This window comes from Amblyraja radiata, chromosome 18 (genome assembly GCF_010909765.2).
Source record: "Amblyraja radiata isolate CabotCenter1 chromosome 18, sAmbRad1.1.pri, whole genome shotgun sequence".
Lineage (NCBI taxonomy): Eukaryota > Metazoa > Chordata > Chondrichthyes > Rajiformes > Rajidae > Amblyraja > Amblyraja radiata.
Window position 1 is genome coordinate 31,431,561 of NC_045973.1, and position 502,497 is coordinate 31,934,057.

A 502,497-nucleotide genomic window follows, 5' to 3' on the forward strand; every position below is an offset into this window, starting at 1 on the left:
ATTCAGCCCCCTTTACTCTGATACCCCTAAATAAAATCCAGTGCAACCAATTGCCTTCAGAAGTCACCTAATTAGTAAATAGAGTCCACTTGTGTGTAATCTAATCTCAGTATAAATACAGTTGTTCTGTGAAGGCCTCAGAGGTTTGTTAGAGAACATTAGTGAACAAACAGCATCATGAAGCCCAATGAACACATCAGACAGGTCAGGGATAAAGTTGTGGAGAAGTTTAAAGCAGGGTTAGGTTATAAAAAAATATCCCAAGCTTTGAACATCTCACGGAGCACTGTTCAATCCATCATCCGAAAATGGAAAGAGTATGGCACAACTGCAAACCTACCAAGACATGGCCGTCCACCTAAACTGACAGGCCGGGCAAGGAGAGCATTGATCAGAGAAGCAGCCAAGAGGCCCATGGTAACTCTGGAGGAGCTGCAGAGATCCACAGCTCAGGTGGGAGAATCTGTCCACAGGACAACTATTAGTCGTGCACTCCACAAATCGGGCCTTTATGGAAGAGTGGCAAGAAGAAAGCCATTGTTGGAAAAAAAGCCATAAGAAGTCCCGTTTGCAGTTTGCCACAAGCCATGTGGGGGACACAGCAAACATGTGGAGGAAGGTGCTCTGGTCAGATGAGACCAAAATTGAAGTTTTTGGCCTAAATGCAAAACGCTATGTGTGGCGGAAAACTAACACTGCACATCACCCTGAACACACCATCCCCACTGTGAAACATGGTGGTGGCAGCATCATGCTGTGGGGATGCTTTTCTTCAGCAGGGACAGGGAAGCTGGTCAGAGTTGATGGGAAGATGGATGGAGCCAAATACAGGGCAATCTTGGAAGAAAACCTGTTAGAGTCTGCAAAAGACTTGAGTCTGGGGCGGAGGTTCACCTTCCAGCAGGACAACGACCCTAAACATACAGCCAGAGCTACAATGGAATGGTTTAGATCAAAGCATATTCATGTGTTAGAATGGCCCAGTCAAAGTCCAGACCTAAATCCAATTGAGAATCTCTGGCAAGACTTGAAAATTGCTGTTCACAGACGCTCTCCATCCAATCTGACTGAGCTTGAGCTATTTTGCAAAGAAGAATGGGCAAAAATTTCAGTCTCTAGATGTACAAAGCTGGTAGAGACATACCCCAAAAGACTTGCAGCTGTAATTGCAGTGAAAGGTGGTTCTACAAGGTATTGACTCAGGGGGGCTGAATACTTTTGCACGCCACACTTTTCAGTTTTTTATTTGTAAAAAAATTTGAAAACCATGTATCATTTTCCTTCCACTTCACAATTATGCACCACTTTGTGTTGGTCTATCACATAAAATCCCAATAAAATACATTTACGTTTGTGGTTGTAACGTGACAAAATGCGGAAAAGTTCAAGGCGTATGAATACTTTTGCAAGCCACTGTAGATAAGATGATTAAGGCAACACACAGGATACTTGCCTTCATTGGAAGGGACATTGATCACGAGAACAGAAAGATCATGCTGCTACTGTATTAAACACTAGTTAGATCACAGATAGAGTGCTAAGTACCATTCTGATCTTTATAACTGGAAATATGTGAAAACACCAGAGAGGAGATTTTCATGAATGTTGCCTTTTCTCTCTGGAGTATTATTGTTATGAGGCAGGATGGGGTCAAGGAAAGAGCGTTGACGTTGAGACCCTGTTTCCACCAATCTTTCCATCACCACGCACAAGAAGCGACAAGACAGACACCATTGTATGCAGATACCGAGAAGTATGTTCAGCTCTGGCAGAACAACTAATCTTGTGTGTGGACTCAATAAGAAGAAGATGAGGCAGGATTAAGTAGACCTAGCATTGTTTTGTCTTGGAACAATGGTGCTGAAGAGAGATTTGATATGTATTTAGCTATGAGGCTTACGTGAACAGTAAGGACCCACATCCTTCATCTGAAAAGACAATCCTGAGGAGGCACATATTTAAAGTAATATTCAAGGTATTTGCTGCCTGATAGTAGTAAAACTTTAACACATTTAAAGTACCTGGATGAGTACTTGTTTCATAACCTTCAAAGCAACAGGCCAAGCTAAGATACGGAAATGACTAGGTATTTATGGACCCTCAACACTAAAAGGCAGATGCCCTTCATTCTGCCACCAAATCTCAAGGATTCTATTTAATTTATTTCTGAAGATTATACACAACGTACCTTCTGTTCATCCAGATCTGGTTTACATTAACTCAAGGCCAAAATTCAACAAGTCAAAGCCTTACACAAATCCCTGCTCCATTGCCAATATGATCAGGAGTGGAACAGAATTATATTGTAAAATATGACTATCTTTATTCTATGCCATGTAAGAAAATCATGTAAGAACAAGTAGTTCCAGAAGGGAAATCAATTCTTTGTCCATGTAATTAATGAGAAAAAGTTATAAGAGAAGCACTTAATATTATTTTTTTTATTTACTTTATTTTTTTCCTCAGTTTAGCATTGATCTGATACTCAAGTTTCCTTTGGTTGGATAATAATTGCCTGTACATCCATGACATTGGTACTTGTCAGGCCTGTCATGATTAGATCTGCTCCTTTGTTGAACTTGCTGAAGAAAGTAAAAGAATCATTGTTATTTAAGAAATCCTCGACATTGAGCCCTTCACGGAAAGCATTTTCAACCATTTCAGTGTAAGCGAATCCTCCAGCTGCTTCGGTAGGTCCATCTTGTCCATCGGTCCCGCCACTGAGAAAAACAATTTCATGTTTTGCAAAGGGATCGTGCGGAGTCATTGACTTTGCTTGGTGCAGTTCCACAGCCACACGCAAGGCCATCTCCTGATTTCGACCCCCTTTCCCTCTGCCCCGAAGCTGAACTGTAGTTTCACCTCCTGCCAAAAGGCAGAGTGGTTTTCCAGAGCTCAGCGCGTTCTCCAAGCAGCTGTCCAAACGAAAATCAGGGAGCTGCAGGCTTCCAATGATCTGCAGCATCTCATCTTTCAGACTGCTTGCCTGTGCACATTGTGAACCATGCACTGCCAGAACTGAACACACGTATCTGATCAAAAGACTGAACAGTCTAGCCACAGTTGTGACATCTCCACTCACTCCAGTAGACAGAATAGAGGTAATGTAACCTAAGCTCTCAGATTTACATTTAGCTTCCTCCAAGGCAATTGCATTTGATCCCACAATAAAATTAAAAACATGAGCATAATCTTGGATTTCCTCTTGGTGCATTCTTGTGCTAGGTTGAGAAAGAACTTCTTTCACATTTTCTGGCATGGATGATACCAAGTTATATTTTGACAAAATCTTACAACTATCTTCCTTACTTTGCAAGTTAGGTAGGGTTGGGCCACTGGCTATGAACTCCAAATTGTCTCCAATGATATCGGATAAAATAAGGCTCACCACCTGTCAAACAAAGAATCATGAAGATATAAGGTGCTGGTTTACCAAAAAAGACACAGTGTTGGAGTAACTCAGCAGGTCAGGTAGCATCTGTGGAGAACATGGATAAGTGGCGTTTTAAAAGATTTTTAAAATGAAGAATGGCTGGACAGTTCACTTGAAGTGATGGGACTAGACGCAAGTGCAGGCACATCTAAATGGATGTAAAGATTATGGTTAAATTCTCAGATGGGGCCATAGCTTTGGAACCGATTGATTGAAAATATTATCTTCTACAGAAAACTTGACTGTGTCCTGAAGGAGGAAATTTCTTAAAAAAATGGTTAAAGCTGGTAATAGTGATAATGAAGATTTCTGGGCATAAGTGGACTACAAAGCTTTAGAATGGTTGGAATCTAGTCAATACTTTAAACTTTTTATACGTATTGAAGAAGAGCAAAGTGACTTGCCTGCCCAGTACGGAGGAGAACGTTAGTCTCTAGACCTCTGTTTTGAATTCCTAAAAGAAGTTAACCAGGTCAATTCCCAGGATGGCGGGACTGACATATGATGAAAGAATGGGTCGACTGGGCTTATATTCACTGGAATTTAGAAGGATGAGAGGGTATTAACAGAAACATATACAATTCTTAAGGGATTGGACAGGTTAGATGCAGGTAAAATGTTCCTGATGTTGGGGGAGTCCAGAACAGGGGTCACAGTTTAAGAATAAGGGGTAGGCTACTTAGGACTGAGATGAGGAAAATTTTTTCCACCATGAGTTGTGAATTGTGGAATTCTCTGCCTCGAGGCAGTGGAGGGCAATTCACTGGTTTAGATATAGCTCTCAGGGCTAATGAAATCAAGGGATATGGGGGGAAAATGGTGCTGATTTTGGATGATCAGCCATGATCATATTAAATGGCCTACTCCTGCACTTATTTTCTATGTTTCTAAGTGGGGAGTGGAAAGGCCTAGATATGGCCTGTGGATGTGTGAAGATGTTTCAAGTAGTGGGTGAGTCTAGGGCCACAGGGCACAGCCTCAGAATAAAAGGAAGTACCTTTAGATTGGGGACGAAGAAGAATTTATTTAGCCAGAGGGAATCTTTGGAATTCATTGCAACAGACGGCTGTGAAGGCCAATAGATTGGGTATTTTTATAATGGAGATTAATTAGTACAGAGGCATCAAAGGGTATGGGGAGAAGGCAGGAGAATGGGGTTGAGAGGGTATAATAGGTCAGCCATGATCGGATGGTCGGGTACACTTGAGGGGTGGAATGGCCTAATTCTGCTCCTATGTCTTATGATCTTATGAACTTTTTGCCCCCCACATTGTACACAGCTCATTTTCTTAGGCCATTGACAGAAGATTGAATGTTGGGAGACAGCGGTGTTATGGTACAAACCCATCCAAAGGTTTATAATCAATTAACCTGAAATAGGAGAACAGGAAACAGAAGGATACAGACCTGTGCGGGATAGGCAGCTCTGGCCAAACCTCCACCCTTCAGCAGAGAGAGTGACTTGCGAACTGTGTTGAGTTCCTGAATAGTTGCGCCTTTGGAAGCAAGTTGTTTTGTCAGATACAGTTTCTCCTCCAAAGTGACAGGGGGGATAGGCGCCGGCAATAAAGCAGATCCCCCTCCTAAAGAAACCACATTTACAGATTATTTGGACCATTATGTAGCCTATAGCCAACTACTACTGCTTAGAAAGATGAGCAAAGTACAATATTCACACAATTTAGGTTAGACATTGAAATTTTAAAAAAAACTCTGGACTTGTAAGCTCAAAGAGTAGGAAGTTGTAGTCACTGAAACGTGTGAGCTGCGCTGTAATTAAGGGTTTAGAATTAGGTTTTGGTTTATTTTTGTCATGGGTATACAGTGAAAAACATTGTTTGTGTGCTATCCAACTAATCATACACAAGTACAACAGTGCAAAGAGAAATATACCAGTGCAGCATATAGTGTTAGAACATAATAACATTAAGTTACAGTGAAAGCGCTGATAAAAAAAATGCGATGAAGTTTGTTGGAAGATTAGGACTACATCCTAGTTGATGGGAGGACTGTTCAGAAGTCTGACAACAGTGCAGAAAAAGCTGTTCCTGATTCTGTCTGGTGGTACGTGCTTTCAGGCTTTTGTTTCTGCCTGACAGGAGATGGGGAAGAGGGAATGATCAGGGTGAATATCGTCTTTATTCTTCTTAAACTCCTTAAACACATGGTCTTTAATTATGTTGGCTGCTTTCTTGAGACAGAGTGAATTGTTTTTGGATGGAGGGGGTGGAGGCTGTTTTTGTAACGGACACCATTATTGTGTTTTCTTTCTCCAGAGAAGGTGCAAGGGTTCCCATAGCTGAGAGTCAGCTGGTCAGTTTGTAATAAACTCCTGATAAGGTGTTCCTGATAAGGTCATCATTTGCGATTCTGGATTGAGTAGTTTGGAGGGCCGTTTTCTTATTTTCTTTTGTCTGCAATTTTTCAAAGTTGTAGTGTGAACGATTTGATGAAACACAATACTGTATTCTTTACCTGAGATAAGCACAAGTAACAAATCGTTTTCAGTAAGTCCTTCTGCTAAGTGATGGATCCTTTTAGCTGCCTTCAAAGCATTGTCATCAGGAAGATTATGTTGGGCTCCTTCCTGTACCTGTATCTTTGTCTGAGGTCTTAAAAGCATCTCCCTGTTGGTTTTTCAAAAATGAGGCAGTTAAAAAATGGAGACAATCTGGAATGCGTGACCAAGTTTGCTACTTGTCCATATATTTTGCAAAAGGTATACTTTGCAATGCAAACCTTTCTTGAATTGTTTCGCTTCTCTACTGAATATATCTCCTGTTTTTAGAGCTTCAATTTCTTCTTGCCCTCCATCACTCTGCATATTTTAGTGCCTACAATTGGTCTGTGCCAGTCCAAATTAACAATGAAGACCCCACAAGTTATGACTAAACTGAACCAAATCTGATGTGGAAGAAATTTACAGCACAGGTGGAAATTAATTGGCCCATTGTACTCTTGCTCTGTAGGCTAATCCACATTTCACAGAATAGTCCATAGCTCTGCAGATATGGATTCACGTCTCAAGGGATTCTGCCTCCATTGCCCTTGCAAGCAGTAGAGTTTCAAGCCCTACCACTGGAGTGGATTATTTTCCTCAACTCCGCTCTGGAAGGACACCCTTGGAAAGATGAAGAGAAATTTCTTCAGTCAGAGGGTGGTGAACCTATGGAATTAATTACCGCAGAAGGAAGTGTGGGCCAGGTCAAGTTATTTTGAAGACAGGGATTGACAGATTCTTGATTTGTACAGGTGTTAGGGGTAATGGGGAGAAGGCAGGAGAATGGGGTTGAGAGGGAAAGATAGGTCAGTCATGATTGAATGGCGGAGTAGACTTGATGGGCTGAATCGCCTAATTCTGCTTCTATAACTTATGAACACCGGTCAATATCGGTGGTCAATTGTAGCACGTCAACTGCATTCATATTTGGAATGGAATTGAAATACAAAATTAGACTCAGTACCATTTGATACATTCACTATTATTCTTCATCACACTGTACAAAGCTTGCAATTGCAACTGAATATTAATTGCTTATGTTTTGCTACTGTATGTTAATGCATTTATACTATTTGAAAGTTATGATTACATTTCACCATCTTTTCAGGCAGCGAATTCCAAATCACAATGACTGGAACCATAAAAAAAATGTCAATTAGTCTCAGAAATATGAAGTTTTGCGATTGTTTTAATGTGCGCTTAATGTTGTATCATTCTTTTAAACTACCTTTGCACCCATTGTCTAGTGGAAAAGGAGTCTAAATGATGGACCTTTATGTAGCTCCCTTCAGGACTTTATTGTAGCTCCCTTCAGGACTTTATTGTAGCTTCCTACAGCACCGTGTTACGGTATATAACACAAATGGTGTTAATGTTGTATAGACTCCTTAAGCACGGTGACTCCCCTTTTATGATCCTGTCACTAATTTGAATAGAAAGATACAGCCTGGAAATAGGCCCTTTTCTTATCCCATCTCAGTCTAGCTAAATTGAATGACAGGATATAGCTTAATTTAAACCCTACAAACCCGCACGTTCTTTGGGACGTGGAAGGAAACCTGAGTACCCAGAGGAAACGCTCGTGGTCACACAGAGAATGTTAAAAACTCCACACAGACAGCACCCAAGGTCAGGATCAAACCCGGGCCTCTGGCCCTGTGAGGCAGCAGATCTACCAGCTGCTCCACTCTAAGTGATTAGAAATTAGTAATTAATATTGAGAAAATCACATTTTACTGTGAATGCATTTAATTAGATTACAAATTAACCAGTGCAGGCATGTTCAATATCCAAGCATCTTTTGCGTGACATCCCTTTTTGGACCTCTTGGGGAAGGGATATAAGAACTGATGGTTAGCACAAAAAAATCTACGTGATAATTTTCCGTTTCTTACTCTTTCCCAGCCAGCCGAAGAACCTTCTGAATTCCAAGAGGAACACTGATCACTCCTTGGACCAAGTGGTCTCCCAGTATCTGTTCCACAGCAGCTGCCATTCCCATCACAGCCTTCCCAAATCCAGCAACATGGACATTATTATGGATTGGGAAAGACTGATTTTTTATCAGCAGCCTATTTCCTTCCATGCTAATATTATTCTTGATTATGTTTTGAGGCAGAACGCTATTGATTGCAGTTCGAAATATCTCCAGACACTTCTGCTTCAGGGACAATTCTCTGCTGATTACAGAAGCACTCATTTTAAATATTTTCGGTTGCCAGTTCTTGGAAATGAGTTGATGATTGGAACGAAGCCACAGGTATCTTCTAAATGAACAGACCATCCTTATTAATGAAGCACATTTATTCCTTGGAATGGTTTCATCCTGCCAGAAAACGGATGTGGATTAGAAACAATTCAATATTAAACACAGATTGCTTCCACTATATCTCATTATGTAACTATAAGTGTTGTTTATACCGGTCGCCAGACATAGTTGTATCTGTAATCCCTCATATGCCGAGTCAGGATGGTGTATAATTGGCGTTAACCTAGAGGATGGTCTAAATTCTGGAACTCAATGTCATTCTTCGGGTACCTTCACCACTACACTGCTATGAGAAGATGGGTCATTACCTTCTCAAGGGCAATAATCAATAGCTAATAAATACCAGGCTTGCAAATAATACCCCATTTCCAAACAATTAATTTAAAAAAATTGCAAAGTACAGCATTCAGCCAAACTGGTCTTCATTAAGGTGAGCTCACCATATCTTTATAACCATCCCTCAAATCGGCATTACTTTTACCACATGATCCTGTTTTTTTATCGCCTCCAGTTGTCAACTCCCCTCCACCTCCCTCCCTTCTTCTTTCAATCTGAAGAAGGGTCCCGACCCAAAACCTCATCTATCCATTTTCTCCAGAAATGCTGCCTGACCCATTGACTTACTCCAACACTTCATGTCTATCTGTGGTATAAATCAGCATCTGCCGTCCCTTCCGATTACCGTTTTTCTTCACTTGTTTAATTAGCTTTGTCTTAAATATATTTATCCACTATGGTACCCTCAGTTAAAGGAAACTTCTACTAATATCAGAGGAAAGTTGACTTGATTTGTTGCATCAAATAAAATTTAGAAGAGCAATAGGTTTATGTAGGGTTGTGCTCAGGAATTTAAATTTGACTGTTTCTGGAAGGCCTGTTACTGCATATATGTTGTACACATAAAGCAAGTGTGAATATTTTTCATCTGCTTAATAATTACAATGCCAGGTTGGAGGAGAAATGGAGGCTGAGCATGCCTATGCTGCCCTCACCCCTACATTGCACATCAATGTTTAAAACAAAGGAGAGAAACGCAATGAAAATAGACTCACATAAGCTACAAGATAGATTGACAGATCGGAAAGATTAGTAAGGGTGTCATGGATTATGGGGAGAAGGCAGGGGAATGGGGTTGAGGGGAAAGACTGATCAGCCATGATTGAATGGCAGAGTAGACTCAATGGGCCGAAAGGCCAAATTCTGCTCCTCTGACTTATGGACTTAACCTATCAGAAGTCTATTCAAGAGTCTGATAATAGTGGTGAAGAAGCTGTTCTTGAATCTGGTGGTACATGCTTTTGTTTTTGTATCTTCTGCCCTGTGGAAGAAGGAGAAGAATAACCAGTGTGTGTGCTCCTTGATTATGTTGGCTGCTTTCCTGAGATGATGTTAAGTGTAGATGGAGTCAATGGGAGGGAAGGGTGGTGGAGAAGGCTGGTTTGTGTGAGGCCATGTGTGTCCACAAATCTCCACAATTTCTTGTGACGTTGGGCAGAACAGTTGCCAAACCAAGCTGTGATGCCTCTCAATAGGATGCTTTCTATGGTGCAATGATCAGTCAGTGGAAACGTGTTGAATTTCCTGAGGAAGTAGTGGCATTGGTGTGCTTTCTTGGCAGTAGTATCAATGTGGTTGGCCTAGGACAAATTGTTGGTGAAAGTGTTCACTTCCATAAGGAAAAACAGAAGGTCAGATTATTAGTAATATTATAGATCTCTTCGATGGTAGGGAGGTCAGTATGTCCATGATGGACCTGGTGGTGTCCACTACTTTTTGTTATCTCCTTCATTCATGGGCTGAACCAAGCCACGATGCAACCAGTCAGTATGGTACAAAGCCAAACATGGTAATACTAAGGCAATTACCAAATGCTTACTTAGAAAAGTTTAAAATACTGCATTCAAGCTGGAAAGAGTGACTGAGGGATATCTGAAGGCACCACATCCACTGGGAGAATGATTAACTTCAGGGATACTCAGTTGGAGGCCGAAGTTCGAGAAAAGGATATATCTAATAGAGGTGAAAAATAGAGTAGTTTTCTCGAAAACAAAGAGAAATGATTTTATTTCGATGACCACAATTAAAATAGCTGAAAACCATGAAATGAAATCCCTCTTAACAAAAATATTAAACACACTTCCAATAATACGTCATTTAACAATGATACAAGATCACAGATTAAAAGGCACACTAGTTACAAAGTGATCAAGTTTGCATCTCCAACTGATGTCAATTCTAAAACCAGCAGTTAATGATTGATAGAACATTGGTCACCAGCAGAATTTTACTTTGGAAAAGCATTGCGATTCCAAGTTACCACAACCTAGCCACATTAATGCAACGTTGAACTGTACATTAAAATATCAATCTCGCTTTCTTCCAAGGAGAAATCGATCGTTGTTCAATGATATTAACAATTTGGCAGATTGGTGAATTAAGAGTTCAGCTCCGTCCGGGAAGCGGGTTGCCTTTCCGGCTGATGTGGGTCGGACAGTGGATTGAATCTGGTGTGGAAGCGCAAGCAAAGATCATAGAGCGTTCTATGATCTTTGAGCGCAAGTGTCGCTTCTGTCCACTTACATGATCGTTAGGAATCACCAGCGAGGAGTTGACTTCAACTGCGCAGGGCAGCACTCGACTCGACTGTGTAACGAATAGCATTGTGGGCAGTCATGAACTACCGCCCCCTTCTCCCTTCCCTCCACTCTTTTAATCCTTCTCTTCTCCACAAGGGAAACCACCCTTTCAGACAACTAAATTAACGTACCTCCATTCAAGAACAAACACGAGTATAGATTAGAGACAGAAGGGACTGCAGATTTAATTCAGAAACAAGGAACTGTAGATGCTTATTTACCAATGAAAAACACGAAATGCTGGAGTAACTCAACGGGGCAGGCTGCATCCAAGGAGAACATAGATAGGTGACATTTCTGGTCGGGACTCTTCTTCAGGTATTTTGATTTAATTTAGTGATTAAGGATATATTTTTTACATAGACCTACAAACCCACGCAACTTTGGGATGTGGGAGGAAATTAGAGCACTGGGAGGAAACCCATGAAGGATGTCAGAAGGCGAATGTGCAAACTCCGCATAGACAGCATCGAGGTCCGGATTGAACCCGGGTCTGGTGTAGTGAGGCAGCAGCTTTAACAGCTGCGTGCTGTGCCGCCCTGTGCAGATGCTAGGATCTAAATGGCTGCAGGAAAACTCAGTGGATAAGAGAGCATCTGGGGAGGCCAGTCAACGTTTGGAGTGGAGTTCCTCAATCAGGACTGAGAGTGTAAAGATTAGATAATATAAAAAGGCGAGAGGGAGGGGTGAGGCACGAGATAAGTGGATTCAGGTGAGGGAGGGAGTGCTGGAGATAGAGACAAGAAGGTGATTAATTGAGACAACAGGCTGCAGATGATGGAATGGAATTATTTATACCATGCTCATAAGTGAAATAAGTAGAGAGCTAGAAAGACCAATATGTCCATAGAGTGAAATAAAATCGATAGGATGATGATTGCTGTTATTCTGGCATAAACATTCTTATCTGCTCCAGCTATCAGAATGCCCTGTTAAGACATTTAGAAAATATAAACATTATGGAGTAGAGTTAACCTGGGTTTATGAAAGAGAAGTGAGACACAACAAAGTGTAGATGCTGGAATCTTGTGTAAAAGTGCTTGAGTAACTCAGAGGGTCAGGAAGTACTTCTGGATGACTTGGATAGGCAATGTTTATGGTTGGGACCCTTCTTCAGACTGATTGTAGAGGGGGGAAAAGCCTTGCAAGTGATAGGTGGAGAGGGGGTGTTGATTGGCAGACGGGGACGAAGGCTAGTGATGAGACAAAAGTGTGTCAGATAAGTGTTCATTTTGTCATCCTTTTCTCTCATTCTTGTTTCTAACCTTTGTCCGTCCATCTGCCAATCAACCCCCCCCCAGCCCCCCAACCCCCAACACTGCAATTATATAGGGCTTTGGTGAGGCCATATTTTGCTTGGGCAGCTTATAACCCAGCAGTAGAAGTTTTGAAATATCTCTAACGTCAATTAACCCTTGCTTTCCCTCTCTCTCTGTCCCTCCCCACCCTAGTTCTCTGACTAGTTTCACTGTTATTCTGCTTAAGTTTACTGATTGTATGCCCCCTTCCACTCAACTAACACTGCACCATTCTACATTTCCTTATCATCGTCTGCTTTGATCTGTAATTTTCACACCTTACCCCTCCATATCTCTAGACTCCCTCCCCTGACTCTCAGTCTGAAGATGGGTCTCAACTGGAAACTTCACGCATTCGTTCTCTCCTGTGATACTGCCTGTCCTTCTGAGTTACTCCAGTATTTTGTGTCTATCTTTGGTAAGATCATATCTGAAATGTTGTGTATCATTTTGGTCATTCAGAGAGTGCAGTGAAGCTTATACGAAGTTGTTAGCTGATTTCACCTGTGCAAATGTGCACATGCATGTAAGTAAACTACAGGCTGGATAGTAATAGCCTTCAAGGAGGTATAGAAGTTAATAGAATGGATGGATAGGCAGCAGGACAAATTTGGTGTTTGGAAACACACGTTATATTTTTGGTAGGAAGAATGAGAAAAGATCAAATAAATTGCAAAAGTGATATAACAGTGGAGTGGGCACAAATATGTATTTCATTTCAGTCTGAAGAAGGGTTTCGGCCCGAAAAGTCGCCTATTTCCTTCGCTCCATAGATGCTGCTGCACCCGCTGAGTTTCTCCAGCATTTTTGTGTGCCTTGTATTTCATTAAACATGGCTGGGGAGATTGAGAAAGTTGTTTAACAAACATGGGACTTTCAGCTTTATAAATTCTAACACCTGAAGCATTCTATCTAGTTTCAGATGCCACACCTTTGGAAAGATTTAGAGAAGGTGCAGCAGAGATTTAAGATATAAAAAGTGGTGAATTTAGGTCGAATGGAGAATCTGGGCTGGTTCTCCTTGAAACAGAAGTGTTCGATGCAGCAAATAAGAAAGCTGTTTAAAATTACAAAGGCAGGAGATTAAAATTACAAAGGCACGAGTCTGGAAGCAGAGAACAGTCTGAGAAGGGTTCCTACCCAAAACATCACCTATTCCCTTTCTCCAGAGATGCTGTCTGACCAGCTATGTTACTCAATCACTTTGTGCCTATCCTCTACCTTGAGTATTTTGTGTTTTCTCCAAAACACGGAATCTGTAGTTTCTTGTGTCTAAAAATACAGGTGGTTGCATATTAAGTCCAGATGTGGGGTTTCGACAATTCCTTTCTCTCTCCACAGATGCTGCTGGACCTGCTGAGTTTCTCCAGCAGATTGTTTGTGAGTCTACAGACTCATGAGACTACAGATGCTCAGAGGCAAGAAATACATTGGCAGATATAGTGATGGAGGCATACTCTACTGTAAGCGTGCAAAGGGAGGGCTGGATAAGGATCAGCAAGCGGAGATGAATTGAGACAGGTTGCCCTTAAGCAAGGAGGTACCTACTCCACCTGCAGCCATTTTGCGTCAGGCTCACCCCGTCTCCCTGGCAACCTCAACCGCCCTAGTTTCCCTGACAACCTCTGCACTGCCTCTCCACTGCCCCGCCCCCGTCACCCTGACAACCTCACCCTCTCTGACAACCCAAGTCCCCCGGACAACCGCCCTGACAACCTTCCCCCCCCTTCCCTGATAACCTCTCCCTTGACAACCCCCCCCCCTCCCCTGACAACCCCTCCCCCTCCTCTCCCCTGACAACCCCTCCCCCTCACAACCTCTTCCCCCCTCCCCTGACAACCCCCCCCCCATCTCCTCTCCCTGGCAACCCTTGCCCCGCCCCCGTCTCCCTGGCGACGGGCGGTGGGTATTCTGGGCTGTGGCATCTTCCCGCCAACCAGCGCCGTGCTCCCAGGATGCGCGGCGCGGAGACGGCGTGTGGCGGCGGTTGGAGCGGCCGGGCGGCCATTTTACCCGCTGCCTCTGGCGCGCCCGGCATCGGCATCGGGGTAGGGCGAGAGGGGAGGACCCTTTCCCGCCGCGCTGCCAACCTTTCATCGTCCAACGCTCCTTCCTTCATTGCCGCCGCCGATGCTGGTGCCCGAGAAGGGGAGATGAAGCTGACGGACAACGTGCTGCGCAGCTTCCGAGTGGCCAAGGTGTTCCGGGAGAACAACGACAAGATCAACTGCTTCGACTTCTCCCCCAACGGCGAGACCCTCATCTCCAGCAGCGACGACGACTCTATCGTCCTCTACGACTGCCAGGAGGGCAAGTGAGTGAAACCATCGGCTCCCCTCGGCCCGGGTGCGAGATCGCGCCGACCACGAGGCCCGCGGCTCTCGGCCTCGATTTTCACAAAGGCCGGGCCCTGTCCCGGGGCTCCGGCTCCCGCCTTGCCCTAGCCAGCACAGCACGGGAAACTGCAACATCAGCTGTCATTTAATATTTATGGAGCCTGTAGTGCTCGTGTTAACCCCATCGGTCACCTCACGGCCCGCTTAATCGGAATGAAAGCAAAGCGACCTCCATCCCGAGGGACCGCCCTACGAGAATGTCGGGTGATCGAGCAGTAGCAATAGATGAGTAATAAACAGTAGTGGGATAAGAACAGTAATACAGCGGTAGGGAAATAAAGCATTTATATACTGGCGGAGTAATATAGCAGCAGAATGAATATAGCAGTAGAGTAATATAGTAGTTGGATGTTATAATGGTAATATAGTAGGGTGTTATAGCAGTAATGTCGACGTGTTTGGAACAGGCAGGTGCAGAGAGGGTAATAATATATTACAATGTAAGGGACATGTTAATGTCCCATCTTTGACCTTTAGTTCTCTGGAAGTTGTCCTGAGATCTCGCTTTTGTGGAAATTTGTACCGAGCTTCAGTTAGTTGTGACAAATGGGAATTGTGTATGGCAAGGCATTACATATGACAATATTCTGTGGTAATAAGACACATACATTATGTATACTTTCTGCGAGGAAGAGAACCTGCGTGTTTGTGGTGCTTTCAACCTTGCAAAGCCATTCCCAAGGCACCTGACTAAGTAACCAGGTGAAATATCCATGCTGAGCTTAAGAAGCAGCTACTTAAGTGGCGAGTGAGAGCTTGGTTGTTGAATTGGGGTTTAGAGGTGGGGGTGGGTTACATTTAGAGGACCTAGTTTCAGAGTTTTGGGCTGGGTTTAGAAACAAGGATTGGGGGGGGAAAGGTGTCTGCGAGTGGTAGTGTGGACGTTTGTGAGGTTAGAGTGGAAGAAATGCATGCTGGTTATTGGGCTGAAAAGGTTACTATTGGAAGAGACAAAGTTGTAATTGGACACAAGTGCAAGTTCATGCAATGTGTCCATTCTTTATTAAGATTTTTTAAATGAGAAATGGTTTGTTCTATTTCCTTACCCATTCTTGGTTTGGCACTATGCTGTGATTGCTGCTCATTGCAGACATAAATCTTGGCAGTTTTAATGCTGGTGGTACAGTCATTATATCCGTTGAGGGGTTACAGTTGTTCCTGATTATCTCAGTCCATAACCCCACGCAGTTTTCCAGTCATATGGGAGAGATGTATTGGAATATACAATTAAAGAAGGTTAACCTTGTGATTTCGGTGCAGGTATTAAATGCCCCAATTCATAGCATACACGTGCCTTTTTAGCAGATGGGAACATCGGAAAGTGAATGTTATCAGGATATGAATGTGATCTATGCCAAATTACTTGTTCCCTACAAAGGAACCTTCAAGACTTTTCTTGGTGTAATTAGTTTACAAGAGGATGTGAATGATAAAGGTACAGTGGGCTCTACATGTTTTTTCTACAATGATAAAATTGATTTTTATTTGTTACTTTCATCATTGCAACCAAGATGGTCTATTGAAGGACTATGGCAGTAAATTAGCAAGTACATGATGCTGTGTATAGATCTCTAGTACTTTTACTTGTGCTAATGGATAAAATAATATGCACTTGCCGACTACCGTGGCTGTAATCATTATGCCAGCTTACAAGGTACATTTTTGTTAGCATATTCAGAAAATAAAAAGCATCCTCACTGAATATCAACCCAGAAGGCTGTTCCAGCTCTGCTGTATCCCCTTGCAAATATTGTCAGAAGGTAATTTAGAGCCATACATCTTGTCAGTAAGAGGAGTAAGCCAAAGGCTACCTATTTTAGAATAATATACAAAATATTTTCCACTAATTTCACGTTTAAATAAACACATAGGAGTAAGAGGAGGACTAAAGACAACTGTAAGAAAATAAATTGAAGTAAACTAATTACAGTGACTGGTTTGGATGAATGGTTGAAGTTATAGTCAGAGATGTATCCGGGTCAGGCAGCATCTGTTACTAGAGTGGGCAAGCTACCTTTGGAGTTGAGGCGCTTCTTAAAACTCCAAGGTAAAGTTGTGCAGCACAGAATGCTCTCTTTGGTTCACCATGTCCACGTCAACCATTTTTCCCATCTTTGCTAGATGCATTGCCAGGTGAGGTGCTGGATGCAGATACAATAGTGGTGTTTAAGAACCATTGAGAGGGATTTGGGTATGCAGGCAGTGTTGCAATATGGATCAAGTGCAGACAGAGAAGTTATTCATTTGACTTGGCATAGTCGGCACAGACATTGGGCCGAAGGGCCTGTTCCTGTTCTGTACTGTTCTATCAAAATACAGTTCACTTGAATTTTGCTAAGTTCATTCATATTTCACCTTCTACCTTATCCTTATGTACCAGTTTCTCATTTCCTTCTGTAAAGTATATGAGAATTGTTATTTTCAAAAAGAACCCGTTAAACTAATGCAAATGCTTCAACATAATTAGCTATTCATCTGAATCATTGCATCGCTGTACTGGATTGCAGAGATTTCATTGAATTAATATCTGACCTGTGCAAGCCAGCAATGTGATTGCTAGATTATTATTCCCTGCTTCCTTTGGGGTCAGTTGCAAGTGCCGACCAGACTAGACTAGGGGCATCTGATTTGTCGTAGGCAAGAATAGTAGTTGCTGTCAAATCTTAAGATGCTTAAGGTGTTTTGCTGCTTATTATGCAATCAAGCCAATTATTTTTATCACACTTTTTCCACTTAATTCCTGGACACAAATATTCCAAACTAAAATCAAATTATAATTTTTTTAATGTCATCATTCAGTTGATGTATATCTTTCTTATCTGTTAGGCCAAAGAGGACATTGTACAGTAAGAAGTATGGAGTTGATCTGATTAGGTACACACATGCAGCAAACACTGTGGTTTACAGCTCAAACAAAATTGATGGTAAGTAATGTTTAAAATTCTGGCTTACAGGTACGTGCTGCTTTGACATTCTTGAGGCCTGGTTGTTCTTTGCTTTATAAAATAGTCACAGTATAAAGCCCTTCTGTCACATAAATCCAAACACTAGATCTGATTAATAATTTGTACAGTAATGGCACATTCAATTAATCATTTATATAGTTTTAGACCTGTGATTTTCTATAGAGCCCCAACTATGTTAACTAATCGTTTGTTTTTTCTTTTTGATTTTCTTTTCTCAGTAAGTTTCATGCTATAATTACACTTGGAATAATGACGTTTCTGCCTTGTTGATGAAAAAAACATTATTTTGAAATCTTGTGATCAGTTGGATGTTAGGACTGTTTAATGATTGAATTGTATCTCCAATGTAAAATATTGATGTTGAGAATAATAGTTATGGAGGAAAGGGTGATTTGATGAATATTGGCTAGTATACTTGTTTATCGAGCCACAATTTTGCGTTTTGTCTAATATTTGTTAGAATCCTCAATAAATACTGAACCTACACAGCAAATGTGTCTTAGTGATGTTATAATAGTAAGAGTTATAGGCAGCATGGACAGTCCTTAAGCTCAACACATCTATGCCGACCAGCTGGTCCCATTTCCCTGTGTTTCCCCCTTATCCCTCTCAAGCTTTCCTACCCATGTCTGTGTCCCAGTCTTTCAACTCCTTCTGGCAGTTTGTTTCACATGCCTGCCGTTCTCTTGTGGAAAATGTTGCCCCTCAGAGCCTCCTAAATCTTTTCCCTCTCACTTTAAGCCTGTGCCCTCTAGTTTTAAGGGCCTGTCCCACTTGACGATTTTCTTATGGCGACTGCCGACATTATTGACTAACCATCAGGTCACCGAAAAATATGCGGCGTGATGATGTCTGACGCGCGGTGTTTTTTTTTTTAAAGTGTCGCAACATTTTTTTTTGTCACTGCTGGATTTTGAAATGTTCAACATTTTTTGGCGACACTGATATGACGCCGGCAGTCGCCAAAAAAAAAAAAAGCTAAGTGGGACAGGCCCTTTAGGCACCTTTCTGTGCCCAAAAGACTAACCATTCACCCGTTCTATGTCACTCATGATTTGGTATATCTCTATAACGTAACCCTTGTAACCCATGGTCTCGTACGCTCCAGGGAAAAATCTCCGACTTATCCAGCCTCTTCATATAACTGAAGCCCTCCAGTCTTGGAATCATTCTTGTGAATCTTGTCTGCACCTCGTCCACCTTAAAGGCATCCTTCCTGTATCTAAGCAACATGAACTACATGAATATTCCAAGTGTGGTCTCAGTCATGTTTTGTACAATTGTACATTTGTTAGGAGACTATTTGCATTACATTTGGTAACTTTTGAACATACCAATTATTCTATGAATATAGATATTCCAATTCATGGTTTTGTTTCGCTTTTAATATTTAACATAAACCAACTCAAGACCTTTCTGTGACGATAGTCCACTGTGGGTGTACTTTGGTTATAAGAGCAATGGATCTATTCTGTAATTTATATCGAGGACAATGAAATGAAAACTTGGTTGTTAACCTTGTAACTGACTGCAACACAATATCTTTTCCTCTTGCTGTGTCTGGCTCGCTGCAGGTTCTTCCCTGTCTCTTCTGACTGCACCATACTTTTGTGTGCTTTTTTTTTAATAAGCATGCCAGCCAACAATCCCTTGAGCTACATTTTGTATTCTTCATTAGTAGCCTCCTTTCTTTCAACATATTAACTTTTATCTTATCCTTGTTTGCTTTCTTGCAGTCTGAACCAAAATGAAATTTTCACATTTGCTGTCTAGCATTCTGTCAGAATTGTCTTTTGTTTCAGTCACGGCTCTTCCTATATCTCAACTCATCCTTTTGTGCTCTTCATCTGTTAATCGGGTTTTATCTGTTTCTCTAATTGCTAATACTTTGTTGGATCTAATGTATTTGACCTGTCCTCAGTTATGTGTGCTTCCAGCATAACACCAGTATCATTTACTCACCATCAATCCGAATGAGTCAAAAATGCTGCTTATGCAGCCATTCATTGTTAATATTTTTACTTAACATTATTTATACATACTGCGTTTCCTTTGCACAAATTTAATAATACTGTTCCATTATAACAAGGATATCAAAACTCCAAGACTTATTAGCAACACTTGAATAGCTTATACTTTAAAACCTGGTTTTGTTTGTGCCAAGTCTAATACATGGCTCTGATCATTGTAGACTTCTGTAGTTGAAATATTCCGTATCAGAAGCTTCATCTGTACGACAAACAAGACACCTGCCCTGTGGTTTTGGGATTGTTCAAGTTGTACAGAAATGCGATTGTTGGAAGCAGTTGATGTATTTGCTTAAATTTCATTAAATGTAATTAAAACCTCCTTCTTTCATCTCCGCAACATCGCCAAACTCAGACCCTCTCTCACACCTCCCGCTGCTGAAAGACTCATCCATGCCTTCATCTCCTCCCGACTGGACTATTGCAACTCACTTCTCCTTGGCATCAGGTCCACCTACATCAACCGACTCCAACTGGTCCAGAACGCAGCCGCCCGACTCATCACCCACACCAAATCCTGGCATCACATCACTCCAGTCCTCAAACAACTTCACTGGCTTCCCATCTCCCACCGGATCACCTACAAAATCCTGATCCTCACCTACAAAGCCCTCCACCATCTGCCCCCCCCCCCATATCTCACTGACCTCCTCTCCCCCTACCAACCCTCACGGTCCCTCAGATCCACATCAGCCGGTCTCCTCTCCATCCACAAGTCCAACTTCCGCAGTTTTGGGGACAGAGCCTTCTCCAGGGCAGCTCCCAGGCTCTGGAACTCCCTCCCCCAACTGATCCGCAATTCCGTGTCCCTCACCACCTTCCAGTCCCGCCTCAAGACCCATCTCTTCACCTCTGCCTATCCTTAGCCCCACGTCCCCCTCCCTTTTCATCTGTGCATTAATTTGCCTCATATTGTGTTTTGAATTGTATTCTGTCTTTACTTTGTGTACTAGTCATGTCTCTACTATTTATTTAATTCCCCTTACATGTTTTTCCTCTACCTGCTAAATTTTTGTAAGGTGTCCTTGAGACTCTTGAAAGGTGCCCATAAATAAAATTTATTATTATTATTATTATTAAATTTGATAATGAAATATAATTGTGATTGAATCTGTCTTGAAACTGTTCACTGCTGTATTAAGTTACATAATTTTGTTTGTCTGAATGACCAATAATATCATGATCTGATAATCCTGTGGAGAAAAAAAAAATCATTATCAGCCAATGTTGATCTTTCCTGAACAATGAGGATTTTCAAAAGTTAATTATATGGAATTGTAAATTGGGTGCATTCAATGCCTTGAATATTATGTTTATCTGGAACACTTCTCCAGAAAATGCTAGACAATGTGGATCAATTGATTGCTGAATCAAAATCAATTACTGTTCTCTGCCTTTGAAAAGTTATAGTGGCCCAGTTGAAACAACTCTGATCAAATGACATAATTCACTTTTGAAAACCAACTTGTCATAGGTGTTCTGTATTTGCAGAACTTTAGTATTGATATCCTGTTTCCTGTGTGATCAACCAATGCACCGGATGTCTATGCTACTATCTGTGCCTGTGCAGAGGTAGTTGTTTGTACAGTTTGAGGGTTTGTGACACCACCCGGTTGATGGAGTTAACTGTACAAGCCACTGCCTTGCCTGGGCCAGAGACTTACATCACCTGAAGAGACTGAGAGTTCTAGTTTGGATGTGCCAGGTATCTTCTGAAGATTAAAGGAGCCTATCTAAGTATATCAAGTTACTTTTTATTTGAAGCTACGAATAAACCTGTTAAGATTAGTATTTTAATGCGTGTTGGATCCTGCAGATTTTTGCAACCTGCAACACATAATTGAACTTGCTTCTTGCAGAAAAAAACCTTCAGATTTTTGTTCAAGGTGGGATGCAAATATTAGTTGGCTTGCAAATCTTGATCAAGCATAATTTGGATTCGGTATCTTCATTTCGGAAATCAACAGATGAATTTCATGAATCTTGTCACTATTACCCACAACACGAGATAAAGAGGGCCGATCAGTTTATGAATGATGGCCCTGTTCTGTAATTCATATGTCCTCTTTGCAAAATCTCTGTTGTTGCTGGAAGTGGGAGACTCTCTGCTCATCTTCAGCATTAAAAATAATGCCTCCTTTGGAAGTGCTCAAGCGTATCAGGTATGAGTGTTCAAGGAACAGTGTGCCACCTAATTGTTTATTGGGCTTCAGAAGTAAATTGTTTTTCATATTTTTCATTATTTCATATTTTTCATTATTTTGCCACGATGAGGAATAGCTACTTCCCCACAGCCATCAGGCTATTAAACCTGGCTCGGACAAAACTCTGATTATTAATAACCACTTTCTGCTATTTGCACTTTATCAGTTTATTTATTCATGTGTGTATATATTTATATCATGGTATATGGACACATTTATCTGTTTTGTAGTAAATGCCTACTATTTTCTGTGTGCTTAAGCAAAGCAAGAATTTCATTGTCCTATACAGGGACACATGACAATAAACTCACTTGAACTTGATAGTAGCTCAGGCCTAATAGAAGGTGCAGCAACAATTTAGCTTCAGGTAGTTTCAGAACAAGAAAAGGGTGCTGCCAGACTTACTCAATTCCCTAATGCCAAATTTTGTCATGCAAATAATCTTCAACTAGCCACCACTTATAAATGTCTTCAGGACCAAAATATGTTTGGAATAGAGGGAGCCAGGTGACCTTCAAACCATACCTGCGTCTGATAAATGCTGTTTTTAGTACAAAAAACTAAGGCTGGAATTAACACGCGGTGCATCACTTGTAGTGTCACAGAAGCAAAGAACAAATAATTTTTACTTTCTAATTTTAAAGCAAAGGTGATAATGTTAGCCTTAATGTACTGTAGATATTTACTTTTAAATTGCCTATCTTGTTTCTTTTCAGATACTATTCGTTACTTGTCACTTCATGACAACAAGTACATTAGATACTTCCATGGTCACAGTAAGAGGTAAGCAAAAAATTCAAATGGCCCACCAATTTGGGTGATATTGAGCTAGTGTCGACATCTAGTGGCCCAGCAGGTCGTCTTGGAGAGAACAAGTTTATCACCAGCTGCATCTTGACGCAACTGTGGAGATGCACATGAACATGTTTGATCACATCCATCACCTTGCTGGCAGTCTTCCTACTTGCTTTTTTTCCATCTTACCAAACTTGATCACATCCATTCCATTATTTGCCCTCATCAGTTTGTCAATGTCAGTTTGAGCATCAAGACCTCAAGGAAACAGGTAGGCTGTTTGGTTCAAGGTTTATTGATTGGTGAAGCTTGCTGTCCATGAGATTTTGAGCAATCGTTCAAAGTTACTTTTCAAGTTAATTCACCAACTTTTAATTTTTGGAAAGTCCAGCTTTTACCTCTGTCATGTCACCAATGTAAAAATTATTCTTTTGGACAATACTACAATATTAATCTGATCAAAAATGTATTAGGCTATTTTAGTGTGCAAAATAACAAACTGAAATTTCCAAAAGATAGACACAAAACGATGGAGTAACTCCGTGGGTCAGGTAGCATCTCTGGAGAATTAAAATTCTCAGTAGAAGCTCTTGACTGTCTCACAAACCATGGTGCAGCAAAAGTGTCAAAGTAGGTAATTGTTGCAATCTATCTTGCTTTTATGATATTACTTTATTCATGAATGTATAATGTGATTTGTGTATGCTTTTTAGTTAAGTTGAGTGCATTGAAGTGTCACTGGTTTGTAAAGGTTTTGCCATTTCTTTGTGTACATAGCATGTTTGACAGATTATTTGGTGAAAGAGCCATCATGGGGCTAAAAGTTACCTTCAAGGAATATCTTTGGAACCCATTCGATGTTTACTAATTACAAATATGAGATAGCTATGTCTGAGGTTTTCCCCAGTAGGCACTAATTGGCACTTTTCCTTCCTTTTATGCCATTTGTTTTTGAATGAAACTCCTTATAACATGGTTATGCGTATGATTGTATATCACATTTGTGCATTAAACCCCAGCCGATGTGAAATATTTGAAAGTGCAGTCGAAGGTAGATTGACAAGTATGGTTGAGTATTTTATCCAATGCACATTGCCAGTGGTACATTTGGGAGGGACTGAAGAATTCGAAAACTAATGCACATCTCGCTTTCAAAATAGAAAAAATAAGTCCCAATAAACTCATTATTTCTTGATGGCCTCTCTCTGTTGCTTCAGAAAATATTAAGAGTTTAAAAAAAAAATATATCAGTCTTTCATTTGTTAGTCTGCTGAAATGTTCTATTTTGTCAACTTTTACATAATCTGAAAATGACTAATATTGGTAACTAATTGGGTACCAAAGTAAACTCCATTCAATTGAACTTTGTTGATGTGCAGAAAATAGCTGTGTTTTACAATTGTATTCTTTCTTGTGTGTTTTAGGGTTGTGGCGCTATGTATGTCTCCTGTGGATGACACCTTTATGTCTAGTTCTTTGGATAAAACTATCAGATTATGGGACCTCAGATCACCCAATTGCCAGGTATGTTTTATTTGCTGTAGACAAAAATGCTGGAGAAACTCAGCGGGTGCAGCAGCAGCTACGGAGCGAAGGAAATAGGCAACGTTTCGGGCAGAAACCCTTCTTCAGCAAATGTTTCATTTGCTGTCATCTTTATAACTTAATTTCCATTTGGAAAATGGGAATTAGTTATCAATTTTGTTAGCTGGTGGACTGTTGTCTCTGTTTATATTTATACGTTATTAATCTTATCTTACACCAGAATTTGAGCATGTAACTAAAGTGCACACTTTTGTGTAATATTGTGTGCAGGTGAGTTAAGTGGCTGTGGTGGATGTAACTGAAAGGGGATCCTGGCAGAATATGCAGAATAACCTGGAGTTCCTATTGACTTGACAAGTCGTTAAACAATTGCCACTTGTTCGTCACTGTTGGCAAAAATAAGAAGAATTACATTTGAAGTATTCTTAACTGCAGAGGTTCAGTTTTAGGGTCTGAGCATTGCAAATATTTACTTAGCTTTTATGCAATCTAACTGTTACTTGGTCATGGGGATCATTTTTGGAAATGTATCTTACGAACAAACAAATGCAGAACAATGAAGGTAGACAAAAATGCTGGAGAAACTCAGCGGGTTGCAGAACAATTCTGATTTATCCTTGAATGTTAAGCACATTTTGTATTAAGAAAAATAGTCAGTTACTCTATTTTCGAGGCAAGTATCTATTCACTGTTGTCAACACTTCAATAAGTAATTAGTTAGCTGCAAACTCTTGGACTGCCTTGTGATTGTGAAAGATACAAATAGTTTTATATATTTTCCCTCTACAATCCGAGGTCAAAGAAATAAATACTTGGCTTGTTGACTGGAAAAGTACAATTGAAGTAAGCTGTGTTGAATATTGTGTTTGAATATATTCCTGAAATGTTATCACAGGGTAAGCGTGTTTAGCTTTTCCAGGGAGAAGAGATACTTTTCCAAACATACCGAAATTGGAAGGAATAATCTTTCATTTACCTTCCAATGGCTAGTTTGGAGCAGGAGACCTGGCAGATCCGTTCTTTTTGCACAAATGTACAGTACAGAGAAACAATGGAAAGAGGAAGTTGACATCATAATTTACACATAGATTCACCTTTTAAAGTGGCGTGGGTGCAGAAAAAACAGTGTAATCTGTCACAATTTTCCATCCTTAATCTTCTTGCCCTTTTTCTCATTTGTCCAGGGCTTAATGCATCTTCAAGGGAGGCCAACGTGTTCTTTTGATCCTGAGGGACTTATTTTTGCAGCTGGCGTGAATTCTGAGATAATTAAACTTTATGATTTGCGGTCATTTGACAAGGTAAACATTTTCAGCCATATCGGTTAACTTTGTCTTCAATAGTTTATCAGTTGCCTAGCATTTAGCAAAATTAAGTTCAAATTCTAATTCTCACCAGTTTCTATGAGTGTTAGAGAATGCAGAGTTTTTTTGAGACTGAAAGTGTCCACAATCCAGTTGTGAGCTGTTGCTTATATTGCGTGTGGAAATCAATCATATATGTATTACTTGGCTGTGATTTCTGAATTGAGCAATAACTGATGAACAGTATTTGGTTACATTATTGCCACGTTTCAATGTTTCACCGTATATGCAATGGATGGTCGAAGAATGCTTTGAAGCATCATTGCGTTAGTGAGTTGCATGTGCAGATCCAATTTATATTTGGGTTCATTTGTTTCTCAATTCTATTAATGGTATTTTTTTGGGGAGGGGGGGGGTGCGGTGTGCATATCGATGAAATGATAATTTTGAGAAATGGAGCTTTGAAATAAAAGCAGAAAATGTGAGGATGACTTATCAGGAAGCATCAATGGAGAAAAGCAGCTAATGTTTTACAATGCCAACTTCATCAAAACTACAAAGAGTAAAAATAAAACAACTTTTAAATTGTAGACCAGTGGATGGTGTTACTTTTCTCTATCACAAGATGTAAAAACTTTATGGCTGTCTCTCACCAGTGGTGTAGAAAGGAACTTCAGATGCTAGTTTATACAGAGGTCTGAGACTCTGGATGTCTTTTTGGGACCTTCGGAAGTCTTGCACTGCTGCTCTTTCCACAAATGCTGCCTGACTTGCAAGTTTTTGAATCTTCTGTTTTCTTTTATACTAATTCCTTTGTTTCTGAATTTTTGTTGGAACACCATTGACTCTTTGGCATATGTATCTTCGTTTTTGTTCACTATAACCAATAGTGTGCCACTCTCTGCATTTTAATACCATAATCTCTTTGCCAAGCCTCTTTGATTTACATACCTTGGGTTTATTAAATGTTTTCTAGGAATGTAACCTTTTTGTAAAATGGTGATATTGCCAGTAAGGTACACTTCCTGTGAAGAAATATTTGTGCACTTGGCTGACTGCCTGCATTTGTGAAATGTATTCTAATAAAATATATTATTTCATGGGTGGTCAATTAGGCTTGTAACTGAATCAGTAATACATACTGTTTGGCAGTACAACTCAGTTAACGCCTTACTCAAGCTGACATGGAGAAAGGAGTGCTGAATTCAAGCTGAAGCAAACAATTTTATTCAATGACGTTAAAACTGGAAAATGATCCGATTTTCCAATTTGTTTTGTCAGGGTCCTTTTGCCACATTTAAGATGCAGCATGAACGAACTTGTGAGTGGACAGGATTGAAATTCAGCAATGATGGAAAGCTTATGCTGGTCTCTACCAATGGTGGCATGGTTCGACTCATTGATGCTTTCAAAGGAGCAGTACTGCAAACGTTTGCGGTAGGTGGTTTCTTGTTATGATGGTGACCAGTAAACTGCTGGAAGAAGAGAAAACTGAGCAGGCTGTCAGGCATGCTGTCATTAAGATTATATTTTTAAAGAAAAGCAATGCAATTGAATGGCTTTCATTTCTCCATGTTATTTGACCTGTAGCTTTTGATCCTGATTTGCTGTTTGACCTCAGGCTTTTAGATTCCTAATTTCTTTTTCTTTTTATACCCATGTGACAGGAACACAAGTGGCAACTTTCTCTCGAAAGATATGACCTGCCAAAAAGAAATCCCTGCAGCTATTGGCAAATTGTCACTGACCCTCATAGTAGAGCAAAGGGGCTCCATCAAACCCCATTATAATTTTAAAGGCTTTTTAAATAAATTTCCATGTGGCTTCATCCAAAGTGAACTGTTTAGTCCTTTGTATTTGTGCCATCATCCTATTAGGTCTACTTTGCACTCGCTATTGTGGGGCAGCTAAATTTCTGTGGCAATCAACTTTTATCTTTGATCTGATTTTGTGCACATTTATCAGGATACCCTCTTTTTATTTTTGTTAAATGTCTTTCAGGGATTCATGCACATAAAATCCTACCAATTGTTCATATGTACCTTCAGTATTTTCCTGCCACCTGCTATTTCCAGAATATTGCACCCCATTTCTTCAGTTTAAACGTAATCTGCCTGCTCTGCCCATTCCACTGCCTCTGTCCTCCCAAGTAATTTGCTTACCTTTTTGTTCATCAAATTCAAATTGTCACTTTGTGCTAACATGCAAATTGTGTGTTCGAAGAACATCACTGACCTGTTGGTCCATATTTCAACTATCTTGGGTAACGCCCATTTAAATTGTTCTGTTTTTATAAACCATTCCTTTATTTATACTGTTTGATATTTCATCAGAAACCACCTGGTGACCACCAGAAACCACCAATTAGCCTTAAAAAAAAAAAAACATTATGCAAATCATCTACTGAATTTCTTGAGTACACAGATAGTTAAAATGTATGTCAAATATCATAACAATTTGTGGCTGAGCCAGTGTTTTAGAAAAGTTTATCATAATTGTATTGCGCCTCTGCCTCTATTAATAAAGCCTTGGATCACAAAGTTTTTAACCACTTTCTCAGATTGATTACCTGAACTGTCTATTCTTGTACCCCTTTTGTGATTCTGCACTTTGCTTTATTATTGCCTGTTCTCATTCATATCAAAATATTTCGCATCACATCTCAATATATGTTAACTGATGCCTGATCCTGCAATCTATTCCCTTGAAGTCTGTTACTGTCTGCACAGTTCACTACTTTGCATTTTGTGTCAATGCTTGAGATAATATGGATGGGTGAAAAGAGCATATCGACTCGTTTTCTGCTTTGCTACCTCTGGCCTCAAATATGAAAGAATTATTTCTATTTTGACTGCATAATGTGTAAATGCAATATTCACTTCTGAGGACGATTGTACTTTTGGAGAATAAAAGATCTGCTGTAATTTCTCAATCAGTGAAAACTGGTGGCTATTTTATGCCGAAATGTCTCTTCTAATATTTTAGGGATTCAACAACAGCAAAGGTATTAGTTTGGAGGCATCGTTCACTCCAGATTCTCAGTTTGTGATGATAGGTAAGAAAATCTGAACATACTCATTCTAACAGCTTGTACTTGTAGCAATCTCACCTACAAACTGAAAATACTTCTACGTTTTGTTATTATTTTGTTAGATTAGCACCAATGTATTTTGTGATGTGCATCCCAAAGATGTGCAGGTTGATAGGTTTATTGGCTAAATCAACCCAATTTTAGATGGGTGGCAGGAGAATTGGGGAGAGTCGATGGGCGTGCAAGAGGAAATAAGTTTGGGAATTAGTTAGAAGAAATTGTTCTGTGAGTCAGCACAGACTAGGTAAGTTTAATGGACTTTTACTGTTGCAAGTAAGAATTTCATTGTTCTGTTTGGGACATTGACAATAAAACACTCTTGGCTCTCTTGACTGCTATTTTTTACAAGAATGAATGAGTCAGAAGAAGTATTTCAACTGTAGGGGTTGAATTAAAATTCTATTGCACCTCAATGTAACAATATGTCATTGTCTGCAACTCTGCTTCAAATGAAAAGCCATCCCATCACTACATCTGTCACTGATGGTTTATAGTAACTGTGAAGCAAATTGTCCGCATGGCTTGCATCTAAAGACAGCACTGTACTTCATTGTAATGCTATTAGACTTGTTTTCATTTGACAGTATACTTGCAGAAGTGAAGTTTCCTCTCTTATTTTCCATTAAAATGCAATTGAATTGCTTTTTTGAACTGACAGTAGGCGGTGGGTTGAAAGACAAATTAAAATGCAATATTCTCTTCCTTCAAGGTAAATTAAGCAAATCAGATCTTTTGATTTTTACCTCTTTATGAAGGGCCTTCCTATCATTTCAACGAGACAATTGAAAGGAACATCCAGCATTTTACTAAACTTTTCAATTGTTTAGAGAGATAGCGTGGAAACAGGGACTTTACCCACTGTATTCACACCGATCATCCATACTATTGCATCGTACACACTAGGGGCACTTTACAGAAGTCAATTAACCTGAAAAAACTTGCACATGTTTGGAATGTGAGAGGAAACCGGACCACCCGGAGAAAACCGACAGGGAGAAAGTATAAACTTCACCGTCACCATCTAGTCAGGATCGAACCTGGGTGTCTGACACTGTGAGGCAGCAACTCTGCCGCTGTGCTGTCCTAATCACATAATTGTTCTTTATTTGGATCTTTTGTAGAATTTGGTCGTGACCACATTCCCCACAAATTAATTAAATGGCTGCCCAATTTAATCTCTATTGATTTGCAGGATCAGAGGATGGTAAAGTTCATGTGTGGAATGCTGAAAGTGGCTTAAAGGTGGCTGTCTTAGATGGAAAACATACAGGTCCAGTTTCTTGCCTTCAGTTTAATCCCAAATTTATGACATTTGCCAGTGCATGTTCTAACATGGTAAGTATGCATATATTTGTGCGATTCAGCACCCATAAATTGAAATGAGAACCAGTCTTTGGGGGTGGGGAAGGGACACATTTGCAGTAATCGTTCACCGTTGTCTCAAGAATATATGTTACCACTTTTACTGCGGGAAGACACTTGAGTTGCTTTGGAAATTGACAAGCATTGCCTGACATATGGGCAAAATCAAATTAAAAATGTCTGAAAATGTAATCCAGTTGTAACCTGAGGGGGTGGCAAGTAATGACAACCACTCAAATGATCAGTAATCCTTCATTATAGTGGACCACGGGGAGGGGATTGGTGTCCATTATTGCCGATTGGCCGCTATAATCGAGTATGGTATTTGCTTCAACCACTCTGTCAAACAAGTTGTTTTAAAATGCAAATTATTTTTAACAGCTAAAATGTATTTTTATTACCACAAGCTAAAAATATTAAAGGCTGTTTGTTACATTGTTTAATAGTATTAATTGTCGATTGGAGCGATTGTCAATTTCAATGCAGTGTCATTTTCAATAGCCTCTGCAGTGTAACTAGTAGCCTGTGTTCTTAAAGAGACAGTTGGCTATATCCAAAACCTATTATTGAGAGATCTCTAATTCAGAGGAATAACTATATTTTGAAAATATCTGTTCAATTTGAATGTGGCAACTCCCAGATGTTTCTATGATTTTTCTTTTGATTCCTCACTTATACTGTTACCTTTTTTCCATTGTTGCGTGTTTAAACATTTTTCCACAATGAATTTATTTTCATAATAAAACTCTTTATTAAAAATAGATGAAAGATTTCTAGGAGTGTTAATATTCACTATAAACTGCAAAATCTTATACTCTCATAGTAGTGTTGTTGGGATATTTGGTAAATAATTGAACTATAAAATAGGGTTTGGGTTAACTTTGCTGTACACTTACGTAAGTGTCTAATAACCGTATTAATTATTTTTGCAGGCATTTTGGCTACCCACGATTGACGACTGAAGTAAAAATTGAATAATTTTTTAATAAACTCTTGAATCGGAGCCTGACTGAATCCAGAAAGTTTGGTGTCCAGGTTTTTTTTAGAATTTCTTCGGTGAGAGTAGTTTGAACTTGATCACAGACCGATGATTCAAAATATTTTGCCTGGATGCTATTGGTAATACTAATGATGGTTACAGATACTTGCAGATACAAGAAATACAAAAAAATGAAGATGGTGTCTCCAGATCTTTTACATCCTCGCATGGTCTTTGGAATTTTGAGCTTCCATGACTTCATTTCTTTCTTCTGAGCATGTGGAAACTTCATTTACACTTGTTTTTAAAACTATTCCTTGAAAATATGTGGACATTATATGTGGGCCATCACCAATTGTCTAAAAGGACAGCTGACCAGGAGGTTTTCGTGGTCAGTGCCATTGCTATGGTGATTTTTGTGTCCAACAATTCTGCGGTTTCACGGTTTTAAGAGTCAAGAACCCATTACAGTGTTTTGTCAATGATCTTGTTTGGATCAAATGGACGATTTTTTGAAAGACTTGAGCAAAAAAACTGGGAAAATGCACAGTAGTACTATGATTAGTATTTTGGTTGTAGGTGTCTATCATTTGCCTAAAGGGGAAACTTTCTCTCCTGAGTTTTCCATCAATGTCTCATCTTTTTGGAAAAATTGAGTTGGTTCATTTGCTGTGGTAATCAGACCAACTGATTATATTCCTTTTGCAGAGATATATATCCGTGTTACTATATTGTATATTTGTGTACAGTTTTAAATGATATTAATTCAGAACAAAGTTTGAAGCAGCTTTGGGATGTTTTATGTAAATATACAGTGGGTGGTTTGTTTTTGCAATTTTTAGCAAAAACAAATTACGTTATTCAGCTGTAATCTGTACTTGTAAAAGATGTAGATGCGTTTTGCAATGTGGGTGCTTGAAAAAAAAAACTTTGGGTGTTTTAATGTGCCAAAGATGTATTTTTGTTCAACCAGAATAATAGTGTGCAATGCAGAAACTTGAACGTCTGATTCATGGTATTAAAAAGTTGAGCAGCATATCCAAAGGAAAGTGGTTTATACTTCAGTGGAGATTGCAATATTGGAAATATACTAATTCTGTCTGGCAAATTGCCTTCTCCTTTGCACTTCTGGGGAAAATTGAAATGGCTTAACATCCATTGTTTATGAAAATTTGCAGTCGGGGCAAATCTCAAATATAAAACATTTATGACTAGAAATGTATGGGCTTGGGGAAGAACCTCTTCCATTCTGTATAGCGGCTGACTCAAATGATGTTGCCCATCTTCTTTGAAATGTTAATGCAGGAGGGAATATTCAAGATTAGTGGGTGGAAATGGGGAAGTTATCGGATAAAATTTCAAGAATTCAAATTGTCCGATCAATTTTGCCGTTCTTTTCAAGTGAGCCCCACAGTTTTGATAATTGCATAATCCTGGTGGAAACCTGGTGTACAAAAAAAAGCCCACCTGATTTTGTGAGCAAGTTGTGCTGCAAAATCGTCTCGTAGCCAACATGAGATTGTGTTGACAAACTTTTGATCTTTGGTGCTTTCTAACATACAACCTTGTAAATACTGAACCATTGTCCAGTCGGAAAATATACTTTGTGTACAGAATATAATGAAAGGGAAGCGGCGATTACCATTGTAAAGACTTGAATTGATCCCTCTTTCACTATTCATGAATGAGATGACAACTTGCGCACTAACCTTCCATTTTGTGTCCAGTGCAACTCCATCTCCTTTGTAGTATTGATTTCTGTTTGTTTTCTAATACATGTTTGTAACTGAGCATGTTATCTTATGGATGTTTTGCCATTAAAGTACTGCATTGGTATTTTGTTTTTGAAAATACAGATTTGAAAACTGGATCTTTATTCAGTGATATGTAATGTATAACTACTTATGGTTAAACAGCTATTTCTTGTATCGCACTCCCGCACCATGTCTCTCCTCTTTTCTCCATGCCCAAACAAAAAATATCTTCAGAAAAATGTCTTTATCTATTCCGCAGTGTTGCCCAGTCAGGGAACACTACTGTATTGTCGTCCAGAAGATAACAGCCCCTTTTGCTCCAGCATCTGCAGTTCCTTGCACTATTCAAATATTCTAAAAAAAAATAATACGTCAGTAGTGCTGTAATTGATGTTGATATCAATATCAAGGGAGGAGTAGAATATGTAAAGATGTGTGGAAAAATATCTCCTGGTCTAATCCCCCGGGGGGTGGAGGGGATATGTCAAATTTAAACGTTGGCCGGATACAATGCTTTGCTCGAGTTTGCAAACGACATCTGCTTTTGACCTGGTGTATCATAAATGGCTTCAATGGGTGTTATTCATATTAATTGAACATAATTCCCTACATAAATTAGGAATTATTTTAGAACACCCTTCCATATCACTGATTGATAGAATAGTGATCAGATCTGTGCAAATTTCAATATCCAAAGGTACTGCCTCATTTGGGTCCTGGTACTGTCTGGAAACACAGGATGATGATTTTGGCACATGTTATATTCTGCATGTTCTTCCAATACACTACAATACAATGATCCGTGTTAATGTGCCAAAATCTCAAAGGGGCATTTTGTAAGAGCCAAATCTTTACATTTTGATAGCTTATGTAGGAGTTTCTTTTCTATATTAGTTTAGTTTCCTACATGCTGTTAATATTTTAGTTCCAAATGAAATTTGTTTTGTAGAGTATGAGCACGCAATGCTTGTGCTGTTGAATATAGATTTATTGTCAGCATGGATCCTGGTCTTCCCAGGTTGCAGTAAGGAAATGGTAGGAGTCACGTCGTCCTTTGGTGTTTTGGCCAAGTTATTGTTCTTGACTGAATTGGGTTGCTTTCTACTGTCGATCCCAAGACTATGTGCTTTAAAAGAGTTTCAAGAAAAGGAAAATGCCGTTGCTAATAAGTAAGGGAAGTTTTAATGAGCAACTATTGTGACTTGTTGAATATGCTGAAATTGTCTTCATTTGATGTGGGACTGTTGCATTAAAACAACTGTATAATGCTGTATATTGCTGATGTATAGAAGACAGATTTCTCACTTGCAAAAGTTTCACTGTAACTCTGGTAAAATTAAACTTGGCAAACATTTAGTTTATCAGTACGAGTGCTATCTGTCCAGATTTTCATCTTGCATTTAAATCCATTAATCAAGATACATATTAAATTGTTTGTTGTACATTTAAAACATGGAGAGTTGCTCTCCCAAGGTCTGTGCATAAACTTTATATACCATAAGGTATTAAAATCAATTGCAACATGTATGCTTTCCACTTGCTTAGGAACTGCGGTTGCAAATATTTAATTCTGCAACAGGATTTCTACGAGTTTTTTATTCAACAATGCATACCATTCCCCGAGTAGATTTCTACTGAGGATGTTGATTTGGCTTGGTTTTGGAAGGTGGTGTTAAATGTATCGATCAATGTTGAATTTAGAAATCTATTAGTAAAATATTGGTGAACTAAATCTAAAGTACTGTATCTTTCCATGACTAACACAATTTCATTTTAAGGAAATCAATATTTTTTAAATCTGATCTTAATTTTCACTTATGCCATGCTTCTAAGAGACGGCAACAAAAGGTATGTACTGTTTTAATGCAACGAGTTGGTAAGTATGCTGAAGTTGTGCCATATTGAAGAAGCTAGGGAGTAAGACTGCCTTGTTTTACCTCCTAAATACACTGGATTTCTCTAGATTAATTGTCACGTTTCTCTCCATGTGACCCAACATGCCCCATCTACATTCGTCCCACATGCCAACATTTAGCCCATTTCCCTCTAAACTTATCCTATCCATCCTACTCCAGCAGCTCGTTCCATACACCTACCACCCTTCCTAGATTCCCCAACGCTGGGCAAAATGTCTGCTTTTACTCAATATATTCCTCACTTGATTTTGTACACCTATAAGATTATGCCTTATCCTCCTGCACTCCAAGGAATGACATCCTAGCCTGCTAGCCTTTCCCTACAGCTTAGGCCCTCGACTCCTGGCAACATCCTCATAAATCTCTGCACACTTTCCAGCTTGACGACATCACTCTTGATGCAGTTGTCTAGGCTACAGGTGCTGGTAATCTGCAATGTCCACAGCACAGTTGTCCCCTTGTTCCCCTCAAGACCTACCGTATCTACCATGAAAAGCCAAGGACCTTGGTTCTGCCAGACTTGGCGACTGGAAGGCTGTTTGCATTTGATGCGAAAATCACTCTTTGTTATTGAGCTAAATTTGGACACAAACACCTCCCCTTCAATCAATGGGCCAAACGGCCTAATTCTGCTTGTATGTCATATGGTCTTACAGCAGAGGCTTTTACTGGTAAAATAAGCTGCTCTGCTGCCAAAAGCACAGCCTTGCAAACCAATGATAGAAATGCATCTTAAGGTGCTTCTTGGGTGTAGCGCAAGACAAAACCTCACATCAAAACCATGCAGGACAACCGGACAGACAGATGGTTAAATATTTAAATCTTAACAAACATCCTAAAGACAGATTACTCTCTTACCACCTCTCAAAAATTAAAAAAAAATTAATTGTACAATAAATTACAACATGTCCTCTGGAAAAGATCAAACATAACACTTGTATATTATGGTTATAAATGGCGTGGGTATGTAGGCAGCAATTTCAGCTGGTGTGATGTGTAGATAAATTAAAATCTTTCCACTGTATTTACATCTAGATTCGAAGCAGCCTCCTGCATATACTGACTATTCCAGAGTGAATCTGGAATTCACCTGCTGTTGCACAGTAATTAATAATTGTAAGCTTGGTATGACTATATCATAATTCAAACTCACATTCACTCTGTTCAGACATCAGCAAGGGCTTAAACTAACCATGGCTAAACACATTATCAAATTGCTTTCTCTTAATACCAAGATTTAACAATTAGTTAAAAAATAATGCCAATTGATAATTAGAATTTTTGATTTTTAAAAATCCCTTATTTGACACTTGCATCGCACATGATATTGTAGTTAGGAAGACAATGGACTGGATTCTCATGCCAAACCTACACTTAAAATGGTTATCAAGAGCTCATGAGATGTATCTATTTCATACTAGCCAATTATAGTGCTTGTTAGTAGTGACTCCGCCCAGTATGTGCTTTATATTTTCAAGAGCTTGCCTACGCTAGTTAGTATCCGGTAGCTGCTCGGAAAGGTAATGTCCTGCAGATCCTTGCTGTAAGTAGATTTAATAAACGTGCATCTTGATATGTTTTCGACTCAACTCATTACAGTAAAAGCACCATTAACAGTAACCGCCATTTGTTTTTGACAGCAAAAACAATGGATGAGTCATGGCGTTAATTCTTACGAATCATTGTTGATGAGGGAAAGCAATTTAGTTTTCGAGATACAGCACAGGAACAGGCCCTTTGGCCCACCGGGTCTGTGCCGACCAGCGATCCCTGCATATTAACACTATTCTACACCCACTAGGGACAATTTTTACATTTGCCAAGCCAATTAACCAACAATCCTGTACGTCCTTGGAGTGTGGGAGCAAACTGAAGATATCGGTGAAAACCCACGCAGCCACAGGGAGAATGTACAAACTACAAGACAGCACCCGTAGTCGGGATTGAACCCGGGTCTCCACGCTGCATTCGCTGTAAGGCAGCAACTCTACCTCTGCGCCACCGTGCCATCCTGATTGAGTGCACAATCTAGGCAGCCTTGCTGGGGCTAGGAGGTAGTTTTTCTCACGCTGATTTCCAGTGTTTTTTGCAATGTTGAATATCTTGTAGATCTTCTCATGTCAAAAGTTATGCTGTGCCTCCTTGGTTATGCAGTGGTATCACAAATACTGATATGTCATCATGTGAGGCAAAGCTGCCATCTTCTAGTGTCCAGTTATTATTAAATGGAAAGCCTCTTGCCTTAACTACAAGATACTGGGCCAGCATTGTGTACCTACGGGGGAAAAAAAAAAATCAGTTCTCTTTTCTCTCGCCAGCTTACTTTCCCTTGAACATTCATTCTGATATTCTTAATCTATTATTAGACCATGTAAAAAAACAAATTCTTGGCTAATTTTCTACCTCCCTTTCCACCACAGCCATTATATAGTATCTTGTACTAGTACTTCAATATAGGCAGAATTGAATTAGTGGTTTAAGTCTTAACATCTTGCATACAACTTTTAACAAACAGCAATTGGGGTAGTTAATTTGTGTTGCGCTCTGAAAACTTGATTAAGATGCAATCATTACACACATTATTTTCACTTCTAGTCTTTGCCACTTGCTCTCCCCATCTGCCAATCGCTCCCTCCTTGCCTGCATCCACCTATCGCTTACCAGGTTTTGTCCCACCCTCACCTCTCTTCCACCATTCTCCCTCCCTACTCCTGTTTGAAGAAGGGTCCTGACCCAAAATGTCATCTGTCCATTCCCTCTGCAGACACCGCCTGACCTGCTAAATTCCACCAGTACTTTGTATTTTGCTCAGAATTCCAGCATCTGCAGTTCCTACTCAAGTTAACTGACTTCACAAGCACAATTGAGCATTTACCTGCGTGCCTCGTGTTTCTGGTCTTCCAAAAAATTCTTTACGGCATCTGCTACATCCTTATTAGACATGACATCCCATAGTCCATCAGTAGCCATTATGAGGACATCGTTCAGTCCAAATTCTTCTTGTTCTAGATCAAAGACCGTCACCTTTAAAAAAAATGTCATGTCATGAGCCATGAATAGTTCTTGAATAAAGTGTTAAGCAGTAACAGATCCTGTAATATCAACCATACATACTGCTTTAAGATGGTTTTTCATGTTTGGATTATTATTCTTAGTCAACATTATTGTCAGCTGGCTGGTGAAGTGCCCCAAATAAGGGGAAAAAAAAAGATGAGGTACTGCACAGAAACAGGCACTTCAGCCCACTAAATCCATGCCAACCAGTGATCACCCATACCCTAACATTAGGGCCAATTCTTTTTTTACTGAAACCAATTAACCTACAAACCTGCTCGTCTTGAGTGTGGGAGGAAATCGGAGCACACGGAAGAAAGCACGTACAAACTACAGGCAGCACCCGTAGTCAGAATTGAACCCAGGTCTCTGGCACTAAGATGCAGAAACTCTACCATTGCGTCATTGCCTGGCAGCAACTCTGCCATTGTGATCCCAAAGGGACAATAGATGGTTGAACACATGACTAGCTTTTACTATGTTTGATGTAAATTAGAAAAATGGAAAGCGAATTGATTTGCTTTATACAACAAAAAGTCCAACCCCAGAATTTAATAACCATCTGCCAAGAACATTTTGTTTACATATTGTAAATTCATCAGAAAATTATTTTTCTCAACCAGCTCGAATGTTATGTTTTGATAAATTATGCAGTATTGTTGCATGATAATTAAAATGCTTGTGGCCATTGGTTGGTTTTGTAATCTGCTGCCTATCGCACAACATGCCTAATACTGAGAATTACTCTGCTTTTGTCCAAGCTTGCTGCATTCAATTCAATCATAGCCTTCTAGCTCATCAAGCTGGGATTTGAGGATCACAAGACTAATTTCCTGAATAAAGCTCCAGATGTAGAGCAATGACAGACCACACTGGAAATTAAATCCATTACATATGCTTACAATCTCCTCTCCTGCAACTTTAACTAGTTTGGCACTGCTAAATTGTAACCTCACTGTTCCACGTGGCACATTGAATACAAATGTAAACGCCCATGGGTTGTGCATTGGCAATTTGGGTCCAAAACTGGCAGTAATCAGGGACAAATAAAATTGCAGGAGAAACTGCAGATGCTGAAACCTTGAGCAAAACACAAAGTACCTCAACACTTAGGCAATCATGTGAAGAGAATGGATAAGCGACATTGCGGGTCAGGGCACTAAAGAAGAAGAGCTGAAGGGTCCCGACCTGAAATGTCATCTGTCCATTCCCACCACAGATGCTACCTGACCCACTGATCTTCAGTTTCTTCCCACACTCAAGCCGTACAGGTTTGTAGGTTAATTGGCTTGGTAAATGTAAAAATTGTCCCTAGTGGGTATAGGATAGTGTTGATATGCAGGGATCGCTGGTCAGCGTGGACCTGGTGGGCCGAAGGTCCTGTTTCCGCGCTGTATCTCTGATACTAAATTGCTTTCCCTCAACGAGAGGAGTTGGGTATAGGAGCAAAGAGGTCCTTCTGCAATTGTACAGGACCCTGGTGAGACCACAACTGGAGTATTGTGTGCAGTTTTGGTCTCCTAATTTGAGGAAGGACATTATTGCTGTTGAAGGAGTGCAGCGTGGGTTCACGAGGTTAATTCCTGGGATGGCGGGACTGTCATGAAAGAATGGAGAGAGTGGGCTTGTATTTACAGGAATTTAGAAGGATGAGAGGGAACTTATAGAAACATAAAATCATTAAGGGATTGGACACTCTTGATGCAGGAAACATGTTCCTGATGTTGGGGGAATGAGGAAAAAGATTTTACACGGAGTTGTGAATTTGTGGAATTCTCTGCCTCGGAAGGCAGTGGAGGCTGATTCACTAGATGCATTTCAAAAGAGAGTTAGATAGAGCTCTTAGGGCTAGCGGAATCAAGGGGTGTGGGGAGAAGGCAAGAATGGGGTACTGATTGTAGATAATCAGCCATGATCATATTGAATGGCCTAATCCTGCACCTATTTTCTATGTTTTTAAGTGGGGAGTGGAAAGGCTGAGATAGGGTGGATGTGTAGGGGCACAGCATCAGAATAAAAGGAAGTACCTTTAGATTGGGGATGAAGAAGATTTACTTTAGCCAGAGGGGATCTGTGGAATTCATTGCAACGGGCGGCTGTGAAGGCCAATATGGAGATTAATAGGTTCTTGATTCGTACAGAGGCGTCATAGAGTATGAGGAGAATGGGGTTGAGAGGGTAAAATAGGTCAGCCATTGTCCTGCACCTATTGTCTATGTATCAACCTGATGAGAATCAATGATCCGTAAGAATTAAAGCCATGGCTCACCCACTGTTTTTGCTGTCAAAAACTTGTGCTGTTATTAATTCAGAAATACCTAATACATCTCATGTCCTCTTGATAACCATTTAAAGTGTAGGTTTGGCATGAGAATCCAATCTATTGTCCTATCTACAATAGTATAGGTGTTGCAAGTGTAAAAAAAGGGATTTTTTATTGAAAATTCAAAGCACTTTTGGTCAATTGCTTCAGCATTTTGTGTTTTGCAAATAAATGGGCCATTTGGCTCTTGGAAGAGATTTATCAGTAGAATTCCACAGGGGGGCAGTATAGTAGCATAGTAAATACAAAGCTGCCCTGTGAAGCCAAGGGAACATTTACTGTGTACTTAGTAGCATCCTCATTGTGGTCACGGTGGCGCAGCGATAGAGTTGCTGCCTTACAGCGAATGCAGCGCCCGGGTTTGATCCCGACTATGGGTGCTGTTTGTACGTTCTCCCCGTGATCTGCATGGGTTTTCTCCGCGATCTTCGGTTTCCTCCCACACTCCAAAGACTTACAGGTTTGTAGGTTAATTGGCACAGTAAATGTAAAAATTGACCCTAATGGGTGTATGATAGAGTTAAGGTGCGGGGAACACTGGTCAGCGCGGACCCGGTGGGCCTGAAGGGCCTGTTTCCGCGCTGAATCTCTAAACTAAACTAAAATTACGCAACACTTTCTGGACAGGCAGACAGAATTGTTTTCAAAAAGGAACTGCAGATGCTGGAATATCGAAGGTACACAAAATTGTTTGCTGTGCGTAGGGGGAGATAACCAACATCAGAAAGTGAAAGAAACAGAACACAAATGTTTGAGGAACTGACTTTTGCATAAATTGAAAATTTTCAGGTTATATTCATATTAGATGCATGTGTAATCCACTGTGTGGCATTGAAAGTGCAGCAAAGTGCAGCAGATGACAATGCCGTTGCAGGTTACAAGGGTTCTGATGAACAAGATTTAACTTGGCAGGGTTGGCATCCCTTTTACAAAAGCTGGGGCTAAAATTAATGTGCTATTACAGTGGTTTTACAGGAGGAACAGCATTTTGCATTTTCACAGGTTTCTTCTCCCCACCCCACCAGCTATTTGAGCTGATTGCATTAGATGGTGGAATGTTAAATTTTCTCCAATTTGTTTAAAATCAGTTTTTTTGGTGTTTAATTTTGAGCAGCAGGTAATGGAAAATAAATTAACATACGAGAAGAGTGTAATTATCATATGTACCGAAATGGAACAATTAAATTCTTACTTGAAGCAGTACAACAGGTTTGTAGCACTTAATAGATAATGATGTGTGTAAGAGCAACTACAGAAAAGGGATTTACAGACAAGGTGTTGCAAAGACACTGTCCAAACAGGGGGGCAGTATCAGTTTGCCCACCATGGTAATAGCAATGTTCTGGTCTTGGTGAATGAGTCAAGCATTACATCAAGTTAAATGTAGCAGGAAGTGCTAGTCCCGTTAGAAACACTAGTACATTGCAGAGAAAATAAGGAACATCATGTGGAAGAAAAAGTAAATGTTCAGCAAGATTGAAAGTGGAAAATGTAAATGAGTGCAAAGCAAGTTGGAAATAGAGGATCTGATGGGGTTTTTTTTTTTTTTTTTAAAGGTACGGCAGAGGCAAAAGTTAGTGCAGGTTGAGGTTTTAGAAATTTAATGGAATAGCAACTGATTAAAATTGCTAAATAAGAGAAACAGTAACATCAGGATCAAGTTGGGAGATGAGATGGAATTAAAAAGTGAAAATGATTAGTCATAAAATGACAGAAAAATTAGTGAGTTTAACAATTAAAGCTGCAACTAAGGTAAAACAGGAAAAGATTTGCAAAGACCAAGAAATGGCAAGACATTTATTGTTGGGGAAATAAAATAATGGAGGATAAAAGGAAAATATAAATGAGGGAAGGCAGGTCAGACGAACATCTTGGAACTCACTGCCAGGGGAAGTTGTGGAAATGGATATGATAGAAACATTTAAGAGGCATCTCCAAAGAAGCAAACATGCGGGAAACAGGGGTATGGACCACGTACAGACAGGTGTGCAGTTTAAATTGGCGTCATGATCAGCATAGGTATTGTGGATGGAGGAGTTGTTCCTCTATTCTGATCTGTAAATTCAAAAAACAATTGGAAGTATTGGGCGATGCAGCAGTAGAACTGCTGCCGTACAGCGCCAAAGACCCACATTCAATCCTGCTGTCTGTAAGGAGTTTGTACGTTCTCCCCGTGACGGCTAGGGGATTTCTCCGGTTGCTCTGGTTTCCTCCCACACTACAGGTCGTACAGGTTTGTAGGTTAATTGGCTTTGGAAAAATTGTAAATTGTTCCTAGTGTGTAGGATAGTACTAGTGTACATGGGGGACTCGCTAATTGGCACGGACTCTGGGCCGAAGGGCCTGTTTCCGTGCTGTATCTCTTAATTCTACAGATTCAACAAGCGAAGAAGCATCCAAATTCAATGTCAAAAACAATGCACAGATTGAAAGATATGACTTTACCTTTCCTTTACTTTACCTACCTCAGGAATACAAGATAAAAATGGTTTTATGCAGAGATCAGTGTCATAAACCAACAACTTATGGTCTCCTAGTCCACGTGTGACAGCGATTGTCCCCATCACTCGAGTCTGAAATAGAAACAAAAAGCTTTGAAACAAAACCAGCAGAATAACTAGGTGGATAACTAGTGCTAGTGAACATCAAGTCTGCTTGCTGACTGGGACTCGCTCCTGCTTGATGCAAACTCATTGTGAATCTGACATTTGTTACTTGCAGACATTTGAAGCAGATGGAAACCATTTTAATATCACGACTTTCAATGCTATTGGCTGTGTAAACTGTTGCCAGATGATAGCGTGCAGCACATTCAGACCACAGGCTGTGACAAGAGTTGGGCAAATGTTATCAAAAGATGTGAAATATAAGAAAAGATTGATCATAATTTACTAAGCAGCGTCACAGAACTTAAAGTTCCCATCCATTCCTACTGTATGTACCTGAACAGCAGCTTGGATGCAGGGAAGAGAATACATTTCTGTATCCACCTGCACAGGCTCTACATTTCTGATCACAAGAGGAAAGCCATAAGCAGCTACTCTGATAACTATATAATGAAGAATACAAAACTGAATATGAATATAAAGGAAGTATTAAAAAAAACGTCGGAAACTGAATATAAAGGAAGTGTTAAAAATACTCAGTATTCAGGTAGCATCTGATAAACCCTCAGGATTTCTATACACCTCCATAAGGTCACCCCTCAGCCTCCTGTGCTCCTGGCCTGTCCAACCTCTCCCTATAGCTCAGGCCCTCGAGTCCCAGGAACATTCTCATTTTGGGTCGGGGCCCAAAATGTTACCTTTCCATGTTCTCCTGAGATGCTGCCTGACCCGCTGAGTTACTCCAGCACTCTGTGTCCTTTAGGAGGAGGTAAGACTGATGGGAACACACAGTAAATGCTGATAGGCAACACACAGTAAATGTACAGTGGGGCCTGCTGCATGTCACAAGAGAAATCGAGATACCGAAACCGTCCCTCAGTGACATTACACTCTCAATAACAATCTTTACAATGACTTTTCAGAGTCGTACCTGTCTACCATCTCCGTGCACAACAGGATATTTGAGATCATCTTCCTCTGCAGTTTTATAACCCCTGGAAAAGATGGAACAAAGTCTGAGTATTATAATCTCGAGACGAGGGGGTTCACATGGAGAGGTTGTTTGAATTGAAATTTCAAACACTGCAAAATGATTCAATATTAATAATATTTATTATCAAACTACACCAAGTGGAGTTTGTCCTGTCACACGGGAGGCCTGGTCCACCAACGCAATATTCCACCACTCACCCATAGCCTCCACGGGTGGTCTGGTCCCCCAACGCAATATCCCACCACTCACCCATTCCCCTAACCCAAGCCGTTCCCCCAATGCAATATTATTTCAGCACTCACCCATAGCCCCCAACTGCACAGGGGCAGCTCATTTCCCCTTATTCTCCATAGGTCCCCCAAAAAATCCAAATTGCACTTGATTGCTGTGAGGACTCAGTGATTTGCAAACATTGTAGCCAGTGAGAAGTTAAGTGAAAAGTAAATTGCCAGGTGTTTAAGAAGGAACTGCAGATGCTGAAAATCGAAGGTACACAAAAAAGCTGGAGAAACCCAGCGGGCGCAGCAGCATCTATGGAGCGAAGGAAATAGGCAACATTTCGGGCCGAAATCCTTCTTCAGATGGAACAGTCTGAAGAAGGGTTTCGGCCCGAAACATTGCCTATTTCCTTCGCTCCATAGATGCTGCTGCACCCGCTGAGTTTCTCCAGTAAATTGCCAGGACTCAGTGGCCTGGGATTTGCAACATAGTACCCAGCAGGGACAGCAATTGGATTTGGAATTTTCTGTAAGGTTTACATTTTTACGTTTTAAATACGAATAACTTGTATAATATACCATCAATCTGAATGAAACTTGATACACTACACCACAGGACAATTGTGAGTAAGGTGGTCCAAAAATTGTAGTGCTATCGTGTACTGTTTTGGTGTAGATCCGGGATCACGCATGCAGAATCGCAACAAGATGAGAGTTTTAGTAATATACTAGACTAAGTGGGACCCATTGGGTCCCATGTTCACACGGGAGGGCTGGTCCCCCAAAGCAATATTCCACCTCTCCAATTCCAATATTGGTGGCCCGAGGGGGAGGGGGGGGGGGTTCTGGAGCGTTAATATGGGTATTGTGGGCTGAAGGGACTGGTTTTCAGAGGGCTAGTATGGACATTATGGGCCAAATTGATTCTTGGGGTGGCACCTCAGTCACTCACGCCTGATGTGCTGCCAGCTCACTCACGGCTAGTGGGCTGGCAGTTGACTCAATGCTGTTCTTTGAAATTCCATTTCAAGCAGGGTACAAGGCCACCAAATTCAAGTGCAGTTTCCTGCCACTTCAAGCAAGGTGCAAGGCCACCAAATTCAAGTGCAGTTTCATGCCATTTCAAGCAGGGTGTAAGGCCACCAAATTCAAGTGCAGTTTCATGCCACTTCAAGCAGGGTGCAAGGCCACCAAATTCAAGTGCGGTTTCATGCCATTTCATGCAGGGTGCAAGGCCACCAAATTCAAGTGCGGTTTCATACCATTTCAAGCGGGGTGAAACCACCATAAAACCACACAAAACACCACACTCACAGTTCAGTAGACATTCAGTGTGTTCTGTTGATTCACAGCTCAGACAGATTCGTGACCTCTCCCTCCACCATCTTGCAGAGACTGATCCACACCCACACTTCTGGGTTTTATAATCCCTCCCCCCTGCAACCGGAAGGGGTGTTGCATGATTGACAGGAGAGAGATTCTCAACATTTAAAAAAAAAAACACTAATAACTTTTATTTAATCCTCTGCACCTGATGAGCGGCAGGGGACTGAGTAAGATGGCCAAAAATCACAGCCGTAAGTGGTAGCGTTTTATCTAAATTCAATATAATGTGCAAACAGGAAACTGTCAAGTTTCCAACGACAACCATTTTTGCAGTGCAGCATTTCAAAGCAGTTACCACCACCAACAACCGGGGGGGGGGGGGGGGGGGGGGGGGGGTGGAATTTGATAACAATATGGAGAGAATAAACTTGGATTAGATTAGTGTAAGTGGCTGATTGACGGTCAACATGGACGGTGGGCTGAAGGGCCTGTTTCCATGCCGTATCTCTACCCATCTGTCAAACCACATTCAAGCAGGTTAAACTGAAGCAAAGCTATTGATACTAAATGTGTGATCACCAAGCAGAAGATTGGCACAGTGGTGTAAAAGGTGGCGCAGCAGAGTTGCTGCCTTATCGTGTTGTCTGTACAGAGTTCGTATGTTCTCCCTGGGAACACGTGGGTTTTCTCCTGGTTCTCTGGTTTTCTCCCACATTCAAAAGACGTGCAGGTTTGTAGGTTAATTGGCTTTGGTAAATTGTCCCTGGTGTGTAGGAGAAACCTAGTGTACGGGTGAGCGCTGGTCGGCGTGGGCTTGTTGGGCAGAAAAGTCTGTTTCCGCGCTGTATCTCTAAACAAGGTGGGAATAATCAACCTAGTTTGTGTAGACTAAGAGTCAGAAACGATACAGGATGGTGTAAACATTTGTGTGTGATTTTATGCAATAGATAATTGAACTGAAGGAGGGTTCCAACCTGAAACATCACCAACCCATGTTCTCCAAAGATGCTGCCCAACCCTTTGTGTTACTCCAGCACTTTGTGTCTTTTTTTTATTTAACCAGCATCTGCAGCGCCTTCTTTCTAGATAATTGGTGCGTTGTGCACTCACCAGCCAGACATGAAGTAATCCCTGTACAGGACCTTCTTTCCAACGTCATTTCTTTTCACTCTACGAGGAAACTCGTATCTTGAAAACTCTTCACCAAGTAACTCGGGCTTCAGGAATGCCTACAAAGCAAGTTAACTTATTAATGAAATGCTTATGATTTGACTTTCCGTAACACCTGGAACCACAGCTTGATTGCTCCAAATTCCAAGGCCTCTCCTGATTCCTCACCAACCTTCAAATCCAATCACCCCCCCCCCCCCACCTATGACACTCCTTAAAACCTAACCCTTTGACGATGTCATCCTGCTAGTTCCACTGTTTGCATCCACATATCCCTTTGCTATCACCACTTCCACAGCCAACAATGGACCTTTGTGGGCTCTACCTTTCCTTGGTCATCAGTGCCAGCTCTAATTTGTTCTGAGCCTGGTTATACCTCTAGTTTCCATCTCCCCAGACTCTCAGTCTGAAAAAAGGTCCCTCTCCAAAACGTCACTTTCTCTCCGGAGATGTTGCCTGACACGCTGAATTATTCCAGCACTTTGCATGAGAGGAATAGATCAGGTAGATGCAGATTCTCTTGCCCAGAGTGGGTGATTGAGAACCAGATGACATAGGTTTAGGATGAAGGAGGAAAGATTTAATAGGACTCAGAGAGGTAACTTTTTCATACAAAGTGTGATAGGTATATGGAATAAGCTGCCATAGTAGGTAGTTGCGGCAGGGACTATCACAACATTTAAGAAACAGACAGGTACATGGATAAGACAGGTTTAGAGGGACATGGGCCAAACACAGGCGTGGGAACTAGTGTAGAAGGGACATGTTAGGCCAAAGGCCCTGTATTAACGCTATATGACTCCATGACTTTGTGTCTATCTTTGGTATAAACCAGCATCTGCAGTTCCTTCCTATCTTATGTTTTTAATTTCTTTGCTTTGAAAATGTACAGCTATACTATCTATTCATTGATTTAAAAATGTACAGATTTCAATCAAATCTTTAAAGATCAGCAGGATTTAAATGTAAATGTTGCATTTACCAGATGTTGAATCCTTTGTCTCTCGGTGATAGCCGTGAACTCGTTGGAAAGAGGTAGAACATCATTCTTCTGCACCACAATTGCTCTTAAAAAATAAAATTAAAAAAAAGTCATTAGCATTTAGTTGACAATGTCTTATACAGGGGCATCACAGTGAGTTGCTGCCTTACTGCACCAGAAACCCGGGTTTGATCATGACTACGGGTGCTGTCTGTACGGAGTTTGCATGTTCTCCCAGGGTGCTCGGGTTTCCTCCCACATCCCAAGACGTTAATTGGCCTCGGTATAAATTATAAATTGTCCCTAGTGTGTAGGCTAGTGTTAGTGTACGAGGTGATCGCTGGTTGGCACGGCCTTGGTGGGCCGAAGGGCCTGTTTCCACGCAATATCTCTAAAGTCTAAAGTAATGTCAATATATGGTCTTCCTTCCCTCCTGAGATGCCACCTGTCCCGCTGAGTTAACAGGATAGTGAAGACAGCCAGTAGGATCATTGGTGCTCCACTCCCTTTCCTGTTGGAGATCTATCAGAAGCGTAGCATCCGCAGAGCCATCTCCATTATCAAGGACCCCTATCATCCATCACACCATATCGTCTCCATTCTGCCATCTGGGAAGAGGTACAGGAGCATCAGCTGCAAAACCAGCAGGATGCTATACAGCTTCTTCCCACAGGCAATAAGACTGGTTAATGGACTGTGTCCCCTCCCCATATATCATACACCAACACATCTAACCTCGCCCATACTTTGACAGCTCGGCACCTGTCAGCAAAGCCACTGTTCGGCCTGAATGTCTGTTTTTATTTCAATTTTTAGGCCTATTTTAGATATGGTAATTTTAAAGCTATATGTATTATTCTGTTTTTATTAACTGCACTAATGGGAACCGATTGAAAAACAATTTTTCGTTTCTTCTGTGTATGCAAGTACTCAGTTAAAATGACATTAAAGTAAATACTGAATACTGAGTTACTCCAGCATTTTGTGTCTATCTTTGATTTAAACCAGCATCTGCAGTTCCTTCCTACTCAATATATGGTATCCTGGTTATGCAGGAGAGAAACTGGATTCTAGCCCCTGTTGAATCCCAGTGTTGGCTGCTGGGAAGAAGGGGAACTGGCCAGAAAAAACACCTCACCTATTTGAACCAAACCTATCCTGGACAGTGTTGTCTGAGACCGCTCGCGGTACATCTGTGCACCAGAGAACAATTGGAAACTAACTTGGGTAAAAGGACGCCTGGTTTTCTTTTTGACTGTGGAAGGGTGTACAAAACATTGTAATGAAACACTTTAGTTTAGTTTAGAGATACAGCGTGGAAACAAGCCCTGCAGCCCACCAAGTCTGCGTCCATCTGTGATCACCCGTACACTAGCTCTATTGTACGCACTATGGATAATTTATCTACAAACCAGCACGTCTTTGGAGTGTGGAAGGAAACCAGAGCACCCGGATAAAACCCACGCGGTCACGGGGAGAAAGTACAAACTCTGTACAGACAGCACCCGAGGCCAGGATTGAACCCGGGTCTCTGGCGCTGCAAGGCAGCAACTCTACCAGTTTCTATGCACTGATTTGCTGACTGGCAGCCAAATGATTTTGTGGACTCTGAGGGTGGCTTTGTGAATAAACGTGTTATCTTGAGAAGATAATTTTGATTTACTGTAGCTAAAACAAAGTCAATATTGAAGGTTTACCTTAGCTGACATCCCAGCTGAAATTGATGCCAATGTGGAGAACTTTTGGTGTGTTTGTTACAGTATCGGTATTGGAGTTTTAGAAATAAACATAACTTGCATTTTATTGAGATCCATCAGTCAGGATCGAGCCCGGGTCTTTGGCGCCGTGAGGCAGCAGCTCTACTGTTGCTCTACTGTTGCCCTACTTGCCTCTAGTTCCAAGTGGAATATACTTGGTAATGGAGATGATAGCATGGTGAGGACATGTCTATTTCACACACTCACCTACTGTCTCCAGCACTGGCCACAAAGAACTTTCCCTGAAAGTGAAGAAGAACGAGGGCCGTGCACCCTCCAGTTTGGTTATGTGATGCCAGGTAGTCTCCGATCTGCTCGTCCTGTGGAGGAAACGGACACAAAGATTAAATACCTAGTCTCTCTCCGAGCTACAAATTTCCACAAGAGATTTTATGCTGTTGATCCTGACTACGGGTGCTGTCTGTACGGAGTTTGTACGTTCTCCCCGTGACCGCGTGGGTTTTCTCCGGCTGCTCCGGTTTCCTCCCACACTCAAAGGCGCTCAGGTTTGTAGGTTAATTGGCTTCAGTAACGATTGCAGATTGCACCCAATGTGTGTGTGCAATAGCGTTAGTGTATGGGATGAATGCTGGTCGGCACAGACTTGGTTTCCACTCTGTATCTCTAAACTAAACTAAATTGAAGATTGCATCAGATTCTGTGACATTATTCAAACTATTTGTCCACTTTACTGGTTGACGACTCAATCAATGAGCCATGTGGCTGTTTGAGAGACTTGGACCCACCTTTTTGATAGTCATCTTGTTGTGGTGGAGAAGTTTGCATGTGCCTAAGATCCCGAGAGATTATCCGTTAGCAGCCTCTGTTAAATTGCCCCGCGTGTGTAAGAAGTGGATGCAAAAGTGGGATAACATAGAACGCATGTGAACGACAGTCATCATAGACAGTGGGCCGAAGGGCCTGTTTTCATGCTGCATCTTCCAATCAATCAATATTCTCCAAATAAAAAGTGCTGGAGTAGGTGAGCTGGTCAGGCAGCATCTCTGCAGGACATGCAGATTCTGCCTGACCAACTTAGTTATTCCAACACTTGGTGTCCTTCTTTTTTGTTGTAAATCTGCATCTGCAGTTCCTTGTCTCTCCAATCAATATTCTCAGATTGTTGCACGTACAAGAACCACACAAATTTGATTAACATTTCTTTAAAATATTGATAAATTGCCATTAGCACTGGAGAGGGACTACTTGCAGGTATTATCACAAATTTATAAAACACTTGGGCCGGTACATGCCTTGGATAGGTTTAGAAGGATATTGGCCAGGTGGGACTTGTCTAGATGCCGCACATTGGTCGGCATGGGCAAGTTGGGCCGAAGGGCCTGTTTCCGCGCTGTATGACTCTATGGAATGGCCGATCCTAAACCTACGCATTTTTTGAAGGCAATTTCCAAAGCTCCTTTCACCACGCTCTCCACGCAGATCTTTTTATCCTTTGAATAACTCGTCTCTCTTCCGTTGCTATTCTGTTCTCCCAGACGCATCGGGGGCGTGGCGGCGGTAGGGTTGCCGATGATGTCAAAGATGTCCTCCAGCTGATCTTTGATGCAGTGGTGCAAGTGTTTAGATGCCTGGATTGCAGCTGTGGGTCCACCGTGGCCATCAAACAATCCCCAGTAGGTGGCCATGATCTCTTGGGTTTGCTAGACGGTAAATGAAACATCCATAAACATTTTACTCTCCAGTAAATGCTTGTGCTCACACCAAGGGTCACGGGAGTACAGCGGAGACGGCCACTCAGCCCACTGTGGCCACACTATGGTTCAATGGGACATCATTGTCACATGTACAGTGATAGCCCCCCCCCAACAAGCTTTATGGGCTTGAGTCACTTCACTTTAGTTTATTGTTGCCACATGTACCGAGGTAGAATGAAAAGCTTCTTTTTGTCAGCGAAACGACTTTTCATAATTACAATAATGTACAGAAACGAGTGGAGCGTTTGTAATGAATAATATCAGCTCCATGTCTGGGACCAGTACACAAACAGTCGCCTTGCTTTGGCACCTTATTTATCATGGCTAGTTGGTTCCTTATATCCCACTTAGGTTCCATATATCCCATGCTTGACGTTAGCAGGGCTTTTAAACTTACAAATTGATTCTTTTTTAGTGTTTCTAAGACAACAAACCACGTGATACATACCTTGTCTTCATTCTGGCACAGTGATACCCAGTCTTCATCAATGCTGGTTCTTTTTTTGAGGATGACAGGTCTACAGGTCGCTTGATCTTCATTGGAAAGACTTTTGCCTGCGTTTATCACCCTGGAAGGAGAACCACAATGTTAGCGACAAAAGTAGTTCCTTCCAGTTTGTGTGGTTTGTTTGGGTCAGGGATACCCAGTGTGGAAATAGCATCTTCAGCCCACCAAGCCCACAATCATCCATGGACTAGTTCTACCCTACACACTAGGGCCAATTTACCCAAGCCAATTAACCCACAAACCTGCACATCTTTGGAGTGTGGGAGGAAACCGGAGCACCCAGAGAAAACCCTTGCCGTCACAGGAAGAAAGTACAAGCTCTGTACAGATAGCACCCGTCGTCAGGATCAAACCTGGGTCTCTGACGCTGTAGGACAGCAACTCTACCGCTGCTCCACCGTGTATCAGCTCCAACTCCGCTCTCTGTTCCTTTGGTGGGCAGTAGGGGCACATTTCCAAAGGCACCCTCACCATTCTTTCTACATACTTGGCACAGTTTGCATCATGAAGCATTGCTGTCTGATCATCTTCTTCCCACCTGCAGCATTTCAGACATGAGTGAGTCATGTAGGGCTTCCTCCCTCCCCTCTTGATTCCTGAGTAGCAAGTGGGCACCGTCAGCAAGGCATGCAACCCATGCCCATCCACAATTGCTCCCCAACGTTGCGTTTCCATATGTGTTTAAGAAGGATATGGGGAGTCTGCATCCTGGGGGCATGAACATCGAATTCTCCCAATTTTGTTAGTCCTTGCTATCTCCTCCCCTTCCTCAGTCCCCCTGCTGTCTCCTCCCATCCCCCAGCTTTCGGGCTCCTCCTCCTTTTTCCTTTCTTGTCCCCGCCCCCCCCCCACCCCCGATCAGTCTGAAGAAGGGTTTCGGCCCGAAACGTTGCCTATTTCCTTCGCTCCATAGATGCTGCTGCACCCGCTGAGTTTCTCCAGCTTTTTTGTGTACCTTTGCGTTTCCATATGCCTATCCAAAAGTGTTTTTAAATGCCACGACCGTATCTGCCTCCATCACCACCCTGGCAGCGCGTTCCAGGTACCTACCAATCTGTGGGGGTTTTTTACAACTTGCTCCGCACATCTCCTTTAAACTTTGCCTCTCTCACCTTAAAGCTAAGCCCTCTGGTATTGGGTTTTTCCATCCTGGGGAAATAGGTTCGGACTGTCTACTCTATCTATGCCTCTCATCGTTTTTTTAAAATATACTTCTTGGGTCTCCCAACATCCAGCATTCTAGAGAAAATATTTGAGATCATTTTTTTTGTCTAGATTTATTTAATGATTTTTTTGTTTACAGAGCAATCTTTGATCTTTGCCCCTCTCATAGCATTTTATCTTTCAACCCTGAACAAAGCTTCTGACCGTCTACCCCATCAATGTCTCTCATAATGTTACATACTTCCTTCAAGTCTCATCTCAACCTCTGGCATTCCAGAGACAAAACAAATCTGCCCAAACTCTCCTTGCAGCTAATGCCCTCAAATCCACACAACATTCTGGTAAACCACCTCTGCACCCGTTCCAAAGCCTTCACACCCTTCCTGTAATGGGGTGACCAGACTGGCACAGAATACTCAAATGCAGCCGAAGGCGTAACAGAGTAAACCATTTGACTCTTTGAGCCTGCTCTACCTTTCATCAAGGTTATGGTTGATCTTCCATACTATCCCATGTTCCCCTATTCCCCAAATGACCAGAACTCTATTGATCCATTTGAATGAATTCAATGATCGCATCCACCCCATCCTCGCATGTGAAGAATCCCAAGGAATCAACACCATTACCCAACTCTCTATCCATGTGCTGCAACCCCTTGTATTCCGTGGGGTTTGACCAAGACAAACCTACTTAGTGGCACCTTATCAATGGCTTTTCGAATTGATCGATTGAAAGATACAGCATGGAAACAGGCCCTTCGGCCCAACGAGTTCATGCCGATCATCACATTAGTTCTATGTTATCCCATTTTCAAACCCACTCTCCGCACCCCGGGGACAGTTTGGTGACCAATTAACCGACCAGCCTGCAGGTCTTTGGGATGTGGGAAGAAACTGGAGCAGCCGGAGGAAAACCACGATCACAGGGAGAAGTTGCAAACTCCATACAGAGTTCAACTAAAACTAAACCAAGACCAAAATCAAAATCAAAATCGAAACCAAAACTCAACTGCAGTTCCCTTCAAACATGTCTCGATATTTTAGACCCAAAAATGCCGGAGCAACTCAGCGGCACAGGTAGCATCCCTGTAGAAAATGGATAGGTAACATTTTGCCTTGGCTCACTCACGCACTGACCGACTGACCAGTCATTAGGTTATTCGGCCCATCAAGTCTACTCTGCCATTCAATCATGGCTGATATATTTCTCCCTCCTAACCACAAGGTATAGATTCATTGAATTCTGTAAATTGTTCCTAGTTTGTAGGATAGTGCTAGTACGGGGTGATTGTAGGTCAGCAGGGACCCGGTGGGCTGAAGCACCTGTTTCCACACTGTATCTCTAAAGTCTAAAGTAAAGATAATGGATTAAGTCCTGTTGTGTTCACCCTCAAATTGCATTTAGAATTTGTACATATCCTGGTCATTATGTATTAGCGAATCTTTAACCACAAATTTGCTTATTACTCCTTCCTCATTAGTCACGGCCAAGTCTAAAATAGCTTGTTCACGAGTAGGTTCTGCATCATAATGTTCCAAGAGGCAATCCATGACGCACTCGATAAGTTTATTTTCTACGAATTGTTTGCCGGTTTGGTTCACCGGTCAATATTAAATGTCCCATGACAACAGCAGTTCCCTTCAAACGGATGTGTAGGGAGAGGATGAGAAAGTAAGATAACAGACCTAGTGTGAACAGGTGATCAAGGGTCAGCGCGGACTCAGCACGCTGAAGGGCCTGTTTTCATGCCATATCTTTCAATTAATCAATGTACATCGGTGCTTGATATTCGGTGTGGGTCAATGGGACTGTCCATGGTGTACGACTCTGACTAACTATCCCGTTTCGAAGACTCTGCAAACATATCTAAGCTGACTCCCAAGTCCGATGCCTGATTTAAGATTCTTCCTTCAAATTTAGACCCTGTCATGGCCTCCCACCTGTTTATACAAGCAGCAGAACAAAACTAGATAACTGCTGGAAAATCTCGGCAGGTCAGGCTGCATCTGTGAAAAAAAAAATGGTCAATTGGCGGTTCAGGTTGAGACCTTCATCTCAATCTAGGTAAAGGGACCCGAACCAAACGCCGACACTTCATTTCCCTCTGCAGATGCTGCCTGACCCAGAGTACCTCCAGCAGTTCTCCTTCACATGCTACACAGATTCTTGCATCTGCTGTCTCTGGTGCCTCTATTTACAGTTGGTTAAACAAAAAACCTCCACCCAAGTTCCTTGATGCCTCTTTGGCAAGTCCCACTCTTTTTACCTTCAAATGTCAAGAAGTCCCCTCTGAAATTTCCTCCCTCAAGTTCAGTTTACATTCTCAACAAGCTTTGCAACTAAGGGGAAGCTTTGTTATTAATTTTATTAGTCAGCAGAACAAAAAAGGTTAAAAACATTGGCAACCCAGAACTGCTAAAGGAAAATGCGGAACAAAAATATTCTCCTCGACTCACAACGAAACACAACACACTGCGTAAACACAATATTGTTTAATGGTAGAACAAGGGGCTTGGTGCCATTGGAAATCAAGGAGGGGGGGGGGGGAGAAAGAGGAAGGGAGGGGGTTAGTCAGTCTGAAGAAGGGTCCCAACCCAAAACATCACTTATCTATACTCTCCAGAGATACTCCAGCACTTTGTGTACTTGTGGATAACTTGGTTCTGGAGTGGTCATCGTGGGGTGAACAGGCTCCATTTGTTCAATGGTTAACTCCACTCCTGCAGGAAGTTTGCAGGAGGCAAGTTACAGCTTTATGGTGAGATAGATTGAAAACGTTTAGGGGAAGTGAAACAGCCTTGCTTGACAACATTTGTCAATGCTGTAAACACAATGGTCAGGAACATGGCTCTATGCCATTGTGAAGCACAGGAGGTGGATATAGGAGGCACAGTGGTGCAGCTGGTAGAGCTGCTGGCTTACAGCGCCAGAGACCTGGTTTGATCCTAAACTCCGGTTCTGTCTGTGTGGAGTTTGCACGTTCTCTCTGTGACCGTGTAGGTTTTCTCTGGTTGCTCCACATCCCAAAGACATGCAGGTTTGTAAGTTAATTAGCCTCTGTAAATAACCCCTGGTGTGCAGCAAGCAAATACTAAAGTGGGATAAAGTAGAACTAGTGTGATAGTGGTCATGGACTTGGTGGGCTGAGGGGCATTGTTTCAATTATGTAACCCAGAGCTTAACCCAGAACTACAGTGGCGCAGCTGGTGGAATTGCCACTTCACAACGCTGGTTCGATATGTGTGTGTGCGTGTGCCTGTGTCTGTGTGTGTGTGCGTGTGTATGCGTGTGTCTGTGTCTCTGTGTGTGTGTGTGTGTGTGTGTGTGTGTGCCTGTGTGTGTGTGTGTGTCTGTGTGTGTGTGCGTGTGTCTGTGTGTGTGTCTGCGCGCGTGTGTGTGTCTGTGTGTGTGTCTGTGTGTCTGTGTGTGTGTGCGTGTGTCTGTGTGTGTGTCTGCGCGCGTGTGTGTGTCTGTGTGTGTGTGTCTGTGTGTGTGTCTGTGTCTGTGTGTGTGTGTGTGTGTGTGCGTGTGTCTGTGTCTCTGTGTGTGTGTGTGTGCGCGTGTGTGTGTCTGCGCGCGTGTGTGTGTGTGTGTGTGTCTGCGCGCGTGTGTGTGTGAGATGGTCGGTATGGACTCGGTGGGCTGAGGAGCATTGTTTCCACACTGCATCTCTAAACTGGAAAACAGGTTACCATGTTACCCAATCAATAGCCAAAGTTAATTGGCTGTGCATTGCCATGTGGCACGGAGGATATAAATCTTGATTAACCACAAACACCATAGAAATCTTTCATTTCCTTCACTATATCACCCAAAGTCACCTTCATATTTTTCCCTCCTCTGGACCGGTCATTGGTCACAAGTGGCTGAAAGTACAAGTGTTCCTTTACAAGAAGCAAATGAGGCATTATTTTCTTTTCTTCTTCACCAGACAGCCTCACAATGTCCTATGCTACGTGGTCTATTTAAAACTAAGTACAGACACTGGGTCACAAGTTCTGGGATGTTTCCAGTCATGGGAGAGTCTAGGACAGAGTGCACAGCCTCAGAATAAAAGGACGTACCTTTAAAATGGAGACGAGGAGGAATTTCTTTAGCCAGAGGGAGGAGAATCTGTGGAATTCATTGCCATAAAAAAATGGCAGTAGAGACCATGGGTATTTTTAAAGCGTAGTTTGATAGGTTCTTGATTAGTAAGGGCATCAAAAGTCACGGGGAGTAGGCAGGAGAATCGGTGTTGAGAGGAAAAAATAGATCAGCCACGATTGAACGGTGGAGAAGACTCGATCGGTTGAATGGCCTAATTCTGCTTCTATATCTTATCATCTTATGGTCTATGATCATTGGAACAAACTCTTCTATTGTCCCACAAGCAGAATTCATAGTGGCAGGACCAGAGTCATAGCTCTGGAAACATTTTTTAAAAATCATTAAATAAATCTAGAATAAAAAAATGTCTTAAGTGTTTTCTCTAGAACGCTGGAGGTTGAGAGGAGACCTGTTGGAAGTGTATAATATTATGAGAGGCATAGGTAGACAGTCAGAACCTATTTGCCCATGATGGAAAAATCAAATACTAGCTGGCATAGCTTTAAGGGGAGAGGGGTAACGTTTAATGGAGATGTGTGGGCAAGTTTTTTTTGTTAAACACATAGAGGGTGGCGAGTGCCTAGAACGTGCTGCGGGGGGTGGTGGTTAACGTAGAAACGATAGTGGCATTTAAGAGAATTGCGGATAGGGACATGGATATGCAGAGAATGGAGGGATATGGATTGCAAGGATTGGTCTGCACAGACATTGTGGGCCAAAGAGCCTGTACCTGTCTTGTGCTATTATGCTGCACCATAGACAGTTTCATGTCTACGGTGACATTGAAACTACAGACAGTCTGGTTCACCAAGGCCCTTCAAGGAAGATGACCTACAGTAGACACAAAACGCTGGAGCAACTCAGCAGGTCAGGCAGCATCCATGAAGAAAAGGAATAGGTGACGTTTCAGGTCAAGATCCTTCTTCAAACTGAGAGCGAGGGGAGAGGGAATTTAGAGGTATGGAAAGGTACAGATCAGAGCTGGCACCGATGGCCAAGGAGCCCATAATGGTCCAATTGCTGATATGTTCTGTACCTATATATTTACACACAGAAATAAGCAGATAAAGTGCAATGGGTTATTAATGTTCAGAGGTTTGTTTGAGTTGAGTTTAATAGCCTGATGGCTGTGGTGAAGAGCTATTCCTGAACCTGGATGTTGCAGATTTCAGGCTCCTGTACCTTCTACCTGAATGCAGCGGGGAGATGAGCGAGTGGCCAGGATGGTGTGGGTCCTTGGTGATGCTGGCAGCCTTTTTGAGGCGCCGACTGCGATAAATCCCCTCGATGTTAGGGAGGTCAGAGCCAATGATGGACTGGGCAGTGTTTACAACTTTTTCCAATCTTTTCCGCTCCTGGGCGCTCAAGTTGCTGAACCAAGCCATGATGCAGCCAGTCAGCATGCTCTCTACTGTGCACCTGTAGAAGTTAGAGAGAGTCCTCCTTGACATACCGACTCTCCGTAATCTTCTCAGGAAGTAGAGGCGCTGATGTGCTTTCTTTATAATTGCATTAGTGTTCTCGGACCAGGAGAGATCTTCAGAGATATGCACGCCCAGGAATTTGAAGCTCTTGACCCTCTCCACCATCGACCCGTTGATATAAACGGGACTATGGGTCCCCATCCTATCCCTTCCAAAGTCCACAATCAGTTCCTTGGTTTTGCTGGTGTTGAGGGCCAGGTTATTGTGCTGGCATCATTTGGTTAAACGGTCGACCTCACTTCTATACTCTGACTCATCCCCATCAGTGATAGGTCCCACAACAGTGGTGTCGTCAACGAACTTGCTGATGGAGTTCGCACTATGACTGGCTATGCAGTCATGAGTATAGAGTGAGTACAGCAGGGGTTTTCCTTTCAAACCATTGGATAGAATGCTGTCCTGTGCAAACAATATTTAGGTCAGCAGGGAATTCAAGGAAAGAGCGTTCACGTCGCGGCCCTGTTTCAACCAATCTTTCCACCACCACGCACAAGAAGCACAAGAAGCGCAAGACAGACACCATTGTGCAGATGCCGAGAAGTGTGTTCAGCTCTGGCTGAACAACTTCTATTCTTGTTTGTGGACTCGATAAGAAGAAGAAGACCACAATCAGTCTGAAGAAGGATCCTGATCCAAAATGTCATCTACCCATGTTCTCCAGAGAGAGTTAGATTTAGCTCTTAGGGCTAAAGGAATCAAGGAATATGGGGGGGAAAGCAGGAAAGGGGTACTGATTTTAGATGATCAGCCATGATCAGATTGAATGGTGGTGCTGACTCGAAGGGCCGAATGGCCTACTCCTATTTTCCTATGTTTCTATGCTGCATGATCCGCTGAGTTACTCCAGCACTTTGTGTCCTTTTTTGTAAACCAGCATCTGCAGTTCCTTGTTTCTACCACGGACTTTGACCAATTCAGCACTATATACTTTGGCTTGTACTTTCGGGGGGGGGGGGGGGGGGGGGGGGGGGGGGGGGGGGGGGGGGAGAAGAGCTCGAGGTGAAAAAGACCAGGACCAATGCTGGCCAGCCACAAATGACCTCAGCCAGGGCGTTGCCTGGCAAGTCCATTGGGGGCTAAAGAACAAAGTCATTGTGGCAATCCTGGTCCAATGACAACTAAACACTCATGACTCGATGGCCCATGATGCGCACATTCCTGAAGGCTAACTATTAACCTGCATTATGTTCATTTTCATTTAAATCAAATATCTCTGTTACTGATTCCCAGTGGTTTTAATTCAAGTTCAAGTGAGTTTATTGTCATGTGTCCCTGTATAGGACAATGACATTCTTGCTTTGCTTCAGCACAGAACATAGTAGGCATTTACTAGAAAACAGATAAGTGTGTCCATATACCATAATATAAATATATACACACATGAATAAATAAACTGATAAAGTGCAAATAACAGATAATGGGTTATTAATAATAATATTTAAAATTCCACATCGACCTGGTGAGCAGAGAAAAGAAGCAACATAAACGACATCATTTTATTGAGAGGAATGGAAAGGTCTATGGAACGTGCACTACAATGTTGAGAACTATTTTCAGCACTCTGTGTCTTTCCCTTTGCTCCAGCTATTGTACTCGAGTTTGAACTGGTTGTTTCTGTGCAAGGTATATATGATCTGTTGGGATAACATGCAGAATAAAGCTTTTCACGGTACCCTGATACGTGTGACTATAATAAACCTAAACCAGTGTATGAAGAACATTTCCGCCAAACATTAACCTGAATCTTCTTAAAAATGTCTTAATCTATTTAGATTTAACATCTTTTACAATGTAATATGTGTACAGTATGTACACACTGAACGGAACTTTTTTTCTTGTTTATCATATTGTTTACAGTGTACTATGTTTACATATTCTGTTGTGCTGCTGCAAGTGAGAATTTCATTGTTCTATTTGGGACATAAGACAATAAAACACTCTTGACTGATTGAGATCAGAAGAATGTGAAGGAGAAAGGACTGCTTGGACAAGGGAGTCAGGAGACCCAATGGGGAGCGTAATTAATGGCACAGACCCGATGGGCCGAAAGGCCTTGCTAAGGCCTGTCATTATTTGGGTTGGATCATCAGGTAAACTGTACACTGCTCAAACTGGGTAGGTGCACACTGTAGGGATCTGTAAGTTACCCCTTGGGTAGATTATAACTTAACAGTATGAACTTTGAATTCTGTAATTTTAGGTAAGTACCAACCCCCACCTCCCCCATGTCCCACCTGGACTAGCACCTATTTTCCCCTCCCCCTCCACTTACATTCCTTCCTCCAGCTTCACTATTCACAACACTTCAATCCTTTTGTCTCACTCCTTCTGTCTTTTCATCGTTGGTCTTTAGCCAACCACCTGTCTATCAAACATCCCCTCACCTGTATCTACAAATTATTTGCCAGGCTATTTCCTGCCCCCCCCCCCTTACACCACTCTCCACCCCCTCCCACTTCACAATTAATCTGATGAAGGGTCTCTAGCCAAAACATCACCTTTAGTTTAATTTATTGCCACGTGTACCGAGACGGTGAAAAGCTTTTTGTTGTGTGCTGTTCAGTCAGCGGAAAGACTGTACATGATTACAATCGTGCTGTCCATACATACAGGATGAAGGGAATAACATATAAAGTCTAGTAAGGTCCGATTAAAGATAGTCTGTCTCCAAAGGCCTATCCATGTTCTCCAGAAATGGTGTCCGAGCTGCCTTACTCCAGCACAAAGTGCCCCTTTGTGTAAACCAGCATCTGCAGTTCCACGCTCCTAAATCTGATCTTCCTGTTTACTTAACCTGTAACCTATCTGAATTACCCATCGCCTCCCCTTCCACACCCTGCCATCTGATTTCCCAACCGTCCACTCACACCAGGGCAGAGTTTACAGCAACTGAGTAAGTTTACGATAACCATCTGCAGTTCCTTATTTCTACAAAAAAACTTTTAGTTATTATTACACAGTTGTTCACATGCCACAAGTCTACCCAACACCATTTCCTGCCTAATGTGGATTTCCTTCAGTTCCTCCGTCACCCCAGATCCTCTGGCCTCTGGTTCAATCCTGACCTCGGGTGCAGTCTGTGTAGTGGTTGCACTTTCTACCTGTGACCACATGGGTTTTCTCCGGTTTCCTCCCACGTCCCAAAGACGTTCAGGTTTGTAGGTTAATTGGCCTCTGTAAATTGTGTATTTAAATACTAGTGGGTAGGGAGTGGATGAGAAAATGGGACAACATAGAACTAATCGATGATCGGCATGGATTTAGTGGGCTGAAGGGCCCGTTTCCACACTGTATCTCTAAACTAATCACATTTTGGCAAAGTTCTGGGGAAAAAGCAGGGGTGGGATACTGGAGTGCTCTTCATAGATCAGCAGCAACACTAATTATCTGGGATTCCTGGAGTTAAACAAACATCACCTTTTACTGATGACCATGAAAAGTCTACGTTGTGCACCAATTTGGCCTGTATTTTGATTCAGAACTTTTTGTTTTAATCAGAAACCACTCCGAATGTGTTTTCTGGAATGGACACTATTTCTTCATATACCACATAGGCAGTCCCTCTCCTCTCTGGTGTATTTCCAACTCTGATCTGTCTAATTGGTCCATACCTCCCAAATCTATCTTCTATATTACTAAAAGTCTGTTCTTGACCGGGTTTGGCGATCTGTGCTGCGATTTCCGAGAGAACGCCGCCACCTACGGCCGTCATTTTTGGCCACCTTGCTCAGAGCCCCCCTCCGCCGCATGTGTGCCGAGGATTTTTCCAGTCGATGAAAAATGACAGAGATATTAATGATTTTACAACATTCCCCATTCTCTCTGCTGCCCCGCTGGTGGCAGGGGGATGGACTATAAAACCAGGAAGTGGTGTGCCTCAATTAGTCTGCAAGCTGGAGGAAAGCAGAGGGTCACGTTTCTCTGAGCTGTGAATAACACTGAACACATGTCCACACAACTGTGGGTAAGTACCCTTAATGTGGTTTGAAAATGAAAATATGGTTAAAGTAAAAAAGCACTGCCTGCAAATAATAATAATGGATGGGATTTATATTTCTAATACTCAAGGCGCTTTACATCGCATTATTCATTCACTCCTCAGTCACACTCGGTGGTGGTAAGCTACTTCTGTAGCCACAGCTGTCCTGGGGCAGACTGACAGAAGCGTGGCTGCCAATCTGCGCCTACGGCCCCTCCGACCACCACCAATCACTCACACACATTCACACACAGGCAAAGGTGGGTGAAGTGTCTTGCCCAAGGACACAACGACAGTATGCACTCCAAGCGGGATTCGAACCGGCTACCTTCCGGTTGCCAGCCGAACACTTAACACTTAGCCCATTGTGCCATCTGTCGTCCCGAATGTCAAATGGTTGTTTGGGGGTTTTGGGTTGAAATAAAAAGGCACTCTCTCTCTCCCCCCCCCCCTCTCCTCTCTCCCCCCCCCCTCTCCTCTCTCCCCCCCCCCTCTCCTCTCTCCCCCCCCTCTCCTCTCTCCCCCCCCTCTCCTCTCTCATCCCCCCCCCTCCTCTCTCCCCCCCCCCTCTCCTCTCTCTCCCCCCCCTCTCCTCTCTCCCCCCCCTCTCCTCTCTCCCCCCCCCCCTCTCCTCTCTCCCCCCCCCCTCTCCTCTCTCCCCCCCCTCTCCTCTCTCCCCCCCCTCTCCTCTCTCCCCCCCCCCTCCTCTCCCCCCCCCCTCTCCTTCTCCCCCCCCTCTCCTTTCTCCCCCCTCTCCTCTCTCCCCCCCTCCTCTCCTCTCTCCCCCCCTCCTCTCCTCTCCCCCCCTCCTCTCCTCCCCCCCCTCTCTCCTCTCCCCCCTCTCTCCTCTCCCCCCCTCCTCTCTCCCCCCCCTCTCTCCTCCCCCCCCCTCCCCTCTCTCCCCCCCTGTCCTCTCTCCCCCTCTCTCCTCTCTCCCCCCCTCTCTCCTCTCCCCCTCTCTCCTCTCTCCCCCCCCTCTCCTCTCTCCCCCCCCCTCTCTCCTCTCTCCCCCCCCCTCTCTCCTCTCTCCCCCCCTCTCTCCTCTCTCCCCCCCCTCTCTCTCCCCCCCCTCCCCCCCTCTCTCCTCTCTCCCCCCCTCTCTCCTCTCTCCCCCCTTCTCTCTCCCCCCTCTCTCTCTCCCCCTCTCTCTCCTCTCTCCCCCCCCCCTCTCTCTCTCTACCCCCCTGTCCTCTCTCCCCCTCTCTCCTCTCTCCCCCCCTCTCGTCCTCTCTCCCCTCCTCTCTCCCCCCCTCTCTACTCTCCCCCCCCCTCTCTCCTCTCTCCCCCCCCCCTCTCTCCTCTCTCCCCCCCTCTCCTCTCTCCCCCCCTCTCTACTCTCCCCCCCCTCTCTCCTCTCTCCCCCCCCCTCTCCCTCTCTCCCCCTCCTCTCTCCTCTCGCCCCCCCCTCTCTCCCCCCCCTCTCATCCCCCCCTCTCTCCTCTCCCCCCCCTCTCCTCTCTCTCTCCCCCCTCTCCTCCTCCCCCCCCTCCTCTCTCCCCCCCTCTCCTCTCTCCCCCCCTGCTCTCCCCCCCTCCCTCTCTCTCCTCCCCCCCTCCTCTTCCCTCTCTCCCCCCGCTCCCCTCTCTCTCCCCCCCTCTCCTCTCTCCCCCCTCCTTCCTCTCTCCCCCCCCCTCTTCCCCTCTCTCCCCCTTCCTCCTCTCCCCCCCCCTCTCCTCCTCCCTCTCCCCCCCCCTCTCCTCTCTCCCCCCCCTTCTCTCTTCCCCTCTCTCCTCCCCCCCTCTCCCTCCCCCCCCCCCCCCCCCCCCCCCCCCCCCCCCCCCTCCGTCCCCCCCCCCCCCCCCCCTCTCTCTCCCCCCCCCCCCCCCCCCCCTCCTCCTCTCCCTCCCCCCCCTCCTCCCCTCCATCCCCTCCCCCACCGTCCCTCCCCTAAACCCCCCTCCCCTCCACCCCTACCCCCTTCCCTCACCTCACCCCCCTCTCAGCACACCCCCTCACCTCTCTCCACTCCCTCTCCTCAGAACCGCAGATATACACAACAGGACAGAGATGCTGGTTTCTACAAACGATAGACACGAAGTGCTGGAGTCAGGTCAGGCAGAACCGTTCACTTATCCAGGTTCTTCAGAGGTGTTGCCTGACCCGCTGAGTTACTCCAGCACTTCGTGTCCATCTTCGGTAGAAACCATTTCTGCACACTCAGGTTTTCTCTAATTTTGAAAACACGAATAAATGCCCAAATTGAACCAAAATATTCAAATAAAATTCCAGGCCTTGCCTCTGGGCACACAAGTCTGGTTGACTCTAAACCGAGGATATCGGGGCAACGAAGACTGGTTAATGTAAACCCAGTCTTAATTGAGTTAATTGGGTAACTTAAACGTTAAAAAAAGGCTAAACGGCGCTCGCACTTTGTGAATAAATCAAAACACAACAACACCACCGATAGGAAGATGTGTGACTTTGCAACAGTTTGCGGTGATTATTGCGAGTTCCAAGCGGCAACAATAACGGGGAGAGTGGAGCGAGTGAAGAGGGCGGAGATTCGGGGAAGGGACGCTGTGACATTCACTGGTGGTGCCTGAACTGTGGAACATTTCCAACTCTTGCTGTCTTTGATGCGGATTTACAGCAGTTAACGTCTTTGTTTTTGCTCCAAACAACTGTGCAAAGTTGTAAATGGAACATTAAACACACATTATACACACGGATGAACGTTCTCCTACTCACTCTGCATATCCCGTACACCAGGGCAAATTCTTGTTCCTGGGAGGGAATAAGACGGGTCTGGTCATTTGACCCGAGTTCAGGCTCGTTTCCCCGGGGCTCTGGTGCAGGAAGTGGGGTCGGTGGTACACGTTCTCCGGCGGCTCCTCACAGACAGGAGCAGGGCTTCTCTTCGCCGCCGGGCTCCGGACCCTCAACCTCTTGAACATGTCGTCGCCGTGGTTCCCCGCGGCTGCGAGTGAACCGAAGTCTCGCCTTGGTTTCCTTCTCCCCCTCCAATCCCAGTCCAGGCTGGTGGGGCGAAGAGAGCGTAAAGAACAAAAAACAAAACAAAATCCCTCCGGGGCTGTGTAATGAGTGCTCAACGGATCCGCAAAATTAAGAGGAAGTTTCTGCGTCCCACTGCTGTTGATAACTAGTGTTGAAAAATCTGCAGTTGCTGTGTTAACTTTGAACTTGCACTACGTGAACTGGCTGTCCAATTACCATAGATGATCCAACTCAATAGACCAATGGACAAGGTTGAAGGAATATTCCTCTCTCCAGTCATACTCAAAAATACTTACCTCCAGCGTAGAAATAAATATATATACACACATAAAAAACAATGGTGCAAAAAGACAAAATTAATGCTCCCAAGTCTATGTAGTTCAGAGCTTATTTTAATAGCCTGATGCCTGTAGGGAAGAAGCTGCTTCTGAACCTGATGTAGATCTTTGGTAGGAACTACAGAAGGTACACAAAAAAGCTGGAGAAACTCAGCGGGTGCAGCAGCATCTATGGAACGAAGGAAAAAGGCAACGTTTCGGGCCGAAACCCTTCTTCAGACAGTTGTTTGTAGGAACTACAGATGCTGGTTTAAACCGAAGAAAGACACAAAAAGTTGGAGTAACTCAGCGGGACAAACAGCATCTCTGGAGAGAAGGAATGGGCGACATTTCGGGTCTGAAGAAGGGTATCGACTCCAGCTTTTTGTGTCTATCCTGAACCTGGATGTTAGTTTTCAGGCTCGCATATCTTGTTCCCAACTATTGAATTTGAATTAATTTGAAAACAAAACCAACCTCTCAAGAAAAACATTTGTGAAAATATACAGGTCCTATTGATTACTGCCATTGCTGTTTCAGAAGGAAGTGAGTTTTTTTAAATCCAAAATTTCCTTTTGAAAATGAAGCAGATGGATTTGCATTTACTTTTGCATTCCTGCTAAATATATTACTGCTACTTAAGTACATTTGCAGTCACTGTTACAAGTGATGCAACCCAAGGCAAGCTCCCAAACAATAGCACTGTATCAGAGTCATACAGCACGGAAATAGGTCCTTCGGCCCAACTCGTTAATGCTAGCCTAGATGCCCCATCAAAACTAGCCCCATTGCCCATATCCCTCTAAACCTTTCTTATCCATGTACCTGTCCAAATGTTTGTTAAACAATGTTATTGTACTGGCTTAACTACTTACACTGGCAACTCGTTCCATATACCCACCACCTTAATCGGGCTTTACCTTGCACTAAATGCCATTCCCTTTATCCTGTATTTGTACACTGTGGGCAGCTTGATTGCAATCATGTATAGTCTTTCTGCTGACTGGATAGCACGCAGCAAAAAAGCTTTTCACTGTACCTTGAGACACATGACAGCTCTTAGGGCTAACGGAATCAAGGGATTTGGGGAGAAAGCAGGTACTGATTTTGGATGATCAGCCATGATAATATTGAATGGTGGTGCTGGCTCGAATGGCCGAATGTCCAACTCCTGCACCTATTTTCTATGTTTCTAATAAACTGAACTAAATCTCTGTGGAAGAAAATTGCCCTTAGATTGCTATTAAACCTTTTCCCTCTCATCTTGAACCCATGGGTTCTAGTTCTTGATTCTATTATCCTGGGAGAAATATGTGCATTCATCATATCTATTCCTCTCATGATTTTATATACCTCTATATATCACCTCTCAGCCTCCTACACCCTAGTCTGCCCAACCTCTTCCTAATGCTTAGGCCTTTGAGGCCTGACAACATCCTCAAAATTCTTCGTTGCACTCTCTCCAGCTTAATGCCAGCACCTCGAGCTAGGTGATCAAAATAAACACAATATTCCAAGTGAAAATAATGTCCAAACATAATATACTGAATTCCCTGACTTTTAAACGTCAGCAAACCAAAGTCTTTCTTTACCACCCTATCTACCTGCAACACCACTTTTAGGGAATTATGTACTTGTACTCCTAGATCCTTCAAATGCATGTATATCTATCGCTCAAAATCCTCTTCAGTAACTTTCCTCCCACAGATGTGAAGCTTACTGATCTACAGTGTTCAGGTTTCTTCTTTGCAGTCCTTAAACAGAGGCACAATGTTAACCACCCTCCAGTCTTCCCGGCACCTCTCCCATATCTAATGATGATTCAGTTATCTCCACTTGGGTTCCTGCAATTTCTTCTCTAGTTTCCCACAGTGTCCTTAGATAAATGTTATCAGGCCCAGGAGATTTACGTACTGTCATCCATTTTAGGACATCCAGCACCTCCTCGACTGTAATAATGATCAGGTAATCTGCTTTAAAATAATTAGTTAAAGTGAAGGCTCCTCCAAAGGGCAGAATATACAACAGAGTAACATTCACCTCTGCCTTGACTATTGTGCTCCAGTCTCTAAACTTCATTAACTCAGAGGTAAGAATATTACCCACTGGGTCATTGGTATATTAAGTTATCATTTGCTTGCAGCAAATAGTGGATTCAAAATTCACTGTCTGGGCAGCTTACAACCCAGTGGTATGAATGTTGATTTCTCTCATTTCAAGTATCTCCAGGATTCTTTTCCAACACCCCCCCCCCCCCACACACACACACCCATCTTACTAGTTCCACTGTTCACATCCTTGTAAATCTGTCATTAGCACATCTTCCCCAGCGAACTCGCCCCTGCTTTGTTCTTCCCTTCTCTATCTTTCAGTTTGAAGAAGGGTTCCGACCCCAAACATCGCCTATTCCTTTTCTCCAGAAATGCTGCCTGACCCGCAAAGTTACTCCAGCTTTTGATGCACACCTTCAATTCTAAATGGAACTAATTGGCCTCTACTGCCCTCTGATAGTGAATTCCACCGGTTCACCAACCTCCCTTCTATCGACTCTATTTACACCTCACGTTGCCTCGGCAAGGCCACCAACATAATCAAGTCTCACCCCGGTCACTTCCTCTTCTCCCCACTCCCATCAGGCAAGATGTGCAGAAGTGTGAAAACACACACTTCCAGATTCAGGGACAATTTCTTCCTAGCTGTTATCAGGCAACTGAACCATCCAACCAACACCTAGAGAGCAGTCCTGAGCTACTGTCTACCTCGTTGGAGACCCTTGGACTATCCTTGATCAGACTTTAATGGACTTTATCTTGCTCGAAAAATTACTCGCGTTATTCCCCTTATCTTGTATCTGTACACTGTGGATGCCTGGATTGTAATCATGTATTGTCTTTCTGTTGACTGGTTAACACACAACAAAAGTTTTTCACTGTACCTCAGTACACTTGACAATAAACCTAAGTCGAGGGAATCTTCCCTGCAGCCCCTCTATCTCCCCCGATCTGCTAGATTGCTGATTCTGGGTAAACATTTCCCTGCATTTAGTTTCTTAAACCCTTTGAGAATTCTGTCAATTTTAATGAGACCTCATCTCATTCTTCCAAACTCCACAGGATACAATGCCAATCTACTCAATAAGTCCTCATTAAAAACTTTTGGACAGGTTCATGGATAGGAGAGGTTTAGAACATAGAACAGTACAGCACAGGAAAAGGCCCTTCGGCCCACAATATCTGTGCTGACATGATGCCACAGACAAATCTTATCTGCCTACACATAATCCATATCCCTCCATACCTTGCATATCCATGTGCTTATTCAAAAGTCACTTAAGTGCCACTATCTTTACCCTATCTATGCCAAGGATATGGGTCAAATGCGGGCAAATGGGACTAGCTTGGATGGGCATCTTGGTGGGCTGCAATGAGGTAAAATGAAGATCAGAAAATGTATTCCTAGCATATGAGAGGTCCATTCAAAAGCCAAATTATTAATGTAGATTTTCACATTATATTCCACTCATACTCATCACATTCAATATATTCTTTGCACCTCATATTCTGCTTGGGGAGCATACAACCCAACATTTTGAACACTGAATTCTCCAATTTCAGGAAACTTTACTTACAAACACACCGCACCCTTCCTTCCATGTACCCCACACGGTTGTGTGTGGATTTCTCTCTTTCCCTTTCCCCTAAAATTCCTTCCTCTGGCTTCACATTTCATGTCTCTTCTCTCTTTTTGTCCTTACACCTCTGTCCTTTGTCCAACCATCTCCAATCAACACTCTCCTCATCTGTATCCAGCTGTCACTTGTCCGGCCTTGTCTTGCCCTCTCCGCTCTTCCAGCTTTCTCCCTCCTGACTTCAATCAGTCTGAAGAAGGGTCCTGGCCCAAAACATCGCCTATCCATGCTTTCCAGCGATGCTGCCTGACGCGGTTTTATTCTGGCACTTTGTGTCTCTTTTCACTTGATTGTTCAGGTTTCAAAGTATCTTTAAGATGGTACCTGTAACCACTGAAACAATTTCAGGAGTTGTTTATTTTCTGACATGTCCAAGAGATACAGGGCAAGTGTTAAAGCCCTTCAGAGCATCTGTTCACCCTGTATATCGGGTTTGAAAATGCCAACTTGACTTCTCAACCTAATCTTGTACGAAAGTGCAGAAACAAAGAACTGCAGAAGCTGGTTAATACACAAAAGGACACAAAGTGCTGAAGTAACCCAGCAGACCAGGAAGCATCCCTGGAGAACATGGATAGGTGACATATTGGGTTAAGTTCCTCCTTCAGATGGGTAGTGTGCAGCCTTGGGTAACATTAAGGTCAACTGAGCATGTGCAGTGTTTAGATTGGCGCTGTTCCAGCTGCTAGTTAGCTTATTTTACGTATCATTATTGTACAGGTGGAAGAGGCTTACCTGCGATATGCTTGAGAGGTGCAGGGTGCGCACACTGGGTGCTGTGTGCATGGTTTGAGAGTCCCAGCTGTACAGCTGTACATTTGTCTGTTATCTCTACCACACTGGCCCTCTTTCCCCTTCCAAAGCCGGGCCACTTCAAACATGCAAACTGGCAGGACACAGGCGTCATTTTGCGTCTATTAGGGAAATCAATAGTTAAGGGTTTAATGTAGGAAACTAAGGTAAAAGATTAACTATGATGTTGAAGTAGGAGTGAGTGTAAAATAATGGACTTTCCCATTACACTGAATCAGAACTCATCCTAAAGTCTTTAAAATTGGTCTAATACTTATCTATCCAATCCTTTACTTTAGCATCTCTTTAAAGTGGTAATCCCACATCCCTTGATTCTTTTAATATCAAGTAATCTATTGATTACAGTTTTAGGCAAAGTCTGTGACTGAGCCACCATTGTTCTTTTGTGTAAAGATTTGCCAAGATTAACTGCACCCTCAGTGTAGAAACTTTCTCCCCATCTCAGAGCTTAATTCTATTTTGAAACTTTTTTGTTTTGCGTGTCAACATCTTTCTGCTCCTCATTCGTTAGAGATCAGTCACTCTTTTTCTTGTATCTTCTTCCGCGAATGCATACTCAAAATATTTGCTTAATTTCTTAGCCAATTTCCCCCCCCCCCCCAATTGTAATTTTTCCTGTCTCCGTTTGTAAGAGGCTCACATTTACTGATCTTTTCTATTTTATGGAGGAGGTTTCATCCTTTTAGTTTATGGATTACTTAGTTTATTTTTCTCTTACTTATCAATATCTTAGGTCCTCCTATATAGAATTCTGAAATGTTCAGTCTTCATGCTTATGTTATGCTTTGTACGTAATATGCCTTTTTCTTTGATCTAATACTATATTTAACTTCCAATTCGCTACAACATAGCAATTGTACTAGTAGAGAACAGCAAAAACCATACCTTCAATGCCCAGTCTGTTTGATTAGACAGTGTTAGATGGCGTAGAGGAGGTGGGTAATTTAATTAGTCATTAGCATCCTTATATTATGGAGATTCATTGAATTGCTATCAGGTGAGCCCAAGTAGAACTGGAAATCAGGCCAGATCTGGATCTGGCTCACCTGTGGTAACGGCAAGGGTGAATGATGTGCCAACAACCAAATGTCTAGGCAAAGATATTAATAATGGCAATTGTAACAAGGCTCTGAAGGCGAACAGGCATCCCAGAAATGCAATCCCATACACGAACAGACCTTGGTCATAGGGTGATACAGTATGGAAACAGGCCCTTCAGCCCACCTTGACCACAACTTGCTCACACCAGCCAACATGTCCCAGTTACACTAGTCCCACCTGCCCGCGTTTGGTCCATATCCCTCCAAACCTGTCCTATCCATGTGAGGTTTTCTGAAGAAGTCTTGCATTCATGTAGCACTTTTCTCATTCCACCTAAACCATTAAAAAGGACATTGCAGCTTACAGCCAATCATTGCAAAAATGTTTTATAGACTTCCACAAGCACCAATATTGGAGTGCAAAGAAAAACATTGAAATTTCCAGTGATGATGTCAGCGTTCTTGGAGAATTGGTGAAACATAAAAGTGCAAATATCCAGAGTTGTTGACTGTTCTTTGCCAGCAATTCTCCGTTGCACCTCACAAGTTCACAAGTTATAGGAGTAGAATTAGGTCATTCAGCCTCTCGAGTCTATTCTGCCATTCATTCATGGCTGATCTCTGCCTCCCATTTTCCTGCCTTCTCCCCATAGGTAACCCTTGACACCCGTTCTAATCAAGAATTTGTCTCTGCCTTAAAAATATCCACTGACATGGCCTCCACAGCCATCTGTGGCAATGAGTTTCACAGATTAATTACCCTCTGACTAAAAAGGTTCCTCCTCATCTCCTTTCTAAGAGCGCCCTTTAATTCTGAGGCTAAGACATCTGGTCCTAGATTCTCCCACCAGTGGAAACATCCTTTCCACATCCACTCTATCTATGCCTTTCATTGTTCTGTAATGAGGTCCCCCCCCAACCTTCTAAACTCCAGTGAGTACAGGCCCAGTGGTGTCACAAGTGCATCATATGCTAACCCACTCATTCCTGGAATCATATAACCATATAAACAATTACAGCACGGAAACAGGCCATCTCGACCCTTCTAGTCCGTGCCGAACACATAATCTCCCCTAGTCCCATATACCTGCGCTCAGACCATAACCCTCCATTCCTTTCCCATCCATATAACTATCCAATTTATTTTTAAATGATAAAAACGAACCTGCCTCCACCACCTTCATTGGAAGCTCATTCCACACAGCTACCACTCTCTGAGTAAAGAAGTTCCCCCTCATGTTACCCCTAAACTTCAGTCCCTTAATTCTCAAGTCATGTCCCCTTGTTTGAATCTTCCCTACTCTCAGTGGGAAAAGCTTTTCCACGTCAACTCTGTCTATCCCTCTCATCATTTTAAAAACCTCTATCAAGTCCCCCCTTAACCTTCTGCGCTCCAAAGAATAAAGCCCTAACTTGTTCAACCTTTCTCTGTAACTTAGTTGCTGAAACCCAGGCAACATTCTAGTAAATCTCCTCTGTACTCTCTCTATTTTGTTGACATCCTTCCTATAATTAGGCGACCAAAATTGTACACCATACTCCAGAATTGGCCTCACCAATGCCTTGTACAATTTTAACATTACATCCCAACTTCTATACTCAATGCTCTGAATTCTCATAAATTGCTGTTACCTACTGTGTTCCAAGTATGAAGAATGTGGAAATGTTTTCCACTAAATTACTAAAATTAGCAGAGGAACTGAAAATTTAAAGCAACATTTATTGTACAAAGCATGAATTTGTGCAATTTTAATCAATATCGGTTATTCAAGGGGGAATTAATGGTTCGCATAGCATAGCCAGAGATAATTTTTCCTTTAAAGTTTATTGGTGTAACAGGTATACAGAAAAATCTTTTTTAGTTGAGGCAGACCAGAGCAACATCACAAAGCACTTTGAGCACCCTGCAGATAAATCACATAACAGCAACTGAAACAGGTACAGGTGGCCATACAACACCATGGTAATACTTGTAAAACATTTTCAATCTGCTGCAAATGTTATGGAAGTAGGAACAAATACTGTGCATTACTATGAAGAGCAGCAGCTGACCATACACAAAGCAGTTTACTGTTCCATGCGACTGGAAGAATATTAAACAGGCCCTGTTTGAAACTATATGAGAAGCAGCCCAGTAGGTGGTCCATATGAACAGATCCAGAGACACTAATGCATATGTGTGTGTGTGCGTCTGTGTGTGGGGAGGGGGGGTGCTTATGCAGTGCTTTTTTGTAGACAAAGAGGTGCTATAGATCGTTAGACAAGGAGCAGATTTAGGCCATTCGGCCCATTGAGTCTGCACCGCCATTCGATTGTGGCTGATCTAGTTTTCCCTCTCAATCCCATTCTCCTGTCTTCTCCCCATAACCTTCTCCCCGTAACCGGTACGGATAACATTCCTTGCTGTTGGTGGCAATTGCGGATCATTCTCCTATACGATGCTTGAGCCGTTTTAGGGGCCTGACCACCTAAAGTTAATTAATAAATGTTATCTTTTAAACTGCAGTATATTTTGTAAGGAAACTGATAATTTAAAGTCCTAAAATTTGAAAATCTTGTTTTTAAACTATCTTGAGGTGCTGTATCTTGCATTATAAGACAAACTGGATGAGAAAAACAAAGAGGGAAATCGAATTTAAAAAAGTCACAATTTATTCCTTCAAGATAAAAGTTAATTGCAAATGAAGGGTCCTGGTCCAAAACATCGCCTATCCATGCCAAATTGAGGAATTTAATATTTAGATTTCCCAAAATCTTTATCTTAATGGTAATCTGATACAGATGATGCATAATAATGCTAAGTCTGTCAATAGCAATGACACTGTAATGCAGTAATCTAATTCAATGGGTGGGTAGGTAGGTGCAGTGGGAAATGGTCAATTTATTTAATAGAGGTGTATAAAATCACGAGGGGCAGAAATAAGGTATCTTTTCCTGGGGTAGGGGAATCAAAACTCGAGAATACAGGTTTAAGGCGAGAGGGAAAATATTTAAAGGAGATCTGTGGGGCAACTTCTTCTTGTGCCTATCCCAACCACTTTATCCTGCAGCTCATTCCATATACGCACCACACAGATGGACCGAGCTGCCAGAGAACGTGATTGGGGCAGGTTGAAGAAGTTACCCCACAGGTTCTTCTTAAGTCTTTGCCCTCTCACTCTAAGTCTGTACTCGCTAGTGGTGTGTATATGGAACGAGCTGCCAAAGAAAGTGGTTGTGGAGGGTCAAGAACAACATTTAAAAAACATTTGGACGAGTACATGGTAGGAATGGTTTAGAGCAAGGGTTTCCAGCCTGGGATAAATTTCGCCTACTCAGGGGGTAAATTTGTTGATTTTGGATTTGTACATATTTTTTCTCATTGATTGACTGTATTTGGTGGTTCTGGTATACTAGTATCTGTTCATCATTAGTTGTTCATAAATAAGTGAAATATCATTGTTATGTGCTATTAAAGTTGCCAAGGGTAAACGGGACGAAAAAGGTTGGGAACCCCTGGTTTAGAGGGATATAGGCCACTTGCGGGCACATAGGATTAGCTGAGATGGTCATCTTGGTCAGCATGGACGTGTTGGGACAAAGGGCTTGTTTCCGTTCTGTATTACACTGTGACTCAGCGAATTAATACAAAGATAAAGATTACATTGCTCTACTTTTAAGTGTAACAAATAATTAAATGTACATAGATGTAATTACAAAAAAGGGCGTACCAGACCCTCTACTTTCTTAGAGGTTTACAGAGATTCAGCATGTCACCAAATAATCTTACAATCTTCTTCAGATGCACCGTCAAAAGCATCATGAGCGACCGCATAATGGCCAGGTACGGCAATTTCAACACGCAGGAACACAAGAGGCTGCAGAGAGTAGTGGACTCAGCTCAGTCCATCATGGGCACAGCCCTCCCCAATGACTAAAGCATCTACATGTGGTGCTGCCTTAAGAAGGCAGCATCCATCATCAGGTATCCCCATCATCTGGGTCATGCTCTCTTCTTCTTGCCACCGTAAGGCATGAGGTAGGGAAGCCTAAAGTCCCACATCACCAGGATCAGGAAGAGCTACATGAACTGACCTGCACAACCCCAATCCTGCCTCAGCAACAGAACACTATGGACCTTCTGCACTCCCATGAACTTGTTTTTCTAATTGAGATTTGAATTTTGTTATCTTTTTATACTTGAAGAATTTATGTGTCATTTATGTTTTTGTGTGTTGTTTGAGTCACTGCGTCAGTGATGTTGCTGCAAGCAAGATTTTCATTATACCTTTAGCTCACAGTACTGTCAACTCAACGACTTAAAATGCACATAGGGGCTGAATCAATGATGTTCCGTTGAGATGGCATGTTAATTTGGTTTGGTAGGACAGTAAATGTCATGGAAACTACCAAACATAGTAAATGAATAAGCCATAAGAAGATAGCTCCTGAATAGTCAATTTTCCAAATCATACTGCACAGTTTTCTGTCATGCAGAAGATAACTTCAGTTTCGGTAGAACTGTCTGCATGATAATGTTCTTCACATTACGTCAATTAAATCACTAAGTTGTCTGGTATAATTGTCAGAGAGTTATGTAGCATGGAAACAGACCGCCTCACCATTTATGAGGTGCTGTCTCAAAAAGAAAGCCATATCATATCATGCAGGTACTATCATAACATTTAAGAGACAACTGGACAGGTACAAGTATAGGTCAGATTTAGAGGGTTATGTGCCATTCGTCCAGGTTAAGGAACTTCTTCTCAACAGCCACCAGGCTATTGAACATTACAATCTGCAAATAAGCTCCGTTACAAACGGCCTTGGCTTTGTTTTGCTTTAGCACTATATTGTGTTTTTTATTCACTGAACTATTTTTTGTTTATTATAATATGTATTGAGCACTGTGTATATAAACCTGTTGTGCTGATACTGCAAGTAAGAACTTAATTGTCCTATTTTTTGGGGCACACAACAATAAAACACTCTTGACTTTCACTTAAGGAAGATGGATAGACAGAGCAGATTTAGCTCCGGTAGCAGATTTTTTTTCTTTAGTCTGAAACAGTTGCAAGCGACCTCTTTTGGGGAGTTAAATTTCAGGCTAAAGGAAGGCCATAGTTTCATGGTACATTTCTGGTTCTATATTGGTTTTTTTTTAAAGTCCCCAAAAAATACACAGGCATATGACACCAAAGGAGGAATTTGTTTTCTCATAGAACATAGAAAAATACGTGCAGGAGTGGGCCTTCCAGTCAGCACCACCATTCAATATGATCATGGCTGATCATCTAAAATCAGTACCCAGTTCCTGCTTTTTCCCCTTTTCTCTTAATTCCTTTAGCCCTAAGAGCTAAATCTAACTATTGTCTTGAAAACATCCAGTGAATTGGCCGCCACTGCCTTCTGTGGCACAGAATTCCAAAGATTCCCAACTCTCTGGTGAAGAAGTTTTTCCTCATCTCAGTTCTAAATGGCCTACCCCTTATTCTTAAACTGTGAGCCCTGGTTCTGGACTTCCCTAATATCGGGAACATTATTCCTGTATCTAGCCTGTCCAATCCTTTAAGAATTTTATATGTTTCTATAAAATCCCTCTCATCCTAAATTCCAGTGAATACAAGACTAGTCGACCCATTCTTTCATCGTATGTCAGTCCCTCCATCTCGGGAATTAACCTGGTGAACCTACGCTGCACTCCCTCAATAGCAAGAATGTCCTTCCTCAAATTAAGAGACCAAAATTGTGCTCAATACTCCAGGTACTGTCTCACCAGGGTCTTGTACAACTGCAGTAGGACTTCCTTGCTCCTAAACTCAAATCCTCTCACAATCAAGGCCAACATGCCATTAGCTTTCTTCATTGCCTGCTGTACCTGCATGCTTACTTGTGGTGGGGATAGGGATGGATCACTGGCTGGAGTATAGTCAGCACAATTTTATTCAAAATGAAAATATTTTATATTTAAAATGTTCATTTCTACCATTCTATGTCTCCAACAAGAGCGGAAATGACACAAAGTGAGGCAGCTTACCCAAAACATTAAGTGGCATACCCCAAAGAATTAAGGTATTCTACCTTCTACCTTGTGAAGGTGTTGATCATTGTGAGATCCCTATCTTCAATGCCACTGATTGTATCCCAACAGTTAAGCTGAAATTTAAAGAATGAATTAAAGACTTACTTTGAGTCCAAGCCCGAAACGTTGCCTGTCCATTCTCTCCACAGATGGTGCCTGACCTCTGAGTTATTTCAGCACCTTATGTTTAGCTGAAGACTTACTCTGTATGCACATACCTAAATAGATATTCTGCCTTCAGCAATCATTTGACATTACAAATTTAAAAACTGATGTGATTTATACAAGTTAAAATTCATTTATTATCTTTCAGAAAGGATCAAAACTCTACACTGAAAGGAAATACCAGTGAAAGGTGCCGCGTTAAGCCTCCCTGATGCATACCTTGTCATTATTACCCAAATTCAGCTCTGGATTTATTTGAATCAGTTGTACCATGGTTTTAGTCCTACAGACACTTCAGCTGTAAACGCAGACACACGCCCTGTTTACAGTTTCACCAAAGCAAAGTGCATTGTGTAAATTAACTTACAGTACGGGAACCTACACTCCTTCAACAAAAACAAAACACATTCTGAATCAGGAACCAGGTTTGAATCAGATTCAGGTGAACATTGTGATCCATTTTCTTTCCTGTTCTCCTCATGTGGAGAACTCTAATTATATACAAAAGGTAAATAAAGTTGAGAAGCCAAACTGGCTTACATTGGGCACCTGTCCCTTCAAACATAAATCAGGAAGTCATGTTTCAAAATAACCAAAACTTACATGTACATCGAAGTTGAAGGGTAGTGTAGAGCTGGGGACAGCTCAATAGGCAGACATTTGTATGACATTTCTGGGGATGGTCTGTCTACTATTTTCCACAGTTGATTATTATGATTATTTATTCCAACTCCCTCACTGTCTGTGGGAAGAGTATATGGTTAATTCTCTCTGTGGTGAGTGTAGGAGTTTATGGATTCGTTCGGTGTCACTTTGGCGCAGGGATAAAAGATCAGATCCCCTGGCAGTACCACGGCAGTAAATGCACTTTGGCCTTGAGTGGTCTTTTGCTGGGCTGCACACCAACCGTGTAAACTCAGACAATGAATTCCCAGGACCTTTTCCTTAAGAATTCAAATCTGATAATGGTGCATAAAAATAGATAATGCAATTTTGATAGCGCTTCTGAATATGAATAGCATGTAGTGTTGACAATGAAATAATTGCATTTTCTGCCCATAGGTTGTCCTTCAAATTAAGCATTATGTTTTGGTCAAATCTTGAAAACATCACATTTAATTGTATTTTATAGGAATCTGACAGGACTGCCAATTGCCCACCTTAGATTAGTGGTAAAGCATTTGGTAGTGGATTGCCAACTGATCCTGATTCCAAGTGGGATAATAGACTGCTTGCCATCGTTGCCATGTAAATCCAGCAGTAATTATACAGATGCTATAAAACACTGCTAATTATTTTCTGTTTAGTAGAATGATGACATGACAGTCGTTGTACAGGTAAAAGAAAATTCTCCCAAAAATTCTGATAAAGCCGTCAGCAAACAAAGTTTAAAAAAAATCCAAAAAAAAGGTGCTTATTGCATTTTGGGAGCGGAAGGTAAAAGTTAATTTTAACTGATGTAAATTAATATTCTATTATAATTTAAAAATTTAGTGTTAGAATAGAAAGTTCAAAGTCCCTTATTCTTGACTGTGCTTTAAAAGTCCTCTCCATTTTCAGCCTCGCCAGCTCCTTTAATGATCCGTTTCTGTCCACGTTTCCCTGCTGGTCCTTTGGGCTTTGCAAAGGCTTGTTTGTAGGCATGTTGCTTTGGATGGACTTCTTCGTAAAGGAAGTCTGGCGTTAACTCCTCACCATTATCTATCTCAATCTGAAAAATAAGAATTATTCACTGATTCCAAAAACAATTGCACACTGACAAGGTTTAAAATAAAAGCAAAACGTATGTTGAACACCTTGGTTTCAAACGACAAAATGATAATGAGGTTCCAGTGGCAGGTAAAATCCACAATTGCTCATCTTAATGCTTTGCTTGGTGTAATACCAGGGTTACTAGATTAGGGGCGGCACAGTGGCACAGCGGTAGACTTGCTGCCTTACACGCCAGAGACCCGGGTTCAATCCTGACCACTGGTGCTGTCTGTACAAAATTTGTTTGTTCTCCCTGTGACCGCGTGGGTTTCCCCCGGGTGCTCTTGTTTCCCACACTGCAAACACATATAGGTTTGTAAGTTAATTGGCTTCAGTAAAAAATTGTAAATTGTCCCTAGTGTATAGGATTGTGCTAGTGTAAGAAGTGATCTCTGGTCGGTGCGGACTCGGTGGGCCGAAGGGCCTGTTTCCATGCTGTATCTTTAAAGTCTAAAGTAAAGGTTAAATAAAAATTGTAGAACAACCCTTCTGAAATAGGCATCATTCTCACATTATTATCAATGGCTCACCTCAGCTCACCTGTTAGAGATCTCAATCAAGTGAACAGTGGGAAATAGAGATGGGCCCAAAAAACCTTCACTCAACTAGAGGGATGATCAGTCAGGGATCTCACGATTCAATACAGCCAATTGAATAGATATTCACAGATGCACAAAGGCGACTACCTTTTTGACGACTTTCAGTTTCAGTTGCTGTTCTACCACATCCAATAGAGGACCCTTACAGCTGGAGTACAGCATTCGATCTTTAATACCACATTTGTACCCTGGCATGGAGTAGATAAATACTGTGGAAAGAAAAGTAATCATTTCAGTACAATAGTGATCGGTCATGGCAAAACATCTGTAATTCAACTAATACTTTGTACATTTTTATTTGAACCTCTCTTTGCATTTGTGAGACATTTGCCATTGCTTTAAATGTTTCAACATGTTACATTTGACCATAGTAGATCAGCAGTAATGTATATGTCGAGCTGCTGCCTCAGTGCCAGAGACCCTGATTACGGGTGCTATCTGCGTGGAGTCTGTACGTTCTCCCTGTGGCCGTGTGGGTTTAACCCGGGTACACCAGTTTTCTCCCGCATTCCAAAGACATGCAGGTTTGTAGGTTAATTGGCTTTGGTAACAATCGTAAATTGCTCCGTGTGTAGGATGCAAAAGTGGGATAACATAGAACTAGTACAGTTGATCGATGGTCAGCGTGGACCCGGTGCGCCGAAGGGCTTGTTTCCACGCTGTACATGCAAGCTAGATTTGGAGCTATTAATTGCAATAACTCACTACCATTTTTCCATACACAATTAAATGTACAAAAACATTGCTGTACATGAAATTAAAGCTGCAACAAAGTTCAGAATTGGTCTGAAACATGTGCTGGACAAAGTTAATCTTACTGACTAAGCATAGTGCAAATTGCGAGTGAATCATGGAAATATGCAACTAAAGACATTTTTTTTCATATAAAGTATGACTGTAGCGCTGACTTCATTTCCTGGTGCCTCTTCGAGGTGCACAGACCAGAAGAAAAACTCGACTGAATCACCAGAACTCAACTGAATGAGGATTCAAATGCTATAATTAATTTTCCAAGTAAAAAGACGCAAAATAAAGCAAATTGCGTTAAACACTGGAGTACTTGTTAAACAGGAAAGAAGAGGGTGCAAAATACATCACATTATAATGCCTGAATGGTTTGTAAATGCTTCCATGAAAGGAGCTAAAATAAATAAGACGATAAAAATAAGCAAAACTCAAATAAGCTACATTCAGTTATAAACGTGTGAACTTACCGACAGATTCTATGTAGTCACCTTCATGCAAGTGTTTGTAGAGGAAAAAATGATAGCGAGGAGCATTATTTGGGATCCTCTTTGGCAAGTCAAGAATGTCAGTGACATCAGTATGCACCAGGTTAATGGTTTCCTTCCCTATATCTAGTTTCTGAAGGGTGGAGAAAATATAAAAAGGGCTCAGTTTTGTCATAAGCCAAAATGTGTGTAAATAAATAATTTATAGAAAAATACCTTGTACAAAATACATCCGAGACAAAATATAAGCTTTGAGCATCCCTAAATCATTGAACGATTACAAAACAAATAGGTCCTTTGACTTATCGTGGGAGTTACAGCGCTTTAGAAGAACAATCTTACTAATCCTAATTATTTTGAGTATTGTGAGCAGTTTTGGGCCCTATATCTGAGGAAGGATGTGCTGGTGTTGGAGAGGGTCTGGAGGAGGTTTACGAGAATGGTCCCAGGGATAATTGGGTTAACATATGATAGCTTTGACGGCACTGGGCCTGCACTCGCTGGAGTTTGGAAGGGTGAGGGGGCTCCTCATTGAAAATTACCGAATTGTGAACAGCCTGGATAGAGTGGGTGTGGAGAGGATGTTTCCACTAGTGGAGAGTCTAGGACCAGCGGCGATAGGCTCAGTATAAAAGGATGTACTTTTAGAAAGGTGAGGAGGAATTTATTTTGTTGTGGAATTCTGTGGAATTCATTGCCACAGAAGACTGTGGAGGCAAAGTCATTGGATATTTTTTTGTATTGTATTGTATTGTATTCAAATTTATTGTCATTGTCTCAGTTAGAGACAACGAAATGAATTTCCCTTACAGGCAGTATCATAAAAATAAATAAATAATAATAAATAATAAAACATATTAAAAATAAAATAGGAAAAAAAAAAAAAAAATTTTTTAAAAAGGGGGAGATTGATAGATTCTTGATTAGTACAGGTGTCAGGGGTTATGGAGATATGTCAGGAGAATGGGGTTGAGAAGGAAAGATAGATCAGCCATGATTGAATATCAGAGTAGACTCGATGGGCCGAATGGCTTCATTTTGCTCCTATAACCTATGAATCCCACTGAACTGTTATTTTTCCAATATCCTTGACAAATCCCCAAATCACACCAATAAACGTGGTGTTTTGTTTTGTTCTGTCTGCCTGACTGAAAATGATTCAGGAGAGGAGATCATTTCTTTTTGTTTAATGGTGAATTTATGTTTAAATATAAACCATAACGCAGTGGGGAATGATTCTATTCCTTGCTCTGTGCATTTGCTCTATTTAATCACCGTCCAAGCATTTTAAAGTGTTTCTCAGGAGCTTTATCAGACAAAATTTAACACTGAGCTACATAAGGGCATGTTAGGAGACAGAGGTTCTGTTAAAGAGAGTTTTTAAGGAGGTAGAAAGATGCAATTTTGATTAAAAATTCCAGGGTTTAGGGCCTAAACAACTGAAGACACAGTCAGAAGAAATTAGGGAGACATAAAAACAGAAATGGAGTTCTCAAAATATTGTTGAGTTGATGAAGGCAACAGATTGGGAGAAGGTGAGGTTAAGGGGGTGTAGAAAGAATGGGAATGCTATCCACAGTTAATATGTGCTGTTTTTTGGTTGTAGTGCTATGGGGTGTTGGGAGGAAGTTACTGTAGACCCAAGGGACTGCAGATGCTGGCTTAGAAAAAAAGACACAAAGCACTGGAGTAACTCAGTGGGTCAGAGCAGGATTTCAAGTCCAAGTTCAAATTTATTTGTCACATGCATTATAACGTGCAGTGAAATGTAATTTCTGGAGAACGTGGTAACGTTTCGGTTTGGGACCCTTATGAAGTTACTGTTCTTTTTTTAATGGCTTCATATCCATTCTGCTATTCCTAACTGAGACAGATAGGTGATGATTTCTTGAGGTACCAGTAAATGTTTTTTTTATATTAGTAGGTATGTTGCAAAGCCTACCTGAAGCGTCGCTGAAAATCTGTCCCAGCCCGTGTGCGCGATTTTGGCGCCGTTTAGAGGGGGGCGGGTTTAAAACACGATTTTCCCTAGGTTGTTCAAATCGAGGATGTTCAGCCTAGTTAATTATTAACGAAAAATCGCTGGAAGATTCCGTCGCTTTAGCTATTATTACTTTTAAGGGCTTTATCTAATTGTTATAGTAGTTTAAAAATTAACCTCTAAACCCGCGACCGCCGGCAACCGGCCGGATCTCATACAGGGGAAAACAGAAGGTAGGCTGTTTATTTTTACATTAAAAAGGGCTTCTTAAGATCCCTTTATACAAAGTTTAATGTTGCGAGTAGCTATTTTGGGCCCCATTATATCCCGCAGTTTTTCTGGGCATTTGAGGGCACAAATCTACCGCAATGTGAACGTTCTAAACCAGCGCGTTCACAGGATCCCACTAGAAAGCTGATTTAAATGGACTTTAATTTACAGCAATTGAACACTAAATTCCTTCCATTTGGCCTATAAATTAATGTAAATGAGATTTAAAAATCATGTTTTATTGTGAATTATTTGTGAATATAATTTGGACACTTAGGCTATTTAAAAATGTTAATCATTTATTAAGAAATGGATAGATGTTTAGATCTAGTAATTGAAATTTGAAATTAGCTACAATTGGGTAACTAACTAATTATATGCTTTAATTTCAGGTCATCCAAGTAAGATTATTTTATATTTGTTTCAGAATGCTTCAATCTATGATAAATGAAAATTTCATTCAGTTCTCTTAATTTTTAAGAAAGTTATGTGCTTTTGACTGTCCACGATCACAGCTTTTTGTTATGTCCATAGAAAATCAATAGGGAACACGATGCTTATTTCCGAGTATGAAAATGGCCATAACTTTTTAAATACTTGAGATATGAAAGTGAATTAGGTGTCAAATTAAACTTCTTTTTATGCTTTATCTGATGGGATAAATTGCAGACTTGATTTTTAAAATCTCAAAATTTTGTAACATTGCTAATATTAGTCAAACAAATGGCAGGAAGTATTAAAGCTGTATTTAACATTTGTTGCTCGCCTCCTGGTACCTTTGTTTGAATCTGGAGAATAATTAAGAATTATTAACTAGATTTCCATCTATTATAAATATGCCAAAATAAGGTAATATTGATACAGTTGCTACTATTGGTGAAGGGTGAGGAGACCAGTTGTTGATCACAAAATGGATTTATAACAGCAAAAATCATTGGAAATACATAGCAGGCCAGTTTGTATCCAAAAGTTAAAACAATAGGTTATGCATCTTCTCTTGACATATGCTTATTGAACTGCTGTGTAATTCTTCTATTTCATCACATATTTTACTATGAATTTGAATATGGAACTGTTATGATTGTACACTACAATGATTAAGAATGTCATAATATTCATTGACGTAAGTTTGATGTAACATGGTTTGATGTAACTTGGTTCAACTTTGATACTACTGAGAAGTATGATCATACTACGTCAAATATCTCAATTGTGCCTCAGTTTCTATGTAATTTATTTTTATTCCATTGCCACATCAGATTTAAATCACATGGCTTATTACTTGCATAAGCCACAGAGCCAAAAACGGTTCAAATATTATGTAATACTATTAAGTAATTGGAGCTTGGCTAGTTGATAAAAAGAGAGCTAGTTTTACCATTAACGTTATTGGTATTACACCAGTGAAAAAAGGAACAGCATTTTCATTGTTCCATTGCAATTTAAAAAAAATGAAGGGATATATTTTAATTCCCTTTTTGTGCAACTAATGACTGAACTATTAGCACTCTTGCCCGAGTCAGCATGTTGTGGGCGGTACAGTGTGCAGCTGGTTGAGCTGCTACCTCACAGCACCTGAGACCCAGCTTCGATCCTGGCCTCAAGTGCTGTCTGCATGGAGTTTCCACGTGCTTCCTGTGATCACGTGGGCCTCCTCTGGGTGCTGTTTTTCCCCCCCACGTGCAGGTTTGTAGATTAATTGGCCCCTGTAAAATTGCCCCTAACGTGTAGAGTGGGAGAAATTGGGATGGCATAGAACTAGCGTAAATAGGTGATCAATAGTCAGTGTAGACCCGGGGTGGCTGAAGGGCCTGTTTTCATTCTGTATTTCTAAACTAAACTTTAAATCCCATTCCACGGACTTTAGTAAAAAAAAATCTAGACTGACACACCATGCATTGTTGAGAGGGCATCAAGCTAAGACTACATTTGCTCTCTCAAATGGAGGGATTATTTTTTAAAAGCAGACCAATACTTATTCCCCAATCATCACCGATGAAACAGATTAGCTAGCCATTATTGTAATGCTGCATGTGGGAGCTTGCAGAGTACGGACTAGCTGCCAAGCTTCATACATTATACTGGAGTCTACACTTCAGTACATTACTAGCTTTGTGAACACTTTAAGTCAGGGTAGGCGGTCATAAATTAATTTTGAAGAAATCACGATTCCTTCTCGCCTCAGCCAGGAAGGTCATCAGAATCTTTAGATTCTGCTCGCCTTGCGCGATGGAAGGGGGGGGGAATAATAGTTCAATGTTAATGGCCTGCTCTTCAAATGTAGCATAGTTGTCAACTGAACAAAGTTAATGATCTTTGAGAAACATCAGATCTGTTACAACTATAATTAAGTTAACCCAAGCAAAAGCATCATACTATACACTAATCTAATGCTTGTTATCATAATCCACCTATTTTGTTACCTGTAAGACTACAATTAACAAAATTATTTTGATCTACATTGATTAAAATTCAAGCCATGAAATGGGGATTACATACCATTTGGATGTAATTTATCTTCCTCTCTTTAAGTAAGAGAATAGCTGTCATGGCACTTTCCTGGATTGGAAATGCAATACCTTGCATTGTCTGGTGTTTACTTTGAATGCTGATCTCGGTCTTTACCTACAATGGCCAAACATTACATTAGTACATAACCATATTAAAATTAAAGGTAACTAGGCACAACAAAAAACATAATTGACTCAAAGACACAATTCCAACATACTACGAACAGATAAGGAATACCTAAAGCAGTTTAGCACAATCCTGAAATGGGCACAGATAGCTGTCAGAAAATGTTGTTGGGTTCTCAAGGACGACTAAGCTGTGTGGAATACAAACTTTGTCTTGCTTGCTCATGGTTATTAATAAAGACACCAGTCAGCATTAATCATGCTGTTCATTGATCGGCTAATCAGCAGTGAGTCAAAATGATAGCTAGTTCAGATTGAAACTAGTCTGCTGTACTTAATTCCAATTTACAACTCTTAATAGGGAAGTGCAATGTGACTGTGTCCAAGATGGCTGCCGTGAAGAGAGAGTGGACGCTGGCACGATTTGGTTGCCGCTGCTCTCTCTTCACACTGTGTTTTTGATTTTCTGTTTTTGGATTGAATTCTGTTTTTAATTTGTGTCATTGTGATGTCTTTAATTACTTGTTTTACTCCGATTATATGTTTTTATTCCGATTACTATGTAAGGTGTCCTTGAGATTTTGTATGAAAGGCGCCCATTAAATATAAAATTTATTATTATTATTATTGATCATTCTACAACTGAATCTGGCCTGGGAAATGATGTAGAATGGCATATAGAGAAGAGAAAAAGCTGGAAGGTTTTAGGATGCTGAAATTCAGGCCTGGGTGCAGGAAAATGAACCCAAACTTGAATGTGTCTGATAGTCAATGTCACAGTTTCCACTGCATCATCGGCCACAGTTACACAAAGTCTCAGTGTTATAGAGGAAGCTCTCAGTACTACCTTGCATGTTATCGTATAAGCTCAGGCAGGCAGACTGTAGATTAAAATGTTGAAAGGTGCTTCTGAGCAGTCTGTCCTCTGGTTTATAGGATTGTTGAGGTGATGCTTGGTGGAACTAATGGCAAGATACAAGATAGCATTTACCTTGCAATTCTGCCAGGACCTTTGCAGTTATCTATCACTACATATTGCTCTGTCAATTGTGCTGTCTGTTGCCTGGCATTGTTTGCTCTAGATTGCCTCCCAAGGAAAAATACTTATCTGTTAAAAAATATTAAAATGATTGAACCCATGTTGTGGTCATTGAAGCAGCACAGCACTGGACAACAAGAATCCTGGTAACGTTTTTTAACTTGTGTCGAGCTTAGCCTCCAAATCCCATATCTCTACCATCTACAAGTCTACATATATCTACACCCAATTTGTTTTGCAAATGCAAGTTTACTATCTGATTGGTACTGTTTTTGTACAGCGGCTTCAGCCATTTGTTCCATTTTAAATGAGCTATATAAATGGAAGCTCATTTATTGAAGGGCAGTCAAAGTCATGTAGAAAGTGCAAATACAAGGACGATTATTCAACTGCTCTTTGTAATTTTGGATGGTTTCATTTACCAGTTTGACTGGGGTTGATCACTTTGCGGTGGTTTTTATTTTTGCACATCAAAACAGATGCATCTATAGTAAACAGTTTTATCTATGCACCTCAAAATATAATTCTCACCCTTGCTATCAAATATCTCCACCCTCACAGTAATATCCACAAGACCTATAGCTCTTTGACGTATCTACACACCTCCATTTCTTGCCCCTTCAACATACCCACTGCAGAATTGACATGTAGTTATTGTTCTCCAGCTTGGATAGTTCCTTTATGGAGATGCTGAGCATAAAAGGGTTAATGGATGCCCTTTTCTTCCTGCTTCTGCTCCTTGTTGCATGGGTGGTGGCAAGAACTGCTCTCGTGATTGAGGCCATGCAGGATGCAGCAGACCATCATGAATGTGGACTACACTCGGTGGAGTATTGCAGGGTTCATCCAGAGCAGTCTAGGCAGTAGCAGTGATGTTTCACCCATATCGATCATCGGTTTCATTACCATGGGTACTGAAGCATGACTTCCATTGCATGCATGCTGCTCATGTGGTTGTGGGCTGCACACACACACGCAGACATTAGCCATTTTGTCACTGGATAGAACTTCTTGGCATGGCGGCTTACACATAGTTGGTGTAGTAAAACTCATAGAATACAGATATTACGAGTGCCAAGTATTGCATGATTCACCACTAGGTCACACGCAAGTAGGAGAATCATAAAGTACATTCCCTTTCACCTCTGGCATATTGGTCTCTGGTTGGACTAAATTGAAAATGAGCTGTTTGAATAAATTATTTCAGTGATCTCCCTCTCATGAGAGAGCAATTTGCTATATGTTGGAAATATTTCCAGATAATTAGACCTAGAAGAAGCCGTATGCATGAAATTCATTATCACATTCATCTTGACAGCCACTGGCAACATATGCCTAGCCCTGCCCTGCCCTGACCTGTAATATGGCTCTGGAAGGGGATATATTTAAGCACAGATGGACAATATCTTTCCGCCAGCAGATGTTGCTTGTCCTGCTAAGTTCCTCCAGCAGATTCTTTGTTGTTCTTTGCAGGAATGGGCAGTCCAAATTGTGCCGAGCAAGCTGGCCAAATTGTAAGAACTATGCCGAACCGCTTCACTTAATATGGAGGCAGAGTGTACAAAATAGTAATTCTAAAACCTGATACAGACACCAGCTTGTGTATTGTGTCCTTTCCTGGGCACCACACATTTGAAAGGATATTAGAGATTGGAACAGTTACAGAGATGTCCTTTGATTATAAATGATTGCAGGGAAATATATATATGTTTGAACAGGTTAATTTGGGAAGAATGCATTTCTCTTGTGTAATATCATTGGTGCATGTTCTAGATCTTGCATGGAATTAATTAATTTAAAAATCTGCACGAACAGCTTGACTTAAACTGTAGGATAATATCAAGATTTAAAAGGCTTGGAAAGAAGTGGTAAAACAATTTGTTTCAGAGATGTGAAACCAGCACAAGTTTAAAGCCAAACTCTGAAACTGTGGCTAAGAAACCACACCAATGCCTCTCCATCCTTAGAAGACTAGGAGCATCCTATTAGAATACATCACAGCTTGCTTGGACAATATCTTTGACCAGACCGCAAGAAATTGCAGCGTTATGGATGTAGCTCAGTCCATCACACAAACCAGCCTCCCTCCCCTCCCAGGAACTTAATTTACACTTCACGCCTACTTGGCAAATCAGCCAACATATTCTAGGACCATTTTCCCCTCTTTTCCCCTCTCCCATTGGGCAAAAGGTACAAAAGCTTGAAAGCACCTAGCAACAGATTCAGGAACAGCTTCTTCCCTGCTGTTACCAGACCATGGTACTACCATAAACTAGGGTGTAATCTCGATCTTCCAACCAACCTCACTGCAGATGGTGCACTTTAAAAAAAATTACACTTTCTCTGTAACTGTGACACTATATGGATATAACACTATATTCCGAATTCTGGTAGTTTTCTGTTTGCACTATCTGTTGTAACTGTGTAGGCTTCATTGTATTCATGAATAGTATAATTTGACTGGATAGCACATAAACAACATTTTCACTGTATCCTGTACACATGTCAATAATAAACCAATACCAAATCAAAGGGTGACCTGAGAGAAACTTAGCAACTTACAAAGGGTTTATTTCAATATACAATAATGCGTGGAAGCAGGAGATGCCGCAGATGCTGTGATCTTGAGCAAAAAAATAACTGGAGGAACTCAGCAAGTCAGGTAGCATCAATGGGGGGAAATGGATAGATGACAATCCATCTAGTACTGGACACTTCTTCAAATGTCTGAAGAAGAGTTCTGACCCAAAATATCTTGCACGGATGTTGTTTAACCACTGAGGTCCACAAGGGGTTTGTTTTTAGCTTTCGCGAATGCTCATTATCTTCGAAAGTTTTACCACTAGTATTGATGAGTTAGATACATGACCAGAACTAAATAACTCAAATAACTGTTGCTCAACTAAAACTGTTAACACGAGGGTCCGTACATGCTGGAATCGAGCAAAACACAAAGTGCTGGACTAACCCAGCAAGTCAGGCAGCATCTGGGCAGGGGATGGACAGGCAATGTTTCAGTCAGGATCGCTCTTCAGACTGATTACTAGGTTAGGTAATATTTAGGTGTCTGTGATTTTAGATTTAAACCAAAATCATTTAGGATTACTGAATAAATAAATATTTATAACAGATTGTCTAGCTTGCTATTTGCATGATTGTTAAGGATTGTGTACAATCGAATACCAGATACAATCGAAGATAATAGATTCATTTTTCAGAATACAGATAGTTCAAATTGAGACAGTAAGACAAAGATGTTAATAGTTTATTTTAGAATCCAAGGAAGGAGGAGGTTAGAGTTGCTAGTGTGTGTGTGTACACCCCAGATCTATATTTTAAATAGATAGCTAATATATTTATTTAAGTAAAATACTGGAAAGTAAGTGACATATGAAAAGATAAGCATGAGTGAACGCTTTAAAGGCTAGAAAGAAAGAAACATAAAAAAAGAGGAAGCTGTTTGCAGAATAAACATAACTAAATGGAAGCATGCTCATTGTGCACCTGGCAGCTGTTTGCTATCCGCTGATTTATTTGTAGAAAGCTTAAAGAATGTGAACTAAACTGTTCATAGCAGATCAGCACAATTTTTCAAAGACCGTCAAAAGATAAGGTTAGAATATTTGATACAGTTCTGAATTATATAAAATGTCGTTATTAGGCTGTTTGACACTAACACAACCTCCAACATAAACATAGTTCATGCTGTCGGTGACTTGTTGCTAGAATCATGAGTGAATTGGAGGCTGATGAATTTACTGAACTAATTAAAAAAATAGTCCTTAACATTCCAATAAACAACTTTAGTTTTGATTTGCAAGTGTAGCATACAGAGCGTACACGCCATACTAAAACTGACGACATTATCCAATTGATTAGACAGTCATTTTGAAAATAGGCAACCAGCTACTAAGTCATAACGGAGTCAGATTGACTTCTCAGTCATAGATTCAGATTCAGATTCAATTTTAATTGTCATTGTCAGTGTACAGTACAGAGACAACGAAATGCATTGCTAGGATGGATGCACTACTGTTTTTCCAAGAAGACATGGACTAAATGTGAAATGTTTCAGGGCTGTGTAAGAATACATTTCTTGTCAGAAGGTTGTGAATCAAGTTGTGTTTCAGACACACAAGCACAAAATCTAGTCTTACTAATCACTCCCAACACCAAAGGATCCTTGTATTGCCAGAGATAATATCACCCTATCTCTTGGAAGCTCAGTTATTATTGAAGGACAGGCAAAAGCATGTGGTGGTCAGACATTAAGTGCACGCAGAAGAATGAAAGCACCCGCTGAGTTCCTCCAGCAATTTTGTGTACCAATGATTATTCAACTGCTGTTTGTATTTAATAAATGGTTTTATTGCAAGTTTGCTGCAAGGATGTGAATGCAAGTTTTTTTTTCTATTTACTGAGCTCAGCCAGGCTGAAGGTGAATAATCCAAATATTTAATTAATTATATTTGGGCATGTGGGAGAATTTAGAAAGAGCTTTCAGAAAATAAGTTGGGGATTTATGGTAGAGAGTGATTTCGATGGAAAGAGATTCACCAGAATTCACCTAATTCCTTGGATGACAAGATTGTCCAATCAGTATAGACTAAAGAGATTGGGCAAAAAAAAGTGCTAGAGGAATTCAGCAGGCAAGGCAGCATCTGTGGAGGAAAATTGGCATTTTGGGACCTGTTTTCAGACTAGTTGGGTCTGTATTCTTTGGTGTTTAGAATAAAGTTTGTATTAGTGATTTGGCTGAACTACCAAATAGAACATGGGACTAGAGATAGCTCAGCCTGTATTGAGTAGGGAAAACAATGCCTAATTCGATGCACAATTTTCATTTTACTGCCCGACTTACTGTTTTTGCATTTTCTGGATAACAAGGACACAACATCAGACTACTTTGACAACAACTTTTATCATTATGTACTAACATAATTCAATTAATTCAACTATGTCATACATTTCACAATATTTCAAGGAATATGTAATGAACAGTGGACAGAAGAGCTGGATTTGTACCTGAATTACCTTAAGAATGTAGATTCACTCACATTTCCCTCAGATTGTTTATACAGTTTAAAAAAAAAAATGACACCTAGAAACTTCATTTTGGTGCTGAACGAGTCAATGACAAAAACATTTCTAATATTACCCATTAGTAGGAAATTTAATTATCATCGGTGCTTAAGATCCTTTTATTTCGAAACATAGAAACATAGAAATTAGGTGCAGGAGTAGGCCATTCGGCCCTTCGAGCCTGCACCTCCATTCAATATGATCATGGCTGATCATCCAACTCAGTATCCCGTACCTGCCTTCTCTCCATACCCTCTGATCCCCTTAGCCACAAGGGCCACATCTAACTCCCTCTTAAATATAGCCAATGAACTGGCCTCAACTACCCTCTGTGACAGAGAGTTCCAGAGATTCACCACTCTCTGTGTGAAAAAAGTTTTTCTCATCTCGGCTTTAAAGGATTTCCCCCTTATCCTTAAGCTATGACCCCTTGTCCTGGACTTCCCCAACATCGGGAACAATCTTCCTGCAGCTAGCCTGTCCAACCCCTTAAGAATTTTGTACGTTTCTATAAGATCCCCTCTCAATCTCCTAAATTCTAGAGAGTATAAACCAAGTCTATCCAGTCTTTCTTCATAAGACAGTCCTGACATCCCAGTAGGCAATGACAGACAGAGCCACAGATACAAACATGAAGAAGTGAAGGCCTACCATTTTGCTGCTAGACTCCTGAAAGCATGTTGAAGAGGCAGAAAAAAATGCAGCAGAGAGTGAAAACATGATAGTAAAGGTCTTTAATAATCAGGCACCAAAATCCGATGTTGTTTTAGTTGCATCTACTGCAACTACTAGCAACGGTCCACAGATTAAGTGGCAATAATGGTGCCTTATCAGCTGGTTTTGTTTTATTGGTAAGAAGTGAATTTGAACCATCAATCCACAAAGTCAAGTTGAAACAAGATTCAAAATGATGTTGGACATTACTTCTAAAGATGTAACATGTTTTGAAACAAATTACCTAGATTTAAACAAAAAGCGATTTATTTGTCAAGTAAGATTTACTTGACCATTCCTGGAGGTGAACTTTGTTTCAATATGATTTGGTAAGTTTGAAAACTCCATGAACCCCTTATCCAGTTCAGAGGTTAATCATTTAGACCACAAAAATGAACTCTAAATTGATGAAATTAAGTTCCGAATTCACAATTCACACTGTGGCTGTTTTAATGAAACTTTTATAGTATACAATCAGATATTTATTTACAGACATGTATATTTGAAAACAAAACATGAAAAATAAAAAACCAACTACCCTGATTGTGAATTGGCTAGAGTTCAGGTAAACCCAGGAGATTAAATACCAGGTAAATATAATTTATGTTAGAATTGAAATGCCTGTTCTCACTAACATTTACCCTTTAATTCTCATTCTCATAAATTCTGAATGAGAATAAAAAAGAAATACTATTTCAACAAGCTTTACAACTTGAATATAATAATTCTGAATTATGTTATAGTGACATCTTGTGGTATTCTGAACATCGCAATGAACCGTGTGTCCCTAGCAATTCCTTTTGAAGTAATAATTTAATTTCAATCTATTATCACTGACAAAAAAAACAAAATGGTGAAATATTACTTTAATTTAATGTAGTTTATTTTGTGAAACAGTTGCAGATGTGGTCAGGTTGAAGCTGAATACAATGCACATTTGTCAAGAACACGTATACACTACATGACAGTCCACATACATATAACAAATCTAACGGGCAAATGGTACTGCATCAATCAAAGTAACAACCTGCGCCATTCTGATAAATATTCTACAGCAAATTCTCGTACACCTTTAAACATTCCATCCAGATGTAGTGAAATACATACAAGCTGATTGATAACCAAAGGCCAATTTTCAAAATTCCATCATCGATGAAAATATGCAACAACCTGACAATTGTAGTATCATCGAAAATTTCAATGAAAATGGAAAGGCAGTTACGTAACTTTACACTTCAGCCCACTGAGATTGCGCTGACCAGCGATCACCCCGTACACTAGCACTATCCTACACACTAGGGACAATTTACAGAAGCCAATTAACCTACAGACCTGTACGTCTTTGGAGTGTGTGAGGAAACCGGAGCACCCGGAGAAAACCCACGCGGTCACAGAGAGAACGTACAAACTCTGTACAGACAGCACCCATCAGTAAGGATCAAACCCGGGCCCCTGGCGCTGTAAAGCAGCAGGTCCACTGCTGCATCACAGCAAAAAAGCTGGCAGAAGTCATTGGAAAAAGCTACAGAAATTAAAAAGGAATTGTTAAAAATCCCAGATTTTTGTAAAAAGAGACACACTGGACACATTGCTTTTGTGACATAAAAAACATAATTGTCAATGGGAAAAAATATTTTCTCAGTTTATTCATTTTCCCATGTAGCTTAAACAAAAAGATTGATGGATAATGTTAATCAATGTTATTTGAAATTGTGTTAATTTGAACTCAATTTTCTGGGTAGAAATTAGCATATCGCTTGTTCTTAAAAAAATCCAATCAAATAAAATATTAATATCATGTTGTGATGATGCTGGAAGATGCAAGTGATCTTGTGAAAATTGGCCTCACAAAACACACTACCTTGTAAATTTACAATTCTTATTTATTCTTAATTCCACATAGAAAATCACAACATAGATTAGATGTTAAATCCAAATGAAATAAATCCAGAGGGCATAAAGTGAAAATGAAAATGAAGAAATTAACATAATAGTATTCTGATGATCATTCATCAATTTAAAACTGTTCAAATAAAAATGTCTAGGCTTGCTTTTCTGTGCTGTACATAGTACTGAGCCAAACATACTTGTTAAACATTCACTTTCTACTCTGCCAAGGACAACTCATCAACGAGATCCACACAGGGTTTGTGGAACACTGGATATGAGGTTGTGCATGAGGTACCTCCTTCAGGAAAGGAGTAGAATCCAATGGAATAATATGCTGTTTTGAATTTAAATACATCAATTTAGGGTTCAGTTTTGTATTGTCAGTATTTTTTTTGCCAAGCTTCATATCTGAAGCTTGCCGGTTGGATTCAACATCAGCTCAAAAGACAGTGCTGATCACGATTGCGATCAACTGTTCAAAGGCAAGACTGCTGTGGTACAGAGGTCTAGCCTTTCTGGGAAACTGAATAGTTTTAATTTTGCTTTCAATTTGACGTTAGGCAAAAGACAAAATGGCCAACTGCTTTTTTGATAAGAAAACAATCATTGCAGTATGCAAAGGAATAATTTAAAAAATATCAATGACAACTGAAATACATATTTCAACACAAGGTCGTTCAGACAACTATAGAAAATAAAATAACTTGGAATACCAGAACAGGGGAGAAAACACACACAGTCACACACACACACACACACACACACACACAAATGAAATTTATTGCATTTGTCAAATATCTTATAATACTGTCTGTTTATGTGTTCTGTGCTCTGAACAGACGTTCAATGTTGGCAGGATGAGGAGCTCTACCTCCTTGCAATGTGACTGACTTCACTTCGTTTGCAGAGGATGTAAATGGGCTGGTGAAATGGACAGATGCCTGGCAGATGAAGTACATTGCCAGAAATGTGAGGCCTTGCAATTTTGCAGGAAGAGTGTGGAGAGGGAATATAGAATAAAGAATATTGTTCTGTTAAGGAGTGCTAGAGCAGAGCAACTGTTGAAAATGAGAGTACAGATCATTTGCAGTGGCAGGACCAATTGAGACTAGTCTCCATAAAGCAGACTATCAGTAAGGAATAGTCCTTCTGTGACTCCTTCGTTCACTCCTTCCTCCCCATCTATGCCTCCTCTGCAACTATAGATGTAACACCTATCCCTGCACCTCCAACCTCACCATCCAAGGACCCAACCAGACTTTCCAGCTGAGGCAGAGATTCACATGTACCTCCACTGATTTCCTTTATTGAATTAGTTGCTCTCAATGTGGCGTCTTCTACATCGGCGAGACCATGCCCAGACGAGGCAGCAACTGCTTGGCAGAGTACCCTCACTGGCCACTGGAACTCAAGATTACTAGCCATTTCAATTCCCCTCCCAATTTCTACATTGACCTATCTGTCCTTGGCCTCCTCCACTGCCAGAGTGAAGTCAAATTCAAACTGGAAGTACAGCACCTCATATTCTCCCTTTATAGTCTACAACCTGATGGCATGAACAATGCATTTTCTAATTTCAAGTGACCTGCTCCCTCTCTGTCATGCTATCCACCCACATCCTCCCACACCTATTCTTCTTTCCCACAAATCACTGTTTCCCATTATCCAATGTCTTCCCCACCCACACCGTCTGCCCATCACCCACACACTCCTTCCATCGGGTTCCCTCCCCTCACTGTTCCCTCATGCCCACCCCATCCCCCTCATTTTATATTCCACCTTCTTTTCCCATCACATGTAGCCCCTTGTTACCTCCACCAATTACTTCCTAGCCTCTGTTGTTATCCCACTCCTCTCTCCCCTATCTGATTCTCTCCACCCTTCCTCATCTAGAGCCACCGAATGCCTGTCAGCTCTGATGGGTATTTTAAGTTGGCTCTAAATAGAACAGAGGCATCAAAATCATAGGGATGTATTTGTTGCTTGAATGGTTGACAAAAGTCAAAATTTGACCCCTGCGATAACAACTCTGATGGCTTAGGGTCCATGGACTTGTTCGCTCCAGACTGGCTTAGGTAGGGAAAGAACATAGGAGGGTATCCTCATGCATCAGTCAGCATGATATGATGCTTCAGAAATGTATTAGGACCAACATCCTCAATCTTACAGAATGTGATCTTATTAAAAATGTTGATGCAATTTCTGTGACAAGCCTTTGACTTTTCAGTGCAGTCTCAAGGTTATACATAATGTGTTTTCTAAAGAGTACTTGTAATTCTAGTGCTAACAGTTATGTAGAAATTATATTTAATTAAATCTTGGCAATATGTACAGATTTTGCTGGATTAAGATACAATCAAATTTAAAATAATGATAACTGCCAGTCTGCAAAAATGAAACGGACAATTGTAATGATATGCAAGCTGACAATAGACGTATGATTTACCGCTTAGAATCAAAGATTCCATCTGAATGTACTGAGGATGGACAGCACTTTTCCAGATCTACAGTCAAATAAGTTTCTTATTTGCACACAGGAATTTGGCATGCTTTAAATTATAATTTCAAAAATCACTGCATTTCTGTTCATGCAACACAGCATCAAATGATTTCAGTTGTTGTAAATGTGTTTTAAAAAATGAGTATCAAATGGTGATGCTACTTTACTGGAGAGCTTTGGTGCAGATTACATTTTTGGACAGTAAGAGGTGAATATCCTTCACTGCACTATCAATGAAAGTGCCTACTGTAGTCACAGCCAATGCACTTTCTTGATTTCTGTCTTATGCATCATTTGTGTTGACCACAGAAAGACACCTTAGAAGGCAATTTACCATGGTAACACTGCCCCTTTAATGGTTCTTTCTGATCCTGCACCCTATAAAAAGTTGTAGTGTATTGTATCAAAAAAAAACACTCTTTATATAAAATGTAAAGCTTTTCTACTTCACCTCAAATAGACACAGTAAAAAGCAAACAATGGTAGACGTTTGATGTGCTTACCTGAATCATCTTGCCCTGCAAAAAACAATAACGTCACAGCAGCAGAAATTGGCTAATATGTCATTTTAAAAAGCTGCTTATTACCTCATGAGAAAAGTCTCCAGTGGTTTACAGATGTAAGAACTCTCAGTGCGGTTTTGTTAATTAAGTATGCACAGATGCATTCAACTGGAAGGCAATTAAATATTGACTACCAGTTCAATAATCTGTACTAAATGCAGCAACTGCCAAGTTTGTAGAGTAATCTTTCATTTATATGCTCTCTGTTCAACTGCAGGTCTAGCATTATTCTTTCCAGTGATAGTTTTAAGTGCAATAATCTCTTACTTCTATATTACCAAGCACCTTATAATGCTCTGTATTCCATTCGTTTTCATTCAATTTAACCTAATGCAGAACAGCTGACAAGAGCTTTTTCCCTTTTAAATTCTGTCTGCAGTATGCATTATTTGAGTCCAAGAGCTGCAATGGGATTACTTGTTAACACTATCATTATCCTTTATAATTGTAATTTGTCACCAAGAGGAAATACAATCAAATACAGTCATAATCAAAGAGGAATATAGCACGGATATAGGCGCTTCCATCCATCTTGGTAATGCCGACCAAGGTGCACCTTATACGCTAGTCCCACCTGCCTGTGTATGACCCATATACCACTAAACCTTTCATAACTATGTACCTGTCTGCAGTGCTGGTGCAGGATGCTATTAGGGTTCTTCAGGGTCAGCCAATCACGACTGAGATGAAGACATTTCATCACCCTGAGAGTGGTAAATCTTTAGGATCCACTATTTTATAAAGTGGAGGAGGCTTGTTCACTATCTTCAAAAAAAGAATCAATGTTTTTTTTAATTATCAAGGAATTAGGGGGTTAATGTGGAAATTGTTGCTGAGTTAGAAGATCACTCCTGTTTTCACATCGAGCGAGCACAATGAGCCAAATGGCCTAGTCTGGCTTCCCTTTCCTATGCTGTAATAATTTTCAATTAACCAAAATGTTTAAATTATGGTGACGATTCCAAGAATAATAAAAGCAATAATACATCTGCCTTTACTGAAGGCATATATAAAATGGTGATGTAGCAAATGGGAAATTAAATAAAGATATTGTGTTAGAATTCATTCAAGGAGGTATGAGTAACAGGGCAATCGTCCAAGATTGAAGATCAAATGTAAACTTCATATTCTTTCACAATGAAAAATCCAGGGGAGAAAAAATAAGATCAGTCAAAAACATGCACTGCAATACAGGATTGATGCTATTGTTACCTCATTAATCTTAATCTGTTTCAGTTCCTCCTCAGCTGCCGTAAGTGGTGCTGGCCCCAAGCGGGACTGGATGTGTTTCTGATAGCCACCTAAACAAACGTCCTCCTGTTGAGAGAAACATACCACAGTGTTTAATAGCAGCACACTAAACATTATTTGCTTCCCTTTACCCTGTACGTACACTGTGGATGGCACGATTGTAATCATGGATTGTCTTTCCGCTGACTGGTTAGCACGCAACTAAAGCTTTTCACTGTATGTCGGTATAAGTGACAATAAACTAAACTAAAACTGAACAAAAGCAATATCAATCCTAAAATTAAAAGGTTTCATAAGTAAGATTAGCAGCATGTTAAGGCCCTTACCACACAGTAAGCTGCAATGTCAGTGGAATTACCTCTCCTCAGGTTAATAGCAATACTACTTTCTAAAGTGCAAGGGTGTTTGCAGGAATAGCTATCCCATGGTCAGGAGAATATTATGTTTCAAAGCTCAATCACCGTAATGTTGAACAAATATTTATGGAAAATATGAAGGTATCAGTGGAAGACCTTCAGAAACAAACTAGAAGAAGAGATGGTATGTTTGAAGGATAAATAAATTAGGCCATCAAGGTGGAAGCTAAAGGCCAAAAAATGGATGATTACATATTGGGAGTGTATTATAGTCCTAAAGACTGTATTAAATCATCCAAGGCCGATGGAAAGTTAAATCCGCAGACAAAATTTCGATAGTGCAAAAGCATTAAGAGATTTCAATTATTCTATTAACTGGCAAGGTCGGAGTAAAAGGTATGTAGGATATTGATTTCCAGAAGAAAAAAAATTAGTTAGCATATAGCAATCCCAATAAAGAGGAAGAAGGGGGGCAGGGAAATCCTGTTTATTTAGTTTTAGGGATTGCATTTGGGCAGGAGCAAGGAGATTTGTTTTTGTTCTGATCATAATTTGGTGTGATTTAGCATAGTTATGGAAAAGGACAAAAGATAATAATGGCTCTAAACTAGGATCAGGCCAAGCATACCAGACTGAAGTGATTCTAAAAATGGACTGGAAATGTATATTTGTCAGAGTAGTGGAAACATTTAGAAAGGAGATTTAGTAAGGGGTTCAGGGTAAACTTGCTCCCACAAGAAAAGGAGAGAGAATACCAAATCTAAACCTCAAGACAAAAAGGTACAGATGTCAAATCAGTTAAAAAAGGAAGCATAATCACAAAATGATAACAACCTAAAAGTGCTCAGAATGTGAAGGGGTGAAACTAAAAGGGAAATAAGGAAAGCAAAGTGAAGCTATGCAAAAATAATATAGAGCAAAATGAAAGAAAAATGCACAATTTTGCACGTACATAAAGTGCAATTGGAAAACTAAATAGTAGGACCTATTTTCAACTAGTACCAGTTTGATTTCAGGAAAATAAGTGAATGTCAGTGATTAAAAACTCACTATTCAAAGTCAGTTGTGAAGAATGTGTTGGTGGAATATTCATTTCGTTCACATTTCAAAATTTCAAAAACTAAATAGTTTTAATTTTGTTGCTTTTGTGAAAATGTATTTAATTAAAAGTTAAATTATTATTGTACCTTCATTGTTCCAAACAATTCATCCTTAATGTGTCCGCCACCAAACTCCTTTTTCACGGTGGCCCGTGTTGCCGCATACAACATCTTTTGTCTGACCTATGTAAAATAAAATTAGATTAGAGCATAATTTGGAACAGGATGCAGATAAAGGTTGGGGTTCCAATGGAATTTTAATACTCAGTTTCAGAGACATTATTCCGTCAGAAAGTTGCCTTTAATGTACTAAAAAAATCAAAAACATGGGCAACATACGAATTGACTAGGATATATATTCGCCAAACCTCTTAATATAACCACTCAATGGAAAAACAACAGAGGACAATTCATAGTTCTGAGCAAGTGCACGTTCTATTTTGAGATAGTTTCATGTGGATAGTTAGCCATCAATCAATCTCATGAGAGGCTAACATGAGAGTGTAGCTCTACATATTTTGGGTTTTGCACTATCATATTACTTAGAATAACTGGTAATTTATTGTACATTTATTGTCATTGTTGTCATAGCCGGGTTTATACCCGGAACATTTAACAAAGAAACAACTTGATTCTTAAAAGATAAAAAGATGAGGGATATAATTCTGCAAAAAAATAATAAGACCAAGAACCGGAAAAGCAATAGGAATGGCAAAAGTTGAATAAAAAATTGGCAAAGATAAGATATGAACAAAGGAAAAGATTAGAAGAGTTCATAAGTCATATGAGCGGAATTAGGTTATTCGGCCCATCAAGTCTACTCCACCATTCAGTTATGGTTGATCTATCTTTCTCTCTCAACACCATTTTCTTACCTTCTCCCCATAACCTTTAACACCCATACTAATTGAGAACCTATCAATCTCCGCTGTAAAAATACCCAAAGGCTTGGCCTCCACCATCGTCTGTAGCAACAAATTCCACAGATTGACTATCCTCTGGCTAAATACATTTCTCCTCATCTCCTTTCTAAAGCTATGTCCTTTCTTTCTGAGGCTGTGCCCTATGGTCCTAGACTTTCCCACTAGTGGAAATATCCTCCCCATATCGACTCTATCCAGGCCTTTCATTGTTTGGTAAGTTTCAATGAAATCCTCCCTCATTCTTCCAAACTCCAGTGAGTCAGGCCCATAGATGTCAAGTGCTTCTACAACAATGTAAAAAGTAGAAAAGTATCATGTTAGTTTTTAGAGGCAAAGGCAGGATAAACTTTGCTGAGGGAATAAAGAACTGACAATTACGTTCAATAAATATTTTTGATCTATCTTCAAAAGACCCAGCATGTAGCGTTCTCTTCCTAGATACACATCTTTAAACAGAGAAAAGTAGTTTTAAAGCAAAAAGCCTGCTGAATCAGCTTGAAGAGCAATTTACAATTCACAAGAGTATAGTGTAGTGACAGACATGGCATGCATCAGAGACAAGCTATCCACACAGGTGCTTCATAACATAAGCCTACGTGACAAGATCACGAAGATTAACGGCATACATGATAAATTATTAAGGCCAACATGACTTAGGTGGCCATCAGAAACATGGCTACAGAAGTAGATAATAAGGATAAAGATCAGAAGGTATGCAAATCGACACTGTTGTGATAGGTGGCAGTTCGAACTGCAATTGGTGGTGCCAATCGAAACAGTCAATTTGATAAACAGTTTGGCCCAGACTGATGATCTGAAGAACATTATCTATCAGTTAAGTAGTAGATCTGAAAATAGAAATAGTTTGTAATAGTTGCAAGGCCATTGTTAGTAGCAGGTAGAACACACAACGTTAATGTCAAATAAATAATTTAGTTAAGGGACCCTAATCATCCATTTTGATGCAAATCACAAAAATTAACTCTTATAAGGAACAGAATGGTTGGAAAAACCCAGTCCCAAAAATAAATGAAACAAATACAGAGGGGAAAAACAATGGTCAAATGGTTTTGAGGAACCGTAGCTAAACAGAAAGCACTGGATAGATCCATATCCCTTAAAATAAGTGGTTGCATAGATAATGGAAGCATTAGTGATGTTCTCCCAACGTTCTCTAGATTTTGGAACTGACTCAATTGATTACAAGATAAAAAATCAGGAGGGAAGTGAGAAAAAAGGAACCAAAGATCAGTTGGTTTGACATTGGATGTCAGGTAAACCTTGGAGTCTGTTGCTATGCTAATAAAACATCTTGAAACCATAATATATTATTTATTTTCTTTCAATGTTGATAGCAGTCGCCGAACTTAATGGGCAGGATTGTAGCACTCATTAGTGAAGGTTGTGTGAAGCCAAGATACAAAGTGCTGAAGTAACTCAGCGGGTCAGGCGGCATCCCAGGAGAATATACGTTACGTTTCGGGTTGGGACCCTTCTTCAGACTTCTGTAAAGCCAGTCTGCTGCAGATGCTGGTTTAAACACAAAACAGACACAAAATGCGGCATTCTGCATCCCCTTTGTCCTGTTTTCACACCTTACGCTTCCTTATCTATGTATCTCCTTCCCCCGACATCAGAGGAAGGGTCTCAACCCAAAACGTCACCCATTCCTTCTCTCCAGAAATGCTATCCGTCCCGCTGAGTTACTCCAGCATTTTTTGTCTTAACTTCTGTGCCTAAACGCTGTGGATTCACAAACATGTTGCTGGGTGGATACTGACTGGTCTGACATCCCACCCCACAAATAGACTCTACACATGTTCTGAGGTGAAGCACAAAGAACCTGTGTTGAGGGGTTGGATGCAGTCTACAGATGGCCCCTTATCTTTATGGCACTAGTGAACATAACACGCTTCCATCAATTTGAATTGGAAAGGTGTTCAACTTACTCAATTTTAATATTTTTACTTATTTAAGTTGAATATATTTTTAAATAAATGTTTTATTTTTTACATTTTAAATGTTGGAATTGATTTCAATATCTGATTATAAGAGACAATTAGACATAGTTAAAAAGACCTTGACAGTGGCAAGCTTTGATAAGGTCAGGGGGGAAATGGGATTAGGTAGTGGCAGGGTCTCTCAAGCCTATTGGTGCTTGTGGACTATTCCGCTTCAATGAACAACAGTAGCCATGAGGCTGAAGCTGTACGAATGGGGCTGAAAGAGGAAAGTGCAGTTTAAAAAAAAATGTGGGGATAGAATACAAGGGGCCAGCAAGGACCTAGAACATAGAACAGTACAGCACAGGAATATAGCCTACAATGGTCGTGCCGAACCTGATGCCATTAAACTGCTCTCATCTGCCTGTTAAAGGTCCATATCCCTCATTTCCCTGCACTTCTGTGTGCCTATCTAAAAACTTCTTAAACGCCACTGTTGTATTTGCCTCCACTACCACCACCTCTGACCCACCGCCATTCTCGGTGTAAAAAACTTGCCCCACACATTTCCATTAAACTTTCCGCCTCACCGTAAATGCAAACAATACTCCAAATGTAAACTGGTAATTGAGAAGTTTGAGACTGATCCAGTTGAAATGCATATAAAGAGATAGTAAATAAGATACAATCCATGGTACTGATAATCATACTCCATCTTACCACAACAATTAAAAAAGTCAAACAAGCCAATGACAGAAACATGTAACGCTTATGGCATGCATTGCCACTGTCCCACTGATTCTATGGAATTCCAAGTCCATCTGCAAGTGATTTCTCTCCCTCAAATGCCTATCTAATTGCCTATTGTAATTGCTGACTAATTCTGTTTCCATCACCAACACAGGCAGTGTATTCCAGATCATAACATCTCGGTGTTAAAATGATTAGCCTCACAACCCCTTTGCATCTTTTGGTCAAATTTGATAGGCCCAGTTGTTGAACCAAGCACTAATGGGAAGAACCACCTTCACTTTACTTTATCTAATCCAGCCACGATGTTGTACACAATTACTAAATCTCATCTCAACTTTCTTTTCTTCAAGAAATGTGGATTTAGGAATATAGTTTTTGCATATTCATCCAGTTTACAAGTTGAGTGTAAATTTATTTCCATGACTGAAAAGTTCACTTCCCTATATGGACATTCCTAACTGCAAAATTTAATAACGTGTATTTAAATTTGCCAGATGTGCATTAGCAGATATACACCCTGCTGCTTTCATTAGATTTTGTTGCAGTAACTTGTGTCAGGTTAGATCTGGTCCATTCATTTCAAAAGGGGTCCCAGTAAGATTACACTGGGATCTAGACCAACTGGCCCAAAGGGCCCAGGAATGGCAGATGGAGTTTAATTCAGATAAAAGTGAAGTGTTGGAAATTGACAAACCAGGGCAGAATTTATAGAGTAAATGATAGAGCCCTGATGTGTGTTGTACAAGAGAGACATTTTGGGTTGCAGAAATGAAGTTCCATGAAGATGGCGACACAGATAGTCAAAGTTATGAAAAAGGCATTGGGACGCCTGCCTTCATTGTTCAGGTTATTGAGTGTAGGAATTGGAATGTCATGTTATAAGATGTTGGTTATATTTGGAGTGCTGTGTACAATTCTAGTCGTCTTGTTATGGAAAGGATGTTATTAAAATGGAAAGGGTGCGAAAGAGATTTATGAGGATGTTACCAGAGTCTGAAGGGTGTGTGTTATAAGAAGAGGCCAGACAGACAGATATTTTTTCTCCCTGTGGGAGGCTGACAATACTATACTTTATGGAGATAAACAAAATCATGAGGCATAGATAAGGTGAATAGCCAGTCTTTTCCCTAGGGTAGGGGAGTCTAAAAGTAGAGATTTAAGGTGAGTGGGGAAAGGTTTAGAAGGGATCTGAGTGGCAACGTTTTCACAGAGGGTGGTGTGTATATGGAAGGCACTACTAAAGGAAATGGTAAAGGCAGGCACAGTTATGACATTTAAGAGACTTTGAACAATTACATGGATAGGGAATGTGTGGAGGGATGTGGGGGCTGGACAAGGCAAGTGGGAGCAGCTTGGTTAAGCAACCTGGTCGGCCAAAGGGCATAATTCCTTGTTGTTTAAATTCTATGACTGTACTTCAAGTAAAGCACGCCTTTTAATTATAATGTTGCATAAATCAAAAATATACAATAGAGACACAAGAAACTGCAGATGCTGGAATCTTAAACAAAACACAAAATGCTGGCAGAATTCAGCAAGTCAGGCAACATCTCTACAGGATCCGAGGAATCCCCTTCACAGATGCTGCCTAGCCCGAGTTCCTCCAGCACATTGTGTTTTGCTCAAAAATAAACAAGGTGTATAATTAAAAAGAACATTGAGGACTGAGTTTGAATCTTTACCAGATTAAAAAATAGAGATAATGCCTAAAAGCAGAACTCCAACAAAGCAGATAATTTGTTATACATTATTGTAGCAGTTCATTCAATCTGGATTTAGTACATTTATAAAATAAAATGGATTACCATTACAGTGGATTTCATCCTTACAGTACTATATTGTTACACTAAAAGGAGAAAAATAATCACAGCATGCAAAAATACCAATGTGTTTTTTACAAAATATCAGGACCTATATTCAAGAGATTGCTTCAAATATCATTTGTTTATTCACCGATTATACCAGTAGGTGGTAGCAGATATTCACAGATAGGTGGGTTTAAGATACAAATCTTGGAAATAACATTGCTTCTTTTTTAAATACTGCTTGTGTTTGTTTATTATGCTGTGATCAGGTGATTCAAAGAAAATGTGGGATTAAAACTATGACTTCCTTTGATTTTAATTGTGAAATGCTGATTGAAACTGGAAGAGTTTATGCCAATAGTTTAGATCATCAGCAAAAAACATAAATAAACAGTGTATTTCAAAAGAAAATCCCACATTTCTCCTGTTTATAATCTTCTGAAAATGGCAGGGCAAAATAATCGAAACATTTGACTAGAGGAAATATATCTGTTACTGACAAACATATTTATGTAATCTGACATTTATTCATGAGCTATAACAGTTTGTAGCAAATAATCACAAAGTATGTATCATAGCAAGAGAATGTGCTCATGTGCAAGGTCATTTTCAAGGCATGTTTCCATTATAACGCCTTTTGGTATTAAACAGTTGTAAAGATGAGGTTTCATTCAAGGGAAACAGATTGTGTTCCATCCTTCAGCGAAGATAAGCCTTTTGGTGCCTTTCGTGGAAGAGCTAAGTCAGCAGAACTTGTTACCAGTAAATGAAAGCCTCTTTAAAAAAACAATCTCAAGACGATCTGAGGAACATAGGCAGCAGAAAAGGCAATATATTTTAGCCATCCCTGCTTTTCTCCAGGGGATCTGATTCTACTAAAATCATTTATAGTACAGAAATTGTCACATTTCATGGGATCAGATCGAGAATTATTAGATCTTTTTGAATTTAACTTTGCAACCTTCCATGACTGAATTTTGAGACAAACAGCTTGTTAATTCAATACATGATCAAATGGACCATCATTATTGCATCTGCCAAATTCACGATTTAGCCTGTTTCTGAATGAAAAGCAAAAGATGCCTAAGGAACACAGGTTTGTCATCTTTTGATGGCCAGAAGCAAATATGTTTTACAATTTTCTTTTCTATTAGATCTGATTTGCTTAGTATTTGCAATCCTTTCCTATTCTATTTCAAATTTCATGACTTCTGTTTTCATTTAGGCCACCTAATCTATGCCTTGTTTTTGGGGGCACAGCACAGGCAAAAACATTCTGCTATCATGGCTGAATTTTCTATACTTTGTGCAGCAATTTCTATTTCCTTTAGGTTTGCTCTCCATGAGATCAGATTTAAAGTACACATTATAAATATACAAGAAAAGGTTGCTGAGCAACTGGACAAGCAACTCGTATATTACTACGGAAAAGGTGCGAGGGAAGCTGAAAGGACTGAGGGTGAATGTCACCTGGACTTATGGAGTGCACCTTAGGGTTCTGAAAGAGGTGGCTTCAGAGATTGTGGAGGCATTAATAGTGATATTTCAAAAATCACTAGAGTCAGGAGTGGTTCCAGACAATTGGAAAATTGCCAATATTATTTTGCTGTACAAGAAGGGAGCAAAGCAGAATAGTGCGAACTATAGGCCGTTTAGTCTGACTTCAGTGGTTGGTTAGATTTTAGAGTCCATTATATTCATTATAAGAGATGAGGTTACGGAGTACTTAGAAGTTTGTGATAAAGTAGGCCAAAGTCAGCATGGTTTTGTGAAGGGGAGATATTGCCTGACGAATCTGCTGGAATTCTTTGAAGAAGTAAATAGTAGGATAGACGAAGGAGAGACATTGTTTACCTTGATTTTCAGAAAGCCTTTGATAAGGTGCCACACATGAGGCTGCTAAAGAAGATGAGAGCCCATGGTATCAAAGGGCAGATACTAGCATGGATAACGTTGGCTGGATGGCAGAAGGCAAAGAATGGCAATAAAGGGGGCTTTTTCTAGTTGTCTGACAGCGACTAGCGGAGATCCGCTGGGGTCGGTGCTGGGGCTGCTACTCCACATTGTATATTAATGATTTGGATGAGGGGATTGAAGGCTTTGTGGCCAAGTTTGCGGAAGATAAGAAAATAGGTGGTAGGGCAGGTAGTGCAGAGAAAGCAGGGATTCTGCAGAAGGACTTGAACAGGTTGGAAGAGTGGGCAGTGAAGTGGCAGATGGAATATAGTGTAGCAAAGTGTGGAGTCATGCATTTTGGTAGTATAAATAATGGTGTAGACTATTTTCTAAATGGGGAGAGAACCCAGAAATCGGAGGTGCAAAGGGACTTGGGAGCGCTGTTGCAGGATTCCCAAAAAATTAATTTGCAAGTTGAATCGGTAGTAAAGAAGGCAAATGCAATACTACAATTTATTTAAGAGGGCTAGAATACAAAAATACAGGAATATAATGCTGAGGCTCTATAAGGCTTTGGTCAGGCTGTATTTGGTGTATTGTGACCATATCTGAGGACGGATGTGCTGGCCCTGGAGAGGGCCCAAAGGAGGTTTACAAGAATGATCCCAGGAATTAGTGGGTTAACTAATGATGAGTGTTTGACAGCACTGGGCCTGTACTCACTGGAGTACTGAAGAATGAGGGGGGACCACATTGAAGTATCGAATAGTGAAAGGCTTGGATAGAGTGGATATGGAGAGGATGTTTCCACTAGTGGGAGAGTCTATGACTAGAGGTCATAGCCTCATATTAAAGGACGTTCCTTTAGGAAGGAGGTAAGAACTTCAGTCAGAAGCTGGTGAATCTGTGGAATTCTTTTCCACAGAAGGCTGTGGAGGCTGTCAATTGATATTTTTAAGGCAGAGATGATAGATTCTTGATTGGTACGGGTGTCAGGGGTTATGGGAAGAAAGCAGGAGAATGGGGTTAGCAGGGAGAGATAGATCAGCCACAATTGAATGGCGGAGTAGACGATGGAATGAATGGCCTAATACTACTCCTTTTACTTATGACCTTATGACTTATTTCTACTCATGGAAATCCCGGGTTGATACCTGTTACCTGCACATTCTGACTACCATATGAGAAACTCGTAGAAAAGAAAGCTATGCACTTTAATGTGTTTTGGTAATGATTTTTCCTTGGCATTATTCTGATTTTCATTTGAAAACAAACATCTACTATAATGTGCAAAGTCAGAATAAAAAAACTACAAACAAAAAAAGGTGACTTAAAATAACTAAAAATTAAATCTTGGGGTACTCAACATTTTCAATTGGAAAAGTATATCATCGTTGTTGGGAGAAACTGCTCACAAGATTTCAGCTTCGCTGAGGAAGCTCATTTGGTGCTTTGGACATAAGTTCATTACAGACTGAAGAGACACAAAACGTTGCGGAGTAATTCAGTGGGTCAGGCAGCATCTTTGGAGAAAAAGAATAGGTGACGTTTCAGATCAAGACCTTTCTTCACTGAAGATGCTGCCTGACCCGCTGAGTTACTCCAGCATTTTGTATCTATCTTCGGTGTAAACCAGCCTGCAGTTCCTTCCTACACATTTCATTACATTACATGCTGCACACTCGAGTCCACACTACAATTGCAGGTGCCGAAACTTGTTGCATTTTGTTGGATGGACACTTGCAAAACCACTGAGCCAATACTTTAAATCCAGATTATTGTGAGGTTATGCACAATGGAAAGTTAAATTCTGATAGGTAATAGTGAATAAATGGCAGGGACCGAACGAGTTTTGATGTACAGAGGGACCTTGGGATTCATGTCCATAGCTAGCTTGAGAGTGGCAACACAGGTGGATAGGTTAGTGAAGAAGGGATTTGGTATACGCCATCATAGGTCGGGCATTGAGTACAAGAGTTGGGACATTTTGTTGCAGCTGTACAAAACATTTGAAGTATTGCATGTCAGTTCTCATTGACACACTGAATGCTGAAGAGATTCACTAGCATGTTCCTTGGAATGGAGGGCTGTAGTTATAAAGAGAGATTGGAAAGGCTGGGTGTATTCTTGATGGATTCTAGAAGGTTGTGAAGTGACCTGACTGAGGTCTATAGATTGGCATTGAAAGAATAGAGAGTCAGAGTCTTTTTCCCACATCTGGGGAGTCTAGAACTATAGGACATATGTTTAAGGTGAGTGGATAAATGTAAAGGAGATCCAAGGGGTAAGATTTTCTATACAGACAGTAGTGACTGAGAAGCATGGGAGAAAATCATTTGGCTATGGACTGTAATCTTTTAATGCTCTCTAGATGTGGGAGTTGTGCCAAAGAACGGAGAGTGACAAATGTTTTCCCTTAGTCAAAAAAGGGAATGAGAATAAGCATAACAATTACAGGCAAGTCAGTTTGACCCCAGTGCTAAGGACACAGATCTATAACAAGATTAAAAGATTCCTGCAGGGAAATGGATCAATTAAGGTGAGTCAGCACGCGTGAGTTAAGGGCAAATCTTTAACAAAACTAATTTTAAAATGTTGATGAGGTAACAGATAGACTTGATGAGGGTAATGCCATCAACATGGTGTACATAGACTTTGAGGGCTTTTGAAAAGGGTCCCAAGTTACAGATTATCAGCAAAGCTGAAGTACTTGGCAAAAAAAGGGATATTGATAGCATGGATACAAAGTTGGCAGAGTAAGAAGTCACAGAGGGTGTGGTATATAGTTGTTTATGAGAATGGAAGAAAATAAATAGTGGCATTCTCCATTGCTTTTTCTGACCTATATTAATTACGAAGGCTTGTTGAAGGAACCCACAATTCCTAAATATGATGATGAAACAAAGTCTGGCAGTAATGTGAAGTGTGAAGAGGATAGCGATAAACTGCAGAAAGATACAATCAGCCTGGTAGAATAAGGAGTCACGTGACACCTGAAGCTTAATGCTGAAAAATGCAAGGTGATCCATTTTGGTTCGAAGAATTGGAAAAGCAATACAGAAAAAAAGAGGTGTAGGAGCAAAGGATTTGGGGGTATGAATGCATCGGTCATTTAAAATGCCAGAGCAGGTTGAAAAAGTGACCCATAATGCACACACAATTCTAAGCTTTATCAACAGAGATAGAGGATATCAAAGCAGGGATGTTGTGCTAAACATTTATAAGACAGTGATCCAACCTCAGACAGAATAGCCTGGTCACATCATTATAGGTAGGTTGCAGACAAAAGATTTATGATAATGATTTCTAAGATGGGGTATCAAGAACAGTTTTGGAGGTTGGGACTGTTGTCTTTGGAGAAGAGAAGACTGAGGGGTGACTTGATAGAAGTATATAAAATGATGAAGGGTCCATGTGAAGTGTCTAATGGGAGACTAGTCCAATTAGTGGAGGGGTCACGAACTAGAGGTCAGAGATATTCATAAAATAAAGGGGATGTGAATTAATGGTGACACAAGGAAATACTTTATTTTAAAGAGAACGTGACTGGAATCTGGAATGCTTTGTCTGCAGAAATCTGATAAATTTCCGACAGAGAGAGAAAGAGGGATTTCATAGACAAGACATTAACAATTTTTGCAGGATGTATTCTATGGCTTAACATAATGAACACATTTGTCCTTATTCAATACTATGCACTGATGCAAATTAGAATGAGAACCTACCTGCTGAAAAAAATCCAAAGTTTTGCATCTTTCCGGCTTCAAAAAATATTTTCCTTGTCAAATTTCGGTATGTTAATAGAATAGACCAAATTTGTTTTCTCAGCTGAAAGTAGGCACTGGTGAGTGATCAGCAGCTTCCTGCTCCATCCATCAGTGTAACCGGCAGCAAACTGATAAGCCACTTACCATTCTTTGCTGCCAACTGTTTGATAAATGTTATATCTTTTGTGGCTTCTGCATTCCTGTCGAGAGTTTTTTTTTGTTCAAAACATTTTAAAGTATTCGTGGGATACAGAAACTGTAAATTATAGCCTTTCCAGAAATTTATTTGAAGCATGTGAACTAGAAAAAAATGTTTTTAGTAAATGAGGAAAATAGGTAATTTCCCCCCATTTCACTTGCTGCCATCTGTATGCACAAGTTATTACATATGGGGTTGTGGGTGAGGTGTAGCTTGCCTTAAAAGGAGTGTCTATACCAGGTAGAGCATGCACCAGCATGGTACAGTCATAGGGTCTTGTCAATATTCTGCCGATGTGTGGGACCAATAGCTTGAATCACTGAAATGTTACTATGGTCCATTTTGGCCCTGTCCTGATCCTGCCAATGTTGTGTATAATGGACTCACTAGGTGAGATGGTTAACATAATGCATTAATTGGAATTGAAAGCTGACGGTTTGGCTGTTGTAATGGCAGCACAACAACTGATCTACAGTATAATCGGTCGAAATCTATTCCGGTATTTCTTCTGGACACTCTATTGCAAGGAACAGATTGCATCTAATTTTAATAAATTCCAGAAAACTTAATGACTACGTGGTATCTCTTAAGTGGAACAAAGATGTTTTCGTTTAAAGCTTTGGGGTTGATAATTTTAAACATGGGAATAAGGAGTAAAGCTTTTTAATCGAGGCATGTGGTAGCTTAAATGATATATCGGTATTCATTTACAATGAAGATAATGTACTTCCATTGGTCAAATATACTTCCCAAGAGACACATTAACTGCATGAAAACTGGTTTCGATTTCCTTTGTAACTGAGGTAATTGAAAATGTATGAGCTGTTATGGAATACCTACCTTGCTTGATATATACTTTACATTTACATGATCAAGATCAGAAAGAGGAAAAAAAACAGAAAATAATATTAGAGAGTGCTGATATACTCAGACAGTACCACAACATAGCAAATGGCTCAGCTAGGAAACTTTGGAATGGACTCTCTACATTAGCTACTTCACACTAAAGCAGATCTGCACTGCTGCCAGTGTATATCTTTCAATACAATTTTTATATTTTTATATAAATAAAATGAAAGGATAAAGCTTGAACTGAAGCTTTAAGCTTTTCTCTAATGCCTGTACCCTCGTAATACTCCTAACGTTGCTGGTATTGGATAAAAAGGATATGCACTTACTGGGGAATAATCAGGCGACCAGGATATAAAAAGCCATTCGTAGCCCTGTGCATTCTGGCTGTCGAGGCGATATAGAATGTAGCACGGCTGCAGGTCCTCCAACAAGGGAAGGATGAAATTGTCGTAGTCTCTATCCCATGTCTGTGATGGCTCTTTGTACATTCCCAATACTAATTGCTCTGGAAGAGAATAATACACATTTTAAATCGCACATTACAAGATTAACTCTTGCTCATTTTATTTACTATAAACAGCAGGTCAGCCAAACATATATTTTCCATATTTATTAAAGATGCACACTTGGCATTGTGTTGAAAATATACTGCGTGCATTCAGATGATCAATGATTGCACCATGATCTTAACCGGTTGTTTAAAATAGTTCCAAAAAAGCTTGTTAAATTTTAAAGCAATCACATACTACTTTATAGCTGCAAAACCAGAAGGCCAGCAACAAGGATACACATCACTTAAGGTGCGAAAATTAATCACTGCCTTCACAGTTCTGCAGCTGTTCTTGAGGAGTACATGGTAAGCAGACGGTGACAGAGGACTGGCTGATGTTTCCCAGATGGGTTGACTATCTACTCTCGACACAAAAGGACATGTGTAAACAAAACTGCCGCAAAATGGACCTGGGCTTGTTTGAGTTGACTCCATGTCAACAACATGAAAGCCATTTAATTCCCTAGGACATAGCTGCCAAAAAAATTACAACAGGTGATGTTAGTAAATTTTTTGCATTAGCTTATGTTGCTGTCAAGTTGAGTTTATTGTCATATGCACAAGTACGGTGATGGTACAATGAACATCTGGCATGCAGTGCCTTTCAGACAATATACAAAACATAAATTATACATAAATTGCACAAATTCTACAAGACAGTAAAACGAAAGACTGTAGGAAGGAACTGCAGATGCTGGTTTACTCCAAAGATAGACACAAAATACTGGAATGACTCAGCGGGACAGGTAGAATCTCTGGATACGTTGGGTGAATGGGTGACGTTTCCGGTCGAGACCCTTCTTCAGAGATCCTGAGTTACTCCAGCATTTTGTGTCTATCTTCAAAGGAGACTACACATTCAATTAGTACAAGCGATGATACAATAAAAGACTTTGCTCAAGATGTTATATTCTTCAACTCATTAAAACATCAATAAACTCATGCTCAAAGAAAGATATTCAAAAATGGCTTTTAACCGGATATATGGATGTGCCTACACACTATGCTCTGTGTAATATACACTTACACCACATGTAAACATTGTAGTTTGAAAATTATATTAAGCCATAAATTATTGGTCCCTTTGTTATTTGAACAAAGAGACCAATCTATTTAAAGTAACAGTGAAGCGAAATAATACTGAATGAATCCAAAGCCTTTTAACTGAAATATACACTTCTATGCTTTTTTGATTTCTCTATCTTTATACATTTACATTGTTTTGTTTTCTAATCGCCAGAAATAAGTAAACTTATCTTTCAAAATTAATCAAACTGTGAAGGGGCTTCAAATGTTTCTTTCCAAAGAAAACTAATATTCTCATGCAGGGAATCATAGACTACTTATTTTCAAAAATCACTAGACTCCTGAGAACAACTAATGGTTTGCCATTATTTTGCAAGTACAAAGAAAATAGGAATGGGGTAGGCCACCTGGTCCGGAAAACCTTTCCTGACATTTAACATAAACATTAGCTGATCTACACATTTCACTGTGCCAGTTCGCCATAGCCCTCATTTCCACGGTGATTCAAAAATGTATTTACATCATTCATAAATACTTCAATTGCTATGGTCTCCACAACACTGCAGGATAGAGAATTCATGGGAATCTTCACCGATGCAAAAATTCATTTCTATGAACTGATATACTCTTCATCAAGCTATGACGATGCCATATTTAGGCTGTATCTTTAAGGCAGTAAAATATCTCAAGGTATTTCACAGGAGCATTATTGGATAAAATTGAACATAACACTAAGAAATATTAGGTTTAAAAACATATCTTAAAGGAGTAGAGGCAACAGGATTTAAGGATGCAATTCCTTTATTGCTAATGGTCAGTAAAGTGCAGCAATGGGCATCTGCGAAGCACAAGACTCCAGAAATGGTGAATGTCAGAGATTTTGGAATTCCCAGGATAGTCCAATCTCTGTATTGCAACTACTCACAATATGATAATGGCAAGTGACAAATCATTTGGAATTATTATGGTTGATAGTGATACACAGCTCAACCCATACCAATGGCAGTCACAATAATTAATTACTGCATTTTGAACATTGAATAAGGCTTAATATTAATTTCTGTTGGAGTATTTCTCCAATGAACTACACTCAGTTTTGGTGCATTCACTGGGGTCGAGGTGCGATTGATCTAAAAATACAGTGTGCAAAGCACAAGCGTAACTTTGTTCATGGTGACCAGAAAAGGCCGTGAGTAATGGAATTTCAGAAAATCCCTGAATTTAATCATTTTTATTTATCCGTTTGATTTAATCATCGATGTGATAGTACCCAGGACCATTTTGAGGATTTCATTTAAGCTGCATTATCCTGACACTATTTATAAATTGAAGAGCTATAGTTTAGTCGTGCTTTGAAAAATCCTATTTTTGGTCGCTGTATTTCTACTTCCTCTGGAGGTTTGAAACATTGTGTTAATTAAGGCAAAGTATATCTATGTGGGATGATTGAGAGATTTTCCATTTTTCATTGACAACATAATTTTTTTCCTCAGTGTGAGTTACTGTAAAGTGCAGATTTGCTTTCTTTTGGAATTTGCAGTGTTTAAGCTGTAGAATAAATCATAACAATCTAGTTTAGATCATTGTAGGTAGAACGCTCTGACGCAGACTGAAGCAAGCTTAAATAGACTTTAACTAAATACAGTACTAGTCCCCAAACTATCAATTACTGAAAAACAGTGCGTGATGTTTAATAATACGTTACAGAAACTTTGATGAGCACAATTTAACTTTGTTCACCCTTAAACTGAGGATCAGCTGCTGTTAATATTAACAGCAGATGCTTAATAGGTTTGCATGAAACAACTTTGCTTTTACATGAGAACATTTAATATAACCACCATATATTAATATCACAAATAATTGTCCAGATTTAGTGATAGGAATGGCTCTACCTCTTCAATCATTTTTGATTGATTAATAAATTATAATATGTAGATTTTAACTCTCCATTTGAATGGGTTATAGGATTTTTCAAGGCAGTTTGATGTCAACACTGAGGTGAAGTGAAATGGTGAAATTGCACGTGTGCATTTTGAGGCATAATAAAACTAACAAATATCTTGATCTTGCCTACAATCCAGAACTAATTTAAACATACACAATGTAATAAAAAGAAACTGCAGATGCTAGTTTATACCAAAGATAGACACAAAATGCTAGAGTAACTCAGCGGGTCAGGCAGCATCTCTGGAGAAAATGGATAGGTGACGTTTCGGAAGGACCCTTTTTCAGACACAGGTTGTCCTCAGGCTACAGAACAGATCTGCTCCTGTGAACTGTTCTGCAAGGCAGAAACATGGTGGTGAACTGAGTTCCCAGGCAGCAAAAAATACCAGCATCCCCACAGCAGCCAGCAAATCCATCATCCAAAACATTTGTTCCTAGGTACAAGCTCTACATATGTCAGTTGTTTGTAAGCTGCGAAGGACCTGGACCACCATTTGTTATTTTAGATTATTTTGTAGAACATGACAAGGTACATTAGCATTTCAAATCTTGAATTGATATTTTACTTCATCTTTGATCTAATGCTTAGAAGAAAAGCCAAGTGTGCTTTAAATACAGTGTTTTCCATGTGTGTGTGGTGAAGTGGAAGCTACTTACATACCTATTTTCAAGGTAAATGCCCTTTTAATATATTCACTACATAATCAAATTGAACACGGAAATTTTTAATCCGAGTAGCTCAAAGGAAGTAAATTTGATTTATCATAAATCAAAAACGTTCTGTGTATATGCATGCTCCACATTTGTGCTTGGAAGAGGAATTTAATTAGTGAACAATATTCTCCATTGTTTTTAATTTTATTTGTATAGCAAACCAGCGATATTTTAGAAAAAAGTGCATTTTAATTCCTCATATTTGTAATGCAGTAGGAAACAAATCCCCCAAGATGGCACCGCGTGCAGCAGAACAGCTCGTGTGTTTCTTTGGACTTTTTGTTGTTTTTCGTGTCTGAATGCATGTCTCCCGGTGTGTCTTGTGTGGGGGATGCTGGGGGGGGAAATAGGGGAAACCATTCCAAGTCACTTTTATCCATGTCGCATTTTCGCCCTTCTCGCGGCCTAACAACTGGATTGGTGTGGCCTTTCGGACCGGAGACCGGCCCAGAGCCCAGAGCTTCAGCAGTGGGTGCAGCGTGGACTTTAACATCGCGGAGCTGCAATCCTTTGCCGGGGATCGCCAGTGTTGGAGCTCCGACCGCGGGGGGCCTGCTGACTTTACAATCGTGGACCTCATTCTGTGGAGCTTCTAGCCGCGGGCGCTGCGCGGACTTTAACATCGTGGAGCTGCCTGCGATTCCATGCCGAGGATCGCCAGAAGAAATGTTCCGACCGCGGGGCCTGTGGTCTTGGCATCAAGAAGCCGCGGTCTCCGGTAGGAAGCGGCCGATTCGGGAATTCTACACCGCGTTGCAGTTTCAATCACCCCGGCAAGAGGCCCTGTACATTGGAGCGTCCGTAGTGGCGACTGCGGAGGGTTCACGGCCCCGACCATGGGTGAAAGGAGGAGGAAGATTGACTAAACTTTTGTACCTTTTACCCACAGCGGGAAGTGCTGGTTCCACTGTGGTGGATGTTTATTTTTTTATGTTGAATTCTGTTATGTATTGTGTTCTTTCTTTCTTGCTAGGTGAGGACGGCTCATCCGCCTAGCTTACGTACGAGTGAAACTGCATCATGACGAATGGCTAACACAGCACCAGCACATCATGAAGCAGATGGCACCACTCAACTCCGAGTTGGAGTGTACGCCATAGATAGGTAGGAAACAAATGTACACATTGGGCCAGAACTTGCGCTCAGCAGTAGGTCAGTGCTTGCCATATATTCAGGTGAAAATGAAATGCCTTTATTTGTCGTTGTAAGCACTGCATACAACAAAATTGTTGTTGCCACTCCATTGATGCATAATATACAAACATAAAAACACAGGACACAATTTAAAAACATTGTTAAAAACTAGGTATTAAAATAAGTAAGCAATCAGTACTGTACATGCTGATAGTAAAGGTTCAAGGTTGGTAGCAGCATGGAAGAGTGCAGCATGAATAATAGTGGCAACTATGTACTCTTATTTTGTTATGCTGTCACTGTTAATTACTGTTCCAATCTTAAATGGGGAGGCTGTGTATGGTAATGTGTACCTGCTTGACATAATACAGTCATGTGGCTAGGCCAGAACAAACCATGGCCACTAAACACAGAAGAAAATAAATAATAGCCATCCAAGTCAAACATCCTGGCTAAAAGTAAACAATTAAAAACATTTAAATGATCCAAAAGTAGAATGTAAAAATACCTATTTCATCTGTTTAAATGCTATTCCTGCACCAGGTCTAAATTGGCACAGGTTTAACAGACAGATTTCCACGTGTCAAGTGCTGGAAAATTGCAGCAAATGGAATGCTGCTGTTGAATTCCCACTGGGAAGTTATTATATCTGAACTTTATTATCTGGTATTATCTGATATTATCTGGACTTGCAGGATTGGGTTATAGGGAGAGATTTGTCAGACTGGAAAGCTGAGGCATTTTGTCTATTGAGGTTTATTCTTTGTTTATTGAGGTATATTGTTTCAATTTGGTGGAAGCTTCTTGATTAGAAAGTGAATCAAGGGTTATGGGAAGAAGGCAAGAAAATGGGATTAGAAGGCAGAAACCAGGCATGATTGAATGGCGGAGAAGACACGATGAACCGAATGGCCTAATTCTACTCCTATAACGTGAACTTGTGAAGTACAACAAAGAATTGCTGGCAAAGAACAGTCAACAACTCTGGATATTTGCACTTTTATATGTAAATTCCAAATTTGCTGGCCCTCATGTAGATATATCTTGGCAGTTCAGTATATAACAACCAGCTTTTCCCAGCAGGTACTGGCCCATTGTTTTCTACGTTCCGTTCCCATTTGATATTGTATTGCTCAATATACAATATCTCCATTTACCCACATATAACAGAGGAACCAAGTTAATATGGCAGGTTCCCCCAGCAAAATCCATAGCGCAAATAAAATATATATTCCATAAAATTCAGCCTTTTAAAATCCAGTAATTAGTTTCCTGGATGCTGATGGTTCCCTAAAGGCCTGTGCTGGAGCCAGTTTTCTATATAATGTATAATGGGAGTGGGAAATGCGAGCAGGTTTTTAAAGATTATTTTAAGTGATAAAGTATACCTCCAATCTTTAAGTAACTCCAATGTCAAAAGTATTTTAGATTTAACAAAGACTTTAAAGGTTGATGAGTACTCTGCAAGTAACTGTTTCTACTGTTGGATGTTAGCTAATGAATTACAGTGCCAGTAAATCTATTAACTCAGCAAAATTCAGATTGCTACAGGTACAGAGGTACAGCTGGTATAGTGAGTTGTGAAATGCTGGTCAATGGACACAGATGACATCTTACATGACTGCTTTAAGTCAGTGGACTGGTCCATATTCAGGGATTCGGCAGCTAACCTGAATGAGGACGCCACCACCGTGACTGACTGAATGCGTAGAAGACTGAATGCCGATGAAGTCAATCTGAGTTCCAAGGATGATCCGCGAGGTTCATTCACAGGTTAAGGGCAGGTCTGCGGCATACAAGTGAAACGACCTCGAGCGGTGCAAGAAGGCCTGCTATGATCTCCGCAAAGCCATCAAGGATGCCAAGAGACAATATCGGGACAAACTTGAGTCCTAGTATAATCACTCGGACACAAGGAGAATGTGGCAAGGTCTGAATAAGATAACTGGCTGCAAACCAAGGTCAGGCAACATCATTGGTGATAGTGCGACCCTACCCGATGAACTGAATGCTTTCTATGCTCGCTTTGAGCAGAAGGCCAACAGGGCAGTGACACCTGGCCCTTCAGACTCCAGTGTGCCTTTTCACAGGGTGACTGTAGCAGAGGTTAGATCGGCCTTCTTGAGGGTAAACCCATGAAAAGCAACTGGCCCAGACGGAGTTCCTGGCCGCGACCTTAGTAGCTGCTAGCGGGAGTATTTGCGAACATCTTTAATCTCTCCCATCTCCGTTCTGAGGCACCCACCTGCTTCAAGAAGACCACCATCATCCCTGTGTCGAAGAAGAGTAAGACATCATGCCTAATGACTACCGTGCAGTGGCCTTGACATCCACCATCATGAAATATTTTGAGGCTAGTTATGGAACGCATTAAATCCAGTTTACCTGATGACATTGTTCCATTGCAGTTCGCCTTCCACCACAACAGGTCCATGGACGCCATCGTCCTAGCCCTACACTCATCCCTAGAACACCTGGATAAGAGAGACACCTACGTCAGAAACTATTAATAGACTACAGCTCAGCCTTTAATACCATTATACCATCCAAGCTTATCATCAAACTAGCGGGATTTGGTGTTAGCACTCATGTATGCAACTGGATCCTCGACTTTCTGACTAACAGACCCCAATCAGTGAGGATAGGAGACAAATCATCCTCCACGATAATCCTCAACACGGAGTCTTGGCAAGGATGCGTTCTCACCCCCCTTCATTACTCCATGTACACCCATGACTGTGTAGCCATGTACAAATCTAATTCAATTTTCAAATTTGCAGATGACACTACCATTGTGGGCCAGATATCAAATGATGAGACGGAGTACAGGAAGGAGATTGAGAACCTCGTGTCCTGGTATCGAGACAACCACCTTTCTCTCAATGTCAGCAAGGAGATAGTGATAGACTTCAAGAAGCGAAGCGGTACACATACCCCAGATTGCATTGACGGTGTCGTGGTAGAGATGGTTGAAAACTTCAAATTCCTAAGAGTCAATATCACCAACAACTTCTCCTGAACCACCCATATTGAAGCAACGACCAAGAAAGCACACCAACGCCTCTACTTCCTAAGAAGGCTTAGGAAGTTTGGCATGTCCCCTACAACTCTCACCAACTTCTGCAAATGCACCATAGAAAGCATTTTATTAGGATGCATCAAAGCTTGGTTTGGGAACAGCATCCAAGACCGCAAGAAATGTCAGCAAATTGTGGTCGCAGCCCAGACCATCACACAAACCAACCTCCCTTCTATTGACTCCATTTATGCCTCACGCTGCCTTGGCAAGGCCAGCAGCATAATCAAGGACGAGTCGCACCCTGGCCACTCCCTCTCCCATCAGGCAAAAGGTATAGAAGTGTGAGAACGCACACCACCGGATTCGGGGACAGTTTCTTCCCAGCTGTTATCAGGCAATTGAATCATCCCACCACAACCAGAGAGCAGTGCTGAACTACTGTCTACCTCTTTGATAACCCTTGGACTATCCTTGATTGGACTTTGCTGGCTTTAACTAGCACTGAACGATATTCCCGTATCTTGTATCTATACACTGTAAATGGATCAATTGTAATCACGTATTGTCTTTCTGCTGACTGGTCAGCACTCAACAAAAGCTTTTCACTGTACCTCGGTATATGTGACAATAAACTAAACTGAAACTGAATACAGAGTTAATTAAAAAAATAGTCTAATGAAAAATTGCTGACAGATATCATTACAGAGACTACTAGTACCTTTTCCACTGAACACCGTGAGTGGAGGTTAGTGATGGAGAGCGAGACAACCATGCGTGACTAACAGTGAATAAACACAAAAATGTGGAGTAACTCAGTGGTTCAGGTAGCATCTCTGGAGAAAAGGAATAGGTGTGTTTCAGGTCGAGACTTCTTCAGACAGAGAGTCAGGGGAGAGGTAACCTCGAGATATGAGAAGGTACATAGAATACAATCACGAAAGATATGCAAAAAGACAGATCAAAGCCAGCAACGATGATCAAAGGAAGGTGGAGCCCACAATGATCCATTGTTGGCTGTGGGAAAGGTGTAATGAATAATACAAACAGTGAAACTCAGCAGGACGACAATGAAACTAGTACAGCGACTAGGGTGGGGGAGGGACAGAGAGAGAGGGGATGCAAAGGTTACTTGATGTTAGAGAAATCAATACTCATACTGAAGATAGACACAAAATGCTGGAGAAACTCTGCGGGACAGGCTGCACCTCTGGATAGAAGGAACGGGTGACGTTTCAGGTCGAGACCCTTCTTCAGACTGAGAGTCACAGAGTCATAAAGTATTCAATTCAATTCAATAGAGTGATACAGCCTGGAAACAGGCCCTTTGGCACAACTTGCCCACACTGGCCAACATGTCCCAGCTAAACTAGTCCCACCTCAAAAGTTCTTAATAGTCTTATCTTCTTGCAGCGGCACCAGGCCTGCCACCGCACGTGTCCCCTGGGTCCCTCTTCGCTCTCGGCGGCCCTCTGCCGGGTCCCTCTTCATTCTCAGCGGCCCGCCTGCCGGGTTTCCCTCAGCCCGTCTGCTGTTCAGCACTGTAGTGCGGCACATTCCAGGAGCTTTCTGCTGCCACACGGCACATCCTCGGAGCCCCACGCGCATCTCATTTGTATTGGCATCTGAAAATATTTATCTAGTCGTAGTTTCTTTGAATACACATAAGTTGGCCACATACTACATCTCTAATATTGTTTAAACTTTAGATGCCAAGTTATTTTTAGTTATCAACTGCTTTGATGTAAGGCTATTAGAATTGTGAACCTAATTCTTTCCCAGCTATGCGCAAGCGAATTTCAACGGAATGATGATCTGAGAATCAATTTACATTTACTTTTTTGGACATGACATAATTCATTTCATATGCCAAATGCGCAGACATGAGCCATCAAACTGCATTTGATATTTTCAGTAATCCAACTCCAAAAAATCTTGAAACAGTGGGCTCAACCATGTCATGAAGATGCCAATGAAATGATATCATGTCACCATCACATATCCTAATAAAGAAAACTGCAGAAAATATGTCTCATGCGGCTAAATGTCAGTGGAATTGCACTGATATTTGTATTTCTTAAAGTTGCAAAGCTTTTTAATAAATGTACTTTGAAAGGCTTTCAGAGAACATTTGATAAATGAGGAAAATGTAAAGACATGCCATTAAAGAAGTAGAATGGATAGAGGGATGAAAAATAAAGCGATTAACATTTTAGAGTGGGGCTGGTGGGATGGGGGAGGCAAGCACTGCGAATAGTAATACGTATTGAACAACCTGATTCTCTGTGGAATACAGAAACAGAGATTCAGTGGTACAGATAAACACCTTTAAATAAAAGCATGATTGTATGTGAAAGACGCTGCAAATGGATTAAATAGAACTGCAGGCAGTTCACTGAATGTAAACCAAGCAATATTTATGAAATGGTTAGTTGGATCGACATTGTTTGCACCATTTGACAACTGTTATAAAAAGAGATGTAGAACAGAAACAACGCACAGTACATATAGTGATGATGGCAGACTTAAAGAAAATCACTGAAAATACTGGAGTGAAGGCAAAGCATTTAAATTTGTAAAATAAGAGGCTGCAAAATTATTGAAAATAATTTTAGGATCTGGGTTGGGGCAATAGTTTTACTACAAGATTATTTTTAACATTTGCTAAACTACTATTAAAAGAAACTTGAAGCTTTAAAAAATGTATGTTTTATTGCAAATAGCTATTAAAGATTAGTCAATGAAAGTGGTTGTGACAATTAAACATTTAAAAAATAACCTTTTAAAACCAATGTGACCAAGTAAATAGTATTAGAGGCACAAGAGACTGCAGATGCTGAAATCTGAAGTAAAAGGTAAGGAGAGCCGCTGGGAAATTTCAGAGGATCAGGCCGCATTTGTGGAAGGAAATGGTCAGACAATGTTTCAGTTCGAGACCTTCATCTGATCTAGGATTATAGATCAGTACAACTGGCATGTTTGGGATTTGAACTAGAATAAATAGCACTAAAAATTAATCAAATGAACACCTAGAATGATGCAGAACAGCTATCATTTTGCCCTTCATACCTCTGGTGGCTGCCTGGCAGAATAATCCAGTTATAAGATCATAAAAATGACAAATCTATGCCTTCTACTTACTGACCGCTCTGCTAAGAGTAAAACAGTTTTACTATCTATTCCATTGAAGTTTTCATAATTTTATAAATCTGGATTAAATAGCCCTTCAGATAGCTATTCCCCCACCTAGTCAAAATGTTCAATATTCTCTGCAGCCTTTCCATGGCTAATATATCTGTAACACTGTGACCAGAACTGCACCTGATAGATGCTGGAAGATAATTAAACCAAAGTTAGAGGTTTAATCAATATCCAGCTTCTTTCTCGTATTTGTAAATCAGTAATAAAAATACTATTCACCACCTTATCCATTCAAGGAAAGTATTTCATTCTTCTTTTCATCCTTCAATGACCATGAACATCCGCTACAGAGGTCCTTAGTTCTTCCATACTTCTAAGTCTACAGCATTTATTTTGCATTCCCTTGCCCTGCTTGCCTTCTTCTTATGCATTAACTTTGCACTGTTCTGGATTGAATTCCATTTCTGACTTTTCCAGCTCAAGCCATCTGCAACTATGCTAATCAAGGCCCTTGCTTTCAATCTAAATCATGACTCATATCAAAAAGGAAAGGGTTGCTATTCATTGTGAACCCAAATCCACTTCTACCAATTAATCGCAACAATCTGCTGGAGGAACTCCGCACATTGAACAGCATATGTGGGTGGAAAGGAGTTTAGTTTAGAGATGCAGCGCGGAAACAGGCCCTTCGGCCCACCGAGTCTGTGCTGACCAGCGATCCTTGCACACTAACACTACCCTACACACACTAGGGACAATTTACAATTATACCAAGCCAATTAACCTACATACCTGTACTTCTTTGGTGTGGGGGGGAAACCGAAGATCTCAGAGAAAACCCACGCGGTCACGGGGAGAACATACAAACTCCGTACAGACAGTACCCGTAGTACAGTCAAGTGCTGTAAGGCAGCAACTCTACCGCTGCACCACCGTGCCGAACGACTGATATTTTGGTCAAAACACTGCATCACCTGCAGAAGCTACAGTTTGCTTGTTGCTCCAGATATCAGCACCTTCAGTCTCTTGTGTCTCTGTCAATCAATAACCTTTTATGCCCTATTCGTGCTTCAAAGTTACCTTAAATAGCAGCATGGTGTGTACGATGAGAGTAAATGGAACTAAGACGTCAGGATCTATTCCCTTCAAACAAAATTAAAATGATGCATCCTTAAAGCTGGCTATGAAGTAATGAGCTTGAACAAGTCTGATGTAAATGGTCCAGTTTAAATCCCCAGTTGTTGGTGTCCATAAGTTAACGTAATATGATGCACGTGTGTGATCAGAGCAACGGAATGTAAATATTGCAAGATTAAATAGGATCACAGCAAAGTTGACCTTCCCAGTTGGAGAACCAAAACAAAAGTAGAAATGCACATGTTATCCCCTTTTCTGGATTCTCTGTAACTCAACATACAACATAGATAACATCATAACAGGAGTCTGAAGAAGGGTCTCGACCCGAAACGTCACCCATTCCTTCTATCCAGAGATGTTGCTTGTCCCACTGAGTTACTCCAGCATTTTGTGTCTATTATAGATCACATCATGTGCCACTTCTGAGTATGAACACTAAAAGTGCCTGAAATTTTCAAATGAATTGGGTAAATCTGACCTTGGAATGCTATGTCAGTTTTGTATCTTTTATTGAGATGGATAAGCAGCAAATCGACAATAATCATTTTTAATCATTCTACATTTGGTGTACATGGTCGCCCTGCTATATAAGAAGGATATCTGGACCTGGAGGGATTGAGTTATAAGGAAAGGCTGAATAGGGGTGGGTCCTTATTCCCTGGAGAGTAGCATGCTGAGGGTTAACTTTATACAGGTATATAACATCATGAGGGACATAGATAAAGTGAATAGCTACAGTTATTTTCATGAGGTACAGTGTCCTCCATAATGTTTGGGACAAAGACCATTCATTTATTTATTTGCCTCTGCATTCCACAATTTGAGATTTGTAATAGAAATAAATCATATGTGACTAAAGTGCACATTGTCAGATTTTATTAAAGGCCATTTTCACACATTTTGGTTTCACCATGTAGAAATTACAGCTGTTTACACACAGTCCCCCAATTTCAGGGCACCATAATGTTTGGGACACATGGCTTCACAGGCGTTTGTAATTGCTCAAGTGTGTTTAATTGCCTCCTTAATGCAGGTATAAGAGAACTCTCAGCACCTAGTCTTTCCTCCCGTCTTTCCATCACCTTTGGAAACTTTTATTGTTGCTTATCAACATGAGGACCAAAGTTGTGCCAATGAAAGTCAAATAAATCATTATGAGACTGAGAAACAATAATAAAACTATTGAGACATCAGCCAAACCTGAGGCTTGCGAAAATCAACTGTTTGAACATCGTTAAGAAGAAAGAGAGCACTGGTGTGCTTACTAATCGCAAAGGGACTGGCAGGCCAAGGAAGACCTCCACAGCTGATGACAGAAAAATTCTCTCTATAATAAAGAAAAATCCCCAAACACCTGTCCGACAGATCAGAAACACTGTTCAGGAGTTAGGCGTGGATTTGTCAATGACCACTGTCCACAGATGACTTTATGAACAGAAATACAGAGGCTACACTGCAAGATGCAAGCCACTGCTTAACTGCAAAAATAGCATGGCCAGGTTAGTTTGCCAAGAAATACTTAAAAGAGCAACCACAGTTCTGGAAAAAGGTCTTGTGGACAGATGAGATGAAGAATAACTTATATCAGAGTGATGGCAAGAGCAAAGTATGGAGGAGAGAAGGAACTGCCCAAGATCCAAAGCATACCACCTCATCTGTGAAACACAGTGGTGGGGGTTTAAGACCTGGGCATGTATGGCTGCTGAAGGCTCACTTATCTTCATTCATGATGCAACTGCTGATGGTAGTAGCATAATGAATTCTGAAGTGTAAAGACACATCCTATCTGCTCAAGTTCAAACAAATGCCTCAAAACTCATTGGCCGGCGGTTCATTCTACAGCAAGACAATGATCCCAAACATACTGCTAAAGCAACAAAGGATTTTTCAAAATTAAAAAATGGTAAATTCTTGTGGCCAATCACCCGATCTGAACCCAATTGAGCATGCGTTTTATATGCTGAAGAGAAAACTGAAGGTGACTAGCCCCCAAAACAAGCATCAGCTAAAGATGGCTGCCATACAGGCCTGGCAGTGCATCACCAGAGAAGACACCCAGCAACTGGAGATGTCCATGACTCGCAGACTTCAAGCAGTCATTGCATGTAAAGGATTCTTCTTCAGCCCCCTTCGGTCATGGCTGACCATGGGCGTCTCCAGGGCGCTATTGGAGGACACCAGTGTGTGACTTTGTTTAACGTGGGAAGACTGGTGCACAGACAGCCACCCCACGGTCCTTGACAGATCTGGGTCAGGATCCAGTGGTATGGAGTCCAAGACATTCGTAGACTCTATTCTGCTGCAGCCTTCATCCGCATTCCCAGCCGTTGTGACGGTCCATTAATAGAAAATTGACAATAGGTGCAGGAGTAAGCCACTCGGCCCTTCGAACCAACACCCCCATTCAATGTGATCATGGCTGATCATCCCCAATCATACCCCATTTCTGCCTTCTCCCCATATCCCTTGACTCTGTTATCTTTAAGAGCCCTATCTAGCTCTCTCTTGAAAGTATCCAGAGAACCGGCCTCCACCGCCCTCTGAGGCAGAGAATTCCACAGACTCACAGCTCTCTGTGAGAAAAAGTGTTTCCTCATCTCCGTTCTAAATGGCTTACCCCTTATTCTTAAACTGTGGCCATGGTCAGCCATCGTCCTCCGCCTGTTCCACTGTTGAGGTCTTGGTTGGATTTCTCTTCGTCAGGGACCTACCCTTCGACCTTAGTGCCATGGGTGGCCCTACCAGGAGCATAGCTCCTGATGGCATCACTCTCAGGATCTCAGGTCCACACAAGCTTCTCCACCACAACAAGGTGACAATCCACGAAAGGATATGGATCAAAATACTAAACATGACTACTTTCATTTACATGACATTGCTGTGTCCCAAATATTATGGTGCCCTGAAATGGGGGGGGGGGGGGGGGGGGACATTGTGTAAACATTGTTGTAGTTTCCATATGGTGAAACATAATTGTATAACAATGGCCTTTATTAAAATCTGACAATGTGCACTTTAACCACATATGATTTTTTCTATTACAAATCTCAAATTGTGGAGTACAGAGGCAAATAAATAAATGCTGGCTTAGTCCCAAACATTATGGAGGGCACTGTAGGAGAGCCAACAATTAGAGGACATAGGTTTAATGTGAGACAGGAAAGATTTAAAAAGAACCCAATGGGCAACATTTCACACAGTGGGTGGCGCATACATGGAATGAGCTGCAAGAGGAATAGGTGGCGGCAGATACAAGTTGGACATGTAAAGTACACTTGCATAGGTACACGGTTAGGAAAGAATTTGAAGAATTTGGGACAGGCACAGGCAAATGGAACTAGCTTGGTTGGCAGGACAAATTGGGTCAAAGGCCTGAGTCCGCGCTGTATGGTTCTGACTTCATTAGGTGTTATCAGATTTTGAATAGTAAGGGAGCATTGATTGCAAGTATTAATGAGAGCCAGAATGTCACGGAATTCGTGTTACTACATCTGGAAAATCCTAGATAAGGCTTCAAATAATTCAGAATGGAAGAAAGAATGAAGATGGTTCTGCTGACTTAACTGCATTCATTAGTAAGCAAGTATAATCGCCTGATTAACAGGCATCCATGCATTTTAAATGGTGGAAGCTGTACCACGCTCTACAGGCATAGAAGACAACCATCTGATTCCCTTTCTACTAGAAATAGATGAAAAGTTAAACTCAGAGACATAAATTTCTTGCAGAGGTGTTTCATGTACATGAATTATTTTTTTCAGCCCAAATGGTAAACAGGCAGTTGTGGAACTCTACCATTATATGTCCCACATTTATATTGATCTGGGCCTAGATGTTTAGTTTAGTAAAAAGAAAGAGCATGGAAACAGGCCCTTAGGCCCAATGAGTCCATGCTGACCACCGATCATCCATTCACACTATGTTAACCTACTTTCTCATCCACTCCCTGGAGTGCCCACCTTGGCGCAATTGTACAGAGGCCAATTAATCTACAAACATGCACGTCTTTGTAATGTGGGAGGCAACTGGAGCACCCAGAAGAAACCCATGAGATCACAAAGAGAACGTGCAGACTTCACACAGACAGTAGCTAAGGACAGGATCGAACCAGAGTTTCTGGCATTGTGAGGGAGCTGTGCGACATATGCCTTCATAGTCACAGTGAGTTATCTTGTTCAATGTTCTTCAACCAATATTTTTGAATCCCTAAACACTGGGTTCCACTTAGCACTATCCTTCAGTGTTGATTGTGAATATTCGGGGCTCCGTAACCACCCCCTCCACCAAATGTTAAAAGAAGTCATTCACTGGGACAGGACCCCTTTGTGCCTGAAATCTGCAGCAAATGAATCACCCCATGGTTCAGTAGGGAGAGGATGACTGTAGAGTCATGTCATGAGTGTTGAGGGAGGGTGGGGAGAAACAAGCAGCACAACTGCTCAGTGGTCAGATGGGGGACTCAGAGCTGCATTTTGGTTGGCAGGGTAAGCAGGGGCCATTTCTGGAGACTGGAAGCATCTGCGTTGACATATTGCCCATTTCAGATGTTTTCTCTCATCATTACCTGTATGATGAGATGGAAGCCCCTCACTTTGTTTGCTTGAAGAGCTATCTCCACTGTGAAATAGTGGTGCAGCTGGAACTGCAGCCCTCCTGCTCCAGTGACCTAGGTTCAATCACGACATCTGGTTCTGCCTGTGCACATTGTCCCTATAACTGCATGGGTTGTCCAGTTTCCTCTCATCCTAAAGGCAGGCAGGTTAGTACATTAATTGGCCTCGCTAAATTTGCCCCCAGTATGTAAGGGACCAGTAGAACGCTAAGGGAATTGAAGATACGGGAGTAATATCAAATGGGATTAGTGTCGGATTAATGAAACATAATTGCTTGATAGTTTGAGCAAAGAGCCTGTTTCATTGTTTTATCTCACTGTTGTATAAAGGGCCTGTCCCACTTGTCCGTTATTTGCGCGTCATTTACGCGACATCATTTACCTGTCACGACGCACAATGCACACATGGGCGCGTGGTGAGACGTGGTGGTGTAGGCGGTGACGTGCGGTAGTGCGCGGCGCCCCAGGATTTTGGAATTCTCATAATCCTCGCGTGCCACCTGCGTGACGCTCAAATGACGCCCAAGTGGGACAGGCCCTTTACTCTTTTACCCTCCATCTGAAACAGTATCTCTGGTTAACCAAGTCCCACATTTGTTATTTTATGTATCAGAGAAGTTTAAAACATTACAACATTCCATAAGGCATTTAGGCTTTTTAACAGCCTTGTTCACTGTTTATAATCCAAGCTCTAATATGATTATATATTTATTCTTTATCTATCTAAAGTCAGGAGTAATGTGGAAGACAAGTGACACATTCAGGAAAGTCAATGCCCTTTGCTGTATGATTCTATGCCTTTAATATTATATCTTGAATCTGAACTGGCACTAATATAAAAATTGCAATCCCTATTTCCTCTGCAATACTGATCCAGATTTATGCAATCAGACCAATCCCTCTTTGCACACATTAAATACCTCCCTGTACTGTGGTCTAAAGCTCTTAATTCCTTGTCAACTGCTACTGCTCATCTGATAAAAACAAGACTGTCATGTGTAATTTGCACACATCTATCGTCTATGTCTTCATCCATGAGAAAGATACAGTGTGCAGCTTCCCAACTATAATGGTGTTGTGTAATAGGGGAAGCTTTACTAACTATCCTTGCAAATTTGATATAGTTCAGATTACATTGCATATGATCTTCGTAAAAGCTGAGAGCAGCAAAGCCCTTAACTAATAAAAAATTTACTGGAGAGACTCTGAAACCTGATCAACAGTTGATGTAATAATGATGCCTAATAATGAGTCCTTCTACTCATTAATTAAAGAGCAGAACAGGAACGTTCATACTGCAGATTATTTATAGGCAGATTAACCTTTGATTAAAATATCAAATCGGTTAACAACCTTCCATTAAAACTGTAGATTGGTTCTCTATCATTATCTCCTTAAACAATGCTTTTTGTTACCAGCTTAAATAGTCCATAATGTTGATACAAAGAAAGTAGGCATCAAAATGGTACAAAAAGATGCAAAGCATTTGGAGATTTATTACTAATAGACCAAATGGGACCCATTGGGTCCCTGTCACACGGGAGGCCGGTTTCCCCAACGCAATATTACACCACTCACGCATAGCCCCCACGGGAGGCAAGGAGAGATATAGACCAAGTGGGACCCATTGGGCCCCGTCCCCCAACACAGAGGGGGAGGGGGGGGCGTGGCATCCGCGCTCATCCCAGAGACAGGCGTCCCCCAGAGTCAATCACCCCCATCACCCCCCACAGGGAAAATTATAGAATTTATGGAGGCAATCAATCGTCCTCACGTTGGGGGGGGGGGGGGGGGGGGGGGGGGGGGTGAGGATGGGGGTGGGGGGTGGGAGGAGGTGGAAAGGGGGGGGGGGGTCAAGAGTGTTTTATTGTCATATGTCCCAGATAAGACAATGAAATTCTTGCTTGCTTGACTGTAGGGAAGAAGCTGTACCTGAACATGGACGTTACAGTTTGCAGGCTTTTGCACCTTCTTCCCGATGGCAATGGTGAAATGAGTGTATGGCCAGGATGGTGTGGGTCTCTGATGATGTTGGCTACCTTTTTGAGGCAGCGGGGGGGGGGGGGGGGGAGGAGGCGGGGGGTGTGAATAACACGGGGGGGGGGGGGTTCTCTTGAAAGCATCCAGAGAACCTTCCTCCACCACCCTCTGAGGCAGAGAATCATCCATTTAAGATAGATACAAGGTGAAATATTTTCACTGTGGGTTGAATATTGTCCTTGAAACTTGATGATAGCAGTGTCTTTGAATACGTTTGAGGCAGATAGAGATTTCTGATAAGCTGGAGGATGGAAAACCATCAGGGGTAGACAAAAAAAAGCAGAGATCGGGTTACAATCATATCGGCTGTAATCTTTTTAAAAGGCAGAGCAAGCAAGGTGCTGACGGGTCTTTTTCCACTCCTAAATTTGCTATATGTTTGTATGACTTTGCAAGGACAACTGGACTGGAAGTGTCTTTGCTGAATCTGAATTTCATTACTATTATAATACCAGTTAATCTATGTTTTAGATTCAAAGAATCATAAAAAGATACTGCACAAAAATAGGGCCTTTGACCCAATTTATCCTTGCCAACCAAGTTGCCTAACTGGGCTTGATGCCACTTGTCTGTGCCTGGCCCATGTACATCCAAAGCTTTCCTATCCATGTAACTATTTTATGATGTAATTTTATAAAGATGCCATACTAACTTTAATTTAATTACCCAGCGGTACATTGAGGTCACACGATTAGTTTGCCAATTATCCGAATCACTGTCCTTCTACACAATAATCCACTGTGTAAAACTCTCAGAGACACAAAACAGAGAAATTGTTCTAAACCACTGGATTAAAACACGAGTACAGCATAGTAGGAAACCATTCAGACCATGAAGTCTGTACGTAATCTAAATTACAGTAATCTAATTAATTCCTGTTCCCCCCAACCCCCTCCTCCTTGCAAAATATTTCCTTTGTCATTTATCCAGCTTTCTTTTGAACCCTCCCCCTGATCCGCACCACCTCTACTATTACTGATGTAAAACACCTTTTTATTTGTGTAAAAAACTTTTTTTTTTAATTACTTTTGATTCTTTTGCCAATTCCCTTCATTCTAAATCCATTGTTCTAAACCCCTTCCACCAATGGGAACAGTTTCCCTCCATCTACCCTGTCTATACCCATTATGATTTAAAAAACATTTATCAGATATCCTCACAAACTGTCTTGTTTTGAAGAGGAACATAGCCTTTTGGCATCCCTCTTGACATTTTAACGTATGCATTCTGCACCCTATTTAGCCTCAACCTCTTTTGTAAAGGTTTGCAACCTAAATTGGATACAATACGTACTGTGATTGAACCTGTGTTTTTTAAAGGATGATTAATTTACTACAGAGATATGCCAACCAGTTTATTTGAGATGGTGGCGCATAAGACTGCAGATGCTGGAATCATGAGCAAAACACAAAGTATTGGAGGAATTCAGCAAGTCACGCAGCATCTGTGAAGGGAATAATAACGTCAAATATCCATTCCCTCCACAGATGCTATCTGACCAGCTGAGGACCTTCAGCACCTTCTGTTTAGGCTATCTGAAATCATCAGTTTAGAGGTAATCGAAGGGTCTCGACCCAAAACGTCACCTATTCCTTCACTCCATAGATGCTGCTTCACCCGCTGAGTTTCTCCAGCATTTTTATCTACCTTCGATTTTTCCAGCATCTACAGTTCCTTCTTAAACAATTTAGGGGTAATGGACATTTTACTATGTTTTTGGTTATAATGCAGCATTAATCAAGATTCAGTTATTCAACAATTAACAATGCCATAGGTTGTCTTGTAAATCAATAAAGGTACGAGAAGGTTTGATAAGGGAGTTTAATGCCAATTGTTGAGATAGGAGTAAATGCTGTGTCAGTCACAGCACAGCAAAGTTGTCATGGCTTTGTGTTCAAGAAGGAACTGCAGATGCTGGAAAATCGAAGGTACACAAAAATGCTGGAGAAACTCAGCGGGTGCAGCAGCATCTATGGAGCGAAGGAAATAAGCAACATTTCGGGCCGAAACCCTTCTTCAGAAAAGGTGTTGGGAGGAGATAAAACAGCAACTAATAGAACTGGATAAATAAAAAGGTAAAACATTTATATAGCTTGGGGAAAGAGCAGAAAAGCCAGATTAATTGCAAACTCTACCAAAGAGTACCATAAGTACAATAGATCAAATGGTTTCCTTTTATGCAGTACCTGTATCATTAAATGATTCCATGAGATTGCTTGAGTATCAATTGTCGCCACTCTGAAGTCAGTGAGTGGAGGGAAAAGTGACTTACTTGTTCACTTACTTACGTTCATTTACTTGTTTTGAGATATGACAAGTTGGCAGTTCTGCATCATAAGCAGACGTCAAAGCAAATTCTACTTTATGGGCTACATTTCAAACTTAAAGGAAATAAATATCACTCAGTAAGAAGAGCTCGCTTGTAAAAGCTCCTGTCAGCTTATTGGAACCAAGAGAATTAAACTCAACCCCCTAATAAGGCACCTGCAAGATTCCTGAACTTTTGCACCTTCATGGATTATCAGTCTCATAAACCAGTATACAATTTAAATAAATGATCCAATAGGTTTTTGCCAGTGCTATGAAAGCTCAGTGTTTAGAAAAAGCAAATGGGGTTGTTTCCTTCATAGCAGAAGCATCTAGTACAAATGTAACAGCATTATACTTTTATAAAAGTATACTTTTATTCAGCATTGCCCAAACCTGAACATTAATATTTTGAAAACCCAACTAATTAGAGCTCTAGTTTCTACGCATTGAAAATCCTTGTCTCAGAGTTGTAGAATTGGAGAAATTGCAGTGCATCTGGAAAAGCAAGAGTTACCTGATCTAATTAAAAAGTGGTCAGTGATTAAGAACATGGTGGTCTAATTGATTTAAGCAGAATATAGAGGTGGAGAAGCCATGGCTATTGACTTTGTCTAAACGTTTCAGAAATGTAATTATTTGTTTCGACACAGACAAAAGAGAATGATCAAACTGACTTGGTTCTTGGTTTCTTGGCCCTCCAAAATATTCCAAATGGAATTTAAACAGGAGGTGGTGAGGGGAGGGCTTAAGCCAGAAAGGGTTATTGGGAAGAAAGAGCTACTTTAAATGTAGTTGCATCTGGTTGGGTAACTATAGTTGGGTGGAGATTATTCCATGCTATAATTGTGTGGGGGAAGAACGAATTGCTGTATACATCTGTCTTTGTAGCTGGGATCACAAATTGGATCGAATGCCCTCTTCTGCTCCTAATTGGTTTGGGTTTGGTGTAGGTCTTGTAGTCTATGTCAAGCTGACCATTTAACATTTTGTAAAAACAGGTCAAACGGTGAGCTTCACGTCTGTCTTGGAGAGGGTTCCACCCTAGAGAATTCAGAAGTTTGGTGACACTCGCTTCTCTCTCATAGGTGTTAGTAACAAATCGAGCTGCCTGTCTTTGGACACATTCGATGGAAGAATTATTTTTTTTTGTGTATGGGTCCCATGCTGCAACTGCGTAGTCCAAATGAGGTCTAACGAGGGTGAAGTATAGCTTCTCCTTGACAGAAGTTGAACAATGATGAAAGTTGCGCCTCAGAAAGTTTAGGACACCTGTTGCTTTCACCGTTGCATGATGAGTCTGACCATTCCAACGCAGATCATTCTGCAATTTGATGCCAAGATACTTGGTTTGTTTGGATTCTTCAAGGGTGGCACCAAGTATATTGTAAGATGTTTCGCCTGGATTCCTCTTTCTGGTGACACGCATAGTTTCACATTTGGAAGGTTTGAACTGCATGCCCCATTGTTGTGACCACTCAACCATAGTATCGAGATCCTTTTGGAGAGCATCTGTGCAGGAGGTCCATGGTGGGTGTGAGAAGAAATACAGCAGTTGTAGGGAACAGTATAGATAGCTGGAGGAGCTCACTAAGGTGTATGCCAAAATGTTGTTGTTTATATTATATATTTGAAAATAATGCCATAGACAGAAAATAACTCATTTGAATATGTCACTCTTATATATAGCAGAAATAATGCACCATTTTACGTATTGTAAAAAAGGCTAAACTCGTGAATTAACAAATTGCTAACAATGTAAGCCGTCTCAGAATTTCTTTTTAAAATCAGCTGATCTAGACATCTACTAGTGATCTCCAAACTACAGCAGAAACATAAATGAATCCAGAATTTTGCATAATTTAATTATTGCTAAAATGTAGTGACCTAAATATGGACATTCCCAAGTATTGATGTGTTCATTAACTGCTCCTGCACAGTAATATTTTCCATTGCCTTTTTCAGCACAAAACAGCTGACAGAGAAATGGAGTTGGTGTTCAGAGAATAGAGATTACATCAGATCTTGGTGGGGGAGGGGTTTTGGACTTGGGTGCCACAATTATTTGGAATACATTTCTGCTTATCTGGAAATCAGATAAATGGCATCAATGGTAGTAACCCCACTGCGCAAGTGTTTTGGTAAATCTGGGTATCTTCAGTAAACTTGGAATCTGGCATGCTTTTGGATGTTATTGCCTAATATACATGAGAATTAGAGGGAGAAAATCCTTGGAAGAAAGTCTAAGGATTGCTAAGGAAACAATACGAGAAGCATTACAAATGGCATCTTAGTTATGCCTGGACTGGAATCAATCAAGGATAGTCCAGTCAAACTGTAGTCCCGTCCCTGGAATTAGGAAAGGAGTGTCCAGTCCAGCTGTATGCAGAGGATTGTGTGGTTAACTATGTCAAAAGTAAAAGACAGGCTGAGAAAGATTAACTTACTATGATCACAGTCATATAGAAAATAATTTGTGACTTTGACATGAGCCATTTCAATGCTTTAGAATGATTAGAATGACACAGAATATTGAGCTATAAGCAAGAAGGATTTATGAGGGTAAATATCAGCAAGACTACAGAAGAAATCTGAATTTCCCAGATATCATCAAGATTTATTTTTTTTAAATCAGCAGAATCTACATGTTGTCCGTCTCATGCAAATTATTTAGATTAGATTTAGATTTAGATTATTCCTTTAATAATCCTTTTCAGGAAATTACAGTGCCACGACAGCTTCAAGACAAACATAACACACACACATTTCCTCAAAAGGCTTCCATACATAACAAGTTAAAATACGTTAAAATACAAGTTAAAATACAATTAATTTAAAAAAGTGCAGTTATTTATGCTCATTTTAATGCTTTCCTGAGATACTTTAATCAATCCTTACCAGAATTGCCACTGATGTAGACTTAAGGAAAACATTAGTAAAATCTGCCATAAAGTACTCTGATGAGTTTTCCATTCAATAGGACAAATTATATGGTTTTGCTTGGTAACACACAACACAAAATATATTTCACTCAATGTAACAAAATAGTGACGCTCTTGGTTCATCCCAGATTAGTTTAGCACAGATTATGTTTGTAGAAGTGCGCTTTTGCTAAGTGCAATGCATGAAACATTACTAAAAATCAAACCTAGGTTTATGGCTGTGAGTGAACAACCTTGGTATGGTAATGTTAAGTAGATCAATGCATAATACGCAGATTAGTGTAGAACTGATATGCATGTTAACATGGTAACATTCATTTGGTAATGTTAATATTGGCCACTCTGCCCATCAAATTCACATCAGCTATCTGTTGAGTAATCAGTCAATTCCATTCCCCGATTTTTCTTCAATAGCTTTATTAATTATTGTCTCTTGTGCATCACATCAGTTCCCCTTTGAAAGCTAGTACCCTTATTGACAGTGAGATCCAGATTGCCAGCAACCTCTGCTTTCTACAACTTAATTATTTTTAAAAAATGACCTTTTTATTCTGATGTCTTAATTTTGTTAACCAGCTTCTTAACTGGGATTTTATTAAGTGCTTCCAGAAAATTTATGCCAATGAAATCTACAAATGGCACAATGATGCTGCCTTACAGATCCAACAATTGTTCCGGACCTCTGATGCTGTTGGTATGAAGCTTGCATGTTCTTCCTGTTACAGGTGCACAACCTTTTATCCGAAGATCCAAATAACGAAAACCTCCGAATAGCGGACATTTTTTCGGTCCTTGAAGAAAGGTCCTTGAAAACGTTCACCGAGGGCGGCCCGCAGAGGTGACAGCGGAACCTCCGGTCGGTCCTCGAAGAAAGGGGAACTAAATCCCCATTCATAAAAGAGAAGGTGAGGGTATATTGCGCGGGAGGGTTAATAATTGACAATATGCTGCTGCCTGCCCGCTGAGTTAAAAAGTTCCCACGGTAGACTCACGATACACAGGATCGTGAGTCTTGCGTGGAAACTTTTTAACTCAGCAGGCAGCAGCAGCAGATTGTCGCTCCCTTCAGTTTCACCCCACCTACACCCCTCTGCTTCCCGGCCATGTGTGTGACCCCTTCCCTCCCCTCTCCAGCTCCCCGCTCACCGGCGCGGGGGCTTTGCACTGTCTTCACGTCGGCACTGCCAGCAGGTCAGTGCCAGTCACCGGAGACGTCAGGACCAACGGGACACCGACCCCCAGGCCCACTGCAAGCACGGAGATCCCAGAGACCCACAGCCAGCAGCAGCCCAGCCCCGTTCCAACTCCAGAGGAAAACTGCAAACTGGCCGGAGACGTCAGGACCACCAGAAGCCGTTCCCCGAGCTGCGCCCCCTCATCGGGACACCGACCCCCAGGCCCACTGCAAGCACGGAGATCCCAGAGACCCACAGCCAACAGCAGCCCAGCCCAGCCCCGCTCCAACTACAGAGGAACCTGGGTTGCGGGTGACGTGGCGCAGCTCGGGGCGTCGTAGGGGCCCATCGGGGAGCGGGTTCCTGTTGGTCCTGACGTCTCCGGCCAACTGCCATCCTCCGGGAACTGTACCGCCCTTGCAGGAGAGTGGGGTTGTTTGCAGTTGCAGAGGGAGGGGGCAAGGGCGGTACAGTTCCCAGTCTCAGCTCCAGTCCAGGGGGGTGGCCGGAGACGTCAGGACCAACGGGACACCGACCCCCAGGCCCACTGCAAGCACGGAGATCCCAGAGACCCACAGCCAGCAGCAACTCCAGCCCAGCCCCGCTCCAACTCCAGAGGAACACGTAGGGGCAGAAGCTGATGGTGTGCAAGGTACGTCTTGTTCTTGGGGTGGCGGATGAGGGGGCGCAGCTCGGGCTGTGGGCAAACTGCCACTTGTCGCCGTAGCGGCCCATCGGGGAGCGGATTCCTCTGGAGTTGGAGGGGGAGGGGGGTATTGTGCTGTTTGATCGCCCCCTGCTATCCCAGGGACAGGGAGACACAGCGGCTTTTTAGACTGGTGGGCAATCACTTCCAAAGTTCTGCCCACACAGTCAGTACACCTCTCCAACACTGCATTTCATACAAACATTTATTCTGCAAGAAAAAACTACATTGAAGACTCAAACTCGCGACCGAGTAACTGCCGGGATCAAGGCGCAAATTCGCGACCTTGCGGATATGAGCCGAGCACTCTACCACTGAGCCAGCCGTTAAAATCTACGCTAAAAAATTTCCATTCCGAAAGCCGACAAATTCTGAATTACGAAAAGTGTCTGGTCCCAAGGCTTTCGGATAAAAGGTTGTGCACCTGTATTAACATCATCAGCATTTTGTTTTGGCACTGCAGTTTCCTCCCATAATACAAAGACAAGCTGGTTGGTAGATGTTTAAGAAGGAGATGAATAGGTCAATGTAAATTATCTGTAGTGTAGGAGTCTAATTAGAGAGTGAGGTGGAGTTTTGGGGCATGCATGAGCAAATACATTACAAGGAAATAAATGGGGAAATGGGATGGATGGGAGCTGGCCTAGACTCGAACAAACTGTAATATAAACAAAATGACATATCACTTTCCCTTCTTCAACTTGCCTTATTATTCATCAAAATATTTAACCAGTGATATGTTTTGCCCTAAACAAATCCATGCTGGCTTTCCTTCATTAGCTCAAAACTTAGGCAAGAGCCCATAATATTTTCCCTGACTATTCTTTCTAAAAGCTTTTACATTACCAAGGTTAAGCTGACCGATCTGTAACTGCCTGGCAGTTCTGGCACAGTTTTTTAACAATAATAGAACATTTACCATTTTCATGTAATCTGATCACTCCTCTGAATCAACAGAAATTTTGAACAGCTCAAAACTCATCATTCATCTTCTGTTCATCATCTAATTTTGTATCCATGCTCCTTATATCTAAAGGGCTTCAATTTTGCTAATGAGATTCAAATGTGATTAAAAGATAAAATGCTGAAAATATTCTGCAAGTCAGGCAACATCTGTGGAGAAAGAAACACAGCCAACATTTCTAATATTTAAGATTTGTCACAAGAAGCTTATTGATGCCTCAATATCAATCTGTTGTACAATCATCTTATTCAAATTTCGATTAAGTTTGACATATAGCATCCCAATAAAAGCTTAATTATTTTTGGAATGTTATCAGCACAAAGGAAGGAATCAGTTGGCTTGTGTTCTACCACTGCAATTTCTATAGATGCAATATTCCATTTCTGGCAATGACTAGCTGAATAAGTAACCAATCCAAACTTGCTATCAATTATCTACCCAGTGTCCAGAACATGAGATAGAAATTAGCATTGGTAATTTAGTGTCACTTCCTTGAAATACTAGTAGGATTTTAGGTTTACTGGTTGATTCTTACCGATGTACAAAACTGCTCAAAACCATTGTTATTGTCCAATTTCCTGGAGAGATGGAGTTTTTTTATTGCGGAAAACAACCGCTGGATTGGCCCGAGGTTTTATCTTTAAACACACAAAAGGAGACAAAGTGCTGGAGTAACCCAGCAGGTCAGGCACCATCTCTGGAGAACATGGATAGGTGATATTGTGGGTCGAAACCCTTTCTCATATCTTTAAATATATGACAGAAAATGTTTAAAGTCAAAAAAGTTCAAAAGCTTTTTTCTCGACTTTTATGTCACAGGCCTTCCCCTCTTAACCCATGTCCCACATCAAATCCTAGAAGCAAAAGGAAATCCTGCAATGTTATTCTTTAACCAACTGTTCTTTAAACAAAGAATGCACATTCACGGTCTTAGGAGAACAGATATCTTTACCAAGTTCAGCAACCTTGTGCAAGCTGTCAAAGAAAGGCCAAGGGGCACTAAAATGTGCAAAGAATATTGCTGGACTCCAACTGTAGTGGGTCATTCCACGTGTTAGAAGTTTATCTCTTAACGTTTTATGAAGCAGGATGGAAAAATAGCAATCCAGTAACAAAGGTAACACTTGCAAGTAAAGGGAGCAGATCCACGATGAACAACTGATCTGTTATAACGGCAACTTAAATCTGGTTTATGGGTCTTATCATAAAATGTGTTATCTAAGTGTCACCGAGTCAAGGAAACAGGCCCTTCAGCCCAACTTGTCCATGCCTACCAAGATGCCCCGTCTAAGCTAGACCCATATCCCTCTAAACCTTTCCTATCCATGATGTTACTGTCCAACTGTCTTTTTTATGTTATTATTGTACCTGCCTAAGTAGCTCCTTATGCAGCTCATTTCACATACTCATCCCCTCTCAATTATTTGGACCCCTGAGAAAGGTTGCCATAGCAATGATGACTACTTCAACATAATAACAAGCGAGAAGGATGAAGAAAATGCAAATATTTGGGAGCTAAGATGTAAAGGGGGAACGTTGAAAGGATGATTCATCCCCTTTACAGCCGAAACACAAACTTCTGTTTTCCTTTTCATCCTTAAAGTCCAAACTACTATTTCCAACATTTTATAGTTATATTTAAGATTTCCACCAACTAGCTTTTGTTATTTTGAAACACAGATTAATCCATTGCATTTCCGATATAAATACTATTCAATCTATGAACCATCACAACATGACATTATGAATCAGACAATATATGCTGGTATTACTAATAAAACAAATTCAAAATGAAAAATTCCAGTGGCTGATCACAGCAACAGTGCCAGCAACAGACCTGTAAATGCACAGACATTGATAGATAGTCATCAAAGCCCAACGCCTGTCTTCGAGGGTTGTATAATGTTGGCAAGGAGATTGTAGGTGGAATGGACATATCAAGAGGATAGTTCAAAACATGAGACGATGGACAATTTAAGAATTAACAGGATTTTTCATAACTTTGGGGATGCATGATGATCAAGTAAATATTAATATACAGGTATATCTGAATGTGGAGCAGCTGTAGGCTACTTACACTATCAAATGTCTATCACTGCCATAAAAATATTTAAAGATACTACTGCCAGTGCCCTGTGAGGAGGCTACTACCTCACAGCGCTACAAATCCAGGTTGAATCCTGACCTTGGGTGTTGTCTATGTGGAGTTTCCTCCGGGTGCTCTGTTAATCTTCAAGATGTGCGGGATTGTAGGTCAATAGCCCTCTGTAAATCGGCCCTAGTGTGTCAGGAGCGGATGCAAAAGTGAGAAAACATAGAACATGGATAGCATGGACTCGGCGGGCTAAAAGCCATTTCCTTGCTATATCTCTGAAACTAAAACAAATTCCTTTGATAATAATGATTTCACCTCATCAATTTCTTAGGCAATCCTTTATTTTAAGAGTGTTTCTAGAATACCACATGAAAAAAACAAGCTCTCTATAGCCACATTATCCAGATCCTATCAGGTACAAAAATACATGAGAGGACTCTGCAAAATCGAATTTCTAATTAAAATGGTAACCACTATACCCAAATGAATTCCACGCAAATTTATACTGACACACAAACTTCACTGTTTAATCCATGCTTTTCATGGGCACCATGTAGTATCCATGCTTTCATTATGATGTTGTTCCACCTCAGAGTCCAGTCCAGCCAAGCCCATTAGCTGCAGGCACTATTTTAAGCACAGCCTGCAGCTGTCAACACTTTCCAGAGGAAGGTGACAAGTCACATCATGCAGCTCTTGTCACCTGACATCACTGCTTGTTCAGTATTGATCCCTCCAGATTCTGAGTTGCTTCATACTGCTCATACATCACATACAAAATTCAAACAAAAACACGTGCTATTTTTAATTTGTTTTTCATTGTATTGTAGCAACGGACTTGGTGCTAACTAACTGAAAGACTATCTCTTAAATTAAAAAATGCAACAACATTCAATCCAGATCATCCAGGGCGCAGATGGCAGAGCTACTGCCTCACAGCATCAGAGACTCGGGTTCAATCCTCGGGTGCTGTCTGTGTGGAGTTTGCACATTCTCCCTGTGTTTACAACTGTTTTCAGTTGATCGCACTCTAGCGAAGTAAAATGTTTATAGGTTAACTTTCCACTCCAACAATCGTGCACATAAACTTGAGTGGATCGCTGCACTGTTCAAGATGCCATTTTGCAGCCAGTATAAACAGAGACAAGAAACTGCAGATGTTGGAATCTTGACTTAAAAACTGGAAAAAAATAGCTCCTCATATTCCACTTGGGTAGCTTACAACCCAATGGTAGGAACATTGAATTCCAATAACAGTCAAGTAATAATTGCAGAGAATTGTGAACGCAACCCAGATCATCACATATTAACCAACCTAATTTCTATTGACTCCATTTACTCCTCATGCTGCCTTGGCAAGGCTACCATCACAATCAAGGATGAGTTGCACCCTGCTACTTTCCCCTCCTTCATATGCTTATCCCCCTATCCCCCATATTTCCTTTTAATTCTTCCATTTCCCCACCTTCCTCCCTCGCCATGCATATCCTTCCCTCTAGCTTTAAATTCACGCCCCCATTTCTTTCCTTATCTGACACAATTTTTTCTCCTTTTCACCTCTGGCATTTGTCACTTACTTCATCCATCTGCTAATCAATCCCTCCTCTTCACCTGTATCTATCTGCCAGACTTTGTCTCATCCCCACTTCCCTTTACCAGCTTTCTCTCCTCTACTCTGAAGAAAGAACCTGGCCCAAAATGTTGATGGTCCATTGCCTCCACAGTTGTTAGTTGACCAGCTGTGTTCCTCCAGCACTTTATTTCTTTATATATTAAACTGAGATACCTTATCTCAGATGGAATAAAGATCCCACAAGACTATTTTGGAGAAGAGCATGAATCATCCTCAGTGACATGGCCTATCTTTATACTTCAAAATTTCTGCAAAAATAAAGATTATTTTGTCATTCATTATAATACTGCATATTACAGGACAGAGGAATTTCCAAAAGCATTTCAGTGTCTGCATTTCAAAATTACTTCACAGTCCATTAAGTATTTTTGGATGTTCGAAAAGGATGTAAGCGTTTCAATCTTTCACTTTTCTTGTGAGCTGTAATTTAATGATGCTGCTTAAACATTTTTCATGTGGTTTAAAAACACAGATTCATAGTCAGAGTTACACAGCACTGAAACAGGTCCTTTGGTCAAACATGTCAATGCCGACCAAGCTGCCTAACCAAGCTAATCCCATTGTCTGCATTTGGCCCATGTGCCTCAAAACTTTTCCTATCCATGTACCTGTCCTTTAACACATTATAATTGTATCCACCTCTACAGCTTCCTCTGGCAGCTCATTCCATATATCCACCATCCTGATGGGGAAAACGATACCCCTCAGATATCTTTTAATTCTTTCCCCATTCATCTTAAGTCTATGCCTTCCAGTTTTATATTTCTTTACTCTGAGGAAAAAATGACCATTCACATCATGTCCCTCATGATTTTACATACCTCTATGAGGGCATCTATCAGTCTTTTATACTCCAGGGGGAAAATATCCAGCCTCTTCAGGTCCTCCCTATAACTCAAACCCTCTGGTTCCATATATATATACTCTTAAGTGCGATCACACCAATGACTTGTACAATTGTAACATGACATCCAAACTCCTGTACTCAATGCCTTGACCAATGAAGGTAAAGCATGCTAAGTGCCTTCACCACCTGTCTACCTGTGTGTCTCCACTCTGGGAACCAAGTACCTGTACCCATAAGATTTATTGGTTCAACATACTCTTCAAGACCGTACCATTTACTATGTAAATTCTGCCATGGCTGAGCTTATCATAGCGAAAAACCTTGCATTTGTCAGAGTTAAATTCCACCCGACATCCTTTGACCCAATTCCCCAGTTAATTTAGATCCTAATGTAGTCTTAGAAAACCCTCTTCTTTCTCCATTATACCACATATTTTGGTATTAAAAGCAAACTTACTAACAATGTGATCAACACTGTGATCCAAATCGTTATTGTAGATGACAAACTAGTGTACCCAGCACTGATTCTTGCAGCACACCACTGTACACAGATCTCCAATCTTTAAAACAAATCTCCACTACAATCCGCTGACATCTTCCACTAAACCAATTTTGTATCCAATTGGCTAGCTCATCCTAAATCCTATGTGATTTAATCTTATAGACAAGCCTACCATGTGGGACATTCTGTCAAAGGCCTTGCTGAATTGCATGAAGACAACATCTACTACCCTGGCAGCGTCAATCCTTTTAATCACTTCTGAAAAACGTCAATCAATTCAGTTGAAAGTACTTTAACTTGAAGAATTGCTGCTTGATATGAGTGGTTGCCTCCTCTGTTAAAGAACAATATTGAAACAGGATTTAATTGGGTATGAATGATTATGCAACTATTTCAGTGGAGATGAAAAACGGACTGAGCTGGTGTCACAAAGTAACTAGAGGCTTCAGGAATTCAATAATTTAGAGGGGAAGTCTCATGAAAATTAACTCCTTAAAAAGATGCACTTAAAAGTTAGGAATACATAAAGCAGACAGCAACTTCTTTTTTAACACCACATTCTTAATTTGCTTACTATACTTGGTATACAACATCCTAATCTATATACAATGTGCATGTTTTCTACAATGTTATACACACATTCACATTTTTAAATACAGTTGAATGTTTTGTTTAGGTATATTAAATTTTAAAGCAAAACTCACCATCTCTGATTATGACCTTCACAACACGAATAGATCCATTGCGGGCCTTTGCAAAGAAATCCTTTAGTTCCCTGGTAGCTAAGAGAACCAAAAACATGTTGATTAAAGAACCTGTAAATTTCTCTTCCTAACAAAACTTGACAACCAACTTAAATGTTATGTAGACTACAGTTTCAGTCTGTACTGTGGAAACTATGAAGCACTCAGTAAAGCACTAATGTTCTGTACGAGTCCCGTATTAAATACTGTATCTGCATGTGACCAAGAAAACCTGACACCATCGTGAGTGAACATAATCCCCAAATTTAGCTGGGGATGTCAAGGCCAATGCTTGTAGGAAGAGCTCCAGTGATCAATTTTCATATATATATATATATATATATATATAGGCTTATATTTTTCCTTTATTAAATGAATGGCAAAAACATACACAATTGCATTAATGTACATTTATAGCACACCTTCACCGTGCGAAACTGTTTACTTCACAGAAGGATGTTTGAAATAAAACGTTAAGCAAAAGAAGATTAGTAAATGAGACTGAAAACTTGATTTTGGAAGTACGGTAATGTGTAAACGTGCCTTTTGGACTGGATGGCTGGAGACAGTTACAGATAGCGAGACGAGACCATGAACTACAAGCATAGACCTGACAGATGGTTGCGACTTTGTGCAGAACAGAATACAGGCAGCTTAGATCTGTTTATTAGAAGATGAAATGTTTAAAGTGCCACTGGATAATAGCAATGCTATTACACAGCAAGTTCCATTCTGCAGCTTGGTCCAGAATCTGTTTCTCCCCAAATACTCATTCTCTACCCACACTGATTTTCATAACCTTAAATCATTTGAGTTGAGTTTAGTTTATTGTCGAGGTACAGTGAAAAGCTTTTGTTGCATACCAACCAGTCAGCGGAAAGACAATACATGATTACAATCGAGCCTTCCAGTTACACGATAAAGGGAATAATGTAAATAATGTTCAGTGCAAGATAATGTCCAGTAAAGTCCGATCAAAGGTAGTCCGAGGGTCTCCAATGAGGTTGATAGTAGCTCAGGGCTGCTCTCTAGTTGTTGGTAGGATGGTTCAGTTTCCCAATAACAGCTGGGAAGAAACTGTCACTGAATCTGGAGCTGTGCATTTTCACATTTCCGTACCTCTTGCCTGATGGGAGAGGAAAGAGGATGGGGGTGACCGGGGTGATACTCATCCTTGATAATGCTGGCGGTCTTGCTGAGGCAGCGTGAAGTGTAGATGGAGTCAATGGAAGGGAGGTTGGTTTGTGTGATGGTCTGGGCCGGCAGCTCCTCTGACGACGGTGGAGACTGAGGATGGAAAGGTTGCTATGGCAACAGGAAAGGGAATTAAAATAGCTCCCAATCAGGAGCTCCTGCAGGCCCTGGCGGACAGGGCAAAAGTACTTCAACAAGACAGCTAGTATCAAAGACCCACACAACACTGGGTACACACCACGTTCTTATCCTGCTGCTACTATTGGGTAATGTGCACCTTTAACAACAAAATTGGGTGTCCAGAATTAATACTTGTTTACCCTGCCAACAAATGCCAGTAATTACAGTGCCTGTTCAGCAAATGCTATTACTGTGACCTGATTAAACATTGTTCTTTGAGCTCTAGCAATCTACAAATCAAACTTTACCACGCCTAGTTTCAAATGTGAGCTGTGCCTGTTTAATTATCATTTCACTCTGAAGGAGAGTGGGAAAAAATGCGCAACAGGAAAAGAGCTCAGAGAAGTTGCCAAATAATGAGTCAATCTGATAACCAAGTTCTAAATTCTACAGAACATTTTGTTAAGTTGTACTCTTTATAAATTAGGAAAATCATATATAAAATGTAGCTCTACTTACATGAACGGCAAATTCAAAATAACAGGTTCAGTGTGAAGCTATAGCCAAGTAACTATATTATGGAATTATACACTGTCAGATAATACAATTGATTTAGATGCATCCGGTTTTGGGTATTTTTTCTTGCACAATTATACCATACCAAAAAAGACAAGAAAATACAATCATTAACTTAAACTATTTATGAAATATGATACATTATAAAAATTGCACCAAGACCAGAAATCCAATCATGTTAAAACAATTACAACATTGCAAAAGTGTTTTATGTTTTGGTATATTCTGAGAATATTAAGGTGCTTTCTAATTGCAAATTATTTCCTCCTTAGTTAAACAGAAAATTCAGATGAGAACCCAACAGATGCAACAGGAGCAATCTATATTACACTGAACACATGTCCACTAAACTGTAAGTGGTTTTACTGACATGTCAGTGCCCTTAATGTGGTTTGAAAATATAGTTTGGAAATGCTAAAGCTGTGTTGCCTTTGATTTGGAAATGCTAAAGCTGTGTTGCCTAATTAAAGTTGCCTTGCCTAATTAAAGTTGCCTTGCCTTCGATATAATTAAGTCTAATCTTGACCACTTATATTGATTTTAGACAAAACGCTACCACGTACGGCTGTGATTTTTGGTCATCTTACTCAGAGTCCCTCGCCGCTCATCAGGTGCACAGGATTTTTCCCATCATTGAAAAATAAAAGAGTTATTAGTGTTTAAAAAATGTTGAGATTCTCTCTCCTGTCAATCATGCCATGAAGGCCACTCCCCTTCTGGTGGGAGGGGGAGGGACTATAAAACCCAGAAGTGTGGGCGTGGCTCAGTCTCTGCAAGATGGAGGAGAGGTCACAACTCGCTGCCTTTAGTGGTCTTGCAACCTGCTTGAAATGGAATTTCAAGGAATAGCCGTGAGTCAACTGCCAGCCCACCAGCCGTGAGTGAGTGAGCTGCCAGCACCACAGGCTTGAGTGACTGAGCTGCCAGCTCAATAATCCATTCGGCCCACAATGTCCATACTAGCCCTCTGGAAACCGGTCCCTTCAGCCTACAACACTCATACTAGCGCTCCAGAATGCCCCCCCCCTCCCCCCCCCACCCCACCCCACCCCCCCCCCCCCCCCCCACTGGCCACCAATATTGGAATTGGTGGAGAGGTGGAATATTGCATTGGGTGACCAGCCCTCCCGTGTGATGCTAGGACTCAACAGGTCCCACTTAGTCTAGTAGTGTTATAAAATCCGGGTGTATGGAATAACAGGGAGAAAAATTGTGGTACGTTGTGGATAAACAAATGACGTAGGAGAGAATTATATACAAGGTTGGAAAGAGGTAGAATGAGGAGTTTCCGGCAACATGTACGAAAAATGCTTCAAAGTTTATCTCTCTCCTCTGCGTGACGTGATAGGCATGGTTAGGTTAGATTCAGGTGTAGCTTGAGAGATGGCACATAAGAAAAGATTTCCTTCACTCTAACCTAATTATAAAGTCATAGAGCATGGAAACAAGCTCTTCGGCCCAACTCATCTACACCGACCAAGATACCTCAAATAAGTTGGTCCCATTTGCCCAATATATCAATAAACTTTTCCTATCCATGTCTGGAATCTATTTAGGGATAACTTCACCTGAACCAGATGAGTGTCCGTGCTTATCAAAAGACTTTGATCACCATACTAGCTACCTAGTATCTGGTTAAAATATGTTAATCAGGAATTTTAGATATTTTCCATTTTAATCTGAATTACAGAATCTGTATGTATTTTGAAGGGGCCAAAGCTCCACCTACCAAAAGATAATACCATGGATAACTAAAGCGACAAAATAAAGCTTTAAAAAAAAATCAAAAAACATGCATCTTGATGACTGGAAGAGATAATCAGAAAGGTGATAGAGAAGAATTGCCAAAATAAAGGAGAAGAGATTTGCAAAGGGTGTTTAAGTCAGCACTTTTTTTTCATCAATTACATAAGATAAAAAGGTCAAATGCAATACAGGACCTTGAAAACTGCAATCAATGACATCTATACTATCACTAAAACTCTCTTGTCCTCTTCCGGTTTGCTTTTTGTTTTTTAAATTGTGCAAAAACGGCACCCTATATCGCTAGGATGTTTTCACCACCTTACTCACCGCTCTCCTCTGCTCCAAGAGCATAAGCTTTGTTCCGATCGGTGGAATATTCCAACAGTTATGAACGTTTAAAAAATCGTGGGATCAGCAGATTGGTCTTCTCGCCTGTCAGTCACCACGAAGGTAACACCCCTTCCGTCCACAAGCCGTGCTGATTGAGTCCGCAAGAGTGGAGTCAGGATAGCCGCTGTGTGGAGTCGGGGAAGCCGCTGTGTGGAGCCGGGAGGTGCTGTGTGGTGCTACGGCCGGTGGCCGCTGAGTGGTTTCCCTCCCCCCCCCACACAGACTCCTACCACTCACACCCCATTTCAACCCTTCCCCCCCCACACACCCCCTTTACCCCTCCCCATTCCTCCTCCCTTCCCCCCACCCCTCCAAACCACCCCACCCTCCCCATACCACACCCCACACCACCCCATCATACTGCCACAATGTAAAGCTGTGATTAGACTGTCCCTAGAGTACTGCGATCAGTTTTGAATATCACATCTTGGACAGGATACATTGGTCTTTCAGAAGGTATTCTAGAAAAATATCTGAACTCCAAGTGTTAAATTATGAGAAACGATTACACAAATTAGGGTATTCATTGGAACTTTAGAAGCTAAGTCATATTATAGTCACATAGTCTTTTAGCGTGGAAACAGACCTTTTGGGTAACCTAGTCTAAGCCAGGCATCAAGCACCCATTTACACAAATACTATTTTATTCTAGCTATATTCTTAGAAACAACCACCTTCCAACATTCTACCATTCACCTACATGCAGTGGTTAATTTATATTGGATAATTAACATACCAACTTGCATGTCACTTGGGACGTGGATGGAAACAGGAGACCTCAGAAAAAAACTGTACAGTCGCAGGGATAATGTGCAAACTATACACAGACAACCCCAGAAGTCAGGACTGAACACAGGTCATTGGATCTACTAGCTCTACTTGCTGCACCATTGTAATGTGATCAAAGGTGTACATTTTGATGATAATCAGCCAGAAACTACCTCCTGTAGTTAGAGAGTTTAGGATGAAAGGTCATGCAGTCATAGAGCATGGAAACAGAACTTCATCCCAACTCATCCATGCCATCCAAGTTGTCTACCTGGACTGGTCTAATTTGCCTGCGTTTGGCCCTCAAGTCTTTTTAAATCTTGCTGTATGACAATGTAAAATTGACAAGTCCAGCGAAACCTTGTTATAATGGATCATGGGGAAGGGGACATGCCGATTGTCCGCTATAACTGAGCGAGTGATTATCATTGTACGTAAAATAAATAAAGAAATGCAGATGCTAGTTAATACCCAAAAGGACACAATGTGCTGGAGTAACTCGGCAGATCAAGCAGCTTCTCTGGATAGGCGACATTTCGGGTCAGGACACGTCTTCAGATTGATTCAGTCTGCTGAGTTACTCCAGCATTTTGTGTCATCTCGCCTTAAACCTAGACGCTGCATCAGCGAGCCCTTCTTCAAGAGCTGCCGCATGGTCTGGTTGAATTGGCTGTTGTTACGGCTCACGTTGTAGCTTCTGGCTGGAGCCCATTCTTCAGGCCGCTGCCACTGACAGGGTGCACTCCATCATTGTGGTGCTCACTCCCCTCTCACCAGCTGCTGCTTCTTTCTGTTGGCTGCTTCTTTGTCTGCTCCTCCCTCTACCATTGCCTCTTCCTCCTTCTCCCATTGCTTTGTCCGCTCCCCTGCTCTCTCCACTGCCATCTCCTCCTCCTCCCCCACAGTCGACGTCATCTTCCAAGTGTTGTATGTTGGCGAGGAGGTGGTGGTGATGGAGGGCGGTGGTGCGAAGGGTCAAGAGGCCAAGTGCACAAAGTGTTGGCCACCAGGAAGAAGTGGCAGCTGGTGAGAGGGGAGGAGTCCCATGGAGATTGAGCGCATCCTGTCGGTGGCAGTGGCCTGAAGTAAGCACTGCCGGCCAGCGGCTACAATGCGCGCTGCAACAACAGCGTCAACTGCATCATGTGACAGCTGGTGAAGAAGGACTCACTGGTGCACCTTGTGAAGGAGGTTGGCAACTCGCCGGAGCTGTAAGTGGCTGGAGAGGCACTGCGAGCCAGGGGTGGCGTGGCAGCCATTGGTAGTTCCATCCGCTATAACCAAAATCCGTTATTAAGAGGTCCGTTAAAACAAGGGTTTACTGTATTACAAATGGACAAAATAAAATTTAGAAATATCTGCCGAAACAATTCCAACAGTTGAACATTTGAACAGTTATTAGCTCAAGCTAAGCAAATTTTACTTCAGAGTCCCTTTGAGAAATCCTGATATTTAATCAAGAATCTACAATTAGAATTTGTGCCATATTACCAGGCTAATACAGTTTGAATCGAAGAACAGTTTCAGGAAAACACAAGACTTTATGTGACTTGTCATTCAGGCACCAATATTGATTTACATTTTGTGAACACACATGAAAGTATTGCTTGAACAAGTTAATTATTAAACAGATAGCAATTAGTGCATAGTGCTGGTTCTCCTTCCTGTATTCGTTCCAGGTACAAAATCATACTGTTTGATAGGGTACAAAATCATGCTGTTTGGCAGCAAAAATCAAAATAAAGAAGGTTTGTGTTCATTCTAAAAGTACATATAAACCTCCTTACAACACTTCACTGCTCAGCAAATCAAATTCTAGTTTCAGATAAAAAATATTCCTTTAATCCAATAATAAAAAGACCATAACAATTATCCATTTCACTCGGTTGCAAAGATGATAAAACTGTTGTAAATAGCTCTCGTGAAGTTTAATAGTATAATGTATTTGAAAAAGATTTGAACTAAAGCACACCAGGTTTTGAACCTAACATCCATCTACTTGTGTGTAGGAAAGAACTGTGCAGATGCTGGTTTAAATCGAAGGCAGACTCTAAAGAAGGGACTCGACCCGAAACGTCATCCATTCCTTCTCTCCAGAGATGCTGCCTGTCCCGCTGAATTTTCCCTCTACTTATCTATGGACCAGAACTAGCCCAGCCTACCAACCAAGGGTGTACCACCTCCCTGATGTCCCATAACTAACACAAACATATATTTAATACTGTTAATATTGTTTCAAAAAAGTGACCATACAGTAAAACGTCACATGTGAACATTAGTCTGGACCTCAAACTGAGAATCACCATGGGTGTTTGCATCAAAGGTTTTAACAGAGCTAGCTTGCAAAAAGTAGCGTTTCTCTTCAGTATAAGGTTCTAACTCCAAAGCATAAATTCTGATTAGCTTTAGACTTTAGAGCTACAGCATGGAAACAAGCCCTTTGGCCCATTGAGTCCGTGTCAACCAGTGATCACTTCGTACACTAACACAATCCTACACGCTAGGGACAATTTTTATAACTTACCAAAGCCAATTAACCTACAAACCTGTATATCTTTGGAATGTGGGAGGAAACCAGAGCACCCGGAGATAACCCACGCGGTCATGGACATAGACAAAGAAAATAGGTGCACGAGTAAGCCATTCGGCCCTTCAAGCCAGCACCGCCATTCAATATGATCATGGCTGACAGGGAAAACCAATTAACCTACAAACCTGTACGTCTGGAATGTGGGAGGAAACCGGAGCACCCGGAGAAAACCCACGCGGTCACAGGGAGAACGTACAAATTCTGTACCCGTAGTTAGTCTAGCACCCGTAGTCAGGATTGTACCTAGGTCTCTGGTGCTGTAAGACAGCAACTCTTCTGCTGCGCCATCCTAAGTTCTCAGCTCACTTTTCTGATGAAGGATATTTGATCTGAAACATCAGCTCTGTTCTTCTTTCCCTAAATGCCACCTGACCTGCCAGATGTATCTTGCATTTTTTGCATTTATTTAGCATTTTTTTCCTATCCCTATTGATTGTGAAGTCAGGGAACTCCAATTGGATGTGACCTCAATAAAATGGACCGAGATAATATGACACATTAATACAAAACACTGTCGCTGCTAAATATCTGAAAAATAAACAGAACATTTTGAATGTTCATAGAAACACTGACAGCAACTGTAGAGAGAAATCAGTCAACATTTCAAGTCCGTGGTCTTTCATCAATTCTAAAATATTATCTGTTTCTCTCATGACGGGTGCTGCCTCTTTGCTGACTATATCCAGCATTACCTTACTGTGTGTCATAGGGAAATCCGTCAACCATTTTGAAAGATCGACGTGTTGTTGACACAATAGTCCAACCTATTTTACTACAGTGTACTTAAAATCAAATTTAACTCTTCAAAGTAATTTGCCACATTACTGTTTCTTAACCCTCTATGCATCACAATTGTGTGGGAAAAATCCTCTTTTCCCCTCAAAGTTGAAATATTCCTTTCAATAACAGGTATGATAAAGCATGTACAAACTAATCATAATTAATAGAATGAGAGCATGTTGACAGCCCGACAAAATACAACACCAATGCATTATTCAGGTACAGAGCAAATAGTATTAATTACTAAGTACAACAGGTGGCTCAATCTTAGTCTGAAAGTTCCTCTCAACAGAGAGCCAAACAATAATGATGAATGGTGCCCATCATGGTGACTGATGTCTAACACTGTTTTGAGAGTAATGTGAATTTTCTGAATTATGTATTATTTTAACCAAAGCCTAGTTATCTTGTGGGCAAGGTAAGACAATGCTAACTCATGATCATTTATCACTAAATGCTGCCAGGTGGCATCCACCGGATGTCTTCTTCCAGTTCTGCAATCAGTCATGCTCTTCATGATGAAATTAGAATGCAAATAAATAGGTAACATGAGCTGGGATGTACATGTGAGCTCAGATGTAGATGTGAAGGGATTAATTTCAATTCTTGCATAATTATTCTACAGACGGCAAGACTACATTCACGCTGTTATTGATCAAAAAGTCATACCTTAGCAATGAGTTGGAACACATTTGTTCCATCAACACATTTGTTCCATTGGCACATGATGAGTCAGTCATTTTCAAAGTAAGAAACTTCTGGGAAGTTTCACAAGAAGGTGCCAAATAATATTTATGCCTAATGGAAAACAGGATCTGGTAGATGTGGATTCCAAGTATTCAAGGCACAATTGCAAAGCATGACTTGCCAAACACCGGTACATTTTAAATTAAACACACTCTCCCCTATCTGCTTTCATCTTTTGGTATCTAGTTGTGAAATGCTGTATACACTTTTTTTGGAGCAAAATGGAGCTTTATTTTTATTTTATTTCAGTTCTTACAGGTAGCAATCTGCATCCAAAAATAGATTGTAGGTTGCATTCTTCCCAGCCACTGCTAACAATCCTCTGTGACATTTATATCAACACTACCACCAATTCCATTCTCTTCTCTTCCCTCACCAACCTAGGACCCTAATGACACACTGTGATCTAACGAGTGGGTGAAAAGATATTGATAGAACATACACCATCTTGAATATATTCCAAACTAAATAGCTTTAACAGAGGTCAAGACTAAAATTACCATTTAGCTATAAAACAACTTTGTATTGCTGTAAAACAGTTTACAAACTAAATCCCAAAATGGCACAGCATACTCTTAGATATAAAAAAAACATATCTACAGTTAATGAATCTATGTTAAATTTAGCCAAGTGAATTAACTCTGAAAGATTATATCTTAGTTATCCTTAAGTTATTAGGAGAAGAAGCATAATGTTCAGGTGTAGACCTGCAATGAGATAAATTAAAGCGATCTCTGGTTTCCAGAGGATACAAGGAGAGGTTGTAAATAATAACATGTTTATATTAAACTGTGCAGATTACGGGGACCTTCGATTTTAAGAAATTGCTTACAATTTCATAAAACAAGCTCAACTCACTTGCCTAATATTCTACAATGACAGTATGTGATGAAATTGGAGATGGCAATATCACGTCTTGCTATCATAACATTGAATTACACTGTAATGAACAGGCTATTCAGCACAAGTAGTCCATGTAGGTGTTATGCCACTTCCTACCATTTCATCTAACCATATCAGCATTTCTTTCAATTCATGCCTCCATCAAGTGTTTTGAACTTTGTCATAATAACAGCTATGTTATTTGCCACAATTCCGAATTCCAAACAAAATGTTATAAAAGACATTGAAAAAAATTAAAGACTCAAATTAACAAGCTAAATCCAAGGTCTAACTGACAGGTATCACCATCAGAACACATACTGCTATTTAAGTAAATAGAAAAAGGGGGACCCGTTGGGTCCCGTCCCCTCAACGACCGAGGGAGGGGGAGAGGAGGGGGCGAGTAGGGGGGGGGGGAGAGAGGGACAGGGGAAAGATGGATGCCGGGGGGGGAAGAGATAGGCTGGGGAGAGAGAGGTGGGGGAGAGGGAGAGGGGGTGGGTGGGGGGAAGAGCCCAGGGGGGGCATTGGAGGCTGGGAGGGGGAGGAAGGCAGAGGTCGAGTGGGACGGGAAGAGAGCCGGGTGGGGGGGGGGGAATCGTGCCCAGAGGGGGTGGGGGGAGAGAGAAATCAAGGGCCACAGTTTAAGAATAAGGGGTAAGCCATTTAGAACGGAGATGAGGAAACACTTTTTCACACAGAGTGGTGAGTCTATGGAGTGCTCTGCCTTAGAGGGCGGTGGCAGCCGGTTCGCTGGATACTTTCAAGAGAGAGCTAGATAGGACTTGAAGATAGCGGAGTCAGGGGATATGGGGAGAAGGCAGGAACGGGGTACTGATTGTGCATCTTCTTCTTCTTGCGAATAAAACATAAACCAAAGGAATCTCAAGCCAGGTGTTGAGCAGCCAGGTTGTTGTCTCTGCGTCAATGTCTGCCAGACCCTGAGCTCCATTTGGTGGGTGGTAGAGCAGGCACCCAGAGATGACATGGTTGGCTGTCTATTCTGCTCCACATTCAAAGGCTGGGCTCTGGCGGAGCACCCACCTCCACATGCTGGCATTTAAACGCCCAACTCCAGTACGAAGTCTGTTGAGCTTCACCTATGCTCCTCTGGGGAGGTCAGACCCTGGACAGCTTTTATCTGGTGATGAAATCTCTTGTGGATGATCAGCCATGATCACATTGAATGGCGGTGCTGGTTTGAAGGGCCGAATGGCCTACTCCTGCACCTATTGTCTATTGAGTACAGTTCATAAGTACTTACAGCCTGTAAAGCACTTTGAGGTATAATGAGGTTATGAAATGCACTATAGAAATACAATAAATTTTTGAATCCTTAATTTACCGTTTTGCTTCTGATTGTTTTTTTTTTAAATTCTACAATCGTTCCCAATCATTAGTTGCATTTTATCATGTGGTGCCAAGGATCATTCATTATTAGTGCTCCAACCGGTTACCATGTTGTTTTCTAAATAGCAGCTGACAATAATGTTTCCACACTTTCCTATGGGCCTGCCCTTTCATCGCCCAGGCTGCTGGTTTCTGATTAAGAAGCATCAGAGAAATCTCCTCCCCACCATCGATGGGCTCGACAGGAGATGCTGTCTCAAAAAGGCAGCCAGCATCATCAGAGACCCACACCACCCTGGCCACACTCTCATTTCACTCTTGCCATCGGGAAGAAAGTATAGGGGCCTGAAAACTGTAATGTCCAGCTTCTTCTCTACATCATCAGACTATTAAACAACCTCCAACTGGGCTCCAAATTATATAGACCTAAGAGTATTTCTTGTGTCTTTGCACTATTATTGTTTTTTTTTAAATATACCGAATTTATTTTTGTTGCATATCATGGTGTTTACAGAGTACTATGTTTGCATATCTGTCGTGCTGCTGCAAGTAAGAATGTCACTGTTCCATTTCGGGACATTTGACAATAAAACACTCGACACCCATCGAAATGTGGCTCACCAGCCACTTTAGTACTTCAACAGAATGCCAAGGGGAGAAGGGAGGGAACCATTGTTCTGGAATCCAGTGTTCTGTTTGGTTTCAGATGACCAAAATAAAAGCCCAGAATATTATCCTTTGTCTTTTATATATCAACTGTTTATCTTTTCCACAAGAGGAAAGTGGACCTTGAGATGTGCTGAGAGAGGCCGAAAATTATTGCAGTCTTTCCAGAGATTCTTGATGCGACGCGTCAGCTGCTGGTCACAGCGTTTGCTTTCACGTTGAAGTAAGTGTTCTGGAGAACGGTGATGCAAAGAGGATTATTCTCCATCAAGAAAGGGACAACTCAATTAATGTAAGCACTTTCAGGAGTAATTTTCACCAAGCAAATCAAACAAACTTATTTTATTGTTGCCATAAACTCCTTATTCACTTCAGATGGGAACATTTCAAGTCAGGAATCAAGTGTCTTACTTACAGCAGCACAACAGATATACAAACATAGTAAATACCATAATATGCAACAAAAATAAGTTCAGTATATATTATAAAAAGAAACAATAATAGTGCAAAGACAAAAGAAATGTCCCTAAGTCTTTGTAATTTGGAGCTTAGTTGGAGATGGTGCTGAGAAGAAGCTGCTCCTGAACCTGGACGTTACAGTTTTCAGGCCCCTACACATAAACAATAATAGTGCAAAGACAAAAGAAAGGTTGGAAGACATTTATGACTCTATTTGTCATATTAAAGCCCGTTGTTTTATCCTCCATTCAACCTGCCAGGTTAGCCGGCTCTGGGCGTGATGGACGGCATTGCCGGCCAATCACCGAGCGCCCCGCGGGGCCAGAGCGCGGTTGACCAATGGGCGCTGCGGGGGCGGGACTTCCAGCGGCGGCTGCCCCGGGTCAGACGCCGGGTTTCCCCAGCAACCGGACCGGGGGCGACGGTGCGAGGGCAACGGCCGCGGCTCAAATGTCACCGCCGTCACACTGATCGCAACATTCGACCTCCCGATACCGCCGGCGCATCTTACCGGGTATTCCAGTCTGGTGCGACATTGCAGAGCCGCTGCTTTAAACGCTGGCTGCAGGGAGAGAGAGAGAGAGAGACGCTAACAGTAACGGTGACGCCCGCCGGTGACGTGAGGGAGGCGGAGGGGCGGCGCGGAGCATGCGCACACCGCACGTCCGCAGCCCCTCCCCGCGGCCAACCGCCGCCACTGCCAGTTGCTAACGCAGCGACATCCAGCGGCCAAACACCGCCACTGCCACCTCTGCCAGTTGCCAATGCAGCGACATCCAGCGGCCAGATGGGTGTATCCCCTCTATTCTCCCCCCCCCCTTGGAGAGGTCATAAGCAAAGATCATTGGTCATAAGTGATAGGACTGAAGAAGGGTCTCGACCAGAAACGTCACCCATTCTCTCCAGAGATGCTGCCTGTCCCACTGAGTTACTCCATCATTTTGTGTCCATTTTTGGTTTAAACCATCATCTTTTTTTTTACCATATAACAATTACAGCACGGAAACAGGCCATCTCGGCCCTACAAGTCCATGCCGAACAACTTTTTTCCCTTAGTCCCACCTGCCTGCATTCATACCATTACCCTCCATTCCCTTCTCATCCATATGCCTATCCAATTTATTTTTAAATGATACCAACGAACCTGCCTCCACCACTTCTAATGGAAGCTCATTCCACATCGCTACCACTCTCTGAGTAAAGAAGTTCCCCCTCATGTTACCCCTAAACTTCTGTCCCTTAATTCTGAAGTCATGTCCTCTCGTTTGAATCTTCCCTATTCTCAAAGGGAAAAGCTTGTCCACATCAACTCTGTCTATCCCTCTCATCATTTTAAAGACCTCTATCAAGTCCCCCCTTAACCTTCTGCGCTCCAGAGAATAAAGACCTAACTTATTCAACCTTTCTCTGTAACTTAGTTGTTGAAACCCAGGCAACATTCTAGTAAATCTCCTCTGTACTCTCTCTATTTTGTTGACATCCTTCCTATAATTGGGCGACCAAAATTGTACACCATACTCCAGATTTGGTCTCACCAATGCCTTGTACAATTTTAACATTACATCCCAGCTTCTATACTCAATGCTCTGATTTATAAAGGCTAGCATACCAAAAGCTTTCTTTACCACCCTATCTATATGAGATTCCACCTTCAAGGAACTATGCACGGTTATTCCCAGATCCCTCTGTTCAACTGTATTCTTCAATTCCCTACCATTTACCATGTACGTCCTATTTTGATTTGTCCTGCCAAGGTGTAGCACCTCACATTTATCAGCATTAAACTCCATCTGCCATCTTTCAGCCCATTCTTCCAAATGGCCTAAATCACTCTGTAGACTTTGGAAATCCTCTTCATTATCCACAACACCCCCTATCTTGGTATCATCTGCATACTTACTAATCCAATTTACCACACCTTCATCCAGATCATTGATGTACATGACAAACAACAAAGGACCCAACACAGATCCCTGAGGCACCCCACTAGTCACCTGCCTCCAACCCAACAAACAGCCATCCACCATTACCCTCTGGCTTCTCCCATTCAGCCACTGTTGAATCCATCTTGCTACTCCTGCATTTATACCCAACAGTTGAACCTTCTTAACCAACCTTCCATGAGGAACCTTGTCAAAGGCCTTACTAAAGTCCATATAGACAACATCCACTGCTTTACCCTCGTCAATTTCCCTAGTAACCTCTTCAAAAAATTCAAGAAGATTAGTCAAACATGACCTAACAGGCACAAATCCATGTTGACTGTTCCTAATCAGACCCTGTTTATCCAGATGCTTATATATTATCATCTGCAGTTCCTTCTCGCTCATGTGATAGGATCAGAATCAGGCCATTCGGCCCATCAAGTCTTCTCTGCCATTCAATCATGGCTGATCTATCTCTTCCTCCCAACCCCATTCTACTGCCTTCTCCCCATAACACCTGAGGAGAGATGATTCTGAAGCTGTCCCATGAGTTCTGGGAGCTGGGAGAAAGTAGTTTTTCAGACACAACGAACTACATACACTACGACCTGCCATAATTGCAGCGGAGACTTTGTTTATTGTTCTTTTTTTATTCATTGACTTTATTTGTTTGTTTTATTATATTATTTATTGAAAATTGTGTTTAAAACCTGTCGTGTTACTGCAAGTAAGAATTTCATTGAAGGACACAAAGAAATTGGAGTAACTCAGCGCACCACGCAGCATCTCTGGAGAATGTGGGTGTGTGATGTTTTGGGATGGGATCCATCTTCAGACAGCAGTCTGAAGCAAAGATCATAAGATCTATGATAGGTACACAAAATTGCTGGGGAAACTCAGCGGGTGCAGCAGCATCTATGGAGCGAAGGAAATAGGCGACGTTTCGGGCCGAAACCCTTCTTCAGACTATTGGGGGGTGGGAGAAAGAAGGAAATGGGGAGGAGGGGGAGGAGCCCGAGGGCAGGCAGATGGGAGGGTGGGAGGAGACAGCTAGAAGGTTAAGGAAGGGGAGGAGACAGCAAGGGCTAGCAAAATTGGGAGAATTCAATGTTAATGCCATACGGACGCAAGTTCCCCAGACGGAATATGAGGTGCTGTTCCTCCAATTTCCGCTGTTGCTCACTCTGGCAATGGAGGAGACCCAGGACAGAGAGGTCGGATTGGGAATGGGAGGGGGAGTTGAAGTGCTGAGCCACCGGGAGTTCAGGTAGGTTATTGCGGATGGTTGAAGTGCTGAGCCACCGGGAGTTCAGGTAGGTTATCTTTGGTCAGAAGTGTCCCATTCAGGAACATGTGCCATTGTTCTGCACATAAGGGAGCACATCCCCCCCATGATTTGAGGGGTGGGGGACAATTCCCCCCATGCTTTGTAATCCGGATTTTGAAATTCGGTGAAAAAAAATCTATTAAAAATCTCCGCTGTCCGCGAGACAGTGGGGGTGGGACTGATGATCGAGGGCGCCGATTGGACGAGAGAGACATCAGTCAGCAGGCAGTGGGGGGGGGGGGGGGGACATGACTGCCCCGCTGTCAAATTACTGCGTCGAGGCGATCGAGGCTCCCGGTGTTGAAGCCCCCACCGGGCGATGGGAGATCCCGCGGCCGATTTTAAGCCACGCCGGGCGATGAAAGGCCGCACGAACTGGTCGATTGAAGCTCCACGATTCGGGGCGGACGAAGCTGCTGTGGCTGGAGTTCGGAGTCGGTCACCATCTAGGTCAGCTCCCGATGTTACCGTCCACATGGCCCACAGCAGGAGCCTCGTATGTATGTGTGTGTGTGCATGCGCGTGTGGAACCAAGAAATTGTGTGTGTCCCCATTTTTTGATAACGATTTCCGCCCCTGGTTCTCCAGACATGCTGCCTGACATGCTGTTCTACTGTGTCCATTTGTGTAAACCAGCATCTACAATTCGTTGTTTCCACAAGAATTTCACTGTTCCGATTCGGTACATATATACTATTACTAAAATTCTCATCTTGTCCTTTTCCGGTTTGCGTTGTTTTTAAATTTGCACAAAAACAGTACCCTATATCGCTAGGATTTTTTCCGCCATCTTACTCACCGTTCTCTGCTCCAAGCGCACCAAGTTTTGTTCCGATCGATGGAATATTACAAAAGTTATGAAGGTTTAAAAAATCATGAGGTCAGCAGATTGGTCTTCTCGCCAGTCAGTCACCATGAAGGTAACGCCCCTTCCGGCTCCCGCTGTCAATCACCGGGCGAGGAGAATAAAGTCCCGGAGGCGGGGCTGAATCCAGAACTCGTGTGAGAGAGTCCAGAGTCCGTGAGTGAGAGAGTCCAGAGTCCGTGAGTGAGAGAGTCCAGAAGCCGTGAATGGGTGAGCCCAGCTGACTAGCCCGAGAGCCGCCCAGCCTGAAAGCCACCCAGCAGCCCAGCCTGAGAGCCACCAAGCACGAGATCCCCCCCACACAACCCCTCCCCACCACACAACCCCTCCCCCCCCACACAACCACTCCACCCCCACACAACCCCTCCCCTACACAGCCCCTCCCCCACACACAACCCCTCCCCCACAACCCATCTCCCCACAACCCCTACCCCCCCACAACCGCTCCTCTCCCACCTACAACCCCTCCCCCACCTACAATTCGTCCCCCCCACAACCCCTCCCCACCCCCATTACCCCTTCCCACCCCCACACACTCTTGACATTCATATTTACACCGGCGAGACCAAGCGTGCTCAACGACCATTTCGTTGAATACTTTTGCTCTTTCACCGCCGAGACCTGCTGGATCTCCCGGTTGCTAATTATTTTAACTCCCCTTCCCATTCCCATACTGACCTTTCTGTCCTGGGCCCACTCCATTGCATAAACATATTTGAATCTGAATCTGGTCTTTATTATTTGCAGGGAAGGCAGGCTGGTGAAAAACATTTGCAGACGTTAAGTATAATGTCCATCATCAAGAGTCAAGACAAGAGTGTTTAATTGTGATATGCATTGGGAGCAAAGCAATACATTTGTTATTTGTTGCAGTTCTACAGGCACATTAATGCAACAACACAACAAAAACATTAAACAAGTACAATAAATTATCAGTTATACTAGGTGGCCAGATTATAATAGTGCAAGTCGAAGTATGTAGTCCAAGGCCTGATGTCGGGGAGAGGAGTCCCGAGGTTGCATAGGAGTACCGCTGAGGACAAAGGGGTATCTGGAGTGGAGAACAAAGGTGGACAGGGCGTGAGGGGAGGGGGTTGAAAACTAACATGTGGCGTAGAGGGGGACCATTGGGGTGAAAAAAGGGGTACTTTGTAACTTTATTGGTGACTCTTTGTATTCCTGGGTATGCAAAAACAAAGCATCTCACTGTGACGTCACATGGGACAATAAAAGTAATGTAATCTAACCCATAATAGTTTGTTGTTGAGGTGGGGTTGTAACTAGGGTTGTACATTATTATTCAGGAGCATGATAGATGGGAAGAAGCTGCCCTTTAACTGGGAAGGAACAATTCTCAGTAGGGTTGCCAACTTTCTCACTTCCAAATAAGGGACAAACAGTCAAAATACGGGACAAATTCCCGACAGCAATTTGTTGAATGATGAGTTGGCCCAGGTGCGGGACTGCACACAAAGCCCAGCCGGCGGGCCAGCTGAGGAGTTTTGGCCTGCGCGATGTTGCGCGCAAAGTCTGGCACCCCATCCAACTCATGAACCAATGATCAGCCATGAGATGGAACGGTGGTGGTGTCGGCGATAAGCGAAGGTCCAAAGGTTGGACAGCTGGCCGGGCTGCCAACCGACGGGGCCACGGGCGAGGCGCTGCTGCTGCACTACATGGACTGCACAACGTCGGGACGGGTGAGGCGGTGCCGGATGCGGTGCTCCGACCCAACAGTCCCCTCGACCCGAGTAATAGCAGTCATATATAGGACAAGGGCAGTCCCGTACGGGACAAACCAATTTGGCCCAAAATATGGGATGTCCCGGCTAATATGGGACAGTTGGCAACCCTAGTTCTCAGGCTCCTCCTGTAGCTTCTTCCTGATGGCGGTATTGCACCTGTGAACATGGCATCAATGATTTGCAGATCAAGTTCTGAATGCATGCATACACATTGACTGTGTATGCCAGACACTATTGATGCTGGGGTAGCCTCGGTTCTACAGAGGACATGACATAGTAAACAGTTTCCCATTTGTCCTGTCTGGTGTCTCCACTCCAGTAGGCAGCGTGTTGTGCAGCTGCAGAATTATGGCTGCAGAATATGAATCCACATACCGGAATTACAGATTATTCTATCCAATCTCTCCTTAGATCTCTCAAAGAACACAATCCCAGCCTCCAATCTATCCCAGTAAATATAGTTCTTCAAGTTGGGAACAATTCTTGCAAATCTTTTAATTTACGTTTTTTTAGTTTAGTTTACTATAGTCATGTGTACCGAGGTACAATGAAAAACATTTTGTTTTGTGCTATCCACACTATATATGATTACAATCAAGCTGTCCACAGTGTACAGATATGAGATGACGGGTACAATGTTTATAGACAATAGACAATAGTTGCAGGAGTTGGCCATTTGGCCCTTCAATGTGATCATGGCTGATCATTCCCAATCAGTACCCCGTTAAAGCCTTCTCCCCATATCCCTCTCACTAGGGCTCTGTACAACTGCAGAAGGACCTCTTTGCTCCTATATTCGATTCCTCTTGTTATAAAGGCTAACATGCCATTCGCTTTCTTCACTGCCTGCTGTGCCTGCATGCTTACTTTCATAGACTGATGTACAAGGACCCCCAGATCCCGTTGTACTTCCCCTTTTCCCAACTTGACGCCATTTAGATAGTAATCTGCCTTCCTGTTTTTGCTACCAAAGTGGATAACCTCACATTAAACTTCATCTGCCATGCATCTGCCCACTCCCCCAACCTGTCCAAGTCACCCTGCATTCTCATAGCATCCTCCTCACAGTTCACACTGCCACCCAGCTTTGTGTCATCTGCAAATTTGCTAATGTTACTTTAAATCCCTTCATCCAAATCATTGATGTATATTGTAGTTTAGTGTCAGACAAAGTCCATAAAAGTCCTTCTGAACCTTCTCTAGTGCCCTGACATCCCTCCGCTGATGTGGCAAGTGGAATGGTAGACTTGGGTTTTATAAAGATTCAGCATAACTGCCTACTTAGTTGTTATTCCATTTCCTATAATCCCAATAAAATCCTCATGCTGATCAAATGTGGTATAGTGTTCCCCATTTCCTTTTGCTTTAATATCTTTAACTTTATCTTCTCCATTTTGCGCTATCCTATCCCTTTTGAGACATCCAGGGGTGTTTTCTTGCCAAGGAGTAGCAGCTAATGTTGGAGTTTAGAAAAAACATCAAGGTAAATAACATTTTTTATATCAGATATACCTAGTGCCAATGATTTTCTTAATGTTTTCACTGAATGTGGGTATTTCTGATACGGTCAGCATGTACTTTACGTACCTCTAATCACCCTTGATTTTAATGATTTGTTGGGCGATATCAGACCTGGGATTTAATCAGGGTTTTATGGGTTTGGTGTTACAGTTTGGTCAAACCACGTAGGGTAGCAGATTTTCTCCCCTGAAATGAACCAGATGGGTTTTGATGACAATTCTTCAGGTTCATGACCATCATCACTGATTGTTATGTTTTTTAGTTCCATAAATTGTCTTAGTTTTGGTTTTTAGCTTTAGAGATACAGCGTGAAAACAGGCCCTTCGACCCACCGAGTTCGCATCAACCAACAATCACCCAATTAACCTACAAACCTGCACGTCTTTGGAATGCGTGAGAATGTACAAATTCCACGCAGTCATCACCCGTAGTCAGGATTAAACCTAGGTCTCTGGCACTGTGAGGCAGCAACACTATCGCTGCGCCACTGTCTGAATCGGAATTTTTAAACTACTGTGAAGAATCTGAATTGATCTTTCAGTTCGGCTTCTGAATTGATAGATGCATAACTTCGCCAATAAATATGATGAGCATACAGCAGAGACACAAGGAACTGCTAGGTTCACTGGACGTTTGAGCAAATTGCTGGAGGAAGTCAATTGTGGAGGCAATGGATACGTGACGTTTCTGGTGAGGCTGAAGAAGGGTCCCGACCCAAAACGTCACCGATCCAATTCCCTCCACAGATGCTTCCAGCACCTTGTATTTCGCGTGCGTATCCACTAAATGGGTTTAATTGAAACCTATTAATAAACATTCTCTTTGGTACAAAGAACTTTTAATAAACAAATCCTTTGATACAGTGAACCCTTTGATATAAAGAAGCACGTACACCAAGCATTTGATACAACCTCTGCCTAATATAGTATATCGCATGATTGGATATAAATAACTGTCTAAATTTCATATGACCATGATTAACCATTGTCTAATATCCCTCAGAAGCAGAAACAGAATAATGTATTTTTGTTATTGTCAATATTACCCACACTCCCATTGGGAATTTTAATGTCATTTTTATGGGGCTGAGGAATCTTCTATTTATGAAAGCTGGCTGATGTAATGATGGCAGAATTTAATGGCCCAAGCTTTGACATTTCAAAGAGTGTTGGAAAACTGAAAACAAATCTTCATTCTATTCATAGAGCCTCCACACAATGTTCAACGGCTAGTTTGTTAATAGCAGTTTGTTACTGACAGGGAGCATTGTTGACCAATGGCTTTAGGGAGGAGGGGGTGAGCTGTAGGGGATGGAGGGGATTGGGTAAAGAAGAGAGTGACGTGTGAGTGAGGGGGAGGTGACAGATTGGGAAAATTAGCCCTTAATTTCTCCCGCTTTGTGTTTTCAGGAGCTCTGTGTCCGGAATTGATTACAGAGACATAAGGGAGACAAAGGAAGCCCTTGAGGTGAAAGGGGGGATTGATTCATAGTGGGTTGGTTGTAAAAAAAAGAAAGAAGTAAATTGGGCTTTATAGACTTAAATGCAGCAGGAACAGGAGTTATCTTTGTAAGTTCGAGTGAAAATAACAGACCCACTGGTCATTGCGGCTTTTGCCATAGGGCTGTGATGCCAAATGGGCTATGACTCATGTGTAGTATAGTGGTGCAGCAGTAGAAACATAGAAAACATAGAAACATAGAAAATAGGTGCAGGAGTAGACCATTCGGCCCTTCGACAAAGAACTGCCATTCAATACGATCATGGGTGATCATCCAAAATCACTACACTGTTCCTGCTATTTCCTCATATCCCTTGATTCCGTTAGCCCTAAGAGCTAAATCCAACTCTCTCTTGAAAACATCCAGTGAATTGCCTCCACTATTTTCTGTGGCAGAGAATTCCACAGATTCACAACTCTTTGGGTGAAAACGATTTTCCTCACGTCAGTCCTAAATGGCTTACCTCTTATTCTAAAAACTGTGATCCCTGGATCTGGACTCCCCCAACATCAGGAACATTTTTCCTGCATCTACCCTGTTCAATCTTTTAAGAATTTTATATGTTTCTATAAGATACCCTCTCATCCTTCTAAATTCCAGTAAATACAAGCCCAGTTGACCCATTCTTTCATCATATGACAGGAATTAACCTGGTGAACCTACGCTGCACACCCTCAATAGCAATAATGTGCTTCCTCAAATTAGGAGACCAAAACTGCACATAATACTCCAGGTGCGGTCTCACTAGGGCCCTGTACAACTGTAGTAGGACCTCCTTGCTCCTAAGCTCAAATCCTCTCATAATGAAGGCCATCATGCCACTGGCTTTCGTCACTAGCTGCTGTACCTACATGCTTACTTTCAGTGACTGATGTACAAGGACTCCCAGGTCTCATTACACCTCCCCTTTTCCTAATGTGACACCATTCATATAATAATCTGCCTTCCTGTTCTTGCCACCAAAGTGGATAACCTCACATTTATCCACATTATACTGCATCTGCCATGCATCTGCCCACTCACCCAACCTGTCCAAGTCACCCTGGAGCCTCATAGCATCCTCATCGCAGCTCACATTGCCACACAGCTTTGTGTCATCCGCAAACTTGGAGATGTTACATTTAATTCCCTTGTCTAAATCATGAATATATATTGTAAATAACTGGGGTCCCAGCACTGGGCCTCGTGGCAGCCCACTAGTCACTGCCTGACATTCTGAAAAGGACCCGTTATTTCCTACGCTTTGCTTCCTGTCTGCTAACCAGTTCTCTATCCATGTCAATACCCTACCTTCAATACCAGTTTTCTCCAGTTGCTCCGGTTTCCTCCCGCATTCGAAAGACATGCAAGTTTGTAGATTAATTGGATTCTGTAATTTGTCCCTAGTGTGTAGGATAGAACTAGTGTACGGGTGGTTTCAGATTGATGTGCACTCAGTTGGCCGAAGGGCCTGTTTCCACACTGTATCACTAAAAGTAAAACTAAAACTAAACGCATTTGTCTAGTTTGGTATAGTTTAGAGATACAACGCCCAAACAGGCCGTTCAGTCCACTGAGTCCGTGCAGACTAGCGAGGGCTGTGCACTAGCACTATCCTACACACTTGGGACAATTAACAATTTAACTGAAGCCAATTGACCTACAAACCTGTACCTTTTTGGAGTGCGGGAAGAAACCGAAGCACCCAGAGAAAACCCACGCAGGTCACGGGGAGAAGGTACAAACTCCATACAGACAGGACCTGTAGTCAGGATCTAACCTTTTTCAGAAGGAGCAGTTAAAGTTGCAGCAGATATCCATGCATCTCAGAAATAATTTAAGAATCAGCGGGAAGCTGTAACAACAGGGGCTGTAACAGTTTTACTTAAGGTGAATGATCAAAGATAAATTGAATGACCTCCATACTTGCACTTATCTTCTAAGGAGTTTTAGAGATATAGCGTGGAAACAGGCCCTTTGGCCTACGGAGTCCGCGCTGACCAACGATCACCCGTACACTACTTCTAACCTACACACTAGGTGCAATTTACAGAAGCTAATTAATCTACAAACCTGAACATCTTTGGAATGTGGGAGGAAACCGGAGCATCTGCAGAAAACCCATGCAGTCACAGGGAGAACGTACAAACTCCATACACACTGCACCCATAGTCAGGGGGGAACCCGAGTCTCTGGAGCTGTATGGCAGTGGATGTACCAGCTGCGTCACTGTGCCGCCCTGAGGGTCTTACTGATTTACGGTAACTTTCTTGTACTGTGTCCTGACAGGCTATGCAGCGAAGATTAACACCATCTTGGGAGGACATTTTATGCAGTCAGATTTCTCGTTTCAATTTCAGTTAGTGATACACTTCTTCCAAACCTTTTCATTATTTTTCCAGTCTTCCCTCCTTTCTTCCTACCCCACAATTAACGAAACTTACTGGCTAGTGAACACAAGTCCTAAATTATCCAAAGGTACATTGTGTTTTGTTGGATGTTGGGCTGATGTAAGGTTTAGACTTTAAGTCAGTACAGATTGATTGAAAGATACAGCAAGTAAGCTGGCCCTTCAGCCCACCAAGTCCACACCAACCATCAATCACCTGATGACACACTACTTTACTTCAGTATAGAGATACCACATGGAAACAGGCTATTTGGCCCACCAAGCCCACGCCTACCATCGATCACCCATTCACACTAGTTCTATGTTATCTCACTTTCGTATCCACTCCCTACACACTGGGGGCAATTTACAGAGGCCAATTGACCTCCAAACCTGCACGTCTTTGGGGTGTGGGAGGAAACAGGAGCACCTGGAGATAACACATGAGGTCTCAGGGTGCAAACTCCACACAGACAGCACCCGAGGTCAGGATAAAACTTGGGTCTCTGGTGCTATGAGGCAGCGGTTCTACCAGCTGTGCCACTGTGCCGCACCTAGGCTCAGGTGTAAAATTTAGACTTTCAAGTAAGTTCTGTATGTTGTAGTTTAACTTTGACAGCACGTTAAACAGACAGATATTAGGCACAACATTACATCATTTACTTATTCTATGCATCATAAAGGATCTAATGATTGTAGAGATTTGCGTTCTTGCTGATAACTCTTCCCCAACTAACAGCCCAGTGTTACATTATGAGTTCCCCTTTCTGTCCTGCAGTACTTAATGAATCTATGTGAATCTACTGTAAGGAGATTCATGATCAAAACACAAAGTGCTGGAGTAACTCAGCAGGTCATGCAGCATCTATCGTGGGAATGGAATGACAGTGTTTTGAGTCAGAACCCTTCTTCAGGTTGATTATGGTAGTGGGGAGAATATGGAAAAGAGGTGGAGCGGGACAAAGCCTGCTGAGTGATAGGTGGCTACAGGTGAGGGGGTTGGGGGTGACGTGGGTTGATTGGCAGATGGGTGGAGTAAGCGAAGAGAGGAGTGCAATGTAAAGCCAGAGGGAAGGATATACAGTAGCTGGAAGATGATGGGGGGAAGGAAAAAGGTATGGGATAAAGAGTGTCTGTGCACTGGGGTCGGAGCGAATGGAGTCACAGAAAAGAGGGAGAGGGAAGGGTGGGATGTTACTCAGAATTGGAGAATTCAATGTTCATACCATTGGGTTGTATGCTACCCAAGCGGGCGAGATTCATATTTGCTTCTTTTCCATCCCGGCAGAAACCTAAGTTTTCTCTTCATCCATTTCCATCCACTCTTATCATTTTGCTTTGTGGGGGATGCAAGATAGAAACAGGGGTAGGTTGTTCATCCAGGAGAAGACACCAGAGACCGCGGATGCTGGAATCTATCGCAATAAAGAATCTGCTGCAGGAACTCACTGGGTCATACAGCACCTGCAGAGGGAAAGGAATGGCTGATGTTTTTGGGTTGAGACCCTGCATCGGGACAAAGAGTGGAGGAGGAAGATAGCAGGTAAAGAGAGGAGAGGGGCCAGTGGCCAGTGAATGACTGGTGGATTGTGGAGGAGTAAGGATGACATGCAGATGGAGCCAGGTAGGGAGGAGGAGCGGTGGGATTGGGAGAGACCAACAAAGTTATAAAACACAAGCTGCCTCTATTTTTTTCCATCCTGTCTTAAGCTCGGGTGGCAAAATAACGGTAGAGCTGCTGCCTTACAGTGCCAAAGAACCGGGTTTGATCCTGACTACTGGTGCTGTCTGTACGGAGTTTGTACGTTCTGCCTGTGACCGCGTGGGTTGAATACGGGTGCTCCGGTTTCCTCCCACATTCCAAAGACATTATTAATTGATTAATAGGTTAATTGGCTTCGGTAAAATTGTAAATTGTCGCTAATGTGTATAGGATAGTGTTAGTGTAAGGGGTGATCATTGGTCCGTGCGGACTCAGTAGGCCGAAGGTCTTGTTTCCGCGCTGAATCTCTAAAGTCTAAAGTCTAAACTGAGGAAGAAAGTAAGCTGAACCAACCAATTTGTGGTGACAAAGCCACAGTCAGGTGGCAACATGTTGCTACTCTGTCTGAAGAAGGGTCCAGACCAGAAATGTCGCCTATCCATGTTCTCCAGACGCTAAAGATAGACAAAGTTCTGGAGTAACTCAGGGCGTCAGGCAGCATTTCTGAAGAAAATGGATAGCTGATGTTTCGGGCCGGGACCCTTCCTCAGACACTGCCTGACTGCCTGAATGGCTCTGACCCAGTTACCAGCATTTATCACCTCATTACTTCCTATCCTTAAAGAAGCAATGAGATAAAACGTTGTGTATTACTGTTAAAGCATTGCACCAAGGCTCAATAGGAAAAAACACAGTTCTTGACGGTTAATGATTCCAAAACAATAGCACAACAAGCCTTAAGCACATGTGAAAACATTGGACAAACTTGACCAGATCACTAATCTCATTAATTCACAGCCTCATCCTGTCCAGACAATCTGATCTCATCAGATTTTTGATTATATTTCATTTCACCTCGTCTGTTAAAAATAACAAAGGTGTTAAATTACTTGGTGTCAGTAAAGTGTTTAGCAGGCCAGAACAATAAATATTACGAAGTCGGTAATATATCAATTAAAAATAACAGGAAGGCCGGAAATTTGAGCAAACCTTCAAAAAATGAAACATTATTTAACAGGTACTCCTTTTTGTGATTGTATTTGAACTGGAGATAAAGCTGTGGTTAAAAAGGCAATTAGATTTAGGAAAGTACAAATGTGCAGCAATGTGGAAAGCAATTGCAGTGAGGTACATTGACCACTTGGGGGCAAAGAAGCCACACTGGAATCAGACTGAATCTTTATTAAAAAATCAGTATTTTGCTTCAGGTATAGAATCTGGCGGCATGCAGGTGACTTAACGTTTTGGTTTGCTAGAAAGCCAATTTGCTGCCGTTTGCTGCTCAATAACTGGGATAAATTAATTCTGCGATGCATAAGGTAAGTTTGCAACATTCCTATTTTTGTATGGCTTTGTGGCCGAATATGTGGTTAAGTAATTGATGTTGCTAAATTATAAATTGCAGATCATCTTTGCCTATGTCAACACAACTAGATAGCGTGGTAAAGAAGGCATGTGGGTTTCTTGCCTTCGTTGGTCAGGGCATTGAGTATAGGAGTCAGAAAATCATGATACAGCTTTATGGGACTTGGTTATGCCGCATTTTTGAGTATTGCGTGCATTTCTGGTTGTCCTAATACACGAACAGTGTGGAGGCTTTGGAAAAGATGTAGAGGGGATTTACCAGAATGACGGTTGGATTACGGGGGCATTAGCTACAAGGACAGAAAATAGAACAAAGAGCAGTACAGCATAACAGGCCATTCAGCCCATAATGTCTGTACTGAACGTGATGCCAAGACCCGCACTTATCTACTTGAACATAACCCATATCCCTCCATTGCCTATATATCGTCAAGAGTGTTTTATTGTCAGATATCCTAGACAGAACAATGACATTTTTACTTGCAGCAGCACTACAGAATATGTATGCAATATAATAAATGAGAAAATAAGTTATATATATATAACGCGCATCTCCTTTAAACATTGCCCCTTTGATCATCACACAGAACATATTTCCCTGGATGTAAATATCAAATACTAGAAGGCCTATGATTAATGGGGAGGGGCAACATTTAAAGAAGATGTGCAGGGCAATTTTTTTACACAGTGGGCGGTTCTTCTTCTTCTTGCGTTTGGCGTGCACAGCCTAAAGTTGTAGAACAACTTGTTCTATTTGATCTTATTTGATTGTGCACGCCAGGTTGATTGCATTCGTTGAAACAGGGCGGACCACGTGAAGGTTGCTATCTCCCACCCCACAGTGGGCGGTGAGTGCCTGGCACATGCTGCCAAGGGTGGTGGTGGAGGCAGACCTGATAGTGGCATTTTGGAGACTTTTGGATAGCCACATAAACATGTAGGGAATGAAGGGATATGGATTATGTGCAGGCAGATAAGAGTTGGTCTTGGCATCATGTTCGGCACTGACTTTGTGGGCCGAAGGGCCTGTACGTCTGCTGTATTGTACTATGTTCAATGTTCTATGTATGTCCTATATTGAAACTCAAATTTCACCGCACCTTAATTGGTACACGTGACAATTAAATTGAATCTTGAATCTTGAATCAAATCTGGATAAATTTGATGAATTCAGTTTCATTATGCAGGTTCATGGTGCTGTCATTTCACTGTATATTCTCAACTCGTATACTTGATGATACTTTTAACGATTGTTTTTTCTGCTAATGAGAATATCATTTAACACAACAAATTCAACCCTATGTAAGATCCCCGAGGGCAGCTTGTTCTTTATTTTTTAAAGTGTGAAAGTTTTGAGTGAAGTAGGAAAAAACATGTACAAACTCTACCCACCCAGCCTGGCCTCAAATAATAAAGTACTAAATGTCTCACGAAAAGCCCAGGGTAGGTGGGTGTGCCTTCCGGGGAGATTTGGCTGACAAAATGTAACACGGAGACTAATCAAGTTGAAACACTTCACCGCCACACGCGCCTCTATCTTTAACCACGCGACTTATCACTTATCCTTGAGAGAGATCAGGGCAAAGCTCACAGCGAACAGAACGCTCTCTCATTCAGCTCTGTAGACCCACCCACTGCTGGAGTCTGCTGGGAATCAATCCAAGCTCTTTAGGAGCCTCTGGTTAAATTGAGAAATATTATATTTGCAGGCGAATCTGAAATCAAACGATTTTCTCTGTGGACACATCAGGAATTAGGACGGGTTAAAGAAGTCTGAAGTCTGAGACAGCCTAAGGAAGGGTTCCAACCCAAAACGTCGCCCATTCTTATTCTCCAGAGATGCAGCCTGACCCGCTGAGTTCACAAGTTATAGGAGTAGAATTAGGCCATTCGACCCATTGAGTCTACACCACCATTCAATCATGGCTGATCTATGGACCCTAATCCCAATTTCCTGCCTTCTCCTTATAACCATGACAACCGTTCTAATCAAGGATTTGTCTATCTCTCCCTTCAAACTATCCACTGACTTGGCCTCCACAGCCCTCTGTGGCAATGAGTTCCACAGATTAACTACCCTCTGACTAAAGAAGTTCCTCCTCACCTCCTTTCTAAAAGAGCGCCCTTTAATTCTGAGGCTATCTGTACTCTGTGAATGGCTTGAATGTAATCATGTACGGTCTTTTCACTGACTGGATAGCATGCTAAAAACCTCAGTACACGACAATAAATAAGCCAAACAAAACTAAACTAGGGGCAATTACACAAAGACCAATCAACCTACAAATTTGGATATCTTTGGGATGAGGCAGCAGGTGTCCCACTGTACCACTGTGTTGCCCTAGTATTGCCTTTGAATGTAAATTGTACAGACATTTGAGAGAGAATAATTTGTAGGGCAATGGGGAAAGACCAAGGGAATGGCATCGACAGGATTGCTAACTAAGAGCTGGCGTAGATTCAATGTCCTTCTGTTCTGTAATAACTCAATGGTTCCGTACCTTGACCTGTCCCAGGACTGGTGTAAATATTAGATGCCTTTGCAGTTAACGGCCTTCAATGTGCATTGACCTGGAACCACTTCTGCAGCTTTGATTATTTGTCTCCAGTCCATAACTTTTTAACCAAATTTCCTTTAGCTCTTGAACTAAAGAAACAAGCGCTGGAGGAACTCAGCGGGTCAGGCAGCATCTGAGGAGGGAGATGGACATATGATGGACAGAAGCTGTGTTTGAAGAAGAGTTTCAACCAAAAATATCACATGTCCATTCCTCGCAGATATTGCCTGACCCACTGAATTCCTTCAGCAGTTTGCTTTTGGCTCACGATTCCACCAGCTGCAGTCTCTTGTGTCTCCGTCTTCCTTTAAAGGCGCCACAGTGGTGCAGCTGGTAGAGCTGCCGCCTCACGGCGCAAAAGACCCAAGTTCGATCCTGACCCTGAGTGCTCTCTGTGGGGAGTTTGCACGTTCTGCCTGCGACCGCGTGGATTTCATCTGAGTAATCTGGTTTCCTCCCACATCCCAAAGATGTGCGGGTTTGTAAATTAATTGGCCTCTGTAAATTGTCCCTAGTGTGTATGGAGTGGATGCGAAAGTAGAATAACATTGAACTAATGATCGAACGAGTGATGGATGGTCAGTATGGACACGGTTTACCGAAGGGTTTATTTCCACATTATATTTTTCAATCAATCAATCTGTTGCACTTCCTTTCTTTCTTCCTATGTATAATTTTTAGAAAAGTGTCGTATCATGGGCAAAGTTTGTAACAGAAACTCCTTTTGTCAGCTATGCAGTTAATTGCAATCCACTTCCACAATTTGTTAGGTACAAAATATGTTTCTTGTTAATACCTTTGCTTTAAGAGACATTTCACAGCTGGACATGACGACGGACTCCAGAAGTGTTTATATCATCTGATTTTAGTTCCAATGCTTTTCCTTGTAGACACGAGGAATTACAGATACTGGCTTACATGAAGAAAAGATACAAAGCGCTGGACTAACTGAACGAGTCAGAAGGACACAAAAAGCTGGAGTAACTCAGTGGGACAGGCAGCATCTCTGGAGAGAAGGAATGGGTGACGTTTCAGGTTGAGACTCTTCTTCAGTCTGAAGCTATTTGTGTCCATCTTTGGTTTAAACCGGCATCTGCAGTTCCTTCTTACACATCTCTGGAGAACATGGATAGGTGATGTTTTGGGTCGTGATCCTTCTTGATTGATTGATTGATTGATTGATTATACCTTTAATAATCCTTTACAGGAAATTACAGTGCCACGACAGCTTCAAGACAGACATAACACCACACATTTCCTCAAATAGCTTCCATACTTAACAAGTTAAAATACAAGTTAAAATACAAGTTAAAATACAATGAATGAAAAAAAAAGTGCAGTTATTTATGCGCATTATATAACCTTATAGCAGCTGGTATACAAGACTTCCTATGTCTCTCAGTTTTGCACTTTGGTGCAATCAGTCTCTGACTGAAGATGCTGCTCTTGATCACCTTCAGGGCATGGAGTGGGTGAGTGGGGTTGGTCATTATTGAACCCAGTTTGTTCAGAGTTCTGGCCTCTGCCACCTGCTGGACCGTTCGTTGCTCAGCCCCGACCACTGAGCCGGCCTTCCTGATCAGCTTGTCCAGTCTGTTTTTGTCCGCTATGCGGGCGCCTTCTCCCCAACAGGCCACAGCAAAAAACAGAGCACTGGCCACCACTGAATGGTAGACACTGCACAGTAGGGGTTGGCAGATGTTAAATGACCTCAGCCTCCTTAAAAAATACAGTCGGCTTTGTCCCTTCCTGTACACCGCCTCCATATGACTCTTCCAGTCCAGCTTACTGTCAAGCTGCACCCCAAGGTACCTGTGGTTGGCGACCACCTCCACCTCTGTGCCCGATGGTGATTGGTGTTGCTTGAGTCCTCCTCCTCCCCCTCCTGAAGTCCACAACTATCTCCTTGGTTTTTGTGGTGTTAAGATGGAGGTTATTGTGTGCACTCCACTCCACAAAGTTGCTTATTATGTCTCTATACTCCTCCTCATTGCCCCCTTTGATGAGGCCGACAACAGCTGTGTCATCCGAAAATTTCTGCAAAAAGCAGATGTTGGTGTTATATTGGAGATCCGCTGTGTAGATGTTAAACAGGAATGGAGCCAGCACAGTTCCTTGTGGAGCCCCTGTGCTGCTCAAGATGGTGCTTGAGACATTGTTCTGTAGGCACACGTACTGTGGTCTGAGGGAAAGGTAATCCAAACACCACAGTACCAGTAATGGATCCACCTTCATCTTCTCCCCTAGCAGTCGGGGCTGAATTGTATTAAAGGCACTTGAGAAGTCAAAAAATGTAATCCTTACAGATGCATCAGTAGTGTCCAAATGTGTGTACACCCTCTGCAGCATGTAAACGAGGGGCATCATCGACACTGATGTTAGGCTGATATGCAAACTGACTGATTGTGGTGGGGAGAGAAAATAATCAGTGCATTGTAGTTAATATTCACCTATTTGATAGATTGGAAGGTATTGAATATTTTGTATCTAGAAATATGTGGAAGTGGACAGCAATTGACTCTACAGATAATAAAAAAGAGCTTCCATTAGAAACTTTGCACGTCTCCTAAGGACCAACATCTTTCTAAAAAATATATACAGAGCAGAACATCATCACCTTGGGAGCCGGAGGTACGACTCTGAAGGCTATCAGATGATTTAGGATCAGTAAGCTCGGTCAAGAGTCCGAGCCAGTTTCTTCCCAGCTGTTATCAGGCAACTGAACCATCCTCTCACCAGCTAGAGTGTGGTCCCAACCTACTGTCTACCTACTATCTACCTCATTGGAGACCTTTAATCAAACTTGCACTAAATGTATACCCTTTATCCTGTAATAATATATAGTCCTCTCATTGACTGGATAGCATGCAACGAAAAAGCTTTTCACTGTACACATGTGACAATAATAAAATAAACTAACTCTGAAAACTAAACCAACTGGTACAAATGCTTTGTATCTATGCCTTATATTCAGAGTATATGCTATTTGTAAAATTGCAAGGGCAAATAATTTTCACAGCAATCACTAAAGGATAAATGTCCTACAGTTATGATAAATCTGGCTTGTAACGTGTAATCGATGCTCTATATTAGAGCTAACATTCTGTATTGAAATTTCCCATCGATTAAAGGCAATCAAGATGGACAACATATTAAATTAACTGCAAATTAAATGGATAATCTACATGGTATTGAGCAAACTGCACGTAGCGCTGTGGACTGTAAATTAGGCAGTCACCACTACCCGGTCCATCACAGGTATTCACCTCCTCACAATCCAGGGGTTCTGTATGAGGTACTGCCTCAAAAAGGCAGCTACTATCATCAGAGACCCACGCCACACTTTACATCACCTATCCATGTTCTCCGGAGATGTTGCCCGACCCGTTTAGTTATCCCCGCACTCGGTGTCTTTTTATAAAGAACTGAATTGTTCCATTGAATTTCTTGATTCGGCTCCCCCCCTCCCCTCCCCTCCCAATCTGCAGATCTCTCAACGCCACTTCTCACCCACCCTTACCAATATCTCCAATCCACTCTCTGTATCATCTTAACTGGAAGCGTCACAGCAAGTTTGTGGAAGACAAGAATACATGGCCGCAACAACGTCCGGGCTATTCCAGAGATTTCCCATAAACTGTGCGACGGTGAAAAGCAATGGGGACTTCACCCGGAATCCCCATTAAAAACCCTTCAGACCGACAAGTCACTGCGTTGCCATCAGAATTCGAGTGCATTCCCGGACCATCAACTCTGCACCCTCTTTCTAAAATTACCGCTGTCCACGGATAATACATGTGGAGGCGCTTGGGGGAAAAAAAGTTGCTAATTCTTTATTAATCTAATGCAAACACCAGATTTAAATACGCCGATACACAATATAATGAAAACCTTCAGAAAGATGCATTTTTGAAACGAAAGTACTTTGGCTTTGCACGTGGAGACAGGGAGGCGCTGAAGAAAAAAGTTGCTAATTTATTATGAATCTTATTGCAAACGTCACCAAGTTTAATTGCAACATGTGAAGAACTTCGGGACATTGCATTCAGGAAATTAAAGAAATTTGGCTCCACATGGGGAGGGAGGCACGATTAGAAAAAAAGTTGCGAATGCATTATTAATTTTATTGCAATCTCTACCAAGTTTAAACGCGTTTAATTGCAATATTTAAGAACTTCTGAAAAGTGCATTTATGAAATTAAAATACTTTGGCTCTGCACTTTGGGAAGGGAGTTGCTAGGAGAGGAAAAAGTTGCAAATACATTATTAATCTTATTGCAAACTCTGCCAAGTTTAAATGCAATATTTTAAGAACTTCAGAAAAGTGCATTTGTGAATTGAAAGTACTTCGGCTCTGCACGTGGAAGGAGTTTTGCCGGCCCCTCCGTTGACACTTGGCGGAGTGTCAAATTTTCCACGTTGTAAGTCTCTGTAATATATTCCGGGATAAGGTTACAGGGGCAGGGAATTGGCCCGGTTCTCCCTCTGGAGGATGGACTTGTGCAATGACTGGTTGTTTTCAAAGCAGGGTGGGGTGACGGGGGCGGACCCTACGAAGGGGTATGTGTATATCTATGTGCACAGAGGTTTTAAGTGAGCTTGCCTGAATTTTAAAACACACAAAAAAAATTGAGACAGAGAAGGGGTAAGAAAAAAAAGAGTGAAGCCAGTTTCAAATCCCAATGTAGGACTGAGATTTTCTGGAGGGAGACGGCACGGGAATGCAGGACGTTAAACTCGATGATTTCATTTGCCATCTTCGGAAAGAAATGGTGAGTTCAGAAAATATGAAATTTCTTCCGACGAATTCGTGTTAACTGCAATCATCTGAATGTCCCTTCATTGGGGGGCGGGAGTGGAGTGGGGGGTGTGATGTTTTGTAGGGTGCTATCTGGAATTGGGATGCTATGGTTCATACACACAGCACGGGGCTAGACGTGATTATTTAAACAACAAATGTGAATTGCCTTCACTGTACTAAACGCATGCAATATCAGGCAAGGACTGCATCACTGAACACTACAGGCTTACAGATTTGTTATGGTTTCAGGATTTGGGTTGCCTTTGAAATTTTCCAATCGGGGTATCCCGTCTTGGGCTGGTAATTGAATCTTGAGTCATTTGGATGTACAGGGGTGACGGGTTAGTGCAAGGGTAGAGGGTGAGGTTTGGCGGGAACTGGGGCAATAGGGGGAGAAACAGCTGGGCTAAACCCCAACAGCTGCTGGGGGCAGAGAAGGGCTGGGGGTGAATGAACGATTGGCTTCACATCAGTAGCTTGAATGTGAACTGTGAAAAGCGAGATTGAGGGAAGAATGCGGAGGCTTCCTTTTGTGAAACAGGCAGGTGAGTGTCCAGGTGTTAGCCGCCGTTTGCAAGTCCCTACCTGCCCGCAGTCTCCACGCTACACAAGCTGGAATGTTTTACTGGAACGAGAAGAGTCTGCTCCACCGCTTACTCATCCCTGAAACTACCAGAAGCAGCAAGGGCGATGTTTACTTACCAGTGGAGAAAAACATTTTATTTCCTCCCAAAACTTAACATTTTTAACGTGAGAGGCAGAAATGTTGGGAGACAGAGAAACAGACTTAAATTAATTTTGAGTTACTCCAGCACTTTGTGTTCCTCTCAAGATCCCAGCATCTACATTTCCTTGTATCTCCTTACATCTAATTTGGTGGATGAATTTTTGTTTTATCTGCATATTCCTTTCTCTAACTTGGGAGGTGGGAGACGGGGTTGAGTTGGTCCCGTGGAAGGAGTGTGGGGGTTTGGCAGTCTGGACATCTTCATTGGCAATTCGTATGCAGGCGTAATTAAAGTTGAACTGAGGTGGATTTGGGACCCATTCGCGACAGCTCACGCTGTAGTTAGCTACAGAGACGCTAGAGGGAGCCTGTTAGTCACATCTATTGCCCACAAAGGACATCTGAGCATCGCCTCCACAGCAGTGATGGTCTGAAGAAAGAAAAGCAAATCCCTAATTTTCTTAGGACAAGTTCCAGATGCATTGCTGAACAGTGCAAGCTTCTACAATCTCGTCTCACAATGGTCATTGTTCTGTGTGCAAAAACAAAATTGGTTGAGCAACAGTTGGAGTATTGTGTGCAGTTCTGCTTGCCTCGCTATAGGAAGGATGTGATTAAGTCAGAGAGGCTGCAGAGAAAAAATAACAATAATGTTACCGGGACTGGGGGACTTGAGTTATAAGGAGAGATTAGATAGGCTGGAAAGGACACAAAATGCTGGAGTAACTCAGCAGGCCAGGCAGCGTATCTGGAGGACATGGACAGGCGACGTTTCTGGTCGAGACCCATCTTAAGATAGACTGGGGCTGTTTTCCCTGGAGTGTATGAAGCTGAGGGGTGACCTTATAGACTTGTTATAAAATTATGAGTGGCACAGAGAGGGTAGATGGTCTTTTTCCTGGGGTAGTGGAGTCTAACCCCAGAGGACATAGGTTTAAGGTTCGAGGGAAAAGATTGAAAGGGGATTTGATGGGGCAAATTATTCACAGAGGTGAGGCGGTAGTAGGTATATAGACCTTGAGCTGCCAGAGGTAGTGGTAAAGGCCACACCATTAAAAAAAAACATTTGGACAGGGACATGGATCGAAACGCTTGGAGGGATATGGGCCAAATGCAGGCAAATGGTTCGGTTTAGCTTAGTTTATTTATTTAGTGAGGAACAGTGAAAAGCTTTTTTTGTTGGGTGCTATCAGGTCAGAAGAAAGACTACGGGATTATTACAAGCGAGTCGTGCACAGTGTACAGATACATGATAAAGGGAATAGAGTAAGAAATACTGCTGCTGGAGTAAAGGTTTAAAAGTGTAGTGTGATTGCAACGAATGATTGCAGATCCACCTCTGGGATCAGCACAGAGAGAGACTCGCCTCACTTAGGTGGAATTAGTGTATATGAGCATCTTGGTCAGTGTGGACAAGTTGAGCCTGTTTCCCTGTTATATGTCTATAAATCTATTAAAACATTCTCAAATGCCAAAACATCCATTGGGAAATGATTTAAAAAAATTCTTATTGAAACACACGTTTACAATTTCAGCAGATGTAGATTATAATCTGAGATAATCCATTGCACACAGTAGGATGCACACAACAGCTATTGAGCAACTGGAGGTCAAAATGTCATCTTGACATTGGCACTTGGATCGCAGCAATGATTATTGTTAGTGGATTAAAAGGCTTATTCTGGTCTGTGAGCAAAGGTGCATGCAACGCATCTTGGTGTACATGGTCAAAGATTAGCAAAAATTTGGGCATGGTAGGTCCTCATAACCAGCATTTCCTTGTATCAAGTTTAAGACAGTGATTGATAGATTCTTGATTAGTATGGGTGTCGGGGTATGGGAGAAAGCAGAATGGAGTTGAGAGGGAAAGATAGATCATGATTGAATGGCGGAGTAGACTTGATGGGCTGAATGGCCTAATTCTACTCCTATCACAGATGAAATACTCATACATTAGATCTATCCTATACTGTAGGGACAATTTACAGTAGCCAATTAATCTACAAACCTGCACGTATTTGGAATGTGGGAGGAAACCGGAGAAAACCCAAGCGGTCTCGGGGTGAACGTGCAAACTCCATACAGGCAGCACTCGTGGTCAGGACAGGCCAAATGTGGTTGGGTTTAGGCAATAAAAGCAGATCCTGACAAAACAATGACTTTTCCCCGCTGATTATGAGGACTTAAATAAGCAGTTCCTTGTGTTCTCTCTCCTTGCACAGATAAATATGAAGGAGGCGGGAGCATGCCTTCGGGATCAGATGCAGTGCATGATGCAGGCTCTGCAGGACCTGAAGCAGATCCACAACATCAGCAGCCTGAGCCTGAGGGAAGAGGAGGGACAGAGACCCCTGCCACCTCCCAAGGGCAGGACCACGCACAGCTTCACGTCCGATATCTCAGAATCAGACACGTACGACTCGGCCTGTTGCCTGGCATCTCCCAGGAGCGAGGAGGAAGGGAGCCCTTCAGTATTTGCATCAAACGCCAGTGACAGGAGCTTGGAGTTCGACTCGGGCTATTCGGAGGCCTCTGGGCCAACACTGACGAAGGCCGCACGCGTTGGAAGCTCACCTTGCCTGAGAGAAAACAGACTTCCCCCTGTTGGGATTTTGAGAAACAAGATTGGCCTTGGGCCAAACAAAAAAATAAGACCCAAGTCTACCTCCGATGTTTACTCAGAACGGTCCACTTGGAAGATATTTGACTATGGGGATCCCAATGACTGGACAGTGAACTTGCTCTCCCAGAGCAGGAACAGGCAGCCCTTGGTACTAGGAGACAATTGCTTTGCCGATCTGGTGGAAAACTGGATGGATCTACCGGAGGAGGCGGACGAGATGGTGGAACCAAGGGGCAGGGATCACTCCAGCAGATTCCTTGGGAAGCCTCACAAGTTCATCCTCAACATCTCGGGAAATGTCAGGCGCAAACTGGCCAACATCTCCAGATCTGATAGGTCAAAGAGCACGGATCCAAAGCACCAAAGCAGCAGAGACATCAGCCATGCGCACATGCAATCAAAGAGACTCTCTTGTCCGACAAATTTGGCTAATTATATGCCAAAGCTCTCTTATCTCCACCGTTCTCACTCTAGTCTACCCCAGACACATGAAGCATCAACAGACTTTGATAAATTCATTGCTTTGATGAAAAGCAGAAGTCGGAAGCCAATTATTTGCAAGGACACAATTAGTTATGTATAGAATAAACAAAACGGACATTGAAGCTAATGCTTGCAATATGAGGCGTATATTTAATCCCATTTTTTTATATCTCTGTTTTGATATAAGCCAAAATGTATAAACCCATTTAGTTTGTGTCCACCATACATTTTTATATTTTATACATTGTCTTAAAATAAACACGAAGAATTATTTTAAGATTTTGTTTGACAGAAGCTTGTTTATTTGGGTGTTATGTTCCAGCAGAGATAAAGAGTGACAATATATAACCCTTTCTGCAGATATTTATCTTCATTACTATTTTATGGTGCGTCTCCTCCAAGCGAGATTTCCAATTTGATTCAGAGCAGAGCCGCAGTCAATCACAAACGTAATTGATTTTCCATTTTGTAAACAAGTAGAACATTACGAAAAACAGCTATTTCAATGAACTGTAGGTTCCCACAACCTCATTGACAATTATTTAAAGTATAGGTTTTAAGTAAAGGATGTGTGGAGATTGCTGTTATCAATTAAGACACAAACAATTCTAGTTGGTGCTGGAGTTATTAAACGGAGGGCTTTCTTGATAAGAAAGAATCGAGAGGATGGTAGTTTTAAAAATGGTACAAACCAGCTAATAGTTTTACCAATGCCTGTGGAATTATATAGACAGCATGAACTACAGTTCTAGTTTACAGAAAAAGACACAAAGTGTTGGAGTAACTTAGTAGGTTAGCCAGCATCTCTGGAGAACATGGATAGATGACATTTCAGGTTTCGTACTGAATATCTATATCCATGTTCTCCAGAGATGTTGCCTGACCTGCTGAAATCTTCCAGTACTTTGTTTCCCAGTGGAATTATGTTAGTCACTACTTTGGCACTATGCCAATTGAACAGGGTAGGGTTAAATAAGGTACACAATGGTATTGCAAATTTCATTCAACATCTAAAGTCTACACTTCACGGATATATCCAATATTGCATCGTGCTTATCAAATGTATTTCCCACTCGGTGAAGGTGATGGATGTACTTACAGTGTAAGGCGATCAAAAATGACGAGGATAGTTCTGGATGAGTGACACAGAGGCTGCACAGTGTGTTCACATTATTGATCAGAACTATAATGGTCAGCAATGGCAACGAACGAGGTGAAAAACATTTGTTCCCTCACGAATATCTGCACTCACTCTTCGCCCAAGTAGTACAGGACCATGTGACTTATCACGGAAACTTATAAAGAGCTTTTCCATTCACCATTACATTATTCATATTCAATTCAACATTTTCACTCTCATACTTCCACATTACGTTCATACTTTCAAAGGGTCTATTTTTTTCTATTTAAATTCCATCAGATAAGTGAAGAAAGCCCTCTCCTGACATGAGTCACAAGCTCCAAATCTGATGTACATGGTTGCTTTTTTTGTTTGTTTTGCTGACATTTTCAGATATTGACATTTTTGTGATTACATTTCAACCATCTTATCTGCCAAGATGAAGTGTGTGATTAGTACTTGGAGAGTAAAATGTAGCCTTTTTTTCTCAACTCGCTTCTGTTTCCTTGTGATATGGAAGGAGGCCCATAACTCCACCTCAATTATACCACCACCACCAACACTAGGGGTGGTTTACAGCGGACAATTAGTCCACCGCCCAGCATATGTTTGGATCTTGGGAGTAAACTGCTGCATCTATAGGAACTCGTGCAGTCACAGGAAGAACATGCAAACTCCATACAGTCAGCACCTGAAGTCAGGATAGAACTTGGCTCACTGCAGTGCTTCCTCCTGCATTTTTAGTCGGTGCATTTGCATTCAAAGTCTTTACACTTACATTGAAATTTGTGCTCACCAAGTGCCTGCGCTGAATATATCGCATGTCCTATCCCGACATCAAGTGTGAAGTATTCTTAAGTATAGCAAATTCTAGGTTAAATCTATCCTTGACATTCTGACGGAGTGGGGGTCTTATGTTCTGACAATGTGGTGACACAATGGCACAGCTGTTGGAACTGCTGCCTCACAGCGCCAAAGACCTCAGGTGATGCCTGTGTGGAGTTTGCACGTTCTCCCTGTGAACGCTTGGGTTTCCCTCTGGGTGCTCCGGTTTCCCCCAACCTCCCAAAGAGGTGCGGGTTTGTAGGCTAATTGGCCCAAGTGTGTAGGGAGTGGATACGAGTGTGAACTAGTGTGAACGGATGGTCTATGATTGGCGTAGACTCGGTGGGCTGACGGAAAAATGTGACGTCTGCACAAGGGCTATTGGGGGGGGGGGCAGATTTATGAACATGAGAATGACAACTTAGGCCAACTATTACTGAGCTTGGCATTGTGAGCATTGTGCAGTAAATTAATTCATGGTGCAGGACTGATTTGCAGCTCGTCTCGTTCATACCACGAAGGATCTTCATCACGACAAGACTGACAGATGTGGAAGAAATATTTATCCTCGCAGTCTGTGTTCGACTCAGACGCAGACCCTGAGATGAAAGGATAATGCAGCCCAAGATAACTTGATGGGGGTTAATTTAAAAGCAAGTTGCCACAAGTGTGAAAGACACAATCTCTGTCCACTATCTGCACTTCAGTGTCATGTTTCAATTATCTTTAAGATGTTTGCAGATGAAAGCAAAGACGTAAACCATTAGCCAGAGAGCTACATTGCATTAGAAAAAAAATGTGCTTTGTGAGTCTTAGTTGGATTTCTTAAAAATGTAATATTTTTTAAGAGGGTAAAGTGAATAGGATACTTGCCTTCAAAAAGGAAAAGAATATTAACACACTAATGGGGCAATTTTACAGAGACTAATATGTTTTTGGGATCTGGGAGGAAACTGGATCATCCGGAGGAAACCCACGCAGTCACAGGGAGAAAATGCCAATTCGGCAGACAGATAGCACCCGAGGTCAGGATTGAACCCGGGTCTCTGGGCTCTTCTTGCAACCCTGCTGGATGCACCCTGAGAAGGCAGAGAATCAATGAGCATGCAGATAGCAGTGCAAGGCTTAGTGGTGACCTGGGAGGACGGGAGGAGGTTGTGTGACTGGGGGAGTGGATGGAGTGGTCTCATTCTGCCACAGGTTCACCGGATCCGGTAGCAAACAGGGGGATAGCCAGACTCTTCTTCGTCTCCATTCTTTTCAGTACTGCAGTCGATCTCCAATCTTAGGAGCTTCACATGTTCCTCAATCGCCTTTCCACGGATCTTTGCCACGATTTCTGAGATTCTGAAGCAAAAGCAACAATTGTTAATAGTTAGTTTTAGTTTAGTTTCGAGACTTTGTTTCGATATACAGCATAGAAATGGGCCCTTCGGCCCACCGAGTCCATGCCGACCATCAACTACCCATTCACACTAGTTTGACATTATCTCACATTTGCACTGCCTTATATGGTATAAGGTAAGTCTTGATACTTTAACCCTTTGGACACTAAACGTTGAATGATTAATAGAGGCAGCATGGAAACACGCCCTTCAGCCCAGCCAGTCCACGCCATCCATCAGCCATTCACACTAGTTCTATGTTATCCCACTTTGTATTCCCTTCACACTAGTGGCAATTTACAGTGGCCAATTAACCTACAAACCCGTACGCCATAGGGGCATGGGAGGAAACCAGAGCACCTGAAGGAATCCCATGTGATCAGGGGTATCGCCTCAGATCAAGTGGCTGATGAACCCGGGTCCTGAGAAGAGTAAGGATCAAAGGTTTATACAACCTACATCTGCAATGAGTGATAGTCATTAGGGCATACAGTGGGGAAACAGGCCCTTCGGCCCAACGTGCCCATGCTGACCAACATGCCCCATCTACACTAGTTCCACCTGCCAGTGTTTGGCCCATATTCCTCTAAACCTTTCCTATCCATGTATCTGTCCAAATGTTTCTTAAACTTTCATTAGTTGATAGGTTATAGGAGCAGAATTAGGCCATTTGGCCCATCAAGTCTACTTTACTGTTCAATCATGACTATCTTTCCCTCTCAAACCCCATTCTCCTGCCTTCTCCCCAATACCCCTGACACCCGCCACAAATCAAGAATCTGTCAATCTCTGACTTAAGAGTATCCATTCACTTGTCCTCTACAGCCGCCTGTGTGGCAATGAATTCCACAGATTCATCGCCCGTCCCAATACCTGTCTCAACTACTTCTCGAGGCAATACCTGTCTCAACTACTACTCGTTCCATACACCTTCCGCTCTTTGTGTAAAAAGTTGCCCCCCAGGTTACCCTTACATCTCTCCCCCCTCACATTAAACCTATGTCTTCTGGTACTCAATTCTCCCACTCTGGGTATAAGACTGCATTTACCCTACCTATTCCAGACTCTGTGTATTGACCTTATCCATTCTAACGTACCTAGTGATGGCAAGTTAATGCTGCCAAACATTGAGGTGGAACAGTTGATGTTGAAATAGCAGATTGGAAATCTATACTATTACTAAAACTCTCATCCTTCCCCCACCACCACCCCTTCCCCCACCCCCCCCTCCCCTTCCCCACAACCCCCTTCCCCCACCCCCCTTCCCCCCCCCCCCCCCCCTTCCACCTTTGGGTTGTAAGGCAGCAACTCCACCACTGCGCTACAGTGTCACCCCACAAAACGCAAATAATTCTAATTCCAATCATAATGAATTGACAGTTCCTTCAATTAAATAATATAGGGGAGTGATGCAGATTTCTTCATGCAAGGGTTCACTGTGGAGGTAGGAAACATGAAGAATAAAGCCATTGATTGGTTGTTCAACTCCACACCACAAAACTCCATCTTCAGGCTACCAATTTCATCCGCCACCCTGGATACCCTCTTGCACTCCTTCTACAGGTGTACGGGGAGAGAGCATTCGGCTGGTTGCATCACGGCCTGCTTTCGGCAACTGGAACACCCAGGAACGAAGGAGATAAAGCGGTGGACGGACACTGCCCGGTCCATCACAGGTACTGACCTCCCCACCATCGAAGGGATCTACAGGCAGCTCTGCCTCGAAAAGGCAGCCAGCATCATCAGAGACCCACACCAACCTTAGTCAAATTAAACCGATTCTTAATCTCACTTCACCTGCAGATTGCGGTTGGTTGTAACTCCCTTTGAAAGTCACTTAGATTTAGTGTGATCATGTAAAATTGGGGCTAAATTGTTCTGATTTTTATTTATTTTATAGTCGATGGACATAAAACTAAGGGGAGGTTGGGGAGATGGATTATTGATTCGCAAACACTCATTGCAAGAATCAAAGCAGTTTAATTCCCTCCTTGCAGATTTGTTGGAGAATTTAATAAAACGCTGACCAGCAGGAACAGAATAAAGTGGTTCTCTGACATTCTACACTGTAGATCCACATTTGCAAACCCTTGTCAATGCACACTGAAAGTGAAAATGAACTTGCTGAACTTCAGTGAGACTGGAGAATGTCTCACAGAGCGCACAGACACACACACACCCGCACTGTAGCAGGGTACTGCTATGGTCTGGTGTATGTGATAATTTCAAGAGATCCTCTGCTTTATTTTTAAAGCTGTAGGAAATGTCCTGGAGCTGTATCAGAGAGGAAATAGCCGCAGGCGGATGTTTACTTCATCAGTCAACCTGCAGCTAAGACTTTACATCCTTCAGCTGCTGGCTCAGAGGGCAACCTCCAGCCTCTGCAACCACACACATGAGCTGAAATGCAAGATTCCTCCAGCAGTTACAACAGGCAAGAAAAATCCCAGGCAGTGAAAATTAACTTCAACGGGACAGGAAAATCAGCAAGTTTGTTTTCGGAAGACTCCTTAAGGTAGCAGCCGAGGTTTGTGCACCTCAGCTCACTCGCTCCCTCCTTGGTTTAAGGAAGACTTCTTCACTTCAGGATGGTGGGAGGGGGAGCGGAGACGTGAAGGATTTGAGAGTGCTACTCATTCACTGGAAGTGGGAGGGAGTCAGAAAATCTTCGACCCAATCTCCTTTATTCCAACCAACCAACCAAACAACTAACTAACCAACTAACTAACTAACCAGCCAACTAACTAAGAAATTAAAACTTACAATGCTTAGTAAAGTTCATAACAAAGCATGTTTAAATAGTTGGTAGACAAAAATGCTGGAGAAACTCAGCGGGTGAGGCAGCATCTACGGAGCGAAGGAAATAAGCAACGTTTCGGGCCGAAACCCTGCTTCAGACTTAAATAGTTGTTTCTCATGCCGCTATAGTTATTAAATATGTTATTATATAATTTATATTCATTAATGCTCTCATTTACTGTATGCATTAAACAAGGTTTCATTAAATTAAGTAAACCACACGGCAATGAAATGGAGGTAATGATTCATTTCTCGCTTGAGATAATCTAATTATTATTACATCCACATTTAGATACTTGGAACCATTAATTCCATCATTAAGAAGCAAAACTATTATTTACTTTTTTTCCTGAGTGACTTCAGGGTGAAGGTCTGGGTTTAATTTAACTGGCAATCACTTGACTCTAAGCAGAGGCCAGTTAGTAATCAATAACCTTGTGAATTTCTAGCGGAAGGGGACCTTCACATAGAAGGACATCTGTTACTTTGTTTTGTAGAGGTGTATTGTGGCAGCTCCCACCACAATGCCTATGGTCCTTTATTAAAGTAATTCCAAGCAGTTTGCTGCACAGACGATGCTGAGACTCATAATCTTGCGATCAACACAATTGCGTGTAATCACAGAGCCCTTTAAATGATGACGTCCAAGATTTATTACCCTCTTTCTTTAAACAGGAACCAGGTGGGGTCCTGTGCCTCCCTACTAACCATTGAGGGAGTTGAAAGTGAACACACTTGTTCTTCATTAGAGGCTTTTCATATCATCAGAGTATTGCAAAAATCCAAAAGAAGATGATTAATTTAGATACATAGAACAGTCCCGGAAGATTGTCAAGTTAGTCTTTAAGTCTGCATAAGGATACACTTTATTCATTTATACACAGCACTTGTAATATATGCAAAAGGAGTTTCACTCTGCAGTTGGACATGTGACAAATGAAGCAGCATTGAACCATACACTTTAGAATGGCTAAAACATATGGATTCATAGTCACATGCAGCACTTAAACAGGCCCTTTGGCCCAACTCATCCGTGCCGACCGAGGTGCACTATCTAAGCTAGTCCCACCTGCCCACTTTTGGCCATCATCCCTCTAAACCTTCCTTGTCCATGTACCTGTCCATGTGTCTTTTAAATCTAGTTTAAATTTCCTGCCTCAACTATCTCCTCTGGCAGCTTGTTCCATATACCCATCACCTTCTGAGTGAAAATGTTGTTCCTCAAGTTCCTATTTAATCTTTCCCCTCTCACCTTAAACCTATGTTGATTCCCCCACCCTAGGTAAAAGACTGTATTCACGTCATCTATTCCCTTAATGATTTTATGCATAGCTATAAGGTTACTTCTCTGCCACCTGCACTCCAAGGACAGGTGGAGCGAGGAAGTCATTGATAGGAGTTACAGGGAGGTGGTCACTCCAAGACCACAGGAGGCAGGCAAGTGGATCACGGTTGGGAGAGGCAAGGGGCACAGGCAGGGACTAGAGAGTACCCCGGTGGCTGTACACCTTGACAATAAGTACTCCTGTTTGAGCACTGTTGGGGGGGACAGCCTACCTGGGGGTAGCGACAGCGGCCGGGCCTCCGGTACAGAGACCGGTCCTGTTGCTCAGAAGGGTAAGGAAAAGAAGAGGAGAGCAACACTAATAGGGGACTCTATAGTTAGGGGGTCAGACAGGCGATTCTGTGGACGCAGTCGGGAGACCCGGATGGTAGTTTGCCTCCCTGGTGCCAGGGTCTGTGATGTGTCTCAACGTGTCCAAGATATCCTGAAAGGGGAGGGAGAGGAGCCCGAGGTCGTGGTACATATAGGTACCAATGACATAGGTAAAAAAAGAGAAGAGGTCCTGAAAGGAGAATTTAGGGAGTTAGGAGGGGAGTTAAAGAGTAGGACAGCAAAGGTAACAATCTCGGGATTACTGCCTGTGCCACGCGACAGTGAGAGTAGGAATGGAGCAAGGTGGAGGATAAATGCGTGGCTGAAGGACTGGTGCAGAGGGCAGGGATTCAAATTTCTGGATCATTGGGACCTCTTTTGTGGAAGGTGCGACCTGTACAAAAAGGATGGGTTGCACTTGAACCTGAGGGGGACCGATATCCTGGCGGGGAGATCTGCAAAGGCTACTGGGGAGACTTTAAACTAGAATGGTTGGGGGGGAGGGACTCAAATAGAGAAAGCTATTAGACAGTGTGTGAGGCAGGACGCAGAGAAGGAAAGCATTTAGACCCAACATGTAGGGGGGAAAGAAGAAAACAATAATAAACAGAGAATAAGAGGTGGTGGGGTTCTTAAATGGGTGAGCAGAGAAACAGAGGGGTGTAAAATGCGGGCGGAAGCAATAGGTAGCAAGGTGAAAAGTAAAAGTGGCAGGCAGACAAATCCACGGCAAAAATCAAAAAGGGCCACTTTTCAACATAATTGTATAAGGGGTAAGAGCGTTGTAAAAACAAGCCTGAAGGCTTTGTGTCTCAATGCAAGGAGCATTCGTAATAAGGTGGATGAGTTGAACGTGCAGATAGCTATTAATGATTATGATATAGTCGGGATCACGGAGACATGGCTCCAGGGTGACCAAGGCTGGGAGTTGATCATCCAGGGATATTCAATATTCAGGAGGGATAGAGAGAAAGGAAAAGGTGGTGGAGTAGCGTTGCTGGTTAGAGAGGAGATTAACGCAGTGGAAAGGAAGGACATTAGCTTGGAGGATGTGGAATCGGTATGGGTAGAACTGCGAAACACTAAGAGGCAGAAAACGCTGGTGGGTGTTGTGTACAGGCCACCTAGCAGTAGTAGTGGAGTTGGGGATGGCATCAAACAGGAAATTAGAAATGCGTGCAACAAAGGCAAAACAGTTATAATGGGTGACTTCAATCTACATATAGATTGGGTGAATCAAATTGGCAGGGGTGCTGAGGAAGAGGATTTCTTGGAATGTATGCGGGATAGTTATCTAAACCAACATGTAGAGGAACCAACGAGAGAGCAGGCTATTCTAGACTGGGTATTGAGTAATGAGGAAGGGTTAGTTAGCAGTCTTGTTGTGCGTGCCCCCTTGGGCAAGAGTGACCATAATATGGTTGAGTTCTTCATTAGGATGGAGAGTGACATTGTTAATTCAGAAACAACGGTTCTGACCTTAAAGAAAGGTAACTTTGAGGGTATGAGACGTGAATTGGCCAAGATTGACTGGCAATTAGTTCTAAAAGGGTTGACGGTGGATATGCAATGGAAGGTATTTAAAGACTGCATGGATGAACTACAAAAATTGTTCATCCCAGTTTGGCAAAAGAATAAATCAGGGAAGGTAGTGCATCCGTGGATAACAAGGGAAATCAGGGATGGTATCAAAGCAAAAGATGATGTGTACAAATTAGCCAGAAAAAGCAGCATACCAGAGGACTGGGAGAAATTCAGAGACCAGCAGAGGAGGACAAAGGGCTTAATTAGGAAAGGGAAAATAGATTATGAAAGAAAACTGGCAGGGAACATAAAAACTGACTGCAAAAGTTTTTATAGATATGTGAAGAGAAAGAGATTAGTTAAAACAAATGTAGGTCCCTTGCAGTCAGAAACAGGTGAGTTGATCGTGGGGAACAAGGATATGGCGGACCAATTGAATAACTACTTTGGTTCCGTCTTCACTAAGGAAGACATAAATAATCTGCCGGAAATAGCAGGGGACCGCGGGTCAAAGGAGATAGAGGAACTGAGTGAAATCCAGGTTAGTCGGGAAGTGGTGTTGGGTAAATTGAATGGATTAAATGCCGATAAATCACCAGGGCCAGATAGGCTGCATCCCAGAGTACTTAAGGAAGTAGCTCCAGAAATAGTGGATGCATTAGTGATAATTTTTCAAAACTCTTTAGATTCTGGAGTAGTTCCTGAGGATTGGAGGGTAGCAAATGTAACCCCACTTTTTAAGAAGGGAGGGAGAGAGAAAACGGGGAATTACAGACCAGTTAGTCTAACATCGGTAGTGGGGAAACTGCTAGAGTCAGTTATTAAAGATGGGATAGCAGCACATTTGGAAAGTGGTGAAATCATTGGACAAAGTCAGCATGGATTTACGAAAGGTAAATCATGTCTGACGAATCTTATAGAATTTTTCGAGGATGTAACTAGTAGAGTGGTAGGGGAGAACCAGTGGATGTGTTGTATCTGGACTTTCAGAAGGCTTTCGACAAGGTCCCACATAAGAGGTTAGTATACAAACTTAAAGCACACGGTATTGGGGGTTCAGTATTGATGTGGATAGAGAACTGGCTGGCAAACAGGAAGCAAAGAGTAGGCGTAAACGGGTCCTTTTCACAATGGCAGGCAGTGACTAGTGGGGTACCGCAAGGCTCAGTGCTGGGACCCCAGCTATTTACAATTTATATTAATGATCTGGATGAGGGAATTGAAAGCAACATCTCCAAGTTTGCGGATGACACTAAGCTGGGGGGCAGTGTTAGCTGTGAGGAGGATGCTAGGAGACTGCAAGGTGACTTGGATAGGCTGGGTGAGTGGGCAAATGTTTGGCAGATGCAGTATAATGTGGATAAATGTGAGGTTATCCACTTTGGTGGCAAAAACAGGAAAGCAGACTATTATCTAAATGGTGGCCGATTAGGAAAAGGGGAGATGCAACGAGACCTGGGTGTCATGGTACACTAGTCATTGAAAGTAGGCATGCAGGTGCAGCAGGCAGTGAAGAAAGCGAATGGTATGTTAGCTTTCATAGCAAAAGGATTTGAGTATAGGAGCAGGGAGGTTCTACTGCAGTTGTACAGGGTCTTGGTGAGACCACACCTGGAGTATTGCGTACAGTTTTGGTCTCCAAATCTGAGGAAGGACATTATAGCCATAGAGGGAGTGCAGAGAAGGTTCACCAGACTGATTCCTGAGATGTCAGGACTTTCATATGAAGAAAGACTGGATAGACTTGGCTTATACTCGCTAGAATTTAGGAGATTGAGAGGGGATCTTATAGAAACATACAAAATTCTTATGGGGTTGGACAGGCTAGATGCAGGAAGATTGTTCCCGATGTTGGGGAAGTCCAGGACAAGGGGTCACAGCTTAAGGATAAGGGGGAAATCCTTTAGGACCGAGATGAGAAGAAACTTTTTCACACAGAGAGTGATGAATCTCTGGAACTCTCTGCCACAGAGGGTAGTTGAGGCCACAGTTCATTGGCTATATTTAAGAGGGAGTTAGATGTGGCCCTTGTGGCTAAAGGGATCAGGGGGTATGGAGAGAAGGCAGGTACGGGATACTGAGTTGGATGATCAGCCATGATCATATTGAATGGCGGTGCAGGCTCGAAGGGCCGAATGGCCTACTCCTGCACCTATTTTCTATGTATCTATGTATCTATGAAAAACATTCTAGCCTGCCCATACTATGGAACTGATATGTTATAATGCTGAGAACTATATTCTGCACTCTGTATCTTTCTCTTCGCTACACTTGACTTTTGCTTGATTGTTTTTATGTATAGTATTAGCTCAGGTCCTTGGTAATACGAATATCACCGTACCTTAACTGGTGCACGTGACAATAAAAGACCTTTGAAACCTTAGAGTCCTAGCAATATCCTAGTCAATCTTCTTTGCACACTTTCCAGCTTAATGGCATCCTTCCTGTAGCAGGGTGACCAAAACTGAACACAACATCCCCAATGTGGCATCGCCAATGTTGTGAACAACAGTTAATTAGCTTCTGTAAATTGTTCCCAGTGTGTAAGACAGAGCTAGTGTATGGTTGGTCGGTGCAGACTCGGTGGGCCTGCTTCCACACTATATCTCTAAACTAAATTAAGCCAAAGTAGGCCAGAGTGCAGAGACTGTAAAAACATAAAACAATACTCTGCCTTCATTATGTTTGCAAACATGTCTCCTTTCCTACTCCCTGTCCAGTCTTTAAAATGGGTTTTTAAGGGCCATGGAGCATATTGAGATTGTGAAAGGCACTGGATAAACACAAGACTTTCTTGTTAATGAAGGAAGTATAACAAGAAAGCTTCTTGATTAGTGAGGGTGTCAGGGGTTATGGGGAGAATGGGCTTGAGAGGGAAAGATAGATCAGCCATGATTAAATGGCGGAGTAGACTTGATGGGCTGAATGGCTCCTATGCCTTATGAACTAATGAACACATGGATTATTTTATAAGTCTTTACACACTATCCAGATTTGAGACACAGTAGTAAACCCCAGCTCATTGCCTACAGTCAGATGTTACTTTCACTTCAGTCTTTGTGATCATACCTTTCAGTTCCTTGACAGCTATGGAGGCCAAGATTGCCAGATTCTTGATTAGTAAGGGCTAATGAACTAATGAACTTATGAACAGGTACTCACCTCAGTGCTAATCGCTCCTTTAGTATTGCCGTAGAATGGTGACTAGCATACACCGGCAAGTTCCCACAGTTAATCATGGTAACCTCCAGACTATGCTTCATCTGCAGAACCACAAAGAGAACAGGTCGAGAGAATTATTCTTCAGAGAGTAAGACGGAGGAAACTGAGGAGGAGTTTTCCAATCTCTCCATCCCTGCAGCATGTGTGGGAACACAGCATTCATTGTGTTTTGTGCGAGGGGAAAATCCCAAACGTTGTGGATTACAATTTAATTTTCTACGAAAAGGGAGCAGTTTCCATCTACAGGCACCTCGCGTTTTACACCCGGGTTATGTTCTTGCAAAGCAGCACGTACTTTAAGAACCATATTTTGTTTTAATTTAGAGATACAGCGCGGAAACAGGCCCTTCGTCGCACCGACCAGCGATCCCCACACATTAACACTATCACACACACACTAGGGACAATTTACATTTATACCGAGCCAATTAACCTACTAACCTGCAAGTGTGGGAGGAAACCGAAGATCTCGGATAAAACCCCAAGCGGTCACGGGGAGAACGTACAAACTCCGTACAGACAGCGCCCGTAATCAGGATCGAACCCAGATCTCCGGCGCTGCAAGCGCTATAAGGCAACATCTCTACCGCTGTGCCACCGTATCTGAGGAAGGATGTGCTGGCTCTGGAGAGGGTCCAAAGGAGGTTTACAAGAATGATCCAGGAATGAGTCGGTTAGCCTATGATGAGTGTTTGTCGGCACTGGGTTGGAGTTTAGAAGAATGAGGGGGGAACTCATTGAAACATAAAGAATAGTGAAAAGCTTGGATAGAGTGGATGTGGAGAGGATGTTTCCACTAGTGGGAGAGTCTCGGACTAGAGGTCATACCCTCAGAATTAAAGGACGTTCTTTTAGGAAGGAGAAGAGGAGAAATTTCTTAAGTCAGAGGGTGGTGAACCTGTGGAATTCTTTGCCCCAGAAGGCTGTGGAGGCCAAGTCAGTGGACATTTTTAAGGCAGAGATAGATTGATTCTTGATTAGTACGGGTGTCAGAGGTTATGGGGAGAAGGCAGGAGAATGGGGTTAGGAGGGAGAGATAGATAGTCATGATTGAATGGCGGAATAGACTTGATGGGCCAAATGGCCTAGTTCTGCTCCTATCACTTATGATATGATCTTATTTGAGCGCGTTATTCCAAAAATTAGGTTTTGATATTTTTTTGTAGAGATACAGCGTGGAAAAAGGGCCTTTGGCCCACCGAGTCCGCGCCTTCCCATGATCACCCCCAGACTCATTCTATTCCACACACTAGGGGTAATTTTAAAGAAGCCAATTCACCTACAAACCTGCACATCTTTGGAGTATGAGAGGAAACCAAAGCACCCAGAGAAAATCCAAGCAGTCACCGGGAGAAGGTACAAACTCCGTACAGACAGCACCCGTGGTCAGGATCGAACCCTGGTCTCTGGCGCTGTGAGGCAGCAACTCTACTGCAACGCCACTGTGCCACATATTATTTAAACAAGCACACTATTTGAAAAAGACATAAATCAAACACGTATAAAGCACGAGGTACCTGTACTCATAGAGCACGTGCGCACCTTGTCCATGCCAAACTGGGCTGGTCCAATTTGCCTGCATTTGGCCCATTCCCTATTGAATCCTTCAATTCATGCACTGTAGGTTTTTAAATAAAAGCTTGAGGGGAGAGGAGGGAAGTTCTTTTCAAAGCGCCACACCTGGCATGAACAGATTTGTGCATTTCAATACGAATTTAATAATTATTTCGTCAGTTGTGGCAACTCCAGATGATAATTCTTTGATCTGTAAATTACCAAAAACCCAAAGAAAACACTTTACAGGCTTCAAGGCTTTCTTTGTGTTTTTCTTGACTCCAGGGCTTGTTTTCCTCGATAAAACAGAACCACTAACAACATTCTGTCATCATTTAAAGCCTCTCTCATCCACTAATGGTGGAGCGGTCCAGTTCAGATGTAGCAGCTCAGTGGCATGTTCACACTTGTAACAAGTGTCAATGTCAGTTTAGATCCTGGCCTGACAGCAATCTGCTGAGGTTCACCCACTTTGTTAGAACACTAGGGGCGGCCTGGTGGCCCAGTAGTAAAGTTGCTGCCTTACAGCGCCAGATGCCTGGACTCGATCCTGACTATGGGTGCTTGTCTGTGTGGAGTGTGTACGTTCTCCCCGTGACCTGCGTGGGTTTTCTCCAGGTGCTCCATTCCAAAGACATACAGATTTGTCGGCTAATTGGCTTGGTCTAATTGTAAATTGTCCCCAGTGTGTGTAGGATAATGTTAGTGTGCGGGGATCGCTGGTCGGCGCGGACTCGGTGGGCTGAAGGCCCTGTTTCCACGCTGTATCGCGAAACTAAACTTGCCCCCACTGACATTACATGAATGATGCCTGCCAGATTGTTACTCCAGAGCAAGTTATTTTTTCCAGACACTCTGATAAAAGTGGGTTGAAAGATTCAGTTGGCCTGGTCATCTGCATTGAAGCAGCTCAGTTTGGCTCTCGTTCATGTTTCACAACTGGTTGAATTACCTGGGAAAAGATCACATGTGGATAGTCTTTGCTTTGCTCCTTGCCTTTACCCTGATTTAAATAAAAATTCTACCATTGCTATTCTTTACAAAAGTAAATAGACAAGGCCTGTTTGGCAAGAGTGTTGAGCGTTAAAACATCAAGTGTTTTATTATCATATGTCCCCGACAGAACAATTACATTCTTACTTGCAGCAGCAACAAACAATAATAGTGCGAAAAGGCAAAAACCAATGAGCCCATGCCTATGTCATTCTGAACCTATTTGGAGGTTATATTGTTTAATAACTTGGTGGCTGCAGGGTAGAAGCTGTTCCTGTAAAGGAGTGAAATTAGAGTGTGGCCAGGGTAGTGTGGGTCTCCGATGATGCCGGCTGCCTTTTTTAGGCAGAAGCTCTTGCAGATCCCTTCGATGGTGGGGAGGTAAGTACCCATGATGATGTGGCTGTGCTCACCACTTTGTGCAGTCTTCTTCGCTCCTGGGCGGTCAATTTGCCGAACCAGGCCATGATACATTTCAATCCTGGTTCGGCTGAGATACCAATCTGACCACTGGCACAGCGGGAAGTTTGCCAAAGTAACAGCCACTGCAAATAAATGCACACCAGCAAACTGCTAGTGCAGCCCTGGGCAGGTTGTGTTATTGACAACACTATCTGTGTCGATCTAACAAGTATTACTCTGCTCTGCAACAAATGCTACCATTGAACCCGAGATGACCTGTCAGTCCATAAGACGCCAGAAAAAGCTCCACTTACAGGGGCACAACCTTTTATCCGGAGTTCCGGAAACCGAAAAGCTCCGAAAACCGGACATTTTTTCCAGGATGTCGTCTGCACACCAAAGCTTGCGTTTGGCGCCAAACTTGACCCGAAACGACCCACGGTCAACCCAGGTCTGTACTACTGTAGCGGCTGCCTCCTCCCCGGAGACCGGGGAGACACTTAAACATCTGTAAATCATTGCTTAAATGTTAGTCAGTTAGTTTGGAGGGCTTTTATGTGAAGGGGGGGGGGGGGTGAAGGGGGAAACTTTAATTCTTAGTCCCCTACCTGGTCGGAGAGGCGGGGAGCGGGCAATGCCTTACCGGGTCGCCGTGCAGTAAGCTCCGGAGCGCTGTGGCCGCCGACTCCCAACATCGCGGAGCTGGGGCTGCGGGCGTCCGGCCGCGGGCGGCGCCGGTTGGAGCTCCGACCCCGGCAACTCTACCCCTCGCTGCGCGGCGCTCCAAATCCAGCGGCGCCCGCTGCCCCAGCTCCGCGATGTTGTGAGTCGGCGGCCACAGCGCTCCAGAGCTTACCACACGGCGACCCGGTAAGGCATTGCCCGATCCCCGCTGGTATCCCAGCGCTGTGGCCGCCGACTCCCAACATCGCGGCGCTGGGGCTGCGGGCGTCCGGCCGCGGGCCGCGCTGGATTTGGAGTGCCGCGCAGCCAGGGGTAGAGTTCGCCGGGGTCGGAGCTCCAACCGGCGCCGCCCGCGGCTGGACGCCCGCAGCCCCAGCTCCGCGATGTTGGGAGTCGGCGGCCACAGCGCTCCGGAGCTTACTGCACGGCGACCCGGTAAGGCATTGCCCGCTCCCCGCCTCTCCGACCAGGTAGGGGACTAAGAATTAAAGTTTCCCCCTTCACCCCCCCCACCACAAAAAATCCCTCCAAACTAACTGACTAACATTTAAGCAATGATTTACAATGATTCCCCGGTCTCCGGGGAGGAGGCAGCCGCTCCAGACTTTTCAAGCCGCCCGCGCTACCTACCTAATCTACGCTAAAAATCTTCCATTCCGAAATCCGAAAAATTCCGAAATCCGAGAAGTGTCTGGTCCCAAGGCTTTCGGATAAAAGGTTGTGCACCTACTAGTTTATTAGGTTCCCCAATAAGTCCTCTTGATGGTCTATTTATTTTTCCATCTTCTGTCTATTAACTCTTTACCTCTGTGGTGTCACAACAATCCTGCCTCGGCTTATAAGGTAAACCTTGTTACTTTAACCCTGCGGGCGCTGAAATATGATTGATGAAAAGATGCAGCATGGTAACAGGCCCTTCGGCCCACCGAGTCCACGCCGACCATCGATCACCCGTTCACACTAGCCTTTTTTATGCCATGTTTGCATTAATTCTCTACACACTGCAGATCAGTCAGTATTAGTTGGCCTGATCCATGTCAAGTTTTACTGCATATCGCTGTGTACTCAAACAGTCATCTGGTTGAGTGCCTCATATTATCTAGTCTGTTAAGGGCCTGTCCCACTTGGGCGTCATTTGCGCGTCACGCAGATGGCGCGCGAAGATTTTGTAATTCCCAAAATCTTCGGGCGCCGCGTGCGACCGTGTGTCACTGCCAACGTCACCACGTACCACGCGCGCGTAATGCGCATCATGCGCGTGCGTCATGACGTGTAAATTATGTCGCGTAAATTACCCGCAAATGACGCCCAAGTGGAACAGGCCCTTTAGTCCAGCCTCTAGTTAGATTCGTTGCTGAGCTCGAGCTTACAACACCCATGTATTTGAGCTCTGTGTGTTTACTATAATAAACAACTTATACTTATGTATGAATCCTGTTATTACACATGTTAATACACACTAAGGGGCAATTTACAGAGGCCAATTAATCTTTAAACCCGCATGTCTTTGGGATGTGGGAGGAAGCCGGAACACCCGGAGGAAAGCCACATGGGCGCAAGGAGAATGTGGACAGCACCCGAGGTCAGGATCGAACCTGGGTCTCTGGTGCAGTGAGGCTGCAGTTCTACCAGATGCACCACTGTGTCGCCCCCTTACTGTTTGTGGTTCATGGCAGATTTGATTAGGTTTCCTGTTTATGAGTACTCAGTGGGAATGGCATCAGTAATTACGTCACAAGCAGTGCAAAGACCTTGCGTACACCCCTACAAATGAAGTGGGAAGTTGGACATAACTTACACACACATGCAGAACCCACCAGGAAGTCCTGGATCGCTCGCTGCGGACCGGGGTCCAGCCTGGAAGGTCGAAGGGCAGGGAGCCGGCAACGGCGGTTGAGAGGAGCAAGGCTGATGACCTCTTCACGGCAGTAGGTCGCCCTCAGCGTGCCGTAACCACACCTGACAGCTGGCCTTGCTCGCCCGCCAGGTGAGAGTCGGACAGGGGGGGACGGTAAGCAGACCGGCGGCAGATGGGAAGTGCAGGACCTCAATGGTGAAGTGGGCCGCTAGAGGCCCGACAACAGCCTGGGGTTCGGTGGACCGGGCGCCACACCATGAGGCCGAGCATGTGGACCGCACACGGCCTACAGCCGTGGAGGACACCGTGGCTACGCTTGGCCAGGCTGACCCTGCAACACTGCCAGGACACCAGGCCTTCATGGTCAAGTCAAGAACCCTGCACTTTCAACAACTGGGACTTGAAAATTTGACCAAAAGCTGATGACTTTGTATACTGTCTCAGTGTACTGCTGCTATACACTTGTACTGTGTCTGAGATGCTTATCTCAGAGGTATCTAAGTGCTTATGTATGGTGATACTTACACTGAATTGTATTTCACTGCACGGTACGGTACATGTGACAAATAAAGTGCCGTTGAAACGTCCAGCAGAGAAACAGACCATGTAGCTCAAAAGGTCTTTAACAATATTCGTACATTCATCTTCCACCTGAACTGCTTTACGAAATATGTGACGATTGGGAGGAGAGTGTATTTGGTTTGTAATTGAAGAGTGGGGGGTTAAAACAAAGATATGGTGTGCTAGAGGATGTGTATTTGATCAGGTTGGCATTGGGAAAGAGGTACTACAATGATAGAATAATTCTCAGTTTATATTTATATCGTGCACCCGGCCTGGTGATTCTCCGTGTGCAGGTCCCAGAAGTGAATCTGCGACCACTCATTACGATCGCTCAACTCTTTATCCTGCACTAAACATTGTCTCTTTACCTTGTATCTGTACACTGTGGACGGCTTGATTGTTATCATGTCTAGTCTTTTCGCTGACTGGATAGCACCCAACGAGAAAGCTTTTCACTGTACCTCGGTACACGTGACATTAAAGTAAACTAAACTAAATGAAAATAAACTAATCTATCATTCACTCTCATTTGGTCTCTTTTATTTTAAAATACATAGTTAGACCCATCAGATACTATTTTAATTTAAGGTACACAAAAATGCTGGAGAAACTCAGCGGGTGCAGCAGCATCTATGGAGCGAAGGAAATAGGCGACGTTTCGGGCCGAACCCCTTCTTCAGACCTAGTCTGAAGAAGGGTTTCGGCCCAAAACGTCGCCTATTTCGGGCAGAACCCCTTCTTCAGACCTAGTCTGAAGAAGGGTTTCGGCCCGAAACGTCGCCTATTTCCTTCGCTCCATAGATGCTGCTGCACCCGCTGAGTTTCTCCAGCATTTTTGTGTACCTTCGATCTTCCAGCATCTGCAGTTCCTTCTTGAACACTATTTTAATTTAGATGGGCTTCTCATAGTATAAACATCTTTCTTTATTTTTCTTGATTCAAACTACGCGCATTATTAAGGGCACTGGGTGCCTCTAGTTCTCTCTCTCTCCCTCCATGTACATTAGCCCACACTGCCTAGCTCAAGATAATAAAACAAAAAAATTAACACAGACATTCGAATCACCTTAAAATAATGCAGGAATTCTGGCAGTGTCATCTCATCGCCGTTAGGTTTGATGCTGTTTACGTCAATACGATCCCACAGAGTCCATTCCTTGTCGAGGTACTGCAGGATTGAAAAGAGGAAGTTACTCTCAGCATCACTGCCTAGTTTTTTAGAGTCTAGTTTACTGTCATGTGTACCAAGGTAGACATGAAAAGCATGTTATTGTTGTGTGCTATCCACAGCTTACAGTCACAGGATAAAGGGAGTAATGTTTAACACAAGATAAAGTCCAGTAAAGTCCGATAAAAGATAGGGAACGAGATGTAGGCTTTATAGATAAAGCGTGAAAACAGGCCCTTTAGCCCACCGAGCCCGTACCGACCAGCGATCACCCCATACACTAGCTAACACTAACCTACACACCAGGGACAATTTACAATTTTACCAAAGCCAATTAACCTACAAACCTGTACATCTTTGGAGTGTGGGAGGAAACCGGAGCACCCAGAGAAAACCCACATGGCCACAGGGAGAACGTATCAATTTGTACACACAGCATCCATAGTCAGGATCGAACTTGGTTCTCTGGTTCTGTAAGGCAGCAACTCTACTGCTGTGCCACCATGTTGCCCTTGAGATGGCTTCTAGTTTTCTCCCTGTCTGTGCATGCACTTTGGAGACACATCCAGCCGTTGGTAATACAGATCAAGGGCAGCGTTGAACTCTAATAGTTTATTGTTGAAAACATTTCTTCAACTTAATGTAATACAACGCAAGTTTACATTCCAGAGCAGATGTCTTTATTTACTTTTAACTGCCACATGTATGGTTCACCAGAGGATAGGTATCTTTGAAAGGCTTTTAAAGCATATTCCTTTACAGTGACAGAGTAAACAGTAACTGGAACACACGTCTCTGATAAACCTAGAATGAATCACCTCAGGATCAGCCTCCTGGGGTAATTTATTTGACTTTTGCCTCCTTAGTTAAGTCGTAATCAACTCTCAGTAAGTGAAGTGCTCTTTAGAGAGTGATTGGTTTGATTACAGCATTTTTGCATAGAGGGGTTTTAATTCAGTTACCAGTCCCATATACCTTCACCAGTGGAGCCGCCCTCATCAAAGTCTGTCTTCTGTTTTACCTGGAATGTCATATAACCCAGGTCAGTCTTAAGCTGCCAGTACCAAGAATGGTGTACTCTGCATGGATAAACCCTGGGTAAGGGTTGTACAGTAGAGTTGCTGCCTTACAGTGCCTTGGTTCCTCAAGCACTTTGTATTTTGGTCTGGCTCAGTAACGGGATCCAGAGAAACAGATTTACTTGGCTGTAAAATAACATCCAATTTTTCATGAAATTCTGTTACTCCAGTGCCAAACAGCGCTAAGGACCCAGGTTTGTACCCAGTACAAAGTATACATTAGTGTGTGCGATAGTGTTAGTGTACGGGGTGATCGTTGGTTGCCACCGCCTCGGTGGGCCGAAGGGCCTGTTTCCGCGCTGAATATCTAAAGTTTCCAGTCTAAGAGAATGTCTCTACTTCTCTCTTTTCCCTCTACATTAACTTGCTATCAGTACAATTATCCATTCCTCCCACAACCTTTCTGCAGGATGAGAGAAATCGTTATTGAGATATATAAATCTCCTGGCTCCTATTAATGTCTCAGCCACTGTTATTTCATCTGTCTCTGTGCCACTATATATATTTTGTTACTTGTCTGGCTGGGGTGATGCATCTTTTGCAAAAGGTTGGGTGGAGATTGGGAGTGGGGGGGGGGGAGGAGTGGGGGGGGGGGAGGAGTGGGGGGGGGGGGGGAGTGGTGGGGTGGGGGGGGGGGGGGGTGAGGATGGAGGCAGGGGAATGCTTCCTACAGCTGCTGCCACTACCTCCAGTCCATTTCCTGTCTCCATCAATCCACACTTGAAGTGGGGGAGGATGAGGGAGGTGGGAGCGGAAATACTGCCACAGTCTGATGCCCAGTCACTACACTTAACACACCACGGTAACGTTAAGATTACTACAGGCCAGAACATCCAAATAACAGTGAGCCGGCCCTTAATGAGGAACAGACCTTAGCAGCAGCCTCTCTCTCTCCCTCTCTCTCTCCTTCTCCCTGCTCAAAGGTGAAACCGAGTCCATTTCACAATTTGTAAATTAAATGCAAACCAGCTAAACTGTTCAACATCTTTGCTTTCTTTAAAGCGCACACACAGACACACAAACACACACACACAATTGGATCATTTGGTACTGAGCACAGACTGGGCCTATGCAGAACCAAATTAATTTTGCAAGGTTTGGTGGGGTTGGGGAGCAGTGATATTAACTGATAAACAGAACCTCCCAAATGTTGAAAAGCTTGAAAGCAGTGTCTGGACTATCTAGGGGGAAGATGTAATTCTCCAAAGTAATGAGATCTTAATACTCCAACATGAAAATTCACCATCATTACATAGGAATGAGTTATTTAAAGTAGGGAGAGCTTAACATCCCAAAGGAAACATTAGCCACCTTCACAGAGAAGGACACAAAATGCTGGAGTAATTGAGCAGGTCAGGCAGCATCTCTGGAGAACACGGACAGGTGACGTTTCGGGTCAAGACCCTTCCTCATACTTCTCCAGGGATGCTGCCTGACCTGCTGAGTTACTCCAGCACTTTAATCCCTCTAGTTCTTGATTCCCCAACTCTGAAAGAGTGTGTGTGTGTATGTGTGTGTGTGTGTGTGTGTGTGTGTGTGTGTGTGTGTGTGTGTGTGTGTGTGTGTGTGTGTGTGTGTGTGTGTGTGTGTGTGTGTGTGTGTGTGTGTGTGCGACACCTTGTGCCTATTAACCAGCATCCACAGTTTTTTTTAATACATTTTAACAGAAAAATTAATTAGTTTAGTTTAGAGATGCAGCATGAAAGCAGGCCCTTCAGCCCATCGAGCCCACACCAACCAGCAGTCACCCAAACACTAGTTCTATCCTATACATTAGGGACAATTTACAGAAGCCAATTAACCTACAAACTTACACGTTTTGGGAGTAACCGGAGCACCCAGAGAAAACCCACACGGTCACAGAGAGAACGTACAAACTCCGTACAGACAGCACTGAAAGTCAAGATCGAACCCACGATGATGGCTCTGTAAGGCAGCAATTCTACTGCTGCGCCACTTTAAGGAGATCTTATTATCCCAAAAGGAAAATTAATCATCTTCACATAGAAATTCAGATTTTAGGTACGTTTATCGGTCTGTTCATTCTCTGAAGCTGGGGAAGGGTCTCGACCTGAAACGTCACCTATGACTTTTCTCCTGAAATGCTGCCTGACCCACTGAGTTACTCCAGCTTTTTTGTGCCCATCTCGGAAGCTAACGATGGATAAATGCTGGAGGAGTTTGCGGGGGCCATTGTAATAAAGTGCATTCATAACACTTGTCATTCGCAATTTCAGTTTTATTATGTTTAGAAAGCAATTGGTCTTTGACTCCTATTTTAATAGGTGAAAGCATGACATCTGAATTTGGTCCCAGCAAGGACGGGAATCATGAACTGTTCCTAATGAGCATCTGCGGTCCCAGAGGTTACAGTCCATTTCTTGCGGGGGCTGCCCACCTCCCCTGTCACAGTTGCCCTCTCCTCCCCTCTAATCAATCACACCGGCAGCTTTAACATTGCACACATTTAACTGTCGGTTAATGAGGTTTAACCTGCAATTGCCGCGAGCATTCCAAGGCACCACTGGCTAACAATCTAAGTTACTTTTATTTTTAACCAAAAATTGATTTATTCAAGTATTTACAATACTAAATGATTCAAAACAAAACCCACCACCATAGTACAAGTAAAACAAATATTCTTAAATAACTATTTCTCCCATCCTTATTGAGGATGCATTCCACCCCACCCCCTTCACCCCCAGAAATCCCCCAGGGCGCACGTGGACAGTGCGTAGTCCCTCTCCATTACCATCCGGGCGTGGACATAACCCTGGAAAAGGGCAAGGCAACCGGCTTGGGCAGACCCCTCTTCAGCCTGACTCACGGATGGCCAGCTTGGCCAGGCCTGGGAGCAACCCAAGCAGCACTACTCTCTCCCCTACGCACAGGGTGTCCAAAGATGAGGATGGTGGGTGCATCCGGAAGGCAAGGAGCAGCCCCTTTAACAATCTAAGTTCCTTCCGCTGCTGGACATTAGGGGGCAGGGTGTGGTGGAGATACCACCCTAGGGCAGCACCTGAGGCAAGGGTTATGAAATACTACAAAATATAACGCTAACGAATGTATGTATAGCCATGGAGAGTGTCGGAGGAATTTTGCACAGTTCTTATTTTGTAGGGCAGCGCGGTGGCATGGTGGTAGAGTTGCTGCCTTACAGTGTCAGAGACCCAGGATCGATCCTGATTACGGGCGCTGACTGTACGGAGTTTGTACGTTCTCCCTGTGACTGCGTGGGTTTTCTCCGGCAGTTCCGGTTTCCTCCCACACTCCAAAGACCTGCAGGTTTGTAGGTTAAGTGGCTTAGTTAAAATTGTAAAATTGTCCCTAGTGTGTAGGATTCTGCTGGTGGTACGGGGATCGCTGGTCAGCGTGGACTCAGTTGGCTGAAGGGCCTGTTTCCGCGCTGTATCTCTACACTAAACAAAACTACATATTTTTAATTCTGAATAAAGTTTATTTTGATGAGAATAAAAGGTCTTTGCCTGAGCCTTCGAATGACTGGGGATTAGTTTCAGGATCATGTCCAAACATGCGCATGGCTACACCCTACAGCAGCCACACATACACACACTGAACTCTGTTCGGGCAAAATATGAGCATGAGTGGACAAAACCTTTCTATATTTTTGTTCTCGGTTAAGGATGGGTGCTTTCATACAAGATGGTTTTTGAAACAAGTCTCCCGCTGGTCCACAGAGGGGAAGTTCCTCAGAATGGGACGCAATTATTAAAATAATACTTCAGGAAACAAGTAACGATTCAGATGTGGGTGTGAGACTTCCTGAGGAAATTAGGGTCATAAGAGTGATACAGTGTGGAGACAGGCCCTTCTGCCCAACTTGCCCACATCGACCAACATGTCCCATCTACACTAATCCCACTTGCCTGCGTTTGCCAAACTTATCCTATCCATGTACCGCTTCTTAAGTGTTACAATAGTTCCTGCCTCAACTACCTCCTCCAGCAGCTCGTTCCATACACCCACCACCCTTTGTATGAAAAGGTTACCCCTCAGATTCCTATGAAATCTTTCCCCCTTCACCTTAAACCTACGCCGTCTGGTTCTTGATTCCCCTACTCTAGGCAAGAGACTCAGTGCGTTTACCTGATGTATTCCTCTCATGATTTGTATGCACCTCTACAAGATCAACTCCCATGCTCCTGCACTTCAGGGAATAGAGTCCCCCCTGCCTGCTCAACCTCTCCTTTTGGCTCAGACCCTCAAGTCCTGGCAACCTCCTTGTAAAGTTTCTCTGCACCCTTTCCAACTTGACACCATCTTTACTATAACATGGTGCCCAGAACTGAACACAATACTCTAAATGCAACCTCACCAACATCTTATATAACTGCAGCATGACCACCCAACTTCTATGCTCCCTTGCAGATATTGGGCTTGGATCAGGCAAGCTTACAATAGAGCAGCTAGTTAATCTTAGAAAACAATTCTTACAAAATTTTATTACTGAATGCATCCACACTCTGTTAACTAAAGTCATTGCAATGCCCAGATATGTCATGCATTTTAGTACCTTGCACCACACAGGCTTTCATTTCATTTTTGATAATTGAAAATATCAGTGCATTCCATGCACTCAACACCCTCTGAATAAATTTACGTACTCTGCACTTCTCCTTTTAACTTTGCCACTCTCACCTTAAAGATATGCTCTCTGGTATTTGATTTTTCCATCCTGGGAAAAAGGTTCCACCTCATAATTTTTATATACTTTCACAAGAATTTCTTAGAACATTTGACCACAAAAACAAACCTAGGGATCAGAGTGCCTGAATTTGCATTGGTACATCTCTACATTGTTCAAATGTGCAAATAAATCGTAGGGTAATCGTTAGTTTCCTTTTAAATGTCTTGAGTATATTGCATGGCGAGCCTCCAGGATTAACGTGCAATGTCACAGTTCCATAACTAGGGACAATAATGTTAATGGTGAACTAACTCATTTCCGTATCTCAATTACTTTAGACGATATACTTTGGAGATACAGCGTGGAAGCAGGCCCTGCGGCCCACGCCGACTCGCGATCACCCCTTACACTAGCACTATCCTCACACGGGAGACAATTTACAATTTACCGAAGCCAATTAACCTACAAACCTGCACGTCTTTGGAATGTGGGAGGAAACCGGAGAACCCAGAGAAACCCCACGCAATCACAGAGAAAACGTACAAATTCCATACAGAAAACACCCATAGTCAGTATTGATCCCGGGTCTCTGGCAGCTGCAAGGCTGCACCACTGTGCTGTTTACTCTTTTCTTTTTCCGGTTCGATCCTGACCACGGGTTCTGACTGTGGCGTTTGTATGTTCTCCCCGTGACCTGCGCGGGTTTTCTCCGAGAGAACCAGCTAAATGTAAATTGTTCCTGGTGTGTGTAGGATAGTGTTAGTGTACGGGGACCGCTGGTCGACATGGACTCGGTTGGGCCCGAAGTGCCCGTTCCCTTGCTGTATCTCTAAACTAAACTAAACTCAACGAAACATTGCCGACCAATTACTAGCCAGTAGTTTATACAATTTCCTGCCTATGACCTAAACAAATAAATACATGGGGTGTTTTAGAAAGGAAAGTGGAGTGTAATCTCCACACCATCATTTCACAGTACAGTAGTGCCAAATTAGGTTCTAATTAACATTGGCGGCACAGCCTGACCCTGCTGGGAATCCAGTGGACATCCTAAGGTGACCCCCAGGGGTCAGAGTCCCAATAAACCTCTCTCACACTCCCAGCGGCAAACCGGTTAATTAAGTCAAATTATAAACTGACTTACTTGAGGGTGGCCAAGAATGCAGGCACGGTGCCTTATGAAAGGGCTGCTTTCAACTGCCGAGTGGAGACAAAGACCTCAGCACACAATTGAGATGCTCATTCAGAGCGAGAGGAAGCACGGGTTAACGGGCACAAATGCAGCATTTTGCACAAGACATATATTATATTTTTTGCTTCAGCTTTCATCTGAACAAGTCATCCTGTTCTTCAGCCAGATGCCCTGGGGGATTCTTTATCATGGCCACCCTGTGACCCCCTTGTGGCACTCTGGTGCGTCCTCTCTTCTGACTGCTGTACAAAGACCAAGCATTTACTCCAAAAAATTAAAGCGGCTGAAATAATCAAATGGCCAAACTCCCTCCCGAAATAAAATGGGTAAAGACATTATAAGGTAGACAAAAATGCTGGAGAAACTCAGCGGGTGAGGCAGCATCTATGGAGCGAAGGAAATAGGCAACGTTTTGGGTCGAAACCCTTCTTCAGACGTCTCAATCCGAAACGTCGCCTATTTCCTTCGCTCCATAGATGCTGCCTCACCCACTGAGTTTCTCCAGCATTTTTGTCTACCTTCGATTTTCCAGCATCTGCAGTTCCTTCTTAAACATAAAGACATTATAACATTTGCCTGAGATGGTGCAATTCCAAATTAGATAAATTGGGACAAAAAAGACACAAAGTGCTGGAGTAATTGAGCTGGTCATGTCTTTGGAGTGCGGGAGGAAACCGAAGCACCCGGTGAAAATTCACGCGGTCACAGGGAGAACGCGTAAACTCCGTACAGACAGCACCCGGAGCAAACCCGGGTCTCTGGTGCTGTAAGGCAGCAACTCTACCACTGCGCCACTGTGCTGTAATGGGATTGTAGGAAGAATAAAAATCAATTTGTTGAGGAATAATGTACTTGGTGTAGATTAAGTTGGTGTGGACTGAGTGGGCCCGAGGGTCTGGTTCTGTGCTGTTTCACTCCATGTCTCTCTGTAACTGTGATTCAATAGTTCCAAGGCCTCAAACGCCACTAATTGCCCACTGGTCATTTTCTTTCATACTCTGAAAGGACAATGTCAGGCCTTGTCAGAGTCTGATTTTGGATGTCTCTGGGAGAGACATCCCCAGTTCCAAAATAATTATATTAGGACAATTATATTGTTAAGTATGAGATGAAAATTAGTTATCAGCCTGCTCCTGTGCTGCATTCTTCTATGTTCTATGCTATAAAATTCATTTTGCTCTTGAAGTTGATTGAAAAAAAACCAACATCCTTAGACATCTGATCATATTGATGAGCCCATCAGACCAAACATTATAAACTCTGAGGGAGGGTCTCGACCTGAAACATCGCCTATTCCTTCTCTCCACAGATGCTGCCTCATCCGCTGAGTTTCTCCAGCATTTTTTGTCTACTTTTCCAGCATCTGCAGTTCCTTCTTAAACATAGTAAACTCCATTCTGGGTCTATTCAGTCTATGCACTTAGTGTAGGGTTCTCCATTTCATCTCAGATGGTAAAGAGGTTGTCTGGGGCCTAGTGGGGGAGGGGTGGCATGGCGGAGGTCAAGGTTGGAGAAAGGCCAACAGTGAGAACGGCTACATCAATTTCGGATGGAGTCCCTAATGGATTTCTGTCTGCTAATAAGGATGGAAAATCACTGGTTTGGACCCAGATTTGCAGTGTCCCTTAGATTGAGGTTTAGGTTGAGGTTTATTATTGTCACATGTACCGAGGTACAGTGAAAAGCTTTGCTGTCCAAATAGGTCAGATATACTATACATTGATACCATCAGTTTAGTACAATAGATAGAGCACAGCGGAAGATGGAGAGAACAGAATATAATTCTCAGCATTGGGCTCTACTTTATCTACTTTAGTAAGATACAGGGGGAAAGAGGCCCTTCGGCCCATCGAGTTTGCTGCAACCAACAATCATCCCCTACACTAGCACTCTTCTACAGACCACGGACAATTTACAATTTGGAGGCCAATTAGCCTACAAACCTGTCGGTTTTTGGAGTGTGGGAGGAAACCGCAGCACCTGGAGAAAACCCACGCGGTCACAGTGACAACGTACAAACTCCGTACAGAGAGCACCCGTAGTTAGGATCGAACCCGGGTCTCTGGCACTGTGAAGCAGTAATTCTACCGCTGCACTACTGTGCACGCCCTACTTCAACAAACCATGATCCCTCAAAGCTGAACAATAACATCACGCCCAACAGGATAAATTTGATTCATTGCAAGATACAGCATGGAAACAGGTCCTTCGGCCCACCGCGTCCGCGCCAACCAGTGATCACCCGTTCGCACTAGTTCTACATTATCACATTTTCTCATCCACTCCCAATACAATTAATCTACTAATCCTCACGTCTTGGCAATCCAGAGGAAACCCACACTGTCACTGGGAGAACATGCAAACTTCACAGACAGCACCGGAGGTCACCTGGTCTCTGACGCTGTGTGGCAACAGCCTTAGCATCTAGAAATGCCTGCCCGTTTAATGTTAAAGTTGATCAGTATGATGCTTTGTCAATTTGATGCCACTTTGTTGGCGTACTGGAATAATTTAATAAACAAGATATTTGTGCCCATACATTTTCAAACAGTTTTTGTGGGTAAGCCATTCCTACAGCGTTTTAATTGATCTTTTGTGCTGTCAGAACATTGAAGGTTGTAAAGCTACCTCAGGAGCTGAATGCAGAATCTACATTGATAATTCACTGGGGTATTCAGTGAAATAGTCAGGTCAAGTCAAGTTTTATTCATCACATGCACATAAAGTGCAGTGAAATTAATTTGCCAGCAGCGATACAATAAAAAAAGAACACACAATACATAATAAAAATTTAACACAAACATCCACCACAACATTCATCACTGTGGTGGAAGACACAACATTTGGTCAGTCCTCCTCCATTTTCCCCCGTGGTCGGGACCACGACCCTCCGCAGTCGCCACTGCGGGCGTCCAGATGTGCAGACAAGGTAAGTCCAGGTAAGTCCTGAATTGGTGCCTCCCCACCGGAGACCGCGGCTTCAAGATGGCGTAGGCCGCAGGCCGGTGGTCGAAGATCGAATGTCCCCGCCGTACTGCAGCCAGAAGCACCGCAGACTGCAGGGCCGGCGGTCGGAGATCCTCTCCAGGGATCCCCGGCGAGGGATCACGCTCCGACGGTAAGTCCCCGCCGCACACGCAGTTAGAAGTTGGCCGCGGGCCGGCGGTCGGAGCTTCTTCTCCTCCGGGGTTCCCAACGAGGGATCCCAGGCTCCGGACGCCGCGCCAACTGGAGCTCCGCAAACCGCGGCTTCAGGGGCCAGCGAACGGAGCGCTCCCCTCCGGCGAGGGCTCGCCCGTTCCGCGACGAAAGAGTCGTCGCTGCGCCCGCTGCTGTAGCACCAGGCACGTCTCCGGGAAAGGCCGCACCGATCCTCGATGTTCGGCCACGGGGGAGGCAATATGGAAAAAGTTGCGTCTCCGTGGAGGAGGCGACAGAAGCGGTTTCCCCCTTACCCCCCCACACCACCCCCCACACAAGACACAGAGAAACATTAAAAACACACATTGGGACATACTAAAAAAACAAAAAAAGTAGAAAAAACTACCACGCTGCTGGCAGGGCTGCCAGCTTGCAGCGCCCGCACATACTGATGTAATCCATAATAAAATCCAACCGGAAACATATACCCAGGTCGTTTATGCAAGAATCAATCAATTTTACAATGTGGTGAAATTATAATCTGTTTCACTCTTATTTGGTGCCTTATTAGGTGAACGAGTTTCAACAAAACGCCTTACATTTAATTGATCAAAAATATGGCTGTTGTAGTAATATTGGCAAAACATGGGCTTGTTAATTTAACCTTGCACCAGCAAATGCTCTGCCCCTTTTCCACATCACTCTGTACAGTGGGCACAGCTGGGGGGCCATGAATAGACTCCTGGCGTTCCATTAATCCTTGCGTCACAGCTGGAGATTTCTTACTGTTTATCTTCACCCCCCCCCCCCCCCCCCCCCCCCCCCCCCCCCCGGTTCTAAGGTGCAGTCGATTCATACTTGCTAATCTTCTTTATTGGGCTCCAATGTGGGAGTTGCCCAAATGTCTTCTGAAGGTCCAAATATATTACATCTGGTGGATTTCTTCCTCTTTAGTTTAGTTTAGAGATAAGGCATGATAATGTAAAATAAACAAAAAAAAACCCCAGTAAATGAATAACTGCAATACTAGCGGAAAAAAGCCCAAAATTGTTTCTGCAATAAAAGACAGAGCATAGTTCATGGTTTAGTGTCTTGTAGAGTTCAGGAGCCTGATATTTGTTTGGGAAGAAGCTATTCTTAAACTTGGTGGTCACAGTTTTCAGACTCTGGTACCATCTTCCCAATGGTAGGTGTGAAATGAGTGTGTGGCCAGGGTGGTGTGCATCCCTGATGATGCTGGCTCCCTTTTTGAGGCAGTGACTCCTGTAGATCCCTTCGATGGTGGGGAGGTCAGTGCCCGTGATGGACTGGTCTGTGTCCACTACTTTTTGTAATCTCCTTTGTTACTGGCCGTTTGAGTTTAGTTTAGAGATACAACACGAAAATATGCCCTTTGCCCCACTGGGTCCGTGCCGACCAGCGATCCCCGCACACTAGCGCTATCCTATACACTTGGGACAATTTACTATTTTCACGAAGCTAATTAACCTACAAACCTGTACATCGTTGGACTGTGGAAGGAAACCAGAGCACCCAGAGAAAACCCACGCAGTCACAGGGAGAATGTACAAACTCTGTACAGACAGCAGCTGCATTCAGGATCGAACCCAGGTCTCTGCCGTTGAAAGGCAGCAACTCTACCGCTGCACCACTGTGCCACCACTTGAGTTGCTGAACCAGGCCGTGATGCAACCAGTCAATGTGCTCTCTACTGTACACCTGTAGAAGTTCAATAGAGTATTCGTAGACATGCAGTAACAAATTTTCTCAATCTTTGGTTGAGATGTTAAACTGTTTGACTTTTCAAATCAACAAAAAAGATCCCACGGGTTCATGTTAGAAGATAGAATGTTCGCTGGTGTCTTGGCCAAGGTAACATTAAAGAAAGTCGATTATTTGATGATCATCTCTGATGTTTGTGGCAGCTTGTTGTATAGAAATAACGACTAGATTTTGTTAACATTCCTACAGTAACTGGGCGGCACAGTGGCACAGCTGGTAGAGTTGCAGCTTCACAGTGCCAGAGACCCGGGTTCGATCCTGACGCCGGGCGCTGTTTGTGCGGAGTCTGCACCTTCACCCATGGGTTTCCTCCGTGTGCTCCGGTTTCCTCCCACATCACAAAGACGTGCGGGTTTGCAGGTTGATTGGCCTCCGTAAAATGGCCCTTAGTGTGTAGGGGGTGGATAAGAAAGTGGGATAATGTAGAACTAGTGTGAACGTTGGTGGGACAAAGGGCCTGTTTCCATACTGCATCTCTAAGCTAAACTAACATCTCAGAGTACTTCATTAGTTGTAAAGCACTTAGCGACAAACCAGGATTATTAAAGGTGTTTTATAAGTGCAGGTGCTTTTATATTCTCCTACAGTTCCTGCAGACTGTTTACTTCTGGATAAATTATACCTTCATTAGCCCGAGGCTACAAGCTTCTAAAGTAATAACATATGGCTTAAAAACAATTAACATTCTTAGTGCTCAGATGTATTTCTGATCTCCACTTTTCTTATGTCAGATGCAAAAAGAAGAGAAAATTGAGCATTCATTCGATCTGTAGAGCCACACGTTCGTACTTGTCTGATGAAAGCGGCACTGTGTTAATGATTTGAAATGCCTGCCTGTTTATTGTTGGAGATGACCCGGTATGCTGCCGTCTCCTTTGCTACAAGATGAACAATGACTTTATTTTGATGCTGAACAAGACCTAACTCAAGATAGCAGGCTGCTCGCTCCAAGGAATTAAACACAAAGGGTTTCATACATCGGAAGTAAAATTGAAACGGCCACAAATTGCACTGTGACAATCTGTCAGTTATCTGGACCGGGAGCGCTGATCCAATGGAATAAAAGTGTTTCTTTCACAATTCTGATTGCAAGACTCACACAGTGAACAGAACTATGTAACCATTCAAAAGGCATGGGACCTCTGAAAGTACAGTTCTGGTCCACTATTGAGAATGATCCTTTGTTTCTGGGAATAGAACACAAGACTACATTCAGAATGCATCTTATTTTTAGCACCAGAGCAGTGGACTTCCTTGGAGTAGATTTGGTACTGTTAATTGTGGAGAATGAACTCAATTCATTCTACCTAACAATAAATAATAGAGTGACCCATATAGAGCGCTCAATTAATTGAAGGGGTACCGGTGCCAGACTCCAAAATTATTGTGTTTTACATCCCGGTCATAAAAGTGCCGAACTCCTGTTTGAAAGGACTTCTCGTTCCAGCGTAATGTGAGTGCTCTTCTGTTCTGAGGGTTCGATATCTAGAGCAATAAATAACCCTGCTCCCATTATAGGGACTAATTGCTTCAGGGATAGAAAGCCAGACATCATTGCAGATGGGCCAAAGAGCTTCGATCAGGTAATGGACGCCACTTCAAGCGGCCCGTTAGTTCCGGTGTCACTGGGCCGACACACACTGACATACAACAACCATGTGCATTTAGATAGCACCTTTGACATCAAAGAGATCTCGGCGGGCTTAACAGATGGGACAAGAAAATAAAAAAAGAAAGCCCTGAAGGAACTGTTAGTTAATGGATCAAAAGATTGAGCAAAAAATATGGGCCAAGGAATTATTTTTTTTAATTAACTGTTTTTGCATTGATTTTATATTTTGTGCTGCAAAGAATTTCTAACACATATTCACAGAAACAAGTCCTATACCAACGTGGGGGAATCCAAAATCAGAGGACATAGGTGAATAGGAACCTGAGGGGCAACTTTTTCAACTCAGAATGGGATGAGTATATGGAATAAGCTGCCAGAAGAATTAGTTGGGGAAGAAACTCGATACAACATTTGAAAGACACATGGACAGGTACACTGATGGGAAGGGTTTAGAAGGATGAGGGCCAAACGTGGGCAAATGGGATTCGTTTAGATGGAGCATTTTGGTTGGCATGGATGAGTTTGGCTAAAGGACCTGTTTCCTGTAGGACTCGAATGACTCTAAAGACAGCATGTCTTAGTGGAAATCCATTTAAATCTGCACATGCAACAAAGATTACTGACAAAGAGATTTTAGTTTAGTTTAGTTTGGAGATACAGGCCCTTCGGCCCACCAAGTCTGCGCAGACCAGTAATCCCCATACACTGGCACTATCCTACACACTAGGGACCCACTGAGTTACTCCAGCATTTTGTGTCTACACTAGGGACAATCTTGGATGGGGAGCTGCAGAAACCAGACCCTGCAACAATGAAGTATCAGCAACAGAATTCCAAGTCAGGATGATTTGGTAACTTGGAAGGGAACCTGCAGGTGGTGGTGTTCCAATCTACCTGCTACCCAGACTCAGAACAGCTCTCGTTGCCATAGTATTTAGATTTTGGAGATACATTGTGGAAACAGGCCCTCTCCGGCCCACCGAGTCCACTCCGGCCAGTGATCACCCCGTACACTAGCACTATCCTACACACTAGGGACTATTTACAATTTTTACTGAAGCCAATTAACCTACAAACCTGTATGTCTTTGGAGTGTGGGAGGAAACCGGAGCACCCAGAGAAAACCCACGTGGTCAAGGGGAGAACGTACAGACTCCGTGCGGACAGCACCTGTCGGCAGGATAGAACCAGGGGTCTCTGGCGCTGTAAAAGGCAGCAACTCTACCGGTGCAGCCCTGGTTCTTTACGAGTTTAATTTTTCACGGTTCTTCATGAGTTCTTTATGGTGGTAACAGACCACGGGTTGGAGAAATCATTCGGCAATTCTTTCAACTCTACAGTAACAAAAACAATAACTGCTAGAAATATTCACCAATCTGTTGCACTTTTGCTATTGTGTGCAGTTTCACTGATTGTTTATCCCCACTGGATTCCACAATGCATTACCTCATGGTAGCAGTCTTCCAGGTATTCATTATGTAAGAATTATTACTTCCAATTTACAATCAAATTGGAAGGCACCGCAGTAACAAAATATCTACGTGACTGCTTTCATAATTGGCGCTACACATAGACCCAGACATTATAATTAGTACCAAATCCCATGGCAGCAAACATCTCCCATCTAATTGTCAGCAAGAATATTGCCCCATTTCCTTGTCAACACATAACATCCCTATTGCACAAATCTACTGTGATGGAACCAAGTGTCTGGAAGCAGGTTTAGATACTGCAGATATAACAAATCATTTTCTTTCCTGTAGACCAAAGCAGACATTTGTAGTTTAAAAATAACCATGATGTAGAGGTGGAAAGAAGGAACTGCAAATGCTATTTAATCCACAAAAGGACACCAAGTGCTGGAGTAACTCAGCAGACAGGCACATCTCTGGAGAACATGGGAAAAGGTTCTGACTGTGTACCCTATCTCTGCCTGTCAGAATTTGATATATTTCTCTTCGGTCTCCCCTCAACCTCATTCTAGAGAAACCAATCCCAGTCTGTCCAACATTTCCTTGCAGCTGAGTCTGAAGAAAGGTGTCGATCCAAAAGTTCATCAATCCATGTTCTCCAGCGATGCTGCCTCACCTGCTGACTTACTCCAGCACTTTGGTCAACCATGAAGAGGTGGTCGACACTTGGTCAGCTACATAGATATGAAAGGTTTGAAGGGATATGAGCCAGGCACAGACAAGTGTGATTTGGTTTTTGGCAACTCGGTTGGTATGGACCTGTTGGCTTGAAGGGGCTGCGTACAGACAACACCCGTAGTCAGGATCAAACCCGGGTCCCCGGTGCTGTAAGGCAGCAACCCTACTGCCGCTGGTGTTACTCCAGCAATTTGTGTCTTTCATACAAATAAAGTGTTGGCTCCCACATCACATACCCAGCAGAAGCAACTTGAGGGCCGATGAGAAAACAGGGGTCAGGAATAAGTTGAACACTTATTCCGATACAGGAGGAGGAGAGACAGAGATTTGGGGTGAAGGCTCAGAGGTGCAAAAGCAAACTGTGCCGCCACAGAAATTATTTTTGTGAGGCTTAAAAGGGGCCTGTCTTTTGTTGTCCCCGCTCACAAGAGACGTGGAATGGCAGCATAACCCACAGACGATGACAGAAATTATAATAACTTGCCTGTTTTATTTAATGTTCAGAGAAGATTACCTTACTCTTATTTGTTTTGTTAAAACTTCTACAGCTGGGGAAATGTTCAAAGAAGCCAGGATTTGTAGACTTACAGACACTGTAACCCTTAAAACACCAGTCTTTTTCATTTATTATGTTAACCGGGCAGTTGCCAGCCTTTTTAGAGTGGTCAGGGCTAAGGGGCTTTAATTTTATATGAGGGTCAAGGGTTGACACAGTGGTTTAGAATAGTTCTATCAAAACAGAAAGCAAGGCTGACTTAAGAAGTAAGGTTTATCTGAAACCTTGGCCCTGGCAAGGTTGCCACATCTTTATATTTTATTGCCTCTTGGCCAGGATTAGGCTCATGAGAGGGGCCTGGAGCACCATGGAGCCGAACGTCCCGGTGCTGCCAAGAGCGACGAAGGACTGGTGGCGTCGAGAGGGGGGGGGGTCCCGGTGAGCGGGGCCAAGAGGCTCGCATACCCCGAACCCGGTGTCGACTGGCCCGGCACTGCCGAGAGCGAGGGGGGGGGGGGGACCTCTGAACAACCGTGCACTGTGGACGGCTTGATTGTAATCATGTATAATCTATTCACTGACTGGACAGCATGCAACAGAAAGGTTTTCACTTTACCTCGGTACACGTGACAATAATAATCTAAACTAATAAACTAAACTAAACATTAGAGCCTATTTCACATAGGCCAATTAACCTATAAACCCGCACATCTTTGGGATGTGGGAGGAAACCGGAGCTCCTGGAAAAGCCCACACAGTCACAGTGTGAACTCTGTATGACACAGCACCCAAGGTCGGGATCGAACCTAGGTCTCGGGCACTATGGGGAAGCAGCACTACCATCTGTGTCACTGTGCCACCCTAATATATCCTGCGGTAAAAATATATCCTTCATTGTCGCTGGGTCTAATTCCTAAAACCCTACCTGTGGAGCACTACCCAGTCAGTGAAAAGACTGTGGCACGGTGGCGCAGTGCTGCCTCACAGCACCAGGGACCCGGGTTCGATCCTGACTACGGGTGCTGTCAGTACAGAGTTTGTACGTTCTCCCCGTGACCTGCGTGTGTTTTCTCCGGGATCTCCGGTTTCCTCCCACACTCCTAAGACGTATAGGTTTTTAGGTTCACAAAAATGCTGGAGAAACTCAGCGGGTGCGGCAGCGATGAAATATAGTTGTGGTCCGTTGGAGGTATGGGTTAGTGAGGCCCGAAGTTTCGGGAGAGTCAATGCGAGGTCCTGCTGGTGCCGGCGCATCGCGGCCAGGGTGGATCTCAGTGCCCGGTTGGAGAAGTGTTGGGTATGCCGGTGGATAGCCAGTCGATGGTCAGGCTGGGGTCCGAACTGGGAGGTAGGGAACTGGAGCTGGAAGCCATGGGGTATGAGGTGGAGGCGCAGGCATGCCCCAAGGAAGCAAATGTGGCTGTGGTATCTAGTCTGGGTAAGGATGTGGTCGTACAGTTGGAGGGCAGGGGGGATCACAGAGAGGGGGCAGTTAGAGAGGAGGTTGTGAAACTGTCTCCGGAGAGAGGAGGAGAACTTCTTCAAAGTCGGCATACCTTGAGGAGTGGAGTAGGCAAAGTGTTCAAGAAGGAACTGCAGATGCTGGAAAATCGAAGGTACACAAAAATGCTGGAGAAACTCAGCGGGTGCAGCAGCGTTTTTAGGTTATTTGGCTTGGTATAATTGTAAATTATCCGTTGTATGTGTAGGATAGTGTTAGTGTGCGGGGATCGCTGGTCGGCGCGGGCCCGGTGGGCCGAAAGGCCTGTTTCCGCTGCTGCATCTCTAAACTACACATGATTACAATCAAGCCGTCCACACAGTGTACAGATACAGGATAACATTGGAGAAGGGGGATCATCTCCTGCTTCTCAAGGGCAATTAAGAACAGGCGTAAAACTTCCGGGTTTCCACTAACACTCAATCCTGACGGAAAATAATAAAAACTCAGCTAAGGTAAAGGGCTCACTGTTTTTCTCCAGGATTTCCCTTGACTTTAATGCTCAGCTTCCTTGTGTGCAAGGTATAAGTTTTAACACCCTTCCATCTGTGCTTAATCAGCAAAGCCATTCCTTGTCCTGCGCCTCTGATCTGAATGGCAGATCATTAAGCCCTTTGGTCCAGCCATTTGTTTACTTTGATGGCAGCAGCCCAGAAGGGATCACCAAATGTTTCTTTGTCTGAAGCTGATTACACACTGCCCTTCACACCTCTAAGTAGCACAAAGTCTCTGCTCATTAACACCTTTGAGCAGTGGAGTCTGATATAGCGTCCCCACTTTAAAGCCAGTCCAACCCTGTGCCAATGTTCCCATTCGCCTACTGTGTGCTTTTTCCAGCTTATGACCTACACTGTTAACTTTTGCTTGCAGATGTACGAGTTAACAGTGAATGTACTGATGATGTAAATTGTGAGATGGTCACTGAAGCACCACTGGCTTTAGATTTGAGACTTTAGGCATCCAGCGCAAAAACAGGCCCTTCGGCCCACTGAATCCGTCCGCACCGACCAGCGATTACCCCATACATGCTAGGGACGATTTTTTTCACAACTTACCGAAGCCAATTAACCTACAAGCCTGCACGTCTTTGGAGTGTGGCAGGAAAGCGGAGCACCCGGAGAAAACCCACCTGGTCACAGGGAGAACGTACAAACTGTGTACAGACAGCACCCTTAATCAGGATCGAACCCGGGTCTCTGACGCTGTAAGGCAGCAACTCTACCACTGTGCCGCCACTGTGCCACTCTCAGAAGGCTATACTTCTGATTTGAATATTAATTATCACGAGCACGTACACTTGCAAGTCTGATATAGACAAGACAAACTGCAACCATACTTAATTTAAAATCACTCCACAAAATGGGAATCCATATCTGTAGAGATTAAAATTGAACATGGAATATGGACACAATATCTGTACCCAACATAATGCCAAGATAAACAATTCCCCTCTCCCTGTAAATGATCTATATCCCTCCATTCCCTGCATGTCCATTTGCCTATCTAAAAGCCTCTTAAACATCATATCTGCCCCCACCACCACCCCTGGCAGCCTATCCAAGGCACTGTGTAAAAAACTTGCCTCACTCATTTCCAAATTTGTCCCACTCATTTTAAAGCTACTCCCTCTAGTCTTTGACATTTTCTCCCTGGGAAAAAGGTTCTGACTGTCTACCTTATCCATGCCTGTCATAATTTTATACACTTATAACCTCCGGTGTCCTGGAAGAAACAATCCATCTCTCCAACTGCTCCTTGCAGCTAACAGTCTGAGGAAGGATCTTGACCCAAAATTTCACCAATCCATGTTCTCCCGAGTGTCTGCCTTACCCACTAAGTTACTCCATCACTCTGTGCCCATGCTATCAGGAGAGGTTGGACAAACTTGGATTGTTTTCTCTGGAGTATCAAAAGCTGAGGGGGTGACCTGATAGAAGTGTATACAATTATGAGAGGCTTTGATAAGTAGAAAGTCAGAATCTTTTTCTCAAGCGATAATATTAAATACTTGAGGGCATACAGTAACTTTAGAGTGAGAGGGGGAAAGTTTAAAGGACGTGCAGGGCAAGTTTCTTTAGCTTAGTTTAGTTTAGTTTAGTTTATTGTCACATGCACCGAGGTACTGTGAAAAGCTTTCTAGTTGCATGCTGTCTAGTCAGTTGAAACACCAAACATGATTTCAATCATGCCGTTCCACAGAGTACAGATGGTAGTTGTCTGGAACGTGCTGCCAGGGAGGTGCTGGAGGCAGAGGGGATACCGTTAGAGTTGCTGCCTCACAGTGCCAGAGACCGGGGTTCAACCCTGACTACAGGGGCTGTCTGCATGGAGTTTGTACATTTCCCTGTGACCGTTTGAGCTTCTGGTTCCCTCTCACCACTCCAAAGACGAAGGTTAATTGAAGGTAAAAACTGTAAATTGTCCCTAGTGTGTGGGATAGTACGAGTGTACGGGGATCGCTGTTCGGCGTGCACTCTGTAGGCCGAAGAGCCTGTTTCCACGCTGTAGCGCTAAAGTCTAAAGTAAATTCTCTAAAGTCAAGTTAATTGTCCTCTGTAAATTTCTCATCCCGGTCACGCCCTCTTCTCCCCTCTCCCATCAGGCAAGAGGTAAAGAAATTTGACATGAGGGACAGTTACCCGGCATCCATAGTCCAGAGAGACTATGGTTGTCAGGATGGAGTACGGGTCTCTGGACCTGTGAGGCAGCAACTCTACTGCTGCGCCACTGTGCCACCATACTGCTGTTTCAGAGGATTTCAGGACTGGGAGAGATCACAGACCAAGGACAAGGAGACCATGGAAGAATTGAAAATTAGGATGGAGGCTTTGAAATAGACATTGGTAAGTTACAAACCTAACATAGATCAACCCAGCATCTTCAGCTCCTTCCTCAACAAGTACAAGGACAGTTCAGGTTAGTTTTAGTTCATTATTGCCACGTGTACTGAGGTACAGTGAGAAACTTTTGTTTACGTACTCTCCAGTCAAAAAGACTATACATAAATATAATAAAGCTGTCCACATTGCACAGGTAAAGGATATAACATTTACTGCAAAGATATAACATTGAAATCTGATTAAAGAAACTCTCCCTGAATCTAGAGGTATGCGTTTTCAAACTTCTGTACCTCTTGCCTGATGGGAGTGAGAAAGGAAGAGGGAGTGACCAGGATGAGGCTCATCATTGATTATGTTGGTGGCCTTGCCGTGGCAGCGTGAAGTGTAGATAATAGTCAATGGAAGGGAGGTTTGTTTGTGTGATGGTCTGGGCTGTGTCCACAACTCCCTGCACTTTCTTGTGGACTTGCATGGTGCTGTTCCCCAAACCAGGCTATGATACATCCCGATAAGATGCTTTCTATGAACTTCCTAAGCCTTCAAAGGAAGTTGAGGTGTTGGTGTGTTTTCTTGGCCATCGCTTCAATGCAGCTGGACCAGGACAAGTTGCTGGTGATATTTATTCCTAAAGACTTGAAGTTTTTGACCATCCTATATCTCCTGTACATCGGCGAGACCAAGCACAGGCTTGGCGATCGTTTCGCTGAACACCTCCGCTCAGTCCGCCTTAACCTACCTGATCTCCCGGTTGCTCAGCGCTTTAACACCCCCTTCCATTCCCAATCTGACCTTTCTGTCCTGGGCCTCCTCCGTTGTCAGAGTGAGGCCCAGCACAAACTGGAGGAACAGCACCTCATATTTCGCTTGGGTAGCTTACACCCCACCGGTATTAACATTGACGTCTATAACTTCAGATAGCACTTGCTTTCCCTTCCTCACCATCCCCTCTCCTTCCCAGTTCTCCCACCAGTCTTACTGTCTCCGACGACATTCTATCTGTCCCGCCCACTCACGACATCAGTCTGAAGGAGGGTCTCAACCCGAAACATCACCCATTCCTTCTCTCCAGAGATGCTGCCTGTCCCGCTGAGTTACTCCAGCATTTTGTGTCTGCTTTTGACCATCTCTACTTCGGCACCATCAATCTATACCAGGGTGTGTGCACTGCTTTTCTTCCACAAGTCAATCACAATCTACTTTGTCTTGCTCGCATTAAGGGAGAGGTTGTTGTCTTGGCGCCAAGTTACAAGGATCTCAATCTCCTTTCTGTACTCCGACTCATCATTATTTGCTATCCAGCCCACTATGGTGGTGGGTGAACGGAACGTGGTGTGAGTTGAGATATGGACACAAGAGACTAGCGTGACCAAAGTTTGAATGATATTGGAGGCATTGGAGTAGTTGAAAGAACACCAAGGAAAGAATGGGACATTAGGTCAGGGTAAGCCATTGTTTATAGGATGTTAGGGGGCAGACTTGGTGAAGAAACAGATCATTAAATGGAAGCAAGACTTGGGTAACATAGCGCATCCATTTTAAGATTAAACCTCAAGCTGTTAATACGGAAAAATGTTTAGTTTAGTTTCGAGCTACAGCATGGAAACAGGCCCTTCAGCCCACCAGGTCCACGCTGACCATCGATCGCCCGTTCACACAAGTTCTATGTTATCCCACTTTCTCACTCCCAGCAATTTACAGAGGCCAATTAACCTACACACCCACACGTCTTTGGGATGTGGGAGGAAACTGGGGCGCCTGGAGGAAACCCATGCTGTCACAGGGAGAACGTGCAAACTCCGCACAGACAGCACTTGAGGTCAGGAACGAACCCGGGTGTCTGGCGCTGTGAGGCAGCGGCACTACCAGCTGCGACACTGTCTCTTAAGCCCAGCATTCAGCGACAGAACGCCTCATCTGAGGAGCACACTTGAGTTTTCGTTTGGCATAGGAAGAAAGGGAAAGAACTGAGATTCCTTGTCATGTGAGTCTGGCCACTCCCAATGACTAATAACTTTTGAGTGCAGTCCAGGCCATATTTACTCATTGTTTACCATCACTTCACAAAAAGGCCGGCTATTTTAATGTTTGTGAAGCTCTTTCCTTTCGATGACAGGTGCCCTCGTGGTGTGTTATTTTGTTCCACCTTACAGTTTCAAAAAAAACAATTATAGGAGAAAACTTCCCTTTATACTCACACAATAAGCTGCAAAAACAGCCCCAACGGATTTTAACAAAGAAATGTGGAGATTGAACCTCTGAGGGAGATATTGAGTTGGGTGACTAACACATTGTTCAAGGAAATTGTCTAAAGTTCATGTCATAGGAGCAGAATTAGGTCATTCGGCCCATCGGGTCTACTCTGCGATTCAATCATGGCTGATCTATCTTACCTTCTCAAACCCTATTCTCCTGCCTTCTCCCTGTAACCCTTGACACCCTTACTAGTCAAGAATCTGTCAATCTCCACTTGAAAAATACCCAGACTTGGCCTCCACAGCCATCAATGGCAAGTGAGTGGCACAGACTCACCACCCTCTGACTAAAGACATTTCTCCCCATTTTCTTTCTAAATGTATGTCCTTTTATTCTGAGGCTGTACCCTCTGGTCCTAGACTCATCCACTAGTGGAAGCATCCACTCCACATCCACCCTGTCAAGGCCTTTCACTGTTCGGTAAGTTTCAATGAGGTCCCCCCCCCCCCCCTTCCTTCTAAACTTCAGCGAGTACCGGCTCAGAGTTGTTAAACTCTGGGCACACGTTAAAGGAAAACTTCAAGGAGGGAAAATAGTGGGAGAAACAGAGGTGTTTCAGGAGGGCATTTCAAATCGAAGGTCCTTGGCAGGTAAAGGCAAAGACACCAAAGACAGAGTCATCCCCAGTGGAGATCACCGATGCCTTTGGTCTTTCTATTATTTAGTTTAGTTTAGTTCAGTTCAGTTTTGAGATACAGCATGGAATCAGGTCATTCAGCCCACTGAGTCCACGCTAACCATTGATTACCCACTTACACTAACATAGAAACTTATAAAATAGGTACAGGAGGAGGCCATTTGGCCCTTCGAGCCTGCACCGCTATTCAATGTGATCATGGCTGATCATCCACAATCAGTAACCCGTGCCTGCCAACTCCCCATATTGCTTGATTCCGCTGGCCATTATAGCTCTATCTAACTCTCTTTTAAATCCATCCAGCGAATTGTCCTCTATTGTCTTCTGTGGCAGAGAATTCTACAAATTCACAACTATGGGTGAAAACATTTTTTCTCATCTCAGTTTTAAATGGCCTCTCCATTATTCTTAGACTGTGGACCCTGGTTCTGGACTCCCCCATTAATGGGAACATTTTCCTGCATCTAGTCTTTCCTCATATGACAGTCCCGCCATCCCGGGGATTAACCTCGTGAACCTACGCTGCACTGCCTCAATAGCAAGGATGTCCTTCCTCAAATTAAGAGACCAAACATGCACACAATACTCCAGATGTGGTCTCACCAGGGCCCTGTACAACTGCAGAAGGACCTCTTTACTCCTATACTCAAATCTTCTCGTTATGAAGGTCAACATGCCATTAGCTTTCACTGCCTGCTGTACCTGCATGTTTACTTTCAGTGACAGGTGTACAAGGACACCCAGGTCTCGTTGTACTTCCTTTTTCCCTAATCTGAAATCATTGAGGTAATAATCTGCCTCCTTGTTCTTGCCGCCAATGTGGATAACCTCACATTTATCTACATTATACTGCATCTACCATGCATCTGCCCACTCACTCAACCTGTCCAAGTCACTCTGCAACCTCCTAGCAACCACTTCATAGTTCACACTGCCACCCAGCTTTGTGTCATCTGCAAATTTGCTAGTGTTACTTTTAATCCCATCATCTAAATCATTAATATGTATTGTAAATAGTTGCGGCCCCAGCACCGAGCCTTGCGGCACCCCACTTCCCACTGCCTGCCAATCTGACAGGGACCCGTTTATTCTATGTTATTCCACTTTCTCATCCAATCCTTTCAAATTAGTTTAGTTTAGTTTAGTTTAGTTTATTATTGTCATATGTACCAAGGAACAGTGAGAAACTTTTTGTTGAGTGCTATTCAGTCAAGGGCAAGACTACAATTACAACCAAGCTGTCCACAGGGTGCAGATAAAGGATAAACGTTTAGTGCAAGATAAGGTTGGCTAAAGTCCAAATAAAGATAGTTCAAAGGTCTCCAATGAGGTAGATGGGAGGTCAGGACCGCACTCTAGCTGGTGAGAGGACGGTGCAGTTGATAACAGCTGGGAAGAAACTGCCCCTGAATCACGAAATTCAACGTTTCTCCAGCATTCTCCAGCATTTTGTATCTTTTTCTTTTAAGAGTAGAAATGTCTTTACTCAGATGATGGCAAAACACATGGTGTTTGATAAATATTTGTAAGAACGAGGATTTAAGGGACCTGTGAAACTGGCCGAGAACTGAGCTGAAGTCTGCAGAGTTAGACCATGTTCATATTGATTGGCATGGCAGGCTAGAGGGATGCGTGTTTAGTTTAGGGATATAGCGCAGAAACAAGCCCTTCAGTCCACACTGACTAGCGATCACCCATATACTAGTTCTATCCTACAAACTTGGGACAACTTACAGAAGCCAATTAACCTACAAACCCACGCTACCACAAGGACAACGTATAGACAGCACCCGTAGTCAGGATCGAACCTGGGTCTCTGGCGCTGTAAGGCAGCAACTCTCCCACTGCACCACTGGAGTGACCCTCTCCTATTTCCTTCTGAGATCAGTGTTTTGATTCTGGAGATTAAAGGCCCACTTGGCTCAAACCTTCCTGATCAGACAATCCCTTCATGCTGAGAATAACTAGTGAATCTTAACGTTATCCCTCTAAGGCCAGAATAACCTTCCTTACATAAGGAGATCAAAAGCAATTGCAGCACTCCTGACATGGTCTTATCAAAGGTCAATGACAGCTGCTGCTGTTTCTATATACCATCCAAGCTACCCGAGGCTTTCTTCTGACTTACTAATAATATCATTTGTTCATTATAATGAACTGGCAATGACATTTTAGATTTATTAAGATGTCTTTTATCTCATCAAACATCCCACGGATCCCACTAGGGCATTCGGACAAAGCTTTAGGCAAAAGATGTATGTCTGAAGGAAGGCTTCTCAGAAAGAGAAAGCGAGAGAGATTCAAGGGGAGAATCTCAGTCATAGGACTAAGCATCTGAAAGCAAGTGAACATGTGCTCGTTCAACTAAATGTCAGGGTTGTGCAGGAGGCCAGAATTGAAGGAGTGAATAAATCATTTTTAGTTTTACAGATAAAGCATGGAAACAGGTCTTTTAGCCCACCGCATCCGCGCTGACCAGCGATCACCCAATACTCTAGTGATACAGTGTAAAATCAGGCCCTTCGGCCCAACTTGCCCACACCGCCAACATGTCCCAGCTACACTAGTCCCACCTGCCCGTATTTGGTCCATATCCCTCCAGACCTGTCCTCTCCATGTACCTGTCTAACTATTTCTTAAATGTTGGGATAGTCCCAGCCTCAACTACCTCCTCCGGCAGCTTGTTCCAAACACCCACCACCCTTTGTGTGAAAAAGTTACCCCTCAGATTCTGATTACATTTTTTCCTCTTCACCATAAACCTATGTCCTCTGGTCCTCAATTCACCTACTCTGGGCAAGAGACTCTATGCACCTACCTGATCTATTCCTCTCATGACCTTATATTCCTCTATAAGATCACCTCCCATCCTCCTGCACTCCAAGGAATAGAGCCCCAGCCTACTCTACCTCTCCCTATAGCTCAGACCCTCTAGTCCTGGCAACATCCTCATAAATCTTCTCTGTACCCTTTCCAGCTTGACAACATCTTTCCTATAACATGCTGCCCAGAACTGAACACAATAAATGAAGCCTCACCAATGTCTTATACAACTGCAACATGACCACCTAACTTCCATGCTGGCTGATGAAGACCAATGTGCCAAAATCCTTTTTGATCTACCGATCTACCTTCAAAGAACCATGCACTTGCACTCCTAGATCCCTCTGCTCTACAACACTCCACGGAGCCCTATCATTCACTGTGTAGGTCCTGCCCATGTTAGACTTCCCGAAATGCAACACTTCACGTTTCTCCATATTAAATTCCATCAACCATTCCTCAGCCCACCTGGCCAATCGATCAAGATCCTGCTGCAATATTTCATAACCATCTTCATTATTTGCAAAACCACCAATTTGGTATCATCTGCAAACTTACCAATCTTGCCGTGTATGTTCTCATCCAAATCATTGATATTAGAAACATAGAAAGGAGGAGGCCATTCGGCCCTTCGAGCCAGCACCACCATTCATTGTGATCATGGCTGATCGTCCCCTATCAATAACCCGTGCCTGCCTTCTCCCCATATCCCTTGACTCCACTAGCCCCTAGAGCTCTATCTAACTCTCTCTTAAATCCATCCAATGACTTGGCCTCCACTGCCCTCTCTGGCAGGGAAGTCCATAAATTCACAACTCTCTGGGTGAAAAAGTTTTTTCTCACCTCAGTCTTAAATGACCTCCCCTTTATTCTAAGACTGTGGCTCCTGCTTCTGGACTCGCCCAACATTGGGAACATTTTTCCTGCATCTAGCTTGTCCAGTCCTTTTATAATTTTATATGTTTCTATAAGATCCCCCTCATCCTTCTAAACTCCAGTGAATACAAGCCTAGTCTTTTCAATCTTTCCTCATATGACAGTCCCGCCATCGCAGGGATCAATCCCAGGGATATTGATGACAAACAGTAACGGGCCCAGCACCGAACCCTGAGTTCTATCCTACAGACTAGGAACAATTTGCAGAAGCCAATTAACCTATAAACCTGCACGCATTCGGAATGTGGGAGGAAACTGGAGCACCTGGTGAAAACCCACGCGGTCACAGGGAGAACGTACAAACTCTGCGCAGACATCACCCATAGTCAGGATCGAACCCGGAGCTCCGGCGCTGTACAGCAGCAACACTACCGCTGCGCCGTTGTGCCGCCTGAATCTTAAAATTAGAGATTTATTCGGAGTGTAATCAGCCAACAGTTTTGCCCCTTTGGGGGTTAAAAAAAAAATCAGGAATTCACACTTCAAAGGGTTAACAAATGTTTTGGACAGAGTATTTGATTTTTGTTGGGTTAGGGCATTAAGTGATAATGAACCCAGACAGGAGTGAAATGGAGTGAAAGCATGAATCAGCAGTGATCTAATTAAGAGGGTAGTGGGAGCAGATTGATAATTTACACGAAGCATTCCTTCTAAATACACTATCTGATTCACTCACCGTCTCACCGGGAAAGTCATCTGTTTCCATTGTGACTTTCTTCTCGATGAAAATTGACAGATCAAATATAAACTATGTTCAGCCCAAGTGGCAGCTTTAAGCACGGTGCCAAATAATACGAGCCTGAAACTTATTCACGATAATAATACCTGGGTAAGCTCTAGGCCGCATTGATGCAGGGTCTAATTCGACAAGAAGAGCAGCAGAGGCCTTCCAAAGATTGAAAAATAATGCATTTTTAAATGGAAAGATACTGATTCAGCAGCAAGAAAGGTTAACGGGGCTACTGGTGAAAGGCCTCACTTTGCCTCCTCCAGCTTAAGTGAGAAATGCATTTGCAGCATAATTCACAGAATTCAAAGAGTGGTAATTTAGTGGGGCTTAATAGATCTCCCTCCCCTGCACAGCATCCTTATGTGATGTGCATGGGTGTGTAATGGAGATAGATGGCTGTTGTATTACCTCCCCTACATGACAGGTCTATCAAATCCCTTTTATTTTAAGTGAGATTCACTGTCTTGTCCCTTGTGCTCCTCTGCCATAAAGCTCAACGCTATTCACGTTAATGAGTTTCCAATCTGACTCGCCAAATGAAACGAATCCAGCCCAATTGCTTTTACTCAGTCCCACGTTAGTGGCACTGTAGTTAATGCACCACGTTGTTGAGAAGAGGTTGCTATTTGTCTCACTGTATGAACCCCCTCCCCCCCCCTACACCCGCCCCACCCTTGCAAGCTGTTTCAAAGTGGACCCAAAACAATCTCTCCCCTTCCCTCCCTCTCCCTTTCTTCCGTTTCGCAGGTTCTGGTGTTTTTTTATTTCACAGATTAATCAAACCTAAACCACCGTGCTGGCTTGTGGAAAGAGGTATCATAAATTTACAGCACAGAAGGAGGCCATTTGGCCCACTGTGTCCATGCTGGTAAAAACACTTCCACCAACTCTCTTATAGATTACAGTTTTCTAGAGTGGACACCCAAATACCTCTCAGGGATGAGGGCTTCTGTTTCCACGTTTTATTTATGGGGTTGGAAAGGAAATCTCCACTCATTTTTGCATGATATTTGTTTGATAATAGTCATATTGTAGAATCATGCCACTCGGAAACAGGCCCTTCGGCCCAACTTGATGCCCCATCCATGCTAGTCCCATTTGTCCGTGTTCGACCCCTCAGCCTCCGGCCATCCTTCTCCCAAATCCCCTATAATCTTCAATCAATGAGTTCTAAGACTCCAAGACAAGAGTGCAGAGAAGGTTTTACAGTTATTGCCAGCATTTGAGGGCCTGAGCTATAGGGGGAGGTTGGGCAAGCTACGACTTTATTCCTTGGAGCCCAGGAAGCTGAAGGGCGATCTTATAGAGGTGTACAAAATCATGAGGGGAATGGATAGGATGAATACTAAGTCTTTTACCCAGTATAGAAGAATCAATAACCAGAGGACCTCAGTTTAAGGTGAGAGGGGAAAGATCTAATAGGAAACTGAGGGGCAACTTTTTCACTCAGAGGGTGGTGAATGTATGGAACAAACTGCCTGAGGAGGGAGTTGAGGCAGGGATTGATTATACAGCATTTAAAAGACACTTGGACAGGTACAAAGATAGGAAAGGTTTAGAGGGCCATGGGCCAAATGTGGGTAAATGGGACGAGCTTAGATGGGGTATCTTGTTCATTATTGACGAGTAGGGCTGAAGGGCCTGATTCCATGACTCTATGATCATGCTTGATTTGCCCCAGCTATCAACTCTTCTGCTAGGCCAATTCTCTATAGCCCTTCCTCTCCAATCTTTCAATAAATGATCTACCTTTGGGGCATCTTGGTCGGCATGGCCGAAGGGCCTGTTTCTTTGCAGCTTGACTCTGTGACTTTATGACTCTTTAAATACCTCAAACGAATCTGAGAAAATTAATTGCGTTCTGAGTTCTGATAAGATCAAAGCATGAGATTGAGTTTCAGAAAAGTCTCCATTAGTAACAGTAAACAGAGCAGTAATGATATTGTCCTAGGCTGACACTATTTTCAGACTTTTCACCACAGGGCTATTGGGAGGGGAAAGCATGAGTTAACTGATAGTTATGTCAAATTTGAGAAGGAATCTTTCCATTATCATTGCAAAGTCATTGCGACAGTGGCGCAGCGGTAGAACGGCTGCCTCACAGTGCCAGATAACGGGTTCTATCCGTGCTATGTGTGCGCAAAGGTTGGGGTGGGGGGGAGTTTCTACGTCCCCCTGCGACAGCGCGGGTTTCCTCCAAGTGCTCCAGATTCCTCCCACATCGAGAAAACGCGCGCATTTGTAGGTTAAAGGCTTCTGTAAATTGCACCCTGGTGTACAGGATGAGAAAATGGGATGACATCGAAATAGTGTAGGAAGGAACTACAGATGCTGGTTTATACTGAAGATAAATACAAAATGCTGGAGTAACTCAGCAAGTCAGGCTGCATCTCTGGAGAAAAGGAATAGGTGACGTTTCGGGTCGGAACCCTTTTAAAGATGGGTACGGACCCAAAACGTCACCTATTCGTTTTCTCCAGAGATGCAGCTTGAACTGCTAAGTTACTCCAGCGTTTTGTGTCTATCTTTAACATAGAAAAAGTGGACGGGTGATCGTTGGTCGGCATGAACTCGGTGGGCTAAAGCGACCTGTTTCCATGCTGTATCTCCAAACTAAACTAAACTAAATTAATTAACGCTAGAAGATGCCCTATTACAGCTTACTGCGAGTCCTGTTAATTGAAGCATTTAAAGCATTTGTAAAGCTCAAGAAAGTGACTTATTGCAAAGTTAAAGCACTAAAAGGTAACATCCAGGGAGACTCAGTGGATCTGTGACTGCAGTCTTTATTGTTATTAATGAAAGGATATTAAAATAGTTTTTTATTGTACCATTAGTTTTTGGAGCATGCTAGAAAGAATATTTGAAATTAATACAGTGTGGACAAAAGCTCATGCATGATATAACCCAACTTAATGCAGCAAACCAAAGACTGAGAATCTCAGCTTTTTTCTAGCCTTTCATAGAACTATTCAAATAGCAATCAAAATGGTGGCCCAAACAAACGTAATATTTTGCCGGTGGTTCCACAGAGAATGCCTGGGTGATGTTTTCCATGGGACAGCCTGTTCTATGATGGTCATATACTTTGGTTTACTTTAGAGATTGCAGCATGGAAACAGACCCTTCGGCCTACTAAATCCACGTCAACCAGTGATCACCCCATACACTAGCACTAGCACATGGGACAATATACAATTTTTACCGAAGCCAATTTAGACGGTGGTGATTATATGGAATAATCTGCCAGAGTAAGTGATAGAGGCAATTACATTATTTAAGAGGTATTTTGGTAGGTACTTAGAAAGGAAAGGAGCAGAGGCGCAATGGCACAATGGGCTAAGTGTTCGGCTGGCAACCGGAAGGTAGCCGGTTCGAATCCCGCTTGGAGTGCATATTGTCGTTGTGTCCTTGGGCAAGACACTTCACCCACCTTTGCCTGTGTGTGAATGTGTGTGAATGTGTGTGAGTGATTGGTGGTGGTCGGAGGGGCCGTAGGCGCAGATTGGCAGCTACGCTTCCGTCAGTCTGCCCCAGGGCAGCTGTGGCTACAGAAGTAGCTTACCACCACCGAGTGTGACTGAGGAGTGAATGAATAATGCGATGTAAAGCGCCTTGAGTATTAGAAAGGCGCTATATAAATCCCATCCATTATTATTATTAAATGCAGACGTGGGATTAGTGTGGAGAGGCATCGTGGTTGGCATGGCATGGTTGGGCTGAAGGGCCTGTTTCTGTGCTGTACAACTCTATGACTCTCTAGCTCAGTTTGATTTAGCTTTGATTTGGGAATCTGGTCTGCGATTTAACCAACAAATCTCTAAGGAGGTGAGGGTTAATCTATGAAGTAGTTCCACTGTGCCTGTAGGAGCACCTTCACCATCAGCACAAACCTTGCCTCCAAGATGAGACTTCTATTTATTGTTCCGCGAAACCTCCCTCAACGTTGCATTTCTCCAAATGCCTGTGATTTTGCAAACTCAATAATTAAGGACTTAATTATATACATTTACACAGAACATAATCTTGTAAGTATTGCCAGTAAGTCACCAAGATATCATTGATAAAATCCTGCCAGCTTTAACTAGTTTTTGTGCGGCACAGTGGCGCAGCTGGTAGGGACCTGGTTTGGATCCTGACCTCAGGTGCTGTCTGTGTGTTTTTTTTTACATTCTCCCTGTGATGGAGTGGGTTTCCTCCAGGTGCTCCAGTTCATCCAACATCCCAAAGACGTGTGGCTTTATGAGTTAACTGGCCTCTGTACAATAGCCGAAGTGTGCAGGGAGTGAGAAAGTGGGATGACATGGATCCGGAGTGAATGGGTAACCGATGGTTGGCGTAAACGTGATGGGCCAAAGGAGCTGTTTCCATGCTGTATTGCTAAAGTAAACTAAACATATGCATTGTGTCTGTACAGTCATGCAACTGTTTGGAGTTGATGTAATCCTGGGGTGCGATACAGTTTCTATAAGGCTATTAAGTTGTCCTTTTACCACTTGGCATGAGTCAACAAGCATGAATTCATCACAACATCCCATCCAGCACCACAGAGCTCTGGGCAATTATCACAGCCTGGTTGTGGGCGGCACAGTGGCGCAGCTGGTAGAGCTGCTTCCTCACAATGCCAGAGACACAGGCTTCATCTAGACATCGGGCACTGACTGTGTGGAGTTTGCACGTTCTTCCTGTGTCCGCGTGTGGTTCCTGTAGGTGCTCTGATTTCCACCCACATCTCAAATACGTGCGGGTTTGTAGGTTAATTGGTCCTGTGCAAATTGCCCCAAGTGTGTAGGGAGTGGATGAGAAAGTGAGATAACATAGAACTGGTGTCTACGGGTGATTGATATTCGGTGTGGACTTGGTGGGCCGAAGGACCTGATTCCATGTTGTATCGCTATCAACTAAACTCAGTTACTTTTACAACCTCTCTGAATTTCTAAAGGAATCTTCTGTGTTTAGTCTCCTGTAAGGAGAATGGTCTGGTAACTTGAGAGGGGATTCAAGGTGCAGACACTCTCTGTTAATAAGTTGGCCCTGGTGTGGGATGATGATGTGTGAAGCAAGATCTAGTCTGCGCACTGTCTTTTCCAAATTGCCTCAATTCACGGTTTACACAACTGAATCTCTACATCAGCAGATGGCTCTTGAACACACTCTGCTTCCTGTGGAACAAGCTTGAGGGGAGAGTCATCTTAGTTCGTAAGGTTTAGAGTTTAGAGATATAATGTGAAAACAGGTCCTTTGGCACACCGAGTCCACGCCAACCAGTAATCTTCCATGCTCTAGTTCCATGTTATTTCACTTTCGTTTGTCACTGATTTTAAGGTGAGGGGGGGAGACGGGGGTGGGTGGAACCTGAGCAGCAACTTTTTACACAAAGGGTAGTAGGTACATGGAACGAGCTGCCGGAGGAGGTAGTTGAGGCAGGTACTATCACAACGTTTGGACAGGTACACGGATAGGACAGGTTTAGAGGGATATGAGCCAAATGCAGGCAGGTGGGATGTGTAGGTGGGCCAAAGGGCCTGCTTCCATGCTGATAGCTCTATGACTACGCAATAGGGGCTATTTACAGAAGCCAATTAACCTACGTCTTTGGAATGTGGGACGAAAGTGGAGCACTCAGAGAAAGCCCACATGGTCACTTGGAGAACTTGCAAACCCCGTACAGACAGCATCCGAGGTTAGGATTGAACCCGGCTCTCTGGCGCTGTGAGGCAGCAACTCTACCGCTGCGCCAGAGACTACACAAGTTTGGCTGCAATTACAGAGGGGGCTCGTGGCAAAGACCAAGAACACATGGTACAGGAGTCATGTCAATGTAAAAGAACACAGCTTCAATGCTTTTAAGCAGCAGTTTAGTCGCAAGTATCATAGCTATATATCTCCTTCGCGGCAGCTTGTCGGTGATAAAAGTTTCTGACAATCTCATGCACTGTTGAGATGGTCCCATGTAGCTGTGTAACATCCCTGTAGTTGGTGAGACTGTCACATATCTAAAGCGTGAATCTCAGAACGCTATCACACTCGTGCCAACTCCTGCCCGGTTCCACCTCAAATTTAGCTTTTTCATCCGTTATTTTGAATTCCCTTTCTAAAGTTATTTCTGAATGTGCCTCCACCTCACTTCGATGCAGGGCATTCCAGATTTATCTTGCACTAAACGTTATTCTCTTTACCCTGTATCTGTACACTGTGGACAACTCGATTGTAATCATGTGTAAGGAGGAACTGCAGATGCTGGTTTACTCTCAGTCTGAAGAAGGGTCTCGACCCGAAACGTTACCGAAACATTTTCTCCAGAGATGCTGCCTGACCTGCTGAATTTCTCCAGCATTTTGTGTCTGTCTAATGAATTCCGAGCCTGCTATACCTCTCCAGATAACTCAAGCCCTTGAGGGCTAGGAACATACTTGTAAAACGCTCGCTGCACTCTCTCCAACTTAATGGCATCATCCCTAAAGCAGGGTGAGCTGAGCTACACACAATCCTCCAAGTGCAGCCTCACCAATGAAGAGGTGGAGTTCAGGGTTTGGCAGCTTAAGATCTGGCTGCCAATGGAGATGAGGCCAGACTTGGAGGAACATGGATATCTTGGAGAGTTATTAGCCCAGAGGAGTTTACAGAGGAAGGGAAACAGCCAAACAAAGGATCTGGACTTTATTGAGGCGCTTTATTTTACTGGCCAACAGACCGCATTCTTTCCTCGCTATTATATACACTTTGGCTGGCTCGGAGCTATGTTTAGAGAAAGATGTTTTTAGGTGGAAATGCTTTGATCGATGGAAAAGATCAGTATTCCAGAGAGAGGGAATGATATCTCAAAACGAAGTCCAAAAATTAAAAGATTCCATCATCAGTTCACCAGATGTGAAACTGCATGTCTCAGCCAGGTTCCGAAGGTAATCAAAAGCTGCTTCTAATATCGGGCCCAGTTTTCTCTCTCTTTCTCTCTCTCTCACACAAACTCTCTCTTCCCCCCTCTCACTCTCCCTCTCACACGCACATTCTGTGTCCCTCTCTCGCACATACTCTCTCCCCTCTCGTTTTCTTCTCTCACACACTCCTCCTCTCTTTCCTCCCTCTCTCTCCCCTTTCCCTCTCCCTCTCTCTATCTCACACCTCCCCCTTCCCACTCGCTCTCTCATTCTCACTCTCCTCCTCTTACTCCCACTCTCTCTCTCTCTTCCCCCCTCTCACACTTTCTCCCCCTCTCTCTTTAGTCTCTCACCCCCCCCCCCCACCTCTCTCTCTCCCATTCTCACATGCTCTCTCTCCCTATATTTTCTCTCCCTCTCACCTCTCCTCTCCCTCTCACCTCTCCTCTCCCTCTCTCCCCTCTCTCACACACACTCCCTGGTACTGTGAAAAGCTTTTGTTGCGTGCTATCCAGTCAGGGGAAAGACAATGCATGATTACAATCGAGATCCTAGGTTATATATAAAGTGGCATAGAGTCCAAGAACAAGGAGGTCACCACAAACATTTATAAAGCACTGGTTTGGCTCCATTGCCAGAGTGAGGCTACACGCAAACTGGACAAACAGCACCTCATATTCTGCTTGTGGAACTTACACAGTGGGGCATTGGGTGGCACAGTGGTAGAGCTGCAGCCTTGCAGCGCCAGAGACCCGGGTTCGATCCTGACTATGGATGCTGTCTGTGCGGAGTTTGTACGTTCGCCCTGTGACCGCGTGGGTTTTCCCCAGTTGCTCCGGTTTCTTCCCACATTCCAAATATGTGCGGGCTTGTACGTCAATTGGCCTCTGTAAACTGTCCCCAGTGTGTAGGATGTGAAAGTAGAATAACACAGAACTAGAGTGGGGGTTTCCATGGTCTGCGTGGACTTGGAAGGTCAAAGGGCCTGTTTCCATGTTGTCCGTCCAAACCAACCCAAACTAAAACCCAAAGGTATGAACATTGAATTCTCCAATTGTAGGTAACCTCCAACTAACTCCTGCCTCACCTGGACACCCAACTATTTCTCCCCTTCCTCCTTCACCTACTGTTCCTGCTACTTTTCTCCCTCTGGCTTCACAATCCTCAACACAAACCTTCTGTCTTATCTCTGGCCTTTGTTCTAACTATCTGCCTATTAAATCACCCCTGCTCCCCCCTCACTTATGTCGCCCCCTTTTCCAGCTATCTTATCCTCCTGTACGATCAGTCTGGAGAAGGATCTCAACCCAAATCGTCACCTATCCATGTTCTCTAGCTATCCTGCCTGACCTGCTGACGTACTCCAGCTCTTTATGTCTTTTGTATAATTGCCAGCATAATATAATAGCCTTGTATAATAGCCAGTATAATAGCAGTTCTTTGTTTCTACATTTTAACTATTGTGTCCAGTTATATTTGCTCCAATTATTAAACTTGTAAAGGCTTTAGAGATGATGTAAAAGAGATTTACCAAAATGATTCTCGAGTTGATGAACTTTAATTATTTAGATAGTCTGGAGAAGCTGGTTTGGGGTAGAATGTCACATTAAACGTGATTCCCTTCATCCTGTATCTGTGCACTGTGGACGGACGGCTCGATTGTAATCATGTATAGTTTTTCCGCTGACCGGATAGGCACGCAACAAAAAGATTTTTATTGTACCTCGGTACACATGACAATAAACTAACTGACTGACCAACTAACATAACCCAATTAACCTACAAACCTGCACGTCTTTGAATTGTGGGAGGAAACCAGAGCACCCGGAGAAAACCCACGTGGTCACAGGGAGAATGTCTAAATTCCATACAGCCAGCAGCCGAGGTCAGGATCGAACCCTGTAATGCAGCAACTCTACCAGCTGCGTCACCGTGTCGCCCATAAGAACCAAACATTGAATAGGTGAAGATATGTCAGAGAAAGAAAAGTCTGAAGAGGCTTCAAAGTTAAGAATGTCCTGAGGAATTTGAAAATGAGGAAAAGACTTTTAAAATTGTTTCCTGAACTAAGATCCCATGTGGTTCTACAGGCACTGGGGCAGTCGGTCAATAGTATTTGGTGCGAGTTAGGATGTAGACTGCAGGGCTCTGGGTGATCTACACACTTACAGGGAGGCACGAGTGCACTGGAATAGACCATCACATCATAGACCTAGCAGCAGAATTAGGCCATTTGGCCCGTCAAGTCTCCTCTGCCATTCGATCATGGCTGATGTGCTTTGCCCCCTCAAACCCATTCGCCTGCCTTTTCCCTGTAACCTTCGACGTGCTTATTAATCAAGAATCTATCAATCCCCGCTTTAAAAGTATCCAATGACGGCCTCCACTGCCATCTGCGGCAATGAATTCCATAGATTCACCACCCTCTGGCTAAAGAAATTCCTCCTCATCTCTATTATAAAGGTCCTTTTATTCTGAGGCTGTGCCCTCTGGTCCTAGACTCTCCCATTACTAGGAACATCCTGTCCATGTCCACTCTATCTAGGCCTTTCATTATTCGGGAGGTTTCAATGAGATCCCTCCTAAACTCCAGCGAGTGAGGGCCCATTCCCCTCATACATTAACCCAATCATCCCAGGGACCATTCACGTAAACCTCCTCTCTGGTCGTCAACAGGCAACAAAAACACAGACGAGGGATTGCTAGCCGTTACCTGAGGCGTGGCAAAGTCAGATGAGGTTAAAAGCAAGTATCTCCAGATGTGCCACAGGCATGGGAGAAACTCCGACAATGAAGACTTTCTTGTAGATAGCTCCAGTCAAAATCTGACAGGGATCCATTAATCGCATGAATGCAAAACCATATGAAAACAAGGCATCACCAGATACTTTCCTCCCCATTTCCCAACCTGTAAACACACAGTGGGGAGGGGTAGCTGAATGTGGGGATCATGCGAGGATTTTGAGTTCGGTGAGGGGAAGACCCCCTTTGCAGGCAATCCCTAGAGTAGAGATGCATGACTTGGTGTCAAGACAACAACCTTTCTCTCAATGCCTGTAAGACAAAGGAGATAGTGATCGACTTCAGGAAGGGAAGCGGTACACATACCCCGGTATACATTGACGGCGCCAAAGTAGAGATAGTTGAAAGCTTCAAATTCCCTGAAGTAAATATCACCAGCAACTTTTCCTGGACCACCCAAAATGAAGCAATGGCCAAGATAGCACACCAACGCCTCTACTCCCTAAGAAGGCTCAGCAGGTTCGACACGTCCCCAACAACTCTCATCAACTTCTACAGATGCGCTGTAGAAAGCATTTTATCACGGTGCATCACAGCATGGTTTGGGAACAGCTCCATCCAAGACCGCAAGAATTTGCAGAGAATTGTGGACGCAGCCCAGACCATCACGCAAACCAACCTCCCTTCCATTGACTGCATTTACACCCCATGCTGCCTCGGCAAGGCCACCAGCATAGTCAAGGACGAGTCGCACACCACCACTCCCTCTTCTCCCCTCTCCCATCAGGCAAGAGGTACAGAAGTGTGAAAACGCACACCTCCACATTCAGAGACAGTTTCTTCCCAGCTGTTATCGGGCAATTGACTGATACTATCAGGCAATACTATCTACTTTATTAGAGACCTTCGGACTATCTTTGATCAGACTTTATCTCACACTAAATGCCATTTATGTTATTACCTTTAACATATATTTGTACACTGTGGATGGCTTGATTGTGTAATCTTTCCGCTGACTGGTTAGCACACAACAAAATCAAAAACTAAACTCAAACAAAATGATTTATATATGAAGTTATATCTCCTAACGTTTGACTTTTGCCATTCATCGGATGAACGGTTCAGTCAGACAAACATAGAATCTGCCATCAAAACCATCCAAGTGCAATGGATCAGGCAGTTTTGCATGACACAAAAATGCCGGAGTAATTTAGTGGGTCAGGCAGCATCTCTGGAAAAAAGGAATAGGTGACATTTCAGGCTGAGACCCTTCTTCAGACTGAGGACTGGTCTGAAGGAGGGTCTCGTCCCAAAATGTCACCTATTCCTTTTCTCCAGAGATGCTGCCTGACCTGCTGAGCCACTCCAGCATTTTGTGGCAGCTTTACAGGCTACGTCTCTCTTTCCCGTTTTGTTTCTAACACCTAAAAAAAGACATTGCATGGGAATTTCAAAAACTGCAAGTTCGATGAACAGTGCTATTGTTATTGGCACAAAAAACATTTTCAGGAGAAATTTAAATTTTCAGTACAGCTTCCAACTTTTCACAACAGAATATCCAGCAAGACAGCAAAAGGTGAAAAGAATGTGTAGCAGTGTGTGTGTGTGTGTGTGTGTGTGTGTGTGTGCGAAGGAGATAAAGCATCCATTGAGATCCTTCAATGTGCCTGTTTAACGGAGTTTGTAGTCTAAATACCCCAGCTTTGTTCTGGTTGGTAAATATGGAACTAATTTTCTCTTAGACTTCCTTTGCCCAGTAGGTGCATGAAGAGAGGACAGCGCGCTTAATTGGTTTCAGCAATAAACTCCTTCTGAGATGGACTTCAGAAGGTTTTCATTGTAAGTTACAATGTGAGAGAAGAGGCATTTCCTGCTGTAGGCTCGACACATATTGAAACCAGATTGTCATGGGCTCCTCTGATCTCTGGTTCACTTCAGATACATCACAGACACACTGTCTTAAAACAGACCTTCATCACTTTTTTTAAAAGAAAGATTGGATTCAGTAGCATCTTACTGTGTCTCTTTTAACACTTTCATTACCACGTTCCTGCAGGGGGATAATTGTACTTTTAGTGCAGAAAGCCACATTGACCCTGAGTGCGGCACAGTGGCGCAGCGGTAGAGTTGCGGCCTCACAGCGCCCACACTCCAAAGACGTACAGGTTTGTAGGTTAATTGTCTTCTATAAAATTGTCCCCAGTGTGTTGGATAGTGCTAGTGTACGGGGTGATCACTGGTTGGTACAGACCCGGTGGGCCGAAGGGCCTGTTTCCACGCTGTATCTCTAAACTTTAAAGTGAAGTCTAAAGTCTAATCACCATAATCCTTTACCACCTTTAAGGGGGTGTCCCACTGCGGCGACCTAACCCGCGAGTTCGGAAGAGTGTCTTTGACCTTCAAGCTCGAAGGCACTCGCCTGAAAAACCTCGAGCTGGATAGACAGTCAGCGATGAAACCGCGAGCCGGATCGACCGACCACACACACACACACATCGCAAAGGTGGGGGCCAGGGAAAGCGGGGGAGCGCTGTCTGAAATTCACACCCACGATGAATAGGAAGGTTAAAGATGGCTGCACAGTCCTTTAAAAGAACGGGGAGGGGTGGGGAGAGAGGGAGAGAGAGGGAGAGAGGGAGAGAGAGGGAGAGAGAAGGGGAGAGAAGGGAAGAGAATGGGGAGAGAAGGGAAGAGAATGGGGGGGAGAAGGTGTGGAGACACTTTTAAGAAGTATAATAAAGTTTAGCGGGCATTTAACCTACCGGTCGGTTTTCCTTGGTCCTGAAAACTCCAATGAGTCAATTAAAATGCCCAGTCAGCGAAGGAGATTGCCTATGGCTGCCCTCGACTGCCTGTAACTACATAGCGACCCCACTCCACTGCACTACGAGTTCAAAAGAACCATGCCGACCAATTTTTACTTGCAGAAAATTTTTCCACATGCTGACAAATTTTCCTTGACCTAACTGAGGCCGCGAGTATTCGGGATCTTCCCTCGAGCATGAACAAGAGCGGAACTCACTATCAAAACATGGAGGGGACGGGGGACACAATTTTTTGGCGGCCGCGCGCGCATGCACACACACACACACGTGTGCGCGTGCGCGCGAGGCTTCGGAGGCTCAATCCAGCGCTCAATGCAGCTCAACTGCGCCTGTCTCACCGGGTTAACTAGAGCCCTGTCTGGACTGATGGGAAACCAGCGCTGCTTCTCCGCGCTGGCCATATTTCCCGCAAGCCCAGGCAGGTTAACCTGGCGGGGATGTCGCCCACCTCTCAAAACATGGGGGGGACGTGTCCCCTCTGGCCCCCCCGGGTTTTCCGCCCCTGAGCATGAAGGAGAGTTCCAGTGACCTCATAGGACCTCCTAGGATCACGTGTCGACCATGCTGCGAGTTTGAGTCGAGGGCAAACTCTTCTAAAGTCACAGATTAGGTCGCCACAGTGGGACAGCCCCTTTACTATTCAAGAATCTGTCAATCTCCACCTTACAATATCCACCGACTTGGCCTCCACAGCCGTCTGTGTCAATGAATTCCACAGATTCACCACCCTCTGGTTAAAGAAATTGCTCCTCATCTCCTTTCTAAATGTCCTTGTATTCTGAGACTGTGCCCTCTGGTCCTACGCTCTCCCACTAGTGGAAACATCCTCTCCACATGCACTCTATCCTTGCCTTTATTTGGTATGTTTGAATAAGGTCCCCCCTCTTCATTCTAAACTCTAGCGAGTACAGGCCCAGTACCTGATCACATTGCTTCCCCCGTGATTTCATCTCCCTCACACACTCACTGCTGCGTCGATGCTATCAGATGTTCGGAAAAATTAAATAAAAAACCATTTCATAAAAAAGTGAGGATCAAGAAATGGAAAAACATGGATGTTAATTGAAATGTTTAAAATCTGCAGGAACATCTTGATCCACAACCCCTGCGGAGTAACTGGGAACTAAAAGGACAATAAAACTCTCAGAGACTCCTGGAAAAGTTGTGGCACTTGCAAAGCCTGCACCAGCCAGCATCAGTTCCAAAGCCCAGGCTATTTATTTATTTTATCAAAGAGCTAACGGAAAACTTGGGAAGAAAGTTGTTACAGTGTGGAAGGCACTGTCTGGAAGTGTGATTGATTGAATTGAATGATACAGCATGGATACAGTGTACACTAGTTCTATGTTATCCCACTTTCTCAATGTACCCTACACAATAAGGGCACGTTTACAGACACAGGTCTTAGGGATATGGGAAGTAAACAGAGCACCCGGAGCAACCCACAAGGTCAAGGGAAACAGTGTCCCCTTATACTTTAGGCTTTAGAGCTTTCATGATATAGTGCAGAATTTTTTTTTTTATCACAATTTTTTACCGAAACCACTTAACCTACAAATCTGTACGTCTTTGGAGTGTGGGAGGGAATGGAGCACCCGGAGAAATCCCACATGGTTACGGGGAGAACGTACAAACTCCGTACAGACAGCACCCAGAGTCAGATTAAACTCGGGTCTCTGGCGCTGCAAGGCAGCAACTCTACCGCTGTGCCACTGTGCCGCCCCACAAATGATCGATCACTTGTCAGCCGAAACAAAGATGCATCTGTGACAGAGTGTGCTTCTATCTGCGTTGTTGTGAGTCTGAGGATGTGCCTTCACATGTCTGTGACTGCATGCTGCCCTGTGCTTGTGCGAGTGTGTGTGTGTGTGGGCACACATATGTGTATTTGCACGCTTTCTTGTGTCAGCGCGCCTGTATCTGTAAGCGTGCTTATGCAGGAGTGCTTATGCGTGTGTATATGTGTTTGTTCATTAAAGGGTGGAGATAGGTTCATTTATGTTTCTGAATATATTTCTGTTATGTGTGTACATCTAAATCTGTCCATGCATGTATCTGCTTGCGTGTGTGTATATATATGTATGTATGTTTTCATGCGTGTGTATGAGTGAGAATGAGGAGGTCACGTGACCATCTGCCACACATGCAAGTGTGTGCGTGGCTGCGTTTCTCTTTACCCCCCATTAGCCTCCCATATTTTGAAATTCTTGGGTTGAAATGTTAAGATATCATGCCTCAAGATCGCTTTCCATTTGGGCTGAAACCCAAGACTCCAGAATCTTAGAGCTGGCACAGTGATAGGTTCAGCATGTTTTAGTTCAGATAGACAACCAAATATTTTGGCACAGAATTTCCAGCTGAATATTATTACAGTCTTCACTATAACGGAGATACTGATGCAACAAGTCTTTGTAGTTTGATCCCTTTCCTGAATCCAGCTGTTAACATTTGTGTGTATGAGAGAGAAAGGGAGAAAGTGAGGGGGGGGGGGGGGGGCAGAGAGAGACAGGGAGAGGGAGAGGGAGAGGGAGAGGGAGAGAGAGAGTGAGAGAGAGAGAGAACGAGAGAGAGAGAGAGAAAGAGAAAGAGAGAAAAAGAGAAAGAGAGGGAGGAAAAGAGAGAGAGAGAGAAAAAGAGGGGGAGAGATAGAGAGATTCATGGATGTATATCTATTTTTTGGGAACTTCATAAAATGACTTTAATTACACCAAGCCAGCCAACTATTAACCCAGTTCCGGTAATAAACTGTCATTCTGATTCAATTATACTGAAGCATAAATGGATTTTTCTGTCATTTAGTAAGGGAGTGATTTTTTCAGGGTTGTATATCTGAAATAATGGTGACATGTGCAATAATCAGCCTGAAATCCAATCACCACTGTTGCTTGCTAACTGCAGTAAATTAGCTCTAAAGCATGAAACCGATCTCCAGCCTCATGGGACACGGCTACATTTTACAGACCCACTGGCAGTGCTTCTGCTCACCTTCCATCTACTAATCATTTTAACCCTGCAAGTCCTGGCACACATTCGGAGCCGCAGCCTCTTGGTTAGTTTCAATGAAAGCTCCGACCCCCTTGAAGGTCACGTTTTGTGGTCAATGTGTTTGGTTGTCATAGTCTGGAAACTAGCCATTGTGCTGTTGCCTGTGCCACTGAACTGGGGAATCTGTATGAGCTGGTTGAAGGTTGAAATTTCTTGGTCAATGCACAATCATCCATCAGCCAAAATGAAGAACGCAGAGGTGATATTCAGTGGAAAATTATGTGCAGGGTCTATATGTTTGGCCTGGTCTCTCTTATGACTTCTCCTGTGTTCTCTCTGTTCAACTAATTGGGCGGCACAGTGGAGCAGTTGTAGATTTGCTGCCTTACAGTGCCAGAGACCCGGGTTCAATCCTGACTATGAGTGCTGACTGTACGGAGTTTGTACATTCTTCCTATGACTTCTCTGGGTGCTCTGCTTTCCTCCCACATTCCAAAGACTTTCTTAGAGGGTTATTTGGCTTTGGTAAATATTGTAAAATTGGCCTTAGTGTGTGTAGGATAGTGTTAGTGTGCGGGGTGATCGCTGGTCGTAGCAGATCGGTGGGCCGAAGGGCCTGTTTCCACGCTGTATCTCTAAACTAAAAATAAATGAATTTAAAACATTTTGAGGATAAAGATTAAGTGCTCAGCCACAGGATGCAGATCACACTCATTCTTGCCCCTTCATGTCTCCTGTATCACCCCCCATCATCTCCTCATGCTACCTAGTCTTTGTAGTAGCACTGCTGATGTGGGCAATAAAATACTACAATTCAACATTAGTGAATTAGCAAAAACGGGGAACACGATGAATTGGTTAAAAAATCCATTTAAAAAGAAAGTCACTGTGATAGGTTCTCTGGTCAGGCAGCAGATACAAAAGCTCGAAAACACGTCCCATCAAATTCCAGAACAGATGCTGAAGAAGGGTCTCGACCGGAAACGTCACCTATTCCTTCTCTCCATGGATGCTGCCTCACTCGCTGAGTTCCTCCAGCATTTTTTGTCTACCTTCCCTGCTGTTATCAGACTTAATGGTCCTTGAATGATCTGATGGTGTAGTCCCATTCTCCCAACCTACCTCATTGCAGTGCTTGCAGTTTTCACTGCACTTTCTCTGTAACACTATGATGGTGCAACACTATATTCTGGTATTCTCCTCTGTGCAATACCTGTAGTATCGATGCTTGGCCTAATGTACATATGTATGGTACGATTTGATTGGAGAGCTTGAAAAGTTTTTCACTGTGCCTCCGTACATGTTTAGTTTAGCTTATTTATTGTCACGTGTACTGAGGTACAGAGTAAAGCTATTTTGTTGTGTGCTATCCAGTCAGCGGAAAGACTATACAAGACTATACAATCAAGCCGTCCACTGTGTACAGATGCAGTACAATGGGCATAATGTTTAGTGCAAGATAAAGTCCAGTAAAGTCTGATAAAAGTTAGTCCGAGGGTCTCCAATGAGGTGGATTGTAGTTCAGGACAGCTCTCTAGTTGGTGATAGGATGGTTCAGTTGCCTGATCACAGCCGGGAAGAAAGCGTTCCCTTTATCTGTAACCAATCTGTAACCATCAACCAAACCAATCTATTTACTGCTGAGCAGCAGTGGAAGTTCAAGACCAATGATACAAAGTTTGACCAAAACTGACAAGAGGATGAGAGAAGCTGAACGTCATGATGTGGTAATGAGGTAATGGGAAACATGTGGCTTAAAGACATCAAAGGGCTGGAAAATCCCAGAGCTTTCAGTTCTGGAAAAGAGGATACCGCAATAAAAAACATGAATATCCAGCATCCCTTTCCATAGCCCAACCAGTGTAACGAAAGTGCTCTACACCGATATATTTAAAAAAAATTGGAACCACAGGGCAGCTCATTAGCTCAGCTGTAGTCACACACAGAGAGTCATCGAGTCATATAACATGAAAACAACAAGCCATTTGGTCCAATTTGCCCACGCTGACCAACATGCCCCATCTACACTAGTCCCACCTTCTTGCATTTGGCCCATATCCCTCAAACCTTGTCCTATCCATGTATCTGAAACATAGTGATAGTACCTGCCTCAACTACCTCCTCTGGCAGCTCGTTCCTTACACCCACCACCCTTTGTGTTGAAATGTTGCCCCCAGGGCTCAGAGTAAATTGTTCCCCCCTCACCTACTACATTTTGTGCAAACCAGCATTTGTAGATCCTTGTTTCTACAGTAAATGCAGGTACTATCCACTCAATCTCCTCAACAGCAGTCCCACCATCCCAAGAAACAGTCTGGTCTGCACTGCCTTTCATGGGGCAATGTGTTGCATGGCTAGGTTTTTGTGATCAAGTCTCCGATGTGGGATTTGAACCCACAACATTCTGACTCAGAAGCAATACTGCTATCCACAAAGCTGCAGCTGGCACTGCAGAGAGGAAATGCCCTAGTCCATTGAGATTCTATTAAATGTCAGGAGACAGTGAGTGTGTCTGGTGCTTTAGAATTTATCACTCTAAGTCTGGGCCAATATCAGAGCACCTTATCAAATGAACTACGTTTATATACATGCACTGTTTAGTTGTGACCGAGCCAGACATCTGTCTGAAGCCGTCAGATGCACATTATAGGAGGCTGTCAGTGAAATAATCCCACAGCAACTGACTAGAGGCAGCTGAGCAGGGATAGGAACAATTGTACACAGGCAGTCCCATAAAATGTTAGGATGTGGTAACATTTTCAAGTGCATAAAGCCGAAACTAAAAGTACAGATAATTGCAGAAAAGTCAGGCAATGTGCATGATATCCCACACTGTCATGGAGGCAGAAGGATCAAGCCCGGGGCAGACACCTAAAAAGCTCCCAAGATGGCGGCTGAGAGTGGCATCTCTTCATCTGGTTTCTTCCCAGTGGAGGATCTACATTCACAGAGCCATTGCATCCTACAGCATGGAAACAGTTTCTTAGGCCCAACCGGTCCATGCCAACCAAGATGCCCCGCAGGTCCATGTTAGATCTTTCCCTTCCCACCTTAAACCTATGTCTCCTGGATCTTGATTGCCCTACACTTGGTAAAAGACAGTGCATTTATCCCATCTCTTCCCCATGATCTTATATCCCTCTATAAGATCACCTCTCTTCCTTGTGTGCTACAAGGAATAAAGTCCTAGCCTGCCCAATCTCTCCCTAGAGATCAGGTCCTCAAGGCCTGGGGACATCATCATAAATCCTCACTGCACACGTATAGTATTATCTAACCTGTTTGGACGGCGTGCAGGACAAAGCTATTCACTCTACCTTAGTACAATAGAACCTTGAAACAGTACAGCACAGGAACAGGCCCTTGGGGCCACAATGTTTGGGCCAAACATGATGCCTAACTGAACTAATCTCATCGGCCTGTACATGATCTACATTCCTCTCTTCCCTGCACTTCCATATGCCTATCCAAAAGCCTTCTAAATGCTACTATCTTATCTGCCTCCACCACTACCCCTGGCAATGTGTTCCACGCCCGCGCCACTCTGTTTAAAAAACTTGCCCTGCACATCTCTCTTAAATTGTCCCCCTCTCACCTTATAGCTACGGCCTCTAGTGTTGGACATTTCTACCCAGAGTAAAAGGCTCTATCCATGCCTCTCACAACTTCATATAGACTTTAGAGATATAGCGTGGAAACAGGCCCTTCAGCCCACTGAGTCCATGCCGACCAGCGATCACTCCGTACACGAGCACATTCCTTACACACTGGACACAATTTACAATTTTTTTAATGGAGGCCAATTAACCAATGTCTTTGGAGTGTGGGAAACATGCAGAATATCTGCAGAAAAAAACCCACATGGTCAATGGGAGAACGTACAAACTCCGTACAGACAGCACCCATAGCCAAGATCGAACAACCCGGGTCTCATGTAAGGCAGCAACTCTACCATGGCACCACTTTGCCCCCACTTTTAACTCCTATCAAGTCTCCCTTCAAGCTCCGATGTTCCAGAGAAAACAATCCAAGACTATCCAACCTCTCCCCGTAGCTGAAACCCTCTAATGCAGGCAGCATTCTGGTAAACCTCCTCTCCAAAGCTTTCACGTCTTTCCTGTATAGGGGGCGACCAGAACTGCACGTAATGCTCCAAATGCAGAGTAACCAACGTCCCGGAGAGCTGCATCATGGCTTCCTGAACTTGTGACAATAATTAAGCTAATCTAACCAAACGTGGATTAATGGCAGCAGTGTCATCTGTTGCAAACAGCACATAAAGCTGCCATTTTTTTTTAAACAGAAGGGGAATGCTGATCCTGGAATTATGACTGTCTGCTGCCTTCACACAAGTTAAGGGACTTTACGTTCACTCCCCCGTACCTTATTTCCAAGTCCCGAAGGATTTATAGCCGAGACACGAAGAAAGAAAATATACCGGCAATAAAATGCAGGGCAGAAATCAAATCTACATCCCGTGTCAGTGTGCTCTACTTGGCATGAAGGTGCTCATCCCCTCCAGGGGTCCACAGGAGGATACGCATCAGGAGCACAGAGTCACAAGCAGAGAATGCTCTCAGAAAAAAAGGAAATAATTATATATATACTTATAATTATTATAATGCACCAGAATAATCAAGGAAGAATAATCAATAATCAATAATCTTCTCCCCTCTCCCTTCGGGCAAGAGGTACAGAAGTGTGAGAACGCACACCTCCAGATTCATGGTAGTTTCTTCCTAGCTGTTATCAGGCAACTGAATCATCCCATCAACAACTAGAGAGGGGTCCTGAGCTACCATCTACCTCACTGGAGACCCTCGGACAATCTTCAATCAGACTTTACTGGACTTTTTCTTCCACTAAACGTTATTTCCTGTATCTGTCCTATTCCTATAGACGTCCTGTATCTGTACACTGTGGACCACTTGACTGTCATCATGTATAGTCTTTCCGCTGAAGAAAGACACAAAAAACTGGAGTAGCTCAGCGGGTCAGGCAGCATCTCTGGATAAAAGCAATAGGTGATGTTTCGGGTCAAGACCGTTCTTCAGACTGAGAGTCAGGGGAGAGGTCTTGGTTAGAGAGGCGTGGGTTAGCACGCAACAAAAGCTTTTAAATGTACGTTGGTACATGTGACAATAAACTAAACTAAACTAAATAAGAATATTGGCATTAGTATATATAAGTACATGACATTCAGCATAAAACATGTTGAGTTGAAGGGTCTGTTTGTGTGAACCTATTTCCTAACACACTGCACTTGCAGTGCAGTAGCTCTGAGGTATGGTTACAGTTACAACAGAGATCAGCAAACTATAGCTACAGTTTTAGTTGAGTTTAGAGATACAGCATGGAAACAGGGCCTTCAGCCCACCGAGTCCACACAGACCATCGATCACCCGTTTGCACTAGTTCCATGTTATCCCACTTCCTACACACTAGGGGCAATTTACAAAGGTCAATTAACCTACAGACACACACGTCTTTGGGATGTTGGAGGAAACCGGAGCAGCCAGAGGAAAATCACGCGATCCCAGGGAGAACATGCAAACTCCGCACAGACAGCGTCCGATGTTGAGATCAAGCCTGGGTCTCTGGTGCTCTGAGATAGTGGCCCCACTAGCTGCACCGTTGTGCCGCCCACCTGTGTCACTGTGCCACCCATAGATATGTACTTGACATTAGGCAAAGAACATGGTGGGCTGAAGGGTCTGTTTCTGTGACTCTATCTCCCAATACAGTCAACATACAATGTCATAGAGTCATAGAGTGTGAAAACAAGCCCTTTGGTTTAACTTGCCCTGACAACCGACATATCCCATCTACACTAGTCCCACCTGCATGCAATGGGCCCCATATCCCTTTAAATCTATCCTGTCCATTTACTTGTCTAATGTTTCTTAAACATTGTGATATACCTGTCTCAACTACCTACTCCGGCAGCTTGTTTCATACACTGATCACCTTTTGGATGAAAAATTTACCCCTCAGAATCCTATTCAATCTTTCTCCCCTCACCTTAAAATGCAGTAGCTATGAGATATAGTTACCACTGCAAAGTAATCACTCAACAATCTGACAACAACAATGATTAGAAGATCTGTTTCAGTGATATTTCTAGAAGAAATATTGAATGTGTAGAAAGGAACTGCAGATGCTGGTTTACACTGAAGGTAAACACGAAATGCTGGAGCAACTCAGAGGGTGAGGCAACAGCTCTGGAGAAAAGGAATAGGAGACGTTTCGGGTCGAGACCTTTCATCAGACGTTTTGGTCCAGCAAGTCTACTCAGCCATTCAATCATGGCTGACCTATCTTTTCCCTCAACCCCATTTTCCTGCCTTCTCCCCATAACCCCTGACATCAGTACTAATTAAAAATCTGTCAATCTCCGCCTTAGAAATATCCATTGACGTAGCCTGCACAACCTTCTGTGGCAATGAATTCCACCAAGCCAGTTTCTGAGGCAATAAATCCACCAAATTCCATACCGAGGTGCAATTGAGGGTCTTCTGAAGGATTTTGACTAGATCCTACCACTTTGTGAGTGATCCCATTGAGAAGCCAGTGGGCTTTGACCTGTTCTGGAGATAAGGATGCAAGGCATCAATGAGAAATATGGCCAGACAAAAATGCTGGAGAAACTCAGCTGGGTGAGGCAGCATCTATGGAGCGAAGGAAATAGGCACCGTTTTGGGTCGAAACCCAGTTCCTTAGAAATATGGCTAATAATAATAATAATAATAATAACTTTATTTATAAAGCACTTTAAACAACTACAGTTGCCACAAAGTGCTGTACATGAGAAATCATGAACAAAAAGCTATTACAAACAATTAAAAACCATTAAAAACCGTACAACGAAGGACTATAAAAAACACACTAAAAATTAAAAGACATTAAAAGCACTAAAAACAGGAGCAATGCCTCAGCCAGTGTCGAAAGCCAAAGAATAAAAATATGTTTTTAGGGAGGATTTGAAGATGGACAGTGAGGGGGCCTGTCTGATGTGCAACGGCAAGGTGTTCCAGAGTGCCGGAGCAGCAACAGAAAAGGCTCTATCCCCTCTGAGCTTCCGCTTAGACCTTGGTACCTCAAGGAGCAGCTGATCAGCTGACCTGAGGCACCGGGCAGGAGCATATAGGTGGAGCAGCTCAGAGAGGTAAGGCGGGGCGAGCCCATTCAATGATTTAAAAACAAATAAAAGAATTTTGAAATGAACTCGAAAGTGCACTGGGAGCCAGTGTAGGGAGGCCAAAATTGGCGTAATGTGCTCCCTCTTTCGAGTTCCAGTCAAAAGGCGAGCGGCAGCATTTTGAACAAGCTGGAGACGAGCCAATGAAGCTCGTGCGACTCCAGAGTAGAGTGCGTTACAGTAATCCAGCCTAGATGTAATAAAGGCATGGATTACTGTTTCAAAATGCTCCCGCTCGAGAATGGGCTTCACCTTTGCCAGCTTCCTTAGGTGAAAGAAGCTGGACTTAACCACCGCGCCTATTTGTTTGTCTAGTTTAAAATCACCGTCCATCCTAAAACCCAGGTTCAAGACGGTTGGCTTTACAGACATTGCCAGTGGACCCAAGTCAACAAAGGGAGGTTCACGGCAGCCATTGGGGCCAAACAAAATCACCTCTGTCTTCTCTTCATTAAGTCCCAGAAAGTTTAAGGCCATCCAGGACTTAATGTCCTGAAGACATTGTCCTAAAGCCTTTTTAAATGGGATTGGGACTAAAAACAGGGGCGGTGACTGTGGTCATCCAGTACAAATGTTTGACCACATTGTCCAAAAGTCCTCTTCATTCTTTTGTTGGGAGTCCAACAAGACATCACCCAGTTTATTGCTGATGTAACCGTTGGCAATACTCCAGTCTAAACCAGGCCAAAATCCAACTTGGTTGGATCAAAGGCAGCATCGGAAGTTTAACTTCTCCCAATTCAACTGACGAGTGGGAGTTTTTGGCAACAAGGGAACATATACTGTATCCCCAAGTTGGAGGCAGGCACAGTTCCGTCCACGCACACACTTTCAATGGTCTCAGAATTCCCCGATCGATGTTAGACCCTGGAGTTCAAAGTTCAGGGGCCAGCTGGGGTCATCCCATAGAAGAACCAGTTCTGTCTGTTCCTTTGAGAAATCTGAGTAAAATCAGATGGTGGGAGAATGAGCTTCTGGCACTCTGCCAGTTCTGAATTGTCAGGGCAAACTGCCCAACTGCACTCTGTGCTTCCTTGCACAGTGTTGAGGGACAGAGGTATTCAAGATATGCTTAATTACTTGGCCCCTTTCTGCTTTCCAGACACCAAGTCTCAGGTGACACTCCTGCACTGTACGGAGTGCTGCACATTTTGCCTCCATCATCGAAGAGATCTACAGGAGTCGCTGCCTCAGCAAGGCAGCCAGCATCATCGGACACCCACACTACTCTCATTTCCCTTCTTACATCGGGAAGAAGGCACAGGAGCCTGAAAACTGTAACGTCCAGGTTCAGGAGCAACTTCTTCCCTGCAGCTATCAACCTATTGAACACTACAACCTCCAGATAGGCTCTTAACTGAAGAAGGGTCCCGAACCGTCACCCATTCCTTCTCTCCAGAGATGCTGCCTGTCCCACTGAGTCACTCCAGCATTTTGTGTCTGTCAGACTCTTAACTATGTCGAGACTTGGGGGTATTTTTGTCTTCGCACTATTATTGTTTGTTTGATACAGACACACACACATTATCTCTCTCTCTCTCTCTCTCTATATATATATATATATACATACATATACATATATATATATATATATATATATAGAGAGAGAGAGAGAGAGAGAGAGAGAGGGGGGGGGAGAGGGTGAGGTGGGGGGGAGAGGATGACAGAAAGGGAGAGAGGGGGAGATATTATGCTGCATTTTTTGTTGTTTATTCTGGTGTTCGCAGAGTACTATGTTTACACATCTGTTATGCTGCTGCAAGTAAGAATTGCATTTCAGGTAAGCAGCCCCCCCCCCCCGCAACTGAGCGTTGAGGGGATGGGACCCAACGGGTCCCACTTGGTCTAGTATAACAATAAAACTCTCTCTCACTCACATGCCTCAAGGTGCTATATAATTGTACAACTTTTCCTTTAATATCAGCACAGTTTAAATCCACATTTCCCCAGCTTATATCAAGTACAGGATGGTGAATTAAACACATGGGAGCTCATTCTATTTTACAAGAAGATTTCCTTTAATTGATGTTATTCTTAGAATATGCCTGTTGATAACCTGTAAGGTGGAGTTCTTATAATGGAAGGTACAACTGCCATCTGCACTGCCATCTGGTCGTTTTGGGCCACCACAACAAAAATGACTTCAGGCTGATCCTGAACAGAAGTCATGATGTGATATGATCAGGAAGAGACACATCTGTGCTCCTACACTCTTTCCCTTCCACAGACTACGTGGATCACATGATATTTGCCAGATGGGTGTCCGATTTCACCGTCTGCTTCAGACAGACTTACCGAATAACGAAAGGCCTGGATAGTGGATGTGGAGAGGATGTCTCTACCAGTGGGAGAGTCTAATACCAGAGGCCACAGCCTTAGTAAAACGACGTACCTTCATAAAGGAGATAAGGAGGAATTTCTTCATTCAGAGGGTGGTGAATCTGTGGAATTAATTGCCACAGACAGGAGGCCGTCATTGGGTATTTTTAAGGCGTAGAATGACAGGTTCTTGATTAGTACGGGTGTCAGGAGTTATGGCGAGAAGGCAGGAGAATGGGGTTGAGAGGGAAAGATAGATCAGCCATGATTGAATGACAGAGTAGACTTGTTGGACCGACCTCTGCTCCTATCACTTATGAATGTTCCTTATGCTGCCTAGACATCATTTGGAGTATTATGTGCAGCTCTGCCCATCACAGTACAGGTCCTGCGCAGGTTACGAACGCCCGCCTTATGTACAGCCCTTGGGACTGCAGGCACCTCTGTCATGTGGGCATTGAATCTTGGGCAACATCAATGTATCGTGTTGAGGACTCTGAATGGTCAAGCTCAATGCCCTGGTTTAACTACACATAGGCTCTTGTTTCCTCTAAGTGTGGAGGGAATGGACAGGGTTGGGATCTTTCTGCAGTCTTCTTCAACCTAACAACACACACGTCTTAGGGATGTGGGAGGAAACCAGAGCACCAAGAGGGAAACAACTTAGCCACAGGGTAAAAGTTTAAACACCACACTGACAGCATCAGAAGTCAGGATTGTTTCGCTTAGTTTATTGTCACATGTACTGAGGTACAGTGAAAAGCTTTTTGTCACGTGCTATCCAGTCATTGGAAAGACTATACATAATTACAATCAAGCTGTCCACAGTGTATAGATACAAGATCAAGGGAATAACCCTTGTTGCAAGATAAAGTCCAGTAAAGTCTGATTAAAGATAGTTCAAAGGTCACCAATCACCATGGGCAACCCAGTGTCTACAGTGTGTCATCTGCAAGATGCATGGACGTTGCCAACCAAGGAGGCTCTGATGCCTCCTTGTAGATCCCCAATGGTTACCACCAAGAAGATCAAGGAGGCTGGCACATAGGACCATCAGCACTCATAATATTCTCCCCAATTGGTGAACTATCTTGACTTGGAAGTACATTGGTCATCGTCACTGGGTGTAATCCTGGACCTCACTATCCCAGAATGATCTGGGGAATACCTTAATCAATTGCCTGACCATGGTGGAAGAAGGTGACTTACCATCACCTTTTTGAGGGCATCAAGGATGGTCGATCAGCCTTGGCGTTGCCAGCAGCAACTACGTCCCACAAATGTCTAGCAGCTAAATAGCAAAAAAACCCAGAAAGTGACTTAGGAATATTATGCTTTTACACGGGACAATGCTGTGATGCAGAGTGCACGACTGGAAGAGATTTGGGAGCAGATTCGTCACTACAATCCCAAAGGGAGTTGGATAAATAGTTGAAACGAAAAGATTAACTGGAGTGGGATTAATTAGACAATCAACACTGAGATTAATTAGACATTGGCACAGAAATGGTCTGAATGGAACTTTGGTGCTACATCGTTCAATGATTCCATGGTATCAACATTATCACTGGATTTACTTCTTAGATAGAACATAGAACAGGCCATTTGGCCCACAATGTCTGTGTCAACCATGGTGTCAAGTTGAACTAAATGTCATCTGCCTGCACATGATTCATATCCTCCATTAACTAAATTCATGTCCCTATCTAAAAGGTTCTTAAATGCCGCTGTTGTATCTCCACTGCCACCCCTGGTGCACATTCCAGGCCCACTTCACTCTCTGTGTAAAAACTTGCCCAGTACATCTACTTTAAGTTCTCCCCCTCAGATGTTAAAGCTATGCCGCCTTGTCTTTAATGTATTTACCCTGAGAAGAAAGGTTCTTACTGCCTACACAACCTATGCCTTTGATAATTTTATATACTATCAGGTTTCCCCTCAACCTCCAACGTTCCAGAGAGGAATACCATGATATGCCTTAGGAAGGAGTTTCATTACATTTTGTGTACTATTTCTGATGGAGCCTTGCTGAAGCTTCTACCTGGCATGTCTGGGGAATGTGCAATGGGTGTGGGCTGGAAGATGGTCCCAGAGAGGAGAGAAACATGCAGTATGTTGAAGTGAATGAGTCTTGTTAACATGAGTCTTTTGCTGCAAATTTTGAGATCACTCGATATTTCAAACAAAGTATTTTTTCAGGTACAGTTTTATTAATTTAATATTATTCCAACCCATTCTTCATTTTGAAATAGTGGCCCTGACCTGAAAAGACTGAGAAAGGGTCCCGACACAAAACATCACCCATCCTTTTTCTCCGGAGATGCAGCCTGACCCGCTGATTTACTCCAGCACTTTGTGTCTATCTTCGGTATATAACCAGCATCTAGAGTTCCTTTCTACACACGTCACCTATTCATATTCAGTTTAGTTTAGAGATACAGCGTGGAAACAGGCCCTTCGGCCCATCGAGGCAATGTCCCATTACTTTAGAAGTAAATGCTTCTTCTAACATTATTGTTTCTTTGAATGAGGCTCCGTGGACCAATGCCAAACGTGGATCAAGAAAACTTTAAATGAATTTTAAAAAACTTCTGTCCGCTGTGAATGGGTGATCGATGGTGGGTCAAAGGGCCTGTTCCCATGCTGTATCTTTCAATGATGGAATGATTCAATGACTTCTGGAAATCTTAAAGGGACGAACAACAAAGATTGACGTTTAGTCAACAATACTCCAGACTCCCACTGGCTCATCCCACTCTCCTCCAGGTCTCTGGTTTGTATCTGTTTATGAGTCAGGATGGGCTGTGCAAATGGATGCCAGAGGCAATAGTTTAGTTTAGTTAGGGATGCAGTGTGGAAACACAGACGCTTCGGCTCACTGAGACCACGCCGACCAGCGATCACCCCGTATTTGAATGAATGAATGAATGAATACGTTTATTGGCCAAGTATGTTCACATACAAGGACTTTGCCTTGGTGCTCCGCTCGCAAGTGACAACATGACATACAGTGACAATTAAGAATGACACATAAAACATTAATAATAAAACATTATTAGGACTATCCCACACACTAGGGACAATTTTTACTAAAGCCAATTAACCGACGAACCTGTACGTCTCTGGAGGGTTGGGGAAAACAGGATCACCCGGAGGAAACCACGCAGACATAGGGAGAACTACGTACAGACAGCATCTAAAGTCAGGATCGAACCCGTGTCTTTGGCACTAAAAGGCAGCAACTCTACTGCTGCGCGGCCCCTTCTCCAGGATTCTCTAAGCTACTCCAGCATTTTGTGGCTTTTTTGGGATCCAGAGAGGTCCAGAAGTAAAAAAGGAACAAAGCGCTGGAGTAACTCAGGCAGATCAGACAGCATTTCTGGAGAACATGGATAAGTGATGCTTCCGGACAGGTTGGGAGGTACACTGCCTGTTCTGCAGTGCTCTGTGGCAGATGCTGAGTTGTCCAACATATCTCAGGTTAAAGATGTCGTGGAGGCTAGCCCACCTACATTCTGTTTAGCTCAGGCTTCAGGCATCGGGGAAACGAGCCTACTCACCTTGTGCTTGGGAGGAGGAGCAGGATACGAGAAGGCAAACAAGGGCAGGGCCAAGTTGAAGAAGCCATTCCTGTAGGCAGTTCTTGGCCTGTCACCTTGCACCACCTTGTATAGTTCCAGGCAGACCAGGCCGGCCACCGCTGCCGTGGTAGTGGCGATCGCAGGGATGATCCTTCCAGCAATCAGTCTGCTCTGCAAGACAGAATGACACAACAAAGGTTAAAGGAATGTGTAGGAAGGAACTGCAGATCTTGGTTTAAACCGAAGGCAGACACAAAATGCCAGGGTGGTGGTGGAGGCAGATATGATAGTGGCATGTAAGAGGCTTTTAGATAGGCACATGGATATGCAGGGAATTAACGCACATGGTTCGTATGCAGGCAGGTGGGATTAAACGAAGAGAGACAGAAAGAGAGGAAGAAGCACAAAGGAATGAGTTTGGAAATAATTAGAATTCAAGAGACAAACTGAGACAACGATGTCAGTAGACAGACCTATTTATTTCTGTTGATGAAGAACCCTTTGGGAAATCAATTGATCATATATAAAGATTGCAAATAGAAAAATCCAATTAATGTTCATGCTTTCAAAGCAAGAATGTGCAGCAGGGACTATATCCTTACCGCTGCATCAAATTAAGACTTTTATAATTTTTGGAAGCAGTCGTGACAAAGAGAGTATTAGGTGTTATTCTTGCCCCTAGGATTTAAACCCATGTGTCATGCAGGTTAATAATTACAGGCAGGACTGTCTGCCTTACACAAGGTATCCTCCACTGGTGTTAGTTTCTGGGTGACATCATCTCTCTGCATGCAGGCACTCAATTAAGTGGGAACAAATTATTGGTAAGACACAAATTGCTGGAGTAACTCAGCAGGTCAGGCAGTAACTCTGGAGAACGTCACCTATCCATGCTCTCCAGAGATGCTGCCTGTCCCCGCTGAGTTACTCCAGCATTCTGTGTCTTTCTTCGGTAAATTACAGTTCCTTGTTGTTACAAATCATTTGGGGCGGCACAGTGGCACAGCAGTAGTGTTGCTGCATTACAGTGCCAGAGACCCGGGTTCGATGCTGATTACCGGGGCTGTCTGTACAGAGTTTGTATGTTCTCTCTGTGACCGCGTGTATTTTCTCCGGGTGCTCCAGTTTCCTCACACACTCCGAAGACATACAGGTTTGTAGGTTAATTGGCTTTGGTAAAATTGTAAATTGTCCTTCCATTGCCCATTTATACCTCACGCTGCCTCGGCAAGGCCAGCAGCATAATCAAGGATGAGTCGCACCCTGGCCACTCCCTCTTCTCCCATCTCCCAACAGCAAGAGGTACAGAAGTGTGAAAACATTCAGGAACAGTTTCTTCCCAGCTGTTATCAGGCAACTGAAATATCCTACCAACAACTAGAGAACAGTCCTGTTCTGCTGTCTACCTCATTGAAGACCCTCGAACTATCTTTGATCGGACTTTACTGGAATTTATCTTGCACTAAAAGTTATTCATGTTATTCTCTTTATCGTGTATCTGTACACTGTGGATGGCTCGATTGTTATCATGTATTATCGTTCCGCTGCTGGTGAGCATGCAACAAAAGCTTTTCACTGTACCTCAGTACATGTGACAATAGACTAAACTAGTGTGTAGGATAGTGCTGATGTACAGGATGATCACTGGTCGGCACAGACTCGGTGGGCCAAAGGGCCACTTTCCTCGCTATATCTCCAACCCGCTGTATCTCGATCAATATCACGCGGTGTCTAAAGTAAAGCAGAAAGCAAGCAGCAATTTCAAAGGAAATGTCAGCGAAGTGCTTATATTTCTCCTGCGGTTCAGGAGCACCTCGAGTGCAAGGACTGCTCAGCTGTGGAGAGCAAAACAGATATTTAATTTGATGAATTAGTTTGTCTGCAAAGGAACATTAGCAGCCGCGGAGAGTCTGGATCTCGGCGTGAACTTTATCCTCTTACTGTAAGCACTGAGTGATTCTACCCAGCTGTGCAGAAGGGGCCAGTTAGCAGACAAGGGAGAGTCACCTTCCCCAGGATTCATGGTTACTGTTTGTCTGCCCACTTCCTTTTCCCATCAAAGCTCGTTAATATTATTTGGCTGATGGGGTGCAGAGTCCTCTTAGCTTGCTTTGTTTTATGACCAGGGATAAGATAATGCCCGAGTGCCTGGGAAGGAAGGTAGTTGAATATTAATACCAGATTCCAAACCAGTTCCCCCACTATGTACGGTTGGCGTCTTCTGCAAATAAATTGAAAATCCCACAATCAACTTACCAAAGAGATTTTCAATGGTTCCCAAACCTCCCACTGCACTCTAGTTTTTTTCTAATAATGTAATCCTCCCCACCCCCTCCCCCACCCCAATGTACAGCGTGGAAGTTTAGCCCTTCTGCCCAATCTACACTCGTCCCACCTGCCTACGTTGGGCCCAGACCCCTCTAAACCTATCCTGTCCATGTAGCTATACAAATGTTTTTTAAACATTGCGATAGTACCAGCCTCAACTACCTCTTCCAGCAGATTGTTCCATACACCTACCACCCTTTCTGCAAAAAAAGTTGCTCCTCAAGTTCCTATTAAATCTTTCCCCCCCCTCACCTTAAACCTATGGCCTCTGGTTTTTGATCCCACTACTCTGGGTAAAAGTCTGTGCATTTCCCCTATCTATTCATTGTATGATCTTATACTCCTCTATAAGATCATCCTTCTGCGCTCCAAGGACTAAAGTCCTAGCCTGTCCAACCTCTCCTTATAGCTCAGGCCCTCCAGTCCTGGCAACATCCCAGTAAATCTCCTCTGCATCCTTTCCAGCTTAAAAACATCTCCAAATAAATTGAAACTTCCCAAAGAGATTTTCAATGGGTTCCAAACCTCCCACTGCACTCTAGTCTTTTGTCCCATTTACTTGTGAAATACCCTCCCCCTCCTCCTTCCCCCCTGGGTCTCTCTCCTTTGTATTCTTCCCAGGTGAGGCACCATGTGTGGCTGAGAGACATTAAGTCCTTGTCCCAACATCTCAGCAACATGGCGATACAAGGAACTGCAGATGCTGGAAACTTGTGTAAAGCAAAAAAGTGCTGGAGTAACTCAGCTGATCAGGCAGCAACTGGGGAAGGAATGGATTGGTGACATTTCGAGTTGGGACCCTTCTTCAGACTCATTGTGGTGGGGCGGGGAGGTGGGGTGGGGGAGAGAAAGCTGGATCGCTGGCCGGCACAGACTCGGTGGGCCGAAGGGACTGTTTCTACGCTGTATCTCTAAACTAAACTACACATTGTTTTTTATCTGAACCGATGTAGCAAGCAGGGTGGGGAATCACTCAACCATTTGTTCCCATGAGGAGAGCTGCACTAGCAGAACAAAACCTTAATGAACATTGGAGACTCTGTGCATTTACCCGATCTATTCCTCTCATGATATTGTGCAGCTTTACAAGATCACCCCTCATCCACCCGCACTCCATGGAATATAGGCCTCGGCTACTCAAACCACTCCCAGAAAGCCAACCAAATTTCTTACATACGATCATAAGAAATAGGAGGAGTAGTCGTTATTTCAACATCTCCTGCTAGTCAAACATGTCCTTGCAGATAATCACAGTCAGGCCAGCTGGAGACTAAGTATTTCATGGCCGTTCAGAGCCTAGAGATTTTGGGTTCTGTTTTGAAAAGCAGGAATGTCGATTAAGTCACCAGAAAATCAGCTGTACCACTTGTCAGCTGCAATATGTTCCATGTAATGTATTAATATCCAAGCGCTGGGTTACATCTACTCAACAAGATGCATAAAACAGTCATGCAGGCACCAGATCCATTGGTACAGTCCCAGTCAAATTAATACTGAAGACAATGTACTCAGAATGGCCGAGACGAGACCTCAGAGATACAGTGTGGAAACAGGCCCCTCGGCTCACCGAGTCCATGCTGACCAGCGATCACCCCGCACACGAACACTATCCTACACACGAGGGACAATTTACAAATGCCAATTAACCTACAAACCTGTAGGCCTTTGGATTGTGGGAGGAAACGGGAGCACCCAGAGAAAACCCACTCAGTCACAGGGAGAACGTACAAACTCATTACAGACAGCACCCGTAGTCAGGATCGAACCAGGGTCCCTGGCGCTGTGAGGCAGCAACTCTACTGCTGTGCCACCGCGCCAAGTTGACTAGCTCATTATTACACTTTCCTGCTATAGTCCTGAGTTACTCACAAATTCTCCCCAGTTTTCCCCTTGATTCAAACTCGGAGAATTACGGAAATAGCCAGCAGTAGGTACTCGGGGTTCTTTTTTTTTACTCGTGGACATTTTTCAACATGCTGAATAAACGTCCTGACTTACCTGATGCCCCGAGTACCTACGGCTGGCAGAACGAGCCGCTACAAAATATCTACGGACTCGCTACGGACATTCTCCGAGTTTGAATCAAGGGGAAAACTCGGGAGAATTCGTGAGCAACTCGGGAAAGTGGGACAGGGGCTTAAAACTCATGTCACTGATAGTTTACTCAAGGCAGGAACCACTTGGTTGTTTTATTTATCTCTGCTCAGAAAATTCAACATGAAGGAAATCAGTTGCAGATACTCAGATTTATCATTCACTCAGCTCCATTTCAGGGCTGCAATGCTATGGTTGCTGGGTTAGAGTCGTAGAGTCATACAGCACAGAAACAGGCCCTTCAGCCCAACTTATCCATGCTGAGCATGGGGTCCCATCTGCACTAGTCCCACTGCCTACATTTGGCCCATGTCCCTCTTAACCTTTCCTACCCATATCCTGTCTAAATGTCTTTTAAATGTTGCTATAGTACCCGCCTCAACCACCTCCTCTGGCAGCTCTTTCCATATATCCATCACCCATTGTGTGAAAAAGTTGCCCCTCAGGTTTTTACAAAGGTCATGTGATAGGAGTAGAATTAGGCCATTCGGCCCATCAAGTCTACTCCGCCATTCAATCATGGCTGATCTATCTTTCCCTCCTAACCCCATTCTCCCGCCTTCTTCCCATAACCTCTGACACCCGTACTAATCTTTAGCCCATCTATTCCCCTTATCACCTTTCTCCACCTCTATAAGATTACCCCTCATCCTCCTTCACTCGAAGGAATAAAGACTTAACCTGCCCAACTCCCTTTAGCTCAGGCTCTCAAGTCCTGGCAACATCTAACGCTTTGGAGAGGGTGCAGTAGGGGTATATCAGAATTGCTGCCTGGATTAGAGGGCCACAAATGCTGGAGTAACTCAGCTGGTCAGGCAGCATCATTGGAGAACATCAATAAGTGATGCTTTGAGTCTAGACCAGAAGAAGGATCCCGACTCAAAACATCCAGAGATGATACGTTGAGTTACTCCAGCATTTTGTGCCTCTTTTTTTTAAAACAAGCATCTGCGGTTCCTTGTGTCTGAATTAGTGTTTAGCTATAAAGAGAGGAGAGGTTGAACAAATTTGGATTATTTGCTCTGGGGCGTCGGAGGCTGAGGGAAGACCTGATCGAATTATAAGAGGCATAGATAAGGTAGATGATTAGAATATTTTTCCAAGGGTGTTAATGTCAAAGGCCAAAGCTTTAAGGTGAGATGGGCACATTCTAAGGGAGATGTGTGGGGCAGGTTTTTTTACACAGAGAGTGGTGGGTGCCTGGTACATGCTGCCGGGGGTGGAAGTGGAGGAAGATACGATACGGTGGCATTTAAGAGGCTTTTAGATTGGCATGGATATGCAGGGAATTAAGGGAAATAGATCACGTGCAGGTAGAGAAGATTAGTTTAATGGCATCTTGTTCGACTTGGATATTCTGGGCCAAAGGGCATGTTCTTTTGCTGTACTGTTTTATGTTGCATGGCCATTGAAGAGCTTTTAAGTTGCAGATTGCAATACATACAGCGTAAGTTCCTAAGTTCAGCCACATGACATGAGAAGACTATTTGTTTTGGTGGTGATGGTTGAACGACATATATTGGAATTCAAATACTGAACGCTCCTGTTCTGTTTTGAAATGTTGCCATGCAGGGTGTTAGAACCATCTGAAACTGAGCAGATAGGTCCTATCAGAAAGATGGAATCTCAGACACAGCAGCAACCCCTCAGTATTGTATTCAAGTGTCAGTGGAAACAAAGGTAACCATCTCAACTGCATCTAACTAGTTTAGCGATTCAACCTGATTGAGAGTATTGTGTTCAGTTTTGGTCATTATTTTGTAGGAAAGATGTTGTCAAGCTGAAGATTTACGAGGATGTTGCCAGGATTCGAGAGGCTGAGCTACAGGGCGTGGTTGAGTAGGCTAGGGCTCTATTCTCTGGAGCGCAGGAGGATGAGGGGTGATCTTATAGAGGTGTTAAAAATCATGAGAGGACAAGTGTGTTACTCAGAGCGGTGGAATCAAGAACCAGAGGACATAGGTTTAATGTGAGGGGGGAGATTTAAGGTAACATTTTCATACAAAGGGTGGTGGGTGTATGGAACGAGCTGCCGGAGGAGGTCATTGAGGCAGGGAGTATCGCAACATTTAAGAAACATTTAGACAGCTACATGGATAGGACAAGTTTAGGGGGATATGGGCCAAATGCAGGCAGGTGGGACCAGTGTAGATGGGACATGTTGGTCGATGTGGGCGTTGGGTCGAATGACCTGTTTCCACACTGTATGACTAGTTGAGATCATTGAACTGAACTTTCACCGTAGTTCACTTTTCTAACTTAAAGACCAGACGATAGAGATGGTTTATCCGGTGAATCATTCAGGGAACATTTTCTGCTGTAATGCCAAATTAGTCTCTGACCAAGATAATTAGTCAAAGGACTTTCATTGAAGATACCTTTATGAATTAAATTTGAGGCTGGGTCATTAATATCAAGAATTCCCAATTTCCCATCTATTAATGAAGAAGCCCTCAGCTCACATGGATGAAGTGACTGTGAGAAGCCCATCGAATGGGTGGATAGTGAAACCAATACAATCAAGTCGGGCTGACACCCAGGGATCATAACACAGTGAGTGAAGTAATTGCTGTAATTACAATTAATCTTTCCGTACCATTATATTCAGCGCCCAAACCGGTTTGGGTCACTCCCGATTCACAGCGGTGTAGGGTAGATGTTTTCACCGTTGGATATTATTGCGATGTTGGGGCAGCGGTAGAGTTGCTGCCTCACAGCGACAGTGACCCAGGTTCAATCCTGACTACGGGTGCTGTCTGTACGGAGTTTGTACGTTCTCCCCGTGACCTGCGCGGGTTTTCCCCGGGTGCTCCGGTTTCCTCCTACACTTCAAAGACGTGCAGGTTTGTAGGTTGATTGGCTTCGGTAAAATAGTAAATTGTCCCTAGTGTGTGTAGGAAAGTGCTAGTGTACGGGGTGATCGCTGGTCGATGCAGACTCGGTGGGTCGAAGGGCCTATTTCCTTGCTGTATCTCTAAACTAAACTAATAAACACAGTATCCGGTTACTCAAGCTGGTAACGCCAACAATTCTTGACCATTCTTAACTTCCTTTGAGTAGACAGTGGTTGGGCTGCCTCAGTTTATTTTTTAGTTTTAGAGATATAGCTGCAATTTATGCTGCAGTGTCTTTGACTGGAATGGGTTTTTTTGGGGGGTTTTAAATTTTTTTATTAGAAGTACAATAATGTGGTACCTTATAGATACCTAATATATAATGACATGTTACATTTTATGAAAGAAAAGAAAGAGAATAGTAGAAAAATAGAGAAGTGCGTGATACCGAACAGTGAGAAGAAGGAAAGACGAAAAGAGAGAAAATAGAGAGAGAGCAAAAGAGGAGATAGAGAACAAGAGACTGAAGGAGAAATAGCTATTTATTATTCTTGACCACCCTTCATGGGAATGGTTAAAGTAAACTATTTCCTTTGGTGATCCAATCAAGGGCAAAGGGATGTTATCTTGGTTTTAGTTTTGGGAGATACAGCGTGAAAACAGGCCCTTCGGCCCACCGAGTCCGCTCCGACCAGCGATCACCCATACTCTAGTTCTATCCGACACACTAGGGACAATTTTACAGAAGCCAATTGACCTACAAACCTGCATGTCTTTGGAATGTGGGAGGAAGCCAGAGCTCCCGGGGAAAATCTACAGGGAGAACGTACAAACTCTGCACATACAGCACCCGTGGTCAGGATCGAACCGGGGTCTCTGGCACTGTGAGGCAGCAGCCCAACACTAACTCGCCTTCCCACTTTCCTGGTTCTGATGAAGGGCTCTGAAATATACAGTCTGTTTCTTTTCCCATCTATGCTGCCAGACCAGCTGTGCATTTCCAGTTCTAATTACAGCAGAACCCGATGGGTCTGACAGAAACAGGAAAAGCAAGTTAACTGAAATCAGTTGAATATTGCTCATCCATGTTTAACAGATCCCTCCAATTGCCTCGCCCCTCCATAACTCTCACCTCATTCTGCCCTTCAAACCTCAGCTGATTCAGCTCCTCCAATCCTGGCCTCCAGCACGTCCCGGATCGCCACTCCTCACTGTGGCTGACTGTTCCTCCAGTAGCCAAGGTTTTTATGCTTGGAAAATCATTCCCTGCATTCCTCCACATTCCCTTCCTTCTCGTTTTGCTTGTTAAAATCTTCCACATAACATAGAACATTTTATTTTACAGATACAATGTGGTAGCAGGCTCTTCGGCCCGCGGAGTCCGTGCCGACCTGTGATCATCCCGTGCACCACTATCCTACACACTAGGGGGCAATGGGCAGAAGCCAATTAACCTCTAAACCACCACATGTTATAGGAGCAGAATTAGGCCATTCGGTCCATTAAATCCATCTCCGCCATTCAATCATGCTGATCTATCTTTCCCTCTCAACCCCATTCTCCTGCCTTCTCCCCATAACCCCTGACACCATTGCTAATCAAGAATCTGTCAATTAGGTTTAAGGTAAGAGGGGAACAATTTCATAGGAAACTGAGGGGCAATTTTCTTTTCACAAAACGGTGGTAGGTATATGGAATGAGCTGCTAGAGGAGGTAGTTGAGGCACGTATTGTCACAGCGTTTAAAAACATATGGACTGGTACATGGATAGGATGGGTTTTTGAAGGATATGGGCCAAATGCAGGCAGGTAGGACTAGTGTCGATGGGGCACGTTGGTCAGCATGGACAATTTGGGCTGTAGGGCCTGTTTCCAAACGCCTGTATGAGGAAGTATAATGTATACGTCAGGAAAGGAGCCCAAAAAAATGAATATTTAGGAGCCAACGACTGAATGGCATGTCAGTAGATCAATGCTAATGATGAGGCTGTTGTATTTCAATAGCCAGTAAACGGAAGCACTGTCAATGAATGGACGGTGATGCAGGAAGATGCTGATGTTTAGTTTAGTTTAGAGATGCAGCATGGAAACAAGCCCTGAGCCCAACAAGTCAACATCGACCATCGATCACCCGTTTACTCTCGTTCTGTGTTAACCCACTTTCTCATCCACTCCATACACACTAGGAGTCAATTGACAGAGGTCAATGAACCTACAAACCTGTGGGATGTGGCTAGAAACTAGAGCACCGGGAGGAAACCCACACGGCCATAAGGAGAATGTGTCAACTCCACCCAATGTCAGGATTGAACCTGGGTCTCTGGGGCTGTGAGACAGTGCAGAGACTGATGTGCCGCTGTGCCACCCTTTATGTTTGAATTATTCAGGATGGGCCAGTAGGGCGTGGAAGCTCATTAGATGATTATAATGCCCCAGAAAATTGTGCAGTGCAGCATTAAATGAGCAGTATGTGACCGATCCATCCAAATTGTACCACAGAACAGCACAATGGCGCAGCAGTAGAGTTGATGCCACGCAGTGCCAGAGACCCAGGTTTGATCCTGACTATGGTTGCTGACGGTACGGAATCTGTACGTTCTCCCTGTGACGGTGCTCCGTTTCCTCCCACATTCCACAGGCGACCAGGTTTGTAGGTTCATTGGCTTCGGTAAGTTGTCCCTAGTGTGTAGGATTGTGCTAGTGTATGTGGATTGCTGGTCGGTGCGGACTCGGTGGCCTGAAGGACCTGTTTCCATGCTCTATCTCAAAAGTAAAGTCTGAAGAGTGAAGGGAACTCCTCTGTGTGAACTTGCTGGCACAAGGGAAGCCCTTTGTATGCTGAATATGTGGGTTGCTGCGTTGGTGCTGTTTGTGCAAGCACAGATGGCTCTAGTGGACTTTAAACTTAGCCGATTGCATGCATCCAAACCATCTGGCAGATCTGGATGTGTGCTGCTGTGCCTGAACCATCCCCATCTTGTTTACAAGGCAGTAACAAGAGCTCTGAACGAAAGGAAAAGAAAATCCTTCCAAAAACTGCGGGGTCTTAAATTCATTAAGATTTGAAAGGAACAGGAATTTGAAGCTCAGAAAGACACAAAGTCACCCAGAGTTACTCAGCAGATGAGTCACTCCAGACTTTGGAGAACATCTCTGGAGAACATGGGTAGGTCACATTTTGGGTTGGGATCTTTCTTCAGATTGATCAGTCTAAAGAAGCGCCACCTATCCATGTTCTCCGGAGATGCAGCCTGATCCGCTGAGTGACTTTGGCACTTTGTGTCCTTTTACATAAACCAGCAGCTTGTTTCAACATGGAACTAATGTGAACGGGTGTTTAAGAAAGAACTGCAGATGCTGGAAAATCGAAGGTACACAAAAATGCTGGAGAAACTCAGTGGGTGCAGCAGCATTTATGGAGCGAAGGAAATAGGCAACGTTTCGGGCCGAAACCCTTCTTCAGACTGATGGGGGGGGGGGGGGGGGGGGGGGGGTTGAGGGGGCGGGGAGAAGAAAGGAAAAAGGAGGAGGAGGAGCCCGAGGGCTGAGGAAGGGGAGGAGACAGCAAGGGCTAACAAAATTGGGAGAATTCAATGTTCATGCCCGCAGGATGCAGACTCCCCAGGCGGAATATGAGGTGCTGTTCCTCCAATTTCCGGTGTGAACGGGTGATTGCTGATCAGCATGGACTCGGTGGGCTGAAGGGGCTGTTTTTATGCTGTGTTGCCAAAGTACATAGCAACTGCGATATTGGATAAGGAGTATTTCCAGGAAAAGTAACTAGAAATATTGATGTTTAGTTTAGAGATACAGCATGGAAACAGGCCCTTCAGCCCACGCCGAACGTCGATCATCGGTTCACACTAGTTCTATGTTATCCCACTTTCTCATCCACTCCCTACACACGACGTGGATAATTTACAGAGGCCAACTAACCCACAAACATGCACGTCTATGGGATGTGAGAGGAAACCGGAACACCCGGAGGAAGCCCGCACGGTCACAGTGAGACCGTGCAAACTCCACACGGACAGCACTCGAGGTCGGGATCGAAGCCGGGTCTCCGCCGCTGTGAGGCAGCAGCTCTTCAGCTGAAAACAAAGCTTCGCACTACACAACGGTACAGTTGACAATAATAACAATAAACTAAATAAACTAAACTGCCTTCTGGCATTACCACCCACGTCCTTTGTCGAGCATCTAGCATTGACCTCGTGCCTTTACATGTAACAGCAATGTCAGCTGTACATAGGATCTGTGCCTGAGGAATTAGCAATGGAAGCAAGTCGCCCACACAGAAGCCTTGCCCCACTGGAAACACTCACAGTACCATCGCACTGCATAACACATTGTTTATGCTACAGCAGAAAGGAAACATTCAGGCACCAAGCACAAGGAGTTATTTTACGAGTGAGAAGGGCCGGCGGTAGAAAGGAACAGCTGCTGTTAGTCTGCGGGGCTGGTAGATATTCCGACATGTACATCGCTGGCAGCGTTTGCCGACCTTTCCTGGCTCCGTACATGACAGATTCCTGGCTCTGCCTCTGCTCTGGATCGCCGGCCAGCTTTGTGCTCTCCATGGCTCCCTTGCAGGACTGTGGGAAGTTCATTAAGGCTGATCATCTGGAAAAAAAGCAGCGATCCCTCAGGAACCTCTCTGGCACATTTACTGGCCGAGCTCTGGAACAATGGGCAAGTAGAAGCTAGAACTAGCCGCACTGTCGCCTTATGTGTAAAAGAAAACCATCAAGGCTGACAACCTGCATCAACTTAAAGGCCAAACTGCCCAAAGTTTACTCTGTCTAATTTCTTGTCACTGCAGTGCAGATTGCTTTCTTATCTTTGCAGACAGCACAACGCACAGCATGGGCTTTCTGCATGACTTCCTCCCAGGTATCAGGTTAATCCTGGAGGATTCCAGCACCGTGGAATATTGAGTGCAAGCCCATGGCTATTTACTGCCTTCACTTCCACCACTGTTTGCAACAGTCTGAAGGCCGGCACAGCGGTAGAGCTGCTGCCTCACAGTGCCAGAGGCCCGGGTTCGACCCTGACCACGGGTGCTGTCTGCACGGAGTTTGTACTTTCTTCCTGTGACCACGTGGGTTTTCTCCAGGTGCTCCGGTCTCCTCCCACATTCCAAAGAAGTACAGGTTTGTATGTTAATTGGCTTCCGTAAATTGTCCCTAGTGTGTAGGTTAGTGTAGGATCGCGGGACGGTATGGAATCGGTGGGCCGAAGTGCCTGTTTCCACGCTGTATCGCTAAAGTCCAAAGTTTAAAAGGTTCATTTGCTTCAAACGATGCCCAGTGCAGAGACAAGTCCATGTCTCCTTGGAGAGGGATAGTTACAGTGGCTTGCAAAAGTTTTCATAACCCTTGAACTTTTCCACATTTTGTCATGTTACAACCACAAACGTCAATGTATTTTATTGGGATTTTATGTGATAGACCAACACAAAGTGGTGCATAATTGTGAAGTGGAAGGAAAATGATACATGGTTTTCAAATATTTTTACAAATAAAAAACTGAAGTGTGGCGTGCGAAAGTATTCAGCCCCCCTGAGTCAATACTTTGTAGAACCACCTTTCGCTGCAATTACAGCTGCAAGTACATTACATGAACTTCTTCCCGGCGGCTGTCACTCTACTCAACAACGTACCTCGGTGACTGCCAATCACCCCCCCCCCCGGACACTTATTATTATTTATTCAAATCATTTGCTGTGTCGCTCTTCCAGGGAGATGCTAAATGCATTTCGTTGTCTCTGTATTGTACACTGACAATGACAATTAAAATTGAATCTGAATCTGAATCTGAATCTGAAGTCTTTTGGGGTATGTCTCTACCTGCTTTACACATCTAGAGACTGAAATTTTTGCCCATTCTTCTTTGTAAAATAGCTCAAGCTCTGTCAGATTGGATGGAGAGCGTCTGTGAACAGCAATTTTCAAGTCTTGCCAGAGATTCTCAATTGGATTTAGGTCTGGACTTTGACTGGGCCATTCTAACACATGAATATGCTTTGATCTAAACCATTCCATTGTAGCTCTGGCTGTATGTTTAGGGTCGTTGTCCTGCTGGAAGGTGAACCTCCGCCCAGTCTCAAGTCTTTTGCAGACTCTAACAGGTTTTCTTCCAAGATTGCCCTGTATTTGGCTCCATCCATCTTCCCATCAACTCTGACCAGCTTCCCTGTCCCTGCTGAAGAAAAGCATCCCCACAGCATGATGCTGCCACCACCATGTTTCACAGTGGGGATGGTGTGTTCAGGGTGATGTGCAGTGTTAGTTTTCCGCCACACATAGCGTTTTGCATTTAGGCCAAAAACTTCAATTTTGGTCTCATCTGACCAGAGCACCTTCCTCCACATGTTTGCTGTGTCCCCCACATGGCTTGTGGCAAACTGCAAATGGGACTTCTTATGGCTTTTTTTCCAACAATGGCTTTCTTCTTGCCACTCTTCCATAAAGGCCCGATTTGTGGAGTGCATAACTAATAGTTGTCCTGTGGACAGATTCTCCCACCTGGGCTGTGGATCTATGCAGCTCCTCCAGAGTTACCATGGGCCTCTTGGCTGCTTCTCTGATCAATGCTCTCCTTGCCCGGCCTGTCAGTTTAGGTGGACGGCCATGTCTTGGTAGGTTTGCAGTTGTGCCATACTCTTTCCATTTTCGGATGATGGATTGAACAGTGCTCCGTGAGATGTTCAAAGCTTGGGATATTTTTTTATAACCTAACCCTGCTTTAAACTTCTCCACAACTTTATTCCTGACCTGTCTGGTGTGTTCCTTGGGCTTCATGATGCTGTTTGTTCACTAATGTTCTCTAACAAACCTCTGAGGCTTTCACAGAACAGCTGTATTTATACTGAGATTAGATTACACACAAGTGGACTCTATTTACTAATTAGGTGACTTCTGAAGGCAATTGGTTGCACTGGATTTTATTTAGGGGTATCAGAGTAAAGGGGGCTGAATACTTTTGCACGCCACACTTTTCAGTTGTTTATTTGTAAAAAAATTTGAAGACCATGTATCATTTTCCTTCCACTTCACAATTATGCGCCACTTTGTGTTAGAAACATAGAAAATAGGTGCAGGAGTAGGCCATTCGGCCGTTCGAGCCTGCACCGCCATTCGATATGATCATGGCTGATCATCCAACTCAGTATCCTGTACCTGCCTTCTCTCCATATCCCCTGATCCCTTTAGCCACAAGGGCCACATCTAACTCCCTCTTAAATATAGCCAATGAACTGGCCTCAACTACCTTCTGTGGCAGAGAATTCCACAGGTCTATCACATAAAATCCCAATAAAATACATTTACGTTTGTGGTTGTAACGTGACAAAATGTGGAAAAGTTCAAGGGGTATGAATACTTTTGCAAGCCACTGTATATTTCCCTGAGATTGACTGTCAAGGAAGAGGTTGTTTATTAAATTGCATCCAGATTCTCAGGCGCACAGGGACCAGAGTTTCAGATCAAAATAGCACTAATAATCGTACTTACAAGAATGAGCAGTTAAAACCTGACCCAGTTTTGTACCGTCCGGCACTGACACAATTACTTACAATTCAGTCAGTTAATTACCCTTTGGTGCATTAAATACCTGCAACCAATAGACAGCTGAAGCCACAATGATATGGTCTTCAGTGTGAAGAAGAGCCCTGATCTGAAATGTTACCTACCCTTTCTCCACATTGAAGAAGGGTCCCGACCCGGTTCTTCGGTTTGAACCAGCATCTATAGTTCCTTCCTACACATCCCGACCCAAAATGTCGCCCACCCATTAACTCCAGTCAGAAGTACAGTCCTGACCCAAAAGGGACAGCGACAGGGGGTGGACGTTGGTTCCTGGTTTCAACAGCATACACACAAGGTGAGGGTGACACAGTGACGGAATGGTAGAGCTGCTGTCTCACAGCACCAGAGACCCGGGTTCGATCCTGACCTCGGGTGCCGTCTGTGCATGAAGTTTGCACGTCCTCCCTGTGATCCTCGTGGGTTTCCTCCGTCCGGGTGCTCCGGTTTCCTCCCACATCCCAAAGACATGCAGGTTTGTAAGTCAATTGACCTCTGCAAATTGCCCCAGTGTGCAGTGGGATAACTGGTGTGAACAGGTGATTAATGGTCGGTATGGACTCAGTGGGCCGAAGGGCCTGCTTCCATGCTGTATCTCTAAGTTAGAGATGAACTGAGATACATTACTGTAAAGAGCGCCTTCAAACAAGCTGTAGAATTCCAGGTACTTGGCCAGTGTATATTATTGACTTTACTTTCATGACAAACTTTCCTACTGATTCCGTATGTCCAAGGGTATCTTCCAAACAAGTAGTAACCCACACAACATCCTCCTGTCTGCATTCCCCACCAACCTCCTATAAATGCATGAGCCCAAATCGCACCCTCCTCCATCTCATGAGGAACACAAGCGCAGCTACAATTATCTTCCAGTTTGTTGTTTCATTAAATCGGTCAGAACCAGTTAGTCCACCAATTAAAAACATAAATCAAAAGTTCCCGTAAGTTTAAACGAAAGTTCCTTCAGAATTTGAAACCTCAGCTAGAAACCTACGGTGTGGTAAACCCTAGGTGACTTTTTACAAGAAATGAGTCACCCTCTGAGCTTCTTGGACAGTGGCCAATAGGTTTAGCAGCTGCTTTGAGTCAAAGAAACCACGTGCCGCTAAAAGTGCCCATGCCGACCAACATCCCAGGTACACTAGTCCCACCTGACTGCATTTGACCCATATCCCTCTAAACCTGTTTTATCCACGTACCTGTCTAATCTATATCAACATATCTATATCTATAATCTATATCTATATATATACACACATATTATTAAAACTCTCATCTTGTTTGTTTGCAGGTTCTATTTGCGCAAAAACAGTACATGATAGCGCTACAATTTTTGGCTCACCTTACTCACCATTGTCCTGTGGTGTAAATGAAACAAGTTTTGTTCAGATTGATGGTATATTTTAAAAGTTATTAACGTTTAAAACTTAAATGAACAAAACACGCCCCCACCCGTGCATGCGCAGTTGGGGGAGGGTTCCCATCAGGTCCTCAGCCGCGCCTGCGCAGTTGGGACCTTTCCAGTATTCAGATCGTCATCTTTATTTCACAACTGCGACACGGGTAAGATTATTTCCATTTTACTGTTGCCCCAGGCCCACGGGGATCCGCCGCCTTGGCGCCGAGGCTGGGGCTGCGTCTGCAACGACGTTCCGGGGCCTGGGCGCTGAGGCGGGCTCTGAGGGCGACGGAGCTGCTGCTCCAGGCACGCAAGGAGGGAAAGGAGCACATCCTTGATATCCTGGGGAGGTGAGGAGGGATTGAGGGAGAGGAGGGGGTAGGGAGGGAGAGGGGGGAAAGTGGAGGATGTGAGGAGGGAGAGTGGCAGAGGAGGGGGAATTGAGGGAGAGGAGGGCAGTGGGGGAGGTGAGGAGGGCAGTGGGGGGGGGGATAGGGGGAGATGAGGAGTGGGGCAGGTTGGGGATAGAGGGATAGGAGGGGTTAGGGAGGGGAGAGGAGTTATGGAAGGAGGGAGGGAGTGAATGAGGGTAGGGGAAAGGAGAGGGAGGGAGAGGTGAGGGAAGGATTGGGTGAGGGGAGGAGGAGAGGAGCAGAAGAGGGAGGGTAAAGAGGGGGGGAGGGAGTGCTGGGGATGAAGAGAAATTAGCCGAGCCTGTGCAGTTGGGGGCTATGGGTGAGTGGAAAATTGCGTTGGGGGAACGGGTTGCGTTAGGGGAACGGGTGAGTGGTGGAATATTGTGTTGGGGAACAGGTTGCGTTGGGGGACCAGGCCTCCCGTGTGACAGGGACTCAACGGGTCTAGTCTAGTTGTTTCTTAAATGTTGCGATAGTACTTGCCTCAACGACCTCCTCCGGCAGCTCATTCCATACACCCAACACTCTGTGCGAAAAAGTTACCCCTCATATTGAATCTTTCCCCCTTCACCGTAACATATTCTCTTGTTCTTGATTCTCCCGCTCTGGGTAAGAGACTCTGTGCATCTATTCCTCTCATGATTTTATACAGAGATCACCACTCTATATGATCACCCCTCATCCTCTTGCGCTCCAAGGAATAGAGTCCCAGCCTGCTCAACCTTTCCCTATAGCTCAGACCCACGAGCCTGGAAACATCCTTGTAAATCTTCTCTGCACCCTTACCAACTTAACAACATCTTTCCTATAACATGATGCCCAGGACTGAACACAATACTCTAAACACCGCCCCACCAACGTCTTGTATAATTGCACCACGACCTCCAAACCTCTATAATCAATACTCTGACTGATGAAGGCCAATGTGCCAAAAGGTTTTTTTGACCAAAAGCACAATCTCCACATTACTTGACATGGGCATTGCTTAATTACCAACTTCAGGAAGCATGGTGGAGTACATACCCCAATCAGTATAAATGGCGACAAAGTGGAACTGGCTGAGAAATGGCTGCCATGGATCGACCATTTTGGTGCAAGCACATTGAAGAAAGCACATCAACGCCTCTACTTCTTTCGTATACTGAGGAAATTCGGCATGTCTCAATGTCTCCTACAGATGCGCCATGGAAAATATACTGTCAGATTGCATCAAAGTTTGGTTTGTGATCATCTCTGCCCATCACTGCAAGAAATTGTAGAGTTGTAGATGCAGCTAGCCCAGTCCATCACACAATCCAGATTCCCCCACATTGACTCTATCTACACTTCATGCTGCCTTGGAAAAGCAGCCAACATAATCAAAGGCGCCTTACCTTATCATTCCTTCTTCATCCTGCTCTTATCGTGCAAGGACTTCAAAGTGCGCACCACCAGACTCCGGAACAGCGTCTTCCCCTCTGTTCCCCTCTGTCATGTCCTTCCATAAGCTAGGGTACTGTCCGATTCACCTCCACCCCATTGCGGACATGGGACTTTGTCAATGGAACTGTTGTGCTACAATGGTGAGAACGATATTCTGCACTCTGCATCTTCTCCTTCGCTCTTCCTATTGTACTTGACTTTGACTTGATCGTATATATATATATATATATATATGTACGGTGTTATCAGCTACACATGGATTCAATGGAGCCAGGTTTTAGTCTAATCGCAAGGAGGTCCAAGACTATTCCAGATCCATGGACTATTCGCAAGGCGAGGAGACCCAACGTAACGCAAGGCGAGGAGACCCAACGTAACACATGGAATCTCACATAAAAAACATAAAACTCGCATAAAACATAAAAAGTGCCAGAGTAACTCAGTGGGTCAGGCAGAATCTCTAGAGAACATGTAAAGCTCTAAAGAAGGGTCCCGACCTGAAACGTCGCCTATCCATGTCTTCCAGAAATACTTAGGAAATGTGTAGGAAGGAACTGCAGATGCTGGTTTAAATCGAAGATGGATACAAAATGCTGGAGTAACGCTGTGGGACAGGTAGTCTCCCTGGAGAGAAAGATTGGGCGACGTTTCGGGTTGAGACCTTCTTCAGGCTCACCCATTCCTTCTCTCCAGAGATGGTGCCTGTCCCTGCTGAGTTACCCCAGCATTTTGTATCTATCCCCCAGAAATACTGCCTGATCTGCTGAGTTACTACAGCACTGTGTGTTCTCTACAGGATGTTCCAAAGTACTTTACAGCTAATAAAAGTGCTCTTTAAGTGAAATAACTGTAATAATGTGGCAAATGTTTCCAGCCAAGTTTTATGCTCTGAGGGCAATGCAACAACGTTAAAATAACCAGATACTTTGTTTCAGCGATGTTGACTTAGCAGATAATTATTGGTCAGAACAATTGGTACAGCTTTCTTGTAATCGTTGCCAGTCTGCGGGTCATGAAGGCAAAATACCGAGACTATGGATAAACTCACAACACAGTAATCGCAAAGAGTCTTGGGACCTGTCATTTACCTTCACTATAAAGTTTCTTACCACCATGAAACCAGGACGAGTAGCAAAATCCCACAGTGAAGGAGATCACTCCCATCAAAAATGTAAAAAGGCAACAGAGAACAGGGTGAATAATTCTTGTTTAGTTTAGAGATGTAGCGCGGAAACAGGCCCTTCGGCCCACTGAGTCCGTGCTGACCAACAATCGCCCCGTACACTAGCACTACCTTACTGTCAACGTACAAACTCCGTACAGACAGAACCCGTAGTCAGGATTGAACCGGGGTCTCTGACACTGTAGGGCAGCAACTCTACCACTGCGCCACCGTACCTGCCACCTGTCTTCATATTATGAAGGTAGACAAAATTGCTGGAGAAACTCAGCGGGTGTGGCAGCATCTATGGAGCGAAGGAAATAGGCGACGTTTCGGGCCGAAACCCTACAGGAAAATTGTAGAAGGTGCAAAATAGATTTATTAGAATGCGAGCATAACTAGGAAGTTCTTTAGAGATACAGCATGGAAACAGGCCCTTCGGCCCACCGAGTCTGCACCGATCGATGATCACCCGCACACTGGTTCTATCCCACCCACTAGGGACAATCTTTGGAATGTGGTAAGAAATGGGAGCACCCAGAGAAAACCCACACGGTCATTGGGAGAACGTAGAAACTCCATAGAGACAGCAACAATAGTCAGGATGGAGCCCGGATCTCTGGTGCTGTAGGCAGCAACTCGACCGCTGCACCACTGTGCTGTGGTTCAGGAGCTCAGGAACCACTGAACAAGCTGGGGATCGATTTGTTAAAAATAAGAAGATGGAGCGGTGTCTTTAAATTTGGGGTTTTGGGTGATGCAAACTTTGAGATGTTCCTATTTCTGCGAGAAACAAATACTTGGGGCAATAAATACTAGATCAGTACGAAGAAATCTAACAACATAAAGTATTTGGAGGCACAAGAAACTGCAGATGATGGAATCTTAATCAAAGCACAAAGTGCTGGAGACCTCTGAAGAAGGGTCTCGACCCGAAACGTCATCCATTCCTTCTCTCCAGAGATGCTGCCTGTCCCGCTGAGTTACTCAGCTTTTTACATCTATCTTCGGTTTAAACCAGCATCTGCAGTTCCTTCCTACACACATCATCGGTGGAGGAAATGACCAGGTGAGGTTTTGGGTCGGAACTCTTCTTCAGACTCAAGAAGTATAAAGAAGGGTCCCAACCCGAAACCTGCCGATCCACTCTGACTGACCCACTGAGTTCCTTCAGCAATTTGTGTTTCGAGTATAAACTATTTAATTGTTCCATTGCCGGTACATGGGACAATTAAACACTCTTGACTCATCAAGGAGGATTGTCTGATGGTGGAACCTGCTTACACTGGTAACAACACAGATGTGCTTCAGGGAAGGGCTGAATTAGTAAATGAGAGAGAAAGTAACAAGGGGATAGGTTGATTGGATTTTAGTCACAGAGCTCTACAGCATGGAAACAGGCCCTTCGGCTCATATTGTCCATGTTGACTAAGTTGGCATGCTTGGCTAGCCCATTTGCCTACATTTTGTCCATGCCTCTCTAAAACCCTTCCCATTTATACAACTATCCAAATTCAAAGGAGAGTTAGATAGGGCTAGCGGAATCAAGAGGTATGGGGAGAAGGCAGGAACGGAGTAGTGATTGTGGATGATCAGCCATGATCACATTGAATGGTGGTGCTGGCTCGAAGGGCCGAATGGCCTACTTTTGCACCTATTGTCTATGTATCCACAGTGCCCTCCATAATGTTTGGGACAAAGACCCATCATTTATTTATTTGCCTCTGTACTCCACAATCTGCAGTTTCTCCATATACATTCAGGCAGATTGGACTCACCTAGATGGGCAGCTTGGTTGACATCGATGAGTTGGGCTGCAAAGCCTGTTTCCGTGCTAGATGACTCTATGACTATATTACATTGTAATCAGGGCCAGGGCCTCAGGTGCAAATGAACTATGATTTTTAGAAGCAGAGACACAAGTAACTGCAGATGCTGTAAACTCGAGCAAAACACTAAACTCAGTGAGTGAGGCAACATCTCTATAGAACATGGATAGGTGACGTTTCAGACTAAAGAAGGGTCCCGACATGAAGCATCACCTATCTGTGTTTTCCAGAGATGCTGCCTGACCCGCTGAGTTACTCCAGCACTGTGTTTTGTTTCATAAAGCATGTGGATTTTACATTTTACCTATCCTTTTTAGCCAGTCACTGCAATGAATGTCCTTCAGTAGTATTTAATAGTGTTTAGAAATTTCTCTGTCAATAATTTAAAATTCTAACGGACTGGGAACTACAGTAAACGTTGCCATTTTAGAACTTGGTTCTCTTTAGCGTTACAAAACAATTGTGGGAAATCATGTGTCAATCTGGAAGACTGGATTATCACAATGAGGTGGTAGAGGAAACGTACGATGGGATCAGACAATAAGAGCTTTAATTAGATTAGCGAGAGCACTTACACCACTCAGCGCAGACTGTGTGTGCATAATAATAAAATTATAATATACAATGTGATTTTGACAATCCACTCCCTGTCCTGAAGTTGCTAATCTCACAAATGTGTGTGTTTGTCTGCTTGGTCGGCGATCAGCTCGGTTCACAAAGCCAATTTACTGATAAGCATCCCCTCCCATCCTGGGCTGACCCTCAGAGAAGGGGAGGGAACACACAAGGATATTCTATACTTAGTTTTCATCAGAACTCTCTGCGTAAGAGATTCAATAGAGTAGAAAGAATGGAAAGAAAGTTTGCTCTCAAGTGTGTGTTTGTGTTAGTTGTGTGTGCGTGAAGTGTGTGTGTTAGTTGTCTGTGCGTTATATGTGTGTGGGAGGAAAGGAGAGAAGGGAGAGAAGGAGAGAAGGGAGTGAGGGAAGTAGAGAAGGGAGGGAGGGAAGGAGAGACAGAAGGGAGGGAGAGAAGGAGAGAAGGGAAAAGAAAGAGAGGAAGGAGAAAAAGAAAGGAGGAAGGAGAGAAGGGAAAAGAGAGAGAGAAAGGAGGATGGGAAGGAGAGAAGGGAGGGAGGGAAGGAGAGAAGGGAGGGAGGGAAGGGAAGGAGAGAAGGGAGGGAGAGGGCCGGCGGCGAGAGTGGATGGACAGACGGGTGTGAGCTGAGGCCGAGGCTCGTAAACGTTGCTCCAACCCCCGGCCCAGCCCTCCCTGTATTGTTCACCGTGTCTCCCCGGGGAGAGAGAGGGGTGGAGCCGGGGCTGTATGCGTGAAGCACGGCGACTGGAGGGGCGGGAGCGCTGCCCCGGGAACGTGAGCAAACGACCCACCTCCCACTTCTCCATTCCCCCTCCCCATCCACCCCCTCCACCTGGCGTAGATCTCCCTGAGCCGAGAGTAGCGGAGCTCTGGGATCTTTTGATTACTCTAGCACGGGGCCCCCTTAGACGCTGGGCCCAATCAGTCCAATCGGCTTAAGGCTGGCTCTGGTGGGACAGTAAAATGGCACCGCTTGTATATGGACTCAGTGGGCTGTACTGTGCACACTGTACTGACCAGGATGATTGTGCTTATGTACAGGGATAGTCTAGCTGAGCTGTATGCTAAACTTCTCTATCGAAACATAGAAAATATGTACAGGAGTAGGCCATTCGGCCCTTCGAGCCAGCACCGCCAATCAATATGATCATGGCTGATCATCCAAAATCAGTATCCCTTTCCTGCTTTCTCTCCATACCCCTTGATTCAGTTAGCCCTAAGAGCTATATCTATCTCTTGAATACATCTTTCCTCAAGTCAGTCCTAAATGGCCTACCCGTTATTCTTAAACTGTGACCCCGTGGTTCTGGAGTCCCCCAACATCGGGAAATATTTTCCTGCATCTAGCCTGTCCAATCCCTTAAGAATTTTGTATGTTTCTATAAGATACCCTCTCATCCTTCTACAGGTGATCCTGGGACACGTGACAATAAAGAAACCATTGAACCGCAAGTGTCGACACAAAAAACTGGAGTAACTAAGCTGGTCGACTCAAAACATCACTTATTCCTTTTCTCCAGAGATGCTGTTTGACCCGTTGAGTTACTCCAGCTTTTTGTGACTATCTTTGGTTTAAAACATGGGGGGGACCGGGATCTGCAGTTCCTTACAACACATAACCACCACTAGTGTAGATGGCACATGTTGGTCAGTGCAACGTATGTTGGGCCGAAGGTCCTGTTTTCACGCTATATGATTCTATAATTGTGAAATTTGCATTGAAACAGACTTGAAAAAGATTGCGACTACCATTTTGACTCACGATTTTAAGCAATTATTAACTGACTCACTTAATATTTCCTGTACGAGCCAGGGGCGGAAATCCTGGGGGGTACAGGGGGGACACTCCCCCCCATTCTTTGAGAGGTGGGGGACAATCCCCCCATGTTTTGTCATCCGGACTCTATCAGCCGCTTTCTAAGGGCCAAATTGGCCCATTCGCGGGGCCTTTCAGTGCCCGTTGAGGCTTAAAATCAAACTGCTGCATCGAGACGATCAAGGCTCCCGATGGTGAGGCCTCCGCCGGCCGATGAAAGACCCCGTGAACGGGCCGATTCAAGCCCACGGCCGAAACCTCGCACTAATGCATCTCGCTCTCTCCGCCAGCTCAGCGCGGCGCTTGACTTGGGGGTGATTCGATACGGCGTGGAGTCGGCGCCCGATGAGCAGAGGGAACCGGGACCGGGTTACCGTCGCTGCTGGCAGGTACACAGAGAGAGAGAGAGGCCACTCGGCCTGTGCGTTGCTGCTGCTTCACAGTGCCACGGGCACGGGTTTAGATCCTGACTCCGGGCGCTGTCTGTACGGAGTCTTTTTCTCCCCACTAGCGCCTTGTCTGATGTTGATCTCACCCTTGCTGCTGAACAGACCGAGCACCAGCACCGAGTGCTCGCTCTGCCACCTCTCTCGCTTAAGTTTAATTTGACAGTGTGTCTCCACAGGGCCCGCGGATGAAGCCTCCGAAGCTGTGTGTGTGTGTGTGTGTGTGTGTGTGTGTGCGTGTGCGTGTGTGTCCATTCTCGTGTGGCCGCCAAGAAATTGTGTCCCCCCCGGTCCCCCCCATGTTTTGGTAACGATTACGTGCCTGGTACGAGCTGTATAGGAAATATTTCGGTAGCACTCTTCACAAACTCAGGAATCCAATGCAGTATTCATTTTAGACTTTAGTCCAAAGACTTTAGACAAACAGCACGGAAACAGGCCTTTCCACCCACCAGTTGATCACTGACCAACCTGCACACCAACACTGTCCTATACACAAGGGCCAATTTACAATTTTACAGAAGCCAATTAATCTATAAAACTGTATATCTTGTCTGAGGAAGGGTTTCAACCCAAAACGTTGCCTATTTCCTTCGCTCCATAGATGCTGCCTCACCCACTGAGTTTCTCCAGCATTTTTGTCTACCTTTGATTTTCCAGCATCTGCAGTTCCTTCTTAAATATCTTGTAGCTTAATTTGGCCTTGGTAAAATTGTAAATTGTCTCTAGTGTGTGGAGTTCTAGTGTATGGGGTGATTGCTGGTCGGCACAGACTCGGTGGGCCGAAGGGCTTGTTTCCGCGCTGTACCTCCAAAGTCCAAAGATGCTCACACTCAAAGAGGTTAAGAAAGGAAATTTCAAAACCTTTTGCTCCATGGCTGCATTAACAGTGTGAGCAAATATGGGAGAGATCAGATATCTTGGAGGGTTCAGGGCTGGAGGAATTTACAGAGATGGGGAGGGCATGAGACTCGGAGGAACTTTGAAACAAGGATCTCAAGTAGAGAGAGTTTGGAAGTTAGAGTTAATAACTGGAAATAGCAAAAGGTGAAATTAGAACTTAACACAAAATGTAGCAAGAGTAGGATTAATGGCAATCGTTTCATCAGGAACCATAATGTAGACTTTCTTCCAGCCAACCATCGTTAGGAAGAGTTTCAGAGAGTGCCTTTACAGGAGGATTATAAATCAATACAGAGACTCTATCTGCCTGCCATCACTTTTAATATTATTATAAACATTCTGCTTTAGAAGCTGTGTGGATGTTAAGTGCACTGGCACTGCGCCAAGCTTGTTTTCACTTTGAACGTTGGGAACTTTGGCAGAAGGGGAAGGCTGGATTTGACATTACTCCTCGTTGAAGTCAGGCACAGGGTGCTCACTGCCCACGGCTAAAAGTTAGTCTAGAATACTTTGCGTTGAACGTAAAGAGAGTTGACTAGAAATTGAGTTCACTCTTATATGGTGTGTTAAATGAGCATTCTGAAGGGTTCTGAAGGGTGAAATTAGCATTCTGACCCGACTTCAAAGGGTCCCGACCAGAAATGTCACCGGTCCATGTCTTCCAGAGATGCTGCCAGACAGTGGCGGACTGGGTCTAAAAATAACTAAATCGGGATACTTAAGGGCCGGTCCCAGTTGGGCGTCATTTGCACGTCATTTACGCGACATCATTTACGTGTCACGACACGCGCATCGTAACGCGCGCACGGCGACCCAGGATTTTGGGATTCTCAAAATCCTCGCGCGCCACCTGCGTGATGTGCAAATGATGCCCAAGTGGGACAGCCCCTTTACTTTTAAAATAGGAACCACAGAGAGGGGGGGGGGGGGGGGTGTGAGGCAAAACAGTTTGAAAGAAGGATCCCGTCTGAAACACCACCTATCCATTGTTCTCCAGAGATGCTCCTGACCCGCTAAGTAACTCTGGACTTTTTTCTAACACAAACACAAGAAACTGCAGATCCTGGTTTACAAAAAAAACTAAGTGCTGGAGTAACTCAGCGGGTCAGGCAACATCTTTGGAGAACATAGATAGGTGACGTTTCAAGCCGGGAATCTTCAGATCAATTTTTAAAAACCTGTTCATCCTGCACTGCAAAAACTGCGACCTGCACGGTGCCCAACAGCAGTGCTTGCAGAGACTGCAGAAGGAATGTCGCTGGAGAACACTGGGGGGCACAGTAGCGCAGCGGTTAGAGCTGCTTCCTCACAGCGCCAGAGACCCCGGGTTCGATCCTGACCTCGGGTGCTGTCTGTGTGGACTTTGCACGTTCTCCCTGTGACTGCGTGGGTTTCCTCCGGGTGCTCCGGTTTCTTCCCACACTCCAAAGACGTGCGGGTTTGTAGGTTAATTGGCCTCTGCAAATTGCTTCTATTGTGTCGGAAGTAGATCTGAAAGTGGGATAACATAGGACTAGTTCTGATGGATGATCGATGGTCAGCGTGGACTCTGTGGGCCGAAGGGCCTGTTTCCATGCTGTAAACGAATAATATGCAGGAGGTAGAGACAAAGATAATCAGGAAAGATTGGACAGGCTGGGGTTTGGTTACAGACCGATCTATTAAACTCTGGCCGTGATAAACATGGGCCTGGAGATATTCTCACTTGTGGGAGAGGCCAGACTCGGGTCTTTAAATATAAGACAGACGTTAATAAATGCAGACTCGTTTAGAAACTAATTTAGACAGTGGTTACCAGCGCCAGGGAATGCTGGGGTACAGAGTACTAAAGCACCAAATAGGCAGGTGAAGGTAAAAAGTAGACAGAGAGAGTGCAAGAGTTACAAGTGGATAGAGCATAGCACTTAGAACAATACAGCCCTTCGGCCCACAATGTCTACGCCAAACACAGGCACCGTTAACCTGATCTCCTCTGCCCGCAGGTGATCAATATCCCTCCATTCCCTGCACATCCATGTGCCTATCCAGAAACCTCTTAAATGCCACTGTCGTATATGCCTCCACCACCACCCCTGGCAGTGCGTTCCAGGCACCCACCAGCCTCTGTGGAAGAAAACTCAGCCCCACACATCTCCATTAAACGTTGCCCCTCTCAGCTTAAAGCTATGCCCTCTAGTCTTTGACATTTCCACCCTGGGGAAAAAGATCCTGACTGTCTAACCTATCTAGCTCTCTCATCATTTTATATATTTCTCAGTACCGCAGCCCAGTCCATCACACAAACCAACCGCCCTCCCGTTGACTCCATCTACACTTCACTCTGCCTCAGCAAGGCCACCAGCATAATCAAAGATAGACAAAAGTGCTGGAGAAACTCAGCGGGTGAGGCAGCATCTATGGGGCGAAGGAAATAGGCAACGTTTCGGGACGAAACGTTGCCTATTTCCTTCGCTCCATAGATGCTGCCTCACCCGCTGAGTTTCTCCAGCACTTTTGTCTACCTTCGATTTTCCAGCATCTGCAGTTCCTTCTTGAACAGCATAATCAAAGACCAGTCTCACCCTGGTCACTCCCTCTTCCATCAGGTAAGAGACACAGATAAGTGTGAATTCGCACACCTCCATATTCAGGGCCAGTTTTTTCCTAGCTGTTATCAGGCAACTGAACCATCCTGTCACCAACGAGAGAGTGGTCCTGACGTGCTATCTGACGTGCTCATTGGAGACCCTCAGACTATCTTTAATGGGACTTTATCATGCACTGAATGATATTCCCTTCATCTTGTATCTGTACACTGTACGGCTTAATTGTAATCATGCATAGTCTTTTTTCGCTGACTGGCTAGCACACTCCAAAAAAGCTTTTCACCGTACCTCGGCACAGGTGACAATAAACGTAACAGAACTATACCATCAGAATGAGTGACCTGTCCTCAGCACTAAAACACCAGCATGGACTATTTGGGCTCTGTGCCTCTGTGCTGTAAATCCTAAGATACAAAACAGCTTAACCCAACATGTCCCCCAGGTTTAATAACTGCTGGCAGTTCTGGCTGCTCCCTGACTCTTCCCTCCGAGTATCCTGTGCATACAGTAATTGTTGGCATCGATCTTGCTGCGCAGATGTTACAGTGACAGATCGCCTGTGGTGACAGGTAAGGTGAAAGCTGGGGACCAACATTCAATCCGTCCCGGGGAAATGGCCGAGCGCACTGATTGATTGCTGCTCTGGTGTTACTAATCCTGCAACTGTTAGTTCGGGGCTCAGAGATTCCGCCTCAGTTCACTCGGCAAATATTAGACAATGATCAACATGCCCTGTGGTTTTTGCGTCCCCTCCTCTTACAGCGGAGGATCGTGTTCGCTGGCTTGTCTGTGCGTGCCACTGCTCGGTGCTCTCCCCAGGTGCCTGCTCCCTACCTTGTGGAGGGTTGCCGGTGGAATGTCGTAATTCTCTGCCCTCAGGTTAGAAGCAGCCACGATGAAATCCATGTGGAAGTTAGTGTCATCGTCCTGCAAAATAAAACACACAAGAACTTGTGCGTGAAAAGAAATCAACCATTTCAGTTTAGTTTATCGTTTACATCAGAGATACAGCACGGAAACAGGCCCCTCGGCCCACCGAGTCCGCGCCGACCAGCGATCCCATTACACTAGCGTGCACCACACACGAGGGACAATTTACAATTTTTACCAAAACCAATTAACCTACAAACCTGGGGTTTTAAATGCTGCTGCACCCGCTGAGTTTCTCCAGCATTTTTGTGTACCTTCGATTTTCCAGCATCTGCAGTTCCTTCTTGAACAACCTACAAACCTGTACGTCTTTGGAGTGTGGGAGGAAACCGGAGCACCCTGGGAAAACCCACGCGGTTACGGGGAGAACGTACAAACTCCATACAGACTGCACCCGTAGGCAGCATCGAACCCACGTCTCTGGTGCTACCGTAGATCACATGCAGGCAGAGCAGATTAGTTTAACTTGGCATCATGTTCGGCATGGGCATTGTGGGCCGAAGGGCCTGTCCTTCTGCTGCACTGTTCTGTGTACTATCTTCTATTTCTGCTGTTTTTTATCTTCCCCTTTAAGATACTCGTTAAAACATTCTTCCAAAGATCAAGATCATGAGCTATGACATTCATGTCAGTGCTTATTCGTGGAAGGAGAGGGACAGGAAGCAGCAAATTGTAGGGCGGCCAGCCTAACATCTGTTCCATGTTCTTTACCCAGGATTTATTTTTGTTTAGAATGAGCAGAATAACTGAGCCTCCATGATCCTAGGTAGAGAAGTCCAACAGTTTCCACCCTCCAAGTGAAAAAAAATCTCTTTATTGCCAACATACAGGATGGCACAGTGGCGCTGTGGTAGAGTTGCTGCCTTACAGCGCCAAAGACCCGGGTTCGATCTTGACTACTGGTGCTGTCTGTACGCAGTTTGTACGTTCTCCTTGTTACCTGTGTGGGTTTTCTCTGGGAGCTCCGGATTCCTCTCACACTTCAAAGACGTCAGGGTCTGTGGGTTAATTAGCTTCTGTAAATTGTAAATTGTCCCTAATGTGTAGGATAGTGCTATTGTACCAGGTGATCGCTGGTTGGCGCTGACCCGGTGGGCCAAAGGGCCTGTTTCCATGCTAAAGTAAAGTCTAAAGCAACTGGCAATTTGAAAAGAAATGTCAGCGAAGCGCTTATATTTCTCCTGTGGTTCAGATAAGGCTCATGTACAAGGCTCGTTCGGCTGTGGAGGGTAAACAGATATTAAATTTGATTAATTAGTTCAGTGCAAGATAAAGTCCAGTAAAGTCCAAATAAAGATGGCTGAAAGGTCGTCACTTAGGTAGATGGGAGGTCAGGACCGCTCTCTGAGTCATACAGCGTGGAAAAAGGCCCTTCAGCCCGACGCGCCTACACCATTGTTGGTGAGAGGACGGTTCAGTTCCCTGATTACAGCTGGGAAGGAACTGCCCCTGATTCTGGAGGTGTGCATTCTCAAACGTCTGTACCTCTTGCCTGATAGAAGAGGAGAGAGAAGAAGGAGTGACCAGTGCAAGACTGGTCCTTGATTATGCTGGCGGCCTTGCCGAGGCAGTGTGAAGTGCAGATGGTGTCAACGGAAGGGAGGTTGGTTTGTGTGATGGACGGGCTTGCGTCCACAATTCTCTGCAATTTCTTGCGGTCTTGGATGGAGCTGTTCCCAAAACCAGGCTGTGATGCATCCTGATGAAATGCTTTCTAGGGGGCATCCTTAAAGGTTGTTTGGGACCTGCCAAACTTCCTCAGCCTTCTAAAATCCTCCAGCACTTTGTACTTTTGTTCAAGATTCCAGCATCCAAGGGCGGAAATCGCTATCAAAACATGGGGGGGTGACACAATTTCTTGGTGACCGCACGCACACACACGCGAGGCTTTGGCTGTGGGGCCCTGTGGATGGTAACATCGGGAGCTGTCCTGGTTGGTGACCGACTCCGAACTCCAGCAACAGCATCTTTGTCCGCCCCGAATCGTGGGGCTTGAATTGGCCCGTTCGCGGGGCCTTTCATTGCCCGGCGTGGCCAAAAGCCCATCATTGATACAGATTGTGAAATAGGAGCTTTAAAGCCAGATATCCAGATTTAAGAAGAACTCCTCCACAGCTATAAAACTCGAGAATCAATCCTGTATATGAAGGAACTGTAGATGCTGGTTTAAACCAAAGATAGACACCAAATGCTGGAGTAACTCAGCGGGCCAGGCAGCATCTCTGGAGAGAAGGTGTCTATTGTGAACCAATCATCCCTTTCACACGCCATTCTTGGAGATGTTGCCACTTACTCTGACTCTTAACTCCACCTCATTTGGTTATTCCGTTATTGCACTTCAATATTTTTTTTGCATTAATCCAATTTGCACCTGAATCTTTGTTTCAATCTGCTGCTTTGCATTTGTCGTTGTATTTATTGTTGTGCTTATTGTATTTATTGCTTTCCCTGTGACCTTCATGCAAACTAGGATTCTCATTGCACCACGGTGTTTATGACAATAAATTAATTTACTTTAGTTGAGATTAGGGATACCATGTTTGTTGTATGATAACCAATTCTTGACCCACATTGCTACACCAGACTGAATTCCACGTGCTCTAACCTCTTCTGTTGAAACTTTATGATAAGCTTTCTGAAAATCCAACTGGGTCCTTCCCCCTTATCTATCCTATCCTATCCTACTAAACACTTTGTTCAGTTCAGTACAGCAGGGAATCAGGCCCTTTGCCCCACCGAGTCCACACCGACCATCAATCACCCGTTCACACTACTTCTGTGTTATTCCACTTTTGCATCTGCTCCTTATACACCAGGGCAATTTACTCCTTATACAGAGGCCAATTAACCTCCAGACCCGCAGGTCTTTAGGGTGTGGGAGGAAACCAGAGCACCCGGAGGAAAACCACGTGATCAGAGAGAACGGGCAAACTCCATATAAATAGTGCCCGGAGTCAGGATTGAACCTGGATCTCTGGCAGCTGCTCTGCCAGCTGTGCTGGCCCTCTTCCATAAAGAAATGCAGCAGATTAGTAAGAACACGACTGCCCTTTGGCAAATCGCCACTCCTCAATCCTATTATTCTTTGCATGGGACTGCAGATAATGTTTTATTAATGTTTCAATAATGTTTTATTATTAATGTTTAATGTTTTATGTGTCATTTTGGAGGAGCAAGAAACCAAGAACCATTCCTAACTGTCACTGCTTGTCATGTTGTCACTTGCGGGCAGAGCACCAAGGCAAATTCTTTGTATGTGAATACTTGGCCAATAAACTTATTCATTCATTCATTCAGATGCTGGTATCTTGTGCAAAACACAAAATGCTGGAGGAACTCAGTGGGTCAGGTAGCTTCTGTGGAGGAAATGGACAGGTCATATTTTGGGCTGGGCCCCTTCTTCAGACTCAATTCAGATTATTTTCAAGGTATTCTGTTATCTTCATTATGAATGCCAACATTTTTCCTGAGATTGCTGCTAGCTTAATAGGTCAATAGGTTTACGTTTTGTCATTCCCTCCTTTCTTAGGCAGTGGGTTCACATTTGCTGCTTTCCACAAGAACCTATTCTAGAATCTGTACAAATTTGGACCATAATTATCATAGAGACATGCAGTGTGAAAACTGGCCCTTCAGCCCAACTTGTTCATTCTGACCAACATGCACCATCTACTCTAGTCCCACCTATCCCTCTAAACCATCCATGTACCTGTCTAAATGTTTCTTAAACTTTGTGACCCAACCACATCCTCCTGCAGCTAGTTCCATACACTCACCACCCCTTGAATGAAAAAGTTGCCCCTCAGGTTCCTATTCAATCTTTCCACCCTCACATTAAACCTGTGTCCTCTGGTTCTCGACTCTGTGCATTTACCCTGTCTATTTCTCTTGTGATCTTGCATACCTACATAAGTTCACCCTTCATCCTCCTGCACTCAGAGGAATAGAGTGCTAGCCTGCTCAACCTCTCTCTCTATAGTTCAGGCCCTCGAGTCTTGGCAACATCCTTGTAAATCTTTTCTCTACACTCTTTCCAGCTTCACAACATCTTTCCTATAACAGGGTGACTAAAACTGAGCACAATACTCTTTCGTGGCCTCACCAATAGCTTGTACAGAGCATGCATCTAATTCAAACCTCTGGGGTATAGCTGGTCAGTCCTTGGGTTATATAAGCTGTCATGATTAATAACTTCAGTTCCATTTTTTCAACTAATATTTACAATATGACCTTAACATAACACATGTATCAGGGGAATTTTTTTAACAAGCATTACAAGCTATCCATGTTATGAGAAATTAATATTTACCCAATTCCCATCTTGGGCTAAGTCTAAAACTACAACATAACAATGCATGGCAGCATCTGAAGACTGAAGAAGGGTCTCGACCAGAAATGTCACCTATTCCTTCGCTCCATAGATGCTGCCTCACCCACTGAGTTTCTCCAGCATTTTTGTCCACCTTCGATTTTCCCAGCATCTGCAGTTCTTTCTTAAACATAATAAGGCATGGTAATTCCTTCAGTTCCTCATTCTTGCCCCAGTTTTGTTTCTCTGATATATCTGTTAGAGTTGTATTGCCTTCCTTCTTGAAGACAGATATAAAGTAATTGCTTAATTTATTTACCCTTTCCTAATATATGAGGACAGGGCAAGCTCGGACTTTATTCCTTGGAGTTCAGGGGGCTGAGCGGTGATCTTATAGAGGTGTATAATATAATGATAGGGTGAATGCACAGTCTTTTAACCCTGGGTATGGTAATCAAGAACCAGGTATAAGGTGAGAGGGACAAGATTGAATATACGCTCGAGGGGTAACTTTTTTCACTCAGGGACTGGTGGGTATATGGAGAGAGCTGTGAGAGGAGGTCGTTGAGGCAGGTACTATAACAGCACTTAAGACACTTGGACAAGTACGTGGATAGGAAAGGTTGAGGGATATAGGTCAAATGTGACTAGCTTAGATGAGGCATCTTGTTTGGCATGGGTGAGATGGGCTGAAGGGCCTGTTTCCGTGTTGTATGACTCCATGACATTTTTATGATTTCTCCTCTCAGTCTGTTAAATGACTCGCATTCGCCCTTGAAAAACGTTTTGTTTTCACATGCCAGTCTAACAGCCGGCTTTTATTATACTCTCCAGCACGCTCTCACAGTTATCTGGCGTTTACTTTTATCATGTTCTCCGTCTTCTTTTGTTGGACTCTTACAACATTTCCATTCCTCAGGCTTAATGCTTTCTCTGGCAACTTTGCAATCATCGTCCTTTGATTTAATACTATCTTTCATTTCTTTGGTCAGCCACGAATGAATCATTTTTTCTTTCGGGTTTTTGTAACTTAAAGGAAGATAACTTTTTATACATTATTTCTTTAAATGCTGTCTACTGTCATCCTTTCAACACATGCTCTCTCTAAACCGCAATCCTTTCATAGATCTAAACTAAGGAAACTATGAAGTTAAGACTTGTTTTTCTATTGAACCTACATGACTTAAAAAAAAGTCGTAAAATTCTATCATTGTATGATCATTCTTCCTCAAAGGCTTGTGAACAGCACAATTATCAATTAACTTGAGTTTAGTTTATTATCACGTGTGCCGAGGTATAGTGAGAATCTCTTGTTGTGCGCTGACCAGTGTTCCTCTCTGCAAGAATCAAGAGTGTTTGTCCGATGTATTGGAAATGGAACAATGTAATTCCTACTTGCTACAGCTTTACAGTCCATTTACATAATCACACATGCTACAACCAGGGGATTAAGGTGAGAGGGGCAAAATTTTATATGAACCTGAGGAGAATCCCATTTCAAATCCTTTTAACTTATCTCAATCAGATGTCCAATCTTTCATGCTCATGGCCACACAATACATAGGGTGGCGCAGCGGTAGAGTTGCGTTACAGCGACAGGGATCCTAGTTTGATCCTGACTACAGTTGTTGCCTGTACGGAGTTTGCACATTCTGCCCGTGGGTTTTCTCCGGGCGCTCTGGTTTCCTCCCACATTTCAAAGACGTGCAGGTTTGTAAATTTAACTGCCGTCTGTAAATTGTCCCTAATGTGTAGGATAGAATTAGTGAGCGGGTGATCGCTGGTTTGTACACTCGGTGGGCCGAAAGGTTTGTTATATCCATGTTGTATCTCTAAAGCCAACGGAAACTAAAACACACAAATAAATATACGGTAATCAATAACGTAATAAATTAATTATCAGTAAAACAGGTAACCAGACTGTAATAGAGCAAAATATAAGTCTGTGGTGCAACCAAAACAAAGTCCATAGTAGATCATTTGCTGAAGTGCTGGTTCGTGTTGTGTTCAAGAACAGGATGGTTGCCGGGAAGCAGCTATTCTTCAATCTGGAGGTCCCGCATTTAGTTCCTGTATTTTCTTCCCAAGGATAATCGTGAGATAGAAACATAGAAAATAGGTGCAGGAGTAGGCCATTCGGCCCTTCGAGCCTGCACCGCCATTCAATATGATCATGGCTGATCATCCAACTCAGTATCCTGTACCTGCCTTCTCTCCATACCCCCTGATCCCTTTAGCCACAAGGGCCACATCTAACTCCCTCTTAAATATAACAAATGAACTGGCCTCAACTACCTTCTGCGGGAGAGAATTCCACAGATTCACCACTCTCTGTGTGAAAAAGGTGAGATGAGAGTGTGGCCAGGGTGGTGTGGGTCTTCGATGATATTAGCTGCCTTTTTGAGGCAATGCCTTCTGTGCATTCCTCCAATGGTGGCAAGGTCGGCACCTTTGATGGACTGGGCACTATCTACCACTTTCAGCAGCCGCCGTCGTTCCTGGATGTCTGAGTTACTGAACTAGCCCGCGATGCAATCAGTCTGCATGGACTCTGCTGTACACTTGTAGAAGTTTGATACACCAAATCTCCTCAATCTTCAAGAAGATTAGGTAGCACGGTGGCATAGCAGTAGAGCGGCTGCCTTACTGTGCCAGAGACCCGGGTTCGATCCTGACTACGGGTGCTTGTCTGTATGGAGTTTGTATGTTCGCCCTGTCACCTGCTTGGGTTTTCTCCGAGATCTTCGGTTTCTTCCCACACTCGAAAGCCGCACAGGTTTGTAGTTTAAATGGCTTGGTGTAAATGTAAATTTGTTGTGTGTGTGTGTGTGTGTGTGTGTGTGTGTGTGTGTGTGTGTGGTGTGGTGTTAATGTGTGGGGATCGCTGGTCGGCGCAAACTCTGTGGGCCGAAGGGTCTGTTTCCGCGCTGTATCTCTAAACTGAACTAAACTAAGTAAAGGCGTTGATTTGTGATGGCATCAATGAGCTGGGCCCAAGACAGATCATCAGAGATATGCACGCCCAGGAAGTTAAAGTGTCGACTGTCTCCACTGCAGACCTGCCGATGAAGACAGACTAATGGATCCCTGGCTTTGCCTTTCCTTCCTGAAGTCAACAATCAGCTCCTTAGTCTTGCAGATGTTCAGAGCAAGATTGTTGTTCTGGCACCATTCAATCAGATCATCAATCTCCCTCCTGCACTTTGACTCATTGTTAGCCGCTAATCGTCCAACAATGGTAGGATTGTCGACGAATTTAAAGATGGAGTTGGAACTGTGTCTGGCCACACAGTTATCTGTATAGACTGAATAGACCAGGGGACAGCATGCAGCCTTGAAGTGCTCCTGTGCTGATGGTTATCGAGGAGGAAGTGTTGCTGCCAATTGGAAGTGTTGTTGAGGTTCAAAGCAACTCTTTCCTTTGGACATCCTGCATATATTCCGTGAATTCATTATTCCATCAGTTATTAAGAACTTAAGTAAGAAAAGTAAGGCAAGACCATATGGCTTATCAAAGTTAATTCCACCATTCAATAAGATAATTGCTTGTTCAGTCTCTCGTGTCCCCTTTCTCGTTGATCCCCAGATCTCTTGATCGAAAAAAACCTTCCAGTCTCAACATTGAGTGTCCACAGTTCTTTGGGGTGGAGAGGTCCAAAGTTCAGCAGTGGCCACCACATGGATCTACTGCCCAACCTTGAGCTGGGGCCAAGGTAGCTCAACCAGCTCCATGGCAACTCCCAGTAGGGTCATCCTTCACCTGTGGAGATCATTCAGGAATGGGAATCTGCAGCCTTATTATAATCCTACCCACAGTTCCACCCAGTGTGCTGATCTCTGAATCTCCTTGTACCAGAAACATTGTCCAACTGCATCAAGTCAACAATTAATTTCCAGTTTGATTTTTGACCCACTGTTTTAGTACATGAACAATGGATTCTTTAATCCCATCCATGTGAGACTTCCAGTCAAAGTTTCCAAGCTTCACTTGATCTTAAGTTCATGATAGGAGATGAATTCGGCCATTGGGCCCATCAAGTCTACTCCGCCATTCAATCATGGATGATCTATCTCTCCCTCCCAACCCCATTCTCCTGCCCTAACCCCATAAACCTGAAATATGTACTAATCAAGAATCTATGTATCTCTGCCTTAGAAATGATCCTCCATCTGCAGGATGAGATCAGCATTAGAAGTTTCTGACTTTCTAGTATGCAATATATTTTTGCAGTATCTCATTAGGTGGGATTGTGCCACAGTCACCAGAGCTGCTACTCACAGCTCCAGTGACCTAGGTTCAAACCCGACCTCCAGAGTTTGCGGGTTCTCCCTGTAACCGCGTGGATTTCTTCCGGATGCTCCGTTTTTTTTCCACATCCCAACAACGCATGGATTAGTAGGTTAAATGCATGCTGCAAATTGCCTCTAGTGTGTAATGAAATTATAAAATCTATGTGTGTGTAAACTTATGTTTAGTTTGGTTTGCATCCCAAAACATTCCAAGCAAGAGTGCAGAGGCTGTTGATGACAATGAAAGATATCATTTAAAATATATGCTCTTCTGGAAAAGCAGGATAAATAAAATCCATGACTTCTGGCATGACCTGGACTACAGATACTTAAAGTTTCAGGTTTAGTTCAGTCAGATACAGCGCAGAAACAGGCCCTTCAGCCCACCGAGTCTTGCCAACCAGCAAACAGCCACAGTTTACGAATAAGGGGTAGGCCATTTAGAATGGAGATGAGGATAAACATTTTTTACTCAGAGAGTTGTGGATCTGTGGAATTCTCTGCCTCAGAAGGCAGTGGAGGCAGATTATCTGGATGTTTTCAAGAGAGAGTTAGATGCTCCTAAAGATGGCAGTCAAGTGATATGGGGAGAAGGTAGGAACGGGGTACTAATTGTGGATTATCAGGCATGATCACAGTGAATGACGGTGCGGGCTTGAAGGGCCGAACGGCCTACTCCTGCACATTGTCTATTCGCCCCATACTCCCGCACTCCCCTACACACTAGGACAATTTTCAATTTTTACCGAAGCCAATTAACCTACAAACCTTTACGTCTTTGAATTTTGTGGGAGGAAACCGGAGCAGCCAAAGAAAACCCACGCGATCACAGGGAGAATGTACAAACTCTGTAGTCAGGATCGAACGCTGGTATCTGCCACTACAAGGCAGCAGCTCCACCGCTAGCCACTGTGCTGCTTATGGGGGTGAACGGAAAATAAAAAATGCTTAGTTAAGCATTCGTTCAAATGGTCGTTGGGTGGTTAGTGCCGATCAGATGAGCTGAATAGACTGCAGTGTGTGTTTCAGCCTGAAGAAGGGTCTCGACCCAAAACATCACCCATTCCTTCTCTCCAGAGATGCTGCCTGCCCCACTGAGTTACTCCAGGATTTTGTGTCCATCTTCGATTTAAACCAACATCTGCAGTTCCTTACTACACATTTCATCTGCTCCACTGAGAAACCTCAAGGTGTGTCTTCCTCTCTCCGATGAGAGTTAATTTGCTCTCATGAGATGCATTCATTTGTTCTATATCTCCCGACATCATCGTCTCTGTCTCTCGTTTCCCTTTCCCGTGACTTTCAGTCTGAAGAAGGGTCTCGACCCGAAAAGTCGCCCAATCCTTCTCTCCAGAGATGCTGCCTTTCCTGCCGAGGTACTCCAGCGTTTTGTGTCTATCTTCGGTTTAAACCAGCATCTGCAGTTCCTTCCTATTGCATTTATGATGTATAAGTGCAAGATGGCCCGAGATTGTGAACAGCGCTACATAGCCATATATCCATACTGTTAACTTCATCTAAACCCGTTTCATTACAGCCACTGGTGCAGCAAGGAAACATATTTTTAAACATAGTACATTTTAACTCAAATAGGATTGCAACAATCAGACCTGTACAATATCCTGACATGAAACCTCTTCATTTCCTGCAACAAGTTCCAAATTGGTTGGGATCCAGCCCCAGATCTAAGCCATCGTCCCAGTGCAAGTTGGATCAATTCATAATTTTAACAAAAAACATTTGCAGCTTCTCCACCTTTGACCCTAAAACATCCGTTTAACCTCTGGAGCAAAATGAAAGAGTTTAATGGCTGCAGGTCAATTGTGATGCCGCAGATTGATGTGTTACCTTCGCAATAAGAAAATAAATCCATCAGGCTAGTGACAGCACTGTAATCTGCCACAGTCTCTATTTTAATAATAACATTCGCTCGCCTTTCCCCTTAAATACAAACCCTTCACTTGCAGGAGTTTTGATTTTCATTTTGGTTAGACAGACACTGCTTTGGGGTCAGATGTTATTAAGTGTACTTGGAAAGTAATCACCTCGTGATAATGTTATGGTGTGAGAACATAGGAAATAGGAACAGAAGCAGACCATTCAGCCCTTAACACTGTTCTGTCGGTCAACAAGATCATTGTTGGTGTTCCACATCGCACACCATTCCAGGGCGGCACAGTGGCACAGCTGGCAGAGCTGCCTACTCACAGCTCCACAATCGATCCGAACCTCCGTTGCTGTCTCTGCGAAGCTTGCACGTTCTCCCTTGTGACCGCGTGGGCTTCCTCCCAGGACCCAAAGAAGTGCGGGCTTGTAAGTTAATTTGCATCAAGGCGATCGAGGCTCCCGATGTTGAACCCCCCCACTGGCCGATGAAAAGCCCCGCGAACGGGCCGATTCAAGCCCCACGATTCGGGGCGGACGAAGCTGCTGCTGCTGGAGTTCGGAGTTGGTCACCAACCAGGTCAGTTGTTACCGTCCACAGGGCCCACGGCCGAAGCCTCACATGTGTGCGCATGTGCACGCGGGCGTGTGTGTGTGCACATGCGTGCGCGCGGCCGCCAAGAAATTGTGTCCCCCCCATGTTTTGATAGCGATTTCCGTGCCTGGATACACCAGCATCATTCGGACTTTGTTCGTGCTGAACTTTAGGCTTTACTTTTAGAGGTACAGTGTGGAAACAGGCCCCTCGGCCCACTGAGTCCGCGGCGACCAGCGATCCCACTGTACACTAACCTACACACACTAGAGACAATTTTATAAGTTACAGAAGCCAATCAACCTACAAACCTGTACGTCTTTGAACTGTGGGAGGAACCTGGAACACCCAGAGAAAGCCCACGCGGTGACAGGGAGAATGTACAAACTTCGTACAAACAGCACCCGTAGTCAGGATCGAACCCAGGTCTCTGCTGTTGTTTGGCACTGGAGTAACAGATTTTCTAAAACATTGGATGTTATTTTACAACCAAGTAAACCTGTTTCTCTGGTTCCCGTTACTGATCCAGACCAAAATACAGTGCTTGAGGAACCCATCAGTTCAGGCAACATCTGTGGAGGGAAATGGACAGATAGGTCATGTCCGAAGGGTCCTGAAGCGATGTCATCTGTCTATTTCCCTCCACAGATGCTGCCTGGCCTGCTGAGTTATTCCAGCACCTGGCCTTTAGCATCATATTCCTGCTCCTGTTCCATACTCATCATTGTCTTTGCATCAAGAAATCATCTTCTTAAATGTGTTCAGTTGTCCTAGCCGTTTACTATCTTCTGAGGCAGAGAATTCCACTCTGAGTGAAAGATCTTCTGCAATGCCTGACTCAATACCCTGAGACTGTGACCCCTGGCCTTAGACCTCTGACCTAGGAAAATATCCACCTTGCATCCAGTGTGTTGAGTCCTGTCTGTGATAGTAGTTTGGGGTCAATAACACCAACACAACAAACTAGTTTGTTTTGTCCGCAGTGGTGAGAGCACGCCACTGAACTAATTGCATGAGCCCCACGGGAGTAGAGTAGAAGTGAGCTGTAATCAGGATTACTCCACTGAACTTGTCAACACAGAGGGTCTACAAGCGGCAGAGCTGCTGCCTTACAGCACCAGAGACCCAGATTCGATCCTGACTACGGGTGCTGTCTGTACGGTGTTTGTACGTTTTCCCTGTGACCACATGGGTTTTCTCCGGGTGCTCCGGTTACCTCCCACATTCCAAAGAGATACAGGTTTGTAGGTCAATTGGCTTCTGTAAATTTTTCTTAGTGTGCAGGATACAACTAGTGTATGGATGATCGCTGGTCTGTGTGGGCTCGGTTGGCCAAATGGCCCGTTTCCACGCTGTATCTCTAAAACTAAAAAATAAACCCAAATGGAATTAAAAGGCCTGGATGGATGGAGGATCGAATACCAAGAACACGAGTTGGGTAAAAGGAGGAAAAATAAATACTTGTTTAAGCCAAACTTCCCAATGAATCAGCAGTAGGTGTGGCTGGATTTACCTTCTCAAACTCAACGGGGTGCATCTCACATCCACTGAAAGCTTCACGGGAAGAAAGGTGCTCCTTCAGTTTTTCCAAATGTTTTTTATCTGCACAAGGAAACAATAAGAAAGTGAGTTACATAGAAACATAGAAATAAGGTGCAGGAGTAGGCCATTCGGCCCTTCGAGCTTGCACCGGCATTCTATATGATCATGGCTGATCATCCAACTCAGTATCCTGTACCTGCCTTCTCTCCATACCCCCTGATCCCTTTAGCCACAAGGGCCACATCTAACTCCCTCTTAAATATAGCCAATGAACTGGCCTCAACTACCTTCTGTGGCAGAGAATTCCGCAGATTCACCACTCTCTGTGTAAAAAATGATTTTCTCATCTCGGTCCTAAACGACTTCCCCCTTATCCTTAAACTGTGACCCCTTGTTCTGGACTTCCCCAACATCGGGAATAATCTTCCTGCATCTAGCCTGTCCAACCCCTTAAGAATGTTGTAAGTTTCTATAAGATCCCCCCTCAATCTCCTAAATTCTAGCGAGTACACGCCAAATCTATCTAGTCTTTCTTCATATGAAAGTCCTGCCATCCCAGGAATCAGTCTGGTGAACCTTCTCTGTACTCCCTCTATGGCAAGAGTGTCTTTCCTCAGATTAGGAGACCAAAACTGTACGCAATACTCCAGGTCTGGTCTCACCAAGACCCTGTACAACTGCAGTAGAACCTCCCTCTCCTATACTCAAATCCTTTTGCTATGAATGCTAACATACCATTTGCTTTCTTCACTGCCTGCTGCACCTGCATGCCTACTTTCAATTACTGGTGTACCATGACACCCAGGTCTCGTTGCATCTCCCCTTTTCCTAATCGGCCACCATTTAGATAATAGTCTACTTTCCTGTTTTTGCCACCAAAATGGATAACCTCACATTTATCCACATTATACTGCATCTGCCATGTATATGCCCACTCACCCAGCCTATCCAAGTCACCTTGCAGCCTCCTAGCATCCTCTTCACAGCTACACTGCCCCCCAGCTTCGTGTCATCTGCAAACTTGGAGATGTTGCATTCAATTCCCTAGTCCAAATCATTAATATATATTGTAAATAGCTGGGGTCCCAGCACTGAGCCTTGCGGTACCCCACTAGTCACTGCCTGCCATTCTGAAAAGGACCCGTTTGCTCCTACTCTTTGCTTCCTGTTTGCCAGCCAGTTCTCTATCCACATCAATACTGAACCCCAATACTGTGTGCTTTAAGTTTGTTTACTAATCTCTTATGTAGGACCTTGTCGAAAGCCTTCTGAAAGTCCAGATAAAACACATCCACTGGTTCTCCCTTATCCACTCTACTAGTTACATCCTCGAAAGGTTCAGAGCAAGTTAATAGGGAAAGAAAATACACTTGCTTTTCCATTATGCGTTTCACATTCATTTAAGATCTTCTCCAAAGCACTACGCTTCAAGTGACTACAATTCTTGTTGTGGAGTCACCTTTGATTAATTGTTTGATTAATTAAAAGATACAGCATGGAAGCAGGCCCTTCGGCACATTATTTCTACAACCCCACAATTATTTCAGATGAGGGAGCAAACCCGAACACCCGGAGGAAACCCATGTGGCCACAGGGAGAACGTGGAAACTCCACAAACAACAGCCGAGGTCAGGATCGAACCTGGGTCGATGGCGCTGTGAGACAGCAGCTTTACCAGCTGTCTCACTGTGCTGCCTATGTCAAATCTATTTTATTATGTTAGAGAGAAAATGTAGAAACAAGTAAATGCTGTTGCTAGTTTACATAAAAAGAGATATAAACTGCTGGGGTAACTCAAATGATCAGGCAACATCATTGGAGAACATGGATTGGTGGCATTTTAGGTCCAGACCCTTTTTCAGACAGAACTTCTTCATAGTAGGCTTCCTTGAGGAGATATTTGTGCATTTAGGGTTAAATAAGATTATTTTGGTTTCTGTCATCTGTTTGAGTCAGCTATTTTATTGCCTGCACTCCAATACTGGACCAAGGTGTTGGTGAAATGATACAGAGGGCAGTAAATAGATATTCTCGGCCCCCTGAGGCGGTTAATGAAAGGCAATTGTGCTCCAGTCTGATAAACTGCTGATACTCTGTTTTGTTGAATTCAGCCTTGGGAGTTTAATGTCCGTTCAGCAGGAGAAAAATCACTCAGACATTTAGAGAAAAAATATTAAAGCATTTGAGCCTGCAAATGAGCATGCTCACATATATCAGAGTGAGCGCTCTGACAGTAATGAGAACCAGCTACACTCACCCAAGGACATCACCAGAGCGTGTCCACTTGACTATTTACATAGCCGATCTCATCACTTGCAGACTCAATGGAAGCTTTTTAAAATTTAGTTTAGTTTATTATTGTCACCGTGTACCGAGGTACAGTGAAAAGCTTTTTTGTTGCATGCAATCCAATAGGCGAAAAGACTATAGATGATTGCAATCTAGCCGTCAACTGAGTACAGATAGAGGATAAAAGGAATAACATTTAGTGCAAGATAAAGTACTGTAAAGTCTGATAAAAGATAGTCCGAGGATCTCCAGTGAGGTAGATGGGAGGTCAGGACCGGTCTCCAGTTGGTGATAGGATGATGGTTCAGTTGCTTAGTTTCAGCTGGGAAGAAACTGTCCCTGAATTTATGCATTTTCACGGTTCTGTACAGTGAAAGGCTTTTTTGTTGTGCTGGAATAACACAAGGAACTGCATGTGCAGGTTTGTGGGGAAAAAAGACACAAAGTGCTGGAGTAACACAAGGAACTATAGATACTGGCTTGCAAAGAAAAGACACAATGTGCTGGAATAACACAAGGAACTGCAGATACTGGTTTACATAAAAAGACACAAAGTAGCGGAATAACACAGCGGGTCAGGCAACACCTCTGGAGAACACAGAACAGTGACGTTTTGGGTCGGGATCCTTCAGTCTGAAGAAAGGTCCCAACCAAAATGCCACCTATCTATGTACTCCAAAGATGCTGCCTGAACTGATGAGTTACTCCAGTACTTTGTATCCTTCCCTGTTCTTGCTTTTTTGAGAAAGAAATAGTGCTGTCATTTACATCGCGACCAAGGCACCATAGTCTAACTCCAAATCCTGGACATCGATATTTAAAGTTGGTGACACAATTTGATACGATTTTGGACTATGAATTACGATTGTTACAAATCTGTGGCTCTTTCACAAATTACGAACACAGAACAAAAAGACAATCCTGGCTCAGTAATTTTCAAATATTTCGGGGGAGAATAAGATTATTAAGGCTTAGAACAAATGTTAGGATCACAGTTCAACAACTGGGCTTTCTTTCTTACAAGTGACTAACCCCCAGGCAAAAGGATCTGGTGCAGGAAATAGTGTTGGTCAACCATTTTCATCGAAAAGAGAGGAATCATTGAAGACCATTCTTGATGCATTTTCAGGCAGTTAGTTTGCTCGGCTTGTTTTCAGAGGTCAAAGAACAGATTATCAGCCCGACTGTTTTTTATGTCATAGTTTGTGGAATCCAATGAGAAGAATAACATAGAAGTAGAAACAAAGAAAGTCTGAGGAAGGGTCTCAACCCAAAACGTCAACGGGCCTTCATGGCCAGGTTACGAACTCGACACCTATAACAACTGGGACTTGAAAATGGCACCAAACTTGGCAACTTTGTACGCTGTCTATTCCTGGACACTTGCACTGTATTTAAGATGTGCTGTGTGGTGATATTAGTACTGAACAGTATACAAAAATGAATTTCACTGTACCCCGGTACAAGTGACAATAAAGTACCATGGAACCATTGAACTACCCATGTACTCCAGATATGCTGCCTGACCTGCTGAGTTACTCCAGCACTGTATCCTTTTGAGAAAAGTAATAATGCGACCTGGACCACCCATATTGAAACAATGGCCAAAAAAACACACCAAAGCCTCTATTTTCTTAGAAGGCTTAGGATGTTCGCCCTGCCCCCAACAATTCTCGCCAATTGCTACAGATGCGCCGTGGAAAGGATTTTATCGTGATGCATTACAACATGGTTTGTGAACAGCTGCATCCACGGCCGCAAGAAATTGCAGACAATTGTGAACGCAACCCAGACCATCACACAAACCAACTTCCCTCCATTGACTACATTTACACCTCACAGGCCACAAGGCCACAGGACGAGTCACACCCCAGACACTCCCTCTTCCCCCCTCTTCCATCGGGCAAGAGCTGTAGAAGTGTGAAAACACACACCCCCAGATTCAGGAACAGTTTCTTCCCAGCTGTTATCAAGCAACTGAACCATCCTACCAACAACTAGAGAGCAGTCCTGAGCTATTATCTACCTCATTGGAAAGCCTCGGACTATATTTGATCGGACTTTACTGGACTTTATCTTGCACTAAATGTGATTCCCATTATTCCCTTTATCATTGTACACTATGGATGGCTCGACTGTAATCATGTATAGTCTTTCCGCTGACTGGTTGGCTAAACTCAGCTCAACTCTGATGCAAACCGAGGCTTTTGATGCAACATTGCATTGTTACACAGCTCAAAGGAAATGCAAGTGTCATCGACTGAAGAACAGTGGAGAGCTACCACCATCTACCACCCGTGTGTGATTACTAACAGAGCACTCACAAAACACAAAGAATGGTCATAAAGGGAATCTTACCAACTGAATCCTCAGCTGCTTCCATTTCTTGGTCAGTGGTGTAGATTGCGACCCCTGACTTTGGGATGAATGGAAGAATGTCGACAGACTGAAGGATCTGCTTGATTGCACCTCTGTCCTTCGACCCTTTTATGGAATAGTTTTCCGCGTATAGGTTTGCTGCGGCCACAATGTAGTCCATGTGGCGACACTATTAAAAAAGGGAAAAGAACAACATATAATTAAAGATAAGCACAGCATGGAACACTGATTAAAATAGGGGGTGCAACTTCATGAAAGAAACAGGACGAAACCAATTAACCTCTCATCTTGTCCTGTGGTTAGTCAGTCATAGGACTATGTGGGTAAGAAGGAACTGCAGATGATGGTTTAAAGCGAAGATAGACACAAAAAGCGGGAGTAACTCAGTGGGACAGGCAGCATATTCGGAGAGAAGGAATGGGTGACATTTCGGAGTGAGACCCTTCCTGTGACCAACTATATGGATTGAAACAGGCCTTTTGGCCCAGCTTGTCTGTGCCGACCACGTTGACATTCTAGGCAAGTCCCATTTGCCTGCATTTGATCCACATTAAACCCTTCTTACCTGTCCAAATACCTTTTGAAAGTCGTTATTGTATCCACTTCTATAACTTCTCCTGTCAGTTCATTCCAGATATGGACCACCCTCTGAATGATAATGTTGCTCAGAGGTCCCTCTTAAATCTCTTAATTGTACTTATTGAGAGATAGTTTTATCTAGTCATTCAGAATGTGCTGTAACAATGCAAATTGATCCTTCCCACCCTGATCATTCCTTCTTCTCCCCACTGCCATCGGGCAGAAGACGCACCGTCATACTCAGAAACAGCTTTGCTCCTCAACAATCAGGTTCCTGAACAGTCTTTCCTTAAACTAGGATACTGTCCTGATTCTCCAACTCTAACATTGAGGACATTGGACTTTGTCTCTGGAATTGTTACACTACAATGATGACAACTATATTCTGCACTCTTATCTTTCTCTCCACTCTACCTGTTGACTTGAGTTTGGCTTGATTGTATTTATGTATAATATTATCTGATCTTTAGTTTAGTTTTGTTTCCAGATACAACGCAAAAACAGACCCTTTGATTCACCCAGTTCATGCCGACCAACGATCACCTGTCCACTAGTTTTATCTTACACACCAGGGACAATTTATAGAAACCATTTAACCTATAAAACGGCACATCTTTGGAATGTGGGAGGAAACCAGAGCACCCGGAGAAAACCCATGCAATCACAGGGAGAACGTACTCCGAACAGATAGAAGTCAAGATCGAACCGGGGTCTCTGGCGCCGTGAAGCAGCAACTATACCGCCCCATTTGGATAGCATGCAAAACAAAGCTTTTCACCGTATCTTGGTACTTGTGACAATAACAACACCTAAACCTAAGTATTGTGATAAGCTGTCTTTTGTCTCAAAATGTTTTTGTTCATGTCAACTCAATCGGACGCTACCATTCACCAGAAGAGAAAGGGGGAATACTTAAGGGCATAGAAGGATGCCATTCAGCCCATCAGATCCTGGGGCAGCATCCCTTTGGTCTCATTCCTTGTCTCCTTAGTTCCTGTATCTCCCTCATCTGTCTGAAGAAGAATCTTGACCAGAAACGTCACCCATCCATGTTCTCCAGAGATGCTGCGGGCCTGCTGAGATACTCCAGAACTTTGTGTCCTTTTACGCACTAGTGATATACATTAGGCTCCATCTTTTCATGTCAATCAATACCTTCGATCTGACAAGGAATGCATTACTAAAAAATACCATTCAGAAGTGAAAATGTGATACGTAAAACCAACCATAAAGAATCCTTTTTTGGAAATCTTGAGGTACTGGATTTGTTCATGCCTTGTTAATTTGAAGTGGGAATTTGTTTTGCTATTTTTTGTAGGAGATGCATCGTGGAAACAGGCCCTTCGGCCCACCGAGTTCACACCGACCATGATCACCCACACTAGTTCTATCCTGCATGAGGGACGATTTACAGAAGCCATTTAACCTATAAACCTGCACACCTTTGGAGTGTGGGAGGATACCGAAGTACCCGGAGAAAAACCACGTGCTCACAGGGAGAACATGCAAACTCTGTACAGTCAGTACCCGTAGTCAGGATTGAATCCGGGTTTCTGGCGCTGTAAGGCAGCAGCTTACTACCAAGGCCAAGCAGTGAAAATATCATTCAAAAGTTGACACTTAAACAACGTTTTGGATACTTTGAGATACTGGGTGGGACCTGTTCACGCCTTGTTAATTTGAAGCGGGGAATTGAAGAGACAAAATATGAATTACGTAGGCATTATCATGGAGGAAGGGTATATGGCGGGATTATGAAAATCTAATGAATGAATACTGATGAATCATTGAAACTAACCACAATCTAGCGCCCACACTGGTGAATTCTATTTGACAAAAGGTGGAACCAGTCAATCTGGAATAAATGTTGAAATATAGGGCTTGGGGTTGATGCAATAGTTTAACAGAAAATACATTGGTTCCAGGAAATATTTGCAGGGAGGAGTGTTCAAACTAGTCTTTTGCAGTTAGAACAGAGAACAGTGCAACACAGGCACAGGCACTTCAAGCCACAAACACTATGCTGCATATCACATCAGCCTGTCACTGCATTCTATGCCCCTCCATTCCCTGCATATCCACGCATTTATCCAAAAGCTTCTTAAATGGCACCTTCATATCTTCCTGGCAGTGTGTTGCAGGCACCCACAACTCTCTACAAAAATAAAAACTTGCCCTGCACATCTCCTTTAACCTTGCCCCTCTCAACTGAAAGCTATGCCCTCTAGTCTTTCCACCCTGGTAAAAAGCTTCTGACCGTCTAACCCTATCAATGCCTCTCATAATTTTCTATACTTGAATCAGGTCTCCCCTCAGTCTCTGACACTCCAGAGAAAACAATCCAAGTTTGTCCAACCTCTCCCTATAGCCAAACCCCTCTAATCCGGGCAGCATTCTGGTAAACCTCTTCCGCACTGTCTCCAAGGCCTTTGTCTCTCTTTCCAGTTACTGAGTTACTGATCGACTGTGTTTTCTCAGCAATTTTTGGTTTTGTTTCGAATCCATTGCTTTCTTACTCAGAGACAACAGTGGTTCTGACAAGCCCTGGTTGTCAGAACCAGATGCTATTTTCAGGGCGTTGGTTTTCAACCACTAGAAAAGGGAAACGAGCACCGTCGAGGGTTGCACTGAGCTCTCAAGGTGCATTGAGAAACCGCTGCAAAGGTCAATGTGACCTCTGTCAAAGCGAGACATGGGTGGAACCTCACTTCAGAACCCACTGAATGAGGTAACCAGGAACAAGAAAGGGAGAAGTGGGTCAATACCCTCTTCTGCAAAGCAAATAGTGCTGCAGTAAATGAAAGTGGAACCAATTGAGGCTTCTCCACCTTCAGATGTGGCCTCATCTCCTAGATGTAGGGGAGAGGCCATTTACTGTGTGAACTCCGCTATATATCCATAAGTTATAGAAGCAGAATGAGGCCATTCCACCCATCAAGCCTACTCTGCCATCCAATCATGGCTGATCTATCTTTCCACTCTCCTCCCCATAACCCCTGACACCCTCACAATCAAGAACCAGTCAATCTCTGCCTTAATAGTATCCACTGATAGCCTCCACAGCCGTCTGTGGCAATGATTTCCACAGATTCACCACCCTCTGGACTACAGAAATTCCACCTCACCTCATTTCTAAATATCCATCCTTCTATTCTGAGGTTGGGCTTCTGATCCTACACTGGTTTGTAGGTTCATTGGCTTCTGTAAATTGTCCTTCATGTGTAGGATAGTGCTAGTGTATCTGGGGTAATCGGCAGTCAGCTCAGAATCGGTGAGCCAAAAGGGCTGTTTCCACGCTGTATTTCTAAAGTCTAAAGGCTGTTGACACTGAACACTGTGCCTGCCCACAGGATTTGGTTTTGATTATTGATTGTAAGATATAGTATGGGGACGGGACCTTCGGCCCATCGGGTCCATGCTGACCATCGATCACCTGTTCACACTAATTCTATCTTATCCCACTTTCACATATATTCCCTACATACTAGCTGCAAGTTACTGTGGCCAATTAACCTACAAACCTCCATGTCTTTGGGATGTGGAGGAAACCCACAGGGTCACAGGGAGAAAGTACAAACTCCACACAGACAGCACCCATAATCAGGATAGAACTCGGGTCTCTGGCACTGTGAGGCTGCAACTCTACTGCTGCGCCACCCCGACAATGAGTTTCAACTCTTCATCACGTTTTAGGTAAAACAGAGATTCTTCTCATCTCTCCTCAAATCAGTCCGCTGGAGTACGCAGACAGTCCTAATTGCTCTGTATTGGCATGTGGACTCCATAGCAAAAGCCACAACTGTTTTGGCAGCACGGTGGCACTGCGGTAGAGTTGCTGCCTTACAGTGCCAGAGACCCGGGTTCAATCCTAACCGGGTGCTGCCTGTACGGAGTTTGTACGTTCTCCCTGTGACTGCGTGGGCTTCTTCCTAGTGCTCCGGTTTCCTCCCACACTCCAAAGACGTACATGTTTGCAGCCTAATAGACACAAAGTGCTGGGGTTACTCAGCGGGTCAGGCAGCGTCTCATGGAGAAAAAGGATGAGTGATGTTTTGGGTCGGAAGAAATCTGAAGAAGGGTTCCGACTCGAAAAGTCACCCATCCTTTTACTCTAGAGATTCTGCCTGACCCACTGACTTACGTTAGCCCTTTGTGTCTATCTTTGGTATAATCCAGCATCTGCAGTTCCTTCCTACTCCAGGTTTGTAGGTTAATTGGCACCGGTAAAATTGTAAATTATCCCTAGTGAGTAGGATAGTGCTAGTGTGGTCGGCACGGACTCGGTGGGCCGAAAGGCCTGTTTCCGCTCTGTATCTCTAAAGTCTAAAGACGCAAAAGCAATACAGCTGGCCGTCAATATAAACCTCTATAGTTCTGAGAAAAATGTTTGCTAAACAACAATTTACAAAGACAGGAACAATTAAAAAAACAAAGCTGGAAATGATAACTTCACAGTGGCAAACCTGAAAGAGAAAGAGCTATTTAAAGACCCATTGCTGGGAGTAACACATTGTATCAGTTTCTACACTAATGGACAAGTCGCAGCAAGCCTGCATGCACTGAGAGGGTGTGATCGCTTGAAACCTAAGAGGAAAACAGAATTGCAGTTCAGCTGGCAGTGGGAGACACCAGTCCAGGAATTCTACAAACAATTCAGCTACAAAGAGTGTCTATGCTACAAACTGCCAGCCCACTGTCTCCAGATTCCATTGCTCAGCATTTGAACGGTTGCATGGAGCATAAGAACATGGGCATCATGGTGGCGCAGCGGTAGATCCTGACTATGGGTGCGGTCTGTACGGAGTTTTCACGTTCTCCCTGTGACCGCCTGGGTTTTCTCCGGGTGCTCCCACATTCCGAAACGTGCAGGTTTGTAGGCTAAATTGCCTCATGGAAATTGTCCCTAGCGTGTCGGATGCGAAAGTGGGATAACATAGAACTAGTGTATGGGTAGACAAAAATGCTGGAGAAACTCAGCGGGGTGAGGCAGCATCTATGGAGCGAAGGAAATAGGCAACATTTCGGGACCCGAAACGTTGCCTATTTCCTTCGCTCCATAGATGCTGCCTCACCCGCTGAGTTTCTCCAGCATTTTTGTCTACCTTCGATTTTCCAGCATCTGCAGTTCCTTCTTAAACGCAAGTGTATGGGTGATCGTTGGTCGGCGTGGACCAGGTGGGCCGAACGGCCTCTTTCCACGCTGTACCTCGAAACTAAATAAACTAAAAATCCTACAGGTGATCATTTCAGGTGTAGACGCTCAGTGGTACGTATGACACAGAGCAGTACAGTGCAGGAACAGGCGCTCTGACCCATAATGTCTGTGCCAAACATGATGCCAAGATAACTGATCTCAATTGCCCACACTTGACCCATATCCCCCGAATCCCTGCATATCAATGTGCCTATCTAAAAACCTCTATAATGCAACTACAGTTTCTGTGTCCACCACCACCCCTGGCAGCGTGTTGCCAGGTACCCACCGCACACTGTGTCAATATAAAACTTGCCCTGCACACCTCCTTTAAACCTTGCCCCTCTCACCTTAAATCTATGTCCTCTAGTCTTTAAATTTCTTAAGGGCCTGACCCACTTTCGCGTCCTTTACAGGCGACTGCTGGCACCTGTGATAGGTTGCCGAAATTTTCAACATGTTTGGAACGACTCTTTGGAGACCTCTCACAGCCATACAGGTGACCCCTGGCGACATGTAGCAGGTGATTAAGATTCAGATTCAACTTTATTGTCATTGTGCAGTGTACAGTACAGAGACAACGAAATGGTGACCTCTCACGACCATGGGATAGTACAAAATCAGATAATACAAAAGATAGACGCAAAAACCTGGAGCAACTTAGCGGGACAGGCAGCATCTCTGGAGAGAAGGAATGGGTGACGTTTCGGGTTGAGACCCTTCTTCAGAATAGATAGTCCTTTACATAAACACAGTCAAGCCAAACTCATGTACAATAGGTAGAGGGAATGGGAAGATACAGAGTGCAGGATATAGTTCTCAGCATTGTAGCGTTACAGTTCCAAAGACAAAGTCCAATGTCCGTAATGGGGTGGAGGTGAATCAGACAGTCCACCAGCTTATGGAAGTGGACCATAAGCTAGTGGATGACCTCTCACGACCATAGGAGACCTCTCACGCCGTAGTCGTGAGAGGTCTCCTATGGTCGTGAGAGGTCTCCAAAGAATCGTAGCGTCTTTCTGGTCGCCGCTGAATGTTCAACATGTTGTAAATTTTGGCAACTTATCACGGGTGCCGGCAGTCGCCCTGTAAAGATCACGAAAGTGGGAAAGGCCCTTCACTTTCCAAAGGCAATAAAACTTCCCCCTGTCTACCTGATCTTTGCTTCTCGTAATTTTATATATTTCTACCAGAGGAATCATGAATCATGCCTTTTCTCTTTGCAGGTTCCGAGGAAATGCGTGGCATGATACTGCACAAAAGGAGGCCATTCAGCCCATCGTGCCGTGACGGACCTTTAAAGGACCTCCCCCCTTTCAGCCCTTTCGTAATGGCTCTGCAAATGTTCACCCTCTCCAGCTTTCATTCAAGTCTCTTTTGAATGTTATTATTGGTGTCAGATTCCACTGCCCTTTCAGGCAATTGAAAAGAGTAAAGAAAGCTTCCTCATCTTCTCGGCCCTGCCTGTAGTCTATGTTTTCTAGCATCTCGCATCACGAGTACACCAGTCATTCTCCCGCTCCCATCAAGCAGAAGGTACAGAAGCCTGAAAACGCGCAACACCAGACTCAGGAACAGCTTCTTCTCCTCTGCAATCAGGCTTTTGAACGGTCCTTCCATAAGCTGGTGGACTGTCTGATTCACCTCCACCCCATTGCGGACATTGGATTTTGTCTTGGGAACTGTAACGCTACAATGCTGAGAACTATATCCTGCACTTTGTATCTTCCCATTCGCTCTCCCTATTGTACATGAGTTTGGCTTGACTGTATTTATGTATAGGACTATCTAGTCTGAAGAAGGGTCTCAACCCGAAACGTCACCCATTCCTTCTCTCCAGAGATGCTGCCTGTCCCGCTGAGTTACTCCAGGTTTTTGCGTCTATCTTTTGTATTATCTGATTGGATTGATTAGCATGCAAAACAAAGCTTTTCACTGTACCTCGGTCCACTTGGCATTAATAACCCGAAACTTCAACTTCATTTTGTTCCATTTTAACTGCTAATTGCAATATTCACCTTATTGAAGATGGCTCGACCTTATATTCTTGATACAATTCCTACCCTAGTGTGGTGAACACTAGATACCAGCATTTCCACGCTGAATTACATTTCTCCGAAACATCACAATAGGACTGAATCACACTGGCCTTTATTTTTCACTGCCCCTCTTCCATTTAAATCATTATCCCTGTTCACGCAGTTTCCAAAACAGTTCCAGTTAATTACACTTGAAAACAGTTTTGGTGGTCACAGACTTCTAACTTAGAAACCTGATACCATAGGCGAGGCATTATTTATAAAAAATAATCATCCCACATTGCTTTTGAAGTCCAATATTTTTTTCATTCACATTCAAGTCTAAGTTTTTGATTCTGCCGATTAATAGTTTTACAGCGTAGGCCGCAGTCCCTCTCCTCTGTTCTTGCCTCTCTAACATCACCTGCTCTTACATTGCCATCTGCTTGTCTCAGATCTGTAAAAAGGCAGAAATCTGACACATTATTTCTCTCAATGGGCAGGCTTGTGGTTTATCGCCTCCACCCATTTTCCCGAGCAGGTGCTTAAACAGAGAGTGCTGGGGTCATTAAGAAGTTGCAAAGGTTCTCCCTCCTTGTTGAGACGGTGGCATGGCGGTGGAGTTGCTGCCTTATAGCTCCTGCGACCCAGGTTCGATCCTGACTATGGGTGCTGGCTGCACGGAGTTTGTACGTTCTCCCTGTGACTGTGTGAGTTTTCTCCAGATGCTCCGGTTTCCTCCCTCAGTCCAAAGACGTACTGGTTTGCAGATTAATTGTCCCGAGTGTGTAGGATAGAACTAGTGTATGGGTGATCGTTGGTCGGCGCAGACTTGGTGGGCCGAAGGGCCTGTTTCCACGCTGTATCTCTAAACTAAACTAAGAAAGACATAAATGCTGGAGTAACTCAGCAGGTCAATCAACATGTCTGGAGAAAAAGAACAGGTGATGTTTTGGTTCTCTGGAATCTCTGGAATTCTCTGGCACAGAATGTAGTTGAGGCCAGTTCATCGGCTATATTTAAGAGGGAGTTAGATGTGTCCCTTGTGGCTAAAGGGATCAGGGGGTATGGAGAGAAAGCAGGTACAGGATACTGAGTTGGATGATCAGCCATGATCATATTGAATGGCGGTGCAGGCTCGAAGGGCCGAATGGCCTACTCCTGCACCTATTTTCTATGTTCCAGACCCTTCTTCAGACTGAAGAACCTATTCTTTTTCTCCAGGGATGCTGCCTGACCTGCTGAGTTACTCCAGCATTTTGTGTCCATCTTCAGTCTAAACCAGCATCTGCAGTTCCTTCCTACACATTTTGTCACCTGCTTGTGAAAAATTGATTTGATTTGCCCAGGTACCACTTTCCAAAACAACAATCACCTCTTAAGTTGCAGAAGTACATGCCTCATGTGGAGGCCAAGTCATGAAGCAAACCATGATCAGGTATAGGAACAGCATTAAAATGTTAATAATGTCACGCAGTGAGAGAGAAGGGGGCAAGGGGGGTGGGGGTGGGGGTTAAGAGAGAGTAGAAGGGGAGAGAGGGGAGGGAGCGAGGAGAGGGGAAGTGGGGAAGGCGAAATGAGGACGTGGAAAAGGGGAAGTGGGCAGTGGAAGGAGAGGGAAAGGGTGAGGGGAAGAGGGCAAGGGTATGAGAGGAAGGGGAAGAGGAGGAGAAGTGAAGGAGGGGAAAAGAGGGAGGGAAGAGAGGGAGGAGAAAGGGAAGAGAGGATGGGGAAGAGAGGGAGGGGAAGAGAGGGAGGGGAAGAGAGGGTGGGGAAGAGAGGGTGAGATGTGGAAGAGGGAGAGGTGGAGGAGAGAGGGCGAGGGGGCATGAGGGGGAAGTGGAGAAGGGAAGGAGAGAGGTAGATAGAGCATGTGTGAGCACAAACACGTTCTGAGTAACCACATTACTTCCCAATTGCATCCATGAACTGGTTGACGCACTTACACGCAAGGATCAGTGCCAGGGTTATTAAACAACGGCTATCACCTCTTGCCAGGAATCTCAGACAAGTATGAACTAGCACACTTGCATGACTCCAGTGAAAGATGCATTCTGTGCCGTGACTCATACCTTTTAAAGAAAAAGGAGTGTTTTAATTTGAAACAGGACAAGATTGCTACTAAGGCTGATATTTAGTTCATACACTGGCATTAACTAATAGAAGCTTTTCCAGTAAATACACTTGAATCTACTTGACAAAATGGAGAAATTCCTACAGGTATGTCTGCATGTGCAAAAAGCAAAGATAGACACAAGGTGCTGGAGTAACTCAGTGGGTCAGGCAGCATCCCTGGAGAAAAAAGAGTTGGGTGACGTTTTGGGTCGGGCTGAAGAAGGGTCCTAACTTGAAAAGTCACCCGTCCTTTTTCTACAGTGATACCGCCTGACCTGCTGAATTACTCCTGCATTTTGTGTCTATCTTTGGTATGAACCAGCTCCTGCAGTTCCTTCTTTTTAAATTCTATGTAAGAAACAAATTCAGTCGACCAATTTGCACCCAATCAGCCTTTTCTGAAAATAAACGCAGTTCAGGACATAAGAGTTACATCTACCGAGGAAGTACAGATTAAAATAAAGTGCAAGTGCTTCCACAAAGTAGATTGGAAGGCCAGGAATTTGTCCTCAGCAAATTCAGTGTCCGTACAAGAGTCTGGTAGCAGGCACTTGGACAGGTACATGGATAGGAAAGGTTTGGAGCAAGGGTTCCCAACCTGGCGATACATTTCACCTATCCAGGGGGTAAATTTGTTGATTCTGGATTTGCGCATATTTTTTCTCATTGGCTGACTGTGTTTGGTTCTGGTGTACCGGTATCTGTTCATCATTAGTTGTTCATAAATAAGTGAAATAAGATTGTTATGTGCTATTAAAGTTGCCAGTGGTAAACAGCACGAAAAAGGTTGGGAACCCCTGGTTTAGAGGAATATGGACCAAATGCGGGCACCTTGGGTGCTGTCTGCGTGGAGTTTGCACATTCTCCCTGTGACCATGTGGTTTTCTTCAGGTGCTCCGTTTTTGTTCCACATCCCAGAGATGCGCGGGTTTGTAGCTTAATTGGCTTCTGTAAATGGCCCCTAGTATGCAGTGAGTGGATGAGAAAGTGGGATCATGTAAAATTAGTGTGAACGGGTTGGCATGATCTTACTGGGTCGAAGAGCCTGTTTCCGTGTTGACTGATTCTGTGACTCAGAGGGGCGGCACAGTGGCGTAGCGGTAGAGTTGCTACCTCCTGGTGCCAGAGACCCGGGTTCAACCCTGACTATGGTTGCTGTCTGTACGGAGTTTGTACGTTCTCCCAGTGACCACACGGGTTTTCTCCGGGTGCTCCGGTTTCCTCCCACACACTAAAGACGTGCAGGTTTGTAGCTTAATCGACTTTGGTAACATTGTAAATTTCCCCCAGTGTGTAGGATAGTGTTAGTGTGCGGGGATCGCTGGTCGGCCTAGACTTAGTGGGCCGAAGGGTTTGTTTCCGAGCTGAACCTTTTCCTGAACCTGGTAGTGCTTGTTTTCACGTTTTTGTATTTTGTGCCTGACAGGAGATGGGAGAAATGGGAATGACGGGCGCGTGGGAGCACCCGGAGAAAACCACTTGGTCACAGGGAGACCAAATTCCTAGGGTTCCTTACCAAATAATACTATGGTACAATAATACAGAAACACACTGCAGCAACTCAAGGGAGCTCACCATTACCTTACGGGCAACTGGAGATGGGCAATAAATGCTTTTCATCTCATGAATAAACAGAAAATAATTACCTTCAGTAACTCGCAGTTTTTAAAAATTCCAATACAGTAAAAATTAAATCCAATTTTTATTCTAGATTGGACGTTAACATTGGGCTAGCCAGTAAATCTGTGCCCGATGACTATACAGTTAGTCATAGGGTCATGGAATTAAACAGCACGGAAACGAGTCCTTCGTCCCAACTCGTTCATGTTGATCATGTTGCCTAGCCCTGTGCCTATATCCCTCCAAACCCCTCCTATCCTAAACACGTACCTGTTGAAATTATTCTCTTAAAATGTTGTAATCGGACCCACCTTTTAGTTTTTAGTTTAGTTTAGAGATACAGAGCGGAAAGAGGCCCTTCGGCCCACTGAGTCATTGCCGACCAGCGATCCCCATACACAAGCACTCTCCTAAACACTAGGGACAATTTACAATATTACCCAAGCCGATTAACCTACAAATCTGTACGTCTTTGGAGTGCGGGAGGGAACCAGAACACCCGGGGAAAACCCACCCGTACAAACAGTTCCAGTACAAACAGCACCCATAGTTAGGATCGAGCCCAGGTCTCTCACACTACAAGGCAACAATTCTACCATTGCGCCACCATGCCACTGCCTCTGGCTGGTCGTTCCATATAACAATCACCATTTGTGTGACAAAGTTGCCCCTCATGTCTCTTCTAAATCTTTTTGCTCTCACCTTAAATCTATGTCCTCTAATTTTAGACTCCCCTGCACTGGGGAAAAGACTGTGGCTCTTCACCTAATGTACTGTATGGCTCTGATGATTTGATACACCTTTGTAAGGTCATCTCTCAGCCTTGTGAGACTCCAGGCACAACAAAGACCAGCCTATCCAACCTCTCTTTCTCATTGAAGGCCTCTAGACTTGACGACATCCTGGTCAATCTGTTTTGCATCTTGTCCAGTTTAATGACATCCTTACAGCTGGATGGCCAGAATTATACACAGTACTCCAAATTTAGGGCAGACACAGTGACGCAGTGGTAGAGTTGCTGCCTTACAGCGCCAGGGACCCGGGTTCAATCCTCACTACGGGTGCTGTCTGTACGGAGTTTTTGGCTTTCCTTGTGACCACGTGGGTTTTCTCCGGGTGCTCCGGTTTCCTCCCACACTCCAAAAATGTGCAGGTTTGTAGGTTAATTGGCTTCTGTAAATTGTTCATAGTGTCTATGATAGAACTAGTGCATGGGTGATCGTTGGTTGGTGTGGACTAGGTGGGCCAGAGAGCATGTTTCCACACTGTATCTCTAAACTTAAGCTTAAAACTAAACTACACATATATTACTGTGTCTGTCTGAAGAAGGGTTTCGGCCCGAAACGTTGCCTATTTCCTTCGCTCGATCGATGCTGCTGCACCCGCTGAGTTTCTCCAGCATTTTTGTGTACCTTCTATTACTGTATCAACATCTGTTACAGCTGTAACACAATGTCCCAACTCCTGTACTCACTACCCTGCCTGATGAAGGCTAGCGTGCCAAATACCTTCTTTACAAACCTGCCGACCTGTGTCATTACTTTCAGGGAACTATGTACCTACATCCCAAGGTCTCTCTTTAAACAATATACCTCAGGGCCTTACTATTTAATGTAACGTAATGATGCTTCATTGTCACATGAACATAGGTACAGTGAAATTCGTTATTTTTACATACAATACACGAAGTACGCAAAGAGTCATCACACATCTGGCGCTGACAAACTTACAAAAGTACTCATTAGAATCCTGATGGTCCCTCGTTCTCAGTGGCCCCCTATGTCGGGTCTTTCCCTTGTCCTTGGCGGTCCCCCACCACCCCACAGGGTCACTCTAAGTTCAAAGTGGCCCTTTGTTCAGCGGCCTTCCCCCCCTGGGTTCCTCTTTGTTCTAAGTGGCCCTCCTCCCATCGGGTCCTTCTTTGTTCTTGGTAGTCCCCCGACACCAGGTCCTTCTTTGTTCTGGGCGGCCTGACTGCCCCTCTGCGGCTTGACCTTGGCCTCTCCCTCTCATACGGTTCGCCAGCGAACCTCTCCTCTCCTCTTTGGTCCTTCAGCCTTCATGCGCAGGGCGGTGCCACCCGCAGCCCACCTTGAAGGCACGGGAGGTTAGACCCCTCCCGGACCTCCCCCAACCAGCCCATTGTCCAGAGTCCATTGGTGTCACCGACTCTCTCCTCCTTCCGGTTCCCTGTCTTCGGGGCGAGTGGGATGTAAGACTTGCTTTGAACTATCTTGCCAAAATGCAACACCTCACCTTTACCTGAACTAAACTGCATCTGCCACTCCTTGGCTATATTTGCCCAGTTCAACAAGATCCCGTTGAAATTATAAATAATCTTATTCGCTGCCTACTAAACCGCGAATAATATTATTGTCATTCGCAAACTTACTAACCAGTCCTCCAAAATCCACACGGTGATGTCATTCACTGTGGAATTTTGTTATGCTTTCCATATCTTGGAGGACATCGAAGATAGAGACAAAATACTGGAGTAACTCAGCAAGGCATCTCAGGAGAAAAAGGATGGGTGATGTTTCGGTTCGGAATCCTCGTTCAGACTGAAAGTAGAGGGGAGGGAACTGGTGGTAAGAAAAGGCCAGAACAAAGCAGGGCTGGCAACAGATGACCGAGGAAGGGTGGAGCCCATAATGGCCCATTGTTGGCAGGGGAAGAGGTGATGACGAGGGGATACAAGGATGTGAACAGTAGAACTAGGACAATTAGGATGGGGGAGTGGGGGAAGAGCACGGAGAATGCAGGGGTTATTTGGAAGGCAACATTGGATATGAAAATATTTTAGAGATTAAATTCATAATTTCCACACTTCCACCTGACAAGCTATCCGACTTGTTTTGAATTTGTACCCACATTTTGTATCGTAAGAAATGCCGAGAGCATGAAAATATGAAAAGAAAAGCTGGCAAACCTGAGATCACGGTTCTTCAAATCCCACTTTGGACAATATTGGGATGAAATTCCAGAAAATTATTGGTTAGTTCACTTGAAAAATGAAGGCCCACAGCATTTCAGTATTTCACCTGGCAAAACTTTGCGGAAAGTTATGGAATGCTTCCCTCAACAATGCATGGCTAATATTTGATCTCCTCAAGATTTGACCAGGAATCTTGTTTTCAGGATGTGGTGACACCTACTGCCCATCCCCAACTGTTTGGACAGCGGGTTCTGAGACAACTCCTGACCGCCCAGGGTGAGCCCAGGGCTGTGTGTCCGTGTTCACATCACTCCTCAAACATTGTGTGTTGGCGCAGGTAGGCAGTAGCAAGGGGCCAACAGGACATCCTCTGCACATTCTTTTTGGCAACAGATAGCGACAGTCCAACTATTCTCCAGGTTTTGAGCAGTGTGAATGTTATACAGGCCCACCATCGATTTTCCAACACCATTGGTTCCAGAGCCTTGCTATCTTTCCCTCTCCCCTGACTCTCAGACTGAAGGGTCCCGAACCAAAACATCACCTATTCCTTTCCTCCAGAGATGCTACCTGACCTGTTGAGTTACTCCAGCTTTTAGTGTCTATCCTTGCTGGATTATTTGTTTTAGACAATAGACAATGGGTGCAGGAGTAGGCCATACAGCCCTTCGAGCCAGCAACGCCATTCAATGTGATCATGGCTGATCATCCACAATCGGTACCCCATTCCTGCCTCCTCCCCATATCCCCTTACTCCGCTATCTTCAAGAGCCCTATCTAGCTCTCTCTTGAAAGTTTCCAGAGAACTGGCCGCCACCGCCCTCTGAGGCAGAGAATTCCACAGACTCACAACTCTGTGTGCAAAAGTGTTTCCTCATCTCTGTTCTAAATGGCTTACCCCTTATTCTTAAACTGTGGCCCCTGGTTCTTGGTTCCCCCAACATCGGGAACATGTTTCCTGCTTCTAGCGTGTCCAAAACCGTAATCACCTTGTATGTTTCAATATGATCCACTCTCATCCTTTTAAATTCCAGAGTATACAAGCCCAGCCGCGCCATTCTCTCAGCATATGACAGTCCCGCCATCCCGGGAATTAACCTGGTGAACCTACGCTGCACTCGTAGCGGGCAGTAGAGGGGGCAGCAGTAGAGTTGTTGCCTTAAAGTGCCAGTGATTCAGGTTCGATCCTGATGACGGGTGCTGTTCTGTACAGAGTTTGTACTTTCACCCCGCGACCGTAAGGATTTTCCCCGATTGCTCCGTTTTCCTCCCACACTCCATAGACGTGCAGGTTTGTAGGTTAATTGGCTTCTGTAAAAACTGCAAATTGTCCCTAGTGTGTAGGATAATGTTAGTGTACAGGTTGATCGATGGTTGGTTTGGACTCAGTGGGCCGAAGGGCCTATTTCTGCACTGTATCTCTAAACTAAATTAAACTAAAATAACTTAGGCTAAATCCCATTTTATTGAGTAATATCCTCTTCACTGAGCTAATCTCTGGCAGTGTGAATATCCCATCTCAGGGGATTCATTAAGTGGGCGAGGGAAAGCCAAGGGATTTTAGTTGTGAAACTCCACTCTGCAGAGCAGGAAACTCCCCTGCCTGTTTTCTTACAGGGGAATTGTTGCTGTCTTCCGACCCCTCTCCTCTCCTCATATACGTACATTTAAACTATTTTCCCCTATCAGGAAGCTATGGTCCAACAATGAACCACTGAATGCACTTTGTAGAGAAGATAATCAGATATGGTTGAAAGAAAAGCACTGAGACGAGACTTTAATTTGGGAATTTCTAGCAGGGCGGCACAGTGACAGAGTTGCTGTCCTGGAGCGCCAGAGACCTGGGTTCGATCCTAACTACAGGTGCTGTGTGTGCGGAGTTTGTACGTTCTCCCCGTGACTGAGTGGGCTTTCTCTGGGTGCTCCGATTTGCTGATTCTCACAACATTGGAGCTACTGAGTTCCTCTGGTGATTTTTGTGCCTGAACTTATCCCACTAGCTCCAATTCCAAATTATATTGCAAACCCATCTTTACGAGGAACTGAAATGACAGTTGATTTAAAATCTTGGCCCATTCCACCATCAAATTTTAGACTTTAGAGAAACAGTCCGGAAATAGGCCCACTGATTCCACACTGGCCAGTGAATAGTCACTAGTTCTATCCTGCACACTAGGGACAATTTACAGAAGCCAATTAACCTACAAACCCATAGGTCTTTGGGAGGTAGGAGAAAACCAGAGCACCAGGACAAAACCCACGCGGTCACGGGGAGAATGTACAAACTCCGTACAGACAGCACACAGTCAGGATTGAACCCGGGTCTCTGGTGCCGTATAGCAGCAACTCTACCCCTGCGCCACCGTGCCTCCTGTCTCTGTGGAAAAAGCTTCTTATTAAATATTTTGCCTCTCACCTTAACCCACCTATGCCCTCTAGTTCTTGACTCCACACCCCAAGAAAAAGATTGTGTGCATTCACCCTGTATACGACCCATGAGACTACTCAGTCTCCAAGAAATATAGTCCAATGTCTCCATATAACGCAGCCCTCGACCCCTGGCAAAATCCTTGTAAATCTTGTTTTTAGTTGGGAGATACAGCATGGAAACAGGCCCTTCAGCCCACACTGACCTGTTCACACTATTTCCATGTTATCCACCTATCTCATCCACTCCCTACACATTAGGGACAATTTCACAAAGGCCAATGAACTTACAAATCCACACGTCTTTGGGATGTTGAAGGAAACCAGTGCACCCTGAGGAAACCCACATGGTCACAGGGAGAACATGCAAACTCCACGCGGACAGCACCCAAGGTCAGGATCGAATCGGAATCTCGTGAGCCGAGAGGCAGCAGCACGACCAGCTGCAACAATCTGCACTCTTTCCAGTTCAATGGCATATTTCCTATAGCAGGCTGACCAAAACTGAACACAAATACTCCAAAGTCCTACACAATTGTAACATAATGATCCAATTTCTATGACAGTGCCTTTATTGATGAAGGTATGTGCTTAGAACGAGCTTTCAGAGATAGCGATTGAGGAACGTTCCCCAACAACATTTAAAATACATTTGGAAAGGTAAATGGACAGGAAACATAAAGAGGGATACAAGTCAAAAGCAGGCAAATGGGATTAGAGTAGATAGGCATTTTGGTTGATATGGCGTAGATGGGACAAAGGGCCTGTTTCCATGCTGTTTGACTCCAGGACTCTATAATTACAACATTCCCCTCATTATGGTTCTATGTTACCCAAACCGTATGCATCATAAAGGCTCGGGCATTTTCCTTCAATTGTTCTTTACTGAGCACTTCACTACCGATGGGACCATAGGAGATGAGGCAGCCGACAGCATCAAGGACCAACACCACCCTGGCCACACTCTCATTTCACTCCTGCCATCGGGAAGTTGGTTCAGGAGGAGTCTGAAAACCGCAACCACAAGGTTCAGGAACTGCTTCTTCCCAACAACCAGGAGGCTCTTGAACTCTACAAACACCAACTAAACTTTGAACTACAAACTGTCTTGGTTGTACCAGGGACTTTGGTCTGATGTCTTGCACTAATATTGTTTTTTTAAATAATTTATTGAACCTGTTTTTGTTTATTATGTTATCTGGTGAGTACTGTGTTTACAGGCCAGTTATGCTGCTGCAAGTAAGAATACCATTGTTCCATTTTCGATACATTTGATAATTAAACACCCAGTTGGCAGCAACATCGGATCATAAGACCAGAAGACATAGAGGGAGAATCAGACCATCGAGTCTACTCCGCCTTTCAATAATGGCTGATCTACATTTCTTTCTCAATCCCATTCTCCTGCCGTCTCCCAGTAACCTTTGATGACCTTTCTAATCAAGAACCTATCAATCTCCACTTTAAAAATACCCAGGCTTGGCCTCCACAGACATCTGCGGCAATGAGTTCCGCAGATACACTACCCTCTGGTTAAAGAAATTCCTCCTCATCTCAGTACAACTTTGCTTTTTATATTCTAGTCCTCTCGAAATGAACACTAATATTGCCTTCGCTTTCCTTACTACCGACTCAATCTGCCAATTAGCATGTAGAAACTCCAGCGAGTAGAAGCCCAGTGCCATCAAACACTCATTTCCTTGCACAATTACAGAATGGGACGTGGCTTAGCCGTTGCTGAGACTGTGGTTAGTCGGCACATACACCGGGGTCTGCTTGACAGAGAGCCTTGGGCAGGTTAATCTTTCACACAGCCCTGTCTCTGAGCACCACAGATAAGCAGGTATCTGGCTTTTGCTTCCTTTCATTTATTCAGCTCAACAGACACAATGGGCTGCATGGTGGTGCAGCGGTAGAGTTGCTCCCTCACAGCACCAGAAACCCAGGTTCGATCCTGACCACGGGTGCTGTCTGTACGAAGCTTGTCTGTTCTACCTCTGACCGCATGGGATTTCTCCGGGTGCTCTGGTTTCCTCCCACATTCCAAAGACGTGCAGGTTTGTAGGTTAATTGGCTTCTGTAAATTGTCCCTAGTGCGTAGGATTGAATTAATGTATGGGTGATCGCTGGTTGCCGCAGACTCAGTGGACTGAAGGGCCCGTCTGTATCCATGCTATATCTCTAAATTAAACTAGACACTGCTAGTCTCAAGTTGTGGTTCTCTACCAAGTGACAATGTCGTCTCTTGCAAAACAGCTTAGGATATTTTGCCATCTTAACGGTGCCGATTAAATGCAGGCAGTTGCTGGCTTTGTGGTTTGCTTGATAACCTTTCGTCTGAGGTCAGAAAAAATAATGGATCGGAACAGAATAATGAACTCAAAGGATGTGCTCACTGGTCAGTATTGGTTGAAGTTGTTCACTAATGTGTATGTTGCTGACAAGGCCATCGTTACTTCTCATTGTAAAGTGGCCCTCGAACTGAATGAGCCACGGATGGAGACTCTGGAATCACCAGGGTCTGCACTGTAGACACACACTTGCCTTCGTTGGGACAGGACACTGAGCACCAGAGCTGGTACTCTGGCCTCTGGCTCACTAATGTTAACCTACAAATCTGCACATCGTTGGGAGTGTGGGGAAGGAAACCGACGCACCCAGAGAAAACCCACGCGGCCACAGGGAGAACAGACAAACTCCGCACAGGCAGCAACCGTGGTCAGGGTCGAGCCCGGGTCTCTGGCACTGTGAGGCAGCAACTCTACCGCTGCACCAGCGTGATGCCCAAAGTCATGTGGGAAGTTGAGAATGTGTGGGAAATATTCGGCAGCCAGAGGCTGAATCATTGGCGTTTCCAAATAATCAGAGGGCAGATTATTTGAGTTGTACTACTATAAAGCCCCAAATATTACGAGGTGAACCGTCTGTAAAGGGAGAGTCCCAAGTTTCCCATCACTTCGTGGGAAAGAAATTCCCCTGGACTTTTTAAACAAAATAGTTGGACTGTGATTTTATGCACAACCCCTCTTGTTTTCCTCTATCAATGCAAAATATTGCCCTGTACCCATCCCATTTCAAAACCCTTTAACTAATCTCAATGAATCAGATGTTCAATTTTGTTTCTCATGGCCACAGTAGAGACCTGGGTTAGATGCTGACTACGGGTGCTGTCTGTATGGAGTTTGAACTTTCGCAGTCATTGTGTTGGATTTCTCCGGATGCTCACGTTTCCTCCCACACTCCAAAGACATTCAGGTTTGTAGGTCAATTGGCTTTTGTGAATTGTCCCTAGTGTGCAGGATAGAAGTAGTGGATGGGGGATCGCTGGTCGGCGTGGACTCGGTGGGCTGAAGGGCCTGTTTCCATGCTTTATCTCTAAACTAAACTAAACAAACAAGCTGGTTACACACAGTGTAACTGCAAGCCCCACATTAATCTATCAAGCCCTACTGATTGACACAGAGAGCTGGAGTAAAAGGGATGGGTGACATATCAGGTCGGGATCCTTCTTCAGACCCGATCGGAAACATCACCCATCCTTTTTCTCCAATGATACTGCCTGACCCGCTGAGTTACCCCAGCACTTTGTGTCTATCTTTGGTATAAACCAGCATCTGCTTCTGGCCCTGTTGCTTGTTGCATGGAATTGGAGTTCATTAACTAACTAATCAAAGAGTTAAAAAAAAAAACGTTAGCGTCTTATGAGGGTAAATTGATGACTGAATACTGGCAGGATTCCAGGTTTGAAATGGATTTTGTTTACTGAGTGAAGTGCTGCGATTTGTTTGTGAGGTAATTCTCTTTCCAAGCATCCTGACGGAGCTGTGGCTTTGTTGCTGCTTGCGGCAGGCATCTCCACCTCACCTCCACTCCTCAGTGTCCTGCGGTGCCAAGCAGGCAGTCGCAGTGTCAATGAAACAATGTGAAGGAAACAGGTAATAGTTGGTTTAAATTAAGCACACTTCCTGGAAAGCCTCAAACTTCCTTGCAGCTGAAGGTTTTCACAAGTTAAAATGGGTGGCTATTGCCACGGTTACACAAACAGCAGGCCTATCAATCGTAGGAAGGAACTGCAGATGCTGGTTTAAACTGAAGATAGACACAAAATGCTGGAGTAACTCATCGGGCCAGGCAGCATCTCTGGCTAGAAGGAATAGGTGCGGTTTCGGGTCAAGACCCTTCTTCGGACTTATCTATCTCTCTATCTATGGAATGAGGGCACAATGAGGAGATTTTTAGTTTAGTGCAGAGATACAGTGTGGAAACAGGCCAGTCGGCCCACCAGATCCGTGCCGACCAGCGATCCCTGCACCCCAACACTATTCTACACACTAGGGATGATTTACAATTTTACCGAAACCTATTAACCTACCGGAGCATCCGGAGAAAACTCACGCAGTCACGTGGAGAACGTACAAACTCCATATAGAAAGCACCCGTAGTTAGGATTGAACCCGGGTCTCTTGCGCTGTATGGCAGCAACTCTACCGCTGCACCACCGTGCCACCTCAAGATACTCCATTGCGGTGCACCAACCCCACCACTTCTCTCCCTTGAAACGCTCTCCCCTACCCTCACTCTTCCAAAAGAAGAAATGGTCGTCTTTACGTATTTCCATAAAACCACAGCACAAGGTGTGGGGTTGCCTTAGGGTGGAAATCATAGATGTTTAGCCTTTTGAAAGTCATGCAAATCAACAGATAACTGACATTCAATCTTGAGAGAAAACGCAGCATTCAACGTTTGGATTTCAGATCATTCAGATGTCCCCTCTTAAACATAGATCTTCCTTCGATCCAGAGATGCTGCCTGTCTCGCTGAGTTACTCCAGCATTTTGTGTCTCGCTGAGTTCCGTCCGATACATAGAACAGTACAGGAATGGGCCCTTCAGCCCACATTTTTTGTGCCGAACATGATGCCTAGTTAAACTGATCCCATCTGCCTGTACATGATCCATATCCCCCTATTCCCTGCAATTTCATGAGTCTATCTAAAAGCCTCTTAAACAGCACTGTTGCGTCTGCGGGTGAGGCAGCATCTCTGGAGATGTTGCCTCACCCGCTGAGTCACTCCAGCATTTTGTGTCTACCTTTGATTTAAACCAGCATCTGCAGTTCTTTCTTCCACAAACTATTGTGTCTGGCTCCACCCTCTCACCTTGTAGCTATGCCCTCTAGTGTTGGACATTTCCATACTGGGAGAAACGTTCTACCCTATTGATGCCTCTCATAGAAACATAGAACACAGAAAATAGGTGCGGAGGAGGTCAGCACTGCCATACATTGAGATCATGGCTGATCGTCCTCAATCAATAACGCGTGCCTGCCTTCTCCCCATATCCTTTGATTCCACCAGCCCCTAGAGCTCTATCTAACTCTCTCTTAAATCCATCCAGTGACTTGGCCTCCACTGCCCTCTGCGGCAGGGAATTCCACAAATTCACAACTCTCTGGGTGAAAAAGTTTTTCTCACCTCAGTCTTAAATGACCTCCCTTTATTCTAAGACTGTGGCCCCTGATTCTGGACTCGTCCAACATTGGCAACATTTTTCCTGCATCTAGCTAGTTCAGTCCTTCTATAATTTTATATGTTTAGTTTTAGATAGTTCTATCAAGTCTCCCCTCAACTTCCGATGGTCTGGAGAAAACAATCCAAGTCCATAGAACCACTCCCTGTAGCTGAAACCCTTTAATTCAGGAAGTATTCTGGTAAGTCTCCCTCTCCAATACATCGATGCTTGTCCTGTAATGGGACAACTAGAACTGCATGCTCTACTCCAAACATGGCCTAACTAAAGTCCCACAGAGCTGCATCTGGACCCAAGTGTCAATGGGCATATGCAATACTCTTAATGAAGGAGTACCCGGCATAACAAGGCAGGTGAGTGAAAGGAACTTACATTGTTGGCATCAAACTCCAGAGAATGAGGACATCTCTTGGGACCTGACCAAAACGGAGCTCCTGATGTTGTTACCTGGAACAAGATGAAGAAGACCATCATTTGAAGTATAGCACAGACCAGCTTAATTCATTCAATCTACTCTGCTATAAGGGTAACTGCCGGCTTTCAACATTTCACGCTAAGTGAATGGGATAAGTCTTTGATATCAAAACCCCTATGCCAAATCTTATCACTTAAATCTCCAAACTAAAATCAAGCTCCAAGACCTGTGTGGGTGGCAAAGCAGATAGAGTCACTGCCACATACAGTGTCAGTGACTCCGGTTCGATCCTGACCTCAAGTGCTGTCTGTGTTGCTGCCTTACAGCAATTACAGCACCGGAGACCCGGGTTCGATCCTGTACGGAGTTTGTACGTTCTCCCCGTGATCATGTGGGTTTTCTCCGAGTTCTTCAGTTTCCTCCCACACTCAAAAGACGGACAGGTTTGTGGGTGATTTGGCTTCGTAGAAACGTAAATTGTCCCCAGTGTGTGCAGGATAGTGTTAATGTTTGGGGATCGCTGGTTGTTGTGGACCCGGTGGGCCAAAGGGCCTGTTTCCACTTTGTATCTCTAAACTAAACTAAACACATGTACTTTTCAGTAGTTACCATTTTTTTAAATTGGGGGAAAACATATTTGTGAAACGTTCCTGGAGAGCGGTACAATTGTTGCAATTGGGAACCATTTGTAATAGTCATATAATTATACAGTGTGGAAACAGGCTCATCGGCCCAACTTGCCCACACCGACCAACATGTTCCATCTACACTAATCCCACTTGCCTGCATTTGGCCCATAATCTGCTAAACCTGTTCTATCCATGTACCTGTCTAAATGTTTCTTAAACGTTGCGATAGTGCCTGCATCAACAACCTCCTCTGGCAGCTCGTTCCATACACTCACCACCCTTAGTGTGAAAAAGTTGCCCCTCAGCTTCCTATTAAATCTTTCCCCCCCTCACCTTAAATCTATTTTCTCTGTTCTCGACTCCCCTATCCTGGGCTAGAAACTCTGTGTGACTACCTGATCTATTCATATAAAAGCACATCTGTCCTAAAGCTGACACAAGGACACCCATACTAATCAATAATCTGTCAATCTCCGCCTTAAAAATACCCAATGACTTGGCCTCCACAGCCGCCTGTGGCAATAGATTCCACAGATTCAACACCGTCTGACGAAAGACATTCTTCCTTCTTCTTTAAAAGGTTTTAGGCAAAGAATCCATTCCAATTAAGAAAGAGAGTAACAAAGGTATATCATTAACTGAGGTCTAAGATTGATTTGAGTATATACTGTAAGATGGATATCTTCGGCAAAACGAATTGCAAGATCAAAACATACCATGGAATAGATTGTCATACGAAAGTTAAAAACAACCTAACCAACGTTGATATTGACACATGCTAAAAGCCTGCATTAAGTTTAAAGCAAAACAATGCAGTAAACATCCCAGGGTATAATTCAGTGGAACAGTAGAGATGATTAAAGTTCTTGGTTGTATCCTGTTCTTTCATCTGCTCTCACACCCTGACTCATTCCTTGAACAATATGCGGGTGAAAATAGAATCTTGATCCTTGCAACAAATGGGGGAATATGGGTTATGTGCAGATAGATAAGTGGTGGTGTTGGGACCATGAACAGCACAAACATTGTGGGCCGAAGGGACTGTTGTTGTGCTGTATTGGGCTTGTATTGTTCTATGTTCTCAGTATTAGTAACTTCTGCTGCTATTCAAGTGAGTGGCCACTCAAACATCTTGGCAAGCAGGCATCAATTTAAACATCAAATCTCACTGTGGGATTGTTAACAATTCTGAAGGAATTAACTTTTTCCTCTAACTTGGAACTAACTAAGAGTTCCTGGAAAAACAACCATCTGGGCAGACGTGGGTATAAAAGGGCAGCACAATGGAGCAACAGTGGAATTACTGCCTTAAGGGCCTGTCCCACTTAGATTTTATTTTGACGACTAGGCTGTCGCCACATGGTCGGCGGGTGTCGACTGTATGGTCGTGAGTAGTCTCCTCATTCGCCCAAAGAGTCGTAGCGTCTTTCTGGTCACCGCTGGATTTTCAACATGTTCAAAATTTTTCGGCGACAGTTGGATTGATGTCAATGAGCGTAGCTTGACTTCTCCTGATGTAGGTGTTGCCGTAGGTTGTCGCCAGGTGACGTAGGTACCCGCGACTGAATTGTCTTCAGTCGTCGTAGCTTGGACGTAGGTTGACTTCGGTTGTCGTAGACGTGATCGTAGGTGGACGTCATAATGGGTCGCCAGTTGTCAGTAGCTTGCCGTCGACGAGGTGGTAGGTTGTTGTAGCTTGTCGTAGACATTGTCGTAGGAGGGGGTCCAGTCGCCGATTTGTCGGCGACCTGCTACGACAATGACAGTCGCCTAAAAAAATCGCCTAAGTGGGACAGACCCTTTACAGCGCTAGAGACCCAGGTTCGATCCTGACCACGGTGCTGTCTGTACAGTTTGCACATTCTCCCCGTGACTACATGGGTTTTCTCCGGGTGCTCCGGTTTCCTCCCACATTCCAGGTGCACAGGTTTGTAGGTTAATTAGCTTTTGTAAATTGTCCCTAGTGTGTAATATAGAACTAGTGTACGGATGTTCACTGTGGACTCAGTGGATTAAAGGGCCTGTTTCTGTGCAGTATCTCTAAATTAAACTAAACTAAGATATGGGCTAAACATGGGGCATTTTGGTCGGCATGGATGAGTTGGGCTGAAGTACCTGCTTCCATGCAGTATGACTTTGACTCTGAATTTTACTTCGGAGTCACGTAAGTGACTACGTGAAGAAGCCCGCCAGGACGCATGCGTGTCATTGCGCTACACGCATTGCAACTCGTCATTGTCGGGAGGAAGGACGTTCCTCCCAAATGGCAGGATTTTTGAACCTGCAACAGTAGGTAAGGGAACGTTGTTTTCTTTACTTACCTTTTTCTACAGGAAGGCTGTTGAAAGCTGGCGGGGGAGGAGTCTGCAAGCAGCAGGCAGCCAGCAACGGCCGGTGGCACGACAGTCTCCCTTAGCGGGAGTTCGTGCGACTTTAGCTCCGGGAAGAAAACACCGACAAGGGAGTACTCCGGAGCCGTCAGTCCGACAAACTCGGACAACAGCCCCAAGGACCTACGCTACATGGGTCCGTGGGGCTGCGGAAATCACAGCGGGAGGAAGGACGTTCCTCCCGAACGGCAGGTTGAGAACCAGCAACAACAGGTAAGAGAAATTTTCCTTACCTTTTTTCTTGATTGCAGAAAGCCTGCCGAGCTGCCGCTGAACAGCAGCAGGCAGCCAGCAACGGACGTCGGCACCACTATCTCCCATAACGGGAGCGAGTGCCAAACTTCACCCCAAACGGGTGGAGGAAATCGGAGCCAACAACCCACAAAGACAGTGGGTTGTATTTGTGTTCTGTCCCCTTTTTAAGATTAGGGGACAAAAGGAGAAAAGCTGCTGCAAGAACCAACGGACATGGTATAAACCGCGGATTCGCGGGCAGCCGGCAGCAGCAACCTAAGGCACGCTATCTCCCGTAATGGGATTAGCTGTGCCCGACCTTCTCTCCCGACTCGCTCCCGCACCGGGCCGGGCGGGAGAGGGAGCAAAACTTATGTTTCCCCGCGCTGGGTCTGTACAGGAGGGGAAGCTGGACAAAGGAGTGTCCACAAGTGCTGCTAGTGAAGCTGGTTGGGGAAGACAGCGGAGTCGCAGGCAGCCGGCAGCAGCTGAAGGCACGTTTATCTCCCGTAATAGGAAGAGCAGTGCCGACTTTTGGTCCCGCGCCGGCCAGAACACCACGGAGATTTTATTATTTGCCAAAATATATTTCTCAATGCAGTGCCCACTGTGATTGCAAGGCAGGGCTTGGGGAAGTTTGTACTCACATTGCGACATAAATAAATAAGTAGTTTGGGTGATTGTGCAGGCTTTAAACAAGAAACATTGAGAAATATATTTTGGCAAATAATAAAATCTCCTGATTTTGTCCAAGTAACAGCTGACAATTATCCCATTCCTTAGCTTGCATCTGAGTAAAATTTATTTCCAAACGCATTGAGAGTTTACGATTATTTAAATGGTAAATGGAGCTTCAGAAGCATTTTCATTTTGCATGTTAAAACCCACCTGAGAACAATGGGCGATTTTGCAATTTTACTGAAGGATTTCTAACTTTTAATACTTTTCATCTAACAAACGAATAAAGATAAAAAGTCAATAATGCCTTACTTTTGATGAAATGCAGCGAGCAAACGCGATAATTCCCGATATTTTGGATCTTTAAATCTCCACGGCAAATGTCCGCTATCAACTTCCGCCGTTTTTGCACCTTCTGCTCCCTCTTGGATTTACCTTAGTTTCTATCTTTTTTTTTTACTGTAAATTTAGGTAGCTGTGCCTCACGGTCACCCCGACTGGTACAGTTAATTGCAGCTCAAAAACTGGCCGTTTTCGATGTTTTTAACGGGTGTGAAAGTGCGTGTTTTCCCATCCACTAACATGTACCGGAAGTGACGCTTGTCCCCCAGTTAAAATTTGCGGTCACGTGGGTGCGGATCTACGCTCCAGTGACCTTTCGTGAAATCACCCTATACAAATTGCCAATGGTGCATCCAGAGAGATATTTGGATATCAGCCACTTACCTACCAGGAAGACTAAATTCAGTCAGGTCACGCAAATTTAATGAAAAACAGGTATTGGTAGTACCCGATTGGCCTACACAACCATGGTTCCCAGTGGTATCAAACATGGAATCAGAGACATGAACATCCCATCTGTTCTGGAATATCTGGCAGGCCTCCACTATGATGAGGGGCTCAGTTACAGTGCCATCAACTGCGCCAGAAGTGCCCTATCGACTTACCTATGGCAGGGGACAGACCATTACACTGTTGGGACTCACCCACTGGTACAAAACCTATGAGGGGAACCAGATACTCCCTAATATGGGATGTGAGAATAATCCTGAAGATGCTCAGGAATTGGTCTCCAGCAACAGTTCTGTCCCTACACAGACTGACATTAAACAGTCATGCTAATGGTATTGGTCACGGCACAGAGGATACAGTCACTGCAAACACTAGACTGGACAACATGACTTTCTCAACAGAAAATATTAAGTTTCATATTTATGAGATAGTAAGCAGAACAGAAAAGGGATCAGCAGGCCTCAATATACAATTAGGTCATACCCAACAGATGACCGTCTGAGTATAATAAGACATCTGTCGTTATACATGAAGAAAACGAATATCCTAAGAGGCAATGAAAAGGCACTTTTTGGTCAGCCACTAGCAACCACACCAAGAGTGACGGTCCAGACCATCTCAAGATGGCTGAAACAATTGCTAACACAGGCTGGGGTGGATACTAAATTTTTAAAAATCTCTTTCCACCAGGGCTGCAGCTACATCGGCAGCATACAGTTGGATGTACCAATGGACCAAATCCTCAAGGCAGCAGGATGGTCTGGAGGGGAAACATTCCAATTATTTGTAATAAACCAGTAATGAAACCTGGAACGTTTGCAGAAACAATTTAAGTTCTGTAAATTAATTTAAACCCATAAAAAGGGGTTATAAACTTGTGTTAAACATTTTTATGATTTCAATGTCGAATTCATGTCCAAATTATGTTAACACAATTCCTCCCACAGTCAAGGCAGACGTGATGCATGGACTCGTTCCACGGCATGAAATCACAGAGCTTTAAAATCTTCACGTAGTCACTCGCGTGACTCCGAAGTAAAATAGTAAGATTAAACGAGAACTTACCAGTTTGAAGTTTGATCTGTATTTTATGAGGAGTTACGATGAGGGATTACGTGCCCTCCCTGATCATATACTTAACTGGTACCTCTTCTCTAATCTTACTATGTTTAGTCATTACAGTTATCTGTGATTTCACACCGCTGCTTTGAAGAATGACACGCATGCGTCCTGGCGGGCTTCTTCACGTAATCCCTCATCGTAACTCCTCATAAAATACAGATCAAACTTCAAACTGGTAAGTTCTCGTTTAATCTTACTATCTCTGACTGCACCCAAGATCAGAATTGAACCTGGGTCTCTGGCACTATGAGGCAGCAGCTCTACCAGCTGCACAACTATGCTGCCCGGCCTAAAATCATAACTTTTCTATCCTAACTGAGACCCATCCAATGGAAGGTTAATGCATGGTGAAGATGGCTTGATAGGACATTTGATTATTTTATAACTGTGAATAACCATAAACGGGGAAAAAAGTAATGATGATCTTTGCATGGCAAACCTAACGGTGCCAATCCCCTTGCTAAAATATGTTTTTCTTTAAACATATAACTTCCCTTTTCCTGATCCAAAATTAAACTTTGCTTAAAGTTCAGGTATGCAATAAAAGTAAAAATACTTAAAATTTTCTTTTAAAAACAGTACCCACATTAAGACAATATAATTTTTTTCCCCAAAGCTGCAAGAATTCTATCTCTACATCTGTCTGCCTCGCACAAGTTAGAAACCAATTACGTCTTTGTTTTGGGATACAGGAGTCCGCAGAGACTTAGTTTTGCCAGATTACATGGCGCTTTTAAATCTGCAATCTATCCACAGCAGGACATAATGGTCCACGTGCCAAGGCAAAGCCTCTTGTTTTCATTCTGGATTAACCTTTACTTGTCTTGCCCCCTAAAGCTACTCAGCAACAAGCCAGAGTCTTACAGGTCGCAGAAGGCAGATAGGCCTCAGCAGCTGGTGTTAATTTAGTGCTCCCATTCATTAGAAAAAATCTGCATTTCAGCAGCAGCACCAACTCTGTGCTCATGCATTAGAGGCGTGGGTACGATGATGGAATGACCAAAATGAAATCTCTTGACTCGTTTAGTTTAGATCATAAGACATAGGAGCAGAATTGGGCCATTCAGCCCATCAAGTGGATAGGAGAGGTTTGAGGGATATGGGCCAAACGCAGGCAGGTGGGACTAGTGTAGATGGGATGTGTGGGAAAGTTAGGTCGAAGGACCTGTTTCCACGCTGTATAACTCGAAGTCAGCTCCGCCATTCGATCATGGCTGACCTATTTTTCCTTCTCGACCCCATTGTCCTGCCTTCTCCCCATAACCTTCGACACCCTTACTAATCAAGAACCTATCATTCTCCGCTTTAAAAAAAAAACAATGACTTGGCCGCCACCGTTCTGTGTAGCAATGAATTCCACAGATTCACCACCCTTTGGCTAAAGAAATTCCTCCTCATCTCCATTGGACAAATTGGAGGAACAGCATCTCATATTTCGCTTGGGCAGCTTACAGTCCAGGGGTATTATTATTGAATTCTCTAACTTTAAGTAACCCCTGAATTCCCTCTCTTTCCACCCCTACCCCACCCAAGTCTTTTATTCTCACCCAGCTACAGCTAACAATGCCTGTTTCCTTTATCATTTTTACTTTTTTGCATATCTTCCATTCATTTGTTCTATATCGCTCTACACGGTGGCGCAGCGGTAGAATTGCTGCCTTACAGCGAATGCAGCGCCGGAGACCCGGGTTCGATCCCGACTAAGGGTGTTGTCTGTACGAAGTTTGTACGTTCTCCCCTGAGATATTCTGTTTCCTCCCACACTCCATAGACGTACAGGTTTGTAGGTTAATTGGCTTAGTAAATGTAAAATGGTCCCTAGCGGGTGTAGGATAGTATAAATGTGCAGGGATCGCTGGTTGGCGCAGACACGGTGGGCCGAAGGGCCTGTTTCCGCAGTGTATCTCTAAACTGAACTAAAAATCATCATCTACATCTCTCGTTCTCCTTTCCCGTGACTATCAGTCTGAAGAAGGATCTCGACCTGAAACGTCACCCATTCCTTCTCTCTAGAGATGCTGCCTGTTCCGCTGAGTTACTCCAGCATTTTTTGCCTATCAATGGAAGGGAAGTTGGTTTGTGTGATGGTCTGGGCCACATCCACAACTCTCGGCAATTTCTTGCTCTTGCATTGTTCCTTGTATCTCCAGATTCCTTACAGGCATTAGTTTAATAACACTCTCATCAAGCTACTTTAGAGGCTTATATAGGACATAGAACTGTACAGTACAGGAGCCGGCCCTTCATACCACAATGTCTGTACCATACATGATGCCAAGTTAAACTAATCTCCGTCTCCACACCATCCATATCCCTCCATTCCCAGTATGTCCATGTGCCAATCTAAAATCCCCTTAAACACCACTGTCATGTCTGCTTCCACCACCACCCCTGGCAGCCTGTTCCAGTTACCCGCCACTTTCTGTTTTAGAGATACAGCGTGGAAACAGGCCCTTCAGCCCACCGAGTCCTCGCTGACCAGCGACCACATGTACACTAGTTCTAACCCACACACTAGGGAAAATTTACAGAAGCCAATGAACCTACAAACCTGCACATCTGGATTATGGGAGGGAACCGGAGCAATCGGAGGTAGCCCACACGGTCACAGGGACAGCACCCGTAGTCAGGATCGAACTCGGGTCTCTGGCGCTGTAAGGCAGCAGCTTTACTGTTGCGCCACTGTGCCGCCCACTAATTCTATGTTATCCCACTTTCACATAGTCCACATTAGGGGGAAATTTGCAGAGGCCAATTAATCTACAAACCAACACATCTTTGGGATGTGGGAGGAAACCAGAGCACCTGGAGAAAACCCGTGTGCTAATTCCGCACAGGCAGAATTCGTAGCCATGATTGAACCCGGGTCTCTAGCGCTGTGAGGCAGCAACACAATCGCTGTGCCATTGCGCTGCTCTTGGCAATAACTACTAAGAAACGATACCAATAATAACGTTGTTGGTAACAATTGGTCCTCGAGCAAATGATTGCCATTGGCAGATTGGCATGGTTTTGTTCTAAAGATAGCCCAGCCTTTAATAGAAAGTATCAAGAAGTAGAAGAAAGCGATTGGGAAGAGTGGGACGAATTGAGTGTTTGGACAAAGATGGCACAGGTTCAGTGGCCCGCTATCTGTGCGGCAAGATTCCACGCTCCAATTCTGCATATCATTAGCTGGACACAAATTGACCGGTCAAATACCCACCTTCTTTAAAAAAAAAAGCAAAACATTTGTTCATATTTATTTGCAATCACAGCTTTTCCATGCACTGATTTATATTACATTCAGTGCAGTTCTTGAATATTGTGCAAAAGCTGCTCATAATAAATCTGTTCTTACCAGGATATTTTGCCACCATTAAGTTGATTCATTAGGAAGATGGAGAGGGTGGGGGGGGAGGAGGTTCGCAGAAGAGACTTTCCACTCATCAAGATAAGAGATGATCGTTCAGACAAATTAATTTTATTTACATGGAGAACTCAGTATCAGGGTCAATTAGTTCAGGCCGTGTATAGAAAGGAGGCTATACTACCTAATAAAGTCTCATAAACCCAGGCTCAGGAAAGCATTCTGCTTGTGCGAGTACTGTGTACTTAAACCGAACAAGGATTTGAACAACAGTTCCCCCAGTGTCGGTAGTTGGCAAATGCACTATGGGGTCAATGGGGAAGGGACAGGATTGGGAAATTTAGGATACAGACCCGATTGCCCCACCGCAACTACAGCAAAGTAAGTTGCTGACCAAAGGTCTGAACAAGGGTCTTGACCCGAAACATCACCCATTCCTTCTCTCCAGAGATGCTGCCTGTCCCGCTGAGTTACTCCATCTTAGTTACTGAGTTACTGCAAGCCCTGTCTGGAGCTGCTCTAAACATGCACGCAAGGTGGACTGTGCATTGAACACTGCCTGCAGGAAAACCACAGGATGCCTGAAGCCGACAAAGGTTGAACAACTGTACGGACTGGCAGGCATCGACGAACCATCTCGAAGACGTGATCGGGCAGCTGCAGTAGTCGCCTCCCCCGTGGTCTAACATCAAGGATCGACGCGGCCTTTCCCGGAGACGCGCCCGGGGCTTCAGCGGCGGGCGCAGCGTGGACTCTCGGCGTGGAGCGGGTGAGCCCTCGCTGGAGGGGAGCGCTCCGTTTCGCTGGCCCGGGGCAGCAGGCAGCCTGAAGTCGCAGCCTGAAGCCGCGGTCTGCAGAGCTCCAGCTGGTGCGGCGTCTACAGCCCGGGATCTCACGTTGGGGACCCGGGGGAAGAAGAAGCCATCACTGCCGGCCCGCGGCCAACTTCTACCGCGGGGCCGGCATGGACTTACCATCACCCCTGGAGGGGAGCTTCGACCGCCGGCCCTGCAATCTACGGTGCTTCTGGCTGCGGCGGAGACTTTAAATCTTGACCGCCGGCCTGCGGCCTACAACAATTTAAAGCCGTGGTCTCCGGTGAGGAAGAGCCGATCCTGGACTGACTCTGGACTCTAGTCCTGACCAAGGGGGGGAAACGCTTCAATGCGGACACAGACTCCCGCCACCCCATGCACAATCACCAACATGCCAAGAAACGCCTGAAGAGTCGGAACAGCTTCATGGAACTAGAGCCAACCGTGCCGGGCACCAAAACCAAACTACAGATGGCACCAGGACACCACCTGCCTTATACTTCCATGAAAGCCCTAAACCGCCTCCGCATCTTGAACTCTGACATGTGCAACTGTGGAGAGGTACAGACAACGGCCCACCTACTGACTTGTGGCGGAGAGGCATGCACTGCGGACGATCTCTGCAGAGGCACAGATGCGGCACTGGCTGTGGCAAAGCGATGGCAGAACGTCGTCTGACGCACGAGCAAACAAACTCCAGCTTTTTGTGTCTATCTTCGGTTTAAACCAGCATCTGCAGTTCCTTCCTACAGCAAAGTAATACTGCGCAGTGCAGGGCAGTCAGTAATCTAACGGACAATAATGGGCTTGGAGGTGATAGATTGAAGTAACAGATAGGAGCAAGGGGGGGACCTCATTGAAACTTGAAAGGCCTGGATAGAGTGGATGTGGAGAGGATGTTTCCACCCGTTGGAGAGTCTAGGACCAGAGGACATAGCCTCAGAATAAAAGAATGTACCTTTAGAAAGGAGATGAGGAGGAAATTATTTTGTCAGAGGATGGTGAATCTGTGGAATTCATTGCCACAGTAGGCTGTGGAGGCTGTCAATTGATATTTTTACGACGCAGATTGACAGATTTGTGTTTAGGAAGGGTGGCAGGGGTTAAGGGGCAAAGGCAGTAGAATGGGGTTGAGTGGGAAAGATATGCTTGATGTAGACTTGACGGGCAAAAAGCCTAATTCTGCTCCTAGAACATATTAACATGAACAAAGGGCTGCAGATAGAGACACAACGTGCAGGAATAATTCAGTGGGTCAGGCAGCATCTCTGGAGCAAAGGAATAGGCAATGTTTCGGGTCAGAACCCTTCTCCAGACCTTCAAACTCTTCTGACGAGGGGTTCCAACCTGAATGGTCGCATGTTCATTTTCTCCAGAGATGCCACCTGACCCTTGAGTAACTCCAACATTTTGTATCTACCAGCATCTGCAGTTCCTTCCTACACAAAGGGCTGCAGATTATGGAAAAGTTGTCTGGCTTCTTAAATATGTCTCTACTCCTTCTCCTCCCCCTCCCCCTTCTTTTAAAGGACTAGCCGTACACTGTGCTAGCCGTCTTAACCTTCCTGTTCATCGTGGTGTGTGTCTGTATCACCTTGGCTTTGCACCATGTGAATTTCACACAGCGCTCCCCGTGCGTGTGCGTGTGCGTGTCCCGGTTTTTCAGGCGAGTGCCGCAAACATGGCAGTCGCCGGCAGTCTGCTGAAAAATCGCCTAAGTGGGACAGGCCCTTAAGGCGACCCTGATAGCACTGAGGGGAAGAAAATCTGCTATTAAAAAAAACTCTTCTGTCCATGACAAGTCTCCATATAAAGATCTCATCACTGCACCTGGAGTAATTACTCGTGTTCAATTGCAGTGTTGAAACACAGAGCGATTCCAATACAGCAGACATCATCAATTGCTCCCCACTCCCCCACTCCCTCCAGCCTTAACCTGTTACCTGGTCGACTGGGAAGTTGTGTAGAAGCTGCCGGAGGGTGTTATTGTACTGCGTCTGCCAGTGTCTTCTGGCCCAGGCCACACAGTCGGCCCAGGATTTGGGCTTATCGACAACCAGACTCTTGTAAAGGCCTTCCAGAATTTCCAAAGCCTGACCTTCCTGGAGCGTCATTGTCTGCTCAATAAAAGACGGGCCTCTGTTCAATGTAAAGAGACAGTTACCATTAGCGTCTGAGCTCCAGTCAAGGAGCAAGATTATGACGTGTGCTGTAATGTTAAGATGGTGCGCAGTGGATGTGAAGGGAAGTCGTTACGATGTTAACAGCACAGTAAATGAAACGCATGTCGTGTCCTGTAGGTTTTCATATGAGGGCGACACGGTGGCACAGCGATGGAGCTGCTGCCTCACAGCGCCAGAGACCCGGATTCAATCCTGACTGTGGGTGCTGTTTGTACGGAGTTTGTACGTTCTCCCCGTGACATTTCTCTGGGTGCTCCGGTTTCCTCCCACACTCCAAACATGTATAGGTTTGTAGGTTAATTAATTGGCTTCTGTAAATTGTCCCTAGAGTGTAGGATAGAACAGGTGTATGGGGTGATTATTGGTCGGTGTGGACTTGGTGGACTAAAGGGCCTGTTTCCGTGCTGCATCTCTAAACTAAATTCTAAAGCTCTAATGCTGTGAATAAATCCAGTTTGTGGCAAATTCCACCACCAAAATAATGGACTTCTTGGTGCTAATGAATCGTCTCGTTAATGGCTGCACTGTTAGGTGGGTTCCCATTTAGACGATGGAGTCATAGAATCACACAGCACCAAAAAAGGCCCTTCAGCCCTATGCATCCATGCTGACCAAGATGCTCCATCTCAACTATTCCCATTTGCCTGTATTTGGCCCATATCGCTCTAAACCTTTCCTAATCATGTATCGATCCGAATGTCTTTTAAATGTTGTTACTGCTCCTGCCTCAACTACCTCCTGTGGCAGCTCAATCCATAAGCACAGATAATCTCGGCCTAAATGTTTCCTACTGGTGCTGTGTTGTGGAATGTGCACTGGACTACTCATCTATCTTGAGAATTGGTCCTTGGTGACCAGACACAGCGACTTAATAGCTCACGTTCAGCTGGAAGCTGGTGACCCCATTACATTCACTACAACTGATAAACAGGGAAGGGAAATGTAAGCAAAGGACTCGAGATGGAGGGAGGAAAAGTCCACGTAAATCACAGGTGCAGAATTACTATCGTTTGACAGGCTCGATGTTTATTGAAGTTCCACCTACTTAACTTACTGTCAGCAGACAAGATAAACAATCTCTTCAATAGACTGCGAGGTTGAAACTATTACCTTTTTAAGACAATTTCTTCGCTCCAAGCTCAAAGAGGGAGAGGGACCTAACAGCTAAGAGGAAACCCTGTTCAGACTCAGCGAGATGCCATGTGGGCAGAAAGCCCAGCAAGAGATCTTGCTTTCAGAGAGGGAAGCCAGATATCATTGACTTGTGCTTGCCTCAGCTAGTGCCTTCTGGAGATTCTGGCTCGTTTGACTGTTACAAAGGGGAAGTACTTGCTCTGTGAGATTTCCAAACTCGCCATAAAGTGATACAGCTCAGAAACAGGCCCTTCGGTCCCACTTGCCCATGCCGACCAAGATGCCCCATCTACACCACTCCTACTTGCCCACGTCAGGCCAATATCCCTCTAAACATTTCCTATCCATGTACCTGTCCAAACGTATTTTTAAATGCTCACAAAGTGCAGGAGTAACGCAGCGGGTCAGGCAGAACATGGAGAGGTCACGTTTCGGGTCGGCACCCGTCTTCAATCCGAAAAAGGATCCCAACCCGAGACCCTGCCTGACCCGCTGAATTACTCCTGCACTTTGTGTCCCTTTGTGTACATCAGCATCTGCAGTTCCTTATTCCTAGTCTTTTAAATGTTGATATGGGAATGCCTCATACTATCTGTAATAGGACTTTTCTGGACTTTATCTTGCACTAAACATTATCCCCTTTATCCTGTATCTGTACAGTGTTGGCGGGGTTGATTGTAATTATGTATAGTCTTTTCACTGTCTGAATAGCACAAAAAAGGTTTTCACTGTACCTCAGTACACATGACAATAAGCCAAGTACCTGCAGCAACCCCCTCCTCTGCACCATGCTCCATATACTCACCATCACCGTGGGATAAGTTTCCCCTCAGTTTCCAATTCAATCTTGTCCCTCTCATCATAAACCTATGTTCCTAGCTTCTGAATTCCTTGTTACTCTGGGTAAAAGACTCTGTGCAATCATCCTATCTATTCCCCTCGTGATCTTATGGCCCATTCTTAGTCACGTGTGTGTGTGTGTGTGTGTGTGTGTGTGTGTGTGACCAAAAAGATGAAACGTTTTGGATTACATCTCTTCTAATTCCGAAAGCATTGCAGGTATATTGTTTTGTACTGAAGAAATGATTCATATTTTTTTCGGTTTATCAAAGTGACATTTCTATCTTATGCTGACAATGTTTGTTTACGGTCAGAGGCAACGTGTGTGACAGTTTGGTTCACTTTCCAGAGAATGGGACTTACGAACCTCCATAAGATCACCCCTTAGCCTTCTGTGCTGCAAGGATTAAAGTATTTGCGCTGCCCAACGTCTCCCTATAGCTCAGGCCCTCGAGACCTGGCAACATCCTCGTCGTTCATCTCCCCAAGATCCCCAACGCTCTAATCTTCCTCAGATCCAGAGTGATCCTCCCAATCTTCTCACTGCACTACGGCCATCTCCCACGCAATATCACCCTTCCTCCTCTTTCTCCCCTCCATATCATCTCATCTTTTCACCTCTAATCCCTAAACACACCTCAAGCAGAGGAGGATGAGGGGTGATCTTATAGAGGTGTATAAGATCACGAAAGGAATAGATCAAGTAGATGCACAATCTCTTATCCAGAGTAGGTGAATCGAGGACCAGAGGACATAGATTTAAGGTGAAGGGGGGGAAAAATGTAATAAGAAGCTGAGGGGTAACTTTTTCACACAAAGGGTGGTGTGTGTCTGGAACGAGCTGCCGCAGGAGGTAGTTGAGGCAGTTACTATCGCAACGTTTAGGAAGCATATAGACAGATTCATGGATAGGATAGGTTTAGTCGAATATGGGCGAAACACAGGCGGGGTGGAACATCAACATAGTGTAGATGTAACATGATGGTTGGTGTGGGTAAGTTAGGCTGAAGGGCCTGTTTCCATGCTGTATGACTCTATGACCTTACACCTCCCGTCTTCTGCTTCCACACTTCCACACTTCGCGACCCCAAACCTTTCCTCTTCCATGCAATCTACTGTCCGGCACCCTCTACAACCCCCACACCCCTCTGTGCTCCCCACTTTCCCTGCCCCCTCTCATGCACTTTCTACATTTGGGATGTGTGAGGGAAAGGGACTCGGTGCTTTGGTCTACGTTGTGACAATGATAGGTTTCTTTGCACGCTCTCTCCTCTTCCGGAAGAGACGAGAATAAAGAAGTCTACTTACTCCAAGTACTTGTTGACGTTCTCTGCTGGCTGCTTGAACAGGCCTTCAAACTCGTCCCGGGCCCACTGCAAACAAACACATCCAGTACATCACTGTCTCATCCACGGGATAACCACATGCGCCACCCTTGAACCCAGGGGACAAATTCATTGACATGTTGCCATAGTGTGAGATCCTGACTCAAGCCCCGTTCTCAGCTTTAGAGATTTGGACTTTAGGGATACAGTGCGGAAACGGGTCCTTCGTTCCACCAGGTCCGCACCAACCAGCGATCACCCCGTACGCTGGCACTGTCCCACACACTTGGGACAATTTACAGAAGCCAATTAACCTACAAACCTGCACATCTTTGGAGTGTGGGAGGAAACCAGAGCGCCCGGAGAAAACCCACGCGGTCACAGGGAGAATGCACAAACTATGGCGCTGTACAGTAGCAACTCTACTTCTGCGCCGCTGTGCCACCTCCATAGTTTGGTGGAGGGAGGTGGATGGGGATGGGGACTTTATTGGAGAGAAAGGAAACAAAAGGGATCTTCTTCCTGTTTTTTATCCACTGACTCCTTCCTGGTATGCATTGTGAGCAACATACATTTTAGGCTCAGCTGAGATGCCCCAAATAGTTCAACAACTTAGTGACTCTCAATACAGTGACATGGCACAGTAGCACAGCTGATAGGGTGTGACTCACGGCGCCAGAGACCCGCGCTCGATCCTGACCTCAGGTGCTGTCGGTGTGGAGTTTGCAGGTTCCCCCTGTGGCTTCAGCTTTCCTCCAGTGCTCCGGTTTCCTCCCACAGCCCAAAGATCTGCAGGTTTGTAAGTTAACTGGCCTCTGTAAAATTGCTCTGAGAGTGCCGAGGGTGGATGGGACAGTGGGATAACGTGGAACCTGTGTGAACGGGTGGTCGAAGGTCGGCATGGACTCGGTGGGCCGAAGTGCCTGTTTCCGTGCTGTATCCCTCAACTGAGCAGCCATCCGCTCGATCTAGCTGGCTGATGCCCTAACAGAGTGACAGCAAATTGCATAAAGTGAGGAGCAAAAGAGTGAAGATAAAGGAGGGGAACGAGCAAGTGCGGAGAGAAGAACGAGAGCCACACGAGAGAAGAAATAAGAGCAAGATGGAAGGCAGAAGAGGGCGCGGGGAGACAAGGAGGAGAGCAAAGAGGTTGAAGGGCAAGGAGAGCAGCTGGCAGTGAAGAGCAAGAGAAGAGGAGAACAAAAATAGAGAAGCGTCAGAAAAGATCAAGTTGAGGAGTAAGTGAGAGAAAGAAGGGAGAAAGCAAGAGAGAGGAACAAAAGTGAAGGGGAAAATCTATGAAAAGGAAACGGATGGAAGGGGGAAAAAATGGAAGTGGCCAGATATTTGTCTTTATGTTGAAGTTGACAGAGGGAGAAATGGTGGACAAAGCAGCTGGGGTAAGGTACGATGCTTACTGTGAAATGCAGTAAGGAACCTATTGGAGCCACTTCAGGGAGAAGAAAGTGCTTTACCATTCCACCCAAAAGAGAGAGCCATTGTCCCACAGTACTGCATTGTACTAGCAGCCTAATTACCCGCTCACCAAAACAAAAGTGAGAAGAATGTTCCAATATACACTGATCCCGATGTAATCCCACAGGGAGGAAAAAACGTAATGGACTCTCTGTTAGAAATTCTGCTTGAACACCATCACACATGGAGGATGTGAATATCCATTTGTTTAAATTAGTTGGATCTGGAGAGTTGACATATACCGAGAACCTCACATAAACACAGACTTCCCTTCATCGGTACGGCGATCTTGACAGGGACAGCACCAGGGAGTACTTTAATATACATAACATACATGTCACATTGAACCTTATCCTGCAATGTGTTTTAATGTTTACAAAGTGCCACAGTAATAAGAACAGCTTCCCCAGGAATCCATTAACCCCATATATACCTACTATCAGAGTGACTGTGTGGTCCATAATAAGTTCATGAGACATAGGAGCAGAATTAAACCATTCGGCACATTGAATCTGCATCGCCATCCGATCATGGCTGATCCATTTTTCCCCACATAACCCCATTCTCCAGTCTTCTCCCCGCAACCTTAGATGTCCTTACTAATCAGGAACCTATCAATCTCCTCTTTAAAAATACATAGAAACATAGAAAATAGGTGCAGGAGTAGGCCATTCGGCCCCTCGAGCCTGCACCGCCATTCAATGTGATCATGGCTGATCATCCAACTCAGTATCCTGTACCTGCCTTCTCTCCATACCCCCTGATCCCTTTAGCCACAAGGGCCACATCTAACTCCCTCTTAAATATAGCCAATGAACTGGCCTCAACTACCCTCTGTGGCAGAGAATTCCAGAGATTCACCACTCTCTGTGTGAAAAAAGTACCCAATGACTTGGCCTTCACTGCTGTCTGTGGCAATGAATTCCACAGAATCACCACTCCCTGGAGAGGGAGAGGGGGGGGGGGGGAGGGATGGGGGGGGGGGGGGGGGAAGAGGGAGGGGGGAAAGAGGGAGGGGGGAAAGAGGGAGGGGGGGAAGAGGGTGGGGGAAGAGGGTGGGGGGAAGAGGGTGGGGGGAAGAGGGTGGGGGGGAAGAGGGAGAGGGAGGGAAGGGGGAAGAGAAGGAGGGGGGGAAGAGGGAGGGGGGAAGAGGGAGGGAGGGGGGGAAGAGGGAGGGAGGGGGGGAAGAGGGAGGGAGGGGGGGAAGAGGGGGAAGAGGGAGGGGTGGGAGAGGGAGGGGGGAAGAGGGAGGGGGGGGAAGGGGGAGAGGGGGAGGGGGAGAGGGAGAAAATATCTTTGTGCTATCTTAGCTTCTCCCTGTAGTGGCTCCAAAAGGTGTCACAGCATTTCAAAGTGAGCATTGGAGTGTACTCCAGCTGCCTCGACCACCATTTCTTTCTCTGTCAACTTCAGCCACGCCGATTATCTGGCTAGTTTCTTTATCTTCGTCCCCTTTCATCTCTCGTTTTCACACCTTACCCTTCCATATCTCTATGTCTCCCTCTCCCCGACTCTCATTCCGAAGAAGGGTCTCGACCCGAACGTCACCCATTCCTTCTCTCCAGAGATGCTGCCTGTCCTGCTGAGTTACTCCAGCATGTTGTGTCTATCTTCAGTGTAAATCAGCATCTGCAGTTCCTGCCTACACCCTTCCTTTATTGCCCTCCCTTTCTTTTTCATAAATGTTTTCGCTTTTCCCCCCCTCTTTCTTGCTTTCTCTCTATTCTTTCCCTTGCTCACTTCCTGGTTTGAGTTAAATCGTTGATTCAAACAGTGGCTTCTTTCTGCTGTTTCACTTGTTGATATTGTTGACATGTTGATATTTTAACGAGTTCCAGTACTTGGAAAGATCATAATCAAACATGCCATAGGCTTACTAATCAAGAACCGATCAAACGCCGCTTTGAAAATACTAGTTCTACTAGTTATCAATGAAAATCCATGAGTCAGGTTAATAAGGCTTTAACTTTTCCCTGGATGGCTTTTCTATTTTAAAAGCTTTTGGACTTTTGTTTCAAGAGAAAAAAATGTTCACTTATTACATAGGACAAGATATACCAGATAATAATAAACGTAGATACAGATTGAGACAAGATCCAGTATCCAGATTCAGGGAGTTATAAGACAAGTGTACAGACCTCTCACTAGCTAGACAGTGGTCCTGACCTCCCATCTACCTCATTGGAAAGCTTTGAACTACCTTTAATCGGACTTTAATTTGTGCAAAATGTTGTACCCTTTATTCTTTATCTGTGCATTGTGGACGGCTTGATCGTATTCATGTATAGTCTTTTCATTGACTGGATAGCACACAAACAAAAGCTTTTCACTGCACCTCGGTACATTTGACAATAATAAACTACATTTGATCAGTGATATCTGATCGGTTCTTTTTGTCTCGGCAGTTGCTCTTGTTCAGGCCTGTAATCACCATCGATTCAGTGTCAGAAATCAGAAATTATGTTGGGTTCTTTGTCGACAATGAATCCTGCAATGGATTCTCTTCCCACGCTTGCTCCATGACCCACAATTGTGTCCCCTAGGATCCATTCTCGACCTCTGCCCCCATCCTTCCTCTTTCTCATTCCCATGGTCCTCCTCAGACTCCAGCTGACAACACAGGGCCGGTTTCCAACGACAGACCGATGACACTCAGCTTGTCCTTCCCACCACTTTTCCTTTCCTCCGCTGCCTATGTTTCATTGGGCTGATTATCTTCACTGAGAATGAAGCCGACACATTGCTTTTCCACGCTTAGTTATAGTGTCATACAGCATGGAGACAGGCCCTTCGGCCCAACCTGCCCATGCTGTCCAACATGCATTAGTCCCACCTGCCTGCGTTTGGCCCAAATCCCTCTAAACCTATCCTATCCATGTACCTGTCTAAATGTTTCTTTAACGTTCTGATAGTACCTGCCTCAACTACCTACTCTGGCAGCTTGTTCCATATACCTATAACCCTTTGTGTAAAAAAAGGTGCTCCTCAGGTTCCTATTAAATCCTTCCCCCCTCACCTTAAAACTGTTTTCTGGTTCTTGATTCCCCTACTCTGCATAAAAGACTGTGAATTCTATTCCCCTCATAGTCTTATTCACCTCTATAAAAATCACCCCTCATCCTCCTGTGCTCCAAGGAATAAAATTCTAGTCTGCTCAACCTCTCCCTAAAGCTTAGGAGAAATGCTTATAGTTGGAGAAATGTCCAATCTAAATCTCGAGTTGGCTTCATCCCTGACCAAAACACTCTTGCTAAGCTATCGGTTCCATTGGTCTCCATGGCAGCCATCTGAAACGGAACATACCGTTTGGTGGTGTTAATTTGGATCTTGAAATGAGCTTTGAGCACATCCTCCATCACCTGGACATCTCCTCCACTGTCGGAGTGAGGCCACACGCAAATTGGAGGAGCAGCACCTCATATTTTGCTTGGGAGCTTATAACCCAGCGGTATGAATACCGATTTCTCTCTTCAAGCAACCCTTGCATTCCCTCTTTCTCTGTCTCTCCCCCACCCTAGTCTTCTTGCTAGTTTAATGTCCGTATCCCTTCGTTATCACCTCTTCCTCAGCCCACAATGGCCCATTGTGGGCTCCTCCTTTTTTGGGTCATTGGTGCTCGGTTTTGTTCTGCACTTTTTCATACCTCGAGTTTCCCTCTCCCCTGACCCCCAATCTGAAGAAGGGTCTCAACCCGAAATGTTACCTATTCCCTTTCTCCAGAGATGCTACCTGACCCGCTGAGTTTATCCAGCATAGTTTATCTCCGTTATAAACCAGCATCTGCAGTTCCTTCGTACACCTTTCCACCCTGACTCGCTCTAGCCTTTCCTCATCTGCTTCTGCAACTCCTCATCCCTTACTTTGTTATAGACTTGGTTTTTCCAACACACTTCCTTCTACCTCTTTGGAGACATTCAAACTATCTTTAACTAAACTTTACTGGACTTTATCTTGCACTAAAAATTATTCCCTCTATCATGTATCTGAATACTGTGGACGGCTTGATTGTAATCATGTATAATCTATTCGCTGACTGGATAGCATGTACTGTACCTCAGTAGACATGACAATAATGAACTAAACCAAACTAAACTAAATCTGACTTGCTTCTTGTAGCATGCTCTTCTTTTAATTATTCTCTATGAATTGGTTGTAAAATCTAAAACAAACGGAAACTTGGGAAGTTTGCTACTTTTTCAATCAAATATCATTCATTCTACTTAAACTGAGACTATTTTAACTTTACCGCTGCACCACCGTGCTGCTTCCCCCCCCCAAAAGCTGCCGAACAAGAACATGACCAGTGGATAAGCTCACCTCATTATTCAGCCCCACTTATCGAGTCTTCTATATATCAAACCCATGAGATGTTTATGCTGAACCACTACCTGCTTATGGAGCAGTGTAGTGGCAGAAAGGGCTATACAATTATAATAACCAAGGGTGGCCGACAGGTTTGTAGGGAAGGTACACAAAAAAGCTGGAGAAACTCAGCGGGTGCAGCAGCATCTAGGGAATCTTTGTGTACCTTCGATTTTCCAGCATCTGCAGTTCCTTCTTAAACAAAAAGGTTTGTAGGGAATATGGTTTAGTAAAATTATCCCGTGTGCGTAGAATTAGTGCACTCCACACCCAGTCACAGACAGCTGCGATGTTGCTTGTTTCGTTTAGTTAGATTTAGAGATACAGCATGGAAACAGACCCTTTGGTCCATCGAGTCCATGCCAACCATCGACCACTCGTTCTACATTGTCCCACTTTCGCACCCACTACATACTCTGGGCAACTTTTTTTCACAAGGACTATTTAACCTACAAACCCGTACATCTTTGGGATAGTCATAGCGACATCCAGCATGGAAACATGCCCTGCCAACTTGCACTAGCCCCACTAGTCTCACCTGGATATTTTTACAGCAGAGATTGATAGATTTTTTTATTAGTATGGGTGTCAGGAGTTATGGGGGAGAAGGCAGGAAAATGTAGTTGGGAGGGAAAGATAGATCAGCGATGATTGAATGGCGGAGTAGACTTGATGGGCCGAATGGCCTAATTCTGCTCCTCTCACATGAACTTAAATTCCTCCAGATGTGAGATGAAATCAGAGCACCCAGAGAAAATCCATGCGGCCACAGGGACAATGCTTTCCTTTAAAAAAAAAAAAAAATCGATTTTCTCTGTGTAAAGGGCCTGTCCCACTTACGGGATTTTTTCGGCGACTGCCGGTACCCGTCATTAGTCGCAGCAGGTCGCCGAAACTTTTCAACACGTGGAAAATCCAGCGGCGACCAGAAAAAGGTACGACTCTTTGGGCGACTACTCATGACTATATCGACATGTCGCCAAAAAAATCGCAAAAGTGGGACAGGCCTTTAAGCGACACTGCAGCGAGCTGACTACAGTGCAAATGCAACTCTCCTGATCGTTAAGGGTTAACACCTACCCTCGAGTGAAGTGAACAAGCTGAAACAAAGGCAATTGAGAAATATCATTCACAGCCCATTTCTGGCCAGTGGCCTGTGTTCCCTTTTGGGGCAGCACACATCTACTGGACTCTAATGAGCAAATCTAGGAGAGATTAAATTTAGCATCAACCATTAGGGAGGAGACAGGGGGCCCAATAGTCAAATGATGGAGTAGCAAGAGCCATATTGTTCCATTTAAAAATCTCAACATTGCGATATATCTTTCTGCCGCAGAAACCCCAGAGGAATAGTACGCTTTAAATGTTTTACGTGGAGAGGTGGAATGGGGGTTGCATGTGGAAAGGGAGAGAGAGGTGCCAGTTTTTTTTTGTGTGTTGGATTTGAGTGCAGGCAAGGGAGACAGGAAATGAAATCAGACAATAACAAACACTGAGTGGTGCCTGGGAACAAGTATTGAAACAGCCAAGGCCAAATCAGATCTTAATACAACTCAGACCCAAGCCACCTGCCCCCCACAACAAATAAATCTGGTGCTGTTTAAAATATAGCAGGGAGAGCAGTTTTAATGAGCCCGTATTAACAGCTGTACGGGCACAAAGATTTACTAATGCTGTCTCATCCAGGTGTGCTCACAAGTAATTCTGACCCCCACCCCCCCCCCCCCCAACCCAATGTACGCTGAAATAAACAAACTTGCGCTGACATTTTGCATGTGAGAAAATCCCTTTCCAAAACTCCGATGAAAAACCGAACTGAAAACGGTCTCAGTCCAGTTGTCCACTAATCCCTGACCACCAGACAACATCAAACCCACTTCCATTCAGAGAATATGTGCAGCAGAAGATTGCTCAACAGAACACCTGAACGACACGTGTTGGATGGAGCTGCAGATGCTGGTTCACACCAAAGATAGACATAAAAAGCTGGAGTAACTCAAGCAGCATTTCCGGTGAGAAGGAATCGGTGTCGAGACCCTCCAGCATTTTGTTTATCTTCAACACCTGAAGGACGTTGCTTTAGCTGTTGTTCAGCCCATTTCTCCATTTTGTCATCAGAGAGGCTGCACAGTGGCACAGCTGTTAGAGCTGCTTCCTCACCGCACCACAGACCCGGGTTTCATCCTGACCTCGGGCGCTGTCTGCGCAGAGTTTGCACGTTCTCCCTGAGGCTGCGTGGGTTTCATCCGGGTGCCCCGGTTTCCTCCCACATCCCAAGGACGTGTGGGTTTGCAGGTTAATTGGCCTCTGTAAATTGCCCCTATTGTGTGGTAAGTGGATGCAAATGCGGGATAACTGGGAACTAGTGTGAATGGACTTGGTGGGCAGAATATAGTTCACAGTATTTCAGTCCAAAGTCCGCAATAGGGTAGAGGTGGATCAGACAGTACCCTATCTTGTGGAAGGACTGCTGAGAAGCTTGATAATGGAGGGGAAGAAGCCGCTCCTGAGTCTGGTGGCGTGCAATTTCAAGCTTCTGTACCTTTTGCCAAACGGGAGCAGCGACAAGAAAGAATGACTGGAGTGAGACGAGTTTTGAAGGACCTGTTACCATGCTGTATCTCTAAACTAAAAATGTCTTCAGTCTTCTCTGGAATGAACTGTACTGGCAACACACAAGGTGAATTTGGTACCGTCCTCGAGTTTCCATGTTGCTCTATCTCTGTCTCCATCCAAATCCTTGATGTATGAAGTGAACAGGAACTTGTCCCAGAGCTGACCCTGTGTGAAATCTATTCCAACTGTCACCCTGAAAAATTGTACTCCGTTCCTGCTCTTTTTCTTTGCATAAACTTTTTAATCAAATTTGATATCCTCCCTTGAATTCAACATCATTTAACATGCTTCAGCAATCTGCCTTATGGCACCTTGTCAATAATTGCTGAAAGTAAAATATAAGTCAGTCTTGGTTAATGTAGCCATTATAAGATCATTTATTCCCTCTATCATGTATCTGTACACTGTGGATGGCTCGATTGTAATCACGTATGGTCTTTCTGCTGACTGGTTAGCACGCAACAACAGCTTTTCACTGTACCTCGGTGCATGTGACAATAAACAAAACTAAACTAAATTATTCTGACATAAAACCCCACCAGAGAAAGAAATTTGCCCTATTTACCCAGTCAGTTCATATGTGGCCTCAGATCCACTAATGTGGTTGACTGTTAAACAAACAACAAACTGCTGGAGGAACTCAGCAGGTGAGGTAGCATCTGTGGAGGGAAATGGATAGACAACTTTTTGGGCCGGGACCCTTTAGTTTAGTTTAGACATACAAGCTTTTGTTGCGTGCTAACCAGTCAGCAGAAAGACTATACATGATTACAATTGAGCCATTCACAGTGCACAGATACACGATAAAGGGTATAGATGGTCTTATAATGGCTACATTGACCAAGACTGACTTTTATTTTACTTTCAGAAATTATTTACAGCGTGAAAATAGGCCCTTTGGCCCACTGAGTCCACGCCGACCAACCACCACACACACGTGCACTAGTTCTGTCCTACAAACTAGGGACAATTTTAGTTTTACAGAAGCTAATTAACCTACAAACCTGCACGTCTTTGGATCGTTGGAGGAAACTGGAGCACCTGCAGAAAACCCACGCGGTAACGGGGAGAACATACAAACTCCCTTACAGTCAGCAGCCGTCGTCAGGATCGAACCCGGGCCTCTTGAGGCTGTAAGGCAGCAACTCTACCACGAGCCACCCCGTTCCTCAGTTAAGTTCATAAGTTGTAGGAACAGAATTAGGCCATTTGGCCCATCAAGTCCACTCCGCCATTCATCATGGCTGATCTATTTTTCCCTCTCAACCCCATACTCCTGCCTTCTCCCCGAAACCTCTGACACCCATACTAATCAAGAATCTGACAATCTCCACCGTAAAAATATCAGTTGACGGCCTCCACAGCCTTCTGTTAATATAGAAACATAGAAAATAGGTGCAGGAGGAGGCCATTCGGCCCTTCGAGCCGAGGGACAATAAGGGCTGGACAATAAACAGCGACAATAACAACATTCCAAGAATGATAAAAGTCCACGTATAATGCTTCCACTTCTCCACTGTCTTTCAACGATTAACTCAATTCTAAGCATTTATTTCCTTATCTGGAAAGACAGCTATTCACCGTGAGTGAAAATGATTCAGCCATGGTATCTTAAGTTAGCTCTTACTTCTCTGTGGACAATACACTGGTCATTTTCAAGTGTCCTAGTATTAGAAGCAGAGTGCATTACACAATAGATGGCAAAACGATGGCAAATGGACAAATGCTAGGTTATCAGTTTTAAACCTTAAAAAGTGTTTAAAAATAGTGAAGCAGTGGCTATCTAAAGAGGCATAGAATTCCATGCAGATCAACTATTAAAGTGTCATGGACAGGAAGTAATCAAAAAGGATAATGGCCAACAGATCTTACCATTTATACTGAAGTATAAGGGAATAGAAATAACGTTACAGCTGCACATAGTCCCTGTTTACAGCAGAGCCGTGAGCATTCATGGATGATGCACCCTTGGACTTGGGGGAGTAGGATATCAAGGGTTACGTTTTGAGGAGACATTATGCAAACTGGGATTGTATTTTCTGTAATTTAATAGCAAGGGAGCGATTTGAGCAAGGTTTTGAAGATACTGAATGAAAATGTTTGAGATGTGTTTGCGGTGTGTGTTTGCGGTGTGCGTGTGCATGTGCGTGTGCGTGTATATATATATATATATGGCGCGGCTTCAAATCGGCTGGCGGGGGCTTCAACATCAGGATCCTCGATCGCCTCGATGCAGCAGTTTGATTTTAAGCCGTGCCGGGCGATGAAAGGCCTCGCGAACGGGCCGATGCAGCACTTAGAAAGCGTCTGATACCCGCTTGAATCTTTCAAAAGCTACAATGTGATAAATAACACTTAAACAAATAAAACTGAAGCAAATAAAGGCAAACCGAAGAACCAACCTTGGAGGGGGGAGAGAGAGAGAGAGAGAGAGAGAGAGAGATGGGAAAACAATAGTAAATAACGTGAGTGACCGTGAACGAGGGACTTACCTGTAAGCCAGCCAGGAAACCCGGTCAACCGGAGCCCTTAATGACCTGACCCATTTAAATCCAAAACCCGTTTAAATCTTTCCCATCCACCAATACATCCAAGTAGTTCAAATGGTAATTGTACCCGCATCAGACCCACATCAGAGAGGGATGGGGTAGAGTTTGAGGGGTGTGGGGGGACGGTGGAGGCGCACGTTGTCACAGGGGAGGGCTGGTTCCCAAACGCAATACTCCCTGGCTCCCGGCTCCATTTTACCGTTAGTGAGAAGATGTGATTTATACACAAACATACAAATAAATAAATACACATACTAGATCAGACTTTTAGTAGGTATATGATGATATGGATATCAGAAGCCTAGAAACAATGAACTGCAGATGCTAGTTTACAAAAGAAGACACAAAGTGCTGGAGTAACGCAACATATCAGGCAACATCTCCGGATTACATGGTTAGGTGATAATTCCATTTGAGACCCATCTTCAGACATATCACAAGCCTGAATGTTCAACCCTGACCTCTATAGTTCTGTTGTAAATTAGCTTATAAATATTTCCTTGTGAGGATTAAAGGTCTTCTGGAGGCTTGGATGACAAACTACTCTGAAGGTATTTTTGTGAGACCATCAGTTCCCTCAAGCTTGGCAGGAATTAGTCTTGTCTGACCCTTGTCTTGAAACCGCTGCACTCAGGTAGCATCTGACTGTCTCCATGTCCTTACTGCCGGCAGTACAGGGAGCAAACTGCGAGTGACTTGGCAGCAAAACCACATTGTGCTGTTGTTACTGCTTGTGTTTGTTCCTCAAGAATGAGAAACAGGCCAAAGAATCCGGCAGGAATGGCAGGCATTTCCGTTCACACAAACAATTACTGAATTTACTAAATTTTTCTGGGAAGGTTCTGAAGCTGCATCAGTTTCTGGAATAGACCCTTTAAATACAATTTCAAATTCCTCCAACTACATCGACTCGGGGGGCCTTGTTTTTGTCTTTGCACTGTTACTGTTTGTTTAGTTTAGCGACCAGCACTGTACACAATTCTGCAAATGTGGCCGAGCCAAAGTCCCATAAAGCTGCAACATGACTTCCTGACTCAAGCCCTGGCCAATAGCTTCTTAAGGTTAATTGAAGCAAGGCTTGAAGCTCAGACCTCTGCCTCCAGAGGTGAAGCCAAGTTGAGAAGTAGAGAAAGGGCACAAAGTAGCAGATCACCCAGTAACTGAACGGGAAAGGTTGCACTGCAGAGTCTGAGCAGTCTCTGACAGTGGGTCACATTTACCCAAGTGAACCATGAAAATTTTACATTTTCAAATTTTCCATCTTTTCTTTCAATATGGGCGGCATAGTGGTAGAGTTGCTGCTTTACAGCGCCAGAGACCAGGTTAGATCCTGACTACGGGTTCTGTCTGTACGGAGTTTGTGTTATCCTCGCGACTGTGTGGGGTTACTCCAGGTGCTCCGGTTTCGTACCAAACTCCAAAGATGTGCAGGCTTGCAGGTTAATTGGCTCCTGTAAATTGTTCGGAGTATGTAGGGCTGAACTAGAGTACGGGTGGTCGCTGGTCAGCACGGACTTGGATGGCCGAAGGGCCCGTTTCCACACTGTAATACTAGAAAAACTAAAACTACAAAAAAAAATCTATCAAACTTGGCCCAAAAGCTTACGACAGTATGTGATTCTGGCATTTCAGCTTCTCTTCAACCAAGTTAAGAGGACCTCACTGGAATTTCACTTCCCTTTTGATTCTCCTTAACCCCAGCTCCTCAGCAATATATTATGTTTAGTTTAGTTTAGAGCTACAGGGTGGAAACAGGCATCTTTGGCCCACTGAGTCCCTGCCGACCAGCGATCCCCGTACACTGGCACTATCCTACACACTAGGGTCAATCTACAATTGTATCGAAGACAATTAACCAACAAACCTGCACATCTTTGAAGTGTGGGTGGAAACTGGAGCACCCGGAGAAAACCCACGCAGATCACGGGGAGGATGTACAAACTCTGTACAGGCAGCACCCATAGTCAGGATCGCAACCGGGTCTCTGGCGCTGTAAGGCAGCAAATCTACTGCTGTGCCACTGTGCCACTGTTACTCTAGTAGTACCCCCTATCCCCTTGTTCTTTCCTGTGTCCTCCCTCCCACTCTGGCATGCTGCCATTTCACACAACATCTCCCACCTGGCAGGTCACAGGGAGCACATACTGTGCCACCCTTATTGCCTGTGCAAGAACCTGCATCTGCAGTTCCTTAACTTGCTAGGCTTTGTCCCGTCCCTCACCTCTGTTTTTCAACTCTCTCCCACTGACTCCAAACAGACTGAAGGGTCATAGAAACATAGAAACATAGAAATTAGGTGCAGGAGTAGGCCATTCGGCCCTTCTAGCCTGCACCGCCATTCAATATGATCATGGCTGATCATCCAACTCAGTATCCCGTACCTGCCTTCTCTCCATACCCTCTGATCCCCTTAGCCACAAGGGCCACATCTAACTCCCTCTTAAATATAGCCAATGAACTGGCCTCGACTACCCTCTGTGGCAGGGAGTTCCAGAGATTCACCACTCTCTGTGTGAAAAAAGTTCTTCTCATCTCGGTTTTAAAGGATTTCCCCCTTATCCTTAAGCTGTGACCCCTTGTCCTGGACTTCCCCAACATCGGGAGCAATCTTCCTGCATCTAGCCTGTCCAACCCCTTAAGAATTTTGTAAGTTTCTATAAGATCCCCTCTCAATCTCCTAAATTCTAGAGAGTATAAACCAAGTCTATCCAGTCTTTCTTCATAAGACAGTCCTGACATCCCAGGAATCAGTCTGGTGAACCTTCTCTGCACTCCCTCTATGGCAATAATGTCCTTCCTCAGATTTGGAGACCAAAACTGTACGCAATACTCCAGGTGTGGTCTCACCAAGACCCTGTACAACTGCAGTAGAACCTCCCTGCTCCTATACTCAAATCCTTTTGCTATGAAAGCTAACATACCATTCGCTTTCTTCACTGCCTGCTGCACCTGCATGCCCACTTTCAATGACTGGTGTACCATGACACCCAGGTCTCGCTGCATCTCCCCTTTTCCTAGTCGGCCACCATTTAGATAATAGTCTGCTTTCCTGTTTTTGCCACCAAAATGGATAACCTCACATTTATCCACATTATACTGCATCTGCCAAACATTTGCCCACTCACCCAGCCTATCCAAGTCACCTTGCAGTCTCCTAGCATCCTCCTCACAGCTAACACTGCCCCCCAGCTTAGTGTCATCCGCAAACTTGGAGATATTGCCTTCAATTCCCTCATCCAGATCATTAATATATATTGTAAATAGCTGGGGTCCCAGCACTGAGCCTTGCGGTACCCCACTAGTCACTGCCTGCCATTGTGAAAAGGACCCGTTTACTCCTACTCTTTGCTTCCTGTTTGCCAGCCAGTTCTCTATCCACATCAATACTGAACCCCCAATGCCGTGTGCTTTAAGTTTGTAAACTAATCTCTTATGTGGGACCTTGTCGAAAGCCTTCTGGAAGTCCAGATACACCACATCCACTGGTTCTCCCCTATCCACGCTACTAGTTACATCCTCGAAAAATTCTATAAGATTCGTCAGACATGATTTACCTTTTGTAAATCCATGCTGACTTTGTCCAATGATTTCACCACTTTCCAAATGTGCTGCTATCCCATCTTTAATAACTGACTCTAGCAGTTTCCCCACTACCGATGTTAGACTAACGGGTCTGTAATTCCCCGTTTTCTCTCTCCCTCCCTTCTTAAAAAGTGGGGTTACGTTTGCTACCCGCCAATCCTCAGGAACTACTCCAGAATCTAAAGAGTTTTGAAAGATTATTACTAATGCATCCACTATTTCTGGAGCTACTTCCTTAAGTACTCTGGGATGCAGCCTATCTGGCCCTGGGGATTTATCGGCCTTTAATCCATTTAATTTACCCAACACCACTTCCCGGCTAACCTGGATTTCACTCAATTCCTCCAACTCCTTTGACCCGCGGTCCCCTGCTATTTCCGGCAGATTATTTATGTCTTCCTTAGTGAAGACGGAACCAAAGTAGTTATTCAATTGGTCCGCCATATCCTTGTTCCCCATGATCAACTCACCCGTTTCTGACTGCAAGGGACCTACATTTGTTTTAACTAATCTCTTTCTTTTCACATATCTATAAAAACTTTTGCAGTCAGTTTTTATGTTCCCTGCCAGTTTTCTTTCATAATCTATTTTTCCTTTCCTAATTAAGCCCTTTGTCCTCCTCTGCTGGTCTCTGAATTTCTCCCAGTCCTCCGGTATGCTGCTTTTTCTGGCTAATTTGTATGCATCATCCTTCGCTTTGATACTATCCCTGATTTCCCTTGTTATCCACGGATGCACTACCTTCCCTGATTTATTCTTTTGCCAAACTGGGATGAACAATTTTTGTAGTTCATCCATGCAGTCTTTAAATGTCTTCCATTGCATATCCACCGTCAACCCTTTTAGAATTAATTGCCATTCAATCTTGGCCAATTCCCGACCCAGAACGTCGTCTGTCCATTCCCTCCACAGATGCTGCCTGATCCGCTGAGTTACTCAGCATTTTGTGCTTAGCTCACGATTCCAGCATTCTCAGTTTCTCATGTATAACACTGCTGACTTTGGTGTGAACATCAGCCCCTCATCCTCTTGCACTGCAAGGAATAGACTCCCAGCCTGCTCAACCTTTCCCTATAGCTCAGACTTTCGAGTCCTGGCAACATCCTCGTAAATCTTCTCTGTACCCTTTTTCCAACTTGACAACATCTTTCCTATAACACGGTGCCCAGAACAGAACACAATACTCTAAATGCGGCCTCACCAACGTCTTATACCAACTGCAACATGACCTCTCAACTTCCATGCTCATTATTGAAGGAAAAATGTGTTAAAACATCACGCCATGTTATTCATTCCAGGACCAGTTCGCCTTGCAAACCATTCTCGAGCGGCACATTCCACTACAATCTGCCGAGCCACACAGAGTGTAAGCGTCACAGCTTCTAAAACAAATATCAGCTTTCACATGATTCTGAAACATCCATTGACTGGGAACTTGGAAAACACGATTGTTTTCCCAAATTGTAAAAAATGTGTTGCGGTCACTAAGGTCTGATATGAGATCTCGGAGGGGTGATATCTACCCCATCTCCCCTCCCCCTCCACCACTGTAAAGGCTATTCAGGCTGACTCGCCGCAGACTGCAGTTCTACAGAGATTACACTCTTGTAGTTTAAGTGTCTGCATTGAGAGGTTGTGTGTGATTTTTGGTGCAGTGTTAACTCATTTATTCTGAACAAGCCGACCATCAATAATGCGTGCACAAAAGGAATTTTTACCTGGGCTTAAATACCCCAGTGCATCTGTGGTTGATTAGGTACTTGCTCCCTTCTCTAGAGTTGGTCAGCTCGATGGTATGAGAAAAAATAAAAGACACAAATTGCTTGAGTAACTCAATGGGTCAGACGGCATGTCTGGAGAACATGGCTAGATGATGTTTTGCGTCAGGACCCTTCCTCAGACTGATTGGAGGAGGGAGGGTGGAAGAAAGCTGGGTGTGCTACACAAATGGACACAAAGTGTTGGAGTAACTCAATGGGTCAGGCAGCATCTCTGGAGAACTTGGATAGGCGACTTTTCAGGTCGGGAGCCTTCTTCATAAATTTCTCCATCAAATTTCTCCATACATGTTACTTGGGCCGACGCATATCTCCAGACTGGATAGGTGACGTTTCGGGTGGGGATCCTTCCTCAGATTGTGTGAACATTGAGATAACACTTTTGGGCTGAATAGCCTGTTTTGATGCCGTCTCTCTCTATGACTTTAAACATAATATTAAGCATGCATCCATTGCTGGCGGCACAGTGGCTCAGCCGGTAGAGCTGCTGCCTCACAGCACCCAGAGACCCAGGTTCAATTCTGCCATTGCGTGCTGTTTACATGGAGTTTGCACGTTCTCCCTGTGACCACGTGAGTTTTCTCGGGGTGCTTCGGTATCCTCCCACATCCCAAAGACATGCAGGTTTGCAGGTTAATTGGCCTCTGTAAAATTGTCCCTTGTGAGCAGGGAGTGGATGAGAAAGTTGGATAACATGGAACTAGTGTCAACGGGTGATCGATGGTCGTCGTTCACTGGGTGGGTTGACAGCACTGTGTCCACGCTGTATCTCTAAACTAAATTAAACTAAACGTTGTACTCCAACTTGTTTACACATAGAAGGAAAAGTGTTCGCTAAAGACATTTTACCTGCATTATCTGCTCCTTTAATCAGACATATTTTGGAGAGACAGACATCAGTGAATGTCCCTTGAATGGAAATGCCTGTTTGGAAGTGAAGGCCCACTCCCCTCTAACTTCAGACAGCACTCTTGTGATTTGTATTTTCACTCTGGGTTTACCTTGGAGTCTGTCATTTTAAGGACTTGTTTGTCGAAGCTCATAGACAACGGTGTGCTTCACTGAGAACTCAAGTGTCTCTGGGTCATTGATGGCATCGTGGCGGGAGAGAGTGCTCCTTCACAACCGAGACCCTTACACACCACCATGGTTGGCCGGTCTCATAGACAAGTCATTCATTCTGTTTCTAACTCAGTCGCCCGCGTTTATTTATAGATGGCGAGACTGTGGGGACAGATTGACAGAGTCTGGATCTTAAAGAGGGGAGGAAATGACAGACGTAAAATGTATGGAGAAGTTTATGGAGAGGAAGGGTCCCGACCTGAAATGTTGCCAATCCATGTTCACCAGAGATGTTGCCTGACCTGCTGAGTTATTGCAGCTCTTTGTGTCCTTTTGTGTGGCTCTCTCAGCTTTCTTTCACCCTCCTGCAATCAGTCTGAAGAAGGGTCCTGACATGAAACGTCACCTATCCATGTTCTCCAGAGATGCTGCCTGACCGGCTGAGTTACTCCAGCACTTTGTGTCTTTTGTTCAAGATTTCAGCTGCTGCAGTTCCTTATGTCTAAAATTTATGGACTACACGAGACACGCCTTAGAACGAAACCTTTTAGCCACAATGAATGGGACTATCCTTATACTGTACTTAAAAATAGACCCAGAAAGGCTCAAGTGTGGAATACAGCATCTTTAGAGATTCTGCATCTTTTCATATCGCTAGTTTCCCTCTCCCCTGACTCTCAGTCTGAAGAAGTGTCTCGACCTGAAACATTACCTATTCCTTTTATCTAAGTGCTAAGAAGGAAGGAACTGCAGATGCTGGTTTACACCGAAGATAGACGCAAAATGCTGGAGTAACTCAACGGGACAGGCAGCATCTCTGGAGGGAAGGAATGGGTGATATTTTGGGTCAAGACCCTTCTTCAATCTAGTCAGGGGAAAGGGAAACGAGAGATATAGACGAAATGAGAGATATAGAAGAAATGAATGAAAGATATGCAAAAAAGTCACGACGGTGAAGGAAACAGGCCATTGTTAGCCGTTTGCGAGGTGAGAACAGAACCCTGGAATCTGGGAGGAAACTGGAGCACCTGGTGGAAACTCACCCAGTGTGCAGATTCCACAGCACTAGAATCATAAAGTCACACAGCACCAAAATCAGGATTGAACCTGGATCTCTGGAGCCAAAGGTTAGCGGCACTACCAGCTGTACCACTGTGCTGCTGAAAATGATAATATTTGTAGTCGTATCTGCTGACTTTGATGACATACCTACTCAAGGTTTAATAGCCTTGTGTCCCAGCATCATTTTACTTTTAGAGATACAGCATGGAAATCAGGCCCTTTGGCCCAGCGAGTTCACAATGACCATTGGTCACCTGTTCACGCTAGTTCTATGTTATTCCATTGTAGTATCCACTCCCTACACATTGGGGGCAACTTGCGTAGGGCCAACTAACCAACAAATCTGCACGTTTCTGGGATGTGGGAGTAAACCTGGAGGAAACCCATGTGGTCCGCGGGGAGAAGGTGCAAACTCCACACAGACAGCATTGGAGGTTTGGATCAAACTGGGGTCTCTGGCGCTGTGAGGCAGTGGCTCTACCAATGTGTCGCCCTAATGATCAGTTAGCATATGAATAATGAATACCCCAAAATCTCAGTACTCTTCAGACATCCTATTTACATTGCGTGTGTCTGCCTGGGAACTTACTTCTTCACTTCAAATTCTCGGCCCCCTCATCAGCATCCTCCTCCTTCCCACTGAATACCGAACATTGATTGGCCCCGTGAGACCCCCGGCCTTTCTCCCGAATGATCCCCTCTCCTGACCTGAACTTCCGATACTCCTTGCCCCTTTCTACATTCTCGATTATTGACTCGCAGAACATTTACCCAACGATTAATCAGCATGATTTGCAATTACTGGATCCGACAGGACATGGGGTACGTTTAGGGAAACTAAACATATTCATTTTCAGCCGGTTCCTACTTTAGTTCCGGACATTCAGTTTTGAAATGTCTGCTAAGCACCCAAAGGAAAAACACAATGAACAAGAACATCTGTGATTCTAATTTGATCCCACATATCCCACCCTGTTTCTTTCATAACATTATAACCTGGCCTTCCTAGATCTAGATTCCCTGACGCGATCACAGGAGCAGTTTGTATTTACAGGAATATAAGTAATCGAAGCTGTTTAGGACATCCTCCCCATGTCCTCCCCACCCTGGGCCGAAAGGCCTGTTTCCATGCTGTACCCTTCAATCAAAACACACACCTGTATTGCCTATTGACTGTATTGAGGAGCCATCCTTCTTTCTCCAATTAACCACACACGTAGTTGCGTTAAAACTATTTTCATAATGGCATACATATAATTACTGTAAACAAAACCCTGCAGCAATCTCTTCAACACTCTCTTGAACTTCTGCAGGTGTATAGAAGAGAGCATATTGACTGGTTGCATCACGGCCTGGTTCGGCATCGTGAACCCCCCAGGAACAAAGAAGATTGCAAAAAGTGGTGAACGCTGCCCAGTCCATCACGGGTACTGACCCTCCCCGCCATCAAAGGCATCCACAAGAGGCGCTGCCTCAAAGGCAGCCAGCATCATCAGAGACCCACAAACATCCTGGCCACGTTCTCATTTCATTCCTGCCACCGGGAAGAAGGTACAGGAGCCTGAAAACTGTAACATCCAGGTTCAGGAACAGCTACTTCCCTACAACCATTAGGCTATTAAACACTACAAATAAGTTCGAAACGATATAGACTTGGGGCATTGCTTTTGACTTTGTACTATTATTTGTTTATTTGTCTGCTTGTTTTTTATGAAAATATATTTCATATATATTATACACACACACATATGAAAAACATATTATGTATATATTTATACAATATGAAAAAATATATTTTCATATGGTAATTTAAAAAAATGTATAGATACTGAACATTTTTGTTTATCGTGCTGTTTACAAAGGTACATATACTGTTGTGTTGCTACAAGTAAGAATTTAATTGTTCTGTTTTGGGACATAGGACAGTATAACACTTGACTTCAATCTGGAGCAGTTTAGGCGCAGGATCCAGAATTCCCAATCAATAGAATGATAAATATTTGGTTTACAATTACCTGCAATGTGTGCTCAATGGCGTTGGGGAAATTCTTCAAGGTGCAGATGGGTAACGATGTCTGGGTTGGATCCTGAACGGTTCCATAGGATTCGGTCATGTGAGGTATGATGACCTGGACATTTGCCTTTGTGCCCTGAGTGCCCGATTCCAGCAGAGGTTTCCCATACAGCACACACCGGCCATCCACGTATTGTCCTGCAAGCAAGTCGCCATGGTTACACGCAATGATCACTGGGCAGGAGCATATTTTGATCCCAGCCTGCGCCTCGTGGTCACCGATACCGATCTCCCCTCAGACGCATTACATAACTGCTTCAATGCAGTTTCTTCCCAGCTGTTATCATGCAACTGAACAGTCCTCTCACCAGCTAGAGTGCTGACCTCCCATCTACCTCACTAGAGACTTGTGAACTATCTTTACTCAGACTTTATCTTGCACTAAATGTTGTATCTTTTTTCCTTCATATGTACACTGTGGACGGCTTGATTGTAATCACGTATAGTCTTTTCTTTGACTGGATAGCATGCAAGCACAAACTTTTCACTGTACCTCGGTACACATGATAATAATAAACCAAACTAAACCGGATTAAAACCAGGCCTGAGGAAGTTGGATCTGAGGCTCTGACTGTGGTTCCCTTGGTCTTTTCACTAGGAGTAGGCTAATAGATCTCCTCAAGCGAGATTAGGGCTGATCTTATTCTGGGCTCCATTCCAGGACCTTACCTCGGTAACCTATCACCCCTTTCCTTATCAATATGGTATAGATACACTTGCCTTAAAAATATTAAAAGACACAGCTTCCCAGCAAAAACAATCTATTGCACTAGGAGGAGCTGTTTCCATAGACACAAAACAGTAGAGCCCAGGAAAAGGCCGTTCAGCACACAACGTCTGTGTCAAATGTGATGCCAGGACAAGCCAATGTTATCAGCCTGCACATGATCCATATACCTCCATTTCCTGCATATCCATAGATTCACAACCATCCAAGAGAAGAAAAATACACCTCAACTCCGTCTGACTTGGATGACCCCTATTTTAGGCCGGAGAGATTTAGCACGGAAACAGGCCCTTCGGCCCACTGAGTCCACGCCGACCAGCAATCATCCCGTACACTAGCACTATCCCACACGCTAGGGACAATTTACAATTAACAGAAGCCAATTAACCTACAAACCCGTATGTCTTTGGAGTGTGGGAGGAAACCGGAGCACCCAGAGAAAACAACACGGTCACGGGGAGAATATACAAACTCCATACAAACAGCGCCCATAGTCAGGATCAAACGTGGGTCTCTAGCGCTGCAAGACAGCAACTCTACCACGACGCCACTGTGCCGTCCAATGAAGCAAAAGGAAATTGCGGGAGTCGGGATGATGCGTAATAAACTATCGTCTGTGAACTTGCAGAGTGTAGTTGGAAAGTTCATGACAACCCGTGCCACAGTTCACCAATCTCACGCAAAGACCTCGTTGTGACCCTGCCCGGAAGCATAGCTCTCCCATTTACCCATGGTAATAAAGAGGATTATTATTCCTTAAATGCTTTAATTAATTGAGAGACAAGATTGCCATGAGGTTTAAACCAGTGAATAAGTCAAAAGGAAAAAAAAGTTTAAAAACAGACAGAGTGCTTCTCTGATACGGTCCCATGATCTATACAGATTTATGGGGCAACGAACAGTCTCTTTTGCAATTGATCCCAGGCAAGGTTTTCTCCAGATGTATTCTGCAATCCTAGCTAGCTGCATCACCTGACACCATCTGACTCCGCTTCAACTTTGCTCTGTCCATTGAAGATCTCCATCTCTGGTCATTTACATTGTCCTCTTAAACCTCCAATTGTCCTGCCTTTGGTTTCCATTTCATGTCCATCAATCAACACCTCTCTGAGCTCTAACACCGATGTCCTTGCCTGGAAGAAGGCCTTCCTAATCCTCATCCTACAACCCTGTACGTCTTTGGAGTGTGGGAGGAAACCGAAGATCTCAGACAAAACCCACGCAGGCTACGGGGAGAACGTACAAACTTCGTACAGCTAGCACTCGTAGTCAGAATCGAACTTGAGTCTCTGGCGCTGTGAGGCATTAGCTCTACCGCTATGCCGCCATAAACCTATCTTCTCGGGAAGACTAGTACTAGAAGACTCGGGTATACACTCTGAATGGTGAGTATTGTAGAATAGAAGAACCTTGCGTACAAAGATCTCTGAACGTGGCAGCTTAGGGTGGTTCAGAAGTCGTACAGGAGACTTGTCTTCATTAACCAAGGTATAGAATATAAGAACAAGATGGTATCATTATGTAGAACACAATTGAAGATTGTGCCACAGTTGAAGAATAAGGGAAAGCCATTTGGAATGGAGATGAGGAAATGCCTTTTCACCCAGAGAGATGTGAATCTGTGGAATTCTCTGCCTCAGAAGGCAGTGGAGGCCAATTTTCTGGATGCTTTCAAGAGAGAGTTAGATAGAGCTCTTAAAGATAGCGGAGTCAGGGGATATGGCGAGAAGGCAGGAACGGGGGACTGATTGTGGATGATCAGACATGATCATATTGAATGGTGGTGCTGGCTCGAAGGGCCGAATGGCCTACTCCTGCACCTATTGTCTATTGAAGAGTTGAAGCCCTGTGTACCCAATTCTGGTTGCTATACTGGAAAGAATGTGACAGCACTGGAGAGAGTGAGATTCACCAGGACATTGTCTGGGATGGAGTGCTTAAATGAAGAGAGACTGAAGGGGGTTTGTTTTGCTTGGAACAGAGGTGGATATGATTGAGGTATTCAAAGTTATGAGGGGAATAGACAAGGTAGATAACCTGAAACTTTTCTCGATGGCAGAGGTATCTATAACCAAGGGCAGATGCTTAGGGAAAAGAGCAAGAAGTCTTGAGGAAGAGATTTTCACCCAGACATTAGCTGGACTCTGGAGCGCACTGTCTGAAGAGATGGAGTCAGAGACTCGTAGACGATCACTTGAATTAGTTTAGTTTAGAGATGTGACACAAAGCTTCGGTTCATCGAGACCACACCAACCAGCGATCACCCCGTACACTAGCACTATCCTGCACACGAGGGATAATTTACAATTTTTACCAATTAACCTACAAACTATACGTCTTTGGACTTTCGCAGGAATCCAGAGCACCCGGAGAAATCCCATGCGGTCATGGGGAGAACGTACATGCGTACATGTTGCACAGACAGCACCGTGGTCAGGATCGAACCCGGGTCTCTGACACTGCAAGGCCGCAACTCTACCGCTGCGCCACCATGCCGTGTCTTTGCCAAGTGCTGGGAAATGGGATTAGCATAGATGGGTACCTGAAGGATGCCATGGACATGAATCTTTCCCATTGGGTTTCCATAGTACAGTGGCGCAGTGGTAGAGTTGCTGCCTTGCAACTTTGTGATAGTACCTGCCTCAACTACTTCCTTCAGCAGCTCATTACATGCACCAACTATCCTTTGTGTAAAAAAAATTGCCCCTCAGGTTCCTAGTAAATTTTACTCCCCTCACCTTAAACGTATATGGCCTCTGCTTCTTGATTCCCCTGCTCTGGGTAAAATACTCTGTGCATCTGCCCTATCTGTTCCACTCATGCCATTTGAGAAGTGAAACCAAGGCAGGACCTTCACAGTGAACCTAGTTGTAGTGTCAAGGGATCTTGGAGTACAGGCAGGTCGCTCCCTGAAAATACCATCATAGTTGAACGGGTGGCCAACGAAGGCTTTCGGTATCTTTGCCATCATCAGCAAAGGCATTGCTATAAAATGGATAGGTGACGTTTCAGGTCGAGTCTGAAGAAGAGTCCCAACCCAAAATGCCACCTGTTCATTTTCTCCAGAGATGCCACCTGACCCGCTGGGCTGCTGCAGCATTTTGTGCCCATCTTTGGGGCTATCTTTTATTTCCATAGAAAGCATTTTATTGGGATGCATCACAGCATGGTTTGGGAACAGCTCCACCCAAGACCGCAAGAAATTGCAGAGAATTGTGGACGCAGCCCAGACCATCACACAAACCTCCCTTCCATTGCATCCATCTATACCTCACACTACCTCGGCAAGGCCACCAGCATAATCAAGGACTAGTCTCACCCCGGTCACTCCCTCTACCCCCCTCTCCCATCAGGCAAAAGGCACAGAAATGTGAAACTGCACACCTCCAGATTCAAGGACAGTTTCTTCCCAGCTGCTATCAGGCAACTGAACCATTCTACCAACAACTAGAGAGCAGTCCTGAGCTACTATCTACCTCATTGGAGACCCTGGGACTATCTTTTATGCGATTTTACCAGGCTTTATCTTGCACTAATCATTATTCACATTATTCCCTTTATCATTTATTTGTACACAGTGTGTGGCTCGATTGTAATCATGCATTGTCTTTCCGTGGCCTGGTCAGCAAGCAATAAAAGCTTTTCACTGTACCTCGGTACACGTGACAATAAACTAAACTCAAACTCCCCACAGCTCCCCGGCTTCACACCAATCTCAACACAAACATTCTCACATGGTCTCTTTCCCTCACTGCGATGTTACCCCAAAAGGACTCTGTCTTTAATGTTGATTTATTTTTGCGCAGGAGTCTTTGCCTTCTTTGATACTTGCAGTCTGCCTGGGGGAGGAATTGGCTACATCCCAATGTCTGCACAGCAGTGGAAGTCCAGCTGTATTGTAAACTACTTATGAAGTGCCAACTGGTGCCAAGTACGAGAAGCTGCCTCTTTTGCTGTTGGGAACAAGGTTGGGATTATCAACCCAATTTAGGACTTTACACAGAAGACTCATTTAACTTGTGAGGTGACGACACACAATGTCAAAACTGGGCATAACTCCAAATGTATGTGGATCTTAAATAATCTTCCATTTACTGAGAGGAGACTTACACATCAGATACGAGCTCAGATTGTGAACAATTTCAGCACCCACTGGGAGTGAGAAAAGACTTTTTAAAGGACTGTTTGCTGCCTCCAACTCTTCCAGCTTTCTCTCCCCCCCACCTCCTGTTTGCCACAATCAGTCTCAAGAAGGGTCCCGACCCAAAACGTCGTCTATCCTTGTTCTCCAGAGACAGACACAAAGTGTTGGAGTCACGCAGCGGGTCAGGCAGCATCTCTGAAGAAAATGGATAGGTGACATTTCGGGTCAGGTCTCCTCCTCAGACTGAAGAAGGGTCCCGACCTGAAACGTCACCTATCCATTATCTCCAAAGTTGCTGCCTGACCGTTGAGTTACACCAGCACTATGTCATGTTATAAGTGATAGGAGTAGAATTAGGACATTCGGCCCATCAAGTTTACTCTGCCATTCAATCATGGCTGATCTATCTATCCCTCCTAACCCGCCCGGTCGGGGCGGCCCAGCCCGAGGCTGAGACGGTAACGGCACTCACGTGAGGGCGATCCGGCTCGGGGCTGGAACGATGCTCCGGTGGCTTGCACGGTGTTCTGGCGGCGGTGGCCTGAGTCCGGGGTTCGGCCGCGGGCCAGCGGTTGCGTCAGCAGGACTGGTGAGCGGCAGCTTCGACCACCCCGGGCCGCGGTGTTTGAGCCGCGGGACTGTTTGCTACATCGCCCGGGGGGTATCGCCTCAGCGCAGAAGGAGAAGAGGAGGGAAGAGACTGGAGACCTAAGACTTTTGCCTCCATCAGTGAGGAGATGTTGGGTGGACTCACTGTGGTGGATGTTAATATGTGTTTATTGTTGTTTTTTATTGTATTGTATTGTATGTATGACTGCTTCAATTTCGTTCAGACTTCGGTCTGAATGACAATAAAGGCTATCTAATCTAATCTAATCTAATCTAATCTCCTGCTTTCTCCCCATAACCTCTGTCATTGTACTAATCAAAAATCTATCTATCTCAGCCTTAAAAATATCCACTGACAGCCTCTACAGTCTTGTGGCAAAGAATTCCACAGATTCACCACCCTCTACAGAAATTTCTCCTCATCTCCTTCCTAAAATAACGTCCTCTAATTCTGAGGCTATGACCTCTGGCCCTAGACTCTCCCTTTAGTGGAAACATCCTCCCCACATCCAATCTATCCAAGCCTTTCACTATTCTGTACGTTTCAATGAGGTCCCCCCTCATTCTTCTAAACACTAGCCCAGTGCCGACAAACGCTCATCATAAGTTAACCCACTAATTCCTGGGATCATTCTTGTAAACCTCCTCTGGACCCTCTGTAGAGCCAGCACATCCTTCCTCAGATTTGCTGCCCAAAATTGCTCACAATATTCCAAATGCGGCCTTACCAGTGCCTTATAGAGCCTCAGCATTACATCCCTGTTTTTGTATACAAGCCCTCTTGAAATAAATGCTGGCATTGAGTTTGCTTTATTTACTACTGATTCGACTTGCAGATTAACCTTTTGGGAATCCTGCACCAGGTCCCGTTGTACCTCCGATTTCTGGATTCTCTCCCCATTTAGAAAATAGCCTATGCCTTTATTCCTACGACCAAAATGCATGACTCCACACTTTGTTACACTATATTCCATCTGCCACTTCTCTGCCCACTCTCCCAACCTGTCCCTCCTGCAGAGTCCCTGCTTTCTCTCCACTACCTGCCATTCCACCTATTTTCGTATCATCCACAAATTTCACCACAAATCCTTCAATCCCCTCATCCAAATCATTAATTCACAAGGTGAAGAGTCTGTGTCTTTGCTTGTGAGAGTTTGCTGACTCCTGCATTTCCTACAACAGTGACCACACACGTCAAAAACATTTCACAGACAGGAAAATTCATTGAGGAGACACAAATTGCTGGATGAAAGGCAGTCATAGTCATACAGCATGGAAACAGGCCCTTCAGCCCGACATGCCCATGCTCAGTGGCGGACTGGCCAGGGTGTTAGCTTGCCCGATGAAGTGGGCCCCCTATATCAAGTGGGCCCGATGAAGCGGGTCCCCTTTGTCTCCTGGCAACCAATATCTTTAGACCCAGTCCGCCACTGCCCATGCTGACCAAGGCACCCCACCTACACTAGTCCCACTCACCTGCTTTGGCCCATAGCTCCTCCTCCTCCTTTTTCCTTTCTTCTCCCCGCACCCCCACCCCCCCATCAGTCTGAAGAAGGGTTTCGGCCCGAAACGTTGCCTATTTCCTTCGCTCCATAGATGCTGCTGCACCCGCTGAGTTTCTCCAGCATTTTTGTGTACCTTCGATTTTCCAGCATCTGCAGTTCCTTCTTAAACACTTTGTCTACTCCACTGCAAAATCTCCTCAAGGTATGCCTACTTTGAAGAAGTTCTCCTCCTCTCTCCGGAGACAGTTTCACAACCTCCTAGGAACAGCACCTCATATTCCGCTTGGGGAGTCTGCATCCTGCGAGCATGAACATTGAATTCTCCCAATTTTGTTAGCCCTTGCTGTCTCCTCCCCTTCCTCAGCCCTCGGGCTCCTCCTCCTCCTTTTTCCTTTCTTCTCCCCACCTTCCCCCCCCCCCCCACCATCAGTCTGAAGAAGGGTTTTGGCCCGAAACGTTGCCTATTTCCTTCGCTCCATAGATGCTGCTGCACCCGCTGAGTTTCTCCAGCATTTTTGTGTACCTTCCATTTTCCAGCATCTGCAGTTCCTTCTTAATCCCTCAAAACTTTTCCTATCTGTGTACCTGTCCAAACGTATTTTAATTTCTGTTATAGTACCTGCCTCAACTACTCTGGCAACTCGTTTCACATGTTAGTTTTGTTTAATTTATTGTCACGTGTACCGAGGTAGAGTGAAAAACTATTGTTGTGTGCTAATTAGTCAGTAGAAAGACAATACATGATTACAACCGAGCCTTCCGCAGTGTACAGATACAAGATAAAGGGAATAACTTTAAGTGCAAGATAAGTAAAATCCAATTAAAGATAGTCCAAGGGTCTTTAATGAGGTAGATGGTAGCTCAGGACCACTCTCTAGTTGTTGATAGAATGGTTGAATTGCCTGATAACAGCCGAGAAGAAACTGTCCCTGAATCTGTATGTGTGCCTTTTCACACTTCTGTACCTTTTGCCCAATGGGAGAGGGGAACCTTCCGTTGTGTAAAAAAAAGTTGCCCCTCTGGTTCCTATTGAAGCTTTCCCCTTTCACCTTAAACCTATGACTTCTGGTTCTTGACTGTTCGTCAGTCAGAGATTAGTCTAATGGTGGACATTGCTGCTCCAACAGCAAGTGGGTGGGTTTGAACTGAAGGAGCATTCAGCCTGAAACACTCACGTGCGGGTACATTGTCCAAAGCGTTTGCCACCCCTGTCAGCTCCTGGTAGAAATCCTGGTTGTAGATGTTCTCCGTTTCTTCTCCCACCCGGTTCTGGTGAGCAATGACATTCATGAAGGGATTCATCTTCTTCACTGCTGCTGCTGCCGTCTCCGACTTCATTTTCTGTCCAGGTTTAAGACAAAACACAGAGACGGGATTATCCTGGTGGTCGTCTATAGTGGGACCAACTGAATGACGTGCGTTGGAAGCCATGCTAACTAACACACCATCATGTACATGTAGAACCGTGCAGCGCAGAAACAGGACGTTCCGCCCACAATGTTCATGCCAAACATGATGCCAAGTTAAACTGATCTCTTCTGCTTGCACATGATCCATATCCCTCTATTACATGCACTTCCATTTGCCTATCCAAAAACCTCTATTGTATCTGCCTCCACCACCACTGCTGGCAGCACATTCCAGGTCCCCACCATCCTCTGTGTAAAAAACTTGCCCTGGCACAGTAGTAGAGTTTTTGTCTCACAATACCAGAGACCTGGGTTCGATCCCGACTACGTTTGCTGTCTGTACAGGGTTTGTACATTCTCCCTGAGACCACGTGGGTTTTCTCCGGGTGCTCTGGTTTCCTCCCACAATCCAAAGACGTGCAGGTTTGTAGGTTAATTGGCTTTGTGAATTGCACCTCGTGTGGAGGATAGAACTAGAATACGGGGGTGATCGCCAGTCGGCCCGGACTCGATGGGCCGAAAGGCCCGTTTCCACACTTTATTTCTAAAACAAAAACATTTCCATCAAACTTTCCCCATCTTACCTTATACCTATGCCTTCTAACATTGGACATGTTCACCCTAGGGAAAAGGTTCTGACTATCTACCCTATCTATGCCACTCATAATTTTATATGCTTCGATCAGGTCTTCCATCAACCTCCGGAGAAAACAATCCAAGTTTGTCCAAACTCTCCTTATAGTTAATACCATCCGATCCAGGCAGCATCCTGGTAAATCTCTGCTGCACTTTCTCTAAAGTCTCCACATCCTTCCTGTAATGGGGTGACCTGAATTACATGAAATACGGCCAAATGTGGCCAAACCAAAGTACTATAAACCTTTATAGGTGCAGTTTTTGTGCTGTATCTCTTAGTTTTATTATCATGTGTACCGAGGTACAGTGAAAATCTTTTTTGTTGCATGCTACCAGTCAGCAGAAAGACTATACATGATTACAAAATGCTGGAGTAACTCAGCGGGTGAGGCAGCATCTCTAGAGAGAATGAATGGGTGACGTTTCATGGGAAACGTCGCCCATTCCTTCTCTCCAGAGATGCTGCCTCACCCGCTGAGTTACTCCAGAATTTTGTGTCTACCTTCGATTTAAACCAGCATCAACAGTTCTTTCTTACACATACATGATTACAATCCAGAGGTCCACAGTGCACAGGTACAGGGGAAAGGGAATAATTTGTAAGATAAAGTCCAGTAAGGTCTGATTAAAGATCGTCTGAGGGTCTCCAAGGAAGCAGATGGGCGCTCAGAACTGCTCTCTAGTTGATGATAGGATGGTTCAGTTGCCTGATAACAGCTGGGAAGAAACTGTCCCTGAATTTGGAGGTGTGTGTTTACACACTTCTGCACCTCTTGCTTGATGGGAGGGGAGAAGCGGGAGTGACTGGCCCTTGATTGTGCCGGTGCCCTTGCCGAGGCAGCGTGAGGTGTAAGTGTAGTCGATGGGAGGGAGGTTGGTATGTGTGATGGCCTTTTTTGATGAAGGAAGTTGCATTTTAAAGCAGGTCCCTGCAAGTCCACCCTCTGGTCCGGAGGGTGGAACAAATTCCTCATGGCCGCAGTGCAAGGGTCCATTGTTGACAAAGAGCTCGAGGCCATTGCCCCACGTAGGGTTAAAGCAGAGCAGGACACAGACCCGACAAGCTGGGGAGGGGAGGGGGAACAATCGTCAGCAGAATGTCTGCACAACATGTGCCTTCAATCAACTTTCAATTAGATTTGGAGTTACAGTGAACAAAGCGGGAGAAAGAAAGAATTGGCAGCGACCAGGCCTGGCGAAGATACAGAGCTGGCTGGATAAGCGGCAAGGGATCAGTCCAACCCGGTGCCTGCTCGAGTCCTCCTCTGAGAGAGACGTGGAGACTGATCTCCACAGGGTCACAGATGGTGCAGGGTACACGGCAGACCAAGTGAAGGAACATTCAACATAGAACAGTACAGCACAAGAACAGGCCCTTCTGCCCACCTTGAGTTTCCTTTATCTTGCATATTTATGGGTGCTAATTATAAAAGGACTGGGCAAGCTAGATGCAGGAAAAAAATTCCCAATGTTGGGCGAGTCCAGAACCAGGGGACACAGTCTTAGAATAAAGGGGAGGCCATTTAAGACTGAGGTGAGAAAAAACTTTTTCACCAAGAGAGTTGTGAATTTGTGGAATTCCCTGCCACAGAGGGCAGTGGAGGCCAAGTCACTGGATGGATTTAAGAGAGAGTTAGATAGAGCTCTAGGGGCTAGTGGAGTCAAGGGATATGGGGAGAAGGCAGGCACGGGTTATTGATTGGGGACGATCAGCCATGATCACAATGAATGGCGGTGTTGGCTCGAAGGGCTGAATGGCCTCCTCCTGCACCTATTTTCTATGTTTCTATCCAGTCAGCGAAAAGGGCATATGTTAATTACAATCAAGCCGTCCACAGTGTACAGATGCAGGATAAAGGGTATAACGTTCAGTGCAAGGTAAAGTCCAGTAAAGTCCGATTAAGGATAGTTTGAGGGTCTCCAATGAGGTAGATGGTAGCTCAGGACCGCTCTCTAGTTGGTGACACGATGGTTCAGTGGCTGGGAAGAAGTTGCCCCTGAATCTGGAGGTGTGCATTTTCACAGTTCTGTAACTCATTGAGAGGGGAGAAGAGGGAGTGACCGGGGTGAGACTGGTCCTTGATTATAATGTTGGCCTTGCCGAGGCAGCGTGAAGCATAGATGGAGTAATTGGAAGGGAGGTTGGTAGCGTGGTGGTCAGGGTCAAGGGGCCTAATTCTGCTCTTATGACCTATGGTCCCTCAATGCCCCCAAGGGCATTTCCAATGACCTCATGCATTTAACCTTCCAAAGTGCAACACCTCAAACTTGTCAACATTCAATTCCAATAGGCAATTTTCCACCCATGTTTCCACCTTATTATTTCTATATCTTCCTGCATCCTTTGACAACCTTCCTTGCCATCTGCGATTCCACAAATCGTTGCGTCGAATGCCAACCTACTATTCAGACCACCAAGTGGGAGGTGTTCCATCCTGGCATTGTCCCATCCTGGGCTTTCTCTGTTCACCCCCCAACATTGACAATTATCGCCGGGAGTGTGTCATCCCACTGGTACCCAAGTACAGAGGCCATTCACAACGAGAACGGAGCACTAGTAGACTATTTTCCTCTGCTTCGCAAGGGTATCAGGGGTAATGCGGAGAAGGCAGGAGAATGGGGTTGAGAGGGAAAGACAGATCAGCCATGATTGAATGGCAGAGCAGACTTGATGGGCCGAATGGGCTGATTCTGCTCCGAGAACTTATGAACTTCCCACAGAGAGCACGGCAGTCACAGTGACAACACCAGGCACAAGAACGGCAGTTTCCAAAGGGGTGGCTGGATGGTGCCCAGCGAGGGTTCTTCTGCTTGGCCACAGCCTCTCGACTGCTCCATCTCACTTTCATCAGCTCTCCAAGATTTGAAATGTGGGGTGATGCTGCCACCTTGTGGATGTTTTACAAGGCAGAATGACACGGGTTTAACACCGGCCCAACACACGGGCGGAGAGGCACCGTGTTAATGGGGCCACATGTAGGCTGGCAACAGGATCGCCAAGCAATGTGGCTATTGCTTGGTCAAAACAAATTCTTAAATGCTTTATTTCCTTCATTAAAAGATGTGTCTGTGTCCATGTTATGCACTCTCAACTCGGGACAAAATGCTCTTGTTTCACTTTAGACTTTAGAGATACAGCACAGAAATAGGCCCTTCGGCCCACCGAGTCCGTGCTGACCAGCAATCACCCCGTACACTAGCACTATCTACACTCTAGGGACAATTTACAATTTACCGAATTTTACCGAAGCCAATTAACCAACAAACCTGTACTTATTTGGAGTGTGGGAGCAACTGGAGAAAACCCATGTGGTCACTGGGAGAACGTACAAATGTCGAGCAAACAGCACCCGCAGTCAGGATCTAACCCAGGTCTCTGGCGCTGAGAGGCAGCAGCTCTCCGTCCTGTCTCACAGCACCAGTGACCCGGGTTCGATCCTGACCTTGGGTGCTGTCTGTTGTGAGTTTGTATCTTCTCCCTGTGGCCGCGTGGGTTTTCTCCCGGCCCTCCCACACTCCAAAGACGTGCAGAGTTGAGGAGTTAATTAGCTTCTGTAAATTGTCCCTAGTGTGTAGGATAGAACTAGTGTCAATGGGTCGCTGGTCGGCGCGGACTCGGTGGGCTGTGTCTCTATTTTATAGGCTGCATTTCCATGCTTTATCTCTAAACAAAACTGTCCTGGGCCTCCTCCATCTCCAGGGTGAGGCCACATGCAGACTGGAGGAAGGGCACCTCATATTCCACTAGGGTAGCTTACGTTTAAGAGGCATTTAGACAGGCACTTAAATAGATGAAGCAAGACAGGTACAGTTGTAGTGCAGGAAAGCGGGATTAGCGTCGGTGAACAAGAAAGATCCGCATGTACATGGTGGCACAATATTGAATTCTACAATTTTAAGTAACACCCCTCTCTTTCCTGTGCCCTCCACCCCACCCCAATACACACCCATTTCTCTCCCTACCCCGTGCCTTTTTTGCCCCTCCCACCTATTTCCCTACCTCTGGGCCTTGCGTTTCCCTCCTTGTCTCTCATTATTTGACACCTTTTCTTTTCGATAGGATTCGAATATAAAGGCAAGGATTTAATGTTGAGGCTTTGTCAGGCCACATTTGGAATATTGTGAGCAGCTCTGGGCTCCATATCTGAGGAAGAAGGGTTCCGACCCAAAATGTCACCTATTCCTTTTTTGCAGAGATGCTGCCTGACCCACTGAGTTACTTCAGCATTTTGTATCTATCTGAGGAGGGATACTATGGTTTTGAAGAGGGTTCAGGAGAGGCTTACAAGAATGATCCCAGGGATGGATTGGGTTAACCTATGAGGAGCGTTTGAAGGCTCTGGGCCTGTACTCACTTGAGTTTATAAGGCGGGGGGGGGGGGGGGGAATCTCATTTAAACTTACCGAATAAAGAAAGACCGAGATAGAGTGGATGTGGAGAGAATGTTTCCAGTAGTGTGAGAGTAGGACCAGAGGGCGCAGCTTCAGAATAAAAGGATGTACCTTTAGAATGGAGGTGAGGAGGAATTTCTTTAGCCAGCGGGTGGCGAATCTGTAGAATTCATTGCCACAGATGGTGGTAGAGGTCAAGTCATTGAGTATTTTTAAAACGGAGATTGATAGCTTCTTGATTAGTAAGGACATCAAAGGTTACAAGGGTGAAGGCAGGAGAATTAAGTTGAGTGGTGAAAAATAGATCAGCCATGATTGACTGGTGGAGCAGACAGTCAGAGACTCGATGGGCTAAATGGTCTAACTAGGCTCCTATGTCTTATGGCCTTTTGTCTCCTTATCTCTGGCCTTTGTCCACCCATATGCCAATGAAAACCCCCTCACCTGTACCCACCTATCACTTACGATAGACACAAAATGTTGGAGTGAGACAATGGGACGGGCATCTTCCCTGGAAAGAGGGAATGGGTGACACTATGGGTCTCCACCTATCACTTTCCTGGCTTTGTCCCGCCCACACCTCTCATCCAGCTTTCTCCCCTCAACTGCAATCAGTTTGGAGAAGGGTCCTGACCAGAAACGTCGCCTGTCCATTCCCTCCGCAGATGCTGCCTGACCCTCTGAGTTCCTTCAGCACTTTGCCTTCAGGCGGAAAGGCAAGGGCGTTTGTTTGGACTCACCCCGATGTCGTTGGTTCTGAAGAGGAACTGCCGGTTGAGATTGGACAGCGAGATGGTGTCCATGTCTGTAATGGTGATGCTCCCCCCTGGTCCTGCTCCCAGGCCAATCATGGCGAAATTCCTCAGCAGCTCGCAGCCGATGGCTCCGACACCCACCTGCAAGGGTTGAGTGAGACTTTACTTTAGACTTTACAGATAGTGCGGAAACAGGCCCTTTGGCCCACCAAGTCCCTGCTGACCAGCGATCGCCCCGTACACTAGCCTTATCCTACACACTCGGGATAATTTAGAATTTTACCAAAGCCAATTAACCTACAGACCTGCACGTCTTTGGAATGTGGGAAGAAACCGGAGCACCCGGAGAAAACCCACGCAGTCACAGGGAGAATGTACAAGCTCCACGCAGCAGCATCCGGAGACAGGATGGAACCCGGGTCTATGGCGCTGTGAGGCAGCAACTCTACTGCTGCGCCACCGTGCCACTCCTCCCACCTATCTCATGTGAAATGCGTGCGATTGAAATATTTTTTGCTGGACGTCAAAGAATAATATTGCAATGGTTCACTGGATCTTTATAAGCGAGTTCGGTATTTCAACTGCGCATGCTCAGGTCATAGGTCAGTCAAGATAAACATTCTCGGCAGCTGTGTTGCTGCGTGAATAGAGACCTGGACTGACGAGACATCAGCCCGGAGCAGTGGCGGCCCCAGGCTTACAACCAGCGCGGAGCAGAAGCGCAAACTCCAGCTCAACTCTGCTCCAACTCCTGAGCTACTGCTCTGGGCCGGTGTCCTATCAGTCCAGGGTCACCCTGGGCATCTCCGGCCTAACCCGCACAGGGATGGGACACTCGGGAGGGGACAGGGACGGGGACGGTCCAGTAGCAATTCAACAGCGCTTGCAGCCGGGTTCGATCCTGACTACGGATGGAACGCAGGTCTGTCCACACGCAGCATCTCAGCTGCTGAGAATGTCTCTCCGCCGGTCCAGTCTCTCCCCGTCTCCCACTCGCATCTGCCCCCCCTCTCTCTCGCTGTTACACCCCGCTCTCCCGGTACCTGGCACCCTCGTTCCTCAGATTGAATACATTTTTACACATAAATTATGAATAAAGATAGGAAAATGTTTCAAACACAAGTACTATTTTCTTATTCCAGTAGCAAACACATTAAGGATTAAATGAAAATAATAAATTCTTTAACTTTTTGAATATCTCATAATTGCAGATGAATGAACTGATCTAGAACTGGGGCTGTGTAAGTCGTGTGTGAACAGCAGAACAAGAAATGAAGCTATTGAGTTGACATAATTCGAGATTAATTCATTGGTAGAAGAGTTAACAATTTATACATAGTTTATACAGTGCTGCGTTCGCTTTTTTTAAAATCCCGAATGACCTTTGACAAATCCCATGATTACTTGCATTTATCGGAATACCAAACTGGCTTATGGTCATATATGCGCGGCACAGCAAGATTCTTTTGCACGACCCACAAACGCACAGTTGCCGTGTTTTAGCGCCATGAAACAATCAATCACAGGCAGTCTCAGACTGTGTTCTTCACTCACCAGGAAATATTTCTGTGCCTTCAGCTTCTCCTGAAAGTCCGCTCCAAAGATCGCAATCTGCCCATCATAACGACAATGTTTCTGCACAGAAAAACAGGCCGGTTCAGTTCAGTTTAGTTGAGGGATACAGCTTTGAAACAAGCTCTTCATTCAGCCTCCTGGGTCCACGCCGACCATCGATCACCCGTTAACACTAGTTCCATGTTATCCCACTTTTGCATCTATACCCTACACACAAGGGGAATTTTACAGAGGCCAATATTCCATTTTATATTCCAATCTAAACTGTTCTTGTCCTCTCATTCAGCGTACTAGAACATTCTAGTGATGAACCCAGAAAGGGGTTCTTCCATTAATCTGTCCCTTCATCACAGCCCCACCACACCCCCGTCCCCTTCCACTGATATCCCTCCCTCTGGGTTCACATTTCACTCCTCTTCTCTTTAGTCTCCCTTTTATCTCTAGCCTTTGTCCAACCATCTGACAATCAACCCCCCACATCACCCATATCCACCTATCACTTGCCAGGCTTGTCCTGACCCCACCTCACTCCCAGCTTGCTTCCCCATTTTCCATCCCCTTCCAACTACATGGTCCAAAAGGCTTTTGGTACATTGGCCTTCAGCAGTCAGAGTATGGAGTATAGAAGTTGGGAAGTCATGTTGCAGTTGTCTAAGAAGTTGGGTTCTGGGCACCGTGTTAAAGGAAAGATGTTGTCAAGCTGCAAAGGGTATAGAGAAGATTAACGAGGATGTTGCCAGGACTGGAGGGTCTGAGCTATAGGCAGAGGTTGAGTAGGCAGGGACTCTATTCCTTGGAGCAAAGGAGGATGAGGAGAGATCTTATAGTGTATAAGATCATGACAGGAATAGATCAGGTGGATGCAGAGTCTCTTGTCCAGAATATGTGAACTGAGGACCAGAGGACATAGGTTTATGGCGAAGGGGAAAAGATTTAATAGGAATCTGAGGAGTAGCTTTCTCACACAAAGGGTGCGGGTGGTGTATGGAACAAGCTGCCAGAGGAGGTAGTTGAGGCAGGGACTATTCCAACAGTTAAGAAGCAATTAGACAAGTACATGGATAGGACAGGTTTGGAGGGATAAGGACTAGTGTAGCTGGGACATGTTGCTGGGACATGTTGGTCGGTGTGGGCAAGTTGAGCCGAAGTGATACACTGTATCACTCCATGACTCTATATGCCTCCCTCTAGCTTTACATTTCCCTCCTCTCATCTGACACCCTTTCATCTCCAGCCTTTGTCATTTACCCTGCCCATCTGCCAATGAAACCCCTCTCCCTCACCTATATCCAATCTTTTAAGCTTGACAAAAACGCTGCATTTCAGGAGAGAATGAATGGGTGATGTTTTGGGTCGAGACCCTTCTTCCAACAACCACCTCCTCCTAACTATCCTTGGGCCATGATCCCACAGATGAGCACCAGGCCATAATCTCACAGGCCATCTCTATTACACATTCCACCCACCACTTGCCAGGCTTTGCCCCACCTCCAGCTTTCTCCCCACTGCTACAATCAGTCTGAACAAGGGTCCCGACCCAAAATGTCAGCGATCCATGTTACTGCCTGACCCACTGAGTTACTCCAGCACTTTGTGTCTTTTTTCAGAAAGGGGCGACACATTTTACACTCCAATGTACCGTCCAATCAGCAACGTTTGAACGTTTTTTGGGACTTCCATTAATATTGTCCCTCGTGTTGTACGCTGACTGTTAATTGTGTCAAATGTGAGCAATGATTACAATGGTTTTTTTGACTACTTACTTACTTACTGATTCCTTAGAGCGCAGGAGGATGAAGGGTGATCTTATAGAGGTGTATAAAATCATGAGAGAAATAGATCGGGTAAACGCACAGAGTCGTTTGCCCAGTAGGGGAATCGAGAACCAGAGGACATAGGTTTAAGATGAAGGGGGAAAGATTTTCTAGGAATCTGAGGGGTAACTTTTTCACAAAGGGTGGCGGGTGTATGGAACGAGCTACCGGAGGAGATAGTTGAGGCAGGGACTAGCGTAACATTTAAGCAGCAATTAGACAGGTACATAGATAAGACAGGGTTAGAGGGAATATGGGCCAAACGCAGACATGTGAGACTAGAGTAGTTTGGACATGTTGGACGGTGTGGACAAGTGCCTGTTTCCACCCTGTATGACTCTATGAATTGGAAACAGCCAATCTTTCACTGTTATCAGCACATACTCCAAACACTTATCAGATACACAAATTAATCTCATCCACTGATGCCTGTGACAGACAAAGCAGGCCAGTTTAACCCAGCAACTTGCGTTAACACACTCTGGTCCAAGATAACAAACGTGCAATCAATTAACAACCATGTTTAGCAGCTCGTTCTCAGAATCTGTCATCAAGCAACCCAATCCTGAGTCAAGATACTGTTAAAAATAATCTGTCACAATATACATTAACAATTTGTATTCAGGCAATAAGTCAATATCTGCAGACAGCAGGAAGTCTTGCAGAAACAAAGAACTGCAAAGAACTCGCAGTCTGAAGAAGGGCTTCAGCCAGAAGCATCACCTATTTATTTTCTCCAGAGATGCTGCCTGACCTGCTGAATTACTCCAGCACTTTGTGTCTATCTTTGGTATAAACCAGCATCTGTAGTTTTTAGGAACAAAGTGCTGGAGTTACACAGCAGGTCAGGCGGCATCTCAGGAGAAAAAGCATGGGTGACCTTCGAAGGGTCCCAACCCTAAATGACACCCATGCTTTTTCTCCAGCGATGCTGCCTGACCTACTGAGTAACTCCAGCACTTTGTGTCTATGTTTGGCACAAAGTCTTCGATGGATGGGAAGAGGAGAGTAGGACAGTGATGGACTGAGAGGATACGGAGGAGATGGACAAGCAAGTGGCCATTGAAGGTTAACGCACAACAATGGAAGGTGATGCATTTTGATAGCAAAATGAGGAAAAGACCATCTTATATGAGATCACAATTCTAGGAGGGAGCAGGAACAGAGAGATATGGGGGTGTTTCAGGCTAACATTGTGGGATGCAGATTCAGAAAGTAATTTAAAAGAGCACAGGACTCATATTATAACTTATGTTTGTACTGGTCAGATGGGCGGCAGGCTGATGCAGCGGTAGAGTTGCTGCCTTACAGCGCCAGAGACCCAGATTCAATCAGAACTATGGACTCTGTATGGAGTTTTCCCTGTGATCGCATGGGTTTTCTCCGGGTGCTCTGGTTTCCTCCCGCACTCCAAAGGTGTACATTAACATAGGTTAATTAATTCTGTAAATTGTCCCTAGTGTGTAGGATAGTGTTAGTGTACGGGGTGATTGCTGGTCGGCGTGGACTCGGTGGGCTGCAGCGTCTCCCTCTCCCGACTCTCAGTCTGAAGAAGGGTCTCGACCTGAAACGTCACCCATTCCTTCTATCCATAGATGCTGCCTGTCCGGTTGAATTACTCCAGCATTTTGTGTCTATCTTCAGTATAAACCAGAATCTGCAGTTCCTTCCTATGCATCCACTCCACATCTACCCACAGGTCATTGAGTCATCGTCATAGAGTAATACAGTGTGGAAACAGGCCCTTTGGCCCAACTTGCCCACAATGGCCAACATGTCCCAGCTACACTAGTCCCACCTGCCTGCACTTGGTCCATATCCCTCCAAATCTGTCCTATCCATGTGCCTGTCTAACTGTTGGGATAGTCCCAGCCTCAACTACCTTCTCTGGCAGCTTGTTCCATACACCCACTTACCCCTCAGATTCCTATTAAATATTTTCCCCTTCACCTTGAACCTGTGTCCTCTGGTCCACGAATGCCCTACTCTGGGCAAGAGACTCTGTGCATCTACCCGATCTATTCTTCTCATGAGGTGTCTTGTACATTTCTATGAGATTATCCCTCAATTTTGAGTGCATCTGCCCAATCTGTTCACTGGGTCAGCCTCCGAAATCATGACACTGCACACCCTCGATTACAAGAACGTCTTTGCTTCCACTGGTGAAGTTTGAAAACGCATACCTCCAGATTCAGGAACAGTTTCTACTCAGCTGTCATCAGGCAACTGAACGGTCCTCTCATCAGCAAGAGTGGGGTCCTGACCTCCCATCTATCTTTGAACTTCTTTTGATTGGATGTTATATCTTTGTATCCTTTATCTATCTGTGCACTGGGCGGATTGGCAGTATTCTCGTATGGTCTTTTTTCTGACTGGATAGCACGCGAAACAAAAGCTTTTCACCGTACCGCGGTGAACATGATAATAATAAAGAAACAAACAGAGAAACAAGACAAGCAGGCAGAGAATCAAGATGTAAAAGGCATTACAGAATGATTAGCAAATGGATAGGATTGCTTGCCAGGGCATTGGAGGCAGATCTAGGTGTGGCTTCCCAAAAGGAATTGGATGGGATTAGCAGCAGAGTGAATGGGATTAGCTGCACTGCAAGACGGACAGATTTGTAGGTTATTTAGCGTTGAAAATTGTAAATTGTTCCTAGTGTGTCGGATAGTATTAGTGTACGGGGTGATTGCTGGTCAGCGTAGACTCGGTGGGCTGAAGGGCCTGTATCTCTGACCTTAGATGCGTGCTGCATATGGAAGGAGTCAACAAGGACTCATGGGCCTGAACAACCGCCTTGTACACTGTAACTGCTGCAGAGTTCCATAAAATCAGACACATCTCCTGTTTCAGGTTTAGCTGAATAGACAGCTCGCTTAAACCCAGATTAGGTCATGGCTTCGAATTCCAGTCCTGAGAGGCATGCGCATGATGCAGACTTTCAACATGGGATGTTAAACCCTCTCAGTGGGTGTTTGGATTGGTTTAGTTTAGTTTGGAGATACAGCATGGAAGCGGGCACTTTGTCCCACCGAGTCCTTAGCAACCAGTGATGGTGGGAAAGTGGGCTGAAGGGTCTGTTTCCTTGCTGTCGGACTCTCCGACTTACGGGTTGGAAGTTCTCTTCGTTGACATCGCCCTTCACTTCACTTTCTTCTGGCAAACACTCAAGGGCATCAAAATACATCCACTGATTGAGAGGCAGGAACTTCCCTGTGCAGGCCTGGAACAGCAGGGAAGAGAGGTATAAGGTGGCGATTGCAATAATTAAACAACATTTGCTTTATTCCATTTGCAGAGAGCCTAGACAGCAGAGAGGCTTACGGGATTTACTTTGCTGAATCATACAACATAGAACAGTACAGTGTTACAGAGTGGAAATAGGCCCTTCGGCCCACCAAGTCCATGCTGACTAGCGATTCCCACACACACCAGTACTATCCTACACACTAGGGACAATTTACAATTGTACATTTTTACCCAAGCCAATTAACCCACAAACCTGTATGTTTTTAGTGTGTGGGAGAGAAACCAGAGCACCCAGAGAAAACCCACTGGGGACAGGGAGAAGGTGCAAACTCCATACCATAGTCAGGGTCGAACCCGTGTCTCTGGCACCGTGAGGCAGCAACCACAGTGCTGCCTATTGTGAATGTAGCCCAGTCCATCAAGCAAATTAACAACCCTCCATTTACATATCACACGACACATGACAATAATAAACCAATACCTTCAACACTTCCTGAGCAGCGACCCCACCAATGAATGCATTCATGGGGCTAAGGTCCCCAGTGGCAACAAAGGCCAGTTTTCGCACCAAGTCTTCAATCAGAGGGTCTTCTCCAAGCATGGACGGCTTCTCTTCACTCAGTCTCCTTGCGATGTTCACCAGGGTCTCAGCATCGGTCTACAAGGAAAATATAACAGGCGGCAGAATAGTTTGATATACTTCATTTTGATTTTAGCACAGTTTATTTTAGAGATACATTGTGGAGACAGGCCTTTCGGCCCAGCGAGTCCGCACCGACCAGCAATCACCAAAATACTAGTTCCATCCTACATGCTAGGGACAACTTACAGAAGCCAACTAACCTACAAACCTGCATGTCTTTGAAGTGTGGGAGGAAACGAGAGCACCAGGAGAAACCAGAGCACCACGCGATCACGGGGGGAATGAAAAAACCGTACAGACAGCATCTGTAGTCAGGACCGAACCCAGCTCTCTGGTGCTGCACCACTGTGCCATCTGGTTGCCAACTTTTGACCTTTTTGCATTTTTCAATGAAGGTCATACGCCTGCATTCTCCTAACCTTGCAGCATATCAAAGTGCTCGTCACCCAACAGCATCTGCACTTCCAGATCTTCCAACAACACAAGAAGGGGCCGCTTTGACCAATGGAGTTAATGCCAGTTCATGGAGCAGTAACATTGCCCCACTAACTTCCCCTGTGATCCGTCCTCTCCATCGTTCCAGTCATTAGCCCCAGGTACGGCCACTCACATCCACACCAAGCAGAATTTAAGTGGGCAACTAGCCAACCTACATACACATCTATCCATGTCCCCCAAATATGCTTCCTGACCCGCTGGGTTCAGGGACAGTTTCTTTCCAGCTGTTATCAGGCAAATTAACCATTTTATCACCATGTATCAGAGAGTGGTCCTGACCTGCCATCTACCTCATTGGAGACCCTTTAATTAGACTTTACCTTGCACTAAATGTTATTCCCTTTATCATGTATTTGTACACTGTTTGATTGTAATCATGCATAGTCTTTCCGCTAATTGGATAGCACACCACAAAAACTTGTGACAATAAACTAGAGTTACTCCAGCACTTTGCGTTTAATGCAACGTTCCAGCATCTGCAGTTCCTTGTGACTGCTTGCTATCTGTGCTGAACCTATCCCATTGATCACTATCCCTGCTGCACTCTGTTTTTGATGCAACTGAGCAGAGGATCCGGATGCACTTCACATCTGGCCCCTCAGTCTTAGGCCAGTCATAGCTGGGACACCCATGTTTAAAACAGCGTTACTGAGTTTCCCCATAAAGGAAAATCAGCCCATGCGGCTTGTTTATTTCAGCTTTATTTGAGTTATTATTAATGGTTTTACTGATTGGTTAGTTTAGTGATGCAGCACGGAAACAGGCCCTTCAGCCCACCGAGTCTGCACCGACCAGCGATCCACGCGCATTAACACTATCCTACATACACTAGGGACAATTGTATATTCTGCTTTTAGTTTAGTTTAAGTAGACACAAAATTGTGGAGTAACTCAGTGGGACAGGCAGCAACTCTGGAGGGAAGGAATGGGTAACATTTCGGGTTGAGACCCTTCGTCCGACTTAGTTTAGTTTAGTTTACAGATACAGCATGGAAACAGAGCATTAGTCCCACTGAGTCCACAACGACCGGCGAACCCCATACACTACTTCTATCCTCCACACCAGGGGCAATTTATAAAAGCCAATTAACTTACAAATCTGCAAATCTTTGGAATGTGGGAGGAAACCGGAGCACCCGGAGAAAACCCACGAGGTCACAGGGAGAACGTGAAAACTCTGTACAGACAGCACCCGTAGTCTGGATCAAACCTGGGTCTCTGACGCTGTGAAGCAGCAACTCTACCGCTATGCCACAGATAAAAGATCTTTTATGCAAATGACAGTGCAGAATTACACTTTAATTATTTGTTTGTCTTTCAGACATGTTCAAGTTGAAAAAGGTTTGACAGCCAAGGCCGTTGTGGGACTGCGGGGATTCAGAGTGTGCCTGTTCCGGCCTAATCCAGTCATTAAAAATACTAATATTTAATTTAATTTAAATTTGGACGGCACACTTGCGAGTTGGGTGCAGGGATGATCGATGGTCGGCGTGGACTCGTTGGGCCGGAGAGCCTGAATCTTTCAGTCAATTCTATCGATCGACTCTGCCCACAGGTAGTGGGAACACTCACCTTCCCCCAGGGTTTGGGGAAGCGGCTGAAGTCTTGGACAAACCGGTGCAGAGCCTGGAATGCAATGTGTAGCGTCCCCTGTCTGTCCATCTTGCCGAAGTCAGTGTTGTAGCTTGGAGTCTGCAACGCCTCGCCCAGGCTTTTCTGCAACGCAGGAGGTGACAGTCAGCAAAACATTGGCTGGACCCAGCAGCGGGGATTTAAGTTTAGAGATACAGCGTGGAAAACGTCTGCGGGGACCAGCGATCACCCCGTACACTAGAACTATCCTACACACTAGGGACAATTTACAGTTTTTACCGAAGCCAATTAACCTGCAAAACTGTACCTCTTTGGAGTGTGGGAGGAAACCGGAGCACCTGGAGAAAACCCACGTGGTCAGGGGAAGAACGTACAAACTCCATACAGACAGCACCCATATTCAGGATCGAACCTGGGTCACCCATAAGCCACACTAAGGCAAGGATGTGACTGCATGGAGAGCAGTGTCGAGGAGACACACCACCACGATCTAGAGCAGACTGACCCTTCTGCCTGGCACGCTCTCACAATTATGGAAAATGCCTGGAGTGCAAAGCTGCTCTCTACGGCTAGAAACTGGCTTTTAGACGGCACAGTGACACAGCTGGTAGAGCCGCTGCCTCACAACGCCAAGTTCGGTCCTGACCTCGGATGCTGTCTGTGTGGAGTTTGCACGTTCTCGGTTCCCGTTCCCTTCAGGCACCATAATTGTCCTTCCATCAGCTAGGGTACTGTGCAATTCACCCTAAGCTCATTGCAGACATTGGACTTTGTATCTGGAACTGATGTGCTACAATGCTGAGAACTATATTCTGCACTCTGTATCTTCCCCTTTGCTCTAGCTATTGTACCTGAGTTTGGCTTGACTGTATTTATGTATAGTATTATCTGATTAGGTTGGATAGCGTGCAAATCAATGCATTTCGCTGTACCTCGGAACTCGTGGCAATAATAAACCTACTGCTAAACGTAGCCGGGTCCAAACTTACGTAGGATTTACGTTGCGGCACCTTTATTTCCCTCGCAACGCCACCCTTCTCGTAATCACCAAAGTCACTCGTATCACAGATGTTGAAAGAAAAACAACCTGAAACACAAGCAACAACCTCTGTGAATCAACAAACTTCACAGGTGAGACCGCAACAAGACGGGAGAGAAGAATTTTGAAAAACGCAAGAGTGAACGAGATGTTGATGAAACCACATCCTCCACTGTCAAGGGTGAGGCCAAACGCAAATTGGAGGAACAGCACCTCATACTGCGCTTGTACAGCTTCCAACCCAGTGGCCTGAGCCTCGCGTTTTGACGGAGCTCGTGCCCAACGGCCCCTGGGTCTGCGGAGCCTATGGCTAGTGCCTGGGTTGGTGCCATCCGGAGAGGACCCGGCAGCGTTCGTGGAGAGGTCGGCGCGGCGGACGAGGATGGACTCGTGAAGTGAGGACGCCACTGCCAAGGGAAGGAACAAAGGACCCAGCGTGAGGGGACCGGCGTGGGGGAGGGGGAAGAGCATGGGAACCCAGCGGGGAATTGCCATGAGGGTGGGGGGGGGGGGATAAAAAATGGGGGAACTGGTGTGGGGGGAGGGGGGGGAATTTGTAACTTTGTAAACGCAAAATGCAACTATTTGCATAAGCTCGCAAAGAATTTCAATGTGACTTGTCACGTGACAATAAGTATTCAATTCAATATGAATATTGATTTCCCTCAGTTTAAGTAACCCTTGCATTCCCACACTCTCTGTCCCTCCCCCACCCAGTTCATTCTGCCGAGTTTCACTCCCATCCTGCTGAGTTTCACTGTTTATCACCACTCGTTATCACCTTCTCCGCAGCCAACAATGGACCATTGTGGGCTCCACCCTTCCTTGATCATCGTTCCTGGCTTTGATTCATACCTTTCATTCATATTTCTATGTAAATTTTCGGATCTTTAGTTTCCACCAACACGCTACCCGAAACGTTACCTATTCCTTTTCTCCAGAGATGCTGCTTGACCCCCCCCCCCCCCCCCGAGTTCTCTTTATCAAATTTGGTTCATTGGACAACACTAAATCCAGAATTGCCTTTTCTCTGGCGGGCTCCATTACAAGCTACTCTAAGTATCCATCTCGGAGGCACTTTACAAACTCTCTTTCTTGGGGACCCAAGAAAGTGTTTTCCAATTTAGTGTTGTTCAATGAACCAAATTTGAGCAGAGAACTCGAGGCAAAGGAACTGCTTGGAGGTAGTGATCATAATATGATAAGTTTTAATCTGCAATTTGAGAAGGAGAAGGTTAAATCGGAAGTGTCAGAGATGCAGTTGAACAAAGGGGACTATGAAGGCATGAGAGAGGAGCTGGCCAAGGTAGACTGGAAAGGGATACTAGCAGGAATGACGGTGGAACTGCAATGGCAGGAATTTCTGGGCATAATCCGGAAGACACAGGATCATTTCATTCCAAAAAGGAAGAAAGATTCTAAGGGGAGTAGGAGGCAACCATGGCTGACAAGAGAAGTTAGCGATAGAATAAAACTAAAAGAAAAGATGTATAACACAGCAAAGAGTAGCCGGAAGCCAGAGGATTGGGAAACTTTCATAGGACAACAGAAGGAAACAAAACGGGCAGAAAAGATGAAGTACGAGGGGAAGCTGGCCAGGAATGTAAAGAAGGACAGTAAAAGCTTCTTTAGATATGCTAAGGGAAAAAGAATAGCAAAGTCAAATGTGGGTCCCTTGAAGGCAGACATGGGTGAAATTATTATGGGGAACAAGGAAATGGCAGAAGAGTTGAACAGGTATTTCGGATCTATCTTCACTAAGGAAGACACAAACAATCTCCCACAAGTACTGGAGGACAGAGGATCTAAGGGGGTAGAGGAACTGAAATAAATTTTCATAAGGTGAGAAATAGTATTGGGTAGGCTAATGGGACTGAAGGATGATAAATCCCCTGGGCCTGATGGACTGCATCCCAGGGTCCTCAGGGAGGTGGCTCTAGAAATAGTGGATGCATTGGTGATCATTTTCCAATGTTCAATAGATTCAGGATCAGTTCCTGTGGATTGAAGGATAGCTAATGTTATCCCACTTTTCAAGAAAGGAGCGAGAGACAAAACGAGGAATTACAAACCAGTTAGCCTGACTACTGTGGTGGGAAAGATGCTGGAATCAATTAATAAAGCGGTAATAATGGGGCATTTGGATAGCAGTAAAAGGATTAGTCCAAGTCAGCATTGATTTATGAAAGGAAAATCATGCTTGACTAATCTTCTGGAATTTTTTGAGGATGTGACACGTAAAATGGATGAAGGGGAGGCAGTGGATGTAGTGTATCTAGACTTTCAGAAAGCCTTTGATAAGGTCCCGCACAGGAGACTGGTGACTAAAATTAGAGCACATAGTATTAGGGGTAGGGTGTTGACATGGATAGAAAATTGGTTGGCAGACAGGAAGCAAAGAGTAGGAGTGAACGGGTCCTTATCAGAATGGCAGGCAGTGGCGAGTGGAGTGCCGCAAGGCTCGGTGTTGGGGCCGCAACTGTTTACCATATATATTAATGATTTGGAAGAGGAAATTAGGAGCAACACTAGCAAGTTTGCGGATGACACAAAGCTGGGTGGCAGTGTGAACTGTGAAGAGGTTGCGGGGTGACCTGGACAGGTTGAGTGAGTGGGCAGATGCATGGCAGGTGCAGTATAATATAGATAAATGTGAGGTTATCCACTTAGGTGGCAAAAGCGAGGGGGCAGATTATTATCTCAATGGGGTTAGGTTAGGTAAGGGGGAGGTGCAGCGAGACCTGGGTGTCCTTGTACACCGGTCACTGAAAGTTGGCGTGCAGGTACAGCAGGCAGTGACGAAAACTAATGGAATGTTGGTCTTCATAACAAGAGGATTTCAATATAGGAGTAGAGAGGTTCTTCTGCAGTTGTATAAGGGTCTGGTGAGACCACATCTGGAGTATTGCGTACAATTTTTGTCTCCTAATTTGAGGAAGGACATCCTTGTGATTGTGGCAGTGCAGCATAGGTTCACAAGATTGATCCCTGGGATGGCGGGACTGTCATATGAGGAAAGATTGAAAAGACTAGGCTTGTGTTCACTGGAGTTTAGAAGGATGAGGGGGATTCCTACAGACACATATAAAATTATAAAAGGACTGGACAAGCTAGATGCAGGAAAAATGTTCCCAGTGTTGGGCAAGTCCAGAACCAGGGGCCACAATCTTAGAATAAAGGGGAGGCCATTTAAAACTGAGGTGAGAAAAACCTTTTTCACCCAGAGAGTTGTGAATTTGTGGAATTCCCTGCCACAGAGGGCAGTGGAAGCCAAATCACTGGATGGATTTAAGAGGGAGTTAGATCGAGCTCTAGGGGTTAGTGGAATTAGGGGATATGGGTAGAAGGCAGGCACTGGTTATTGATTGGGGACGATCAGCCATGATCACAATGAATGGCGGTGCTGGCTCGAAGGGTCGAATGGCCTCCTCCTGCACCTATTTTCTATGTTTCTAAGATACCACGGTGGGGTGTCACTGCCATCTGCTGGAACTTGGACGATCTGCACCCTCTGCCGAGCAGCTGCTCACCAGTGCCCACGATTTCAACGGGAATGCATTCGTTCAGCTCCGTCATGCCCTGAACCTCCGAGAAGGTCACAAAATCCCCCTTCTGAAATCCATGATACGTCGTGTCTGAACAAATCACCTGTCCTGGGTTCTCCTGGGTACACAGAAAAAGAAGGTTAGCAGGGTTTTAATTAAAACAAGTTACATTTATAATGCAAGTCTTCCAATAAACCAAGTCTTCCTCCGTCCTCTCATCTATAATGTCTATCTTCGGTTGAAACAAGCACCTGCAGTTCCGTCGTACACCTCTCATCTTCCACCCCTCCCAACTCCTGCTCCCACCATTTTTCTTCCTCCCCCCCTCCCACATTTTCCCTTCTGTTGATCTTCATAGAGCACACAACACAGGAACAAGCCCTTTGGCCCACAATGTGATGAACACAATGCCAAATGAAACTAATCTCCTCTGCCTGCATGTTTAGTTTAGTTTAGTTTAGTTTAGAAATACAGAGAGGAAACAGGCCTTTTGGGCCATCGAGTCCACACAAACCACGATCACCCGTTCACTAGTTCTACCGTACAAACTTGGTGCAATTTACAAGGCCAATCAACCTACAAACATCCATGTATTTGAAATGTTGGAGGAAACCAGAGATAGTAAGATAGCAGTATTAAAATTCAAGTTAAATCAAATTATCTCCGCAAGAGTTATCAGGCTATTTCAAATGACTAAACAGAAACATTTTGAATTCGGCGACAAACCGCATAAACTTCTGGCACGTCAGTTGAGAAAAATGGAAAAAGATCATACTATTCAAAAAATTAGATCAGATAAAGGTGAATTGTTTACACTCCCTAAGGTATTAACGAAAGATTTGTACAATTCTATCAAAATTTATACACATCTAAAACTTCAGTAGAAACGATAAAAATTAAAAACTTCCTCGACAATTGTAATCTTCCGTCACTTAGCGTGGCGGAACGTGAAGAATTAGGAGCGCAGATCACAATAAAAGAAATTGAAGAGACTATTAATTCATTGAAGAATGGTAAAGCGCCAGGCCCAGACGGGTTTAGTAATGAATTTTATTAAAACATTTGTGATTTAATCTCCCCGCGTTTACAAGCCCTTTATACATTTGCATTTAAAGAGACGCTACCACAAACTTTAGCTGAATCAACTATTACACTGATACCTAAAATAGATAAAGATCTCGAAGAGCCGGGATCATATAGAGCAATTGCTCTGCTAAATACAGATCAGAAAATATTAGCTAAAACCCTGGCAAGAAGACCAAATCTATCCCTCATTGCTGGCAGCTGATGGGAAACGGCTGTAAAGTGGGAGGCAACTTTAAAAGGACTGCGCCACTGGGGGGGGGGGGGGGGGGGGGGGGGGGGGGGAAAGAGTTCCTTTCACAGTGTGTGGGGAGTCTGCGGGAAGGGCAGGAGTGTTGAGAAGGAGGAGGTCGGGGATCATGTCAGCAACCAGAGCGGGTAGTGGGCGATGGATAACAGGACAGCGGGCGGTGGAGCTTACTCCCGTGTCAGCACGAGTAACCTCAATTGGTCCCTTGTTCGCGCTGACACCGCCCGCTGTCCTGCTATCGATCGCCCGCTGACCCGCTCCGCTCCGCTCAATGATCTTTGCTCTTGAGCTGGTCCCTTCAGTGTCCGGTCAACATTGAAAGACACGGACCCAGCAGTGAATACCATGCAGTGTCACCCAGTGCAGCAATTGAGGCTATGTCCTGCTCCCGGCGGCAGTCGGAATATAATGATTTGCGGTAAGCGGCTGACAAGTGCGAGGCCAGCGACCGGCAGGTGAGAGATGCTCAGACGGAGAGCACTGCCAGAGGTGAGCAGGCCGGCAGAAAGCGCTGACATCCCGGCGGCCACTCGCAGGTACTTCCCTGCCTGGGCACAATGCGGTGGCTCCGTGCCCGGAGCGGTGAGTGAGTTACTGGCATAATCCCCGACCCCCTCCTTCTCAACGCTCCTGCCCTCCCCGCAACTTTCACCCTGGCCAGATTCTCCACACCCTGTGAAAGGAACTCTCCTCCCAATTGGTCCCTTGAACTAGTATTGTTATTCAATAAGATCACTTGTCCCGGTGTACTCCTGTTATTCCAACCATATCTCCACCTGCCATCACCCTCCGCCCCCAACCCATTCAGTCATTCAGAATGAAGGAGACTTGGAAGCCTTGGGCTAATTGATTTGTTACTTTCTTTATTTTTATTTTTTATTTTTTGAGCGTGAAAAATCCCGCCAGCCTTCTTTCAAAATTTAGCAACTCAAAATGAGGGTGAGTCCTCATTGCCGGGAAATACGGTACTTTATTAAGCGATATGGCTTTTAAATACTTTATAAAAGTCGACTGACAGCTTATGGAGAGGAAAACAATCTGCGATTGGACAAGGGCGCCAGATCCGGATTAACCAGGTTACCCTGATGAACCACCTCCCCTAGAACCAAGTTCCCCAAGACAACATTGGAGAGGGAATAAAGTATTGGGACTAGACCAATGTTATACTTGCGGTGGATTATGTCACTGGAGTAGGGAGTGCCCGACACAAAAACTACAAAGGGAACAGAGAGAGCAGAGAGGGAACTGGCAAATAAATCAGAGGCAGAGAAGATAAACACCCTTCTCTCAAACTAATCCATTCTCACCATCCTGATCAGCAAGTCTGTCCAAATTTAAGGGACAAGTTTGCCAGCACCCTATCCCTGGGCTAATGGAAGTAGTGTACCAAGACAAAACAGTAACTACAGTCGTAGTAACCACTGAAAATTTTGCAAGGAAAGAATCACTGGGAAATACCCCAAAACGATGGAAAAATAACAGCCAATCCCATGTTTCCCTGGAAGCAGATTTTAAAGTCAGCAAAGTGGTAAAATTGGATGCAAACAAGACCACCAGGGGGCGCCGGGGAGATGGCAGCCCTGCCGGCAGTCTGTTCGTTTTTTCATCTTTTTGTTATTTTTAGCGTTTGTTAAAAGTTTGTTTTAATGTACTTCGGTTTGTTTTATGTAGGGGGAGGGGGGAGGGGATCGGGGGAAACTTTTTTTCAAGTTCCTACCTTCCCGGAGATGTGATCAATTTTTGGATCACATTCTCCGGGCTCTGCGGCCTAACATCGCTGGAGCTGGAGGCCTCCTTGGACTGTCGTGAGCCCCACCATCAAGGGCTCGCAGTCTCGGGAGAGGCTAGTCGGGAGCTCCAACACCGCAGAAGGTTCGACCAGCCCCGACGCGAGGTTCGATCCGGCGCGGGGGAGCTGACAACCCCCCGATGCAGGAGCTTAACACCTCGACATGGAGGGCCCGAACGCCGCCGGCTACAGGAGTCAAGACCGTCCCATCAACGGAGGGCTCGAGGCCCCTGACCGAGGAAGAAAAAAAGGAAGGACAAAGTTTATTTTGCCTTCCATCACAGTGAGGAGTGTGTAGGAGTCACTGTGGTGGATGTTCATGTTAAAATGTGTTTTTGAGTCTGTTGCTTTTAATTGTATGACTGACCTAGCCAGTGAAATTCCTTGTATGTTGCAAAACATACTTGGCGAATAAAATCTGATTCTGATTGCTTTAACTGTGGTCAGCAAGGCCATTGGAGCAGGGAATGCCCATCGCAAAGACAAAAAAGAAGGGACTATAACAAGAGCAAAGGGGAGGCTACAGAGAAACTAAGAGGGGAGACAAAATAACTGCTCCTAAGATGACCCGTTAAAAATTGGAATGTGAATATTTTGGCACTGGTAACAGGACAACAAAGTGTTAAAAAACCGTTAAAACCGTTACGTGAAAAAACCCCAAGACATATGGAAACGAGCTTCAGAGGATGCTTCACACATCACGAGGAAGGTGAATTTTCCAGCAAGTGGGAAAGACTTGGGAGCAATGGCAAAGAAAGCAATTGATCTGGAAGATCCAAATATATATGAAGAACAAAACTTGTTTAACCAATATAGTGTTAAGTGTGATCAGACCCCAAGGACAATTGTTGCACAGCTACGCCAGCATGTGGGGAGTGAGGTATGTGGACCCTCAAGTGTGGGCAGAAGACTCAACTCAGACAGGGACACACACACACACACACACACACGATTACAGAGTACAGGTGCACAACCTTTTATCCGGAGTTCCGGAAACCGAAAAACTCCGAAAACCGGCCATTTTTTCCAGGATGTCATCTGCACACCAAAGCAAAGATCCTATAGCGGAGCTGCTATAGGATCTTTGCACCAAAGCTCGCGTTTGGCGCCAAACTTGACCCGAAACGACCCACGGTCAACCCAGGTCTGTACCAAAGATCTTATAGCGGAGCTTCGCTATAAGATCTTTGGTCTGTACTACTGTAGCGGCTGCCTCCTCCCCAGAGACCGGGGAGACACTTAAACATCTGTAAATCATTGCTTAAATGTTAGTCAGTTAGTTTGGAGGGCTTTTATGTGAAGGGGGGGGGGGGGGGTGAAGGGGGAAACTTTAATTCTTAGTCCCCTACCTGGTCGGAGGCAGGGAGCAGGCAATGCCTTACCGGGTCGCCGTGCAGTAAGCTCCGGAGCGCTGTGGCCGCCAACTCCCAGCTGGGGCTGCGGGCGTCCGGCCGCGGGCGGCGCCGGTTGTAGTTCCGACACCGGCAACTCTACCCCTGGCTGCGCGGTGCTCCAAATCCAGCGCGGCCCGCGGCCGGACGCCCGCAGCCCCAGCTCCGCGATGTTGTGTGTCGGTGGCCACAGCGCTCCGGAGCTTACTGCACGGCGACCCGGTAAGGCATTGCCCGCTCCCCGCTGGTATCCCAGCGCTGCGACGCCGCCGACTCCCAACATTCGCGGAGCTGGGGCTGCGGGCGTCCGGCCGTGGGCCGCGCTGGATTTGGAGCGCCGCGCAGCCAGGGGTAGAGTTTGCCGGGGTCGGCGCTCCAACCGGCGCCGCCCGCGGCCGGACGCCCGCAGCCCCAGCTCCGCGATGTTTTGAGTCGGTGGCCACAGCGCTCCGGAGCTTACTGCACGGCGACCCGGTAAGGCATTACCCGCTCCCCGCCTCTCCGACCAGGTAGGGGACTAAGAATTAAAGTTTCCCCCTTCACATAAAATCCCTCCAAAATAACTGACTAACATTTAAGCAATGATTTACAATGATTCCCCGGTCTCCGGGGAGGAGGCAGCCGATCCAGACTTTTCAAGCCGCCTGCGCTACCTACCTAATCTACGCTAAAAATCTTCCATTCGGAAATCCGAAAAATTCCGAAATCCGACAAGTGTCTGGTCCCAAGGCTTTCGGATAAAAGGTTGTGCACCTGTACTATGTTTGCATATCTGTTGTGCTGCTGCACATTAGAATTTCATTGTTCCATTTCGGACAAATGACAATAAAACACTCTTGACAATTCTCCCGACAAGCTGGTGAACTCAATGCGGGAGGGGGATGGAGACGGTGGAGGGGCTGAATGCGGACGTGAGTGGAGAGGGCTTACCTTGGTGATGCAGGATATATTGGCACGTATGGATTCCTCGCCATTCTCATCCTTCACCTCAAAGTCTTCCCCAAAGTCACAGAACAGCTGACTGTTTAAATGAACCAGACATAAATTGTTGGCGGAGCGGTGAGACAGGAGGTGACCCACAAACACAGAATCAATACCACCCACTGCCTCAACGCTTATCGGAAAACCCCTCTCTCCAGTTATTGGAACAGAACGCTGCCCGAGGGGACGACTGTATTCCTGAGGCACAAAGAACTGCAGGTGCTGGTTTACAAAAAAAGGCACAAAGTGTTGGAGTAACTCAGCAGGTCAGGCGGCATCTCTGGAGAACATGGATGAGTCTAAAGATGGGTCCCAACCCAAAACATCACAGTGTCATACAATGCGGAAACATGCCCTTCTGCCCCACCTGCCCACACCAACCAACATGCCCCAACTATACCTGCTCACGTTTGGCCAATATCCTTCTAAATTTATCATATCCATGTACCTGCCCAAATGTTTTTATAAATGTTATGATGGTACCTGGCTCAATTACCTCTTGTGACAGTTTGTTCCACATACCTACTACCCTTTGGGTTAAAAGCTGCTCCTTAGGTTCCTATTAAATCTTTCCCACCTCACCTCAAACCTATGTCCTCCAATTCTTGATTCCCCTACTCGGAGTAAAAGACTGCGCATTTACCCAATCTATTCCTCTCATGATCGTATACCTATCCATGTTCTCCAGAGTTGCTGCCTAGCTGTTGAGTTACTCCAAACACTATGTGATTTGATTCCTGAGCTTAGAAGTGTACCACCTCAACTGGGTGGCCAGGTCTGTGCTGAACTACAATGAATTTGAATCAGGTTTCTGCTCTCCTCACTTAATATAAAGCATTATCTTAAACTCTAGCAATCTCCCAGATGGTCAGGTGTTCAGTGTTTAGAGATACAGTGCAGAAACAGGCCCATCGGCCCATTGAGTGCTCTCCGACCAGCAATCACTCTGTGCAGTAGCACTATCCTACACATCAGGGACAATTTTACTGATGCCTGATGTAGCCTGATGAAGCTAGTGCTGTAAAGTACCCACCCTGCTATCAAACCCTCAAGCAGACAGAGAAAATCTACCTTAGTTTGGTTAATGTCATATATCTATACAGCAAGGAAACGCCTTTTTGCCCAACTTGCCCATAAATTGCCTTCCTGAGCTAGTCTCATTTGCCTGCATTTGGCCCCTCATCCCCTAAACCTTTCCTAGCCACCTTCCTGTACAAATATATTTTCAATGTCAAGCCTCTATCATTCAACATTCAAGCGGTAGAATTGCAGAGCCAGAGACCCGGGTTCCATCCCGACTCGGCGCGCTCTTTTAGAGAGGAGACGAGGAGGAACTTCTTTTGTCAGAGGGTAGTTAATCTGTGAAATATTGCCAAGTCAGTGGATATTTTTAAGGCAGAAATAGACAAGTTCTTGATTGGACAGGGTGTCAAGGGTTATGGGGAGAAAGCAGGCAAATGGGATTATCAGGCAGAGATCAGCCATGATTGAATGGCAGAGTTGACTCCATGTGCCGACTGGCCAATTTCCACTCCTCGAACTTGTGAAGTGACTACGGGTGCTGTCTGTACGAAGTTTGTATGTTCTCCCTGTGACTATGTGGGTTTTCTCCGGGTGCCCAGGTTTACTCCCATACTCCAAAGACATGCAGGTTTGTAGGTTAATTAGCTTGTGTAAATTATCCCTGTAATGTATAGGATAAAACTAGTGCACTGGTGATAGCTGATTGGCACCAACTCCATGGGCCAAAGAGCCTGCTTTCACACAATATCTCTAAAAGTAAAAACTTCCTCCGTCTGCTCGTTCCAGATACACACCACCCACTTTGCAAAAAACATTGCCCCCTCAGATCCTCTCTAAATCTTTCCCCTCTTACTTCAAACCTATGTCCTCTGGTTTTGGACTCCCACATTCTAAGAAAAAGATGGTAACAATCTACCTTATTTACATACCTCATGATTTTATAAACCTCTATATGGTCACCTCCCAGCCTCCTAGGCTTAAGGGGAAAAAAATACCCCAGCCTATCCAGCCTCTCTTTACACCATAAGACATAGAAGCAGAAGTAGGCCATTTGGCCCATCAAATCAATGTTAGATTTGAAATGTTGGTTTCTGTCTATAACCCTCATACATTGAGTGGTGCTTATTCTTTATTCGTGGATTGGATTCTGGTCGCCCCGGTTACAGAAAGGAATTGTAGGCTCTGTAAAGGGTGCAGCGATTTACCAGATTGATGCCTGGATTAGGGGGTATTAGTTATTGAAAGAAGTTGGACAGATTTTTTTCTCTGGAATACCAGAGGTTGTGGGGAGACCTGATAGAAGTATATGTTCAGAAGTTAATAGGAGGGGAATTGGGCCATTTGGCCCATCGAGCCTGCTCCACCATTCATTCATGGCGGGTATACTTTATCCCATTCAACCCCATTCTTCTGCTTTTTCCCCCTGACCTTTGACATTAACTCAAACCTTCCAGATTCGGTAATACTCTTGTGAAAATTCCTTGCACAGCCCTGTGACGGGAAAGAATTCTTACCCAAATAGTCCTTTTGTATCTGCAATAATGAACTTGATGTCGTTCTGGTGGCAAATGGTCCCGACATCCAACTGCTCCTCCAGCAAGGAATTGGTCAGCACCACCACCTGAGAGGAAAACCATCCACAATTAACACAAGTGGAATCAACTCTGTAATAATTCACCAAGTTGGTGCAGCAGGTATGTTGCCCAGTCAGTGAGGGACTCCCAAGATCAGTTATATCAGAGTCACACATCAGTAAGGACCTGTCCCACCTTCACAACCTAATTCACGACCTCTGCCGAGTTTGCCCTCGACTCGTACTCGCAGCATGGTCGTCATGAGGTCGTAGGTAGGTCGTAGCAGGCCGTGATGCTAGTCGTAGGTACTCGTGGCATCAAGTAGGTCAGGGCGTTTTTATAGCATGATGAAAAATGTCCATGAGTAAAAAAGGTCATGAATCAGGTCGTGATAGTGGGACAGGCCCTTTAGGATGATCCTAAATTTGAACGTGTCAAAGAGCATGTTACTTGGTGTTTAGTTTAGTTTATTATTGTTACATGTATCGAGGTACAGTTGTGTGCTATCCAGTCAAAGGAAAAAGCTATACATGATTACAATCAATTCATCCACAGTGTACAGAAACAGGATAAAGGGAATAACGTTTAGTGCAAGGTAAAGTCCAGTTGTTGCCTATATTGGACAACTAGTTAAGGGGAATGATTACATAAATGGGCTTGTTTTCCTTGGCGTGAAGAAGATTGAGGGTTGACAGTATGACTATATAAAATTACGGTGGACAATAATACTAAAGGGCATAGCTTTTAGGCGAGAGTGACAAAGTTTAAAGGAGATGTACTGTTCTATATTCTGCACTGTATGACTCCATGGCCATCAGCATTAACAGAAAGGTCTAACCCCATTCCCCACCCACAGTGGCATCTGATGATCACCTGTTTATTACTCATTGGCCTATGCTGGCTCTCAACAGAACTCCCCATCACTTCCATTCCCGCCTCAGCACCTTGAGCCTCTGCAACTTGTCGTCCTTCATATGTCCATCACCTTCTCCCTGGTCTTCCCACCCCCCACCTTCACAATGACCAATTAACCAAAGCACCCAACATAATCAATGTCCACATGCAACCAGATCGCTCGCTCCTCCTCTCGCCCGTCAGGCAGAAGACACAGGTCCACCACTGATTTTCTGACAATCGGTGATCTGGCACTTCCTTTGATTGGGACAAAATTACGATAGAACCTTGAAATCTGTCCCAGAAATCCACCCAGAAATGTGGTGCCTAGGCTGGGTGAGTCGGCCGATCTCAACCCCATTAGGACTTCCGCGCCGATCAGCGGGTCGGATTCGCCCCCTGCGGCCTGGGCATCTGGAACGTTGGCCCAGCCGTAGCCGGCAGATCTGTTCCCATAGCCGACTTCCGAGGCCACATTTGCCCTCGGTGGCCTGTTCTGGTACTGTCGGACTCCTCTCGGAGACCGTGATCTCTGTTGGTCCGTCAAAACGGATAAACCAGAAAGGCTCTGGAACCAAGGGTGCCGGAAAATTTGGTGGTGAACCTGCACAACGTCTGAAGGTAAACACCACCAGATTCAAGAATAGTTATTCAACTATTGAATGGGTCTCCCATATACTAAGGATGTATTCACAATCCCCCAATCTACCTCGTTGTAAACTTTGCACTTTTTATGTGCACTTTCTCTGTAGCTGTACTGTTTCTTTCTCTTTTTGTACCACCTGATGTACCCATGTCTGGATGATTTACTACATATCATTGAAAATAACATTTTTCACTGTATCTCGGTACACATAACAATAATAAACTGATGTGGCAACTGGGGCGCAATGGTAACGTTGCTACCTCACAACGCCAGAGATCTGTTCGATCCTGACAATGGGTGCTGTCTGTACAGAGTTTGTATGTTCTCTTTGTGACTGCGAGGGTTTTCTCCGGATGCTCCGGTTTCCTCCCACTTCCCAAAGATGTGCAGGTTTGTAGGTTAATTGGCTTCTGTAAAGCTGTAGATTGCCCCGAGTGTGTAGGATAGTGTTAGTGTACGGGGTGATCGCTGGTCGGCGCGGACACGGTGAGCCGAGGGGTCTGTTTCCGCGCTGTAACTTTAAAGTCTGAAGTGAAATTTAATCAAATGCATCATGATCACTGGTCGGCACAGACTCGGTGCCAGGCTGTGTCTCTAAACTAAACTAAAAGTATCAAACATCATCACTACACATCCTCGTGATGTGGGAGGAAACCCATGAGATTGTAACTCCCCGAGGTCAGGATTGAACCTGGGACTGTGAGGCGGCGAGTCAGCTGCACCAACTGCTCCACCGCTGCACTGTCCCGGGGTTGAGGCTGTGATTGCAGGAGTCAACGTCAGCACAGATCCCAGGCCATGGAGTCCTGTACCCTCACATTTTATTCACTTTCCAATGAGGAAACATAGGTTTAAAGAGGCTCCGTTCAGAGATATAATAAGCCAGCAAAAGCAGGGCAGCTCTCCACAGACACATCCTCCTAACTGAAGGCTTGCTTTACTGGAGAGGTATCAATCGATCAACATAGTTACTCAGGGCTGTCATGAGACACCCATTAGGAATGGGCCACTGCACATCAATCTGTAAACATACGTCATAAAAACCTTACATAAGAATTCTCCCTGCTATTAGACACTAAAACTCAATGATTCCCATGGATGTTACAGCCACTAAAGTGCATGATCAGGCACTGTTCCTCTCTTCCAGTCATTAGTACATGCCTCACACGTGCCACTCAGTCGCCAGTCTCCATCTAAACTTGGATCAACATGGGATATGCTCCATTAGTATCCATTATTTATGTTGTTTGCTCGTCTTGCCTGTCCTGCCCAACGATTAAGATCCATTTTGCGAACGATTTTAAGTACCTCCAAATGCAACAGAAAACCATAGCTTCTAACAGCAGATAGCATTGAAGGTCTTAATGTGAACAGAGAGCATGTTACTTGGTATTTGGTTTGGTTTAGTTTAGTTTAGTTTACTATTGTTACATGTACCGAGATACAGCATAAAGCTTTTTTGTGGCGTGCTATCCAGTCAGACCATGCATGATTACAATCAAGCCGTCCACTGTGTACCGATAAAGGGAATAACATTTAGTGCAAGATAAAGTCCAGTAAAGTCCAATTAAAGATAGTCTGAGGGTCTTCAATGAAATAGATGATAGATCAGAACAGCTCTCTTGCTGGTGAGAGGACAGTTCAGTTGCCTAATAACAGCTGAGAAGAAACTGTCCCTGAACCTGGAGGTGTGTGTTTTCACACGTCTATACCTTTTCCCTGATGGGAGATGGGAGGAGAAGGAGTGACCGGAGTGAGACTCATCCTTGATTATACTGGTGGCCTTGCCGAGGCAGCGAGAGATGTAGATGGAGTGGATGGAAGGGAGGTTGGTTTGTGTGATGGTCTGGGCTTCGTCCACAACTCCCTGCTATTTCTTGCTGAACAAATGCCCGTCTATGTTGCGTGAAAACCAGGGCTTAGTATTAAAATCCACAAGCACAGGGTTCAAGACCTGAAATGTTAACTGTTTCTCTCACCACAGATGCATCGATGGTCTGCATAGACCCGATGGGCCAAAGGGCCTAGTTCCATGTTGTATCTCTGAACTGAATCTGTCTCGGGCACAACACATTGATGTAATTACAAAGATGTGAATGTGGGATAACATATAACTAGTGTGAACGGGTGATGGGCGTGGACCCGATGGGCCTGGTTCCATGCTGTATCTTTCAATTACCCAATGCTCTGGATCTCACATGATCCCTAGGAGACTATTAAAGATCAGCAAACTTATCCTTGCAATTAAAATCAGTGGAAGTCTCTGCAAATGTTTTAACTTTACCTGATGCTGAAGAAGTACATCTTTGGTCAGTATCTCGGTGTACGTGGAGACTGGAACATAACTGTTCAGCCCAATGAGATGCCTTTTCGAAGCATCTGCCCTGTTCTTCCCGATATCTTTCTCCGACAAATAAAACTGAAAATAGAAAATAAACTGATCAAGATATTCTTCTATATTCTGATAGATTTCTCAACGGCACTTTCCTAGATTTCAATGAGTTGCTTGAAGGAGACAGTTTCGGACAGGTGAAAGTCATCTGAATTTCTCTCATTGGAACAACTTTAATTTAATGGATGCACAAGAGGCTGCAGATCCTGGAATGTTACGTATAAACCAAATTTGTGGATGTCCTGGGTTCGATCCTGACTAAGGGTGTTGCCTGCACGGAGTTGGTACGTTCTCTGTGCTTCAATGGAAGCAGAATGCACACACACAAGGTTGTAGGAATCTACTACCGCGACTCATGTGAAAGCATACAAAAGGCAGGTCTGTTCATTTTGGGGATATTGATGTATTGTCCACCTACCTGGGAGGAGAGATCGCTCCACTCTGTGGTACCTTCATCATGTATCGTGACCGACTTGACTCCACCCAGGATGATGTTCTTGGCGATCTCCACCCCAAGTCCTCTCATCCCAGAGATCAACACGTTGGTTTTCTTCATTCGCTCCATGGCATCATAGCCCAGCACGTACCTAGAGGGGAGATTCCGGTTTTTATTCCTCGATTGGAAACTGGGGGACCGCCATTTTTAATGCTGCAAGATTGGGTAGTGCTGATTAAGTTTAGTTTACAGATACAGTGTGGAAACAGGCCCTTGGCCCTCCGAGTCTGCGTCGAACAGTGATCCTCGCACACTAGCACTATCCCGCACACTAGGGACAATTTACAATCTTTTACCAAAGCCGATTAAACTACAAACCTGTACGTCTTTCGAGTGTGGGAGAAAATCGGAGCACATGGAGAAAACGCATGTGGTCACAGGGAGAACATACCTGTTTGCAAGAGGTACAGCTCTTTGACTATTCAGGCAAGTCTTACATTATACGAGTACAATCAAACTATACAAAATGTCACCTATTCTGCTCTATGATCGTTGCTTTCGTCCATCTGTCCGCGCGTTCGCTCGCTTTTGGTGCCGGCGCGCGATTTTCTCTAGGCTGTTCAAATCGAAGATGTTCAGCCTAGTTAATTATTAACGAAAAATCGCTGGAAGACCCCGTCGCAAAAGCTATTATTAGGTTTAAAGGCCTTGAATAATAGTTATAGTAGTTTAAAAATCAATCTCTAAACCCGCGACCGCCAGCAACCGCAGGGTCTCATAAAGCAAACCACAGAAAGTAGGTTGTATATTTTTACATTAAAAAGGGCTTCTAAAGATCCCTTTATACAAAGTTTAATATTGCGAGTAGCTCATTTTGGGCCCATTATATCGCGCAGTATTTTTCTGGGCATTTGGGGGCACAAATCTACCGCAATGTGAACGTTCTAAACCAGCGCGTTCCACAGGGACCCACTGGAAAGCTGATTTAAATGGGCATTTATTTACAGCAATTGAACACTGAATTCCTTCCATTTGGCCTATAAATGAATGTAAATGAGATTTAAAAATCATGTTTTATTGTGAATTATTTGTGAATATTATTTGGACATTTAGGCTATTTAAAAATGTTAATCATTTATTAAGAAATGGATAGATGTTTAGATCTAGTAATTGAAGTCTGAAATTAGCTACAATTAGGTAACTAACTAATTATATGCTTTAATTTCAGGTCATCCAAGTAAGATTATTTTATATTTGTTTCAGAATGCTTCAATCTATGATAACTGAAAATTTCATTCAGTTCTCTTAATTTTTTAGAAAGTTATGGGCTTTTGACTGTTCACGATCACAACTTTTTTGTTATGTCCATAGAAAATCAATAGGGAACAAGATGCTCATTTCCGAGTATGAAAATGGCCATAACTTTTTAAATACTTGAGATATGAAAGTGAATTAGGTGTCAAATTAAACTTATTTTTATGCTTTATCTGATGGGATAAATTACAGACTTGATTTTTAAAATCTCAAAATTTTGTAACATTGCTACTCTGTGGGCTGAAGGGTCTGTTTCCGCGCTGTACCTCTAAACTAAACTAAGGTCAGCTTTTCTCACATAGCGACCATGCATATCCACCCTTGAGCGCCATTCTCTTAATGGCTTTGCTTTCAATTCTACTTACAGCTGCCGGGAATATAATCCTTCGTCGATCTCCATTGAATCCACTTGAGTTTCCACGGTCACCAAACCTGAAGGCAACAGAACGTGGGTTAACATTTTGTTGAAGTCGGGACTGAAACTGAAATCTTCCTGATGGGGAAGGGACGTTGCATTGTATTTGCTCCAGGATTGGGTACAAACTCATCGCTTGGAGGACAAGAGAGCTGGGTGATCCAAGAATTGGCCATTTAGCGGGTTATTTTTTTTGGCTTTGGATTGGATGCATCATCTCTTTGCCTCACACTCCATTGTCTAGGTTTCAGGCATCTGAATCGTGTGCTCTGAAACTTTGTTCCTAAACCGTTTTACCTTCCCGCTCTTCATACAAGTCCCACTTACAGCCTTCAGCATGCCCAACCTCTTTCTTGGTCACCCATTTTAATGCTTCCTACCACCACCTCTCTTTTCCAGCTTTCTACCTCCTCTACTCCTGTCAGTCTGAAGAAGGGTCCCAACCCATAATGTCTACCTATCCATTCTATCCACAGATGCATAGAGCAGAGGATCAGGCCCTTTGGCCCACAATGTCTGTGCCAAACACGATGCCAAGATTAACTCTTATCTGCCTGCACATAATCCATATTCCTCCATTCCCTGCATATCCATGAGTCCATCCAAAAGCCTCTTAAATTCTACCACTGTATCTGGTTCCACCACCACCCTACACATTCCAGCCATCCACCACCTTCTGTGTAAAAAAAAACTTTCCCCTCTCACCTTAAAGCTGTCCTCTCCAGTCTTTGACATTTCCACTCTGAGAAAAGGGTTTTGACGGTCTGGCCTATCAATGGCTGTTAATGCTGCCTGACCCACTGAGTTCCTCCAGTACTTTGTGTTTTGTTCAAGATTCCGGCATCTGCAGTCTCTTGTGCCTCCTTTCTAACATCTTATAAGTTTATAAGATGTAAGAAATATAAGATGCAAGAGCAGAATTAGACCATTTGGCCAATCCAAACTACTCCACCATTCAATCATAGATGATCTTTCTTTCCTCTCAACTCATTCTCCTGCCTTCTCCCCATAACCCCCGACACCCATACTAATTAAGAATCTAGCAATCTCTACCTTAAAAAAAATATCTTGGTCTCCACATCCGTCTGTGGCAATGAATTCCATAGATTCACCATCCACTGACTAAAGAAATTCCTCCTCATCTCCTTCCTAAAGGTACATGCTTTTATTCTGAGGCAGTGGCCTCTGGTCCTAGACTCTCCCACTAGTGGAAACATCCTTTCCACATCCACTCTATTCAGGCCTTTCATTATTTGGTAAGTTTCAAAGAGGTCCCCCTCAACCTTCTAAACTTTAGCGAGTACAAGCCCAGTGCTGTCAAACGCACATCATAATCCAATCATCCCTGGGATCATTCTCGTAAATCTCATCTGGACCCTCTCCACAGCAGTACATCTTTCCTCAGATATGGGCCCAAAACTGCTCACAATACTCTAAATCTGGTCTGGCCAGTGCCTTATATAATGCCTCTGCATTACATGCCTGTTTTTATTCTAGTCCTCTCGAGATAAATGCTTTGACACCCTTACTAATCAAGAACCTGTCAATCTCCACTTTAAAAATATCCGATGTCTTGACCTCCACCACCGTCAATATGGGCAGCACAGTGGCGCAACAGCAGAGTTGCTGCTTTACAGCGCTAGAGACCCGGAATTGGTCGCGAGTACAGATGCGGCCTGTACAGAGTTTGTACATTCGCCCTGTAACCACGTGGGTTTTTCCCAGGGTGCTCCTCACACACTCTAAAGACATGCAGGTCAGAAGGTTGATTGGCTTCTGTAAATTGTCCCTGGTGTGTAGGATAGAACTAGTGCGCGGGTGATCGCTGGGTGGCATGGACTCGGTGGGCCGAAGGGCCTGTTTCTACATTATCTCTGAACTAAACTAAAAGGAGAGTATAGGGCAAGAGTGGGAGTGAGCAGGGGAAAGAGAGCGGAAATATATAGGAAGTACAGAATTTTCAATGATAACAAGTTTCCCTCTCTCAGGGTTCCCAAGTAATAAATGCACCTTTGCCAACACCGCACCAGATCTGGAGAAACAAAAGGCATCTGTAGCAACAATACTGAGTGCAGCTGAGTGTCTGAGCAAGGTTATGGTAGTGGGGTAGGTGAGGAAAAACATTCTCAGTTTCAGATATTATCCTTTCTGTTTGTTGTGTGCAAACAAACTAACAATGGAGTTCGTCCCATATCTGTGATTAAATCGTGCTACATATCGGGGGCTAGTCGTTGAGGTGTAATTTATTTTTATGTAACCTCCTTCCCCTTAATAACTAGCAGAGTTCATCCCACTTAAAAAGGGATAACTGACATTAATATAGGGCTGTTTCTTGCAATTGACATTGGGATTTCCACAGAAGCACAGGGCACTTTCACTTTCGTTTTCAATGTTTTCCAATTGCAAGAGCATCAATAAGTTTCACTTTATTTTTCAACGTGGTATCTGTAATTTGGGAATCATCCCACTAGGATGATTAGCCTCTACATCCTAAGAAGTCTTAGGAAGTTCGGCGTGTCCCCAATAACTCTCACCTACTTCTACTAATACGCCGCAGAAAGCATTTTATCAGGAAGCATCACAGCAAGGTTTGGGAACAGCTCCATCCCACACCACAAGACGTTGCAGAGTTGTGGATGCAGCCCAGACCATCAAACAAACCAACCTCCCTTCCATTGACTCCATTTGCACTTCACGCTGCCTCCTCCGCAAGGCCACTTGCATATTCAAGGACCAGTCTCATCCTGGTTATTCCCTCTTCTCCTCTCAGGCAAGAGGTACAGAACTGAGAAAACGTACACCAGATTCAGGGACAGTTTCTTCCCATCTGTTATAAGGCAACTGAACCTTTCTATCAACAACTAGAGAGTGGTCCTGAGCTTCTATCTACCTTATTTGAGACCCTTGGACTATCTTTAATCGGACTTTACTGGACATTATCTTGCACTAAATTATATTCCCTTTATCCTGTTTCTGTACACTGTTGATGGCTTGCTTGTAATCTTTCCGCTGACTGGTTAGCATGCAACAGAAAGCTTTTCACTGTACCTCGATACACGTGACAATAGACTAAACTAATAACGGCAGGAAGGAATGGATGGAGTTCCCACATTCCAGAGGAAAGGGGTGAAATAAAAAAAATGAAAGAAGGGTTGGAAAATGGTGAGAGATGTCGCTGGTTAGAGAACTAGAGTCACGTTTTCGATACAACACTATTTGGAACTGAGATGAGGAAGGAGTTTTTCCATTTGGAAGGTTTAATTTCTTTCCACAAGAAGACTGCGGATCCTGAAGATCAATGGGCTTGTAGATACCATCTGGACCTGGGGTGTCAAACTCATTTTAGGTCATGGGCCAGATTGGGCAAAATGAGACTTCATGCGGGCCGGATCAGCTGTGCATACACGCGTGCTCCCACAGCTTTCGTTGCCTGTTTTTTTCAACCTGCTCTCATGTGTCTCAATCTCTGCTATAACTACTTTACAAATGTTGTTTCTTATGAAGAAGATCGCCCAGCAGGCATTACTTTTATGATTGGTATTAACTTAGTCGTAGGCTACAAGAAAGATGTGGTGAGAGAGAGAGAAAAACGATGCTATTTTGGCTAAGATTGTTTTGGGAGCCACACCCTTTCATTAATAAACCATTTGAAATCGAACATTAACAGACACAAATGTAGACCTAATGAAACAAATTGTAAATGTAGGCTACACAAATGCACCTAATTTTTATGAGCCTTGCTTCCAGCAATCAAACTCAGACAATGAACACAGTTAGCCTCTAAGTGTGAACGCATTTACAATAATAGAAATCTGAAAATGAATGAATCACAATATTATCACACTCGATATCTCATAATGCATGTTGCTTACATGTTGCAGCATATCGAACAGCTTCACTCATTTTTCACTTGCTATTATCATGAATAAGTGAAGGGTTTCGTGATAGCTGTGGAACACAGAACTGACCAGAATCAAGTCAGCAGTTCATTATTATTTATTACTCTACATAGAAGTGGGTACCTAAAACAGGTCAACTAACATTAAAATAAAAGACAATAACAGAGATACAGGACTTTCAGCAGCCAGTCCCAATGTGTCTACTAAGACTTTCAGAAAAACAAGCTTTAAAAAAAAAACCTGGGAACTCAGTTCAACCATCATCCAGTTCAGAAAATCACAACTGCCTTTTTAGACAAGATATTGATATTTTGGAGTCCATATAATAATAATAATATATCTTTTATTGTCATTGCACGTCAGTGCAACGAGATTTAGTGTGCAGCTCCACTGATGTACAAGAAAGGTAAATAAATACAATACATAAATAAACAAGCTGAATTGATTAACGTGACCATCTGAGGGAGACTGTCCAAAGGGGGTGGGTGGGGGGGCACTCATTAGGGCCGGTTCAGAGCCGCTATAGCTCTTGGGATAAAACTGTTCCTGAGTCTAGAGGTTCGGGCGTAGAAGGCCTTGTAACGTCTGCCGGAGGGAAGTAGTTGAAACAGACCATGGCAGGGGTGTGATGAGTCCTTATGGATGCTGAGGGCCTTCCTGAGGCACCGCGTGTGGTAGATGCCCTCCAAGGCTGGTAGCTCTGTCCCGATGATCCGCTGCGCTCTGTTGACGACGCGCTGAAGAGCTCTCCTCTCCGCCTCCGTGCAGCTGAGATACCACACAGAGATGCCATACGTTAGTATGCTCTCTGTGGTGCAGCGGTAGAACGTTGTCAGCAGCTGTTGGGGCAGACCAGTCTTTTTTAATGTCCTCAGGAAGAACAGTCGTTGCTGTGCCTTCTTGACCAGCGCGGCGGTGTTTGTGGACCATGTGAGGTCTTCTGAAATGTGAGTGCCCAGAAACTTAAAGCTGGACACTCTCTCCACACTTTCCCCGTAAATGGAGATTGGGGCGTATTCTCCAGAATGGGACCTCCTGAAGTCAATAATCAGCTCCTTGGTCTTGGAGGTGTTTAGTGCCAAGTTGTTATTGGCGCACCAGTCCGCCAGGTTCTGCACCTCCGCTCTGTAGTTTGTTTCATCACCGTTGGTGATCAGCCCAATCACTGTTGTGTCGTCTGCAAACTTCACGATGGTGTTGGTGTCGAATGCAGGGACACAGTCGTGAGTGAAGAGGGAGTAGAGCATGGGGCTTAGTACACAACCCTGTTGTGTGCCAGTGCTCAGGGTGATGGTGGAGGACAGGTGCGGGCCCAGTCTCACTGCCTGCGGTCGCTCCGTGAGAAAGTTCAGGATCCAAGCGCATATCGGTGAGCTGAGGCCTAGCTGGTGGAGTTTGGTGGTGAGCTTGGTGGGGATGACCGTATTGAATGCAGAGCTATAGTCAATGAAGAGCATCCTCACATACGTGCCCTGTCTGTCCAGGTGAGTCAGGACAGTGTGAAGGGCCAGAGAGATGGCATCCTCTGTCGATCTATTTGCCCTGTATGCAAATTGATGGGAGTCCAGTGAGGCAGGGATGCTGGATTTAATATGGGAGAGGACCAGCCTTTTGAAGCACTTCATGGGGATTGGAGTCAGGGCAACCGGCCGGTAGTCGTTGAGGTTGGTGATTTTGGACTTTTTCGGCACCGGCACTATGGTGGCTGTTTTCAGGCACTTGGGGACCGTTGCCAGAGATAGAGATAGATTGAAGATTCTCGTGAATACCTCCGCCAGCTGTCCAGCACAGTCCTTTAACACTCTTCCCTGTACACCATCCGGGCCTGCAGCCTTGCGTGGATTAATCCTACGCAGAGCGCACTGTACCTCCTGAGTGCTCAGTGTTAAGGCCTGTCCCTCCACTATGGCCGGGGTTATTCAACACCTGGTGGTGTTGCCAGTATCGAACCGGGCAAAGAAGGTGTTTAGTTCGTTGGCCAGTGTGATATCACCGTGGGGGCAGGCGGGGCTGCTCTTGTAGTCAGTGATGTCCCTGACACATGCTTCTGGTGTCCGCGGTATTGAAGTGGTCTTCTACCCTTTGCCTGTGGATGACTTTGGCCTTTTTTATGCCTCTGTTCAGGTTCGACCTGGCCGCACTGTAAGCAGAAGTGTCCCTGGATTTAAAGGCGTTGTTGCGTGCCCTTAGTAGATCCTGAACCTCCTTGTTCATCCAGGGTTTCCGGTTTGGGAACATCTTTATTTGCTTGTCCACTGTGACAGTCTCCACACAGCAGTTGATGTAGGAGAGCACAGTGGATGTGTACTCCTCCAAGTCTACCTCTGTACCACTGGTAGCCTGTTGTGCAAACAGGTCCCAGTCGGTGCGATCAAAGCAGTCCTGGAGTTGTAGGGTTGCGTCCTCGGGCCATATTTTGACCGTCCTTATTGCAGGTTTGGTCTTGCGGATGAGGGGTCTGTATGCAGGCAGTAGAAACAGTGAGAGGTGATCGGATTGTCCCAGGGATGGGCTGGGGAGAGCTCTGTATGCGTCCTTGATGTTGGTGTACACTTTATCCAACGTGTTTGAGCCCCTGGTAGGGCACTGCACATGCTGGTGGAATTTGCGGAGTGTGGCACGTAGGTCGACCTGGTTAAAGTCCCCTGCAACAATGAAGGCACCGTCGGGGTGAGCATCCTGCTGCTTACTGATGGCCGAGTGCAGCTGTGCTAGTGCTAGGTTAGCATTAGCCTGTGGTGGGATGTATATGGCCATGATGATAACCACAGTAAACTCCCGAGGCAGGTAAAACGGTCTACATTTAAGCAGTAGGTATTCCAGGTCTGGGGAACAGTAGCTCTCGATTGCAGCTCTATTATTCCTTTCCAATGTGGAACATGAATGGTTAACATGCAGAGAAACATTCCACCACCCCATTCCCTGCACACTGGTTGGTTTTAACAAGAGAGACTGCAGGCTATGCCAAACAGCAGAGTGGTGGAGCAGGTTTAACAACTTTCTTAAAGAGATGAAATACAATATTCCAAGTTACCAACTTGAGGGGCATCAACAAACAGTGTCACTAACACACAGCAGAAGCGTCACCGTCACGGGGCTGGAAACTGGAAGTATCCCGAGCTAAATCTGCTACCACCATCATCTGTTGCGACAAATGATGGCTTCCATTGATTGTCGCCGGAAGCTTGCGTTCTTTTCGGGACGCACGACGACAGCGAGGCCAACATTTGTAATAAGATGGACACGAAAAGAAGAAGAGACCCATTTAATTATCACGCCTCTGTATTACACAAGGGGGGGAGGGGGGGGGGGGGGGGAGAAGGATGTACATGGTTTGGTTTTTAAAATGTCCCTCCAAATTCCGCGTTCCCCACATCTCGGGTTATTCAACACCATTGTGCCAGAGCTACTACACTCCAAACTCCCCCAGTTGACTGTGCCTGAAGCCTCTGTCTGTGGATCACCAACTTCCTGACAGACAACAAGCAGCATGTGAGGTTGGGAAAGCACATCTCGGACCCGGAGACCCTCAGCAGTGGAACACGGCAAGGCTGCGTACTCTGCCCTTTCCTTTACTCCCTCCACACCAACGACTGCACCTCCACAGACTCCTCTGTCAAGCTTCTCAAGTTTGCAGACGACACAACCCTGATTGGACTGATCCATAATGGGGAGGAATCTGTGACATCTGTGGCCCTTTAAGTTCCTTGGAACCATCATCTCCAAGGACCTTAAATGGGAGGTCACCATCGACTCCAGTCAAAAAGGCCCAACAGAGGATGTACTTCCTGCAGCAGCTGAGGAAACACAATCTGCCGCATGCAATGATGGTCCAATTCTATACTACCATCGTAGAATCTGCCCTCACCTCTATCACGGTCAGCCACCAAGCACGACATCCAGAGGCTGCCGCGAATCGTTCGATCAGCTGAGAAGGTCAAGGAAAGAGCGTTCACGTCGCGGCCCTGTTTCAACCAATCTTTCCACCACCACGCACAAGACGCACAAGAAGCGCAAGACAGATACCATTGTGTAGATGCCGAGAAGTGTGTTCAGCGCTGGCTGAACAACTTCTAATCTTGTGTGTGGACTCGATAAGAAGAAGAAGCTGAGAAGGTTGTTGGCTGCAACCTTCTCTCCCCCCCCATTGACGAATTGTACACTGCAAGGGCCAGGAAGCGAGCGGGTAAGATCATCTTACCCACTAGGGGCGCCGCAGCCTACAGTCCGTTTATTTCCATCTTTTTTTAATCTTAGTTTGTCTAACCAGTTTGTTTTGGGGATTCTTTAGTTTTCTATGTGGGGGAGGGTAAGGGGGAAACCGTTCCCAGTCGCTTCCTGGCGGGGATGCAACTATTTCTCCAAGTCGCATCCTCGCCCCCCTCCTCGCGACCTACCACTGGATCGGAGCAGCCTTTCCTACCGGAGACCGGACCAGAGCTTCGGCAGTGGCGGCGCGGCGCTGGATTCACCACGGAGCGGGCAATACCTACCTGGATCGCCGTTTGAAGCTCCGGAGCGTTGGGCCTGCTGCTCCAACATCACGGAGCTCTGGTTCGTGGAGCTCCCAGCGCGGGCGGTGCTGTGCAACATCGTGGAGTCCCTGGGGCCCTTTGCTGAGTGCCGCCAGCGTGAATCTCCGCCCGGCGGGGCCTGGGGACGTCGGGAGCCGCGGACTCCGGTGGGAAGTGGCCGATTTGGAGGTCCAAGCCGCTGAGGTTGTCCACCAGTCCCGACGTCGGAGTTCCAACATCCCGGCGAGCGGGCCTGAGCTGCGGGCTGCCCGTAGCGGCGACTGCGGAGGGCTCCTGAGGCCCCAACCACGGGTGAACATCAGGAACATTAGAGGAAGATGACTGACTTTGGTGCGTTCCCTCACAGTGGGAAACTTTTTGATTCTGCTGTGTGGGGATGTTTTATGTTGGACTCTATTGTGTGTTGTGTTCTTTATTTTTATTGTAATGCTGTAGAGTGATCACATTTCACTGAGCCAACTGGCACATGTGACAAATAAAAGTATCTTGTATCTTTGACCCCTCTCACCATGGCCACAAACTCTTTGAAGCACTTCCCTCAGGAAGGCGATTCCGGACTGGCAAAGCCGCCACAGCCAGACATAAAAACTGCTTTTTTTCCCCATGAGCAGTAGCTCTACAAGTCTGTAGCCTCCTTTTGCTCAGGCATTTTATTTCATTCACATGTTTAAACTGTGATGTTTTATTCTTAATGTTTTAATGTTTTATTCTTAATGGATTACTGAATGTCATGTTGTTATTTGCGAGCGGAGCACCAAGGCAAATTCCTTGTATGTTGGCAAATAAACTTATTCATTATTATTATTATCATTATAATTCAATGACAACCCGAGGTGCAGTCTCGACACACCCAATGGGTATCATCAACTTCACCCGTCACATGCTGGAGGAGTGAGCCGAGACGAGGTTTAACATTAAAAAGGTGGAGTAGCAATTCTAAAACAAAAATAAGGAATGAGTCGGGCAAAAGTAAGAAAAACGTTCAGTGTTCAGACTAACCTCGTCAGCTGATGTTGCCTGTTTCATTTTAGCTAATTTTACATGGTACCCTCAAATAACACTCAAAGCAAGACTGCTCCCCACCCCAACGCGGATACAGGTGGGGGGGCCTCCAAAGAGACAGGCACCAAAAGTATTCCTAGCATTATACTGAACGCTATTTGGTTTAGGCCTAGTTAAAAACAAAACACCAGTTTTCTCTCCTCTCTCTCGAGTGTAGTACATGAAATGCACTCACTTCACTCCCAGCGCCTAAAGAACACCTACATGTAGATGGATTAGTACAGGAAACACAAGAGACTACAGATGAAGCAACGAAATGCTGGAAAAACTCAGTGAATCAAGCAGCATCTCTGGAGGCAAAGGGATGTGTCAGTCCTGACTGATGTAGGCACTCAACACTAAAACCGACTATCTCTTTGCCTCCACACGTGCAGACTGACACACTAAATACTCCATGTTGGTAGTTTCACTTTAAAACGAACGCGCTGGCTTCAGGATCCTCACTCCTTTAACTAATATACGTGGGGGAAGTTGTAAAGTAAAATCCATTTAGTCATCGATTGAAAGTATTTATTTAAATGGAAGAAATGAACCCCTTGAGGGGTTGCAATTATAACAATGAAAGAATGAGGGGGAAGTGGGGTAAAACGATAGGGCAAGGTGCAACAGTCGGTGTGCGAGTTCCTGAACAATTCCTTGTACCGGTGGAAGGAACCACGACTTTCTGCGTTGGAATCACAACAGAATTTAGCTTTTCCTTCCCACCTGAATGATTTGCAAACCTTGGACTTCTCAGTTATTATTTCGACTTCAGCTGCTCAGAAAACACAGAGCCTGCCCACCCTGGTGCTGAGGTCCGTTTGAGTGAAAATACTGATGAATGCTCGTTAATACCAAAGATTATAGAGGAGCTATACTGGCTCCTCTATAATTTTCGGTTAATACCGGCATCATTACCATAGCCCGCACCGATCGCTGCACGGTTACCTGCTCTTGTTTCTCTCTGCTCCGGGAATCGCGGATCCAAGCGACACGACACTTCAACCCAGCGACAGCAGCTGACTGATCTCGATTGGACAAGAAACTGAAAGCGAAAATACTTCCTGCCAAATTCTGCTCCGCTTAAAAGGGCAACGGAGAATACAGAGCCCTGGTGAGGATGAAGGCAATGAAAGATTGCAACGTTAGATAAAAATACGGTGTTTACAACCCCTCCCTCCCAACCTGTACATTGTATCTGCGTGTATAATGTGGGCAAGGGACCACAGCACAAGGTATGGACCAGAGGCCATAAAACAAAAGTTAAACTTCTAAGAACCAGAACCAGAAATGTATTTATTTTCCTCCAGAAACATGTTCTATTGTTTGCCCCACAAATCATGGGGGGATTCTGGAATTAAGACAAACCCACACCTCTCCCGGCTCCCCCTCCAGTGAAGTCAAATAATTAATTTGAGTATCTAAATTAAACCCGTCCTGTTCCCTCCAGTCAAAATCAGACATGGTGCCAGATTCAAAATTAGATTGTAAAGATAAAGTCGATTTGAATAATTTCCATAGGCACAAGTATTGTGAAGGGGAGGCACAATTAAAATCTTGCTTGCATCATTAGATTAGCCATGCGTTGCAGAGAATGGGAGATGTGGATCACATTCAGGGAGAGGTTAGTTAAACTTGGCATCACCTTCCGTGCGGATGTTGTGGGTCAAAGGACCCGTTCCTGTTCTGCACTTTTCTGATTGATTAAATTGAAAGTTGCACGGGGACATTTTCACCTAGAGGGTGGTGGGTATAGGGAGGTTGCACGACCCATGACCCGTACTATTGCCACCCTACGCCAACTGGAGTACACGCGGTGTACTGCAGGTAAGCACTGACCATTGTTCCCACCTTAGCGGGCCCGTTAAAACCCGCCGAAATGGTCAATTTTTGCGCTGTAAATAATTATGGAAATCGGGATAAGCGTGAGAGACATGTATCCTACTTCAGAATTCCAAAAGTGAGGAGAAATGACAGTAGATAGAAGCAAGAGTTGAAGGGACACCAACAGCCAAAGAGCTTGGCGAATATTGGCCGTGCAGATATCCAATTGAAAATATTGGGAATTATCGCGTTTGCTCACAGCATTTCATCAACAGTAAGGCATTATTTGTGTTTTTTCTTGATTCCTTTGGCATCTAAACTGTTTCAGAAGTGATAAATCTGGCTGTAAAATCTGGCGGGAGGGGGTGGCGTTGGGGGGAGGGGCTCAACTCAGCCGCCACCGCACCACACAGCTGTTTTCCTGACTCCACTCTTGCGAACTCAATCAGCACGACTTGTTTACTCAGCCCCGCCTCTGGGGTTTTATTCTCCAGTGGGTGCCGGAAGAGGCGTTACCATCATTGGTGAATGACAGGCGAGAAGACCAATCTGCTGATCTCACGATTTTTTAAACCTCCATAACTTTTCTCATATTTCACCGATTGGAACAAAACTTGGTGTCTTGGAGTAGAGGAGAACGGTCAGTAAGGTGGCGAAAAAATCCTAGCGATATAGGGTAGATATTTAATTACAACGAAGACCGGAAGTGGTCAAGATGAGTTTTAGTAATAGTATATAGATATATCAAAATTAATACAATAAAATCAATTGTGCAAATGAAAATTTTCAGATGTATTGGTCCGCCTCCAGATCCAATCACCGCCTCTAACTTTTCACAGGGATGGATTCAGTGAGTGTAGACTGAACTCGCCTCTCCCCATCTCCACCCCCCCTACCCTTCTCCCCATCCCGTTTTTCCCTGCTCGCCCCCATCCCTCCGTCTCCACTCCCCCCCACCCTTCTCCCCACTCCACTCTTCTCCCCCTTCTTCACTCCCCCCACATCCCCTTCTCCAACCCCCACCCCCCCCCCACCCCACACTTTCCCCGACACCCCCCATTTGTGGACCCAGCCTGTGACAGCTAGATCCCACTAATAGTACTGCACAAAGGCCATATCTGTTTTAGTATCATTGACTATGGGATAAATGCAGACTTTAGGAACACCCCACCCCCGCCTTGCTTCAAAATGGGTGGCACTGGTACATTGACAACATTGCCTGTACCCAGTTGGAAAGCCCGCTGCCTCTGGGGGTTTGGAGAGACCATTGGAAGAGAGATCTGCCTCTGGGACAACTCGTGGCCAACAGTTTAGTTCCCATAAGGAGTAGGCAGAACATTGGAGGTTCGAGTCCAACCCCTGGGGCCCTTGTGTCACATTTAGTTCAGATAGTGCCCTTCAGCCCATCGAGTCCGCACCGACCAGCGATACTATCCCACACACGCTAGGGACAATTTAAACTTATATCAAGCCTATCAACCTAGAGTTAGGGTTAGGATTAGGGCTAGTTTCCTCCCGCACACCAAAGGCACACAGGTTTGTATAAATTGTCCCTAGCGTGTGTGGGATAGTGTGCGGGGGATCGCTGGTCTCAGGCTGGGTTCACAAATGGGGGGCGTAGGGGAATGGGGCATGGGTGGAGAATGGGAGGGGGAGAAGGGGATGTGAGGGGAGGAGTGGAGACGGGGAGAAGGGGGGAGTGGAGACGGGGAGAAGAGTGGAGCGGAGATGGGGGCAGGAGGGGGGAGGAGGGGAGAGGGGAGTTCTGTCTACAATCACTGAACCCATCCCTGTGAAAAGATGGATTTGATCTGGAAGCGGACCAATACATCTGTAAATAAAACTGAACGACTCGGAAATCCTTTCATCTGCACAATTGATCTTATTGTATTAATTTTAATGTATTAATGTTTAAAATCCATGCATTGGAGGAAGAATATTTTACAGCCCATCTGTGGTCCCTAACCCTAACCGAGCGTCACCCGCGGGACAACATACGTCAGCGTGTGACAGGGCGTACGACATGATAAGACACCCATATGTCGCCCCTGAATTTTGAACATTCCGAAATCCAGGGACGACACCGTGCGTCACCACGCGCCACGACCCGAGCCCAACGCGACAACCTCTTCAGGCTGTCGCCGAAAATGTCGCAGAGTGGGACAGGCCCTTAACAAGTTGACAAAAGCTGCCCAGGCAGTTGCAATGAATGAATGCTCTCCAGTCATTTGAAGAGAAGACAAGACACAAAATTCTACCTGGAAGTATTTATTGAGTTTGGGTATTTTACAACAAATATAAGTAGCCCCACAGATTCATGCCCAAGAAAGATAAAACACAGACTGGATTCAGCAATGGGATGAACACACACATTCAGCTTCAGTAAAGAGGCACAAAACCAGTGCAATTACAGTTAGGATTATAGGAAGAGGCCAAAGTATGTCAAAAAATTAAATGCAGATGTGCAATGTTGTGATAATTGCCGTGTGAAGATAAATGTGTGACCATATTGCAATTTTAATGCTAAAATACTGCATTAATTTCACACATGGTCACTTCTACAAATTTCCAGGCCATAGTAAATGGCAACTGTAATCTTTTTGAAATAATGGATCCCTCTGAAGCTTTCACTCAATCAGCACATGAAATCAGTGACCAACTATCTTTTTTTCTGCTTATAAATAGATTTTGAATGGCAAGAGATGTTTAGGAGGTTTTGATGTTGCTTAGTCAATTACAAACATGCTGAGTGTGTAGGAAAGAACTGCAGATGCTGGTTTATACCGAAGATAGACACAAAATGCTGGAGTAGCGGATCAGGCAGCGTCTCTGGAGAGAGATACTGCCTTTCCACAGATGCTGCCTGACTCGCTGAGTTACTCCAGCAGTCTATCGACAAACATGTTGATGTTATGCAAACACATCCCAGTTTGTGAACAGGCAAATAAAATCGAGAAAGCTGTTCCCAGTGAAGTTTTCAGGGTAAATACACAAGACAATATGTTTTAAAAAATGAAAAATTTTCAAACAAAACAAAGAGCTGGTGGAAAGAAACTTGACCAATTCCACCAAATTCAGTCTGTTATTCTGTAATTTCAGTCCAAAACTGCACTTATACAAGTCCATCAAAAATATAATCCAAATGTTATTGCGCAGCAAAATGACACACAAACACTTGCCAATATCCACTGCAAGATATCAGGAGATTCTCAACATTAATTATTCTCTACGTTCAAATCACTCAACGTAGACTTTACAAACAAGCCAATTAAAAAAAAATAATTGTGTCAGACCATAGTTAATCTTTTGTTCTAACAAAATCTTGATAAATATATAATTTTTCACGGCAAAATAGCTCTGGATTTTAGGAATGAATCACTGAATGCAAGACCATTAAAATGTTACAAAGTAAGTAAAGGAAATTAAAGGGCATTCCTTGTTCCAAAGGGTGACACTCCATTCATCAAATATTTCTCCTCACGCTCAGAGACGAGCAGTAAATGGTGGCTGGCACAGGCACAATGGATTGAATAGTCTTGAGTATAGAAACAAGGAATTGCAGATGCTGATTACTATACAAAGGGACACAACGTGCTGAAGTAACTCAGCAAGTCAAGCAGCATCTCTGGAGATCATGGGTGACATTCTCAAGAGATGCTGCATGACCTGCTGAGTTACTCGTGTACTTTTTGTCCTTTTCCACTTATTTGACTGCTGTAGCATTCTGCACACCAAGGCAAGATTGTAAGAACAGAAAGCACTCTTTGATTTGCAATGATTTATTAGGCTTCTCTGAAATACTCAAATTGGAACACTCATTTCCTGAATCAGCAAGAGCCAAGGAGATGCCCATTTAACTGGGCACTGCCAGCAGGCAGATGGGATGTCATCACCTGGAAGGGGAAAGCAGGCTGATAGCTTCAGCAATTCCACACAGAAGTAAAACAATTAAAAAAAGATTTGGCCCAAAGAAGGATCAATACATATCGAGGCAGAGGGGGTGAAACAATTGCAGGAGAGAAATGTTGACACATTAAAAACAAGCATGCCCTTATGTTTTGATAAGATGTTCCCAACACAAGGCACAAGTGGGTTTGGTTTACAATACAATATTAATGGGATATTTTGGAAACAATTCAAGAGGGCAGGTTCTAACTTCCACGTTTTCTTGGGTAAGTGCTCTTTTTATAGAGATACAAATATGTAGTATGCATCAGTTTTCAATCAACCAAAGCATTTAAGGCATTTTCAACATCACGGAACTGCTTCTGAGAAATCTGTTAAAATTAACATTTGTGAAGAACCAGTTGAATCTTTGTGTTTTACAAATTACCACCAATGATTAAATTTGATTGAAAGAATACCTGAAGTTAACAGGGCAGAGGACCTGCGATTATTAGAGCTGCAAAACTGTTGAACCACCCTGCCTTAACTGGCTATCTCTAAAAATGTTTGGTTGGATTCTGTACACATCAATACCAGCAAGTATCCTCAATGCCATTGACTGTCACATTTAAGGAAATAAAAAGCAAGGTCAAACCTAGCACCTTCATAGATTATAAACAAGACCTCCTTTTCACTTTGCTAAAGAGCTTTAAAACAATGAGACTGAAAGATTGAATACAGAGAAAAGGCACTGATCAACATATATGTACACAACAAGACCCCTGCCCGACTAAGACACTGGACACCACTGAGCATTGTTTAAAAACTGGTGTTTCTGCTGTGACACTATCAAAATAGCTATCAATTCAAATTCCTAAGTCAGCAAAAACACCCACAGTACTTGAAGTGAGACTGTAAATCAACACAAAGAATGTCAAAATAGAGGCTTAAAACTGTTCCAAAAGTGATTAACTTTACAGTCAATGACAGGAATTTGAAAAATTCAATTTGAGAGAGCTACTCCTTTAGTGTGTGGTGCTGTATAAGGAAGTTGGTGAAGGATAATTGGGCCAGAGCTAGGATCAAGCTAAATGGCCGGGGTAATGTAGACCAGAGGACACCAGACTCAAAGAAACATTCAAATTAATGATATTTAGTTAAACATCAGCATTTCAAATCCAGCGTAGACTTGAGACGAAAGCCTCCTCTATTTGCCGACAGCATGATGAAATAAGGTAGGACTGGGTGCAAGATATTGAAAGAATGGTATTTATTAATACTTACTTAGTTTCTAAAATTGTGTAGACCTAAACCAAATTGCTGCTAAAATGATAACACATTTAGAAAAGGATATCTGTGGCAGGAAATAGGAAGATGGTTGAATAGATAATGCTTGCTGCAGTTAAAGCAGATTCAGAGGAGCAGTCATTTACTCTGCAACTAACCCATGCTATACGTGACTTGGGAATGTTTTACTCTAATGCGGGGGGGGGGGCAGGGGCGAGATGTTATGATTTCTTGGCTGGGAGATGCAAAATCTTTGCCAACAAGTAGAAACAAGGAACTGCAGATATTGGTTTACAAAAAAAGGGCACAAAGTGCTGGAGTAATGCAGAGGGTCAGGCAGCATCCCTGGAGTAGATGGATTGGTGGCATTTCAGGTTGGGATCCTTCTTCAGGCTGAAGGAGGGTCCAAAACCAAAAACGTCACCAATCCATGTTCCCGATAGATGCTGCCTGACCAGCAGACCTACTCCGGTACTTTGTGTCCTTCTTTGCCAACATGAGATAATTTCATTTGAAGATTTTCCCCATGCTTTCACTATCTCCAGCCCTGACGATGGCAGTTACTATCATGCTGCCTCTTTCTTTCTGTAATGCCAAGTGATTTGTGCTCTCAACAACCAGGGTAGTTTCAGTGGGTTACCAATTGTTGAAACAATTCAAATGCACTGGTGAAGAAATCGTCTTTTTTCTTTTCGGATCAGTAGGTTTGAAGATTTTTCATATTGTACGTATATTCCTTAGCAGGCCAGCTGCACTTTTCCAGGAAGGGTTCAGGCAGTGCTACCAACCCTAACAGACAATTCCCGCTTGTTATCCTGGCACTCAGTACAGTTCTGCTTCATCCAATTGCCTTGTCTCGCTGACATTTGGGAATCATTTAAGGAAATCCTTTAGTTTGGGCTGATTGCTGTTTACAGTCATCCGTGTCACTTTCTTCCTCTTTACCTTTAACAACAGTGGACGTATTTCAGTCATTTTAGTCTGAAGGAAGTAAAGTTAAAGATAATCTTGAGGAAATGTGTAATATTTAAAAGCAAAACCTTTCCTTTCGTTTTGAAGTCACATGGGCACACAGTGGATCCCTCTAGATTTACAACACAGGACTTGAACACAAATATTCTGACAATGGAAATGTTAATTTTGAATTAAAAAATATACCAATAGTTCAGAAGTTCTTGGACCAGAATTATGACATTCGGCCCATCGAAACTACTCCACCATTCAATCATGGCCGACATATCTTTCCCTCTCAACTCCATTCTCCTGCCTGCTCCACAAAACCCCTGACACCCTTACAAATTAAGAATACATTCATTCTTATTTCTCAAATAATAGGTTACATTATGCTACACAGGTTTCTCCAGCAATGTCCTCTTTTTCTTACAACTGCCGTGATGCCTGATTTTTCCCCAGAATCTATTCTTTGTCAATTCCTTATTTTAACATGCTATTCCACAGTAGTGTGAACTGCCGCCGATCACACCCTCAACAGTTTACAGACTATCATTCTGATGTTCAGTCTCCGATTTATTCTAGCCTCTACATCAATTGATGCAATATCAGCACTAATTCTATATGTTCTCCTGGCTGCTGCTTCTTGTTGAAGCACACAGTGTGTAGCCTTGGTGTCCCATATACTACAGAGCTGAGGCTCCAATTCCTTAACCCTCCAACACAAAACTCACCAACTTCCACCTCCAACACACCTCCTATCTCCTTTATCTATCATTTCCATTTTTTTCTTTTCCCATTGTGCTCAAGCAAATCCAGCAAAGGATACAGGTTCAATGAACTTGCTTCTTCCTCCTAATCCATCAAAGCCAATCCGCACCTAAGGAGGAAAACGGATTAAAGATCATCAACAGATAGTGAAGAAGGTTGTGAACGATTGCCGCAGGAACTGGATCGATTGGCCAGGTCGGCGGAGGAATGGTTGATGGAATTTAATCCAGAGAAGTGCGAGGTATTGCATTTTGGGACGTCAAAAAAGGGCAAGACCTACACAGTAAATGGGAGGCCTCTGGGTGGTGTTGTAGAGCAGAGTGATCTAGTACAGGTGCATGGTTCCTTGAGGGTTGAGTCGCAGGTAGATAAGGTGGGCAAAAAGGCTTTTGGCATTTTGGCCTTCATCAGTCAGAGTATTGAGTATAGAAGGTACACAAAATTGCTGGGGAAACTCAGCGGGTGCAGCAGCATCTATGGAGCGAAGGAAATAGGCGACGTTTCGGGCCGAAACCCTTCTTCAGACTGATGGGGGGTGGGAGAAAGAAGGAAAAGGGGAGGAGGGGGAGGCGCCCGAGGGCGGGCGGATGGGAGGGTGGGAGGAGACAGCTAGAGGGTTAAGGAAGGGGAGGAGACAGCAAGGGCTAGCAAAATTGGGAGAATTCAATGTTAATGCCATACGGACGCAAGGTCCCCAGACGGAATATGTGGTGCTGTTCCTCCAATTTCCGCTGTTGCTCACTCTGGCAATGGAGGAGACCCAGGACAGAGAGGTCGGATTGGGAATGGGAGGGGGAGTTGAAGTGCTGAGCCACCGGGAGTTCAGGTAGGTTATTGCGGACTGAGCGGAGGTGTTCGGCGAAACGATCGCCCAACCTACGCTTGGTCTCCCCGATGTAAATCAGCTGACATCCCCAGCAATTTTGTGTACCTTCGATATTCCAGCATCTGCAGTTCCCTTTTGAACATATTGAGTATAGAAGTTGGGAGGTCATGTTGCAGTTGTATAAAACGTTGGTGTGACCACATTTAGAATATTGCGTTCAGTTCTGGACACATTATAGAAAAGATATTGTCAAGCTTGTAAGGGTTCAGAAAAGATTTACGAGGATGTTACCAGGATTAGAGGGTGTGAGCTATAGGGAGAGGTTGAGTAGGCAGGGTCTCGATTCCATGGAGCGCAGGAGGACGAGGGGGGGGGGGGGGGGGGGGGGGGGGGGGTAGGAATCTTATAGAGGTGTACAAAATCATGAGGAATAGATCAGGTAGATGCAGAGACTCTTGCCCAGAGTAGGGGAATAGAGGACATATAGTGCCCTCCATAATGATTGGGACAAAGACCCATCATTTAATTATTTGCCTCTGTACTCCACAATCTGAGATTTGTAAGGGGAAAAAAAAATCACATGTGGTTAAAGTGCACATTCTCAGATTTTATTAAAGGCCATTTTTATACATTTTGGTTTCACCATGTAGAAATTACAGCTGTGTTTATACATAGACACCCATTTCATAACGTTTGGGACACAGCAATGTCATGTAAATGAAAGTAGTCATGTTTAGTATTTTGTTGCATATCCTTTGCATGCAATGACTGCTTGAAGTCTGCGATTCATGGGCATCACCAGTTGTTGAGTGTCTTCCCTGGTGATGCTCTGCCAAGCCTGTATTGCAGCCATCTTAGCCTGTATTGCAGCCATCTTTAGCATGCTCAATTGGGTTCAGATTGGGTTATTGACTTGGCCACTCAAGAATTGACCATTTTTTAGGTTTGAAAAACTCCTTTGGTGCTTTAGCAGTATGTTTGCGATCATTGTCTTGCTGTAGAAAGAAACGGCGGACAATGAGTTTTGAGACATTTGTTTGAACTTGAGCAGATAGGATGTGTCTATATACTTCAAAATACATTATGCTACTACCATCAGCAGTTGTATCATCAATGAAGATGAGTGAGCCTTCAGCAGCCATACATGCCCAGGCCATAACACCCCCACCACCGTGTTTCACAGATGAGGTGGTATGCTTTGGATCTTGGGTAGTTCCTTCTCTCCTCCATACTTTGCTCTTGCCATCACTCTGATATAAGTTAATCTTCGTCTCATCTGTCCACAAGACCTTTTTCCAGCACTGTGGTTGTTCTTTTAAGTACTTCTTGGCAAACTGTAACCTGGCCTATTTTTGCAGCTAACCAGTGGTTTGCATCTTGCAGTGTAGCCTCTGTATTTCTGTTCATGAAGTCTTCTGCAGACAGTGGACATTGACAAATCCACACCTGACTCCTGAAGATTGTTTCTAATCTGTCAGACAGGTGCTTGGGGATTTTTCTTTATTATAGAGATTGGCCAGCCAATCCCATTGCGATTAGTCTCTCCAGTGCTTTCTTTCTTCTTAATGATGTTCCAAACAGTTGATTTTGGTAAGCCTGAGGTTTGGCTGATGTCTCTCAACAGTTTTCTACTTGTTTCTCAGTCTCATAATGGCTTCTTTGACTTTCATTTGCACAACTTTTGTCCTCATGCTGATAAACAGCAATAAAAGTTTTGAAAGGTGATGGAAAGACTGGTGGAAAGACTAGGTGCTGAGAATTCTCTTATATTTGCATTAAGGAGGCATTTAAACACTCCTGAGCAATTATAAACGCCTGTGAAGCCATGTGTCCCAAACATTATGGTGCCCTGAAATGGGGATTATGTATAAATACAGCTGTAATTTCTACATGGTGAAATCATAATGTATAAAAATGGCCTTTAATAATATCTGACAATGTGCACTTTAACCACATGTGATTTTTTTTTCTATTACAAATCTCAAATTGTGGAGTACAGAGGTAAACAAATAAATAAATAGTTTTGTTCCAAACATTATGGAGGACACTGTAGGTTCAAGGTGAAGGGGAAAAGATTTAATAGGAATCCATGGGGTAACCTTTTTCACACAAAGGGTGGTGGGTGTATGGAACAAGCTGCCAGAGGAGGTAGTTGAGGCTGGGACTATCCCATCATTTAAGAAACAGTTAGATAGGTACACGGATAGGACCGGTTTGGAGAGATATGGACCAAGCGCAGGCAAGTGGGACTCGTGTAGCCGGGACATTGTTGGCTGGTGTGGGCTAGTTGGGCAGAAGGACCTGTTTCCACACTGCGTCAATCTATCGGCCTGGACACAGCTTAACAGGGAGGCTATTGATGCACACGGGGTTATCATAAGACAAAGGAGCAGAATTAGGACATTCAGTCCACTGAGTCTGCTCCACCATTTCATCACGGCTGATCTATTTTCCCCTCTCAACCCTATTCTCCTGCCTTCTGTTTGTATAGAGTACATTGGACAGTAACATCACACAAGCATTGGGATGTTTCCAAACTAAACGTCAGGATGTTGTAGACTGATCTATACTGTTCCTTCACATGTTTTGACACATCACTGTGTGACAGATTAGTGTGAACTTTCCCCCTTAATGCCATTAATAATGGCTGATATAATTAGCACACAACATGGATTAATTTTTAAACACAGCAAGTCTTAATTACTACTAAACAACCGCATTAGAGCTGAAATTTTCATTTCACTGTGGTCCCATTGCAAAACATTTGGAATGATGTTACAAAAGATTTATTTCCCACTTTTCAATGCTCCCTCTCATAATTGGGGAAAAGCAATAAATGTCAGAACAAAAGGGAATGCTGATGAACAGAGTACATAGTCCCCTGATAGTGGCATCGCAGTAGAGGGTGTTGAAATCATATGGCATACTTGCTTTCATAGATTGGAGCATAGATTAAAAGAGTTAGTACATTATGTTACAACTTTACAAAACACTGTTTAGATCACAAGTGGAGTACTATGTGTAGTTCTAGTCTCCATGCCATTGAAAAGGTGTGGCTGCACTGGAATGGAGGTACATCTAGATGTTCAACATGATCCCACCAGTCACCTTTTTTCCATCCCCATCTCCTTTCGCTTTCTGTTGAGACCAATCTTTGCAACTCTTTGGTTTGCTTATCTATTCCTACACAACCCCAGGAGATACCACCTCTCTCACTTCCATCCATGGACCCCTGGACTTCATTGGTTGTGAATTAGTTTGGGGTCTCACAAGGATGCATAAAGTGCCAAACAAGTTATAATTTTTTTATTTTTTCCGTAGCATTGATTTCGATGTTGTGCCTCCCGCAGAGATGCACTTACTGATCCTTGGTTTCCTTGTTGATTCAAGGAGCTACCATACGACTTCTTTTGAAATAACACAGAATTTCGGAGGAATGTTGGGAGAAGATGGTCATCCTCATCTCTGTTCATTATCTTAAGTATAACAAAAAGCAGTGAGATTACTTCAATTCATACATTAAATGCTCGCGTAAAATGAAGTGAAATAAGATATAAATTCCCCAGAGTCCTATCCCATTTATCAATATATTTAAGAAGAGGTTACAATTTTCTTCTAGACATACATGGGTGCAGAACAATCAAATAAATTTAAAGAAAGCTGCTAAATATAAAACATGTGGAAGAGATAGCCTTGCCTGACATTAATTAGGAAGAGTTGTTATGTCTCCACAAAACCCTTTGTTTAACAATGAAGCTTATGGGTGACAAGTGCTAACACAAATACTAATTGATAACTATAATTGAACAAATCATCATACAACGAGGGAAGCTAATCAGATGATATCTTTGGAAATGTTAATGAATTCAGTTTGAAAGCTCCTGTGACAAGAACAATCTCACCGGTATTTTTTTTATTAGACAGAGGAGAACTTCAGCACTGAATTGCAAGCTTGCCTACAAACCATAGAAGCTAACTCAAAAGGCAGAGAGAAGCAGAGCTGTCATCTCTGTGCCTCCCACACCCACACTCACTCAAATCAAAAACTAATGGGGGAGTTAAAGGTGACAAATGAACGGAAAGAGAGGGCAGTGTTTTAACTGTTAAAGATGTAATTGCAGAGTGAAGTGCATCATTAAATTTATGGTCACCAAACTATTTAATATTTTGTATATGCAGCCAAATTACACAATTACGTACAAAATCAATACCTAAACAATTTCTATGATTATTAATGTACCAGTACAAGCAAGAAACCTCTTAGATCCATTACGTATGAACAGATTTACAGCCATATTAAACAAGTTTAGTGCTATATAGGGTAGAATACAGGCACAATTAAAATCTTAGAAACAGGTAGAAACAAGTCCATGATAGTATTGTTATGTGTATCAACACAGTGAAAAACTTTGTTTGAGTGCTATCCACACGCAAGCATAATTAAGCCACCCACAAATGCAACAGGTAGTGCAAAGAGAAAAAAATATCAGAGTGCAGAATATGGTGTTAAACAGTTTTAGTGTTATATTACAGACAAAGTGCAAATAAAAAAATGTAAGGGCCACAATGAGGAAGGCTGGAAGATCAGGACTACATGAGAGGACCTGTCTCATGAGAGTTCATGACCAAACAGAACTGTCCTGGCAGACCCATTGTTTCTGATTGTTCATGTCCCACCAAATTAATTTCTACATACCTCGACCGGTCCAAACCCTCCTTCTCAATGTCCAAGACAGCTCGCATGCTCTTCGTCTCCTCAATGACTTGCGTTTTCCAGCCCCCCCTCCCTCGCCTTTACTATGGATGTCCAGTCGCTCTACACCTCCATCCCCCACCAGGAAGGTCTTAAAGCCCTCAGTTTCTTCCTCGACCGCAGAACCAGCCAATTTCCGCCCACCAATACTCTCCTCCGCCTGGCAGAGCTAGTCCTTACCCTCAACAACTTATCCTTTGACTCCTCCCACTTCCACCTAATCCAAGGCATATAGCTATGGGCATTCGCATGGGCCCTAGCTATGCCTGCCTCTTTGTAGGGTACGTCGAACAGTCACTGTTCCAGGTGTACACCAGCCCTATCCCCAAACTCTACTTCCGCTACATTGACTGCATTGGTGCTACTTCCTGCACCGATGCAGTACTCACTGACTTCATCAACTTCACCACTAATTTCCAACCTGCATTCAAATTCACTTGGATCTCCAACATCTCCCTACTGTTTCTAGATCTCACCATCTCCATCACAGGAAACAGACTAGACTACACTTCTTCCGACTGATTGGCTCTAGCCCAAGTGGGAGGAGAGAAGTGAAAACAGTTAAAGTACAGGTCAAGGACAGGCAGACTTGACTCAGAACTGCTGTAGTTTTGGGAGCAACAACAGCAGCAGGAGTTTAGCAAGAGATACGACTGATTGGCTCTAGCCCAAGTGGGAGGAGAGAAGTGAAAACTTTCAGTGCTGGGAAAACAGTTGAAAACTGAGGAAATTGGTTTGTAAATTGGTAAATCAGGCAATTTATCAGTCAATTTAAGCAAGACTGCTCTTTGCGAGCGGCAGTGAGTGAGCGGCCTTGTGAGTGAAGTGCCCTGTGAGAAAAGTGTGAGTCTTTGGCTCGAGAGTCTCGGCGAGGAGACGAAAGAAGGAAATGTCAGGCAAGCTGATTCAGTGCGATGCTTGCAGTATGTGGGAGGTCAAGGACACCGCCGGTGCCTCTGGCTGCTACAAATGCGAGAAGTGCATCCAGGTAGAGCTCCTGAAGGGCCGTGTTGGGGAACTGGAGAAGCAAGTGGATGACCTCCGGTTCGTCCGAGAAACGGAGTCGTTCCTCGACAAGTCCTACAGTACGATTGTTACACCTAAGGTACTGGAAGAGAGAAGGTGGGAGACAGTGAGAACGGGAGGGAAGCATGGAATGCCAACGTCCCCGGGTGTTGTACCTCTTGTGAACAGGTTCACCCACTTAGAAGCTGTCGGGACAGAAGAGGTGTTTACACTGGGCGGCGGACTGGCTTGTGATGCGAATAGGGCTGTTGAGCCAAAACCAAAAAGGCCTAAGGCAGGCAACGCCATTGTAGTGGGATACTCCATTGTGAGAGGTACGGACAGGGGTTTCTGCGGCAACAGACGGGATGCGAGGATGGTGTGCTGCCTTCCTGGTGCCAGGATCCAGGATGTCACGGACAGAGTGCAGAAAATCCTCAAGGGCGAAGGTGAACATCCGGAAGTGGTAGTGCATGTCGGCACAAACGATGTCGGAAAGAAGGGGATGAATATTCTGCAGCGTGACTTTAGAGAGCTCGGAAAAATGCTGAAAAGCAGGACCTCCAGGGTTGTTATCTCCGGTTTGCTTCCAGTTCCTTGTGCTGGCGAGAGCAGGAACAGGGAGATACGGGACCTGAACGTGTGGCTGAGGAACTGGTGCACGGGGCAGGGATTTAGATTCTTAGATCACTGGGATCTGTTTTGGGGTAAGGGGGAACTGTACAAAAGGGACGGATTGCATCTTAACAGGTGTGGGACCAGCATTCTGGCAGGCAGTTTGCCACTGCTACACGGGTGGTTTTAAACTGAATAAGGGGGGTGGGGTGTCGAATGGGCTAGTGGAGGATGGAGTTAAAGGGAAAGGGTTTCTTAAATGTGTGAGCGTAGAGACAGAGGGGTGTAAAATGAGGGTAGAAGCAATAGGTAGCAAGGTGAAAAGTAAAAGTGGCAGGCCGGAAAATCCAGGGCAAAAATCAAAAAGGGCCACTTTTCAACAAAATTGTATAAGGGGTAAGAGTGTTATAAAAACAAGCCTGAAGGCTTTGTGTCTCAATGCAAGGAGCATTCGTAATAAGGTGGATGAGTTGAATGTGCAGATAGCTATTAATGACTATGATATAGTTGGGATCACGGAGACATGGCTCCAGGGTGACCAAGGCTGGGAGCTGAACATCCAGGGATATTCAATATTCAGGAGGGATAGAGAGAAAGGAAAAGGAGGTGGGGTAGCGTTGCTGATTAGAGAGGAGATTAACGCAATGGAAAGGAAGGACATTAGTTTGCAGGATGTGGAATCGGTATGGGTAGAGCTGCGAAACACTAAGGGGCAGAAAACGCTGGTGGGTATTGTGTACAGGCCACCTAACAGTAGTAGTGAAGTTGGAGATGGTATCAAACAGGAAATTAGAAATGCGTGCGACAAAGGCAAAACCGTTATAATGGGTGACTTCAAACTACATATAGATTGGGTGAATCAAATTGGCAGGGGTGCTGAGGAAGAGGATTTTTTGGAATGTATGCGGGATAGTTATCTAAATCAACATGTAGAGGAACCAACGAGAGAGCAGGCTATTTTAGACTGGGTATTGAGTAATGAGGAAGGGTTAGTTAGCAGTCTTGTTGTACGTGCCCCCTTGGGCAAGAGTGACCATAATATGGTTGAGTTCTTCATTAGGATGGAGAGTGACATTGTTAATTCAGAAACAATGGTTCTGAACTTAAAGAAAGGTAACTTTGAGGGTATGAGACGTGAATTGGCCAAGATTGACTGGCAATTAATTCTAAAAGGGTTGACGGTGGATATGCAATGGAAGACATTTAAAGACTGCATGGATGAACTACAAAAATTGTTCATCCCAGTTTGGCAAAATAATAAATCAGGGAAGGTAGTGCATCCGTGGATAACAAGGGAAATCAGGGATAGTATCAAAGCGAAGGATGATGCATACAAATTAGCCAGAAAAAGCAGCATACCGGAGGACTGGGAGAAATTCAGAGACCAGCAGAGGAGGACAAAGGGCTTAATTAGGAAAGGAAAAATAGATTATGAAAGAAAACTGGCAGGGAACATAAAAACTGACTGCAAAAGTTTTTATAGATATGTGAAAAGAAAGAGATTAGTTAAAACAAATGTAGGTCCCTTGCAGTCAGAAACAGGCGAGTTGATCATGGGGAACAAGGATATGGCGGACCAATTGAATAACTACTTTGGTTCCGTCTTCACTAAGGAAGACATAAATAATCTGCCGGAAATAGCAGGGGACCGCGGGTCAAAGGAGTTGGAGGAATTGAGTGAAATCCAGGTTAGCCGGGAAGTGGTGTTGGGTAAATTAAATGGATTAAAGGCCGATAAATCCCCAGGGCCAGATAGGCTGCATCCCAGAGTACTTAAGGAAGTAGCTCCAGAAATAGTGGATGCATTAGTAATAATCTTTCAAAACTCTTTAGATTCTGGAGTAGTTCCTGAGGATTGGCGGGTAGCAAACGTAACCCCACTTTTTAAGAAGGGAGGGAGAGAGAAAACGGGGAATTACAGACCAGTTAGTCTAACATCGGTAGTGGGGAAACTGCTAGAGTCAGTTATTAAAGATGGGATAGCAGCACATTTGGAAAATGGTGAAATCATTGGACAAAGTCAGCATGGATTTACAAAAGGTAAATCATGTTTGACGAATCTTATAGAATTTTTCGAGGATGTAACTAGTAGCGTGGATAGGGGAGAACCAGTAGATGTGGTGTATCTGGACTTCCAGAAGGCTTTCGACAAGGTCCCACATAAGAGATTAGTTTACATACTTAAAGCACACGGCATTGGGGGTTCAGTATTGATGTGGATAGAGAACTGGCTGGCAAACAGGAAGCAAAGAGTAGGAGTAAACGGGTCCTTTTCACAATGGCAGGCAGTGACTAGTGGGGTACCGCAAGGCTCAGTGCTGGGACCCCAGCTATTTACAATATATATTAATGATCTGGATGAGGGAATTGAAGGCAATATCTCCAAGTTTGCGGATGACACTAAGCTGGGGGGCAGTGTTACCTGTGAGGAGGATGCTAGGAGACTGCAAGGTGACTTGGATAGGCTGGGTGAGTGGGCAAATGTTTGGCAGATGCAGTATAATGTGGATAAATGTGAGGTTATCCATTTTGGTGGCAAAAACAGGAAAGCAGACTATTATCTAAATGGTGGCCGACTAGGAAAAGGGGAGATGCAGCGAGACCTGGGTGTCATGGTACACCAGTCATTGAAAGTGGGCATGCAGGTGCAGCAGGCAGTGAAGAAAGCGAATGGTATGTTAGCTTTCATAGCAAAAGGATTTAAGTATAGGAGCAGGGAGGTTCTACTGCAGTTGTACAGGGTATTGGTGAGACCACACCTGGAGTATTGCGTACAGTTTTGGTCTCCAAATCTGAGGAAGGACATTATTGCCATAGAGGGAGTGCAGAGAAGGTTCACCAGACTGATTCCTGGGATGTCAGGACTGTCTTATGAAGAAAGACTGGATAGACTTGGTTTATACTCTCTAGAATTTAGGAGATTGAGAGGGGATCTTATAGAAACTTACAAAATTCTTAAGGGGTTGGACAGGCTAGATGCAGGAAGATTGCTCCCGATGTTGGGGAAGTCCAGGACAAGGGGTCACAGCTTAAGGATAAGGGGGAAATCCTTTAAAACCGAGATGAGAAGAACTTTTTTCACACAGAGAGTGGTGAATCTCTGGAACTCCCTGCCACAGAGGGTAGTCGAGGCCAGTTCATTGGCTATATTTAAGAGGGAGTTAGATGTGGCCCTTGTGGCTAAGGGGATCAGAGGGTATGGAGAGAAGGCAGGTACGGGATACTGAGTTGGATGATCAGCCATGATCATATTGAATGGCGGTGCAGGCTCGAAGGGCCGAATGGCCTACTCCTGCACCTAATTTCTATGTTTCTATGTTTCCCACTTTGCTTCCTGTAAAGACCCTATCCCCTACTCCTAATTCCTTCATCTACTCTGCATCTGCGCCAAGGATGGCGTTTTCCCATACCAGGGCATCGGAGATGTCCTCATCCTTTAGGAAACAGGGGTTCCCCTCTTCCATTATAGATGAGGCTCTCACTAGGGCCTCATCGATATTCCGCAGCTCCGCTCTTGCTCCCTCCTCCCTCCATTCATAACAAGGACAGAGTCCCCCTTGTCCTCACCTTACACCCTATCAGCCGTCGCATACAGCATATAATCCTCCACCTCCAATGTGATCCCGCTACTGGCCGCATCTTCCCATCTCCACCCCTTTCTGCTTTCTGCAGAGACCATTCCCTCCAAAACTCCCTGGTCAACTCGTCATGAATATGGTGGTGTGGAACTTAAGGATTCTTTACCTTCTGACCAACAGTAGCAACAAGAATTGGGCATGGCCTGGATGGAGGGGATCCTTGATGAGAGATATAGCCTTCTTGAGACAGGGTCTTTTGTAGATACCTGTGATAGTGGAGAGGGCGGGGCCCATGACTGACCAGGCTGAATCCACCACTTTCTTCAGCCTCTTGTATTCTTGTGTGTTACAAATTGCTGAAACAGGCCCTGATGCAACCAGTCAGGATACTTTTGACCTAGCATTTATAGATGTGTGCTGGAGCAGCACAGTGGTGCAGTGGCTGAGTTGCTGCCTTACAACTTCACAGACCTGGGTTCTATCCTGATTACGGATGCTGAAAGTATGGAGTTTGTACTGTGTCCATGTGGGTTTTCTCAGGCTGCTCCGATTTCCTCCCACATTTCAAAGAAGTGCAGGTTTGTGGGTTAGTTGGCTTCTGTAAATGGCCCCGAGTGCATAGGAAAGAACTAGTGTAGGAAAGATGGTGGTTGGCAGTGTTGCAGTGCTAATTCTTTAGGTGCCAGAGTTGTCAATCAGGTTTTGCTTGGGGGGGGGGCAAGAGGATCAAACAAGATTATAGCCTATCACTACATCCCAGTGTATAACTAGTACAATGGGGTCAAGGAAAGAGCGTTCACATCGCAGCCCTGTTTTCCACCATCAATCTTTCCACCACCACGCACAAGAAGCAGAAGAAGCGCAAGACAGCCACAATTGTATGCAGATGCCGAGAAGTGTGTTCAGCTCTGGCTGAACAACTTCTAATCTTGTGTGTGGAATCGATAAGAAGAGTTGTACAATAAAACATATTATACTTAATTAAACAATATGACATAATATTGCACGGTTGCAATCATTAATTATGAAATATAATTATCAAGCAAGTAAAGAAAAAGACTGTACTCATGTATTTTTACAGAGGTGCCGGCCCGGCACCAAATCACCACGACTCTCCCGCAGCTCTGGGCCTTCACACACACACTCACACCTGCAATGGACCACAACTGTACATTGCCAGATTCACACCCTCAACAAACGCTTCTTCACCTATCTGGACTCTACCAAGGATCACAAGCTTGCCAGCCTCCAGACCGGTCCCTCCACTGACACTCCTCGACTCGACCGCCCATCCACCCACAGGCCCGGAGTTCCACCGCTGGACCGCAGCTCCGTCTGCACGACCACCACGAGGCCGAGATGGCCACCACCAGGAGCAGCAACAACATCCACTGCCTCACCGACCCTTCACCGCCTTCACGGCCAAAACCAGGCCCGCGTCTGCCAACTCTCACCGCCTCCCTGGGGTCACTGCTGTTGTCGCTGACTCTCGACTCCTCCCTGGGGCCACCGATGCTGCTGCCGCGGACCCGTATGTCTACTCTAGCCCCCCAGCGACTCCGCCGACTCTCCCCTCTCCACCGGCCACTAGCGGGCCAGAGTTGTCACCTCAACAGAGTTCCAGCCTCAGCACCAGGCCCCCAACCTCCACGATGCAGACAGCACGTGGTCTGACTCTGCTGGATCCTACTGCTCCCCCCTCCTACAGGGAACCTTCCACTTCTTTTACCCCGACAACACACCCGCTAGTTAAAATTCACGCCGTTTATTTTGGCTTTTTAAAATTTTAACAGAGGTGCCAGAGCAGCGCTCCAGTGAGCTCCGGCAGCACTGCACCCCTGATGGTCTGCACGGACTCGGTGGATTGAAGGGCCTGTTCCATACTGTATCTCTAATCTAAACTAAAAGACAGGCTGAATCTCCTTAAACTTCTAGGAAAGTAAGAATGAAAATGACAATGAAAATGTGCCTTTAACTACAAAATTACAACCACAGTATTGAGCAGCACACATTTTTTTGTTCCAATAGTTATGAAACTACTCATAATTCAAAGTTATGTGTCACCAACAACTATTTCACATTGCTTTATTGCAGTGATCTAATTTATTTTATCAATCATTAGTCTTTAAATACAAATCATGTCACATAATGCCTATGACACGATTTCAACATATTTCTTAGCAGGTCGATAAATTCATGCCTGCAATACATCATAAATGCTCTTAATTCTCAAACTACTGTTGGAAAGTGAATTTCATATGATGAATTCCTGATGAGTAAATCAGATGCCACCCTTCAGTATGCTGTCAAAGTTTTCCACAGTAACTCTGAATACCCCTTTCACTTGTTTTTTGGCACCACTTGGAAGGCATTTTAAGGGGATGACACTGTTTATGAAATCTTAAGAGCTTTAGAAACATGCTCCAGAATTTGGCATTGAAAGTCAGGCTCTCAGGTACATATGTATCACAATATTGAAACATACATGACGCAAAACACACTAATTCAAGGGGAACTTAGGGTCACAATATTGAGTGGAATCTTTTTTCCTTTAAAATGTATTTACCAATTTGAAAAGAAAGCAATTTACTGGAGAAAAATGAGCAATTTCCGATTTTAAAGACCCCCTGGTGTGCTTAAACTGTGAGTTAGCGTTGGAGATCTGGGCTGGGAACCAATACAGAATGCGATATCAGGACCATGGCAATATAGAAATGAATCTCCTGTCCATGCTCGTGTCTGGGCTGAGGTACAATATCATACCAGCTCTGTTCATTCGTTGGTGACCGGCAAAATAAAAATTCTAGTCAGGATATTTCCCAGGTAGAGTAAAAGGACTATAATTTTGCTGTTTTTTTGGGATAATCAAGTGTGATAGTATGGGTCAATAAATGGGACCAAAAGCTGAACACACAAAGAAACCAAAATTATAATATGATAGAACTTAAGTTTAAAACTATATAAGATTCCATGGATCATAAGGTTAGGTGTTTAAACAGTTTTGCCATTGTACTCCGTGGTATATTCTGAATTCCCTGATTAATCAGGCCTGCTAAGAATCTGTGGCAGTTCATCTTGGTATAATCACGAACCACCAGTTAGATTACATGGATTTGTTCATTTTTTGGATAATTTAGAGACTTTAGTCTTCAATGTCTGCATTAGGATTACTGGCTGGTGGAAGGTTGCAAGTACTCACCTTTGTGTTGTACAGAAATTTAGAAGATCGATTTGGTGTGGATGACCTATAAAAGAGGGGGGGGGGGGGGGGGGGGGAATAGGTTTATGACCACAAAGATCAGTTTAGTGTGACAAGCTTCAACAAAAAAGATTTCTCTGAAAGCATTGCATTAAGTTCATTGCAGAGTCTATAAAGTATTACAGTGGATAGAAACATTTTCCGAAAAGTCATTCATACAAGTAATTTATATAAATAAATATTATTTCCTTCCCCAGTGCCTGCAAAACCATGCTTATATTACTGAAGTGCATTACCCAGATCACAGAACTTGAAACATTTTAATAACGGGAGCATCACCTCAAGGCTTACCAGCAAAGTCTCAGCGAAATGAGAGGTGGGTTTAAAAAGCAAACATCACAAGTAGGGAGCATTTATATTTTTCATAAAAGCATAAAATGCATTAAAACCATAAAAACATCCTGGATCATACATAGCTCCTTGATCAATGTTGGATAGTGACAGTCGCAGAGATTTATTGTAAATTAGGATGGCTGATTGAAAACCATTTCTTGCTGGACCCAGATAATAAATCAGTACATGAATCAAGCAAAGTTATTTTGCTGATGGTGCTACTCCTGATTAGATTTATAGACATATATATCCACAAGATTTACAATGATTTCAAAAATACATTCTGAAACAACCTCACAAAATTAGATGGAACTTGAACAATACTATAGAAGCAAAGGTCTGTCTGCTATTTACTGGCACACTGCAAGATTCAGCCTTTGATGAGCTCTTGCACTTACCCGTCTGTGTCTAGCTTGATTTTCTTAGATGAGGTTCTCTGAGATGTTGGGGGAATACAATCAGGTGTGTCGAAGTCGTATGCCTGACAAAGATCAATATCCTCCCCAGCGACTGGCTTGTGTAGTTTAGGGTATTGTAAATCTACAGGAGCAGGGCTGCAAGTACAACAATCATTTACGTTTGCAAGAGAACAACACATAGTATTGTACCAATGCAAGGCCAGTAACTATACAGTCTGAAGAGTCGCAGCATGAAACGTCACCTATGCATGTTCTCCAGAGATGCTGTCTGACCCGCTGAGTTATTCCAGCACTTTGTCATTTTATTATAAACCAGTATCTGCAGTTTCTTGTTTCTAAACTATACAAGTTAACTTCACAGGTTATTCCACACGAAGATCACTTCATTTTACTGTTAGAAGGGCTCCAAAACAATTCAATGCAGGAAGCATTACGTAAATGTAGACATTTTCCAAATAACGCAAGAGGTCATCTCAAGGTTTGAGGTACTGAGTAAGTTTTTCAACACTAGAATGTTGAAACAGGACATTATAGAATTGTATGAGAAGAAAGCCATTTTGCTTATCCTGTATGCATAGATTGTTGCAAAGAGCTACACAATTTGTCCTATTCCTCAACTCGCATGTTGCTCTGAGAATTTCACCTTTTCTAGTACATATTCAACAAATGGACACTGCAGCTACAGCAGTGTGTTCAAATGACTGTTTTTCAAATGTTGGTGTAAAAGGCAAGTGTCAGAATCAAGGAGCTTTGGTGGGTTGGAACATGTACAGCATGTTCCAAAGCATGCACATGCAAATCTGAGAGGCGAGATGGTTTCCATAGGAACAAAGATGACAGAAGGGAGAAAGTGGGAAAAAATGATTCATGACAATTAGATGGGTGCTTTTGCTAACCCCCAGGGTAGATGGGTGCAAAAGAAAAAACACAGGACATAATTTAAGAAACCAAGGCGAGAAATACGAGGCCATTTGGCCCCTCCTGTTTGTTCTGCTATTCTATAAGATCAGAGGTTTTTACTTCTGATCAAGACGCTACAGACTTTGCATAGAAAATTCCACTACATTTGAACCTCATTGAAACATACAGAATAGTGAAAGGCATGGATAGAGTGGATGTGGAGAGGATGTTTCCACCAGCGGGAGAGTCTTGGGCAGGGGTCGGCAATCTACGCCCCCCGGGCCGAATGTGGCCCGTAACCCGAAATCATCCGGCCCGCAGGCGTATTTCTTTTTTCCTGTATTCATCCGGCCCGCAGACATCCTTCATCTTCGGTACCTCCCGTGCCCGAGGGCGCGGTGCCCAGGCATGGTGAAGCAAGGAGGCGTTGTGTTTAAGATTAACACAGTTTAAGTGGAGCAGACTTGGCTGAGTAATGCCACTATCGTAGCGTCTGCACCGCAGAACCTGCATTGCCTTTGACGCTGGAACTGTGTGAAGTGGAAAGCGGCCATAAAAGGACAGCGCCGCTGAGGGGGGGGGGGGGGGGGGGTGGTGCAGGAGAAAGAGGCTGGCCGCTCCGTCCTGGGCTCTCTCTCTCCGTTATGTGATCTTCCTGAGCCAGGAAGTCCCCGGCCCTCAGACCTGAACTGCACAGCGCATTGTGGGACAGGTGAAGTTGGTGGCTCCCCGGTCGTCATTGCCTCCTTGAAGGAATTTCACATCTTCCTTTCTACTGAACCAAGTCCTTAATCCTGTCCCGCCAGCTTTTCCCCCCAAAATGTAGCAACTTAAAATGGGGGCGCGTCTTCGTCGCCGGGAAATACGGTAACTCAAATTTCACCTGTTAAGTGACAATAAACGCGAATGTTGAGAGTTGTTTCAATACCAGTGTCTCAAGCTAATTCCTATGTTCAGTAGACATAATATTCCTTAAATATATAAATGTCAAAGTTTATTAACTATGGCGATAGATGTGGCCCTTCAACCACTCACAGCCCCAGGACCCGGCCCCTATGCACAACAAGGTTGCCGACCCCTGGTCTAGGACTAGAGGTCATAGCCTCAGAATTAAAGGACATTCTTTTAGGAAGGAGATGAGGAAAAATATCTTTAGTCAGAGGGTGGTGAATCTGTGGAATTCTTTGCCACAGAAAGCTGTGGAGGCCAAGTCAGCGGATATTTTTAAGGCAGAGAAAGATAGATTCTTAATTGGTACTGGTGTCAGAGGTTATGGGGAGAAGGCAGGAGTATGCGGTTAGGAGGGAGAAATATCAGCCATGATTGAATGGCCGCTTAGACTTGATGGGCCGAATGGCTTAATTCTACTTCCATCACTTATGACATGACTGAAGAAATTTCTTCTCATCTATGTCCTGAAAACCAAACCTAATTCTGAGACGGTTAATTCCAGCTAGGGAAACCATCAACTCCACTTCAAATCGTGGCCTGTAGTAAGAATTGTGTATGTTTGAATGAAAGCATCTCTCATTCATCCAGACCCAAGTGAATATAGGCCTAATGTAATAAAAGTGCTGGTTTATACAAAAGAATATAGGAAGAGTCTGCTTATTTTTTTCATGTGACAATCAATCTAGCAAACTTTGATGCACTTTTATGACAGGGATATCCTTCTTTAACTAGGGAGATAAGATCTGAACACAATATTTCAGATACAGTTCTGCAAGTGCCTTATATAATTGAAGCAAGATGCCTGTACTCATATTTTCTTGTAATGATGGGTGAAAATAAGACCAGAAGATATGGGCACAGTATTAGGCCCTTCAGCCCATTCAGTCTACTCCACCATTCAATCATGGCTGATCTACTTTTCCCTCTTAACCCCATTCTCCTGCCTTCTCCCCATAACCTTTGATATTCCTACTAATCAAGAATCTATCAATATCTCCTTTAAAAATACACAATGACAGCCTCCGCAGCCCTCTGTGGTAATAAATTCCACAGATTCACCACCCTCTGGCTAAAGATATTCCTCATCTCCATTCTGAAAGAATGTCCTTTTACTCTGAGGCTGTGCCCTCTGGTTCTAGACTCATCCATTATTGGAAATATCTTATCCACATCCACTCTATCTAGGCCTTTCATTATCCGGTAGGTTTCAATAAGATTTTCCCCTCATCCTTCTAAACTGCAGCGGATACAGGACCAGACACCTCAATGGATGACCTCAGGTGCATCCACTTATTATTCCATTTGCCATGTCTTTATCTTTTCAATTAGCCTATCTACTGTATATTACTATGAAGCCTCCCTATATCATCCTCAAACTGCCACCTAGCTTAATATCAACAATTATTTCGGTAAAATGAATTTTAAGGCATTTAATAAGATGGCTTCTTGAATATTTCGAAATATAAGTTATGTCAGAAGCCGGATGACCCGATTCACCCACCTCTCAAAGATTAGACGGTTGATGGCTTCATTGGTACGATTCGGTGTACTCAGGGACTTTTGTAGGAATTCCACTTTCTTCTTTAAGTTCTGCAAGACAAATATTAAATGTATTGATGAAGGCTAAAAGCTCATGTGCAAGAACGGAAAGGAAGAATGTTAAGGACAGAGGCATGTTATATTTTCTTATGATTCATGAGGCAAACATTTGGCCTGGAGTTTATGCTAGTTTTCCAACCACACCTATTTGTCCCAGTTATTTCCCTGCAATCTATTTTTGGCTCACATGTCCATCAACTCTATCCCAATTCTCCAACCACCCACACAAGAGTAATTGAAAGTGACTAATTATCCCATCAATCAGCAAGTGTTTTCGGATGAGAAAAACAGAGCGCCCAGGAAACTCGCGGTCACAGAAAGAATATGCAAACTCAAGACAGCTTTGATCTCAGGATTGAGCCTAGGTTACGCACCACCAGTGCTACATTCTGTGCCACTATAATGTAACAAGGGGAAAAGATTAAGAACTTCTGGTGCGTACACTGAACAACTAGCAAATGAGGAAGCTGGCACAAGTATTAAGAAGGACCCAACCTAAAATCTTACCTATACATTCCTTCCACAGATTTTGCCCCCTGACCTGCTGAGTTATTTCAGCACTTTATGTTTTATTCAAAATTTCAGCAGCTGCCAATATAGGACTTCCTAATTGCTTGTTGGATCTTAAATTAACTTTGAATGATTTCATATTGGGAGGGAATAGATGGTGATACAAAGCTAGGTGGCAGTGTGGGTTGCGAGGAAATAGAGAGGCTTCAAAGCAACACAGGTGCTTCATTTTATTCCATCTGCCCTGTCCTTGTCTCAATTATTTAATTAGCCTGTGTGTTCCTCTGAAGCCTCTCTGTATCCTCCTCACAACCCACAGACACCAAGCTTTGAATCAACAATATCTTTGGTAAAATGTATTTTAAAATAGTTATTCATAAGACGACTTGAATATTTATAAATATTTGGCGTGAATAACCTACAAAGGAGGGGGCAATAGTTTGTGAGTAAAACAATTATTTTAATCTGAGAAACTTCAACACAAAATATTTCACTGAAAGCATCGCATTTAGATCATTGAAGTCTATAAAGTAGTGCGGTAAATAAAAACTTGATTCAGAAAAGTCATTATTTATACATCTTATTATTCCCTTCTCTGTACCAGCAACACCATGCATATACCACTGATCTTCATTACCCAATCACAGAACTTGAACAATTTTAATAGTCGGAGCTGGAACTAAAGGGCTGCCAGAAAAGTCTCTGAGGAAGGAGCGGTGGTTAGAAATTCAAAACTGCCAGCGTTAACATTACAATTAGAGAGCATTTAAAAAAAAAACTGCATAAAGTGCATTAATGCTGATCAAAACATCTGCACGGTGTTTTACTCAACATCTGCCAATATAAGACTTCCTAATTGGCGCGCCGGGAGAGTTGCTGCTTCACAGAGCCAGAGTCCAGAGTATGGCTCCTGTCTGTACGGAGTTTGTGCGTTTCCCCCATGATTGTATGTGGTTTCCCCGGGTGCTCCGGTTTCCTCCCACAAACCAAATCCAAACTTTGGTAAAGATAGCAAATTGTCCCTAGTGTGTAGGATAGTACTAGTAATGGGTATCGCTGGTCAGCATGGACTCAGTGGGCCAACGGGCCTGTTTCCGAGCTGTATCTCTAAACTAAACAACTTATTTCCTAATTGCTTGTTGGACTTTATGTTAACTTCCAGTGATGTCACCTTGGATGAAAATGAATGACCACAGGTGATTCCACCTTTTATTCCATCTACCATGTCCTTATCTGTTCAATTAGCCTATCCATATTACTCGGAAGGTTCTCTGTATCCTCCGCACAACCCTCACTGCCTCCTAGCTTTGTATCAACAACATTTTAGGTGAAATTCATTTTAAAGCAGTTGTTCATAGACAACTTGAATATTTATAAATATGTGCGATGCCAGAAGGCTGAATTCCTGGCTCACTCACCTCTTGAAGATTAGTTGACACATTGGTACTGCATCAGCAGTCTCCATCATTTCTCCAGGATGTGCTAGAGAACTGCAAAGCCAGTTGTTGCATTGGCAATGTGAAAACTCTATGCTATAGCGGTGAAAGATTGGAACCAGGGCGCCATTTCCCAGCACAGTGTATTGTACACATTAACTGGTACTCTTTATCACTGGTGAGCTCACAAGCACTGTTACACTGATTGTGGTCCATGCTCCAAATCAATACTTGCAACCAACATGTCTTAACAATGTCAAACACGTAGAGAGAAAGAGAAAGAATTGTGGTTTCTACTCGCAGTAGTACTTTTGTCTGTTGTGTCTGTGAACTTCCTAAAAAAAAAAATTGTATTAAGTTAACACTACAGGCAGAGGGGGCTGCCAATGCTGGATTCTGCAATAGAATTCGAATGCAGAGTCTCGATCCGAAATATCAACTTGCAGTATATCACGTTTGACTTATGTATGTATGGCATATCTGATCTGTTTGGATAGCATACAAAACAAAAGTTTTCACTGCACCTCGATACACATGACAACAACAAACTTAAACCTACACTTGTTGTTTTCAGAGTGGTCGATTGACCCCGAGTTCTTCCACCGTTCTGTTTTTGCACTAGAATTGAGCAAAACGTCTTCAAATAAAATGTAATTTGATGCTTGAAACAGGTTGGAGTGTACTATTTATTATTCATTTTAATCCATGGATGGCAAGAGTACTCCTCTTTGGTTTGTGTCTTAGCTTTTGGGATATCTGCCTCAATATCTCCTTTGAGGTTCAGCATCAATTGTTTTCCCCTCAGTAACCCTCCTGCACTTTGCAATATCAACGATGCAAAGTAAAAGGTGCAAACTAAACAAAGTAATGTGTTTTCCCACATCTGTGAGTCCATCTACTCATCAAAAGTAGCCAAGTCTCTCATGGTTTTCCATTTTTAACCATGACTTCTATTTTGAGTCATAATCAAGGCTCAGGGGCGGCACAGTGGCGCAGCAGTAAAGTTGCTGCCTCATTGCATCAGAGACCCAGGTTCGATCCTGATTACGGGTATTGTCTTTCCCTGTGACTGTGTGGGTTTTTTCCTGGGATCTCTGGTTTTCTCCAACACTCCAAAAACGTACTGGTTTGTAGGTTAATTGACTTCAGTTAAATTATAAATTGTCCCTAGTTTGTAGGGTATTGCTAGTGTACGGGGTGATCGCTGGTCATCGCGGACTCGGTGGGCCGAAAGGCCTGTTTCCGGGCTGTATCTCTATAGTGTTAAAGTCAAACTTATCACCCATACTTGCCTGGCAGTCCAATTTAGTAATGAATCTTTCAGAGTTCGAGCTTTTCTGGTGTTTCAGTGCCAGTAAGTGTGGGCAATCACATTATATGCCGTTACCTTTCACTGATTCATACAGTTTCTTCCCAACTGTTATCAGCAACTGAACCACCACATCATCAACTAGAGTGCAGCCCCGACCTACTATCTACCATCATTGGAGACTCTTGGACCATCTTTAATCAGACTTTACCTTTCACTAAACGTTATTTGTCTTATTTGAGGAAGGACATCCTTGTGATTGAGACAGTGCAGCGTAGGTTAGCGAGATTTATCCCTGGAATGGCGGGACTGTCATATGAGGAAAGATTGAAAAGATTAGGCTTGTATTCACTGGAGTTTAGAAGGATGAGGGGGTATCTTATAGAAACATATACAATTATAAAAGGACTGGAAAAGCTAGATGCAGGAAAAATGTTCCCAATGTTGGGTGAGTCCAGAACCAGGGGCCACAGTCTTAGAATAAAGGGGAGGCCATTTAAGACTGAGATGAGAAAAAAAATTTTCACCCAGAGTGTTGTGAATTTGTGGAATTCTCTACCAGAGAGGGCTGTGGAGGCAAAATCATTGGATGGATTTATGGGAGTTAGATAGAGCTCTAGGAGCTAGTGGAATCAAGGGATATGGGGAGAAGGCAGGCACGGGTTATTGATTGGGGACGATCAGCCATGATCACAATGAATGACTGTGCTGGCTCGAAGGGCCGAATGGCCTCCTCCTGCACCTATTTTCTATGTTTCTATGTTTATCCTGTGTCTCCACGCTGTGGACAGCTTGATTGTAATCATGTATAATCTTTTCAATGATTAGATAGCATGCAACACAAAAAGCTTTTCACTGTACCTCGGTATATGTAATAATAAATGTACCTCGGACAATAATAATAAGCTAAACAAAACCGTCCCTCCCATGAGATTCAAACAATCCGTGTACATTAGTGAGCATTCAAATTGACAGGAGACTGACACTTGGTTATTTACAACAGTATCATAAGCTCTGCTGTTGCAGCAATAGTTAGATTTGCCTCAAATTCAGTAAGTTTATTATTTAGAACTTAAGATTCTTTCCCAGTGGTCGGCCAAAATCTTGAAAATGCGTTAAACATCACCAAGTGATGAGTTTTAGTTTTCAATCTAAATTTGATTCAAAGTAGTGTCGAAATAAACACCCTTCACGTTAAAATAAAACTTGACAAAGACCTGTAAAAACATCGATACACAAGGAAATGTTGTTGTTGGAATCTTGAGCAAAGCACAATGATGGAGGAGCTCGGCAGGTCAGGTAATGTGCGGAGGGAATGGACAGACCACGTCATGGATCAGGATGTGTAGGAAGGAATTGCAGATGCTGGTTTATACCGAAGATTGACACGTGATTGCCCAATCATGGTATCTCACCGGTTCAGGCAGCATGACGCTTTCAGTCATTCAGTTCAGTCAGGGTCACGTTTTGGGTTGGGACCCTTCTACAGACTGAAGAAGGGTCTTGACCAAAAACGCTGTCTGTCCATTTCTGTCACAAATGCCGCCTGACTCGCTGAATTCCTCTGCCATTTTGTGTTTTGCCCGTGTAAGCGAAGTTGCAAATCAAATTAACAAGATTTGGTTCTACCCCTCCAAAGTGCATCAAAGCCAAGTATACCATAATCTCTCTGTCGGCATTTTGCAAATCCTCCTGTGACGCCCGCAAGTCCTCTTTCAGTTTTTCCAGTTGCGACACGCACTTTTGCAACTAAATGATAGAGAAAAAGCAGCTTTAAATTAAAAATAATAATGGCATGATATAAAGTAATGCATAAAAGATCGAATAGGGTCAAGGAAAAGCAATCAAGGAACTTTTTCAGCTTTTGGGTATATCCCCATCTCATCTCAAATTATCAACATTGAATAAAAAACTGTTTTTTTAAATTAATTGTTCCCCACCCCACACCATATGAAAGCCCAAGGTCTAAGTGTCTATAGCAGAGTGATGATTAATGGTTGCTAATACTGCACAATCCAAACACATTTATCTCGAAGGTAGACATAAAATGCTGGAGTAACTCAGTGGGACAGGCAGCATCTCTGGAGAGAAGGAATGAATGACGTCACGACCCGAAACGTCACCCATTCCTTCTCTCCAGAGATGCTGAGATACTCCAGCATTTTGTGTCTACCTTCGATTTAAACCAGCTTCTGCAGTCCCTCCCTTACATTTATCTCAATTGCTCAGTTTGATGTTCTTATTGGATACTTATCCATCAAAGAGGCAACACCAATTAAACTAGCCATTTCTAAACCTTCAGGCTTAAGACATTTTAGCGGGGTAAACCGGATATTAGAAATGCAATCACAGGTAAGATTCATCAAATCGCTAAAGCTGCAAGCAAGCATCAAGTCCCGAGGTCATCTTTACAGCTGCTGGTTGCTCTACGAGAAGATTGCATTCAAAATGCCAACCTTGCCCCAGGTGTCCTGTTCATTGTGGTTTAATATCAGAACAGGATAAAGAAAATATCATTCAGCTTTGTTCCTCTGCAATTCAGTGCCATTTGAAACACCACGTCAGTTAATTCTCAGCTGAACAGATCTCCTTTTATATTTTTTTTGATGAAGAGCATGCACAGAAATGTGATCAGCTATAATTGAATTGATGGAGAGAGGTACAGTAAAGCTGCAGGCACTGGCAGTGAAAGTCAGAACATTTTTCTTCCTAATGTAGGATGTTAATATCAAGCCTCGACCTATCTAATGTTATCATATACAACATCTATGCTTAATATGAATAACAGACACTACCAGTTACAAAAGACAGTGTGGTTAGCTTCATGGTCATCTATTTTGAACAGAAGAAAATCCCATTCCATCTATTATGTAGAAACAGAATGTATATCCTGTTTATCTAGTTCTTTCTATACTGATGTTTTTAAAGTGAAATATGACAAAATGGTGTCTTGCCACGAACATTGCTCATACAGATTACTTTACCCGCATGATGTCTGAAATAAGTTTATTAGCTACATACATATAAAAGTTAGTGTGAGGCTGTGGGGGAAAAAAAGTAGGATCATGGGACTAATCAGCTAGCTCTCTCAAAACATCAGCACAGGCACGTTGGACCTAATGGAACAATAAGAACATACTATAACATTTTTGTTTTATCATTTTAATAAAACTAAGCAGTGTGGTTGGTAAGAGTTATTTACTAGCTTTTAAAACCTATAATGAAAGGTTATGTTCTGCGTATTCTAGATATTGTAGTGATCAGTGATAGAAGCTGTCATCTATTAGTCTTGAGGCAACACTAACCTTGCAGCTGGAAGTAAAATTTTCTTTCTTGAGCTTCTCAGATATATCCATAGAGGATCTAAATGTTGCCTTCAAGTTTTCATATTCCCTGTAGAAAATTTATACAAAGATAAGGTGCCACACTGAAGATTGCTTCCTGGCTTATTTTGAAGTAAGATTTTAATTTATCAAAACATCTGGATCAGATTACTCATTAATCCATTTGACTGAAATAGCAGAGTAAATTCCAGAACAAGGTTATTTAGCAGTTTGCATCTATATAGATGTATGATGAAATGCATATTGTCTGAAACCAACTACAACCAACAACCATCCAGACGGGCAGACTGGGCTTTGTTGTAATATCTCAGCTGAAACACCACCTAATTGACAGTGTGGTATTCACCCGACATTACTGTGAACCATCAGTCTAGATGTTTATGCTCCAGTTCTGAAGAGGGATTTAAACCCACATCCCATCGACTCAAAGGAATAAGTGCCACCAATTGAGCCACAACTAACATTTTCAATATTGCCAGTGTTAGTCATCCATAATTCTATTGGGATTTTTTTGATGTTCTCCAGGAACAATGAGAGATTTAATGTCTAGTATGCACTGTAAATGATTCTCTGGTGCTTTTTTTGTGACAGGTAATCTAGTTCTGAGTTAATTTCATAGCCATTGTGTGTAAGAACTATTGATTCCCAATAATAATGCCCGTCAGTGCATTAAAAGCACTTTTATAACAAATCTCCTGTCATTTCTTTTTTTTAAATTTTATTTTTTTAATTTAATTTTTTTAATTAGAAGTACGGTAAGTTACAATACTACACAACACATATGTCTTAATACATTTTTTGTACCGCTTCATTTTTTGAGCTTTAAGAAAAAGATAGAAGTAAAGGAAGTAAAGAAAGTGCGCAAGAGTCGTGAAGGTGCAAGAGAGTGTTGAGAAAAGAAAGCCCCTTAGAAAAGAAGTTAGAGAAGGAAGTAAAGAAAGAAAGTAGACCCTAGAAAAGAAGGAAAAAGAAAGGAGAAACAATCGTTCTATTATAACATTAAACTCCGCAGAAAGGGGACTACCAACCGTCTGTTTTTGTTGTTTTTTTTTTTTTACCCCCCGTTGCCAGATCCTGGCACCTTTTATTTATTTATTTATTTTTTAGATTACTATTGCACCTTATGCTTGTAATAGTTCCAAAAACGTAGACCACGTCTTTTGGAAGTGGTCTGCTTTGCCTGCTAAGAGGAATCTCATCTCTTCCAGATGTAGTGTTTCAAACATATTTGATATCCACATTTTTATTGTTGGTGTAGGCACATTTAAGATATGAATTGAAGTATGAGCTTTTTTCCCATTATTAGCCCTTCTCCTGTCATTTCAATGGTGTTCCTACTCGCTTTAAAGTCCAAGAATAGACAATTCATACTTAAATTTTTTTTTTTAAATAGTCACCGCTACTTTGCTGTCCAAATTAGGTTACAGGTTTGTGAATTTATTATGCAAAAGATTGCATTAAATATTTATCGGTGAACATTATTATTTTTATAATTATGGTGTTTTCTCTCACAACACTTGGTCAATATTAAAAGGCAGAACAAAATATTTTTCTTAAATTCATTTTAAAATATTAATGGGAAACAAGGATTTTTTTCTCTGAGAAAAATATTTCATTGTATCTTCCATATATACATAGCATTTTGATTAATTCCATTTTGAATAGCAAATGTGTTTACATATTTTAATTAGACATTTTTATTACATGGTACTCATACTTCAAAGACTGACACAAAGCATTAGGTTTGGGATTCAGAAAATAATCAATCTTACTTTGCAACATTAGACAATATTAAAAATGACACGAGAGGTTAAAAATTGCTAATTGCTGATGTACTCAGCAAAGCAATATACTGTTTAAATTGTTCATAGACGAGGGATGTACCCCCAATCTGCTGCACATCAATATTATACAGCTGGTGAGGTCTGTATGACAATGGCAGTCCCTGCTGCATTTGATGGTGGAATTAATAGCGTCTGTACATTGTTCTTTTTAGAGGCATTTCTCTCCCCGCAGTGTTAGCTTCCCTCCACGCTCGTTTTGGAGGGCCTTGCAGAGTGTGTGGTTCCACTGTGATCTTAAAATACTCAAAGCTTAATCATCTTCATTTCTTTCGAATCCCAGCTCAGGAAAAAATATATACTTTGCAAATAATATTAGCATTGCCCAAACATTTGCTACTTTTTTGACATTTTCCAGACATTCAAACTCAAGAATGTTGTAAATTTGTGCATCTGACGCACGCTTGTTAAATAAAACAATCACCTTGCATACGGTGGATCATCATAAAAGGATTTTATTGGTAGAAACAAGGAACTGCAGATGCTGGTTCACATCGTAAAGATACAGAGTGCTGAAATAACTCAGGCAGCATCTCTGGAGAACATGGACAGGTGACGTTTTGGATCAGGACCCTTCTTTCAGACCATTAAAAAAAATATATATTTTATCAGATACCTTTATTGGTGCTCCTTTGGATTGATATCTTATTTGAATACAAAACAATGCTTCTTACTTTTTCAAGGATACGCAGTAGATGGACAGTTGCTCAATTGCCGATTGTCCTATTCCCACTTCCCGAATCATTTCTTCAACTTCTGGCCTCTGTGTTTGAAGCAGCAGCTGGATACTGAAAAACAAACATGGGCCAGCTTACAATCTTGTGATTCTATCATATCAATAACACAACTAAAAAGTAAGAATGTAGAGTTTTCTCCACATCTATCAAATGAGCAAGTGGGCCATTTAGACCTGCAAGTTTGAATTCTGATCCACACTGCTTCATCTTATTTTGCCAAACACTGGAAGTTGCCAGCATGCTTGGAATATGTATTGACTGAGTTTCTTGTTTCTGACTGAAGTCAAATGACTTGCACTGCAGGAGCAGTCACAGCGACACGAGAAGCAGATTACAAGGAGAATAACCGCACACGCCATCATGTATGGGAAATGTGGCACTATGGGAAGGGGTGGGGGGGTGGGGTGTCTGAACATAACAGTCATCAAATCTTCAGGATAAAATTGGATGGCAAAAGGTTGAATATCAAAACAATGTTTCTTTTCTCCCCGATCTGGGAACGAGAACTAAGCAGTAGAAACAAATAACTGCAGAAGCTTGTTTAGAAACATAGAAATTAGGTGCAGGAGTAGGCCATTCGGCCCTTCGAGCCTGCACCGCCATTCAATATGATCATGGCTGATCATCCAACTCAGTATCCCGTACCTGCCTTCTCTCCATACCCTCTGATCCCCTTAGCCACAAGGGCCACATCTAACTCCCTCTTAAATATAGCCAATGAACTGGCCTCGACTACCCTCTGTGGCAGGGAGTTCCAGAGATTCACCACTCTCTGTGTGAAAAAAGTTCTTCTCATCTCGGTTTTAAAGGATTTCCCCCTTATCCTTAAGCTGTGACCCCTTGTCCTGGACTTCCCCAACATCGGGAGCAATCTTCCTGCATCTAGCCTGTCCAACCCCTTAAGAATTTTGTAAGTTTCTATAAGATCCCCTCTCAATCTCCTAAATTCTAGAGAGTATAAACCAAGTCTATCCAGTCTTTCTTCATAAGACAGTCCTGACATCCCAGGAATCAGTCTGGTGAACCTTCTCTGCACTCCCTCTATGGCAATAATGTCCTTCCTCAGATTTGGAGACCAAAACTGTACGCAATACTCCAGGTGTGGTCTCACCAAGACCCTGTACAACTGCAGTAGAACCTCCCTGCTCCTATACTCAAATCCTTTTGCTATGAAAGCTAACATACCATTCGCTTTCTTCACTGCCTGCTGCACCTGCATGCCCACTTTCAATGACTGGTGTACCATGACACCCAGGTCTCGCTGCATCTCCCCTTTTCCTAGTCGGCCGCCATTTAGATAATAGTCTGCTTTCCTGTTTTTGCCACCAAAATGGATAACCTCACATTTATCCACATTATACTGCATCTGCCAAACATTTGCCCACTCACCCAGCCTATCCAAGTCACCTTGCAGTCTCCTAGCATCCTCCTCACAGCTAACACTGCCCCCCAGCTTAGTGTCATCCGCAAACTTGGAGATATTGCCTTCAATTCCCTCATCCAGATCATTAATATATATTGTAAATAGCTGGGGTCCCAGCACTGAGCCTTGCGGTACCCCACTAGTCACTGCCTGCCATTGTGAAAAGGACCCGTTTACTCCTACTCTTTGCTTCCTGTTTGCCAGCCAGTTCTCTATCCACATCAATACTGAACCCCCAATGCCGTGTGCTTTAAGTTTGTAAACTAATCTCTTATGTGGGACCTTGTCGAAAGCCTTCTGGAAGTCCAGATACACCACATCCACTGGTTCTCCCCTATCCACGCTACTAGTTACATCCTCGAAACATTCTATAAGATTCGTCAGACATGATTTACCTTTTGTAAATCCATGCTGACTTTGTCCAATGATTTCACCACTTTCCAAATGTGCTGCTATCCCATCTTTAATAACTGACTCTAGCAGTTTCCCCACTACCGATGTTAGACTAACTGGTCTGTAATTCCCCGTTTTCTCTCTCCCTCCCTTCTTAAAAAGTGGGGTTACGTTTGCTACCCGCCAATCCTCAGGAACTACTCCAGAATCTAAAGAGTTTTGAAAGATTATTACTAATGCATCCACTATTTCTGGAGCTACTTCCTTAAGTACTCTGGGATGCAGCCTATCTGGCCCTGGGGATTTATCGGCCTTTAATCCATTCAATTTACCCAACACCACTTCCCGGCTAACCTGGATTTCACTCAATTCCTCCAACTCCTTTGACCCGCGGTCCCCTGCTATTTCCGGCAGATTATTTATGTCTTCCTTAGTGAAGACGGAACCAAAGTAGTTATTCAATTGGTCCGCCATATCCTTGTTCCCCATGATCAACTCACCTGTTTCTGACTGCAAGGGACCTACATTTGTTTTAACTAATCTCTTTCTTTTCACATATCTATAAAAACCTTTGCAGTCAGTTTTTATGTTCCCTGCCAGTTTTCTTTCATAATCTATTTTTCCTTTCCTAATTAAGCCCTTTGTCCTCCTCTGCTGGTCTCTGAATTTCTCCCAGTCCTCCGGTATGCTGCCTTTTCTGGCTAATTTGTACGCATCATCCTTCGCTTTGATACTATCCCTGATTTCCCTTGTTATCCACGGATGCACTACCTTCCCTGATTTATTCTTTTGCCAAACTGGGATGAACAATTTTTGTAGTTCATCCATGCAGTCTTTAAATGTCTTCCATTGCATATCCACCGTCAACCCTTTTAGAATTAATTGCCAGTCAATCTTGGCCAATTCACGTCTCATACCCTCAAAGTTACCTTTCTTTAAGTTCAGAACCATTGTTTCTGAATTAACAATGTCACTCTCCATCCTAATGAAGAACTCAACCATATTATGGTCACTCTTGCCCAAGGGGGCACGTACAACAAGACTGCTAACTAACCCTTCCTCATTACTCAATACCCAGTCTAAAATAGCCTGCTCTCTCGTTGGTTCCTCTACATGTTGATTTAGATAACTATCCCGCATACATTCCAAAAAATCCTCTTCCTCAGCACCCCTGCCAATTTGATTCACCCAATCTATATGTAGATTGAAGTCACCCATTATAACGGTTTTGCCTTTGTCACACGCATTTCTAATTTCCGGTTTGATACCATCTCCAACTTCACTACTACTGTTAGGTGGCCTGTACACAACACCCACCAGCGTTTTCTGCCCCTTAGTGTTTCGCAGCTCTACCCATACCGATTCCACATCCTGCAAACTAATGTCCTTCCTTTCCATTGCGTTAATCTCCTCTCTAATCAGCAACGCTACCCCACCTCCTTTTCCTTTCTCTCTATCCTGAATATTGAATATCCCTGGATGTTCAGCTCCCAGCCTTGGTCACCCTGGAGCCATGTATCCGTGATCCCAACTATATCATAGTCATTAATAGCTATCTGCACATTCAACTCATCCACCTTATTACGAATGCTCCTTGCATTGAGACACAAAGCCTTCAGGCTTGTTTTTACAACACTCTTACCCCTTATACAATTTTGTTGAAAAGTGGCCCTTTTTGATTTTTGCCCTGGATTTTCCGGCCTGCCACTTTTACTTTTCACCTTGCTACCTATTGCTTCTACCCTCATTTTACACCCCTCTGTCTCTACGCTCACACATTTAAGAAACCCTTTCCCTTTAACTCCATCCTCCACTAGCCCATTCGACACCCCACCCCCCTTATTCAGTTTAAAACCACCCGGGTTACAAACTGAATAAGGGGGGTGGGGTGTCGAATGGGCTAGTGGAGGATGGAGTTAAAGGGAAAGGGTTTCTTAAATGTGTGAGCGTAGAGACAGAGGGGTGGAAAGACATCAAATGCTGGAGTAACTCAACGGATCAGGCAGTATACCTGGAGGACATGGATAATGTGCTCTCCATGGATGCTGCCTGACCTGCTGAGTTACTCCAGCATTTATGTATTTACAAGAAATAAATAACCTGATCTGACTCAAGAATTGTGCTTGCCATACCAATATTATTATGCACAGATAAATAGTCTAATAAATAAGCACAATTCTTGAGTCAGGTTATTTATTTCTTGTAAAGCCATAAATGCTGGAAAGGGCACAAAATGTATTATTTTGTGAAAAGAAGAATCATACTTTCATGACTCAGTGCTATGGAACTGATGGGAGTATATCACCACTGTGATATAGAATTCAAGACAATTCACACACGTCAAACTCCCACAGAACCATTTAATAATGACCACATAAGCTGTTTCTCATATATCAATCAGTGAACCAGGGAGAGCTCCTTGGCTCTTTCAAATTAGTGCTGCATGACCTTTGACATCAACCTGAGAGCAGATGGGACCTCAGTTTAAACTGGATTTTTGTATTAAACATTGTGATTTTATTGTCCTGTAAATCTTATATTATGTTTAGTAATGGGGTGAAAAAAATTGAGGTGTTGAAATAGTACCAGAAAATAGTACTCAGTAGATTATGCAGCATCTGTGGGGATATACAAATAATCTCAGGTAGATGATCTTTCATCAAACAAAGAAAAATTATTAATCAAACAGTTTAAATTACAGATAAAGCAAAGCAGTGGAAAGAGCACAGGGAATGTTTGTGATAGACTGGAGACCAAGAATGAGACAAAAGGCAGTGGTGCTGAGGATGGCGAAGGCTTGTTCATCGTAGATGACTTGTCTGAATGAAATGAATGAGAACAAAGGAGAGAGGGGAAAAAGGCAAGTGGGAACCATGTATTGCAAATCACTGCAGTTGCTGGAAATCTGAAATAATAGAGGAGGCTATAAATTTACAATAGTTGAACATCACGTAAAACAAAATTAACATTACCAGTTATCTGATGTGATGCTCTGGTTTTAAAGATACAGCGTGGAAACAGTTCCTTCAGCCCACGCAGTCCACACCAACATTGATTACCCATTCACACTAGTTCTGTTACACCACTTTTCCATCCACTCCCTACACACTAAGGGCAATTTATAGAGACCAATTAACCCACAAACCCACATATCTTTGAGGCGTGGGAGAAAAATCAGAGCACCTGGAGGAAATCCACACTGTTACAGGGAGAACATGCAAACTCTAGATAGCGCCCGAGGTCACAAATGAACTGGTCTCTGGTGTGGCGAGGCAGCAGCTTTACACGCTGCACCTGTATATCTCTCTTGAGACCTGGTCTACAACAACCTCAAGGTCGGCTGCAGGAGGAGACCAAGGGCATAATGGTGGATGAGCGAGGAGAGGGACGTCATGTCCAAGGAAGGTGATGGCTAGAGGCCCGCTGCAATCTGGGGCTTGCCTGGATCAAGCACCTCTCAAAAGAACTACAGCTTGGACTGAATGTTAAAGCCAGCCAAAACCTGGTGCCTCTTGCATGCGGGCTCAGTAGACTATTTCTGTACATTTTGCTAATCAGGGATCGTGCTTAAGTATGGCATTATTTTACTGGACTGTATGCAAGAAAAGGATTTCATTGTGCAATTGCACGTGACAAATAAAAGCACCATTGAACGCATAGCGACTACATTGAGTGGTTAATACATTCAACACACAGACTGCAAACTGGAAGGCAACATCTGAACAAGCTTGAATAAGTCGGATATTAGATATTTTTGCACTTATGTAAACCAAAAGATGTCGGGGGACTCTCACTCCCGAATTTTATGTCTTATTACTGGGCAGTGCATATTAAGAATATAATTTATTGGCTGGATAATAATAATAATAAACTTTATTACAGACTCAAGGTCCAGACAAGGGGCAACATTACATTAAAAATGCATTGCATATCAAATATCATAAATATATATAAAATCATGGTACATCACATAAAAACATCATAATTTATATTTAACAAAAACCCACAATACTTAAGTTAAAAATCCAGATTAAAAGATGATCAATGTCCTACAACGAGACAACGATACCAGTGTCTCCACAACTGGGATTCGTAGCGTGTAGTGCTAACCCTTAGAAACATAGAAAGTAGGTGCGAGAGTAGACCACCAGGTCCGTCGAGCCCGCACCGCCATTCGCTCATGGCTGAACACTAAACAGACACACTTACCCACAAACAGTAGACACAAGACACAGAACACAAGACACTACCCTCCCCTTTATACCGCTATCACCCCTCTCCACCCCAAAAACCTCGTGATCTCCTGGGGGAGGCAAAAAACCGGATAAAAACCCAGGTCCAATTCGGGAAAAAAATCCGGGAAATTCCTCTCCGACCCCAATCTAGGTGATCGACACTTGTCCAGGAGATCACTCAGGTCTTACTATACTAACCATACCTAGGTCCATATCCCTGCCCTCTCCCCGTAGCCCCTTATCCCCTTGGCAGCTAAAAAAACATCTATTTTAGTCTTAAATATATTTAAAGTTTCTGCTTCCACTGCTCCCTGGGGCAGTGAATTCCATAAATTAACCACCCTCTGGGTGAAGAAGTTCTTCCTCATCTCAGTTTTAAAAGAGCCCCCCCTTATTCTGCAACTATGTCCCCTAGTTCTAGTTTCCCCGATCATTGGGAACATCCTCGGTGCATCCACCCGATCAAGGCCCCTCACGATCTTATATGTTTCAATGAGATCGCCTCTCATTCTTCTAAACTCCAAAGAGTAGAGTTCCAGCCTACTTAACCTTTCCTCATATGTCAATCCCCTCATTGCAGGAATTAATCTTGTAAACCTTCGCTGCACTGCCTCCAGGGCTAGTACATCCTTTCTTAAGTATGGACCCCAGAACTGTACACAGTATTCCAAATGTGGTCTCACTAATACTGTGTACAGCTGCAGCAAGACCTCCGTGTTTTTATACTCAATCCCCCTAGCAATAAAGGCCAAAACTCCATTGGCCTTCCTGATTGCTTGCTGCACCTGCATACTAACTTTTAGTGATTCATGTACTAATACCCCTAGATCCCTTTGCGTTGCATTACAACGCAGCTCCTCCTCATTTAGAAAATAACTTGCCCTATCATTTTTTTTCCCCAAAGTGAATGACTTCACATTTATTAGTATTAAACTTCATCTGCCAAGTTGTTGCCCACTCACCTAGCTTATCTATATCCTTTTGCAGACTCTTCCTATCCTCCTCATCCCCTACTTTTCCTCCCATTTTTGTATCGTCCGCAAATTTTGATATATTACACTTGGTTCCCTCCTCCAAATCATTTATATAAATTGTGAACAACTGGGGTCCCAGCACCGACCCTTGCGGAACCCCGCTAGTTACCGGTTGCCATCCCGAGTATGAACCATTTATCCCCACTCTCTGCTTCCTATTTGTTAGCCAATCCTCTACCCATGCTAATATATTACCCCCAATTCCATAATTTTTTATTTTTAGCAATAGTCTCTTATGTGGCACCTTGTCAAAAGCCTTTTGGAAGTCCAAGTATACCACATCCACCGGTTCCCCTTTATCCACCCGGGTTGTTACTTCCTCAAAGAATTCGAGCAAATTCGTTAAACAGGACTTCCCCTTCACAAAACCATGCTGGTTCTGTCCGATGAAGTCATGTTTATCCAAGTGCCCCGTTAGTGTTTCTTTAATAATTGTCTCTAACATTTTACCCACCACCGATGTTAGACTAACCGGTCTATAGTTACCCGCTTTCTGTTTACTTCCTTTTTTAAATATAGGTGTTACATTGGCCATTTTCCAATCCACTGGGACCGTTCCTGCCTCCAGGGAGTTTTGGAAAATTATCACCAATGCATCCACAATCCCCACCGCTATCTCCCTCAAGACCCTTGGATGTAATCCATCAGGCCCAGGGGATTTATCCTCCTTCAGTCTCATTAATTTCCCTAATACCACCTCCTTGGTGATCTTAATAGTATTTAGCTCCTCCATTCCTACCGCCCCCTGTTTATCCAACGTTGGAATATTTTTTGTGTCTTCTATGGTGAAGACTGATACAAAATACTCGTTTAATGCCTTTGCCATTTCCATGTTCCCCACCAACAACTCTCCAGTCTCACCCTCCAATGGACCAACGTTCACCTTAGCCACCCTTTTTCTTTTTATATAGCTATAAAAACTCTTACTATTAGTTTTTATGTTGTTTGCTAAATTCCTTTCATAGTCTATTTTCCCCGTCTTAATTAATCTCTTAGTTATTTTTTGCTGACCTTTAAATGCTTCCCAATCCTCTACCCTCCCACTATCTCTGGCTACCTTATATGCCCTTGCCTTCAGCCGAATACTATCCTTTATAGTTTTACTGAGCCATGGCTGACTGTTCTTACCCTTACCCCTTTTTTTCTTCATAGGAATAAATTTTTCTTGAAGGTTATACAGTAGACCCTTAAACGTACACCACTGCTCATGTACCGTCTTATTCTTGAGTCTGCTATCCCAGTCAACTTTGATCAGCTCAGTCCTCATACCTTCATAATCCCCCTTATTTAGACTAAGCACCCTAGCCTGAGTTTCAACCTGCTCCCCTTCTATTTGAATATGGAATTCGACCATATTGTGGTCACTTGTTCCCAACGAGTCCCTAACTATGACATTTTTAATTAATCCTGCTTCATTACACAGGACCAGATCCAAGATTGCCTCCCCCCTTGTCGGTTCTGTGACATACTGTTCTAGGAACCCGTCTCTAATACATTCTATAAATTCTTCCTCTAGTCTACCCTGCCCAGTTTGGTTTGCCCAATTAATATGAAAATTGAAGTCCCCCATGATTACAGCAGTTCCCTTTTTACATGCGTCAACTATTTGCAGATTTATGTTCTGACTAACAGCGTCACAGCTATTTGGAGGTCTATAAATTACACCCACTAGTGTTTTTTTCCCCTTGTTATTCTCTATCTGTACCCAAGCTGTTTCACTATCCTGATCCTTCAACGCAATATCCTTCCTCTCTATTGCCGTTATTCCCTCCCTTATTAAAAGGGCCACCCCTCCTCCCTTTCTTTCCTGTCTATCTTTCCTAATTGTCGAGTACCCCTCTATATTTAACTCCCAGTCCTGATCCCCTTGCAGCCATGTCTCCGTAATGGCCACGATATCATAACTATACTTAATTGCACCGTTAATTCATTTATCTTATTACGAATACTCCGTGCATTTAGATAAAGCACTTTCAGATGATTTTTACTACCCTTCCTTTCCGTTTTTGCCCCTTTTACATCTAGAGCTTTATCTTCACCCATTATGTCTCCTGTCACATTTTGACTTTCCGCTTCCCCACTGATACCCTGCTCTATTTCCTCTACCCCTGCCGTTATTACCCCCCTTGATACCTCCCCCCCGCTACTTAGTTTAAAGACCTCTCTACTGCCCTAGTTATATGATTTGCCAGGACCCCAGTCCCAGCACCGTTCAGGTGAAGTCCGACCTTACAGAACAGATCCCCCCTGTCCCAGTACTGGTGCCAGTGGCCCAAGAAACCAAACCCATTATTCCCACACCAGTCTTTGAGCCACGCATTCAGCTTTTTAATTTTACGTACCCTCGCCGATTTGGCCCGTGGCTCAGGTAGCAATCCGGAGATCAGTACCCTCGAGGTTCTGCTTTTTAATTTATTCCCTAACTGCTCAAACTCCTTCAGCAGATCCTCCTTCCTCGTCCTTCCTATGTCATTGGTCCCCACATGGACCACGACCACTGGATCCTCCCCCTCCCACTGCAAATTTCTCTCCAGCATCGCAGAGATATCCTTAACCCTAGCACCGGGTAGGCAACACAGCCTTCGGGACATGTTCTGCTGGCCGCAGAGAACCTTATCTACCCCCCGAATAATACTATCCCCTATCACTACGGCATTTCTTCTAACTCCCCCCTCTTGAATGGCCCCCTGATCCACGGTGCTGCAGCCAGGTTGCTCATCCCTCCCACAGCCCCTGATCCCGTCCTTACATTGAGTAAGAGCCTCGGTCATGCTCGTCAGGGACAAGGGCTGTGGCTCCTGCCGCATCTCCTCCTGGTTCCCCCTACCTGCCTCGCTTATGGCCACACCTTCCTTTCCTTGCTCACTGCCTACTGAATTAGTTAAACTGGTCGGTGTGACCATCCCCTGGCACAAAACATCCAGGTAATACTCCCCCTCCCTGATGTACCGCAGCGTATGAAGTTGGGTCTCCAGCTCATCAATGCGGAGCTGGAGTTCCTCTAGCCTCAAACACTTACTGCAGCTGTAGGGATCTTCTACATCAATGGTGTCGACAAATTCCCACATCTCGCAGTATTGGCACATCTCCTGACCGCCCATCTTATATAAATAATTAACTGGTCCTATTTAAGAATCCCCTACTGTATTGATACACCCCTTATTTATATAATCCTACCTCCTATAAATGGGAAAGTACTCACCCCAGCCGTAAATTACCTACTGGTTTGGCTGTCTAGTGGTAATTCCGTCCGCTCTTCCTGTCTGGTCCACTGCTCCCTTGCAGTGCGTGGCAAACCTCTTTGCCTCTGTTTTATATCTACAGTGCGTGGCAAACCTCTTTGCCAACCTCTTTGCCTCTGTTTTATATCTACAGTGCGTGGCAAACCTCTTTGCCAACCTCTTTGCCTCTGTTTTATATCTACAGTGCGTGGCAAACCTCTTTGCCTCTGTTAGTCTCTGTTAGTCTCTCGAGTCTCTCGAGCCGTGGCTCCGTCCGTCCTCCCTCGGCGACAGCACCTCTACTTGTTTTCCTGCAGACAGGCCAGGAGAAGCCAAAGATCAGCAGCACAAACAGCACCTGCCCGAAACCACAGATCTCTGGACTGAGCTGGGTCCACAATCAAAGGAGAAACAGCTGTGGACCTTATGTTTGTCAAGGCCACAATAAGCACATTTTTAGTAATTTATCCTGCAAATGAATTTATACATGTGGTGTCTTAGGATAGCTTCTAAAGTACTGACTCCTGCAGCCACAAACATATTACTGGCACTACACCATCTAGGTTGCCTTAGCAGTGTTCTCATGGCATCGTTATATGCCACCTTTAGTCTCTGCATACTTGTCTTTAAATAGTTCGACCACAGGTGCGCAGTGTAGAGGGGTGTGCAGTATGCTCTAAATAGCGACATGTTCACCACATCTGCACACGCACCTAATTTACGCAAGAGGATATTTGCCTGTACATACAGCATGCGTCGTTGCCTATAAATATCCTCATCATCTGTCATTTGTTCTGTAATAATATGCCCTAGATATTTTATCTTATTACAGACACTAAGATTGTTGTCAGACAATTTAAAAACAGGATATTTTAGGCATTTATCCTCTTTGGTTCTACAGACCATAACAGCACTCTTACTAGCATTATATTTAATGGCATGTTCCACACCATACACGGAACATATAGTAAGGAGCTGCTGGAGACCAGCGCTAGATGGGCTAAAGACCACAAGATCATCTGCATACATAATATGGTTCACTAAAATATTACCAATCACGCACCCAGTGTTACAGGCTTTCAATTGTTTAGACAGATCAACAATATATAGATTAAAAAGGACTGGGGACAAAATTCCCCCTTGTCTAACACCATTGCTAACCCCAAATGGGGCTGAAACCCTATCGCCCCATTTTATTTGCATAGTCTGGTGGGCATACCAGTAGGCCAGAATTCTAACAATGTATTCAGGCACCCCTCCTTGACTCATTTTACCAAACAGCTTTCTGTGATTAACACGGTCAAAGGCTTTGGAAGCATCAATACAGCACATAAGGATTGAAGAGTTTTTGCCTCTATATTTGCTTACAATCTCCTTTCGGGCATATATGCATAAGTCAGTGCCATGTTTAGCTTTAAAGCCAAACTGGTTATCTGTGGAGTTGTGTGTGAATGATTGGTGGTGGTCGGAGGGGCCGTAGGCGCAGAATGGCAGCCACGCTTCCGTCAGTCTGCCCCAGGGCAGCTGTGGCTACAGAAGTAGCTTACCACCACCGAGTGTGACTGAGGAGTGAATGAATAATGCGATGTAAAGCGCCTTGAGTATTAGAAAGGCGCTATATAAATCCCATCCATTATTATTATTAACAAACTCATTTATTCTAAAAAAAAAGACAGACAACTGTAGTCGAGCCGCTGCCGTTAGGCGCCGCCACTAACCGCATGTATGGTACAATAAGAATTTGGAAACAAATAAAATTATCTTTAAAATTAAGAAATTTATCATTGTTAATGCCAATAGCGAACAACCCTTTATTTAAACCATCTCTTATTGATAAAACATATAACCAATGGGAAGGTCTCGGAATTAGAAGGATCGGGGATATGTACGAAATGGGAAACCTACTATCATTCCAACAATTACAATTAAAATTTAAATTGAAAAACAACCAATATTTTAAATATCTTCAGATTTGCGATTTCATGAAAAAATACATACAAGGATATCAAAAAATAACTCCTGAATTATTGGAAGAAGCAATGAATATTAAAGCTGACACAAAAATTAATATCATATTTATATAATAGTATTTTAAATATAGACCTACCATCGACAGAGGTACTTAGAGAAGAGTGGGAACGGGAACTAATGATAAAAATTACGAAGGTTACATGGGAAAAGTACTTGATATATATTCACAAATGTTCGATTAATGCAAGACATAATCTAATTCAAATTCAAATTTTACATAGATTATATTATTCAAAAACAAGATTGAACACATTTAATCCAAATATACCCCCCAACTGTGATAAATGTTTATCCCAAAATGCAACTATAACACTCTTTTGTTTCCTGCATAAAACTTTATAGATTTTGGAGTGATATTTTTGAAATATTTACAAAATTATTTAAGATAAGAATGGAACCTAATACTGAAATGATTATATTTGGAGTAATGGAAGATGGGAATAAATTGAACACATCTCAAAATTTATTTTAAAATTATGGTTTAATAATAGCGAAAAAATTAATACTTAAATTTTGGAAAAATACATCAATACCAACGCTTAAAATGTGGATTGCAAGCATGTTGGACACCGCACATCTTGAGGAAATGCGATTCCTCCTAATGGATAAATCAGGCCAATTCATAACGAGTTGGTCTCCATTTGTCGTCTTTCTGGAATCATATGGTGCAACACAATTGTAAAAGCTAACTGTTTCAGGACTGGACGAGGGATGGTCAAGATTATAAACAATGAACTCCTTACTTCTTTTCTTTCAATGATCTCCTTACTTCCTCAACTTTCTTCACTCATTCGTCTTTTTTCTTTTTCTTCACACACTATATATCTCACGTCTTTCTATCCTTTACTATCTAATTTATTTTTCTTATTCTTATCTTTCTTTATTATAACAAAAAAATAAATAAGAAGCTGTACATAAAATGTATTATGAAAATATATATTAGGCACTTTGGTGCCATATGATTGTACTTACTTCTAATAAAATAAAATTTAAAAAAAAGTTAAAAAAAAAAAGATATTTTTGCCTCATCCATTTATCGTTTTATGCACATTATTTATACACGGAAAGCATACTTTATAGAATATTAGCATCCTCATTTGATGGTTGCCCTGAGCCAGTAGAAGGGTGGGCAGTCATAGCTTTAAGAAAAGCAGTTAGATTATTCAGGAGATTAGGAAACATTTATGGAGAAAAATAATATTTCTAGTCAATGAAAGGTCGTCAATTTGAAACATCAACTTTATTAGTCTCCCCATTATGTTTTTCTTATTTAGGGTGCCCTGCATCTGATGCTTTGTTTCTCAATTACCAAAGGGATGGCTGTGCTGCTACCATCCTTCACAACAATCAATCACTTTATAAAATGCAGTGTTTTATCCTATACACAATAACTTTGTATTTTCCTGAGCTTCAAGTTACTAATTGGGATAGTTGTTTGCATATAGATGGAAATGGAAAAGATGGTTCAGAGAAGAATTCACGTGACGAACAATCAGCTCAGCTCCACAATTTATCACATGGTAAGTATAGCTATAAGATGACAACAAATGCATAAGGTGCTACAAAATTTAGTGTGTCAGATATATAGATTCTTGGCCATTGAAGATGAGGGTTCCGAATATGTTAAAGCTCTTAATGAAGTGGTTTGGGCTATCAGTGAAGACACATTTACTCCGAAACAAGAGATACACTGGGTCTGAAGGAATGAAGACAACCAACAGAGTAACTCATAGCACCAAAAGGAAGGGACGGACAGACAGAAAGGAGTGGAAGTGGATAGGTTTGTTAGCTGGACCTGAACTAGCATGCGGTAATTAGCTTCCTCCCACAGCATATGATTCTATGATTAAATTCATAGTAAGGCCATAACTCAAATATGACTGTTTGTAGTAATCTATCAGCAGTGCACAATAATAATTTTCAGTTTAGTTTAGTGATGCAGCGCGGAAACAGGCCCTTCGGCCCACCGGGTCCTCGCCGTCCAGCGATCAACGCACATTAACACTATCTCACACCCACCAGTAAAATTTTACATTTACCAAGCCAATTAACCTACAAACCTGTACGTCTTTGGATTGTGACAGGAAACTGAAGAACTCGGAGAAAACCCACGCAGGTCACGGGGAGAATGTACAAACTCCATACAGACAGTGCCCGTAGTCAGGATTGAACCCGGATTTCCGGCGCTGCATTTGCTGTAAGGCAGCAATTCTACCGCTGCACCACCGTTAAATAATAAAGTAATTGTGAACCTAGACAGTTGCAAAAGCTGAGCTGATAGAATTACAGTGTTTGGGACAAAGACCCATCATTTATTTATTTACCTCTGTACACCACAATTTGAGATTTGTAATAGAAAAAAAATCACATGTGGTTAAAGTGCACATTGTCAGATTTTAATAAAGGCCATTTTTATACATTTTGGTTTCACCATGTAGAAATTACAGCTGTGATTATACATAGTCCCCCCATTTCAGGGCAAGAGAATGTTTGGCACACATGGCTTCACAGGTGTTTGTAATTGCTCAGGTGTGTTTAATTGCCTCCTTAATGCAGGTATCGGAGAGCTCTCAGCGCCTAGTCTTTCCTCCAGTCTTTCCATCACCTTTGGAAACTTTTATTGTTGCTAACAACACGAGGACCAAAGTTGTGCCAATGAAAGTCAAAGAAGCCATTATGAGACCGAGACACAAGCCAAACCTTAGGCTTACCAAAATCAACTGTTCAGAACATCATTAAGAAGAAAGAGAGCACTGGTGAGCTTACTAATCGTAAAGGGACTGGGAGGCCAAGGAACACCTCCACAGCTGATGACAGAATAATTCTCTCTATGATAAAGAAAAATCCCCAAACACCTGTCTGACAGATCAGAAACACTCTTTAGGGATCAGGTATGGATTTGCCAATGACCACTGCAAGCAGAAGATTTCCTGAAAAGAAATACAGAGGCTACACTGCAAGATGCAAACCACCAGTTAGCCGCAAAAATAGGATGACCAGGTTACAGTTTGCCAAGAAGTACTTAAAAGAGCAACCACAGTTCTGGATAAAGGTCTTGTGGACAGAGGAGATGAAGATTAACGTATCAGAGTGATGGCAAGAGCAAAGTATGGAGAGAAGGAACTGCCGAAGATCCAAAGTATACCACCTCATCTGTGAAACAGGGTGGTGGGGGTGTTTTGGCTTAGGCATGTATGGCTGCTGAAGGCACTGGCTCACTTATCTTCATTGATGATACATCTGCTGATGGTAGTAGCATAATGAATTTTGAAGTGTATGGACACATCCTATCTGCCCAAGTTCAAACAAATGCCTCAAAACTCATTCTACAGAAAGGCAATGATCACATATTGCTATAGCAACAAGTCAATCACCTGATCCAAACCCAATTCAGCATGCCTTTTATATGCTGAAGAGAAAACTGAAGGGACCTGCCCCCAAAACAAGCATAAGCTAAAGATGACTGCAATACAGGCCTGCAGAGCAACACCAGAGAAGACACCCGGCAACTGGTGATGTCCATGAATCGCAGACTTCAAGCAGTCATTGCATGCAAAGGATATGCAACAAAATACTAAACATGACTACTTTCATTTACATGACATTGCTGTGTCCAAAACATTATGGTGCCCTGAAATGGGGGGGAGGGGGGGCTATGTATAAACACTGTTGTAAGTTCTACATGGTGAAACCAAAATGTTTAAAAATTGCCTTTATTAAAATCTGACAATGTGCACTTTAACCACATGTGATTTTTTACCATTACCAATCACAAATTGTGGAGTACACATGCAAATAAATAAATGATGAGTCTTTGTCCCAAACACTATGGAGGGCATTGTTGATGAAGAGGGGCAAATGCATCATAGACACAAGCCACAGAACCGTTGAAGATAATGAGCTGTTTTGTGCTGTACATACTCTACAATTAACAACAGAAATTTGCAGGGCTGTTGTAAAAAATGTCCACATACTTTTCTACAGTTTTCAATTTCTGTTGAAGCCTGTGTGCCTCCTCCTTTGCAGATTTTGAGTCATTTGTCTGGTGTTCCAAGTATCTCATCTGCTTCTGTGAAAATAAAACTCATGGTCAATGTAAAGAAAGATTAATGCACCAGTGAATGGATGCACAAGGCGAGTTACAGTCCAATCAGACAGATGAAAACAAATGTCTGGATAAAATACCTTGAGAGTTGAGCACAGCATTTCTGCCTCACTCAGCTCCTTTGTCAAAGATTCTACTTTTGCATTGCGTTTATCCAGTGTGTCTCTCAGTGTATCAATGATGGATTGCTGGTCCTTCTTTTCTTTCCCTGAAACCAAATGCAAAGATGAACAGATAAATACTCTAACTTTCTTAATGCATACCATAAATAATGTCATTAACACAATTAACTTGGCTTAGGCCATAGAAACCCTTAAGAATTTGACCTTTTACATATATGCTCTACTCGCTCTTTTAAGTCAGATTTTAATTTGATAACACTTCCAGAAAATGCTCTGAAGAAGGCTCCTGACCCAAAACATTACCTATTCCTTTTCTCCAGAGATGCTGCCTGACCCGATGAATTACTCCAGCATTTTAGGTCTGTCTTTGGTACAATCAGCATTAGCAGTTCCTTTTTATTACTAATTATTTTTTCAAATGACTTTGACAACAAATTGAATGCAGCATAACCTCAGACAGGAAATAGTAAGTTTGCCTTCAAAAAATAATTTACTTTTCTGAGGGATTTAAGTTTACATCCACAAAAAGACAAATGCAAATCCAATCTTCCCCAGATAACCATTTTTAGGGTATATTAGAAGAGGATGATGGCACCAATACGACTTATTTTAAATAGGAAGTTTAATGCAATCATGATGTTAATTGTAAAAGGAGAAATTGATAAGGACAACCTCAGTTTTCCACTGTGGAGTGATGGCATTTCAAAAGCATGACAAATGTTAGCAACATCTAAGAGAGACACCATTGGAACAAGAAAACTTGCCTCATATTTGAAACAATCATTTATTTGCAATAAGACCTATATTTTTGGAACAAAACTACACAAGGGCAATGGACAGAGTCTGAAATGATAGAATATCAACTGAACTCAAAGCATTTTGGATTTGGAGTGCATCTGAGGAATCGATAGCAGTGCCTGAAAGATGGAAAAATACAGAAATACAGTTTTAACAGAAGTGTTATTTTAGGGATATAAATATTGAATGGGATTTTCCAGTGACCAGACTTGAAGCCATTATTATTTCTACCTGATTAAAATCTCAGATTACTAACTGCACTTTACCGTTTTTTAAACAGTAAAGTGATTAAAGTGCAACTTTCAGATTACTAAAATCAAAGGAAGTAGCTGAAAACTGATTGAATAAACTGTACAAAATGTGCAAAAGGACTAAATAATGATAGATGATGCAGCATGCATACAAGAGGAAATTTGACAACATGCAACTTAAAGATTAGTAAAATAACTAAACATGAAGTTGGGGGAAAAAAATGTAGGAAAGTCTTAATGTTCTGGCATTTGCAGTCAGAGCTCAAAATGCTCAACCAAAGTAAAAAGTAACTCAAAACAATTACACCATGACATCATGCAACTAAAGTTCGAGAATACAAGTCAGTCGAGATCATGATTAAAGTGCAGTGCTAGGCCAGAATAAACCTACAGGGGAAATGTTCTCTGGCTGTTGCTTTAATGCTCTACTGTTTGCAAATCAGAAAATAAACAAGTAACGTTCTGCCATATAACCTGCGTATTAGAAAAATTGATCAAGTTCATCATTCAAGAAGGCACATCTTCTTGAGTAGTAAGGAGGTCAAAGGTTAAGGGGAGACGGCAGGAGAATAACAGAAGGGAAAAAGAGATTTGCCATGATCGAACGGCGGAGCAGACTCGATGAGCCGAATGGCCTAACTCTGCTCCTATGTCTTACGACATTTGTAATTGGGAAGAGTGTGCAGGACGGATGAAGTTCCCTACATTTTATAGCAGCCAGCAACATCAGCAGCGTTGAGGGACTGCATGATCTGCTCTGTCAAATACCAACTAACAACCTAAATTTAGAAAGACAGCAAGTTATTAAATAGAAAATAAGTTATCTCCAAGGTCTAAAGGTGCATTCCATATATCATAACCTTTCAGCTTTATTGGACAACATTCCACATTAAAAGACAAATGCAGTTCATGCCGAAACAAAACTTTTTTTGAACAAATGCAACCAAAATAGATCATGATTTTAGATATCATTTGTATAGACATGAAAGTAACGTATGTAGCACAATTTACTGTGTTACATAGTCCATTTAAACAAAAATGTCACCACATTTTACAAACGTGCCTCAAGATATGAATGGGCATGCTGAAGCAAAGTGCAATCCTACCTTTCAGTAACAGCTGAGATTTGATATTGTCCAACTCATTCTGAAATTTTACAAGAAATAAAATTTCAGTCCAATGGATGCATAGAGCACAGATCTATAAGCAAGGATTTCAAACTCTACAACATTAATTTAAAAAAATGATTAAATCAATTGTTGGAACAGCATGCGATCACTCTGATCCAAGTAATACAAGGTAAAATTGGCAGCTGTGTCTTTATTATTTCTGATTTTAAAATGTGACATATCTTCAGAATTAAATAGGAACTAAAATTGCAAACGTCCCGCCCCTTATACAACTAAATTACCAATTGCTGTGAAAAATAAAAATTAAATGAACAAAAATATAATATTAAAATATATAATTGGGATAATTTCATTATAATAGCTCAGGAACAGTTTTATCCCCTCTTATCAGGCTTCAGAATAGTCCTTCCATAAACTAGGGTACTGTTGGACTTTGTCTATGGAATTGATGTGCTACAATGCTGAGAACTATATTCTGCACTATATCTTCACCGTTGCTATTAATTGTACTTGAGTTTGTATGGTAGATCTGATCTGTTTGGATAGCATGCAAAACAAAGCTTTGCACTGTACCTCGGTACGTGACACTAATAACCCTAAACCTAATTCATTATTATTGAATTATTCTGAATACTGAAACACAAATTAAAATAACTTCTAACTAAATTTAGCATGTTAGACAGTGGCTGTGGACTTTGCATTAAAGCTAAAATGAAATCTCAACAGGGCAACTTAGCAATTAAAGGTAATTGACCTGAAACATTGGCCCCTCGCCACTGATGTTGCCAGCTTCCCAAGTATTTCCAGCAATGTAATTTTTAAAATCTATTTTCCAGCAATTGCCAATTGATCAATTTGTCACATGGTTTTAATTTCAAATTTTCAATATTCATATTTATCTCAATGCAAACAATGCAAAACATCACTAATATCACTGTCTACACCTATCCTCGAAATTTGTCCACAATACAATTTGCAGCTCCATGGAATCGATCTATTTTGAAGCAGTGATAAACCTTCAAAGCAGAGTAGGTGCGATTGGTACCCAGGCCTGACTCAATAGATCCTGAAGCCTGTCTACAAACTGCTGCCAGAGATCTTTTAAATGTTTTACAAATATTTTTGATAACCAGATGTTTAGAAGTGATTCAAATTAACTGGAAAATAGATGTTTAAAATAATATCAGCAACCAATAATTAAACAATTATTTTAAACAATAATTAAGTTAGAACACAGACCAGATAAGTACAGCACAGGAACAGGCCCTTCGGCTCACGATGTCTGTGTCGAACAAGATGCCAATATAAACTAATCTAATCCCCTTGCACATGATCCATATCCTACCATTCCATGCATATCCATGTGTCTATCTAAAAGCCTCACGCACCACAAAAGCTCTTGCACAACCACCCACATTCCAGCCACCCATCACCCTCTGCAAAGAAATGTTCCACACATCTTTAAAATTTGCCCCTCTCACCTTAAAGGGCCAGTCCCCCTGAGTTTTCCCGATTCGAACTTGGAGAATATCCATAGTAGGTCTGTAGGAGTTTGTGAATGTCTCGTAGCGGCTCGTACGATTAAAAAGTAACAATTTTTTTCATCACGAGTATTTTTTTACTCGTGGACATTTTTCAGTGTTGAAAAAACGTCACGATTTTACCGGATTTCCAGAGTACCTACCGTTACGAGGCGCTATGAGACAACCACGAACTCCTACGGACCCACTACGGACATTCTCAGAGTTCGAATCAGGGGAAAACTCGGGAGAACTCTTGAATTACCTCGTACAGTGGGACAGGCCCTTGAAGCTATGCCTTCTAATCTTTGACATTTCCACCCTTGGAAAAAGGTTCTGAGTGTCTACCCTCTCTATGCTTCTCATACTTTTATATACCTCTATCAGATTTCTCTTCAACCTCAGATATTCGAGAGAACAAGAGACAATACATGTAGGCACATTGTTAATTGCAGTCTGGTCTCTTACAATGAATGGGAGCATGCTAGTTCTACCATCCAATCCCTCATCTCAGCACATTGTGCTTTGCCATTGGACTTGGTGACACACTCCTTGGAGGAGTAGGAGTTCAGGTAAGCCTTTTATGTTTCAATGTGCATGCACACATGACCACCTGTGAGGAAGATGTCACCACCTGGTTTCTATGGAAATTCCAACCAAAGATTGAGTGTCCATTACCAAAATAAATTAAATAAAACCAACTGGAGTTGAATACTAGAAGTCTTTTTTTGGTCACTACGTTACTTTCACTAAATTAATCTTTCAACAATATAGTGACTCCTATTTTCTTTTTACATCTTTGTGTACATTGATTGTAAAATGTTTCCTTGTGTCAAATTTAAGATCACTTCAACTTAAAAAAGAAAATTAAAAAAAAATCCCACTTTGGTAAATTATTTCACACCAAAGCACCCTTCTTAAATTCTTGAATGAGCATTTTTAACATGACAGGTATGTAGCTATTCCAGGCTGATTTTCATATAGCTCCTCACAGAATTTATTGAAATCTAAATAAAATAGAAATGCTGAAAAGATTCCAGGCAGCATCTTGAAATAGACCATTTATCGCTCCTGAAAGATTCACCCTACATGCTGAATATTTTTATTATTATTTTCCTCTTTGAGAATTGTGGCATTAAAAATATTTTCTTTTGTATGACTTTTTAAGTATCTCTGTAAGTAAATGATATATTTCATCTATGCTTTGCCAGGTACAATATAGATTAATTGCATTCAGTGATAAACATAAAAACATTGACACTTGTTAACAAAAGCTTTGCCGGGACCAGAATCTGCCTGATAAAATTAAATAAAAGCACTGAACCAAACGTAGCCTTACCTGGAGAGTTTCTGCATCCAACACTTGCTCGCCCTCACCTACGTCAAAGAACAGCTTGTTGACAACGTACCTTGCACTGACCTGCAAGATAACAAGTGCATCTCACTCAGCCATAATGAAATCTATCTAATTAAAAGTCTCATCTTGACCACTTCCTGTCTGCGCTGTATATTGATTTTAGAAAAACGCTACCATATATCGCTATGATTTTTCGCTATCTTACTCAGTTCTCCTCCGCTGAGCGTGCCCCGAGGATTTTTCCCAACAATGAAAAATTTAAAAGTTATGAGTGTTTAAAAAACCTTGATATCCTCACCTATCAATCACCGCGATGAACGTAACGCCCCTTCCGGTGGGGGGGGGGGGGGCAGGACTATAAAACTCCAGATGCCTGGACATGAATCAGTCACTCTGCAAGATCGCGAGGGAGAGGCTACGACTCTCATTCTAAGCTGTGAATCAACTAAACTGTGAATCTGCAATGTACTTGCAATAAATTATTTGTTAGCCTTCAATGAAAATTAAATTAGTTGTTTGGCCTGCCCTGTGCTTGAAACTGCAATGGCAATGAAATGAAAATGCAATGAGCTGTTTGGCCTGCCCTGTGCTTGAAGCTGCAATGGCAATGGAAATGAAAATGCAATGAGCTGTTTGGCTTGCCTCGTGCTTGAAACTGCAATGGCAATGGAAATTAAATGAGAATGCAATGAGCTGTTTGGCATTCCCTGTGCTTGAAACTGCAATGGCAATGTAAATGTAAATCCAATGAGCTGTTTGGCCTGCCTTGTGCTTGAAACTGCAATCGCAATGGAAATGAAAATGCAATGAGCTGTTTGGCCTGCCCTGTGCTTGAAACTGCAATGGCAATGGAAATGAAATGAAAATGCAATGAGCTGTTTGGCTTGCCCTGTGCTTGAAATTGCAATGGAAATTAAAATGCAACGAGCAATTTGGCCTGCCCTGTGCTTGAAATGGAAATGAAATTAGTTATTTGGCCTGCTTGAAACCACTAATTTCGGCCCACAAGGCCCCTATTAGCCGAGAAGCCAGTCCCTTTTGCCCAAAATGCCCATATTAGTCCAGGAGGAGCATTTTGGCCCAAAAGGCCCGTTCCAGGACAGGAAAATCAAGAAAAAGTGCCTTTCACTGAGATTTCACTCCATTATTTATTGTAAAAAGAGCCCCTTCGGCCCATCAGGCCTGCACTAGCCCAGGAGGAGTCCCTTCGGCCCATCAGTAAGTATTCCCCCTGCAAGTATTAAACCTCAGCCTGGTATTTTTTGCCCTCCCTTCATTGGCTCCCTGTGAGATCCAGGCTAAGATAGACCTGCATTGCTGTGATCTGCAGAAAAAGATGAAAATTGTCAAATTGATTCTCCACCCTCTCCCCCTTCTCTCTCCCTCACAGTCTCTCACCTGTTTTGGGCAGAATTTCTGGCAGTTTCTGAGCTGCCAGCCCACCAGGCCTGAGTGACTGAGCTGCCAGCCCACCAGGCCTGAGTGACTGAGCTGCCAGCCCACCAGGCCCGAGTGACTGAGCTGCCAGCCCACCAGGCCCGAGTGATCGAGCTGCCAGCCCAAGAATACATTCGGTCCAAAATGCCCATACTAGCCCTCTGGAAACCAGTCCCTTCGGCCCACAACACCCATACTAGCATTCCAGAACACCCCCCCCCCCCCCCCCCCCCCCCCCCCCTGCTGTCCACCAATATTGGAATTGGTGGAGAGGTGGAATATTGCGTTGGGGGACCAGCCCTCCAGGGTGAACATGGGACCCAACTGGTCCGACTTGGTCTAGTATTATTTAAAGATAAACACAACCAGTAAAATGACAGTGCAAAAAGAAGAAAGTCCTCTGCAAAAGTCTATGGTGAGTGGGAGTTCTGATGAAGAACAATCGGCCTGAAACATTAATTCTGTTTCTCTCTCTCTCCACAGATGCTGCCTGACCTGAATGTTGAAGTTAATTAAATTTTTTTTTTGAAAACAAATTGTACCTCAACGGTGGGTTACAAGAGTCATGCAACAATTGCATGGCCCATAAAATCCAATGGGGTCATTGGGGAAAACCTAATTCATTAAGTTAGGACTGTATGTAACTCCAGAACAGGAATAATTTGGTTGTAGTTTGAAATGGTCCCAAGCAACTTATGAGGGATGGGGTCAGGAGCATAATAAATGCTGACCTAGTCAAACATGTCCATATACTCAGTTAATTTCATTGCAGGTTACAAAAATTAGGGAAAAACCCCATCAGTCAAAAAAGGTCTACTTTGAAATCATGTAATGGCACACAATATTTCTGTTGTGAACATCACTTCTCTAGCAATACTGCTACTAAAAGTTAATTCAAATTGCTTCCCAATAAATGTCAAAGGCTGTAGTGAAGAAAATAACTTAAAACGGATGCTACAATTCCACTGTTGGGAAAGTGTAATTCCACCTAAGAAGCAAATGTTTATATTCATACTAAAATAAGACATTTTAATTTCTGAAGCTCATCAATATTTTGCATATTCCTTTGTAGTATTAATGTTTTATGTTGGGGAGAATCCTATGGGAGCAAAAATATCAGAAATATTTGTTTAGAAATTCAAAATGTGAGAAAGATTGGGAGTTATATCGGCACCGAGACAATGAACTATTTTAATACACTACGCCAACGCTTCAGGCGAGATAGAACCAAGTCAAATGCAGATGGTGGCCCCCTGCATTCAGACCAAACGGTGTTCCTTAACCCGATCTCTGAAGTGCTGGATGTTCCCAAAAAACTTAATCGTGAGCACTCTCTGCCCTTTGTGTAGCACAGTCTCAAGTACACTCTGACCACATCTGGTTTAGCCTTGGTTTGCTCTTTCAGTGGTAAAAGAGATTCAACTTACCATCAGACCGTACATTTTTTTTATTTAACAAAAATAAGATTCAAACAAAATATTAATGGATTAATATAATATTTGCACACAGACTACAATCAAATATTTGTAATGTGTCCAATGTCTTGAGGCTGGTTTTGTTTGCAGATGATACAAATATTTTTTGTTCTGGGGAAAATTTAAAACAGCTATTGGATAAAATAATAAAAGAAATGGGTAAATTGAAAATATGGTTTGATAGGAATAAAATTTCATTAAATCTGAGTAAAACTAAAATAATGTTATTTGGTAATTGTAGAATAAATACACTAGTAAGTATAAAGATAAATGGGGTGGAAGTTGAAAGAGTGCATGAAAATAAATTTCTTGGGGTTATAATTGACGATAAAATAAGCTGGAAATCACATATTAAACATGTAAAATTAAAATTGTCAAAAAGTATCTCTGTATTATACAAAGCCAAGCAAGCTCTGGATTACAAATCACTCCGTATTCTTTATTGTTCATTGATTTTACCCTACTTAAATTATTGTGCAGAAGTCTGGGGTAATAACTATAAAAATTCGATACACTCATTAACCATGATGCAAAAAAGAACAATTCGTATTATCCATAATGCTAAGTATCTGGGTCATACGAATCCATTATTTTTAGAGTCAAAATTATTAAAAATTAGAAGATTTGGTTACATTCAAAACAGCTCAGATAATGTTTAGGGCCAAAAATAAAAATTTACCTGGAAACATTCAAAAATTATTTAACGAGCGTGTGGGGGGGGGTTACAATTTAAGAGGAATATTTAACTTTAAGAAACAAAAAGTCCGTACGACTAGAAAAACCTTTTGTATTTCGGTTTGTGGAGTAGGAGTGTGGAATAAATTGAACGGGGAATTGAAGCAATGCACAAACATGAATCATTTTAAAATGATATATAAAAAAACAATTCTCAAGGGGTACAGGGATGGAGGGGATGGTTGACAAGTGGGGGTTAGTGTTTATCTATTGCTTTACTATTGTTTACTTATGTTTGGGTACTTCAGTTATGAAGTTTGTATGTACATAATAGTTGTATGTATATATATGTCTGTAGGTATTATGGGAACTTGCCTAGGGTAGTATTATTATTAGTAATGAATTGATTTTTAAATATGGTAGAAGTGTTGGGGAAAAGGGGTGAGATTTAATAAGTTATTCTTCTTCTCACTCCTTTTCGAGCTTGTACAGACACAGAGTTGGACATTGGAACTTTGATTTTGTTCTTCTCATTGCTTCGTAAATATTGATTGTAATGTCCAATTGTTTGATAATTTCGATTTTGTTAATATTAATGTCGTTAATGTCTTTACTTGTTCGGAATAAATAAATAAATAAATAAATAAAAATACTGGTTTAAAAGTATCTCAGAGCATCAAAATTTAATAGTAAAAGATAACAGCACTTTAATAGATAATATTACATCCTGCACATCAGAGACAGAATTAATGCACTTTTCTCGTCTTTTACGAAATAAAGGATCTTAACTATTATCCACACTATATGTGGGTAGAAGCAGATAAATAAGTAGTTTCCAAACCTCTGCGTCATGGGAGAAGTGGTTGATCTTTATTAAATTGCTTTGTACAACACAATTTAAATATTATTCACTGAGTAAATTATGTCCCCTTCCATAAACTCTTTCCCTTTGATCTTCTCAACTACCCTTAATCTCAACTTTATTTGTTTGATTCTGCCTGATGCTGAGAATTTCTTGCATTTACTTCTATTTCAGATTTTCAGCAGCAATTATGTTAGGACGCAGGATTAATACGTAATGCAGACCCTGAGCTCACCTATTTTAATTTACACACAAGTATATTCTTTCATAATTATATGGACGAGTAATCTGCACAGAAGAGCTGGTGGAGACTCTCCCAGCCGAGAGATACCAAGGCAAAGACAGTATTTACTATATTGTCTGTCTGTCTGTCTGTCTATCTAAAACTCTTCTCTTGTTTGTGTGTATGTATACATGTGTGTGTCATCTGGGCACAATCTGGTTAATTCCTATATTCTTCTAAACGCTAGGCCACAGCCTTCGCATTTTCACACATTCTACTCATGTTTTCCGTCAAGGCGATAAATATCTTCCCATCACATTCCACCTATATTTCTGTTTTTTAAATCGTTTAAAGTATGAAAAATAGCCTGAAAACTCACCCTTTTCAGAAAAACCCGAGTGCTGTCACAATGCACTCGCAAAGCAGGACGGGACACTCTGGGAGGGAAGGGCACTCCAGTGCTCGTGCGACGGCTGCCGGCGCCCGACGCCCTGTCGCGAGGGTGGTGCCTCAGGTCCTGGCTGGAGCCAAGCCTGGTGCTCGAGCTGGAGTGAGAGCCGAGCCCGGGGCTTGGAATGGAGCAGTGATCAGTGCCAAGAAGCCGCCGCTGGAACCAAGGACCGCGAGTGCTGAAAGTGGTGGCTGCTGACGGCGCCCGACACCTGGTGGCGGGGGTGGTGCCGCGGGTCCCGGGCTGGAGCCGAGCCTGGTGCGCGAGCTGGAATGAGAGCCGAGCCCGGAGCTTGGGATGGGGCCATGACTGGGGCCGAAAAAGAAGCCACCGCTGGAACCAAGGACAAGCCTGGGTCCGTGGTCAGGGACGAGCCCGGAGATGAGGTCGCAGCCTGCAGGGCTGGAGTCCACAGCCAGGACCAGGCCAAGTACAAGAACCAGGCCCTGGTGCTGCTGTACGACCTGGGTACTCCCCTCCACCTCCCTCTACCCCCCTCCCCCTCTACTCCCCTCCCTCTCTTCCCCACTCCACCTCCCTCTCTGCCCCCCTCCCTCTGCTCATCCTCCCTCTCTAGGGATTGAAGGGGAAGGGTGAAGAGGAGGAGGAGGGAGTGCTGGGGTATGAGGAGAAATGAGCCGCGCCTGAGCAGTTGGGAGCTATGCGTGAGTGGTGCAATATTGCGTTGGGGGAACGGATGAGTGGTGGAATCTCGTGTCGGGGAGCAGACCCAACGGGTCTGCATTTGGTCTAGTTACCATTAATAATCACACCTTAAAATCTGTATTATGATGCATGAGGCACTACAAGAGACATACAGTTAATACCATTGATTACCATACCTTTATTCTACATTGAGGGCAGGTTCGAGAAGGAGCACTGTGGAACCACTGAGCGAGACTAGAGGCACAAAATTGAAATGCAATCAGATGGAAATAAACATGTTTTAATTAACATCCATTTATTCTAGTGAGTAATGAATTAATCTCAAGTGTCATACGAGCTACACAGCATGGAAAAGGGCCATTTGGCCCAGAATGTTCCATTTGCCCATATTTGGCCCTTATCCCTTCATATCCATATATCTGTCCAAATGGCTTTTGCAATTGTATCCACTTCACACAGCTTTCCCAGGCAATTTGTTCCAGAGACAGATTACTCTCTTTAATCTCTCCTCTCTCACCTTAAGCCTTTGCCCTCTAGTTTTAGTATCCTCTACATTGTGTGGGGGAAAAAGACTGCAAATGTTATTTTAGTCATTCTGCTCACAATTTTTGTATACTTCAATATGGTCACCTTTCACTCCTCTACTCTTGATTCCGATGGCTGCTGACTATTTGGGGGATGGGGCTATAATTTTGTTCTACCCTCGGCCAGGTTTCTGTCATGATTTAATATCCTAATCCTCTTGTGTTGCTCTTGTTCTTTATAAAACAGATGATTTTTTTAAATTGATTTAGAGGACACAGACTTTACTATCAAGATCAGCATTTATTCCCCATCCCCAATTGCCCTTGATAAATACCTGTTCAATTTGAATGTAAACTGTACAGAGTGGCTGTTTCCTACAAATCTCTGGCCAAGAACTGTACAAATGTAAAAAAGATTGTGCTCATGTTTTGAATTATTATATAAATGACACAAACTTCCTGCTGAGAGCTCGTTTGACTTCTACACTGCAAATATAATTCATTCATTTCCACTGGTAACCACTAATTCACAAATTACTATTAGACTGGTTTCACATCAGTGGAATAAGTGATTTTTTTGGGAATCAGATGGCACAAACTACAACCCGAGGGCATGAATTGATCTTCAATGCTGGGTGGTCCTGATACCACAGATAATTGCCCAGCAAGAGAGTTTTTAATCCTCCATTTTGACATTTTGTAAATACCAACTCTACCACCTGATGTGGCCCCCTCCCTGAACCCCCTGTCAGAAAACAGGTTTGTAAAATGCTAAGCAGCAAAGATAAAAGCATCTGGTCAGGATATGCATCAACCCAATTTTCCTTTCATCTGTGTTCTGCTGGCCATGCAGCAACTGTGTACAGCAAGAGACTCATCCTTGATCTCTCTGCCAGAGCTGTTCAATCAATAGATGCAAAATAGTAATATATAATATAGAAAGGCACAGCACAGAAATAGGCCCACAATATCTGTGCGGGACATGTTTGGTTTAGTTTATTGTCACGTGTATCGAGGCACACTGAAAAGATTCTGTTACGTGCTAACCAGTCAGCGAAAGACTATACATGATTACAATCCAGCCATCCGCAGTGTACAGATACATGATAACGGGAATGCCAAAGTATCTGCCTACACATGATCCACATCCCTCCATTCCTTGCATGTCTAGGTACCCATCTAAAAGCCTCTTAAGCACCTACCATCCTCTGTAAAAGAGAAATTGCCCGCATATCTCCTTTAAACTTTGTCCTTCTCACCTTAAACCTATGGCCTCTATGACATTTCCACTGGGAAAAATGTTCTGACCGTCTACCCTATCTATGCCCCTCATAATTTTCTACACTTCTATCATGTCTCCCCTCAGCTTCTAACATTCTAGAGGAAACAATCCATGCTTGTTCAACTTCTCCTTGTAGCTAACCCAGGCAGCACTCTGGTATAAAAAGACAAAGTGCTGGACTAACTCATCAGTCAGGCAGCATCTCTGGAGAACATGGATAGGTGACCTTTCGGGTTGGGACCCTTTCTTCAGACTGACTATGGTGGTGGGGTAGAAAGTTGGAAGGGAGGAGAGGCAGAATAAAGCCTGGCGAGTGATAGATAGATACAGGTTGCTTGTAGTCTCACTCTTGAAATGCAAGAGGCCCAGGACAGAAAGGTCAATATGGGAATGGGAAGGGGGGAGGGGTTAAACTGGTTAGCAACCAGGAGGACCAGTTGGCCTTGGCAGATCAAGTGCAATGTGTTCAGTGAAATCATCGTCAAGTCAACGCTGGGCTTGCTGATGTAAAGGAGACCACATCAGGTACGCTGGATGCAGTAGATTTGGTTAATGGAGATGCAAGTGAACCTATGTCTCACCTGCAAGGACTGCTGGGGTCTCTATATGGATGCGAGGGAGGATGTATAGTGCCAAGTGTTACATCTTCTGTGGTTGCAAGGGAAAGTGCCTGGAGAAGGGTGCTTTGGGTGGAAAAGGATGAGTGAACCAAGGAGTTGCGGAGGAAGCGGTCTCTGAGGAAAGCGGAAAAAGGGGGGGGGGGTTTGGGAAGATGTGACTGGTGGTAGTATCAGATTGAAAGTGGCGGAAATGTCAGAGAATGATTATTGGATGGGGAGGCCGGTAAGGTGAAAGGTGAAGGCCAGGGGAGCAAGAGCAGAACCATGGGACACAGAGGATACACGGGTGAGGGACGTAACTCTGATAGCAGGTGGGAAACCACGTTTACTAAAGAAAGAGAACATCTCAGATGTCCTTGAATGGTAAGTCTCATCTTATAACCATATAACAATTACAGCACGGAAACAGGCCATCTCGGCCCTTCTAGTCCGTGCCGAACACTTACTCTCACCTAGTTCCATCTACCTGCACTCAGACCATAACCCTCCATTCCTTTCCCGTCCATATACCTATCCAATTTTTTTTTAAATGATAAAATCGAACCTTCCTCCACCACTTCCACTGGAAGCTCATTCCACACAGCTACCACTCTCTGAGTAAAGTTCCCCCTCATGTTACCCCTAAACTTTTGTCCCTTAATTCTCAAATCATGTCCTCTTGTTTGAATCTTCCCTACTCACAATGGAAAGAGCTTATCCACGTCAACTCTGTCTATCCCTCTCATAATTTTAAAGACCTCTATCAAGTCCCCCCTTAACCTTCTGCGCTCCAAAGAATAAAGACCTATCTTGTTCAACCTTTCTCTGTAACTTAGGTGCTGAAACCCAGGCAACATTCTAGTAAATCTCCTCTGTACTCTCTCTATTTTGTTGACATCTTTCCTATAGTTTGGCGACCAAAATTGTACACCATACTCCAGAATTGGCCTCACAAATGCCTTGTACAATTTTAACATTACATCCCAACTTCTATACTCAATGTTCTGATTTATAAAGGCCAGCACACCAAAAGCTTTCTTTACCACCCTATCTACATGAGATTCCACCTTCAGGGAACTATGCAGTTATTCCTAGATCCCTCTGTTCAACTGCATTCCTCAATTCCCTACCATTTACCATGTACATCCTATTTTGATTTGTCCTGCCAAGATGTAGCACCTCGCACTTATCAGCATTAAACTCCATCTGCCATCTTTCAGCCCACTCTTCCAAATGGCCTAAATCTCTCTGTAGACTTTGAAAATCTACTTCATTATCCACAACACCACCTATCTTAGTATCATCTGCATACTTACTAATCCAATTTACCACACCATCATCCAGATCATTGATGTATATGACAAACAGTGGACCCAACACAGATCCCCGAGGCACCCCACTAGTCACCAGCCTCCAACCTGACAAAGTTATCCACCATTACTCTCTGGTATCTCCCATTCAGCCACTGTTGAATCCATCTTGCTACTCCACTATTAATACCCAACAACTGAACCTTCTTAACCAACCTTCCATGTGGAACCTTGTCAAAGGCCTTACTGAAGTCCATATGGACGACATCCACCGCTTTACCCTCATCAATTTCAATAGTAATCTTGGGGGCAGAAGAGGCAGAGATGGCGAAATTGAGAGTAGGACATAACATCTTCACAAGAGGCAGGGTGGGAGGAGGTGCAGTCAAGGTAACTGTGGGCGTCGGTGGGTTTGTAGTGGAACTCAGTTGATAATTTGCCCCTGGCTAGTTTCTGTGGTTTATTTCAAAACTAACACAAGAAAAAACAATTGTTTGGCTACTCACCAGTCACCGTGAAAAGTGTGTCCGCAATGAATGGCAGCCACATCCCTGAAATTATCAAAGTAGTCTGAACAAATCGTACAATAGGCACGAATTGGCATACTTTCCTCCTACAATCAACAGGTATGTTTATCTGTGTTTCCGATTTCAACAGCAACAGCAGAGGTCTCAGATCTAAAAGAGGGAAACATTAGATTTTAGTGGACAAGAGGCCACAGACTGAAGATAACCAAAAATGACCAATTTGGGGCAATAACGCAAAGAGCTTGCATCAAATCGTCTCGTTTTGTGAGGGGGGCTAGTGACCGGGCGCTGGGGGTAGAAGGGAATGCGGGCACGGTCTGGCACGGTCTGACCCCGTGTCCAAGCCGCCTTTCTCTCCCCTCACCGCGCGCGCGCGTGTGTGCGTGCGTGTGTGTCCCCCCTCCCCTCTCCCCGCCTCCTCCCCTCTCCCCGCCCCATTCCCACCCTCACTCCGCTCGCGGCTCCGGGCGCTGCCGCCAGTTGGTTTGAAATCCGCTCCTCACTTCCGGCGCCACCGCGCGCAGCTTCCGGGGGATGCTCAAGGGCGAGCGGAGAGGGGGAAGGAGCGGAGGCGAAAATGTTTCCAGCAGGATCTTTGGTTTAGAGTGGGTGGAGGACGGTAGGGGAGGGATGGAGGATGAGGGGGTTTGGGTGGGGGAGAAGTTTGATCAATCGATGAAGAGGGGTTTGGAGGTAGGGGAGGGATTGAGGGTAGGGGGTATTGATGAGGGGGGGGGCTTGAGTTATGTGAGTTATTGAGGATGGGGGGAGGGATTGAGTTATGTGAGTTATTGAGGGGGAGGGATTGAGGGTAGGGGGTATTGATGGGGGGCTTGAGTTATGTGAGTTATTGAGGGGGAGGGATTGAGGGTAGGGGGTATTGATGAGGGGGGGGGCTTGAGTTATTGAGGGGGAGGGATTGAGGGTAGGGGGTATTGATGAGGGGGAGGGATTGAGGGTAGGGGGTATTGATGAGGGGGAGGGATTGAGGGTAGGGGGTATTGATGAGGGGGGGCTTGAGTTATTGAGGGGGAGGGATTGAGGGTAGGGGGTATTGATGAGGGGGAGGGATTGAGGGTAGGGGGTATTGATGAGGGGGGGGCTTGAGTTATTGAGGGGGAGGGATTGAGGGTAGGGGGTATTGATGAGGGGGGGGCTTGAGGGTAGGGGGTATTGATGAGGGTTATTGAGGATGAGGGGGAGGGATAGAGATGAGAGGAAAGGAGTTGGGGAGAAGAGTTTGATGGTAGGGGAGGAGGGGGAGAGTGGTTCGCGGGGAGGGAATGAGGCAAAGGCAAAGGGGATTGAGAGTGAAAAGACAATAGTTGCAGGAGCAGGCCGTTCGGCCCTTCGAGCCATTCATTCACTGATGTGTTTAAGAAGGAACTGCAGATGCTGGAAAATCGAATGTACACAAAAATGCTGGAGAAACTCAGCGGGTGCAGCAGCATCTATGGAGCGAAGGAAATAGGCGACGTTTCGGGGCGAAAGAAAGGTTTCGACCCGAAGCGTTGCCTATTTCCTTCGCTCCATAGATGCTGCTGCACCCGCTGAGTTTCTCCAGCATTTTTGTGTACCCGCCATTCACTGATCATGGCTGATCATCCAGAATCAGTACCCCGTTCCTGCCTTCTCTCCATATCCCCTAACTGCTATCTTTAAGAGCTTTATCTAACACTTTCTTGAAAGCATCCAGAGAATTGGCCTCCACTGCCTTCTGAGGCAGAGAATTCCACAGATTAACAACTCTGTCCTAAATGGTTTACCCCTTAATCTCAAATCCCTGATTCTGGACTTCCCCCAACCCTCCTGCCTTTAGTGTGTCCAAACCCTTAATATATGTTTCAATAAGATCCCCTCTCATCCTTTCAATAAGATCCCCTCTCCTAAATTCCAGAGTATATATGCCCAGCCGCTCCATTCTATCAACATATGCCATCCCGCCAACCCGGAAATTAACTTCGTGAACCTACGCTGCACTCCCTCAATAGCAAGAATGTTCCTCAAATTTGGAGACAAAAACTGCGCACAATACTTCAGGTGTGGTCTCACTAGGGCCCTGTACAACTGCACAAGGACCTCTTGCTCCTATACTCAACTCCTCTTGTTATGAAGGCCAATGCTTTCTTCACTGCCTGCTGTACCTGCATGCTTACTTTCAGTGACTGATGAACAAGGACCCCAAAATCTCTTTGTACTTCCCCTTTTCCCAACATGACACCATTCAGATAATAATCTGCCTTCCTGTTTCTGCCAACAAAGTGGATAACCTCACATTTATCGACATTAAACTGCATCTGCCATGCATTCGCACACTGACCCAACCTGTCCAAGTCACCCTGCATCCTCCTAACAGTTCACACTGCCACCCAGCTTTGTGTCATCTGCAAATTTGCTAATGTTACTTTTAATCCCTTCATCTAAACCATTAATGTATATTGTAAATAGCTGCAGTCCCAGCACCAAGCCTTGCGGTACCCCATTAGTCACTGCCTGCCATTCTGAAAGGGACCCGTTAATCCCTACTCTTTGTTTCCTATCTGCCAACCAATTTTCTATCCATGTCAGTACCCTACCCCCAATACCATGTGCTCTAATTTTGCCCACTAATCTCCTTTGTGGGACCTTATCAAATGCGTTCTGAAAGTCCAGATACACTACATCCACTGGCTCTCCCTTGTCCATTTTGCTAGTTACATCCTCAAAAAATTCCAGAAGATTAGTCAAGCATGATTTCCCCTTTATAAATCCATGCTGACTTGGACCAATCCTGTTACTGCTATCCAAATGTGCCGCTATTGCATCTTTTATAATTGACTCCAGCATCTTCCCCACCACCGATGTTAGGCTAACTGGTCTATAATTCCCTGTTTTCTCTCTCCCGCCTTTCTTAAAAAGTGGGATAACATTAGCTACCGTCCAATCCACAGGAACTGATCCTGAATCTATAGAACATTGGAAAATGATCACCAATGCATCCACGATTTCTTAGAGCCACTTCCTTAAGTACCCTGGGATGCAGACCATCAGGCCCTGGGGATTTATCAGCCTTCATTCCCATCAGTCTACCCAATACCATTTCCTACCTAATGTGAATTTCCTTCAGTTCCTCTGTCACCCTCGATCCTCTGGCCACTAGTTCATCAGGGAGATTGTTTGTGTCTTCCTTAGTGAAGACGGATCCAAAATACCTGTTCAACTCGTCTGCCATTTCCTTGTTCCCCATAAAATATTCACCTGTTTCAGTCTTCTAGGGTTCAACCTTGGTCTTAACTAATTTTTTCCTCTTCACATACCTAAAGAAGCTTTTACTATCCTCCCTTATATTCTTGGCTAGCTTACTTTCGTACCTCATCTTTTCTCCCCATATTGCCTTTTTAGTTATCTTAGGTTGCTCTTTAAAAGTTTCCCAATCCTCTGAATTCCCGCTCATCTTTGCTAGAATATACTTCTTCTCTTTGATTTTTATACTGTCCCTCACTTCGCTTGTCAGCCCCTACTCCCCTTGGAATCTTTCTTCCTCTTTGGAATGAACTGTTCTTGCACCTTCTGAACTATTCCCAGAAATACCTGCCATTGTTGTTCCACTGTCACCCTACTAGGGTATCTTTCCAGTCAACTTTGGCCAGCTCCTCTCTCATGGCTCCATAGTCCCCTTTGTTTAATTGTAATACTGACACTTCCGATTTTCCCTTCTCCCTTTCAAATTGAAGATTAAAACTTATCATATTATGGTCACTACCTCCTAATGACTCCTTTACCTTGAGTTCCCTTATCAAATCAGGTTCATTACACAACACTAAATCCAGAATTGCCTTCTCCCTGGTAGGCTCCAGTGCAAGCTGATCTAAGAATCCATCTCTCTTATCCCTTCTCGAACTTTCCTTCCCATCAATTCGGGAGTCTTTTGCAACTTTTCCTGTACTCAATTCCCCTTTAACTCCATCTTTAAACTCCCAATTTGTCAATCCCTCCCCCCCCCACTATTTTGTTTAAACCCACACGTGTAGCACTAGCAAAGCTGCCTGCCAGTACGTTGGTCCCCCTCCAGTTAAGGTGTAACCCGTCCCTTTTGTACAGGTCACCCCTACCCCAGAAGAGATCCCAGTGGTCTATAAATCTAAATCCATGCTCCAGACCCCCAGCCACACATTCACATCCCCAATCTCCCTGTTCCTGCCCTCACTAGCACGAGGTACTGGAAGATATGAATTGTAAGGACGTGCAACATGCTGAAAAACTCTGTGCCATGTATGATGTTATTGTGAAATGTCTCAATGCTTCCAGTGATCCCTTTTGTAAAAGTAAATGTAAGGTACCCAACATCAGACGTGGGTGGAATGAGTTTGTGGCTGAGCAGTACGCTGAGGCAAGAGAGGCCTTTAGACTCTGGTCATAGGCAGGTAGGCCTAGACAGGGGGTATTGCTAGATATGAAAAAATGCACAAATGCTAGAGTTAAGTATGCACTTCGTTTTATTAAAAAAAATGAAAACACAATGAGAGCAGACTCGCTTGTCAGGAAGCTACAGAATAACAACCTTACTAACTTCTGGAAAGAGGTCAAAGCAATGAATAACAGTAAAACACCCCTACCGTCTGACATTGAAGGTGTTAGTAGCCCAGAAAAAATAGCTGAGAGTTGGCGTGAGCACTACCGTAACCTTTTTAACTGTGTTAAAAGTAACCCAGTTATAATCAATCATGAACATATTGATCTCTCTGTAGATATGGTAGTTAGGGCAGCTGATGTCTATGATGCCATTAACATGTTGGATAACAACAAAGCCTGCGGTATGGACTGCATTACTGCAGAACATCTAAAATATGCCAGCTATAAGCTCTGCCCTTTGCTTTCCATGTGCTTTAATGGTTGTCTGGTTCATGGTGTCCTGCCAAATGCTATTATGTCTGTAATGTTAGTGCCTGTGCTTAAAGATAAGGCTGGTAAGCTCAACAGTATTGATAATTACCGACCTATTGCATTAGCCAGTATCTTATCTAAAGTACTGGAGAGAATACTGTTGACAAAGCTAGAAATGTATGTCCTTACTACTGACAATCAGTTTGGGTTCAAAAGAAAACATGGAACTGACCTGTGTATCTATGCTCTTAAAGAGATTGTGTTCAGGTACACAAGCCTGAATTCATCTGTATTTCTATGTTTTATTGATGCGTCCAAGGCATTTGATAGAATTAATCATGAACAATTGTTTGTAAAATTGCTAGATAGAGGTGCCCCTAAATTCTTAGTGAGAATTTTAGTGTTTTGGTATGCCCATCAAACGTTTCAGGTTAAATGGGACAATGTTGTATCTGCTCCATTCTGTGTTAGTAACGGAGTGCGGCAAGGAGGAATTTTGTCTCCTATTTTATTTAATGTTTATATGGATGAATTGTCAAATCAGTTAAATAGGTTAAAAACTGGCTGCCTTGTGGGCAACACTATTGTTAATCATCTTATGTATGCAGACAACCTGGTCCTGCTCTGTCCATATAGTGCTGGGCTGCAGCAGATGCTGAAGGTGTGCTCTCAGTATGGCCTTGATTATGACATAAAGTATAACGCTAAGAAAAGCCGCATAATGATAGTTAGAAGCGCTGAGGACAGGAAATCAACTTTTCCGACCTTTTATTTGTCAGACAGTCCTCTTGCTGTGTGTGAGGAAATTAAATACCTAGGTCATGTCATATCCGATGACTGGACGGATGACAAAGACCTCTACCGACAGCGCTGTAAAATTTATCTTATAGCTAACATGCTTATAAGGAAGTTTTCTATGTGCTCTGACTCTGTGAAGTGTTCCCTGTTCAGAACCTACATCACACCGTTATATACTGCTCAATTGTGGTCTAATTATAAGAAAAAGAGTATGCAGAGGCTTAAGGTAGCATACAATGATGCAATGAGGTTGCTACTTCGTGTCCCTAGGTGGCATAGTGCCAGTCAATTGTTTGTGTCCACTAGAGTGCCAACCTGTGAGGCACTCTTAAGACAGCTGATGTTTAGTTTTATGTGTCGCCTGGACAAGTCAGAGAACCACATAATTGAAGCCCTAGTCAGCCCTCTGAAAAGCTGTTATAGATTCACTTCTAGGCTAAGACGGCATTGGTGCAATAGCTTGTATATCTTATAGGCTAATATGCAATTTTTAATATATTTTTGTATCTCCTTATACTGTTTGATGTGTTATATGGACCTGTGTCTGAAATAAAGCTTTAATAATAATAATAAATCCAGAGATAACACCCTAGAAGTCCTGCTTTTCAGTCTTCAACCTAATTCTCTAAATTCGCATTGCAGAACCTCCTTTCTCTACTTCCCGACATCGTTTGTGCCCACGTGCACAACTACTGCCAGCTGTTCACCTTCCCTCTTAAGGATGTTCTGAAGTCAGTTTGTGGTATCTTGAATCCTGGCACCAGGGAGGCAACAGACCATCCTCAAGTCTCGCCTGCTGCCACAGAATCTCCAGTCCGCACCTCGGACTATGGAGTCACCCACCACTATAGCTCTGCCTGACGTTCGTCTCCAGTTGAGTCTCATCACTAGGATTGGAGTCACCGACCTGTCCGCCGCTTGGACTGGAAGTGTCATCTGCCCCGACAGCTCCCCAAAGGGTGTACCTGTTTTCATTTGGCACAACCACTGGGGTCTCTTGCACTCCCCTTTCTCCATGTCACCCACCTTCGCTCTTCCTGTATCCTTGGACAACCTCACTGTAGGTCGTGTCCACGAAACTCTCGTTGTCCCGGATGGCCTGGAGGTCATCCAGCTGCTTCTCCAGTTCCCCAACACGTCCATTCTTTTCTATATCTCTCCCTCCTTGTTGTGAGAAGCATGGCCTGTTTTGGAGGGTGAGGGAGTAGAATTGAGGAGAGGGCCAGGATGAAACAGAGGGATGAACGTGGGGATGACAATGAGAGGGAGCAATAAGATGGTAATGTGTGGAAGGAATGTCGGGGTGCTAAGTCAACTACAGCCCCCCTTGGTTAATGGGCGATTGGAGAAGGGGTTACAAGGTAACAATAGCATATGGAACAAATGATAATGTGGTCTTGTTATAATTTATCCTGTACACTGTGGACAGCTTGATTTTAATCATGTACAGTCTTTTCGCTGACTAGATGGTATGCAACGAAAAGCTTTTCATTGTACCCTGGTACGCGTGACAATAAGCTAAACCATTCTAATGGTGAGAATAGAATGAGATAAGGGAGACATGTTTGGGGGTGAGAGGACATGTTGAAACTATAGAGAATAAAGGGCAAAATAGTGTTGGGGTTTGATCGGAAGGGACGGAGCTCTATGGTAGTGTGGGTTGTGTTACAGGGAAGTGAAGTGAAGGGAAGATGGTAGTGGCCTTCTGAGTTGAGTGACTTGGGATTTAAGTTAAACTTTAGTGACTAGAGCACACAACAATATATTACAATAGCACATCACTGTTAAGAGTTATTCTTTGGATAAGTGCAGAATAAGAAAATTTGCTGTTTGGTCCAACACATCCTTTGGACTTTAGTGATACAGTGCATAAACAGACTGGTTCGGCCCACTGAGTCTGCCTGGTCCAGCGATCACCTCTCCAATCTGCTTCTTCTTCTTCTTGCGTATGGCGTGCACAGCCTAAAGTTGTAAGACAACTTGTTCTGTTTGATCTTCCGTTTGTGCACGCCAGGTTGATTGCATTCGTCAAAACAGGCTGGACCACGTGAAGGTTGAAATCTCCCACCCCACCCCTCCAATAATACTATCTTACACACTAGGAACAATTTGACAATTTTTACTGAAGACAATTATCCTGCAAACCTTTACATCTTGGAATGTGGGAGGAAACCAGAGCATCCAGAGAAAACAAGCAGTCACAGGGAGAGCATACAAACTCCATACAGACAGCACCCATAGTCAGGATTGAAGAGTCAGTAGCTGTTGTGGGGGGAGGGGGGGGGGGGGGGTGGAGGGGAATACAGAGAAACCAAATTATGGGCTCAACTTCAAACAGCGACAAGTCTTTTCCCCTCACAGATGCTGCTCGGTCTGTACAGTTTGTTTTTAACTGCAAGCTATCTTGGGGTATGCTGAAAGGGATATTAAAGATTTTTTAGAAATGTAAATCCTGCAGAATTAATGCTTTGTATTCAGCCTTCCCACCCGCAAGCTGGCTATGCAGTCTTTTCTTGGACTACATTGCTGATACAATTGCATTCAGATTTAAGCTTGACCAGTCAATGAGCCCTGTACCACTGCACTTCACTGAGATCAGAAATCAGACCAGCATCATTCTGAGCTTCAGCCCTGACTTGGATTACAAACATGTGCTCAATGCAGGCTCAGTACAACAAACAAAGGGCAGAAGGCTACTTGTTTATTACACTTTTTTTACACTCCATGTGGCAATTCATTTCAATAGAAGGTCAGGGATTACAGGTTTACAAATAAAATATAAACAAGCTCGACAGTCGAAAATCAGAAACCGGATGCATTTATAACTAGAGCGAAAAGATTAAAAACATAGTGACTTGTAACCATAACAACTGCTGTGAAAGTTGAAGCTGATTCATCCCTGCGCTTGGGCATTCGATTTTAGTTGGTTGCTATGGGGCTGTTTTGTTCCAACCAGGTTTCAATGCATAGAATGTTATTTTGTTGGATAGTTTCTGAATAATTCAGCTCCCCATTTTTACAGTAAAAAAACACAAGGTCTTTGATTGTGTTCGTAATTAAATAAAACTTCTGAGAGTGCTTCACAGCAATGGAAAAAAAATAACTGAAGGCAAAGAAAGAATAAATAAAGTTCAATGGTGTTGACCAAACACAGATAATTATATTAAATAATTGGATTTCTGTATCTGGAGGCTCTAAACATACCTGTCATGGTTGTGGTATTAATACTAACTCATATTACTGCTTGAAATTGCCCAGAAATTTGCCCTTGGTCTGCACTCCTAAAAAATGCATTATAGTAATAGCTATACTTCTCTTTTGAAATTCCGTGCGGTTCATGTTTACAGAATGAAATTTAGCAAGAAGAGCATAGCCAAGATTGATTTATTATTGCCACGTGTATCGAGGTACAGTGAAAAGCTTTGTTTTGCATGATCATACTATAAAAATATGTACAATCAAATCAAACTCAAATTTAATAGATAGTGCAGAGAGAAGAATACAGAGTGCAGAATATTATTCACATCGTTGTAATGCACCAGTTCCATAGACAAAGTTCAATGTCTGCAATGGGCTGGTACCCTGGCTTACTAAGGCTGAGATATATAGAATTTTGATTAGTACAGGTATCAGGGGTTATGGGGAGAAGGCAGGAGAATGGGGTTAGGAGGGAGAGATAGATCAGCCATGATTGAATGGCGGAGCAGACTTGATGGGCCAAATGGCCTAATTCTGCTCCAATCACTTATGACCTTACGGTAGGACTTTTTCAGAAGCCTTATAACAGAGACAAAGAAGCTGTTCCTGCGTCTTGTGGCGTGCAGTTTCAAGCTTCTGTATCCTCTGTCCGAAAGAGCAGGGAGAAGAAAGAGTGACCAGTGTGGGGCAAATTTGATTATGTTTGCTGCTTTTCCGTGGCATTGTGAAGTGTAGATGGAGTCAATAATAATATCCCATATTTGCAGCTATTCTCCAGGGATCAATCTCAAGCCAAGTACACTACTGTCAGGATCTTTTCCCCAGGGTGGAAATGTCAAGGACTAGAGGGCATAAGTTTAGGTGAGAGGAGCAAAGATGTGTGGGGCAATTTTTTCAATACAGAGGGCGGTGGGTGCCTGGGACACGCTCCAGGGGTGGCGATTGGGGCAAGATACGATGGTGGTGTTTAAGAGGCTTTTAGAAAGGCACATGGATGTAGAGGGATGTGGATGCAGGCAGAGCAGATTAGTTCAATGTGGCATCATGTTCAGCAGAGGCATAGTGGGCCAAAGGGATTGTTCCTGTGCTACACTGTTCTATCTTCTTGCAGGATTCTCTGAGAAAAGTGAATAGATCTTTATCTTTCGTTATAAATCGCAAAGTTGGAAAGTTGAAATAAAAACTAGGAATGCTGAGAATACTCGGCATGGTAGGCAGCAACTATAGAGAGAGGATAATAATAATAATACATTTTATTTATGGGCGCCTTTCAAGAGTCTCAAGGACACCTTACAAAAATTTAGCAGGTAGAGGAAAAACATGTAAGAGGAATTAAATAAATAGTAGAGACATGACTAGTACACAAAGTAAAGACAGAATACAATTCAAAACACAATATGAGGCAATTAATGCACAGATGAAAAGGGAGGGGGACGTGGGGCTAAGGATAGGCAGAGGTGAAGAGATGGGTCTTGAGGCGGGACTGGAAGATGGTGAGGGACACGGAATTGCGGATCAATTGGGGGAGGGAGTTCCAGAGCCTGGGAGCTGCCCTGGAGAAGGCTCTGTCCCCAAAACTGCGGAGGTTGGACTTGTGGACGGAGAGGAGACCGGCTGATGTGGATCTGAGGGACCGTGAGGGTTGGCAGGGGGAGAGGAGGTCAGTGAGATATGGGGGGGCCAGATGGTGGAGGGCTTTGTAGGTGAGGATCAGGATTTTGTAGGTGGTCCGGTGGGAGATGGGAAGCCAGTGAAGTTGTTTGAGGACTGGAGTGATGTGATGCCAGGATTTGGTGTGGGTGATGCGTCAGGCGGCTGCGTTCTGGATCAGTTGGAGTCGGTTGATGTAGGTGGAGCTGATGCCCATGAGAAGTGAGTTGCAATAGTCCAGTCGGGAGGAGATGAAGGCATGGATGAGTCTTTCAGCAGCGGGAGGTGTGAGAGAGGGTCTGAGTTTGGCGATGTTGCGGAGATGAAAGAAGGAGGTTTTAATGACATGGCGGATTTGAGGCTCAAGGGAGAGGGTGGAATCAAAGATCACGCCAAGGTAGCGGGCCTGGGGAGATGGGGAGACAGTGGTGCCATCGATGGTGAGAGTGGGGTTATTGATTTTGCTGAGTGTGGCTTTGGAGCCTATGAGGAGGAATTCTGGCTTATCGCTGTTGAGTTTGAGGAAGTTATGTTGCATCCAGGTTATTATAGCTGACAAACAGGAGTTGATATGGGAGAGGGGGGGGGGGGGGTTGTGGGGGGATTTGGTGCCGAGGTAGATCTGGATGTCATCGGCGTAACAGTGGAAGTCCAGGTTGAAGTGGCGGAGTATCTGACCAAGGGGGAGGATGTAGATGATGAAGAGGAGGGGGCCGAGTACGGAGCCTTGGGGAACGCCTTGAGTGACTGTGGCTGTAGCAGAGGTGTGGTTGTGGAGAGAGATGAAGTGGGCTCTGTTGGAAACGTAGGAACGGAGCCAGCTGAGTGCAGAGACTTCAATGCCGAGGTCTTTGAGTCTGGTGAGCAGGATGTTGTGGTTCACTGTATCGAAGGCTGCTCTCAGGTCGAGGAGGATGAGGATGTTGAGGGAACCAGTGTCAGCAGTGAGGAGGTCGTTGAGGACTTTGAGGAGAGCAGTTTCTGTGCTATGGAGGGGGCGAAAGCCAGATTGGAGGGGTTCAAGTAGGTTATACGCAAGGAGGTGGGAATGAAGTTGCGACGCAACGATACGCTCCAGGGTTTTTGAAAGAAAGGGGAGGTTTGAGATTGGGCGATAGTTAATGAGAGAGGAGGGATCAAGACCAGGTTTCTTTAAGATTGGTGTGACAGCAGCAGTTTTGAAAGCGGAGGGGACAATTCCTTGGGACAATGAGGAGTTGAAGAGATTAGTGAGGTAGGGGCAGAGAACGGGGAGGCAGGACTTCAGCAGGGGAGTGGGGAGAGGGTTGAGGGAGCAGGTAGTGGGTTTGGAAGAGCTGATGAGTTTGGAGATTTCAATAGGGGTGACCAGGTCAAACTGGGAGAGGAAGCAGTGTGGAGGAGGGGTAAGGAGGTCAGTGGAGATGTTGAAAGGAGGGGCCTTGGTAGGTGTTGGAGTAGATGCTGGGGAGTCGGGTACAGGGGATAAAGATTGATAGATGGTGCTGATTTTATCAGCGAAAAAGTGGAGGAATGAGTTGCAGAGATCCGGAGTAGAGGTAGGGAGAGTGTTTGCTTGAGGCTTGAGGAGATTGCCCACTGTGGAGAAGAGGGTTCTGTGGTTTAGGCAGGGATCAGTGAATATGGAGGAGAGGTAGGCAGATTTTGCAGCAATGAGGGCATCTTTGTAATCAGTGAGGTGGAGTTTGTAAGCTTCAAGGTGGACTGTGAGAGATGATTTATTTGTGAGTCGTTCAAGTCGGCGACCAGTCTGTTTCAGTTTACGAAGTGCAGGTGTGTACCAGGGTGAAGATGTGTTGAAAGTTACGGTTCTTGTTTTGAGGGGGGCCATAGTGTTAAGGGAGGTAGACAAGGTGGAGTTGAGATGGTTTGTGAGATCATCAGAAGAGATGGGGGCTGAGTCCAGGGGGAGAGTGGTGGAGAAGAGGTCAGAGAGATGGAGGGGATCAATGCATTTTAGATTACGGAAGGTGATTTCTCGGAGGAAGCGGGGGCGAGGTGTCGGAGAAGGGATGGTGGACCGTATAAGCTTATGATCAGTGAGGGGGAAGAGGCATGGATGGAGGTCGAGTACCGGTTGATTTGTGGAGCAGACTAGGCCAAGGATGTGACCTTCGTCATGGGTGGGAAAGGTGACGTGCTGAGTGAGAGAGAAGTTGTCAAGTAAAAAGGCGAATTCAGATGCGAGCTTGCAGGTGGGGGAGTCCATGTGAATATTTAAGTCACCAAGTAGCAGCAGACGTGGGGAGAGGGATGAGGCAAGTGTGAGGAGTTCAGTGAAGTCAAATAGGAAGGAGGGGTTTGGTTTAGGTGGCCGGTAAATGAGGATGACTGTCATGGAGGAAAGGGTTTTGAAGGCGAGGAATCCAAATTATGCTACTGGGGGGAAGGTGAGTTCAGGATCAACGTTTACCTCTGTGGTCAATGACCTTTCATCAGAGCATTGAAATGTAATTGACGTGAAATATTACCTCTCCATAGATGCTGCCTGACCTGCAGAGTGTTTCCAACACACTCTGTTTTTTTATTACTTTTGCTCTCTTCTCGGAACTTCACTTTATCAACAATATTGTAAACATTGGGGGTATTCTCAAATAAGATGTGATATATCCTTCCACAGGCTGTGAGGCTGCTAAACAGTCATTCCACCTGATTCTGCTGCTTTTGCACTGACAATTTAATAACTGGCACTGAGTAATAACGCTGGCACTGGCTCAGGTCACTTAAATCAGCTGCCCTGGACATTTTATGACTTTTTTTTTTTTAATTGTATTTTAATGTTGCTTTTTTACCTGCACTTTTTTTAAAAACTATTCGTACTGTTTTTTATCAGGAACTGGATTGTTTTTATTTATGTGTGAAATGTTTAAGTTTTTATGTGCGATGCTCCGGTATTCCCTGAGAAACGTCTTCTCATTTTGCACTGTACAATTTGTTGCTTTGCATGATGACAATAAAGAATGATGATGATGATCTCTGATTTATCTATAGATTCTTGTGGAATTTGTTTGCAACCATACCTTGGTGATTATTCTTCGATTCCTGGGCAATCTTGAAAGGCTGGTGACTAGAGTTAAGAAGGATTACTGAGGAGGCAATAAAACACTCAGTAAGTTGACCAGCATCTGTGGAGGGAAATAAATTGTTGACATTTCAGGTTGAGACCCTGCATCAGGACTCATTTGCTGAGGAGCAAGCTGCAATCTGTCAGGCCCACGTTGGAAAAGTTGATGTTCAGGAATGATTTTGGTGTGTTGTCAATCATTAGTATTAGCTTGTCAAGGAATCACATCCCTTCCATTGCCCCAGCTTCTACCATCAAAAATATCACCACCAAGATAGTAGAACAGAATGAATCAGCTATCTTTAAGTGACAGTAACGACTCTGTCCCCTATCCAGTGATGGACAAGTGGCTTAAAACCATCTTACATCTTAAAAAAAGAAACTAAAAAATGCAGGATCATTTCAACTGTCGTGCTCAAATCTGTTCTTAATAATGAAAAATATATGAGAAATCATTTAAAAATAGATACTGTGGTCTTTGCGGTTGCATTATTAGTGCTATTCTACACATCATTCCTTAGCTGACAGCTTTTAAGAGACAGTTATGGGTCAAACATGGGCAAGTGGGAGTAGTTTAGATGCAGCATATCAATTGACATGGATGGGTTGCGCCAAAGGGCCTGTTTCCGTGCTCTATGACTCTGACTCAATGACACAGGTTGTCATAAAACTTGTGGTGGATGTTTGCATCATTTCAAGTATTTATTTCCTATTTCTATTTCATTCTGCCTCAATACATTTTTGCTCATTCACTGAATAAATTCAACCCTTGCTGGGAATTTTCTCAAAGTTTGATGCCGTATTATTGACGTTCTCCATTCAATAGACAGATGATAGATGCATAGAGTTCTGCAGTTGACATTGCCTGGGAGAAACATACAGTACACATCTCATGTAACCTTGGTGTTGTGGAATTCTTGGAGGAATTCTTGGATCATGTTCTATAATTTGGCCTATTTTATTCCTGCAACTTTAGGTTTTGGTTTATTGTTGTCACGTGTTCTGAGGTACAATGAAAGGCTTTGTTTTGCATGCTATCCATTCAAATGAGATATTATAGATGAATGATCGGAGCCAAATACAGGCAGGTGGGACTAGCGTAGATGAGGCATCTTGGTCGGCATGGAGAAGTTGGCCCGAAGGTCCTGTGTCCATGCTGTATGACCATGGCTCTCATTACAATCAAACCAAATTCAAGTACAATAGGTAGAGAGAGAAGGGAAAGATACAGTGTGCAGAATATTGATGAGCGTACTGAAGGTGAGAATATTGGTGAGGTTTGCCGGGCTTTGCTGAGACACAATGGAATGAATGCTACAGTTTGAAGGCGTGGGCAATAGGCAGGCCACTCATCCTGCAGCCTTCTCTCCTTCATGGTTTTTCTGCACTGACCTCATCTGCATCTACCATTCATGGCTCTGCTCCTAAACAAGTCCAACCTAAGTCAGCATGGCCCTCCCACAGCCAGATCCCTCGTAGTTCATCTAGATTGAAATGTAAAGTATGAAAACTCGTTTAGCTTGATGGACAAATGATGCAGAGCATCTTGCAATATGGTGACACAGCAGGACTTCCTTCATTGGAGTAGGATGTTTCAAAATTCTTCTGCAGCAGGAGTTGCTTTACAGTCATCATTCCCTTTCCTGTTTCAGTGCAAATCACACCTGGTGGGACATATCCAAAGGCAGATTTAATTTGTTCACTTCCCAGAGGGAAGCCTGTGACCTTTTTGAAATTGTTTTTATGCATCAATACCACCTATTCCCTGCGTACTTGGGTTCAATCCTCAAACCGATACTGGTGTTGTGACTCCATCACCAAAGGCAAACCTCCTGCAGAGTTGTGCTCCTACTTCCTCTCCAGGACTTTCAGATGTCATTTTATTGTTTAATGTGATAAGTGAAGGGGAAGAACAATTATTAGGACTGAAGGCAATCTTATACGCAAGCAGGGCGCTTCAGCATATAACACAGAGATTCCATTTTGCAAACGTACTAACTTCAGCTTGAATTCACTCTCCTTATGTCACTTTTCCATTCATACACCTGAGATGCAACACTTGCTCTTTTACTATGTTCCTTCCCACCATCCAGGGACCGAAGCAATCCTTTCAATGAAGCAGCGATTCACAAGCACTTCTCTGCGCACCACACCATTCTCCGACATTTCCGCCACCTGCCATGTGATCCCACCACCAGTCACATATTCCCATCCCCACCACTGGAGACCATTCCCTACACTAGGTTCACTCAGTCTTTCCCACCAAAACCTCCCCCCTCCCCCGTACCTTCCCCTGCAAAGGCAGGAGATGTAACACCTGTCCCTTATACCTCCTCCCTCGCCTCCATCCAGGGACCCCAGCTGTCCTTCCAGGTAAGGCAGAGGTTCACATGCAGTTTCTCTAACATTTCCTGCATTCGGTGCTCCCGATGTGACCTCCTTTACATCGGTAAGTCCAAATGTAGACTAGACGACCGTTTCACCGAACATTTGCGTTCGGTCTGCTAGAGCCTGCCGGATCTCCCGTTGCATACCCATACTCACCTTCCTGTCATGGGCCTCAGCCATTGTCAGAGTGAGGCCACATGCAAACTGAAGGAACAGCACCGCATATTTTGCTTGGGCAGCTTGCAACCCAACAGTAGGAACATCCAATTTTACATAACACCCTTCATTTCCCCCTCGCCTCTCTGCTTTAATCTCATTTATCTCACTATCCTGCCCCCACCCTATTTGTCCCACTGCCTTTACTTTTCACTCATCTTTCACTCTTCTCCTTATCTTAAACTGTTTTGTCACCATTTTTATTTCTAGCCTTTGTCCACCCATTTGCCAATCAATACATTCCTCATCTGCATCCAACTATCACTTGCTCGGCTTTGTCCTGCCTCACCTATCTTTTGACTTTCGAAATACAGCATAGAAACAGGCCATTTGGCCCACCGAGTCGGTGCTGACCAGCGATCACTCCGTACACTAGCACTATTCTACACACTAGGGACAATTTACAATTTATGGAAGCCAATTAGCCAACAAACCTGTACATCTTTGGAGCGTGGGAGGAAACCGGAGTACCTGGAGAAAACCCATGCAATCACAGGGACACAGACAGTACCTGCAGTCAGGATTGAAGCCTGGTATCTGGCACTGTAAGGTAGCAGTTCTACCGCTGTGCCACTGTGCAGCTCCAAATGATCTATCTACTGTATCACTTGCCTGGCTTTGTCTCGCCCCTCCCCTCTTCCAGCTTCCCCCTTCTTCCCCCACCACTATTAGTCTGAAGAAGGGTCCCGACCCAAAACCTCACTTATCCATGTTCTCCTGAGATGCTGCCTGACCTGCTGAGTTACTCTGGCACTGTGATATTTTCTGTAAACTAACATCTGCAGTTACCTGCGTCTTCTTGTGCTACCACGAACTTGTATCTGTGTACTTTTGCACTGGTACCTTTTAGGCACAGACCTCTTCAGTTTTAGTTTGGTTTAAAGATACAGTATCGACACAGGCCCAGTTTCACGCTCTCTCACTTTCACACCCGACACACTAGGGACAATTTACAGAAGCCAATTCACCTACAAACCCACACATCTTTTGATGTGGTAGAAAACTGGTGCACCTGGAGAAAACCATGTGGTCACAGGAAGAATGTGCAAACTCCTGACAGCATCTGAGGTCAGGATCCAACGTGGGTCTCTGGCGCTGTGAGGCAGCAGCTTTACCGCTGCGCCACCATGCCCTGGACACCGGTGGACATTTGTGATATACGTGTGATTTGTGTAATTTAAGAGCAATGTATCTGTAATTTGTTCAATTTATATTTGTGTGTGTCAGTATCGTAGAAACCTAGGAAAATAGGTGTAGGAATAGGCCATTCGGCCCTTCGAGCCAGCTGATCATGGCTGATCATCTAAAATCAGTACCCTGTTCCTGCTTTTTCCCCCACATCCCTTGATTCTTTTAGCCCTAAGAGCTAAATCTCTTTCTTGAAAACATCCAGTGAATTGGCCTCCACTGCTTTCTGTGGCAGAGAATTCCACAGATTCACAACTCTCTGGGTGAAAAAGTTTTTCCTCACCTCAGTCCTAAGTGGCCTTCTTCAACTTTATTCTTTAATTATTTTATTAAAGTTTTATTCTTAAACTGTGACCCCTGGTTCTGTATCATATGCCTTTAATTCTGCCGCAAGCAAGATTTTCAGTGCACCATTGATTTTCATGCAATGATTTTCTTTACATCTTGAAGGATTTTCAAGATTTTCGTTTGCTCTACATTTTTAACTTGAGTTTGGTTTGATAGTACTATGTACGTATAGAGTAATCTGACTAATCTGGATATCATGCAAAACAAAGCTTTTCGCTGTACCTCAATACACTTTACAATAATAAGCCTAAAAGAAGCATCCGGGCGGGGGGCAACAAGGAGACAAAACATGGGAGGGAATTCAACTTGCATCTAGCGTGAGAAAATAACACACCTTGAAAGATTTTTTTTGTTTATTTTTTTTTAAGAGCCAAAATACCTTTTCTTCAAACAGTAGTTGTTCAAATTACAGGCCTAAATTCTTCAGCGATTTTTCAAACTGTTTTTTAAAATGGACCTGAATTATTTTACATGTTACAACACAATAAATTACATCATGTTAACCCACTGTTTTAATGTGACAAAATATAAGCATGCAATTACATGTACGTTACAAATTGGCGCGCATGCAACAGACCGCTTCTGTGTGCCTTGTCTTCTCCACAGCACAGAAGAATCTGCACATTTCCGCCACTGATATTTTAATCTCTTAACAAATATATTTCCAAATACATACACGTTGTTACAAAGTTAGCGTCCTTAAAATTATTTAGATGTTTATTTTTTTGTTTGCACGTTTCCGCAGTTTATCGGTTTGGAGATAATTCTGAGCAGCTTCTAGTCTGTGTGTGGTTAGTCTGTGCCGAGGCACAGGTACACCAGCGATTTTTAAAGTACTCCCAAGCAAGCCACCGAGAATTTTTACACAAAAGAACTGCATTGCTTAAAATAATGCTCTATTATTACCAGCGTATAAAGTTAACACTATAAAGCACTGAATGCCCTTTCTCCCTCTGTCTATCAACACCACCCCCTAAACTTTCAAAGTATGTACGTTTTAATTCATAGAACATCTGCCAAAGGTATTGCCTTTAAAATCTGTATTGCAGGGCATGAATTAAAGGACATTTGGGATGCAGTATTCCAGGGATTGATATAGTATCAGGTACTGTTATCTTATACTACAGCCTCTTTTGTCAGCTTATCCATGGAGAGCAACAAATGCCGGTAGAAAACCAAGGGTCCGGCCTGATTTTGCCCATGACCTGACACAATGATGCACGAGGCACGGCAATGCATAGTATTGTATCCAACAAACACAAATATGCTTTCATATTCAATGGGAAAGTGGATGAGTTGAAACTAGCAATAAACAGTGTAGTACGTCAATGCCCATGTGGAGAAGTCTGTGAACTGAGAGAATTCTACTGGGGGTGATGGTGTATATTGTAACAAGGGGCTGCTTTTTAGCAGAGCTGTGGGATTTAAGGTCAGCTGAAATTCTGCACTGTGGTATTTTACTTGAGATCTTTATTTTACTTGCATTACTTCATTTTTAAAAATTGTATTATCATTTAAATTTATCAATGCTATGAATAGGGTTCACTCTGTGAGCTTCATTCGAACAAGGATTTTCATT

General features: G+C 43.8%; 7 protein-coding genes and 1 long non-coding RNA gene across 16 annotated transcripts; 2 read left to right on the top strand and 6 right to left on the bottom strand.

Annotated features, from left to right (window-relative positions):
• Positions 1 to 2,363: 2,363 nt before the first annotated feature.
• glyctk (glycerate kinase) lies at positions 2,364 to 11,040 on the bottom strand. 3 transcript variants are annotated; one of them, XM_033037052.1, is made up of 6 exons: positions 10,783 to 10,878; positions 7,829 to 8,259; positions 5,909 to 6,060; positions 4,841 to 5,016; positions 3,310 to 3,391; positions 2,433 to 2,582 (listed from the first exon to the last, which is right to left on the bottom strand). In XM_033037052.1, exons 1-6 carry the CDS (start codon positions 10,861 to 10,863, stop codon positions 2,557 to 2,559), a joined length of 948 nt encoding a protein of 315 aa, XP_032892943.1. In that variant the 5' UTR covers positions 10,864 to 10,878; the 3' UTR covers positions 2,433 to 2,556. The 3 variants fall into 3 exon arrangements, with proteins under 3 accessions (XP_032892942.1, XP_032892941.1, XP_032892943.1); XM_033037051.1 differs by lacking the exon at positions 10,783 to 10,878 and adding an exon at positions 10,079 to 10,206 and having other exon boundaries at positions 2,364 to 3,391; XM_033037050.1 differs by having other exon boundaries at positions 2,427 to 3,391; positions 10,783 to 11,040.
• A 3,051-nt stretch (positions 11,041 to 14,091) lies between these two features.
• wdr82 (WD repeat domain 82) lies at positions 14,092 to 32,672 on the top strand. The gene is made up of 9 exons (XM_033037054.1): positions 14,092 to 14,450; positions 17,359 to 17,456; positions 22,446 to 22,512; positions 23,949 to 24,048; positions 25,254 to 25,370; positions 26,655 to 26,810; positions 28,359 to 28,428; positions 29,657 to 29,799; positions 30,759 to 32,672. Exons 1-9 carry the CDS (start codon positions 14,092 to 14,094, stop codon positions 30,786 to 30,788), a joined length of 1,140 nt encoding a protein of 379 aa, XP_032892945.1. The 3' UTR covers positions 30,789 to 32,672.
• Positions 30,871 to 64,971, bottom strand: ppm1m (protein phosphatase, Mg2+/Mn2+ dependent 1M). Its single transcript, XM_033037053.1, has 10 exons — positions 64,533 to 64,971; positions 51,069 to 51,189; positions 50,294 to 50,566; positions 49,113 to 49,225; positions 47,149 to 47,233; positions 46,107 to 46,225; positions 43,390 to 43,453; positions 42,318 to 42,425; positions 37,351 to 37,499; positions 30,871 to 36,750 (listed from the first exon to the last, which is right to left on the bottom strand). The coding sequence occupies exons 1-10, from the start codon at positions 64,736 to 64,738 to the stop codon at positions 36,603 to 36,605; spliced, it is 1,386 nt and encodes a 461-aa protein (XP_032892944.1). The 5' UTR covers positions 64,739 to 64,971; the 3' UTR covers positions 30,871 to 36,602.
• Positions 64,972 to 72,463: 7,492 nt separating this feature from the next.
• On the bottom strand, positions 72,464 to 158,123 carry twf2 (twinfilin actin binding protein 2). Of its 6 annotated transcripts, XM_033037055.1 has the most exons (11): positions 158,000 to 158,123; positions 145,182 to 145,259; positions 112,313 to 112,491; positions 99,936 to 100,031; positions 98,354 to 98,458; positions 97,082 to 97,096; positions 92,126 to 92,143; positions 85,217 to 85,342; positions 80,449 to 80,599; positions 79,322 to 79,443; positions 76,994 to 78,594 (listed from the first exon to the last, which is right to left on the bottom strand). In XM_033037055.1, exons 1-11 carry the CDS (start codon positions 158,022 to 158,024, stop codon positions 78,421 to 78,423), a joined length of 1,089 nt encoding a protein of 362 aa, XP_032892946.1. In that variant the 5' UTR covers positions 158,025 to 158,123; the 3' UTR covers positions 76,994 to 78,420. The 6 variants fall into 6 exon arrangements, with proteins under 6 accessions (XP_032892949.1, XP_032892946.1, XP_032892947.1 ...); XM_033037056.1 differs by lacking the exon at positions 97,082 to 97,096; XM_033037057.1 differs by lacking the exon at positions 92,126 to 92,143.
• A 20,790-nt stretch (positions 158,124 to 178,913) lies between these two features.
• inka1 (inka box actin regulator 1) lies at positions 178,914 to 183,276 on the top strand. The gene is made up of 2 exons (XM_033037061.1): positions 178,914 to 179,137; positions 182,116 to 183,276. Exons 1-2 carry the CDS (start codon positions 179,087 to 179,089, stop codon positions 183,097 to 183,099), a joined length of 1,035 nt encoding a protein of 344 aa, XP_032892952.1. The 5' UTR covers positions 178,914 to 179,086; the 3' UTR covers positions 183,100 to 183,276.
• A 2,484-nt stretch (positions 183,277 to 185,760) lies between these two features.
• uba7 (ubiquitin like modifier activating enzyme 7) lies at positions 185,761 to 416,885 on the bottom strand. The gene is made up of 26 exons (XM_033037366.1): positions 416,790 to 416,885; positions 416,370 to 416,532; positions 405,897 to 405,963; positions 404,200 to 404,368; positions 403,674 to 403,808; positions 399,790 to 399,896; positions 397,202 to 397,292; positions 391,744 to 391,876; positions 388,164 to 388,261; positions 387,154 to 387,297; positions 384,922 to 385,098; positions 384,301 to 384,414; positions 379,354 to 379,434; positions 377,785 to 377,940; positions 371,783 to 371,948; positions 363,564 to 363,760; positions 343,045 to 343,109; positions 339,523 to 339,718; positions 327,528 to 327,602; positions 304,719 to 304,908; positions 300,043 to 300,131; positions 287,356 to 287,448; positions 259,082 to 259,273; positions 202,653 to 202,754; positions 195,472 to 195,572; positions 185,761 to 186,291 (listed from the first exon to the last, which is right to left on the bottom strand). The coding sequence occupies exons 1-26, from the start codon at positions 416,883 to 416,885 to the stop codon at positions 186,147 to 186,149; spliced, it is 3,342 nt and encodes a 1,113-aa protein (XP_032893257.1). The 3' UTR covers positions 185,761 to 186,146.
• LOC116983348 lies at positions 224,279 to 229,979 on the bottom strand. The gene is made up of 3 exons (XR_004414674.1): positions 229,902 to 229,979; positions 225,630 to 225,632; positions 224,279 to 224,305 (listed from the first exon to the last, which is right to left on the bottom strand). It is a non-coding gene; the product is annotated as an uncharacterized LOC116983348 (long non-coding RNA).
• A 2,612-nt stretch (positions 416,886 to 419,497) lies between the features above and the next one.
• On the bottom strand, positions 419,498 to 483,740 carry LOC116983349 (TRAF interacting protein). 2 transcript variants are annotated; one of them, XM_033037063.1, is made up of 16 exons: positions 483,656 to 483,740; positions 483,185 to 483,355; positions 479,140 to 479,197; positions 473,157 to 473,237; positions 470,274 to 470,313; positions 468,077 to 468,204; positions 467,866 to 467,960; positions 451,492 to 451,605; positions 448,938 to 449,025; positions 447,292 to 447,381; positions 442,280 to 442,368; positions 438,907 to 439,062; positions 438,116 to 438,161; positions 428,328 to 428,441; positions 424,198 to 424,248; positions 419,498 to 423,398 (listed from the first exon to the last, which is right to left on the bottom strand). In XM_033037063.1, exons 2-16 carry the CDS (start codon positions 483,280 to 483,282, stop codon positions 423,291 to 423,293), a joined length of 1,356 nt encoding a protein of 451 aa, XP_032892954.1. In that variant the 5' UTR covers positions 483,283 to 483,355; positions 483,656 to 483,740; the 3' UTR covers positions 419,498 to 423,290. The 2 variants fall into 2 exon arrangements, with proteins under 2 accessions (XP_032892954.1, XP_032892953.1); XM_033037062.1 differs by having other exon boundaries at positions 483,650 to 483,727.
• Positions 483,741 to 502,497: the final 18,757 nt, after the last annotated feature.

What these genes read in the sequence shown, in the direction of transcription:
- glyctk (XM_033037050.1), bottom strand. Translation starts at nt 10,863, where the DNA reads ATGCTATTCGTTACACAGTCGAGTCGAGTGCTGCCCTGCGCAGTTGAA. An exon ending in TGGTGATTCCTAACGATCAT is followed by an intron (nt 8,260 to 10,782) that starts GTAAGTGGACAG and finishes GTTTTCTGGCAG; the next exon opens with GATGAAACCATTCCAAGGAA. An exon ending in CTTCGGCTGGCTGGGAAAGA is followed by an intron (nt 6,061 to 7,828) that starts GTAAGAAACGGA and finishes AAAAACCAACAG; the next exon opens with GGAGATGCTTTTAAGACCTC.
- wdr82 (XM_033037054.1), top strand. Translation starts at nt 14,092, where the DNA reads ATGCGCGGCGCGGAGACGGCGTGTGGCGGCGGTTGGAGCGGCCGGGCG. An exon ending in TACGACTGCCAGGAGGGCAA is followed by an intron (nt 14,451 to 17,358) that starts GTGAGTGAAACC and finishes CTTATCTGTTAG; the next exon opens with GCCAAAGAGGACATTGTACA. An exon ending in ATTTGCGGTCATTTGACAAG is followed by an intron (nt 25,371 to 26,654) that starts GTAAACATTTTC and finishes TTGTTTTGTCAG; the next exon opens with GGTCCTTTTGCCACATTTAA.
- ppm1m (XM_033037053.1), bottom strand. Translation starts at nt 64,738, where the DNA reads ATGTTCAAGAGGTTGAGGGTCCGGAGCCCGGCGGCGAAGAGAAGCCCT. An exon ending in AAATTGCCTTCAAAAAATGC is followed by an intron (nt 49,226 to 50,293) that starts GTAGGTTTAGGA and finishes TTTCCTCCACAG; the next exon opens with GACGAGCAGATCGGAGACTA. An exon ending in CAGAAACACGAGGCACGCAG is followed by an intron (nt 36,751 to 37,350) that starts GTAAATGCTCAA and finishes TTTCCCCCGTAG; the next exon opens with GTACACAATGCTGGCCCAGT.
- twf2 (XM_033037055.1), bottom strand. Translation starts at nt 158,024, where the DNA reads ATGTCGCACCAGACTGGAATACCCG. An exon ending in GCACCAGACTGGAATACCCG is followed by an intron (nt 145,260 to 157,999) that starts GTAAGATGCGCC and finishes TGGTTCTCTTAG; the next exon opens with CTACCAGGGAACTAAAGGAT. An exon ending in GAAGGTCATAATCAGAGATG is followed by an intron (nt 112,492 to 145,181) that starts GTGAGTTTTGCT and finishes ATTCTCTTCCAG; the next exon opens with AGCAATTAGTATTGGGAATG.
- inka1 (XM_033037061.1), top strand. Translation starts at nt 179,087, where the DNA reads ATGCAGGACGTTAAACTCGATGATTTCATTTGCCATCTTCGGAAAGAA. An exon ending in GCCATCTTCGGAAAGAAATG is followed by an intron (nt 179,138 to 182,115) that starts GTGAGTTCAGAA and finishes CTCCTTGCACAG; the next exon opens with ATAAATATGAAGGAGGCGGG.
- uba7 (XM_033037366.1), bottom strand. Translation starts at nt 416,885, where the DNA reads ATGTCTGATTTTGACTGGAGGGAACAGGACGGGTTTAATTTAGATACT. An exon ending in GATACAAAAGGACTATTTGG is followed by an intron (nt 397,293 to 399,789) that starts GTAAGAATTCTT and finishes TCATTTAAACAG; the next exon opens with TCAGCTGTTCTGTGACTTTG. An exon ending in TGCCGCAACGTAAATCCTAC is followed by an intron (nt 387,298 to 388,163) that starts GTAAGTTTGGAC and finishes CCTGCGTTGCAG; the next exon opens with AAAAGCCTGGGCGAGGCGTT.
- LOC116983349 (XM_033037063.1), bottom strand. Translation starts at nt 483,282, where the DNA reads ATGCCAATTCGTGCCTATTGTACGATTTGTTCAGACTACTTTGATAAT. An exon ending in TACTGCGTATCCTTGAAAAA is followed by an intron (nt 449,026 to 451,491) that starts GTAAGAAGCATT and finishes AATTTTCTACAG; the next exon opens with GGAATATGAAAACTTGAAGG. An exon ending in AATTTCTGTACAACACAAAG is followed by an intron (nt 428,442 to 438,115) that starts GTGAGTACTTGC and finishes GTTATACTTAAG; the next exon opens with ATAATGAACAGAGATGAGGA.